Here is a 576,716-nt window from a genome sequence, read left to right as displayed (position 1 = left end):
ATGCAAATGTGTAAATATATCCTTATTCCGATTTTTTCATCTAAAAGACGAAAACTTGCTGTACAAATCTGGAGACATAAAAGATTGGACACGTTCTTGAATATGTGCCAAAAACCACTTTTACAACTCAAGCTGAAAGGTGGTTATTTCGTGATAACCAGACATCGGATTCTAGGGCAAATGCTTATTTTGTTTCTTTAGGAGAAAAGTAAAAATAATTATTAATATTTGTGTTTCATGGAAATTGAAAGGTATTCAAAGAGTTTTATAGTGCCCTAAAATGCCCTAAAACGGTTATTAGAGCCTAATTTGTTAATATTCGCCTAAAAATGCCTAACTCACTGTAAAGTTTCGCATTTTACTCTTACTTTTTATAATTTATACATGCATTCACTGCGAAATTTAAGGCATTTAAAAAGTGGAAAGTTTGCTTCACACCGGCCATGAAACCATTGATAAAGGAAACAAAATGTTTTGAATCTCACGACACTCGCAATAGATTTCACCGAATTTAACATGTTTGGAGGCATAAATGCCGACAAAGAACCAACCTTAGTTTTGAAGCAGGCAACAATCACAACATGTGCTGCTACCGATTCAGAGATATACTATACTATAAAAATGACTGTTTTCGGTCTGAAACCGATTAGCTGTACTGCCCTTCAGAGTGTCATAAAATCACAATTTTTGGAGAAAGAGTGTTTTTGAAATATTTATGAAAAGTCGTAAAACTGCGAATTAGTAGGGTAAACCGTTACAAAATATTTAAAAGAATGGCCCTCCTAGTGTTAACACTACCAGGAAATGCAACAATAAGTGGAACTTTGTATTTTTGTCCAATTGAATCTCAATAACAACGGTTCATTTGAATACTCGTTAACAGTTGCTCTTTCCCTCACCTTATTTGTGTTGAGAAGTTTTGAGCGGTAGGACGTTTTCCTGTGAAGTTTAACGCGATAATGCCGAAAAATATAAGTGCAAAAGCTACATTGATCCGGCAATGGCTAACAGAATATTCAGAATTCACTTATGATGGAAAAATAATATTCTGCAAGATTTGTAGCAAACAGGTATGTGACAATAGTTGAAATATATAAATTCTATTAATTTTAATGAGTAGGCCTATAATATTTATACATTGACTGAGCTATCCTGAGGTATAATTCTTTTTAAGACCACTACACATTAACCTTTTAAATTCCGATAGTTAAAGTATTTGCAGGTCATTAAAATTTTGATTGTTCGAACCCACTAACTTTGTGATAGAAATACGGCAATACAACAATTAGGATTTTATTTTAATTCAGTTTACTTTACATTTTTAGATTTCGCAAGAAAAGAAGTGCCACCTAAAGCAGCATGTGCAAGGAGCGGCTCATAAGGCTAAAGCTCAGCAGAAAAATCAACTGCAACAAACTTTACTAACACAGCCTACTTCATCCAATCTCAGCAGCAATTTCTATGCTGATTTAACCAGAGCGTTTGTTGCTGCTAACATTCCCTGGAATGCAATTGAAAATCCGGTTTTAAGACAGTTTTTACAAAAATACTGCAAACAAAATATCCCATCTGAGTCGACCCTAAGAAAAAATTACTTAGACAGAATATACAATGAAACTTTAGCTTCCATTCGGGAGGATATAGGTGATTCTTACATATGGGTCTCTGTGGATGAAACCCCAGATCCTATGAATAGGTATATAGCAATATGGTAGTAGGAAAACTTGGTCCTAATGGACCTTCGATTCCACACCTCGTATGTGTTAAGGAACTTTCGAAAGTGAATAGCCAAGCCATTGCTTATTTTGTAAATAAAGGCCTACAGTCTTTATACTCAGGTAATATAGACGATTCTAAAGTTCTGTTGTTTTGTACCGATGCTGCCTCATACATGGTTGCTGCAGCTCCACTTCTTAAAACATTTTATCCTAACCTCACGCATGTAATCTGTCTAGCACATGGCCTTCACAGGGTTTCTGAAACAATCCGGAATGGATTTCGTCTTGTCAATTCGTTTATTTCTAACACAAAAAATGTTTTTGTAAAGCCCCATCCAGGATTTCAATATTCAGAGAGAACTTTCCAGATATCCCACTCCCACCTCAGCCGGTTGTTACACGATGGGGAATCTGGATTCAGTCAGTGGTGTATTATTCTAAGTATTTTAAAGAAGTGGTCACAGTTATTGATAAATTACCTGAAACTGATAGTGCAGCGTGTGTGAAAGCAGTGAAAGATTGTCTGAATGACTCACGAGTGAAAAACGATATTGCCTACGTAACATCAAACTTTTCTTTCATACCTGCAAGCATTGAACAATTAGAACGTGAAAAACAATCTCTTTGTAGCCAAATAGCAATAGTAAAGGAAGCTCAAGTGAACATACATTCTGCTTTGGGCGAAACTGGGAAAAAAGTTAAAAATAAGTGGGACAACGTATTAAATAAGAATGTAGGATTTTCATTGTTGGAAAAAGTATCAAGAGTGATATCGGGGGAAAGTGTAAATGTTCCAGTAAGTATTGATGTTTCTATTGTACCTAATTTAAAATTTGCGCCTCTCACATCACTTTCGGTTGAAAGAAGTTTTTCTGCTTTCAAAATGATTCTCAGTGACAAAAGGCAAAGGTTAACTGTGGAGAATTTAGAAAAAATTCTGGTGGTGTACTGTGCATATAATTATAATAAAGTCTGAGCATGGAACTGAATTTCAATAACTTAAAATGAGTAATCTTGATATCAATAATCATTATTTCATTAGTTTAAATATATTAAATTTGTGCAGCTCTGTTTATAAATATAATATAGTATTCTTTTTGAATGTTTAAACATACTTTTTGTGCATATTTTAGTGTATAACTAAAAATTTCAGTGAAAGAAATAAGTATGATACCTTGATGTGCCTAAAATGCCTATTTTCATTAAAATAGAGCCTAATTTTACAAATTTTGAGCTTATTTTAGGCGCCTAAAACTGCAATTTTTAGTGCCTAAAAATCCGATGTCTAGTGATAACCTTGGTACTTTCGTGATATTGCATTGATAATTTCGTGAGAGGTAGAAGAATTGTGGAAAAATTCATTAAAGTCAAATGAAATTTTCATTTATTGTTACAAGACTTCAAACATAGTAATTCCGTCTAATATTCATAGCAAGAAAAGATAGAAATACATATCAACACATAATAAGAATGAAATCAAAGTAAAAAATGAAATTCAAAAGGGATCTTCTTGGCCCTGAAAGGATGAACACTTTTATTACGGACTTTACTATAGCCTATATTACTAGGGTAACTCCAAAAGTAATGCATATCATTTGTTTAAAATTATATTTTTATCCTACAGCTTTGTTATTTTCACAGAATGTAGATGCATCCTTAAGGAACAAAATGCCACTTTTCCACATAATCCCCGTCCCTTTCAACTCCCTTACATAACATAGGAACGAGGGCCTGTAGACCAGCACGGTAAAAGTCTGGACCAACACGTCTGAGCCACTCTTTAGCAGCGTGCACATGGGAGTCATCTTCTAACCTCGTTCCGCGAAGGGATCCTTCAGTTTACCAAGGAGAGGGTAATCGCACGGTACCAGTTCAGGACTGTAAGGCGGATGTTTCAGTGTTGTCTATCCGAATTTTCTGATCTGGTCTGTGGTCTTGTGACTGACATATGGCTGTGCGTTGTCGTGCAATAGCAGAACATCCTGCTTCTCCCGATGTCGTCGAACACGACTCAGTCTAACTTGAAGTTTCTTGACAGTTGCAACATACCCGTCAGAATTAATGATGGTTCCTTGTGGCATGATGTTCACAAGCAAGAGTCCTGAATCGAAAAACACAGTAGCCATAACTTTTCCTGCCGAAGGTGTACTTTTGAATTTCTATTTCCTTGGTGAATTTGCATATGCCACTCTATTGTCTGCCTCTGTCTCCAGTCCAAAATGGAGCCATGTTCCATCTTCTGTCACAATTCTTGCAAGTAAGTCATCTAGCACTTATCATTGACACTTAGCATGATAACAAATCAAACAGAAGCTACATTGAACCCATTGCGTCTCCGTTTTATTTTTTGTTATCACATCTTGTCTTCAGATTTCTAAAATTCCTTTTGTAATACATTTTATACTATTTTAAAAATTGTAACACTTAATGCTCAACAAAATTTCGCCTCAAACAGCTAAGATGTCTATCAGTAAAGCTAAGCCTTTATGGCGACTACAGTTGTATCTAAAAGTCCAAAAACATTTCCTAAAATTTCATGAAGATACAATAAATCTTTGTACCAAATATCATATGATTACCTTTAGTAATAAGCCTGTAATGTAATTACAAACATCCACAAAATTTGTATGCCTGAGAAGTCGACGCAAACTTGCTCTCTCCAAACATAAAAGCTCACTGAAGCAACTACAATAGTCACAGAAAATTTAGCTGTATGTTTCTGGAAACTGGACAACATATGCAATCCCTGGCGGAAATTTGGATCTCGTAACACCATTGGTTAGTTCACAAAAGAGCAAAGAAAAAGTATCACGAAATAACCACTGCCACGAAATTACCAATGTTTACCCTAATACATTAAAAAAAACACTAATAAAAGAAACAGTAAGATTTAAATAATCCAATGAAAGCATGAAATAATTTTAAACTTTTAAATTAAAGAAAACAGTTCACCCTTAATGTATTAATTGTAACTAATTGCAATTAAACGTATTTATTAAAAAAACAATTTCATACAAGTTTGTGTTGGGAAAACTCACCAATAGAATAAAAAAGTATTATTTAATAACCAACTGTAAAACCTAGTTTTGATGCTATTAATTGGTAATTTATAGAATTGACTGGGGAGCTTATTATATAACTTCATCCCCATAATTGAAAAGTTTGTGTTGCTCTTGTGTAATCTACAATATGGAATATTAATTTGTTCACTATTTCTAATTTCATGATCTTATATATTGGCTACTAATGAGTAATTGTCGATATTTTGTCGAGTGTAAAGTACTAGATCGTATATATACAAGTTTATGATCGTTAAAATCTGTGATTGTCTGAAAAGTGGCCGTCAGTGTTCCAGATAGTTTGATTTACATAAAATTCTAATAGCTTTCTTTTGCAAAATTAAGACACTTCCAATTTTGGTTCCATTTTCCCAAGAAATTAGGGCATATCGGATTATCGACTGAAAGAAAGAAAAGTAGGCACATCTTAAATAATTTTGAGAAACGCAAGTCGTTAATTTCTTTAAAACATATAAAACTCTTGATACCTTTGTGCATTATGTATTCCATGTGGTTATCCCATGTTAAACTGGAGTCTATAAAAAGTCATAGAAATTTTGTATAGTTGAGTCTGTTGTCCTTATTTATTAGAAAATTTAGGCTAAACACTAATGTAGTGTAAGTATAAATGAAAAAAAAAATTGTTTGTACACAATATAGGTCAAGAAAAGTTTATTTTGCTGCTTAATAAATGATTTGATTGTTATATCTTTCGAATGGAATATCGTTCGCAACATGACAGAATTGCACAGTTACGAAGAGTGTTAAATTTGTGAGGAAATACGTGTTACCTTCCTGGAGCTTATTTTTTTATTAGTAGTTTAGAAACGGTTCTAATTTTAAAGACACAAAATTAATTGTTATTTAAAGTTCATTAATCGGAGTAAGAAGAATGAATGTAAACCGTTACACTTGTTATCTTTCTCCTGGTAGATAGACATTTTAAACGTCAGAATTTTTAAGCGTTTCCCTTCGTTCCTACAAGTAGTTACTCTGTAGTATGCTAGATGGCTATAGTGGATACAAGGGTAGTGTATGTTACGTAAACATTGTATTTTTACTGCCTGGAAAAATTTATAGGGTCTTTATAAACGACGTTGCCTATTATGCATGTAAGAAGTTTATAGACCACAAGGCCCAGCCATGCCTTATGTATGCTGAAAAAGAAACTTAGGCATAATATACAGTACATAGACGTAGTCTATAGATTTCGTCTACAGCTTAAGTACAACGTAGAACGTAGAAGTTTGATCTCTTAAACTCAAGGAGGACAATCGAGAATTTACATCGCTTCGAGAAACTATTGTTTCTATTGCTATCGAATGTATTGTTTGCATAGTTAATTGCAATTTAACCTTAGGATCCACTAAATTCCATATGTTATAATTGAGGGGCTGGGTGCAAGAAGGACATTTTAGAGGATGTGCCCTTTTTGAGTAAAACGCTTTATTGTGTTCTCTGATCTGTTATGCATATGATCACCAAGTTGTAGTTCAATACTGTGATCATAGAGGTCAGGAGTACCCAAAATGTAAAGGCGTGCATAGGTAACATTATTACGGTTTGAATTTCAACATCAATTTTCTCAAAACTTGCATTTGAGAGAAGTGCCTTTCTTGCACCCAACCCCTCAATTACATTAAAATATACAAAGTGTGCAGTCTCCATATAATTTGAAGGAGGAAACCTTTCAAACTTGTCAATAAATACGTTTTAGGCAATTTTCCACAGATATATTGAACACGGTGTTCCAACGTGAGTTTCGTGTCGACTATAATGCCCAGAATATTAAAGTAACTGTTGTTGCAAGATTGTAAGAAAAAAAAATTAACTTAACTTTCGTTTAAAACGAAACAATTTGCATTAAACCACATTATTGCTTCTAATTGATATAGCGATGATTCGTTTTCAAATATGTTTAGATCCCTCTGATTACTAAAAAATAATAGTATAATCATCACGTAATAAAAGTTTAGCATGTACATTATAATTATATCACAAATTACGGTATTAGAAATAAAATTGGTCCAAGAATAGAACCTTAGGGAACACCTACTGAACAGTTTTAATATCGAATTTTTAGATAATTAAGTACAACACACTGTTTTCTTCCGCAAGATATGAATCAAATAGTGAAAGTTCATTATTTGTAACTTCGTAATATTTTAATAATTATTGCTATTAATATGTCGTTTACAATAAAATAAAGTACTTCGCTAAGATCACAAAAAATTGTGTTACCTGTTTGTCCATTTTCTGAAGCTTATAATTTGTGCTTGTTAACCCAGATATGCCTACTGTCCTATTAAAAGGACAGTTGTCAATGTTTCAAATTACCCTCTCTAAAGTTAACGCATTTGCTTTTTCACAGGTGTCACTATTACTGGTCTTAATTAGAGGCTTGCTAGATGTGGTAATACTGGTAATGAGAGTTCTGGTCATTGTTGAGTTTGAGATGTGGACGTGAGAATTATTCGTTTATTTCAGCTATGGCATCCGAGACGCAAATCAGATATGAAAGTTAAATATTGTTACAGTTAGAAATTATTTTACAAATTGTTGTAGATCAAATGACTCCTAATAAACATAAATATTACGTGAAACAACAATACGTTCGAGATATCTATTCATTGAGACATTACAATGACGAAAACTTCTGTGTCCTTTTAGGAGGACAGTAGGCATATCCCCATATATTTTGAAATTGTTTAGCTTTTTCAATTTTAGTGGATTTTCCCTGCATAAATGCTATCTACATTTGAAAATTATGCTACGGGCAAAATTTCATCTCGAATACAGACATATGACTATAATGCAGCTTACAAATGCTACTGAAGACGTAACAGACGAGGATTCAGGGGACAAACGTGATGTAACACCTACTAATCTATATATGGTTCACAGCTTGCAGCAGGAGCAGAAATATTTCTGCATAGCTTTCTTGAAGAGGAGGGGAAGGGTTTAGGAATGGAGTGACAAATTTGTTGTGTGTGAAGAGCAGACACAAGGTCATAGCAATGCTTCTGCGAACACAGCAAGATCTGAATAATTTCAAGGTAAAAATTATTCTGGGACCGGGTATCGATCCCGGGATCTTTGGCTTAGCGCATCAACCCTCTGCCGACTTAGCTACCCAGGAACGACACAAAATACCGCCTCAACTTTTCCTTTTATATCCACATACTTCAGTGGCCCGGCAAGTCACCAGAAACCCAATTTTGAGTGCCACTGAGGTATGTGGATATGAAGGGAAAAGTTGAGACAGTGTCGGGTGTAGTTGCTGTGTAGCTAGTCGGCAGAGCGTTGGTGCGCTAAGCCAAAGGTCCCGGGATCGATACCCGGCTCCGGAACAATTTTTCCTTTGAAATTATTCAAGTCTGCTTCACAGGGAGATATACCTGAAAGCCAGATTTACACAGCAAGATCTGTTTACAAGTGGAGGAATGGTGACGTTCTGGAGGGAGGTATTGAACGGACATAAGTTTCTATTGTTTTTCATTTAGTATTTTTGGAAGAGGTTTTATTTTCTATCTAAATTGTCATTGTCATAACCAGGCTTCGAAACTTCGGACCCGATAGAGCAGTTCAGTGGGTAATCCGCATAACGGCGTACTGAGTATAGTGATAAAGCGTACAGCGGGAGGGAGTACTGTAGAATGAATGCCAACAAATACGCAAAGCAAGAAAAACGCTCTGGATTTGAAGGTTCTGACGAATAATTTGGTTTTCATACAAACCTATTTCCAAACTGTGTCTGAAACTATTACACTGTTATAAAAGTCTAAGCAAGAGATGCCGGAAGTCCTCAAATTAGTTGAGGAAATGACACAGAGAATTAATGAGACACCAAGTACACCGGGTACTGAACGTGTAAAATAGAAGTGGAAATCAATTATTTGATGTAAAAATAACGGATATGGAACATTGTGTAATATAAACAGCAAATTATTGGACAAGAGTCACCCGAGAATAAAAGACTGTCTCTTAGAAACTGCAATGATGTTAGGTTTCTTCGTTTTGCTCCTATCATGTCATGCGACGTAGAGCGTAGCTTGTCACAGTACAAACTGTGTTTGACAGATAACCGAAAAAGATTTACTTTTGAGACACTGTATCTTGTACTACACTACAATTCGGTACTGTAACTGCACTTCCTAAAGATGACCAATAGGATAAATGAAGAAATTAAGATTGCTACATGTTTATTTCCACCATTAACACTGTGTATAATTAAACACAAATGCTTATAAAAGACAGGAGAATAAATGCTTTTCACATTCTTTTGACATTGTCATTGTGTAATGTATATTTACTTGCAGAATGTCCATATGAATGTGTTTCCCCATACTACCGTACTCTATTCTAAATAGCAACGTTGTTACCTCGACACATCTCTACCTTTCGCTACCTGCGGCGAGTCAACAACCTATAGTACATGCACAGTAAACGTATTATATTGGGTCCCAAGTCTCGAAGCCTGGTCATAACAATGTAGATTTGAGAAAATGAACCGAAACCTGTCTCTCGACATTGCCACAGCAATTGCTTCATTATATGTATCGTCATTTCTCTCCCAATATAATCTCCTCCTCGAAACTTCAACACTCTTTTCGCCTATTACGTATTTTTACGTATCAATACGGTACGGTACTATTCAATGACGATAGCATTCTAGAGTTAAAACAAATTTAGCCACAATGCATCGTTCTTCAGAATAATAATAATAAATAATAATAATAATAATAATAATAATAATAATAATAATAATAATAATAATAAAGAAATTATGATAAAATAACAACGTAATAATTTGTTAATAATAATAATAATAATAATAATAATAATAATAATAATAATAATAATAATTCTAAATTATAAAAATTACATTGTTTCCTTTCACGTAAGCATAGTATACAATTCTTCCTCAAAAAGTATGCTCATATGCTTACTGTCCTTTTGAAAGGACGCCTGTTTCTAGCTCAACCAGTTACAACTAGAGTGTTTCGACATCATACATATACTTCAGTTATGTACTGCATTAAATGTGATTTGTAAAATACACAAAAATTGCAAAAAAATATTTCAGGCATATCTGGGTTAAGATAAGACGCAGCATTCGTTGTAGCAGAATTGTACAATAACAATATTTATCTTTGCTATAATGTGACTTAAAATATATACAGTTGTCGTTTTTGTTGTTTAGTCAACTGTCTGAAGACAGGTCTGGACCCCACAAGTGATACCAAGAAGGCACCACTGGCAACTAGGCCAGGAGATAATGGGGTAATGTGGCCAGTTCCTTTCCCCCCGCATATATACAGTATGACATAATTAATATTAAACTAACATAAGTCTAATAAATCGCTGTTAAGTTCATGTTATCAGTATTATGAATCACGTTTGACCCATAGGAGTTACAGTACTGTACTTTCGTTACGTCAATGCAGCCTTTACACGAGCATTTGTTGGGTACAGCATCCCCTGTGTGGGGGTAGATGTGATGGATGGTGTCTTGGTGTGCCACTGGTCTACAGTAAAAGTGGGTGTGACGATTTTTCGACCTTTTTCCTAAAAAGGAAACTTACGTAAGAAGCCGGTCTGCGTGCCAGGAGAGTTGGAGCGGGGGCGGCGTCCTCCAGCTCGCGGGCCTATTAATTCTTCATGAGGAGTCGGCCGGCTACGATCGTCTAAATTTACATGGATCAACAATAATTCTGACATGTCTGCTGGCTGCAGTATTGCAAATGGCTTTGTAGCCTGTTGATTGGACAAGTCTTTGTTGTAGATAACATGCCACTATAGGTGACGGATTGTACTTTTACTGATGGTGTTATTATTAGAATTGCTATCACTATTGCTACGGTACTAAGATTGCTACTCTTACTGCAATTCTTTCTCTCATTATTGCTCTTGTTAGTACCGTTGTTACTACTGTCACACTTTTAGTGCTGTTTAATGCTGTTTGCGCTGTACTTTTGTTACTGTTGTTCATTGTGCTTATTTTCTCCTACTGTTACTATTATTGTTACAGCTTATAATATTATTTTTCCTAATGTTACTGCTACTGTTACTACTACTTTTGTCTCTTCTGATACTACTATGTTTCTTCTGATGCTGCTGATACCCCTAAGTTATATAAAGGGTATAAGGGGTATAAGTGAAATTATTTTAACTGATTGTTTATGTCATAAGGAAGAAAAAGTGTCCTCACATTTTTTTTCTAATCGCAATATTTAACTAATTATTAAAGTTTACAATATTAGGCGTTTGGCAACGTTGCTGAATGTGGAGAAGGGAGTTTACAAGTACACGGAACAGCTCAAGCGGATACAGACATACAGGTACAATATAGATGCTCTGTTCTAATGCAGGGGTGGACCGTTGTTTACATAAAATGAACAGCAAATAAAAACTTTCAGTCTTATTAATAGACATTTATCATAAATTTCCATTTCATTTAGCAATATTAGGAATATTGGTTCATTTTTTTAATTGTACGTCTAAAAAATAAACAATAATGGTTTACTGAACAAAATCACACGAACTTTTTAATGCCTCATTTTAATCTCTCCCCTTCCATAAAGCAATATCCATTTTTAAAGAAATTTGTGTTTATGTGATTTTCGAAACGAGGTAAGAGACTCCTACTTTCCAATAATCGTTGAGAAACCGCTACAAAAGGTCGCCGATTAGGTAACCTTCATTGCGGAAACATTGACGGTACATTTTCTTGCCACACTTGAATTACGACGATTTTCTCCATAAATTAACAACATGTGATATTCCTAAACTGTGAATGATATTGTAAGTTGTTTATCTAATACCTGGTCCCAAACTGTCATCCGCTCGGAAGTAGACCTATGGACAGGGAGCTTGAACTCAGCTGATATGTACGTACGTCTGTGCAGAGTACTACATGCTGAACACGTTGCCACGTCTCTCACGCCAGAATATTAACAAATTTATGCCTGCAATTTCACGAAAATGTAATAGAACACATAAATATTTATTTAAACTAATATTAACTCTTTGCTAGATATACCTACTGATGTAGTTGTTTTCGTAATTGTACTAACCATATAAGCAGTATAGCGTGAATAAAATAAGAAAAGAAATATTTTTTCTGGGAAAATTATCAAGTTTTGACCCTATGTTGTGTGGACATTTTTGATCCTGTAGACCGTCCCCCGACGACTGTGAAAAGGACGGCATTTAGACCCCTTACCCCCTGTATATTGCTATTATTACTGTAATTTCTGCAGATGCAGACACTATTGTTATTATTTTAACTGTGCTGATACTATTGCTCTTACGCCTACTACTGATATTATTGGTCTTACTTCTGCTACTGATAGTAATAGTTATTTCTTTCTGCTGTTACTACTGCTACTGTTAGGCCTACATTTGATGCTAATATTACAGCTATTTCTGCTAGTTTTATTACTTCTGTTACTGCAATTACTTACACCGTTGCTACTGTGACTAATACTTTCACTTTTCTTTATATTACCATCGTCAACTTCTACTACTGTTGATACTATCAGTGTCACTTCTATTGCTGTTGATAGTACCCCTGTTACTTCTGTTGTTATTGATATTACTTTTATTAGAGCTGCTACTGATACTACCACTGACACATTTGCAGCAGTTGAAACTACCAATATTAATTCTGCTGCAATTGATACCATTACTTTTACTTCTGCAGCTGTTGATATTACCATTTAATTGTAGTACTGCTGTTACTTGTGCTACTGTTACTACTGTTCCATCTAATGCTGTTGATACAACCACTGTCACTTCTGTTGAGGTTACCAGTGTTTCCTCTGCGTTTGAAATTACTACTGTTACTTCCGCTACTGTTACTAATTTTATTTCTGTCGTTGTTACTTCTGAATCTATTATTGTTGCTTAATGATATTAAAACTGGCGTTGCTGCTGCTCCCTTCATGTTTCTTACAGATGTTGAAGTGTTTAGCCGTAAGTCCATCTCATACTAGATTAACACTCAATGAGGTTTCCATGACATTATTTTAGCACAGTACACTATTCTAACCGGAAAAAACAGAGATAAATAGAATTTCATTCAAAGCTGTCCAGTGGCCGTGCCATAGCAGGATTCGAAACCGACGACATTAGCTATCGGACATAATCATAGATGGGCAACTCGTGCTCTCAAACTGAGGGTGTCCACATCTAATGGAGTAACGGTTAGCGCGTATTGCCGCGAAACCAGGTGGCCCGGGTTCGAATCCCGGTCGGGGCAAGTTACCTGGTTGAGGTTTTTCCCGGGGTTGTACCTCAACCCAATATGAGCAAATGCTAGGTAATTTTCGGTGTTGGACCCCGGACTCATTTCACGGGCATTATCACCTTCATCTCATTCAGACGCTAAATAACCTGAGATGTTGATAAAGCGTCGTAAAATGACCTACTAAAATAAAAACTGAGGTGCTCGCCACCCTCAGGTAGAACGGAGTCTGTACTAGCTATAGTGTCTGTATGCGGTTGTTGCAAGACGTAAGTTCGCTCACGTCTGCAGTAAGTGGCGGATCTTTTTAAGCGAAAAACAACATAATCCGATCAGATCATTTCCCTTTAGTGATGAGTGGAAAAAGAGAGATTTTTTTATTAAGAAGGGAGTTAAGCTTGTATTATGCTCTATTACACTTTCTTATGCATTACATTTCATGTTACAAATAAACACAGTGAAGGTTTTAGTAAAGAAATACTGTCTGGATCTGCTTTAGAACAGCTAAAGGTAAAAATGGGATATCAACAAGGTGAGATTGATATCAAATATCGTTAGCACGTTGTGCGTGCGAGTTACAGAACTGCACGACATATGATCGACTAGCTAAGAGCATTTATGAAACATTTGAAATGTTACAGTATCATGTAGAACAAAGACAACTTCACTTTCCTTGACTATAAACTATCTTGAAGAGAGATAAGAAAATTTGTTAATCAAATATAAGACCCTACTTCGAGACCTACAGCAGAATTCACTGGTAGGCCTAAGTTTGGAGAAACAGTGAAAATTGACAAGAAATGAGATTTTTCTGAAATTCTTTTGGCTTACAGCCGATAGAAGATCCTGGAAGTTTATAGCTTGAATTGATAAATCTACAGAACAGCACGCCACTCAGATTCCAGCGAAATCAGGAATCGAACTATTTGTAATGCTAAGTCATGATTTCAAAATATACACTTCGCTTCCACACGTATGCGCTTGAGGCAAAGTTTAATACAAGAAAGAAGTGTAAAAGCTCTAAATGTACTTAAAGAGCTCAGAAATAAGTTTATTTCATTTTCCGTGACATCTACAAAAATACTTCTTTGAATTTGTTATTATTTGCGATTACAGACTATTACCTTTCTGAGAACAGAGGAATACTCTTCAATGTATAAAGACTTGTAAATTCTCGCGTTCTATGTTTCAAATAAGATATATAATAAGAAATATTAACAAATAGTTTAATAATAAATAAGTGTTGCAGCTATATATGTTGTATCGTGGAAGGGTTGTATTCAGTTTGTGTTTCCAGTACTAAAATAATTTACAAAGCTAGGAAATAATATAATTTTGTTATGTGTGTTTAGGTGCAGTCTGTCTGAAATTACTATAATTATTGTAACATGCGTAATTTCGAAATTAAAATCACGGAGTAGATATCACGACCATCTGCATGAGCCGCCAGAGCGCACCGTGACAGTGAACTGCTTTTGCAGCGAAACTACGAATACAAACAACTTGTAGATGCTGTGGCTGGCTCCATCTGTATTTCTTTCTTTCAAGATTTTCTAGCACTTCGTGAGCACGAGTTGCCCATCCATGGACATAATGAATAGTTCATCATATCAATTTTGTTACGTAATCACGGACTGTTGAGTGAGATCCACAGTTGAGAGATGCAGCTTGGGAATTTTTTTTTCCTATAACTCGCTTTTTAATTTTAATTTTCTCTATATTTTCATATCTGATCCGATACTGAAAGGTAGAAGATTTAATATTCCAGTCAGTAACAAAATACATTGAGTCCCGCGCCGTAGCGTCGTGGTTTAAGGCATCCTACCTAGGACTCGCGTTACGGAATGCGCGCTGGTTCGAGTCCTCATGGGGGAAGAAATTTTCTCGTGAAATTTCGGCCAGTGTATGGGACCGGTGCCCACCCAGCCTCGTGATCCACTTGGGGGAGCTACGATAGGTAGTGAAATCCAGTTACGCATACCAGCTATAGCGGCTGGGGGGGGGGGGGTTCATCGTGCTAACCACACGATACCTCCATTCTTGTTGGATGATCGTCCACCTCTTCTTCGGCATGTGACCGTGAGGCCAGCAGCCGGCTCGTCGGTCTTGGCCCTTCGTGGGTTGTAGCGCCACGGATTATAACAAAATACATTTATCAAGTTAAAATGTTACTATACGTCACTAGTGTCTAGTCCAGTTCGGTCTTTATAAAGAACGTGCAGAAAGGAAACGTGACCTCGTATTGGAGTCGATCCCCGAACCCATCCACTCTGCGTTTATGGCAGCACGTCCCTCGTTAATAAAAACACGTGCAAGTGGTAGTTCGGTTCCGTTGCCCATCAAAGAGGTGTAAACCTTGAGGCTAGGTCACACCGCACTGCGGCCCAGCATTCCTGGGTGCATACCCGGACTATGTTCTTTCCCTGTAGCTATCAGAGCCTTAATGACATAGATAAGCTCTTTGTATATATTGTGTTTGGTAGCGCTGTATCCTAGCAACTAATAAAATGGGGATTTTGTTTGAGGAAAATGAGACAATAATTGTGTAGTTATATGTACAAGGGGCGTATACCAGAAAACCATGTTCGGAAGAAATGACATTTGAAGTTTCCATTTTGGTTTAGTGCTTGTACTAACTACTTAAAACACCTTTTTAATGATTGCAGTAATGAACATAATCATTTACTATTGAAGACCGTTCTTTGATACAGATCTATACTAATAATAAATCTGTAGCCGAAATTTTTCTGGTAATTTTCGATTTTCCAAAAATAAATGGTCCTAACATATATAATTAACCACCCTGAAACCGAAAATCGCTTTTTTGAAATTTTTGTTTGTATGTGTCTGTCTATCTGTCTGGATGTTTGTTACCCTTTCACGCGATAATGGCTGAACCGATTTATATGAAAATTAGAATATAAATTAAGTTCGTTGTAACCCAGATTTTCGGCTATATCACATTCAAAATACTTTATTTGAAAGAGGGGTTATAAGGGGGCTTGAATTAAATAAATCCAAATATCTCGCGTATTATTGATTTTTGTAAAAAATGTTACATAACAAAAGTTTCTTTAAAATGATTTCCAATAAGTTTTACTCTTTGGAAAATTTTGATAGGACTGATATTTAATGAGATAAATGAGTTTTAAAATTAAAATAACGTCATCTATGGCGGTGCAATGAAATAAGAAAAAATGACTTCGTCCATAAGGGGACAACAACAATCGAAAGATATTAAACATAGCCTAAAGAGAATGTTTCTGTGTTTGTATGAAGTAATATCGGATGCCAAATTAACCGATTTGTATAATTAATTATTTTTTCACCATTGGAAAGTGTTGTTTCTCTAGATGGACATAATGCTATAATGTTATTACAGTAACTTCTGAGTGAATCGAGGACAGGTAAGATTAAAATAACTTCTTATGCACAGAAAACTTAATAGGCTATTTTGTACATTCATTAAACTAAGGTTCCATGTAATAACAAATAAGAAACATGTTAAAGGAATTGTCATTGCACCAAATGAGTGCTCTCTGGACCAAAATGATCGCATTTTAATTATTTAAATAAATTTAAATTAAGTAACATACAGTATTAAACGATTTATCCTTCTATCAAACACGACAGTTTCCTGGATCAAACGTCATATTTTAATTATGTAATTACTTTATATTTATTTCTAACAGGTGCAGTGGAGCGCACTGGTACGGCTAGTATTGTAATATTTTTAATAGCAAATTGCATTTTAAAATGTGCCAGTGTACGCCCTTAGTACATATAATATTGACAGGAATTTAATATAAGGTAAGAGGGGGCGAATAGTCCAGCGGGTAACTGTGATGTAGCAGGACTGATTTCAATGACCTTCAAACCAGCTTGAGCGTGAAATTCTGCTTTTTCCCTAGAGTTGGCACTGACATCACACCAGCTAGCAGTCGACACAGCGGAATATAACACATACAATTAATACATATAGGTACATTATGTACTCCAAATAAATTGGATCGATGAAATAATAAATCCGTCATTAACTATAATGTCTAGACTCTAGAGTTCCTTTATAATGAGAGTTGAGACGTTGACCTCAACAACAATGATTTGATAGCGCTGAAAATGGAAAAACAAAACTCCTATGAGAAGTAAAACCATTTACCTGTATTATATTGTATACAAATATTAAACGAATTTGATACATAATTTTAGAATGTATTGTATTATTTTATAATATAATTTATTATATATAAAAAATAAAAAAAAATATTATAACTAGTTTGTCACTGAGAAATAAGGAAAAGCTGTTAACTTGAATTTATTTGAAGCAAAGCGTTACTGGATTATGCAATAAGGTAGGCGATGTTTGGATCCTGTGTCTCAACTCTATTCTCAATTATTATTTTAGCGTGTGCTTGATTGCACTAACCTCTAGCGCTTGAAAGTGGAACTAAACGCCTGTACACAGAAAAACAAAACAGGAAAATTCGCTCAGTGTCCATTCTATATAATCCCTATTCGCTGGCGTAACCGTCTAGTACTGATCTAAGTAACCAATTTACTTGAATTGAAAACGTTTCTCATGCTATGTTTTTATGTTGGTAGAAGTTGAGTGGCGTAAGTAATTACAGTATCGTGAAGTTCCATTTCCTGCATTCTTTTGAAGAACGTAAATAGCCTATATGAAATTCGATATAGTGTGAAATAAAAGTATTAATAATATTCAGAGCTCCTACAAAAGACCTTTCCGGTTTTGAACAAATGTAATTTACGTTTTATGAATCTGAGGTGTGTGAAAATAGTACCAATGGAAAGAGAAACTGAAAAAGTTTAGTTCCTTATCTTAAAGATGTTGAATCTGACCGCCTTAGTAACGCGGCACACATCAAATCTATAGCCAAGTTTAACGTAGGTACGCGGATTTTCCGACCCCCAGATTCTGAGGTTATGTTTGTTCACCTTACCAGAAAGATGAAAAGTGGCTTCATGAGAAAACACCACGAAACGAATAAATTCATTATCTTTTCAGTTAAAGTCTGCAGAAATTTCTTCGTAGCATTTTGTCCTCTGGTTTTAGGACTTGCAGCAACTGTAGTCGGTACGGATGAAATCGCAACCGCTTGCGAAAATTCTTGCTTTAAAATTGGTGTACGGATTGTAGGCCCATTGGATGGGTCTGCGCCAAACTTTGCTCGGTAATGCCGTTGAACATTAATAACAGAGTATTTCATATGAAAATCAAGGTTTTCTGTCCTCTATAGCAGCCATTTCATCTCAACAATGAACAAATTTGTTTATATGCGCTATTATGGGACGGTGTTACCAACTAGGAAAACAATGTTACCACAACTAAACTTTTTGAGTTTCTCTTTCCATTGTGCTATTTTCATGCACCTCAGATCCATAGATCGTAAATTACATGTGTTCGAAACCGGAAAGGTCTTTTGTAGTAGCCCTGTATATTTCCCACTGTTTGTATGTAAAGAGGATTATGTTTAGTCGCTCATAGCAACCTAAACAATGACTTCAATGAAAATAATATTTGTTTTATTCAGTGCTGATATTTTATTCACTCTTATAAATACATTTAAAATGTAAAACAATAGACTAAACACACAAAAAAACTAACACTATGAACATAATAGTGCTGAAATTAAAATAACATTTACTATAAAAACTTGGCGATATTAAGGACTTCATCCGGTAAGAAAACTTCTTCTTTACACGACATTTTGGTTCCGAGAAAAACATTTTAAATGTGTTTATTATGTATCCAGCGCGACTGACATTGTTGCCTTCATTACTATTCTTTAAATCGTAGCCAACTGTACATGAAGATTGCCTCCGTGGTCTGTTGGCCAGCATGCTGACTTCCTGATCTGGAGGTCCCGGGTTCGATTCCCGGCCTCCGCTCTTGGTAAATTTTTCTTGAAGAAGAAAAATTGCCTGGGTGTCTGGAGTCCGGAAATTTGTATGAACGTGAGTGTGAGTGTGCGGGGTTAATATTAATTAGTCAATCTTTCAAAATATAAAATACAATATATCAGGACTCGCTGAGCAGTAACCTGAACACAAGGTTTAGCATCACATTGTTGACAAGAAACTCAATCAGTTAGCACAACCATAAAGCGCTAGATGCTATAGAGTTAACAACAATGGAAAAAAAAAACTGTACATAATACCGGGTGTTTCAGAATGAATGTCGGGGTTTTAAGGCTTTCTAGTATTTATTATTATAAATAATACACCAAATGAAATAACAACTCAAACAGTTTTGCTACAAGTACTCAATGTGAGCACCATTCGTCACACGGCACACATCGAGTCGATAAGCGAGTTCTTCTCTAACCTTGATCAGTGTGTGTGTAGTAATTGTTGAAACAACTGCTTCAATCCTCTGTCTTAAGTCTGGTAGGTCAGCTGGTAGCGGAGGTACATACACACGATCCTTTATGAATCCCCAAAGGTAAAAATCGCATGGCGTGAGATCTGGTGAACGCGGAGGCCATGCGAAACAAGCTCTGTCATTCGGCCCCTTTCGCCCAATCCAGCGGTCGGGTACAACGTCGTTTAACCAATCCCGTACTTCCATATGCGTTTCCTTAAAATTCTCCACACAGACGTCGCTGGAATTGTTAATTCACGACTAGCCTTCCGAACAGAATTCTTGGAGCTACGCGTGAAAGACCCTCTCACTTGTTCAATGGTAGACAGAGGAAACAGTGCATGCGCGTACAAAACTGTCTGAGATACTCTCTCATTTAGTGTATTATTTATAATGGTACTTTAAATGTAACTTAATAAATACTACAGAGCCTTAAAATCCCGATATTCATTCTGAAACACCCGGTTATTTAGTTGAACTAACCATGGACAATAGCTGAATCAAAGAATAACAAATGAGCCCAATATTTAATTTCAAATAAAAATTATTTTCACAGAAATATTACTTATATATTAGTAGTGGAAAAAATATTGTACGCAACACGAGACTTGATAGATTTTATTCACTCCTCAGGAGATAAACTTTCCACTCATGAATAAAATCAATCTTAAGTCTCTTGTCACATAAGTACTATTTCATTATGATATTATGATAATGCTACATTTATTTACAAAATTCTAATGCAACCCTACCAAACTAAAACGTCATAATCCTCAGCAGTTAGGATTCATTTTACTCGTATTCAGCTTTCCTGATGATCCAATCTAATGTTGATGTATCATACACCACTCTTGCTCGTAGACTTGAGGGCTGCGTGGAGCCGTCTTAACGGTTGGTTTATCACTCGGCCACTCTGCCAGGGCTACCAAGTGCAGGGTCCAACCCCTTCCCCGCACGAGAGAAACGTGTTCACCGGAAATATGCACTGCACCACTTACTGCATTTCCTTAATTGAGTTTGCCTCCACGCCACTAATGCACCTTTACTGTCACAACAGCATGTAGAACTAATTCCTGAAACACGGTATTTGTATGAAATTGGCCTCTAGTTTGGCTCAATTTATAGCGTAAACGCCTAAATGTACGAGGTCTAAAGTACGTAATGTCTAATCAGAAATTACGTTTAATGAAAAATAAGTCTAGAAAATATCAATGTGTAATGGGAAAAGGTCTCATGCCAAAATGTCTAATTTTGAAGTGAGCCTAATTACAAATAATGTCTACTGAAGCATGATCTAATGCCGAAATGTCTAATTGAAAACAATGTCTAAAATCGTCTAGTGGGAGAAGGTCTCTGCCAAAAGTGAAATTTTGAATTAGATCTAATCACAAATAATGTCTAATGAAGTATGGTCTAATGCTGTAGTAACAATATCAATTAACTTCATGGTACCATAAGGTAAATTGAAAAATAGGGGATAAATAACATTGCAACTCCTAAATACTATCGATCTATCAGTGTTACCACTCTCTGATCCGACAAAACCATGTAGTATTATCACACATTGCCTAAATGGAAAGAATGTCTATTCAATAGTGACAGGAAGTGATTGCTCTTCTTAAGAACCTTCCTCTTGTTTTGCTTCAATCTCCTGTTTTTCCTTTTACACTCCTTTTCTTGCTTTCCTTCTTACTATCATTCCAGCTCTTATTCTTTCTCTTGTTTTGCCTCCATTTCTTGTTCTTATTCTGGCTATTCTTTCACCTCTTGTTTTTCCTCTTGTTTTGCTTCAATCTCTTGTTCTTCCTTTTACACTCCTTTTGTTGCTTTTCTTCTTACTAACATTCCATCTCTTATTCTTCCTCTTGTTTTGCCTCCATCTTTTGTTTTCCCTCTGGCTATTCTTCCAGCTCTTGTTTTTCCTTTTGTTTTACCTAAATCTCTTGTTGTTTCTCCTACACTCCTTTTCTTGCTTTTCCTCTTACTATCCTTCCATCTGTTGTTATTCCTCTTGTCGATGTTGAGAGTTTTGGTGTAACCAAAACTGAAAATCTGAGTATAATTGATGTATTGAATATTCCTTCAATCTCTGAAGATAACGATATCACAGAGGTGGTTGATTCTGAGTGAGCGTTAACTGTTTCTTTAGCCGCTGAAGAAGCTGGACCGCAGAATTTGTTAAATGTGAGCCAGCTGTCTTTTCGCTGGTTTCTGTCTCAAGTGGGCGATCTGTAAGTTCATCTGGAGCAAAATCTTTATCAAGAAACACATTATGGTTGTATGGCCAGATAACAGAACCACTGATTGGAAGGTTTTATTTCTTCAAGTACTTTCTTCATGGCTTCTTCAGACCATTAGGCTTGTTCTGTCTTCCTCTTGAAAAATTAAACTATCTGAAAACACATTACGACCTTTTTAAGTAAGAATTAAGATCAGTGTTACTGATTTATAATTTAATTATTGTGACTTAATGCCTCCACTATGTAAAATGATCTAACACGCTTTATTACAATAGACAAATACATACAAAAATACAGCTAACACTTGTATAGTCAAATAAAGGTGGCAGGGCAAAGCGGATAAGTTATCCACTTTGCCCTATTCACTTTGCCCGCAGACGTCATTTCGCTTTTCATTTAAGATTATACAAACATAAACGTCAATAATCTTCTTCGTAAGTACTGCACTTTAGAAGTAATCGTATCACCTATATATTACTATCACATAACAAACATTTTCTGCAGTATTATGTGTTGTACATATGTTTCTCTTACCTTGAAATATTTTAAGAAAACAGTCAATTTTCTTCAAACACACGCTGACGTCTTCTCTCACTAGTTAAAACGACGACAAGTCAGTTCCAGGAGCAAAATCTGGTTGGGATTCTTCCCCAACATAGCAGAAAGCGCTACCTGTTGGCATTTCTAAGAAATAGGCATTATTCTCTTTGCCCGGGTTATTCGTTTTGCCCGGGTCTCCACTACTGTACATATAAATACTTATTTGTAACGGCTTCGGTGTCGCATTTCCCACGCCATGGCAAGAGCACGGATAAGGCTGCTTTAATGACCTTTCTTGATATAAATAAAGTTTTAATCTTCGTTAAAGGTCGCAAGGCTTCTGATTGGCGGTTGTTGAGGAACTTCGTGATACGGCGCATTACCATAATTACCAAATACTCTCACGTCACTGTGACATGAAACTGCCGAAGACTTGTATTACTGTGACTGTGTGGAGTGCGTAACAACTTAGTTCCCTATGATAACCCTCGCATTTAGTATATTCCATTACAAGAAAGTGTGCTAAGTGGGTTCTTACAGAATATAGGAAAAGTGATAAAAACTCGACTTCGTCTCATTTTTTTTTTTTCAAGTTTCGAGATTGTAATGTACTTAGTATGCGTATTGCATACCATTTTTAGACGATAGTTGTTTAATTTAATTAAAATTGATTAATATGTTTCGACTTTATACATTAAACAGAAATGTAAAATCTTAAGAACTAAATTAAGCAACAAATCTATGATGGGAGATTTGGATTTTGGCGCTATTATTTATCCTTTTAGACCAGGCCTGCAGAACTGTAGCTCTTGAGAGCGACTGCTTCCCTCCCCTCTTTTACCCACACACCTTTCCTACCTGTGCGGCCACGGCGTTCTAGTTACGCTCGGCTGCATCAACATTCATTCTCGGGGCGGAAGTCGATCATCCCCAATAGAAGTGGAGTGAGGCTGACGTCATAGTTCCCCTACTTTGCGAGTTCTGCAGGCCTGTTTTAGACGGTCGTAATCTTCTGCTGTAGTCTGCTTACCGATACTGTTTACATGTCTCTAAGTTGACAATACCACAGGTTGCCTGGTTGCATACAATGAAAAGAAAAAGCTGCTGTTTCGATTACATCCCGCACGCAGTGTGAGAAGTAAAATAAACTGGTAAATTTTGAATACCCGAACAAAAAGATTAATGAAAGAACGAATAAATTAGCTAATTAATAAAAAAATCTGTAATGGATGGGAATGGATGGATGAATGGGGAAATGGATGGTCGAATTGGGAGAAAGGAAGGCAGAAGGGGAAATGAATGGCCGAATTGGGGGAATGGATGGCGGAATAAGAAAAAGATTTTTGAATGGGGGTATAGATTGCTGAATGGGGGAATGGATAGGTAAATGGAGGAATGGATGGCCGAATTGGGGAAATGGATGGCGGAATGAGGGAATGTATACCCAAATGGGGTAATGGATGACGGAATTGGAGGGAAAGGATGCTGAATGGACAAATGGATGGCTGATTGGGGGAACGGATAATGACTGAGTGGGGCAACGGATGCTGTGTGAAGGAACGTATTATGGTTATGTGGGAAAGGGATCATGGTTGAGTGGGGGAAGAAATCATGGTTGAGTGGGGAAGGAATTATGGCTGAGTGAGGGGAAGGTATTATGGTTAAGTGGGGTAAGGGATTATGGCTGATGGATTATTGCTGAGTAGAAAAGAGATCCTGGCTGAGTGGGTCCCTATCACCATGGCATGGCGCGTCCTCAGGTTGCGGATAGAGGAGACGGCCTCCATATACAGAGGGTAGCTGCGAATATATTGAATAAGCAGTCGTGGACAGCCGATAAGGCGTGGTCCTCCAGCTTCGGGGTTGGGCGAAGGGCTAACAACCCATCACCGTAAAAAACAGCTTGTTACGTAACCTTACAATAAGCCTCGGAATGGGACAGGTGGCGGGCTTATGTGAGGGCGGCAATGAACCTCCGGGTTCCTTAAAAGCCATTTGTAAGTAAGTAAGGCTGAGTGGGTTGAGTGGACGGTGGCAGAATGGGGGAATGGATGTATGAGTTCACAAGCGAAGTTATTCATGATAAATTGAAGGAATGAAAGTTTAAACGAATGAGTTGTTAGATTAATGACATAAGAGGTAAATGAATACATGAATAAGCAATAAATTAATAAATGATTACAGTCGACGGCAATTCGGAAGGCGGTAGTCTGCTAGCGTTTGCGTCGAGAGAGACAGATAGAGAGAGCAAGGCAGCGTACAACATTGCCACATCGTACTTCACGCGCACGTGCAATACAAATAGCGCAGGAGAGAATTTAAATTATCAAAAGACAATAATGAACTTAGCCGTTGATTACTGTAAGCACAACACCAAACGAACCCTCTTTCCTTCACTAACAATATTCTTTAGAAGGTTCTCAATCCCACACTACATGCTTCTGCAATCGTTTCTTGCGCGTTGGCAACTTTGCTCATCAACGTTTTTAAAATAATTACACGCCTTAAACACTATTTTCCGCACCTCCCTATGCAGTACTTGTCTTTTACAGCCTCTTCTTTCATTTATTTATCTTACACACACACACACACACACACACACACACACACACACACACACACACACACAGTAAATGTTAGTTTTACTTATTCAATGTATTGAAACACTCACACATGAACAAACGAACTCGAGAAGTACTTGTTACTGACTGATTCCGATTGGTTCTACTGTACAAGCTTGTGACGTCACATACCAGAAATGCTACGGCGCATATAGCAGCCGACCGCCTTTCGAAATGCCGTCTAGTCTAAATTAGTGAAAGGATGAATTCATGAATTAATAACTACTTGAATACAAGAATGAAAAAATGATTCAGTGAACATCTTAAGATGGATAAATGAGCGAGGCATGAATTAATAAACCTCTTATTGAATAAGTAAAGTATACATGAATAATTGTTGAACGGATCAGTTAATTAATTTCATGAATACATGAACTAATAAATGAATGAATAAATACGTTAGAAATAGTAATTAAATTTATAGTACGTATGTACATTACTGGTATTCACGTGCGTATCTACGAAATATGCGTGCGTTGCACGTGGTCCCTTATTTTCTTCCTCCTTGTACAAAGCGACCTTCACTTGCTTGTGTGCAGCAGCGCTATCTCCTTCCAAGATCGGTCTGCAACCCGTCGTGTTTCCATGGCCTCCTCTATTAGCTCTTCGTCCGAGATCGAAGCGATTGCCATTACTGACCGCCTACGAGTATATAATCCATGCGGTCAGGATTTCGCCACAAAGAACATGTAATCCACCTTATATACAGGCAGCACGCAAACTAAGAACTCCTGATATTTTAATTTTTGAAATAAATATGAAATACAGGTTCTTGAGAACTGATTTACGCGATATTTATGTAAAATAGTGCCTTGTATGTTGCCTATATTCTGTTTATGCTAGGGTAAACTCGTCACGTATGCTATGAATGGAGACAAAAAAGTAAGATTTTGTTTTTCGTGGTATTGCGTGATATTGTTCTGTCTGCCCGCATAAAAGAGTTCGCTTCCTACTGAGAGTAATTTAAAAAATATGTATGTCATTAAATGACGTGTACTTTATTTTTACATACAATTGCGGCAATTAAGGTAAACATTGTGGTGAGTAAAATTTTATCACGTTATTTCCTCGTACGTTTTACTAGTGTCTTTTTTTTTTCTTTACGATTAAAAAAATTCCTTCTCTGTTACTTCAATGCATGGTCTAACATCCTTATCTGTTCTGATCCCTAAATTGTCTAGCCATAACCAAGAATAAAACCCGCAAAACTGGCACGCTGCTTGACTTCCAAACTAAATCCCCAAGCATACCGATGACGCAACCGGGAGACCTAAAAATACTTGTGTAAAAACCGACGTGTTCCGCGGAGTAGCTGCTTGGTCTGTGGCGTCATGCCTCGTACTGTCGAGGTGGAAAGGGCGCTAGTTCAAGTCCTCGTGGGCAAAGACATTTTCTTGTAAAATTTCGGCCAGTGTATAGGACCGGTGTCCATCACAGCATCTGATAAAGCCAGCTATAACGGTTGAGAGAAACATCGTGCTGACCACACGTTCTCCCCGTGCAGATTGGGTGATAGTTAACCTCTGATATGGCATGTGGACGTAATTCCAGCAATTGACTGACTACTCATGTTATGTTCCGCAGCAGATTATTATTATTATTATTGTTATTATTGTTGTTACTATTATTTTTTATTATTATTATTGTTATTTTTATTATTATTATTATTATTATTATTATTATTATTATTTTTATTATTATTGTTTTTATTATTATTATTATTATTATTATTATTATTATTATTGGTTTTAGTATTATTATTATTATTATTATTATTGTATTATTATTATTATTATTGTTGTTGTTGTTATTATTTTTCTTATTGTTTTATTATTACTATTTTTATTTTTATTATTATTATTATTATTATTATTATTATTCATTGTTGGATACACTCTTGCATAATCACTGATTGACGTTATAACTTCTTTCACTGTGCTAGTAGGCCTATTATAAAAATAACTGGCTGACTATTTTCGACGTCATTGTCCGAAGTCTAGACAGGTAATTTTTATAATATTAACACAGTTGTTGTTTAGTCAACTGTCCGAAGATAGGACTGAACGTCACAAGTGATACCAAAAAGGCACCATTTATGAGGCAACTAGACCAGGAGATAATGGAACCTTTGAAATATTGTACACTTACTTACAAATAGCTTTCAAGGAACTCACAGGTTCATTGCCGCCCTCACATAAGCCCGCCATCGATCCCTGTCCTGTGCAAGATTAATCCAGCCCCTACCATCGTATCCCACCTCCCTGAATCCATTTTAATATTATCCTCCCATCTACGTCTCTGCCTCCCCAAAGGTGTTTTTCCCTCCGGCCTCCCAACTAGCACTCTATATGCATTTCTAGATTCGCCCATACGTGCTACATGTCCGGCCCATCTCAAACGTCTGGATTTAATGTTCCTAATTATGTAGGTGATGAATACAATGCGTGCAGTTCTGCATTATGTAACTTTCTCCAGTTTCCTGCAACTTCATCCCTCTTAGCCTCAAATATTTTCCTAAGAACCTTGTTCTCAAATACCTTTAATCTCTATTCCTCTCTCAAAGTGAGAGTCCAAGTTTCACAACCATACAGATTAACCGGTAATATAACTGTTTTATAAATTCTAACTTTCGGATTTTTTTACAGCAGACTAGATGACGAAAGCTTCTCAACCGAATAATAAGACGCATTTCCCATATTTATTCTGCGTTTAATTTCCTCCCGAGTGTCCTTTATATTTCTTACTGTTGCTCCAAAATATCTGAATTTCTCCACCTCTTCGAAGGATAAATCTCCAATTTTTTATATTTCCATTTCGTAGAATATTCTGGTCACGAGACATAATCATCAGGCTTCGGCCTACGGACACAGAGTAACCAGAATGAGGTTTAGAGTACACGGAGTATAAATGACGTCATGGCCCGTGTGGAGGGGTGACTGCAACAGCACAGGTGGGTCCGTAATGTGCCTTATCGTTGTATGTATTGCTGCTTGGCTGCGGTACGTGTAACAGGCTTCGGCGTAGGGGCACCTGATTGAAGGTTACAACTCACGTTAATACTTTAATGCTAGACATTTATCGTCTACACTAGGAATGTACTGCATACACTGCATCTGTACAGGATGAAATATATTTTGTGCCGTACTGTGACGGACTGTTTACATGTTGAGACACAAAGTAACGGCGCGCTCCGTCTCCCACCCCACTCGACCAACACACAACACTATCGTCAGTGCGTTCTGAACTTCATGCGTTTCTGTGGCCAGGATCGAAGCCTGATAATTATATACTTTGTCTTTTCGGGATTTACTTCCAAACCTATCGCTTTACTTGCTTCAAGTAAAATTTCTGTGTTTTCCCTAATCGTTTTTGGGTTTTCTCCTAACATATTCACGTCATCCGCATAGGCAAGAAGCTGATGTAACCCGTTCAATTCCAAACCCTCTCTGTTATCCTGAACTTTCCTAATGGCATATTCTAGAGCGAAGTTAAAAAGCAAAGGTGATAGTGCATCTCCTTGCTTTAGCACGCAGTGAATCGGAAAAGCATAAGATAGAAACTGGCCTATAAGGACTCTGCTGTAAGTTTCACTGAGACACATTTTAATTAACCGAAATAGTTTCTTGGGAATATCAAATTCAATAAGAATATTATATAAAAGTCCTCTCTTAACCGAATCATGTGCTTTTTTGAAATGTACAGGGACATCATTTTATTTTTACTAACATTTTAATATTAGCCTGGCTATGTCTTTGGATTAAAGGTCTAGAACCGGAAACACCGCTTGCTCCCCCTTCCAAGACTGGAGTTCGATGATACTGGCGTAATATACAAACAAATCACTTTACTAGGTATAGGAGGGAAGAAAATTAGTTCATCCATTTATGTAAACTAGGAAATACAGCAATTTTGAGTTTGATAATTTTCATTAGGTTTTTGTTTAATCAAAATACAGTTCTGTATTAACAATTAATGTTTTTACTCACGAATTGAGCTATCCATTCGGACGTATTAATTATGCAGTATATATTGTACTGTTATAGCACATTAGCGTACAATATAGAGAATGAAGTTAAATTGAAAAATAATCATAATATGGATATTTAAACACATTTCTGAAAATGGTGGCCGTTCATTTCGATACATGCTTCAGTTCTTTTGTGCATATTATCACACTATAGACTATTGTACGTAATTCCAATTACCAGTTTCGTCCTTCGTACGAGTAACTCATGTTGAAATAATTCTGTACCTACTCTGTAAAAGAGTACCTTACGTACTGTAAATTTAATCTTCACTTCTGCCCGATCCGAAAAGATAAAATTACTCAGAAATGCTATCTACTGTCCGTTCAAGTGATTTTGTCGCAGGGTCGTAGAAAGGGGGGGAATCACGTGATAGTTAATTACTTAACGAGGCCCTTTTATTTAAGTTATTTTAAACAGTTGTATAATATTACGTAGACGTCCAATTCCTAACAGAAATTAATGTTTTCAGAAAAGAGCCAAGACAGCCCAGCTACTAGTCTTTACAGAGGGGTGAACAGAAGCAGGTGGGGGGAAACCGGGATGCGACGTAGGCAAACGGACTGCAGTACCTGTGCAAAAATATGATTCAATATTGAAAGCTCTTTCGTCACTGGAAAACGCGAACATATTTCTGGAACGTAGTATACTCACTAACTCAATACTGCATACTCGGTTCTGTGTGGAGACGGTTGGAAGTTTACTAGTAGAGGTGGTGGGAGTGAAGTACATTAAAAAACTCGGGTACAATAAAAATTGAAGTAAAAATAAAATGATGTCCCTGTATAATAACTGATGTACTGTACCCTTATATTCCCATTTTTTATGCAATATCTGTCGAATACAAAAAAAAAATCATCAACATTTGATCTATTACGCCTAAACCCGCACTGATGATCCCCAATAATGTCATTTACATATGGAGTTAATCTTCCATTGTACACTAACTTTCCTAATTTGCTAGCCTCATTTTAACTTAGTTTATTTCTTTACATTGTGCTTACTTTTCAGTTTCTTTGTCCATTTCCACGCTCTTTATCTCGTTATTGTCAAATCTGACAAACAGATTGTCTCCACAAGTGAGTGTTAAATACATAATTACATCTGAAGCGCATCACGTTGTTCCCAGGCTATTGTGGCTGACAAAACACAGTCTCCTCGTGACTGCCACCTCGTATTGCTAGAGGGCACTACACACAGCTGTTCCCTTTGCGGTATTTTTAGCGCCAGCATCGAGGAACCCACATCGCATCCATATTGAGCAGGGAGCGTGGGTGTCGTGGAGGAATCGATACCAAGTTTTTATAGGAATGCCGTTTGAAACAAAGGGGACGGTGGGGTATTTACACTGACAGGTCCTCACGCTCAATTGAATCCACAGCCTGCTTGACATTCCAGAGCAGTAGTCGGCACACTGTGGACCACGTGACGGATCATACGTGGGCAATCAGACTAAAGTGGATCTTGTTTTATATGAACGTGATTTGAATGAAATCGTAAGTGAAGTGAACGCAACAGGTGTTGGACGGTTTCTTAAAATCTACAAAGGCTTTCCAGGGACTGTAAGATGACGATACGACGATAATGTAGGAAAGTTGGAGAGAGAATGTCGGGGAAAAGGAAATGCTGGAAAGAAACTATACTGTATTTGTGCACAAAAATTTCTCAAAGTCTGCGTGAAGTGAAATTCCAGTCTATTCTGTAAAACGATGTCGGCTAAGTAAAAGAAAAGTAATAAGTTATAACTTCCAAGGACATTGTAGAATAAATAAATAAATTATTATTAATTCCAACATAAAGCAATAAAATTCATTTTCAGGGTTCGATTCCCGGCGGGGTCAGAAATTTTCATGTAAAATTTCTACCTCGGGATCAGGAAAGATGGCGGTGCAGAACTTCTATTCACTAAATTGTGCACCAATACGCCTGGGTTAAATCCCAAATCTATCCGCAGTGCATATGAAAGGAAGGCATACACTGTTGATAGTGATTCGTCCGTCGGATGGGGACGTTAAGCCTGGCGGCCCCCTTGGTGCTATTCGACAGGAGTAGGCTACGTCCCGGCACCGGGTTTCCCCTTCTCCCTTCCTCACTATCATCCTCAACCATTCCCTACACTACACTTACACGAACACTTAACATACACTCACCCTAGTACACGACATAACTCTTCACATATACACAGCATGCATAACGTGGCCCGCCGAAATGGTGCGCAACTTGAAAATGGATCACAGTTCTGCCATCTATACGCAGTATGCGGAACCCGAATCACGCAAAGTGAAGTGGGTAGGCATTAGACACACACACACACACACACACACACACACACACACACACACACACACACACACACACACATTGTAGTACAATGTTCAGACTATCAACAATTGCAAAAAGGAGTAAGAAGTTCTAATTGCCAACAATAACGAACACATTTTTAATCCATTATTTAACGACGATGTAACTTACTGTGAGGTTGTCTAGCAGGCTGGAATTTGTGATAAAAATTATTTCGTCGAGAAGAGATTGACAGTTCGTCCTGCATTATCTGATATTTGCCTTTACAATGGGGTCAACCTCGAAGAAAACCAACTAGATAATCGATCCAAATGATATTCTAATCCATGTCACAGCGCAGACTCATATAAAGGAACCAGCTCCCTATTTTAAGCTACTTTCGTTACTAATTTCGTAGAAAGAAGTAAAAATTTCTATTACCGAAAGTTTCGCAGGAAATAAGTGCTGTAGAAAGCTTTAAATCCTAAAAATGTTGCAGAAAAATGTAAGAAGACCTAACTGCTCACAATATCGTAGAAAGTAAAAAGTTTTAACTCCCAACAATATCGCATAAAAAAAGAAGTTCTATAGTCACGACGCTGTTATTCCCGGCGTGACTCTTCCTCTTTGCTTACGTCTTAGAAAGTCAAGGCTCTATAAAGTCTAGGTAGGTAGTATCGTTCGCCATTTTTATTCTTTCGTTGCCGAGCTACCAGTCGAGGGATCTATTTGCCACACCGTTAAACATTGTCATGTCGTAGCTCCTATGATGATAAATTAAACGCACTGTAATTGAGCAAATAATTGAGCGGCAATTAACGTCCTCGTGTGCTTTCTGCGAACGCGAACGAAAGAGCCAAAATGGCGGGCGATTATATTAAGTATTTATTCAGCCTTAGGAAATGCATGACGTCTTCACCAGCGAATCACAAGACGCACACGTTTAAATGTAGCCGATCTGCAACGTGATTGGCTGCCGGAAATTAGAGCGACGGGACTATAACTGCTAGCAATATAAGTTAGTAGAAAAAGTAAGAAGTTGTAACTGCCAGAAATATAGTGGAAAAATTAAGAAGATTTAACAGCCAACAATATTATAGAAAAGGTGAAAAAGTATAACTGCAAGTAATGTTGTAGAAAAAGTATGGCGTTCTGACACCCAAGAATATCTCAGGAAACGTGAGGAAATGTAATTGCCAACAATGTTGTAGAAAGCATGAAAACATCCGCCAGCAATGTCATGGAAAAAATGAGAACATCTAACTGCCAATAATGCTGTAAAAAAAGTCAGAACAAACTGCTAAATGCCGTAGAAAAAATAAGAAGATCTAACTGCCAAAAATATCGTAGAAAAAATGAGAAGTTCTAACAGCCAACGAAGTTTTAGAAAAAGTAAAAAGTTTCATCTACCAATAGTATAGTACAAAAAATAAGAATTTATAACTGCTAGCAATATCTTAGATAGAATCTCTCAGTTCTAACTTAGGCTATCGTAGAATGAAGTAAAATATTCTAACAAACATCATACAAAAAGCAAGAAGTTGTATCCGCAAACAATATCGTAGAAATAAATAAGAAATTCTGACTTTCAAAAAGAAAAAATACAAGAAAATCTACTTTAAAACAATATCGTAGAAAGAAGCCAGAAGATACCGCCGACGTATCTACAAAGGTAGTGTTGCTTGGCAGCTGATTCAGAGATGCGCTTGGGCGTGTGTATTTGGTTTCTGCTTTGAATGATTACCTGGTTGATATTTTCAGAGGTATTCCTCAACTGTTAGGCTAATGACAGATAATGCCATGGCCAATTGACCTCATCTCACCGAATACCATCTCGCTATGACCAATTGAAGGTTTTCTTTTGGAAAAATAACCATAGCTCAAAAACATAAATTTTCAGGAGAAACAAAAAAATATCTGGCATGGGTGTTGTTAACACTTCAAGCATGAAATTCATCATTCCGTTTCTTAAGGTGTTGTAGAAACTTGGGAAAGCTGAAGTACTTAATTATAAATTAAATATAATAGAAATACACGTGTAAATATAGGTAAATGTGAACAATGGTTATTTTAAGAAAAAATACTGTTGTGGCTGAAGTATCCCGCTCCTTTAATCTTCTTTTCCTTCATTATATCCTGCATCATCTTCTTCTTCTTCTTCTTTCGTTGCTTAAGCTTCTTCTATGAGCTTATTTCTGCGCGTAAAGATAGCTTCATAACTAATACAGCAATTTACGTGCTAAAGTCTTTTTCTCTGAGGTGGCTTTTGCCGCGTACGTAAGAAATAGTACTGCCAATCTACTGCAATTAAAAATTGTATGGATAAATGTTTCACGATGATATGAATGGGATATTTGTAAATGGTACCATCATTCAGACTGGACAAGATTGTTTTCACAAAGAAAGTCTTTGGACAATGGTTGTTTTATGAAAACCACTGAAAATTTTCACTCCTACAATATAGACCTATGGTGTCCCCCCCCCCCTAACAATTAATTCAGTAGATGACCGCTACAATACACCCACAACATGTTCGATATATCAAATTTGCATTTTTTGAACTATGGTTCTTTAAAAAAACCTTTACTAATTCATCAACCCTAAATGAATCGTTTATTTCTGAAACCTCACAAGTGACAAACACAAAACTTTTGGGAAATCAATAAAAACTGTTTATGTTCATTACTTTTATTTTTATTGTCAAAATGTATTTAACAAGTGATATTAGTTGCTAAATATGAGGTTTATTCACCATTAATTGTTTTTTATAATATATAAAGTCCCCCCAAAATTAATTTTATTAGGCTGTTATGGGGTTTTTCCAACAAAGAAACTGAAACTAAGTAAAGCATTCTCTTTTTCCAAGTATCAGAGTGAATGAAAGCAAGTATGAACAAACTTTATAATCTATGTAAAAGCTACAGTATAAAATGACAAAAAAATAAAGTTTTTTCTGTTGCAACAGATATTTTTCTTATCAGGACTTCGCTTCCACTGTCATTACTATCTTTGTTGGTGGTAGGCCATGTGTACAGTTCTGCGTAGAATCCTTTCACTTCATCCGGTATGTAATGCAAAATCTTCTTAAGGTCTTCCATTTTTAACATAGATTGTTATAAGCTAGGTCTGTTGGCAGTTCAAACGGTACATTTTCAGCACAAACACTTTTCTCAGGAATTCGAATGGTGAATACTTCTGCCGGTACAATGCTGCCAATGAACTCTTTGCAAAGAACTTTACCTTTTCGTTCATTGCAGTGAAAAAACTCATTCATCTTCAAAATTTTAAAATGTACCTTTTTATTTTTTGGTACACCACGGCCATAAGATGAATCAGACTTGCTAGATAGCTTATAAAATGTTCGCCACCAAGCTTTGAAGTTAACCACATCATTAGCTGTGACTCGTTTTACTTTTAACTTAAACGAGTTCTCAATAATCCTCATTAGCAACATTTTCATCACTTGAACTAACCATCTTGTAACAAAATACTCAAAACAGTTAATAATAGTAAGGGCAACACTTAATCAGCAATAGACAGAACAAAACCCTGATCCGGCTGTGACTGAAATCAGCTGTTGGGTGCGACAGTGCTGCTGTCAGCTAGTGTGGCAGACTAGTTTATTTGAAAAACACCATATGTGATGTTAGTTGTTAGCGCATTTTTCTGATCTTCATGTCGTGCGCGGGCATCAAGCTCTAAGTATGGAAAGAGGAAGGGTTGTGTATATGAATAAGCTGCCTGTTGGATTAAGAAAACAGTGGTGCACAAACTTCAAATGGAACGTGAAATTTTATGTCTTTATTTTTATATGGCTTCTTTATGTTTGATATTATCTATATTGTCTGTAAAACAAAAGTACTAACACCAATTTCTTAATATTGCAGTTGTGTTTTAAATCTTAACAAAGTAATAAAGAGTTAAGAAGGAATATTCACATAAATTCCATAGTACCAGTACAACTATACTGTACTAAATGGATGAAACAAATCATTCATAAAGCAAGTGATAGGCTATCCCAAAAAAAAAGAGATCGAGTATGACATGATAAGTTGGAATTGATATTGATGGGACTTTTAACCTTATAAAAGTAATCAGTAAACTAATAAAAACAATATTACAGTACAAAACAAAGTTACCTAGGGGCTGTATATGTTTTAAGTGTAGCTAATATTCCATAACAAAACTCTTATCGCATTATGCTTTTAAGGTGATATTGGTGAGCAACTTCCTATGATCAGAATATTAAATTATTTTCTCGAAATGTGCTGAAGCTATAGAGCTGACATTTTTACTACACATGGGCACGTGTTTTGCTTATGATGTAACAATAGTTGCTTTGTTAATTAATTTCCTTACAAACAATTTCCATGCGAATATTTTCAAAATTTTCAGTACACTATCTTCAGTAATACGTATTTACGTATATTAGATTTACGAAAACATTCTGTAAGGGTACTAAATAAATAGATCTACATCTGAAAATGTCACTTTTCTATAAAAAAAAAGTTGAGAAAATATTTCTTTGGAATAAAAAAATAAAACTTGTGAAAAATGAGCATTAAAATTAAAACTTACATTCTTAAAATTCACTTATACTTCTCAGACAAATCTAAAAAATTAACCTGGATACAGTTTTAATAAGTTTTCTTCCCTTTATCTATTGAATCAGTGCTGGCCACCCCTGAATATAGCTCGACCAAGCGGCATATAATACCACTTTCGTCTGTCTCTTTCCTTTCCGCTGTAAAGCGCTCAGGCGTCCACACCTGTGGAATAACGGTCAGCACGTCTGGCCGCGAAACCAGGTGGCCCGGGTTCGAATCCCGGTCGGGGCAAGTTACCTGGTTGAGGTTTTTTCCGGAGTTTTCCCTCAACCCAAAACGAGGAAATGTTGGGTAACTTTCGGTGCTGGACCCCGGACTCATTTCACCGGCATTATCACCTTCATTTCATTCAGACGCTAAATAACCTAGATGTTGATACAGCGTCGTAAAATAACCCAATAAAATATAATAAAAGTGCTCAGGCTCTCCTGAGCTCTAAAGCGCGCGCTTGCTCTTATGGGCATTAATTGACATGACTGATCTAGAGGTTAATACAGCGACATAAAATAACCGAATGGAAAAGAAGCAAGAAATTATAAATTGGAACAAATGTCGTAGAAACAAGAACTTTTCATTTTAATAAGATCATCGAAATAAGTAGGAAATTCTAACTTTCTATAATATCGTAGAAAGAACTAAGAAGTTACAGGCCTAACTTTCAGAATTATCTCAGAAAGAAATTGGTTACTGTTCTGCCAAAGCCGTTAGAGAATTAAGTGAGAAATTTCGCCAAAAAAAGTACATAAAAGTAATTCCATTTACTCCTTTCTACATAATGCATATCATTCTTCCTATAGGTACAGAAAGCCACTGACTACCGAACTGTTTCATCTTCCTACGATATGAACTACTTCCAACTAACAAGTACCGTAAGCATAACAATCTTAGAATTCACGAGCGACGCCTGTATCTTTGGCTTATGACACAATCAGCATGAAAGATATTGAAATGTGAGCCATTCCCACATCCTGAAACAATTTGATCCGGATACTGAATAGCCTGTGCAGTTGGATAGACTATTGTCTCGCTGCCTCTGCGCTGTCAGAGGACGCATCACTAGCAACAGTCCAACTGTCTCGTAGAAATCTTTTTCTGCGCCAGATCAATAACTCACCCCCTTCCACCCCCGCTCTTCCCAAGGTAAGCTGCCCTACTTCCTCACGCACAGTAACTCATTCTCTCTAATGCACTTGGCAAGGCCCAGCCTGACAACTGGACTCTATTCGTACGTCCCAGATAACAAACATGCAGCAGATACCTCCGCTATAGTCTTGTGCACATATTTCTTCAGATATTTTTAATTTTTAATTCCTTATTTAACATCCCTCTCGTAGTACTTATAGGCTAAATGCGAAAACAGCAACCGGACTTCGATTTCCTTTAATAGTATGGAAAACTCTTAATTTCGTAAGGACTCTGTGAGTGCTTTCTGTTGTATAGTGTGCTGGTATAATGGTAGCCACATAATCGTGGAGTTCTGGAGCAAACAACTTTGTAATCATTACTATTAGAGGAGAAAAATTCGCTCCGGCGCCAGGGATCGAACCCGGGTCCTTGGTTCTACGTACCAAGTGCTCTCACCATTGAGCTACGCCGAAGTCCAATTCACAGCACCGAATCGAACTCCCCTCCTCCAGTGTTTTTCCCTTTGTGGCCTGACTCCAAGTTGGGCATGTACGTTGACTTTTTATTAAGTCAACTGCCATTATACAAGTAGCGCACTCAGTAATGTGCACAGTAATTTGTACAATAATATGCACTGTTGCTAGAAGAATTTACTAAATATTACTACTTGTATAACGGCAGTTGACTTAATAAAATGTCAACATACATGCCCAACTTGGAGTCAGGCCTCAAATGGAAAAAACACTGGAGGAGGGGAGTTCGATCCGGTGATTTGGATTGGACTTCGGCGTAGCTCAATGGTGAGAGCGCTTGGTACGTAGAACCAAGGACCCGGGTTCGATCCCAAGCCCCAGAACAAATTTTTCTCCTCTAATATTAATTGTTACCATAATAGATATATTCTGTAGGACCAAAAAAATAATGTTTAGTAAAATCTTCGTAATCGTTTACAGTAAAATTATCAAATACAGTAATAACCACAATCACCTACAGAAAATTCACCTATAGCAAGAATAATCACACTATTATCCGCAATGAAAATACAGGGTGATCCGTTTGGGTATGGATAAAATAAAAACACAGTAAAACATTTACTACTGAACTTTATTTGTTGAAACTTTGTGCATACAACACTGAAAGATGGAAGATTCCTCAGAGCTCAACATGACTCCCATTGCGCACCCTGAACAACTCATAACGGTGATGCAATTCAGCCCGTGTCCGATGTCACATAAGAGGGGTGATTTGTTGAAAAGCTTGAGTAATTTTTACTCTCGGATCATCAATGTTTCTGGGTTTCTGTGAATAGATAATGTCTTTAACAAACCCCACACGAAGAAGTCAGGAGGGGTTAGATCTGGGGAATTTGGGGACCAAGCCAAGAGATAGATGCTTCTCGTACTGGGTTTCGCCTGCGACCTCCTGCATGTTTTTTTTAAAATAGAACCTGTCTCTATAAATGTTCAATACCACAACACTATGGAATCGTATTTAGGTACATTACGCACACCATACTCACATCGAAATTCCCTTTGAACTCTCTTAACACTCTCAAATTTAGCATACCAAAGAACACATTGTGACCGCTGTTGATTTGTAGTAGCCATTTAATCGTCTACAATTTTCATTTGTCCTTTCAGATTATGCATTGTTGATTGTCATATATGGAAACTCCTATCTTTTAATCATAGTATAACCAGCAAGAAATTTTTCCTACTATCATAATAGCTTTATAATAATAAATTAATATTATCCATACCCAAACGGATCAGACTGTATATTAGTATCTACAGTAAAATTCATCATAATATTCCACAGGAAAATCTCATCTATAGTATGTAACCTACAGCAAAATATCATCTACAACATAAATAATTATTTACAACATAATAATCATCTTAATTTACAGAAAGTATTATATTTATTTATTTTATAAACTTTCTTTATTTAAAGGCTGCCAAGATGACAGAAATGCATAAAAAAAAGTTTAACTTTTCTACCGTTCATGGAATCCGGGTCCACCGGGTTTGAAACTGGAAATAATGTAGTTTGAGCCGAAGAGGGCAGTATTTCTACATTTTAATAATTATAATGTATGTAAGTTTCCTTTTCACTGACAGAGATTGTCAGTGGTTGTCAAAGATGATGTGGCAGTGGTATAATAATAGTACTGCAGATGAGGAGGCGTGAACGGCATGTGACAGGAGAAAGAATGTGCTATCAGAAAGAGAAATTGTTTCATTATGGTTAATATTATATGGATCTATCGAAACAGAAGTTTATCTCAGACTGAAACCTATCTTTCCTTCCCATACCCATTGCTGATACAGCCACGGCACATGATGAAGTCAAAGGGCAGGTCTGCCACCTGTACTATTATAATAGTGAAACAATGGTGAATTGAATACAGCAGGGTGATAAGCAGGGAACGGATTTATATGGACTAAAAATGTATGAAGTATGTAAATATATATACTTATTTATATCAATATGAAAGGATAAAAAATGACTAACTACTAGAGATGAGTCCACACCTGTGGAATAACGGCCAGCGCGTCTGACCGCGAAGCCAGGTGGCCCGGGTTCGAATCCCGGTCGGGGCAAGTCACCTGGTTGAGGTTTTCCGGGGTTTTCCCTCAACCCAATACGAGCAAATGCTGGGTAACTTTCGGTGCTGGACCCCGGACTCATTTCACCGGCATTATCACCTTCATTTCACTCAGACGCTAAATAACCTAGATGTTGATACAGCGTCGTAAAATAACCCAATAAAATAAAATAAAAAACTAGAGATGAATAAACTAACTGTCACTCTCGCTCGCTATGTTCGTTGCATTTGTCTTTAAGAGTCTCGCTCATCATTCTCGAAATAGCATTTGGCCGGCGTGGAAAGATTTCGTAACCTTGAATAACATACATAATTGAAATAAATGACATTATACATGTTTAAATGAGACCAAAAGACAAAACAGAACAGTATCCTAGTTATCGAAATGTTCTGGTTCTATATTACCTATGGTTATATATGAGGGGCTCACAACCAGAGTGGACCAAGTCCACCAGTGATCAGTTTGTAGATTAATACAATCTAGGACGAAGAAAACTTAGATTTATTCATTGCCATAACAAACAAAGTCCATAACTCGTTTGTTACTCCACAGAGGACAGCATTTCTTATGGAAGGTGAAGGTTGCTAAGCGTGAGGCAGGAACTTTAAGACTCAGTATCTCAGAACTATTCCAGATGGACATCGTCGCTGCGTGTTCGTGGAGTACAGCCAACTCCCGACATTCTGAAGCTATACTAGTAAACACATGCTTGAGCCGTGATGTTCATTTTCGTCGTGATCTTTGTAGTGAATAATAAGGTGCATTTGTAAGTTACGAAACTTGAACATATGCGGATGTCACTTGAAATGATTTTGTATTGCAAGAAACTTTTTAAATAGCACATGACGTTATTGGCGCATGATGTAAGCTAGTACAAGATATTCCTACTGTCAGATATTTTTTCGTCTTTCATTATAGTATTGCATATGTCGCTCATCACTGAAAACTCACTAATTTTCTGTTTACTTCTCTAGAAATTCCCTAAAATGTAGATTATTTAATCTATTAATTGGGATGTTGGCACTGAACATCATGGTAGGCTACATAAATCCATGCCAAACATCGAGTTAATATCTTCATAATTTTCGATTTTGATGGTACTGGTTTTTTTAATTACTTTCAACACACTTTCTGTGCCTTTCGGTATTGAAGTGTCTTTCAGTGCACTGTTTTTGTCACTTTTACATATCATATGTAATGTTGTCTATACTGACAGTGATGATATTGTTAAAATATCCTCAACTATGCCCTGCAATATTACATGCTTGAGTATCTTATCCAAGGCATTTCACCTTTACAATGAACCTCCAATCAGCCACAAAGATGTAGTTATTTAAATAATACGACCAGTAAGAGCAGTGATCGATAAGACTACTCACTATGACTGCATCCGGTTTTGATTTTCTAGAGGAAGACGGTAGAGGATGTGTAACTATTTTGTATACTAACGTACAGTTTCCCTGGAAAAGGATGAGACGATTGAATATTCTTAAGTCTCAGATGTAAGACACTGCGCATGATCGGAGACCAGAGCACCGATACACAAGATAACGAATATTGAGTTACTTAAATTCAGGCTATTTGGTTTGTTACTAGCATCGTTCCGAAATTCACTTCAAAAACTGCAAAAAATATGATAATATTACGTAAATAAAATATAAATATATACATAAATCGTGTAGTTAAATCGACAATGGACCTTCATGACTAGATCGACATTCCGCACAGAAAGGAACGCTTTCATGTAGTTTCAATAGCTCAGACGGTAAGACTTCTGCGTGTTGTGTAGAAGAGTGCGAGTTCGATTCTTAGTCTACACAACGATTTTTTTTTGTCTAAATAACGTTGAAATAGCTAAGTAACGTTGAAATAGAGATTCACAAAGTCCTGAGGTTAAGTGTTAATGATCGCAAACAATACAAAATTACAAGTTATAATATTATAAACGTTAATCTAATGAATGCATTTATACACACATATACAATGTAAATGCATATATATTAAAAACTAACAATTAAAATTAAATTAAAAAAATATATGTAGTAATAGACAACCTTTCACAAAGGTTTAGAGTCCTTAGGCTAAGTCATTTGTTGAGTAATTTTTACAATATTTTATTAATAGCTTTCCCATATGTGTGAGAAATGCACTCGCACAAAACAATTTTTGTTAAAAGTATGGCTTTGGATTGTTATTTCATTCTCACCCCTTCAGTTAATTTTAACTATTTTATCTATGTGTTTGCAATAGTGTTTAATTTAATGTGCATTCAATTTTATTCATGTTATGATTGAATGAAAAAGCACTGTTGCAGTTATTGACTAATTACATATATTAATACTAATTATTAAATACATCTGTTAAGTAACCAATTGCAGTATCTTTTGCAAAATCTTGAATGTTTAAGTTGTCAATAATATTTCTGTACCATATACTATAATACGTTAAAAGAATTTGCAATAGATTTGGGATCCTCTACTTTATAATCATTGGTTTTAATGAAATAATATTTTCTTTCTTAGGAGATATACAAGTTTAAATTTAATAATATTCGGAATAGGTTTAATTGTATTATCTGAATTTTGTACTCTTCTATTCAAATGTATTCTATTTCCCTCTTTCATAATTTTTCATAAATTACACTGAACTTCTTGCAGTATTTAAGAACATGAGGATCATTACATTGCAACACATTACATATAGATTCTTCTTTTTAATACATGAGATTTTGAAGTTCCTGCGTTATCTACATGTTTTTACTTTTGAATTTTTTCACAACATTGAGTGGAGAACATCCATTGAAGTGATTATGAAATTAAGTGAAAGATACAATATATTTTCTCTTAATATCAGTAGTACCAGTATCATATACGTTTTTCCAAGATTCATTTTGTAGACATAAATGTAAATAATCACTAGATACAGCATTTACGATCCTTTCTTAGTTTTTAAATTAATATTTTGAAATTGTTCAGTGACATTGCAAACACTTAGGATTTGTTTATCATGTTCAGACAAACCATTGATTATAGGTTCTGTCGAATAGGAATTCAGTCTAATTCTGTGTACAAAACATTTATCAATGGCTGTACTACTTCAGCTTGTATGCTGTGGGAAAATGAGTCTACGACTAAGGTTTCCAGTTTCAAGGAGTGAATTTAATTTACTTTTACGGAAAAGTTCCGAGAGATAATCTATGTTTATGTCACTACAGATCACAAATTCCATATGAGATTTCTAAAATCTTTTCTTTACAAATTCAATGTTGGCTATAAATATTAATAAATAATCTAAGAAATATGAATGATTGTAGTTAGAAGTCTGATTTACATTATAAAAAGCAAGAAGTTACATTCCTCCGCAAGATTCGAACTTTCGATGATGGTTTTGTCGTCCAACGCACAACCACAGACCTATTCAATGCTAATGTTAATAACCTACAATTTAGCTGTAACAATGTGGTGTCATAACTTGGGGTTTGTTTACATAATGTAATTAGATTTAATTTGATTATTTTTGCAACAATTGGACTTCCTGTTATTTAGTTACTTAATTTAGGGTTGATTTATTAACTCTTACTATGCAAGATGCCTGTTATTTCAATAATTCTGTATCACGTTAAATAGTCATTGTCTAAACTAAAGTATTATCGTCATCCCTCATTTCTCACCGTAATGGCGATCCGACGTGACATGAGACAGCGAGTTATAGCTCTAGTTGAGGCTGGATATGGGGCTAAATCTGCTGGCCGTTTGGTCGGTGTTCCTGGAAGTACAGCCGCGAGGTGGGTTCATCATGACCAAAATTTAGGAGAGGTCGAAAATCGCCCTATTCCTGGGCGTTCGCGGATTTCTTCATTGTAAGAGGATGCTCTCTTATTCGAGACAGTTCGACAGGACCCCTTTCTGACTGCTAACGAAATAAGAGCAGCATCTAACTTTCCCGGCTCTTCACAGACTGTGATCAGCAGGTTGAGGAACCGCTGTATTAGGAGCCGGAGGGCTGCGCAAATGGAAATATTGGGGGAAGCACAAGCTGTCGACCGTCTTGCCTTCGCTACGAATCGAGTGGATTTCGATTGGAGAAATGTAATTTTCTCCGGCGAAACAACCATCTCGAGTGATTACGAAGGTCCTGTCCGTGTCTATCGTGAGGATGGTCTCCGACATGACCAGCGCTATGTGCACCGACGTGAAAGATCGGGGCGCTTTAGCATATCGTGTTGGGGGTGGATGTCTTACGATGGACCTGGCGTTATAGAACGCATCGATGGCCGGTTTAATGCGGGAACTTACAAGCACATTCTGGAAAATATATTCCTTCCCTCCGCCCGAGAACGTTTTCCCGAAGGAACATTGCTGTTCCAGCAGGATAACCATCCCGTGCACTATGCTGCAAGCATTCAAAGATGGTTTCAAAGGAGACCCGAGATCGAAATCATTAATTGGCCTCCGAAGTCACCTGATTTGAATGTCATCGAAAATTTATGGGCGGAATTGCAAAAGAGAAGGATAGCCACCTATGCCCACCGACGCCCTCGAAATCGAGACGAATCGTGGGATCAAGTTGTTGACACCTGGGAAGACCTCGCCGGGGATCAGAACTTATTCCACAATCTCGTGACATCCATGCCGGATCGACTTAGAGCTGTAATAGAAGCTGATGGCATGTGGACAAGATTTTAAGTTCACAGGTCTCTTTTTGTTTCTTATAATTTTTGTTTGAGGAAGAATACTTTTAACTTCCAAGTAAGATTTATTTATTTTTTGACGAGGTTCAGCCCACTTGTAAGACCCAGAAATTGGGCATAAATTATTCCATATTTTTCGACAAATTAGACAGTCGAGGAACTCTGAACAAATTAATTACACCTCAATAAAAAAGAAGTTTTACCCAGGATCGAACACGAGACGTTTCGGTTACATAGTGGAACCGACACGCTACTATATGAGCTAACGAGACAAGACAGTGACAGTAGCAGTCCGGAATGTAGATCCCTTAGCAGGCATTTGCCATTCGATACAGTGAAGCAATGATATTTTGTGACTCGAGCTATGTTGTGAAATCCTGGCCTTAAATGGCAGTCTTCTTCGTGATCCTTATTCTGGTCCTTGTCCTTGTTGTGGTCCTTGTAACAATTCTTGTATTATTTGTCATGTTATGTATCGTTACGTCGATATCGAGTGAACCGCGCTGTAGAACTTTAACTTCCGACGACCAAGAATCGTCTCATTCTTTTTCAGGGTAACTGTACCTGTACCTGCGTTGTGACGTCACATATACTTCGAATCAGGCAACCTCATTCCAGCTTATAGATAGCTGGAATACAATTCTCAAGTAAATTTCCATTTCTGAGAAACATAAAACATAACGTTAATATATTTTTACTTGAGATTGCACACTTGATCTCAATTCCTAGCCGTTTAATAAGGGCCTAGTAATTAAATAAATATTGGACAACGGATTATTACACACTGAAAGGTAGAGATGTTTCAAATAGGCTACTTTATTGTTTATACATATATAACAGTTGCCGAAGTAGATGAAAGTTCAGTCAGGTATAAACAACTGTGGCGATTCAAGGCTGCTTGACGTTCGGGACTTTGGGAGTGATCAGTCTCGGGTCTCGAAACACTCACAAGTAGTCTTTACGTTAAACGCGACGAATAGAACATTGTCGTGCGGGTTTTCGGCTTTTCGGCCGCTGTTTTTATTTCTCGATCGTTGTTCATCTCTACTAGCTACGTTAAATATTAGTACAGTTTAATGAAACTAAACAAAGAATATAATGGACGTACCTTATCTTTCATTGTACTATTTTGCTGTAATAATATATTGTTCACTTAACAAACAAATAACTACATTGCTAACAAGCCTACCTTCTTTGTCTGTAGTTCCATCGATAGAAACCCAAATTGGATCATCTTTAATTTCGTCTTTTACTTTCTGTACTGTTCCATGGTAGATGGATGGAGCATACAGCTTCCTATATGTTGACTCATCTGAGAGTGTATTTAGAGTACATTCCTCAATGAATTTCCTGAAGCACTCATTCTTCAGTTTGTAGAGAGGAATGTGAGCAGAGATGAGAGAATGTCGATGTTGAACTCGGACCATACATTCGATGATATTGGTTCTGTTAAAAACAATTGCCTCTGCTTGGAATTTCGTTGTTTGTTAGCCTAATGTTCATTGGTTTGAATTGTTGATGCACCAGGAACTTTTATGTACACGATACTGCACACTGACATAAATTACAAAATAATATTTTATTGTCATTTAATAAGCCATCATCTTTAAAATCTGAAATGTAACTTCTTAATTTTAAAGTGATTGAATGTGCTACGTTTGGCATATTAACCGTCTTTATAGAAAGATTAACAGAACTGAACCAATGTGTAATCTGATTGGCATGTAACTGTGGAGCTGCACATCTGTTTTCTGTTACAAACTTGAAAATTAAAATAATACAGTTTCTTAACTTGCTTTCCCTTTGTTGAGAGGACTGTTAATTTTCAAATAACTCTGATTTTAAAGGAATTACTGAAAATGTTTAAAACTCTATTGTTGATATATATATATTTTTAAAAGTTAATGGAATTTTATTTTATTTTATTGCTAAGCTTAATATAATACGGACTGTTTTTATATGAAATATGGAAAATGTATGGAAATTAATTAAAATATGTACTAAACTCTAAAATATGGAGAAGTATGGAAAATTAAATATTGTGAAATATAAAGATAATGCAAATATAATTGATATTGACTTTATTAATAAATATGTATTTACATAGAAATCCTTTCTCTGGTGATAAGTATGTTTGTGCTTCTATGTTTGATTACCATTCTGCATTTCAATTTTGTATGAACAATTCCTAATGTGTATATTGATATATTCCATTAACGCTTTACAATTAAACGTTTCTTAACTTGTAAGCAGTTTACATTTTTAAATATAATTGGTATTAATTTGGAATAATTGTTTCATTTCATTACAGTCATGTGTTCTACGATGTTCTTATTGTCATTCATGGAACTGTCTTCTCTGTTAACGGTTTCATGCCACTGTTTTGTTTCTATCTGCACAGTATCGTATGCAATCAATAAATAAATCGTCATTGCTCTGTTTTTTTTCTACAGCAAAACAGTTGACATTCGTGTTACATCACCGTTCTTTACCTGGAATGCGAGGCGTTATTCTGTTTCTGTAAATAATATAGACCTATGTTTAACTAAAAATAGATAGCCAAGATAGCCGAAGTCCATAACGAAATATTAATAGTTATTCATGCTACAAGGGGAATAACTAGTACGTAGTTACCAGTCGAGGACGAGTTTGCAATTACTCATATGTACGAAAATGGACAAATCTACTTACCTCCCGAAATGTATACAATATTTTTCCCACTTCCACATAAAAAATATTATATTTAAAAAAAATAGCTTGGGTTTACATCTGTTAATATTAGTGAACGCATTTGAGTATTCTTTTTTTTTATTAAAAATAGTTTGGATTTACATCTGTTAATATTAGTGAATGTGTTTCAGTATTTTTTCTATTTTATTACATTGCTTGTTGCTATAGAAGCTGTAAAACTATTTACTTATAGAGAAGTGTGGCAGACATTTTGGAAATTGTATTGTAGTCATTAAAAATCATTTCACTTGATGTTGATCGGTAATAAGAAATTGGTGGGCCTATAGTTTTGGTAATTGTAGTTTGTTTATGGCTCGGGAATATCTTTGACATTCTGTTAAATAAAAAACATACGAGTATTATCTTTTTTTAATTGTGGAGTTATCAAGGGTTTCACTGTTTTCACTGCAGCCACACTTGTCATCAAATAGGCCTGCAAGTGGCAAAACTTCGTTGTAGGAGGTTACTAAACCTTACCGCTGTGATGGAGGCGGAGTCTGGAGTTTCCCTCCATTAATCTGAACCATAGTCGCTACTGATTGAGAAATCATCTGACGCATCACTGCTATCAGTACGCGCTGCTATTGGCTGACAATTAGGAAGGAGGAGGTGAATAGTATATTGTGTCACTCTTTAAGATTTACGCATGCGCTGTTCAACGGAGTTTTGTAAGTTGTTCTCCTAGAGCTATGTCCACTGTTGCCTGATAATTTTAAGAATAATAAAGTACTGCTTTTATCCAGGTGCCCTATCGGGTGTGTGGGTGTGGAGGCAAGGGAATTCCAGGCCCCATTTCCTTGAATATGTTTATTCCGGACGAGCCTTTAGAATTTTTTTTTTTTTTTTCATATTACAGATACAGCTGTCCACCCTACTGTAGCTAATATGTACAGCCAATATGACGGATAACCTTTGACTGCACGCACACACACGACTGAGTTGTAACGTACAACTTCTCAGCATGAAATGATTACACGTAAGTTGCAGGGATTATCGTGCTCAGTGCGACGCTCCTTACGTCAAGAGATGTGACGTTTTGTCGCTGTGTAGGGATCGAAAATCCGCTGACTGGTTATCAATATAATATACAAATACATTTTTCCAGGTATTAAACAAGTAGAAAATGAACAATGTTCTTTAAGTAAGATATTATTCAATAAATTGGGCAGGCAATAGCTATGGAAATATTGAATAATCGGTTACGTATAATATTGATACTGTATGTACATACCGTACATACATACATACATACATACATACATACATACATACATACATACATACATACATACATACATACATACATACATACATACATTAATAGGTACGTGCGGTAGCCCTGAGGTTAAAACGTAGAGCTGTAATACCGGAAGGGCGCGGATTCGATTCCCACTGGGGTCATGGATTTTCTCCATTGAACCAATCCCTTCGGCCGCACTATGGCACTGGGGTTGATTCAGCCTCTAACAGAAATGAGTATCAGGAGCATTTCTTTGGGAGTAAATCTGGTGGACACATAGGACTGACATCCGTACTGTTATTAATGCCGATTATCTGTGAAGGTGGGAGGTTTAACCTCCCTCCACCCTCTGGGTCGATGTGGCCTTTAGTAGAATTGACTTTACCTTAATATGGATATAAATTAAAGTACACTACATTGGTAAGGAAAGTACATATTTTATTATTTTAGGATGCTATTCATAGACATTTCGCAGCACGCGCTACGAGCGTACTAAGCTAGCCCCGGTTATCCACTGGTTACTTGTACAGAATTCAAATCATGTCCTATCGCTAACACTGGTTTATGAATACGAAAAACGCTGATCATACACCGAAAGCCCGCGCTAAAAATGTCTATGAATACGGTCCTTAGAGTTTAGACGTTTCACATAATCATTGGGATTTCCTGTAATTTTTAATATAAAAAGAGGAAAGAACCACGAATAAGGGAAGTAGCTGAAAATTAACTGTAGTAGATGAATCGGTACAATTTATTTTTTTAAATATATGAAAATTTAAATTTACTCCATGTTTTGACTTTGTGATTATAATATTTTGTAATGTAATATATCGACCCTCCCAAATACTAACATTGTAACTCAATTTTTTATGGTTTTGAGTTATGCTAGTTAATATGGTCTTAAATTGTTTCTTTTTCTTTCAGTACTATCATTGTAGCTCTAAACCTTCCCAATCGTATGTAAAATTTTATTGTTACTATCTGTATATACACTGATTTACACGATCATTTTAAAACTTCATTTGCTTCTCCTGAAAAATGGAAGAAAGTGAGTTACAAAGTTGATACTTGTGAGGGTTGATATGACGTGTTATTTTGAAATTACCATTCCATTCAAACCGCCCTAATTTCAACGTTCTCTAATCATTGCTAACAAGGTACGCGGATTTATGAAATGAGTCTGGTACTAAAAGAAAGAGATACGCAAATAATTTGCATTTTATTTGTTTTAAGTTCATTGTTTTGCCACTACGTAGCGCAACAATTGCAAGAGCAAAATGGCGACTCCACAGTAACGCGGGTAAACGGTGGTTTGATATGCGTATACGAAATCCGTGATTTCAACGCAACGAAATTACAGACAAGTGTACGGAGGATTGCATCTGATGCAAAATCAATTAGGCTCTGGTTCAATAAGTTTCTTACGACCGGCAGTATCATAAAACAAACTGGTGGAGCCCGGCGTTCCGTGACAGAAGAAAATGTGAAAGAAATTCGAGCGGGATTTCAGAGAAGTCCGAGTAAATCCATTCGCCAGGCATCCAGGCAATTCAATGTGCCTCCGACAACTGTGCATCGAATTTTGCATAAGCGGCTGGATTTACTCGGACTTCTCTGAAATCCCGCTCGAATTTCTTCCACCTTTTCTTCTGTCACGGAACGCCGAGCTCCACGAGATTATTTTAGGACACTGACGGTCGTAAGCAACTTACTGAACCAGAGCCTAATTGATTTTGCATCAGGTGCAACTCCTCCGTACACTCGTCTGTAATTTCGTTGCGTGGAAATCACGGATTTTGTCTCCTCATACCACACTACCGTTTGCCCGCGTTGCTGTGGAGTGGCCATTTTTACTTTCGCGATTGTTGCGCAACGTAGTGACAAAAAATCAACTTCAAACAAATGAAATACAAATTTATTGAGTTTCTCTTTCTTTTAGCACCAGTCTCATTTCATAAATCCGCATACCCTGTTAGCAATGATTAATTGAAATCAAGGAGGTTTGAATGGAACGCCGTGTATAACAACTTTTAAATGGGAGTAGAGCTAGAAAATGCAACGATTGCAGACAATGCAGGCAGTTACGAGCTATTGCTTACTGCGCACTGAAATATTGTAATTTATATTTCCTAGCAATTAATTTACCACTTACTTCCCTCTGGTGTAAAACATGAACGTTACAGTACGTCTTTCCTGTCGGTATGAAAACAAAATGACGTCGTCAATACTCGATGCCCGTATAATAGGCTGATGATATTCATGTAAAATTAATACACAAGAAGGTGTTGAACGTGAAGTGACTGCCAGGGTGACAGGTCAATTTAACATGAAGAGGGGTAAGTTTAAGATGTGCACGTGAAATCTGTATGTTCTCATTAATCACGTGGACACGTATTGACTGACAACCTCTGCTCACAGACATCTCTATCGCTTTACGAGGACTCGCAACCGGAACAGTTGCCTTGACAGACTGTGAGAACTGCTGGTTATTGCTACTACTGAGTAGAATACACAACATTATTCTAGCAATCATTATAATATTACCAGTATAACTTCTGGTAATAATAATATGGAAGCAACTGAATGTACAGTAATGAATTTAACAGTATTAAAGAAATAAGCCGAAATTGTTAATCTTTGCGTCATCCTATAAAATAATTAGTCTAAATGTATTAAATTTATTAAGATACCACAACGGAACTTACTTACTTTCTTACTTATTTACCAATAGCTTTCAAGGAACCCGCAGGTTCATTGCCGCCCTCACATAAACCCGCCATCGGTCCCTATCCTGTTCAAGATTAATCCAGTTTCTATCATCATATCCCACCTCCTTCAAATCCATTTTAATGTTATCCTTCCATCTACGTCTCGGCCTCCCCAAAGGTCTTTTTCCCTCCGGCCTCCCAACTAACACTCTATATGCATTTCTGAATTCACCCATACGTGCTACATGCTCTGCCCATCTCAAACGTCTGGATTTAATTTTCCTAATTATGTCAGGTGAAGAATACAATGCATGCAGTTCTGCGTTGTGTAACTTTCTCCATTCTCCTGTAACTTCATCCCTCTTAGTCCCAAATATTTTTAAGAACCTTATTCTCAAACAACCTTAATCTTTGTTCCTCTCTCAAAGTGAGAGTCCAAGTTTCACAACCATACAGAACAACCGGTAATATAACTGTTTTATAAATTCTAACTTTCAGATTTTTTGACAGCAGACTAGATGAAAAAAGCTTCTCAACCGAATAATAACACGCATTTCCCCTATTGATTCTGCGTTTAATTTCCTCCCAAGTGTCATTTATATTAATTTGTTACTGTTGCTACAAGATATTTGAATTTTTCGACCTCTTCGGAGGATAAATCTCGAACTTTTATGTTTCCATTTCGTACAATATTCTGGTCACGAGACATAATCATATAGCCTACTTTGTCTGTACGGGGTTTACTTCCAAATCTATCGCTTTACTTTTTCAAGTAAAATTCCCGTGTTTTCCCTAATCGTTTGTGTATTTTCTCCTAACCACAACAGAACAAACGTACAAATTTAACCAATATTTTACAAATAATTTGGAATATTGGTAATATTCAATAACAAAGGAAAGTTCCACCGCTGTAGAGTAACGGTTAGTATGCCTGATCGTGGACCGAGCGGGTCCACGTTCAAGTCCTGGTCGGGAAAAATTACCTGGTTTAAGATTTTTTTTCTATGTTTCCCCACAGTCTAGTATATACGGTCACGAAGCTCATTAGGTAGGGAATATGCATCCATAGATAGTTGCTAACCACTAGGATCGCTACTTTCGCCTCATCACAATGCGAAATAGTACCTACACAGTCTATTGTTCCTAGTACCTTCAACAACTCAACCTTCGTGACTGTATATACTAGACTGTGGTTTTCCCTCAACGAATTGAAACAGAATTGCTGAGTAAATTTCGGCGTTGGAATCTGGGATTCATTTCGACATCATACCTACGCTTCCCCTCTTTCATCATCATCATCATCATCATCATCATCATCATCATCATCATCATCATCATCATCATCATCATCATCTCCGTTTCCCGTATTTCGGGCTTGCTCTGATGTAGAGTCGGCTTGATTCCCGTGGTATGTGATCATTGGTTGCTGGTGTAGTGCTATGTGTAGTGGGCTATCCCCTGGGTTCTTGGTAGCTCGTAGGACCAAGGTTGAGGGACTGCGGTGATGTCTACGCGGAAAGGTAGAAGGATTCTGTAGGCTGTAGGGGACATCAGAGGTGGCCCGCATGAGAATCTGTAGCTCGGGGAGCCTTAGGACATGCACACCATTCCATTCCAGGAAGTACAATGAACCCATCCAAGCGGCTTATATGCGAGAGCATTCCTCCGCCCGTGCCTCTCTTCATCATACAGGGACATCATTTTATTTTTACTTCAATTTTTATTGTACCTGAGTTTTGAATATACTTTACTCCCATCCCCTCTACTTGTAAACTTCCAACCGTCCTCCACACAGAACCATGGCCGCGTCATGCAGTGTATATTATACTGTCTACAGCACGTTAGCGTACAATATAAAGAGTGAATTTAAATTAAAAAAATAAGCATAATATGGATATTTGAATACATTTTTGAAAATGTTGGCCGTCCATTTCAATACAGGCTTCAGTTCTTTTATGCATATTATCGCACTATAGACTATTGTACCTAATTCCAATTAGGCCTACCAGTTGCGTCCTTTGTACTAGTAACTCATGTTGAAATAATTCTGTACGTAGGCCTACTCTATAAAAGAGTACCTTACGTATTGTAAATTCAATCTTCACTTCTGCCCGATCCGAAAAGATAAAAATTGCTCAGACATGCTATCTACTGTCCGTCCAAGTGGTTTTGTGGCAGGGTCGTAGAAAGAGAGGAAATCACGTGACAGTTAATTACTTAACGAGGCTCTTTTATTTGAGTTATTTTAAACAATTGTATAATATTACGTAGACGTCCAATTTCTAACAGAAATTGTTTTCAGAAAAGAGTTAAGACAGCCCAGCCACTAGCCTTTACAGAAGCGGGTGGGGGAAACCAGGATGCAACGTAGGCAAACGGACAACAGTACCTGTGTGAAAATATGATTCAATATTGAAAGCTCTTTCGTCACTGGAAAACGCGAATATATTTCTGAAACGTACTATACTCACTAACTCAGTACTGTTGACCTTAAGGCGACTTTGACTGCATACGCGGCCTTGGTTCTGTGTGTAGGATGGTTGGAAGTTTACTAGTAGAAGGGGTGGGAGTGAAGTACATTCAAAAACTCAGGTACAATAAAAATTGAAGTAAAAATTAAATTATGTCCCTTTATGTGGATATTATGTATTATGAACAACAGAAAAATATCTATACCTTAGTTGGAATTCACAACTGTGGTTTCTGCACTTGGCCGTTGCATGCATATTGATCATAGACTTAATTAAGAATATAATGTGCATTTCTCAGAACATTTTCTCTTCATATAGTCTAACATTGTATTTATATCTGTACACCCTATAGTGCCCGTTCAGATTAGCTGTCATCGACTAATGTAGAAGAAAAGCTTAAGGAGTATTTGATCCATAAAATCAGATAGCAGCACTGCATTCTTCTTGAGAATTTCTTTCAAGATTAATGATTGACGGGATATATAGTTTGTTGGTTTTTTGCTCCTATTTGGAAATTAGATCAGTGCCAACGAGAGAAGTAGTGCTGCTGTCGCACTATTTAAGCAAGTGAAGGACGACTTCGTCCCGAAATAGTTATTTTTAATCTCGTTTAATGTGGGACAGTCTAGCAAGAACCATAAAACACATCTTGGGCACAGCTATTAAGACAACAAGATGAAAGAACGTCTTAACTGACCGTGTTATAGCATGACCACAAAAAGAGTTTCTACTGCGTCAAAAGATTCTGACATCTCTGACTGAAGATTTAGAAAAATTATGATATCAAAGTTTAAAATATAGTTGTGGACGAAGTAATTGTTCTCTTTATAACGTTGTAATTTCTTTACCTGCTCGTAATAAATTTCGTGGTAGGAGTCCGAGACTATACCCTACGTGCCGGATATCTTGACTTGTATTTCTCGTTATTTCTCAAGTAACTCAAGCGGATACAGGGATAATAACAATCACCAAGGACTATGATTAACTTCCTTCGTAATCCTAAATAATCGTCATCGTCATATCTAATACATCATCCGACCATCTTCCATGATAGACCTGCCACCTATCCTTGAAAATATCACCCTCGGAAAACGTGTCCTCTAGCAGATGTGAAGAAGTACCACGGCAATGTAAAGAAACCTGAAAATATAAAAATTAATGAAATAAGTAACAATGAATAAATATAAATAATTATTATGCAATAAAGTGGAAAATAAAAAATGACAAATAGCTTACCAATACTCGTAACTAAGAATACAATTAATAATACCCGAGAACTACTGACAATAAGGGTCCCCTACTTGTGGAGAGATAGTCTGAGCTTCGATTGTATTTACTATGTAGAGACTTTGTGGCTAGATAATCGACTGTCATTAGACTATACCAATGTGCCTTCACTGTGAAAATGGTGCCTCATTTGAAGTAGTTTAAATGAAGTGGAGTGAATTGGAGATGTATTATTAACAGAACCTAGAATAATGTTGATAAGGGATTTCAAGATATAATACTCATATTAGAAGATGTTTTTCCGCTTTGGACTTGTGTAGCTACACTGGCGTTCAAAGATATCTGACCTACGATTTTATGATCGTTTATTTGTTTTATTGGGTTATTTTACGACGCTTTATCAACATCTCAGGTTATTTAGCGTCTGAATGAGATGAAGGTGATAATGCCGGTGAAATGAGTCCGGGGTCCAGCACCGAAAGTTATCCAGCATTTCCTCATATTGGGTTGAGGGAAAACCTCCGGAAAAAACCTCAACCAGGTAACTTGCCCCGACCGGGAATCGAATCCGGGCCACCTGGTTTCGCGGCTAGATGCGCTAACCGTTACTCCACAGGTGTGGACTTTATGATCGTGTAAGCGAACTTTCTTACCACGGGATGTCAGAACCAAAGATATAAAAAAATTGACAAACTTTGAAACGGTTCGGCTAGTTCTCAATAGGTGGCACCATTATTGGAGGCGGTTAAAAAAGTGTCGGGGGAAAATGATTAAGTATATTAAGCATTCTCATAATTGACAATATCAGCGGTTTCCACCTATCCCCAGTGTTGTTTTACAATATGCAGAGGAGGGATGAAATACTAAATTCTTTAATGTGGATATATAATCTGGGTCAGCTTACTTAACACTTTGAGGGCGAAATCTAACCCTTTTTTCCCCTATTACTACATATGCTAGTGGATTATAGTGATTTTCTAGCTCTCAGGTTGAATTTTCTTTTACAAGCTTCCTTTCGAATTTCGGGTACTGACAAATACTACAACTGGCAGTTATTTTCTAACTGTTATGTTGGCAGCAATAACTTCGGTTTGTAGTAAAGTAAACTGAAGAAAATGCAAGTATCTAGGCTTGTGAATTAATAATTAATTAGTAATACCGGTATTAATATTGAAACGGCCTGGGTCTGGTTCCTCACATTGTTAGTTAAAAAGGTAATTTCATAGTACCCGGTACTCGTTACATAGGTCGTTTTTATGTTTAACATATTTAGTATAACTTGTTGCTTGTGGGCCATCCCAAACCCCGACCTCCGCCCTTAAGAGCGCCAGTCCTTATATACCCGTCAGTCAAGGCCTTCTAAGAAATAAAAGCAATTGACAATAGATATCTCTGTCGTAACAACCTCATAAAATATCCTATCAATTGAATAATCGATCTTGCTACGTACAACATAATTATATTATACAGGGACATCATTTTATTTTTACTTCAATTTTTATTGTACCTGAGTTTTTGAATGTACTTCACTCCCACCCCTTCTACTAATGAAGTTTCAACTGTTATCCAGACAGAATCAAGGCCGCTTATAGTAAACAGCACCGAGTTACTGAGTATAGTACGTTCCAGAAATATCTTCGCGTTTTCCAGTGACGAAAGAACTTTTAATATTGAATCATATTTTCGCACAGGTACTGTCCGTTTGCCTACGTCGCATCCCGATTTCCCCCACCTGCTTCTGCACGCCTCTCTGTAAAAGCAGGGCTATCTTAGCTCTTTTCTGAAAACATTAATTTCTGTTAGGAATTGGACGTTTACGTAATATTATACAACTATTTAAAATAACTTAAATAAAAGGGCCTCGTTAAGTAATTAACTGTCACGTGATTTCCCTCCTTTCTACGATCCTGCGGCATAACCACTTGGACGGACAGTAGATAGCATGTCTGAGTAATTTTATCTGTGCGGGTCGGGCAGGAGTGAAGATTGAATTTACAGTACATAAGGTACTCTTTTGTAGAGTAGGTACAGAATTATTTCAACATGAGTTACTAGTACGAAGGACGAAACTGGTAATTGGAATTACATGCAATAGTCTATATTTCGGTAATATGCACAAAAGAAGTGAAGCCTGTAGGCTTTCGGAATGAACGGCTACCATTTTCAAAAATGTGTTTAAATATCCATATTATGATTATTTTTCAATTTAACTTCATTCTCTATAGTGTACGCTAATGTGGTGTAGACAGTATAATATACACTGCATAATGAACACGTTCACATGGATAACTCAGTTCGTGAGTAAAAACACTTATTCTTAATACAGTACTGCATTTTGATTAAATAAAAACCTAATGAAAATTATCGAACTCAAAATCGCGATATTTCCTAGTTTACGTAAATGGATGAAGTACTTTTCTTCCCTCCTATACCTAGTAAAGTGATTTGTTTGTGTTTTACGCCAGTATCATCGAACTCCGGTTCTGGATGGGGGTAGCGAACGGTGTTTCCGGTTCTCTAAAGGTATAGTCAGGTTAATATTAAAAATGTTAGCAAAAATAAAATGATGTCCCTGTATTATTATATTATCACCTTTCAGTTGAAGGTACGAGTTACATTTTACTATAATGTGTTCTTTCTTGTTTTAGGGGGCTCTGCCCCCTAAAAACCCCTGTTGGGGACTTAGTCCCCTAACCCTCATGCAGTTAATTTATAGTAGCCTAATAAACCGGTCCATCACCTTTGGGTTGAAGGTACGAGTTATATTTTATGATGTGTTCTTTCTTGCTTTAGGGGGCTCCGCCCCCTAAAACCCCTCCTGGGGACTTGGCCCCCAAACCTTCGTGCAATTAATTTATAGTAATTAACCGGTCCATCACCTTTGGGTTGAAGGTACGAGTTACATTTTATAATGTGTTCTTGTTTTAGGGGGCTCCGCCCCCTAAAAACCCCTATTGGGGACTTTGTCCCCAAACCTTCGTGCAGTTAATTTATAGTAATTAACCGGTCCATCACATTTGAGTTGAAGGTACGAGTTACATTTTATAATGTGTTCTTTCTTTTTTAGGGGGTTCCACCCCCTAAAACCCCTGTTGGGGACTTGGTCTCCAAACCTTCGTGCAATTAATTTATAGTAGCCTAATAAATCGGTCCATCACCTTTGGGTTGAAGGTACGACTTATATTTTATGATGTGTTCTTTCTTGCTTTAGGGGGCTCTGCCCCCTAAAACCCCTGTTGGGGACGGCCCCCAAGCCCTTGTGCAATTAATTTATAATAATTAACCGGTCCATGACATTTGAGTTGAAGGTACCGGTACATTCTTTAATAAATCACTGAAAAACAAATGTGAATATAATAAATATAGGATGTGGAGTGAGTACGAAATTATTATTATTTTTGTCGCATTATTTTTACGTAAATAACGACAAATAAAAACTAACATGCCACATAACATTATTTTAAGAAATACAGGAAACATGCATGAATAATATTCACCATTCGTAATGATCATGGGATAGAAAAAAAACATATGGAATAGAAATTACATATGTATAATAAACAATAAGCAAACCATCTTCGATTAATCATTTCAAAACAACGTGAATATAGCATGCATTGTGGAGGAAAATAATTTCTTATATGTTGCTCCCAATTGCATCATTGTTAACTTATGAAAACAAATGAAATTTAATATGGCATATAAAGATTATTTGAAGAAAGATAGAAGATATTAAGTAATATTCATCGTTCTTAATGATCTTCGGATGGAAAATAACAATGAAATGTGTATAAAATAGAAATTACATACAGGTGAGTATATAAAAAACAGTAAGTAGAATCATTTATTTGATTAATAAGCTTAAATTACTCCAGGTTTAGTGTAAGAGTGGTCTATGTAACGAGTACCGGGTACTAGGAAAATACCGTTAAAAATACTGAATAAACAATATTTTAAAGTATCGAGTTACCCTGCCATAGAACGTTATGATCGGGATAGTAATCTGCTTGTCAAGGTAATTGAGGAAAAACACATAATATAAAGTCAAATTCCCACAAAGAAACATTTATTAATAATGTAACAGTAAAAATGACTGTACTGCGTCGTCACACTGAAACTCTAGTCACTGATAATTTACGGTTTAAGTAAATTAGTTGTTACTTTTCATTCATTGACCTGGAGTTCGTCAAAACTAGGACTAGCAATGCCATCTGTTTTCTCCAACACAAATGAAGGGTACACGGGAATAACGATCAAGGTCCATTTTGGAAAGTTTCGAGAAAAATGAATTTAAAGTTTAAGCACTTAATACTTTGTTATGTGTGTATTTAATAGAAATTGACGTAGTGGAATGTCAAGAACGATGATTTCTTATTACCAGCTAGACCACATGATAGTACTTCCTTTCCATTATAAGATAGCATTATTAACTCAATTTCGATTTTTGATGGACCTTGATCGTTTTTCCCGTGTACTCTTCAAATGAGTAATAGATATTGAAAATCAAACTTGTCTCCCACAGCATAACTTTAAATTACGAATCGCCCTACAATTAGTATAGCCCCGTTTGAGGAAGACCACGTACAAACACTCCACGTTGTTGATATCTTACTGTTATGATAATTCACACATAACCAACTCTGTAAACATACACCAAACCTGTTACAATCTGGTAGTGACACCATCACAGTCAACGCAACAATGCTTTCTCACTTTCGCTTTCAAATATGGTCTCACACTCCATGTATTACTTCGCAAACAGAGAAGACCGTTATAAACACAAAATAAACGGCCTCGTTCGATTCTCGGTTGGTCTGGTGTCACATCACAGCTAGAAGCTTAAGACGCACATATCTAATACCCACCGGTATTTAGTCGACCGCTTTCCTGCCTTCTCACTTCACTATAACTCCAAGTCGGCTGCACTCCTGCCTGTAAAGATTATCGAACCCAGTTCGATTCCCGTTCAACTTCAATGCTCGTACTTCCCGAACTTTCCACCTTCGCGATCCAATCGCGAATTCCCACAACCAACAACCACGGTTACCACATTGTAACTGCTCGTAGCTCTGCCCGCTACTCTCCAGCTAATTACGTCGTCAACACATCCTTCCTCAACGAGCCATCCCAATAGACAGCACACATCAACCCCGCTGCTGACCCTTCTGCGATACGTCCTTCCTCAACGAGTCATACTACCAGACTGACGCTACTACTAAAAAATATGCTCCCCTAAAATCAAAAAGTGTTATGCTCCCTCGCCAAAATATCCAATCATAAATCCAAGCCAAATCACGTGATACACTGCTCGCTCCTTCTACGTGAGGAAAAGTAGAGCTATAATGGAAGGAGAGAAACAAGTTAGCTAAAGTAGAAAGTAAGACAGAAAATGGAGAGGAAGTAAGCCATCTATGAAGAATAAGATGAACTAATACAAAAAAGAAATGATAATAAGGGTAGAAAGAAAAGAAAGAAATGGAAAAGAAAAAATAAAAGTAATGTGCCGAAATCAAACGGCACAATATTAATATCAATACAAAATTCATTTCTGTTGCGTTGTGATTCCAATTCAACTCTACATTCTGGTAAATGTAATTAAATAAGAAATAACATAGATCTACTTCGTATGAAACATGCATGTAAATATATTGACATTTTAATGAAGTTCTTTCGTGTATTAAAATGTCCAAGAAAGGAAATAGCGTGGTAGCGACTTCTTCCAGAAAGGAACTGCTTGAAATTATTTTAAGTAACCTATACATTTTAAAGTGGTGTTCTGTTTTCGGAATTCGTACTTATCATTTCATGTGATCAAACTACATTTTTAGGTTAGGTCTCGTGAATCGTAAACTCTTTAGTTAAAGCAATGCATTTCATGTTCTAATTCGTTTAATTAAAATGTTTCTCAGTGAAACGTACAGCAGAATCCATATAGGTCAGTTTCTGTCAGATGTATTACCAATTCACTGTGGGCTAAAGCAAGGAGATGCACTATCATCTTTACTTTTTAACTTTGCTCTAGAGTATGTCATTAGGAAAGTCCAGGATAACAGATAGGGTTTGGAATTGAACGGGTTACATCAGCTCCTTATCTATGCGGATGACGTGAATATGTTAGGAGAAAATCCACAAACGATTAGGGAAAATACGGAAATTTTACTTGAAGCAAGTAAAGAGATAGGTTTGGAAGTAAATCCCGAAAAGACAAAGTATATGATTATGTCTCGTGACTAGAATATTGTACGAAATGGAAATATAAAAATTGGAAATTTATCCTTTGAAGAGGTGGAAAAATTCAACTATCTGGGAGCAACACTAACAAATATAAATGATACTAAGGAGGAAATTAAACAGAGAATAAATATGGGAAATGCCTGTTATTATTCGGTTGAGAAGCTTTTATCATCCAGTCTGCAGTAAAAAAATCTGAAAGAATTTATAAAACAGTTATATTACCGGTTGTTCTACAAACTTGGACTCTCACTTTGAGAGAAGACCATAGGTTAAGGGTGTTAGAGAATATGGTGCTTAGGAAAATATTAGGGGGTAAGAGGGATGAAGTTCCAGGAGAATGGAGAAAGTTACACAACACAGAACTGCATGCATTGTATTCTTCACCTGACATAATTAGAAACATTAAATCCAGACGTTTGAGATGGGCAGGGCATGTAGCTCGTATGTATGTATGTATGTATGTATGTATGTATGTATGTATGTATGTATGTATGTATGTATGTATGTATGTATGTATGTATGTATGTATGTATGTATGTATGTATGTATGTATGTATGTATGTATGTATGTATTCACACTGCAATGGGTATATACCCGGTGGCAGTGGTAACTAATTACACTCAATAATGACAATAATAAACTTGTTAATTAAAAATACACTTAATAATAATACCAATAATTAATACTAATAATAATAATAATAATAATAATAATAATAATAATAATAATAGGGAATATCCTAAATTAAATGAAGCACTATCGCTTAAAATAACATTTAAAATAAATCTAATTTGTGTCTTAAATCTAAGTTCGAACTAAAACCCACGAGTATGATATGTTCATATCTGCACAAGTACCTTTCCACATTACACTCATTTCTCTGTCAACTCACTCACTGCACTGGAACTAGACACATTTCACTGATTCTATCCTGATTTCACTAACACTTCAAAAACATTTCACTGTTCAAATACTTTGCACTGCCACTATAAACTATAAAGCTTCCCTGACAGGAACACGTTTCACTGACACAACACACTTCACTGACACAACATAATTCTTCACTGATACAACACTTCAATAACAAAATATCATTTACATCCTTTACATACTGTGTATAATTATCGTCTATTAGTAAAGTCCTTAAGCCTATTTTTAAATAAGTTTTTGGTTGTTGGTAAAGCCTTTAGTAAGTCTGCAGGTAAAGCATTCCAGTCCCTGATAGTACGATTGAGAAAAGAAAACTTTCCAGTGTCCGTCCTCTGTCTTCTTTCCCTCAATATGATCTTTCCCTCGTATGGGCGAATCCAGAAATGCATATACAGTGTTAGTTGGGAGTCCGGAGGGAAAAAGACCTTTTGGGAGGCCGAGACGTAGATGGGAAGATAATATTAAAATGGATTTGAGGGAGGTGGGATATGGTGATAGAGACTGGATTAATCTTGCTCAGGATGGGTACCAATGGCGGGCTTACCTCCGGGTTCCTTAAAAGCCAGTAAGTAATGAAGTTAATGTTGGCAGACAAAATAAATTTTAATATTAGATCATACTAATCCTAATTACCAACATAATATGCAAGAATTCCAGAAGGAAAATATAATAAAATATCATTGAATCATTTAGAAAACACCTCCCAACATAAAGATGAAATGTGGTAAATAAGTAAGACAAGTACTGTATCATTATCATTATTATTATTATTATTATTATTATCATCATCATCATCATCATCATTATTATTATTATTATTATTATTATTATTATTATTATTATTATTATTATTATTTCAGTACGTAGCATTGTGATTTTTTCCTCTTTGGTGATAACTGGTATTAGTTGATAACACTGAAGAGACGGCCAAATTAGACGTTTAGGAACTACACTTACGTGATCCTCACTATACCTATTTACATACTATTGGCAACGCTGACTGTTATCTTCGCCATCTGTTAGATTAGAAGTAAAAACTAAACAAACCATACTTACACTAATAATTTACCGATCACTTTCGATTATTAGGGTCAGGTATCTTTGAACATCAGTGTACAAGTTACTTATTGTAACTATGCGCAATGTGTCTGTTTAATAATTTTATTCGTAGTTACTACAAACTACATACGCCAATAAATTCTTGCATACCGGTACCATTCCTTTAGCATATCGGCCTAATACTACCTTTGTGCAGTAAAGAAAAATGTGTTACTTTCCAGTGGTATAAAATCAGTAACAAGCTATAGGAACGCTATTTTTATTCCCTTATTTCGATGGAAACTTGGACCGCAGCAATCCATGAGGCAAGCAAGCTGTTGGATCGCAACTGTAGCTTGCTTTCGTGACCGCTTGGATGCGCCACACCCCACAGATTGGAATGACGTAATGTGATTTGATTGTTTCTCGCAAACCAACAATGTGCTTATCGCCAGCCCTATGTTTGTTTGTCATGTCAGCCTGAATGGAGTTGAATACCGTAATGGCATCATTGATTAAATGGTTTGTGAGATATGTAACTAAGCTCTATGAAATGTAAAGGTAGATGAATTAGCGTGGAAATACGAGTGGAGCCATGTTTTAAGAAAATGTTATTGATCTCCGGTTTTTATCAACTCGACTGAAATTAATATTTTTTATTATGCGATATGTAAAAGCAAGTATTGTAGCGCTGTAAAATATATATTTCTAAATTTTCACGCAGTTATTACTTTTTCAGCAAGTTTTTCTTGGTTTGGCGTCTATTTCTGACTGTATAGGCTACATAATTCTGAAAACAAAAAAGTGACCGATGTCTATGTTTAAACGACCCGTTAAACGATGCAAATATAACACAAATTTTACAATTGGGAACTTAAATTTCACTTTCCCGGTGTATTTAAAATACAAATCTCAGGAAGGTAGTTTTGCCAAATAATACACCGTGTCCCGCTTAGAGGGATCGAGAAATAAATGCTCACCACTTAAAATCAGATAAACATATCGTTGTGATTTACATCTGACAAGATAGAGAAACTGTCCAAGTTTATGCTACAAAGTCTGAAATCAGCTGCATGCGTAACTTTCGTTTGTTTATGCGTAATTTTCGTTTCTTTTTGCTAGGGCACTAAAACAAGCCTGGCGCCATTTTGTAGAAGACTTATAGTAAACATGTGGACACCACAACATAAAGTTCAGGCATTGAATGTATGTTTAGCGTAGATTGACGAGGAACTCCGTCATTGGACCATTAATTCAATTCAATTTATCAAGCCATTAAACATAGTGATAGGCTTCGTTACAATACAACACAATATTATTCATAGAGACTACAATCACAGGAAATGTGTATCTAGATATATGTTGCAGAACTTTGTTATTGTCCAACTTCCCTCAGAATCGGTTTTCCAGAATAATGGGGCCCCACCCCATTATCATCAACGGTTGCGTGAGTTCTTGGATGAAAAATTCCCCGATGGATAGATCGGAAGAAGAAGACCCCTTGCCTGGCCACCCAAGTCACCCGATCTGACCCCTTGGACTTTTTTTTCTGAGGCTTTGTGAAGAATGCTGTGTACCAAAGAGGCAGCGCTAACACATTGAAGGAATTGAAGCAACGCATCACAAATGCAGCTGCGCTAGTGACTCCATAAATGCTAGAGAACAATTGACGGAAGGTTGAATACGGTTTAGATGTCTGCAGGGAAACTCAAGGCGCACACGTTGAGTTGCATTGAGCATTCTCCGAAACTCGGAGATTTCTGACATCAAGTTATGTAAAAAGATATGTTAATCACTCTAAGCGGGACACTGTGTATATACAGGTTTATAATCTGCATTAAATTAATCTTGTTATAGATCAGGGATACAGAAATAGCGAGAGAGGGGTGGAAAGTATGGGGAAGGCGTTGGTTCCCCCTCCACAGTACACCGACGTTGAATGACGTATCTCTGCCCGTACGCAATCACATAAGACATACACTGAAAACAAATCCCCTCCCCTTCCAAGTCAATGACGCGGGGATGGAAGGAAGGAGTGAGTGACGTATCCGATGAGTGACGTAACGCCACATTTGTCGCCCAGTTCTCCAAGCCTGTTATAGATACATAGTTCACCGTCTTTTTTTGCCGTGAATATAGTGTTGGGACAGCTCCAAATAATTCGAAATGTGATTTGTAATGTATCACAAGTCGATAATATTGTGATATCATACCTTGAAGAAAGTTGATCTGTTAACATGCCACACACTAGTGGCCATAGGCGTATTCTAGAAAACGAAGTTGCTGTTAGCGCTGCTATGAAATCACTTCCCAAGATAAGTCTCGCATAACTGTCTGCAGAAATGACTATGTAATTCACAACTTGTCAACGTTACTTGGGAAACTACTCCTACCGCATGCGAAGCGTTGAGGCATTACGCGATGTGCTATGGATCTCCAGAAACTGATGATATTTCCTCTTCATGCCATAAATGCAACAGGAAAACGAAATGTCCATAGTATAGCAGCTAGATAGCGCACCAACTCATTGACAGAAAAAACTTAGTGAATAACATTTGACATAAACTGGTGCGATCGTGGTTTACCAATTACATGGAGTATAGTTTCCAGACGTGACGTCACCCGATTTCTTTGTTTGGAGTTTTCTGAATAATGATATCTAAGCACAGCGATCCAGAGACTTGTTGATTTCAAATCACATATTATCTCAGTTTTTGAATCGCAAATAAGGAGGAACTAGACTCATGATATGAATTTATTGTGTTGTGTACTCAATGGTGAACACGTTGAAGTCTAAAGTGGTACAAAACCCCATCATTCTAGAATGTATTTGCGGATTATTACTGAAAAATAAATAGCAATTGTTCTCGAGTTTCAGTGCTTTAATTTTACCTATCCAAACAGATCTCTCTGAATAATATACAGAATGATTCACGAAGATCATGCAATACTCTAGGAAGTGATTTCTCATAAAATTATGATGATAGAAGTTCATATAAACTCATGTCATAATTTTAAAATAGACCAAGTTACAGCCTCCTGAAAGTTGAAAATTAACATGAAGTATGAAAGTATAACCATTTAAATATCTAGGAAAATGGTAGTAGATGCATTATATATTTATTGAAGTATATTTACACTGTCTATAATGTCTATAATGGATTGTCAATTGTCTATAATGGATCCAATTAGAAGTTCATCAGGTCATCAGTGTGGGTTTAGGCGTAATAGATCGGCTATTGATCAGATATTTTTTGTATTCGACAGATATTGGAGAAAAAATGGGAGTATAAGGGTACAGTACATCAGTTAGTCATAGATTTCAAAAAGGCGTATGACTCGGTTAAGAGAGAAGTTTTATATACTATTCTTATTGAATTTGGTATTCCCAAGAAACTACTTCGATTAATTAAAATGTGTCTTAGTGAAACTTACAGCAGAGTCCGTATAGGCCATTTTCTATCTATTGCTTTTCCAATTCACTGCGGGCTAAAGCAGGGAGATGCACTATCACCTTTACTTTTTAACTTCGCTCTAGAATATGCCATTAGGAAAGTTCAGGATAACACAGAGGGTTTGGAATTGAACGGGTTGCATGAGCTTCTTGTCTATGCGGATGACGTGAATATGTTAGGAGAAAATCCACAAACGATTAGGGGAAACGCGGAAATTCTAGTTGAAGTAAGTAAAGCGATTGGGTTGGAAGTAAATCCCGAAAAGACTAAGTATATGATTATGTCTCGTGACCAGAATATAGTACGAAATGGAACTATAAAAATTGGAGATTTATCCTTCGAAGAGGTGGAAAAATTCAAATATCTTTGAGCAACAGTAACAAACATAAATGACACTCGGGAATAAATTAAACGCAGAATAAATATGGGAAATGCCTGTTATTATTCGGTTGAGAAGCTTTTATCATCTAGTATTCTGTCAAAAAATCTGAAAGTTAGAATTTATAAAACAGTTATATTACCGGTTGTTCTATATGGGTGTGAAACTTGGACTCTCACTTTGAGAGAGGAACAGAGATTAAGGGTGTTTGAGAGTAAGGCTCTTAGGAAAATATTTGGGGCTAAGAGGGATGAAGTTATAGGAGAATGGAGAAAGTTACACAACACAGAGCTGCACACATTGTATACTTCACCTGACATAATTAGGATCATTAAATCCAGACGTTTGAGATGGGCAGGACATGTAGCACGTATGGGCGAATCCAGAAATGTACATAGAGTGTTAGTTGGGAGGCCGGAGGGCAAAAGACCTTTGGGGAGACCGAGACGTAGATGAGAAGACAATATTAAAATGGATTTGAAGGAGGTGGGATATGATGGTAGAGACTGGATTAATCTTGCTCAGGATAGGGACCAATGGCGGGCTTATGTGAGGGCGGCAATGAACCTCCGGGTTCCTTAAAAGCCAGTAAGTAAGTTAGTAAGTAAGTAAGTATATTTACATTGTTACTCACCAGAAAAAATTGCTTTAAAACTGGTTGTCAAAGATCCCCTACCTTCTACAGTATTCCACGTAGTCCTCCATATGTGAACTGTGAGCGTCCACGTTGTACTTAGGCTATAGTAGTAATAAATCAAACAAAATTGTCTATAATGGATCCAATTAGAAGTTCATTTATGAATTTTTATTTACTACTCTGTCCATTGTTCCAAGCAGTGTGAATTATTACAGAACAGAAGGCAATAATTGCAAACATTCCAGCGAAGTTAAAAAAAATCTGTGTTACGGAAGCAAAAACTATGATTATTTTTAATAAATAATTTGTTTATCAAAATCTATCCCGTTGCAGTGAACGAAAACATAGAGGTTATGAAATGCAAATATTTTACAAACATCACATAAAATTTGTTTAAACTAAGATAATGTTCTTTCTACGTCATATGATGTTATAGGGGCATATTTATATTACATTACATCATTATTATTTGATGACCCCATGCGTACCTGCTTGAAATTCGACCTTGCTTACGCATCCACTTGACGTAATAGATATAGCTACCAGAAGAAACTACTCGTACGTTTGGGAACGAAAATGCACAGTTTGGTAATTACACAGTGGATACAAAGTTATTAAATATGCAAGTAGAGGTAATTATTTTTATTACAAATTCGGGTTTAAGAGAAAATATTTCAACTTTTAATTGTTGCTTTGAGGCAGACATGCTTATCGCACTAAGTGTCATAATGATAAATTATAATAAATTACATTTGCAGAATTAAATCGAAAGAGCAATTGACTTACGTTAGTGTACAACATTGAATTTTTATAATGGAGACTAACACTCGATGTGAAACAAATATTGAGAGATGCCAAAGGGCAACAGGATGCCATTTATCGGTTTCATGTAATGACGCCACTTTTTCTATTCCATAAATAAGAATTAAGACTGCCGCGTCCTTGACCTATGACGGACTTTCTTTTACTTCTTACGTGACCCAGCGAGAGCGCCCCTGCGAGTTATGTTACGGCATTGCCCCATGAAACAGGTGAGTGAGTGGAGCCGTGCTGTGGGAAACAGTTGAACTTATCATATCCATCTTCATTTCCAAGTCTCTCATCAGATATTCCCGTTTTCTTGTGCTGTTATTCATCCTTCCCTTTTATTTTATTTTTACATTCCCTTTCATATTTGTAACTTTTATACTTTCATTTTTCAATATTAGCCTGTACCATTTCGGTTTCGCATGCATCTTTCATATTTCTTCGCGAATATTTTTGCTATTTTTTTTCTCTTTATACTTGCATTGTATCTTATATTCCCATACATCTTACATATCAATGTCTCTTATACTCAGCACCATTCCATTCTAATCTCTTTTATGTCAGTAAATTCTGTTTCTTTGTATTATATTCTACTACAGTATATTCACTATTTGTCATTTAGATCTTTTCTCCTTTACTCCATTGCATTCTACTTTACTCTCAACCAAGTCTATCGTTTTCAGCTCAATCTTCTTTTTCTGTTATCTTCCATTTCGTTCTAGATCACAATCTTTTCTTTTAGTGCCCATTTGCTTTTTTAATCTAATCTATCTTAATCAATATTTTCTGTCTTTTTCTGTTCCATTTCACCTATTTTTCTTTATTACTCTGGTTTAACCCCAATCTACTCTTTTCTGTTCTCTTGAATTTTGTTTTAACGCATCGCCTTCTCTTCTACAAATTTCCGTTTTCATTATAGTCTTAGTTCTTTTCTAGTACCATTTTTCCATTTTTTCCTTTACTATTTTAATGTACCCTAATCTATACTTTTCTGTTCTTATTTCATTTTATCGTAGCTCATCCTTTTCTTTTTTGTTCAATTCGTTTTTGTTCTATTCCATATTATTGGAGTTTTTTGTTTTTTTTTCTCTTCTATTTAACTCCTTTTCCTTTCGAAATTCAGTTCAAATCTCTAGTCTACATTCTTTTGTTCTCTTCCAGTTTATTCTTGCCCAACATCTTCTCGTCTACATATTTTCCTTTTTATTCTAGCCCATTTTAGTAGAATCTTATGTGTTTCTTATCTTATAATTCACTCCATTTCCTTTAAATAATCTGCTTTATTCCTTTTCTGTTCTCACCCATTTTGTTCTAAACCTACCATCTTCTCTTCTATCCATTTGCCTTTTTATTTTGTTAGTCTAGCCTACGTTTTCCTTATTATTATCTATTTTATTTCTATTCTAGTATGTTCTACTATAGTTTACTCTTTCATGCTTTCTTCTATATCATAGTCTTTCAATTCTGTTCCATTCCATTTAATTCTATTCTTTGCGATTCAGTTAGGTATATGTGCTCCATTTCTTTCGAGTCTATTGTGCTCTGATTCTGTTGTGGTATACAGGTACTGCTTTATGTGTTATTGTATTCTATTTCTTTATATTATATTGTATTCTATTGCTTTATTTTTTATTGTACTATATTGCTTTCTGTCCTGTTGTACTCTATTATTTTCTGCCCTTTTGCATTCTATTGGTTTCTGTACTGTTATACTCTATTGCTTTCTATCCTATTGTACTCTATTGCTTTCTATCCTGTTGTATTCTATTGCTTTCTGTCCTCTTGTATTCTATTGCTATCTGTCCTCTTGTATTCTACTGTTTTCTGTTATATTCTATTGCTTCCTATGTTGTATTCTTTTGCTTTTATCCTGCTGTATCCTATTGCTTCTATCCAGTTGTGATCTATTTATTTCTATCCTGTTGTATTCTATTGCTTTCTACCCTGTTGTACTGTTCAATTACTTTCTATCATGTTGTATTCTATTGCTTTCTACCCTGTTGTACTATTCAATTACTTTCTATCCTGTTGTGTTCTATTGCTTTCCGCCATATTGTATTATATTATTGCTTTTTATCCTGATGTATTCTATTGCTTTCTCTTCTGTTGTATTCAATTGCTTTCTATCCTGTTGTATTCTATTGCTTTCCGTCCTATTGTGTTATATTATTGGTTTTCAACCTGATGTATTCTATTGTTTTCTGTCTCGCTCCATTTTATTAACTGTAAGTTCTGTTGCTTCTATTGATTTCTCTGGCGTTGAATTGTATAGATTCATATTCTGGTGTTTCCTATTGTTTACTGCACCGTTCTTTCCTATTGAATTCTTTCCCGTTTTATCCTATTGCTTTCTGTTCCATTGTGTTCCATTGGTTTATGTCCCGTTATATTATATTGCTTTCTTTTCCGTTGTAGCCTATTGCTTTCTTTCCCTTTCTAATTATTGCTGTCTGCTCCTTTGTAGTTCATTGCTTTCTGTTCTATTTATCCGTCCAATTCCACATTCTTATCGGACAATATTACACAGAGTGGCTATGAAACAAGAGTTATCATTTTCAAGATTGCCTTGGGGTATTGATAAGAGTAGTTTGGGATAGTGAGCCAATACCTTACATTGATGGTTGGACAGTAATTAATGAACTAGAAGTGCTTTATTCCCTGTAATTTATGAACCTGTAATTAAATTTTGTACTGTACATGCTCTCATTCTCTGAGATTCTGCAATAAACAGGACAACAAAATCGTTCACAAAAGCTACTGAAATTATCGATTCCCTACTTCAATGTAGAGGTTACAGCGTCACTGCAATGACTGACAAACCCTTTTGAGAACTCTTTCATATCGCGAATAACATGAAAAGGTGATACAGTTCTTGTTATAAGGCAGAAAAAGAGCTGTGATGTGTAGAATTTTATTCTAGATGGAGATGAACATAAAATGTGTAACATGCGTGTATGACGGTTCCACACACACTCCACCAAAAACGAAACGCATCTTCATCCAAGGAGACCTATCTACATTTTAATCTGTTATTTGACAAACTTTATCAACTCCACGATTATGTAACGTCGATGGAACTGGCGATAGACGGTATTTCGGCAGGTAAATTTGTTGTGGGATTACCCGACATTCCCCCTGCAGTTGGCGGAAACTTCGAAAAATCCAACCGAACAAAATAAGCAGATCAAGCGGGATTTCAACACATCTCCGAGAGCGATCTCGAAACATGACTCCAACTCGGTACCTTTAGACCACAACGGTGGTTCCGTTCTTGTGAGATGATTTATTTTTCGTCAGTCTGAATGTGTTACAAAAATGATCCATCTATAGATATGGACGATTGCTTTAATTTTTGCACCCTTGCTTGAGGAAATAGTTTAGTCGTAGGGTTACTAACATAAACGATTCCTTACGTGGATTGAGCAGAGCGTAAGGTGGTCAAAATATCGTCTTTTAAATTTCACATTTAAAAATACTATTAATTTTGTGTCCTCGATTCTTTAAATGCTTTTATACCCTCAGTATTTTGGTGTGTCGATATCGATCGACACTTGGGAAAAATACTCTATACCTTTTCATTATTTATTAATTTTTAGGGTGTTCTTTATTTTTAAACCATGGATTAGACTTCAACTATATCAACATTTATGAGATCATGCGGTATATCCATCTTTGTTCCGCGATTTACAGAAATTTGTCTTTTACACCACTCTATATTTTATAATAACCCCCATGTTGAGATTTGTAAATCTCTCGATAAGGGTGTGTAAGAGAAATATATAAGGTACCGTAATAGATAATATATGTTGTAAAATGTTAGAATTGCCACACCCTCCCAAAATAGTTCTGGTCAGGTATAAGACGTGTGAATAAACTCAAGATGTTTAAACTCCATTTCTGAAATCTGTAAAGTTAGTCAGCACATTTGGATGGAAACGTAGACAAGCGAATGGGCGGATCCTAACAGTGCGGAAGTGTGTTGCGGGCTGTATCGGCTAGTGGCCGCTAAGGAGTAAGATGCCCGGTGGCATCTTGAGTTCGGATAGAAATAATCCCCACTCTGCAGACGCTCACTCCATTCAAACAATCCTTCCCCCACAGCGGTTATTGGGCTGGCCCTTCCATTCACCACTTGCGCAAAATACTTATTTCGTCTCCTGTACTCTAAAGATTTCGGAAACGGGTTTAATTAAAATTAGCAAGGTACGGCATGCCCAGAGAAATATAATTTATATGAACCTAGAAATTTCTTACCTGCTTCTTATTTAAGGCGTGATTGATGAATCACGGATTATGTTAATTGTCTACGATCATGAATTAATGTCCTTGGTCCATTCCTTCGACATTTTTGTGAAATTTGAATCAATAGTATACTTCTTTTCAATCTTTGATGAAACCTAACTGGGAGCGGTGTGTTGTCGCTTGTCAATCATTGCTGCGAGATTCAGAATTGTTTTTGACTTCAGGTTGTCACCAATGCAATATATTTTGCTTGAAACGTTATTCTTTTGGGTGTTATTATGATATTTAGATTTTTAAGAGATTTGATTATTTATAAGATTTGTGAATGTGATTGACAGTGAAATAGATTTAATACAATTTACTGTTCGCCAGCCAGGAGATTAACCGTGAAAGGAATGTGCTTGCTATTGCGTCATCTATTGGAGAGAAGTAGATAGGTAATATTACCCTTATAACGTCAGTTTAAAAAATGCGCTCTCCTACATATGTTATTTTCTGTATTAAGGGATTAAAAGACCAGCAGATTAACAGTGATCTAATTTTGTAACTAGGGTAGTATAAGTATGTGTGTATCAGTTTTATGGTTTGTGCTTTGAGAGTTAGCCAATGGAGATGCGTGTACCCACGTGTGTGACCTTATGACATCAACATTCATTCACAGCATTATCCCACTGCGTCTCATTCCCCTGAGACTTTCTCCTGGTTGGATTACAGTATGTGTTGTATTATTAATGATTACCTTTCCTCAAAGTTATTTCTTTATTGAATAATCTATATCATTGTCGTATATCTGTACAACTATGTATTTACGACAGATTTACTGTGTTTCATCTGAATCAGTTTGTTGTATAGCAGTTAGTATGAGTCTATGATAAAGAAGGTGATTTTTTTATTTATTTATTTATTTATTTATTTATTTATTTATTTAATCTGACAGGACTAAGACCATAAGGCCTTCTCTTCCATCCTACCATATAAATACAAAAAAAGAAATACAAATACTGATGAAAATAATACAAATTAAATTAAAGTCCTATAGAGGGTCAACAGGGTCAAAAGAACACTAGTGCTCTCATCGAGCTGATACAAGAAAAAAAAGAAAGAAATGGAAAACATAGATAGCAATGATGATAGTGATGATGATGATGATGATGATGATGATGATGATGATAATAATAATAATAATAATAATAATAATAATAATAAACACATTACATATTAATTGCCAAACTTTACAACAGCATAGTTACAATATGTACGTACGTTCAACCAGAGGTCCCGGGATCGATACCCGGCCCCGGAACAATTTTTCCCTTGAGATTTTTCAAATCTGCTTTACAGGGAGCCTTACCTGAAAGACTAGATTTGCAGCATAGTTACAATATTTATTATATGTTATGGGTTAAGCCGAAGTTGTGCAACCTAACAGGTGTTCAACAAGCAATTCCATGAACTAGAATATGATTCTTTAATTTAAATTTGAATTTTGATATTGTCCGACAGTCTCTGACATGGTCAGGGAGAGAATTCCAGAGGCGTGGAATCGATATGCTGATGATACAGTTTTACTTTTTAGTAGAAAAACTTCCACAGATGCTTATTATAATGCAAATTACGGCTTAAAATTAATAAAAAACTGGTTCGATTTAAATTATCTTATAATTAATGAAGATAAAACAGTAGCTATCAAATTTTATTTAAATAATAAGGGTAATAAACCAATTTCTTCTATACTAAAATTAAAATGCATAATTTTGACTTTTCCGATATAAATTGCAATTTATTCAGTTATTAATGGAGTTGATGAGGTTAAATACTTAGGTATAATTACGTACAATTTATTTAGCATTATTTCAAGATATATTTTTGTATGTTATTATAGGTTGGGGTTAAACTTATAAATCCAACCTTCATCCGTTAATTTTACTACAGAAAAAAAGTATTAAAATTTATTTATAAAGAAGAAAGATTAGTCAACTGAACTGTGATTTAAACATTTCAAAGTTTTCAATATTAAACAAATTTATTATTTTATTTTATTGAACTATTTTCATAGACATCTTAATAACTTTGAAAGGTATATAGCCTACATAAATATAGAACTAAACATATGAAATCTCTGCGTTTATCTGAACTTAAATGTAAAACCAATGTACTTTTTATCATAGCATGAGCCAAGATCTTAGATTATTAAACCAATTTTATTCTATTATTAATCCTCTCCAATTTAACAATAAAAATGTATTGGATTTATAGTTGGGTTTAAAGATATTTAACAATTTTTATCTGTAATTTATTAACTCTCAATTTTATTTTCGTTTGTATTGGAATCCCCTCCTGAGCACGAGTCTTACTCATTCAGGAGTGGGATAGTTTATATTATATTATATTAACTTGTATTCATGTGAAATTTACTAGCAATAAGATAAATAAATAAATAAATTGAGAAATATAATTCTCGCAACAAAGTAAGTCTAATCTTATAGCAAACAATGCAAGAGTGTGATCCTTTGATAAGTAAAGCAACGTCAGAATAGTGTAACGTAACTGATTGCCGTTGCTAAACGTGTGACGTCAGCTGTTGATACTTCCGTAACGTTTAATACATTTGACACTCTAGCTTGAACGTTTTACGTTAAGCGATGCGCTTCTGAAATTTCTAAAATTTGAAATTTTTACTGGATAGGCCTATGCAAATATCATAATCAAACATCATAAATTTTAGTATTTTCTTATAAACTACTTTCAAAAATTTAAGCTTAATTTTTTTATTTTCTTAGTGAAAATTTTAATTAATAATAATAATAATAATAATAATAATAATAATAATAATAATAATAATAATAATATTTTTCAAAAATCGAATTTCTTTTAAAAGCAACACTGCATATTGTGCAATGGAGCATTAGTAATGCCCTACTCTAATTTGTCCATTTGTAAAAAAAATAATTTAATTCCTTCAGTGTTGAAACATTAATAAAAATAATACTAGCCTACTTTACGTATAAATATCTAGCAATAAAACTATACCAAATACAGCCAATAAAATGCTACATTTTTACAACAGAGATATTAACCCCTAAATTCGCAAATTATACTATAGGATACAACAGGTTACTAGGCTATATGCTATAATTTTAATAGAACAATAGAAAAAAATAGGAGGAAAATTAAAATTTCACAATACTATAATAATGTACAGTAGTGGCAAAAGAAAACCGGACCGACTCTTGTAGCTGATTTCAGAATCACAAATTCAAATTTTGCTAGTAACAAAACACATCCATTTGTATAATTAATTGTAACAATGTAATTTATTGCATTTGTTCGATTCTCACCGTCTTCTGTTTCCTTCAGTGCCTCAAACTTACAGACGAAAAAACTTTGAGAGTTTTATTTTCATTTGGCATTAATATTTCTACCTCTATTCGGCAAAGATAACTGCGTATTTTTACATTAAATAGCAGTACATACCTCTGGCTTCACTATCCATATTGAAATTACCACAGTTTGACAATAAACAGCACAGGATTTTTTTGTATCAGCTACAAGGGTCGATCCGTTTTTTGTGCCACTACTGTACAACATATAAAATATGGACATAGCGATAGTTTTCTTTACAGTCCGACAAGGTTTAATAAGCTAGTGTGAGAAATGAAGTTTTGCCAATTTAAGGGTTAATGAGTAAGTAGGCGTATGTCAGATTTCATTATTTTAGCTTTAACCACCAAGAAATAAAATGAGTACTTGTCGTAGAAAACATGGAAAATTGTTTGAGAAAATTAAAACTTTGCTTACACATAACTCGTACCTACTTTAACACAACTTCTACCAATAACAATAAAAATATACTTATAATTTTATTAAGATATAGAGATACAATTTTCATGAAACCCTACATCTTTCAGAGCAAAAATAAAAATAAATATGAAATTTGTCAAAATTCGACTATTTTCAGTAGCACATCGCCTTAAAGAAGAACGTATGCAAGAATGCAGTCATTTACAAAATGTTTAGAAATAGTTCAGTTTTCATTGTAGAGAGTTACAATTTTATAAGCACATTATAAGTGATGTGGCCTACATACTGAATTTTATGTCACTTTTTCAACATAAGGGTGCGTTTTTTTTAGTACCAGTACACTTAAGAATTCAGGTACTTTTTTCGTAACCGTTTATGATAGAGACTTAAAATTTATTATACAAATCCCTCTTAGATACATGTAAACAGTTCGAATGTTTTTTTTATTATACGCACTTATCTTAATTTTTTAAATTTTGATAAAAATAGCTCTAGAAGTAGTGCTGATGATAGATAAAAATACTTCTAACTAAGCTATTAAAGTATCCTTGCACTTTATACATCTTGGTTACATTGATTTGTGTGCAAAATTTCATGATTGTAGTCCCGGTAGTTTTGGAGGAAAATGCACCAAACATGGAATATTTAACGTTTCTGTAAAAATTACTTTAAATTCCACTATGTGTGTACAAAGCCTTATAAATCTGTTTTGTTTTCAAATTTTGAACAGTATTTGTAGGTGTGTTAGGACCTAAAATTTGGAAAATTACGAGGGTCATACTGAAAGTCATGAGCAACCCATTGTTATAAGTCTTAATTTTTATTTTTTAAGCAAAACAGATACATAATCTTAATCTACAGATTTTTCTGTCACTTTTCAACATAGTCTCCATTTCTTTTCACACTTTTTTTGTAAGTTTGAAAATTCCCTTGGTGTAGAAGTTTGTTTATCTTCTCGAAGACACTGACGCACTGCTTTCCGGATGCCCTCCAGCGTCTCGTAGCATTAGCCTCGCAGCTGTTCCTTTACAGCTCCGAAAAGATGGTAATCGGAAGGTGCCAAGTCGAGACTGTAGGGAGATTGCGGAAGTTTTTCCCTCAAATGTTCTGATTTTCTCTACGGTGACACGATCAGTGTGAGGCTACGCGTTATCGTATTGCAGGATGACCTTCTTGCCAGGACGTTTCTCGCGCAATGCACGACGAAGCTTCAAAACTCTCTGAATATAGCGGACAGAATTTATGGTCAGTCTATGTTCAAGAAATCCAACCAAAATGCATCCCAGAACTCATCGACTGCTTCCTTGTTGCTTTCCGTGGAGGCAGTTCGAAGACGAGGCTCGCGGTCCCTTTTTTTTTTAGTAGGTTATTTTACGACGCTTTATCAACAGCTTAGGTTATTTAGCGTCTGAATGAGATGAAGGTGATAATGCCGGTGAAATGAGTCCGGGGTCCAGCACCGAAAATTACCCAGCATTTGCTCATATTGGGTTGAGGGAAACCCCGGAAAAAACCTGAACCAGGTAACTTGCCCCGACCGGGAATCGAACCCGGGCCACCTGGTTTCGCGGCCAGACGCGCTGACCGTTACTCCACAGGTGTGGACATCTCGCGGTCCTATCTTCGAAATGTTTCACCCATCTGCTAACACTGCTGGCGTCCGTGCACACATCTTCGTATGTACGCTGAAGTCTGAGGTGAATTAAATGCATAATTATAATTGTTCCGATATAAATTGCAATTGAGGAGCGTTTTTGCAAAAGTCGATAAATGCAGAAATCAAGATTTTACAGAAATTACACTAAGTGAAAGGATCTATCGAGTTTTGAAAAAATCTGGAAGGTTTGGTAGTCTCTACATATGGTATGAATCAAGTTTTGGTAAATCTCATTTCATAGGTCGATTCCGGAGGTAGAAAACATACGATATTCATATGTAACTCACTTTCGAAAATTTCTGCTTCTATCGACTTTTGCAAAAACGCTCCTCAATTGTTCAGTTATTAATGAAGTTAATGAGGTTAAATGCTTAGGTATTATTATTGATAATCATTAAAAATGGAATAATCATATTCAATATATTTGCAATAAATTACGTAAAACATTAGCCTATGTTACTTTGTTGTTCTAAGAAATATTTTGTCAATTAACTGTTTACGTACAAATTATTTAGCATTATTTCAATCTATATTTATGTATGGTATCATAGATTGGGGTGCAACTTATAAATCAAACCTTTATCCGTTAATTTTGCTAGAGAAAAAAATATTAAAATTTGTTTAAAAAAGGAGAAAGATTACCCAACTAAACTGTTGTTTAAACACTTCAAAATTTTCAATATTAAACAAATTTATTGTTTTTTTTATTAAAATATTTTCATAGAAATTTTAATAACTTTGAAAGATATATACATAAATATAAAACGAAAAATACGAATTCTCTGCGTTTGTGTGAACCAAAATTTAAAACCAATGCAGTTTTTTTTATCATAGCATGAGTCAAGGTCCCAGATTACTAAACTACTTTAATTCCAATATTATTTTAACCACAAATCCTCTCCAAATTAATAAAAAAAAATTAAAAAAATGTATTGGATTTATAGTTTGGGTTTAAACATATTAAACACTTTTTAATCTGTATTCACTCTCAATTTTAATTTTATTTTTGTCTGTATTGGAATCCCCTCCTGACCACGAGTCTTACTCATTCAGGAGTGGGCTAGTTTATCATTGTATTTATTAACTTGTATTCATTTTAAACTTACTAGCAATAAAATACTGTAAATAAATAAATAAATAAATAAATAAATTTAATGACAAGCACGCTATCGAAACGAACCATCGTTGTCAACTATTTTGCAAACATTGCCTGTGGTCACATGATAGAAGTTAATGAGGTCACAATATGTCAATACATAGTGTAAAGTTCTGTAGATTATTATCATATAATCGTTTTTGTTACATTGTTGAAATTGAAATTATAGCAATGTGTTGCTCATGACTTTTAGTACGACTCTCTGTATTAAATATGCATGACATTATTGAATAATGCCAAAATAAAAAACAAATCCCGTTTCTTTTAGTCATTTTGCCTACATCTGCCCTTAAAATATGAATACAAAATAATGTATTAGTAATCATTATCGGTATCATAAGAAATATTTCGCCAGAGATTTATGCTGTTTATTTATCTACCTGTGTTTTATGACACATACTTCTCAAGTTCATGTCTTACATTGCCGGCGCTGATTGTTGCGCTGCATTGTCGCACGTGAAGGTCAAGTCATGCAGTTCGCGTGTACAGGGCTGTGATATGGATCACCTCACGTGCATATTAAGTAAGAACCGAGTTATTCTCGCGAACTCATAATGCTCTTGTTTTGCGTCGCTTGGCAATGGATCTTTGGGTCAGTGGTGCTGCTAATGCCGCAAGTTTGTTTATCTTTTGTTTCTCGGTCAGCAGTGTTGTTGTAGCGAGATTTATTCTCGATCCGTTAGGCTTTTGTTCTTTGATGTATGGGGAAACAGTGTTGTTGTTAGCAGACTGGAGTATTAATCTGTTCAGATAACAATAGAAAACTGAGAATTGTGTGGACTTTGCTGCACTTGATTTATATTACGAAATGAGATTTCTGAGCTCACACAATACAGCTTTAGAGAATACATTATATTATAATGATAACAAATGAATTTAGAATTCTCTTTTTCGGTTAAAGTATGAAACTCAGAACCAAGTGAATAATTTTACATGTTAATTTAGTTTTTATTGTGTACAAAATAACGTATTCTAATTTATGTTGTAATTTTAAAGGTCGAAGAGACCTAATTAATTAAAATTATACACCCAAATTAAACCTTAATTCAACATCGAGGTCGCAAACTCTCTTATCGATAAGAATGCTAAAAATGCACTATTATATCTGAAATAATTTGGTCTTAAATCAATAAAAATGTATCCCATATAAGTACCAAGTCTTGTTATATTGTGTTTTTAAACAATATCTGTTAACTAGGTATAAATCTATCCGTTCTTAGTTTGGGTACCAATGTACATAGTAGCAAAAAAACCAGACCGACTCTTGTAGCTGATTTCAGAACCTTGTTCACTTCAGAGCATGATAGACTGGTAACTAAGACTTTCGTGGTTCGAATCCTGCCTGGCAAGGAAACTTTTTTTTTTCCCTTATTCAAATTTATTTCCAATACTTTTCAATTGCAGTGATATTTTACTACTTAATTAACTTATTATTCTCAGAACATGAATTTTACCAGCAATCGAAAAGTATTGGGAATAAATTTGAATAAGGAACAAAAAGAAGGTTTCTTCCAAGGCAGGATTCGAACCACGAAAGTCTTAATTACCAGTCTATCGTGCTCTGGAGTGAACAAGGCTCTGAAATCAGCTACAAGGGTCGGTCCGGTTTTTTTTTGCCACTACTGTATATATTAACCACTTGTCAGTCACCGAAAGACATTCTATTCACAGAGAAGTATTGCACAGTTTAAATCCACGTACAAATGAAACACAAACTGATGAAACAAAATAATAAGTTAATATTTATCTAAAAAGATCAATATTTATTACAAGGTTATTACAGGGTGATTAAAAAAAGTTAACACATAGGGTTAATATATTATGATTCAAACAATATCGCACAACTGACTTCAGTTGGCCTCCACTTGTTCTCCACGTAGTCAACATGTTTCTGGAACATTTTTCATGTGGTCTACAGAGCCCAGTTGCACATATCTGGAGGAATTTCTGAAATGATATCCGTTATTTTCCCTTGCAGCGCTTGAACATTACATGACTTGGTTGCATAGACTGCGTCTTTCAGAATACCCCACTGCCAGAAATCGCAGGGCGTAAGATCTGGTGAACGTGCTGACCATTGCAGGGGTCCCCCTTCTACCAATCCATCTTTGTTGAAAAGTTGTGTCAAGATACGTACGGAAAACTCTAGGAAAGTGCGGTGGAGCACTATCCATCTGAATGTACCCAGTTAGCAGGAATTGTAGTGGTAGGTTGCCTATACGTAGTTTTTCATCATAAACATGTTGCCACCAGTAATTGTGTCACTTGGGAAGAAGTATGGTCCGACCCCTGCTGCAGTGATTGCACACCGGCATTGATCGTAGGACTGGCTGTTTCGTGTTCATGCATAACGCGGAGATTTTCAGTTCCCCAGATGATACAGTTATGTATGTTCACGTGTCCACTGACATGAAAGCTTGCCTCTTCGCTGAATACATTTCGTCGATGAATGTTAGGGTTCAAATTCTTCATTTCCAAAAGAAAAAAAAAATGTTACAAGCAGTAACACGAGCGACTTGGTTTTCACGACATAGAGTCTGTACAACCTCCACATGATATGGATATATCCCAAGATCCTTGTTCAAGATTCTCCATACAGTTGACTGGAACAGACCAGATTCCGCGCTGTGTTGTCTTGTTGGTTTTCCTTGACTACACAAGAAAGCCTCATGCACAGCAGCTGTTACCAAGGAATCGGCCTGTTCGTGGTCGACCACTGTTATCTTTATAATTATCAGCAACTGAGCCAGTTTTGGTTTTGACATACGGGTAATAAATGCTCTAAAAGGTTCATCTAGATGGTGGATCAGGCTCCATTGTAGGAGACTGAAACGCCTCCAACCATTAAGCAATCTTTCTTCCTTGCTCCAAGCTCAATCTTGTAGTCATTTCTACAAAAACAAATCAAACAGATTCATTGAAACCATGAAAATATCATGACTTACTATGACCTACTATTATATTTTAAAGCAGTTAACACGAATGGGCTCAGTGCAATCATATAATTATCAACTGAATCAACCATGTAATAATAATAATAATAATAATAATAATAATAATAATTTATTGCCAGAACAAAGATACATATGGACTTTTTATATAACACACTCTAGCACCCCCAGGCAGAGTAAGTTAAATTCTCGTGCTCAGGAAGCATTTCACATAATGTTGTGAGTGTTAACATTTTTTTTAATCACTCTGTATGTAGTGTACGTATTTGTTGCTAAGTAGCGTACATGACATGCGCAATGGTACAACAATTCTACTTAATTTGGGTGATCTCTACATTAATAAAAGCCGGGCAAATCGCAATATAGCGAACGTAGAAGCTCCGGCCACGATCCCTTCCACTTTTCCCCTACTAGCTCATCAGACACTCTACGTGATAGGCTAGTGTTGTGTCGAATGCACATTTCATGTGGGTGGGGATAACTTCCCCTACTGGCGTTCGCTATATTGCGATTTATCCTAAAAACCTGTTTATAATGAAAATTATTACTACATTTCAAACGGCAGAAATTTTTTGAGAACATCCAATAGTTAATAGCTATTACTCTTATAAGAAAACGATTATTGTTGTTTAGCAAAACAATATGAAAGTTCAATTGGATAACTTATTTTTGACCTGGAACGCACACGTCTAATTTTTGGCGGATGGATATAATTTATTTTGTTTACAGTACATTTGGACCTGTTCTAAGAGTGAAGCGAGTTTATAATATTACTAGTGGCTTGTGCAGCAAATGCTGCAAACTTAAGTTCATTAGACGTTTAAATAAAAATTTTTCAGATTTATTTTCAATAAAGAATGCCAGACATTTTGAAAGTTATTTGCTTCCATAGTAATGAAACATACTCCCTCTGAATGGTGTTTTTTATGCCAAATACTTTTTCTTGAACCTATTCATCTTCAGATTTTTAGTTTCAACGCGAAAACGCAAGTAACAATGCCAGGACGATCAGTGGGTTATTCATGTGGGAGTAAAACAGCAGCTAGGCTTATTTCAGGTCATTGTGGATTGTAGGTGAAAGTTAAGAAAATGTCAGGTTTGCTATGCTTCCCAACAATAGACATAGCACCTTGGTATAGCTGCTGCATGTTTTGTGAACTGCTTTGTAATGTAGAGGGTAAAATCATTTTATCCTGTTAAGAGATCTTGCTGACATGTTTGGGAGACTACAAAATCTTGTAGGCCTCCTATTTTATCAGTAAGTAATATCTTTTGGTCTTTCCTCAGGAACTGTAATTTTTCCGCTCTTTCCAGCGAATACTGAAGAGAATCAAGCATATAAATATCTATATCGTAAATACCTATACCACACCGCCATTAATTATATTAAAAGCCCAACCCCACTTGATTAATAACTATAAACATTTAACATATTTGATTTTTAATAACAATATTATTACCTTACATAAGTTTTGTAGTTTTCAGTAACATATATATATATATATATATATATATATATATATATATCTCCGCCACTCAGTAAATTATAGAAATGAAGATCTCATTTAAGATATTCTCTACGTCTATTTATATAATCAAAAAATGTTTCACTTTCATTACATCAATATACCATTAATATGTATAATTAATTAAAAATAGTCGCATCATGGCATTAACTATAATAATATTTCATTTCTAATGGTAATGTCGTCAAACCACCTCACGTTTTGTAGTTTTTAATATCCAATACACAGGTGTACTCTGAAAATTACACACCATAGATTCAGATCTGTAAATTATTTTTAGTTAGTCTTGAAGTTTTAAATAGCCAATTGAATTTGAGCTCTAATTAATATGTCAGCAATCCCATGGCCTTCTTGTAATATTGTTTATTGTAGTTTGTTTTATTCTGAAAAACCATTAGTTCTCAAAACTGACGACAGATGGATTTTGGAAAATAGGAAACTTACGTAGGAAAATTGACGTTTCACTGAAAACTGCTATTATTTGCATATCCTTGGCTGCCAAGCTTCAAAATGAGGGATCATTGATTAAAATCCGTTCAGCCGTTTTCTCGTAATTTCTATTATCAGTTAAAATTATATGGTTACTAGAATACGAATACCTATGCATTGTGGGTCTCTGTCACCACGGCATGGTGCATCCTCAGGTTGCGGATAAAGAAGACGGCCCCCAGATATGGAGAGTACTGTTGTTCTTCTGTTATAAACAAAAACCTATCGTGTTTAAAACTAATAAAACAAACATAAACGATTCGCCTCTCGCAGGAATAAAATAATAATACAATCGCCTCTCCACAAAAGATATGTTGAAAACTAATAAAACTAATAAAATTAGGTAATTTTATTGAAAATTATTTTTTTTATCAAAGTGGTTAAAACGTTGTACGATATAATTGCCGTAACTTCATATTACAATACTGGACTAGTTATCAAACTCGTATTGTAATATGAAACGTTACGATACTCGTATCGTAAATAACTATTGCATAACACGTTAACATAATTTGTTAACACGGTAGAGTTTCTCTGGAAGGGAAGGTAGGCCTATTAATATCTACCGAAACTGAGTAGGAAATCACTACTGTTTTCCAAGTTATTATAAACAGAGATTAACGCGAAGGCCTTCTACATGGCCTACATTTTTAATTTAAAGATTTTCGCGTTATTCTCTGCTCTTACAATGGTGAGATTGTGCATACAGTATATAGTAATTAAAATGACTTCACTCCGATGCGCCGCGCTGCACCGTCGCTGTTTTATCGCTGCCTGTTAAGAAGGAAGCTCCGACAGGGGTAATAAATAGCAGGGCTGGGCGGGGGTGAGAAGCGGATCCAGTTGAAGAATCCCATTGGGGTCGCTAAGTTAGCAGAGTGTATCCATTCCGCAGCGAGGATCTGTCAGACGGACTAGCGTGGGCGTGAGTAGCTACCAGAGCAGCGCTCATATTATGGAAAAATTTCTGCACCACCTGAGTAGCTACAGACATGATGTAACAAGAGAAGGAAGCTTACGTTATTTAAGTAAGGTTATAAACAACTTACATTCTCTGTCTTCAGCGTAGCATTAGACACAGTTCTGTGTCTTAAGCGAGTCTCATCTCGATCTGAACCACAGAAACGATTCGAGATCTTTAGCGTAGCTATAGAAACGTTTCTACATTTCTAGCGCTACTAACGATGCCACATTTTTTCCGCAATAAGGTGCATACACATGGTTCAACTTTTTTTTTTTACGCATGCGAGCAATACATGCAATAGAGAACAAAACTCATTCAATTGTGCATGCCTTTTACATTAAAAATTATAGGGCATGCAGCAATTGAAAGCTACCGATCACCGGTGGTATTCTTATGCGTTATTTCGTTGAACATTAGCATATAGCGAGCAGTTCTAAGTGGCTGTGAGTAAACTGAAATTCTTTTGTTTGGTTATTTTTTACTTTTATGCTGAAAATGGCGGTAAATACGATTACCTTTATTGAAAATTATCGCAAGCAGCAGTGCCTATAGAGTGTTCAACAATAATTTTGAGAATTAAGTAGGCCTAAGAATTCATATTTAATATGTATAGGTCTCGCAAGCACGGATTACCGACGGAAGGAATGCGAATCAAACACTGCGATAAGGAAGAGCGGACGAGAGGAAAGGTCACGAGATAACTTGAATGATATTCAAAAGTACAGTCGGAAGAGAAATGACATCGATAGAATCAGTCTTGCGTTGTGATAGTTACATTACGACTTTAGTTTCTTCCACTGCATATGAATGCATGTCTTGTATCGCACGGTATTACTATTTCATTCGTAAACATATGTTGCGCGTTTAATTAGCTTCGAATTTTTCTCTTGCTACGTTATTTCCACAGCGATGTCCTCATTTGTTCATCTTCTTGGAAGAGACAGTACTTCCATCGGCCCTCACCTCTCTCCCCTCGGTGTGCCAACATACATAAGTCAAAACAGACAGCAACGCCACCATTGGTTTTCGGTAATCGTTTCTTGCGCGAGCTATATGTATGTATACATACATACATACCATTGAAACTCCGACAAGTGTAAACCTACCAACAACCCCTAGCGAGTCACCTCTGGCTGTAACTCACCCTCTTTTAACAATAGAGCCAAGCCTGTCTAGGAATGTCACCGACCCTCCACTTTCTCTTTCCACACCGACTACAGCTGACCTCCTTAAACAATCTTTCACTTCCCACCCCACTAACCTTAAGGTAGCACACATCAACACTCAAAGCGTTATTTGTCATTTCAATGAATTCTATTCCATATTCGCTCCAAATGATATGCATGCAATTCTAATTTCCGAAAGCTGGTTGAAACCTACACTATCCTCTTCTCTTGTAGATATTAATGGTTATGTACTGTGTCGAAATGACAGAACAGGCAAAGGGGGCGGCGGTGTAGCAGCTTGCATTAGATCTGATCTTCGACCTAAAGTTATTCTTCATTCTCCCTCAGAGTACAGTGCACGGCCTGAATATTTGTTTATTGAAATTTTTGCAAGTCTACAAAAGTGTCTTCTGTGCGTTGTCTATATACCACCGAAGATAAATCATTTAACTGAAGTAGAAAATTCACTTTTAGACATTTTGCCGCTTTATGAACACGTTGTAGTAATGGGTGACTGTAACAACAATCTTCTAGTAACGTCCCCTTCCAGTGTACGGCTCTCAAACATGTTTGCGGCCTGCAATATGACAATTCTACCGCTCCAAGCCACTCATCACACAGAGACTGCAGAAACACTACTAGACATCATAGCAACTACAAATCCCCACAAAATAATAACGCACGGACAACTACCGGCGCCTGGGATTTCTGCACATGATATTATATTTGTAGAGTATTCATTGCAGTGTCCTAAGGCAACACCAAAACGCATTCAGTATAGGGATCTGCGACATATCAACGACGCCTCTTTAATTTCTGACGCGTTATTACTGCCATGGCGTAATGTTTGGACTCTCCGTACAGTAGACGAAAAAGTACAAGCTTTTAACAACCTTGTTATCACATTATATGACAAACATGCCCCAATAAAAACTAGACGCATTACGAGACCTCCAGCTCCCTGGATGACTACAGAAATCCGATCATTGATGAGAGACAGAGACGAAGCTTTTCGGAAATTCAAGAGACTAAAAAGTGACATAGATTTCTTGCGGTACAAGCGACTAAGAAATATGACCACACAGACGATTAGAAATGCTAAGCTTAGACATGCTTACAGCCTCATTGAACCTGATATTAGAGCATCCGATATGTGGAGAAATGTTAGGTCAATGGGACTGGGACAATCTAAATCACAAATTGACAATACTATTTGTCTAGATGATTTAAACAATTACTTCACATCCACCACTACCCACGCACCTGACGCCGCAACGAAACAAAAGACTATTAATGAATTAATCTCTACACCCGCCCCAGCACGAGACAAGTTCTTCTTTTCCTACATAACACCTTCTGACGTAAAATCAGCACTAAAGCGCATCAAGTCAAAATCACAAGGAGTAGACTATATAAATATAGAACTTCTGAACAAAATTATGGACATAATTCTTCCGACACTAACCCATATATTCAATGCATCCATAATGACTTCACATTACCCAGACATATGGAAAAAGGCTATTGTTCGTCCCCTTCCTAAAATTAAGTTACCTGTAACACCTAATGACTATAGACCAATTAGTATTCTTCCTGTTCTCTCAAAAGCTTTGGAAAGAATTGTGCACAAACAACTGACAGATTACCTCAATACTCACAATATTCTTGACCCTTACCAATCAGGCTTCAGAACGGGACACAGCACATCGACTGCACTGCTTAAAGTGACTGAGGATATACGTGAAGCTTTAGACAAAGGACAGATCACAATACTAACACTTTTAGACTACTCCAAAGCCTTCGACACTGTAGATGTTGACTTACTAATTGCAAAATTAAGAGTACTGCATTTTTCTGATAATGCGTTAGCGTGGATGGACTCCTATCTTCGTGAACGCCAACAGTGCGTGTCTATTAATAATCGTTATTCCACTTGGCTTACCACGAAGACTGGCGTACCACAAGGCTCTGTCCTAGGACCTTTACTATTTTCTATTTATATTAATGATATTTCTTCTAATCTAACATCCCGCCGACACCATATTTATGCTGACAACATACAAATCTATCTGCATACTCGACCTAACTACATAACTGACGCCATAACTAAAGTTAATGATGACTTGAATTCTATATCCATATGGTCGAAAACGCACGGACTTAATTTAAATGCAAGTAAATCGCAGGCAATCTTAATAGAACATCAAAGATCGAAATGTGACAAACAAAATTTGCCACCGATAATTGTAAATAATACTACTATTCCATACAGTACGACTGTGAAGAACCTTGGTATTTATATGGATTGTCACCTGGAATGGAATGAACAAGTGAATCACACTTCCAAAAAAATATTTTCCATTATTCACTCATTAAAGCGACTGAAGAACTTTCTTCCTGATAAATTAAAATTAATCCTTGTACAAACACTCGTGATGCCACACTTTGACTACTGCGATATTATATTAAGTAACCTAAATGCAAATTTGAGCAACAGGCTACAACGTGTGCATAATGCGTGCGTCCGTTATATTTATAATATTCGTAAGTATGATCATGTTTCCCCGTCTTTCCAAACTCTGTCTTGGCTAAGGCTAAGCGATCGACGAGCCCTGCATTCTCTTGTTCTCTTATTTCAAATTCTGCGCACCGCTACCCCAATATATTTGGCTTCTCGTTTTCAAAATTTATCCGCATATCATCAGCTAAGTACAAGATCTCATTATAACAATTTACTCATTATACCCTACCACAAGACATCTTTATATTCTTTATCCTATACAGTTTCAGTTGCTAGAAATTGGAACTCGCTTCCGAGTGATATAAGGGGTTGTTGGACAATAGCTTCATTTAGGTCAAAATTACATAAATTCTTACTTAACAGATGAATTGCTGATTAATATTTGTTACTTATAATGAAACTAACATCTGTCCATTCTTATTATTATTATCTTTAATTTCTCTAAATAGATTTACAAAACCTCTAATGGCAATTACATTAATATTCTCATTATAGAAATAGAAATATATATATTCTCCCTGTAACATAGTCCTAGTAAGCTTATATTAAATTAATTTTCATCATTTTACTAGCTATCTCAAATATTAAATTAATTATAATTCATTGAATTAAATTAGCTCATAAATTAAGTTACTACTTTACCTTATAGATTTATCTAAATTTAAATAAATGTGTAGTGAAGATTATTGCTGGAGAACCTTTTAAGTGTAGTGAAAATATTTGTAATTTAAATTTATGTATTGTATTGATTAAGGCTGGTTGAGTGGAAGAGAAGGCCTTATGGCCTTAACTCTGCCAGCGAAAATAAAACATTATTATTATTATTATTATTATTATTATTATTACATACATGCATACATACATACATACAGGATGTAAGCAGTTTAAGTGCCGTCCTTTTCACAGTGGGACGGTCTACAGCAGAGGTCTCCGAAAAGCGAATGGTCATTCGTGCTCTCGATGCTGCCCGCAGAAAACAGTGTGCTAGGAGGGGGAGAGACTCGTACCTCAACAGATGGGAGCGGTCAGTGGGGGATTGCGGCAACGATCTGCTTATGTTTACAAATAATAACATCGAAAGGATAATAAATATCATACGTTTGTATATTATTTTGACATATTGACATACTTTTGATTGGGAAATATTCGTGAGCGAATGCAAACATGGAAAATAGAATAATTCATTTCGCATAAGCTGCACTTTCCAAACATCTAGCATTGCCACAAACCATGTAACACGATTGTACATGTAGATTATATTCTGATTGTGTCCTTGCAGATGACAATTCAAATTGTTGAAATTTTCCGAAATACCAACAAGGAATGTTAAATCAGTAACAAACAGTTCATCTTCCAGCTCCTGAATGTTGTTCTCTTGTAAATTAAAGGGAACAATTAGTTTCAATGAACAATGTAGATATACTGAAACAATATATACAATAAAGCATATGCATAAAAATCTTACCTAATCTTCATAGTCCTCTCTTAGGCCTAATTGCTCTAACAGCTTACGAAATTTGCATATTTTAGGATGGAACCATTAATTGTGTTAACCGATCGTACGACGACATCCATAATCTATTTCATATTTACAACTTTACTCCACAGTGCTTCCTGGTGAATTAAACAATGCAAATATGTTACATTTACAGGCACTCCCTTATCATTCAACCGTTTGTTTAGCCTGCCCACCAATCCTGTCCGTTTACCAGTCATGGCTGGAGCCCCATCTGTTGCTATTGACACAAGCCGTAGCAAATTCGACCTTTCTGTTCTATGGTGTCTTTCAGTACCTGAAAAGCATCTTCTCCAGTTGTATTTTCCTCCAGAGTAATTACATCTAGAAGATATTCAAACAAAGTAAAATGTTCATTAATTCCTCGGATGAAATTGGCTAGGTTAGCTTTGTCATTTCTATATGTGCTTTGGTCCAATGCAAGTGAGTAAGCTACAAACTAGTTAATTGTTGTTTCGACTTCAGATTCAATTACATTTGCAATCTTGCAAGTCGTTCTCTGAACTGTGTTTGGAAACAATTTAATTTTCTTAAACCTGTGACTTTGTTCTGGACACAGTATTTTAATAACGTCCTGTATGCACGATTTTACAAATGCTCATTCTGTAAAGGGCTTCATTGATTTTTCAATATTCCAAGTTAGAACATAGCTAGCAAGAAGTTTTTTTGTTTAAGACTGAGGATACGTGTGTGATTTGTGTTTGTATTTTTTGTTTCAAATTTATCAAAATATTTGTATTTTACCGAAAGTAAAACGAGAAACTATAAGTATATCATGCGAAACTGAGTGTAAACGTATTGTAATATACTGATTATTATGTATAACCAACAGTTATACAGACGTCCCAAAATAAATTATTTTTACAGTCCAGCATACCTGTTATTTTATTGTATGATATTCTTTGTGAAGAGCCGAGTAGTGTCGTCGCATGTTCAATTTTAACACGCCCTTAAGAATTTTCGAACAAATTAAACATTTCTTATTCTCCCCACTAGCACAAATATATTTATTTCTCTTCCCTTTCATCCATGAATGTACTACGGTCATGAAGAGAAGACATTGTGTAACGGTCGAACACTCCGACCAACACAATGATAACGGCAGTCCGCCACTGCTCTTCGTTTGCGCATAAACATTGAGTACAGTACAGGTGGGGATGGGTGAGGAGGAGCGGGCTCACTACATACTGATTTCGGTTCCGTTCAGGGGCTTACTCGCGAGTACGCTTTTGGAGACGTCTGGTCTACAGTATCAAAAAATGTCCATACGACATAGGGTCAAAACTTGGTAGTTTTCGCAGAAAAAATATTTTTTCTCTTATTTTATTCGCGTTATACTGCTCATATCGTTAGTAAAATTACGAAAACAATTACATCAGTAGGTATATCTAGCAAAGAGTTAATATTAGTTTAAATAAATATTTGTGTGTTCTATTACGTTTTAGTGAAATTAAATAAAATTTCATGTTTAAATTTGTTAATATTCTGGCGTGAGAGACGTGGCAAAGTGTTGAGCAGGCAATACTCTGCACAGACGTAAGTACGAGTCAGCTGAGTTCAAGCTCCCTGTCCATAGCTCTACTGCCAAACGGATGACAGTTCGGTCGGTACCAAGTATTCGATAAACAACTTACAATGTCATTCACAGTTTAGGAATATCATATGTTATTAATTTATGGAGAAATTCGTCGTAATTCAAGTGAGGTAAGAAGATGTACCGTCAATGTTTTCCGCAATGAAGGTTACCTAATCGGCGAACTTTTGTCGTGGTTTCTCAACGATTATTAGAAACTAGAAGTCTCTTACCTCGTTTCGAAAATCACACAAACAGAAATTTCTTTTAAATTGGTAGCTACTGCTTTATGGAAGCGGGAGAGATTAAAATGTTGCATTTAAAAAAAAGTTGGTGTGACTTTGTGCAGTAAACCATTATTGTTTGTTTTTTTAGAAGTGCAATAAAGAATGGAGCAATATTGTCAATATTGTTAAATAAAATGGAAATTTACCATAATATTCTATTAATGAGATTGAAAGTTTGTATTTGCTGTTCGTTTTATGTAAAGAACAGTTGACCAGGTCCGTCCCTGCATTAAAACAGAGCATCTTTTTTGTACCGGTAGGTCTGTATCCGCTTGAGCTGTACCGTGTACTTATAAATTCCCTCCTTCCCATCCAGCAACGTTGCCAAACGCCTAATATTGTAAACTTTAATAATTACTTAAATATTGCAATTAAGAAAAAATTGTGAGGACATTTTTTCTGCCTTATGACCTGAACAACCAACACTTAAAATAATGGCACTTATCCCTTACACCCTATATATATATATAAACACACACACTACATGCATCTTAACTGAACATACTTTTTCAACTTTCATATTTCAATATCTTCATCAGATTGCAGAATAACTGAAGGCCAGGTTAGCTTTAAAAGAATTAATATTTAGGTCACGTACTTTTCGAATAATGAAATGAAACTTTGGACAAATATTTCTCATAGACCAAAGAATTTATTGATGGAAAAAATTAAAAAATAGTAGCAATTGAAATATTTCACCGAAACTCAATAGTGCATACCCTTACTTAAAATATTTCTGTTAGTTTAGTTGGAATTTTTACTTGCATTGCTGTACATTCTCCTAAAAGAATAAATAATCAACTTGTGTACATACTTATGTTCGTCTTACCATCCTCAATACTTATGGGAACACTATCACATGCTTTTTATAAATCGATAAAATTAATAATAATAATAATAATAATAATAATAATAATAATAATAATAATAATTTATTTTAGCTGGCAGAGTTCAGGCCGTAAGGCCTTCTCTTCCACTCAACCAGCAAAAAGTATACATACATATGTATGAACTTACAAGCTACAAAGAATTCAACAATTTGATTTAGATGACAGTTACATGTATACAAGAGTTATTTATGAATTAAACAGCAAAATACTATGAAGTATTACAGTAATTAAACAATGAAATACAAACAGTGTAGCAGAATTAATTAAAATACATAGAATTTTAATATATTTCAAGTAATGTTAGATAATAGAAAAATATTATTATGAGACAATATTGAAAATACAGCGCATCAGGATGATGTCTAAAGGAAGAAGTAACAGTGTAGTCAGTGATAGTTTAAGTCAGCATAATTTGAGTGAATTGCTAAGAGAGTTATCCTTTAAGCTGTTTTTAAAAATGTTTATTATCTTCTAATACTTTGTGACAAGGAATTCCATTGTCGCGAGGTGGATACTGTAAAAGATGTTGAATAACAAGATGTTATGTAGGCCTAGTTCTTGGATTTTATTAAACCTCATTATGTCTCCTTTAATTGACTTAGTGTCTCGTTAATTTTAAAACTTAAAATTTAACTAAACATCCTTGGAGCTGAAGCTATAACGTTGCTTCTCTAATTTTGATAGTAATCACAACTCTGTCACAAAATCTGAGCAAGTTTGATAATTGATGTATGTATTTCTTTGTGACTGAGATTGACTATTAATACGAGTCTGCAATTGACTCTGTTCGTTCTTTGCATCTGCAGGTTCAGCAATATAGATTCATGTCTGTGTGTGTACAAGCAGGAATGATGATATTATGTCACTCCGTTCAAATTTCCGGAATGATGATCAGTTAATGAGATATGGTGAATTTGGTGCTCAGCTTCCATGTCGTGAAATTGATCAGGTGGTTTGCGGCCTCCTTTGATATTCATAAATTCAGTTCTACGAATAGCGGTTAAAAACAAGGGCTCGATGCGAACGACGACTGAAGCAGCGTCAGTGAAGAGTGTGCGGTAGCCACAAGTGAAGCGAAGTTGAAGCCTAGCTGAATTCGTACTACCTTACGTTATACATAGGTTGTATTACGTACACGAAGTATCCGAGTTTGTTATAATTTATATTATGTCGTCTTATAAGTACGGACACCCGATTTTCGCGAATATATATAATCTAATTGATTAATCGATCAGTTTCTGTTGTAAGATTAATCGATCAAAACTATTTAATCGAATAATAGAGTCGATTAAAATTAATCGGTTGTAATTGATATTAATTATTATTTTGTTAATACAACCTCATACTAAAAATTCCGACATATTTCTCTCTCGGATATTCTTACTTAAAAGCACAATAATACTGTTATTTTCTAACTGTAAACCAGGTATCGTAGGAAAAACCTTTGCACAAACACTTCAGAAAGAGATGGAGAGGACAGTGACCTAGTCTACCTCTATTGAAAGTTGAAACACGATGCGAAATCCTTATTAAGTTTTATGGTTTTCCGAGAAAACTTGTACTTTGTTGTCAGCTCGTCTTCCTAGCATATGAAATACATACTTTTCTGGGATTCATCCCCCTCATTCCTTATAAAATAGCCATGTCTACACTGTGTGCAAGTGAGAGCGTAACTATCTTCTTCTTTCTCTAAAATCTGGTAATTCGGATTACAAAAGGGGCCAGTCTTCTGTTTCGACCTCTGTACTGCAGTTGCAGTTACTGTACTGAGTTTATATATGAAGATTGTCTGTTTAGTTCGATAAAGAAAGAAAATCAGTTTTCTGTGGTCTGTGAAAAGTGTAAACTCCATTATGTCTTATGAGAATTTGAGACATAAACTCGGTGAAACGTTTGGATTTAAATTGAACGATCGTGGGAAGTGCTTGACAGAAAAATAGTTTTTTCGTGTTTAGTGATGCAGGAAACATTGTTACTAAACATAGAGCTGCACGTAATTCGGAGCATGTGAATGCACTCACATGTTTAAAATCATGGATGAAGCAGTATTAACTAGGTGAGTTTTCATACTTTTTGTTATTTATGTTTGTCTCAAAAATTCCCGGAGAAATTGACACAATAAATTATAAGCCTCATAATAAAAATATGTTAGCAAGTAATTAAAATACTTGTTTTGTAATATAACGATACAATATATACAGGTATACAACATTTAATACATATGCTTATCACAGAACACAAGTTAAATTTAACAATAATTGTGTATTACAGTGATTATATTAAACATTTTTTCAATTCGATCAAAACTAGATTAATCTATCGAATAATCGATTAAATTCAAATACTTAATGGATTAAATATTTTGATCGATCGACAGCAGTAATATATATTTTCACGAATTTCTGTTGAGTCGAGAGAGTTAAAATTGTTGTTCTGTAACAGAACAAGCTCTTTCATACCTATAACAATTTTAACTCTATTGATGCAGATATCAAAAGTTTGTGAAAAAAAATCGTTCACGAAAATCGGTGTCCCTACTTATAAGTAATATATATTTTTTTAGTTTGATCTTTTTTAAAATTCCAATAGTTTTTGTTTAGTTGGGCAATGTAATTTACAGAACATTATTGTTTCTATTGCGCATTGTGAACATGTGACAGTCATCAGTTCTTAATATAAAGAATATAAAATGGCGGTGATAAAGTTTGAGTTTAGATCCTTCTAAAGCAGTACTAGAAACAAGATTATAAAACCGCTGCCACGGCTCGAAGAATATGTGAAGTCGAGGGTAAAGGTATCGTTAGTGAGCTTGTTGCACAACGATGGTTTTAGTGCAGGCATTTCCAACTGCTGGCTCTGTGATGTCATACGTCTCTGCTCTCGAGCTCCTTGAGATAGGAAGCATAGGTAAAAGAGCAAAGTAGGGGGAGTGGCAGTGGAAGGGATGGAGAAGTTTAAATAGCGGAGAGACAACACTAACTTGCCCTCCCTCATGTGATCTACCAGCTCTGCTCCGAGAGGGGAAACGCCTCCGAAATCACAGGTTAGCCATTTGGAAATGACTGTTATAGTGTTTCAATAATGGAGAAGGGAATATTGAAGATTTACAACGTCCTAGAAGACCTAAGGCATGGAATATTGAGGATACACGCAGAGTTTACAATTTATCTCCACAATAAAACGTTAAGAAAATCATATAGAAGTTATTGATCTATACCTCATGAATTTAAACCTGATTAGGTTCAACTTGGTGTGTATATATCTGTCGTTAGCTTATCGCTAATACAATAAATGATAGATTTATCAGGAAATCGTCACATGTGATGATAATAAGTACCGTATAATACTGCAACTCTGACACCTCAAAACAGTGGCTCTATTCCTGTCAGCCTGCCAAAGTTATCGTTAAAAAATCGACTTGGTACTTAAGTAATGTGTGTGGTGGAATTTTGAAGGTGTGATTCTCTAGGAGTTTGTTCCAAACGGACGTGTAATTGATACGCATCATTATTCCCAACAACTAAAACGAGTTCATGTAGTTTTGAGAGAGAGGTCCCCTGCTTTATTTAATCGAAATATAATTATCTTGTTACTGGGCAATGCAAAATCCCATAATGCTCGAACAACAATGGAAAAAATCCAAGAATTGGAAGGAATCGAACTGTTACCATACCCAGTATATATCCCTGATTTTGCACCTTCAGATTAACATTTGTTTCGATCCATGGCCCACTTCCTGTATGGAAAAAATTAAAGAAACTTGGAAAATGTTGAAATAGGTATCACCGAATTCTTGCCATCAAAATCCAGAAACTGGTACCGTTGCGAGATAACAAACCTCGCCGGAAGGTGGCTGCAGACCATAAAATCTAATGGCCTTTACTTTGAATATTACATCAATCTCTTGTCACAACTTGCTCCAACTAAAATTTTGCTTCAAAACCACATTACTTATGAAACAATACCTATAATAATATTTAAGTGCATAATACCCTGAAATTAATCCCTAATATCGTTTCAGTAAAATAAAAACGGGAGAAGCACAAACATCTGAACCTCAAGATGTTTTATTATTTGTTGAAATGACATATCAAACCATATGAAGAGTCCACTGCAAGAATTATGGATGTCATTTGGAATACATTTTGCAGGAGAAGCGATTGAAAGTTTGAAATGCTTAGCTCTCAAAGCTTAACTGTGATTTTCCGATCATTACTGGACAATGACTATCAGTGTTAATGCCATGTAACACTCTATGTACAGTTGTCAAAAGAAAAAGTGGCCGCTCTCTAGAGACAAAGTTCCCTTCGGGTATCTCCGCTACAATTCGGAGACAGGTGATGTTACATGTTGTTGGACCACGTGGCCTGATATCTACAGTCAGAATGAAAGGCTTTTAGTGTTAATCTGTAGCGCAATGGTAGCGTTTTGGGTAAGTGTTTGTGAGGTCGTGCGTTCGAACACAACGTAATGCTTTTTATGTTTTTTTTAGGAGGGAGAGAAAATATAATTGTTTCTGTTTCTTTTATGACTGTCATCAGGTTCATGAATGTATTATGCCATGACTGTGTCATTATTTATTATGACATTATGGCTGCAAATGGAAAGAAAGATTATATTCTCAACAAAAATATCTTTATTGGCATAAACAAAACAAACTCACAGGTGTCTGCCTTAAAAAATTAAAACAATTAAAAGTTAAAAAAAAAAAAACAAAAAGCCACGATTCAATATTCAGTCCATCTTGCAGTCGAGTGAGCATGGAATCGACTAGTGTTTTCAAATACCGACTGTTCTCAGTCACGGCATCCCAGGGACCATGGACGAGCTTCCACAAATCATCAGGGCGTCTTGGAGGGGGACTGGGCCAATTTTTCCACTTATGCTTCTTTACTTGTGCCACATATTCTCTAAAGGGTTCAAGTCCGGAGAGCGACGAGGCCAGTCTATCAATTCAATATCCTGTCTCCTCGCAAACCAGTCCCGAATCAATTGAGATGTGTGGACTGGATGATTATCCTGCTGAAGTTGAAGAATTCCAACACGACACAGATACTCTACCACTGCGGGCACGCATGGCAGCGTATCTGTGGTCGAATCGGGTATACCAGGCGAACGATATACAAGAGTGGGTCCTTCCTTTGTAGTAGAAAAGGTGACTTCATCAGAAAAGATTACTCTTTTCCAATCCCGATCACCATTTCCCACTGCAAAGACTAAACTCTCCTCTATATGCTCTTCCTTATGAACTTCCCTAGGAATGGCACGTCGAGATCTCAAATTGGCGGCCCTTAAACGATTTCTCACAGTCTGGTCGTGGCCAGGGAAATTAACAACTGCCTTCAAAGTAGCAGTGGTATGAAAGGGATTCCTTTCAACCTCTGCCACTAATCTGGCGTCCTGTTGTGGTCTTGAAATTTTCCTTCTACCACTCCCAGCTTTTCGGCCAAAAATTGCAGAGCGTTGATAATTTTGCACCCATCTCCGGGCTGTCCTGTCTGAAACGTTGAAACGCCTACCTGCCTCGGATGCCGAAAAACCAAGATAAACCACAGCCCGTATTATACTTTCATTCGTTCCTGCACCTCTTTGTAGAGCCATGTCAGTCAAAGTCACAGGCAGAAATGGCGTCGTGATTTCCTCTGAGAATTAGCCTCTACCTAGGTCTTAAAATAACAGCAAAACATTCATTTCCGTATATTAAAAATATATATCCTTCAATAATTACGAAATAATAATATAAAAACTTGTTAGAGTCTTATTAATAACTATATCATTTTCAAACATAAAGTCCACAGAGTTAAGAAGAATATAATTATTTTATAATCTCGACCTCAGTGTCGTAATTTGTTTTCGAAAAATCTGTATTGAACTATATCCACGCAATACGTCCTTAATCATTGTTGTTGTTAACACTGCTGCTGTTGCAGTTGGTATTACAACTACAAATATTATTTTCATAAACGTAACCTTTTTATATCATTATTAAATATTCAGAATATAATTGAAATGGATGTTCAGTTGTAGTGTTTCTGCCAATGCGCTGAATTACATTAATACCAGGTAAATGACATAGCTCAGTCGGAAGAACGTAGGAACGTCGGACGTTGCGAAATTCGGAATTGAAATTTCAACGTATCAGGGTCAAATCCTCGTGACACCTTTCCAATTTATTATGTTACAGGATAGTATAATGTAATAATATAACAGTATAAGAAAAAACTAACACTTGTATTAGGCAGCTGTATCGTTCTAAACCTAACATTAAATTTATATTACTTATATCGCTAATGAACGATAACAGAATACAAATGATAATTTGAATATTATTCACGTCGCTAAAGAACGATAACAGAATGTAACAAATTATAACTTGAATATTATATATATCGCTAAAGGAACGATAAAATATAAATAACTTGAATATTATTCATATCGATAAAGAACGATAACAGAATATAAATGATAATTTAAATATTATTTATATCGCTAATGAACGATAACGGAATATAAATGATAATTTGAATATTATTCACGTCACTGAAGAACGATAACAGAATATAACAAATTATAACTTGGATATTATATTATATCGCTAAAGGAACGGTAAAATATAAATAACTTCAATATTATTCATATCGATAAAGAACGATAACAGAATACAAATGATAATTTGAATATTATTTATATCGCTAATGAACGATAACAGAATACAAATGATAATTTGAATATTATTTATATCGCTAATGAACGATAACAGAATACAAATGATAATTTGAATATTATTTATATCGCCAATGAACGATAACAGAATACAAATTATAATTTGAATATTATTCACGTCGCTAAAGAACGATAACAGAATATAACAAATTATAACTTGAATATTATATACATCGCTAAAGGAACGATAAAATATAAATAACTTGAATATTATTCATATCGATAAAGAACGATAACAGAATATAAATGATAATTTGAATAATGCAGTATTTATATCGCTAAAGAACGATTAAAAAATAAAATGAAAACTTGAACAAGGCCCGAACTCACAACCTTCAAATGATTAAGCGAGCTCTCTACCGCTGGTCTACGAGGCGCAGATATAGAATGATTCCATAGTTCCGGAACTGCTTCTAAAAGCACATGCATCGTGTAACATCGCCGTGACCCGAAATGGACTTAGAAAATATTCGCTGTTCACGAGTGCGGCTACTTTTTTTTTTGACAACTGTACTTTCTATATGTCTTAAGCTATGCATTGACAGTCTTGGTTCATTTTCGACAAGAAAGTTACACCATCATTCTTGCAGTGGACTCTTCATATTGAAAGATAATTATCCTTACTTCCTTTCATAAATTCGTTCTCCAATTGTAATTAATCTCTTGTAACGTAACTTAATATTTTCACGTCTCTTTAAAACTATTTGCTATTTAAATTTGAATTTTGAATTCATTTTTATGTGTAGTCCAATAAGTCTTATAATGATAATACGAAAATATGAAGTCTTGATTGTTCAGTCTTTGACTTATTTATTGTAGCAAAATATCAAAAAAGTTATTTTTACTAATACATATTAGTGAAAGTTTTCACCCTTATTATGGGCATCGTCAAACTAATAAGTAGATATCTATGTAAAAGTAAGTAAATCCATGTTAAACATATTGCAATAAACAAGTTTAAAAAGTTTAAAACAACCATCAATTAAAAAATAAATTATTGAAGATGATTGACAAGGTTACATGTGAAATTTATTAGAGATTATGTATGTTTAATAAAAACGTACTAAAAATAACTTGTCTATATGAGATGAGTTAATAAATTTTACGATCCAATGCTTTTCTGTCATCACTATTGGTCATGGGTAAATTATTAAAATATATATTTTACGCAACAGTTGTATGAATGTGGGAAAAAAAACTTTAAGTGACCACCTGTTTTGTTTTAAACAATTTAAACTTGTTTAATGCAATATGTTTAACATGGATTTACTTACTTTTACATAGATATCTACTTATTGGTCTGATGATGACCATAAAAAGGGCGAAAACGTTGACTAATATGTATTAGTAAAAATAACTTCTTTGATATTTTGCTGCAATAAATAAGTCAAAGACTGAACAATCAAGACTTCCACATTTTCGTATTATTATGTACTATTTAATTGTAAATATATTATGATACGGGATCAGGTCTAAAATTCCAAGTTCTAGTGGATGATAACACTGATGCATTATTGCATTATTTCGATCACATAGGTATTATATTTATTATATTTGTTTATTCATTTATTCATATAATCAAATGCTCTCGGAATTATCAATGTAATTACGCGTTAATTTATTTTAATCATTTGATTACTCTTTCAATTACATCCTATATACATTAATTTGTCCTCTGATTGAGGTTCTGGCTGATATGTACATCTATTGTCAGGCAGTACAGCTCATTTCACTTGATGATATGTGTCAGAGAAAGAACAATATTGTTTGTATGCATCTGAAGTATGACTAGTGTATATGTAGGTAGTCGGCTATGTATGCAATGGAAGGGGGGGAAAGGAACTGGCCACGCTATCTTGTCTCCTGGCCTAGTTGCCTCATAAGTTGTGGCTTCTTGGTATCATTTGTGAGGCTCAGACCTGTCTTCGGACAGTTGACTAAACAATAACAATCCATTAATTTAATTAGACGTTCTCATATCTTCCATTTAACTCGCGTTCATTAATTCATTCCCTCATTATTTATCACGTTGGTTTATTCATTACATTTAATTATGCATTAATATTTGTTTACAGATTTAAGCACACGTTCAGTTATTCACTTTAACATTTACTTACTTAGTTTTATATTAATCTAGTTAATTTATTGTTACCATGTCGAAACTCCTCTGAATTAGTAAGTTTATACTGAATCATTTATTTTAACATAGAGGACACAGGAACAGAAAAGTAGCAGTTACAGTGCCATTAGTGACAGGTTTGTGCAACTAAATGTTTGAACAGATGGAGACGGTGTAATGGACTACAGCAAACCTGTCAACTCCAGTTTCACAAAAACGTGACTTTAAAACGTTAGTGACCTCAATCCATTAATTCTACATCATACGTGGAACTATAGAAATAATATACATACTACACCATCAGTGTAATAATATAAACAATTATTTAGTATAAACGTGGAAAACACTATACTATCAGTGAAACCACAGATTTAATTTCACATAAACCGACGTAAAGAAAAAAAAATTACAACTAGAACGAACAAAAGACAGAAGTTCATCATCATCAACGTAGAATTATACAAACAATAATACACTTAACTAACCATAAACATAGCAATAATAATACACCATTAAAAACAAACAATGATGAACCATTAGTAGGCCTACAATAATATAGGGTACGATTTTTATAGCCCTGTTGTAGGATACTCAGGACGAATTGAAAGAAAACACATGTACTGGAAGTAATCTAGTGCAATGCAATTTATTAATGTCTGATTGCTTTTTAAAAACTACATTTCGTAAGTAGCCTCCACGGTAACGAATACATTCCTGCAATCTGCTATGAAAGTTCTGCATAACTCGCACCAACAAAACAGGTTCGATGGCACTAATTTCGTACCTTATGTTTTGTTTCAGCTGGATGATAGTGCGAGAGTTGTAGTGATACACCCTACTTTCGAGATAACCCCATAGGAAGTTATCAGCTGCAGCTAGGTCAGGAGATCTTGGCGGCCAGGCAGTGTCTCCAAATCATGAAATTATTCGTCCTGGAAACAAGTTCCGCAGACAGTTCATTGAACCATGAGCAGTGTGCGCTGTTTAATTCCTATGGGGTTATCCCAAAAGTAGGGTGTATCGCAACAAGCCTCGCACCATCATCCAGCTGAAACAAAACATAAGGAACGAAATTAGTGCCATCGAACCTGCTTTGCTGGGGCGAGTTATGCAGAACTTTCGTAGCAGATTGCAGGAATGTATTCGTTGTCGAAATGTAGTTTTTAAAAAGTAATCAGAAATTAATAAATTGAATTGTACTAGATTATTTCCAGTATATGTGATTTATTTTAATTCGTCCTGAGTGTCCCACAACAAGGCTATAAAAATCATCATATACCAATGCCGCACCCTACATAAACACCATATATAAACAGTAACAAGCCATGAATTTCATTTCAGAAACAATAATACATTAATGTAAGTATAGGAACAATAAAACATCTGTAGTGTAATCATTAGAAAAAATAATACACCTATATTATCATTGGAAGAATAGTTCACCATTAATGTAAATCATAAACAATATAGAGGCCTATTCTTAGTGCAATCATAGAAACATTGTTTTCATTGTGATCATAGAAACAGTAATATTTCAGTAACGTAATAATAGGAACAATTATACACCATTAATCTAATAATAGAAACATGATTACATCGTCACTGTAATCATAAAAGCAGTAGTCCTAATACTCGTATACCATTAGCATGATAATACAAATAATAATAATAATAATAATAATAATAATAATAATAATACACAACTGATGCTATCATATAATAGTACATTATGCAATGAGCCTATAATGATAGTAATTAAGACGCAAGTATGGATATTTATGAAACGAGCGCAAGCGAGTTTCATAATATTCATACGAGCGTCTTAATTAGCATTATAGGCAAGTTTCATACGACTTTTTATGCTCGACCACATTTCTAACTTGAAATTATTCAGATGTATACATTTTATTTGTATCTGACAAGATCGGAAATGACCTTGTTCCAGGTCGTGAATTGTGAGATGTGCGCAGACGCGAAAGTATTGATTTTTTTCGAGGAATAATAATGTCATTGACCTTGATGTAATCCCGTTAAACTTGATATAACCTTGATTATTGAATTTGACATTGAAAAACGAGATGACAAATTGAATTTATTTGAACATTATTTACAATTAACGCTAATTATTATAGTAACAGAACATAACCGTCTGCGACAGTATTGGATTTCCAGCCTCCTTGACTTTTCGGTAATTCTCTTTCGATTGCATATCCGAGAATAATCGATACTTGCGGTTTTATAACGATACAAAGCTGACTTGTCATTGGCTGAGCACCTGTAAGCTGAGTTGTTATTGGCTGAACACCTGTACTTTAATGAGTAGGTGTACTTTAATGACATGCATTAAAGGACTGCTAGCAGGTGTATAATTACTACATTTCGGCATGGTCGAGCACAAACAATACTATAACATTAATGTATACAAATTTCTAATTGCCACGGCTACCTGGCGTCCAGAATTTGTCTACCCTGACTTTTACAATAAGTGAAACGTATCTAGATATTTTAGATTTAATTAAGTTTTGGAAATAACGAATGAAAATAAATGATGTCAGCACAAAAACAAATTATTTTAGTGTGTGCTTTACGAGTGTCTACACATTACAATCAAGGACTGTAAACTTAAGTGTTCCAAATGAAAATTGTTTCCTTCTTTCTGATAAAATACATTTTCTTTTTCTTAACAACATGCTCGCTACCAAATTCTTCTATTGGAGCACTCATTTCCAACGTCTAGCTTTATTTTGTTTTCGTATATTCACTGAACAGCAGACCTGAACTAAGTAGCGTTGTATGCCGTCAAGCTGTGCTCCTTACACACCTACACTGTTACGGCTTTGTTTTGGAGTCTTTAGGTAAACAAACGCAGGACTGTAGCTATGATACATAGGCCTAGGCCTGCTAAACTGCAAGAATAGCTATATTACTCATAATATTAAAATACTAGTTCTGTAATTTCATATCATAAGAGTAACAGTACTAACAATTGTAACAATATACCTTCCCTGAACTATTATAATAGCAGATTCAAATATGACACGTTCTTTATTTTTGTATCATATTTTTTTATCTATTTTTCGAATCACAAAGCATCATGATAATCACAAAATGTTGGTTAACATTCTTCTAAAGTGATTGGCTCACCTTTCGAGTCTAATTACTGTGACTTTGATAACAACCAACAGGTGTGTGGTCATCTACTTCCGTGAGCTACGCATCTGATCGTCACATGTTTTGTGGTTCTCATTTACAGCTGCGGAGTGCCCTGTGACTATGCTTTTTGTTTTGCCCGGTAGACAAAACAGAATTAATATTCAGCAGCATCGTAATAATAATTGCTTGTTTTCGGAACATGGAATTCTGGGAATTGTTGCTGATTATACAGAATTTTGTACTGCGTTCGTGTGGGTGTTCGGCCTGGTTTAACAACGCAAAAGACAGACATAAAAGGGAATTTGTATCAATTATAACGAGTTGAATTGTTACTATATCGGATTTCCTGGCCGCAAATCCGGATTCAAGTCCCGACAATATGATTTGGATTCTCGAGAACAGCAATCAATCTTATCATTATTTTCGTCTTTAGTCATTGAATTGTGAAGTCAATTGTGAGTCTTAATTCTTTTTGCTTCTGATTTCAGCATTTTCACGATCATCTTTCGTTTAATTTATACGTAAGAATGAATTTAGATCGTATCTTTTATACATTGTTTCTTTTAATAGTATATTTTATCAATAATTAAACCATTCAGATGATACTGTAATAACATTTTTGGGGAAAATTGGGTAACACTTATTTAACTGCTAACAATGGAATTAACGTAGTGAAAAATTGGTTTGACTCCTGTACTTAAATACTAATAAAACTACCTATATTCCATTTTCTTTAACAAAGAAAGGTTTACCTCCACCTATGAATAAATATCACTTAGTAATACATAATATTTCATGTAATGAATTAACAAACAATTATTGTAATTGCCCACATCTAATACCTTCCACACAAGTTAAATATTTAGGAATTATTATAGGTCAGCATTTACGTTGGGATAAACAAATTGATTTTATGTGTACAATTATAAGAAAGACAATTTATAAATTCATAATACTTCCAAATTTTATCAGTAAGAAGATATTGAGAATAATATTTTTAGCTTTAGTACAATCATTAATACAATATGGCATAATAAATTGGGGTGGAGTAGCATCACCTGTACTTAATTCATTAATTTTATTACATAGAAGATTAATAAAAATTTGTCTAACCAAAAATATGGATTACCTAACAAATTTAATTTATACAGATTTTAAAGTATGAACTATTGAAAAAAATTATAAATATGGTTTACTAACTTACAGCCACAGAAATCAAATAAAACATAAATCTAATCGACATGAATATCGTACTCGAAAACAAAAGTCTGCTTCTCCATTAATTGAGCCTAAATATCATACAAGTGCAACTCTTAAACATGGTGCTAGTTTAGGACCAAGACTTCATAATAAAACTACAAACAATTTTCCAAATTTGAAATATTTTAAAATTTAAGCTTTTAAAAAAGAAATTTATAAAATTATTCGTGATATATAATATTAACAAATGTGTATATCTTTTTACCTTTTATTTCTGTCGACTGTATTCATGTTTTTATTGAATATCACTGGCTTTTGTCTGATTGTCAATTTATATTAAACGTGTTTTTTCTCTCTTTTTCTATTTCTTCTTTTTTTTGCTCTTGTGTGTTATTTATTGGTTTGAATTAAGTTACTTACTGTATTTAGTAAACTGTCCTTGTAAATCTTATGTTAACCTATATTATTGGCTAAGACCACACCGTACACGAGCCTGGCTCTTACGGTAGTGGCTAGAAACATTTTTGTTTTATAATTTTAATTTTTACTGACTAGATAGCTTAGTTAAATAAATTACATTACATTAAATTCTCAGTTTTGTGCGTCTCGTACTAGAATTCGGATGTTGTAAACCTAGAAAGCGGGTGATTCGTACAGACTCACTGATGCGCGATGACAAAGGAAATGATGTAGTCTGTGTCATCCAAAGAACGCCAGGTTTTGTTTGGTTCTTGTACTTCAGTGGTGCATATTCAAGTCTGTATGGGATAGAGCTCGCGACGGGCAGATTTCTCTGCGCGCGGGACACTTGCCTTGCCCTACTAGAACGCATCGGTAGTAGTGCAAAAGTTGTCCATGCATAAGTCAAGTAGACCGTGAAATTTTCCTCCAGAGTTTTAAGTAGAAATAATCGATTTTTCACATAATACATTATTAAAATCAACGATTTTTTTAGCTTTGCAATTCCTTAAATTATAAAATATATCCGAAGATTCTTAAATTTTCAGCGAAAATTATTACTATTTTCAGCAGCACATACGTAGGCCTACAGGTAGGTATACCATATATAGCTTATAGATATAGATGTGGATTTATTCAGCAAGTATACATATAAATGTATTATGGTAACCGAATTTTCCCTTAAATTCACTGCACGAGTCTTTTGATCGTACGTACTTTGCAAAGCAGGTGCTACTTTGTAGATGAGCCTAACAAAGCAAAGAATAAGGGTCAAGCTGTTCGATAATGGTAAACACGCCGTGTTTAGATTTGCTTCTTCAAATAACATTTTACGAAATGTAATAAGGTTAGTGTGAAGCTGAAATTGTAGAAGCGATTACGACTTGAAAGGTTTATTTTCGCATAACATCCACACCTGTGGAGTAACGGTTAGCGCGACTGGCCGCGAAATCAGGTGGCCCGGGTTCAATTTCCGGTTGGGGCAAGTTACCTGATTGAGGTTTTTCCAGGGGTTTCCCTCAACCCAATATGAGCAAATGATGGGTAACTGTCAGTGCTGGACCCTGGACTCATTTCACCGGCATTATCACCTTCATCTCATTCAGACGCTAAATAATGTAAGATGTTAATAAAGCGTCGTAAAATAACCTACTAAAATAAAAAAAATCGCATAACAATATCGCCATCAATGGCAATGATGTTATACTGTACTATAGCAGTTTGAAAAAAAATTAGACGTGGAAGCAGTTATTTTAAAATTATTCATTTGGTACTGAAATTTACAAGTAATTTTAGGTGATTCATTCAAAATCTCATATATAACATCTTCTTTTGTGAAATAAAGTTATTGCATTTATTAAAGGTGACTAAAGAATTATTGTAACTCGACTTCATTTAAAGTTCATTTTGTACACCCTTTTCTTTTAGTGATTGCTACCTGCACAGCAATATACACTGCAGGCAGATAGCACGCGAAGCAATTGAAGGTCGTTCACGTGCTATTTCTTATGCATCCCTGTTGTACTATGTGGATAAGCAAATTTGTTTGCAATGATATGTAATTGGGGTATTTCCTGGAATAACAACTTAAAATACATTACGTCATTTCTCCGTTTGCAGCACATATTAAATCCTTAATAACACATCTCCCTCTCACAAAATATTATTTCCCTCCAACAAACCTAGCGCCCTCTAGAAACATTTGAATGTAGTTCCGCGCAGAGCTCTTGTCCCGGATCTAAAATACATGCTTTATATCTCAAATTCAATATTTTGTAGTTAGATTCTTGTTCCAAAGAATGCCTCACTTTCTGATCTTTATTATACAGTGGTGCCAAATAAATATATACACACTTCAAGCAAAGAAAACACTATATTAGCATAAGAAAGCTGAATTCACATAAACAGAAAATGTTGAGCACTAATCATCTTAGACTTTTACAGTTACAACAGTTGCTCAAAATACCCACCATGGGCGTCGACACACTACTGAGTACGTTGAACTACTGTCCGAGCAACGTTTGCGAAAGTGTCTCAGCGATTGCAGCACATGCCGTTTCAATTTCTTCCCGAAGTGCTACCAGTGTAGCTGGTTTTCTACGGTATACAACATTCTTAAGAGACCCCCATAGATAAAAGTCCAACTGAGTTAGATCCGGAGAACGCTGTGGAAACTCAATCGGACCTCTTCGTCCTATCCAATGCCTTGGAAGATTGTCATCAAGGTACGCACGTACATCTCGGTGGTAATGTGGTGGTACACCATTCTGTTGGAAATATAGTGTACGAATGGCGGGTAAGACGGATGTGCGTAACATGTTCAGGTACACTTGGCCAGTTACTGTTCCATAAAAAAAAAATGGTCCAATATCACTTCCAAATTGCTTTCCGTTGTTCAAACGATAATCTTGGCTCCGTTGTCGTTGATTGACCTGTCGCGCAGCAACGCTAGCAGAACGTATGTGAGTCTTTTCTGTTTACAGGACATCATACTACACATTACTGTTGTTTTTCGGTCCAACTTTAAAATATATTAAATAGATATCTCCTGTCAAAGTGTGTATACATTTTTTCGGCACCCTCTGTATATTTACATTCCTGGTATCCAGTATAGGCTTGCTTTGACTTGATTTTATGAGAACTAGATATGGAACGGATCTTTGCACTTATGTTTTTTGCTTGATACATCCCATGATTGTCCAAGACGAACAGGTGGCACTCTGAATCCGATGCTGACAGCCAGGTATCATCATCGGAGAAGTAGCCTGACAAGCCCCATAGCCTGGAGCCCCAAGTCTTTCCTATAATAGCATCGGAATCCCGTACAATCCCCAATATTTAACCCCCAGTCCATTTTTAACTATTGTAGGCGATAGACGAAATGAGAACTAAATGGAGGATGTTAGTTAAACGAAAGAGGAAAACCGGAGTATCCGGAGAAAAAACCTTCTGCAACGTCTGCTTTGTTCATCACAAATTCCATCACGATCTGGCCGGAGAAAGAACCCGAGGCGCCTAATGGGAGATCAGCGTCCGTTCCCTAACCTTGAGCCATAAACGCAGCTGTGCAATACAGGAGTATGGAAATGAGAAAAGGAAAATTTAAACGTCAGGTTTTACAGCTACTATTTCTTTCAAAAAGAGTCTCGGAACTCTACTCGTCCAGCATGGTCGTCTGCTAACATCATTGCCAGTGTCACTCTTATTGTGCCTTTAATTGATAAGTCTTTAAATGAAGGGTTCAGAGCCATAGTGGGCCAAGCGCCATTTATTAAAAACGGAGAAAGCAAGGGTTAAAGTTAAATGAATACCATAGTTTAATGAAGATTGACATATCATTTAGTTTATATTACTTGCTATATGTTTCCATTGAATTTTTGGTGATAACTTCATTTTAAACCTTGTTTTCTACGGTTTTAGTAAATGGCGCTTGGCCCACTATGGTTCTGAACCCTTCAAATGTTAATGGCAGGTTACTGAGTAGTAAAGATGTCAAAATCATGAGTTCATTTTGTCTCACCTTATATAATTCACAAGTGTAGACCAATATGATTTGTAGGTTAAGATTTTAACACCAGAATGAGATTATTAAGAAGTAGAGGAAGACAGTATAATAATGAAGTTAACAACAAAAATAATACTAATAATTGAGATAAGGTATAACTTATAGAATAGAATGTTTTATTTTCGCTGGCAGAGTTAAGGCCATAAGGCCTTCTCTTCCACTCAACCACCCTTAATCAATACAATACATATTTAAATTACGAATATTTACAATACATTTAAAAGATTCTCCAGCAGTATTCTTCAGTTAAGTTTTAACGACTAGTACATGTTCATTTAAAAACTTGGACTCTCACTTTGAGAGAGGAACAGAGATTAAGGGTGTTTGAGAATAAGGTTCTTAGGAAAATGTTTGGGGCTAAGAGGGATGAAGTTACAGGAGAATGGAGAAAGTTACACAACGCAGAGCTGCACGCATTGTATTCTTCACCTGACATAATTAGGAACATTAAATCCAGACGTTTGAGATGGGCAGGGCATGTAGCACGTATGGGCGAATCCAGAAATGCATATAGAGTGTTAGTTGGGAGGCCGGCGGGAAAAAGACCTTTGGGGAGGCCGAGACGTAGATGGGAAGATAATATTAAAATGGATTTGAGGGAGGTGGGATATGATGGTAGAGACTGGATTAATCTTGCTCAGGATAGAGACCTGTGGCGGGCTTATGTGAGAGCGTCTCCTTAAAAGCCAGTAAGTATAAATCCTTTTTCTGCTGTCAAAAAAATCAAAGTTTAGAATTTATAAAACAGTTATATTACCGGTTGTTCTGTATGGTTGTGAAACTTGGACTCTCACTTTGAGAGAGGAACAGAGATTAAGGGTGTTTGAGAATGAGGTTCTTAGGAAAATATTTGGGGCTAAGAGGGATGAAGTTACAGGAGAATGGAGAAAGTTACACAACGCAGAGCTGCACGCATTGTATTCTTCACCTGACATAATTAGGAACATTAAATCCAGACGTTTGAGATGGGCAGGGCATGTAGCACGTATGGGCGAATCCAGAAATGCATATAGAGTGTTAGTTGGGAGGCCGGCGGGAAAAAGACCTTTGGGGAGGCCGAGACGTAGATGGGAAGATAATATTAAAATGGATTTGAGGGAGGTGGGATATGATGGTAGAGACTGGATTAATCTTGCTCAGGATAGGGATCAATGGCGGGCTTATGTGAGGGCGGCAATGAACCTCCGGGTTCCTTGAAAGCCAGTAAGTAAGTAAGTAAGTCCTTTTACAAGAGCATGTTGAAACTCGTCAGAACCAAATGCCAGACCCTGTATAATGATTTCTCCATGCCTTAACGTAGAAGTTCCCTTAAATTTGCTAAAATCCTTAGCATAACTTGTTTAGGAAACAACATAAGGAATTTTATGTCATCCAGTCTCTTGAATAAATCCCCATTATTTTCTCTATTTGAAACGAACCATTTTTAATGAAAAACTGCAATATGTATCACCAAATTAGCCACAACTGCTTAACAGTATTTTGTCACTAGTTCAACTGTTTTTCTGGTTATAAATGAAATCTGTAGTTACAAGGGAACACTAATTGCAGTAAAATACATTACGGCATTAACTTGTATCCCAACCTCATTTTATAAGCATCTCAGACGTCTCTGTATTAAGCACGACGGTTATCGAAGTCCTGACCTCCTCGCGAATCCCATTCACTCCCTCAAGTCGTAGTATGGAGTAATATTATCGCATTGTAGAGGCGTTGGGGCTAGGTCAGGTGCTAGAACGACGACAGAGCCTTCTGGTGGCGGGCAAGACAGTGAAGCGGGCGGGCGGACAGTCAGTGTCGTGTGTTCGCTGCGTGTACCAGGTCAACCAGCATCGTCACCATGAGGGGGTGTGAGACCTCGAAGAATTGCGTGTGCAGGTGTACAAGGCATGAGAGTTAGCCCTCATAATCATGTAAGAAATCCCTACAGCATCGGCAGTCCCGCAAGTGTAATGTTTACTTCGTCTGCGAGTTACTAATGGCAACCCGGCGTCGTGTGAACAGAAGAAAAACGCTCTGTTTGTTTATACGTGCGTGTGTTTTGTTTCTTTTTAATCTTGCTTAAAAAACATTACTATGGTGCCGAATGTTTCATTATAGTTTAATTTTTCTCATTAAAAGTCTAATAATTTTATTAATTCGTGTTTTCAAGTGTTTGAAATAAGGGAAATAGCACATTGAATTACGACGTAATGCTGTTATGATAGTGCATTCATCACCCATAAAAGCGCCATTACATATTTCTCTACAAAAAGTCAAATAATCAAAACTGTTAAAAATTTGTTAATATTTCATTAGGTTATTTTGTATTGTTTCTAGATTACAGATCAATAACAGATGACGGCGTACCATTTGTTTTCGGAAACAGTTGAGTTGCGTTATTCGGTTATTTTTTCTTTCACAAAAAAAAAATATATATATATAGATCGCGCGTGTTTTGTTTTCGTTATGTGCAGTTTGTATCAAATCTCTCGAACTAGATGATAATTTGTTTTATTGGTCCATTTCCCTTATCGGATAGAGTTAACGTTCCAGAATTACTTGCACATCGAAATTAAAGACTAACACATTTTTAAAACAAAAATCGTACTTTTATAAAACCATTAATTCACTTATCTTTAAAATACTATGTTTTCAGTTGTTTTTCTCTGTTTATTCAAATATGTCTCTAAAAGAAAACTAAGAGTTTTAAACTAAATTTAGCACCATGCCATGTAATCATTCACTTAATTGTTTTCAATAACTGTTCTTCCCTCTTAAGTTCTATGCGTTTGTAAAGATAAGTACAAATAAACCGACGGACAGAATATCTTGCCATTTTATGAGACTTTGTGTAGATTTATTGAATGATCAATATACAATATATCATTCAGTCATGGCAATATTTTTAAATTTTGTTTAAACCTATGAGCGAATGTATTCTCCTAATAATGCACTTAGTCCACCGCCGCTGTGGAGTAACAGTTAGCCTGTCTGACCGTGGAGCGAGCGGGCCCGGGTTCGAATCCTTGTTGGAACGCGTTATCTGGTTGAGGTTTTATGCGTGATTGTCTCTAAACTTATTACGAGCAAGCTGGCATTATCACCTTCACCTCACTTAGACTCCAGATAACCTTAGCAGTCATAAAGTATAGTAAAGTAACACACTAAAAAGAAATAATAATAATGTATTGAGAGAACTATATTATCAGAAAAATAAATAAACCAATATGGAAACTTCATTGGAAACTGTAAAGGAAAAACAGTTCAGGATACTGAGGCGCCAGTATGATTTTCAATCTTATAACATATCTTTCACAAATACTCGTAAATAAATAGTTTTATTGTAATTAAAATGCAATTACACACTAAAACAGGTTAATACATTTTTAATTTAACTTAAAGACACAACTGAAATAGACCCTTTTCTTTTCAGAAAGATGTTAATGTAAATAACTGTAGTTGCCAGGAAAGTAAATATGTATATACAAAAACATTTAAAATCATATAAAAAACTGGGGCACAGACTGTTATATCTTATTTCTCATGAACAACTGTCAACTGGTACGTTTATATTTTTTCTCTATCATGTTATCTCAACTTCATTGACTTACGCATGTGTTTCTCTTCTGTGCATTGAAGGTGAAAATTACGATAAAGGAACACAGGGTAGTCTTTGAACTATAATGAATTCCAAAACAAATTTCCTTTGTTCTCGAAAAGGCCTATGTCAAATTGAATTTTTTTGTGACATTAAAAGTACAAAGTGTTAAGATTCTATTCATTAAAATTGTATTTCATGAAATTTTATCCTACTTGTAAAATTTGTACTAGTTAATAATAATAATAATAATAATAATAATAATAATAATAATAATAATAATAATAATAATATGTATTTCAAAACTTTCGGGTTGTTTCGAAAATTCGTTGGAGTATAATGGAGGGTTTACAACTTTATGTAGTAATCGAGTCCCCCTACAGTATATAAGTTAAAACATATCTGTAACTTCCTCAGTACTCATAAATTTAGATATGACATGAGTAATGGTGTATTACGCTAACATGGCATGGTGCATTGAGGTGTAGAACAACATAAAATTTAAAAGTACCTATAAAATATTAGTTTATTGCATTCTGACACAATGAAACAAACGTAAGGATAAACAAGTTTATCGAAATATTAGAAGAGATTTTACGGACGTGCAAGCAAGTCGTAACAATATTAATAGAAGTTAATTTTGTTACGTATTGTTTAATTTTAATAAACGACTTTGCTATTTTGCTTCAAGTTATAAAGTGGCGGTTGAATTGAACGTAACTGAATTTCTTAGCAAATACCGTCTTTATACGTAATAGAGAATCTAATTGTATCTCCAAAAAAACTCTTGTCAGTGTATAAGAAATAATTTAATTAGATTTTATAAGGGACCAAAAAGATGTTGAAATATAAAATAAGGGCAAGAATAGTAACCGGTAAATTAAATTTTAATGACAAATATGAATGTTTCGTATAATAGATGTTTCGTATAATAGATGTTTCGTATAATAGATGTTGAAAATTCAACGTTCAGAGCTACTTAAAGAGTCCATCATAAGGGATGCCAAGGAAATATTGTAGGAACCCATTTATTGGATCCTATAGAAAAGCTCCCGATAACAGATCCTTACCTTCTTTAATCTTAGGGACGAAATGTTACATGTTTCTGCAACTATGACATGGCACGGAAGTCTCACAATCTTTCATTTCGTTGAATACCATGAAAATTTTTAATTTTACGTCCATAACGTTTTCCTTATTTAAATGCTTTAAAATGAAGTAGTGTCCTCAAGTTAATGATGATTGTAGGCTAGACTACATAATTTCTAAATAATTTTCTAATATCAAACGCACATACATAAATATTATTGTAGGAGTTAATCAGAATTGCAGAGGATATCTTGCTGTCTCGTTAAAAATACGTAGAATCTAGTAATTTGAAATCTTAGGGTACCGGTACTGAAGCTTGTCAACGGCAAAGAACATAAAGATTCGTAGTTTGAATCAAACGAATATTACTGTAAAGCGAAGATAATGTTCGCATTCGTGTCGCATTTCCTTTACGTATCCTATTGTGCATCGTTCTGTCGGTTTACGTATAACATAGCACTATTTTTTTCAAGTTTGTATAAAATTGTTCCGTGCCCCTGACGCATGCGGCAACTTCTCTGACGCCTATGTATTGTATCTACTCGAAATATGACTTCGCAGGGGCTCTGATGCACTACTAGGCGTCGATAATACAGGGTTTAAGCTAGAGATAAATAATTGTCGCAAATTGAACAAATAAAAAGTTGGCAAAAAACTTGTGCAACATTCTGAGTAATAATTTAATTTAATTTAACTAGCTAGCTAGTGAGTACAAATTAAAATTATAATACATCTTGATTACACAACTTTTAACACATATATCACTTCGGAATACGTATTATATGTCTTTCTCGTGTTACATTCTATTGTTCTGAAGAAAACCCATAAAAGGCCGATACTTGTTGACCAGTTACAATAGAATTTAACATGAGAAAGACATATAATACATATTCCGAAGTAAAATTATAAAACAAAAATGTGTGGTCTTAGCCAATAATATAATATAATATATAATTTACAAGGACAGTTTACCAAATACAGTAAGTAACTTAATTCAGACCAATAAATAACACACAAGAGCAAAAACAAGAAGAAAGAGAGAAAGAGAGAAAAACACATTTGATATAAATTGACAATCAGACAGAAGCCAGTGATATTCAATAAAAACATGAATATAGTCGACAGAAATAAAACATAAACAAATTATATGTCTTGAATAATTTTATGAATTTCTTTTTTAAAAACTTCAATTTTAAAATATTTGAAATTTGGAAAATGGTTTGTAATTTTATTATAAAGTCTTGGGCCGAAACTAGCACCATGTTTAAGAGCTGGACTTGTATGACATTTAGGCTCAATTAATGGGAAAGTAGGCTTTTGTCTTCGAGTATGATATTCATGTCGATTAGATCTACAGATATATAAAATTAGTAAGGTTTGCAGAAACAAAAAATATATAATTTGCTTCTTGCAGTTCTATTACTTTTAACTCATATTTTCTTACCATACTTTAGGTAGGCGAGCATGTAAGTAAATAAGCACACCTATGTCCACTATCAATTACTACATCACATTAAAAATACGTCTATTTTACGGGCACTCCAAACATTGAAAACATTTGGGAAGTCAAATATTTTACGAGTACGTCCTTCAAGACCTATTGTTGACAGGATCTTAACTCTTTTTACTGAAAGGCAGTTTCTAATTTCACTTTTTACAAGATTCATGCAACTATATCCTCGCTCACAATTGAAGGGTTCAGAACCATAGTGGGCCAAGCGTCATTTACTAAAACCGTATAAAACAAGGGTTAAAATGAAGTTATTACCATAATTCAATGGAAACATATAGAAAGTAATATAAAGTATACACATTAAAACTAAACGATATGTCAATCTTCATTACACTATGGTATTCACTTAATTTTAACCCTTGCTTTCTCCGTTTTTTTATGAATGGCACTTGGCCCACTATGGCTCTGAACCCTTCAATTTACAGTATGCAATGGAATTGTTGCTGCATACTGTAGAACTAAAAATCATTAGTGGAAACTGATCATTTAACTTGTAACATACATGATTATATCAAATCTTTGATCCATTCCTGAACATCTATTACTTAATAACTTTCTTGAACATTGCCCATTCCACTAACATTTAATTTACATTTAGATTGTCCAGAAATAATTAGTTCATACATATTTCTGGTTTCATTTTGTACATAATCATTTTCGCTTCTATAGTGTTGCAATGTGGATGTCGAATTTGTATACATTTCCATTGAAAGTTTGTTGCTTTGTTTAGAAGTTGATAGAAAATTGCGGCAAATGCGACTGTGGCTTAAACCCTAAACGGTAATATACAGAGTGATTCAATGACTATGTTACAAAATTTTAGAGATGGTAGAGGTCATCAATATGAACAACTTTCACATAGGAACCTATTTCCGGAAACGTTCCTTTTCGTAGTTACAAGCGTAGATATGTTAGTCAGTGTAGCCAGCTAGAATCGAACTCAGGGCCATCCTTTTGAAAAGTTTGGTTGCAGACAACCTCTTCCTGCAAACATTGGTGATTTCTCATAAACAAGATATAAGTCAGTCGGCATAGTAAATTATATTTTTACCGATGAAACTTTGCAAATTTCCTTCAATTTCCTTTTGCTCTTCCATAAATGAAATGCATATCAGCAATTTTAAAGGTTAAATCAATCAAAATATAATTTACGATGCCAACGAGCTTATACCATGTTTATTAGAAACCACCAATGTTCACAGGAACAAGTCATCTGCAACCAAACTTCAAAAGAATGGCCTTCAGTTCGAATCTAGTTTGTTACATTGACTAACACATCTTGGCTTTCTACCACCAAAAGAAACGTTTCCGGACATAGATTCCTATACAAAAGTTGTTCATAATTGTCTCCTCTATCATTCCTAAAAGTTTGTAACATGGTCACTGAATCTCCCTGTATTATTATACAAGTATTTTAATTCAAATATTTCCCCATTCTCCTGCGTTACATTTTTCCATCTTGCTTCATTTTTGCAACTTTATTTTTTCTACAACACATTATTTTTTCCTAGCATAGTTCGATACAAATATCAGACTTGAAAGTATCTGGTACTATATGCCGTTTTAGACTGGGCTTTAAGACTTTGTATTTCAAAAATGAATCCTAACTTGGCGCTTGTGAATAGTACACAATACATAAACATGCTGTATATTTTCACAAGCATATTTGTACAGTAAAATGTTAGTCGTTCTTAAAATTCTTAGAACTCGTAGTCATTCTCGTTAGTTTTACTTAGTAAATGTTTAGTTAACTACACGCAAAACATATTTCTGCCTCAAACATATTCCTTTCCAGAACTGGCCAAATACGTTATTCCAATATATATCGAAAAATATATTTTATTAGTTGTCAAGATCAACCAGTTTTCATAGATTGGTGGTGGTGATGTTGGTAATGATGATAGTGATGTTGAGATATAACGGAGAATTGATTACAGCTGAAGTTAAATTGAAATATCGGGAAAATACTTGTTTCATTGCTGTAGTGATTGAAGATAAATTCAGTTAAAATATGAAGTTGATCATGTGATAGTCGATGTACAGACCCAGAAAAAATTTTGGCCAACTGAATTTTTTGTTTCTGGGTCTGTACTAATCATTTTGTTACTGATATAACTCATACAAATAAATAATTAAAATAAATATCGATAAAATATGTCTAAAAGATATACATAACCTATAATTAAGTAGATAAACTGGGCGTAATATATTATATCATATAACAGATAAATACCGATATACAAAATGTATTTTACAGAAATGCAGTATGTTTATCAAAAAAACTATTAAGGTGTTGGTAATGATGATGATATTGATGTTGAGATGTAACAGTGTCCGCAGTGTGCATATTGTATCACAAAAGTGAAGACGTAAAAATGCCGAAAGTAAAACAAAGCAGGCAAAATTTTTTGCGACTGTTAGTGACTGAGTTTGGTTACCATGTACCGTAGCCTATTTCCCACAGATGGAAGTATACTACTATTTCGTTTGTATTTTACTATTAAGTCGTGGTCTTTTTCAATTTTAATGTAATATTTTCAGAAATGTTACGTCTTTTTGTTGTTGTTTTGTCAACTGTCCTTCTTTTAATTATACGTATTTAAAATGTTACTCTTATAAGTTAGTTAATCCTCTCGTAACAAGTTACATTGATCTAAATGAGGGAGACAACAATAATGAATTAATTTAGAAGAGTGAGAGTTGGACTTATTCCATTGCTTGTGATGAGAAAGGAAATCACGTTTCAAAGATTGGTTTTGTCTCTGTTTTTAAGGGATAAAAAAAAAAAACAAGTTGGTTGAGAGGAGCGGTTCCTACTCGTTGAGGTCGTTATGAAAAACTAAATCTACCTGACTGATCCAGAAAGAAGGAACCCCTTCGCATCCCATTTTTGTTATCGCCTGAAGATAATGATAGAGAAAATTTCCAAAATGTGATTTCTCTTTTTCATCCTCAACAATGTAAAAAAATATAATCTATAACTTTTCGTAACAAATGGGTTTATAATGCATGTTAATTCCGTTAAAATGATCCCTTTCTAACCTGTTCTCCGTTATAAGCCCCAGTGATAACAAAATGAAATCCAGTATTAATATTAAACTGAATTCTAAACGAAAAAAAATCATTATTATCGCTTAGCAATCTATTTCCCGTACATGCTAAGTAACCCATGTTTCTTGAGTTAATATGCGCATTAGAAGAAGAGTTGTTAAGAAAATCGTGTGTATATTCTTGAAGCTGAGTATCGTATTTTATTTCAAATACAGGCCTGTTCATTTTTATTAAATTATTATACAGGGACATCATTTTATTTTTACTTGCATTTTTATTGTACCTGCATTTCTGAATGTACTTCACTCCCACCCCTTCACTAATGTCCTTGCTCCCGTCAGACACACAAACTTACGGCCGCTGTTGTATTCGAAGTCTTCAAGCACTGAAGTAAACACTGCAGTGTATAGTGTGTTTCAGAAATATGGTTGCGTTTTCTATAGAAGAAAGAACCTATATTAATAATATCGTACTACAAAATTATATTCAAGAGACGATATTCAATTTCAGAGAATATGATTCAAAATGTTTTTAATAATATACGTGAAGAATTGAAGCCTGCATTGTAATGAACGGCAACCATTTGCAGCAACTTATTTAAAAATTCAGATTAGCTTATTTTGAATTGAGGTGGCTAGAAGCAAAGGAATGCTAGTGACATTTGTAATAACATGAGTTAAGTGCATCCAGTGTAAGCTAAAGTATATAACATTTTAGTGGCAAAGGGATATTTTAATCGCATCACACATTAAAATTTAAATGAAAATTTCACTGATTTTACGAAAGCTTAAATATTTAAACCCCATTTTCTCAAAAGTAACTTAAGTGCACTTACAGCCCTTTACTTATGACCCCCTCAACTTAAATGCACTCTCTATATTGTATGTTAACATCAATAATTAATATGCTAAATAAAGTAGACATTACATAACGAACATAGCCGCCTGAAACGTTGAGTTTTTGAAAAAAATGTTACTACTCTACTGTGTTTTGATAAATTCCGTAAAAGTGATGATCAAATTGAAAATCGTAATATCGTATTTCCCTACAACATAAATGGATACACTACTTTTCTCTCCTCCTATACCTAGTAAAATGATTTGTTTACATATTGCACTAGTAACATCAAACTCCTGTAATGGAAGGGGGCAACAGTGTTTCCGAGTATAGCCAGGTTAATGTTAAAAATGTTGGTAAAAATAAAGTGATGTCCCTGTATTTTTTTACAATATTCCCAGATAAATTAACTGATTAGGTATTGAAAATTAATAAAATCCAACTAATAAATCAGGAGAAATAGCTGTACAGAGACCAACAAATAGACGTCATGTTTAAATCCGCTTCTTCGGTTTGGGGTTTGTGGAAACATTTTTCTACGAAAAACTTGAAATGTATATTTTTTCTAGTAAGAAAGTGAAAAAATGAACAAGCAAGGGCGTACCTCAGGCAATAGCTTGCATGCCGATCCAGAACTACACTTGGGCGTAGGTTCGATACTCTAAAGCAGCGGTTACCAAAACTCGAGCTGCAGTGATTACATGCGACAGACATCATGTGAAGTAAGGAGACGGAGGAAAGATACTTGGCATGGAAACTACAACCAGTGGTGGTTCTTGTACTAATATCTTAATCATCCCGCGGATAAAAATCTTAAACTTTGCTGTATTAGTAATGTCACTGCTGTCATCAAGAACCAGTGAATAATACACGATTTTTCTGGCTTCTTTTTTCAAACTTTTCTCTTGAATATAATCAGAAATTATCTAAATTCTTCTCTCGATACTTGGTCGAGAAATTAGTAGTTTTCAAAATTAAAAACTCCTTATGGACAAGTTATTTAAGCTATTTTAATCATAACTCTTTTGAGAAATTCTGTTTTATTAAAAGGCTTTAGAGCACGAGATATTTCAAACCCCATTAGGTAGCTGACTTCCTTACATTTATTTATCTCATCCTTCTCTTCCTGGCTATGATTTAAAACATGTTAGTTCCTGGCGTTTAACAGTTCGTTGGCACATAATATTGAATCAGTTTTTCTACAATATTATTATTAAATGAATAACTAATAAATAGTTACCCTCTTCTAAAGATTAAGAAGATTAAAATTGAGATAAAATCTAAGGGTGCTATTCATAGACATTTCGCAGCACGCGCTACGAGCGTACTAAGCTAGCCCCGGCTATCCACTGGTTACTAGTACAGAATTCAAATCATGTCCTATCGCTAACACTGGTTTATGAATACGAAAAACGCTGATCATCCACCGGAAGCCCGCGCTAAAATGTCTATGAATACGGCCGTAATAGTTTTATCCTTCTAGAGAGAAGATCTAAAATTATCAATAATCATGCATGTACAGGAGAATTATAGAAATACATACTGTACTTGGTATAATAATAATAATAATAATAATAATAATAATAATAATAATAATAATACATTATTCATCATGGCAATTAATGTTTCTATATACAGAACAACAAAAAACTTCTCCTTCTCATTCTTTACGAAACTACCTCGTACTGCTTGTAGAGACAGAGTTTGTGGAGCGACATGATACCGCTACTGCGTGCCTTCAGTACGTGAATGAAACACACAACAATGTACAGGAAACGCCTCGTACCCGTTTGAATATCTGTGATTACACGATGTAATCACGACACCCACTTTGGTCACCGCTGCTCTAAAGGCTGATTACCTTATCGGACTTTTTCTAAAGTTTTCCCCGACTACAAGGTGAATGTTAGGTGATCACTTGGCGAATCTTCGACCTCATCTCGCCAAATACTATCTCGATATCACTAAATACATCGACACTGAAGAATCTAGTAGTCGATACAGGTCGTTAAATAACCAACTAAAATGTGGACATATTCACTCTTACCGATATTTTCTCTAAATAAAATCAAAATTCCTGCGCAGTATTTTTGGTGTAAAAGTAGAATTATTTATTCGTTTACGATTTTTTGTATCGTGGAAAGTGGGTTCCAAAAGATAGGAGTACATGTCAGTGGTTGAGAGCGTGATGAAATATTAAATTTTAAAACGTAGTTTCGTCGTCGCATGTCAACAGAAGCTTTCGTCATTTTCTTGTACTGTGTAGGTAACAAGTACGTACGTTAACATAGTCACACCTCTTCTTACGCAACACGAGCATTAGGTTTACCATGTCAACTACTTGCGAAGCCTTCTTCAAACATATAATCTCCACTGCATTATCCATATTATCCTGCAATCGATACTGTCATTACTGTACAGTTAACCGAGGTCTATTCTCTTCTGACAACACTCGGAAGGCTCTATCAGAAACATCTAGTGGATCGAATATGAAATTTTCTGTTGTCATTCAAGCATGAGTTTTCTCATAATGTTATTGTTTTATTAATGTCAGGTAATCAATGTGAGATCTATTGTTGACGAGAGGTTCTTAATAAAAGTTTGCAGTCCTTGTAATTTCTCACTATATAAAGTGTAGTGAAAGGTTATTGTAATATTATACTGCAGAAATTAATTAGAATATCTTAATGAAAATTACACTTTTATTTAATTTTTATTTAAAAGATAGTTTTGTACAAATGTCTGTCCGTTTGTCCGTCTGCGTATCTGTATGATTCCACCTAAGTTAATGAACGAGTTTTGTTGATATTTAGTGCATATATCAGTTTATTCCAAAATGATTCTCATGAATTATATATTTTAGCAAAATGGTAGAACTACCCGTATATAAAAATACATTAAATGATAGGTAAATGGATTTATTGGGGCGGCTGGGTAGCTCAGTTGGTAGAGCAGCTGGCTGCGGACTGGAAGGTCCCGGGGTTCGATTCCAAGTGGTGACGGGATTTTTCTCGTTGCCAAACTTTCAGAACAGCCCCCGAGGTTCACTCAGCCTCCTATAAAATTGAGTACCGGCTCTTTCCCGGGGGTAAAAGGCGGTCAGAGCATGGTGCCGATCACACCACCTCATTCTAGTACCGAGGTCATGGAAAGCATGGGGCTCTACCTCCATGCCCCCCAAGTGCCTTCATGGCATGTGACGGGGATACCTTACTTTACGTAGATGGATTTATTGAGCAATATTATGCATACAGATGTACTATATTATCAGAATTTTCTCTTAAATCCAATGCACGGGTCGTCTGACCATACGTGCTGTGTAAAACAAATTATACTTTGTAGGTTCTCACCCCACTCACCTAAGATTAGATCCAACTACTCCCCAAAAGAATACACAAATTAAAATGAAAATGGCACAAACAAAACAAATTATATAATATATCCTAACCTATCACAGGCATAAAAGTGTATAATTGAGTAGTTACCATTATCCCTTCGTCAGTTCGCATCATAAACTTGAACAGCTAAAGTTCTAATCTGTATCGCCTACAAGAGGAACAATGCAGTCTTTTGTTCGCATTCTCTATTCCCCTTGTGGTCATGACATGCAAGAGAACTCCTATTCTGACTTAGCATCGAGGGTGGTAGATATTTTCTCCGGATATGTTCCGTTTCGACACACTGCAATAAAATATGTCTCCAGGTGTCATTTTCCCCGCACAGTGGCCAAAGGTGCTCTCCTTCTTCGTTGAAAGTTTTATTACCCTTCCATGCCCCAAATCTTGGCCATGCTAAACCTGCTCTACTGTCTTTGTTAAAAGAATTTATGTAGTCATATCTCGACGATTTACTCAAACTAAAATGTATTACCATATTAAACACAAGATGCGGCAAAGGAATCGGACGGTTTTAGAAGGCCATTTACTGAGCAACATGAGGGGTTATGGATATCGATCGATCATCGTTTGTTAGCATTTTTGATGCCATTTTGTGTAATCATTGAAGTATGGAGCTCGGAGTATCGTGCTTGCGTTGTCGAGACATTTTTCAAGAATGGTGATTGAGTTGTGAAAACCCAGCGTACCTTTCGTCTCCAATTTAAGGTTGGCGCCACGGAGCCGTTCCTACTCGCAATACCATATTGAGATGGGTACAAAACTTTCAATTATCAACATTTCCACTGATTTTAAACTATTCATTACATTCTCATCACATTTTAATGAATTCATATAAATGGCGCTGTCATATTATATTGATGCATAAAATGTATTGATGAACAGGATAGTAGGTTTAAAAAATACAGACATTATATTTACCAAAAAACTAAATTAGAAATGAATTTTATATTCTGTTTTGGAACACAGAAGAGAGATGATGAACTATGAATCATGGAAAAATAACATTCAGAATAATTGCAAGGGAAAAATTGTTCCGGGGCCGGGTATCGATCCCGGGACCTCTGGTTGAACGTATCAGCGCTCTACAAACTGAGCTACCCGGGAACTCCACCCGACACCGTCTCAACTTTTCCCTCTATATCCACACAACTCTCGTAGGCTGACGAAACAGCAGAGACCCACATCGAGTGCACGCAGGGAGCCTTACCTGAAAGACTAGATTTGCATAATATATACGTCACTGTGTACGTTAACAGAAAACCACAATTCCAAGCCACACAGAGGATGTGTGCACTCGATGTGGGTCTCTGGTGTTTCGTCAGCCTACGCGAGTTGTGTGGATATAGAGGGAAAAGTTGAGACGGTGTCGGGTGGAGTTCCCGGGTAGCTCAGTTAGAAAGAGCGCTGGTACGTTCAACCAGAGGTCCGGGGATCGATACCCGGCCCCGGAACAATTTTTCCCTTGTAATTATTCAAATCTGCTTTACAGGGAGCCTTACCTGAAATACTAGATTTGCAACATTCAGAATACTTCGAAACACAGAAAATACAGCTATTCCAATCATTATCTATGCTACAAGGGTAATGCCAAAATCGCCTAAAATATAACTGTTGAATGACAAAAGTTCTACCCAAAATACAAAAAGTAGTAGTATTGAACACGTCATATTACAAGGAAGTGCTGGGCTGGGTGGCGCAGTCGGTAGAGTATTAGCCTTCTGTGCCCGAAGTTGCTGGTTCGATTCTGGCCCAAGTCGATGACATTTAAATGTGCGACAGGCTCATGTCAGTAGATTTACTGGTAAAACAAACCCTGCGGAACAAAATTCCGGACACCGGCGACGCTGATCTAACCTCGGCATTTGCGAGCGTCGTTAAATAAAACATAATTTAGGCCTACTTTATAAGAATTGTAATCTTAATTGTAAAGCTGTACCATGTCTTTGCACAGAAGGCTCGGAAACAAAACCTACAATACAAAAAGGGAGTAGAAACAAAGAGTGACATACAGTATTAATCACAATACTGGCAACAGCAAATTCTTTTCAGATCTTTAATAATACTGCAATAAGCGGGAATATCAAGGTTTGGAAGTGTGGAGAATAATTATAAGAGAGAAATAATGTTCGTGAATGCACTGAAAAGAGATATAAGGCTATGCACAAGATTTTAAAAGAGGAAAAAGATATACTATCTCGAAATAAACAAATCTCCTAAATGGATAATAAAATTAAAAGGTGGGTGAATAATATGTATATGTTCATTAACAAATTAAATCTATGTACTGAAATTTAAAAAAATCAGAGAATAGAGCACATATAATTATAATTGACTAGTGGCTTGTGCAGCAAATGCTGCAAACTAAGTTCATTAGACGTTCAAATAAAAATTTTTCAGATTTATTTTCAATGAAGATTACCAGACATTTTGAAAGTTATTTGCTTCCATAATAATGAAACATACGCCCTCTGTATGGTTTTTTATGCCTAATATTTTTTCTTGAACCTATTCACCTTCAGTTTTTGAGTTTCAACGCGAAAACACAAGTAACAATGTCAGAACGATCAGTGAGTTTTTCATGTGGGAGTAAAGCAATAGCTATTTCAGGCCATTATGGATTGTAGGTGAAATTTAAAAAAATCAGGTTTGCTATGCTATCGAACAATAGACATAGCATCTTGGTATAGCTGCTGCATGTTTCGTGAACTACCTTGAAATGTGTCCTGCTAAGAGATTTTGCTGAAATGATCGAGAGACTACAAAATTTTCTAGGGCTCTTATATTATTAGTAATACCTTATGGTCTTTCCTTAGGAACTGTAATTTTTGCGCTCTCGAGCCAATATTGAAGAGAATGACTCATATACATATCTAGACCTACACCATACCGCCATTAAGTATATGTAAAAGATCCAACCCCACTTGATTAATAACTATAAAAATGTTTGATTTTTAATAACATTATTATTATTATTATCTTATGTACGTTTTGCAGTTATAGCCGCTACTCAGTAAATTATAGAAATGAAGATCTAATTTAACATATTCTCTACATCTACTTATATAACCCCAAAACGTTTCACTTTCATATCATCAATATAACATTAATATGTATAATTAATGAAAAATAGTCACAGCATGACATTAACTGTAATATTATTTAATTTCTAATGGTAAAAATGTCATCAAAACATCTCAAGTTTTGTGGATTTTAATATCCTATACACAGCTGTACTCAGAAAATTACACAGCGCAGAATCAGACCTGTAAATTATTTTAGTAAGTCTTGAAGATGTAATAACCAATTGAATTTGAACTCTAAATATGTCAGCAATCCTGCAGGTCATGGCCTTCGTGTAATAGCCTATTGTTTATTGTAGTGTGTGTTTTGTTTTATTCTAAAATGTGCTAAAATGCAGTTAGTTCTCAAAACTGACGACTGATGGATTTTGGAAAACAGAAAAATGAAGTAGGAAAATTGACATTTCACTGAAAACTACTATTTTCCTGAAAAACTTTGGGTTCCGAGCTTCAAAATGAGGGGTCATTTATTAAAATCCTTTCAGCCGTTTTCCCGCAATTTCCATTACCAGTTCAAATTATATATATAATAGAACTTCACTCGCGTTTCGTTTGTTTGTACCTCTCCCAGAATATGTCCGTGCGAGGTTGATGCATTTTTAATCGGGAAAGAATTTTTTGGATTTCAAACTTTTGTGGCCTATGTTATACATACAGGTGCTGCATGAATATCTTTTATTTCAGAATAAAAATTAATATTCTAGTAATTTATCTGTGGGAAAACTGGAAGTATTCTTCTCACTACACTAATATTAGGAATGTTTCAGAATGACCGAGACATTCCTCGTGAGTCTTGAAGTGTAGCATGTTGGAATGGATACTACGAGGTCTTGTTACTAAATTACCGGTAATGGACTCCGAAAATGTGTTAATTTTTTTTAAACTCCTATTAACAGAAGGAAGGAGAATGTGTCAGATGTACAGCAAGGAACATGAGAGATTTGTAACTTTAATGGCCGGTTTTTCCAAGCATTGTTAGAAAATTTAACGACTGTTAAAATCTGAACAGTTTGTTAATTAATAAAATTGTATGTTTTCAAGATCAGTTTGTTTTAACAGATTGTTAACAGTTTGTTAATTTTAAATGTAGGATTTCGGGCAGTTAACTCGTTTAACAGTTAGTTAAATATGGCCGATGTCTCCACAGCTGTTCGAACAGAAGTTGCGTAATAATTTTTGTGTCTCTTTGTAGGGAATGTTTAGCATATGACTGGTAATATAACATTTAAAAAATACTTTGGAGTGTTTAAATACATCATTATTATTTTATTTCTTTCGTATTTCGTATCCATAATAGCAATGAGGAAATATAACCTTACTTTGTAATTATTATTAAGCACGTCACCAACAACTTTCATTTGTCAACTCTTTGTTTATGGATAGTGGCCTACTATAACAGGTTGTTATTTTATGCAAGTTTCATGACTCACTGTATAATATAGAATTTAAATATTAATTTTAGCCAATAAAAAATTGTCTTACATGTGTAGAATCATTACCAACTGCTGTTGAGTAGTTAAAATAGTGCTAACAGACATTATAGTGTTGGTTATCTTAAACAAAATTATGTTGAACAAATGGAAAATACATTAACAAAGCGTTAAAAATAAACAGATTGTTAATTTAACATTTGTGAAGCAAAATTAAATATTACTTGGACAAACTGGCCATAAGCCTTTTGTAACCAGAAAGATTGATTTTTCTTTAGAAGAGAAATAGACTGGACTTTTTTTCTATTGCTGTTTACGAAGAGTTAAATCACAAATCATCTATGATAAGAGTCCAGTCTACACCTTTTTTAAATTAATTCACAATTATTTTCTCTCTAATTTCCACCAATGATTTTTGCTTCAATATTGATATTATCAGTATTTTTTTGCGTTCGCGTGTGCCTTTCCGTTAGTTCGAAAGAAAAACTTTGTTTTTTTTTATCTAAAAATTTTAATTAATTTTAACATTGTCTGTAGTAAATTGTCGTTATTAAATCAACGCGAGATATTTTTAAACAGCGGAATGCTCTGGTTATAAAGTAAACCTGTTGAAAGACCGCTGCATATACGACAGCATAAAGCAAACACAAGCCAAGAACACACATCCACTCCAATCAAAGGCCTGTTCTCTATGTTTGATACCGGACACACTAACACATCACGTCGGGTGACTTAATACACAAAGCTTTATTGATGTTTATGTGTAGTTAAACTAATATTTTACTTGGGGAAATTCTTATAAAATCATATCATAAAAACTGTATTGAGTGAATTTAAATGAAAGTTACTTCATACTCTGTGTCAAGAAACACGTGCGCACAATGATAATTACTATTTGGAATCAAATATTTACTGTAGGCTTTTAAAATAATGGATTATTCATATGCCAGGAGGGATTAATTTATTTGTACAGAAACTTTTTTTCAATTGTTTCACTATTGTTGCTATTAAAAATGAAATAAATAAATATCAGTTCAAGTTATTCTTAAGTGAGTTAATTTGTTTTTTAACTAATACCAGAAAATAATGGTTTCGCCCTTACAATTGCAGAGTCACTCTAGTATTACTATGAATGTAATAGAGATTGTTCCGACGTACAGAGATGATTAAAAACTCTAAAGAGATTGAGGTATACAAGTTTTTGTCACTGAGGAAGCTTCTAAAAACATTTTATCAGTTTCTTTTTTACCTACTGTTGGTCACAGTTTGACCTTCTTAAAAATGTCGTAATGAGATATTTTACGACGCTAGTGCGGTAAAATTCCACAAGTGCGTTTGATTGAGGCAAGCGTTGAAGTAGATGAAAAGTTATTTATTTATTTTATGTAATAACTCCAGATTTGTTAACAATTTTCTGTAATATCGATATCAGAAGCAGTACTTTATTTACCTGTATCACTCTTCTTTACAGCGGTGTAAAATTATGATAGAAAGTGAAAAATATCTATCTCCTACTAATAATTGTTTATAGTAACTTATTTGCCATAAATGATGCAAATTCATTTGTTTCAATAATCGAACTAAAACAAAATCCTGCTCCCTCTCTTTCTAAAGAGATTTCAAATTTAATAGGAGGCCAAAATTTTAGATCAAGAGTCGAATTAGGAACATCGTTTGTAGTTCCTTTTCATCAACTTTTATTCAAAATTCATCATTAAGAATTTAATATGCGACGAAATGAAAGATTAGCTTTCTTTGTCTGGATTACACATAAAATGATGCATTCCCTATATTTAATCCTAGAATTGAAGCAGTTTTACTTATTTAAAATGTGATAGTTTAAAACGGTGAAGTAGATAAATGCACTTCATTTTTCACAAATTTACATAAAATAAATAAATGTTGTAATAATTTCTAGAACTATATTTTTTCACAAAAATCGGCATTTTAAAAGTGAGATGAAAATCAAAATAACTTAATATATTAGGTTTTTTGTTTACTTATACCTACATAACAGATAGATAACTTATATGACAAGCGGTACTACAATGAGGCGCTCTTCACTAGGGTTAGTGACTACACCTGGCTTGGCCTGGAGGCTATTTGAAGTTAAAATATTCGCAACGAAAAGTGTAAATAATTCTGCATATAATAATTAATTTCTTCGAGACGTAGGAGCCTGGAGATATGCTGACGTCACTTCATTTGTTTCATCTCATGCAAGATACAGAGTATTTTTTCAATTATAAATAATTTCATGATTGTAAATATAAAAAAATTCTAGCACTCTTCTAAAAAAGACTAAACTTGTGCTCAAGAGAGAATTCAATACATAATAAAATTACATAAATAACTTGCAATAAATAACATCTTAAAAAATAATATTCACTAATAACAACGTGCTCACGTACCTAATTTTTTAAATTTAAAACTGTTTGAGTTAAATAGATGAGGGTATTTCTTTAATATTTTTTTAAGTTGTAGGGCCAATATTACTACTATGATTGAAGACAGTGCTCGCTGAACACGAGTTCAAACAAAGGAATTGTATCCATGCCTTCAGTGTTGTATTTGTGTTCATATGATCTGAAAATTATGTGATTTTTATGTATAAAATTTAATAATACATTGATATAAATTTGATGTACTATATTTTCAAGACTAAATTTTGAACAATTTTTACGTAGGATAATCAATAACTAAACAGTCGTTTGAGCTAATATCCAGTTCATCGTAATTTCATGTTTTTGTTTTCAAATAAAATCTTAATTTCAAAAAGAAAAGTTATTATATTTCGTGTGCATAATTCCCAAGTAAATTTACTCGTAGATATTGGATGTGAACAAAATCCTTCATATAGTTTAGGAGAAATCGCAGTACATCGAGCAAACACATACACAGACAGACAGTCAGACAGAGATATGACATATCCAGAAGCACATTCTCGTTATAAATAGTGATAGAAAATGTCTGCGAAAATATTCAAATAGATTGTAGAGGACAAAAGTTGATAAAAATTAATGTCAACCTAATTTTATTGGAGAAATTTGAAAGATAATATTTAAGAAGAAGACACTTTTTCTATGTGAAGTTCCGTTACGTCTGTTTGGAAAATTTTGAGACCATTTTATACTTGAATGTAAACCTTTGTGGTATTTCTGTAGACTTAAATTATTTCACAATACTCTAATCCCGTAGATATAATTTAAACTCTAAGGGCCATATTCATAGACATTCTTAGCGCGGGCTTCCGGTGGATGATCAGCGAACTAACGTTTTTCGTAGACATAAACCAGTGTTAGCGATGTGATATGATATGATATGATATATGATATGATATGATATGATATGATATGATATGATATGATATGATATGATATGATATGATATGATATGATATGATATGATATGATATGATATGATATGATATAATATGAATCCTGTACAAGTAATCAGTCGATAGCCGGGGCTAGTTTAGCACACTCGTAGTGCAGGCTAGCGAAATGTCTATGAATAGCACCCATAGGATTTTATTAACTTGCTGAAATAGTTAGTGAAATTAGCAAACATTTTATATACATGATTCGACTCGTAACATTTAACTCCCATTGCTGGAGTAAGGTTATTCTGACTCAGACTTTTCGTGTTTTTTTTTTATTTAGACCTATCTAGACTAGAATAGTGATTATGAAAGAACATCTACACTCCACGAAGAAGGTACCTATTAAATTCTCTACGAGTACAAATTAAAATTTTATTGGAAAAGACGGTTGTCTATGTGTTTTTTTTTTCGAGATATTCCCTTTCCATTAATTTACAAACTCTCCATCACATCATTGTCACGTTTCCGGCCTTGCTGTGGAATATGTTCCGGAATATAATCGACGTTCCATATTTGACCAGCTTCTAGAGTATATATTTAAAGTTCAAGATATTTTTGGTACAGTGACAGGGCTCTTAATATGCCATTATTCATCGCGACTCTACGTGCATGGTTCATAGATATCGCTAGTGTCGAGAAGCGTAGAGCATTTAGTTCGTCAGAGACTTTCCAGATTCCACCTCAGGCAGTGGGTATAAATTGCACTGGTAATGAATGATGATGAGGGGTAATTGTTTGGATGTCGCGAGGGACAGAGTACCCGGAGGAAATCCCTGTGTTGCCTAGATCTCGGACTTCAGAGTGTATCGAACGGGATTTTAACCCGGACCCCATAGCTTGTAAGCCGAGCGCGCTAGCAATGAGTTACCATGGCGGTTGTTTGTAAGGATAAACATATTGTGATAATTACTAAGTAGAAATATGAAGTATTCTAGAGATGATATCCAGTTCTGGAATTTAATATACAGGGTGATCAGTTTGGATATGAATAAAATAAAAACAGCGTAAAACATTTACTACTGACCTTTATTGTTGAAACTTTGTGCATACAACACTGAAAGATGAGAGATTTCCTCAGAGCTCAACATAGCCCCCATTGCGCACCCTGCACAACTCATAACGGTGATGCACTTCAGCCCATCTCCTTTGTAACATGAGAGGAGTGATTTGTTGAAAAGCTTGAGTAATTTTTACTCTCAGATCATCAATGTTACTGGGTTCCTGTGAATAGACAATGTCTTTAACAAAACTCTACACGAAGAAGCCGGGAAGGGTTAGATCTGGGGAGTTTGGGGAACGAGCCAAGAGATAGCTGCTTCTCGTACTGGGTTTCGCTTGCGACCTCCTGCATGGTTTTTAACACAGAACCTGTTTCTACAAATGTTCGATAACATAACATTATGGAATCGTATTTACGTACATTACGCACACCATACTCACGTCGAAATTCCATTTGAACTCTTTTAACACTCTCTAATTTAGCATACCAAAGAACACATTGTGCCCGCTGTTGATTTGTAGTAGCCATTTTAATCATCTACGATTATAATTTGTCCGTTCAGATTATTCATTGTCGATTGTCATATATGGAATCATAATATAACCAGCAAGAAATTTTCCTACTATCATAATAGCTTTGTAATAATAAATTAATATTATCAATACCTAAAGAGATCGGACGCTAGTTCCTGACAAATGCGACGCCGGGTTTTTTTTAACTTTGTTGTAAATATTTTGTGACGTATCGTATCATAAACTTTGAAGCAAAATAGCAGGTCTATCAGTCTTTCATTCAGAAATTTGTTATCTGATTAGTGAATTTCTTTGCTACAGAGGAACTGCCAACTATTGTCAATGGAATTAACTGTAGATGACTTCACTTAGAACTGAACAAATTATAGTGCGAAGAAGAACTGTTCATCAAGAGCGTATCATCAATGGGATGAAGTGCGCATCACATATTTGTAATGGTTAGGGTGGAGTACATTGTTGTTGTGATTGGTGGAGATGGGACCAGGTCTCACGCCATTGTGTTGGGCGGCTTCCGGCCCCCAAGAGAAAATCCTCGCCTCTTGTAGCATCGTGACAAATGAGCATCAAACGCCATCACCATGGAGATAAGGAACAGGTAGCCTCTGGATTTGTTCCGTCTCTGGACGTAGTTTTCAAAATGCCGCTATAGGTGAGTTTTTTGAGTCAATTTCTAATGGAATTTTCTAATTTCGTTACTTATTAGTGTGGCTTATCTTTATTTTCGTCTTATTAAAATCGTAATTGAAACACTATGTCAGCGAAGAATTTTTTTTTCTGATAGGTGTAATATTTATCACACAGATGAAAACGGATATATTTAGCAAGAAGAATATAAAAATGTGGACTTATTGTAAATATTTGTTGAATACTACAGTACGATTATTTAGTCCTGACAGTCGTCGGAGATGTGCGCGTGGGACAGGCGAGTCCATTTAGTTACGCCAAGGGGTGTTTGGTTTATTCACTCGCTTGCCTTTACCGACTGCTCGCCCTTATCTCTACTCCGGAACTCTCCCCACTCCTATTACTCTCCCTCTTTCGCGTCGCTGAGCTGTCAGGACTAAATAATCGGTCTGTACCTGCAAAGTCACAGCAAATATACTTATAATATTATTGATACTAACGATAATTATACAGGATGCTTTAAATAGACGAGCCTGTAAATATATTTCATTCCTTTTTTGTTGAATGATATTCTAACAAGCAAACATTCTAATGAGAGCAGATAAAAGAGTTAATTCTTTTTTTTCCACAACGTTAATAATGTCAAAACTAGTGCTTATACAAATTTTGGCCACTCCACCGCAATCGTCCAGAAAGTGATTTTCTCTTGGGTCGTTTACAAGAAAAAAGCACAATTTCATAGTAATATTTATTGGAACAGAAAAGCAATTTTTTACGTTATTTGTCAACATATCCCCCACTGGAATTGAGACATTTGTCATACCATGGAATCAGTTTTTGTATCCTTGTGTCGTAAAAGTCTGCCGCCAGAGATCCGAACCGGTATGACAAATGTGTCATTTCTGATGGGGAATATGTTGAAAAATAGCGCAACAATTGTTGTATTTGTTTCAATATATCTTTCTACGAAATTGTACTATTTTTCTGTAAACGACCCAAGAAAAAATCACTTTCTGGACGGCCTCGTAATTGCGGTCGAGTGATCAAAATTTGTATAAGCATTTGTTTTGATATTATCAACATGGTGGAAGAAAAAATTTTTAATTTCTTATCTGCCCCCATCAGAATGTTTGCTTGTAAGCGAAGGATGTCATTTTTTTAAATTACGATTAATAATATGAATTTAATATTCACACATTCATATAGAAAAGTATATTCAATACAATATAAATTTTGCTATTTAATTAATTCGGAATTTTCTCTTTAACAAAATCATCCTTTATAATTAATATTGTTTTACAAAATACTTATATCGTGATACAGTAGTAGAGAAATTGATTCTTTATGTACTTAGATTATAATATTTTCAAATTAGCATAGTCTTTAAGGGACTCCTTTCAAAATTAAGTGCATTGTATGTGAAGCTATGACGATACTTCTATCACACATTAATATATATGTTGGGTTACTTTATTTAGCAATACCTTCTGTTAATTAACATTCTTTGCCTCTCATTTTAGAAATATTTCAGTCTCAGTTTCAGAAAGATTTTGGTTATAAAGCTGTCATATGATATGAGCATTATTTTTAGAAGTTAATACATTCCGTTGTCTTCAATATCTCCTAATTCGTTTTCACATACATGTGCTTTTTATGTTTATTTACATGCCAACATCTACAATAAATGTTTTCGCTACTAGAGATGGAAAATATGTTAAAATCTTATGTATTAATTATCTTTTCGTATATACTTATATTTCTTCTAGAATATGTTGGTAATTAAGCACTATTAGTAATATTGTTTATAATGAAATTTAGTCAAATGATTTGTTCAAAGCTATGTTATAGTGATTAACCTTGCTTTTATTTGAATTTTTCTCTGAATATAATGTTTATATGTTTCCTAGGTTAGGTTTATTATATAATATATAGTAACTGTGTCCATAGATAGAAAAAGTGCACAAGTATCATGAAATTTTCTATATACATTAATGTTTATTCTTTGTGTAATACTAACAGTAATATTTTCAGGTTCGACTTAAATAGCAAACTGTTGTGTATGTATAATTTCTTTCAGTGGACGTGGTAACGTTGATATCAACATTCAGTTCCTTTGTACCAGCGTTATGTTTAAGAGATCCACTAAGGAGGCCATGTCACACAATGATAGCGTCTGTAGTTAACAGAGAAAGAGAGCAGTTGTAGGTAATATTGAATTTTACTAATATCATGAATTTTATTTGAGCAACAAATAATATTATTATCATTATAGTTTTAAAGTTTTAAACTTTGGACTTGTTTGCTGCAATAAAAGCATGCATTACCGTATGTGTGATGTATTTACAGCTTTTAATGTATGTGTAAAGTGCGTTTTGAACATTTGTAAAATGAGAATAATTGAAAATGAAGTAAGTACTGTATTTTACAAAATAAAATAAAGTAACATCAAAATATCAACAGAATTAATTATTAATGTGATTATGCGTTAGAAATGTCTATTTAGTTGTCACGTATAAAATATAATCACAACTTACCTCCTTTCTTATTTAGAAACTGAAGGGAAAATAAAACAATAGTTAAGTTTATGTATGAACTGGATCAATCTGCGAATTTATAATTTTCGTACTTCCAAATTACTGAATGTAACGCAATATTGCTTAATTTCAGGAGATTATCCAAAAAAGAAAGATATTTTCATCAGCGATATTAAAATATATATTTTTGTGATATGTATGTGTGTTTCTTGGTTGTTTTCCTTGCTGGATCTCTTAGAATCTTTCTATTAAAATAGCATATATATTTAAGATCTGTTACTTACTTACTGACATAAAGTCTTACTGTCTTACTTTACAGGTGTTGCTATTAACGAGGAATTGATTTTATTTTCTTATTATATATTATCTTTCTCTGCAACTTTATAGTAAATCGTTCTTACCTTGTTTTCCTCCCATTGTGTTACAAAATAGCCTGTAGTATGCATGCGTATATATTCAGCCCGAACGTCGTCACCTCATTGTCGTTTGGTGGTTTCCTAGTGACGAAAATAGTTTTATTTTATTTGCTTGGCCTGTGCTTGGCTTACAAATACGGACATATAGAATAGCTGACTGTTATCACCGTCCAGATTCAGTACAACTGATAACAATTGAAAGGAAAGTTTCTCTCTATTGCTACTATTCGAGAAAGTTGGGTTAACTCAGATGTCTAGCAACTTTGTTAAACTAAATGAGTATGTTAGTTCCTTATGGTTTACAAGAAATAAATCTTATTTCCTCTATATTGTAGACTAGAGAATAATGTTTAGGAGTTCTAAAGAAACAGTGCAGTCTACAATTCATACACAGTTTTTGTGTATACACACAGAGACTACTACACTTTTGAAATAAGTTTACGTTGTTATACTTTCGTTACTGATTATATATAAATGCACAACATTTCGAAACTTTCATGTACAGTAGTGGCAAAAAAAACCGGACCGACGGTATAATCAAAATCCCCGAAATGAGCCACTGCGCATGCCATGCCCGCATTTACAAGATAGCGAGTAATCTATTGAAATTGTAGTTTCGACTGCTGACGTAGCCCATTTCGAAAACATTAGAAAATAAGCTGGTAAAATTCATGTTCTAGGAATAATAAGTTAATTAAGTACCGTAGTAAAATGTCGCTGCAATGAAACGTATTGGGAATAAATTTGAATAAGGAACAAAAAAAAAGATTTCTTCCCAGGCAGGATTCGAACCACGAAAGTCTTAGTTACCAGTCTATCGTGCTCTGGAGTGGACAAGGCTCTGAAATCAGCTACAAGTGTCGTTCCGGTATTTTTGCCACTACTGCTCTACTTTCTTAAGATGAAATATGGAGGAGAATATCCTAACTATTTGGATCTTTACAAATGGCTAAGTCCACTTGGCTGAAGGACGACTGAGAATAGTAGACGAGAAAAAATAGGAAATTGTAAAGAGGATTCAGGAGGAATCGTAAATCCACGAGGAAAAATAGCATAAAGATTTATAATAAATACGTAAGTCTATACGAAGTGAAAGTGATACAGTTCAGCAGTGCAGATTGAAGGGGGCAGTAGAATACAGTAAAATAAATAAAACAAACTTCTTATAGGTTTGTAATTATGTATGATTTAATTACAAAATTAGACTGAAATACTCTGTAGTTTGGTAGCAGCGCATCGCCGATTCACTTCACTTGGGAATACACGCGAACTCAGGTCTGAATAGCTGCATTCCGTCCCTTAGACACTGCAATAGGGTTGCCAGATTTCCTAATGGCAGGAAATAACAGTATGTGTTAGTCTTTTTTATTTAATTTGCAGGAAAATCGACCATTTTATTTAAAAACTGCAACGGACAATGATGATGAGAGTAAAAAATTGGATAGTACTTATCGAGTGAAACAGTGTCAACATTTAGTGAAAAATTATTTTCTTTTGGAAAAGTATTCATTTGGGACTAATACGGTGCTATAATTTTTAGTTTGCTCTATCCAAGGAAATCAGCTGTTAAAATCTGCACAGTTTCATTACTTGCACTCTGTATATAATTGATAATTACATTAGAAAGACCTAAGAAGACAACCTTGTGTTACCTCCTGAATCCTGAGATATTTTGTTCTTTTATTTTTAAAGTTCAATATCATTCTACACTTAAAAAAAAAGTCACTTACATGAGGAAAAATGATGAAACAATTCTGCAGGTTACAGTCAGGTCACAATTACAGGTATATTATACTATACTTCGGGTCTCTGCACTTACATCTTATATCATAATCATGCATACTATACTCTCATGACTCAGAAGGATATATGTCTCCATATTAAATTGTTCACGACAAGACATATGCAGCTCGAGCTTTGTCCATTACTGATTATACAAAGACACAACATTTCGAAGGTTCTTGTTCAAGTGAACAAACATTTCATTGTAGTAGACTGTTCGTTAGTGTAGTTATTCATGGTCAAATTCACGAGACTCACAACAAACAAAAATATTTTAATATGGGGTGTTAAAAAAAGCATCTAATATTTTAGGAGGTGCTAGTATGCATCAAAACAAGAAAATAATGTCTAATAAACATGGGTCCTACAACACATACTTTCTGAGATCTGAAGACTTGTTCATAGAAGGTGTTCAATGTGTCGTCCATTCATGGCAATGCATTCCTCTGCCCCTCGGCGTAAGGAATCATGCACTCTTTGAAATGTGTTTTAATACGTTAATGAGAAAGTCCTGATAACGATCCCCAGTTAATCTCTGTGATAGCACGTATGGCCCTATTAATCTATTACCAAGAACGCTGTCCATAAGTTGATTGAGAATCGGTGCTGATGCCTTGTTTCTTCAACAGCATGGGGATTTTCATCAGCCCACACATGCTGATTACGGAAATTCACAACACCATCTCTGCTGAACCCCGCTCATATCTGCAACCAGACTTTTGTTATTAGTATTCCTTGCGATGTATCATTATTCTATGTCAGGGGTGTCAACTACGGTATGATTATCTGGTAGTCTGCTGTATTGTAGGTCAGAAAAATGCATTGCCATGAATGGACGTCACATTGAGCACCTCCTATGAATAAGTGTTCAGATCTCAGAAAGTATGTGTTGTAGGACCCATGTTTATTAGACATTATTTTCTTGTTTTGATGCATACTATCACCTCCTAAAGTGTTGGATACCGGTACTTTTTTTGAACACTCTGTATAAACATGTTTAAATTTCTGAATAAATTATAGTTATGAAAATTCCATATCACAAGAGGGATAAATATTTTTAAAACCTTGTATATTTTCTGCATAACAACAATCTTTTGAAATAAATCCATAGTATCATAGTACCACTTATACCCTAGAGCACTTCATTATACGTCTTTTTGTATCATTTTGACACGAATAGTTTCTATGGAGATGGTGAAAACAAAAGAACACATTTATAATGAAAAACTAAACACGGCACGGAAGCAGTTAAATGGTTATTCGGGAATGTTTTGTGTTCGCTGCACAACAGGTGTCTTGTGAAGTTTAGAGAATTATATTTAATGGTGTAGAGTGTAAGAAAAAATAAAAACCTCATTAAAGTTTTAGGTTACAATGATTGCTAACTTCTTTTCGAGTCTTCAAAGACTCGTCCTATTTTAACTTGGCTCACCAAAGACATCTCATTTATGAATCGTGGGACTGACTCGTATAAAATATTTAGGAAGTATCTTGAGTTCATTTAAGATTCTTACCATTTTTTAATGTTCGCTCTGTTATACTCTTCCATTATCCGTTTCTAATTTAATACATAGTGCTAAAAAAAAGTACCCAATATTTTAGGAGGTGTTAGTGTGAATCTGAACAAGAAAATAATGTCTAATAAACATGGGTTCTACGACACATACTTTCTGAGATATGAACGCTTGTTCATAGGAGGTGCTCAGTGTGACGTCCATTTATGGCAATGCAGTTTTCTGCCCTACAATACAGGCGACGACGAGATAATCATACCGTAATTGACAACCCTGGCATGGAATACTGAAAACAAAAGTCTGGTTGCGGATATGAGCGGGGTTCAACAGAGATGGTGTTGTGAATTTTCGTAATCAACATGTGTGGTCTGATGAAAATCTCCATGCAGTTGAAGAAACAAGGCGTCAGCACCGATTCTCAATCAACTTTTGGACAGACGTTCTTAGCGATAGATTAATAGAGCCATATTGCTACCACACAGATTAACTGGGGATCGTTATCAGGACTTTCTTATTAACGTATTAAAACAAACTTCAAAGAGTGAGTGATTCCTTACTCCGAAGGGCAGAGGAATGCATTGCCATGAATGGACGTCACATTGAGCACCTCCTATGAACAAGTCTTCATATCTCAGAAAGTATGTGCTGTAGGACCCATGTTTATTAGACATTATTTTCTTGTTTTGATGCATACTAGCACCTTCTAAAGTATTGGATACTTTTTAACACCCTGTATATTCTAAATTTATCTAGACCAAAGATATCGTACCCTTGGAAAAGCTACTTCACATCTGCGAAAGTGCATATATACCTGGTGCTTCATCCTTATTTCTATGTGAATTTTGAATCAACATTAGATAAACAGAAATAAATCGATTCCTTTCTCATGTAGCCAGTATGAAAGAAAGACACCGCTTAGGACAACGCAGGATAAATGGAAGACTCAGAACAGTTTCTCAACAACCACTGATGTAAACTAATAGAAGGCAAGACTGTCACGTTTGACTTTAAATACGGATTAAGTTTATCAGTATTGCTCACTAGTTGAAATGTCTGTTTACCCCTGGTTACGAATCAACTGTGTGTCTTCAGAATACCATCGATTCGGTAATTACAGAGCTATATTTAGGAATGAGCCGCGCCAACTGTACAGTACATCGATTTAAGTCATTTCACTCCATTAAACAGCAATTTAACACCAGAGCAACTACGAATGCTTTCGTTTGTTTCTGTGGAATTGAAGATTCGTTCAAATTAAAAGCTTAAGAAAACCGTGACGCTTTGGGTTATTATTTTCATTAGTCGAAGAAGAAATTATCAAATGCAAGGGGAGCTTTCCTATTGTGTAGCTAACAAATAACTCGAATACAAAATTGTGAATTACAATAGGTAGTTTATTATTTGGCGGTAATTTAAAAGGAAAGTTTATTTCTGTTCGGCATATGATATACGTTATACGACGATAACAGAACAAAGGTTGAAACATAATGTAGTAAACCGAAGTATTCTGGGGAAGAAGGAACTGTAATTAATGGGGTCTTGAATTAAGAACCACTACTTGAAGTCTGATTAGTGTAATGTGAAGCTAATCGGCGATGCATGCAATGGAGGACGAAAGCAATTGGCCATTCTATCCAGTTATCTCCTGACATAGTTATCTTATAAGTTATGCCTTGTTGGTATCATTTGTGAGGTTCAAATCCGTCTTCGGACACTTGACTAAACAACAACTTGAGTTAAAAAGTTAGACATATATCCAAATAAATGCATCTTGATTACACAACTTTTAGCACTATATCACACGGAATATGTATATATCTTTCTCGTTTTAAATTTTACCGTACATGGTTAACATGTTTCAGTCTGTTATGGGCCATCTTCAGAACTGATTGTGGGGGTGTGTTTGTGTAGTGTAATGTGGAGTCAAAGAGTGTGTGTTCTGAAATTGAGTTGTGTGTTGAGAATTTCATTTGGATGTGTTTTTGTGTGTCTATATATTTCGTATTGTTCTAGTGTGTGTATATTCTGGCTTTTTGGTTGAATATGTAGAATTTCCATGTCTGTGTTTATGTCTCTGTAGATGTGCAGATCATTTCAAACACGTTACAAAGAACACATCACAGCCATAACAAAACTACAAAACACTTCCACATTTGCAGAACACATCACAAAAGCCACAACCAAAAAGCCAGAAATTAAACACACCAGAACAATACGAAATATATTGACACACAAAATCACGTCCAAATGAAATTCTCAACACACAACTCAATTTTAGAACATATACACTCTTTGACTCTACATTACACTACACAAACACACCCCGAAAGGAAACAAACAAAAGGCGCCAAGACCAGCACCAACCAGTTCTGATGATGGCCCATAACAGGCTGAAACATGTTAACCTGGTACGGTAAAACTTAACACAAGAAAGACATATAATACATATTCCGTCTAAATAAATGTTTAAATATAAAGCATATGTAATTTTGTATAGAGGGTTAGACGTATTATAAAATAACTTAACATAGTGAAAAATAATAAAACTGCCAACAAGTTGAACAATCAAGATAAACTAAGGATTTATGGAATGTGTGAGGAACAGGATTTAGTTTGTGAACGTGGATTGTCTGTTACGCATATTCGAAAAGTGTAATTATTGATTTCACCATTGCAAATAAAGTGGGCTCATCTGTCCGCGGTATTCGAAATAAACATCCCTGTTCAATTTGCATCTTTTTTTTTTATTTTCGACCGGCCAGAGGCCGTTTTCCAAAGTTATCTATTTTTGTTTTTCTGTTTGTTTACCTTTGTTTCCTTTGTTTTTACTTATACTAATACAATCACAACACCCATGCCCGAGGCGGGACTCGAACCCACAACCCTTCGGACCAAGCGATAGGGACATGCCGTGCCCCTACCGCTTGAGCCATCCGGGCCGGCTCATCTAAGCTAATACTCGTACACGCATAATACTCTTCCTTCAATTTGAATATCATTTGCGGTCTACAAGGATACATTTCACAGAAGTTTGAGTAAAAAGTGAAGTAAATTAGAAAAAAATAAAATGTTGAAATTAAGTACAATTAAACACAAATGTAGAATGTGTAACTATAATAACTATAATTACATAAAAAGCAATAATAAATAATAGAAATTTAGATTTAATTAGTAATTAGTAATAAATAAATAAACATGTCAAATATCGGGATACTGTCACCAAAATTTCTCTTAAATATAGGCTATTTCTGATTCCTTTCTAACTTTTTTGGAGAAATACTAATCAATGTGTATAATCATATGATCAGCATGAAATAAATCAGACAACACAGCAGAAAAGCATATTAATTTCCGGTGGGAAAGAAAATAGTTATTATTGAAATTAGATTAGCTGAATCTCTAGCTAGAGAAGCTGCTGTTTGAAACGCAGAATTAAATTATGAACATAATTAGAATTTATATAAAATTTTAAGGGACTTCTTATTCAGAGGAGATTGAATGTAATATTCTCTTGAAAGAATTCCTATATTTTGCAAAGCAACCAGGCTGTCTGGATTAGAAAAAGACAGACACTTGTGCCTCGTTGGCAACCAGGTGGGTCCCTCGGCGGTTAATTAGATGAACTAATTACAGCAACCTTGTCTCGAGCCACTGACCATCGCTTGGTATCGACCTCAAAGCCTCAACACAATTACGTTATCGATTCCTCTTTTCACTTACATTCTACTTGGGCTAGAGTTAACGCAGTCTTGTGTTAGTTTTATACCGGGTGTTCTCAAATTGTTTGTGTGCTAATACAATGTCTCTCTAAATCAAAGGTATTTTGTGATTCCTGTATTCTACGTACTGTATTTGGCTTAAGTACTAACAAAAAGGAACAGATTGATGTCCTGAGAGGAAAGTAGAAGTCTATCTCCCTTTCATAGGGTCAGATTTGTTTGTCTCGTTGTCATAATTAGTGGCCACCTATCATTCTGACCATATGCCCGGAGAGTCTTGAATGTTTAATGTTGGTTCTTAATCTCCACACAAGTAGAAATAAAATAGAACGAATATCTTAATTCACTTCCAGGACATTTCGTAGAATCTTTTTCCTCCAACCAAAATCTCGACCAATGTACCAATTTTGTCCGTACCTTGTCTCGTCCAGGAGGACATTTCGTCCAATTTATTTCGTCCACCCAATTCTCGCTTATAATTCTGTTATGAATAATTTAAGACGTAAGGGCGATCATGGATTCAAATATGACTGTAGCACAATTTTAGACATTGCTAAATATGACAGGACAATCCTTAAGGAAGAATAGGAGTTCAAAACTATTCTGCTGGCTCAATTTAGTCCCATTGTGTGTTTCATTAACTTTGTTAAATTCCGTCAAAAATGTTATTTAAAATAAATGGGTCCTATTTTCCATCTCCTTTTCATTAGTGTTGAATAACCCTCGAAGTTTTATAACATTGGCACGTTTCATTTGACTGTTGCAAGTAATATCGCACAAACGTCTTTTAGCACGAAATTCATCAGTCAGTTTTGTCGCATTGGGTTCCTCGTGCAGTTGAAAAAGCGATAAACATTGGCAATAAACAAGAAAATCATTACGCACGCATAGACGACTCGGACCTTCAGGACATGTGCCTGGTATATTGGTTTCTATGCATATAAGGCAAATCTTCCTTCGATAATTTTTCAAGTAATTATTTGTGTCCAGGTACCAGGAGGCAAATGCCAGGTAATCTTTTGGCGAATCCTCGGGCCTCACCTCATCTCACTACATCTCGCCAAAATATTGTAAAAAAAATTGTAGAAAATTGAAAACAAAAAATTGTGGAAAATTGCAAAATTGTAAAAATTGTAATTGTAATCTTGTAAAATTTTGACTTCTTCCACATCTTAAAGCTTCATTGCTAATGTAAGATGTATGGAATATAATAAATGAAATGAAATGAAATGAAATGAAATGAAATGAAAACAAAAAAGGAACAAATTCAAGGTATCTGCCACTTGTGTCTCAGCACATGTGCCAACGTATATCAGTACGAGTCTAAGCGACAAATGCCATAGTGTGAACATATCATTATACAGTGCTACGTTATTTCGTAACTTTACATTATACTAAAGAACATTAAACAACACGCTACAAATAATTGCACTACACAATATCACATTAAATTTTATTGCACGGCACTGTACAAATGGAATTACACTCTGCACGAGCGAATTTCACAAAATGTGTTAAACACCAGGGCTGAGTTTAGAAAATAAAGGTGTACGTAATTCTTCGTTACATCCGGTATCCAATTGAAAGTCTTTTCTAAAAGTAAAGTGAACGCTCTGAATTTTCTCCTCTATCTCCTACCTCCTTTTTTCTTCATGCTCTCTTTTTCTTACCTATCTTCTCTTACCTCTTTTCTATCCATTCAGAAGACTCCCCTGCGCTCATCGCCTGCTTTGAGAGCTCCCTGCCTTTGAATCCTCTCTCGTCTCACAAGTGTTCCATAGACTGCAGATAATTTGATTTGCCCTAAATTTCAGTATTTCAATCTTTCGCAATTATACGAATGAAGTGCCTGAAAATTGGCGCAATGGGATTGAAAGAACGCAGAATGCAGCATTTTACTTTATCATATATCATACTGTCTGAAAGAATAATTATTTACATAGAAAATGATATATCGTCTGGTGGCGTCAACAATTTCATAAATAATTACATCCTTTATTTGTTGTATCATTACCACCACATTTTAGAAATCATTATTTTTAACATCGATATTTATATTTCATAGATTGTTTCCTGATGTTTAAATTTGTAATAACTAATAACCATACACATAAATTAATTTAAATATGATTTTATTTTGTTAATTTTTAGACGATTTTGTGGTCTAGTAGTCATACATAACCAATGTAATTACTTTTAATGAAACTTAAGAACATTGACGTTAAGGTTTGATTGCAATTCGTAATTAATAATAATCTACACGAATTGCACTTAACACAGATTTATATTTCTGTGAATTTCAGTGTTGGGAAGATTTAATATCCCAGAGTTCACTATTTAACTTATATTTTGCCAAATAAATGTACAAGAAGTGAGTATAAGGTTCAGTTCCAATTAATAATGCACAAGGAATGAGTTTTATTGGTATCTGCTTATGTAAGTTTAGAAGCAATATGACGATTTCGTATTCTAAAAACTACTCTGTGCATGCCGCCAATGACTAACGACTATTTCTAGGATTAAATATTGTACCTAATGAATATTGTACTTTGACAACGGCATTCATATAAGACTCTTAATTTGCTTAGAACATAAAATTGGCGATAACATGAAAAAAGAGATAAAAACAGATAAAAATGCAAGATACAAGTGTAAATACAAATGAAAAATTAAAAAAAAACAGATAAATACATACTACGAAAATAAAAGACACGGATATAAATATAAATGAAAAATAGAAAATAAAAAGGAACAATAGATAAATATAGATATCATAACCAAAAGATGTAAAATGTAGCTATAAATGGCAACTGCAGAGTAATAAATAGATAGCAATATTATTTAAAATTAACTACCTTCAGTATATTAATAAGAAAATGATTATATTTCGTATAAGACATTGTAAAATCTGGATCCCATGTTTTACATAGGTCTAATTATTTAATTGAATTTTGAACACATTTTTAACACTGATGAATTATTATGTGCTGAAGTGTTTGTTTTTTTATAATATAACAATTGACGGCTTCTTAAATGTGATGTTCTAGCGTTAATCTCTATTTGTGATAATATTTCACTATTATCCACTAGACCGTTGAATATTTTATAAAGTAAAAGTTGCTCAGCAAGTAATCTATGACTGGCAGGAGACATTAAATTAAATTCCGCAAGTAGATTGTTGTACGAATTGTGTTATGGAAGGCCGAATAATGATATTTTTTAAAATAAAGATACCCTGAGAATCGTTTTTAAAATTTTTCAATTTGATTATGAGTCATGAATAACTTTAGAATTATGATAATATAAACTAACTGTTGAAAAGAGCGTGAAAAGTGCACTGAGAAACATGTGTCATCTTTGTCACAGTGATTATTTTTCGTTTTATAATCAGAACGCCTCCGTAAAATATGAGTTGACACGTTTTATTGATTTGTCCTTTTCGTAGCTGTGGATTTAAATTTAACGATTTGACCTCATTAAAGGGACAGAAATAAAGACGCTATTGACTGGATAAACATTTTTAGATGATGTCAAGGACTCGCAGAGCAAGTTTCATAGCCCATTAAAATTTTTGTTTCACATTTCTGTGTATCTCGAAGTAATGGAGGAATTCCTCTACTAATCATTGAGTGTGAGTGGTCAATATTGTTCGATAGCGCTCATTATTTCTTAGGTTACCAAGGTCACAGAAGGCTTGTTGTAGTGCGGTTTGCGTGTGGCCCCGGGGAGACAAACACATGCAATAGCCACACGACAAATATGCATTAATGCTATTGATCACGACGAATTTTCGTAGTTGGCCTTTATTGATTGTGTAATTCCCCGGAAATAAGCCTTTTCGCACTTTTGTGAACAAAATATCGATACGATGCCTTTAGAGTGAATCTCATACCCGAGTTACTACGTGTTTTACATAGATTTAAAACTGACCGTGTTAGGTCAGTGTTAGGAATTACCAATTCGCTGCATCTGAACAGTTTTTGTAGTTAAAAGCGATGCGAAACTTAGAATTACAATTACAACTTTTAATTTATCGTCTCTGAAGTAGTTAAAGAAGGGTGTAGGATAGTGACAAGTGAATAGTATTTTGTAGTTCAAAGGGATGAGATTAAAATAATTACAATTAAGAAATTCAACTCATCGTGTCTCAAGTAGTTACAGAAGACGCTAAATAATTACAAGTGAAATTGTCATTACTAAGTCTGTATAGTTTTAAAGATAGACTTACGTCAAGTAAAGAATTACAATTGTAGGTAACTTACTTATCTGATAGCTTCTATTCGAAATAGAATGTCCGATGGAGTATGCTGCAGCCTCATAAAACGTGTAATCACCGTCACATCGAACTGTCCGAGACAAAACCGTCCGGTCTGAGACAATGTCCGATGCAGTATGCTGCAGCCTCATGAAAAACGTGTAATCACCGTCACATCGAACTGTCCGAGACAAAATCGTCCTGTCTGAGACAGAATGTCCGATTCATTAGGACTATGCTGCAGCCTCATAAGAATGCGTACAATCACCGCACATCGAACTGTCCGAGACAAAACCTTTCGGTCTGAGACAGAATGTCCGATGCAGTATGCTGCAGCCTCATGAAAAATGTGTAATCACAGTCACATCGAACGGTCCGATACAAAACCGTCCTGTCTGAGACATAATGTCCGAAGCAGTATGCTGCAGCCTCATGAAAAACGTGTAATCACAGTCACATCGAACGGTCCAAGACAAAACCGTCCTGTCTAAGACAGAATGTCCGATGCAGTATCCTTCAGCCTCATGAAAAACGTGTAATCACCGTCACATCGAACTGTCCGAGACAAAACCGTCCTGTCTGAGACAGAATATCCGATACAGTAGGCCTATGCTGCAGGCTCATAAGAATGCGTATAATCACCGTCACATCGAACTGTCCGAGACAAAACTGTCAGGTCTGAGACTGAATGTCCGATGTAGTATGCTGTAGCCTCAGAAAAAACATGTAACCACCGTCACATCGAACTGTCAGAGACAAAACCGTCCTGTCTGAGATAGAATGTCCGATGCAGTAGGCCTATGCTGCAGCCTCATAAGAATGCGTGTAATCACCGTCACATCGAACTTTCTGAGACAAAACCGTCCGATCTGAGACAGAATGTCCGATGCAGTATGCTGCAGCCTCATGAAAAACGTGTAATCACCGTCACATCGAACGGTCCGAGACAAAACCGTCCTGCCCGAGACAAAATGTTCGATACAGCATGCTGCACCTTCATATAGATGGATGGGTGGATTTATTGAGTAATATTATACTTATAGATGTTATATTGTCATAATTATCTCTTAAATCCAATGCACGGGTCTTATGACTGTACGTGCTTTGTACCTAAAACAATTCCTACTTTGTAAGTTTCACCCCCCTCACATATAATTAGATCCGACCCCTTTCCAAAAGAACAGATAGATTGAAATAAAAAATGACACAAACAAAACACATTATATAATATATCCTAACCTAAACAGGCATAAAAGTGTATACTGGAGTATCCCTTCTTCAGTTCGCATCACAAACTTCAACAGCTGGAGTTCTAATCTGTCTCGTCTTCAAGAGAAACAATCAAGTCTTTTGTTCCCCATCTCTATTCCCCATGAGGTCAAGACATGCAAGCGAACTCCTATTCCGACTTAGCATCGAGGGTGGTAGATATTTTTTCGGCACACTGTAATAAAATATGTGTCCAGGAGTCCTTTTCTCCGCACAGTGAACAAAGGCGCTCTCCTTCTTCGTTGACAATTTTATTATCCTTCCATGCCAGCCACGCTAAACCTGCTCTGCTGTCTTTGTTACAAGAATTTATGTAGTCACACCTCCCCCAGTTAAGCATGAGATCTGATTGTAAATGCAGTGAAGTCTTTCCCGAATATTGGAGTTCAATCTCTTGCCTCTCGATATCAATTAAACGCATTTTCACATTACGCCATATATTCCTTTTGTTATTCTCTCCTTTTTCCCCACACCCATCTCATTCTTATATGGTACAGCCCTCTCTGTAGTTTATAAACCCACCCTTTTTTCCACCCCTCTCTTTGTTGAACTTTGTAGCAAATCGACCGTAAAAGCGACTGGTCCCCAAATATAATAAACGTATAATCATCGTCACATCGAACGATCAGAGACAGAACCGTCCTGTCCGAGAAAGAATGTCTGATGCAGTATGCTGCTGGCATTAGAAGATCATTTCAATTATTGCAATAATTAAATCACAGGTTCTAATCATATATCTTAGTGTTAGAAAATTCGATAGGAGCTGTGTTATATTAAGAGAGATTGAGTTCCCCGACGATGAACATGACGCCCAAATATCTTAAGTATGTTGCCATGGATACCTTGAGTGTTGTTACAGGTTCTTCGCAATTATCTTCCGATCGAGGGTCGTCTATGTCTCTCAGACCCTTGTGGCGAGTTGCCAACGCAACCAAGAGAAAATTAAAGCTGTCCAAGCCACGCGCGCTTGAGCAAACATTGGGGTCACTTTTTTGGCTTCGGATGTTCATAGAAAGGTCAACACAGACGTTGGAATGACCCGCATCAAGCAACCTGCATCCACCCACCGCGATCTATATCTACAATTTTTATTTGTTTATTATTTGTTCATTTTCTTTTCTGTTTTATGTATTTGTTTTTCCTTTCTGCTTTGAGTTTCATTATTATTACTTGTTTCGTTATTTTCATTTTCATTCATTTTATCTCTCTTCTTTCTCTTTTCTCTCTATCTTTCTGTTTCTTTCTTCTGTCTGTATCATTTTCTACTTTCTTTTTCCATTTATTCATTACTTCCTTTTTGCTGATTTTGATTCATTGGTTATTTTTGTTTTCTTTCTCTCTTTCTTTTATTTCTTTACCTCCACTTTTGCTATTATTTCCTTTCCATTTTTCTTCAACTTCCTTATCATACTTTTGTTATCCATTCTTTCTTCATTTCATTCCTTCGCCTTCCTCTTTTTTCTTGTTTAATTTTGTATTTCAGAGTGTTACCTTCCCTCTCATTGTCTTCAGGTTTGTCCTTTCTTCCTCTTTCCCTCATTTATTTTTTCCACTCTTCTCTACCTTTCTTGGGTTCTGTTCTGTTCCATTTTTTATTTTGTTACTTTTTCCTTTCATTTTTGGTTTCTTTTAGTTCCTCTCATTCGGTAATTTATTTCCTTCCTTTTCAATTTATTTTCTTTCTAAAATGTTCCTTTATTATTTCCTTCCCCTATCCTCTATTTGTTTTCTTCGCCTTTTCTTTCTGGATATTTATCGTCCATCTTTTCTTTAATTTACACTTGTTTTTCTAGTCCTATTTTCATAATCCTTTTGTTTACCCACTTTTGTTTTAATTTTTTCTTATAAATTCTTTAACATCAGTCTAGGCTGATATTACGATTGTCTTGCTATTCATTAGATCCGAGATTCGCGGCTTCAAACCCGACCGGCTGTGATGGATTTTGAAGGGTGTTAAAATCTTTAGTACGTATCCATTCGAGAAGGAAGTAAAACCCTTGTGTTATGTTGTAATACAAATAAAACGGTATGAATAGTATAATGATGTTACAGCTTTCAAAAGCAATGATACGGTATTAATAAAGAAGTAAAATGATCAAGGTTAACTACTGGTAATGTTAGGTAATTAAAACAAGTATTAGTATGGTATGAGATTACAATATGAAAATAAAAATGCTTCATGTTCACAGAATAAATAATACATTTAAAAAACTCATAAAACAACGCTGAATATTATCATTTCCATGCATCTAAAGACCGGAGAAAGATATTTAGAATTTTTAGTATAGAAAATTTTGTGAACTCTCAATTCTTTCGTAGGAATACGAAAGCTGACAATATTTACGAACGATTCACAGATAATGTCACCCTTGATGACCTTAAAAAAAGCATATGTAATCAAGTTCATGTTGTCTGACATATAAGCTAGGTTCACATCTATGGAGTAACGGTTAGTGCGTCTGGCCGCGAAACCAGGTGGCCCGGGTTCGATTCCCGGTCTGGGCAAGTTACCTGGTTGAGGTTTTTTCCGGGGTAACTTCCTCGTAAATTGTGAAAATTTTGAAAAATGTTTGATTTCATAATGCCTGCGAATATTACATTCTTTAAAGACAGCAACTGATTCGTTACAAATCAGGCATAATTACTTTATTTCCAGTTTGAATCATAAAATAGTTCCAACTCCATTGTTGTCTAAACACAGAACATTCACTGTCCATTTTCTCTTTTTTTTTCTTTCCCTGCCATAATTAAAGTTACACTGTAAGAACTACTAGTAAATGCTTGTGGATTAACTCAGAGTGCTAATACTATTCTTAACTGGATAATATTTACCACTTCACACTTCCACTGCTCTAATATGTGTGAGCGTGTACCAAAAGAAGTCGCTGTTGTCAGCTTACAGCGGTGCAATCTCTGGTTGCTCTGTTGCCACACTTCCCGCTTGGGCTGGACAACCCACAGTCGCCTGGCGGCTGAACGCTTGCAACCAGTAGCCTGTATTGCAGCAACATAATTGTTACCACAGTATACTGTATGAGCAATTTGTTTAACAATCTGGGCCTCTGATTTGATTTCATCGATCGAAGTTCGTCAATAAATTAATCTTCTTTTTATTCTTTTATTGACTTTTAATTTTTTTCAAGTTAGTAAATGGGCCGAACAAAATTAGCTCGCGGGCCTGATCCGGCCCGCGGGCCGTAGTTTGGCAAGCCCTGATCTAAGATATTGATAAAGCGTCGTAAAATAACCTACTAAAATTTAAAATAAAAATAAAAATACAAGCTACGACATTTAAAGTATTCACTATTTATCTCACAGCTACCACCAGAGGAAGTTGGCATAAATCTATATGCACATAAGAATATGAATTTCCTTTGAATATTTTCCAATTTGAACCAATCGTTGGTTATAAGAGAGTTCCAAATTACATATACATATTCAAGTTTCGATCTGACTAATGCATAGTATAACATTAATAGGGAGTCTGGTGAAGAAAAATAATGCGAGTAAGTTATAGACCTTATTATTCTTTGCATTCTTAAGGAACGATTTTAAATGTAATCAACATGATTACGGAAATATAATTTAAAGTCTAGTAAAACGTCAAGCTCTCTTATACAATCTTTTATATTTTGTTTAGGAAATAGTTATATTTTATATTTTACGTGTAGAAGCTATTACAACATTTTTGGTTTCATTAATTTTCATCCCATTATCATCGGACCATTTTACAATTGAATTTGACAATCAGCAGTACTTTTAATTGTACTAAAAATTTTGAGGTCATCAGCGAATAAAAGACAGTTAGAACTTATTCTTTTACATATATAATCAATAAACACTAGAAACAAGAGAGATCCCAGTGCAGAGCCCTGAGGCACACCACATAAAATATTAAATGGATAAGAAAGAGAATTAGCCAGTCGTATACATGATTGTCGTTCAAATAAATAATTTTCAAACAAGTTTACATAGCTTTTAGAAAGTTCTATATTTTATATTTTACGCAATAAAATATTACGTCGAACTACATCAAACACTTTACTAAAGTCAAAATATATTTAATCTATTTGACCCTGGGTTTCGACTACTGGTACAATCTGATTCAAAAAGAGATCAGATTTTTGTAGTAGTAGATTTAGATTTAGAAAAGTCTTGCTGAAATTAGTTTATTTTGTTTCTGACGTAAAATGAAATATGTTTGTGAAAAATGATTTCAAAAATTTTAGAGAAAGTGTTTAAAATAGAGATACCTAAGTGGGTAATTGCTAACATAATTTCTATTTCCGTTTTTTGTAGAACAGAAATTATTGTTGCTTGTTTCCATAGTGAAGGAAATACCGCGATTTTAAAACTCAAGTTAAACATGTGAGCTAATATCGGTATAAGAATTTCCGAACATCCATTAATTATGAAGTTAGGAATACATCAGTACCCTTAGATCTAGTCGGCTTAAGTTTTTTTAATATTCTTCCTAATATCTTCATGAGTTACTGTGAGTAAGAATAGGCTGTATTTGTAGTTGGAATCCATGATATCAAATTTAAAATTAAGCTTTTTCTGTACAGATTTTAATCGACGGCAAATGCATTAGCAATTTCTTTTTGATCGGTAAGGTGTTTTCCATTTATTGTTATTTTAGTGGGATAGCTGTCGGTTTTATGAAATCATTCTACGTATTTTCAAAATTCCTTAGGTTTATTTTTAAAATTTTTATCAATATTTTGTAGCCAAATTAATTTATCAGATTTGATATTAGACTAAACTTGTTTTCTATAAGACTATACATTTTTAATTTTTTTTTTTTAATTTTTGTGTGCTCTTTTTTTTCCTAATAAGTTGGCGTAAGCTGTGAGAAAATTATTTAGGATATTGAGATCTTTTAACCATGGCAACTGGAACTGTCAGATGTATGACATTTTTTTGCAATATAACAGAGTGTATTTGTTGCTACTTTTACGTCAGTAGCCTGATATACGCAATTCCAATCATGACTATAAATACTGTAGTAGAGATTCAAGTAATAACCTTGAGTATTTATTTAGAAAGTAACTTTGTTGACTATGAATGGAAAAATATAAATTATTGTAACTTCGAGATGGATAGAAATTGGTGGATGATAGTAGTCATGCAAAACTAGAGAATGATTGGCCGGTTTGACATCACTCTCAGTTACATTAATATTGCTCGACCAAGGCGAGTGGAGCCGCGGGCGTAATGTGAACTATCGCGATGCGATATTACGAACGCAGGAGCAGTAGCGCCACGGCTCCGGACTGCAGGACTCCACTGGCCTTGATCGAGTAATAAAGACTAAATTAAGTAGGTTAAAATAATAATAATAATAATAATAATAATAATAATAATAATAATAATAATAATAATAAATAACAAATTATAAATAATACATTTATTCTCACTCGTATGTCATCAGTCTGTGTTTGAATAGAGTGGGCCTATAAGACAAGTAGTTTTCCGTTCGATATGCCCGATTTTTATCTGCACGTGTAGTACACGGTTCCAGCATTAACACGTGTAAAATTGCTGACTACTCACGCACAACCTTGCAGACCGTGTTCGTACTTCGTTCAGTACATTATGATTATGAATTTATTTCTCTTATGTTGTTTTTCTTTCATTCAAAAATACTCTTTCAACTTTACAGGCTAATCAAAAAAATATGAGAGTCATAATGGCGAAGTAAATTTGCTATGTGTCTGATAAACTAATCTAATTATACCCTGCGAGTTTCTGCCTAAAAAACATTTCAGTAATAATAAAGTTTCTTATTGGTCTGGCATGAAAATTTCACATCGAGTAACTTCAGTAGTTAGAAATCGCCTATATTATTATTATTATTATTATTATTATTATTATTATTATTATTATTATTATTATTATTATTAGTTTTTTCTGCCCAAGGGCAGGTCTTTCATTGCAAACCCAACATTTTCTAATCTTTCCGATTTTCTGCCTTCCTCTTTGTCTCCGCAGGTGATCCTATTTTAATATCGTCTATCATCCGATATCTTCTTCTGCCCTGAACTCTTTTCCCGTTCACCATTTCTTCTATCGTATCCTTCAGTAGAGAGTTTCTTTTCAGCCAGTGATCCAACCAATTCTCACACACTCCATTCTTCTCCATATCCACATTTCAAATGCTTCTAGTCGCTTCTCTTCACTTCGTCGTAATGTCCATGTTTCTGCTCCATACAATGCCACACTCCACACAATGCACTTCACTAGTCTTTTCCTTAGTTCTTTTTCCAGAGGTCCGCAGAAGATGCTCTTTTTTATTAAAAGCTTCCTTTACCGTTGCTGACCTCCTTTTGACTTCCTGGCAGCAGCTTATGTTACTGCTTAGAGTACATCCCAAGTACCTGAAGGTATCCATTTGCTCTACTGCCTCATTTAGAACTCGCGCGTTTACCGCCTTTATTTTTGTTCCGATAAACATGGTCTTCATCTTCTTTGCATGTATCTTCATGCCATACTGCTCGCAGCTGTCATTTAATTCCTGTAACATGTCTCTTACTATCGTCTCCATCTTCTGTAACATGTCTCTTACTATCGTCTCCATCTTCTGCTAACAATTATTATTATAATATAAATCTGGCTTTCAGGTAGTAGCTCTCTGTAAAGCAGGTTTCAATACATTCAAGGAAAAATTGTTCCGGGGCCGGGTATCGATCCCGGGACTCTTCGCTTATCGCGCGAACGCTCTACTGACTGAGCTACCCCAGGAACTATACACGACACAGTCACAATTTTTCCTTTATATCCACACAACTCACATGAGCTGACAAGACGCCAGAACTCAACTTTGAGTTACTGGAGGTACGTTAACAGAAAGCTACAAGTTAAGTCACACAGTATTGTGTGCACTCAAAGTTGAGTTCTGGCGTCTTGTCAGCTCATGTGAGTTGTGTGGATATAAAGGAAAAATTGTGACGGTGTCGTGTATAGTTCCTGGGGTAGCTCAGTCGGTAGAGCGTTCGCGCGCTAAGCGAAGAATCCCGGGATCGATACCCGGCCCCGAAACAATTTTTCCTTGAAATTATCAATTATTATTATTATTATTTATTATTTATTATTTATTATTTATTATTTATTATTTATTATTTATTATTATTATTATTATTATTATTATTATTATTATTATTATATGGTACTGATAATGATGCTAATGACTTAACATTTGCTATGACTAACTTGTTTAATGAGGTAAATAAGTGGATTCAAGTTAATGGTCTTAGAGATATGTTGATAAAACTCGAAAAATTTTATTTACGTTACGCCAAACATATAATGTTCATGATTTACGTATTGCTAAACTTTTGGGGACTTCATTAGATTCTAAATAATTAAACTGGGATCCTTAAATCAATTAAATTCGCACTCGTTTGCCAAGAGTGATTTATTTAATGAGACAATTGAAACTGCTTGTGTCTAGAGAATGTCTTAAAAATGTGTGTTGTGCTTTTCTTAATAGCATTTTATTGTATGACATTTATATCTGGGGTTACAGTTGTAGTATTTGTAACGTTCTTATCTTACAGAAACAGGCCGTTCGAATCTTAATTAGGTCATCTTATGTTGAAGGGTTGACAAAAAATGTTTCAGATAAAGTTGTTCGTTTTTGTGCGTAAAATCAGAAAATTATGTAAAACGTTTAGATTCTAATTAAAGAAAACAATTTTACTTTAAAATCACTTCCATAACCTCCACTAAATAAAAATTAACTAGTAACACAGTTTTTCCCTTCAAACGAAGGAACGTATCTTCAAAATTTGTATTCTCGCAAACACGTTGTTTTCGAGATAATCAGCTGGAAAGTAAACACTCCGTTTACTACTCAGTAGCATGATACGCAGAAGTAAACATCTGAGTTTGTTGCTGCAAGGAAGACATCATGAATGTCTATCTGTGTTCGCTTTACCAGTACCTACCTATCGTTCCGTCCATCCATCTCTACCTATTTGTCTCTCTGTATCTGTTTGTGGCGCTGATACATCATCAAATTGCGGATGGACAGACACTTGCACCGACATACAGGGGCAAACATTTACAGATGGATGGAAGGATGGGTAGGTAGATAGACAGACCGACAAGTAGACAGATGGAAAATGATTGCGGGCAATCTCGTTACCGTACCTGCGATAATTTATTGTTTGCACATGTTAATATTGAATCAAAGTATTTTATCATTCTCATGTCATATTATTCTCCGCTACTGATAGAAATTCTTACATTAGTCTGTATCAGATTGTTGCTGATTTCCTAGGAGTTGTTTTAGTCATGCCGTCAGCAAGGGTATCATATTACGCAGTCTTCCCCTATTTCGATATCACTTCGGATTCATGGCACATGAGTTGTTATTGGCGTGCTGGGTCACTTGCATGTCATCGATCTTAGGAATCCTGCCCATCGTGTTGCATACTAATACCCTGCCCAGTCAATACTAGCAGGCTCGTCTTGTTCCAGAAGCTAGCTCAATGTAATTTATATACCCTGTTAATTGGCAGTAGGATTTCTTCAGAAGTGAAAGGAAACTTATGGCAGGCAGGCTTTCTTCCAACGCGTTAATTCAAGAAGTCATAAGGCTTTCTAAAGCTCTGAGAAATTGAGTTACGTGTTTTATTGTTTGTTCCTTTGTGCACTATTGATGTTCCTTGTGTGTAGCGAATAGAGAAGTGTTTTATTTAACTTTTTAAAAATAAATATATGTTGTTATACAAATAACACAAACTTTCTCGATATACGTGTTACAAAATAACTAAAAAAACATACCTTTAATTCAATAGACATGATGAAATTGTATATATTATTTTAATGTACCGAAGTACATATGATGTTTCCATGCAGATATTCTGCATCATCGTACGATGAAAGAGTAGTGGAACGGAGAAAAATTCTCTCCGGCACCGGGATTTGAACCCGCGTTTTCAGCTCTACGTGCTGATGCTTTATCCACTAAGCCACACCGGATTCCCATCCCGGTGTCTGATCGAATCCTCTGAGATTAAGTTCCGTTCCACCACTCTTTCATCGTACGATGACGCAGAATACCTGCATGGAAACATCATATGTACTTCGGGACATTAAAATAATATATGATATGCGTAAATAACTTGTGATTTAAGACGGCGCTTATTCCGTCGGATCCCGGCCAACCAGTCACTCATAACGAGTGTACCTCCGCACATGTGTGGACATTAGTCCTGCGTTCATAGACATCTATAACGTAGTGCAGAGGGCGGCCACCAGAGAGAACCCAAGAGGTGGAACTTAAACTGAGAGGATTCTATCCGACACCGGGATGGGAATCCGGTGTGGCTTAGTGGATAAAGCATCAGCACGTAGAGCTGAAAACCCGGGTTCCAATCCCTGTGCCGGAGAGAATTTTTCTCCGTTCCACTACTCTTTCATCGTACGATGGTGTAATTGATCCGATAAGCATGTACAGGGTGATCCATTTGGATAAGGATAAAATAAAAACGCCATAAAACATTTACTACTGAACTTTATTTGTTGAAACTTTGTGCATACAACACTGAAAAATGGAAGATTCCTCAGAGCTCAACACGATCCCCATTGCCCTATTGCGCACCCTGCACAACTCATAACGGTGATGCAATTCAGCCCATGTCCGTTGTAACATTAGAGGGGTGATTTGTTGAAAAGCGTGAGAATTTTTATTCTCAGATCATCAATGTCCCTGGGTTTCTGTGAAAAGACAATGTCTTTAACAAAACCCCACGCGAAGAAGTCAGAAGGGTTTAGATCTGGGGAATTTTGGTGCCAAAGAAAGAGATAGCTGCTTCTCGTACTGGGTTTCGCCTGCGACCTCCTGCATATTTTTTTAAATACAGAACCTGTTTCTACAAATGTTCAATACCACAACATTATGGAATCGTATTTAGGTACATTACGCACACCATGCTCATGTCGAAATTCTCTTTGAACTCTCTTAACACTTTCAAATTTAGCATACCGAAGAACACATTGTGCTCACTGTTGATTTGTAGTAGCCATTTTAATCATCTACGATTTTCATTTGTTCTTTCGGATTATACATTGTAGATTGTCATATATGGAAACCCCAATCTTTTAATCATAATATAACCAGCAAAAAATTTTTCCGACTATTATAATAGCTTTATAATAATAAATTAATATTATCCATACCCAAAAGGACCAGATGAAATAATACAGGATATTAAAGGTGAGTAGTGGCCATCGTTATGCTTATCAGTATAGAATATACAAGATTAATTAAATAATTTCATGAAATCGATTAATTAACCTTCAATACAAAAAATAAACGATGGTTTTAATTCTAATTTTGCCATATGAATTGTCCGTCAGCATATTTTGTCAAATCCAACTTCGAAGAGATTATGTTTCAATATAAATATCTCAAAATAAAGGCAAAGATGTATTTATTACTAGCAAAAAAAATCACTTACACCAATATGAACGAGATTCTATGTTCTAGCGCATCCCTGGAAGAGTAAACCCCTGCTCAGAAAGCAGTCCTCACTTATTTAACAAAAATAGACCAGAAACAAAGAGGGTTTAAACGTAAGGGACACTGGGGCTGAGTTTTGAAACTTTTAAAGTTTTTATATTAATTTTTTCAAATTCGGCGGGTTTGTTGTATTTGCACGTCTAAATAACAGTATCAAATTTCATCAAGTTTCATCCATTAGTTCCTTAGACATTAATTTTCACGTATTTCAATGATATTAAATTATGCGTAAATTTAGAACATCCATGACGGCTTCAGAATAATTTGTTTCTGCTTTTAAAAATCTTCTGTGAAGGACTTGCATTTCATGATAAAGAAAACTGCGCATGAACTTTTAAATTTGAGAAATCGTTCATGAGATAAAAATTGTCTTACAAATCATGATTTTTGCTTCATAATTTTCTTAAATTTATAAGTTAAAAATTCATATCATGAAAAGTTTCCAGTGAAGAACTGATTCCATGAACAGCTTTGTGTATTGAAATATGCTAAGTATTCTTGCAAAAGTTTCATGTAACTCGGAGCAAATGGAAGCCGCTAGGAACTTTATTATTGATCGGAAACGTAGTTTTGAGAAAACGCAATGTTTAGTGAGTGTGGCATTTTAAAAATGGTCGCCTGACCTTTAAAAGTAGCAGGCAAGGGCTAAAAATAGGACAGAATGTTAAACAAATGTATAAGATAATTATTTATATATATAAAAAAACAAAAATATTAAATTTCATCATTTTGACCTATAATTCAGTCCTCGTGTATCTTAAATTTTAATTAACAAAGAATTAATACAGTTTGATTTATATGAATACAAAAATACACATTAAACAAATATATATTTTTTATAATAATCCTAACGGCACTTTTTAATTCACTGACGTTGACATTTTGTAAACTTTTATACCGATGGCTAAGAAGTGATACCACGTATCTACAAAAATGGTCATTTAGTTTAACTACACTATTATTATGTTCACAAAATTGGACAGTTAACTAACATTTTGTTATCGAATAGAAGATATTGCAAAGCAGAAACATATATAAAAGTTTGTGTATTTTGAGATAAATTAATTTTCAGTCCTTTTGTTATTCACCCTTAAATTTATAGATACGAGGTATCACTTTTTAGCTATCGATGTTAATTAGTTATATAGCCTAGCCTTGGATCAAAGTATACACCGTAATTAAGAACGGTAGTTGCCAAACACTTCTGTTCCCCAAGTTGTATTAAGTCGGATCTTTTAGTTATGTATTACGATATAGTTTGAATTTATTACGAGTTTTGTGTACACAATATAATAAAGCATTATAATAAATTTGCCTTGTTTTAAAACATTGAAAACAGTAAACAAAAGTTCCGATCTGTAATCAAGAAGTTTATTAAGATATACTATTTAATTATTCTTTTCTGAGCAAGTATTAGTGGCTTGACAGAAGAATTATAAGCACTTCTCCATCCTGATATTCCATGCTAGTAAACCGAATGAAATGAAGCTAAATAAATTGTACGTAAACTATATACTTGTAAATATGACTGAACTGTAACAAAGAATGTATTTTTATGTGGTCTGTTGTACAAGTTTAGTAGATAATATTTTTATTTCATCGTAAATGTTGATCGATTTTACTCCCTAAATACTTCACTTCTGAGGATTCGATTAAAATAATACGGTACTAATTATGTCTTTTCACTTTAAAGGAAGATATTTTTTTTTACCTTGGGGATTTAATTGAAGTGAATTTTTAATGGCAGGCAAAGTAACTATCTCATCCCTCATGTTTTAATTGCTACCAGTGCATTTCATTTCAACCAGGTACCCAGCTTCGAAGCCGTTAGCCCTGTTAACTTACAATACATTCATTTTCCCCTATTATCATAATACAGGGCTGTTATCTAAGAAATTACCAAGTTCTTTGTGATAGTAGAAGAGAAAGAGTGGGGGAAGGGAAGTGGTCCGTGGCCCATGGGAAGATTTAGGATCAATGAACGTAAGTGAAAAGGGAAGAGCAGTTGTTTTGGATGTATGTAAGAAAAAGCGTTTGAAGTAAATTACATTTTATTTGTCTGTAGTTCATTATTTGCTTTATTAAATGCGTCTTTCTAAAATATTTCGCCGTAGAGAATTATAGTATTGTCCGCATATAAATACATAACCACATTATATTTTTATAATAAAGTCTCCCAAGTATGTTATGAATGTAAGAACACCCATTGTGTATAGAAATTGATTCGTTCACAATGTTCAGTTTATCACATATGACGTAAGCATTTTCATTAATATACTTACTTACGGGTTTTAAGGAATCCGGTAGGCCTCGGTAGCGTAGTCGGTATAGCGCTGGCCTTCTATGCTCGAGATTGCGGGTTCGATCCCGACCCAAGTCGATGGTATTTAAGTGTGTTTAAATGCGACAGGCTCATGTCAGTAGATTTACTGGTATGTAAAAGAACTCCTGCGGAACAAAATTCCGGCACACCGGCGACGCTGATATAATCTCTGCAGTTGCGAGCGTCGTTAAATAAACCATAATTTAATTTTTAAGGAATCCGGAGATTCATTGCCTCCCTCACACAAGTCCGTCATTGGTCGCTATTCTGTGCAAGATATAATATAATATAATATACTTGACACTCTTCAATGGTAAATATGTATGTTCAGTCGATGACAAAAGATATGATGTACTTTTGTTCTTATGCTTCTAACATAAATAATTCTACATATTCAACCAAAAAGTAAGGAACTAAACATACTAGAATAAGACGAAATGTATAGACACACAAAAAAAAATCCAAATCAAATTCTCAACACACAACTCAATTTCAGAACACACACAATTTTTGACTCCACAATACACTACACAAAACACCCCCACAGGAAACACAAACAAAAGGCGCCAAGATCAGCACCAACCAGTTCTGAAGATGGCCCATAACAGCTGAAACATGTTAACGATAAAATTTAACACGAGAAAGACATATAATAAATATTCCGTGTGATATACTGTTAAAAGTTGTGTAATCAAGAACTGGTAAAACTAAATTGATTTCTTAAATTCAAGTGTTTTACGAAAAAACATTAAATATAGCTGGCCAGTTATTCTTCTGTCATTTTCCTCTACATTTTTACACCTAGTAGTTGTAAACATTTACAAACATTGAATATTACGTGCATATCATTCTAAACCGACAATATAATACGAAATAGTAAAAATTTCCATTATATGTAGTAAAATATAAATGGAAATCACTGAAGAAACACGCGATTTGCTGAGGTACATAGTATAAAACCCGTCTGAGATAGCAGATCATTTTATAAAGGAACTATACTAGTCATGAAACGTTTTCTTTTATTTTCTTCTGTCTTTTGTCACCTGATGTGAAACTCTTCTTTACCGCTACTGTAACCAAGACAACATAAAAAAGAAGGCAATGAATGTGTCACTGAAATCCGACACGGAGCGCCATATAAATGCTGTCTCTCACCTGCTACTAAACGCGTTGCAATTGGATTTGTAGCTGGTGGAAACGCTGTTACGCCCCTTGAAGTAGGTAGACGGGGTAATCTGCCCGTTTCCTCTTCGTTAGTAATCGATTTCCTGAGGGATTCTGTCCAAAATTCCTTTCGCCATTTATCTTCATTGACTTAAAGGTGCTTTAAACTTTAATGTCCTCCATAACTGAGCAATAGGAATATTATGTAATCTGGAATTAGTGCTTTATCCGGACCAAATATTTTTTGTAATATCCTACTTTCTATGTCATGGCAGATTTATTTCGCATAAAGGAAAGAAATGTGTACAAAATCCACATTTCATACCCATCTGAGTATTTTTATGTCACCTTGCAAGAAGAACATGGACTTTCGTAGAGAAAACTTGATATCTACGTCTTAAATCCACATTTTCAGAGACGCCGCAAAAGAGCCATTTTCAAACTGCTTTACGCGAGTGTAATATTCGGTTTTACAAACAGGTGATATTATTACGGTGCCATATCGATATACACAAAGAACGTTATTAAAAATTAGGTAGGGTATGCCAGTATTGGAGGTTCGCCACGCAACGTCTGTCAGTTGTCTGGATACCATCCCAGTGCAGACATTTTGAAACCTCCAACTGTTCCAATATTCAGCACAGCTTGCTTTTGAAATGTCCAGTGGGACTGACAGTTGTTTCACATTAAACGTCTGTCTGCATCCATGTTATTCACTCTCTTAGTGTAGACAGTTCTAAAGCACAGATGCCTGTTGCGGAGTGGAAAACGGCTAATGCTGGAATGTTGAGTTTTTCCAGACTTTCTGTTAGCCCAGTGATCTGGCATTATCAGATTATCACCTGTTTAAAATTTTATGAAATCAGTGACATGACAGCCCATGGAGGAACAAGGCTATGAAATATAATAATATTGAAAAAAGTGACAGGGGATTTGAAGAAATCGTTACGATTATATGCAACGTCCTTACAGGAATTAATTAGAATAAATAAATACAATTTGCAATAAGACTTAAAAGTGTCTAATGAATGGTCTGAAATAGACTATGAATAATAGTCAAATCTCCTATAGGTCTAATAATAATAATAATAATAATAATAATAATAATAATAATAATAATAATATTTTATTTGTTCACTTTACTTATTTACTTATCGTCGTTGTTCCTGCAATAACTCCTATGTGACATATTTATCGATTATTAGATTTGTGCTCTATTAAATAACTTAAATAGTGATACAGCAAATAATAAAATCTCCTATATGTAATTATATTTCTTTGTTTCGAAAATGTAAGAATTTACAGTCTCCTATGTACGGCTGCCATAGGATGAATAAATGTGTTTTTTCTTCCAACTGAAAAATTTTATATTTTGCACATAGGAATTATTGCAGGAACAACGATGTTATATTTAATGTGCTGTGCAACTGTACAATTACAAATTACAATTCAGCACAAAGATAATATAACAAAAACATTAGCAATGATATAAATTGCAATGAAAGTACAATAATAATAATAATAATAATAATAATAATAATAATAATAATAATAATAATAATATAATAATAATAATAATATAATAATAATAATATAATAATAATATAATAATAATAATGACAGTAATGACACTTTTCATTTTGAAAAATGATTTTTAAATGTTACATTTATTCGGATCAAATTTCTGCTCATTTAAAGGACAAAACTAAAATTATTTCAATTATATCTTACCATAATACACTGCTCTCTAAAATTTACTGAGCATATTGGGAATTAAATCAATGGCCTTCCCAAAACACGCTATAAACTATTTCATATTTCTCGAAAAAGAAGCAAAAACGAGCAAACTGGCATTAAACTTTTTTTGTCTGTAATATCTCAAAGAATAACCCCTTGAAATTAATGATATTACTTGTGGTTCATTCTTTATATACCCTAAGTATAACATAAGATACATATGCAAGGTGGAAATGAAATAGGTTTGCAGCTTTTCTAGAGCGAATAGCTCATCTTGTGTGTAACAAAAAAAAAAAAAAACTATTATCGTATTTTTGGGAAGTTCATAGTTTTTTTTTTAGAAAAAATGTTTTTTTTCCCAAATGTCTAACAACCTCTTATTCGGTAACTATTGCGGGTAGGATCGTGATTTTTGTCCATAGTGGTAGAAAATCTAATAAAATATAATTTATCCCTCTGGCATATTTCAATATCGTGGACGGTTTTCGTGTAAATTTAATTTTAAAAACCTCAAGCCACTGCACGATTCGAACTGCTGGCAATGTCGAGACAGAGAACGGCTCACGTACCGAAACAGACAGAGTTCGTTGACCTCTTACGTCTGTATCACGAGTAGAGTGTGTTAGCGGCGATGTTACTGGACTGCTGAAACTTCAAACTTAATTATCTAATTAACCGTGAATTTAACCACATCAACACGAAAACAGGAGAGGAACATGACACTCTGTATATAGTAACAAATAGCCGTAAACGTAAGAAATAAAATTTTAGTAACTTTACCATTTTAAAACCGAAGAATCTGAAATACGAAAATATCACTTCAGAGTTACAAAGTGAGCTTCTATTCTTTAAATAATTGTAAAATAAGAAAATAATCTGACAAGTATATATGTAATATGTATATCGGCGTTGTTCTTGCAATAACTCCTATGTGCAAAATATACCATTTTTCAGTAGGAAGAAAAAACACATTTATTCATCCTATGGAAGCCGTATATAGGAGATTGTGAATTCTTACATTTTCGAAAGAAATAAATATAATTACATATAGGAGATTTTATTATTTGCTGTATTACTATTTAAGTTATTTAATAGAGCGAAAACCTGAAAATCGATAAACATGTCACATAGGAGTTATTGCAGGAACAACGACAATATATGATATATATGTATATATGGTATGTTTTTTAGCAACCGGCGTAGCTAACGCTATCCGGAACTCCACTCGGGCGTGAGTTCGTTTCCCACTTGGGTTGGTTATCTCGTTGGGTTTTTCCGAGATTTTCCACAACTATAAGACGAATGTCAGGTAATCACATGAATTTTCGAGGTCACCTCGTCAAATACCATCTCATTATTACGAATTCCATTGAATCTAAACAACTTTGTAGTTGATATAGCGTCGTTAAATAACCGACTAAAAACCTCGTTAAAAAGTTTCGGGGAATTAATTTTAATTACAAAAAAATGAATTTTCGTATAATGATTTATTCTGCTTGGTTACCTTATATTGCAACAACTTTGAAAACGATACTGATTAAATACATAAATTATCAGATATATGCGGTACATTAATTTATAAAGAAGTAAATCATGAAGCTAATAGAGTTGAATAGCCGAGAAAAGAATTTCTTCTTTTCACTTTTTTTTTTGTCTACATCTCGCTTTCTGTTTCCGATGAAATGAGAACTCTGACATTTGAAATTCACGTAGCTGAATGACGTCACTGAGTACATGTGACGCAAGAATGATGTCAGACTTGGATGGCGGGGGGTATTTGGAATCGATTTGAAATCTTCGCACACCCCTGATAAGCCCTGTCAGCTGAGTGCAGGCTCCAGCTTCACAAGTATAGTCTGGTTCATTAATATTCATCAAGCCCATTATAGAAGAAGGAAGGAAGGTTTCCTTCGTTCTTGATACTTGAGATTGAAGTTGTAAATATTAAGCTAAATATCAGAGTTCACGGAATTAAATTTCAGTACGAATGTGTTTTGGTTTTATAACCTAGAAACCTAGATGCTATTTACAATTACAAGTCATAATTCTGTACCCTGCAGACTTGATAATTTGCAAACGATTTTAAACAGGAGTATTATCTCTTAGAAAACATAACACTCCTCTATTACGATAACGATTGAGTTATCATGGACACCGTAAATAATTTCATAGGTTATAGCTATTTATCTCTCACTATTGAAACTTTATTTTGTATGAGTGAAAGATGAACGTTAAAAAACAAATGAATGTTCTTAATTTGCATTCATGTTCTAATACTCAATTATTCTGTAAAACATAACGCCAATGGGAAACGTAACATTGTATATTTTTGTAGTGATCGGGAAAAGTGGTACAAGTCAAAAATGTTAATTTTACAGAAAAAGGAAAAAACTGTCTTCACACTGGTTAATGTCTATTTGATTTTCTTCTGTATGAATTATTCTAATTTTGAGAAATACTTACGTCTCTTTTCCCAAGCCAGCAGATGTTCCGTAAGTTGTCAATAAATTATTAAAAAATTTTTGTGGAAACTGACTTGTGCCACTTTACCCAAGCACTGCAGATTTAAGGTAAGCTATCACTAGCTGGAAAGAATTCGTTCAGCGCGTTTGCATTTTTATTATACTGTCGCTCAATTTTCTACATTTTCGAAATGACCATCTAATAGTGTTGTTATTTACCTCTAGAGCGTATTAGTTCATTGTAATGTTCTGGACTGAACCTGGAAATAAAATGAATAACTCTGTAACTTAAAGAATGAGAAACATACCTGGATCATTCACTATTTTCCCAATCTCACCTCAGATGTTCTTTTTGCTTCTTATATTGCTATGATACCTATTTGATAAATTGCAAAGTTCTTCATACTCTGTGTCATATTTATCTATGCTTCATACTGTTTGACTAACAAAATAAGTTTCATTTATACCTTCAATATTACTGCGATTGGTGATCTTGCAATAGATATATTGTCACGACTTTGTTTGCTTTGATCTTGACCCATAAGAAAATCCGTCTAGAATTCTCTGGCTAGAATTCTGGAATGAATCCAGTTATGCGAGCAAGGGCCATATTGCCAAGTAGGAGATGCCCAATTTAAAATTATACAACTAATAAAAATCTGAACACGCCTAACTAACCTTTGCGGTTAGTGAGCGCTTACCTTCAGCCTTTCTTCTTCGTCTTCTTCTTCTTCTTCTTCTTCTTCATCATCATCATCGTCATCATCATCGTCGTCGTCGTCGTGAAATTCCCCGTTTTAGGTCATGTGGTCTGTGAGATAATCTAAGAAAGATGGCTTTGAATATCATTACTTTTCCTGTCTCTGTATTTTCTTGGCTTGTATGGTATGTTAAAGCTAATTTTGTAGGTCTGTATTTTTGCATTTTTTCTGCGTGGCTGTTCCACTGTTCTTAATAATTTTGGATTGCTTCGGGTTAAACATAGGATTTGTCATTTTTCTCGCATAACTGAATTTCTTAGTGGTCCAGTCTCGTTACTCTCAGTAGTGATCTCAACAAATGTATCTGAGCTGCTTACAGTTTCAGTGAATCTCTTTTGTTTAAAATTCAGATTTCACTATCATAACTCAGTACTGCTTTTGACGTAATGTTGTGCAGGCTTAATTTTGTATCCACTGTGATTGATTTAACAAAAATCTTGTATTATTTTCTTATCCATCTTAATTTTCGCATATTTCGTTTCTTTTTCCCCGCACATTGCAAGTGCGTTTTATTTTTAAGTGGACATTTTCAGGCAGTATTCACTTGCTTTTTTATTCAACTGATATGTCGCAATTTCAGGCCGCCTTCAGAATTTCATGAAATGTTATTATATTTCATTACAACTTACTTACAAATGACTTTCAGTCTCTATCATCATATTCCAAATCCCCAAGTCCATTTTTATATTATCCTCCCATCTACGTCTCGTCCTCCCTAAAGGTCTTTTTCCCTCCGGCCTCCCAACTAACACACTATATGCATTCCTGGATTCGCCCATACGTGCTACATGCCCTGCCCATCTCAAACGTCTGGATTTAATATTCCTAATTATGTCAGATGAAGAATAAAATGCGTGCAGTACTACGTTGTGTAACTTTCTCCATTCTCCTGTAACTTCAACCCTCTTAGCCCCAAATATGTTCATAACCACCTTATTCTCACCCTTAGCCTTTGTTCCTCTCTCAAAGTGAAAGTCCAAGTTTCACAAACTTACAGAACAACCAGTAATAATAACTGTTTTATAAACTCTGTCAGCTTTTTTGAGAGCAGACAGGATGGCGAAAGGTTCTCAACCGAATAATAACAGGTATTTCCGATATTTATTTTGCGTTTAATTTCCTCCCGAGTGTCATTTATACTTGTTACTGTTGCTCCAAGGTACTTAAATTTTTCCACCTCTTTGAAGGATAAATTTCCGTATTTTATATTTCAATTTCGTTTTATGTTCTGGGCACGAGATAAAATCATATACTTTGTCTTTTCAGGATTTACTTCAAAGCCTATCTCTTTACTTGCTTCAAGTAAAATTCCGTATTTTCCCTAATAGTTTGTGGATTTTGTCCTAACATATTCTCATCATCCGCATAGACAAGCAGCTAATGTAACCCTTTCAATTCCAAACCCTCTCTGTTATCCTGGACTTTCCTAATGGCATATTCCAGAGTAAAAATAAAAAGGAAAGGTGATAGTGCATCTCCTTGCTTTAGCCCGCAATGAATTGCAAAAACATCGGACAGAAGCTGGCCTATACGGACTCTGCTGTACGTTTCATTGAGATATATTTTAATTAATCAAACTTATGCCTATATTATATATTATATTATATTATATTACATTACATTACATTATATTATATTACATTACATTACATTATATTATATTATTTATTTTTTATTTACTGGAGCTTCCTCAAATTAGAGGCTGCCATTAGACAAAGCATACAAAACAATACAAGAACAAATAGATGATGAAAGATAACAGAGTAAGAAAAAAAGTAAACAGGTACACAAACAAACAAACAATGGCAGTTTACAGAATTAAAAAAGTTACAAGTAAAGAAGCAATGAAAGCTAATAAGAGAATTATATTGAATTGTATTGTGATCTTCTAGATATTGAAATTGCTACACTCTAGAGGTCTATTGATATTAAGAAATTATTTTTTGCCAGTAATTGTAAATTGTGAAGGAAAATAGCGATCATCAAGTCATATTACTTTTTTTTGTTTATTTGCATATATATATGGCTATTTATTGTACTTTTATATAGACATTTGTAATTTTCTTATACATTTTTCACATGTCTGTATGACTTTGTCCATGTGACATCCCTAAAGTGGGAAGTTTTTGTAAATATATATTATATATATTTTTTATTTTATTTTATTAGGTTATTTTACGACGCTGTATCAACATCTAGGTTATTTAGCGTCTGAATGATATGACGGTGATAATGTCGGTGACATGAGTCCGGGGTCCAGCACCGAAAGTTACCCAGCATTTGCTCGTATTGGGTTGAGGGAAAACCCCGGAAAAAACCTCAACCAGGTAACTTGTCCCGACCGGGATTCGAACCCGGGCCACCTGGTTTCGCAGCCAGACGCGCTGACCGTTACTCCACTATATTATATTATACGTCACATTGTATACTATATTATGTTATATTACAGTAGGCTTATATTATAGCGGAATATCAGATAATCCTAAATGAAATAACGTGTATTGAAAAAAAATATGCAAAAGATTTAGTTTCTGTTAGCTTCAGGCAGCCCATGCTGTCTTGTAAGTATTGTCAGAAATAGTTATTTTTTGTTTAAGACCAACCATAATACATATAGTCTTTAAAAAATAATGTAGCAAAATTATTCGTTTTTCCGTCATTCACACTACAGTAAATAGAATCATGGCGTTTCGTTGGTCTTTCTTACTCCTTTAACTACATTATCCCCTTCATGTTATATGAAAATATGTGTGCCACTGCTGTTCATTTTTTTAAATAATCCTCATATAATCGTAATGTTGTTGTTCTTTATGGTTGTTTAAACTTGGACTCTCACTTTCAGAGATGAACCGAGGTTAAGGGTGTTCGAAAATAAGGTTCTTAGGAAAATATTTGGAGCTAAAAGGGATGAAGTTACAGGAGAATGAAGAAAGTTACACAACGCAGAACTGCACGCATTGTATTCTTCACCTGACATAATTAGGAACATTAAATCCATTTGAGATGAGTAGGGCATGTAGCACGTATGAGCGAATCCAGAAATGCATATCGTGTGTTAGTTGGGAGGCCGGATGGAAAAAGACCTTTGGGGAGGCTGAGATGTAGATGGGAGGATAATATTAAAATGGATTTGAGGGAAATGGGATATGATGATAGAGAGTGGATTAATCTTGCACAGGATAGGGACCGATGGCGGGCTTATGCGAGGCGGCAATGAACCTCTGAGTTCCTTAAAAGCCATTTGTAAGTAAGTAAGTAAGAATCGTAATGTTAGAGTATTGTGAACCTTATTTAATATTTCAAGGTAAATGAGGTTCTCCATTCTTCGAAAATTGTTACTCTCAGTTATTCTTGTGTATGTGTTGTGAAATTCTTAATAAACTTTAATCTGATAAAGAAAACACTGTGCCAGGTAGGTAATAAGAGGGGACACACTATACTCAGGATAATTAAATTTCCTTATTATAACACCACTTTTCATTTCCCCTCACTGCATTTTTGAACTTCCTACGGGCGAAATTTTATTTGTATTTGAATAACGGGGTCAGAGCTTCTGGTTCCTTTAATTATAAAGTTAGTATTCCATTCTTTACTATTAACTTTTGCCCCCTCCCCCTGTACTCTTCCTCTCCTGTAGTTTCAACGCTTCGCTTTACGATACAACTAACGTCACGCGATAGGGTGCGACGACCCACAGTAAATATGCTGCCCGCGTTACTTTGAATTGGATTATCCGTGTAACAGACATGCATTCTATATTGACCGAGGTTCTAACTTTTTATTTCCCATCGTACGAAATATTGTGTTGCTTCAAGATCTTGACTGATAAATTTTGATGTAAATTTTTAGTTGGCTATTGCTGGGTTGCAAGAAAACAGACCTACGAATAATGTATTTCTCCCTTAGTTAGTGGACCTTTAAAGTTAGTGGATTGTCGGGTTGCAGAAGAGGAATTTAACGGGCCACTAGTCATTGGATCATTAACAAGCATCTTTGCATTTCACAAGTGACGCCATAGTACGTGAACGAATAAAAGGTGAACATCGGCTGCTAGTTTGATGTGAGGCATTGCTTTTATTGTCGTCAAAATGTTCAATAAATATAGACTAATACGAACCGAAAGAAATCAGGAACAGAAGTTTCAGTGAGAAAGATAAATATGCCTATTTGTTATTAGAAATAGCGCACGAGTTTATTAATTTGATAGAAAGTAAAAAGACAGACTACAGAGCACATAACCTCGTCGTCAGATGATGAACTAGAGTGTGTAATAGAGAAGTAATAACTTCACTATTCGAAGAATTAATTAATAAATAAGGAAATAAATAAATATATAATCAAATTAACGGATATCGACGGCTAAGAGAAGATAGCTCGTATCTACAAAATTGGTAATTGAGTTTAACTACATTATTACTACAGTATTTAGATTAATCACATTATTATTGTGTTCACAAAATTAGACAGTGTACTAATATTTTGTTTTCGAATAGAAGATCTTGCAAAGCAGTAACATATTATATACTATTGTCTATTTTGAGAAACTAATTTCTAAAAATTTTTTTTCTATTCACTTGCAAATGTACAGATACGAGGTATCAATTTTTAGCCATCGATATGCAACGCGTCTTTCGAACTTATTGATCCGTTAGCAGATAACGAAGGAATAAATGCGTTCTTGCAACCCACTATATGTCTGATACTGAAAACAATAGATTATGGCATATTTCCCGATGTCCACCTAGTAGATCAGTATTGTCGTTTCTCGTAACTATTGGACGAATTATTCTATTTAATACTTAATGTGAAGTCGTATGAGAGTATAATATGCACTTCGGAAGCAAAAACGAGCAACATTATATTTACCTAACTTTTTTGTTTGAAATATCTCAAATAATAACCCCCTGAAATTAATAATATTACTTACGGTTCACCACATATGGCTGAATGTAAATAATACGTGCTAAAACTACGTCATGTAATGATTGTTAATGTCCATAAAGATCATATATCATATTATTTCAATCTATTTGTATTTATTCTTAATTTCACTTGTTCTCAAGAAAATCAATATTTTAATAATTCAACATATTTTTTAACATAATATTCTGATGTATGTAATTAGCTTTTTGGTGTTAATCCTTGATTTGGTGTTCAGTATAAATTGTAATCAGAGGCCCTGATGATGCCGTATATAAGGCCAAAAGTTGTCCAAATAAAGATAGGGGAGAGTCGGGTAGTATCGGACATCAGGTAGTACCTGAATGACATGGTTACGTTTCTCTATGCGACATCACAGAAACGTAACCATGTCAATCAGGTACTATCATCGTGTGGTAGATGAAAGAAACTCACTGTCCGATATTACCCGATGTCCGATACTACCCGACTCTCCCCTACATAATGTAAGGTACAAGATTATTATGTGTAATTACTCACTTTGAATGGTAAGTATAAGACGAAAATGCCATTAAGATTTGTATACTATAATACCTTATCGGAAACAAAATTACATTGAAAATTATAGTAAACAACGCCGGGCAACGCGACCATGTGGACTATGAAGAATTTGACCTCATTCCATAAACATTTATCCCGACCCCGCTTGTGCGTGTTGTCTGAACAACATACCGACTACATCTAACCTAAAAGCAATTTTTTGGGTAGAAAACCACTCATCCGGGTTTGAACTCATGAACCTGAGATCCGATGGTCAGCGTTGTAACCGTAAGGGTGTCACAGACGACGAAAGACTTTTCTAATCTCTGAGTTGGTCACACAACTACTTTATGGATGGAAGTTGAGAGATGGTTTGAAATAGTTTCGGCTACTTAAGTTTGAGTGTTGTAGCTCACTGAGTTGAAGTTAAAGTAGGTAGACAACTCCGGATTTTGTATTTAATTTTTGCCGTTTGTGTTTCTAAACAAATATTCAAAAGAAATAGAAAAAACAGAGCTAATGGACTTAATCCGGAATCGTTGAAGACGACGACGACGACGACGACGACGACGACGACGATGATGATGCCTTAAAAGATCGAGAAAGAATTTTTCACCTCATATTACGATTTTTTTTGTTTCTAAGAATAACTTACAGCTTAAACACAATAGCGTTAAGCTGACTTTTTCGTAAAATATTCAGGAATTCGACTCTACTTTTCAATTAGACCTGTTATGTAAAGCAAAGGAATTTTGACACAATTTTTATTAATTACAGAAATTAAGTTTCTTTCAGTTGCCACTCCATAATTAGCCACCGGCATAGCTCAGGCGTAGAGCATTTGCCTACTGATCCGGAGTTGCACTTAGATGTGGGTTCGATTCCCGCTTGGGTTGGGTACATGGTTGGGTTTATTCGGAGGTTTTCCCAAACTGTAAAACGAATTTCAGGTAAGTTGATACAGCGTCGTTAAATAACCGAATTAAAAAACTTCATATTTACTTCACTGAATGGGTAACGCTTACACTGTCTAAGCCAGGGATTCAAAACTGTGGTACAATTGAAGCACACGTCACAACCCGGAACACGTAACTCATCCCTTTCCTTCAACTCTCGCGTCATTGTACGGTAAGGGGGAGAAAGAGAACAGTCTGCTTGCCAAACGTCACAGAAGGCTCCGGCCTTGTAGATGGAGGAACAAACTCTTTCCCCATGCTTCCGCCCCTCTCTTCCCCAGTTCTGCAACCCTAAACTAAGCAGTCCATGGTTGATTCCCAGAGTGAGGAAAAATTATCTCCATTCCACTGGACTGTTTGTCCCTTGTCTTGTACTTATCCTGTGACGTCTCTGCGGTGGCCCAGCATTGTGTTGACCACACGGTCATAGAAATCCGCCATGTGAAGGAGTCTAGGATAGGTGCAAGGAAAGACCGAAATATAAACTGTAATGGATTGTAACACCTATAGAAGAGGGAGAAGATTTGAGCCATTAACACTTTAATACTGATCGAGCAAATACATTCATACCACATCCGACAAGAGGGACAAGTCTATCATATCTATAGACATATAAACATGGTACTAATAACACAATACATTGAATACGACAATCATGCATAAAGAATTGCTAGTCACTCAACCAAGATCCTACGCCTAACTTCATGATGAAAGCTAAATACTGGTTCCTTGAAGAATACCTAATTAATTCATCAATTTAATGTTGTTTTATATACTTGAATAGGTCTATATAATTATTTTAATTGTGTATTACGATTTTGTTCTCTTTCATTGCATTTCTCGTTTCTTCAAACAAGTCAATGTATTAAAATAATATTCTTTCCCCTTTAAATAAGCTTCAGCTCCTGGAGACCAATTTGTGAACTAGAGAATATCATTTCGTGAACTCTTCGTAACCTTATTAGTTTAAAAGGGGCTTTTCTTAAGAACTGCCTACTGTAAGTCTTTCCTTAAGAACGGGCGTTCAACTCTATACTCCCACGTTAAAAGAATTGCTCATATAGTGGGTGAAAATGCCTCCTCCAGTTTCTTCTTTTCAATTCCAGTTTCCAGGTTCTAGCTGTCATTTTCAAACCTCATCTTCACCGAATTATTGGAAAAAAAGTTCTATAGAAGCTTCAAGTATTTTCAATTACCAACCTCAGTTACGTCACGCGGAAGGTGGGTAGAAATGCTCCCTTAACGCCCACATTTTTTATTGAGAAGAAAAAATAAAACGAAACACAGGTTTATGTGAGTTTAATTTGTAATAAGAAACAGCTTTTATCGGTATGAATATAAAAATGGAATAAATATACATTTAATTTTAACAGCAACAGACGTATTGTATTGTATTCCATCATTTACATTCCATGATATTTTACATCGCTTCACAGGTAGAATATGGGACATGTAAAAAAACCTTAATAGTATTGTAAAGTCTTAATTATAGTCACAATCTAGTTGAAATATATAGGCCTGCAGAAGAGTTTTACAATATAGTCTACTAGTACAACACAGTTTTAGTATCAATACTTAATATAAGACAGAAACATTTATGAAGCGTTGTTAAAAGTTATAAAGGCGTTAGAAATTAGGTACTTCTTTAATTTGGCCCTAAATAATCTTATCTTTGGAGTTTGATTTTTTATATCCATAGGGAACCTGTTAAAAAGTTTACTGCTATATAACGCACTCCTTTTTGATAGCACGATAGACTTGCCGATGGAGTATGAAAGTCATTTTTTGATGCGTATTTATGCTATCGAACTGTTGAATTAATTACAAAGATTTCACGATTATATATGAGAAATTTTATTAATGAAAAAATATACTGACAAGTCATAGATATTATTTGTAGTTTTTTGAAAATGGTCTTACACGATTCCCTAGATTTGGCACCTACTATTGTTCTAATTACTCTTTTTTGTAGTAGGAATATACCTACTGTTACTATCTGTAGAATTTCCCGAGAATGCTATTCCAAAACATATTACCGAGTGGAAGTATACAAAGTATATTGTTTTAAGATAATATTTACTCTACTACCTCTTGCATAAATCTACTAGCAAAAGATGCTGAATTTAGTTTGGGAGTAATTTCTTTAATATGTGTTTTTTTTTAATTTAACACACTATCGATTTGTAAAACGAGAAATTTGGGGCTTGAAATTTGCAAGGTTGAATTTTGGCAGGATTTAAATTGGATTATGTTAGTTTTGTTACAATTTAATCCTAATTTATTAACTGAGAACCAGTAACATGAGGAGAATTGCCTCCAATGCTGCATCAATATTAATAGCACTTGAATGTGAACATAAGTATCACATGAATATAATAACAAGGGTTCACGAAATGTACAGGTGATCGTAAATAGTTGGTATATGTGTATATTATTTTGTTTACTGTGTATTCCTGATGCTGTTGTGCCTCTTACGGTGGCCACAGATACTTATCTATATAATTTATTTTCAATCACCATCATTTATTCGTAATTCAATACCGTTTTCTTCATCGAGATAGTAACGGGAAGCAGTTCGATAAAATTCATGGGATCCCTAACATGAAAAATCTATAGTGTAACCATGATACGCATAGATTTGGCTTCTTGCAAGCTTGCTGCCCTTATCCCGTTTCTTTCCTAATTTGATCCACCTGCGAAATGCCTTAAAGCCTGACCTTGTAATTTCCGACAAACTGCGAGATTGTCTTGCTTTATGTCGTTGTCGATAATGAGAACGTGTTTCAAATCAGCTGTAAAGTTTATGTTAATCGCTGTTAGAAATAACCAGATCGTGCTATCGGCGAGGTTGACCTTAACATGCATTCAAGAATCGTGTTGGTATCTGACACGGTAGAACTTGTGCACGTTGCATGAAATGTAACTTTGTATATAAACCGAGTCCCCTTTAAAATTTTATCCAGGGATGTTTATAGCTTCTTAGATCTCGGAGACGTTGACATTTAACGCCATAAATTACTTTCAATTCTGTTTTAAAAGCAATAAGTAAATCCATTTTTTACGTAATATGACTTTGATATTTGTGTGTTTGCATGCATAAGTGTATGTATTGTTGATTATTAATACAGGGTGTAAGGGGTAGGCTATAAGTACCGTCCTTTTCACAGTGTCGGGGACGGTCTGCAGGATCAAAAAATGTCTGTACAACATAGGGTCAAAACTTGATAGTTTTCCCAGAAAAAATATTTTTCTTATTTTATCCGCGTTATACTGCTTATATCGTTAGTAAAATTACGAAAACAATTACATCAGTAGATATATCTAGCAAAGAGTTGATATTACTTACTTACTTACAAATGGCTTTTAAGGAACCCGAAGGTTCATTGCCGCCCTCACATAAGCCCGCCAGTGGTCCCTATCCTGTGCAAGATCAATCCAGTCTCTATCATCATACCCCACCTACCTCTCATCCATTTTAATATTATCCTCCCATCTACGTCTCGGCCTCCCTAAAGGTCTTTTTCCCTCCGGTCTCCCAACTAACACTCTATATGCATTTCTGGATTCGCCCATACGTGCTACATGCCCTGCCCATCTCAAACGTCTGGATGTAATGTTCCTAATTATGTCAGGTGAAGAATACAATGAGTGCAGTTCTGCATTGTGTAACTTTCTCCATTCTCCTGTAACTTCATCCCGCTTAGCCCCAAATATTTTCCTAATCACCTTATTCTCAAACAGCCTTAACCTATGTTCCTCTCTCAGAGTGAGAGTCCAAGTTTCACAACCATACAGAAGAACCGGTAATATAACTGTTTTATAAATTCTAACATTCAAATTTTTGGACAGCAGACTGGATGATAAGAGCTTCTCAACCGAATAATAACTCGCATTTCCCATATTTATTCTGCGTTTAATTTCCTCCCGAGTGTCATTTATATTTGTTACTGTCGCTCCAAGATATTTGAATTTTTCCACCTCTTCGAAGGATAAATCTCCAATTTTTATATTTCCATTTCGTACAATATTCTGGTCACGAGACATAATAATATACTTTGTCTTTTCGGGATTTACTTCCAAACCGAACGCTTTACTTGCTTCAAGTAAAATTTCCGTGTTTTCCCTAATCGTTTGTGTATTTTCTCCTAATATATTCACGTCATCCGCATAGACAAGAAGCTGATGTAACCCGTTCAATTCCAAACCTGGCTGTTATCCTGAACTTTCCTAATGGCATATTCTAGAGCGAAGTTAAAAAGTAAAGGTGATAGTGCATCTCCCTGCTTTAGCCCGCAGTGAATTGGAAAAGCATCAGATAGAGACTGACCTATACGGACTCTGCTGTATGTTTCACTGAGACACATTTTAATTAATCGAACTAGTTTCTTGGGAATACCAAATTCAATAAGAATATCATATAATACTTCCCTCTTAACCGAGTCATATGCCTTTTTGAAATCTATGAATAACTGATGTACTGTACCCTTATACTCCCATTTTTCTCCATTATCTGTCGAATACAAAAAATCTGATCAATATTCGATCTATTACGCCGAAAACCGCACTGATGATCCCCAATAATTTCATCTACGTACGGAGTTAATCTTCTCAAAAGAATATTGGACAAAATTTTGTACGACATCAACAAAAGTGATATTCCTCGAAAGTTACCACAGTTGGTTTTGTCCCCCCTTTTAAAAATAGGTACAATTATGGACTCCTTCCATTGTTCTGGTACAATTTCCTTTTCCCAAATAGGAAGTACAAGTTTATAAATTTCGCTATATAATGCACTTCCACCCTCTTGTATTAATTCTACTGGAATTTGATCGATACCTGGAGACTTGTACTTTTTCAGATTTTCTATCGCAATTTCGACTTCTGAAAGCGTGGGTTCGGGTATGAATGGCTCAGCAGTTTGTATTTCAATTTCGTCCCGATCATTTCTATTTGGCCTATGTACATTTAGTAGTTGCGCAAAATAGTTTTTCCATCTGTTTAGGATTGATGGAGAGTCTGCAAGCAAGTCACCATTCTCATCCTTGATCACGTTTACCCTTGGCTGATATCCGTTCTTAAATTCCTTTATACCCTTATATAAATCTCGAATGTTTTTATTCTTACTATTTGTTTCTACCTCATTCAGTTTTTCCTTCAAGTAACCTCTCTTTTTATTCCTAAGTGTACGACTTGCTTCCCGTCTTTCATTGAAATAATTATCTCTCTTCTCCTCAACTGGATCCTGTAAGAATTTCAATTTTGCCTGTTTCCTTCTTTCTACTACCATGCAACAATCTTCATCAAACCATGGTTTCTTTTTCTTAGATTCATAATAACCTATGCTCTGCTCAGCTGCAATTTTGATAGTATCTCTGATATTTTCCCACATGATATTAACATCTAATTCTTTCTCAACTTCGTCGGAACTTTCTAAAGTGGCAAACCTATTCGAAATTTCGACCTGATAATTTTGCTTAGCTTCCTCGTCCTTTAATTTCAAAATATTGAATTTAGTAATATTAACTTGTTGCTCTACTCGCTTGGCTACTGATAATCTTTCTCTTAATTCTCCAATCACTAAATAATGGTCAGAATTACAGTCTGCACCCCTGAAAGTTCGAATATCTACTATACTAGTATGTCTCCGTTTATCTATCAAGATGTGATCTATTTGGTTGTGTGTCAATCCAAGTATATTTATGTATAGCCTTATGGGGGAATGTTGTACTTTTGACAATTAAATTTTTCGGTGTGGCAAAGTTGACTAATCTAACTCCATTGTCACTACTAATTGCGTGTAGGCTCTCTTTTCCAATAGTTGGTCTAAATATATCCTCCCGTCCTACTTTAGCGTTGAAATCCCCCAATAAAATTTGCATGTGATATCTAGGGAACTGATCAAAAGTATGTTCCAATTCCTCATAGAAGCTATCCTTTATATGGTCGTATTTCTCTTCTGTAGGGGCGTCTGCATTTATAACTATGATGTCGCACCATCTACCCTTAAGTACTAAATATGATAACCTGTCACTGATAAATTCGACCTTTTTTACTGCTGATTTTATTCTTTTATGAACAAAGAATCCTGTTCCTAATTGGTGATTATCGTTTCCTTCCCCATAATACAACAAGTAATCTCCTATTTGTGATATGCCAGTCCCATCTAACCTAACCTCGTGTACTCCCACGAAGTCTATTCTATATCTAGCTAGTTCTTTTGCTACTAATGTTACCCCTCCTGTTCTATAAAGACTAGTTATTTTCCAAGTGACAAATCTCAAAACCTTATTCCTTTGCTGTGGTCGTGCCAGAGAATCAGTCCTATTCCGAGGCTTATTGTAGGGGTTCGTAACAAGCTGTTTTTTACGGTGATGGGTTGTTAGCCCTTCGCCCAACCCCCAAGCTGGAGGACCACCCCTTATCGGCTGTTCACGACTGCTTATTCAATATATTCGCAGCTACCCTCCATATCTGGAGGCCGTCTCCTCTATCCGCAACCTGAGGACGCGCCATGCCGTGGTGATAGGGACCCACAATACATGTCAATATTAGTTTAAATAAATATTTGTGTGTTCTATTACGTTTTCGTGAAATGAAATAAAAATGCATGCTTAAATTCGTTAATATTCTGGCGTGAGAGACGTGGCAACCTGTTCAGCAGGCAGTATTCTGCACAGACGTAACTATGAGTCAGCTGAGTTCAAGCTCCCTGTCCATACGTATACTGCAGAACAGATGGCAGTTCAGTACAGGGTATTCGATAAACAACTTACAATGTCATTCACAGCTTAGGAATATCATATGTTATTAATTTATGGAGAAAGTCGTCGTAATTCAAGAGAGACAAGAAGGGTGTACCGTCAATGTATTCCTCAAAGAAGGTTACCTAATCGGCGAACTTTTGTAGCAGTTTCTCAACAATTTTTAGAAACGAGGAATCTCTTATCCCGTTTCGAAAATCACACAACCAGAAATTTGTTTAAAATGATATTGCTTTACGGAAGCGCGAGAGATTGAAATGTTTCATTAAAAAAAGTTCGTGTGATTTTGTGCAGGAAACCATTATTGTTTATTTTTTAAACATACTATAAAAATGGAGCAATACTGTTACATAAAATGTAAATATACCATAATGGTCTATTAATGATATTGAAAGTTTGTGTTTACTGCTCGTTTTATGTAAACAACAATATTATCATGATGCGCTCCTGAATTAGAACAGAGCATCTATACCGATGTCTCTACCGGCTTGAGCTGTAGTGTATACTTATAAACCCACTCTTCCCTATTCAGCAACGTTGCAAAACGTCTCATATTGTAAACTTTAATAATTGGTTAAATATTGCCATTATAAAAAATATTTTGAGGACATTTTTTCTTCCTTATGACATGAATAATCATCAGTTACAATAATGACACTTTAACTCCTTACACTCTTATATACAATCTCCATTCTAACCTTTGGGAATTCAAAAATCTTAGTGTCCTCTCGTTTTATTATTTAATCAAACTCTATATGATAGCGGATTGTCCAAGTAATAATCTCTATCAGTAGTGGCGTACGTAGAATTTTGTCAAAGGGGGGATTATTTATTATTAAATTTATTTAAAATTTCCATTAATGGTATTCTAAATTTAATATATTATTATTATTATTATTATTATTATTATTATTATTATTATTATTATTATTATTGGTATAGTTATGAACATTATGAAGAAAGGGGCGGAAGCATAGGGAAATAGTTCGTTCCCCCATCCACCATCCCGGAGGCATCAATGATGATTCTGTGACGTTTGACAAACAGTTCTCTCATCTCTTCTTCCCCTACCGTACAATGACGCGAGGGTTGCAGCGAAGGGATGAGTTACATATTTCGGCTTATGACGTGTGCTTTAATTGTAGCACAGTTTTGCATCCTTGTTCTAATAGAACCCATTCATGAATATCCTTATAAAATCTTTGAAACTTAATTTTTTCACAACCATCCAATTTTTAACAAATTTTAACTTCTGTTTAAATTTGTATAACAAAAAATGCTTGTGTCATTATTACACTTGCACAATAATCATTTAGTCAACAGTTATTTGAATATGATAGGTAAGACACTTTACTTTACATGACAGGAAAATCAATGGAAACAATCGAATGTTTAGATATATAATTCTATATTCTTTTTTAAGTTCAACAACAGTCGACCTGGTTGGCAAGTTGGTATAGCGCTGGCCTTCTATGCCCAAGGTTGCGGGTTCGATCCCGGGCCAGGTCGATGGCATTTAAGTGTGCTTAAATGCGACAGGCTCATGTCAGTAGATTTACTGGCATGTAAAAGAACTCCTGCGGGACAAAATTCCGGCACATCCGGCGACGCTGGTATAACCTCTGCAGTTGCGAGCGTCGTTAAATAAAACATAACATTTAAGTTCAACAGGGGTTCAAACCCTGTAATTCCTCCCCTTGCGTACGCCTCTGCTCTATTCGGTATCTTAGCAACAACATATTAAGTATGACTATTAATATTACTATTTTTGTCATTGTTTCATTGTGTATTTCACTTCTGGTAGTGTAGAAGAGAAGGCCTCATGGTCTTAACTCTACCAGAATAAATAAATAAACAAACAAACAAATAAACAAATAAATAAATACATAAAGATAGGTAGGGAGGTAGACAAACAGACAGACAGACAGATAGATAGATCAGTATACAATGCTGGCCTATGAAAGTAATATGGAATGAATTAAGGTTAGTGCAGCGTAGTTTTAATATTAAAAGTAATTCGTATCATAGCAACAACGTGTAATTAAAATGTCATGCTAGCACGACATAAAAGGACATGCTATCAGGGTCATTTACAGTATATAATGAAGATCAATGTATGTTAATTATCTGTCTAGGGATTAATGCGTAAAATTAGAGTGAATTTATCCAAAGGAAATTAAAACCTTGCGTGATATTAAGTTTACTTCGTGAATAGAATAATAATAGCACATTATTATTATTATTAGTATTATTATTATTATTATTATTATTATTATTATTATTATTATTATTATTATTATTATTATTATTACTACTACTATTATTAAATAAGATAGGCCTATTTAATTGTCTAATTTCATATAAGGTATTTCATTGGCCTTCATGACCTTTTTTGCTATAATATAAAATTAATTGGTAGAGGTTTGATAATAAACCGCCACTGTGACTTAATGCTAGCACGTTGGGCTTATAAGTCAGTATGCTTGGGTTAAAATCCTGATCGATCCACCCTGAATTTATAACTTATGTTTGACATGCCTGTGATCCATACAACACAGGAATTTTCTCCGGGTACTCGGGATTCCCTGTGGCATCTCAACAATTGTCCATCATCATCATGATCAACGTCACCATAATTTATTATCAGTGCAATTTAGACCAATCGCTTGTGGTGCACTCTGGATAATCTCTGAGAAACTAAATGATCTACGATCTCGACACTAGCGACATCTATGAGCCATGCTCGTAAAGATGGGGCGAATAACGGCAAGTTAAATACCCTACCATTGACAAAAATATTTAAAAATAAATGTAGACATATTTTCATTGTAATGAAACAAACAACTTAGATAAATATTTGAAGTTATAACATTTTATTCTAAAATAGGTGCCTATGTTATTGATATTGCAGAATCAGTTTTTCCATAGCTTGATTTCTTGAATACTGAATTTGATTTCAACACATAATTCCGAATATTGGTTCCAAAACATCCCTTTGATATCCTTTTTTGTTTGTTAGTGTTAAATATTAACTATGGCTTGGAGCCGTGGCCTTCTAAATTATACTGTACATGGGAAGAAACAAATGTAATCGTCTACGACAAGACAAAAGTAATAATACTGCGTGTTCAGTTCAAAGTGTGCCATGGCTCGGTGTATGCCGTCATGTGGCTAGCCGATGAGCCTAGAGAATTCAATCTTCCTACACTTTCGCAGAGGCGCATTACCTATGTGCCAGAGAAGTTGCCTGGCAAGTACGGCGTTTATTCTGAAGAGTACTTACCGATACGCACGGTAACGCCGGTAGTGGCAGGAATGTGAACTCTTTGGAAACACGTAGCCTACTGAGGTGAGTGGCAGGAATGTGAACTCTTTGGAAACACGTAGCCTACTGAGGTGAGTTTTTTTCTTACTGTCGGAATACGGGGAGAGGGTTAAGACGATTACTTTACGTATTTGTTGACATTAACTTCGACGGTCAACTTGGACATGGAGCATTTGGTTTGTGTTGTGGAATGTTGCCGTACGCAACTGATGATAACAAATACCCTGCATACGACTTGCCGGCGCAAAACACAGTTCGAAAGATCTTATGGTAGCACACAGACCGTACAGACCGCCATCTGTTGCTACGACGTTCAAGTTTTACGGTACACGTTCTCAAGTTCAGATTAAACGCCTTGATTAATAGGCAACTTATCTGACATAAAAGCTGAAACTCGCTTCAAATGGCTGACTCACAACAGTGACGTCATGACACACTTCGAAATGAACACCCAGTATAAAATCGACAATATTGCAGTGATAGATGGCTCTGATAGGATGAAATTCAAGAGATTCTTACACCTAATTGGTGGATTGCTACGTGAGCGAAATAGCCATTACTAATTCGTCTGCTACAGAATTTATTTTACGAATAAGATTTGCTCACATTGTAGCCACCATAACGAAGATGGTCAACCTTTTTACTGCGGCTTTGTAGGAACGTAACACGCTTTGTGGTATTAAGAGCGGAGTTTCCTCCCCATTCTACTTTGCTAGTGAGAGTCATTCTTTGTGGCAATGCGATTGTTGTCGTCGTGTCGTCTGAGGCGTTGAAATGCGGTTATGAGGGTGGACCTCAGCTTTGCCACACAACCTACTTTGACCTCAATTCGCGGAGAATTCTCACAAAGCGTGGCCTTTATAAGAGTAAGATAGGCTTTTAAAGCATCCTCCATGCCTTACAATTTGTTATCACGTGCGTAGGCTGTAAGAAGCACAAGCGTTATAGTGTAGGAGAGTAATGTCTACAGAATGTTCCACAAGCTCTTCGTTTGAGAACTTTATTATCATATAAACAATTCGTATTATTAGGACACGATGAGTTAATAAATGCGTATACTTACACAAATGTACAGGTACAGTAGAGCGTCTCGTTTAGGCACAGTGAAAACGTAAAGAAAGTGCAGGTAACGTGTGGGGGGAGGACGAGCCGTACGATAAACACGAGGGATGCACAAGGTTTTACTTACAACATTTATGGCGGAGCATTAATTGAAATTATATTTTCCAAAAACATACAAAACAAAAGAACACAAATTGCATAACTTTATCATACACACATTTTAACAAACAAGCAATTGAAGAGTCCACTGCAAGAACGATGGATGTCATCTGGAATACATTTTGCAGGAGAAGCAATTGTAAGTTTGAAATGCTTAGCGCTCAAAGCTTAACTGTGATTTTCCGATCATTACTGGACAATGACTATCAGTGTTAATGCCATATAACTCTGTATGTACATTCTATATGTCTTAAGCTATGCATTGACAGTCTTGGTTCATTTTCGACAAGAAAGTGACATCCATCATTCTTGCAGTGGACTCTTCAATTGTAACGTTGAAATAATTCAATATAACAAATCAAATTTTGCTACTTATATGATGTTGCTTTCAAGCATCATTTTTTACGGTCATAAATTTCATTCTCTGTATGACTAACATAATATCACCGTCTTCTGTGGCCGAATTAACAAAATTACAGTATATTGGTCTGAAGTGACAACACTATTTCCTAAACATAATAATTATTCTTTCCCAAAGTTCAATTTATTCAGGTACAATACAGAAGACGGTGATATTATGTTAGTCATACAGAGAATGAAATTCATAACCGTAAAAATGCTGGGGTTCGAACCCGGGTCCGCAGTTATTGTAAGTCAGTAATGGAGGTGGAGCAACTATATTACAAGATCTCAATACAAATCATCATAAGCTTATAGTTATTCTAGGTATCTCTACCAATTGAACTACCAAGGCGGTCCTTAACCTACGAAATTTTGAGAAAATCTCTTTTGTGTCATTCTGACACCATTTAGTTCATTAAAGCCTTAGCGTGCACTAATTACATTTAACCCGATACAGAAGTTCAGTTTAACACGTTTGTTGCCCAGCTAATGGCAACGTAACATTGACCTATATTTCAGAGTTTTAAGTATTAAAAATAATGACTCATTCATTGATCAATGCTGCCTTCTGTCTCACTTTTGCAGTTTCTGTCTTTGTCTTTGTTTCCGTCGTCCCGGTTTCGTGCCTCGACCACGACATGAAACCCTGACTCTGAGTCCAAGTTTTTCCCGGTAAGGCCACACACAAGATTTGAGTGTTTATCGACCACCTCGTGTTTTCGTTCGTGCAATATACAAATCGAACCGTGGAGCCAGTAGACTTGATAACGATCACAATATAGCGTGTCGCAATGTAATAGTTGTTATGATCGCCAACCACTTCACGTTTTTGGTGAAATTTTTCGTAGAAATAACAGCTTTGGGGAAGGTCTTCTGAAAATATGTAGGTTTTCCCCTGACGTTTCAGTGCTGTTTATCGTTTACTTCATGACATCACAGACTAAAGGCGGCCGAGTAGCTCTGTTGGTAGAGTATCTGGTTAGAAACTGGAAGGCCGGTGTCCAACCCCAGATGGCAGTAGGATTTTTCTCGTTGCCAAAACTTCCACTGAGAGAGATCAATTATCAGAGATAGGATTTAAATGGTTCAGAACCATAGTGGGCCAAGCGCCATTTACTAAAACTGTAGAAAACAAGGGTTAAAATGAAGTTATTACTATAATTCAATGGAAACATATAGCAAGTTATATAAAATACGTATACACATTAAAACTAAGTGATATGTCAATCTTCATTAAACTATGTATTCACTGAACTTTAACCCTTGCTTTCTCCGTTTTTAATAAATGGCGCTTGGCCCACTATGCTCTGAACCCTTCATTTAATGTATGGAAAATAGTGTCAGGTTTATGAGGGACAGAATGGATGTGAAACAAACTTCCTCAATCTCTTGTTTCTTTCATGATTGACATTATATCATTATTTATCATCAAAAGTCGGAAGCATGTGCAAAATGCATGTTGATATAGTAAACAGAAAAATGAATATGTTTGAAAATTATGACCTGGTCGATGAACTAACAGGCGTGTCACTGAGCATACGAATACATATTTTACTGCGAAATATTTTGCCTTCAAATATATTGGTTCTATAGAAAATGAGTCCCGCATCGTGGTCTAAGCCATCCTGCTTAGGAATCGCGTTACGGAATGCGCACTGATTCGAGCCTTCATAGGGAAGAAATATTCTCATGAAATTTCGGCCAGTGTATGGAACCGGTGCCTACCCAGCATCTTGCTGCACTTAGGGAGCTGTGATAGGTAGCGAAATTCGGTTACGAAAGCAGGCTATAATGGCTGAATGGATCATCGTGATAACCACACGATACCTCATTTCTGGTTGGATGATCGTCCACCTCTACTTCGGCATGTGGACGTAAGGCCAGCAGCCGGCTGGTCGGTCTGAGCCCTTAAAGGGCTGTAACGCCACGGATGATGATTATTATTTAAGAAAATGAAGTGTGCACAGTTTTCTGAACTACAACAACGTCGGTTTTGCATGTTGTTTACCAAGGTTCGAATCTGGGACTTAATTCCCCAAAAGTTATCTCTTTAGCATAAATCCCATCGGTGCTGGAAAACTGTCATTTTGATGTATCGTCGATTAGAAGTGTACTATAATTAATTCATTCACTTTATTCGTTTATTTATTTATTTACTTATTTATTTATGTACTTATTTATTTATTCACTTATTTACTTATTTCTTTCTTTACTAACTTATTTCTTTATTTACTTATTTATTTATTTATTCATTCATTCATTCATTCATTCATTCATTCATTCATTCATTCATTCATTCATGCATTCATTCATTCCAAAATGTGAAAATATAGACGACAAACCAATTACATTGTGCACGTATATAGCACTATAGCACTACAAATTATTTAATACAAAGCTTTATTAATACACATTATTTATTTATAAGTTATAGTTTTATAACTATATAAATATATTCTATAAAATACGTACAATAAATATACATACATCAAATGGAAAATGAATGAAGAAAAATACTAATCTAATTATATAAATCTATAATGTAAAGATAAAACATCAAAGCTAATATGTTTTTAAATATATATCTTAATACTGAAGTTAATCTTAATGCAATAATAATTTTAGTATTATGAGATGATATGTGTCAGAAGAAAAGCAATTGTTTGTATGCATTAGAAGTCTCACTAGTGTATATGTTAGTAGTCGGCGATGCATGCAATGGAGGGGGAAAGGAACTGGCCAGCCTACCCTATTATCTCCTGGTCTAGTTGCCTCATAATTGGTAGCTTCTTGGTATCACTTGTGAGGTTCAGACCTGTCTTCGGACAGTTGACTAAACAACAACAATGAAAATCTTAATGTAGTATAAGCTACATCATTTTCAAACATTCATGAAGTGTTTTTAAACTGTTTAACATTCATATAAAATGCATATATTTCTCCTAAGATATGGGATATATTATGGGTACCAAGAACTCTGTAAATAGGAGAATATTAATATGAATTTGTATTTACTGTAAGAGTCATTGTATGGGACATAATGAGATATTTTAATTTCGATCACATTTATTACGAAAACTTATCATACCCTCAGCTATTCTTGTTATTGAATATTAGTAGCTCTACTTCAGAATGATTTAAAGGCTTTAATTGCTTAGTAATAATTTAACTCGTGCATTATTTAAAGCATTATTCTTTTTATGTGGTGAAATAACAACTCGTTTTATAAAGGATTCTCAAGATATTCGTTTTACAGCAAATTTATCTTTTAATGGGTTAAGTACAGCTTACAGCAATAAAATTTAGGAAATATTAAACATTTTTTTCCTCCATTACTGTATTTTGTATAATAATGAAAATTAGTATGTGTAAAACACTGTTCTTCTGCTATATGAAAAAAAATATTTTTACGATTTAAAAAAATTATTTATATATTTTTTTAAATTCAGTTCACTATGCAGTGATGAAGCGTTTCCCATACAACTAAAAAACTATCCAACATTATGTGATGAAATTTGTTGTGTGTATTTATGCATGACATATCTACAATATAATGCAAGATCACGTCACTACCTTTTATAGACTGTCTGATAAAAAATAAATTCATTTAAAAAAATGGTCAAATATCAGTATTTTCTATTACACAAACAAAAAAAAAATATTATTTATTAAGGAATGTAGTTGAAAGAGCATGATATTGTAAACATGAGTTTCAGCAATAAAATAAAAGAGAGAGAACATGAAAAAGTTAACAAGTTGTTGAGTTATGAGGGAAACTCTTCATCACTGCACAGTGAACTGCCAACATTTTGAACTTTGAAAAAAAAAAATATATATATATATATAAACAATTTTTTTGAAATCGTAAAAATATTTTTTATATAGCAGAAGGACAGCGTTTTACACATACCAATTTTCATTATTGTACAAGAAACAGTAATGGAGGAAAAAAATGTTGATTATTTCCAAAAGTTTTACTGGTCTAAGCTATACCTAACCCCTTAAGATACTGTAGGTTACTTTGACTTTCTCATCTAACTTTAATTTTCTTACTTTACTGTACCATGGCTCACCCTACATTACATCCTGCACTCAATTTGTCTTGCCTCATCTTCCCTCAAATCATTTTATCTCATCTCATTTTTTACTTCACCTCACTTTATCTAACTTCGCTTTACCTTATCTTACCTCACCTTTATATTATTTCCCCCACTTTTATTTTACCTCATCTCACCTTTATCTTACCTTGTCTCATACTTACCTTACTTCGCCTCACTTTATCTTACAATCCTTAATTTTAATTAGCCTACATCGTCTCGCCTTACTTATACCTCCTCTCCCCTTATTTTATCTCTCCTCTTATCTATTATCTTACCTTATCTTATCTTACTTCACTATGATGGGTGAAAAGATGGTGATTTCGTCGCCACAAGGCAGTATTTTATCGTTGACGGGTACATTTAAGAGCCAAAAAATTTACAATCTTAGAAGTTGGTGCATGAGCTGTAAGAAATAAATTAAAGGTCTGAATGAAATTACAACAGGAAGTTTGGTGATTTAATGTCGTAAATCGTGTGTTAGTGTGATGAAAAGGTGTTGAGGGGATCATAGATATAGAGATCAGTTAGGAAGTTATAAAATTGAAAAAAAATGTTGGGAAATTAAAAAGTGGCTAGTTAATAAATATAGTTACCGATTGAAGTTTACTGTAAAAAAGTAAATCTTAGAAAGTGATGTAGTGGAGTTTATGAAAGGTGATCTTAGTGATAGTATTTACAATTTTCTATAATTTTTCTGAGTGTTGATTGTGGTTAAGAAATGATTGATCAAACTAAAGTGAACTAGATACTCATGTCAAGATTTAATAAGATTTTAATGACGTGTATTAGGTAGAAAAAATATCCCAATGATTATAACCGGGTGAGGTGTTACGAGTTAGATGTAATGTAGAAAGACGGAATTATGTATAAATTTAGTTAGCAAGATTAGAATGCTGAAAGGAACGTTAGTATGGAACGAAAATATGGTGGACATTTCAGATAAATAAGAAGAAATTGACTGTTTGGAGTTAAGTTAATAGAGAGGAGATGAGTTATTAGTTTAACAGGCTGTCGGGATTGCATGCTAATTGTAGGTATATGTAATAGAAACTTATGGTGAAACCCGTATACATAAGTTGTGGTACACCATAACTAAAATAAATGTTGATGACAAATAAATATCTATCTTACTTCACCTTACCTTTATTTTACCTCGTCTTACTTTACCCTACTATCGCCTACCCTACTTCATACTATGTAATTTTATTTCATCTCACTTTACCCGATTTTACCTTACTTCCTTACCGTACCTCACCTCTTCTCACCCATACCGCATGTTATAAATTATAACTTGTGCTTACATTACCTGGTCATATATTGACTAATCATGGTGCATCACTTTTACGCAAAAGTGGGCGTCATTTACGCAAATGTTTATGTTTACTTTACCGCAAAAATATACATTACATTAACGCAAATAAACATTAAGGCTTATTTTCAAACGTGGCAACAATGTCTACATAGAAGTATTACTTACAGCAAAAGTTTAGGTGTTGATCATCGCGTCCACGGCATTCTGCGTAGAATTCGTCTTAGCAGAAAGATTCTCCTTTTCTGTACAGTTGCTGTGGTTGGTAATGGTGTCCCGGCGTTTTATGCATTGTAGTAAGGATATTGCACCACTTGAAGAACTTTTACAAAGATCCATGTTATATTCGTGTTTCTGTATGACATATTTTCTAACTTTTCTGTTCGTAACAGAATTGATCGAGATGTATATTTCGCTCTGGAGTTGCTTAAGTATTTCAGTTAGCGCATGAACAGAAGAATATGGTTCATGAAATTGTTTTTTAAAATGTCTATGGAAGGATTTAGGCCCATTTCTCGTTCGGGGATCGCTTGAAGGACAACTAGCCCATAACACTGGTTGAAAGTTGTCGTCATTACTGATGGACTTGTCGGACACATACTCGACGAAACCATTCAATTGGGGATTATCAGGAATTACGCAAACCCCTCACTCACAATATTTGGAAGCAAATACTGCAATCTAAAGACATATTTATTTATTTTATTGGGTTATTTTACGACGCTGTATCAACATTTAGGTTATTTAGCGTCTGAATGATATGAAGGTGATAATGCCGGTGAAAATGAGTCCGGGGTCAAGGACCGAAAGTTACCCAGCATTTGCTCGTATTGGGTTGAGGGAAAACCCCGGAAAAGACCTCAACCAGGTAACTTGCCCGACCGGGATTCGAACCCGGGCCACCTGGTTTCGCAGCCAGACGCGCTGACCGTTACTCCACAGGTGTGGACGACATACTTAAGGTTTTTGCCTAATTCTGAGTTTTTATTCATATATTCAAATTTAAGTCCAATGTTTACAATTTTACGAAGTTAGAAATTATAAAATATTTATACTACCGGTTGTTCTGTATGATTGTGAAACTTGAACTCTCACTTTGATAGAGGAACAGGGATTAAGGGTGTTTGAGAATAAGATTCTTAGGAAAATATTTGGGGCTAAGGGGGATGAAGTTACAGGAGGATTGAGAAAGTTACACAATGCAGAAATGCACGTATTGTATTATTCACATGACATAATTAGGAACATTAAATCCAGACGTTTGAGATGGGCAGGGCATGTAGCACGTATGGGCGAATCCAGAAATGCATATAGAGTGTTAGTTGGGAGACCGGAGGGAAAAAGACCTTTGGGGAGGCCGAGACGTAGATGGGAGGATAATATTAAAATGGATTTGAGGAAGGTGGGATATGATGATAGAGACTGGATTAATCTTGCACAGGATAGGGACCGACGGTGGGCTTGTGTGAGGGCGGCAATGAACCTGCGGGTTTCTTAAAAGCCATAAGTAAATAAGTAAGGAGTAAGTTTACAATTTTACAGACTGTTCCAAGTGAAAGCTGCAAAATTTAACAAGCGCAGTGTTGCCATATATCCTGTATTTAGTTTCTTCTCCGCGTTCATTGTCCGTTTATTTATTTGCGGTATTGTAACCTCAATTTTTTGGTTAATGAAACGGCATCCCACTGCTCCTTTTACGCTAATGCAACGCAACCGCTGATTCCACGTTATCCTATATCTACCGATATTCGACTGGTAAAACATTAAGTTTCTACAACAAATATCAGCATTGAAATTCCAGTGAGATGACGTAGTCCTATAATTTTAATGGGAACAAAGACGGCATTGGTGCAGGATTTATCTATGTAATTCGTTTTTCTCTCCGCCATTCCATTATACCTACACAATTAGTAAACATCTCCACCATAGATACGAGATACAGAAAGAGATGATAAACTATCGCATTGTACTGGATTCTCACTGTACCCACTCTACAAATTTACACGGCGAAAATTCCACAAAGCAATTAACCATGGAATCCATCATTTAGCTGCTGACGCACAGTGATGGCGATCTCACGTTTTGAAAGACTTGGTATCCATGGTAACTAATCTAGCCATGTGCTTTGTTGCAGTTGGATATTCAAGGATTGTGTTTCGTAAGGAACACAAATGCCCAGATTCAAATGCTACACTCTTGCGATCAATAAATACATTTTTCATAGAGGCAGAACTCCCGTCATGCACCGCGGCGCTATTCTTGTCTGGAAACCCTTTCTTTATTTATCGAGAAGCAGAATCAACGCTTCCTTGATGGAGAGATCCCTTGTTATACCTGTTCTTAGCTGAAGAAGTGAGAGTTCGAACCTAGACAAAGGTGTGGTTCCCGGAAGACTATGAATCTTATCGAGCTTTCAATTGAGAAGTGGATAGTTGTAGAGTTCTTTTAATTTGTAACTTTTTTTTTACGATTTAATGTTTTACTTTACCTAATAATTTTAAAGGATTTCCTTCTGCGACTAATATCTAAACTGGAAGTCACTTCGTATGATGACTCATGAGACATGTTATCCATGATACACCATGGGAAGTACAGTCTGATGCGTTTCGATATGAATAATATTAATTTATTATTATAAAGCTATTATAATAGTAGGAAAAATTTCTTGTTGATTATATTATGATTAAAAGATGAAAGTTTACATAGGGTAAATTAGGGTGTTGGACAGTCGGGCATGTTGGACACTCTGTACTTTAACGTGTTACCTCGTCACTTGTGGGCACCACATTCTGCTAGAAGTCAATGACGGAAGTAGTCACGAGTGGGGCTACTTCCGTCATTGACTTCTAGCAGAATGTGGTGCCCACAAGTGGCGAGGTAACACGTTAAAGTACAGAGTGTCCAACATGCCCGACTGTCCAACAGACCCTAGTTTACCCTATATGACAATCAACAATGCATAATCTGAAAGGACAAATGAAAATCGTTGATGATTAAAATGGCTACTACAAATCAACAGCGGGCACAATGTGTTCTTTGGTATGCTAAATTTGAAAGTGTTAAAAGAGTTCAAAGGGAATTTCAACGTAAGTATGGTGTGCGTAATGTACCTAAATATGATTCCATAATGTTGTGGTATCGAACATTTGTAGAATCAGGTTTTGTGTTAAAAAAAAAAGCATGTAGGAGATCGTAGGCGATACTCAGTACGAGAAGCAGCTATCTCTTGGCTTGGCCCCCAAACTCCCCAGATCTAACCCCCCCCCCCTGAGTTCTTCGTGTGGAGTTTTGTTAAAGACATTGTCTATTCACAGAAACCCAGGAACAACGATAATCTGAGAGTAAAAATTACTCGAGCTTTTCAACAAATCTCTTATGTTACAACGGACATGGGCTGAATTGCATCACCGTTATGAGTTGTGCAGGGTACGCAATGGGGGTCATGTTGAGCTCTGAGGACTCTCCCATCTTTCAGTGTTGTATGCACAAAAGTTTCAACAAATAAAGTCCAGTAGTAAATGTTTTACGGTGTTTTTATTTTATCCATACCCAAACGGATCACCCAGTAAATCAATATTACGCCAGCATGATCATGGTAATGATGATGGTGATTATTAATTGGGAAGATAGTAGATTGCTGCCTCAGGAGAAGGGAGTGTCCCGTGAAAAATTTATAACAAACAGCATTCCATCACTAGTTCCACTTCAACACAAGTGCGATTTGAGCCCTGTTTCCTGGCTTGGAAGGCCGACAATCTATCGGTCTCGTAACATAATAAAAAAAAATCTTTGACTGAAATTACAGAAGTACAGTAGGTCTACAACGAAATAAATGGAATTACTAAACCAAATTTTGTTTTTTTTTTTATTTTATTGGGTTATTTTACGAAGCTGTATCAAGATTTAGGTTATTTAGCGTCTGAATGAATTATGAAGGTGATAATGCCGGTGAAATGAGTCCGGGGTCCAGCACCGAAAGTTACCCAGCATTTGCTCGTATTGGGTTGAGGGAAAACCCCGGAGAAAACCTCAACCAGATAACTTGCCCCGACCGGGATTCGAACCCGGGTCACCTGGTTTCGCAGCCAAACGCGCTGATCGTTACTCCACAGGTGTGAACCCAAATTTTGTCCACAGGCTACAAACAAATTACATAATGTGACAGTAAAAGCACAGTCTAGTATATACAGTCACGAAGCTTGAGTTGTGAGGATGCTAGGAACAATAGACTGTGCCGGTACTATTTCGCATTGTCTGTAATGATGTAATATTAGCGATCCTAGTGGTTAGAAACTATCTATAAATGCATATTTACTACGTATTGAGCTTCGTGACTGTATATACTAGACTGTGGTGAAAGCCTCTCTGAAGTGCAGCAATTAAAACTGGATCTTTAATTCTAAATCTGAAGCCAAACTAAATGCAACCAAAATTGAGATTTTGAAGTTAAGTTTAATTTAAGCATGGTGAAAAAAAAAATGCAGACATTCGGGACAAATTGAAAGTTTAAAATATTGTAGAAGATATACAGGTATATCAAAAGAATTTGCTAACTCCCCTACAGAGAAAGAAATCAAGCCATTCACCGAAGAAAGCGTTTCAATACCAAATTAAAGGGCGCCGAGATTGAGGAAAACCTAAACAACGATGGCTATATCAAGAGCACCATGAGACATAGGAACAGATTAAAATAATCTAAACCTGAACTGTTCATGGTGGTGGTGGTGGTGGTGGTGGTGGTGGTATATTAAAAATATAGCAGAAACTACTACAATCAATCCAATTAATCAATCAATCAAATCTTACATGTCCTACTGGGGCAAAAGGCTGCAACAAATGTTCTTCATCTTCCATTATTTTTGATCAGTAAGTTTAGGTCTTTTCCTAGCTTATCGCATCTCCTCTTCTACGCTCCTCCTCCAAGTCTTTGGAGGTCTGGCTCTGTGATGAATTCCTTGCGGGTTCCACCTGAAGACTTCCTTCTCAACTGCGTTTTCTTTCCTCAGGTTATGTCCAATGTAATTCCATTTTCTACGCTTTATTTGTAGAACTACTGGCAGACACTAGTACAAACTGCTTGATTTAAAATTCTGATAAACTCTTCTACCAACAAATCATTAGTAAACAGAATTTTGTAACGATAACTTTCTGGAAACAGTCAATTTCGATCTTGTTTTCGCTGCGATCAGAACTTTGTAAATTCATTCTAACATGATATGATAGTAAGTGAGCTTGTCACAGTTGGCAGCTCTGGACATACAGTTCATGGAAATATAATTCCCTGCCGATTCTCGTACTATCAGATGTGAAATCTGCGGAATCGATGTTAAGGTTTCCGAATTCTTGGAAGCTCTCAGCCCGCCATAGCTCCAGGGACCTGCTACTTCCTGGAAGATGAGGTGGTGTGCACTGATAAAATGCTCGACTCGTGTGCAGGAGGTAATGAGTGTGAAGGAATGAGACATTACCAACTTTTTTCTTTTATATTATGTTACCGCTGTTTTTAATGCGAAGTCATTCGCATATTTTTCGTTTTTTTTTTGTTTGTTTTGGTGTGTATCTCTTTCATTAAATTGCATTGTTATTCTGTTACTACTACTACTGCTACTATTATTATTATTATTATTATTATTATTATTATTATTATTATTATTATTATTATTAGTACCGCTACTGTTGCTGCTGCTGCTATTATTACTACTGATGCTGCTGATGGTATTGCTGCACTAGTAGTAGTAGTAGTAGTAGTAGTAGTAGTAGTAGTAGTAGTTGTTGTTGTAGCAGCAGCAGCAGCAGCAGGAGCATCAGTAGGAGTAGTACTATGAGCTATAGGCTTACAGTATCTGATTCTAAAAAGCTCTGTATATGTAAATCATTGATTCATTACGTATTTCACTTCGCTTTTTTAAGTGCTGCAATCGATTTTTGTTGATCACCGAGTTTAGCGAGGCAAGTAAGTGAAGAACACCTAGAGGTTATGCATTTTTCAGAACAATGCACAGGAATGAAAACACTGAACACACGCGATGCAAATGGGTAAAAGTATTGAATTTTTTCATGAAATCATAGGCCTATATTTTTGATACTGAACTCTAATACTTGTAACATATAATTTTGTTGGAAAATATTACAAAATACGTTTATAAGTAGAGCTAGGAAGTTGGTACCAAACTGTCTAGTTGTGTGAGCTTGGACTATATCTCTACCGAGTGAAAAATAATAGAGCGTCTCTCGATGTCAGTGAAGCAGAACGACTAACATGTACAGACGGGTGGTAACCCAACATGTGCTCCAATCGTCCACAGCCTTAGAATAAGAAAATAATAACAGGGCTATTCAAAAAGAAAGAGCATATTTCAAATATTTATTTTAAATGAAGTATAAACACTAGAAGCAATTACCGCACACCAATGGATAGAGGAAGGTTCAATTTGTTTAACGTTTGGTTACACGCGATACTCGATCCGGGGCTATAAGCAAAGCGGAAACAGCAACGGCCTGTTCGCCGCAGTTACTCGCCAGTCCGAATTTGAGGGACTGAAAATCCTTGCGTAGTCGCCGAAAATGCAAGAACTCACCGAAGGTTGAATGTTTTTTGCGCCGTTTCTGTAAAGAAAGTGCATGAACTTTTATTTTTAGTGGATCATTATCCGAACGACACCATTCCGAGGCGTTGGATTGGAAGAGGTGGAGAAGATCGTGTTCATCTGTGTGGCCCCCCAGGTCCCCCTGACCTTACCTCCTGTAATTTTTATCTGTGGGGTACATAAAAGACAGAGTGTTTGTACCACACCTCCCTGCTACACTTCAAGATATACGATTGTTGAGGCTGTGAATTCCATAACTGGGGACCAGTTGATTCTTGTGTGGCAAGAAATTGACCACCGTTTTGATGTTTGTCGCGCAACACATGATGGCCATGTTCAGTGCTTGCAACATCATGGACTATAAAACTTTAAACCTTTCTCTATCCTATGGTGTGCGGCAAGTTTCTACTGTTTATAGCTTGTTTAAAATAAATATTTGAAATCTGCTCTTTCTTTTTGAATAACCCTGTATAAAAAAACAATAATTCGTAATTATAAGATTCGTGACTCCTAATCTAAATTAATTTACTCATATATATAAAAATAACTATAACATATAAAGTATATAATTATTATTCTAGCCTCATTATAACAAATACCAATGAACATTTTCATTTTATCTAAAGAAAAAAGAACTGATTTTATGTTCAGAAAAAAGAAACAATATTTGTACTTTGAAAATATTCGTTCCAAGTCCCAAGACGTTACTGGAGCAAATCTGAAATATAAAATAGTATTTGTGCGAGATCGTGCGTATTTGCTTGTTTTCCGCACAGAACCAATACGCGGTAAGTGTGAAATACCACATTCATTATTCCCAACGTAACACACATAACAATTTCCCTCTTCTTTCCGCTTAAGCGCGACATTCATTTTACTGCTTTAGGCTTTTAACATATTATTTTTAGAGACGTTTAACATAGTAATAATTATAAATTGGAAACTTACCACTGCAATTTCACCTAAATTGCAATGTTAATTATTGTTTTTAAATATTTGCAAAAATTAAGTAAAGTCTACTACTCCACGAAACTTATTGCATTCCTGATACAAGTAACATTAAGGAAGTCGTGAAAAAATCAACAAGATTCCAGATACCGATGTTATTACTGCAATATGTTATATAAATAATATTGTTAAAATATTAAAATGAAAAATAAATCATTACATAACCTTACCGTTTGTTTTAAGTTCGCATTTATAGACTGGGGGGAAAAAAAAGACAGACGTATATCACGGCCTGCTGGAGTATAGTAAACACAGAAAACATTTTATAGCAACAATGTTGAAGAAAGATATTTTGGTTTTCCGAAGTTGCCGTCATTAAACAGAAACCAACATGGAGATTTCATTGCAACTAATTAGAAATTCGTCTTTCAGGTGTATGTAATAAACGATTTTCGCACAAAATAATGTACGATACACGAGCGGTATGTTTGTTTTCATGTTCTCGGAAATTAAAAAAGCTCAACTACGTTTCGCTTTTTCAATCTTTTCCTTGACCATGAAAACGTCAACATACCGCTCTTGTAACGTATATTACTATTATTACTATCATCAAGTGAACAACTACTTTGTGGACCTAATAGTGTATCTCGTATGTGGTACATTATATTAAACCCATAATTGTTTTTAAGAAAACTTTTTCGTTTCTATTGCAATGGTAGCTAGGAAGTTCGTATCGTAATTCCGATGTTGAACTTGGACTGTAACGCAACGGAATGCATAGCAGCACGAGATGTCAACATTTAACGAAGAATAAACCGAGAAAAAAATTAACGTGTTACACATTCCTCTTTGCATAATTATTTAATGACAGATGAGTTTACATTTTTGGAATCATGCATAATATTAACATTACGTAATATATAAATCTCACAAGGGTAGCTGCCCTTCAGTAAGGGTTGCCAAAAGACACAGCATAGTAAACAAATAAAATAAAAATAAACATTTGCGTTATCACTATTTACGATTTTTATTTTCAAATGGAAGCTACCATTGGGAAAGTACTTTTATTCAATAATTATTAGTAATCAATACAATAATAACAGAATAGTTCACTTTGTTCAGAATCTAAAATATTAATGTAAATTAACAATATTTTTGACACTATTCACGACTCTACACAGATCGACAGAATGCCTCTATGCGTTGTTTATGAACATATTGTGTATCATCTGTAGCGAGTGACAGCAGGGCGAGGCACGGTGACATCTATACTCCTCGCTGTACTCAACTGAAATCTGCTGCTTTGGTACGAACTTCCTAGCTCTGTTTAAAGTTACTAGGTTAATCTTTAGGAACGAATTTTCGTTACTGTCTATGTTTGTAACAACTACATTACCGATAATTCTTAGTAGTATTTGGGACCAAATTAATACCGTTAATAAAAAAAAATCACTGTACATATACAGTAAAATAAATGAACATGAATAGAAACTAATTTCTACCTTTACGACTGGAAACTTTATTTCGCTATCATGTTTATGTGTAACATATTATCCGTCTTTCTGTACGTAATCTTTAGCACTAAGCAAATAATTCACACACCTGCCGTGACTGGCCGGCCTAATGATGCATTGTTCTCTTCGGGTTGTGGATGATAGATTTTCTTGAGATTCTCTCCTTTGTTTCTGAAAGAATAGCTGTTCTATAATGCATCTATGAAGAAAGGAATTTGTACGTAAGGCCACTTACCATCTAGATAGTAAACAATGTATCCTACTTCTGATTATCAGCAGTCTTAATAACGAAAGAGTACATACAGTGGAACAAAAGAATGCCGACCGAAGTGAATCCATTGACTTTTAAATTGATCGAATTTGATTCAAAATGCGATTGTTGAATCGCAATACCTTTGAATTATGATTGCAGGTAGAAAATTCATATTTAATTATAACATGTATTATAACATCTAGGCTTTTCTTGACCTATTTTATCTGTTCTATGAATTTGAGTACGTAATGTTTTGCTTTAACAACATTTAATGTAACAGTGTTATTTGCTTGACTTATTTTAGGAATGCGAATAGATAATCTCTTATTTAATATAACGGCTGTTAATGTGAAATCAGATTTTATTTGACCTGTTAAGAGAATGGATAATCTGTTAGTAAATGTAACAAGTAGTAAAGTAACCAAATTTGGTTTGACCTAGATAATCCTGTAATTAATTAAAAGAATAAGTTTAGTATTATAACCTGACAACGAGTTCCTATCCTGAGCAAAATTAATCCAGTCTCTACAATCATATCTCACCTCCCTCAAATCCATTTTTATACAGTATTATCTTCTCATCTAAGTACTTTAATGATGTACAGCTGTTAAAAAAAAAGTGGCCGCACTCGTGAACAGCGAATATTTTCTAAGTCCACTTCGGATAACAGTGATGTTGCATGATGCAGGCCCTTATAGAACCAGTTTCGGAACTAAGACATAGACATTTTTAGCGCGGGTTTCCGGTGGATGATCAGCGTTTTTCGTATTCATAAACCAGTGTTAGCGATAGGATAGGATTTGAATTCTGTACAAGTAACCAGTGGATAGGCGGGGCTAGCTTAGTACGCTCGTAGTGCGTGCTGCGAAATGTCTATGAATAGCACCCTAAGATGTTTAAGCAGGAGTTATTCACATCTGCGTCTCGTAGAGGAGCGGTAATGTGTTCGCTTAGTGATTCGAAGGTTGTGAGTTCGAGCCTTGTTGATGTTATCACTTTATTTTTTATCGTTCTTTAGCGATATAAATAATATTCAAGTTGTCATTTATATTCTCTTATCGTTCTTTAGTAATATAAATAATACTCAAGTTATCATATATATTCTACTATCGTTGTTTAGCGTTATAAATAATAATCAAGCTATCATTTGATTTTGTTATCGTTCTTTAGCGATATAAATGATATTCAAATTATCATTTATATTCTGTTATCGTTCTTTAATGGTATAATATCAATTTAATGTTAGATTTGAAACAATACAGTCGCATAATACTAGTGTTAGTTTTTTCCTTCTTATATTATTGCATTATACTATCCTGTAACACAATAAAATGAAAAGGAATAACGAGGATTTTAATCTGAGACATTGACATATAAATTCCGACGTTCTTCCGACTGAACCAAGGGGACACAAGTAAACAAGCATATGCGGAAAAATTGGCGCAATCCTCTTCCAAGACGCCCTGATGATTTGTGGAAGCTCTTCCAGGATGCCTGGGATGCCGTGGCTGAGAAATGAAAAGACTAGTCGATTCCATGCTCAGTCGACTGCAAGATGTGATCGAGATGGGAGGAAGATGGACTAAATATTGAATCGTGGCTTTTGGTTTTGTTTTTTGTACTTTTAATTGTTTGAATTTTCTAAGGCAGACGCCAGTAAGTTTTTGTTTATGCTACGAAAGAGAGGCTAATTTTGTTGAGAATATAATCTTTCTTTCCATTTGCAGCCATAATGTCATAATAAATAATGATATAGTCATTGCATAATACATTCATGAACCTGATGTTAATTACTAAAACAGTCATAAAAGAGACAGCAGCAATTATGTTTTCTCTCTCTCTCAAAAACAAAAAAGAGAACCTAAAAAGCACTTGTTTGTGTTTGAACGCACTACTTCACAAATACCAGCCCGAAACGCTGCCATTACGCTATAACAGTTATACAGAGAACACTTTAATTGTAACTGAGATATCAGGCAACGTGGTCCAACAACATGTAACATCCCCTGTCTTCGAATTGTAGCTGAGATACCTGAAGGAAACTCAGTTTCAAGAGAACGGCCACGTTTTCTTTTGACAGCTGTACAGCCTCAGAGAAAAAGTGACCAATCTCCTGTAGCGTGAATTTGTGTAAGTATACTTCGGCCAGTGCCTGTTTCACGCGACTAGGGAAAGGATGTTCATTTTGTAACTACTTTACTTCTACAGGGTGTTTCCGAGGTAACAAACTTTCAGGGATGATGGCGAAGGGCACATGTATCAATTTGAGATAAGGAACCATGGTCCGGAAATAACTGAGTCGAAAGTTATAAGCAAAAATAGTTGTGTGGAAATGGAATTGTAATTTGGCACCACGTGCCCTTCTTCCCTTAACTTTTGGAACAGTCGTGGAAAAATGATGTGGGCCGGATGTCTCCTACGTGGGTACTTGCCCCGATACAATCTGTCACCTTATCTACTGTTCCCATTGGCTCATCCGTATTCGAAAATCAGGTCTGCTTATTCCGCTCTCGTGTACTCCTCCATTTTACTAGGACTGATCGACTGGACACTGCAACTTGTGCACATACACTGCTGTCTACAGACGTGCATATCAGGACCGACCATGTCCGTTACACATTACGCTATCTGCATTGCTTTAGTGTAGTTTCCTGTCCCCATCCCTCAGACAGCGTACTGAATGAAATACTGTAAGTAGACAACGTAAACAACGTCAGATGAATACAGTATGTGTAAAATGTACAGATAAATACACATAAACAAGGTGTACAGAGGAATAAAATTATTTCCTGTCCACATAACTATTTTTGCTTGTAACTTTCGACTCGGTCATTTCCGAACCCAGGGTTCCTGAACTCAAATTGATACATGTGCCCTTCGCCATCGTCCCTGAAAGTTTGTAACACCACCTCGGAAACATGCTGTATATCTCTGTTATAGATTATTTATAATACTTGATCTATAAACATACAGAAAAGGCAAGAAACAAACAAAACAAAGGAAAAACAGAGAGGTATCGTGCATAAGAAATTCGTTCACGTGTAAACCTAAGCTCTCACCAAATCAACTGAAATCTTCTGAAGGAAATTATTGTATGGCAGTCAGTCATTTTTTTTTTTTTTTTTTGTCTAAGATTGTACCATCTTCATATATATGTTATAGTAATTTGTCCTTTCACGGCGTTTTCTCTTGAAAGTTTTGTAAGTTCATTCAGTGGCGAAGCAGTAGTGAGATAAGTGGCCAACAGGCTTCGAGCTTATAAATAAAATTAGTACACAAGACCATTTTAACAATGCGAGAACACGTGGCTTTTTCCTCTCAACTTTTTATTATAATCGTCATTTTCCTACAACCGCTCTGTCTAGGAAGAGTGGCACAAAATTTGAAGAGAATTGGAACCATTATCCCTTCCGTGCGACATTCCTTGTTAAGTCATGTTCGTGCATGTGGTTCCCATCCAAGGCGTTGCAGTTTCGGATTCATGGAATCTAAACGTATAGACAACATACCTCTCTTGCATGTACGTATTTACAGTCTACATTACCAGTCGTTCTACAGACTGACAGGTACTGTGCAACCGTCATGACTTGTGCTCTAAGTGGACGTCACTTCGACTCCCTGCGTCCCCTGTCTTGTTCTGTTGACATAAACAACTTGTGGCATGCAGACAGTTGTAATTCGTATTTCTGACACAAGAGATCGCATCAGTTGCTTCATTTCTGCGTCTCAGCATGTCAAAGAATCACTGTGTGTGACATGATGAGATGGAAGTGCAGAGCAACAAGGAAATATGTCATATGTTTCAACTAGATTTGATATGATATATTTATTCCACCAGCTTACATCGGTCGTGATGGTACTTCACATTACTACATACAGTTCCATCACTTGGATACATAATTTTCTGCTTATACTTTTTTAAACATCCGGCTATTACATATAAATTAACCTGATCACTTTTCTATCACGTCACTCACCTCTGTTTCCCTCCCTTCTTTTCTATATACCCCTCCCTTTCCCAGTTATCTATCTTATTCTTACTAATCTCATTTAACTAAACAATCACTTTTCTCAACCTCTTATTAATTGTTCCCAACATTGTTTACATTAGTTGAACTCTTCCATAGTTGTTAACTTATTTATTTACTTGAATCACTAACATTCACTGTCCACTGATTCCCATTAATCTAATCTGATCTGTATATTTATTTCAACTAGATTTAGAACTGTTTGACTTTCTGATTCGATGCCATTTTCGGTTAAACATTTTTAATGACATCGTATTTAAACAGTAAATGATAGGTCGGCTATGTGTAGGTATTACTTCTTCATTACAGAATTTAATACAGGTAGGGGAAACTACTTCAAGTAACTTTAGGTGTTCGGTTATCTTTCCTTTCTTGAAGTTGTTTATTTATATATTCTTATTAGAGGACATCGCGGTCGTCTATTGAATATTGTGTAATCAAGGACTTGATGTAGTCTTCACATAGATACTTATTAACCGGAGAGAAATTCGGTCCTGCACCGGAAATCGAACCCAGAACACTCAGTTTGGTGCGCTGAGTGCTCTTACCATTTCAGTCTCAACACAGTTCGTTCGGTAGATATATAGTCCAAGCTCACACAACTTAACAGTTCTGGTATGAACTTTTTACCTCTGCTTACGAGGTACCAACCAGTCTTTGGATTGCCGATTAAACATAAGGTAGGTGTCCCTGATATGGCCATGCTAAGGTCTGAGAATTTTTCTAGCCGCCATTTTGAAAAAATGTACCACTTTTTACTTACTCGTTCTCAGTCTAATGGACTTTCTTAAAACAATTTCCTTTCCCAATAAAAATAGCTTTAATTGTCCAAAAAGTCCCAAATTCCAGAAGTCTACCTAGTGGCCATATCAGGAACATGTGCACATGATAGGGCCACCCTTGTTCCATGTTCTACAAATCGTGATTGTTTTCAGTTCGATAGCGCAGTTGTGCTAAAATTAAATAATTTTGGTGTAAAATGAATAAACATGATACTTAATAATCTTTTTTATAATTCAAAATTGTAGTCAAAACAGGTTTTTCCATAAAAAATTAAGTTGTTTACAAAATTGACGTAAAAATTTAACTTCAAAAACAAAAATGAATAATCATTCAAGAGAAGAGTACTTACAAGACCAAAATAAGAGTTTGAAAACAAATTACTGATCGCAATCGAGACAAATAAAAATGTCTTTGTCAGCAGCAGTGGGGCCAACACACTCTTCGTGGTAGAAATTCTCACAGACTCCGCAGAGTCGCATGTTCTTGACTTCGTCCTCCTGACAAACCGTTTAAAGGGACTGCTGGTCGTAAGTGTTTCGACAGTTTTTTGAAGAGGAACCCTGACGTTGCACGACGCAAAGCTCAAAGACTGAACCCAGCCCGGGCTCAGAATGTTAGGAGTCAATGGATAACCTACTGAAGACAAACGGAATATTCTCTGGCACAGCTATTTTCTTGTTCTGGTGTCAAGGTGGTTCTCCCACCTAACTTTGACTTTTTTAATGGGCCAGCTTTCTCCAAATAATGGCGTAAAGTACGTTTAAGTACACAAAACGTTTTACTTGCGCCTTGAACTGAGAACTTTCCATTCTTTATACCGCTCACTGCCTTGGATATGGCTTCTTCAGCCCATAATCCCCTCTTATTCATGTTGGCCGACATTATTTTATATCTGAAACAAAATTTCTAAAGCTTCCACTAAAGCGAATACTTAAGTTATATGGACAGTATTGTCTACTAATGCCAAACATTTCCAGCACATTTGCATAAAGAAAAAAGTTTCCATTACAACGTAACGCATTTTCTACCGATTCAGATTAAAAAACATATGATTATGACGCCATTTTTTCTTACAGTACAAAATTTTTGCGTAATCCCAGCTATAAGGCATGTAAATTTGTCAGGTGAAAAAATAAAAATGAAATGAACTTGATATGGCCATGGTGCATTTGATATGGCCATACCAGGAGCAGGTAAGCTTTCACGATAATAATTTGATTATGAAAAACTCGTAAAAGATAAGCCATCAATGACAACACCAATCAACAGAACATTAAAAACTGAATGGAGTACGATGGTCTTCATGAAACAAGTCTTTGAAAAACACGCATAAAACAAAGGAGACTTACCAGAGAAAAATAAGAAGAGGTCACATGAAAAACGCAAAACAGGCAACTGACGTCATATTGCTCAACCTGACTGGATGGGAAACGATCAAGTGACATACCAGGATGCCCCTTCATTGGATTCTGTTGCAATTTAGCGGATTTTTTGGTTAACTAACTCACAATAGGGGGGGTGGCCATATCAGGAACTTGGCCATAATAGGAGCACCCACCTTACATACATTATCTTCAGAAACATCGTTTATGCGGTTTCTAGTTTGAGAGCAAAAGTTTGTTATCGTACGTAACTATTACTATTGAATTGGTGTTACTCTTTTTTAGCATATGATGTCTCTCAATTAATAATTATTACGCTGATACGTTCATATATTCACATTAGTGTTATTTGTATTCAGTAATATGTATTTTCAGGCAAATAATCTCAAAAAACCATTTACTACTTGTTTTCCAATTTTAATTTCAACCATTCTTGTGTACAGATACGGAAATAAAATTTGGAGTTCCCTTATTGTATATGTTTGGCTTACAACACACTGCGCATGTGCAGTAAACAAGAGTCCCTGTATGTGGACAATCGTGTGAAATTGTTGGTGGACTCCCATCAAGACTCGCTCCAAATTTTTTTAATTCCGTATCTGTACAACGGTGGGCAAGAAAGATTGCCCACGTTGCGCAGTTCACATGAGCCACAGCAAATTGCACGTCAGATGACGATATATGCTCCTACGTGTAACTGTTAGTTTGCAGTAAATCGATTGACACATCTTGCACTTGTGCCATAAATCGCGTGACTCCTTTGGTATTGATTACAGTAATAGCTATTGAATAAGAAACCACAACACGTGTGCTATAACTTTCGTGATTCTTTGTGCATTGCCGTAGTATTGAAAGTACTGATTAAGACATTCGCAAAACACGGCGAAAATGCAATTGAATTAAGTTAAAGAACACATCTGACTTTGGATATAAGCAATACCTACTTATTTTTGACTTAAAAACATTCTAGCCTACCAGTCTTTTTGACTAAAATTTTACTTTGCGCATAATCATTACTAAATCTTTCATTCTGTTCCACTATTAATTGGTTAAATTTTACATATATGTTTATGTAACATAATGGAGTTTGAAAGGGATATTTTATGCCCTTCCGGTGGCTAAGTGGACTAACCCTCCCTCTTCAAAATAACATAATATAAAATTATATTCTTACAGTCGGCAGAAAAAAGACACATTTCTGTGTGAAAATCTGATACACAGTTACTTACCCCATCAAAAATATTACATGACACGCATTGAATTAAATTTCGTCCTTGTTTTTGCAAGTCTTTCTGAATTTTAAACCAAATATTAACCAATTCCTTTGAAGGCATTCAGATTTAAATTAAATCCCGGGGATGGCGGATGATATTTATGGTGGACAAAGCTGAGGTTCCTGAGGGTTCTTCTCGGGTTACTTCCGTTTCCATTCATCATTCCACTGCCACTCTCCATTTCAAAATGCACCATCATCAATTTAATTCTGTAATAGATCTTTCTACCTACTAAAATTATGGAGCCAGATGTAGTATTGTGATTGGCATACTAATGTCATCAATAGGGCTAAGAATTGTATGCCGTTGCAGTGCGCTTCATGCGCCTCTGACTTACCAGCACAGTCTACTATATACAGTCACGAAGGTTGAGTTTTGAGGGTGCTAGAAACAATAGACTGTGACGGTACTATTTTGCATTGCCTGTAATGAGGCGATATTAGCGATCCTAGTGGTGAGCAACTATCTAATGTTTGCATATTTACTACGTATTGAGCTTCGCGACTGTATATACTAGACTGTGGTACCAGTACGTAATTGCGTTGGAGTGGGGGATTTCAGTGTGTTTCGTTCAGCAGTGAACTTCAGTTGATCGGTTACATTACGACCGAATACTGCTATTCGTAACAGGCAACATTCAACGACCTGTAAAGAAGAATAATAGCAAGATGCCGAGAACGAAATTTGTGACTTAATTTCAAATGAGGAAATTTGTAATAATGATACAGATTTTGAGATAAATAATGCTTGTGTAAAATATTTGAAATATACCCTCATTGTTTCTGCAGAAGTGGAACTAAGTTTCTCTACATATAAGGCTATGTTTTCTAGCCACATGCAATCTTTTTCCTTTGAAAATTTGAAAATGTGGTTTGTTATTCACTACAACAATATATGAATCATCGTATTCGTCATCATACACAATCTCGCTTTCGCGCTTGTGGAATACCTACCCAGTGACATCAGAGACTGTCGGAATTTAGTAGCGTTCAAAATCAAACTTATTGAGCATTTTCTTACTGCGTAGAGTAGGTTTAATTTTTACTTAGTTAATAAAAAAAATTCCTCTCTTCTTAATTTTTACAATGAACTGTCTAGCTTTTATTAGTTTGTTAATTCTTTTAGTACTTTGATTTTTATTGTATTTGTAAATTCAATATTAATTGTAATTATAATTGTAATTGTATTCTTAATATTGTAGTTATAATCCCCTGGTAGAGGGGAAGAGAAGGCCTGATCTCTACCAGGATAAATAAATAAATAAATGAATAAGTGAAATAAAAAATTATGTCTAAAACAAAAACTTAATACACCATCATATTAACATAGTGAAGTAATTTTTCTTTGGCAAAGAAAATTATGTCTTTAAATTTTTCTTTAGCAGATAGTTGTATTTTGAAGTCAATGGAGTGGCTTTCAGACACCCAAATGCAGAGAACTAACTTACCATGATGATAAGCATGAGTTCAAACGAACGAAAGATAGTGCGTTAATTCACCTCAACTCTGAGACGTAGGCCTATTCAAAGTCAGAGGCGCACGAAGCGCACTGGTAGTATTAACGGTACATATTTCTCAGGCCTAGTCATCAGTGTGAGGAGGCGTAATTCTGCACTCAGGGGTGAAAGAACGTCCTAGTGGAACTTTACCAGACCTTGATTCTACATGGCCGAATCCACAGATGGCACCACATAGTTGAATCGCGGTATCGACAAAAAAAAAAAAAAAAAAAAAAAAACAGCCTTTCGGACTCCAACAACCGTCCCCGCATAAAGGAGTAATAAAACAGAATAAGCCTCGGACTGCTGTGTTAGCCTTCGGATTCCTCCTCAGTATAAATAATACAAAAAAAAGTTTCAATCAATACCGAGTGAGTGTATACATCAAATATTTGTACAATACATGAGATGTAGAATGCGTAGTTATATTCCTTCTAATATCACTACGACTGTCAAAAGATAAAAAGAAATGGAACCATATCTCCGGTATATCCAGTATTCCTTTTGGGATTATTTTTTTATTTTGTGCAGAAACTTGGCGACTTTGTGACGTATTGGCTGGTATTATGCCTAGGCTCATGCATAAAAAAGATTCAACTTTCTTGTTGCAAACTTTTTGACAGGTTTCGAAACCAACTTTATCTTCATATAGATTCATATATTTTCTTTCCAACTTGAAGATGTAAAGCCTTGAACATTATAGAGTCCGAGAACATTTTTTTTTTATTTAGAGTGACTTTTACGGGTGTATTTATTTTTTATCAACGTCGCTCGATTTTTGTTGCTGTACCAGTCGGCCAACCTAGGAGAACGCGAGGTTATCATACTTAGGAAACTAATATCATTGATACTTGCGACTTTAGTTAAGGTATATATAGATTATGCTAAATAAAATAATTTAAAAATAACAAAAACACTTTTTCCAGATAATAAATGCCACAAAACATAGGCCTACTTAATAAGCTCGAAACTATCTATGATGGATTACATTATATTGATAAAATAAAAAAAATAAATAAACTTCCTCATTTCGTACATAACACCGGAGCTTTCCGTAGTTTTGAAGCAGACTTAGCAGTTTCATCTTATCACTTCCTCCTCTCCTTCCAAATGGCTTAAATCAAAGAATTAAAAAAATATATGAAAGCAGGAGAAATAGTTTAAATTTCGGCTTTTGAATGGTGAAACAAAGTAGCTTTGTCATCCCTTTTTCCGATACGCACTGGTCACTTCATGTGACGTGGAAAGAAATTTTTCACTATACATAAAATTTCCTTAAGTGTAACAGGGAGCGTTTTTCTTCTAATAAGTACATTACAACATTTGTACCGTCTATTGTAATTGGGGCCTTGCCCTGTTATAGAGATAAATAAATAAATAAATAAATAAATAAATAAATAAACAAATGAATAAATGAATAAATGATTAAGTGAATAAGTAAAAATAATAAGTACGTAAATAAGTAAATAAATACATAAATATACACTAGTATACAATGTAATGAATTTTAAAGGAATGTAAACAGTTACTGAAGTGATGCCTCTCATTTTTATTCTATTATTTACGTCGGTGTAAATTTGTTTTTGTTCCTTCTTTGTTTCAAATCTTGTTTTCTTCTTTATTTTCTTCTCCTGTTGGAATATTAAAAGAGCATTATTATACGATACCGGTATTGTATTTAACTTTAATCTATACAAAGAAATATATATTTATCTTCTGTTTATTGCTTTTGAAAGATTATCGCGAGTAGTCGAGGCACTAGCTCGCTCTTCCTATCTCCTTCCATCCGACAGATTCGTACAGTACAATTCTGGTATCACCCAACTTGACAGTTTTTGCAACTGCCATCAGTTTCTACTAATAAAATAAAGTAAAGAATCTTCTTTATTATTCCGTATGATTATTTATCATTAAATTATCGCCACTAAAATAATTACTGTTCTATTATCATCATAATCATAATTATCACCAATTATTTCATTTTGTCCCGCTATCATTTGTGAGGATTTTGGAACCATTCCAAAAATTCACAAGTAGTGAGGTGCTTGATTTTGTGGTCAATATAGTTTCAGGTTATGGCACAGAACCAGATCAAGTACCATGCTAATTCCCGCGAGAGACAAATGAATCTGTACCCTTTCCCCAGAAATCGAAAACAGAATGAAGATAAAGATAAATATGTGGTTAACAAGCAACACTTATACAAGTATAAATAAGAATACATATTCTAGCGCATCCCTCAAAGATTAAACCTCGTGTTCAGGAAGCAGTCCTCACACATTTAACAAAGATGGTGAAGAAACGAAATATATGAATAAGTGAATGACCTGTCGATTTTACGGAAACAGTGTTGCTTCCAATACCGAAGAAAAATAATGCCAAGAAATGTAATGAGTTCAGGACTATCGGCCTGATATCGCACTCGACGAAGATTCTCCTACGAATACTGAATCGACGTTTATATTCTAAGATGAAAGAACAGTGGAAGAAGGCCAGTTTGGCTTCAGGAAGGGAAAAGGTACGAGAGATGTAATTGGACTGCTACGAACAATCTGCGAAAGATACCTAGAGAATAATGAAGTGTATGTAGTATTTGTGAACCTAGAAAAGGCTTTTGATACAGTAGATTGGAATAAACTGATGGGGAATCTAAAGAAAATAGGTGTGGATTGGAAAGAGAGGTAATCTTTATATGAAACGAGTGAAAGTCAGGATAGGAGAATAAATGTCAGAAGGAAGTGAAATAAGAGAAAAGTACGTCAAGGATGCCCTTTATCACTTACCCTGTTCAAAATCTACTTGGAGGATTTAGTAAAGAACTGTTTACAGAACATGGGAGGTGTGATAGTAGGAGCAAGAAGAATAAAGTGCACAAGATTTGCTGATGATATGGCATTGTTAACAGGAGAGGAGATAATACTAAGGGATATGCTAGTAGAGCCAAATGACACCTGTGGACTATATGGGATGAATATAAATGTAAAAAGAGGAAGACCATGGTTATAGGAAGAAACATAAAGAAGGTAAACTTTTGAATTCTAAATGAGGCAGTAGAGCAAGTGGGCAGTTTCATATACTTGGGATGTACAGTAACATGAGCTGCTGCCAAGAAGTCAAAAGAGGATAGCAATGATTAAGGCCGCTTTTAATAGAAAAAGGAGCATCTTCTCCGAATCTCTGGAACAAGAACTAAGGAAGAGGCTAGTGATGTGCTTTGTATGGAGAGCGGCATTAAATGGGGCAGAAACATGGACATTACGACGATGTGAAGAGAAGCGAATAGAAGCATTTGAAAAGTGGATATGGAGAAGAATAGAACGTGTGAAGTGGACAGACAATAAGAAATAAAGCTGTGTTGGAAAGAGTGGGTGAAGAAAGAATGATGCTGAAACTGAACAGGAAGAGGAAAAGGAATTGGTTGGGTCACTGGCTGAGAAGAAACTGCCTTCTGAAGGATGTACTGGAAGGAATGGTGAACGGGAGAAGAGTTCGGGGCAGAAAAATGTATCAGATAATAGACGACATTAAGATGTATGGATCATATGAGGAGACAAAGAGGAAGGCAGAAAATAGGAAAGATTGGAGGAAGCTGGATTTGCAGTGAGAGACCTGCCCTTGGGCAGAACACTAAATGAATGATGAATGAATTTTAAGAACGTTGAAATCAGTAAATAAGAGTTCTGATGGGTGATTAGGGGATTTATGAAGATATATATTAATTATTATCTTTTCCTGAAAAAGTTTTGCTGTAATGAGAGTAGAATTGGAGTCACTTCCCTATCCTAATATGTCATACTGTAAGTAGATTCAAATAAAGATAAGTATATTTTATGGAAAATTTGAACTGGCATAATGTCTTCGAAATATAACAAAAAAGTATTTACATAGGTTATTGCACAAGTACATAATGTTTATTACATTGTAAATTCTAATCGATCATAATGTCTATATACAGGGTTGTTTCCGATCTATGATAACGATTTTTGAATGACTTCATGTGCGTGAGGAGTCACACAACTGAACTGTGGTCAGAGATGACAGACCAGTAGTTAGCGATTTCATAGACAGAGTGCACGGTGTGTCACAGCACCAATGCTCAGAAAATCGAGCCCTTTTGGGAGGGGTACATTAAGAACCTTTCCGATACCAAGTATAGTTAAGTGAAAATGGGCCTAAAAGAAGCCTGCAAAAAACGTGGTTTCATTATTTCCAAGAAGGACATCTTCTGTGTACTTAATAAGACTGGTAAAGCTCGGATGGGATTAATATGAATCATCTTCTGAGGTAGTGCGGCTTGTGACGAGGGGTGGATTTTCTTGGTTTTTTCCCTCTGGAATTAATCTCGTTCGAGATTTACCAGTCGTGTTAAGAACACAGAAGATACCTTTCTTGGAAATAACGAAACTACGTTTTTTTGTAGGCTCCTATGATTTTCACTGTGCTGTGAGACACCGTGCACACTGACTATGAAATCAACAACTACTTTTCTGTCACCTCTGACTACAGTTCAGTTGTCGTGTGACTCCTGACGCACATGACGTCATTCAAAAATCGTTATCAGAGATCGGAAACAACCCTGTACTAAACTTCTGAGGTTTCGATGAAAATAGGGCATTTACATTTGAAAATAATAGGTTTATATTTTGACATTGAGAGGAGGCGTATTTACAGTGGAAAAACGTCCTTCGATAACAGTCGGCAAGATAACTAAAGAAGACTTTAAAGTCAATTGAAATTAACTTTTATCAGTCTTATCTGTTTTCCTCGGATTTAGAAATGTGACCTTTACTTGGAATATTTTATAACCTCTGATCAATCTTAATTGGGTTCGTATAAAATTTACTCGTACGTAAATGAGATGAAGAAAATTAATATCGCTGGCGACAGGCACTTACTCCCCACGCACTGCGTTATCAGGGAGACTGTAAATGCCATGGAAAGCATGTATAAAGATAAAACAAATTTTAATGAAGAAAATGTCGCATTACCATTCAGTTTGACATTTCTCGCCGATTTCTTGCGTGACTATTCCTACCTATGATAAGACTGTCAAATGACCTTTTGGCATTACTCGCATTTTGAAGCGTATATTTACAACCGCTTTGGCGTCGGTAGAAGGTAAAATGTACTGGAAAAATATAAATGCAAGCAATGTTTACATTTCCTCTCGGTAAAACAGGAACATCTAATAAAGATGTCCGGCATTTCATATTCAAGTAATCAACAAAATAAAAGTGAAAGAAATTAGTGACATTTATTTTTTGTATAGAGACACTATTGTGATGCTGCAAAAATTATATTTCGGGATTTTCGCAGAAATACACGTTTTCAGTATTTTTCATACTGAAAAAATAGTTCTGAATAAGCTGCCTTTTTATCTGCGTGCTTGTTTGTCTATGTACAACGGTTTCTACTGGACAGATTTTGTTCATATTCAACATTAACTAGTCAATTTACCCGGAAATGATATGCATAAAATGTGCTCGGGTGAACCACTGAAGCAAAATCTTAAAGATGTATAAGGAAAAGGAAGAAATCTCTTCTAAAACGAAGGAGTTTCCTCTCAGTACGGGTGTGTGAAACCTCTTGGGTAAAATGACAGAGAAGTTTAAGCAGAGTATTTTGAGGCAAGGAACCAATGGTTGAAAAAAAGTCAAGGTCTAATTTTTAACGATAAATACGTTTGAGGAACGTTTTTGTAAGCTGTTTTGGTTTTCATAACAAAAGGTAGGAGTTTCTTCTTAACCCATTTATGCCCAAGTTAATTTTTTTTGCAGTTTTGAGAAATAATTTAATGTCGGGTATCTGTATCCTCTTGCGCTAAAATATGAAGAGTTTAAGCAGAGTATTTCAAAACAAAATATAAAGTGAGACAGAAATATCTCCCCATTTTCAACTGCACATAAAATGGAAAATATTACAGTCAAATATCAAACAGTAATATAAATGTATTCCTTATGGTATGCCATTTAATCCTTCACTTTAGTTCCGCACACACTTTCAGATTCCAAGTCAAGGACGTGTCCCTAGCCGCAAGACCATAAAATTGTGGATTACATCATTTGGGAATACGGCTTCACAAACAGTGAAATGACCGATATGATCTTGATTTACGGTCAGCTGCAGCAGTCCTGCGACTTCGCGGTCTACCGGCATTGTTCATTGTAGGTGCACCGGTTTCCCTAAGGCGACGTTCCACTACTACATATATATGTTTTTGGAGTTGGGTGTCACGCATTTAATTCCAGCAAACAAAAGTTCTGGAAATATGAGAAAATCTAGTACCCCTTTTTTTAAGTTATATTTACAATCCCGCCAAATATTCTGCCTTCATATGTCTTTGTGTAGCCTGGCAGAATGTTTTCATGTGATGTACGCTGTCTCGGGAATTCTAAAATCACATGAGGCGAGACAGTTCAGTGACCAGTATCCCGTTCACAGTGGCACAGTTATTGTGTCTTACAACTGACGGCTGGGTTCATTGTCTTTTATGTCTTTTATTAGTATATGTCTCTCATTACTTGTGAAAATTATGGATAGTGAATTCAACAATGAAGAATTAAAATAATCGGTGAAAATATTATTTCAAGATTCTGTTACAAATAAGTTACTGTATAGTAATTGGCAAGTTTTGTTATATTTTATTTGTAATTGTGAATCTATGTCGATATTTGAATAATACAGAGTGGACGGCTAAAACAGTCGCCTGTAAGTCTATATTCTGATTAAGTTATGGAAAGTTCCTATTTTTAGTGTTTATACTTTATATACCTAACGCACTGGTATGTATTATGGATAAGTGTAAAGAGAAGCTCGGTAAATTGAAGTATCACATAATAGACAAGATAAGAGTGAAAAAGTAGCCTATTGGTAAAATTGAGAGAAAAATGAATCTATTACTTTTCTCCCATATCTAGTAATTTTTTTTCCTCTAAGTTTGATATATATTATTTTTCACTGATAGAGACCTGCTCATCCAGCGCAGCTGACTTTGTTAGAGGAGATAGTGAGAGGGAGCGAGAGAGAGAGGGAGAGAGTGTGTGAGATAGTGTACGTGAAATAGAATATGAGAGTGGGTATGTGAGAGAGAGTGTATGGGAGGAGAGAGTGTGAATGAGGAAGCGTGTGTGAGAGAGAGTGTGTTTGTGAGAGTGTGAAACAGAGTATGTGTGAAAAATGTGTGTGAGAGAGTGTGTGAATGAGAAAGTGTGTGTGAGAGAGTATGTTTGTGAGAGTGTGAAACAGTGTTTGTGAGAAGAGTATGTGTGAAAGAGAGTGTTTGGAAGAGAATGTGTGAGGAAGAGAGTGTGTGAGAGTGTGAGAAAGAGAGAAGATTTAACTCGTGTATGTGTGCTGTGAGAAAATATAATATTTGTGTAAATGTTTATGGGTTTTACAATTAAAGTAAAAGCATAGCGAATACTCGCTACGGTGAAAAGAAAAATCATAGACTAAACGTGTATTTTCACTTTATAAAAAAGTACTAAAATTATTTCTACATATTGTCATGAATACTATGGTTATAGTTATAATAATATTATTACTTAATAAGTTTAATATTTGTAGACAATAAATTGTTTTCTTTAATTCAATGCATTAAAATAATTATGATTCCGACGGATCCATATACGTTACAAAAATTGTTTGTCCGGAGAAGAGTTGATAACTAGAGCTTTGTATTAACAAGCAAACAAGCTTCGTTACAAAACATTCAATTTGATGTACTTATTCGCAAAACTACAGCAATTGAGTGTGGAGTAGAAGGTCCTGAGTTCGTGCACGGTTGATGACGGGATTTTTCTTGTCATCATAACTTGACAGGAGACTGAGTGCACTCGGAAGCCGTCCTAGAAGTTAAGTAACCGTTCTTTCCGGAGGTAAAAACGGCCGGAGCTTGTTGTAAGCCAAGAAAGCATGCGAGCTCTATCTCCATTGTGTCTAATGCCACACGGTATCACGGGATACCTTTGTCTTTTTTACATTTACTCGCAAAACTAAACTCGTTATTTTTTCATAAAATTGAAGATGAGTTGGACTAAATTTTTTATTTAAAGAAAATCTATGTTTAGACTGACCCACATTCCATTATGCAAAACTTCGACCTGGAGTTGTCGTTTGTTTGTTTTCGACCGTGACCTTCGGAATGTGGCATGTCTTGTCCTTTGTTAGATTGAAATGGTCATTCTCTAACAATAGCCATCACATTGAAAGAAAACATGACATTTATAGCAGAAAATACGCAATGTTTTCTCCTTTTCGGGCTAAATAGTAATATGTTACCTTATGTCGGAAATAACTGAACGAAATTTTCATCCTTCTACATGTTAGCGGCAATTAAAAATAAATATATTATGAAGATATTTGTGAAATCCCAGAGATTGTTTTTACAAAATTCCATAATTGCTTTTTCCGAAATTCTGTACTTTCTGTAATCTCTACTCTAATAATAAAAAAAAACACAAAACTTTGAAGAATATTTTCAACTCTCTCAATCTTCAACCGAACGCTTACAGACGACATCTGCAAACGAGATATTACCAATGGCTTCAGTAGCGAATACTGTATTTGTTTTCTTGCGATTACGATGTTCATTAAAACTTCAATTTATTTATTTTATGATGATTATATTAAGATGATTCTCATCAAATGGTGACCTGCGACAATTTAAGATTACACAACCACAAACAACTTAAACGCTCTGCGCAATTACAGGAATTTTACAAATCCCCTGCCATCTTTTGTTGGCGTTGTATACTAGCTACTTAATTTCTCTTATTGTTTTATTTATATTGTATATATTTTTCTGTCTCTTCATGTTATGCAAACAAATTGAAGTCAAGTCATTACATTATATATGAACTGCCAACAGGCCTAGCTTATAATAGCTCGACGCTACCAATCAATGTTAAAAAATAGAGGACTTTAAGAAGATTTTGCAGTAGGGGAGACTGTTGTACCTTTAAACAATTTTCACGTTTAATTTTTTTTTAATTTTGGGAAATGAAATTTTTTAAATGAAAAAATGATTGAAATTATTGAAGATTTGTTTACAACTTCCCGTATGTATTTTCCTGTTTTACAGATCTATTAAGGATGGAAAAAATAAAATGAAGGAATATGTAATGTGTTCAAAGGTACAACAGGTTCGTGTACCTTGGAACATACCCTATTGTAAGTTGGAACACATGTGATATAGGTGGAAATATAGCTGTAAAAACTGACGATCATATTTAAAATGTATTTGCCATCATAAAGCAGAGCAGGCTTCTCTGATTGAGATTTTATTTCTTGGAGGAGCAATAACTGCTTCAACAGCTTTCTTCAAGGCATCCAGATCAATTGTGGGATCTCTTAATTCCAGATTTAGTTCGTGGCATGATCTTAAAATAAAAGAAAAACAAAAACCGATAGTATCATGTACTTTGAACATGTTCCATGGTACAAGATGTTTTGTGTTCAAAGGTAAAAGAGGATGCACTTTTAAACAAATATGGCTCCCAAAACTAGAGATTCGAATAAATTATGGAAATTAATGTATGTTATTACTCATCAGATGATAGGGGACACACTGTACTTGATAGATCGTAACAAATACAATTTCGTTTTGTGTTAGAAAACATATATCAATGAACGAAATGTTTACTTTTGGTACTAAAAGAAGAACTTCTGTCCACAGAACTCACACTTTGCAATAAATCAAACCGAAACTACGATCAGAGCTACTTAGCGGCTTTCTCTACAATCTACTTCAGTTTGAGTCCTCTAGGTAGCAGAAAAAATTAAAAAACAAAAAATGTTCGAAGGTATACTATGCTAAAGGTACAACAGTCTCCCCTACATACCGGATGAAGTGAAAGGATTCTACACAGAACTGTACACATGGCCTACCACCAACAAAGATAGTAACGACAGTGGAAGCGAAGACTAGAAAAATAATGTCCTGATATGAAAAATGTCTGTTGCAACAGAAAAAAACTTCAATTTTTTGTGATTTTTATATTGCAGTTTTTACATAGATTATAAAGTTTGTTGATACTTTCATTCACTCTGATACTTGGAAAAAGGCAATGCTTTGCTTAGTTTCAGTTTGTTTGTTGGAAAACCACCATAAATCCTAATTAATTTAATTTTTTGGGGATTTTATATACATTATAAAACACAATTAGCATATTCATCTCTTATTTAGCAACTAATATCACTGTTAAATACATTTTGACACTAAAAATAAAAGTAATGAAAATAAACAGTTTGTATTGATTTCCCAAAAATTTTGTTTTTGTCACTTGTGGGGTTTTTAGAAATAAACGATTCATTTAGTTCCGAAACGTTGGAGAAATTAAGTCCCAGCACACGGTTTAACACACAAAAGTCTTCTTTTGAAGAAAATAAAAAAAAATCTAGTATCTTAATAAATATTTATAATTCCCGGCCGAATTGACTCGTAGACACTGAATATGAAGAAAATCTGGCCTATAGTTTTATAAAAACCGATTTATACGAATAAACAGACACTTAGGTCAAAATAACTTTTTTTTTAATTGGCGATGTGTTCTTTCTGTGAAAAAACAGAAATCGATGTTTTGCTTCATCGCAATGGTTTTTCTCGTAATGCATCCTATAATGAAAGTACGAATACGTAAGTAAAAAGTTATATATAAACAGCCTTATTATCTGCATATACACAGTCTGGACTTTGGAATTACGACCCAGTCATGTTTGCTTCATTACGTAATGTAAACGAGGGAGCATGCGAGAGTGGAATAAAGGTTTATACTTAAACTTAAAATCTTAGTGACCATATTTCAACTCGATATAATCTTTTTACTGAGTTGCTGATGAGAGATAACGCACGTATGATGGACTGTCTCTACCCCAGGCTCAAAACTTCATGCTTAACAGTGCAGCGAATGAGCTAAAAAAGGAAAGAGTACTTGGGAATTGTTCCTGCCTACCCTAACCCATTGTATGGCGACGAAGTCAAGTCTTGAATAAAGATATAAGATAACAAAAGATTCCCCATTGATTATTGAAAAAAAAACAGTATCCTTTACTTTATTCTGAACCATGAGAGCCACCGGCGTAACTCAGTCGGCTGAGGCGCTTGCCTGCTGATCAGGAGCTGCGCTCGAGCGTGTGTTCGTTTCCCGCTTGGGCTGATGATCTGGTTGGGTTTTTTTCGAGGTTTTCCGCATCCGTAAGGCAAATGTCAGATAATCTATTGCGAATCTTCGGCCTCATCTCGCCAAATACCATATTATTATCACCAATACCATCGATGCTAAATAACCTAGTATTTCATACAACATAGTTAAACATTCAACTAAAAAAATCATGAGCACTGCTTACCATTGCCAGATTTGCACTTAATGCTGCGTACATTATGTCACTATGTCCGATGTTTTTAAAGATGTAATTTAATTTTTACTTACTTAAAGAGTTAGGTACAGCTTACAGCAGTAAAATTTTGGAAATATTCTACATTTTTTTCCTCCATTACTGTATATTGTACAATAATGAAAATTAGTATGTGTAAAACACTGTCTTTCTGCTATATGAAACAAATATTTTTTCGACTAAAAAATTATTTACATTTTTTTTTTTTTTTTTTTTCCCAAAATTGAGTTCATTGTGCGGTGATGAAGCCTTTTCCACATAACTCAAAAACTATCCAACATTCTGTGATGACATTTTTTGTGTGTATTTATGAATGTCATATCTACAATCTGATGCAAGATCGCTTCTCTACCTTTGGTGGATTGTCTGAAAAATAAATAAATTCATTAACAAAAATGGTCAAATATCAGTATTTTCTTGTAATACAAAATAAAAATATATATATATATTATTTATTAAGGAATATAGTTGAAAGAGCATGATATTGTAAACATGTGTTTCAGCAATAAAATAAAAGAAAGAGAACATGAAGAAGTTAAAAAGTTTGTGAGTTGTGAGGGAAACGATTCATCACTGCACAGTTAACTACCACCATTATGAATTTAGAAAAAAAAAATATTTTAAATCGCAAAAAAATATTTTTTCATATAGCAGGAGGACAGTGTTTTACACATACCAATTTTCATTACTGTACAAGATACAGTAATGGAGGAAAGAAATGTTGAAGAATTCCAAACATTTTACTGCTTTAAGCTATACCTAATCCCTTAATCCTTTTCTCTAGTACCTTTCGATGTCGAGTATACGAGAGATCTCCATCTATTGCTATCCGCACTTAAGGTGACAGACGTTTTCATGCAAGGGTTTGAAATAAGAATGTAAGCTTTCAGCAAAACATTCTCAATTTTAAAATAACATACAGAAGAACTTTTAAAAGAAATAATGTTTCACAAGAGCTTAATCATTGCTCAATAACACTGGAAATTGGAGACCTCAAAATTCCATTAAATTAATTAGAATCAAAGATGAATAATGCATTTAAAAATAGGAGCCGATGCTCTACAAAAGGGTGATGAAGGAGTTTTACAACAACACAAAAACAGAAATTAGCCACCGCAACAGCCTGTATTGTACTTGTTTGACGTGTGTATCTGTTAAATCGATGTCTTGTTGAGACATAATTCAGGGGTTGGATCCCACGCCATGTCCAGTGATTTATTATTCTTGTAGCGTGCTAAGGTGTTAGATCGACCTCACGAATGTGCGGATTAGGGCTAAAATGTAAGTTATTGTCTGCTGACCTAGAAATTGCGGCCTGCACTTCGCAATATTACTGCAGATGTCGCTAGCAATATGCCGGTGTGCGACTGCATGCTTCTATTACATTAGTGACTCTTCTAAATATAAAGTCTTTGGGTCACTGAGAGAAAGTGTAATCAAATGAATTAATACAAGTACATATATGTACGCATAATAATTCAAAATAAACCGTTGTTCACGTAACGACGTAAAAAAAAGACCAGCTAAATCGTCCTCATTCCGTGCTCCTAACCATAGAAAAACTAGATAAAGGTATGGATTGTTGATGGATGATGGGATAACCCAAGTACATTGAGGTCACTGATATGAGGTCATTGTAAAGTGAAGTCATCCTCTATTACAGGCCGTGAAGACCCAGAGGATAGCTGGAGGTTAAATTTTTCACTTGTATAGACAGTCGGTACGAAAAACAGCAGGGATGTAAGTTGTATTTATCCGCCACTTGTATCACCAAGGAAATAAACCTCATATACATTTCCATAAATTTCAGTGCCATAGTAAGACCAGAAGTATTATACCAATGGATAAAATGCTTGATCCCATCGAGAATCTGACTTGCAGCGTAAAGCCTTGATTTTTCTGAATCGACACATGCGAGTTGCGAAATGCAAAGGCCCGCCTCGCACAAATCCGAACTACACGGGAGATAGTGAGTGGTTTCTATAACTGCGAGTTGCAAGGTCTGCGCACCTCGCAGCCATAGAAACCACTCACTATCTCTCGTGTAGTTCGGATTTGTGCGAGACGGGCCTCGCATCTCGCAACTCGCATGCGTCGGTTCAGAAAAACCAAGGAGCGTATTCCGAATCTCAGCGCTGAGCATCTGATGGCATCACGGTGTTCCGAATTTCACCGATGACGTCACTGATGCTCCACCGGTGTCGCACCGGTGAAATCAGCTTGCAGAGGTGGTGGCAGTCTCCATCAGCCGCCATCAGTGAATCTGATTGGTTCTTGTATAGTGCGCGAATTAGCAGACGAATGACATCGTGCACTGTTGTGTCATGGCGGTGTGTTCTGCTTTAGTTCTGCTGTATTGTTTTTAATGAGCACAACGTAAAAACAATATGTTAATGGCTTATGAGCGAACATGTCAGCGGACCAGTTATTACTACCGGTTCAGGAAATAAATTGTTTATGTTCTCTTTTCTTTTAACGAGATGGCAGTACGGAAATTTCGCAAAATTTTGCTAGCGTAGCACAGACAACAACTTATACAGTCGCCATGACAGCCATCGATCCTTCCAGCAGTTTTGTTCCTATTTCGCTGCAGCGTGACGTCATTGTTGTCCGGTCCGGTGAAATTCGGAATACGCTGAAGACTTTACGCAAACTGCGACGCCTTCATGGTTCTATGGTATTAGCTCTAAATTTCGACGTGGACTAGAAATGATAGACAAATTATTCCTATAACTCTCTAAAAGGGACACGATTTTTTTTTTTGTGAAGCGCTATATCATAAGTAAATATTTGGGTCTCTCTACGAACCAACTGTAGTATTAGGAGGTCATCCCTAAGGTTAGCTCGGAGCCACCGGCATGGCTCAGTCGGTTAACGTGCTTGCCTGTCGGTCTGAAGTTGCGCTCGGGCGCGGGTTCGATTCCCGCTTGGGCTGATTACCTGGTTGGGTTTTTTCCGAGGTTTTCCCCAACCGTAAGGTGAATGCCAGGTAACCTATGGCGATTTCTCTGCCTCATCTCGCCAAATACCATCTCACTATCACCAATCTCATCGACGCTAAATAACTTACAAGGAGAGGATACGCTCTGTATATCACCGAATTAAATCAGATTGTGTGACATGAAAGTACAAGACGTACTGTTTAAAGTCATACCTGGTATGGGTGGCCAATGACCCCTCGTTTTGAAAATATTGGCTATTGTTTATGACATACTTCCGTTAGGTGCCTAATAGGGAAGCATTAGACTGTGTAACGGCGTAGCTCATGTGGTTGGCTGCTGAGTTGTCATCCAGGCAACCTGACTTCGAAATCCTAATGCCTTCTCATTTTTTAAAGCTTATTATTATTACTATTATTATTATTATTATTATTATTATTATCATCGTCATTATTATTATTATTATTTTATTATTATTATTATTATTATTATTATTATTATTATTATTATTATTATTATTATTTTAATTCACTTTCAGGTGTCAGGTCCTATATTCAAAGCCATGTTGAAATATGCGTGGTATGCATCAAAATTGATAAACGAACGAGAAGTGTTTGTGAAAGTGAAGGATATCTGTTTCGCAGCAGAAGTGCGGAAAAATGTGTGTGACTGTGGACAACCTTCTTTCATTTGCTAAGCATGGTGCAGGAATTAATGTATGTTTTGATGACATCATAATGAATACGGTACAAAATGAAATGGAATAGCTGCTACAGAAATAGAACAGATACCAGTGACACATCTTACCTTCCTACGTGAGCAGTATTTCATTGTTTATTCTTTACAATACAATGTTAGTTAATTAGTAATTTGTTTAAAACATGATGAAGCATTCAATACATTGAGAAATATGATATAGGTATGTAAATAGATAACTATGATCACAATATTAATCATTATTAAAAGAAAAAAAATATGGGACCAGTTAAGATTCGAACTGAGGTTGCCTGGATAACAACTCAGCATCCAACCATATGCGCTACGCTGTTACACAGTCTAATGATTCCCTATTGAGCACCTAATGGAAGTATGTCACAAACAATAGCCAATATTTCCAAAACGAGGGGTCATTGGCCACCCATACCAGGTATGACTTTAAACAGTACGTCTTGTACTTTCATCTCACACAATCTTATTCCATTCGTGATATACAGAGCATGCTCTCTCCTTGTTAGTAGTTTATAAAGCGTCGTTAAACAACCAACTAAAAAAAAAGTTAGTTCGATGTACCACCGCGGATACGTCACAGAAAATATATGACACCAGTGCACTTCAGTGGCGGAGCACAGTACGAATACAATTTATTTATATCTATTACTATACTCGTAAACTAATAAGTTGCTGGAAAAGAATTGCTGCAAAAAGAAACTTTAACACTTTATTAAATAAAGTTATATTAAATTATAAAGTACAACCAAAATAACCTTCTACGTGTGTCACATAAGTTCAGGAATGCAGAACTGGCGAGAGAAGGATGGAAAGCAAGGGGAAAGCGTTGGTTCCTCGTCCACAGTCCACCGGCTTTGAATGACATATCTGTGGCCCGTACGCAATCACATAAGACAGACACTGAATACAAAATTCCACCCCTACCAAATCAATGACACGGGGGTGGAAGGAAGGGGTGAGTGACGTACTCTGATGAATGACATAACGTCACAATTGTCGTCCAGTTCTGCAAGCCTGCATAAGTTGAAACAAGTAACACGGCATAAACATTTTTGCATGTCCCCCCCCCCCCCACAGAAAAACACTACATAACCAGCTGAACTTCAGAACGTGTCTGTATACGTGTACTTCATTTTTTCATCATTATTTTACCTAGTGTGTCGGGAATTAAGCCATTTATAACACTTAACATAGGAAGGCAAAAAAGGCAATTAAGAACATGAAAAAAGCACTGTGGATCTAGAAAAGTCACAATAGGCAGTCACAAAAGGCATTTCTACAGGGACATCATTTTATTTTTACTAACATTTTTAATATTAACCTGACTATACCTTTCTATTAACGAATGAAACCGGAAACACCGTTTGCTACCCCTTCCAAGACTGGAGTTCGATGATACTGGCGTAAAATACAAACAAATCAATTTACTAGGTATAGGAGGGAAGAAAAGTAGTTAATCCATTTACGTAAACTAGGAAATATCGTAATTTTGAGTTTGATAATTTTCATTAGGTTTTTGTTTAATCAAAATACAATACTATATTAACAATGAGTGTTTTTACTCACGAATTGAGCTATCCATTCGGACGTATTTATTATGCAGTGTATATTGTACTGTCTACAGGACATTAGCGTACAATATAGAGAATGAAGTTAAATTGAAAAATAATCATAATATGGATATTTAAACACATTTTTGAAAATAGTGGCCGTTCATTTCGATACAGGCTTCAGTTCTAATGTGCATATTATTGCATTATAGACTATTGTACGTAATTCCAATTACCAGTTTCGTCCTTCGTACTAGCAACTCACGTTGAAATAATTCTGTACCTACTCTATAATAGAGTACGTACCTTAAGTACTGTAAATTCAATCTTCACTTCTGCCCGATCCGAAAAGATAAAATTACTCAGACATGCTATCTACTGTCCGTCCAAGTGATTTTGTCGTAGAAAGGGGGGGGGTAATCACGTGACAGTTAATTACTTAACGAGGCCCTTTTATTTAAGTTATTTTAAACAGTTGTATAGTATTACGTAGACATCCAATTCCTAACAGAAATTAATGTTTTCAGAAAAGAGCTAAGAAAGCCCAGCCACTAGTCTTTACAGTGGAGCGAGCAGAAGCAGGTGGGGGAAACCGGGATGCGACGTAGGCAAACGGACGACAGTACCTGTGCGAAAATATGATTCAATATTCAAAGTTCTTTCGTCACTGGAAAACGTGAACATATTTCTGGAACGTACTATACTAACTCAGTACTGTTTACGCGCCCTCGGCTCTGTGTCGTGAACGGTTGTAAGTTTACTAATAAAAGGGGTGGGAGTGAAGTACATTCAAAAACTCAGGTACAATAAAAATTGAAGTAAAAATAAAATGATGTCCCTGTATAACTCTTGTTCGGTTTTGGTTCGCCACCACATCTCTGTATTCGGGCTCTTCATAACCTTCTAATTACAATTTCAAATATAACTTTCATCGACGTGTGCTGTCCAATGCTTACAATGTGTTTGTAATAAGTTATTCAACAGGTGGAATTTTACTTTTCAAGTTTGGGAAATATTGAAAGTTATTTTTAATTGTTGAAATACGTTTGAAGTATTGACATAAATGTCGATTCATTCTTAACTTTAGAAATTTTTTGATCTAGAAGGACAGCTTCAAAAATGTCATTCCGCATTAGTTCTCGGTCACACACTTTTCTGACTTATAGTGAAAATGATTCCTCCACTAACGAAAACGTAGTCTAATTGTTTTTAACGATGGACTGGTCCAAATGTAGTACAGATTTGGTAACTAAATGGTGGACGAAGAGGACATTGCACATTGAGGCTGTTTCAGACCATCGAGAATGTTAATTACCTTCTTATATTAATAGGAAGTGAATGGTAGATTGAAAACAGTTAAAGGATCGTGAAATTATAGTACACTGCTCCGTCCGTTTAATAGAATGGGTTTGAGTCTAAAGAAAGCAGAAAACAATACAACGTGGTCTGTTGTTGCGAACGAGAATCCAAGACCCCGCATACCGGTAAGGCATCATGTCATAAACACAAGTCTGAGTAATTCTGACAAAGTAAATATTATTCACGCCTTGAAAACGGCACAAATGTTAAGGATATTGCTGGAGAGAGTGAGGTAATATCTATTTTTATTATTTTCTTTATGTATTTAATCCTTTATTTATTGATTTATTTCTTCAATCATTCATTCATTCATTCATTCATTCATTCATTACTTCACTCATTCAAAAATTCCTTTCTTCCTTCATTTCTTTACTTATTTACTTATTTATTTATTAGTTTAATTTACTTATATATATTTATTCATTCATTCATTTATTCATATATTTATTCATTTATTATTGTATTTTCTTGAGATATATAATATGCTGTAGGAAATAAAATTAATTTGTATTAATGTTGTATCAGATTCGTTTCTTATAATGAATTAACAACTCTTAAATATCCATTCCCATATTATCGATTTTTTACTGTCCATAATATTCCTTGACTTTCTTGTTCTACCTCAGTGGTATTCGATCTTTCTCCCTAGCGTACCCCCAAAATATATTTGTCCTCCCAAACTGCATTGCAATTATATAAGAATTAACAAAAAAGACTATGATTGATTGATGATGTATTAAAATATATTATTATTATTATTATTATTATTATTATTATTATTATTATTATTATTATTATTATTATTATACACTAGTTATTTATGCAATAATAACAGTAACGATTTACTTAAAATGGTATTAAAGCAAGGAAAACCAAGAGTTCATATTCCAAAATGAATTAGCTATAATACAGAGTGATTCACGAGGATTTACCGTCATTTACGGAAATTATTTCCGAAGACTTCTGAGTATAAAATGTCATATAAACATTTGTCGTAATCGCAATATTTTCAAAGTTACATTAATTTGAAGTTGTTAGTAAAATACCTTTTTTCTTTAGTTTTACGGGTAAAAGAAGTTGCAAATAGAGAATGAACTATTCAGAAGTATAATTTCTTTAATTGTCTAGTGTTCTGAAGCTAAAAATGTGTTGTTAATTCGTGTGTACAGATTTATTATTGAACTTTTAACTAAAATGACATCATTCTGACGCACTTATCACAAAAATTATTACAAATCATACGACTTTAGGAACTTGATTCTTTACAGTTTAATTATGCATTCTAATGTACTGTCTTAAAGAATTTACGAGAATGGCATGATTTTTAACGATTGTTGTGATAAATGCGTAAGAAAATGTAATTTTGTAGTTAAAAATCGGAAAAAGAAATTCTGTACGAAGCAACTATGGAATTCACAGCAAATCTTTAGCTTCAGAATACTAGTTAATTAAAGATTGTACTCCTGAATAGTTCATTCTTTATATGTAATATTCTTTTACCCTTAAAACTCAAGAATAATGGTATTTTACAAACAACTTCAAATTAGTGTAAGTCTGAAAATATTGAGATTAGGACAAATGTTTATATGACATTTTTTGCTTAAAATTTCTTCGGAAATAAGCTCCGTAAGGGACGGTAAATCCTCGTGAATCATCATGTATAATGAAATAATTATCAGCAAGTATAAAATAAAATAAATATGTCAGCATTTTTACATACGTAATCAGTGGGATTCGTACCTCTTGAGACAACCCCACCTTACCCCTCGGGGTACGCGTACCAGAGATTGAATTCAACTGCTCTACCAAATGATGATGCTTGCGGATTGCAGGGGACTTTCTCAGCTTGTTATATTTAAGTAGATGAACATTGACTTTCTACTAAATCAACGGAACAGTATGCTAGGGTGTCTAGTATACGAACACGTGCTGAAAACTACTCTACAGTCATTCAAGAATAGAAATCTTCTACTTATTACCTGTATGTTAGGTTGGCGATTTACATTTTTCCGTATGTGATGCTAAGGATGAAGAATCGAAATTATGGTCTTAAAATTGAAATATATTTTATTATACGTATGTAGGAAGACGCGTAATTGCATCAGACATAAACGGTGGCTTTAAACCCCATTGTAATTTAAGCCATAGACACACATTTAAACGCCGATTCAATTTAACTTGTTCCGTGAACACAAAACACTTTCTCAACTACCATCCATTTTTCATTGAAACTCGTAGTTTCAATGGACCGGCGTGTTGTACTGAGCGCCTGTTACTTATGCTTCACAGCAAAGCAATGCCAATTACTGCTAATGGAACCCGTGCGGTTACACCCATGGGGTGAAATGTTGTCACACCCGCAGATTCTGTAGGATGTGCATAAATCCGTTTGTGGTGTTTGTACGTTGCATTTCATCCCACTGTTCAGAATACATCACGAATCCCAAATAAAACGAGTTATATCAAAGGCACGAATCGCTTTATAACTAGATTTTATCGTGCATAAATGAGCATTAAAAAGTTAGAATCTTAGAATCGTTATGTTAATGCACGGCCGACTTGATGTTCCCTTCGCTTTTTTGTATACGGCCTTGACAATAGTAATATTTTCTTGAAATTGGATAATTTCTCAATTCCACCACGAGGCGCTGTCTGCCAAGCTCTGGTGTCCACAGAAGAAATACTCAATATGAATTAAAATAAATGATTAAAGAGTAATAATAACACTTATAAATAATAAATAAGAAAATAATAAGTATTATTATGTTTAGTTCTGTTAATTATGGTAAAAGCGTGAGTTTAAAAGCAGGGAAGGTAACGCATACTAATCTATTCAGTTTAAGTAACATGATGACACAGGCGTAATTTTGTAGTTAATTCGCTGAGTTGCACCCCTAGGCTAAACTGCGATGTTTCAGAGTAATCACTTAGGTAATTATGTATTTATCTTAACTTGTACTGAGTTTTATAATTTCACTCACTGCCCTGATACATTCCACTTGATATTGCAGATTCAAGAATCATAGTTTCAAGATTTTGCGACTCAGTGGATTATAAGCCGCATTCTTCGAAGGAACAATCTTTTCAGTTAAAGCTGCTGCAATGTTATCTAGAAGCGGCCTAACAAATTTCACAGTAATGATATTAGCTAGTCCGTTTTGGCTGTTTTCATCACAAATTGGCATTGCAAGAGAGGGCATCAAACACAGTAACAGCTCAATTTCTGAACACAAATTTTCTAATATATTCTTGTTTGGTATTCTCTTTCGATGATTAAGCAGCTGATCTAGAATCAATTTTGCATGAATACTGCCTTCATCGGCGTCTTTCCATACATTTTCTTGTTCTTTAAGTGAAGGATCTCTTTAAATTAGTTGGAGTTTTTCGGTTGTTTTCGTTATCTCATCTTGCTTCTCTTGTAACACCTGATTAAGTTGTGTGATTTTCACATGCAATCTGTTAATTATTTCTTTTTAGCTGCACAAAGTTGACAACGTCTGTTTGCGTCGCTTTATGGTCATTTTCAACTGGCAAGAAGGGAATGTCATTAACTGATGCTGAGCCACTCGGAACATCTTGTTCAAATAGTGAAAAAACAATATCACTAAAAGATTTGCGTTTCTTGGGTGGAGGGAGATCAGTTTTAGTAACTGTTCGTCATGGTCTTCTGGTAGCCTATCTGTCACTTATACCTAGGATAATGAGGGAATATTGTTGGCACAGCATTTGGTTTTAATAGTCTAAATTTCCCATTATTACAATAATCTTCTTCCCTGAAATGTAAACTACAAACGACTGAAGATGGGGAGTTGCTTTAGGAACAAAGTCTCGGCGTGAAATCACTTTAAGCCATTTTCGCATCTTTCCCTTACTTACTTATGGCTTTTAAGGAACACGGAGGTTCATTGCCGCCCTCACATAAGCCCGCCATTGGTCCCTATCCTGTGCAAGATTAATCCAGTCCCTATCATCATATTCCATCGCCCTCAAATCCATTTTAATATTATCCTTCCATCTACGTCTCGGCCTCCCCAAAGGTCTTATTTCCTCTGCCTCCCAACTAACACTGTATTTGCATATTTGAATTCGCCCATACATACTACATGCCCTGTCCATCTCAAACGTCTGGATTTAATGTTCCTAATTATGTCAGGTGAAGAATACAATGCGTGCAGTTCTGCGTTATGTAACTTCCTCCATTCTCCTCTAATTCCATCGCTTTTAGCCCCAAATATTTTTCTAAGAACTTCATTCTTAAACACCCTTAATGTCTGTTCCTCTCTCAAAATGAGAATCCAAGGTTCACAACCATACAGAACAACCGGTAATATAACTGTTTTTATAGATTCTAACTTTCCAATTTTTTGACAGCCGACTAGATGACAAAAGCTTCTCAACCGAATAATAAGAGGCATTCCCATATTTATTCTGCGTTTAATTTTCTTCCGAGTGTCATTTATATTTGTCACTGTTGCTCCAAGATATTTGAATTTTTGTCCACACCTATGAAGTAACGGTTAGCGCATCTATCCGCGAAACCAGGTGGCCCGGGTTAGATTCCCGGTCGGTGCAAGTTACCTGGTTGAGGCTTTTTCCGGGGTTTTCCCTCAAACCAATATGAGCAAATGCTAGGTTACTTTCGGTGTTGGACCTTGGACTCACTTCACCGGCATTATCACCTTCACCTCATTCAGACGCTAAATAGCCTAAGATGTTGATAAAGCGTCGTAAAAGAACCTACTAATATAAAATAAAATATTTGAATTTTTCCACCTCTTCGAAGGATACAACTCCAATTTTTATATTTCCACTTCGTACAATATTATGGTCACGAAATATTATCATCTTTCTCTGTCACTCGGAAATTCGTGGAATGATATTGCTCCTCCACTCTTTTTTTCTATTCGAAGTACACAATGGTACACAACAATACGTAATTTTGAATCATATCACAATAAACTCATATACCAGTAGAAAGAAGTGCAATATTACTAATTATAATCGTACGAGAAACCATACACACATTCCTCAGTGAACCTTGGGAGTCAGTGCCGTCTGGCGGGAATTTCTTATTTTCTCGATTACAGCTTTAACACAGGGATCAAAATGAATTATCAAGGCCGGTAAAGAAGAAGCGAAGCGAGCACATCAAGTCGGCCGTGGTTAATGTCACGTAACGACACACTATGTTAGTCATATGTAGTTGCTAGGATACGAAAGCATGCTTATACTAAGTCTTGTACAAGAAATAATAATTAAGTTCATATTGAGTGAATTATAAATTTCAATGGAATGGAGCCAGACTACATTTGCAGTAAAAGTTTTTCTCCTGTAGCTATTGGAATGTTTATCTACCAATGGCAATGGGATGTGAAACAGCCACTGAATGAAAGAATGACTTTAGTGAATATACAGGGTGGATACAAAGTCTCGTTACGCCCTATAAATACCTCAAATGAGTCATTCCACGTCAAATCGCACAAATTTAACCTCGAAGTGACTTTCATGTCTCTGATTTAGATAAAACAAATTTTGCACATTCTATGGATTGAAAAAGTAAATACGTGTTTTATTATTGTTGTCTATATCGATTATTGTAGTAGATATGTGTTATCAAAGATTCTGAAATAGTTCGCGCATCATTATTGTTAAACGTGATTATCTCCACTAATAATCATCACAGAGATTTGCTCATTCTCTCAATTTGAAGGTGATATTACATACTTTGTTCTTTGCATAATAATATAAAAATATAAGTTTGTTAACTTTGTTTTAAAAAAACATTTAAACACATAAAAATATGTTTTACTGGCTGCGACTTCCTTTAAAATTACAGAAAAAAATCCTTAAATACTTTGAAATTATTTTAACCGCCCTTAAAAAAATCAGAACGCTACTCTCAACCGTTGAAGAATAATTAAATGATTCAACAAGCTACGCGTCTTGAGTGCGCGGGCTGCATAAGTACTGTTGCAAGATGATGTGCAAGTGCAGCCCTGGATGAGAGTCGTGTGACCACTTTACACTGTTCTACGGTCAGAATATCACTCTTTCGCGTAATTTATGTAATACAGTACTGTATTTAAATATTGTTTTTGTAAAATATACACTTATAAGAATGATAACTACAGTTTACACAACACTGCACTGCACCTACAACCAAAATTCTATTTAATGTCCACCACTTTCCTCTCATTTGAAGTGAATAGTTCTTTATTATGGCCTGAGATTGTGTCAGTGGAACAAAAGAATGAAGTTGTAAGATACCTCGTACCACTTTTGCTTGTTGGTACCTTGAGTAGAAAATATAGCTAAGTTATTTGTATTCGCTAATGGTAAAAATTTAAAAGGAATATTATGAATGATATTATTAATTCCATCAAGCATTAATTTAACATTTTCATGATGAACATAGACACAAACTGAGTGCGTGCCACTTGTTCCAGGGAGTACACATTCCTTTGGTCTGAGTTTGAAAATTTTTGAAAATCCTATTTTGATATACGGATATTGCTCTTTGAAACACTGGTAAGTTTTCTTAAGATTACATAGTATTATTCTTTTCTCTTTGTGAACTCTCTTTCCATCTTTTTTAACTGAAACACAATTCTTTTTGCCAGCCATAACCCTCCTCAGATCATCAGAATTATAAAGTTGAACAACCTTCTCTACTACAAAATATGTTCCCAAACTTTTTCCCGATTTAGGATTAGGAGTAACCAAAATCCCCTTTTCTGCTCCTACTTGTTTAGAAATTCAAAATTCATATCATGTGAGTGGTGATATTAAAATGTTGTTGAATTTTACTGTAGGACCAACTTAAAAAAATTGTTAATATATGTATTTTGAGATTTCTGTCTTCTGTTTCGTGAAATAAGTTCATCAATTTCTGTATTATATCGGAATTATTTGAAATTTCAACTGAATTTGTGTCTTCTGTGATATGAAATATTTTGTGTATCTGTAACTTTCTGCATTTTTTTGTTTTGGAAATTTTTTTAGATAATTTTGTCTTCTTTATTGAAGATTCTCAATCATCACTAAGCTCTCACACATCTTCAATATATTATTTTAAAGTTATTTCTTACTAGAAAGCAACCTGAAATCAGCATAGATCTATGTAAAATATAATAGATTATACTTTCTTTTTGCATTTTTAAAGTACCGATAAGCTGTTATAAAAATAATTGTTTAAAAAGTGACCCTCTAAAACAATCCCATCAATAAATCAATTAATATAATATTCCATTTGTTCCCATTTCAAATGACACCAACACTCAACGTCTATGATGTTAAAATGTTATGTTTTATTTAACGACGCTCGCAACTGCAGAGGTTATATCAGCGTCGCCGGATGTGCCGGATGTTCCGCAGGAGTTCTTTTACATGCCAGTAAATCTACTGACATGAGCCTGTCGCATTTAAGCACACTTAAATGCCATCGACCTGGCCCGGGATCGAACCCGCAACCTTGGGCATAGAAGGCCAGCGCTATACCAACTCGCCAATCAGGTCGACACGTCTATTATGCATAGAATCTTAACAATGAGCATTTTCATACTGCGTCGTGCATGAATTTGTCATATAATTAAAAGAGTATAAATAGTAAAATATTAAAGTGTGATCCCAGAAAAAATTACAGACCTCTTATTTTGATCTGCACAACATATTTTAGAAGATTTAAGCAAATACTAAATGGTCACGTTTCGTATACAGGTGTTTGATTTGACATGCACACAACACGATACCTACTCCGAAAGACTTAGGAATTATTTTTAGATAAATTAAAGGGAAACTGCTAAGTGTTGAAGGGACATTACGTGCTTTTAGAACTAGAGGTTATCTGTTTATTTACGTAAAGTAATACCGCACCACTGATAATGTATTACTCACTCTCGCTGCGGCTATCGCAGCTGCATGCTCTGGCGCGCGGTCTCACTCAATCCGAGCCTTCCGACCCGAACACACCATCAGTAAATTATTTGCACAGCGACTTCTTATTCGAATAGCCTTCTAAAACCAACGGATTTCTACGTAAAACATTTCAAAGAATATAATGTTTTTTTTGCCTTTTTAGAAATATGTCCCTGATATATAAAAACGTATTTTAAAAATATAACTCCCTAAAAGGGGCCCATTTTATATTTTGATTGAAAACAAAAAATTAGTATATAATACTGCAATTATTGCGCTTTAAAATGACATAAATACGAAATTTCTACGATTTATAGAATCTTCAGTATAACCATTTTCATAATACGTTGTATCCTAATTTACGGAGAAAGTAACATTTAATAAACGACTAAATAATTGTCAGTCCGAAAAAATTGCACATGAGTTATTTAATTTCATCAATAGAATATATTTAAAAAATTGGGGCAAATATTAAGTTGTCATATTTCGTAGGTGTTCGATTTGACATGGAATGAGTCAAATATACACACTATTTATGTAATCTGGTCGTAAAGCAGACATAGATCCATACATCCACTTTACTATTACTTCTGTGTCCTAAGTGTCCAAAGGGTCTGTATATCCCCATCATTCTCCTCACAAAAAATAATACGTCGCCAGGTTCGGTGTGACATTCGCGTCAGCATTGCTGATGTAATCTGTTGGAAAGCGCGTCGCACGGCGTCCTTCAATTCATCAATGATGTCGTATCGTTGCTGTGCAACAATGCTCTTGATGAAACCGCGGTGGTTTTCTTCTGAGGTTTTCCCCAAACGTACGGCGAATGTGAGGTAATCTACGGCGAATCCTCGGTCTCATCTCGCCAGATACCATCTCGCTATCACCAATTCCCAGGAGCAGATAATACAGATAAACCTCCGGCAAGAACTATAGGCCTATAATACATTGGAACAAACTTTAAAAGTAGCGAGTAATATCACGAAAAGGGAACCGGAAACAAAGGCACGCAATGCTAGACTTAACCAAAATACTATAGAAGTAATAGAACCAGAACAAGACTACAACCAAATGTGGACGAATCAGAAAGCACCAGATCAGAATACTCAAGACTAGACTTCCGAAAATAACCTTTCATAGAGCTTTAAAGAAACGTCTTCATCTGACTCCTAATTGTCGGCCACATTTACGAACTAATTTATTTGGGCTCTGAACAAATGCCCATTTCACCGTTTCATTATTTGTCGATGGTCTTCCAGTATGCCTTTTCTCCAATAGGCTTCCAGTCTCTTTTAACTGCATATCCCAATGACGAATGCTATTCTCGTGTGATGGTTCTTCGTTAAATACGCGACGAAATTCACGTCGTACACGAGTTACAGATTCAAATTTTGCCAGGCACAAAACACATTGCACTTTTCTTTGGACATCCATCTTGTATAATTAATTGGAACAATGAAAATTATTGCATTTCTTCGATTGATACTGTCTTTTGTTTCCTTGAGTGCCCCAAACTTACAGATTAAAATCTTTGAGAGTTTTATTTTCATCTGGTACCAATATTATATTTCTACCTCTATTCATTCAAACAGTAGAATCTTCTGAAACCCTATCATGACTTTTGGAACACAGTATATTATAAATTTACTTTTATCAGTTTTCAATTATTTATTTAGCATAAGTTACTTTGAATTTCAAGGTACCCTTGATGTAATAAAATAAAGAGGTTAAGTTGTGGTTTATTGTTACATACAGAAAATAAAGAAGGTCGCGAAAAAGAAACTAGGCTAGCAGGCGCCAAGATTCGAATTCATGATCACTTTAACACGAAATCAGTACGTTCTCCCGCTGCCTGCCAGATCTGATAATTCGGTTACAAGGCGCCTTTCACGACACGGCAACAGCTTCAATCACACATTTCTAGGATAGGAGCAGATCAGAACAAGTTGGAAGTTCTGTCTCTGTGCGCCTTAATGTCGTGTCTGCAGGTTATGTCTATACGCACACAACTTCCGAAGCTTCGATTCCACCCGTATTCATCAGCAAGGACAGACAGGCAAGCACACTATTGCTCCAACCTCGTATGTCACCAATCACATACTGTAAGGTCTCTTGCGGCGCGTTGAAAGGTGATTCTACCATATTCCTAGCGCAGAACATTTTTAAAATTAATCTAACCTTTCAAATTTTATACGAGATATCTTACCATAATGCCAACGGGTACGAACTCGTCCCTTCCAGCTGAATAGCCGCAGGAACGACATCACCCCCCCAACTCACTTCTGCGTCCCTACAACCCCCATTAACTTTTCTCTGACCTTTAGTAAAAAATGATGACAGATTCCTGTTATTACCTTATCTTAACTGATGGCAAACTTCGGCGCAGGCTTTCATAAAGTATGCACCGCAGCCTCGATATTATAACCAATACTGGTACTAATTACACCTAAACATGCTTTAGAAATATCACGTCAGTTCGCATGGCTTAATGTATAGTCAGTTAAATAAAATAGGTATTAATCTTATTGCGTTCAAAATTAAAATTTACACAGACATTCACTTTTACCTGTACCACAATAAAGGGTTTCTGAAAATTTGAGTTTGACGTAATTATATCTTTTATTAAAATAAGTTTTTAGGCAATTAAATATATAACGAGTTTATAAATTACCCTTTATCTACTTTGATAATGTGATGTGGAATTTACTTCACTAATAAACATGTTGTAAACACATCCATTATGCAACTAGTTAGGTAATGATATTTCTACTACGCAACTAGTTATGTAAAAGCAGTATCATTACCTAACTAGTTGCGTAATGTGAACCATACATTAAATTAAATGTAATTGATTTTATTTATTATAAACATTAACAACAATATGTTCACAATTTGTTATATTAATCCCTGTAGTTGACGATGCTACGGAAGACCAAATAGTCGAAATATTGGTACTTTTCCGCATTATTTTAGTAGTTATTTTACGACTAAACTAAAATAACATAAACATAAACGCATAGCCTCTCGCAGAAAGAAACTAATACTAATACAATCGCCTTTTCCCAAACACATCTTCAAAACTAATAAAAATGATAGGCCTAGTTACTTTTTAAAAAGTAGTTTTTTTTATCAAAGTTGATAAAACGTTGTACGATATACTTATTGTAACTTCGTATTACAATACTCGACTAGGCCTCGTGTGATAACATTTCAATCTCGTATTGTAATATGAAACGTTACGATACTCATATCGTAAATAACTATTATGTTGACTTTTATGCCCAACATTCATTTTTAATTCAGCCATGATGTATGCGATAACCCCGATAACATTATAGTTGCTAAATAGCTGTCGAGCACCTTTATTTTGTAATGCAGTGTCTGTAATTTCCAAAACATTGGTACTACTTCAATTCCGAAATCATATTTTGAAAGTTTTGACATTTTTACGTATTTTATAAACATGTTCAACTTTAATATTATAGGAGCTACGCGTTCTTAACTGGACTTTGACATACTGTAGATATTTTCTGCACTAAGTAATAAACAATATTATATAGAGTGTCTCTAAATTGGGTAGAAAGTCACTGCACTCAGGTCAGGAGATCTTGGCGGCCAGGCAATGTCTCCAAATCGTGAAATTATTAGTCCTGGAAACATGGTCCGCAGACAGTGCATTGAACTATGAGCAGTGTGCGCTGATTACTTCCTCTGGGGTTATCTCAAAAGTAGGGTGTATCGCAACAAGCCTCGCACCATCATCCATCTGAAACAAAACATAAGGAACGAAATTAATGCCATCGAACCTGTTTTGTTGGGGTGAGTTATGTAGAACTTTCATAGCAGATTGCAGGAATGTATTCATTGCCGTGGAGGCTACTTACGAAATGTAGTTTTTAAAAAGTAATCAGACATTAATAAATTGCATTGTATTAGATTACTTCCAGTATATGTGTTTTCTTTTAATTCGTCCTGAGTGTTCCATAACAGGGCTATGAAAACCGTCATATCCCACTGACGCACTCTACTATATAATTATAAAAATAAATCATTAATACAACATTACAAATTCTAACCAAAATATATCGTATATGATGAAGGAATAGAAAACAAAACACAAAAATTATTTTTTTTTTTAAGTTTCTTTCAATTAATACAGTTTTTTTTTTGTTATTTTCCTAAAGTTTACATTAATTCACTTATGCCTTAAAAAAATTCGAATAGACTTTTCTTGTACTTCCAGTGAAACTATTGCCCCGTCTCTCATTCCAATTATCCAACATGTACTGATGAATCTTGTGTTTGAAATGCGACAGGGAGCACAGATCGCATTTTGTGGTTGTTTGGTAAGTGCTTCTATCTTTTCTAACAATACTAATAATAATTATTAAAATATTGTAAAGATAAATAAATATAGTATACTATCTTAAAGCACTCTATTTTGTTATCATTTTACATATAGGCTCAATGTTATTTATAACTATAGACCGGATGTTTAGACATTTGTAACAGTTAAAATAGGCAAACAAAAAAAGGCAATAAAACGTAAAAAAGGCACAATAATCTATGAAAAAGGCATTATAAATTTTTAAAAGACATAATATATTTTAGCAATAAATTTAAATTATATCAACATTACGCACATATTTACTTCGTAGGTGACATAATATGTTGACTTAAAAAATACTCTTTTTTTCGAGATTAACCGTCTTTTCACAAACCCTACATAACAAAACTCTTCCATCGGTTGAAAACACATGGGCACCAAATTCACTAACGCAAGCATGAAGTTTACTTTTCAATGGTTTACTGAAGTCAGGCATTCTAGCTAACCGATCTTATACCTTGTCACCCGACAATAACTGACTGTTAGTCTGTTACTCAAATTTCTTTCTCCTAAAATAATAAACACATGTAGCACAACATTGTAACAGTAAGATTTAAAACTATGAAAGCAAACAATTTGGAAATGCTACGTGACAACTTCTATGAGAAAGAGCTTAATATCTAAAATTATAAAGCTGATTGTTGATATCGTGAAGACATGACAATATTACGAGTATATTTGTAACTGTGGATTGTGGATCATTATTCATATTACACCAATAGTATTAAAGCACAATTATTAGCAAATCAAACTTACTTACTTACTGGCTTTTAAGGAACCTGTAGATTCATTGCCGCCCTCACATAAGCCCGCCATTGGTCCCTATACTGAGCAAGATTAATCCAGTCTCTATCATCATCCCCACCTCCCTCATCCATTTTAATATTATCTTCCCATCTACGTCTCGGCCTCCCTAAAGGTCTTTTTCCCTCCGGCCTCCCAACTAACCCTCTATATGCATTTCTGGATTCGCCCATACGTGCTATATGCCCTGCCCTCTCAAACGTCTGGATTTAATGTTCCTAATTATGTCAGGTGAAGAATACAATGCGTGCAGTTCTGTGTTGTGTAACTTTCTCCATTCTCCTGTAACTTCATCCCTCTTAGCCCCAATATTTTCCTAAGCACCTTATTCTCAAACACTCTTAATCTCTATTCCTCTCTCAAAGTGAGAGTCCAAGTTCCACAACCATAAAGAACAACCGGTAATATAACTGTTTTATAAATTCTAACTTTCAGATTTTTTGACAGCAGACTGGATGATAAAACTTGTCAACCGAATAGTAACAATCATTTCCCATATTTATTCTGTATTTAATTTCCTCCCGAGTATCATTTATATTTGTTACTGTTGCTCCTAGGTATTTGAATTTTTCCACCTCTTCAAAGATAAATTTCCAATTTTTATATTTCCATTTCGTACAATATCAGATTAAACACCGAAATAAATTACTTTTATTTACTATTGTTAGTAAAGTTAGTTATTGTTTTAAATATTTAAATTTTATACACATTACATTATAATTAATTAGAAAATTGCAAATAAACAAGAAATATTGCTTCATAGTGGAAAAAAAGGCATTTATTAGTAAGAAACACCTTAAAAAGGCTAAATAAAAATTTGTCCTATCACTTTGATTTATTCCAAATCACATTTATATCTATGCAAATAATGATTTACTTCCACCCAGTAAAAAAGACACTTTGCAAAAAATCCGGGCTCTATTTATAAGCTTTCTAGTTTTTTAGCTACCACAGTTTCAATTATTTTTACATTTTTCAATCTCTGATTCCATTACCCGGATTAGTCTAGTGACTCTTCGATATACACAGAACAACTCAGCACAAACTCAGCAAGACAGGGAATAAACGAGCAGTATGGAGGGACATAAATATTACTTTCCTGTCGGAAATCGAAGGCGGATCTGCTATAAGTTCAGTCAAGTATGATACCGATTGAGCCACAGTGGAAAACGTGAATAATAACAACTCTGGGAAAGGTCAATTAACAATCGTATTCGAACAAATAGAAAGAAAAAGGTTTTCTGTACTCATATTACCATGGTAACAGTATAGCTTTGCTATAGAACTAGTACAGACTTTGATTAGCGAAGTCCCTGACCTTTGACCTATCAGCGCGCTGCAGCTGTCATCCAGTTGATACAGCCTTTCAAAGAAACACGTGACTGGCGGCGAGATCACGTGACCTTGTCCTTAGCTAGTGAATACAACATAACAATCCGTGTCGTATTTTCTTGTTTTGCTACGAAAGTGTAGTTTTTTTTAATGTGATTAAATTTGTTTTATATTAATAGTGTAACCTTACAAATAGGCGTATAGTAAGTTTATATTTAACGTATAAATATCCCAGTAAGAGCATTTTATCGAACTTCAGGAATGTTATCGCCGTCTTTCTCTTTCAATCGCTGTCGTTTTGTTTGGCCTGCTTTTGTATGAATTAAGGAATATTACAAGACATTCGCACGTAGAGTACTTTCATAGTCAAACCTAACTTAGAGATCTGATTTCCCTCTTATTATAATATTTATTCCTCCGTTAGACAGCCATCTTACGTACATTTTGTGTATTGGCGAGTAGTTTAATATATTTTGATTCATCATAATGTTACCTGTATGAGATTCAGCCGTGCGATATTTTGCATAATATACACGATGATATAATAATAATATAATAATAATAATAATAATAATAATAATAATAATAATATTGCATATCGATGGCTAAAAGTGGTGCCTCATGTCTGTGCATTTGCAGGTAAATAAAAAAAAACTTCGAAATTATATTCTCAAAATAGAAAAACTTCTTATAGGCCTATTTGTTTCTGCTTTACAAGATCTTCTATTCGAGAACAAAATATTAGTACACTGTCCAATTTTGTGAACACAATAATAATGTAGTTAATTTAAAAAAAATAATAAAAATAATAATAATAATAATAATAATAATAATAATAATAATAATAATAATAATAATAATATTGCATATCGATGGCTAAAAGTGGTGCCTCATGTCTGTGCATTTGCAGGTAAATAAAAAAAAAACTTCGAAATTATATTCTCAAAATAGAAAAACTTCTTATAGGCCTATTTGTTTCTGCTTTACAAGATCTTCTATTCGAGAACAAAATATTAGTACACTGTCCAATTTTGTGAACACAATAATAATGTAGGTAATCTAAATATTAATATTAATAATAATAATAACAATAATAATAATAATAATAATAATAATAATGTAGTTAACCTAAATTACCATTTTTGTAGATAGAGGTATCTCTTGTTCACCATCGATGTACGATAATTTGATTACTTATTTATTTATTCATTAATTCTTCGAATCGTGAAGTTATTATTTATTTGTTTATTATAGACTCTAGTCCATCGTCTGACGACGAGGTTGATTACTTTGTAGTCTGTCTTTTTATTCTCTATAAAATTAATGCACTAATGCGCTATTTCTAATAACAAATATTCATATTTATCTTCCTCCCTGAAACTTCTGTTCCTGATTTATTTCTGGTCTCATACATCTGAGGAATGAAAGTTAATGAGAGAGAAACCTATCTGGTGGATACTTTGCCAAAAGCTATTCTTGAGAATTAGACATTGGTAATGATTCCAGCCCACATGTTTCCTTCTCCTTAATTTCCCTTGTGCCGTGGCCGACAGATCACTTGAAAACTTCATTGGTGACACGGTACAAAACAATAGCATCCCATACTTTTTTTGAAAACCATGAAAGTCTTATATTAAACTTAAGTTTTGTCTTTTTACTTTTAAATTAATATTTACGATTTATCTGCCGAAACATCTGTTAACAGCTTTAGCCATTCGTGCGTACTGAGTATTACAGTTCTGTATAGACTTCATCATATATTATTATCTGACACCGGCGTAGCTCAGAAGCAAAGATTCTGATGGCGCAGATAAAAAAGTTAATTTTTTCTTTCGCCATGTTAATAATGTCAAAAGAATTGCTTATACAAATTTTGGCCACTCGACCGCAAGTGATTTTCCCTGGGGCCGTTTACAGAAAAAAAACACAATTGCGTGGAAAGATGTATTGAAACAGATACAGCAATTGTTGCGCTATTAGCCAACATATCCCGCACTGGAATTGAGACATTTGTCATAATATGGGATCAGTTTTTGTATCCTTGTGTCGTAAAAGTCAGTCGCCGGGGATCGGAACCAGCGTTTGACAACTGTCTGCACCTCTCTGTCGATTCCATGATATGACAGTTGCCTCAATTCCGGTGGGGAATGCGTTGAAAAATAGATCAACAATTGCTGTGTCTATTCCAATAAATTTTTCCAATAAAATTGTGTTTTCTTTATGTTAGTGGCTCCTGGCGAACTTATTTTTTTCGGCGGTCGAGTGGCCAAAATTTGTATAAGCACTTCTTTTGACATTATTAACATGGTGGAAGAAAAAAAATAACTTTTTATCTGCCCCTATCAAAATGTTTGCTTGTCAGTCGGCTGAGGCGCTTGCCTGGCGATCCGGAGTTACGCTCGGACGTGGGTTCGATTCCCGCTTGAACTGATTACCTAGTTGGATTTTTCAGAGGATTTCCCCAACCATAAGTAGAATTTCAGGTACTCTATGACGAATCGTCGGCCTCATCTCGCCAAATACCGTCTCGCTATTACTAAACCTTTCGACGCTAAATAACCTAATAATTGATACATAGTTCTTAGTCAAATAAAAATATGCTTTATAACTTAATGTATTTTTAGTTTTTGCCAGAAGAAAATCTTCTGATGTAATGGCTTTTCTTCTCCTCGTGTTCTTTATTCAGCTGATGTTTACTTTAGATATATTATAAGGTAATTAAAAGCCACTTAAGGTATTAGGTACAGCTTACAGCAGTAACATTTTGGAAATATTCAACATTTTTTCATCCATTACTGTATTTTGTACAATCATGAAAATTAGTATATATAAAACACTGTCATTCTGCTATATGAAAAAAATATTTTTACCATTTAAAAAAATTATTTACATTTTTGTTTTCAAAATTCAGTTCACTGTGCAGTGATGAAGCGTTTCCCACATAACTCAAAAACTATCCAACATTCTGTGATCAAATATTTCGTGTGTATTTATGTATGTCGTAGCTAAAATATGATGCAAGATCACTTCTCTACCTTTGATAGATTATCTGATAAAAAAATTCATTTTAAAATTGGTCAAATATCGGTACTTTCTTCTAGCACAAAATAAAAAAAAATATATTATTTATTAAGGAATGTAGTTGAAAGAGCATGATATTGTAAACATGAGTTTCAGCAATAAAATAAAAGAGAGAGAACATGGAAAAATTTATGAGTCATGAGGGAAACGCTTCATCACTGCACAGTAAACTGCCACCATTTTGAATTTTGAAAAAGAAATATAAATAATTATTTTTAAATCGTAAAGATATTTTTTTAATATAGCAGAAGGATATTGTTTTACACATACCAATTTTCATTATCGTACAAGATACAGTAATGGAGGAAAAAATATGTTGAATATTTCCAAAACTTTTACTGCTGCAAGCTATACCTAACTCTTGAAATGTTTGTGCCCGGATTCGATTTCCGGCGTTCCCCTGATTTATAACTTGTGTTGTGCAAACCAATGGTCCAGGTAACGCAGGAGTTTTCTCCAGGAGCTCTGGTTCTCGTGTGGCATCCCAACAAATCTCCATCAACATCTCATCTCATCGCGGGTGTAGCGTAGAACAGCTTCCTATGGCGAGTCCTGCGCAACGACTCTGTCGGTAAATTGGTCTACAAAACTGGTTTCATATGGGTGAATGATGGAGAGTCAAGTACCCGTCATCAGTAAAAAAAAACTTTAAAGCTTTATAAAAATTATAATATTTGAGGTGGGAAAAACAAAACAAAAACATCACAGTGGGAAACAGTGAGCTTTTTCATTTGTTATTTTCCGCATTTCTATACTTAAAAATTTCTGGATTAAAACATTTTCGTATTGCACTTTTAAGTTTTGAATTTTTTTACGTGCATAATTTAGCGGATAGGGTTAAGTTCTTGGGTTCAGTATCAAAAAGATATATCTAATAATAACTAAAAAAAATTCATGCAATTCCATGTAGTAATTCCTGAGAAAACGTATCTTTTATAAAGAAAAATGTAATTAGCGGGAAACAGTATAAAGAACGGGCAGTCACTTGGGAATGTCAAATTTAATGGGCTGTAACTAAAATTCAAATGTTTATATCAGAATAAAGTGACTTGTACATGATTTACCAATGTATTGGTGACCTGAATCACAAATAAAAAAAAATCGAAATTTCATGCCTACATGCAAGTTAAAGGCAGTCTGTAAACCGAATTTTGACAAAAATGAAATTCTGGTTTTTATTATTTTTCGGTAGTTTAATATGTGTAAAATGGTATGATTTTATTTCTTCTAATTGTCAGCTTTTAGCCCTATCTTCAGCAAAAATATTGTAGTAATTCTTAATGCAAAAAATGTTATCAAAGAAATTTTTTTGCCAAATGCTCAGTGGAATTTTAAATTTACTTAAGCGATTCTATACATAAAAGTATGTTACATATGCCCTATTCTTCTACATTTATATCTTTTATCACTTCAGAGAAAAGTGCTCTCAAAATTTAGGAATGTAACATTGCAAGATATGAAAAAATTTGACATCATTTTTCTGCACTTCCTTATTTTTTTGTGACGTTGGTGCACTTCTCTCAGAAAGTATTATACTCAGAAGGCTGAAATTAATATACAATATCAAAGTGATGGCATTTTACAAAGTAGGTTAAAAAAATCAAAATTATTTCTATCTTCAGCAAAAATAACAAATAATTTGTAGTAATTCTTAACGCAAAAAATGTTATCAATGGTTTTTTTTTTGTGAAACGCTCAATGGAATTTTAAATTTATTTAGGCGATTCTATACATGAAAGTATGTTACGTATGCCATATTTTTCTACATTTATATCTTTTATCACTTTTGAGAAAAGTGCTCCCAAAATTTAGGAATGTAACATTGCAAGATATGGACATTTTTGACATCATTTTTCTGCACCTTCTTATTTTTTTTGTGACGTTGGTGCACTTCTGTCAGAATGTATTGTACTAAGAAGGCTGAAATTAATATATAATATCAATGTGATGGCATTTTACACAGCTAAAAAAATTAAGATTATTTCTATCTTCAGCAAAAATAACATCTAATTGAGGGGCTCGGGCGTAAAAAAAAAACAAACATTTTGTTTAAAAATGAGATATATAGCGTATAATATAGTATCTTACATTGTACGTCTAATGCAGTAGTTAGTTTTCCAACATCTCAACATATGGCAGAGGTATACAGATTTTACTTTCCTGGTAACTTTACGAACTAATGCATGTAAAAATGTTTGTCTACCTGTAACTTCAAATCAATAAAACGTCCCTTACCACTTTTTACTCCAGAACCCCTCAATTTCTAGTAATTCTTAATGAAAAAAATGTTATCAATGAAAATATATTGTTTTGCTAATCGCTCAGTGGAATTTTTAATTTATTTAAGCGATTATATACATAAAGGATATATACCCTATTTTTTCTATATTTGTATCTTTTATACTTTCTGACAAAAGTACACCCAATGTTGAGGAATTTAACATTGTAAGATATGGAAGTACAGACTCCCCATAACGCCACCTTAAGGTGCAAAGTGGTTAAAATGTCAATAAACTGTTTACCTTCACATGCTGTTAGCTTAATATATGTCGAAGTCTCTTGCTAGTGGCGGCACATATAACTTACGAGTTTCGTAGCACCATCTACGAATTTTTCTTTCTTAGAGCGACGAGAAAAGGCCCGCTGCAAGGCTGTGCCCACCCCCTGTCTGCCCACTTGTTGCTTAAGACTCCTGGCTACTGCTGGGGGATGAGACTAGGAAACGCCTGCATTATCCGCGCACATGTATAACATTGTTAGCGGCAAACCGCAGGGAAAACATGCGGCCCGGTCCTCGGAGAGGGAAATTATGTCCCCGTAATGGAATATTCCAGTTAACAACTTCAATCAGCTGCCCGAGCAAGTGACAATTACGAATCGAATTTCGCTCATCAGTGCTGAGTGTTTTAGACTGCAGTGTCGAAAATGTAGTTTCAACTTACTTTACCATATATTTCTGTGAGAGCCCCCTACATCTATATTAATTTGGCTTGTTACTAGCATATGAATTCGATTTTCACTTTCTCTCTTCTAATTTTATTGTAAGTTGTTTGAAATTGTTGTTCTAATACGGAATCATTGTAGTTTCTTTCTTTCTTTCTTTCTTTCTTTCTTTCTTTCTTTCTTTCTTTCTTTCTTTCTTTCTTTCTTTCTTTCTTTTATTTATTGTTTGAACTTGTTTTTAAGATATTGAATTTCTATATTTGAGGTAGCTTACCCTTATCTTATATCATTTGAACTTCTTGCGAGGATAGTAAATCTTCATATTTTAGTTCGCTTTTTTTTTCATTATTACATTACTTGAACTATCCGCCAAGTTAGTTCTATGGTAGCGTGTCTACAGTATTATTTAGTCCTAATAGTAGCCGGCAATGTGCGCCTGGGTCGGGCGAGTCCATTTAGTTGCGCTAAGGGGTGTTTAGGTTAGTCAGTCGCTTGCCTTCATAGCGATCGAATGTCATGTTTGCGGTAGAGCGGTATGTTTCTAGTACAGTTAAGCTGTACTGCATTTCCTTACTGATCGCTCGCCCTTATCTCTACTCCGGAGCTCTCTCCACTACTCCTATTACTTCCCCTCTTTCGCGTCGTCGAGTTGTCAGGATTAACTAATCGGTCTGTACCTCCAGACTAACCGGACCGAGTTTGATCTCCGGCGGGGTCAGAAATTTTAATGTAAAATTTCTATCTCGGGACTGAGAGAAATGACGATGCACAACTTCTAATCACTAAATTGTCCTCCAATATGCCTGGGTTAAATCCCAAATCTGCATATGAAACAGAAGACATAATTATGTTACTGTTGATAGTGATTCGTCCGTCGGACGGGGACGTTAAGCCTGGCGGCCCCTTGATGCTATTTGACAGGAGTAGGCTACGTGTCGGTACCGGGTTTTCCCTTCTTCCTTTCTCATCTTTATCATCTTCATTCATTCCATACACTACACCTACATGCACACTTCCACTACACTCACCCTAGTACACGACATAACTCTCCACAGATACATATCATGTACAGCGTGGTCCGCCGAAGTGGCGTGCAACCAGAAAATGAGTCACAGTCCTGCCATTTATCTGCAGTATGCGGAACCCCAATGATGTGAAGTGAAGTGGATAGGCATTGGATACATACAAACATTATTTGAACTTGTTTTAGGACACTAAATTGCTTTATTTGAGTTTGCTTCTCCTCATGTTATATTATTTGAACTTTGTTGCTAGAATACTGAATTTCTGCGTTTGAGCTTGTTTCTTCTCTTGTATATATTATTTGAACTTGCTCTTGTACTAATTTTTTTCATTTAAATACGCTCCTCGTTATTTTATATCATATGAACTTATTTACAGGACATTAAATATGTATATTCCAGTTTATTTCTTTGAACTTGCTGCTAGGATGCTAAATATGTATATTTTAATTTGTCTCTTTCCATTATTACATTACATTAACTTGTAACTAGGACATTTGAGGTGTCCACTGAAAGAGGGAATATGCCACAAAATTCTGATCAGTGAGATTTTGTGTGTTTTAGGCAATTCCTACTATCTGTTGGCCTTTCCCTAAGCTATATAGATGTTGCATTGCTTCAACCAATGTTAGAACGCTGACAAATTCTTGCAGTGACAGTAAATTGAAATTTACTGTCAACTAAATAATTTATAAATTAGACCATGAAAATTTGCAGTAAAGTGAAACAATAAAGATAAACATAACTTAAAAATAAGATAAAAAATTCAATTGTTGTTTGAATTGAAGTAATAGTATCGCCGTAAAATGAGTATATTTTAATTTGTTTCTTTCATTATTAAACTTGTTACTATGACACCAAAATTATACATTTGAGTTTACTTCTCGTCATTGTATATTATTTGAATTTTTTTCTATAATAATACGTTTTTATTTGAATTTGCTTTTCCTCGTCCTATATTATTTGAATTTGTTGCTATGATAATGAAACTTTTTATTTCAGTTTGCTTCTTTTTAGTCTATATTACTAGTATTTGTACTTTTCCCCAGAATACTTAATTTTATATTTTATTTCACTTCTCGTTCTATATTATTTGAAATTGTTATTATGGTACTAAATTCTTAAATATGAGTTTCTTTCTCCTCATTCTATATTATTTGATCTTGTTGCTAAAATAATAAATCCTTGTGTTTCAATTTGTTTATCCTCATTCTATATTATTTGATCTTGTTGCTAAGATAATAAATCCTTGTATTTCAATTTGTTTCTCCTTATTCTATATTATTTGATCTTGTTGCTAAGATAATAAATCCTTGTATTTCAATTTGTTTCTCCTCATTCTATATTATTTGATCTTGTTGTAAAGATAATAAATCCTTGTATTTCAGTTTGTTTCTCCTGATTCTATATTAGTTCAGCTTGTCGCAAAGATAATAAATCCTTGTGTTTCAATTTGTTTCTCCTCATTCTATATTATTTGATCTTGTTGCTAAGATAATAAATCCTTGTATTTCAGTTTGTTTCTCCTTATTCTATATTATTTGATCTTGTTGCAAAGATAATAAATCCTTGTGTTTCAGTTTGTTTCTCCTGATTCTATATTAGTTCAGTTTGTTGTAAAGATAATACAGTAAATCCTTGTGTTTCAATTTGTTTCTCCTCATTCTATATTATTTGATCTTGTTGCTAAGATAATAAATCTTTGTATTTCAATTTGTTTCTCCTTATTCTATATTGTTTGATCTCGTTGCTAAGATAATAAATACTTGTATTTCAATTTGTTTCTCCTTATTCTATATTATTTGATCTTGTTGTTAAGATAAAAAATCTTTGTATTTCAATTTGTTTCGCCTTATTCTATATTATTTGATCTTGTTGCTAAGATAATAAATCTTTGTATTTCAATTTGTTTCTCCTTATTGTATATTATTTGATCTTGTTCCTAAGATAATAAATACTTGTATTTCAATTTGTTTCTCCTTATTCTATATTATTTGATCTTGTTGCTAAGATAATAAATCTTTGTATTTCAATTTGTTTCTCCTTATTCTATATTATTTGATCTTGTTGCTAAGATAATACATACTTGTATTTCAATTTGTTTCTCCTTATTCTATATTATTTGATCTTGTTGCTAAGATAATAAATACTTATATTTCAATTTGTTTCTCCTTATTCTATATTATTTGATCTTGTTGTTAAGATAATAAATCTTTGTATTTCAATTTCTTTCTCCTTATTGTATATTATTTGATCTTGTTCCTAAGATAATAAATACTTGTATTTCAATTTATTTCTCCTTATTCTATATTATTTGATCTTGTTGCTAAGATAATAAATCTTTGTATTTCAATTTGTTTCTCCTCATTTCATAACATTTGAACTTATGCCATAGTTATATGGGTATTTGAGTTTGCTCTTTCTCTTTTCTGTATCATTTGAATTTTATTAATCTTTTCATTTCCGTTTGCTTTTCTTTATTCTGTATTATTTGAGCATGTTGCTTGTTGAATCTTTGTATTTCACTTTTTCTTTTTGTTCTATGTTAGTTGAATTTGTTACTGGGGCTCTATCTCTTTATATTTCAATTTGTTTCTCCTTATTGTGTATGATTTGAACTTGTTACTAGGATACTGAGTCTTTGTATTTTATTGTTTCTTCTTGTTCTGTATTAATGATTGAATTTATTGCTGGGGCACTATATCTTTATATATTAATTTTCTCGCCTTAGTTGAACTTTCTGATGGAGTACATAATCCCCAAATTTTACTTTGTGCGCCATAATTATATATTGAGTGTGATTTTATAAAATAGGATTATTTTATATTTCAGTGTATGTTCCATATTTCTGTATCAAATTAATTTGTTATTAGGAAGAATAAATAAGTTTTAGATTATAATGTCAATAAATTCATATGTATATTATATACTGTGTGTGTAATATATATAGCGCAGAAGATATGGCATAGCTGATTTTCACATACATACTTATGTTGTTAGAATCGAATTAACTACGCCAATTTTGTAAAATTATATGCCCAGTAACGCAAGTGATTTTATTTTTATTATTTTCTTGCGTAAACTTATGAAATCTAGTCTTTATACAATCACCAGTAATTGTTTCTATTACGACGAAAGTGTTTTCTGTGGAGGAACTGAGTAAGACCATAAGAAGGAAGGTCGCAACATCTGGACGCGTATCGATTACCCGTCAAGACAAGTCGGCGGGGGAGACTGCTGGTTTTGGGGTGGGGATGCCCCACATCTTTTTCTTACTAGCTAAGGTGTTACATCTGCCGACGGGGTCTTCGGTGCGATCCCTTCCAACGAACTCAACTTAAAATTGTCGCCGTATATTATTTCACAACTTAAGTTAAAACAACTGTAATTATCATAGCACTTTTTTATATTCTGTCCACGTCAAATTAAGTTAAGTCTTTTAGCAAAAGCGATCGGAGTTATATTTTTGGCATATTTTGGGACAGTTATTATATACGAACAAATGGAGTTTTGGATAGGTTTTCTGCAATAACTTCTGTTTTCCTTGGTATTATCATGTATTCATGTATAGTTATCTGAACAGTTCTTACTGAAAGGTAATTTTAGTATTACCAATAAAACGTTTTGGTAAGATAAATTAATTATTATATTGTAAAATAATTTCTAGTCTCTATTGCAATTTTGTTGAACTTCAGACGGCTTCTTTGTCTTATGTTAAGAGCTGCGCGTAGCAATAAAAACGTTTGTTATGCGTGAATGAATCAGGGCAAGGTCTTAATATATTTTTTAACAATTGCTCAAGAAAATTCACTGTAAGCAATAATATCATTCACAACTAAACTGTTAATAGAATATAATTAATTACTTTAATATTCAGCATTTTCCACGGATACAAATCTCAGTACTGGACTACATGATACAGACAAATATGAAGTTTCGCTATAATATTACAAGACTATACACACTCAACTAAACTGAATGGGTTCACCCATGAACTAACAAAAAAAAATCGGAGTTTCTTCTTCCATAATCTCTTTATGGATCTTTGACAGTGTTGGTATTCATTATAGCATGAAAAATTTTATTATCCACTTACGTGTATATTACATTTCCATCAGATAATTTGTCACTGATGTGTAGTTTTTAATTAAGAAACATGTTCACCCTTATTTTGCTAGACATCATCAGACTAAAATGTTTGTTAGTTCAAAACTACATATCAATGATAAGCTATTTGACTAAAATGTAATATGCACATAAGTGAATAATAAAAATTGTAATTATAGTCTAACTCATCGGAGTAACAAAATAAATATAAAAATATAGTATGACAGTCTAAAGAAGATTATATGTTCTGTCATTATAGAATTCAGCTCAAAAGTAAAGTTATCCTGTAGGCTATTCACTGTGTAAAAGACGAGATACTAGATAAATAAAGACTATCGAAATAAAATATTTTTCTCCTGGAGCGATTTTTTTTTCCAAAATCAATTGCAAAGAATATGTGAGCCGTTCAGAGGAAAAGTGGTGTAAGTCAAAATTGGGTAATGAGGTTTAAAGTAAAAATTCTGTAAAATACAGTGCAAATTTAGCAATTAATATGTCCTTCTTGCTATTCACTGACTACTAATAGTTTAAATAAATTGAATATTAATTGCTACTTTGCGCTGCATTTTACAGAATGTTTACTTTAACCCTCATTACCCATTTTTGACTTACACCACTTCTGCTCTGAACGGCTCATGTGTGTATGCGTCTAATGCCTACCCACTTTGCGTGATTCGGGTTCTGCATACTGCGGATAGATGGCAGGACTGTGTCCCATTTTCAAGTTGCACACCACTTGGGCGGGTCACGTTATGCATGATGTGTATCTGTAAATTGTTATGTCGTGTACTGGAGTGAGTGTACGTGTAAGTGTAGTGTAGGAAATGGGTGAGGATGATGATGAAGTTGAGGAAGAGAGAAGGGGAAACCTGGTACCGGCACGTAACCTACTCCTGTCGAGTATTTTTAGTAGGTTATTTTACGACACTGTATCAACATCTTAGGTTATTTAGCATCTGAATGAGATGATGATAATGCCTGTGAAATAAGTCCGGGGTCCAGCACCGAAAGTTACCTAGCATTTTGCTGAAATTGGATTCAGGGAAAATCATCAACCAGGTAACTTTCCCCGACCGGAACTCGAACCCGGGCCACCTTGTTTCGCGGTCAGACACGCTAACCGTTAATCCACAGATATGGACTCTGTCGAATAGCACCAAGGGGGCCGCCAGGTTTAACGTCCCCATCCGACGGACTAATCACTATCAACAGTAACATATGCCTTCTCTTCATATGCACTGCGAAGAGATTTCGGATTTAATCCAGGCAGATTGGTGCACAATTTAGCGATTAGAAGTTGTACACCGCTATCCCTTCTAGTCCCGAGGTAGAAATTTTAGATGAAAATTTCTGACCCCGCCGGGAATCGGAGCCGACAGACTAGTCTGGGAGCAAACGCGCTACCACAGAGCTAACTCGGCGGACGCAAAGAATATAAAAAAAAAAAACAGAAAATCTGAAACAATTCGTAATCATGGAATGGTCAATTCTTCTTATACAAAAATATTTACTACATTCTTAATAATATCTTAACACATGTTTGCTGGAAACACATTGAGGATGTGTTCTGAACAATGTAGTATAACTTGAGCGATACGATGAAAAATCCTACCCGTTAACTGCACTGAAACTGATGAAAAGGAATTAAAAGAATAAAACTCTACTAGAAATTAAATTATTTTAGTTGCAACAAATTTAATTTGAAATATTTCACTCTTTTGTATACGTAGGCTTATAATTAAATTGTTCTCCTTTATTTTAATTCCTTATCTAATTTCATTTTCAAAATATAGAATATTATCTTCGTTTCTGTATATTTTGTGGAATATTTCGATATGAAGTTCTTTGAATTTCTGGAACAACTTTTTGAATATTCCTGAAAATATTTCCTGCGACCAGCGAAGTGAAGTGATGGAGGAGAAATGTATGGATTAACCTAAAATCTTTGAACTGGCACCGCCATTTTCGCAGATGGTATGTGAAATCTATTTGCCATCACGCCTCAGTAAGCTACGTTTTCATAAAGTCGACTTCATTACGTTCTAAAATCCGAATTTCAAATATCGAATACCTTGCTCTCTCTGAGGCTCTTTCCTGTCGAGTTATGGAGGACAGTTATTTGGTTGGTAGCTAATGCCTAGTTTATTGGGATCCTTGCATATGTGGAAATATGGTGTAATCTATTCTGAGTTTGGAGAACATCAATAAGGCAGATTTATTTACAATAGGCCTATTTCACGTTTGAAAGTTCATAGCGAGCAATGATACATTTTTATTCTGATATTGTTATTTAAGTCAGTATAATTAAAAACATCCTAAATGTACAGTATGGAACACTCCTGTACTTCCTGCCGAAGAAGATGAGCTGAAGATACTAACAGTATATAGCTATGCTCTGTTTTTTTTTTATAAAAAGGAAACTTCCCGCCATTGATTTTAAACGGTAGGGTGAACCTTGTCAATCAGTAACAAGAGTGGTTGAGGATGTGCTACTTACTATCGTATACCTATTTGACAGGATGTTCCTACAACACGTTAACGTTCTTTGTTATCCTCTCTCTCTCTCATTGTAGGCCTGCTTTTAACCTAGTTAAGTCCAGTTTTTAAACGCGTTATTTTCAGTTACTTTTCATTCTAGATAATGGATATAGATTTTGCACCAGAGTACGTAGTGTAGAATTATATTGTACTATAAAAAATAAAACAACAAATGTCTCAGAACTCCGGAGGATATGTAGTGTAGAATTATATTGAACTATAAAAAATAAAACAACAAATGTCTCAGAACTCCGGAGGATATGTAGTGTAGAATTATATTGAACTATAAAAAATAAAACAACAAATGTCTCAGAACTCCGGAGGATATGTAGTGTAGAATTATATTGAACTATAAAAAATAAAACAACAAATGTCTCAGAACTCCGGAGGATATGTAGATATTTTGCTAATTTTGGATAGGTATTTATGAACAATTGCTAATTTTCATATTACGTAACACCCGGGTTCTAGTTATTATCTTTTGACTGACCGTCGTAGTTCTGAATGCATTTGCCACTTTTCCTCGTCGAATAGAGGAACAACTGTTACAGGTTAGCACAAAATCAGTTGATGGTGGTGTCAGGCCTTCCGCTCGTGTTTTCACTCCAGCTTTCTGCGAACTCTGTTACGTTACCATGGCAACATTGCTTGCTTGAGCCGCAATCCTGCCCGATAGCAATGGCTTCTGTTTACACTGTATCAAAACAAATGACGAGCTATTCACGCAGTCCGAAACCTAAGGATTTTTTTCCTAAATTCATGGCATTCTCGGTAAATTGTTTCATCCACTTTTCTACTTTTTCTTGTTTTGAAGTTGCCGCTCTAGTAGTCCACTGCTACAGCGCGGACATAAATTTCATTCATTGACTTAGACTGAAGTGATACCACAGTCTAGTATATACAGTCACGAAGCTCAATACGTAGTAAATATGCATCCATAGATAGTTGCTAACCATTAGGATCGCTACTATCGCCTCATTACAGACAATGCAAAATAGTACCTTTACAGTCTATCGTTTCTAGCACCCTCACAACTCAAGCTTCGTGACTGTATATACTAGACTGTGGTGATACGATATATTAAACCAAAGAATGAACATAAGTTATTTACCATCATTTTCTCATTTCACGGCGGTCGGATAGCTCAGTTGGTAGAGCAGCTGGCCACGGACTGGAAGGTCCGGGTTCCATCCCAGTTGATTACTGAATTTTCTTGTTGCCAAACTTTCACAACGGCCCCGAGATTCACTCAGCCTCCTATCAGATTCAGTATCGGGCTGAGAAGCGGTCGGAGCGTGGTGTCGACGACACCACCTCATTCTAGTGTCGAGGTCACGGAAAGTATGGAGCTCTACCTCGGTTCATCCTGTGCCTTCATGGCATATGACGGGGCTACCTTTATCTTTACCTTTTTTCGTTTCCATGAATTTCAAATTGCATTCTACCAACCATCTCTCTTTATGCAGGATCATTCAAAAGATTGTGCTCAAACAAGAAGCATACAGTTTGGAATGTAATTGTTTTACAATAGAAATTAATCCTAAGTCGTCATACGCCTGTGAATGTCAGGAACTACATGATGGACAACATACCAATGTTGTTGTTTAGTCATTGTTCGAAAACTGGTTTGAACCTCATAAGTGACGCCAATAAGACAACACTCACGAGACAACTAACGCAGAAGATAATGGGGGTAGAATGCTCCGTTCCTTTCCAGTTTTTAGAAGATTCATGCAACTAAATCTTCACTCACAGCATGCGATGGAATTATATAAATCAATTAGAAGAAATTGTTCACTTAACTTACATGAATTGCACCAAATTTTTTGAAATCCATTCCTGAACATCTGTTGCTCAATACTAAGTTATCAAATGATATTGTGCCCATTTCCAAATTTAAAATTAGGAGGCAAAATTTTTGAAAATAACTAGTACCATAATTTATTGTTATGAAACTATATTAAAAACTGAACTTTAACAAAATCGTATAAAACTAACTATAATTTTTCCAATTATTTAATTCGTAGTTCCAAGTGTTTAATATTTTCCGTCCCATATCTTTCCTTAAACTATAATATTTCCCTTTTGTTGTGCGAGGACTATTACTGGATATATTTTATAAAATCGTAAGACCGTAGATATTGCATTAAAGCAAAATGCTAGCAGATCTACACAGTCTGCGCTCAGTTTTGCAGTAGGCCTACCAGAATTCTTGTCGACATAATTCTGCTCTGTTCTCAATGCACACACAGCTTCGCTGACCTCCAAGGACTGCTAATTTGAATTCAGATACATGGCGCGTTGTAATCAGTTTCCTTTGACAAGATGTGTTTCGAGTTCCAGTTTCCGTCACTGCAAGTGTTTTGTATTCCGGTAGGTACGTACACACCACAACTCAGTTTCTGGCATTTGAAACAGGTAGGCCTACTCCAAACCTTCCTCAAAAATAATTTCCTTTTAGTTTCAGTCTGTCTGTTTATCCCATCTTGAAGACATTTCTAATCGTAAGGATTCATTCGCAATATCTGCACTAATACAAAACTGGGAGGAATTTTTTAAGGTTTAAACTATAATTCTATGGCCCGGCCGGGAGGAAAAAGGTCTTAAGTCAATTTTTTTTATAAAAATGAGATTTTTATATATTCTGAAAGCGGAAACAATTCTCTACAATCTGATAAAACGGTTGAAGTCAAATAAGACTCCTGACTGGATTTATAGAGCGTTACCAAATGTCCTAAGTACTTTTTGAATCGAGCACACACAGAAGAAAAAACTTAAAAATATTTAATACTTTGTTCCTTACAAACCATCACATGTTTACTTTCCATGCTTCCCTATTAAAAAGGTCTAACTTGTATTTTAGACATTTTATCGCATACTGATGTCTTTCGTTTTAAAACTTTAAGCACCAGGGTAAACAATCCTATAATTGTTTAAGACCCATTTTGCATTCCTAATAATTTACATTTCTCATTTATTTTGACATGAAAAAGGTCTTATATTTAAATAGTCCCTTCTACTCAGTTTGGGTTCTAGTTTTAAAAGGACTTAAGTGCGGCTATTTTTGGAAATAATCAAGAAAGTTGTTAAATGAGCAACATGACCTATTTTAGAAGAAATATAAACAAATAATATCCAGGAAAAACCTCTTAATTAAAAAACTCTGTAATTGACACCAATTTCAATCTTCCTACTGCTCTCCTGAAAAGTATAAAATTTTTACTTAAGGCCTTTTTCCTCCCGGCCACAGAATTATTTCCGTGAACTTACCGCAATGTCTCTTTCATCTCGTTTCGGTGAATGATTTTAATTTATTTTTCATGTTTATATACAGTAGTTCGGTTCTACAGCAACTGCAATGATAAATGTGTTCAGTTTTATGTTCATAAATTTATTAACGATAATATTTTTCAAAGAATCAGTTATAATGGTAGGAATTAATTGTAATTACTATCCGCTCTCATAGCAAGAAACTCAATAGTCGATTGTCGATTGAATTTAATTCATTTCCTGTTTTAGAGAACAAAGAGCATGAAGAAAATCACTTTTAATTACTTTTTCTCATGGCAGCAGATATGAAAATGTATTTAATTTCTCTATCCGAAAACCAAACTCGATATTGGCAAAAAAGAAAAAAGGAACTGATTGTACAGACTGAAAATTAATTAATGTCCACATTTAAAATGTAAAGTTTCGTTTATATTAATTTGTTTTTTTTTTTCTTAATTTATTTTGAGGTCAATATATAGATCACTCATTACGACATTTAGTGGTGTAACATGGAAAGTGGAGTGTACAACAGCGAGCAGCAATAGTGGAATTTTATTTTATTTTTATCGGTTAAGAGAGAAGTTTTAGGTAATATTCTTACCGAGTCTTTATTTTCAAGAAGCTAGTTCGATTAATTAAAATATGTCTCAGTGAAGCTTATAGCAGAGTCCGTACAGGTCAGTTTCTGTCTGACACTTTTCCAATTAAATGTAGGCTAAAGCAAGGAGATGCACTTTCACCTTTATCCTTTAACTTTGCTCTAGAATATGCCACTGGGAAAATGCACAAAAACAGAGAGGGTTTGGAATTAAAAGGGTTACAACAGCTTCTTGTCTATGCGGATGACGTGAATATGTTAGGAGAAAATCCACAATCTATCAGGGAAACAAGAGAATTTTACTTGAAGCAAGTAAAGAGGTAGGCTTGGAAGTAAACCCAGAAAAGACAAAGTATATGATTATGTCTCGTGACCAGAATATTGTACGAAATGGAAGTAAGGAAATTGGAAATTTATCCTTTGAAGAGGGGGAAAAATTCAAATATCTTTGAGCAACAGTAACAATATAAGTGACGCTCGAGAGGAAATGAAACGCAGAATAATTATGGGAAATGTCAGCTATTATTCGGTTGAGAAGCTTTGGTCATTCAGTCTGCTTTCAAAAAAGTTGAAGGTTAGAATTTATAAAACAGTCATATTAGGCCTACCGGTTGATATGCATGGTTATGAAATTTGGACTCTCGCTTTGAGAGAGGAACAGAGGTTATGGGTGTTCGAGAATAAGGTGCTTAGGAAAATATTTGGTACTAAGAAAGAAGTTAAGTCAATTAATATTTTAGTATATTAGAGTACTTCATTTCTTCTAATCTTTATGCAGGGTATTAAAAAAAAGTGTCCAATATTTTAGAAGGTGCTAGTATGCATCAAAACAAGAAAATAATGTCTAATAAACATGGGTCCTACAACACATACTTTCTGGACCTGAACACTTGTTCATAGGAGGTGCTCAATGTGACTTCCATTCATGGCAATGCATTCCTCTGCCCTTCGGCGTAAGGAATCACGCACTCTTCGAAATTTGTTTTAGTACGTTAATAAGAAAGCCCTGATAACAATCTGTTAATCTCTGTGGTAGCACGTATGACCCTATTAATCTATCACCAAGAACGCCTGCCCATACGTTGATTGAAAATCTGTGCTGATGTCCTGTTTCTTCAACTGCATGGGGATTTTCATCAGCCTACAAATGCTGATTACCAAAATTCAAAACACCTTATCTGCTGAACCCCGCTCATATCTGCAACTAGACTTTTGTTTTCAGTATTCCTTGCGACGTATCATTATTCCATGCCAGGGGTGTCAACTACGGTATGATTATCTGATAATCTGCTGTATTGTAGGGCAGAGAAATGCATTGCCTTGAATGGCCGTCACATTGAACACCTCCTATGAATAAGTGTTCAGATCTCAGAAAGTATGTGTCGTAGGATCCATGTTTATTAGACATTATTTTCTTCTTTTGATGCGTACTATCGCCTCTTAAAATATTTGATACTTTTTTAAACTCCCTGTATGCTTTCTTTTAATCGTATGACAGTGAATTAAATCGCACTCGAGTTTCGATTTTCTTTAGATAAATCATAGCCTCTAGTGAGATTTCTGTAGATAAAACCGTTAATATGTGGCTTAAACTAAAAAAACACACAAACTCGCCCAAGAATAGCTGATTATCTATTTTATTTTCCATAAAAACTACAGTGAAACAATTGAAAGAGAAGTTTCTGTTAAAATGAACCCAATTTTTTATGAACAATGCTGCATTATTATGTTTTAAGAAACTTACTTCTCAATGAAGTTACAGGACTAGAGTTCTTTCATGACTTTTTAATATCCCTATACCATATAGGCTAATCTTCTTGCAAGTCAGCAACAACCGCCTTTACTTTCCTCTCACAGAGATAGGAAAACCATTACTTTACATTTGTTCCCGCAGAAAAGTAAGGCTATATAAAATACTTGTCGCATCGCAGCAAGATAAGTACATAATAGTTCACTCGTGTTATGTACGGTGCCTTCTATCCTGCAACGCCATGTTGTGAGGGCCGATACGTATTCAATGTGTGTAGGGAAGTTTAACTCATAAGGCGATAGGACATTTAGTGGATTATTCTATCAGAGTCGAATTTAATTAGTGGGCTCTGGTCCGGGTTGTGGGGATCTCCCACCGGAGCCTGTCACATAACCCTCTGTACCTGTTGGAACATTGATTCCGATTGTTGTGCTGCAACTCCATCTGACAGTCGAACTGGGAATTGTGCCGCTGTGGAATCAGAGATATTCATTGTAGTTTATGGCTTATACAGCACGTTTAAAAAAAAAAAACCTTAAAATTCGCCACTGTTCATATCTGATCCTTTGAGTTATTCCTATCTCGGGACAAGAACGTTCTGACTACACAAGTATTTTTATCTCATATAGAAACATTTCAGTGAAAGAATGGGATAACCAAGTATTGAAATGATTAACAGTTGCACTTCTTGCAATTTTCATAACTAGTGCCCAGATTTATATGTAAAATAGGTATACATTATTGTACATAACATTATGAAACATATACGAAGATGATGTTCCTTGAAAATTACGCTTAGGTCGAGATTTTACGCGGCCTACATTTCATTGTCCATGTAGATTACAGGCGAGCAAAATGTGTGTTGCAATACAAAAACCCTGTGATCGCCGTGAAGTCAGGCTACCTACCAAGCAGAAAACAAAACAAACCGTAGATTTCAGTGAAGTAGGCCTACAGTAATTCTTGTTCTCCCCACCTCGTCATTTTGTTGTCATGTAGGCTGCATCAATTGGACGGAGTTACGCAATAATAGACCAACCGACAATTTGAAAAAAAATGAGATATTTGCACAAATCTGTTGATGGCAGGCTAATTTCACTCGGAAAAAATTAAGAATGTGATGTATGAATTTTTCTGCTATTTGTAAGCAAAATTTCGTTTATTGCATAAAATTCATTTATTTATTTTGCTTTGAAATATTAATTCAACTACTGGTCTCTTATTAAAAATCTGTTAGCATTTTTTTGTGTTATTTGTGCTATTTTTGTAATAGTATGAATATTATAATACTTTTTGCATAAAATGTCTTATAAAAAAACGGATTTATTTCAATGGTCAATATCTCTAAACAGGTTTTTGGCTCTTGGTCTCTTATTGCGTAACTCCATCCAATTGTTCCTTACATTTTGCCCGCCTCTGATGTAAATTCATGTTTACATATGAAATTATTTTTTAACACACATTTTTAAGTTTTTACAAAAAATCGTATTTTTTAGAACTCAAACTGTCACGTTTGCTGCCCTTATAGCTACAATACTTTTTTTTAGAATCGACTAAGTCGAAGTCGATTTTTAAGGGGCAATGAACACGGTGTCGTGTTGCATATACGTAGCTACATAATATGTTCTCACTTCTTGTAAGCACCATCATATGTTTATATCTACCCCCTGTGATGCACTCTGGATAATCTCTGACGAGCTAAGTGGTCTCCTTCTCGGCACACGCTCGTAGATTCGTGGCGAATATTAGTTAGGGTCCTGCTGTTGGTAAAAGAGAAATTCATTATGTGAATTTTTATAATAAGGCATATTAAGAAATGAATTATGTTTTCATTTTATCGAAGTTAATCTTTATTAATCAAAACATAAAAACCACAAGCAGGTAGCTGAATTATAGATGGAACACGTAAATATTTACGTTGATTACTAAGAAATACTAAGGCTCAATCTGGGACTTAATCGTTGTTATCCATTGACAGCTTCGTTAATATTCTCTGAAATTACTAAGATTTTACATAAATCTAGATACAGTAGAATCACAGTCTAGTGTATACAGTCACGAAGCTCAATACGTAGTAAATATGCATCCATAGATAGTTGCTAACCACTAGGATCGCTAATATCGCCTCATTACAGACAATGTAAAATAATGTCGGCACAGTCTGTTGTTCCTAGCACCCTCACAACTCAAGCTTCGTGACTGTGTATATGTATGTGTGTGTTTTTTTACAGTATATATTTCAACATGCCCCATTACATAGGTAATATTACATGTTTTGACATTTCTAGATAATTATATTTTTAAGATTACAAATTTGCCAGTTGCGTAATCAATAAATATCTGTGTGATAAGATATACGATGAGAATAAATTATAGTTAAGTACTATTCCAAATTCTGAATTCTTGCACCTTCCTACTTACAAACTTTCAAATTACATTAGCATTATTAATTCAAGATTATAAGACCCTGAGTTTCCCTAGTTACAATTTTAAATTACATCAGCAGCAATAATTTAAGTATATATCACTCCTACATTTTCCTAGTTACAGATTTTAAATTCAATAAGCAATAAACACACAAAAGGATAAAGATAATATACCAGTAAGTTACATAGATAGATCAAAAGACATTAAGGACATGGACATAGTTCCACATTATCAGTTTTACAAATTACACATACAATTAGAATATAATCATCTTAAAATATATTTACAAATTACCAAACCCCACATAAGAATAGAAACACACTAAATTATATTTAAAAATTATCAAGACTTCACTTTCACTATCCTAGATTTCAATTCAATAAGCAATAAACCCACAAAAGGATAAAGATAATATACCAGTAAGTTACACAGATAGATCAAAATACATTAAAGACATGGACATAGTTCCACAGTATCAGTTTTACAAGTTACACATACAATTAAAATATATTTACAAATTACCAAACCCCACATATGAATAGAAACACACTAAATTATATTTAACAATTATCAAGACTTCACTTTCACTATCCTAGATTTCAATTCAATAAGCAATAAACCCACAAAAGGATAAAGATAATATACCAGTAAGTTACACAGATAGATCAAAAGACATTAAAGACATGGACATAGTTCCATAGTATCAGTTTTACAAATTACACATTGCACATACAATTAGAATATAATCATCTTAAAATATATTTACAAATTACCAAACCCCACATAAGAATAGAAACACACTAAATTATAATTAAATATTATCCGTGTGTGTGTGTGTGTGTGCGTGTGTGTGTCTCGATTATGCGCGTTAATGTGGACCAAAACTGCCTCGGATAAAACGGATGGTTACTGAAAAACTATGTTTAGATTATAGGCCTAAGTTATACAAACTCGTTACATAATAAACTAAATAGGATGAACAAATCAGGTTAATATGAACTCTAGAAGTTTAAAAATACAATACCTATACATTTAAAAAGCAAATAACATGCAGTACCGTATAGTAATTACAGTCTTTTTTTTATCGGGTTCGGATAACACGGAACCTCGGTTAATCGAAACTCGGATAATCGAGACTCTACTGTAGTAATAAATGTAAGAAATTCATAACTCTCTGGAAAACAAATTCCCCATGATTACGAAAGACCTAATCTCTTCTCTCTTTTGAATGCTTAATATTACTTATCTATACCCCAACATGTATTGTGATATAGAAGCAGGAGTTCACTTTGATACAGCAACCATCTTAAAGATTAACGGACGGAGGTCCTTTGTTTACAATTTTATTATTTTATTATTGTTATGAACTGCAATTCATCACCTTTTTCAGATGACGAAAGCATTTTTTTTTCAAATTAAAAGAAATAAATTATGTTTATACTCAATTTGTATTTATCCAAGTCAAAAGATATCATTCTCTTCCTTAATTGTTGCATCTTTATTATCTTTAAGAGTACAATTGTATGTATATTTAATAAATTCTCATACTTACGACCAAGATAGACAATTATACTGTACTTGGCACATTCACAACTTGTGTTATTTCAGAATATCTTCCTATTTCTTCACTTCATTGCTGGTGTGAAAGAAAAACATTTCGAACCCGAAAGAGACACATGGCAACACCGCAGTCCTATATTTAGCATATCTGGCATGTCTGAAATGGAGAATGTGATCCGAGAGTGTCTCAACCGGCTGTTATCACGCAATTTCACAGTCTGTTCAACACTATTACTTACATTTCTTTTTTTTTTAATTAAGATGCAAGATAAGACGTTGGAGATCAAATTTGTATATGCATAAATTTGCTACACTAATTACGTATAATTTTCTACTTTGGTCACGTAATAATTATCTGTCATAACGCCTTTCAATACTTTTTATCGAAATAGTAGAAAATGAATTTTGTTTCTAGGAAATATAACAACAAAAGTGACATACAAAGTAAGTGAAACTGAAATAGTGTGACATAGTTGGTAATTTTATTTTTATGGTTTCGTACCCATGGTGTAATTATAATTACAATCAAATCCTTAGTATCTTAATAATTATTAAGGTAGTAAGGATTTGATACACCATAAATATTATGAGGCATGTTTTTTAATTGCAGACAGATATATTTAACTTCGAAAAATAAATTATTTTAACCCCCTGAATCCTGAGTCATGTGTTGTTTTATTTTTGAAATTCAATATAATTTTACTCTACATTTAGTTTAAACTGGCGGCCGGCTAGCTCAGTTGGTAGAGCAGCTGGCTACGCACTGGAAGGTCCGGGGTTCGATCCCAGGTGGCGACAGGATTTTTTCTCGTTGCCAAACTTTCAGAACGGCCCCGAGGTTCACTCAGCCTCCTATAAAATTGAGTACCGGGTCTTTCCCGGGGGTAAAAGGCGGCCAGAGCATGGTGCCGACCACACCACCTCATTCTAGTGCCGAGGTCATGGAAAGCATGGGGCTCTACCTCCATGCCCCCCAAATGCCTTCATGGCATGTTACGGGGATACCTTTACCTTTTTTTTTTAAATATAATTCTACACTTCAAAAAGAAAAAAAAAATAACTGACATGGGGAAAATTGCTGAAAAAATTCTGCAGGTTAGAGTTAGCGCACAAATATCATCTTTACTTTTTAACTTTGCTCTAGAATATGCTATTAGGAAAGTCTAGGATAACGGAAAGGGTTTAGAATTGAACGGGTTACATCAGCTCCTTGTTTATGCGGATGACGTGACTATGTTAGGAGAAAATCTACAAACTATTAGGGAAAACACGGAAATTTTACTTGAAGCAAGTAAAGATATAGATTTGGAAATAAATCCCGAAAACACAAAGTATATGATTGTCTCGTGACCAGAAAATTGTACGAAATGGAAATATAAAAATTGAAAGTTTATCCTTTGAACAGATGGAAAAATTCAAATATCTTGGAGCAACACTAACAAATATAAATGATACTCGGGAGGAAATTAAACGCAGAATAAATATGGGAAATACGTGTTATTATTCAGTTAAGAAGCTTTTATCTTCCAGTCTACTCTCAAAACATCTGAAAGTTAGAATTTATAAAACAATTATATTACCGGTTCTTCCGTATGGTTGTGAAACTTGGACACTCATTTTGATAGAGGAACAGAGATTAAGGGTGTTTGAGAATAAGTTTTAGGAAAATATTTGGGGCTAAGAGGGATGAAGTTACAGGAGAATGGAGAAAGTTACATAACGCAGAACTGCATGTATTTTAGTCTTCACTTCACGTAATTAGGAAGATTAAATCCAGACATTTGAAATGGCCAGGGTACGTGGCACATATAGGCGAATCCAGAAATGCGTATAGAGTGTTAGTTGGGATGCCGGAGGGAAAAAGACCTTTGACGAGGCTTAGACGTGGATTGGAGGATAATATTAAAATGGATTTGAGAAAGATGAGATATGATGATAGAGACTGGATTAATCTTGCTCAGGATAGGGATCGATGGCGGGCTTATGTGAGGGCGGAAATGAACCTCCGTGGTCCTTAAAAGCCATAAGTAAGTAATTAATGACAATCATTTACAAGTGTGAGAAATGGATCTTTGATGGAACAATTCAAAGTATTAACTTCTAAGATTCGTTAAAAAAATTTTGAAAGTAAATTTTACTGTTACATCAATGCAAAAGCAATGCAAATCAAGCAATAAGAAAATAAATTCTATCGGAATAATTCAAGCTGTTAGTTGTAAACAACCATGTAATATTAATAAAGGGGACTTCTTTCGTTCCAGTATTTCAAGTTTTTAACTGCTAAAATAATTTAACATTGAGGAAAAGAAATTCCGTCAGTGTAATAATTATCCGAGGTGTTAACGGCCGCTACCTGCCTCTGTTTCTGTTTTGATAAACCCATCACGATTCCGGACAGCAGGTGAAAGTCTCGATTTACTCAGAGGAGTTCTGGATTGGTAAACGGCGCTACTTTATTTATCAAGCACTGAAATACGACAGAGTGCTCGTGGCATATCAAGTACTCCTCTGGGTCCTGCTGCATCCCCTCTCACCGTGAAATATGTATCAGAGGCTCTAATTCAGTTCACGGGCACCAGATGGTGTTGCAGTTAACTGAAAATGTGACAGGAATTTTTTAGTATTGGAAAAAGGAACGTTGAACATTGTGACGCCGTGGCGTGCTGTCAGACAAATTGTCAGTTCGTCATGATCGGGGAAATACGTGGGAGGGCGAGACTCGATCCCGAACAGACGACATAATGTGGGTGGGAACTGCTGTAACATAACCCAAGACCGATACCTTACAAATTATTATCTTACGCGATTCATATTTAAATCTTATTAACAACACCATGACGTCAAAATAACTTACAATTATCCAGCTCAATCATGATCGCACATCTTCTCCGTCCACATTCTTGTTAGCTTATTATTGTTGTTGTTGTTATCATCATCATCATCATCATTATTAACCATTCATCCATTCATTAATTTATTGAGAGTTATTGTAGATCCACTACCCGTGATGCATTCTGGATAGTCTCTGACGAACTAGTGAGCTGCGCTCTTCGGCACTAGTGACATCTATTAGCAATGCTCTGAGAGTCAGAGCGAATAACAAGTTAAGTGCCCTGCCATCAAACACACAAGCAAGGAACTCTTTCTTCCCTTCCACTGTCATAGAGGAGAATTTCTTCTTCGGTTAATGTCTACATCAAGGGTGGTTTTTATTTTGGATATAGCCTACATCCAGGAATGATTTTTCTCCACATTGGGATATTTTACAATTTTACCACGAGGATTATTTTCCTTCCGATGCTGATCCTACTGTCCTAATTTTATATTATAAATATGTTTATTATTATTATTATTATTATTATTATTATATTGAACAAGGTACAATTATATATATATATATATATATATATATAGAAAAATGAATCAATGAAAATAATTCATTATTCAAACCCTGTGTAAAATGTTATGTTTTATTTAACGACGCTCGCAACTGCAGACGTTATATCAGCGTCGCCGGATGTGCCGGAATTTTGTCCCGCAGGAGTTCTTTTACATGCCAGTAACTCTACTGACATGAGCCTGTCGCATTTAAGCACACTTAAATGCCATCGACCTGGCCAGGAATCGAACCCGCAACCTTGGGCATAGAAGGCCAGCGCTATACCAATTCGCCAACCAGGTCGACAACCCTGTGTATTCCACAAACGTATAAAAATCTAAGCCTCTAGTATCTTGGCAAGACTAATGCTGTGGACCATTAGAAAGTGAGCAATGAAAAAAATCATATTCAGTAAAGTAAATATTTTTTAAAAGATCTGAGGGATAATTTTACCAAATTTGATAAAATACAAATGTGAATGTTATGAAGTCCAGACTTGTAATAATAATAATAATAATAATAATAATAATAATAATAATAATAATAATAATAATAATAATAATAATAATATATTCTTTTGGCTGCCAGATGTATTACACTGATTTAAAGCAGGTAGTTTAAATGTCCCAATACATGCGTGTAAGAATTAAAAGGACTTTAAAAATATCAGAAGAGGCATGATTTTAAAATTTCATGAAAATATATTAAATTTCACATTATTATGTATTAATATGAAAATTGATCCAAGTCTAGGAAATACAAAAATTAATAGAATCATTTTAAATGAAGTAATTGAGACGTGCCGCTAGATTACATTCCTAGTGATACAATAAAAGAGCAGCTTAATATATTTGACTTAAGTAGTAAAGTAAAATACATTAAATAGAAATATTTGAAGCGGGTGTAAGAAAATTACCCATCAATACAGACCACAAGGACGTCGATATGATTGAAGATCAAACTGCGATGGAAGGACAAATTCTTCTGAAGATGAACTGGCCTTTAGGGGTTAGGTACAGCTTACAGCAGTAACATTTTGGAAATATTCGACATTTTTTCCCTCCATTACTGTATCTTGTACAATAATTAAAATTAGTATGTGTAAAACACTGCCCTTCTCCTATATGAAAAAACATATTTTTACAATTTCAAAAAATTATTTACCTTTTTTTTTTTTTTTTTTTTTTTTTTTTCAAAATTCAATTCACTGTGCAGTGATGAAGCGTTTCCCACGTAAGTCAAAAACGATACAACATTCTGTGATGAAATGTTTTGTATGTATTTATGCATCTCATATCTACAAATAATGCAAGATTATTTCTTTACCTTTGATAGATTGTTTGATAAAAAATAAACTTGTTAAAAATGGTCAGTTACCAGTATTTTCTTCTAACACAAAATTAAAAAGAAATATTATTCATTAAGGAATGTACTTCAAAGAGCATGATATTGAAAACATGAGTTTCAGCAATACTTGTGATCATATCATAATCTCTTCACACGCACGCAAAATAGCCGCATACTGGCCATACCAACACATAAGACATCATCGTATTCATCAGCATACACAATCTCGCTCTCGCGCTTGTGGAATACACTACCCAGTGACATCAGAGACTGTCGGAATTTAGTAGCGTTCGAAAGCAAGCTTATTAAGCATTTTCTTACTGCGTAGAGTAGGTTTAATTTTTACTTAATCAATAAAAGAAATGCTTCTCTCTTCTTAACTTTTACAATAAACTGTCTAGCTTTTATTAATCAGTTAATCTTTTAGTACTTTGATTTTTATTGTATTTGTAAATTTAATATTAATTGTAATTATAATTGTAGTTGTATTCTTAATATTGTAGTTGTAATCCCCTGGTAGAGAGGAAGAGAAGCCCTGTTGGCCTTATCTCTACCAGGTTAAATAAATAAATAAAAATAAAAAAATAAAATAAAATAAAAGAGAGAGAACATGAAAAAGTTAACAAGTTTATGAGTTCTGAAGGAACCGCTTCATCACTGCACAGTGAACTACCACCATTATGAATTGTGAAAAAAAAATAATGAAAAATAACAATTTTTTTAATCGTAAAAATATTTTTTTATGTAGCAGAAGAACAGTGTCTTACACATACCAATTTTCATTATTGTACAAGATATAATAATGGAGGGAAAAAATGTTGAATATTTTCAATGATGATGATGATGATGATGATGATGATGAAATGTGGAAAGTGGTGGTGGAATGAAGAGGGAGAAACTGGAGTACCCAGAGACGAACTCTTATAACCACGACTGTCATATTATTCGCTGGAGCCGGGGATTGAATACGGGTTCACTACGCTGGCCGCCCTTAAAAATTCATCGTCACAGGATGGCTTTGAACCCGCGAATCTCGGGTAGAATTGCAAGTATGGCAACCATTACATCACAGAGTATGACGATTTACGTAAATAGATATTAAAATATAATTTACCCTAAATATATATTAAAATATAAGATAGTGAGCACGCACGTCAGTTAGAGAAATGTTAACGTATTCACTGCAGTGTATTACAGATTACAATCCACATTAATACAAATGCAGTACACGTGCCACACGTTGAGTAACTCCGAGCCCGTTCTTATAAAAGCCTGCGCTTTTGTTTTTAAGCCACTGGATAACATATCAGTGTAAACTGATGGTCTGAACTTGGCTGAGATATACAAGAGAGAGAGAGAGAGACGATGGGCGGAATTAGACGAGCTATTAATTTCAAAGTTTTTGAAAGGGGCCCCATTAGGGCAGGTCGGTAGCCTCTCACACACGCTGCCTGCCCACATGCTATTGATCTAGCATAGTCCCAGTAACCTTTGACCTTATGCAAGCGACGGCTCGGCCCAGCGTATACACTATAGTTCTCGGGGTTGAACCCCGGTGAGGTTCCTCTAAAGACAGAAAGCGCTTCAGTGTCTACAATCCCGACCTTAAAGAAGGCCCCCTTCACTCAATTTCCAACATAGGAATACACACAGTACTTTGACATAGCACGAACACAATCTTGCATGTAAGAACATAACTGTTACAATAATTGAAACCATAGTGGACCAAGCGCTTTGGGTTAAAATGAAGTTATTACCATAATTCATGGAAACATACAGCAAGTAATATAAAGTGTACACTTTAAAACTAAATGATATATCAATCTTCATTAAACTATGGTATTCACTTAACTTTAACCCTTGCTTTCTCCGTTTTTAATAAATGGCGCTTGGCCCACTATGGCTCTGAACCCTTCAATTATTATTAGTGATGTTGATCGATCAAAATATTTAATCGATTAACGATAGATTAATCCAGTTTTGATCGAGTTGAAAAAATGTTTTAATTTACTGTAATACACAATGATTGTTAAATTTAACTTGTGTTCGATGATAAGCATAAATATTAAATGTTGTATATCTGTATAGTATATTGCATCGTTATATTACAAAGCAACTATTTTAATTACTTACTAGCATATTTATTGAGGCTTATAATTTATTGTGTCAATTTCTCCGGGAATTTTTGAGACTAACATAAATAAAAAAAGTATGAAGACTCGCCTAATTAATACTGCTTCATCCATAATTTTAAACATGTGAGTGCATTCACATGCTCCGAATAAAGTGCCGCTCTACGTTCAGTAACAATGTTTCCAGCATCACTAACACGAAAAAGCTTTTTTCCTGTCAACCACTTCCCCACGATCGTTCAATTTAAATCTAAACGTTTCACCGAATTTACCTCTCAATTTCTCATATGACATAATGGAGTTTACACGTTTCACGAGTTTACCTCTCAATTTCTCATATGACATAATGGAGTTTACACTTTTCACAAACAACAGAAAACTGATTTTTTTTCTTTATCAAACTCAACACACAACCTTCATATACAAACTCGGTAGAGAAACTGCAAGTGCAAAACTACAGCGGTCGAAACAGAAGACTGGCTACTATTGTAATCGAATTACCAGATTTCAGAAAGAGAAGGAGGTAGTTACGCTCTCACTTGCACACAATGTAGACATGGCTATTTTATAAGGGATGAGGGGGATGAATCCCAGAAAAGTATGTATTTCATATGCTAGGAAGATGAGCTGACAACAAGGTGAAAGTTTTCTTGGAAAACCATAAAACTTAATAAGGGTTTCGCATTGTGTTTCAACTTTCAATAGAGGTAGACTAGGTCACTGTCCTCATATCTCCATCTCTTACTGAAGCGTTTGTGCAAAGATTTTCCCTACGCTACCTGGTCTACAGTTAGAAAATAACAGTACTATTGTGCTTTTAAGTAAGCAATTTCCGAGAGAGAAATATTGTCGGAATTTTTAGTATGAGTTTGTATTAACAAAATAATTAACATCAACTACAACCGATTAAATTTAATCGATTCGATTATTCGGTTAAATATTTTGATCGATTAATCTTACAACAGAAATTGATCGATTAATCGATTAAATGTCACAACACTAATTATTATTGAATTCGTAAAGCTCAAGACTTACTTCTCGTAGTAGATCTACAGCTCAAATATTGTACGAGTATATTAATGAAGTCTGTCAATAAATTCGACAGTGTCCGAGTGAATGGGATTAAGTCATTTTTTGTGTAAAAGTAGTTTTGTTTTTCAGGTGAGTACACAAGTTAAATTCTACAAATGGGTGTACAAAAACAATGTAATACTAGCATATGATGTGTTTTACTTATTTGCAATAAGGATCGAAGTTTAATTTTCATTTATATCAAAGCTCATTTTTAAGACTTACCTTCCTTTACCCAAACACCAACAAATTGTTCATAGATCTCAGCCGTGGCCAAGTGATAGCTTTTCCGACTACGAATCTAGCGCACCGTTCTTCGATTTCAGGTAAATAAATGAAGATCGACATTCCTTCCTTTGAGACTAGGTGCGTTTCTTTCCTCGAGTTTACCGTATGTTGATTTAACCGATGGCCTTGCAGCAAGCTATCTGTAAGAGCATTAGGTCCCGTTATTTAAATATAGTTACTTATTTATTATTTATTTATTTGCTTATTTATTTGTTTGTTTATTTTTTATTTATTTATCTATTTAGCTATTTATCTATTTACTTATTTGTGTATTTATTTATTTATTTGTGTAATTTATTTATTTATTTACTTATTCACTCACTCACTTATTTATTTATTTATTTATTTATTTATTTATTTATTTACTTATTTACTTACTTACTTCTTACTTACGTAGTTACTTATTTATTTACTTACTTATTTATTTATTTATTTATTTATTTATTTATTTATTTATTTATTTATTTATTTATTTATTTATTTTACAATAGAACAAAATTTCAATGCACTGATGCAGATATAAGTCGTCTAAAATCCATCACCATTGCCATATACCAATTTTTGGATAAACTGCGATTTGGCGTTACGCTAACACAAGTGGTGTCATATTTTTTTGAGACCGAGATGATAATAAAAGGGGAATTGTGGACAGTTTGCCGGAATGACTAGAATTAAACAAGAGAACACCAATATAAACTTCTGAAACTTTTTCTCCGCCACAAACGCAACTCTGGCATCGCCAGAATTTGAACTCGGATCCGAAATCGTAAACCCGCGACCTGCCAACTGTGATATGAAGACGGCTATATTACAAGTAACATTCCTTTCTAGTTTCAGAAGCGATAAATATAAACTGCCTTTCTATAGATCTACCATAACCGTTCCCAGCAAAGCAAAATGAAGTTCAGTTAATAGACGCTGCAAGAATACACGCAAAAATAAAATCAGCAAACACTAACATCTAGGACAAGAGTTTAAGCACCTTCGGGAACTGGAATGTCTTTATCACACCTATTGTGATTCGAGCAATAGTTGTAGTTCGAAAAATGTTGAACACTTGGACGCCCTTCAAGACGTCACCAGTCATTCAGCATGTTTAAATCAATAGTACTGAACACCTGTCAAATTGTAACATCCATTTCATAGGAATGTATTGTTAAATTTTGATTGCTGTACCCGTTTAACTCTTTCTGTTCGATCGAATCCATTTGGAATTAATAATATTTCTGTAGTCTCTGCCTCATATGATTTGCCTGATGATTCCATTTGATATCCTCAGAAGTAGTTTCGTTCTTTACCGATAGAGTGCTGCTTCTGCCAGTTCCTTGGCCAGCTGTTATTAGGAAGAGGATTGCTTTGTTTTTCTGTTTCTCCATGGTGTCTCTATGACCTTGTGCACTCATAATTGTGGAAAATAAAAAATAAATTCAGGTCAGAAAGGGTTAGCGAACATTTTGCAAGATTGTTTCTTGTGATTAAAGTTCATCATCATGAACGTTCCGGATTAGGTCCACTTTCAACACGAATTAGAAATAACACACATTCCCGACAAAAATTAACAAATTCAAGCATAACTCGATACGGAATACCCCAGGAATACAAGAATACAGATCACTCAACTCTCCAAATTTTGAATTATTGACTCGCAAGAAAAAGCAGACTAGAAAAATGTCTGATATATTTGACAGCTGACATGCTTTTGTTTAATGATACACACTACTTAATATATCATTCGTAACAATACATTATAATGATGATGATGATGATGATGATGTGGACGACGACAGAAGCGACATTAATAGAAAATTGGAAAGAATATAAAGTAGAAAAAATGTAAGTTACTTAAAAATGACTTCCTATAACATACTTACTCACTTCAGGATTTTGCGAATTTAGTAGTATGTAGTTCGAATAATTTCAAAGGAAAAATTGTTCCAGGGCCGGGACCTTTGGCTCAGCGCCCCAACACTCTACCGACTGAGTTACCCCGGAACAATTGAATGGCTCAGTGTCAGAGTTGCCTAACCCACAAATTTTAAGCCTCTAATTTCTGCATAGAATGACTGTAAATTATCATTTATATATGTGCCAAAGTACCTGTACTAGATAAATATTATAAATGGTAAAGGAGAAATAATTTCCAATTAAGAGCATATAATTTTATAAAACGATGTACAAGTTTAGGCTTCAGTAACTTTTTTCAGTGTAATTGTGGTTTAGACAACTCTGGCACTTAGCCAGTCAATTTTTCCTTTGGAATTATTCAAGTATGCTTTACAGGGAGCCATACCTGAAAGCCAGATTTTCATCACTGTAGGTACAACCACAATTCAAGTCACATAGGGTTTGTGTGCCCTCAAAGTTTCTGGCGTCTTGTCAGCCCACTTGAGGTGTGTGGATATAAAGAGAAAAATTGAGACAGTGTCGAGTGCAGTTCCTGAGTAGCTCAGTCGGTAGAGCGTTGGCGCACTCAGCCAAAGGTCCCAGAATCGATACCCGGCCCAGGAAAAATATTTCCCTTGAAATTATTCAAGTCTGCTTCACAAGGAGCTATATCTGAAAGCCGGATTTGAATAATTTTTTCTCTTGATCATTTTACGATAAATATTACCCTTTATAGTTTATTTCTTAATTTATTATTCAAAAGAAAAAAAATACTAAAGGAAATCACTTCGTACATGTCTAAGTAAGAAGACGAACTTTCGTGTTCTATATTATACAAAACAGGTATTCCCATAATCTCAAAATTGAGACATTTAACTTCTCTTATTAATTATATGGTTTAAGAAAACATATTTCTTTCTTCGTTATGTTTCATCTACTCTTATATACCGACTTACATTCCAGTGCGGTGCAGAGGAGGGTACAGCTCTATTGTATATTTTAACTAGTATTAGACAGGAAAACATTGCGGGTCTCCCAGATCTTGTAGTGAGGAGGACACAGGGTCACCGCTGAGAAAACACAGGACAATACGTGACATGGAACAAGCACCCAGTCTCGTGTAGGGAATATAAATCTTTTCCATTATTCAGATTGAGAATCGAAATCTGGACCGCTTGAATGGGAAGTCTATACGATATCGCAGAACCAGTAAGTAGATATAAGTAATTAATTTTTTTACGTATTCATATCAAATAGCTGTGTGTACAATATACAGGGCTACTACAAAAGAATCGTTCGTTTTCAAACTGCTATATTCTCCAAAGTATTACTCGTACAACAATGAGTGATACATCAAAAGAACCGGAAACGTACCTGGTTTGCATTGTGTGCACCAGTTGGCAGCACGAGTGTAGTGCCTGCACAAAATGGTGAAAAAACAAGAAAAGAGTTTTTGTGTGTTGAAATATATGAGAGATGCAGTAGGGGAGAGTCGGGTAGTATCGGACATCGTTTAGTATCGGACAGTGCGTTTCTTTCATCTACCACCATATGGTAGTACCTGAATGACATGGTTACGTTTCTCTATGTGACATCACAGAAACGTAACCATATCAATCAGGTACTATCATCGTGTGGTAGATGAAAGAAACTCACTGTCCGATATTACCCGATGTCCGATACTACCCGACTCTCCCCCACGTCTGTTATAACAGTGCAACGCACATTCAGACGAGAATATGGACACGAACCGCCATGTAAACAGAGCATTTTGCGGTGGTATCGGCAATTTAAGGACACTGGTTGTCTGTGTAAGGGGAAAAGTATCGGTCGGCCGACAGTGCCTGATGGAAACAGTGGAGAGAGTGCGAGAATCTTTCGTCCGTAGTCCACAAAAACCCGCGAAGCCCGTGGAAGCCGCGAACTTAAAATACCACAGCAAACTGTGTGGGAGATTTTGCGACGACGGTTAAAGTTCAAACCATGTCGTGTACAGCTTCTGCAACATTTGAAAGCATAAGATTACGGCCGGCGTCTGCAATTTTGCACCACAATGCAGGAAGCAATGGAGGACGAAGATTTCGCCGTCAAGTTGTTATTTAGTGATGAATGCACATTTCATTAATCGTCATAATGTATGTATTTGGGGGAGTCAAAATCCTCATGCATTTGTAATGCCAAAGGTAAATGTGCGATGTTACAGACAAAGGTGTGTGGTCCGTTTTTCTTTTGTGAGAACACTGTTACGGGTACATCTTACCTAGATATGTTGACTTTGTGGTTGTTTCCACAACTAACCGAAGATTCAGATAATTTTATCTTCCAACAAGACGGAGCACCCCCTCATTGGATGCTTGATGTTCGTGAATACCTGAACCATTAACTGCTGAATCGCTGGATTGGGCGTGTTGGTGCAGATGACCGAGCTCTGTTCCCTTGGCCCCCCAAGTCACCAGACCTAACGCCATGTGATTTCTACCTTTGGGGGTACATTAAGGACCGCGTCTACGTACCTCAACTGCCACAAACACTAGTACAGCTGAAGGAGCGTATCAATAATGTAGTAATAGCCATTGACAAGGCAACGCTACACAATGAGTAGAACGAATTGGACTACCGCCTGGACGTATGTCGTGTCACCCGAGGGGCACACATAGAACATTTGTAGAGTGTGGGAATAAATGTGTTGCGTGTACGGTTCTTTTGATGTATCATTCATTGCTGTACGAGTAATACTTTGGAAAATATAGCCGTTTTAAAACGAATGATTTTTTTGTAGCAGCCCTGCATATTGTAATAATTTGTAATATTTATGCTAAATGAATTTAGAATTTGAAAGTGATATTAAAGCGAAATATAATATTATTAGTTGTATATTGTGACTCTTCCTTTTAAACATGATTTGAGAGTTTCTTCAGTGTTTCATCTACGCATTAAAAAGGGGTAAAAATTATTTTTCAATGAGCTCCCTCTGCTCTCTTCTCCGCTATACCTTCCCTGTTGTGTTCTGTCTTTGAAACTGAATGTTGAATTCGCAGCGAAAAGCATAAATAATGTTAGTGTAGTAATTAATTTAATTTAGTAATTTCGGAAAACATTTGACTTGGTCCCATTTGGAATTATATATTGCGTAATATAAAAATCCATAAAAAAATAGTGTGATGATTCTTAAAGTTCAAATTTATTTTGTGTTTTCGCTTCAATTACAGAATCATTAATTTCTTTCTATATTTCATGTTCATAATTCCTTTATAAATTGACTCTTACATAATTATATTAAATATAAATAAAATCGGGATAAATCGCTGTATACAAATAGACAGACAAACGGAGATATTATAGTACATTTAAAGCCAGATTTTCAGTAAAAGTAATTTTTAAAACATGTTTTTGCAAAAATCTCGAAAGCTATTTTTTACAACATTTCTAAATAGGAAGCTGAAAAATTAGTATTGTAAATTAATTGGCAAATAAATACGTAGCATAAATAAAGAAGAATTATAAGACTGAAAAAGACGGAAGAGGGTTTTTTTTTTTTTCAATTTTCTAAATTACGAGGACCATTTGAAAACTAATACCCGTTCTCGTGTGGCTGTAACGACGCAGGAATGTAGTACTGGGTGAACAATATAGAACAGAACAGGTTTCACGGCCTCGCGCGGCCTTGAGTCCCCCGCCTCCGCGTGCATAGCCGACCTTCCATGAAACCTGTTCTGCTCTATACTTTTCACCCAGTATGACCAGCGATTACGGATTATATAGAATGGACAATGAGCGAATTTTCCTGTGTTTTGTTTCTCTGTGCGCAGGGGTTTAGTTCCACTTTCACGCGCTACAGGTTAGTGTAATCGTGCAGACGCTAAGATAATAATTGAGAATAGAGTTGAGACACAGGATCCAAACATCGCCTACCTTACTCATAATGCAGTAACGCTTTGCTTCAAATAAATTCAACAAGTTAACAGCTTTTCCTTATTTCTCAGGGACAAACTAGTTGTAATAATAATTTTTTATATTTTATTTATAATAAATTATAAATTATAAAATAATATAATACATTATAAAATTATGTATCAAATATGTTTAATATTTGTATACAATATAATATAGGTGTATGGTTTTACTTCTCATAGAAGTTTTGCTTTTCCATTTTCAGCGCTATTAAATCATTATATATTTTAATTGTTGGGATCAACGTCTCAGCTCTCATTATGAAGGAACTCTAGAGTCTAGACATTATAGTTAATGACGGATTTATTATTTCATCGATCCAATTTATTTTAATTGAGTACATAATGTACCTTAGATGTATTAATTGTTGCGTTATATTTCCGCTGTGTCGACTGCTAGCTGGTGTGATGTCAGTGCCAACTCCTGGGAGAAAGTAGAATCTCACGCTCAAACTGGTTTGAAGGTCATTGAAATCAGTCCTGCTACATCAAAGGTACCGACGCGAAGTGTCCATACTGTATAATTATCTATACGCTGGTATGACTCAGTACGCAGCCAACTGCGGTCATATGAAGGTCATGTCGCCTCCAGTTACGTTACAGTGACCGTTCAAAATGTGTGCTGCGATTGAAAATCCTGCCAGCTGTGAGGTAGGTCTATGGTCAGCAGTAAAATTTCTCTTAAGAAAAACCTTAAAGTAGTTGAAATCTATCGTCAACTTATGGGGACTACGCAAACACAAAAATCAGTCCAATGGAGAGAGGCCAAAAATACCAAAGAAAGCGTCGCTAGCCTTTATCTCGTAACAAACTCTTAGTCACTGTTTCTTGGGACAGAAAAGGAGAGCTTCTGGTAAATTTCGAGGTACCACAATCAATGTAGAGCTACACTGTCAGACATCAGAGAAGTTAACAAGGGTCATTCAGCGTTCAGGCATGGTTCAAATCACAACTGGCAGAATTCTATAACGAAGATATCTAAAACTTGTGAAACGCTACGACAAATGCCTCACTTTGCCTGAAGCTGTTAGAAAATAGATTAATATTGTAGTTTCAAGTTGTGTACAAAAAATCTATAACTGAAAGGATATTCTCATTGTGTTCATTTATGTTTTCATATTACGGCATATTATAAATGTATGGAACTGACTAACAATAAAATTGCTATCTACTTCTGCAAGCTCGTTACCTAGCGATGGGTGTCTGTCACTTGTTCTGATTTCCGAGCTCTGCTCCGCTTCTCATACTGTACAATAAATCCTGGTTATCTCGCTCGCGTGCAGCTCTCATACTCTCATTACCATATCGAATTCACTCTGCATTAATTTCCCCTGAGGTCACTTAATCTCAAAGTTATTTCCATTATTTTCGTCAGGCATTTTTATATATTCCGATGTAATATTCCGCAAAGAGGGAAATTTATCTCATGGGAAATAAAAAACTGATATTTACTTTCTCCTTGAATTCTTTTTGATTTCTAGATTGATAAGTTTAAAAAAATCGCTTGCAATTCATCTAATTTGTTGACATAATTACTCACTTTAGTAATTTGTGTCTATTACTTCAAGTATTATACAGGGTGTAAGGGGTATAAGTGCCATTATTTTAACTGATGATTGTTCGTGTCAAAAGAAAGAAAAAATGTCCTCACAATTTATTTCTAATTGCAATATTTAACCAATTATTAAAGTTTACAATATTAGGCGTTCGGCAAAGTTGTTGGATGGGTAGGAGGGAGTTTACAAGTACACAGTATAGCTGAAGCGGATACAGATATACCGGTAGAAAACAGATGCTCTGTTCTAATGCAGGGGCGGACTGTTGTTTACATAAAATGAAAAGCAAATACAAACTTTCAATCTCATTATTAGAACTTTGTGGTAAATTTCCATTTTATTTATTAATATATTGGCAATATTGGTCCATTTTTATTGTCCGTCTAAAAAATAAACAATAATAGTTTACTGCACAAAATCACACGAATTTTTTTAATGCAACATTTTAATCTCTTCCGCTTCCGTAAAGCAGTACCATTTTTTAAGAAATTTCTGTTTGTGTGATTTTCGAAACGGAGTACGAGACTTCTAGTTTCTAACAATCGTTGAGAAACTGGTACAAAAGTTCTCCGATTAAGTAACCTTCATTGCAGAAAACATTGACGGTACATATTCTTGCCTCATTTGAATTACGACGAATTTCTCCATAAATTAATAACATATGATATTCCTAAACTGTGAATGACATTGTAAGTTGTTTATCGAATACTTGGTACTGAACTGTCATCCGCTCAGCAGTAGGCCCATGGACAAGTAGTTTGGACTCAGCTGACTCGGTACTTACGTCTGTGCAGAGTACTGCCTGCTGAACACGTTGCCAAGTCTCTCAGGCCATATATTAACAAATTTAAGCTTTCATTTTTATTTAATTTCACGAAAACGTAATAGAACACACAAATATTTATTTTAACTAATATTAACTCTTTGCTAGATGAGCCGTTCAGAGCAAAAGTGTTGTAAGTCAAAATTGGGTAATGATGTTTAAAGTAAAAATTCTGTAAAATACAGCGCAAAGTAGCAATTAATATGGTCTTCTTGCTATCCACTGACTACTAATAGTTTAAATAAATTGAATATTAATTGCTACTTTGCGCTGTATTTTACAGAATGTTTACTTTAACCCTCGTTACCCATTTTTGACTTACACCACTCTTGCTCTGAACGGCTCAGATATACCTACTGATGTAATTGTTTTCGTAATTTTACTAACGATATAAGCAGTATAACGCAAATAAAATAAGGAAATAAATATTTTTTTTCTGGGAAAATTATCAAATTTTGACCCTATGTTGTATGGATATTTTTTGATCCTGTAGACCGTCCCCGACGACTGTGAAAAGGACGGCACTTATACCCGTTACATCCTGTGTATCATCATCATATCAACATTATTATCTTCATCCACATATTTAATATTATCATTTTCTCTGAAGGATTGAAACTTTTCCCCGTTGAGCTTTGATTCTAGCAGAAATCATGAAGCAATATTAAACATTCGTAACTAGCTTGATTCCCTGGTCCTATTATAAACATGGAGGTGTAAGTATTCCCTTTACGAATCCACCGCTGTGGAGTAACGCTTAGTACCTATGTCTGACCATTAAAAGAGAGGGCCCGTGTTCAAATCTTGGTTGGGACAATTTATCTGGTTGAGTTTTTTCTTCAACCAATTGAAGTGAAAATGCTGGGTAACTTCCGGCGTTGGACCTCGGACTCATTGTTTATAATTCATTCACATGTCATCATGATTACCATAGCTCGAGTCTTTTTATATGGTGGTTATTTAACGACGCTGTATCAATTACTAGGTTATTTAGCGTCAATGAAATTGGTGACAGCGAGATGCTATTTGGTGAAATGAGGCCAGCGATTGGAAAATAGATTACCTGACATTCGCCTTGCGGTTGGGAAAACTTCGGAAAAACCTAACCAAGTAATCAGCCTAAATGGGGATCGAACCCGCTCCCGAGCGCAAGGCCGGATCCTTAGGTAAGCGCCTTGGCATACTGAGCTACACCGGTGGCACTATCCCGAGTTAAGTTCACGTGCAGCATGCTGCATTCCTATACGAGCGCGCTCGTTCAGAAACAAATGTTATTCGCAAATATTCCCCGAACGCCGGCTGCGACGCATAAATGAGGCTGGCCGAGGGACGAGTGGGATTGCCTACTCGAAACCTGGGTACACAGCGAACCTTAGTGTAGTCAGCCGGTGTGGGTTGAGAATGCGCCCAGTTGATTATCTGAAATCGCAGTTGAGTTAAGATTGGGAACGTGTGATCGTGTTCGCATTGCTGTGTTAATAGTAGAGAAAGTATTACGAATATAGAATACTATTCTATTTGTTTCGTTTTGGAACCTACATGTTTTGAATACTGAACGTAAAGTATCTTCCTATTTATTGCTGAATGTCCCTCTGAATTATACACTGGACTTAGAAATTCATAAGATGTTATAAAATTTCCGAAAAAAAAAAATTTCCTCAAAATCTAACATATTTCCTTCATAATAAATTTATGTACACATATGGAATACTATTAAGAAGTTACAAGAGTAACAAAATTGCAAAGTCAAAATGGCCTCTACTAAGAAAATCACAGAATAATCATTCAGTATCTTCATTAGAATCCAGATTAATCGTCTCTCATGTCTTTTCTCGAACTTGTTTTATGCTTCTTGCATTGCCTTTTCATTCCACTATTTTCTACGTTTGTTGGAAGGTGAAGTTTTCCTTCCTCCTACAGGTGTCAATACTAGTAAAAGGTAAAGGTAAAGGTATCCCCGTAACATGCCATGAAGGCACTTAGGGGGCATGGAGGTAGAGCCCCATGCTTTCCATGACCTCGGCACTAGAATGAGGTGGTGTGGTCGGCACCACGCTCTGACCGCCTTTTACCCCCGGGAAAGACCCGGTACTCAATTTTATAGGAGGTTGAGTGAACCTCGGGGCCGTTCTGAAAGTTTGGCAACGAGAAAAATCCTGTCACCACCTGGGATCGAACCCCGGACCTTTCAGTCCGTAGCCAGCTGCTCTACCAACTGAGCTACCCGGCCGCCGTCAATACTAGTAATGAAACAAAAAACCAGAGTATGAAGATGGAATACTAATAATACTAGTATTTGGTATTTGTGACACATTGATGTTGTAAGGCATGACCTCAAAACGTATCATAATTTAAAAACGAAATCAATTAAACATACATTGCTATAAACGTAGGTTATTTCCCTTTAATAATGTAAATAATTAACATTTCTAACATGGAGGAATAACATTGTATATTCAAGAAAGAACTTACCGCCAAAATTTTCACTTTCCTCGAAAACACATTAATGATAAACTTTCCAACAGTTGAGATTCTAACTGCAAACTAACACATTCCGGCGGAAAAGAGTATCAGTACTTATCATACATATTCCGAAATTGCAATTCTTTCGAAAAATTGAATACGACACCAGTCTCTCTTTTCGCATAATTTTCACTTTAATATATGTATTTTTTAAATCCAATTATATGTTCTTGACTTTGCGTCATAAGTCCACACCTGTGGAGTAACGGCTAGCGCGTCTGGCCGCGAAACCAGGTGGCCCGGGTTCGATTCGGGACAAGTTACCTGGTTGAGGTTTTTTCCAGGGTATTCCCTTAACCCAATATGAGCAAATGCTGGGTAACTTTCGGTGCTGCACCCCGGACTCATTTCACCGGCATTAACACCTTCATCTCATTCGGACGCTAAGACAGTGGTCGTCCGCACTCGCTGAAATGTGCAATGGGTACGCGGTGCCGTCCTGTGTGCATCGTCGTGCAGCAGGGAGAGATAGAGAGCATACCCGTTATCAGCTACGAGAGCACTATGGTGCACTGCGTTTTCTGCGGGTAAGAGACACTAGCCCCAGCGTGCTCTGTGCTGACGATCCCTGACCTAAGATCTTGATAAATCGTCGTAAAATAACCTACTAAAAAAAAAGACTTTGCTTCATCCACCCAAGATTGTCTCTCTATGAGTGGCGCACAGCAACTGTAATTTTCTTTTACTGTCATAGCGTTGCCCTTGGTAAAGCGTAAGAAACTATCTACATAGCGCCGTGGAGCAATGGTGGAATGTCGCTAGAGGAAACGGGAATGTCCCGCGAAAATCTACCAACAAGACAATGTTTGTTGATAGAGTGGAATGGACTTGTCTATTTGTAACGATCCCGAGGAGTAGGCTCCCTCTTACCTGATGACGAAGATAGAACCAATTTTCGAAACGTTGTGACACTATATTTTATCACAGGCAATGGAAAAAGTCCATTCCCCTCTATCAACAAAGTCAATCTTTACCCACATCAAATTGACTAGCGTGAAAATGTTGGCCCTTCATTCTACTAACGATTTACCAGTTCAATTGTAAAAAATAATTAATAATTGACGTTATCTGTTATCTGTCGGTGAATCTGTTAACGTTTATAGAGCGTAATGTACACACAGACACCTACTATTCTATGGGCAGTGTTTCACATCTGTCTCTTAAGTGCGGTGTTATGTTAACTGGAGTGCAGAGAATCGTTTTAAGAGACGGCTGCGGTTGCCATGGCAGCGACCGCTTCTTGAACAACTGAGTGACGAGGAATCCTGTAGCTAACACCTTTGTGCTGCATTCTCTGTACTGCAGGGTAGTATATGTAGAAAATAGTTTTAATGTCTGTAAGTCGCCGCATTTAAATTCGCTTTGCGATCTTTTTTGCAAGAAGGGGAAAGTTTTATGGCCCTGCAAGTCCAGATTGCACACTCAATATGTAGGGTCGGGTCACCGGAAATGAGCTGTTGGAAGTGCGCTGCAGTAGATCTCGTGAGCACCGAATTTGCATTCCTGGGTTTCGAGGTCGAACCTCGTAAGAGAAAACAAGATCCGTGAGGAATTAATCAATTCCACAGTGCCATAATGTGAACCTCAGCAACGTTTGTCTTTTATTTGGTATAGGTGAAGTTTATCTTGCTGTGTTCTTATGGTAAAGATATTTCCCTTTTATTTCATATAAAAACAAGTCTGCAGTATATTTGGTTTTCTGATATCTGCTAAATTGAGAAAGGGATAAGGAAAATAATAAAAATACAGGGAGATTCAAAACTTCTGCGACAAACTCTGAGGGATGATAGATCTAACAATAAGGAACCCTTTTTGTTAACCAACTTATGTCTTTTGACGTGCCGTTTCGAAGTTACCGTTTAAAATGTTTTTGCGATGGTGTACGTCAATGTATGCGAATGTGTGCACCCTTGTTTGTTTGTTGAGATGTTTGTAAGAGACGAGAAGATTGTTGTTGTTTGTTTACGTTTAATGTTCAATACCTTTTTCTTTCAGTTCAGTGTAATCATCAATTGAGAATGGAATCCTATAACACAAAAATAAGAACTTAAATATTACTACGTACTACAGCCGTAATCATCAAAGTCATCATTAACATCACCTTTATGTCTTTTAGGAATTATAGAGTTGGATTCCAAATTGTCCTAAGTCCATTTTTTAAGATTTTAACTTGCTTTATTCACGTTTTAATTTATAATTTTTAAGCTTATGTATAAGTGTATAAATTTATTTAACAGACTCTCTTAAGTCTTGACTTTGTGTCTGAATATGTTTTTTTCAAACGAACCTAAGAGCATCAATTTTATTTTATCAGTTTTTTTCTCATAACTTATCATTTGGACTTAGGCCAGTTTGGAATCCACCCCTTCAATTAGGTCCTTGAGACCTGTTACTACTTCAGCTCCATCTTATTTCAGATTTGATGCTAAATCGGGACAAGGAAAGAAAAACATTCCATAGAACCTTTTCTAATTTCAACTCTTCTCAAATTTTGTGGTGTAGCCGACACAATTTTACTTTTGATTGTGGATTGAATCCTTAGAAATTCTACGAGTACTTAGTCTTCTGGGATCCAAGTTAAAGTAAATATATAGATGATTTATTCATGCAGAAAAAGTAGTAAATTATATTCACTGCCGAGGTTATATTAGCGTCGCCAGTGTGCCGGAATTATGTTCCGCAGGAGTTCTATGCCAGTAAATTTACTGACATGAACCTGTCGCATTTAAGGACACTTAAATGTCATCGACCTGGCTGGGATCGAACCCACAACCTCTGGCACAAAAGGCCAGCACTCTACCGACTGCGTCTCTCAGGCCGACTATTCTGGTAGATAAGTCCGAATAAAGGCCTCCCCACACCAACGCGAAATATTCGCAGCCGTGGCAGCGACGAATATTTCGCGTATACAGCGTCAACGAAATTCGCACATTACCCCACATCGACGCGAAATATTCGCAGCTCTGACGGAGACCAAATTTCGCGTATGCAGAGGAATATCATGTCTTAGCTCCTATGATAGTCAATGAATGGCACTGTTATTTTTATGATTGGCAGGTCAATGTCTGAGGAAAGCATAGAACAAATTTTGAAGTCAAAATTGTTTTTAAAACGCGGGGGGGGGGGGAAGATACTAATTTGGAAGTGATCTGTTCAAAATAGACATTTAGTCCTTCAGAAGTGGTTAGCGGTAAAATTTTTTGTTTTTCACGTTAGATGGGGGGTCAAAGCGAATGAAATGTTGAGAAGGAATGGAAATTACTTTTAAAAGTTGCCGCTATTCAAAATCTTTACTGGTTTTCAAGTTACGGCGAGTTAAAGAAAAGAATATTTCTTACTTGGCGAAGAACTCAAGACAACCTTTTGTCTGCTAATACAGAAATATTTGCTCTGATTTCAAATCCGCTTACAAAATACTTTCATCACTTAAATTGTTTTAATTACACGTATGTGTTTTGAAATGTAATAATGAATATTAAAATAAATGGAATTAAAATATAAATAATGCAATTAAAGAAGAAATGTAATCACAATATTAAAATAAACGTAGTTAAAATATTAAAATAAATGTAGTTAAAATATTAAAAAAAATGTAACTGAAATATTAGAATATATTTAATTAAATTATTAAAAGGAAAAAAACAAAATGGCGAACGATGATATCTAGTATTTAGCCTTAGATGTGCTTGCGGTTGCAAACGTTATCAAAGAACTTAGAGCTCTGGAGGAGAGAACACATAGAAATAAGAAAGAAGTGTGGATGAGAAAGTGAAGTCCACGTAGAAAAATACAGAAGTGCATCAGAAACAAGAAGTTAAAGATATCTGAAAAGATAAATTACCTATGAAACGAATATTCAGAGAATCCCTCATAACATGAATTATCATCCCAGCACATATAAATAATTAAAATTGTGAAATGAAATAAAAGATCCTTTTTTTAGTAATATATTTTTTAATCCTACTCAGAGAGATGACATTGGAAGATTTTCGGTCATTTAGTAATTTTCTAGGAATTGATGAGAGTACGTTCAACAAACTCGTAACACGATATAAATCATTTTAGTGCCGTGAAATCAATACATTCACATTTGGAAACAATTATTATACTTTAATTGTCCGCGTTTCTATTATAATGTAATATAATACGTCTAAACCCCCTCAATAACATATTTTTCATGTTTTTTTTCATCATTAGATACAAAAAGAAAACCATACTGACTTTTATTAAACTTTTTAGCAAACTAATACTCCCTTGAATGTATAATGGCTACATTCACTAAAATGTGCTCTCAACGCAGAAAGTATCATAAAATTCATACAGTATTTGGAGTTCTAAATATATGATCGTGCAAAAATAGTTTACAATACACATGTGTTAAGTGCGTAACAAAATCTCGAAAACAGAAGAGACTCTACTTCGTCCCGTCTTTTCTAACTTTTCTTTGATTCTGTTATAATGCGTCCTTCAAGAGATGGAAGACAAGAGATGATGGCAAGTCTAAAATCTGGGAGGGGTTTGTCCCACAAGTAGTGATATTCGCGTATAATTGATAAAATTACCGTGTTTATGTGTAAGTGTGAATCAGTATCTGCTAGGTGTAGATTTTTGCTAATTTTTTCGCCAATGTATGAAATGGAGGTGGAAAGGAACTGGCCACCCTACTCCATTATCTCCTGGCCTAGTTGCCTCATAAGTGGTGCCTTCTTGGTATCATTTGTGAAGTTCAGACTTTTCTTCGGAAAACTGACTAAATAATAATCCTATGATATTGTATTTAATATTTAAAAATTAATTGCAAGTCGGTTATTTTAATATTATGTAGACAAATATCGCATAATAAAATAAAAATATTAGCTTAAGTCCGAAACATTGATTATTACTGATTGAGCTGTAGTGACACCAAACGCGAGTACTAATGTTAGGAGATACAGCGCGAATCCGTAAGGTTTAATGAAAACAATTAATAGGCCTATTTATGTTTATTGAAACAACTCTTCTGTACTAGCTAATACAAAAGTTCCTAGAGTATTTCATAGGAATAAAATATGAATGAGATTAGTTTTGACAAAAAAATTGCTATTAAATATAGGCTTATATGTTTGCTTTTAAGAATGAAACCTTTCCTAAACTAAGAAAATTATTAACTTCGAGCTATTAAACCTTAGTAAGATGTTAAATGACGCAGAGTTAATATAGGTAGGTTCTCTAGAAATATATTTCTGTACTACGCAATGCTATGATATTCTGAAGGACTGATAAAAGTCAACAAAGATGCGAATATGAAATCATTCCTTATAGACAGGCCGTATGAAGGCTAGAATTTTTCTCTTAAGATATGTTAAAGATGTGAATAACTTACCACATTCATTAAATTCCAATAGGATTGCATCTCATATTGCCCTTTTTCCATACTTACTTGTAATCCTCTAGAATAAATCGTATAAAACTGAATGTTTCTTTACAATTTCTCACAGAACACTATCAAAAAATTCGCGGAGGCAGCGAAAAAAACCGCGCAGGCGGCGAATCTAAATTTCAAATTGACGCTGCAGATTCGCAGACGTCCGGCGATACTTTCGCGTCGGTGTGGCCACGCGTTTATACCGCAATGTACACTGAGGCAGTGGCAACTTTGCGAAGCGAAACATTCGCCACCGGTGCGAATATTTCGCGTCGGTGTGGGGAGGCCTTAAGTCTGCCACAGAATCACAGACGTACCTCACACAAGCTCGCTTTACATGGCTATTCACGTATAGTGTACGGTTCCAAGTACATAGCACCACAAGGGCACCCTACAAGATTTATACAAGCCGATTCTTGAGATGTTGTCTGAAGAAATTTCACATAAATTTCTTTCTTTATCTCCCAAGAACTCCGTGTTAGTATGTGATAGGTGCACAGAGAGGTTAGAAATGCTGAACTCGTCAGTTCGTAAATGCTTGCATACTGTGATAACTGTAGAATTACATATACAGATATGTCCAAAGTTCACTTTAACCCATGACTTATACGTCATACTTTTTGTCTAAGTGAAACTTACGCCTCCTTGAAATATAAACAAGAGGAGGTATAAAGGCACCCTAAATTCGCTCTGAAATATTTGCTATTTATGAGACTTCTTATATTGGAATATAAAAGTAGGAAAGGCAGACCTGAAATAGACTTTTTGGTATTCCATATACCACTTTTTCCTGGAAGTTAACATTTCCAACGTTTCGTAACTACATGTAGGTTCCATCATCACGGCAGATAGGCATTATCTACTCGGTTAGGCTTGTTAGGATTGGCTACTCCAGACAACTGAGTAATATTATAATAATTCGCTATTCTTTGCATAAGGAAACAAATTGTTAGAATCAAATAAAAGACCCGAATAACATTAACATATATATTAAGAGTATAATATAAGTTTGTGTAATAGAGAACTGTAAATAACTGATTGAGATTAATAAAAGTAAACAGTGGAGAAGAAAAGTAAAACCGTTGGGCCTAAAAAAAAGTAGCTACATGATCTACATAATATGGCCCATGATGAAAACTGTGGCTTCAGCGTAAAAACGCATATTATAGAAAAGACAAAAGTTCATATTATACTCCACAGCAGTCCACCGTTGTGGCTGAGGGGCAAGCGAGTCTAACTCCGAATCCAGCTGGCCCGGGTTCGATTCCCGTTCGGGACGAGTTGCCTGGGTGAGGTTTTTTCGGAGTTTTTCCCTCACTCCATGGATGAATATCAGGTAATTTTATCAGGAGATTAGAACCCCACTTATCTTCGCCACTTCCTTTCCTCTCCTATCAACCTTTCATTCATCATCCCGTTACTTCTTCTGGTTTTCAGATCGCTCTACAGGCGGCCCTCCGAAGTTGCTGTCACTCTCGACCGGTCTCCGTGAATTGTATTCGTGTGATGATGGATAGCTTCTGCAACGGAACCCGGGGCAGACCTTCTCGGGGGAGGACTTCCGCCTCGGACCGTTAAGGGAGCCTTGGGGGGTTTGTCGAAGCAGGAGTGATATATGAACTCTGTTGGCTGTAGGACCGGTCGTTAAGGGGGTCAAGTGGTTAGGTCGGTGCGCGTAGAGGATCGGTGGGCACGCAGCTCATCCCATATCGGGGGTGTACAATAGATATCAGGTCGTAGTGCGTGGGCTGTTCTGTTCCATCCTTCCCTCCCAACAAGAAAAAATAAAAAAGTCCACAGCAAAATTTAATTGTAAATTAGTCTTTACTTTTATAGAATATTAATCAAAGCAAAATATAACTAATGGTCAAGTCGCATTACATTATTTATAATACTTTAAAATCTGAACTGCAATATTTTTTGTGTAATTTATGAAACTATTTCCATGGAACTATGAAAGAAGTGAAGCCGTACTTTGGCATTAAATTCGCAAATAAATATTTTTTTATTGGAATATAAACAGAAATTATCATTAACAGCTGCAATCGGATTGCAATGTTTCTTCGTACAGTTTAAATATTAGTTCTATGTGCATATGAATGTCTGACCGTGAAAAGATCGGGCAGGGGTTCAAATCCTAGTTCAGACAAAACACCTGATTGACGTTTTTGAGGTTTTCCCTTATCCAGTTGAAGCATAATTGCTCTGTAGCTCTCGGCGTTGGACCTCGGGTTCATTTCGTTGTCATAATTACACTTCTCTTCTTTCATCATCATCTCCGTTTTTTACCCATGTTTCGGGCATGCGTTCTATGTAGAGTCGACTGCGGGTAGTCACCGAACTAGGACTCCATTGTATGTGGTCCTTAGTTGCTGGTGGTAGTATCCATTCAATCATAATGTTCTGCCCAAGGTCGGGTCTTTCACTACAAACCCAGCATTCTTAAGTATTTTCTATTTTCTGCCTTCCTCTTAGTCTCCGCATATGACCCATATATCTTAATGTTGTTTATTATTTGATATCTTCTGCCCCGAACTCTTCTCCCGTTCACCATTCCTTTCAGTGCATCCTTCAGTAGGTAGTTTCTTCACAGCCAGTGATCCAACCAATTCCTTCTTCTCTTCCTCGTCAGTTTCAGCATTATTCTTTCTTCACCCACTCTTTCCAACACTGCTTCGTTTCTTATTCTGTCTGTCCATTTCACACGCTCTATTCGTCTCCATAGTTTATGTCCGGAATCTTTTACCGTGAAAAGACTCATCATGCCATGTTTGTAGTTCTTCCCGGGAAAAGTAAATGCTGTAGCTTCCCGTTGCTTTCTGCATATCACTGTCTGTTTGCATCTTAAAATATCCCAGGGGACCTCAGTGTGCAGGTGTGGAGAGTGGAGTTTACTAATTAGGCCCTCCGGACTTCACCGAAATTCACCGCAAGTTTTAAATATCAGTTCTAAAACGTATAGTTTATTATTTTGTGTAATTGTTTATTGTAAAACCACCGTTAATGCAAGGATCATATTAACGATTATGTTATTTAAATACTTCAGTTTTAATGTTCATACACAGTACCTGTGTAATGGAAAATCAATTAATATTACTACTATGTATCGCGGGCTCTTCCCTGGGGCTCATATTAGCTTCTGGGACCGGAATTGGAGGGCCGCAGTGATGCCTACGTAGAAAGGTAGAATGGATTCTTCAGGCTGTAGGGTAATTCGGAGGCTGCCCGCAGGGTAACCTATAGCGTGGGGGACCTTAGGGCATGCACATCATTCCATTCCAGGTAGTACAAAGGACCCACCCATGAGGTCTACTTGAGAGAACAGTCCGCAGCTAATGCCCCTCGTCTCAAGGGGGACTAATAGTGTATGTATATATATATATATATATATATATATATATATATATATATATACACACACACAGAAGAATGTGCGTATGAAATAATAGAAGGAACAATTTTAGGCAGAAATCTAATTAAATTATTATGATATACAGTATAGCCTATTTTGTTTGTATGAAAAAAGCTACGGGATTAATGAATCCCTTATATTGCATGAAACGTCTTCAATTTTGTATGTAATTTTTCGGTTAGATAAGGATGGACTTACGTAATAAGTAAATGCAGTGGCGTGCAAATTAATCCGAACAACGTAATTACTTATGCAAAAACACTCAAACGGGATAAAAAAAGGATCTAAGACATACCTCAGTAATCTATGTGGCCTCCCTTGTTCCTAATAACAGCTCTGAGACGATTTGGCATGGATTCCACTAATTTCCCCACAAATATTCTTCATTTCTTCATCGCGAAACCATACACCAATGGGGGCAGAAATCATCTTCTCCTTTGTAGAACAATCCATTTTTTGCATTCTTCTTTTGCAAATTGACCACAAGTTCTCAATGGGGTTGATGTCGGGTGAGTTGCCTTGCCAGGGGAGTACCTGAATATTCTTCTTGTTGAAGAATTCTGTAGTTTTTCGAGACGTATGACATGGTGCCAGGTCTTGTTGGAACACACCTCTGCCATCCGGAAATGATTTTTGCAGCTGGGGTACGATTCTGGTTTCCAATAAGTGAATATATTTGTCAGAATTCATCATTCCCTTGATAGGTATTAATGCTCCAGGCCCTTCATGTGTAAAACAACCCCAAAACATTACTTTAGGGGGGTATTTGGGTGCTTGTTGGAGGTGAGCTGCTGTTACTTTTTCGGATCCTTTCCGTATGTAAGAAACACGGTGGCCGTGGACCTCGAAATGAGACTCATCGGAAAAAAGTACATTCTTCCAGTCATTCACTGTCCAGTGTTGATGTAATTTTGCCCACATTAAGCGTTTTTTGCACATAACAGGGGTTAGCAGTTGCTTCTTAATAGGCTTACGAGCCCTTCGTCCAGCTTCCAAAAGCCTACGCCGCACTGTTGTGACGTGAATATTCGCCCCAGTGGTAGCCATTAACTCGCGGGTTAAGTCGACAGCAGTTAGTCTAGGATTTAATTTACTTTTCCTGACAATTAAACGATCATCTGTAGGTGAAGTCTTCCTTTTCCGGCCACAGTTTCCTTTTTCCTGGGGTGTGATGGATCCAGACTCCCTGTAACGTTTTATGATCGAATTAATAGTAGCCAAACCGATGTGACATTCTGCAGCAATTTGCCTCTGTGTCATACGTAGAAGAATGCTCTGCTAATGTTATAATTTTAGACCGTTTTCGTGTAGTTGTATCCATTTATGAAGACGACAGAATGTACACAGGATTGCAGTATTAAGTCTTCAACACAACTGAAATGCTTATAAGTACAAAACAACAGGTAAAATGTCACATATTATAAAAAAATAATGACAGACCTTCAAAATGGAATTACACGTACTACAGATGTCAATTAAAGCGGTATAAGCAGCTGTGAGGCCAACAATGACAGAAAATGTAAAAATATGTCGTGTTTGGATTAATTTGCATGGTACTGTACTACCACAGACAGAATGGGCACACCCTATTCGGTAGTTAGATAATAGAACGAGACATACTCTGTGGACTGATGCAATGACGCAATGAAGGAAGGGAAAATTGGAGCAGAAATAGCTAAAAAGTGATCGCGCGTGCTTCCATGGGAATTTAGAAAGTGTCTATGTGAGGTCCAAGCCCCTTCGCCACTTGTCTCATCCCGTTTATCAGCGTTTCGTTGAAGAACTTAAAGAGTATTTTGAAAGAGAAAAGTCGGAAATTGACGTAACCTAAGAGCTACCACGTGGCGAAAGAACCACGTGGAAATAGTTGTTTAGTCAACTGTCCGAAGACAGGTTTGAACCTCATAAGTAACACCAATAAGGTATCACTCATAAGACAACAAGGTCAGGAGATAATGGGGTAGGGTGGTCAGTTCCTTTCCCTCTCCAATGCATACATCGCCGATTAGCTACATATTACACTAATCAGACTTCAGATGCATACAAACAAAATTGTCCTTTCTTTGACTCATATCGTCAAGTGAGATGTACTGCCTGATAACAGATATACATATCAGCCAGAACCTCAATCAGGGGTTGTCGAAATAGAAGGCATGGTTTTGTTCTGAAATTTCACTGAAATATTCTTGTCTACGTCGAACTTTCATTCCCATGAAAATAAGGGGTAAATAAAGGAATACTCATTAATTCATACTAGCCTGTTTTGTTGGCGTTACAAATGTAAAATAGAATAAAAGTGGTTGGCATGGGAACATGAAAAGTGTAAAGCCTCTGTGTTAATTTTCCCGTTTGAAGCATCAGATCTGTGTCGCGTGTGTGGAGACCCCTGTAGCGATGCAAACCGCGCGGTGCCGGTGTGCGCCCGCACTTGTGGCGGGAGTGTCGTCCCTCCAGGCGATATTTATGTCGGCGCATCGAGCGAGAGCTGTCTGTCACAGTCCATGCGGCCTTGAAACAAGTGTTTACATGTAAAATTTAGAGGGAGGCATCACGCAAGCAGATGTGTGTTGCGTGTCGGTGCATCATCTAGAGGCATCACTTCGATCCCGATCAAACCCGAGCAAACTGATTGTGGTATCGATGGAAAATATCCAGCAGGAATCGATTTCAAAGGATCTCAAGTTTGAAATTTTCCATGGAATTTGAACATTCATTAAAATTTAAAGAGAATTGAATAGTATATGTATAATGTATCTGTAATTACCTAGGAAAGTACTGTGTGTGTTTTTATTTTGCTCTGTGAAATATCTCAGTTTGCGGTACACAGGGTGTAAGCGACGTAAACGTCCAACTAGTACAGTAGTACAGCACGGCATAGTGATGCAAAAATGATTTACAAAATTAGCTTCTTTTTCATACCTTAACGTACTGCACCTAGAACCTCTGATTAAGGTTCTGTCTTATATGTATATCTATTTATCAGGCAGTACATCTCACTTGACGATATTGTCAGAGGAGTAGTATTTTTTTTATTTTACGACGCTGTATCAACATCTTAGGTTATTTAGCGTATGAGTGAGATGAAGGTGATAATGCCGGTGAAATGAGTCCGGGGTCCAGCACTCGTAGTTACCCAGCATTTGCCCACATTGGGTTGAGGGAAAACCCCGGAATAAACCTCACCCAGGTAACTTGTCCCAACCGGGATTCGAACTCGGGCCATCTGGTTTCGCGTCCAGACGCACTAACCGTTACTCCACAGGTGTGGATTATGTTAGAGGAAGATCAAATGTTTGTATACATCTGAAGTCTGCTTAATATAATATGTATCTTGTCAGCGATGTATGCAATGGAAGGGGAAAGAAAGTGGTTACTCTACCCCATTATCTCCTGGCGTACTTATCTCATGAGTGATGTCTTAATGGTATCACTTATGAGGTTGAAACCTGTCTTTGGGCAGTTGACTAAACAACAATGTACAGACCCAGAAACAAAATTTGGTCCACCTAATTTTATTAAGTTACAGATAGAACATTTCGCATGTGCAATAAATAAGAGCGCCTCAATGTATGCTACTTGTGGACAGTCTTGCGAAGGTTGTTGCCTATATAGAGGAGATCAGCTACCAAAACTCGGTCCATTTTTAATTCCGTATCTTTACTTAGGTAATATAAGTTTGCAGGATATAGACCAGGGATGAAGAACTGTGCTACAATTGTAGCAGACGTCACAAGCCGGAAGACGTAACTCATCCCTTCCTTTCAACCCTCGCGTCATTAAAGGGTAGGGGGGAGAAGAGATATGTATTCAGTGTATTTGCCAAACGCCACAGAAACGTCATTGAAGTTTCCGGCCTTGTGGACGGGGAACAAACTCTTTCCCCATGCTTCCACCCCTCTCTTTCCCAGTTCTGTAACCCTGATATAGACCTATAGTAGGCACTCATCAAATAGCATATTTCAATTCGAACATGAACATAGATCGTGCAGGAAGCCGACGATGCAGAAAGCGTTCTTGATATGGATGGACGGATGGACGGACGGACGGATGGATGGATGGATGGATGGATGGATGGATGAAGAGGAAATGAGAGAAGAAAGAATTCAGGCGGTCAGAAGCAAAGGAGTGTAAGTGCGGTTACGTTATTTTCCATAAAATGTGATTAAAAGTTACTAAGCTTTCGTAAATTCCGTCAAGTTTTAATTGTAAATGTTAATGTGTGACGTGGTTAAAAGATATATCCCTTTGCCACTGAAAATTTAAATGCTTTAGTTTCCCCTGGATGTACTTATATAATTTTTTTCAGAAATGTCACTTAGACCCCTTTGCTTCTAACCGCCTCAATTAAAAGGTGATGTACGCGATCGCTCATGCTTGCAGGAGAATTTGGGGCTGAGAGGAAATGTTTATGTGAACTCCAATACTGTTTGTCACTTGTCTCACTCCAATTTTCGCCGTTTCGTTTGAAGAAACATTAGAGCATTTTGAAAGGAAAAAGCCAGACGTGATGTAATGTAGTAATTTCTATAGGTCTGCCCTGTGAACGTGCTCAGTTTAGTTTCTAAAGCCTAAATTTCATAATACTACCCATGTAACACAAAAGCGTCCGTAAGAGTAGCCTTGAGTGTAACGAATAGACTCGTGCTTCAATGCTGCACTCGGATATCCATTCGAATCACATTTGTACTGTTATCACTTTGGGTATTTTCCATGGTTTCCGCCAACTCTAAAGCGAATACTAGGTAATCACGTGGCGTATTCTTCGACATAGGCTACATGAGTCATTCGAAAACTAGTGGCAACATTTTAATTAAGATCAAAAACTTATTTATTCACAACTAGCATACTTACAATTCTTAAAAGTAATCTCCTCCAGTATCACGTACTCGTTGCCACACGTCTGGAAGGTGATGGATGTAATCCACAGCATCTCTTTGCTCTAAGTTTCTAATTGTCTGCTCTACAGCTGTTATAATGGCCTGTCTATTTCTAAAGCATACCCCTGTCAGTGGTTCTTTCATCTTATGGAAAAGATCGTAGTTACAGGAATTCATATCGTGAGAATAGGGGGATGCTTTATAATTTTACAGTTCCACCTGTGTCTCCTTTACTAATTTCACCGACACTAGATAGCCTCTCACTTGACTTAGCACCTCTGCACATAGTGAGTTGGACACAGTGCATGAGGTTTGGCCACTAAAGGGAAACTAAGAGATGGAGATTAAACTGAGAGGATTCAATCCGGCATCGAAACTGGAATCCGGTGTGGCTTAGTGGATAAAGCGTCAGCAAGTAGAGCTGAAAACTCGGGTTCGAGTTCCGGTGCCGGAGAAAATTTTTCTTCACCCCACCCATTCTTCATCATATGTTAACGCAGAATTCCTGCACGGAAATGTCATATATACTTCGTCGGTACATCACAATAATACAAAATTGTGTTTTAACATTCATGTGTTTTTCTATTATGTTAAGATGGAAAGTTTTCAGTGTTTTGTGATTCAAAACTCGTTCAATTTTCAAATACTTAGATAACAGAAGTCTGGAAGATAATTATGAATTATTGAATCCTAATTCTTCTTCTTCTTCCTCTTCCTCTTCCTCTTCTTCTTCTTCCTCTTCTTCTTCTTCTTCTTCTTCTTCTTCTTCTTCTTCTTTGGTTCTACAGCCGGGTTCCAGCCTTGACTGCCCCAACGATGTTTTTCCATGTCCTTCGATCTAACACCTTTGTTTTCCATCCTCTAACACCTGCTGCTATTATATCCTTCTCCACTTCATCCAGCCATCTTAGCTGAGGTCTCCCTACCTTTCTGGTGCCAAAAGGTATAGTGAGAGTCAATTATTGAATCCTAATTAGTGATGTAAAATTCCGTTGAGTCCATTTTTATAAGATATTCAGACAACTCAATTGCAATTATCATTTACAAAGTGCTTTTTAGACTTGGATTGCAATAGATTCGTCCTTATTACATGTGATTTTGTGACATTTGAACTCGATACAGATTCTTATGAGTCTATTTGTAAAAATTCAAATCCTAATAATAATCATAACGTACTATAAGATGTATAAACAATTTATTTGAAGACTATAGTTACCATAAATCAATAATTAAATTTAAGAATAGCTGAAGTCATGGGATTTCGTTGAATTTCAGATTAACAGTAAATAACGTATGTTACATGAATTCCTGTAATTTTTTTCTCCATTATATCTTCCCCTCATGTCATAATTACTCCTATGCAAGGATTGAAAATGTAATATTTCACTTCTTTCCATTGTATCTGTGATTTGATCCTGGTCTTGTCACCATAAATTTATGACAGTTGAGTTTCCTGACTTCAAAGGATGAAACTCACTCCCATTCGTGTCCCGATCACTGTGAAGATGGCGTTGCTTAGAAATAACAACTGTAGTTCGTTCCATAATGTCTGAAGGGAGACGTAAACATTGCCGATAGATTATTATTGCTATTCAACCAATGGCAGAGTCTCATTTCACGCTTGACTTGAAGTTAGGCGGTCTGAAGCGTTTTCCGCGCCCAACTTCAAGATAAGCCTGGAATAACTTCTTCTGTCAGACATTATGGAACGAAGTATAGAGAATGGGGATACTCTATTTCATGGACCAGAGCACATAAATAATTTTTTCTCCTTAAGTGTCCTAATAGCTTACTTGTCCATGTTCACATATCCCCCGTAGTAGAAAGAAAATACAGAAGTGAGGCAGAAAATGTTTGAATCTCTAATAGATATTCCAGTCAGCCCTGAGATCGTTGCGGAATGCAATAGCATACGCGTCTTTTATGATTCTTTTCCTTTTAAATTCATTCCCTTGAATCTAGGAAGGAATGTGTTTGAGTTTAAATTTTTTAACTGGGAAAACACAGTTTCTTCGTTTAATACGAAGTAACATGTATAATAGAATAGGCCTATGCAGGTTGCGTTGTTATTGATTACTGGCGTCGAGTCTTGTTTCTATCTTTACAACTTAGACGAGCAAATAAGAAGTAAGCATCTCACATAAAATAACTGTTAAAAGAGTTTTTGGATTAGAACAGATAGGAAGTAATGTTCATAGATAGTCTCTGTCCATTGCCGAAATAAAGTATTGCTGATACAGGCATATCTGCTAACATTTCTCAACAAAGAAGATAATTTCTAGCAAATTCAGCGAGATTGTTATGGGATAAAGAGTCTGAGGCAAATTTTCTTGAAGTACCTTCTGTCGTGTCATCATCCCTACGTTACAACATATCACCAAACTATCACTTCTTAATGTCTTTGTCGCTGAGATGGAATGATGAACAAACATATAATATATTATTAGGAGCCAGGGATTTTGATGAAATGAGGTGATTCTACCATTTTAGGGTGCGAGAAAGCAATTTAATAATAATAATAATAATAATAATAATAATAATAATAATAATAATAATAATAATAATAATAATGGCTTTATTTAACCTGGCAGAGTTAAGACCGCAAGGCCTTCTCTTACACTCAACCAGGATTAAAACTTGCTTACATAGTTGAACATACAACTGAATTGGATTTAAGTAATTACATACTGACACGATTTAAGTACATAATGAGATCGAAAGAGGTAGTTACATAAAAATTTACCTCATAAAATAAAAATAAACATAAAATACATATTAATGTTGTTAGAATCAAATACGAATCATACAAAAACAGAAGCCGATAATTCAACAAAAAATGTACACAGTAAAAATAAAAATAAAAATAAACACATTGGAATACATATTAGTATTAGATTACAAGTAAGTAGGATTCACATAGTTAAACCAGAAACCGACAATTAAAATATACACAATAAAAAATAAGACTAATAATACAAAATAATAAAAAAAACAACACAGTGGGATACATATTGGTGTTAAGTGATAAATAAACACGATTTACATGATTACACAATAAAAATAAGAAACAAAAAATAAAATAAATACAGTGGAATACATTGCATTAAGTATTTGCAACGCGTTAGGTCTGGCAACTCGTCATAAGATACTTTTCTAATTTACATTTAAAAGAAATTAAAGTTCGGCAGCCCTTGATTTCAGGCGGCAGCGAATTCCAGTGACGAGAAGTAGCAACGGTGAAAGATAAAGAATACAGAGTTGATGTGTGGAGTGGTATTTCTAGCGTGTTATCATATTGTTACCGAGTATTTAAGTTATCATAGCGAGAAAGATTGGTTTTTGGGAAAACTGACTTAGGGGGTTAAATAATCAGATTTAGGGGTTTCCATTCTTAAAATATATTTAAATTTAGAATTCCATTACATCGCAAACCATGACTAATGTTGTCAATTTCGATGATTTCGTACTGATTCTTGTGAATTTTTAATAATTTTCGGAGGAGAAAAAATTACCATCGTTGGTCGGAGAAAATGTAGTGGTTTTTAAAGGTTTGTACAGTTTTTTTATTTTGTACCTGGATTTGCAATGTCAACGCTGGAGAGAATGCCATTAAATAAATCACAACAATTGACAACAATTGCTCCGTTTAAGAATTTTTGTTTACTCCGTTTTGTGCGTCACTTGAATTATTCAATAGCAAGAAATGAAAAACAAATTGAAGGTTGTTTGTCTGAATTGATAGCGGGTGGCCCATAAACAGTTGCACTTACTATGAGGAGCTCACGAGATCAGCTTTGGTAGGAATGTGGAAGCGACATAATGACCACTACTAACTACATTACAGTAACTAACCAATGTGAAAACATCGGATCAACTTTTAAAAATTAATATAACAGTTTCAACTTATACAATGCACCCACACAGAGCTAGTCTCAAACTAGTTAATGTTTTCAGCCACAGTATAATTAAACACTATGTGGCGACAGTGATGTCATTTATTTAGTGTCATAAGGGTCAAACTCATAACAACTTATCTTATCTCTGGTCAGTTCTAGGCAGAGCGGTGCTCCAATCATCAATACTTCCCCGCACCGCACCTAATAAAAATACACCTCGCAGAGACTTTCTCGTCAGCTCTGCACATAATTTAGCAATTGCAGTAACATTATAGTCGTCTTTCTTTTAAAGATTATTATTTGCTGTCGTAGTGCCTGTGTTGTGATGATTACGGTATTGTTAAGCATGGAAAAACATAAAGTAGACCTACTGTTCGTTCAGAAATTTAGAATAGAGTGACTGGAAAATGTTAGTTTAAAAGAATGACTTTTAGAAGTGTCTCAGGACTTTACTATAGTGAGGTGTAAACTTTATCGGTGGATTTAAATGTCATATGGATGGAATTTAAAGATATCAATGACCATTGAGAGACTAAACCTAAACATAACATAAAACTGCTCTTCAACCATTTAGTTTATCACGCCAAACATAAGTTTTCTCCCGTCGATAAATATAATTTGATAATCTACTAATGAATTGTGGTTTCAAGTCACACAGAGTTTGTGTGCTCTCAATGTTGAGTCTCTGGCGTCTTGTCAGCCCGCTTTAGGTTTGTGGAAATAAAGGGGAAAAATTGAGCCGGTGTCTGGTACGTTCCTGGGTAGCTCAGTCGATAGAGCGTTGGTGTGCTCAGCCAGAGATCCTAGGTTCGATACCCGGCACAGGTACAATTTTTCTTTCGAAATTATTGACATCAGCTTCACATGGAGCTGTACCTGAAAGCCAGATTTGAATATTTACAAATTATTCGAATAAACAAGTAGTGATTTATGAAGCAATAAAAGGCGTATCAGCACGGAAATGGCGATGTAACGTTTTCATAGTGATCCATTTCGACACTGTAACTTCGTAACTGGTAATACGATTGAAATAAATGTGGTGTCGTTCTATCAGATATACGACTACGATGTGAGCATGGCATTGAGTTGGAGCCGCGCATGCGCGACACGCGAGTGGGGGGGGGGGCGTCGATTGGCGGCCACTATGGACGTGGACGAAAATTTTCGGGCCGTATATCTCGTGATTCCGATGTGCTAACGCGCTGATTTTGTTGCCAAATGAAAGATCTCCTCTATTTGTCGATTTAAGCCAGATGTCAACATTATACTCGTACATTAACAAATAATGCAGCTTGGCACAACAGAATTAAGGGCATACACAAGAAAAGGGGTGTGGACCAGTTCGTAGGAAATTAAAATAAATCCTAGCTTTCATGTTTACAATAGAGTCTAGCCCGTCTGCAACTATAGTAGAAAATGCTACTAGAGTCTACTTCATCTCTTTACCGCATAGTAAAATAGAATTCGGTTACAAAAAGTTACTCGAAATATTGTTAGCTTAGCTGATCTGTTTACCTGGTTCTCATCTCAGGGGAATTTTCCATGTAATAATTTGTTCACAATGTGTCGAATGTAGTTTTATCAATCGATTCCCATGCCGTAGAACGGTGTGGGACGGTAAACATGCCCAATCGATGAGATGTGAAGAATGTCCACACGTACTTAGCTATAGCAAGAACGCCTGGCAGCTCTGTTTAGGCTGTCCTGCTACACACCTCAGGCGGAGAAGTTGCCGTCAGAGCACGGCGGTTCTGCTGTTCCCTTTGGTTGCAGGAGACGATGATGGGAGAAAACTGCTCGATTTCTTAATAGCGTCAGGACGAGACAGTATGGTACGTGTAATGACGTTATACAAAGTGAGCGGAAACTTTTATTCAAAAAGGAACCTTTGTTTCTAAACAGTATTAAAAGTGTTTGAAACTGTAATAAAATACAGTAGTTCAATTTCATTCATCTTCATCTTCATCTTCATCATCATCATCATTATCATCATCATCATCATCATCATTCGAGGTTCACGGATTTAACCCTATCCAAGGCGTTGGATAATTAAGGGACATAAAAATCCTTAGCAGGCCTTCTTTTGAAGGGAAACTAAAGCGGGGAGCATGTAAAATAATTTTATCCTTGAATAAGAGGATTTTCGACACAGTTAAATGGTCATTTCTGGTCCACTTAAAATGTTAGGAGGAAATTACGTTTTTTCTAACAGTGGCCTAAGAGGTCTTATGTTTGTTCCAGAATGTGGATGTAACTAAATAACCCCATAACAAAGACCTATATGCTCTTGGGTATGTTCCAACACGTCTGTATGTAACACAATAACCCCGTAACTATAGCCTAAAATGCTTTTGCATTACTTTCAGAATGCGGATGTAACGCAACAGTTCCATAACAGTGGCGTACATGATCTTGGATTTGTTTCAAAATTTGGATGTAACGCAATAGTCCCGCAACAGTTGTCTAAGTACTCTTGGGTTTATTCCGAATTGTAGATGTAACAAAATAGCCCCGTAATAGTTGTCCAAGTACTCTAGTGTTTATTCCGAATTGTGGATGTAACACAATAGCCCCATAAAAGTTGTCTAAGTGCTTTTGTGCTTGTTCCAAAATGTGGATGTAACGCAATAGCCCCGTAACAGTGGCTGTGATGTGACCGTAATCCAAAAGCCAAGTACTTAACCAGAAAATCCTGACACACTCTCGCCACATTATAATTTCGCTATCTCCAGGTTCACCGACACTAAGATCCGTGAAATTCATGCAATGTAGTTAAATAATATATTATAAAATTTAAATCGCTTTCTATTGAAATAATATTCCTCACGTATTGTTCCTCTAATGATCACTGTTGCAGGTTTTGTGGAAAAAATGCCTATATTAAGAATAATAAACTTTTATTCAGAAATAACTCTCCTCTTAATTACCTCGCATATTAATTATTATGATTGTCCGTAATCGTAGCTGCGTGGTCTAAGGCGTCATGCTTTGAACAGAATGGGCGTTGATTCCAATCTTCTTCGGGAAATTTTCGCATGAAGTCTCGACCAGTATAAAGAACCTGTGTCCATTCAGCATCGTGATGAATTTTGGGAGCTAAAATGAGTAATGAGTAACGAAATCCTGTTTAATAAGTCAATTATATCGCTGGAGGATAATTATGTTGACCACACGTTACCTCCTAACTTGATGGATGATCGTTCACCTCTACTGAGGCATATGGACGTGAGGTTAGCAGTCGGTTGGTCGATCTTGGCCCTTCATGGGCGAGCCGTCGCCCGCGGATTTATTAATAATGATTTGTATCTTATCATCACATCAGGAAGAAGGCTAGTAGCATACAGTTTGATATGTTATCGTTCGTCATACAGTCTGATCTTTTTTGGGTATAGATAATATTAATTTATTATTATAAAGATATTATGATAGGAGGAAAAATTTCTTCCTGGTTACATTATTATTAAAATATGGGAGTTTCCATATACAACAATCAACAATGCATAATCTGAAAGGATAAATGAAAATCGTAGATGATTAAAATGGCTATTACAGATCAACAGCGGGCACAATGTGTTCTTTGGTATGATAAATTTGAGAGTGTTAAAAGAGTTCAAAGGGAATTTCGACGTGAGTATGGTGTGCGTAATATGCCTAAATACGATTCCGTAATGTTGTGGTATCGAACATTTGTAGAAACAGGTTCTGCGGTAAAAAAAAAAAAAAAAAAAACATGCAGGAGGTCGCAGGCGAAACCCAGTACGAGAAGACGCTATCTCTTGGCTTGGCCCCCACACTCCCCAGATCTAACCCCTGCTGACTTCTTCGTGTGGGGTTTTGTTAAAGACATTGTCTATGCACAGAAACCCAGGGACATTGATGATCTGAGAGTAAAAATTACTCAAGCTTTTCAACAAACCACCCCTCTTATGTTACAACGGATATAGGCTGAATTGCACCACCGTTATTAATTGTGCAGGATGCGCAATGGGGATCATGTTGAGCTCTGAGGAATCTCCCATCTTTCAGTGTTTATACACAAAGTTTCAACAAAGTTCAGTAGTTCATGTTTTACAGTGTTTTTATTTTATCCATACCCAAATGGATCACCCTGTAGTTTTTCACCATTACGTAAATGCTACATTACATAATAATAATAATAATAATAATAATAATAATAATAATAATAATAATAATAATAATAATAACGCGTTCTCTGTACTCGCATAGATTATTGTTTTTGGAAGTGAAAAAATCTTGGTGCAACTCGAGTACAGAATTTTATTAACGACTTTCCCCCCCCCCCCTCATTCTTTTGTCACCTGAAGTGCAGCAGAGCTGCCGTGGCTCCCGTTGTTACGGTAGCAACAAAAGAAACAAAAGAAAGTCACACTCGTTGCTGAAATTCCACTCGGCGAAGGTTAAATGAATGTACATTCAGTCTTGTATTAATAACGGAGCTGTAACGCCGTCAGAACAAGCCAACGCTTCCCCCTCCGCCCTCCCAATCTCTTCCGCAGGAACAGAGTGACAATGGCATTGTGGTTCCTTAAACTTGGCTCGGCGCCAGGTAAACAGATAAGGAAATGGGTCAAGTGTGTGTGAACTCGAGATATTGTCCCAGATACAATCGCAGTTCGTCATTCAGGCATCGCGGCCGATTGTTCTCAAGAGACACTGGTTCGCTGTTCGGAGACTTATCTCAGGCGCTAACTTTCTTCCTGGACTGATAGATGACGTCATTAGGGTACTGCTAAATTTTGTATGCGCCCCTAACTACATATCTAACTTCTATGTTGTTATTAAATATGAGATTGTGTAAGACTAGAGCATCAGTTTTATATGACAGGGACCTGGTTCCAAATCTCAGTGAATCTAAATTGAAATTTATTACAAAAAAGACGATATTCTGGTAATTTTTCTCAAAGTTTTCCCCTTTCTTCTTTTGTAATTTTGTGGCGATGCGTGTAGAAGCCCAGATAGAAATACATATATTAGAAATGATAATGATTAAACGACCATGGACCTATTCTACAAAAATCATTATCTAATACATTATTAGTCATTAGCAGGCAGCGCAATTTCGTTCCCAAACTAGTTAGGAAACTTATCTATTAGTATACCCTGGAGTTTCAGGGTTCAAACTCTAACCTTAAAAGCTTATGTCAGGACGATACGAAAGATAAAACCTAGTTCGGTGCATAATAATAATAATAATAATAATAATAATAATAATAATAATAATAATAATAAAATAAAAATGGAACGTGACAACTACTAAATTGAAATGGTCTGTCTAGCTACTTTATAATCACATAAACGCAATAACATTGCGAAACTAGCGCTCTACAAAATATTAGTGCTACATATTACAGGAAATATAATTAGGTCGATGATAATACTGAACTAGTATATATCATATATAGCCTATTATAGAACATAATAGTAAACATGATGCACATTAACTGTATATACTCTATAAATACAATATATACAATTAATTCATTTAACAAAATCAGCTCCGTTACGATAAACAAAAATATATATTCTGAGATTAAGAAATTCATATCTTTTACCATAACTATCAGTAAAAATTTGTTTCACCTAAGAAAATGTTCTTCCTACGTCACAAGACGTTACAGTGTCACAATTATAATAACAAAAATCAATATACAAATTAACAATATTTACATTTTACACAATATATACAAAATACAGATCAAAACGCAATACAATATAACATAGATTGATAAATTGAAATAATATTAACTCAAAAGTATGAATGAAAATGCAGCTTACTCAGTAGTAGAATCATATCACAATGTAGTCGTAACTTGGTGTTTTACATATAAAAGGTTGACGATGGAGCGCCTGCATTATACTATGATTCACAGTCTATGCGTACCTGCTTACAATACTACCCTGCTTATGCATCCATGGCTAACGAGCCACGTTATGCACCGACGTGACTTAATAGATGTACCAGAAGAAACTACTCGATCCGCTGTACGTTTGGGAACAAAAATGCGTTGCCTGGTTATCGATATTGTGTACGAGGCGCGTCCAGAAAGTAAGTTCTCTGGGGCCGTTTAAAGAAAGAAAACACATTTTCATGGAAAGATTTATTGAAACAGGTACAGCAATTATTGAGTTATTTTTCAACATATTCCCCACCGGAATTGAGATATCTGTCATACCGTGGTATGAATTTTTGTATTCTTGTGTCGTAGAAGTCTGCCGCGTAGGATCGGAACCAAGTGTGACAGCCGTCTGCATCTCTCTGTCACTATGAAAATGCTGATCGGACAGGAATTTCTTAAGTTGTAAGAAACGATGGTAGTTGCTGTGCCACATACGGATCGACGCACAATAGATCTCTGCTGGGAGGTGTTTGAACAGCCACCCTACAGCCCGGATTTCGGTCCCAGCGATTACCATCTTTTCTTACACCTGAAGAAATTCCTGTCCGGTCAGCATTTTCACAGTGACAGAGAGGTGCAGACGGCTGTCACACACTGGTTCCGATCCTAGGCGGCAGACTTCTGCGCACAGGGATACAAAAGTTGATCCCACGGTATGACAAATGTCTCAGTTCCGGTGGAGAATATGTTGAAAAATAGCCCAGCAATAAGCTGCATTTGTTCAAATAAGTCTTTTCATGAAATTGTGTTTTCTTCCTCCGTACTTGTAAAATTTTGCAAACATCAATAAAATTTAGAGGTTGGAACTTTTAAATGTTTTATTTAATGCCTCTAAGCTAAGAAAATAATTCCTTATTTCGAAGATATCCATTATAACATTTTATTAATAACTTCTGTGAAGTAAATTTTAAAAAATCTGAATAATTTTGAAGAGAATCTAATTGTGAATATGATTTAAAAAGGATTATTGCTTTATCTACTTTAAGACAGTTAGGCTTAATAATAAGTATTTTGTCTATGGGTTTTTCTTTTTTTGTCCTTCTTCACTTATTAACTCATGCATAAAATTATCTTAATAATTTAAAATATCCCCACGACTAGGAGAATGTTTGGAGGATTTGACAGCAGTTTTGTACTGAATCTGGTTTGTGAATGATGTATTTTATTTTACACATATTTCTAACAAATTTGTCATTGTCAAACACCATAAATTGCTTGTAAGCACATTGAACAAGTCTGTTTACCTATGTCACTCACTAATGCACTTGGCTGCTTATAATAGTTCACATAGTATTGAATGGCTGTTTACAGACTTTCAATTTTGCATGATAGTGCATGAGAGTAGCACAGCTATAGAACTGGTAAGTACACAAAATGTAATCATTATTATTCAGTGTTGAAATTTTTGTTCTTACTACCGCAGATTAAATATTTAATGAATCACATAACGAAAAAATAATTATTGCCAATCTCTACATCGTGAAAAGTAATGAGATTTTTTTTTTTTTTTAATATTTAAGAAATTTGTAAGCGACTCGAACGGCCTGGAAAACGCCTAGCATCTCCAACAAAAAATATGTTATTTTCTTAATATAAAAATGAACACGTGTTAGTAACTGATTTAAATAGGAAGTTCCGTAACGGTGGATATAAATACTCCAAGGAATAAACAATTGCTATAGTCAAAACAATATATTATATAGTTAAGTACCTGGTTAGCACTTAAATGCTACCAGCTTAGAACCTAAAGCACTATTTCACAATGTTGTATTATGTGATTTGATGAAAATATTAACGTCACTTAGAGTCTACAACTCGCTATACAGGGTGATTCACGAGGATTTACCGTCCTTTACGGAACTTATTTCAGAATACATTCTGAGCAAAAAAAGTCATATAAACATGGGTCCTATTCTCAATATTTACAGAGTTACGTTTCGTTATAGGAACGCATTGCTGTGAACGCATGATCTTGATCATGCCAGTCAGCAGCCAGCGCGAGCGCTACGGAAATCAAAGATAGCCGTATGCAGTTACGTAGAGCGACGAGTGCCGTTCACAAGCGTGCGGCCAAGAGTACTCAAGCAGACGGCGACATTTTTTAAAATGTGTTGTAAACTCTCCAAGACTGTAAATTAGGATGCAAAATTGAACTGCAAATAATTAAGTCGGTGGAAGTGGTGTGATTTGTAATAAATTGTGATAAGTGCGTAAGAATAATGTAATTTTCTAGTTAAAAATAGAAAAAGATGCCTGTACGAAGCACCTAAGGAGTTCACAGCACATTTTTAGCTTCATAATACTTGTCGATTAAAGAAATGATACTTCTGAATGGTTCATTCTCTATTTGTATTATTCTTTTACTTTCAAACTAAAGAAAACACGTATTTTACAAACAACTTTAAATTAGTGTAACTCTGAAAATATTGAGAATAGGAACTATGTTTTTATGACATTTTTTTGCTCAAATATGTTCAGAAATAAGCTCCGCAAAGGACGGTAAATCCTCGTGAATCACCCTGCATGAAGGATTAATTATAATATTTTCGTAATATATTATGTTACTTGCATACCGTAATAGCGATATAAAATATATACACAATATGGCATCTGAATAAAATTTGTGTATTTAAATTAGAACAATTGTCTCACCTCATTATCTCAAATTATACCAACCTAACAGTTAAAAAGTAACTATCGTGATATTTGTAACGTGCATGTATTCGAAGAAGAGTTGCCAGTAGTGAAGTCAATTTAACAGTTGGAAAATAATTAAATTTAAGCAGGTGATCAAATAGTGGAGGGAAAATTCTGAAGTAGGAACTTAATATCTCATGATATATAGTACCGATTATAATAACACTTAAATAAGTTATTTTATTGTCAATTGAAAATATTTTAGAAATTTTCATCTTCGGTTCTGACCGCTTGGAAAACTGTTCCAACAAAACAACATTTTATTTTCTTAATATAAAATTGAAAATTATTGTTAGTTGATTCAAATAGAAAGTTTAGTAACGGCAGGTATAAATACTTCAATGAATAGTTAATTTATTCTCCGTTGATATTAAGAACGTTAAAATTAGAATTATCGAAATACCACATCAATATACGACTTAAACAGGAAAAAAGCTTACTTTTAATTTATTACTTTCATACTTACTTATGGCTTTTAAAGAACCCGAAGGTTCATTGCCGCCCTCACATAAGCCCGCCATCGGTCTGTATCCTAAGCAAGATTAATCCAGTACCATACCTACCATCATATCCCATCTCCCTCAGATCCATTTTAATATTATTTTCCCAACGTCTTGGCATCCCCAAAGTTCTTATTACTTCCGGCCTCCCAAACAACACTCTATATGCATCTTTGGATTCGCCCATACATGCTACATGTCCTGCCCATCTCAAAAGTCTGGATTTAATGTTCCTAATTATGTCAGGTGAAGAATACAATGCGTGCAGTTCTGCGTTGTGTAACTTTGTCCATTCTCCTGTAACTTCATCCCTCTTAGTCCCAAATATTTTCCTAAGCACCTTATTCCCAAACACCCTTAACTCTCTGTTCCCCTCTAAAAGTGAGAGTACAAGTTTCACAACCATACAGAACAACCGGTAATGAAACTGTTTTATAAGTTCTAACTTTCAGATTTTTTGAAAGCAGACTAGATGACAAAAACTTCTCAAGCGAATAATAACAGACATTTCCCATATTTATTCTGCCTTTAATTTCCTCCCGGGTGTCCTTTGTATTAAGTTACTGTTGCTCCAAGGTATTTGAATTTTTCCACCTTTTCGAAGGATAAATTTCCAATGTTTATATTCCCATTTCCTATTACTTATATAAAATTTCAATTTTTAAGACATAAATTATTTCTATTTTATTTTATGAGAAAAATAGGATGATTGGTTGGGTTTCATGCCGAGATTTGACAGATGAGTAACCGTTTACAAATTAGATCCATAGCATCGTTATGACGGAGGGTCGGGTTACACACAGAAGACTGTAACTCATTTAGATTTTGAATCAACATATTCTATCAGTGCCCAAAATCAAAATACTGCGTGAGAACTTAATATTGGCGGATTCTTATATTTCAGAAGGGATTTATACGTGCTGTAAATCTGCTATAGGAGATATTTGGAATATATTACGCCAGAAATCCATCGTAAACTTGAATAATTTCGAGGGAAAAATTGTTCCGGGGCCGGGTATCGAACCCGGGACCTTTAGTTAAACGTACCAACGCTCTCCCACTGAGCTACCCGGGAACTCTACCCGACACCGATCCAATTTTTCCCTCTATATCCACAGACCTCAAAGCGGGCTGACAACCGTCAAGCAACCAACATTTGAGTGCACACTAACTCTGTGTGACTTTAAATTGTGGTTTTCTGTTACGTACAGTGACGTGTATTATGCAAATTAAGCTTTCAGGAATAACTCCCTTAATTTGAATAATTTCGAGGGAAAAATTGTTCCGGGGCCGGGTATCGAACCCGGGACCTTTGGTTAAACGTACCAACGCTCTCCCACTGAGCTACCCGGGAACTCTACCCGACACCGATCCAATTTTTCCCTCTATATCCACAGACCTCAAAGCGGGCTGACAACCGTCAAGCAACCAACATTTGAGTGCACACTAACTCTGTGTGACTTTAAATTGTGGTTTTCTGTTACGTACAGTGACGTGCATTATGCAAATTAAGCTTTCAGGAATATCTCCCTGTAAAGTTAATTTGGATAATTTCGAGGGAAAAATTGTTCCGGGGCAGAGTTAGTGTGCACTCAAATGTTGGTTGCTTGACTGTTGTCAGCCCACTTTGAGGTCTGTGGATATAGAGGGAAAAATTGGATCGGTGTCGGGTAGAGTTCCCGGGTAGCTCAGTGGGAGAGCGTTGGTACGTTTAACCAAAGGTCCCGGGTTCGATACCCGGCCCCGGAACAATTTTTCCCTCGAAATTATTCAAATTAACTTTACAGGGAGTTATTCCTGAAAGCTTAATTTGCATCGTAAACTTCGTCAATGAAGACAGCCCCCACTAGATGACAAATATTTTGTACGTAAATGTTCGACTTACTTTGAAAAGAAAATCATAATTAATGGAATTGTCTTTTCAAGAACATGTAAGACACAGTGTCCATAAATGATAGATACACTGTCGGAAATAAAATACGAAGTAAACTGCAAAGCGCGACATCAAATAATCAGTAATTAGGAGAAAGTTAAAATCTAACAAAATTGTCGGTATATTTTCATATCACCTATACCATTTTACCAGAATACGACACTTACAGTATTCTTCCTCTTTATCTCCCTGATTTGACAATGAAAATTAATTTTGGAACTATTTAGATTTTATCCACAATTTAAAATAACCCAAAGCTAAGAATTTCAGTAGTTAAACATTTAGACTGGATATTAATACTCGATTTTAAAGTGGCGTTAACATGCATGTAGGCATGAAATTTCAATTTTTTTTTTTTATTCGTGATTCAGGTCACCAATACATTGGTAAAATATGTACAGGCTGTTTTATTGTGATATCTTGATTATAATTTTAGTTATAGCCTATTGAATTTGGAATTCCTAAATGACTACCCATTTCTTCATACTCAGTTTCCCGCAAATTATATTTTTCTTATAAAAGGTTCATTTTCTCAGGAACCACTGCATTGAATTGCATGATATTTTTTGTGGTTATTATTACATATATGTTTTTGATATTGAACCCAAGAACGTAATCCTATCTGCAAAATACTACTCGTAAAAAAATTGAGAACTTAAAATTCAGTAAAAAATAAGAATTTAACAAAGGATTAACTAAAACACAAGTTGTAAATATTATAGGTTCAGGTTATAATAATTTACATAGGATATTACACGCAAATTTTAGTGACATTGTGAGTTTCTATTCCACAGAAAATTACCTTTACCTTTTTTTATATTAATGTATAAAATATGTTGCAGATTTACTTTCATTAGGCATAACAGATTTAATTTTATGCAGAAGTTGCTTACAAATGTTTATAATAACAATGTCAAATTTCATTCAAATTATATCTATCTACCCAGAGATACAATTATTTTCGTCAATGGAGACGAAAAAAAATATTGTGCTTGCTAGCGCCACCTTAATCATAAAATCTCTAATTAAAAATACTTGTATTTTGGTATATAATTTTAGCGCCTTTTTATTGTTCTATCAGTTAAAAGAGATTATAAATCACACCACTAAGTGACATAGTGAACTACTATAATTGAAGGGTTCAGAACCATAGTGGGCCAAACACCATTTACTAAAACCGTAAAAAACAAGGGTTAAAATGAAGTTATTACCATAATTCAATGGAAACATATAGCAAGTAATATAAAGTATACACATTTAAAACTAATATGTCAATCTTCATTAAACTATGGTATTCACTTAACTTTAATCCTTGCTTTCTCTGTTTTTAATAAATGGCGCTTGACCCACTATGGCTCTGAACCCCTCAATTCTAATAAGCAGATCTCAGCTCAGAACATCACAAATATTCATGCTTTAATTGGGATTCGAAGTCACTACTTTAGTTTTCTATCTGTATGAAACAAAAGTCTTAAAACTTGTACACACCATGGTCTCATTTTATTAAGGTTGCTCTAAGACAATTTGCAGTTAAAATCTTTGTTAAATTAAGTGAAGAGAGAATGAAACAACAAAGTGTTGTTGAGGTTGTGGAGCCGTTCTACTTTTTTCTCTGCTTCGGGTGTGTCTTAGTTACTCTCTAGCTGTTAGTCGCGGCATCAGATCCAATTTTCCTGGGAATGTAAATTACATGCAAATAGAATGTTAATGTGCCTTTATACAACCCTTTTACCTTCCTCCTTTCTCTATCTGAATATAATTTCACGGCATTACAGTTTTTCTGAGGCTTCTCATAATTTAATTAAGTTTAGATGGAACAACAAGTAATCCCTTCTCTTCCAGAATGTGAGAGTCTCCATTAAATGTCTTCCCACATAAAAATATACATACAAATAACATGAAAGCAGGTATTAATGGCGCATATTGATGCAATAAGTTATCGATAGTTACGTCACCCCCTACCGCATAAGCTGAGTCACCTTTCATCGAACGAGCGCGTAGCCGCAGAGTAGTATGGAGTATAGTAATCTGTGGAATTTTATTTGTAGAATAAAAGTTCTATGAAATGTATTCATATGTGTAATCGTAAGTTTCCTCGCAATTATTAAGAATTATGCACTCTAAAATAGATATAGTTTCTTTGTATCTAATACTCAGTAACTAATAATTAAATATGATCTTAATAATAATAATAATAATAATAATAATAATAATAATAATAATAATAATAATAATCTCAATGAAACTTACAGCAGACTCCATATAGGTCAGATTTTGTTGGATGCTTTTCCAATTCACTGCGGGCTAAAGCAAGGAGATGCACTATCGCCTTTACTTTTTAACTTCGCTCTAAAATATGCCATTAGAAAAGTTCAGGATAACAGACAGGGTTTGGAATTGAACGGGTTACATCACCTTCTTGTCTATGTGGATGACGTGAGTACGTTACGAGAAAGTCCAGAAACGATTAGAGAAAACACGGAAATTTTACTTGAAGGAAGTATAGAGATAGGTTTGAAAGTAAACCCAGAAAAGACGAAGTATATGATTATGTCTCGTGACCAGAATTTGTACGAAATGGAAATATAAAAATTAGAGATTTATTCTTTGAACAGGTGAAAAAATTCAAATATCTTTGAGCAACAGTAACAAATATAAATGACAATCGGGAGGAAATTAAACGCAGAATAAATATGGGAAATGCGTGTTATTATTCCGTTGAGAAGCTTTTGTCATCTAGTCTGCTGTCAAAAAATCTGAAAGTTAGAATTTATATAAAACAACTATATTACCGGTTCTTCTGTATGGTTGAAAACTTGGACTCTCATTTCGAGAGAGGAAAAGAGATTAAGGGTATTTGAAAATAAGGTTCTTAGGAAAATATTTGGGGCTAAGAGGGATGAAGTTACAGGAGAATGGAGAAAGTTACACAACGCAGAACTGCACGCATTGTTTTCTTCACCTGACATAATTAGGAACATTAAATCCAGACGTTTGAGATGGGGAGGGCATGTAGCACGTATGGGCGAATCTAGAAATGCATAGGGAGACCTGAGGGAAAAGACCTTTGGGGAGGCCGAGACGTAGATGGGAGGATAATATTAAAATGGATTTGAGGGAGGTGGGATATGATGATAGAGACTGGATTAATCTTGCACGGATAGGACCGATGGCGGGTTTATGTAAGGGCTGCAATGAACCTTCGGGTTCCTTAAAAGCCATTTGTAAGTAAATAAGTAATAATAATAAAATTTAATAATAATAATTGTAATAATAATAATAATAATAATAATAATATACGAACATTTGTTCTTACTTACTTCCAAGGATTAGCTGTTTTGACTATTACAGCTTTGATATTGTGGGAATTAAAGAACCATATTAGCCAGTAGATGTGATTTAACAACAGATGGATTTTCCTTTGCCTTTGTCTCCTTTAGTGATGGAGTCGATACGTACTGATACCCAAAGAAAGGACACTTAGTGGTGGAAAGTCTGTAGTTTGTAGCATTATTCACACGATAACATTCTTTGTTAGTGTTTTGGAACGGCACTTGACTGCCAAAAGACTGGATATGTGCTACAATCATTCATATTTAATAAAATGGACAATACTTTCTAAACAGTAATTTAAGGTATACGTCGGCTCTACAAATGTAAGATTTCTTCAAAATTTTGATAAATGTTTTTGCCTCATCTGGAAGTTCATTTATTCTCGTTTTCAAAACTGTGTAAATTGTATCTATTATCTTAATAATTTCATAATTATTTGGACATTTATAAAATAAACCTACTATACGTTCTATATCTTAAGCCATCTCCAGTGTCTGTTTTCTCCTATTTCACATTTTCCGACATTTGTTATCCTTCCGACGGACGAACAGTTGACTTCCAATTGGGTAAAAGACTTCATTGAGGTACCAAATTAAAGCTTAAACATGTGGATATGTTGTAAACTGAAATTTTTATTTTCAATCTATTATAATTATTTTTCCACAAAAATATACATATATATACATGCTATATTTTTTTTATAAAGTGCTTATATAATGTAGCGTATTTTTTGAATGGTTCAAGATAAATAAATAATTTTAGTATGTACCATTTTCCATATATAAGAGATCATTTTGGCGAAAGAAGTTTTACCCAAGATAAATTTCTGATGGAGGTAGGTCGGCTCAAAATGTTACTTACTGACTTACTTACTTACTTACAAATGGCTTTTAAGGAACCCGCAGGTTCATTGCCGCCCTCACATAAGCCCGCCATCGGTCCCTATCCTGTGCAAGATTAATCCAGTCTCTATAATCATATTCCACCTCCCTCAAATCAATTTTAATATTATCCTCCCATCTACGTCTCGGCCTCCCAAAAGTCTTTTTCCCTCCGGCCTCCCAACTAACATTCTATATACATTTCTGGATTCGCCCATACGTGCTGCTTGCCCTGTACATCTCAAACGTCTGGATTTAATGCTCCTAATTATGTCAGGTAAATAACGGTTCAAAACGTTATTAAATTTTTTCCAAACAAATTTCTTTGGGCCCCAAAATTCAATATATATATATATATATATATATATATATATATATATATATATATATAATATTGATTAGTTTACTCCAAAGGATCATGTCACCAAAGTTTGAAAGACATTAAGGAAAAGATGTTGATTTCTTTAAAAAAAAAAATGCCAATAATACAATCTCACTGGTATGAATATTACCGTTTTACCTAAACACCACTTTCGAAAAACATAAAACATTGTAAGCTACTTCATACCTTTCCTTTGATTTTTTCGGTAAAACTGATGCATATGGTAGATCCGCAGCTTCTTCAATACCAATCTTACTCATTTTTACAACATTTTAGCGGGATTTTACTGCTTCATAACTATTAAACATTCAAACATTAAATTTCGACACATAAACAAGTAACATAACCAAGTCTATTGCAAAATTTAGAAATGCAATTTTGATTTATTATTGCTTTTTACATTTTCTCAAGTGCTGCAAAAAGTTATTTACTAACCGCAAACTGTAAGTGACTTATCTGATCTCGAATGTTTGGAAACTGCATTCCCGATCAGATAAGTCTAACTTAACATTTCTCGGTACGTAATATAGCCTACTATTGGACCTATTGGTAGGCAATGTGATATGGATGTTGAACCACCTCACATTCTGCTGCACTGTTCAGATTTAAGCCATATCGCACATCGATACCTCGGGAAACACGTGTTGTCTTTCGAGGAAATCGAGAGTATCAAACCCTGCATCATCGTGAAGTTAGTCTCCGGAAATGATTTCTAGTTTACAGGCCAGACAAGAGATCATCTGTGCCTTAGTCCTTATGCAGCTGTCTACGCCCTCAGTTAGAAAGAAGAATATAGTAATAGGAATATTGTCCTAGGAGTCGTGGGACACTCTGTACATAATCAAAGAGCGACGTTCGAGAAAGATAAATTGGGAATAGTAGGAACAATGTGTAATTTATTTTAGCGAGACAATGCAATAAGAGAAGTATGAAAAACAGCTAGACGGACATGTTCTGCTCTTGTAATTATCTTCGGCGGGTTCATTTCCTGTGATGTGGCATTTGCATTATGCATGAATCAGCCTCGCTGGGGCACGAAGACGGCCCGCCGAAATCTCGATGCATATTGATTATAACACAAGAAGCGAGAGGAGACAACACGCAAATTATACAAAGTAGGCCACCGATGTCGAAAATTAATAGGTCGAAGACCACGTGACTGACTTCCATAATGTACAACGGCTGAACAATGAGATAAGAATATTAGTAATTAGCCATCGTCATCGCCATCATCATCATCATCATCATACAATCTGGTTTAAAAACATGATTTTCTTACCCATTTCCTTTTTACTTTCCTTAAGATTTTGTATATTCAAACAAAGTGAGATTCTCTGGGCATGAGTATATGTTCAGCATGACCAAGTTTGTCTCTTTAGACGACACAGAATTAACACGAGATGGAGTTGTAAAGGTGCTTATAGGTTGAGAAATGAAGCATCCCTATGTATTTCAGCCCGATTAGGATGTTCGTGCAACATCCGACACCCTATACATACATTCCTGTCCAGCTATGAACTCAAACCATATCTCTGGTAGTGGTCTGCCGACCTCTCATAAGCAAACATTCTGATGTAGGCAGATAAAAAAGTAATTTTTTTCTTCCACCATGTTAATAATGTCAAAAGAAATGCTTATACAAATTTTGGCCACTCGACCGCAATTACGAGGCCGTCCACAAAGTGATTTTCCCTGGGGCCGTTTACAGAAAAAAGCACAATTGCATGGAAAGATTTATTGAAACAGATGAAGCAATTGTTACGCTATTTGTGAACATATCCCACAGTGAAATTGAGACATTTGTCATACCATGAGATAAATTTTTGTATCCTTGTTTCGTAGAAGTCAGCCGCCTGGGATCGGAACCAAAATTTGACAGCCGTCTGCACTCTCTGTCGATCCCATAATATGACAAAGGTATCAGTTCCGGTGGGGAATATGTTGAAAAATAGCTCAACAATTGCTGTGTCTGTTCCAATAAATTTTTCCGATGAAGTCGTGTTTTCTTTCTGTTAACGGTCCCTGGCGAACTCATTTTTACGACCCTCATAATTGCGGTTGAGTGGCCAAAATTTGTATAATAACTTTTGACATTATTAACGTGGTGAAAGAAAGAAATTAACATTTTTATCTGCCCCCATCATAATGTTTGTTTGTCAGATCTATAAGTGACCAACCATTGGAAAACGGACCTTATCTTCACCCAAGTCAGTCTTGAAAAGCAGAAAATTGTAGTTATTCTGATTTTTCTTTTATTTACAAATTCCAAAAATTTTCAGTCATGGTATTTTCAATTTGCAATGCTAAAAATCCTTATATTGATGAAGATAAGATACCTTTTCTGTTTTGTGTACGAGTTATGAAAAATTAAATTTTACACGATCTAGTAGGTGAATAGTGAACTAAAACCTATTGAAAGTTGTAGAAAACAAATGTAGGTACTGCTAACTATTAATAACCCAAAGTGTGAAGTTTACACCTCATTCACTGTTACTGGTTGTCCTGAAAAACAGTTTGGTTAAGATAAAGTCCCTTTTCCAATGAGCGATGTATGAGTCATGATGTTCCCTTCAGGCAAACAAGAATGTGAGGTCCCCGGTGCCTTTTATGAAGATGTATGAGTCGTCTAGAATTCACTAGACCTATCATCGCCATCTACCAATCTTTGGACAATTATCGACAAAGCGTGGCCGGATGATCGATCCGGCGTCACGTAAATACAGAAGGCTCTCTATTTTTCGGTAAGATTATAATAAAAAGTAATAGTGGATAGTGTTGGTGGAATGATGAGAGAAAACTGCAGAACCCCCAGAAAACATTCATAACCTTAGCTTTATCCACCACAAATTCAACTTTGCCATGACTGAGATTTGAACTAGGGACCACGGTTGTGATCATCTTGAGCCTGAGCTTTGTCAATTAAGCTATCATGGTTGTTCAACAGGAAATAGAAACATAATTTTAGTTCCTATAGAAGGGCGGTGAATCTCCAATTTCCTGGTGTGAAACAAAGCCCAAATCCCTGGATTTATATTTAGGAACACTTCTACTTAAACCACTATAAAGGGACAATTATTTATTTACTTGTTGTTTCACTTCAGTTACTTATTAATTTGTTACCTAACTTACTAATTTAGTGACTCAATTAACAAATACAAGAATCGTTCCATACATCATGACAACTGTATTGTATCAACCGATGAAGCAGAAGCAATGGAAATCCACTACATGCGTTTAAAGATCACTGGCGTGTGCTTCACAATGCTAGCACCAAATGGGGCTCGGACACAGGAGCCAACGGGCTGAGAGTCATCGAAAGATGCGTAAATAGAAATCATAGTTTTATTATACACAAAAGGAAATAAAGTACATTGTACAGCTAACACCCTTCAAAATAGTCGACCAAGTCTTCCACACATTTTTTCAACGATGGGGAAGGCACTGAATACTATCGGCTGTGTGTGATTCATCAATGTGTACCACCTGTCGTCGAAATGCTGTTAAGATGTCCTCCTTTTTTTGTAAAATGCTTCCCACATAGCGACTTCTTCAGTTGCGGAATGAGATCAAAGTCGCATGAAATGAGATCGGGCGAGTAGGGAGGATGTTCTAAGATCTCACACCTCTTCCCGCAGTAAAAGGTCCCTGACACAAATTGCAATGTGGGCTGTAGCCTTATCTTTGAGGAATATGGCGTTGTCCATCTTGGAGCACGGCGCCAGCACAATAACTTTTGCATATGCTGTTAACTAGCCATTGGGTTGGCATTCCGTAGAGTGTAACACAGGTTTTCAATCGTATATACTAAACTAACCGTATTGTCATATGTTCTGAAGACATAACATGGTTGCCATGACTTATGAAACGACTCTCATATGTTAAATTTAATTTTCGCTGTGGTTTAGGGGTAGCGGTTAGAACTCATACTCAAAGGCTTCACTCGGGGTTGAGTTCGATTCCCGTTTGGGCTGATTATCTGGTTGAGTTTCTTCCGAGATTTTCACCATGGCAAAAGTCAGGTAATCACATGTTGAATCGTCGCCCTCATTTCTCCATCTCGCTATAAAAAATTTAACCGATATTAAATAAATGTGTATAATATGACACAGTGTCGTTAAATAATTTAAACTCACGCTCTAGCCAAATGCCTTTTCCCTCAAGGAAACACTTGATGCTGAATTATATATAAATCGGAATATACTACAATTTATTGAATAAAAAGAAACAAGAAAATAGGCAATCCTAGATTAATTTTGAATGAATGAATGAATTTAGCCATTATGTCCCGTAAAGGGCAAAGACCTCCTATAAAAGGGGTGACTCGTTATTACTCGCCTGCTGAGCCATTCCAGCGAGATTTCGCTTTGTCGATCTGTATACGTTTAAAACTAATGTATACTATATAGCAGTATTCGTCATTGTAACTACTAACACTATACACTGTAACACTCTTAACTATTTCTAGTTCGTATTAGTCCTAGTTCTTTCCACTGAGATCTGTCTCTTGCTTTTCTTGACCACTGTTTGCCTGTCGTCTTCACAAACATATCCGCCCATCTGAGCCGTGGTCTTCCCTGGTTCCTTCTTCCGATGTATGGGTCCCACATGATGGTCGCGTACGTACATCTTGAGTGCTCCATTCTCGTCACGTGTCTCCCCTCTTCCACTTCGTCATTATGGCACGTTCTGCTGCATCGGATGTGTTAGCCAGTTTTTGTAGACTGTCATTAGGGAGCTTGTCTTTTAGTGTGACTCCTAATATTTGCCTCTGCATCTTTGTCTGGCAAGTTTGGAACGCTGCTTAGGAACTAGTAGGATGCAGGTCTCTAGAGTCTCAAATACACGACTAAAAATATGTCTAAAATCAATGTTAAGTCCCCGCAATATTAACATACATACCATATATTTGAAAAGAAAGAGTTTCACGCGAAGCAGTTCACATAACGTGGTTCTTATATCCCTGTGTAAATGTTTATGGCTACAAATTTACCCTTTCTGTCATTGCGAAGCAAGTGATATGGTTTTATATTGGCGAACTATTTCGGTGTAGTTCGAAACCTCACGTGTCTGCAAAAGCTTTAAAATTGCACTGTGTACTTTCATGCCAGTGCTATTCACAGCAGACAGTGAGTAATTCGGGTGAAGTACCTTGAGACGTGAGGCTCCAATGTCATAAAAAGTACAGTTCCTACTTAACAAGCACGTATGATGAACGTCTGTAACCCGGTAAAAATAAAGTTATAAACTAGAAATTAAAAATAAAAAGACTTAATGTTCTATAGCCTGCGTCAAATATAAACGTATTGCATGGATAGCCCTACTGTCTTCTCAGTGCCTTACTCAGTTAATTGAAAACATGACTACAATGACAAGATGACTACGATAGTGAGAAAGACTATGATTACTGCAAATGTACCAAAGTTTGCGATTACTATGATGACGATATATCTACGGTGACGACGATGACGAGATGAATGCGATGTTGAGGGTGACTGTGAATACTGCAAAGTTGACGAAGTTTGCGTAATTACTGCGATGACGAGATGAACACTACGATGGTGACGATAACGAAATAACTGCAATCGCGAGATGATTGCGATAACTACAAAAATGGGATCACTACAATAGTGAAGATAATTGTTATTACTACAAAGATGACGAATATTGCGATTACTACGATGACGAGGTATCTACGATGACGACGATGACGAGATGAATGCGATGGTGAGGATGACTGTGAATACTGAAAAGTTGACGAAGTTTGCATAATTACTACGATGACGAGATGAACACTACGATGACGATGACGAGATGAATACGATTACAACTATGACAACATGATTACGATAATGATGATTACTAGTTTTTACTATGATGACGATGACTACGATGTAACTATGAATACGATGATAATGACGATAATGGTGATGGCGATAACTATGATTACTATTGTAATGACGATAACTGTTACATTGATGATGACTACGGTGGTTATGACAATTTATAAGATAACTAAGATGGCAGCGATAAGTATGGTGATGACGATGACTATAGTACTGTAATAACGACGATAACGATAATGATACTGATGACAATGAAGATAGCGGTGATAAATTAGCGCAATCGTGACTCAAAATGGGAGTATTCGAAGTGAGTCTTCCAAAATGTATTTTTTGTTCAACATATTTCCACTAAAATTGCCCGGGATGTGAACGCGAATCTTCTGAGTGGTAAACTAATGTCTTTTTGCTAATGGCGCTCCTAAATATAGGGGCTATAAAGGAAACTTTTAATGCTTGATGTGAAAATGTTACGGCTAAATATGAAGATATTTTTATCTGAGGAATTTGGTTATCTGATATGATGGTGGGAGCCCTTGATGAACAATAAAGGAGATTTACCGCTTCACCACGTCCGCCACTTCCTTTCAGAAAAAGTGGTCTATGTACACCAAAATAGTTTATAATCAATACCTTGCTAAGGGAAGGGTAGATTTGTATCCACCTACGTGTTCAGTGTTTTTACGACAATATCAACTATGTAAGTTGTTCAGTTTCCGTGAGGCAATGCCGACGAATTAACGAAAAGAAAATATTTCAGAAAGAAACGGCCAAGAATTATTTTGCGAATTATTTTCTGATTCTTTCCTAGATAGTTCAACATATAGGATTAAATTCTGAACTGTCAGTATGATAAATTAGCGACTGTGTTTTCAGTATCGTTCTACTTGCTCTGTAAATCGTTTATATTCGGACTTTGTGGGAAATTATGGTGACTATTACACTCTTACTACGTCATACTACTTTTGACCAATAAAACGGTACGAAAGGATGTATTTCAACCAATCATGGCTGCTTATCGCACAATTTTATCGCGTCCCTAGCATTTGTTTAATTTTATCGCGTCCCTAGCATTTGTTTCTTTGTTTTCCAACATTTGAAACTGCGCTGGTCTGGACGTCAAAAAAAAAAAAAAAAAATATATATATATATATATATATATAATTACAAACCACTCCAGTCGTTGCACAGCAGTGTCAAATATGACTCGCATTGGCATTCAAGAACAAGAATTAATAAAAATCACTTATCATACCTATGCATCTTCTGAAATCCGATTTACAAATAAATAAAGAGCACCATTCGGAAATCCTAAATAAGTTGAATACATCATGTAGGCCTAAATCAACGAGTTCCACTTCTATTACGCAATAGATATATAACATCAATTGAACCACCAACCACATTCAAATTTAAAAATTGTACATTCAATAATTATTCCTTTTAAAATTATTCATTCGGAAATTCTGAATAAGTTGAATACACCATGTAGGCCTAAATCAACGAGTTCCACTTCTATTACGCACACGTCCAACATAACATCAATTGAACCACCAACCACATTCAAATTTGAAAATTGTACATTCAATAATTATTCTTTTTAAAATTATTCATGTTTATTTTTTATGTCATCGTCGTTAATTAAAACTTTTCTAACACTTGTGTTTATTAGTTAGGTTATGTTATAGCTTCTGCTATATGATATTATGGATAGTCACGTATCAGAGATTGTTTAATATTAAGATTTATTGAAAATCATCTGTCAAGTGACGTTGATTACTGGGATTCGGATAATTGAAGTGGAATGTTGCATTTTAATAAAAATGAAACTGAATCAACAAAGCCTTCTTGACTAGTAACATTGCCATTGTGTATAATAGATCGAGAACTTCTCGACGAGAAGGCATTGCTCACTACTGCCATCTAGCATGCATCTAGCGTAATATTTGTAATGTTGAGATGGTACAATAATACATTTGAAGACAGTTGTATTTTCGTAAGTCAATTAATATTTTATTGTATTGGAGTACTTCGTTACTTCTAATCTTTATATACTTTCTTCTAATCGTATAATAGTCAATTAAATCCCACTCGAGTTTTGATTTTCTCTAGATAAATCAAAACGTCTAGTGAGATTACTGTTGATTATTATGGTTGAGGCAGACATGAGTATAACCTTCATTTTACCTGGTTAGTGAAATAAACGAAACTCAAAGCGTTAGTTCCGATTTTAAAAAGAAACGCAGAAAAGTATAAAACCACAACACGTGATTATGATACTGTTATAAAGGGTGATTCACGAGAATTTACCGTCCCTTACGGAGCTTGTTTCAAAAGACATTCTGAGCAAAAAATGCCATATAAACTTTTGTCCTAATCTTAATATTTTCATAATTACAATAATTTGAATTTGTTTGCAAAATAACATTATTCTTGAGTTTTAAGGGTAAAAGAATGTTACAGATACTACTAATTGCACAATTTGGGACATCTGGCCGATATCTACGGCTGACCACTAGGATCCAGAATACAAAGCAGAGGTTAAATTAAAACTAAGATACAATATGATTTGCGGAAAGAATACAGAACAATTATATATTTAAAAATAAAGTACAATTTGATTTCGGAGAAACATGAGATGAAAATAAGAGTAATGAAATGAAGTAAAAGAAATAATATTACGTAGTATTATGCAAGTGATTGTGTAAAATGGCGTAAGAGTAATGAGTAATGAAATGAAGTAAAAGAAATAACATTACGTAGTGTTATACAAGTGATTGTGTAAAATGAATAATGAATCTCTCAATGCCATTAGACAAATTTTGTTAATGTCCTCATTAGAAAATTTAAGAGAAAGGAGAATGGTTTTGGTTAACATAAATGAAGTTCCCCTGGCTCCAAATAGAAATCCTTTCACTTCCCATATATTAATATTAATTTTGTATCTGTCACTGAAGTGAGGAATACATGGATTGTAAATAAATTGATTCCGGGGATCGATGGCTATAATGTCTGCTCTTCTCGTTGACCCATTCTCAGCCAAGCAGTGCACTTCTTCGCAAACCTCCCATTTTGCCTTCCGAAGAGTGGTTGCGATGGAGCTTCTCACTTTATGGTGGCGATTGTTCCTCAATAGTTCTCCTTTAGGGGAATAACCCAAAACATGCCCAAGGGTTTCTACTTCGCTGCATCCTGGATGACGACAGTTTTGAACTTAGAAGGAATGACCTGGCACAGATCGTACTGCTGCGATGTTTGTGGACATCTTTATGGCATTGGTCCACTCTGAGGATGATATCCCTCTTCTGTTACTAACCCAAGAGTTGTTTTTTGGATCTTCACTGTAAGTCACCACTCCTTTACCTTTTGTGGAAGACGACACCACTTATTAAACGACCTCAGGAATATCCCTTCTTTAATTAGCTAGTATTTTGAAGCTAAAAATGTTTTGTGAATTCCTTAGTTATTTCGTACAGATTTTTTTTTTTTTCGATTTTTAACTACAAAATTACATTTTCTTACGCATTTATCACAATAATTGTTACAAATCACGCCACTCTTGTATATTCTTTAATACTGTACATTAGGATGCATAATTGAACTGTAAAGAATCAAGTTCGTAAAGTTATATGGTTTGTAACAATTTTTGTGATAGGTGCGTAAGAATGATGCCATTTTTAATTAAAAATTGAAAAATAAAATCTGTAAAAAGTAATTACCAACACATTTTTATCTTCAGAATACTAGCCAATTAAAGAAATTATACTTTTGAATAGTTAATACTCTATTTGTAATATTCTTTTACCCTTAAAAATAAAGAAAAATGGTATTTTACTGACAACTTCAAATTAGTGTAACTTTTAAATATTGAGATTAGGACAAATGTTTATATGACTTTTCTTTGCTCAGAATGTCTTCGCAAATAAGCTCCATAAGGTGACGGTAAGTCCTCGTGAATCACCCTGCAGTTTCCTAACTAAATAACATTAGCAAGTTTCGAAGAATAACTATTAGATTTATTATAAACATGTTTTAATATTACCTCATTCACACTTTCACCACCCGGACACAGCAGATCTTGCTGGCTTGGTTGTTCAGTAACAACGAGAGAAATAAAATGACATCACAGATCACCAGTTTGAAATCACAGTCTTAAATTGTCAGTATTGTACTGACACGCTTTTCCTTTAAATTTCGAACAAATAAAAACCACAAACCATGAAACTAGGAGCGGAATTTCCAATTTAACCTAACGTTTGTTTTGTTAGCACAGCACGCGGTTATTTTCTCTTTCTTGTCCAAATTAGACACGATGCATTTATTTGACTTAAAACCGACTTTTCGTAATCCTTCTGAGAATGGCGATATCAGGAAATTTCCAATGAAATTTTCCCCTTGTAGTGCCCGAGGGCTAATTCTTCACATAAACAGCGTACATACATAAACATTTCTTTTCCTGATGCTGCTGTCATGTTCCTCTCCCTCCCCCCTTTATGTGGTAGCTGTTAGGTTACGTGCATTTTCGGCGTTCCTCTTCTAAATACTCTAGAATTCCTTCAGTAGGACAGTGAAACTCGAAGTGAGACAAGTGACCTACAGGCTTGGAATCCAAACTCTCTTGCAAGGACGCGTTTTCGCTTACCTTTCAATATTTCTCTTCCCTTTTTCTCATGTCATTCATTCATTCATTCATTCATTCATTCATATAAATGTACACTGCTCAAGTCTGACTCCCGGCATGGTCACACTCCACAACTGATAGCAACTGAGAATCCTGTTCCTCTCATTAAAGTGGTCTAAGACAACGTTCGTCTGAACTTAAAACCCACGTGACTTAAGGGGAGAGAGGCGTATATGCTAATTTAAATTATTTCCTAATTGATAGAAATTATACATCTTTTATGTAGAAATATCATTGCTGCAAGAACTTAAATTCAAGATTAGTTGAAAAAAAAAACATTTTTGGTACTACCTACATTTTTAAAAATACTACCAGATCACAGTAATTGTCCTATATATATATATATATATATATATATATATATATATATATATATATATATGCCTATATATCAGCCACTTTTAATTTAAAATTTTTATGACATTTTAGTCCTAGAAGCACAGTCCGCCGAGTTAGCTCGGGACTAGAAGAGATGGCGGTGCACAACTTGTAATCACTAAATTGTACACCAATATGCCTGGGTTAAATCTCAAATCTCTCCGCAGTGCATATGGAGGGAAGGCATATATGTCACTGTTGATAATGATTCGTCCGTCGGATTGGGACCTTAAGCCTGGCGGCCCCCTTGGTGCTATTCGACAGGAGTAGGCTACGTGCCGGTACCGGGTTTTTCCTTCTCCCTTCCTCACCATCATCATCCTCATCCATTCCCTACACTACACTTACACGAACACTTAATATACTCTCACCCTAATGCACGACATAACTCTTCACAGATACACATCATGCATATCGTGGCTCGCCGAAGTGGTGTGCAATTTGAAAATGGGTCACAGCCCTGCCATCTATCCGCAGTATGCGGAACCCGAATCACGCAAAGTAAAGTGGGTAGGCATCAGATACACACACACACAATCCTAGGAGTACGTTCTCTGAAATGCATCTAGCACATTTTTTTTAGATAAAAAGATTACATTTTAAGAATGAATTTTAGGGTACTTTGTAGGAATATGGTACACAAAATAAAGATAGAGGCCTAAGCCTTAAAGGCAAACTTATAAAATTTCCTCAGAGAGCATTAGCATTAGCTTTATGTACCATAAAGTGCGGTAATTATGACATTTTTAATTAGACTTTGCTAAATAATGAACTCGTGACGGTACTCTCTTCCCCTAGTGATGATGTAACAGGAGGTAATTTTACTGCTGTAGCTACCTACTTACGAAAGCAAATAGGGGACTAAACGACTAAATAAATACACAACTCCCAAAGCACCGAACAGTATTCAGGTGGTATTATGTGCCCATTTACAGCTTTCTTCAATTTTAAAGTAACGAGCCGCAACTGATCTATATCCACATGTCTGTATAGATATCAAAATCATATTTACATCTGAGTCTTTAACCAAATTTATACCATGCATTATTTCTGAATCTATACCTGAGCTCAAATACGGTCCAAAAATGTATACACACTATCATGGAGATTATATATGGACTCTATTAATGTTGAACTGAATTACGGTGGGAATGTGTACTATGGTATTCCATCAAAAGATGGTGCTAGTCATATAAATTCCAGAGCCAACAATGCGACTGGCCGGACAGTGAAACAAAATGGTGGAACGTTTGTCATTCGAGCAACGCAGGCTCATTTTGAGTGGTATTTTCAATAATTTGAAAATGTGTGCGAAGTACGACGACAATGGCATCATGAATTTGCAGCAAAACTTTCAATACGTTTGACATTAATTGGTCGCATACGTAAGAAATTCGAGGTTGATGGTACTATGTGTAATGTAGGGTAAAGTTGCATAATTCCGTCATACTCCTCATTCCGTGATACGATTTTTTTACTGAATGTCACAGGATTGGGTATCTTGCTAGAAAGTTCACCGATGTCTCAGAAGTAGGCGAAAGATGCACTCTTTCGAGAAAGATGTCTGGCGCTATTGTCCAACGACAAAGGTTTGACTGACATTCAATTTTAAAAAAGTATCACGGGATTAGGAAATAGGCAACTTTACCCTACATAATACCTAAGCAAAGATCTGTGAGGACTAGAACAGCAACAAGTTCTGTCTCCTCTGCCATGTTGCAGGGACACTTCACACAGAAGGCAATGTGAACGTAAGACAGAAGTTATCAGATCAAGTGTAAAAAGCAAAATTAAAAGATTGTTATATGCCATGAATAAAGACGATCCTGACTGAAGAATGTAGTGTTGTGAGTGGTTTCAACACAAGGAACAAGAAGAGGAATCTTTGTGAGCAAAATATTTTGGTCTGACGAAGCACAATTTAAGTAAAAAAGGTATAGTGAATCGCCATAATTGTGTATATTGGATTCAAGAAAGTTCACACATTCATGTGGACAAGGAAGTCAATTAACTGGGACTCATGTTTAGAAAGAACAGTTAGTGGCTGGTTTACCTGTCATTCGTGCACTCTGTGGCAATGAGCGATTTTATTTTCAACAAGATAGCGCACCAGCACACAAAGACGGAGATGTGAGAACTAGTGTCGTGCAATTTTCGAACATGAGTGGAGATATTAAGATGCTACAAACTTCGCCCAGCTCCCTAGGCATACAACAATACGTAGAAGTGAAACATGTAAACTAAAACAACCGAGTCCGTTGAAAACCGGTAAGAGGCCTTATGGTCGGTTCATGTTTGCAGAGTCTCTGTAGAACTGAAGCTCCCTTTGCGTTTGTTCAATCTTTCTCCCTTACGTACACATGTTCGGTGCCTTTCTCCTTAGTTCCTCCTCTCCCTGCGCCTTTATGCTTTAGTTGCATGAGAACATCGGGCACAAATATTGTGAAGTTACGCATAGTAATGAGTATAAGTAATGTTTCTTGTTATTAATATGACTAATACTGTAAACTGTAAAGTTGGCTGACAAATATATCATATCATATCATATCATATCATATCATATCATATCATATCATATCATATCATATCATATCATATCATATATCATATCACGTCATGTGATGTATCATATCATATATATCATATCATATGACTAAACATTCGCAAAAATATACTTATAAATAATACAAAATATATTTAAAAAACGCATATATTCAACACTCAAAAATCATATAAATCGGTCAATTTTTCGAGCGATTATTTACTTATGGAAGACCTCGTATTATAGTCTTGTGGATACTGTCAAAGTTCGAACGACCTGTAGCTATAGGGGAGAGTCGGGTAGTATCGGACATCGGGTAATATCGGACAGTGCGTTTCTTTCATCTACCACCATATGGTAGTACCTGAATGACATTGTTACGTTTCTCTATGCGACATCACAGAAACGTAACCATGTCAATCTGGTACTATAATCGTGTGGTAGATGAAAGAAACTCACTGTCCGATATTACCCGATGTCCGATACTACCCGACTCTCCCCTACTTACCTACTTCAGTTACATTTCAACTAAAGATATATGCAAGCTCGATAATCATCTTGCAGTTTAATTTACAATCCTGGTATCTAGGTGACTGTGTTATTACTTATTGCCATAAAGCATGTCAGTCTATAAAACAGCAATGAAATATATTTTGTGAAGATATTTTCGAGATTAATGAATGGTTGGCACCTCGTGGTGCATTGAGACTGCCAAGCCTAGGTACTTGGGTCCTTCTTACACGGATGAGGCACACGTGTCACCTGGCGCCGCTTACAGAGCCACGCAGCCGTGAACCACCTGCCACTGAACTCACATGAACCGAGCAGAAGCCCCTTAATGAAGACAGACCGGCGGCGGCAGTTTAGCATTGTTTAACTTGGTTTCACAGCTGGGATTTGACACTTGTAATGTCATTAACGTCCCTGAGATTTTATTTAAGGCCGTCAGTCTGTGTATCAGTCTATTCGATCGTAAAAATTTAGTGAGGACGAAAGTGTTATGCTTGTACGAGTACACTGCAATATTTGTCAAAAGACTCGATGTACGTGAACTTAAAACCGAACGTTGGCGATGGATTTTAAAGTGTAGTAAAACTCTTCCTTTGAAAAATATGCCCATTTAGGAGAAATTTACGGAAATAATGATAATCTTACCTTCCGAATTTGAAAGTAGGGAAGTGGGACTGCTAACATAATCGCTGAATTATGTGACTCTAGAAAGTAAGTGAAAAAGATAAGAATTTCACCTTTACACACCATAAAGCCAGATAGAGATCCATATTTTGAAGACCTCAGAACTAGAATAAGGTGTTATGGTAGGCACCACGCTCCTAACGCCGTCTTACTCTCTGGTTAAACCCATACCCGATTTGACAGGAGGTTGAGTTGACTTCCGGACCGTTCTGGAAGTTTTGGCAATTCGATGTAGCCCACGTGAATTTAAAGCTAAGTGATGGCGATAGATTTTAAAGTATAATAAAAATCTTAGACACATTTCCTTTGCAAGAAAGATCAGTTTAGGGACATTTACGGATGACAGGCTGAAGTAATGATAATCGTATCTGCCGAATTTGAAAATAGGGAGATGGGATGGACTGTGAACATATTCGCCTGGAATATATGGCTCTAGAAAGTTAGAGAAAAAGTTATAAATTTCCTCTTTAAATCCCATAAAGCCGCAGATAGAGATCCATGTTTTGATGACCTCAGCACTAGAATGAGGTTTTATGGTTGGCACCACTCTCCGTCCGCTGTTTTATTCCCGAGATAGAACTATACCAAATTTGATAGAATGAGTAGACTTCAGGTCTGTTCAGGAATTTTTGGCAGTGACAAAAGATCCATCAACATCCGATATCGTCCAGTCATTGGCCAGTTAGTGTAAGAACTGAGCTATTCCTCTGTCTGCTCTGAAGAATAGAAGAAGTAAATTCTTTTGGGATCCACTTTATTGAAAAATAAATAAAAAATACATTATTATGAAGTGCGAGGATTTCTACAGTAAAAGACGGGCATTTTGCATTTTCACTTAGAACTACGTCATTATCCTCACTAAATATGGAGATGGACAACTAGGAAATTGACCATTGCATAGATATGCAACGTCCTCTCCTTGTGTTCCCCTTATTTTTCTTGTCTTCTTATTATTTTTCTTGAATTGTCCTTTTCTTCTTGTATTCCTTTAATTCTCTTTTTATTCCCATACTCCTCTCTTGATCTCCTTCTCTTCCCCTTGTTCTTCTCGTCTTCCCCTTGCTCTCCTTGTACTCCCCTTGCTCTCTTTATGTTCTCTTATTCTCTTCGTCTTTCTCTTGTTTTCCTTGTCTACCCCTTGTTCTCCTTGTCTTCCCCTTGTCATTCTCTTATCCTTGTTGTCATTCTCTTATCCTTGTTCTCCTTCTCTTATCCTTGTTCTCCGTGTCTTCCTCTTGTTCTCCACGTTTTCCTTTTGTACTCCCTGTATTCCCCTTGTTCTCGTGCATTTCCATTGGTCTGTTTGTGTCCCCATTGTTCTTGTGTTTCTCCTACTCTCCTTGTGTTGCCCTTGTTGTTCTTGTACTCCTCTTTTTCTCCTTGTATTTCTCTTGTGTGCATGTATACCCCTTATTCTCCTTGTATTCCTCTTTTATTAGTGTTCCTCTTGTTCTCCTTATGTTCTCCTTGGTCTCATGTTTGTCTCTTGTCCTCGTTGTGTTCCCCTTCTTCTTCTTGCGTTCTCCTTTCCCCCCTTTCTTCTTTCTGCTCTCCTTGTTCTCCTTGTATTCTCCTTGTACTCATTGTCTCCTCTGGTTCTCCTTGCCTTTCCTTCACTATCCATCTCTTCCCCTTGTTCTACTCATCTTTTCGCTAAACTTGTATTTTCCTTGTTCTCCTTGTTTCATTTCTCGTGCCACCCATACATAGTTCTACGTAATGGTATGCTGCGTAGTAAAACTGTGCACCTGTCTATTATTCCTTTGGTGGCAGGAATCCAGAAAAATTTAACTTGCCAAGATATACTCACTCTGCGAAGTTTTCTGCTTTAAGGACTAGATTTTAGACTGAAACTTCGTAACAGAACGCAATGCAACATGTAAAATACAATATACTGTAAGATATAACTTAACATAAACTTAACTTGTTATACAAATGTGTACAACGTAATATGTAACATCACATATAACACAACATAGCATGTACTCATGAAAACTAAATTATCATAATACTTAAGTACGTAAAACTGTGTAACATACATTATATGCTTACCATGCTAACTGATAGATCCAAAGTTTGTGAGTTCATGCTCGGATGAGGGCGATTGATTTTATAGTGCGATACGATACGTAGCATGGGTTCCCTCAGGAAGGGGATGTTCGTGTCGTAGATTTATGACACGTAAAAAACCCCTATCTCTGATAGAGCGTCCGAGAAAAATCTATCGGTCATTTCTAACCTTCGTTGATTTTCTAAGCCGAATTACCTATGCAGCTGAAAAGTCATTCAATAAAATGTTACTAGTAGCATTACATTATATGTAACATAAAATATTTTTATTTTACCCATAAAGTGTTTCATACAAAAGTTATTGGATATAAATCAAGTAATAGTATGCCACTGTTTCAGAAAAAATACAGGGCATGCAGAGTAGGTCTACACCAAAAACATACTGTATTTTTAAATGTCATCATATACTAATTTTTACGTATTTGGAATCTGCATTCATTACCTCGAAAACACGAAAACATAAACATTTTATTCATGTCATTAAATATTCTTTTAAATATCAATGAAATTTCTTTCAAAGGCCTAAAACCCGTACGCAAGAGAAGTAGGTGTATTCTTGTTAAGTAGGCTATGAAATTAAATCTAAATACTAAATAATATGTACAGAATAATCACTAACATAAGACTTTTTATTCCTGAGTCCTCTTCTTTCGATCCATTTGCTAGGGATAATTTCCTTAAGGAAACCCGATACTTCTCTTGCAAAATGCATAGGAAGTCCATTTTACTGAAAAAAGATGTTTTCTGAAGAATTCGGAAATAACTGTGCAAGTTGCGGAAACATAGTCACGTAAACGCTGTCTGTATTTATTAGAGTTTTCATCGTATGCTAATAAAAGTGGAAACAATTTTGCTCTACCTCGCTAAAACTGTTCACACATTGATTTTTTGTAGATACTGTATCGGTATGTGCTCTTGAGCTATCCAATAAGACAAGAACATACAAAATTAACATTTTATAAAAACAAACGTGATCTCCTCACTCATGTATGCAAGTGAGTATAGGGTAACTATAAGACATGGCGAAGTGATGATATAGTCTAACGCAGACTTACAGAACTGGGCGATAATTTTGGCGTTGCGTCACTCATCGGATACGTCACTCACCCCTTCCTTCCATCCCCGCGTTATTGACTTGATAGGGGAGGGGATTTGTATTCAGTGTCTATCTTATGTGATTGCGTACGGGCCACAGATACGTCATTCAACACCGGTGGACTGTGGACGGGGAACCAACGCTTTCCCTATGCTTTCCACCTCTCTCTCGCCAGTTATGTATCCCTGGTCTAACGAGAGGAAGAGCTGTAAAAGGATGCACGCTCCTATACCACATTAAATTGCCGATATAAGATTGGAATTATGAGTAATATCTCTCAATTCACAAATAAAAAAAAATCTACAGAATGTAATGTTTAAACACTTGCAGAGAATGAAAAATAACAAATATCCACAACTAATATAGCAGTATAAACCAAACAGACGAAGACACCCGGACGGATATAACACAACGGTGAAGTATTGAATCTATAATAAATAGCATATTGGGCCCAGATCGTGAAGTTTTTAATAATGATAGTAATAACAGTAATAATAAAAACTTCGGAATATGTATTATGTATCTTTCGCGTGTTAAATATTACAGTACTGGTTAACTATTTCAGCCTGTTATTGACCATCTTCAGTACTGGTTGGTGCTGGTATTGGCGCCTTTTGTTTGTGTTTCCTGTGGGGGTGTGTTTGTGTAGTGTAATGTGGAGTCAAAGAGTGTGTGTATTCTGAAATTGACTTGTGTGTTGAGAATTTAATTTCGATGTGTTTTTGTGTGTCTATATATTTCGTATTGTTCTAATGTATTTAGTTTCTGGCTTTTTGGTTGAAAATGAAGAATTTCTGTGTCTGTGTTTATGTTTCTGTAGGTGTACAGAACACATCACAAATGCTGACCACACCTATAGAGACATAAACACAGACGTGGAAATTCTACATATTCAACCAAAAATCCAGAAACTAAACACACTAGAACAATACGAAATATATAGACACACAAAAACACACCCAAATGAAATTCTCAATACACAACTCAATTTCAGAACACACACACTCTTTGACTCCACATTACGCTACAGAAACACACCCCCACAGGAAAAGTAAACAAAAGGTGCCAAGACCAGCACCATAATATGGCCTATAACAGGCTCAAACTAGTTAATCAAGTACAGTAATATTTAACACGCGAAAGATATATAATACATATTCCGAAGTAATATAGTGATAAAAGTTATGTAATCAAGATGTATAATAATAATAATAATAATAATAATAATAATAATAATAATAATAATAATAATAATAGTCTAATAATAATAATAGTCTAATAATAATAATAGTCTAATAATAATAATAATAATAATAATAATAATAATAATAATAATAATAATAATAATAATGCAAATGTAGCTTTGACTTCGATTGAAGTCCTACTCGTGAGTCTGAATCACGTCTAGATATTGGATGTTTTCCATTATCATTCGTAATACCATGAGTGATTTTTAAGCTATCGTTAAGTATGGGAACCACTTAAATGGAGAGCGAATTCATCTAAAGAAGTTCAGAATTAAGAGTTGTATTTGTTAGAACTATTTTGTAAATAAAAGGAACTAAAATAAATAATAAAACCAATAAAAATAAGAAAATATTATCTTCAAATGCAATAAATTGTATCTTAATCTCGCAACATTGGCCACTGCAGCTATGATCTTATACCTGTCAACATACATACCAAATAAAAATTGAAAGCTTTTGTCATCCAGTCTGCTCTCAAAAAAGCTAAAAGTTAGAATTTATAAAACAGTTATATTACCGGTTGTTCTGTATGGTTGTGAAACTTGGGCTCTCACTTTGAGAGAGGAACAGAGGTTAAGGGTGTTTGAGAATAAGGTACTTAGGAAAATATTTGAGGCCAAAAGGGATGATGTTACAGGAAAAATGGAGAAAGTTGCACAACGCAGAACTGCACGCATTGTATTCTTCACCTGATATAATTAGGAACATTAAATCCAGACGTTTGAGATGGAAAGGGCATGTAGTACGTCCAGAAATACATAGAGAGTGTTAGTTAGGAGGCCAGAGGAAAAAAGGCCTTTGGGGAGGCGGAGACGTAGGTGGGAGGATAATATTAAAATGAATTTGAGGGAGGTGGGATATGATGCTAGGAACTGGATAGGGACCGATGGCGGGCTTGTGTGAGGGCGGCAATGAATCTCCGGATTCTGTAAAAGCCAATTGTAAATAAGTAAGTAAGTAAGAAAATTAAAGTGACAGTAGAGATTGTGGTAAATAATCTAATATAATTTGTGATGCACGCTTTCTATTTATTTCGGCGTTCTGAGACTTAGTTTGTCGAATTAACGTATTTCCTCATTTATTGCTCGAAAAAATCTTTCAGATGCCATTTTGTTGTGCGATCTAGCGCCCGTTGTTAGTATTTTCACTATACGCATATTTGTTATACTTGATCGATAGATAAAATAATTGCTGAACATTAAAGCAGTATGATTGCATTTGTATTATCGATGTTGAGGATCATGATTGGTAGGTACCTAACTTTTGTTATAATTACACACACACACACACATACACACACACACACACACACACACACACACTGATTCACGAGGATTTACCGTCCCTTACGGAGCTTATTTCTGAAGGCATTCTGAGCAAAAAATATCCTATAAACATTTGTCCTAATCTCAAATTTTCAGAATTACACTAATTTGAAGTTGTTTGTAAAATATCATTGTTTTTTAGTTTTAAAGGTAAAATAATATTACAGATAAAGAATGGATTATTCAGGAGTATCATTTTTTAATTAGCTAATATTCTGAAACTAAAATGTGTTATGAATACCATAGTTCCTTCGTACAGATTTTTTTTTTCGATTTTTAACTAAAAAATTACATTTTCTTACGCATTTATCACAACAATTATTACAAATCACGCCACACTTGTAAATTTTTTAAGACTGTACATTAAGATGCAGAATTAAACTGTAAAGAATCAAGTTCCTAAAGTCGTATGATTTGTAACAATTTTTGTGATAAGTGTGTAAGAATGATTTAATTTTTAGTTAAAAATTGAAAAACAAAATCTGTACAAAGCAATTAACAACACTTTTTAGCTTCAGAACACTAGCCAATCTAAGAAATGATACTTTTGAGTAGTTCATTCTCTATTGTAATATTTTTTTTACCCTTAAAACTGAAGAAAAAAGATATTTTACTAATAACTTCAAATTAGTGTAACTCTGAAAATATTGAGATTAGGATACACGTTTATATTATATTTTTTGCTCAGAATGTAAGGGACAGTAAATCCTCGTGAATCACTCTGTATATTAAATTGGTCTATATTAAATGATTAAAGTATATTTATTGCAATAGTCAATGCAATATCCTTTGCTATCTTGAGTGGATTTCTGGAGTCCTGTTCAGCTCACTTCACGTGAGGATTGTCACACGCATAGGCTTCGTGTAAAGCTGAAACTCGCTAAGTCTTTTTTATATTCTGGTACATATTTTCTGTTTGAGAGTAATTTTATGATAAGTAGATAGGCTAGCGGTGCTGAATATGTTCCTCTTTGTCGTTTCCCTATAATGTTGGAGATGCGCTGTGTTTTCTTGGCGGTCAGAACTCGTTTTGAAGAAGTACTAGTTATTATATTTTGAGACTTCATTATCAGACAAGCTGTGATTAATACTTTCGCTAACTAACTATCCGTCATCGCATCTGTTTAGTTTTTAATTTTGTTCATAATCGCAGCCCGTTTCGAGTTTCTACAACAGTCCATATATGTCTTGGGTATCTGCAACGTATTGTCAAAGAAAATAAAATGGGCTCAATATTGACTGAGTCAGATAGTCGTAACAAGGATATTGTGATTTGTAAGACGCAGTATGTATTTTCGGATCAGACCAAACGTGACACGAACAGTGAATTCAGAAGTTTTTCATACCACCCCAAAAACAAGTACTTGTAAACTTTTTGGCGGAGAAAGCCCCTTTTATGCAGTACGTAACCTTTGTCGCTTTCAATGTATAATTTATCCTGTGTTTATTTTGTATTCACTTCATAGATAATGGATGTCGCTTACAAATGTAACACCTTTTTGATTTTCTGATAAGTCTCTTATAGTTGACAACACGCAGTTTTCTACAGCTTCTGGAAACGCTATTAAAAGATGAAATGACTACATTATTTGCGGCTTCAGCAACAGTAATTCCTGTAGCTATACAGTGTACTGTCCAATTAACTGTAAAAATTATGTTCTGAGAATTAACTTTATTTGAAAACTGCAAAACAATCTAGAACTTTAGTATATAGGGTGGAAGGGAACATATTACATTAATTCACAGAGGTAATAGATCAAGTCAAGTTTTCTGATGCGTCCAATAGTTTTAAGAATATGAAATGTAACGTATTGCAACACTGCAGTGCTCCTTGAGGTCATTGCTCCGCAATGGGTGTGAGTGTAACTCCTATCATTTACTCCGAAAGATTTGTGAGAGGAAAATGCAAACAAAAACGCCTCATCAGATACGTTTCAATAAAATTACTGTAGATTAAAAGGTAAGTATTCAATGAATTAATTACGCAAATACCTACATCAATACATAAACAAAATACACCCAAAGCTACACTACACATTAGAAATTGAAAACAACAAATCCATAAATTTTCTAGACATCACAATAACAAAAGTCGACAACAAACACACATTCAAAGTCTACAGAAATCACACATACACAACACATTCAATCACCCAACACAACACAAACAAGCTGCATTAAGAACAATGGTACACAGACTACTCAACATACCAATGAACCAACATGATTACAAAGAAGAGCTAAACACAATCAAAAACATAGCACAAGAAAACGGATACAACCTCAACATAATAGACAACATAATACGAAAGACAAAACATAATCACAAAAAACATAAGAATACAACACAAACACAAGAACACAAAAAATGCGTCACACTAACACACGAAAACAAAAACACAAACAAGATTGCAACCTCATTGAAGAAATTAAATTACAACATCGCATACAGAACAAATAATACTCTAAAAAAACATTTCAACACACATACAACACAAACAAACAAATACAACCACATAGGCGTATACAAACTCAAAAATTTAAAACCTTCATCTGCTTTTACGTAAGACAGACAGGCATATCATTTCAAAAATGCTACAAAGAACACATCACAGCAATAACAGAATTACGAAGCACTTCCACATATGCAGAACACATCACAAATGCTAACCACACATACAAAGACATCAACACAGACATGGAAATTCTACACATCCAACCAAAAAGCCAGAAACTAAACTCACTAGAACAATACGAAATATACAAACACACAAAAACACATTCAAATGAAATTCTCAACTCACAACTTAATTTCAGAAAACATACACACTTTGACTCCACATTACACTACACAAACACACCCCCACAGGAAACCAAACAAAAGGCGCCAAGACCAGCAACAACCAGTTCTGATGATGGCCAATAGCAGGTCAAAACATGTTAACAAGGTAACATGAAATTTAACACGTGAAAGACATATAATACGTTTTCAAAAGTGGTATAGTGTTAAAAGTTGTGTAATCAAGATGTACAAAGTGTTTTGTTTTTAACATTCTTTATTACACTATAATATCTTTAACTCTAAATTTAATACCACGAAACTTATTTAACATTCACAGTAGCTGTTCATTTCTTTGTCTTTACGTAAATAGAACATAGTTAAGAATAAACATTCTTATAAAACAAAACTATTTCCATTAAAGACTACTTTACATTTGATGTCAACTCAAAATAACATTATTACGAATACACATTCTGGAACTCAATCTCCATTAAATTTCTATCTTTGAAGAATTTAAAAATAATTTAATTCAGGACGGAAATCAAGTTTACTGTAATATTAAGAGTAATGTGTTAAATGTTACATATGCACAGTAATTTGATCAAAATGTATCTGATGAGATGTTTTTGTTTACATTCTCCTCTAACAAGTTTTGCGGAGTGGTTGATTAAAGTTACACTCAGCCTCACTGCGGAACAGTGACCTCAAGGAACACTGCATGTTGTAACACGTTGTATTTCGTATTCTCAAAACTATTGGACGTATCAAAAAACTAGTTTGACAAAACTTGTTCGCATTGACTTGACCTATTACGTCTATGAATTAATGTAATAGGTTCCCTTTAACCCTGTATATACTAGGCGACTGCACTCAATTAACAATAATTAAATTTAATAACATTATATATAAACAAAAGAAAATAATTGTATATATTCACGACCAGGGTCTTTATAGTGAGGTTATGTTTACAAAACTTAATATAAGAATGCAGTTGCAATATTGAAAACTCTACACTGAAAGATAAGAGAAATTTATGAAATTTTTGTTACAGTAGAATCCCCAAGAAAACGGTTCAATACTCGCTAATAAATATCAGCAAGTCATACGTTCGACTTCCTTTAAACATTGGCGACGCTGCTGTTCAGTCGTATTGCTGATGGTGCTTGCGATATGCCCCCTTCTCTGATGGTAGCTGTTAGATTACATCCATTTTCAGCTTTTTCCCTTCAAAATTATGTGAGTTATTTCAACGGAAGCGTGAAAAACACAGCGAGACAAGTGACCAACATGCGTAGAGCTCAGATGTATTTTTCATCACAGCCTCAAATTACCTTGCAAGGAAGTGCGATCACGTACCTTTCATTTACTCTGCTTTCATTGCGATTCATCGCGTTCGACTATGAGGGACTTTATACTGTCTAACCTGATGCCTAAAGCATTTTTAGGTCTAGACTACACTATACAGAGTGAACCGTGAGTAATGTCATTAATTTCAAGGGGTTATTCTTTGGGATATTTCAAACAACAAATTTTAGTACAATTTTGCTCGTTTTTGCTTGCTTTTCGACATAAAAATTGTTTAATATGAAAAATTTCATAGTGTATTTTGGAAAAGTCATTCATTGAATTCCCAGTATTCTGAGTCAATTTAAGACAGCAGTGTATTATGTTTAGTGGCAATAACGGTACGTGTTAATCTTTTCGGTTATTTACAAGAAAACCATCCATTTTACTAAAAAAACTGCAAAGGGATAAATAAATTGTCCCTTATCATTTTCTCTAATGATAAGAGTAAAAATCAAAAGCGTATGGATAGTACTTACTGAGTAAAACAGTGTTAACATTTAGGGGAAAGTGTTTTGTGAGGGAAGTATTCATTTAGGACTAATATGGTATTAGAAATTTTTGTTGTACTCTATACAAGGAGTAAACTATTATAGTCTGCAGTTTTATCTCTTCCACCCTGTGATTCAGGAGGAGTTACCTTCACTTACGGAGCTTATTTCTGAAGCTATTTTGAACAAAGCGTATGAGATAAAACTGGATCCTATTCTCAATATTTTCAGAGTTAAACGAATTTGAAGTTATGCAGGTTGGGTTTCTGGCGCCTTGTCAGCCCACTTGAGTTGTATGGATATAAAGAGAAAAATTAGGACGGTGTCGAATGTAGTTCCTTGGTAGCTCGGGCGGTAGAGCATTCGTGTGCTAAGCGAAGGGTCCCGGGATTGATACCCAGCCTCGGAACAATTTTTCCCTTGAAATTATTTTAATTTGAAGTTGTTTGCAATATACATTTTGTCTTTAGCTTGAAGGGTAAAAGAATATTGCAACAAGAGAATGAACTATTCAGAAGTATCTTTTTTTTTCATTGGTTAGTATGCTGAAGCAAAAAATATGTTATAAATTGCTCACTTTCTTTGTAATTTTTTTTAAGGATAGCCGTGTGCGGTTACGTAGAGCGACGAACGTGGGTCAGAAGCGTATCGAAGCGGACAGCAATTTTTTTTTTTTTTGTAAACTCTTTAAGACTGTACTTTAGGATGCAGAATTGAACTGCAAGGAATCAAGTCGCTAGAAATGGTGTGCTCTATAACAATAAAATTGTTGTGATAAGTGAGTAAACATAATGTAATTTTGTGGTCAAAAATTGAAATAAATTTCTATACGGAGCAATTAAGGAATTCAGAACATATTTTTAGCTTCGGAACAGTTGCCAACGAAAGAAATGATACTTCCGAGCAGTTCACTCTTTATTTGTAATATTCTTTTGCTCTTCAAGCTAAAGAAAAAGAGTATTTTAGAAACAATTTCAATTGAGTGTAACTCTGAAATTTAAAAAAATGAAACCCATGTTTATATGAAATTTTTTCTCAATATTTCTTCAGAAATAAGCTCCGAAAGAGGCGGTAACTCTTCTTGAATTACCCTGTAGAATTGGGGTTGCATAACCTTGAGAACATTTAAAAGTTGAAGTACAGTAGAGCGTCTCGTTTAGGCACAGTGAGAACGTAAACAAAGTGCAGGTAACTTGTGGGGGGGGGGAGGACGAGCCGTACGTTGAACACGAGGGATGCACAAGGTTTTACTTACAACTTTTATGGCGGAGCATTAATTGAAATTATATTTTCCAAAAAAACACAAAACAAAAAAAAACAAATTTCATAATGTTATCAATTATCATATATAAATTTTAACAAATAAGCAGTTATTGTACAATTCAATGTAACAAATCAAATTTTGCTACTTATATGATGTTGCTTTGAAACAACATTTTTTACGGTCATGAATGTCATTCTCTGTACATAATATCACCGTCTTCTGTTGCCGAATTAACGAAACTACAGTATATTGGTCTGAAGTGACAACACCATTTCCTAAACATTTATTATCCCTTCTCAAAGTTCAATTTATTCAGGTACAGTACAGAAGACTGTGATATTTTGCTAGTCATACAAAGAATGAAATTCATGACCGTAAAAATGGTGCTTGAAAGAACATCATATCTATAAGTAGCAAAATTTGATTTGTTATATTGAATTATTTCAACGTTACAATTACTTGTTAAAATGTGTATACGATAACGTTATGGAATTTTGTTTTGTATGTTTTTGGAAAATGTAATTTAAATGAATGCTCCGCCATAAATGTTGTAACTGAAACCTTGTGCATCCCTCGTGCTTATCGCACGGCTCGTCTCCCCCACATGTTACCTGCACTTTGTTTACGTTTTCACTGTGCCTAAACGAGACGCTCTAGTGTACATGGTATTTCACTTATTCATAAAAAAAATAACGGGGAAAAATAAAATGATGTCATTTCCACTTCAATACACAGTTGAAATACGAAGAAAACAGCACAACTGAAACGTTTGTAAGCCTCATATCTCAAATTGTATAAGCTTAACTTCTTTCGTTCGGACATAACTGAGTGCAGATACCCAAGTCGAGGTCAGAGTCAGACCGAGCTCTAGCTAGCAACCTGTGGCTGTTTGCTTGCAGCGCCATGGTCAGCCGCTAAGCCGCCGAGAGGGCGACAATGTATGCGGCGGCGGGAGGCCTTTCGCTCGCCCGCAGGCAGGCCCGGCGACAGCAGCGCCAGCAGGCGGCGGAGAACCAGCGGCCGACGTACAAACCCCCGTCCACACCCTTGCCCCCCATCCGGCACCAGCACCAACACCAACATCAACACCAACAATCCCACCACCTGTCCCCGCAGGACCACCAGAACCATGACGAACTCCTGCAAATGTCCCGAGATGTGCAGTCGCAGCTACTCGAACCCCCGGCATACGGCGAATTGAACGGCCGTATCACCAGCTTCGGTAGCACCGACTTGTCCCCAGAGGTTGGTGATATTGGTATAGAGTTATTCTGGAAAGCTGTATTAATTGTCTGAGCAGAGATTTGCTATTTCTGATCAGAAACTTTATATGTTAAAACATGGAATTTAACTGTCCGAGCAGAGAATTTTTATGTCTATACAAAGAATTCACTATATCTAAACAGATAATTTATATGTCTGATTAGAGTGTTTATTTATAAAAGTGTCTACTTTCAAAAGGTAACTAATCAAAGATTCTTCTTGAAATAGTAATATTTAAATGTCCTGCTTAACTGATGCCTAAGCATAGCACCAATCAGAGATTTTCATTGAAACAATACTTCAACAAAACTGTCTAGTTTAGAATTTGCTTGAACAAATGTCTTAGTAGAGTATGTACGTGAACAGTTGTGTAGGTATAAAATTTAATTTTATATATATTTAACTAGGCAATTATTTTTTAACAGTGAATGGAAAATTTGTATGAATAAATGTCTAAAGAGTAGAATGTGCTTGATAAATTTCTAGAGTAGAGTCTCCTCGAGCCGTTTTCTGAGTAGAGAGTTTTACTTAGATACTGTTTAACAACTATGAATTTATTTTGACAGAAAATTTGTGTATAGGATTCTCTGAAACAATCTTCTAGATACCTATGTAATTTTCTTAACAAATATTTTAAAGTATGGATTTTACTTCAAGAAGTCTCCAAGCAAAGTCCAGTACTATCTTGAAGATACACTACAAGTGATGAAGGAAAAGTCATTTAGATTCAGAGAAAAGTGATGTACTAATATTAATATCGCGGAAAGTTGTTAAATTCTAAAAAAGTAATAAATGTAATGAATTTTGTAGCATTTATTTTTTGAAAATGTAAATATTGCTTTCAGCTGTTAGTGAAAAAATTTAACGAAGTTCAGAAAATAACAGATAAATCAATTTTAGTATTATTTATTATTGCCACTATTACGGCTAGATAACTTTTTCTGATTTCAAAAATAATAATATCGTGTATTACTTTAAATTTTACTAAGTTCAAAAGGAAGAGTGTTAATGTGTAATGTTTCATATTCTGTGAATAGGTATCACTCTTTACATATCTTCAGAGAGATGTCAAATTTAATGTATGTTGCTTTTCCTATAAGACGAAAATACTTTTAATGAAGTTGCAAATATTAAGTTTTGTATATTTACCGGTTAATTTCGATGTCTTAATCTGACCAAATTTAAAGAATAGAAAGTGATAAAAATATTTCTAAGAAGTGTATGTTTTCCTCCGTTCTATATAATAATATAATAACAAACTCCACAGGTGATGTTATGATGGAGTTTTCAAATTTGCCTTTTCCACGTGATTTTTATGCTTATCATAGTTTGTTTACCTCTGTAATTTTGAAACATATTTTCTTTGAAATATACTTCACTGTTAAATGTATGACTTAAATTATTTACTTTTCTGGACATGAATTATTTCTAATGTTTGTTAACGATAGATATATCACGCGGATGTTATGATGCTTTCAGATATGAAGTAGTTTTACAGGTTTAAGTCATATAATTTCAATGTTTAAATGTATATGATTTTGGTTGATGTTTTCGAATTTAACAGTAGTCCTCATCGTCATGGATATTAAAATTTCTGATCATAAAAATATCCATGAGCCAAGATTTCATAAACAAATCATGATTTGGAATTCAACTGTTCTGCAAATTAAGTGTAGAATGTACACAATTTGTAATACACAAGTGTTTCACAAACATTTGTACCTCATCACAAAGAATCACGCATCCCAATTGCGTAAAAGTAAACAATAATTTTCCTATTAAACAGTGACTTTTATTAAACACAAAAAAAAATAAGAGTCTGGATATTAATTCAACACTTGCTACATGTAACATTCCGCTTTTAACAGTTATATTGGCGTTTAACTTTCTTAAAAATCGCATTTAATAAGATAGCTAAATTTGTATTACAACACCTGATATTTAAAGATAAATTGTAATAATTGTATTATTTAATTACTACCTAAAATTGTAAAAATTGATCTTTCCAGTTTTGTAACAATTTATTAGTAGAAGATCAACTCTTTTTCTTACTTTTGTTCTATATTTATGTTTATTTATATTTTATGTACTGTTCCACTTAGGTCCTTACATCTTGTTTTACGTCACAGTTCTACAATTGTATGAATATGGAGTAGTAACGTCTACTGTTACAGAATATCTATGAAAATTACAGCAATATTTTAATGTTAAAAAAATTTGTTTGAAATATTCGTTTAATTTTCACGTAATTGTTTGAACAATTTTTGCAATAAAAATTTCACACATAACTACAAGACAGCGCACATGTAATAAAGAAATTTGCGAGTAATTGTGAAATTAACTTGTTTATCATTTTTTTCTCTCTAGTCTCAAGTTAATCTTATTACAATAGTATTTCAATATTTAATATATATTTTTTTAATTTATGAAATGATTGTGTCTCCTTGCATATTGTAGTTATTACAAGTAAAATTGTGTTTCAGTTAATTTAATCATTAGAAGAATACATATCTGTATAATATAATTGCATTATTGCTTTTAAAGATTGAAATAAGAAAATGTTATTTGTTCGAAAATGCAAAAAGAAAAACGAAATTAGGAAACTTTACCTATTGTCCAAAATATATTATTATTAACGTTTATTTACTGTTCAGAAAGTAAATATAAATGTTGAAATCAGTAATACTAGAAATATTTTTAAACATAGATAAATTATATATGTAGATATGTAACATTTTTTAAAACTAATGGCGAGAACTTCACTGTTCATCATTCATCATATGAATCTAGTTGTGTAGACCAATTTACTGACAGAATCGTTGCCCAGGACGCGGCATAGGTAGCTCCCTGAAAAAATCCTGTGTTAAATTGACAACGGGCTTGCCCAACTCAAGATATAAATCAGGGTACACCGAGGATCGAACTCGGGTCCACAGAGTTGAAAGTCCATCACTCTAACCACTGAACCATCATGGAAGTTTTAGTACACAATAGATGATTATGTAAATAATTATAATTAATAACCTGATTACGAAATTGCCATTCACGAAATTTCTGAACCAAATTCATTTTGTTGTTATACACAATTGTGATTCTGCCGGCTATTTTCAGTAGTATTTATGTACAATAAATTTTGTTACAGTATATTTGTTTTAATTTTATTATAAAATTTTAATTTAACAAATATTTGTGTTACATTTCACAGATAACATAAGTTAGATTGCAAAAATTTATATAATTTCAGCCCAGAATAGACCAGAACATAGAAACATACCAAAATTACAACCATAGCTAAATAATTGAATATTACAAAACTATGTATTGTCTAAAAATATAAAAGGAACTTCAGAATAGAATCATACCATTCACTCACTCTATCACTTAACTTAACAAAAGATATTTATGTAATAGAAAAAGAAACAAATAGCTACATTCTGAAGTAAATATTCATCCATCAATAATTAATATGATCTTTCTCTTAGCTTTAATTTCTCTTGTAAAATTTACAAAAATGTAAAGGACTAAAATTAAATTAGCCCATAATTGTTCTTGTTTAGTTACATACTAACAGATTTAAATTAATACTAATATCTTTAAAAATTATTTGAAATTAATCACTTGTGAAACAGACATTTTGAACACACACCTGAAATATATTCAGTATATTGTATTTGTAATTAGAACACCATTTTTATATGTAAAAGTATAAATGAAAGAATTACAAATTTAACAAAATACACCATTACATTGATTACTGTATAAGTTAATTATATTGTAGCAGGTATAATGAAAATTTTCTCTTTACAAGTATAACATATTTGACAGATTTATTTGAAATTTATTATTTACTCAAGTGAGCTTTTTACAAACACGTTTTGTGTGAAATGACGTGAAATATATCATAACGATGGATTGTGTATACTTCTCTGAACGTCATTATTGTATAACAAGTACACCGAATTTCATTCAACACCCACATGCTACTACTTGACCTTTCAAACAAACATTTTTATTAAGGCATCGACCCATCTCTTTGTTTCTGAACCTTCAGACAGATTTACAAGCAACAATGTAACACGGAACATTTCCAGAATAACTCTATCATGACCTAATGTGTAGGATTATAGTGTATAACGCACGGGCTAGTTCAGTGTGTCCTGGATAATTATAGAATAGATGATCAGACTAGATTTAGAGACCATGATTCGTGCGGAGCGAACCTGTGGGGTACTGTACAGACATCTTCCCTAGATTCTGCACCAGTCAGTGTGTATCTTGTGACTGTCCTCAACTCACCAAAGCACCCAATTACACACCACTAAACAACGATCTGTGTTTCATACACAATTATATTGTTGACAAGAGTGATACCTGGAAACAAACAGTTGTAATATATATCAAATTGAGAGAAATATTTCAGCTCAAAATCTAGAAAAATTGTATATCTATTAATATGTTTTTGTTATATATTGTACATGTTTTTATTATTATTTAATTGGGAGTTTCGAAACATTTAAAAGGCTATGAAAACAGATAAATTATTTACATATATGTTTAAACTAATGTACTACTTGAATCACAAACATATTACTAAATTTAAAAATTATACTGGAAGTAACAGTTTTTCAATATTATGATGTAGAATAAATTTAGAAGTTTATATCGTAACGTTGGATCAGCTGGGAATTTGTTATTGCTGATGATGAATGTAGGAATTCACGACTTTGCATCATGCACAATTTCCACATCGAAGTTAAGACTGCGCTGCAGGTGAACCTAAAAATCAGCAATAAATAGATAGGGGAGAGTTGGGTAGTATCGGACCTCACTGTACCATATTATCCGATGTCCGATACTATCCAACTTTCCCCTAATATTTTTCCACTACTTCCAGTAGCAGATTGCAAGGGTGCATATTAGTTCGATCTCATCAGATACACACCTGAAATATACAATACGAATTCGGTCCGGGGTTCAGAAAGATACAGTATTAATTCGGTCCGAACTATGCAGATATAGAAAAGTTTTATATAGTATATATATATATATATATATATATATATATATATATATATATATACACACACACACACACACACAAACACAGCCACCGCCGTGGCTCAGTCGGTTAAGGAGCTTGCCTGCCGGTATGAAGTTGCGTTCGGGCGCGGGTTCGATCCCCGCTTGGGCTGATTACCTGGTTGGGCTTTTCCGAGGTTTTCCCCAACCGTAATGTGAATGCAAGGTAACCTATGGCGAATTCTCGGCCTCATCTCGCCAAATATCATCTTGCTATCACCAATCTCATCGACGCTAAATAACCTAGTAATTGATACAGCGTCGTTAAATAACCAACTAAAATAAAAAAATATATATACACAAACATATATATGAAAGAGACTGTTACAGAATATATGATGTATAGAATTCGACCTGTTTTCACGTTGGTATGATATCGAAACAGTAACAAAAAGACAACCAGACCAGTTAAAGAAGGAACAATGTATTAGAGACGAAATGACAGAATTTCTGTCTAAATCAATAAACAGACTCCAGTATACACTATCTACCAAAAAGTAATTGGGCACTGTTTGTAACCTCGTTGTACCACCTCTTGTTGCTATAACAGCAGCCATCCTGTCAGGCATGCTCTCCACTAGTTTGTGTAGGATATCCACTGAAATGCGTGGCCATTCCTCTAGCAACATGGCACTCAGTTGAACAATGGAAGTTGACCCCATGTTTCGGCGGCTATTATGCAGTGATATGCAGACAATAATGTTCACCGGTTGGACTGGCGTGCACAGAGTCCTGATCTCAATCCCATTGAGCACCTTTGGGTCCAATTGGACCTGCGATTGAGGTCTCGGGTGATGCGGCCATCTTCCATTGTCCAAATGAGTGCCATGTTGCAAGAGGAATGACGACGCATTCCAGTGGATATCCTACACAAACTAGTGGAGGGCATGTCTGACAAGGTGGCTGCTGTTATAGCAACAAGAGGTGGTACCACGAGGTTCTAAAGGCTAAAGGGGCAAAAACAGTGCCCAATTACTTTTTGATAGATAGTGTATAAAGACACTCTCCTATAAATTTCTCCCAAAAACATAACTGCTAGTATCACTGACTACTCTGAAGTTTAAGAAGTTTTGACTAAGGTTTAAACTGTACAATGCATATAATAATCAACATTTTTAACCATGCTTTAAGAAAGTGGCAGACAATTTTGTAGTTTTCTGTCTCGAGTCGCGAATTTACCCGTCCCTGCCTTGTGACAGTCCTAAGTCTGCATAGAAAATATTGATTTCCAACCAGTAGTACTCTATTTTCGATCCGGGACCGAAATAGTATTGTTTACTTTTTGGCTTCGGACCGAACTAGTATATATTTCTGACTATGAGACCGAACTAGTAAACTCCAGACTGCATAATGCCTAACGTTATTATGTAAAATCAAGTCCACCTCAGGCAAAACAGCCATTTATAGACTTTAAACATTATTGTAGAGTGTCATTTCATCAATTTGTTCCCTGACATGTGTTCGCTGTGTATATAATATATCCTTGTCAACCACAGTAATCGCTATAAAATTGTGACACGTATTTTGAAACTCACTGTGTAAAGAGATAAATATAGTTGTAAGATTTTGAAACAAGTAGTCAAGTTTGCAATCAATTTACGTTCTGAAAATGAATAACAATTACATTAGACTGAAGTTAGTTCACTACTAAGTAAATTAAAAATAAAAGCATAATACCAAGTCACTAACATTATTGTTCTTGTCAACTCTTGGTAATTGTAAATGAACCACAGATTTTAGTTCTATAAATAAGAACACAGCAAGCAGTTGCACGCGACGTTTCCACTAGATTGCACTAACACAACACCACCAACACGATGCTCACTTGTTAGTGATCTGAACCTCCGTTTTCAACCGTCCTCTTCTTTTGTTTTTACACCTGAAGACAAATCTCACAAATAATGCTTCTATCTTTGCAGCTTTAGGAGATCGTGAACAGTTTGATGTAAATATTATTTATTTTATGTTATTAATATAGGTACTGGGGATATTAAGTTGCTGATATCACATTTTAATAATTGTAAGTGGTTTCTTGTAATAACTTATATCGTCATAATTGTAGTTCCCATGTTCATTTTGTTGCCATGTGCTGTGAAGCTTGATTTCCATGTTTTATATCTTGTTTCAGTTATGTTTTAAGACTAACATTTATTGTATTGCATTTCAGATGTATTCGTTTCAGTACATATGGATGATGATTATGTATAAAATACATAATGTATTTCATAAAGTTTTTCTTCGAATAGGTGGAGTTCATTATCTATCTCAGGCTTGGAGAACTGGGCGACAATTGTGGCGTTGCGTCACTCATCGGATACGTCACTCACCCCTTCCTTCCATCCCCGCGTCATTGACTTGGTAGGGGAGGGGATTTGTATTCAGTGTCTGTCTTATGTGATTGCGTATGGACCACAGATACGTCATTCAACGCCGGTGGACTGTGGACGGGGAACCAACGCTTTCCCCATGCCTTCCACCCCTCTCTCGCCAGTTCTGTGCCCCTGATCTATCTAATAGAAGTGACTATTCACTGCTTCAGCGGAAAGTCGTCCCTCTGTCCATTGAATGATATGAATAATGCAATTGCTTTCATATATAATGCAAATTTGACTAAACCATGTGAAACAAATTCCCATTTTACCTATCAAATATTTTAAATCAACTAAATATATTATTATTATTATTATTTGAGACTTTCAATGCATAAAAGTATAAATTTTAACTAAACATTTATTTATTATTATTTATTTATTATTTATTATTATTATATTATCTAATATACTGTGCACTATGAATAGTACAAAATGGATATGCATACCATTAGTCAATAATGCTTCGGCGCATTATTGATAGCATATTTTCTTTTTAGTTCCGTACGGAAGAAAGACCACTGTACAAGAAATCTCTCAACTGAGTTTTCCCAGCAGTATTCGCATTGACGTTCTGCTGAATAGTTAATGAAAATAACTGTTATATGTTATATATAATTGCTTAAAAGTGAAAGAATATCTCGTTTTTTATTTCTACTGACGTGTATCAATATTTTTAAGTGCTAATGTTCCGACATAAATATGTTGATAAGATCCGACGACTTAAGGGATTAGGTACAGCTTACAGCAGTAAAATTTTGGAAATATTCAACATTTTTTTTCCTCCATTACTATATTTTGTACAATAATGAAAATTAGTATGTATAAAACACTGTCCTTCTGCTATATGAAAAAATATTTTTACGATTTAAAAACAATTATTTACAATTTATTTTTCCGCTATACTGGAGATTACCACGTTATCTTTGAACCGTGCCGTTACGTTTACCACCAAATTTAACTACATATACAATGTTGCCAACATAAGAACTTGAGTTTGGTCTGTGGTGTCGTTAGAAGGAGAAATTTGTTTCTTTTTCTCTCTACCTCCTTCGTTCTGAACATTACTGAGAGATATCATCACTGTTATTCTCATCTATTGCAATGATTTTTCCCTGGACCACCAATTTGCTTGGACGATATAGAAGATTAAGACAGATCTTACAAGCGATCTCCAGTTACTAACAGTATGGTCATAAAAATTGTGTGTCCATTTTATCTAGAACTAAAATCTCTCTCGCATTTTCTTTTGTTTCATCACGGCCAAATGGATTTATCTCTTCGGTATCGATGTTTCTAGTCGGTCATGGCCTTTATGACAGTTTTTGTTTCGTAATATTGATAGACGGTAATGTAATAAAAGCGGTGAATAATTTCATGGCCCCTAAAAGTTTTTTTTTTTTTCGTAAAAGGCTAGGTATTTTGTCTAGGCTACAAATAAAACTGCAACGCGATCACAATTATGTACTTAATGCTTTGGTGAACTTTAACCGGAAATTTACTTTCCGTTATTTAAATGATATTCCGTGAACCACGCCTTTTTCCTCTTTAGGCTATTTCGTTGTCATAACCTACTTTAAGATCTTACTACATAAGCATTTTCTTTTAGTGCATTCAAAACATCGTTGTTGTACTGCATAAATCTTGCACTTGAATAATAGGGTGATTTATTTAAAAATATAGTCGCGAATTTTACTACCACCCTTTCGATTGTCTTCTGTTTAACACGGCTCGGTACGGCCCGGTGACTAGTGGCCAGCGAATAACGTCGACTATCGACATTGCTCTGCCGTGAGTATTATCCAGTTGTTCCTGTTTTTCAAAATTCATTTCACTGTGCAGTGATGAAGTGTTTTCCACATAACTCAAAAACTATCCAACATTCTGTGATGAAATTTTTGTATGCATTTATGCATGTCATATCTACAATATGATGCAAGATCACTTCTCTACCTTTGATGGATTGCATGATAAAAAACAAATTAATTTTAAAAATGGTCAAATATCAGTATTTTCTTCTAACACAAAATAACAAAAATATTATTTATTAAGAAAGTAGTTGAAAGAGCATGACATTGTAAACATGAGTTTCAGCAATAAAATAAAAGAGACAGAACATGAAAAAGTTAACAAGTTTATGAGTTATGAGGGAAACGCTTCATCACTGCACTGTGAACTGCCATCATTTTGAATTTTTGAAAAATGAATATCAATAATTTTTTTAATCGTATTTTTTTTTTCCATGTAGGATAAGGACAGTGTTTTACACATATCAATTTTCATTATTGTACAAGATACAGTAATGAAGGAAAAAAGTGTTGACTATTTCCAAAAATTTTACTGCTGTAAGCTGTACCTAACCCCTTAAGAAATACGAACTGTCACCAAGAACGCCTTGATCTTATAAGTTTAGGAATTTGAATTTTAATACAATTCGAAAAGTTTTCCTAGTAACTGTAAGAACTTCAATGGAAAAATAAAGTGTAATTAGTTAGATTCTTTTAATTGTGTGGACACAGCAGAAGTAAATGTCACTGTTGCTATTTCATAGCCCTGTTCATTTAATGTTTTTTTTTCCTTCCTTTTTTTTATAGAAATTGTTCTTTATCTCCTGACCTCTCATTCGCTAGAGGTCAACAGTATCTTAAAATTTAACTTAGAATTATCACAATTGAAGTAATATAGGGTGTGTATTTCATAAATTTTCTTTGGCTCTCACAGAAGAGCAGTCAGTCGCCAAAATCTATAAATATAGGCAGACATGTATAAGAAAACATTTAAAATATCATATGAGAAAATATATGTACCGTCCCGCCTTCTGTGCTAATTGACAGCAATTGTGTCAGCTTAGGAAGTAAGACTGTGGCAAGAAAAGTCCACAAGGATTGCGGTATGATATTGTAGACATATATTTTCAGTAGTACCGCAGTTTTATTGAAATGTCTTTTTTTTCTCGCTGTTATTTATATTCGCTTTAACATCTTTGCTTATATCGCGAGTTAATCTCTGGTTGAAATCCGAAGGCCTGTGTACTATTGTTGAGACTGGTTCTATTTTTGTGAAGTAGATGGCGACTGTATATTTGTATTATTGATTTGTTATGAATATGATTTGGGTGATGAATGAGGCCTGTGATATTCAGGGAAGTTGTGGCCCGAATTTTCTGGCATTTGTCTTACGGTTGAGGAAAAACCCTGAAAAACCTCAACCAGGAAATTCAACCGGACCGAAAATCGAACCCGGGCCCTCTGCGTAAGAGATGAGCATGCTGACCCCTACACCACAGAGGTGGTCATTGAAATGTTATTCCAATTTTTAACAAACAATATTTTTGATTAGTTTATTCAGTATTGACGTAATTACACAACAACACAAAGTCTTGTATCTGTTTAAAAATAATTGCAATAAAATGTTTTTGAAAGCGGAGTAAGGACTAACGGTCTTTATTCCAAATAAATACGTCAAGTAACGCATCCATTACACTCACAGCCAGATCTCTAAATTATTAGTCGGACACATTACCGCTATATTACAGTAATTTCCAGCTAGCCAACCTGTGACGTCGTAGCGCGTTTCCCCTCTCTGAGCAGAGCTAGTAGAGCATGTGAGGGAGGGTAATGTTGTGTCTCCACTATTTAAACATCTCCATCCCTTCCACTGCCACTCCCTCCTACTTTGCTTTTCTACCTATGCTGCCTCCTCTCAAGGAGCTCGAGAACAGAGGCTTGTGACGTCACAGGGCCAGCAGTTGGAAATGCCTGCTCTGTTACAACTCAGCTCTGTCAAAGTGGTTGAACTACAGTGAAATCCTTCTATATAATATTTCTGAAACAATTGATGGTTATAAATTCATCTTATGAGCTGAGTTCTCAGCCGACGAACTTAGAAATATAGGGTGTTAAAAAAAGTATCCAATATTTTAGGAATTGCTAGTATGCATCAAAACAAGAAAATGATGTGTAATAAACTTGGGTACTACAACACATATTTTCTGAGATCTGAACACTTGTTCATTACAGGTGCTCGATGTGATGTCCATTCATGGCAGTGCATTCCTCTGCCCTTCGGCTTAGGGAATTACGCACTCTTTGAAATTGACCTGGTTGTTCTTGATAGCCAAAAGTCTAGGGGATTTATATTTTGGGAACGAGCAGGCCAAGATGTAGGGCCTCCCCAATTAATCCAGCGGTCCTGAAATATCAGCGACCTGTGATCACGCTCATTGCGGAGAAAATGTGATGGTGTGCTATCATGCATGAACCACATCTGTAGTCTTTGCTGATATGATACATACTCCATAAATTTAGGCAATATGTTAATAAGGAAGTCCTGATAACGAGCCCCAGTTAATCTCTGTGGTAGCACGTATGGCCCTTAATCTATCACCAAGAACGACTGCCCTTAAGTTGATTGATAATCGGTGCTGATGCCTTGTTTCTTAAACTGCATGGGGATTTTCATCAGCCCACACATGCTGATTGAGAAAATTCACAACACCATCTCTGCTAAACCCCGCTCATATCCGCAACCAGACTTTTGTTTTCAGTACTCCTACTCAGTCCAATATTCCATCAACTACGGTATGATTATCTGTAGTCTGCTGTATTGTAGGACAGAAAAATGCATTGCCATGGATGGACGTCACATTGAGCACCTCCTATGAACAAGTGTTCAGATCTCAGGAAATATGTGTTGTAGGACCAATGTTTATTAGAAATTATTTTCTTGTTTTGATGCTTACAATCACCTCCTAAAATATTGGATACTCTTATAACACCCTATATATGCAGGAAAGTGCACACTACTTTTTTTATTGACGGTTTAGTCAAATTCATAATGTAGACATTCAACAACTTAGTAACAAAAGTTATCGAATTACAATTATGTTATCAAAGAAAGTGTTACCTTGTGACCTTACTTTCGAATAAAATTGATAAGAAATACGTTATTTTAAATTTAATTTATTCTATTTTTAATTAAGACCAGAATTATTTCTTAGCAATACTGTTTCAAAGTCGCAGTCAATATATCACTTCACTTGTAGTAATTTTGAATATTAATGTTGATGATACCTTCACAAAGCCTGGATAAAATTCGAACTGTTACGATGGATCGAACGTGTCTCAAGACTTGTCAACTACATATTACTCGGCTAAATTGACAGGTTGACGTCAGTATGCTTTCTCTCACAACTGCCCCTCATGTCGGATAACAATATTAGTGAAGGTTAGGTCAGTCACGAAGGTAATATTTAATTTAAACAGTTCTGTGTTCTAAATTAATATTCGATACACCTTTTATTTTATAATGATTTATAATGCTTTAGATACAATTTCTTCGACTACAATTAGTGTTACCGTTTTCAAAATTCAGAATTTGAATATTTTGTACGTGCATCTTCCTTATATTTTTAACAGTCCTTTCTCTTTTCGGTGATCTTTCGCAAACCCGAATGGACTTAGTTTGTGAGAATAATTCACTTATTTCTTGATTACATGTATAAGTTTCAATAATAGTGTAACATATTTTTAGAATATAATACATTAAAATAAATTCTTCTTTCTCTTACGTTTTATTGTTGAGTATTATGAACAATACGGAATTTAAAATAAGGTTTAATTGAAGAAATACTGTAAGAACAATTTTACGAGCTAAGACTTATGGCAAATATTACTCGCGATACGTACATTTTGAGCTCATCAAAGTAATAAATACAATAGATATACTACAGGAATTACTTATAGTCCATTTCCTTAAAAATAAATGCCCTCATGTGAATTAAAAAGACTTGAAAGTATTTTAATAACACAACGGAATGATATAAATTTTCATTTAAATATCCTGAAAGATTAATTTATTTTTTGTTCATGAATTCAAAAACGTTTTTTACATGAGAATGTTTCCCGCTTACTTAAAATTATGTATACTCAAGGACTGGAACTACGTTTGTTTCATAAAATGTTCACTTTATTAACTTTGTAATTCTCTGCTGTGGCTAAAGTTGCAGCTATTCCGGATACCAATTCAACGTGCCCTGGGCTCTATTTTCCGCAGAGAAATGCATTTAATATGTGTCTCTTGCATTCTGTTTATCCTGTGTTGCGTACAGCCAGTGCCAGTGTTTTTGGCGCATGTCCTTGAGTAAAAAGCCAATCAGTGATCATTTGTTGCCAGTGCAGCTGAGAACGTTACCACCCAACACATCACGTCAGCAGTCTTATTGTCCACTGACTACGTCAAAAGTAAGATACCTGCACTTTGCGTTTCTGGGATGTGTTCTTGAATATAATGTCCAGTCAGCGGCATCTATTGCCACTACGTTTGAGAGTGGTACCACCTACTATACAGATGTCACATCAGCTATCTGCCAAATCACAGTTGTCAGCTTTCTCGCTCGCAGACTGTGGCAAAGATACTCGGTCTCAACGTTCCCATTACTTATTTCACGCGCCAACAACGGTGGCTTGGTTACACCACACGACCAAGGAGTCCTACTGGTTTTCATATTTAGTGTTGTTTCAAAAATCCTCACGAGGAATACATAGCAGGCGCGGGTCTAGTCATTCCCATCCTCTGGATAAGCTTACTAAAACCTATAATAATAATAATAATAATAATAATAATAATAATAATAATAATAATAATAATAATAATAATAATAATAATAATAATTATTATTATTATTATTATTATTATTATTATTATTATTATTATTATTATTATTATACCCTCTTCTGTGACAAGCTGAAGTGGTCCGTCTTTTCAACAACCAAACAGTGAATCCGGATACGATTTATTGAGAAAAGTGTCCACACCTGTGGAGTAACGGCTAGCGCGTCTGGCCGCGAAACCAGGTGGCCCGGGTTCGATTCCCGGTCGGGGCAAGTTACCTGGTTGAGGTTTTTTCCGGGGTTTTTACTCAGCCCAATAAGAGCAAATGCTGGGTAACTTTCGGTGCTGGACTCCGGACTCATTTCACCGGCATTATCACCTTCATCTCATTGAGACGCTAAATAACCTGAGATGTTGTTGATAAAGCGTCGTAAAATAACCTACTAAAATAAAAATAAAATTAAGAAAAGTGCAGATTCTTCTTTGTTCAATAACAACTTATTGTAAGTCCCTTTCTTCTCCTGTGTTATCTGTGTTTTCTTAGGCGATGATCATTTACCACGCTGACCACATGACAAAATTTCTCCCCTCTCCACCGTCGGCGTAGCTCAGGTATCATCGCCTTTGCCTGCTGATATGGAGTTGCGTCCGGACGTGGGTTTCATTCGTGCTTAGGTCGATTACCTGGTTGGATTTTTCCGAGATTTACTCCAACTACATGGCAATGTCGGGTAATTCCATGGCTAATCTCGGCCTCATCTCGTCAAATACATCTCGCTATCACCCATTCCTTCGACGCTAAAGAAGCTAGTAATTGATGCAGCGTCGTTAAATATCCGACTAGAAATTTTTAAAAATCTATTGGTAGGTAGTTTGTAATGAATGCAGAAATTTGGGTCAAAAGCCTAGTTCTTGAAGATAGTTGATGATTATGATTATTATTATTATTATTATTATTATTATTATTATTATTATTATTATCATCATCATCATCATCATCGGGTAAGTAAACAAAATCATGCTCTCAGTATGTAGAAAATATACTACTATTTCAGGATTGTAATGTATTTTTGTTCAAGATTAATCACATAGAAAATGTGATTAATAATATTTTATTAAACTTTCAATTTTACATAAAAATTATGTTTCTATTGATTCCCTGCAAATAATAAAATTAATACGTTGTGTGACCACTCAAGTGACGATATTGTGCTTTGTGATCTAGATTGGACTAATAGGATGGTATTCTTTATGTATTCGAGTAGATTCCGTCCTTTTGTTATACTTTTTCCTTCAAGATTATCGAAATTTCTTAATTGGAATGGTGAATCCAGAGGTGAGACAAATGACTAATAAGCCTGGAGCTTACATAACTGTTCTAAGTTTCCTCAGAAACTTTGCAAGATTCTCGCATAAATGTATATATTCCTGTCGTTTCCTTCCATTGTCATTAGCACCACGATTGTTTAATATCAATTAAGTTACCAAGATATGTCAGCACTGATGTTTCTTTCATTACGAGTAATTAATAACATGATAATATACATTAAATATATCGACCCTGTAGTGGAAGGTATTACTTTAAGACAGTGAAATATGTTTGATGAAAGGTAATGTGACTACGAATGAAGTTCTGGTCTGTACTTCAACCATAATCTATGCTTCCATACCCCTGTATTGATGATACACAGATGAAACAAACGCCGAGCGTTGAACGCAAAAAACCGTTACAATTGGCACGCTAATCATTCAGGAGTCATGCGAGCGACTCGTTAAGGGAGGTTTCGGGATCGAATCACTTTTGTCTCTCTATAGTTAATATCCCCGTAGGTCATCCACTGTAAGTCGTTGCAAATAATACACTCTATGTTATCTTTCGTAGACAGCCTGCGCCTTGTTGACACCCATTATGCGCCCTTATATGTGATAATTAAGCTTCGTATTCCAGCTACCTAAAGACTGAAGTTAAAGACACATTGGGTGTATAGTACGCCGAACACAGGTAATGCAACGGATAAAGATATAAACAAACAGATCGTCGCTGCGTGTTCGTGGAGTACAGTCAACTCCGACATTCTGACACTATACTAGTAAACACATGCTTGAGTCGTGATGTTCATTTTCGTCGTGATATTTGCAGTGAATAGTAACGTGCATTCGTAAGCTACGTAACTTGAACATACGCGGATGTTACTTGAAATTATTTTGTTTTGCAAAAAATTCTTTCAGTACCACATGACGTTATTGGTGCATGATGTAGCACAAGATATTCCTATTGTCTGATATTTTTTCGTGTTTCATTAGCATATTGCATGTCGCTCATCACTGAAATCCCACTAATTTTCTATATACTTTTCTAGAAATTCTCTAAAATCTATATTATCTAATTTAGCCTATTAATTGGGATGTTAGCATTGAACAACATGGTAGGTTACACAAATTCATGCTAAACGTAGAGTTAATATCTTCATAATTTTCAGATTTTGATGGTACCGGTTATTTTGGATTACGTTCAACACACTTTCTGTGCCTGTCACTTTTACGTTTATTTTACACAATTGTTATGTAATGTTGTCTACATTGACAGCGAAAATATTAGTTCAAATATCCTCATCTATGCCCTGCAATATTACACACTTGAGCGTCTTAACTAAGGAATTTTACCTCTGCAATGAACCTTCAATCAGCCAAAAATATGTAGTTATTTAAATAATACAATTAGTAAGAGCAATGATCGATAAGACTACTGTCCACACCTGTGGAGTAACGGTTAGCGCGTCTGATAGAGAAACCAGATGACCCGAGTTCGATTCCTGGTAGGGGCAAGTTACCTGGTTGAGGTTTTTTCCGGGGTTTTCCCTCAACCCAACTATCGGTGCTGAACCCCGGACTCATTTCACCGGCATTATCACCTTCGTCTCATTCAGGCGCTAAATAACCTGAGATGTTGATACAGCGTCGTAAAATAACCCACTAAAAAAAAGACTAGTCATATAATTGAGTCCCGGTTTTGACTTTCTAGCGGGACAGGGCAGAAGATGCGTAACTATTTTGTATACGAACAATGTGCTTGTATCTGCGCTGTGACGTCACATATACTTCGAATTAGGCAACTTGATTCCAGTTTACAGGTAGCTGGAATACGGAGCCTAGTGATGATTGTCCAAATCCGACACGTGCCCTAGGTGGCATTCGTGGGTCCGACGCTGATAGATGGGCCATCCTGCCTCAGCCCCTGATAGAGCCAGATCCCGCTTTGATGACAAGTAGCCTGATAAATCACAGCAGCCCCAAGCCCTTCCTACTCCGCGACGCTGACAGCTGGACAGTCCTGCCTCAGCTCCTGATAGAACCAGGTCTCGTTCGCATAGGAGTAGATCCATGAGCCCTAAACCTTTCCTAGCATCACCATCGGAAATCTGTACTACCCCAAGACTTCACGCCAGCTTATAATTTTTTTAAATTATATTTTATTTAACGACGCTCGTAACTGCCGAGATTAGACTCTTTCAACGTCGACGGTGTGCCGAAATTTTGTCCCGCTGGAGTTCTTTTACACGAGCATACTTCAATGCCATCGACTTGGGTGGGGATCGAACCCGCAACCTCGGGCACAGAAGGACAGCACTCTACCACAGACCCAACCTATATTTTTACTATTGGAGATGATAGATAAAATGAGGGGGAGGTGGAAAGTGTTGGTGGAATGATAGAGCGAAACGGGAGTATCCCGAGAAAAACCCTCTGCAACGTCTGCTTTGTCCACCACAAATTCCATGACGACCTGGCCGGGGATCGAACCCGGGCCTTTGGACGGAAGACCAGCTCGCTACCACTGTAGCCACCAAGACTAAGGCTCGATATATGAACTACGCGTCCCATGTTATACGACACTGTCGTTGTACTCAAGACATCGTAGGCGATTACGGAGCGTGGGACTTTGAGGGAATCAAAGATTTCGTGGAGGGGTAAGACGCACTCTGCTACTTTGTGGAATCAACACCGGTCAGTTTACAACGGACGAGCAGTAGGACCATAGTGTTATGATGAAAGTGTAACATTGTCCCCTGTGGGCTTGCGTCGATGCAACCCGCAATGCATTATTCAGTTATAGAACTCCAATGTTTTAATTTTCGTTAAAAAAAAGTTTTCTCGAAAGGTATGCAGAAAAACATTCCACGTTAAAAGTTATCTTCATTTCCTTTCATTATTCTTTCTGTCATTTTGTTCCTTTGTTTCCTTCTTATTTCATTTCCGTTTTCCTATATTTATTGTTTGAGCGTATTCCGAATCTCAGCGCTGAGCAATCTAATGGCATCACTGTGTTCCGAATTTCAACGATGACGTCACTGATGCTCCACCGATGTCGCACCGGTTCCATCAGCTTGCAGAGGTGGTGGCAGTCTCCATCAGCCGCCATCAATGAATCTGATTGGTTCTTGTATAGGGCGGGAATTAGCAGACGAATGACATTGTTCAATGTTGTGTCATGGCGGTGTGTTCTACTGTATTATTTGTAATGAGCACAATGTAAAAACAATATGTTAATGGCTTATGAGCGAACACGGCAACGGACCAGTTATTACTACTGGTTCAAGAAATAAATTGTTTATGCTCTCTTTCCTTTGAGCGAGATTACAGTATGGAAATTTCGCAAAATCTTGCTAGCGTAGCAGGTACAAAAACTTTGTTGCTTCTGTTCATTTACTTAGCTCTTCTTTTTCTTTCCTTTCCATGTCTTTCTTCCTTCTTTCTTCTTCTTCATTAATCCCATCTTTGCTAGTGTTTTTCATTCACTTTTCTGTGATTTCTTTTTTTTAATATTTTATTATATTACCTGCTACTTACCTTTTTATTCCTTACCTCTCTTCTCCCTTCTACATTCTTATCTTTTTGCTATAGTCTGAGTCACTTTCCTCCTGGGGAGTGAAGCTCTGTTCATGGAAATAACTTCCTCCACAACTCGGGTTGGGTGAGTGGCTTTGTGAACACACTCTGAATTCTTGGACGCACGAATTGATTTGCATATGCTTCCCTCTCCAACACGTCATACATTGACCAAGGGTGGCTGACCTTATTGACCTTCTCGAGGTTCCACTCATCCACGTGGGAAGTAACCTTCTGCGTACTAACCTCAGCATTACGTGCCTTCAAGAATTGACTAACGCCAGTTTCGGTAACTTTCATCAACAATAAAATCTCACGAGACACGCTGACGATATGCCTGAAAAAGTATACACCACCAGACAGTGATGATCAGGGAAAGGATTTATATGTAAATACATATTTACTTATAAAGCTAATATAATTTATATTTTGCATTATCTTTATGTTTCACAATGTGTAGGGTTGAAAAATCCTACTTTTATTTTCCATATTTTTCCATATTTTAGAGTTTAGTACATATTTTCGTTAATTTCCATATATTTTCCATATTTCATATAAAACAGTCCATATTATATTAGGTTTAACAATAAAACAAAACAAAATTCCATTAACTTTTAAAAATACATTTCAACAATAGAGATTTAAACACATGTTCAGTAATCCCTTTAACATCAGAGTTATTTGAAAATTAGCAGTCCTATCAACAATGGGAAAGTAAGTTACAAAACTGTATTAATTTAATTTAAAATTTTTAACAGACTTCAGTTGTGCAGCTCAACAGTTAAATGCCAGTCAGAGTACACATAGGTTCAGTTTTGTAAATCATACTATAAAGACGGTAAATATGCCAAAAGTACGTCATTCAGTCAATTTAAAATCAAAACTAACAAGTTACATTTCAGAATTTAAAGAAGATGGTTTATCAACTGACAATAAAATATTATTTTGTAATTTGTGTCAGTGTGCAGTATCATCTACACAAAAGTTCCTGGTGCAACAACACATTACAACTAGTAAACATCAGGCCAACAAACAACTAAATTCCAAGCAGAGACAATTGTTTTTAACACAACCAACAACATCGAATGTAAGATCTGAGTTTAACATCGACCTGTGCCGTTCTCTCATCTCTGCTGATATTCCTCTCTACAAACTAAAGAATAAGGTCTTCAGGGAATTCCTTGAAAAATATACTCAACATACAATCCCGGATGAGTCAACACTTAGGAAGACGTATGCTCCATCCATCTACGATGAGACAATACAGAAGATAAGAGATGAAATTAAAGATAGTTCAATTTGGGTTTCCATTGATGAGACTCCCGACAAAGAAGGTAGACTTGTTGGTAATGTAGTTATCGGTTTGTTAAGTGAACAATATTCTGAACGAATTCTTTTACATTGTGATGTTCTAGAAAAGTGCAATAACAAAACTATAGTTAAACTGTTCAACGAAGCTATGGGTATCCTGTGGCCAAAGGGTATTATGTACGATAATGTGTTATTCTTTATTAGCGATGCTGCCCCTTATATGGTCAAAGCTGGACAAGCATTATCTGTTGTATATCCTAAATTGACTCATTTTACTTGTGTGGCGCATGCATTTCATCGTGTGGCAGAAGTGGTCAGAGACAATTTCCCTAAAGTAGATTTGTTGATTTCATCAGTGAAAAAAGTATTTCTCAAAGCTCCCAGTAGAGTTAACGTGTTGAAAGAAATGTACCCTGAAATTCCATTGCCACCAAAGCCAATTTTAACTAGATGGGGTACATGGCTAGAAGCAGTTGAATATTATGCCGAACATATAGACTCTATTAACAATGTTCTCCTTGCATTGGACTCTGAAGATGCAGTCTCAATTGATACTGCGAAAACAGTTACCTGTGACATAAGTGTGAAGAATGACTTAGCTCACATTCAGCATACATTTTCATGCATCATAAAAACGCTCAAAAGTCTCCAAAATAGGCACCTTTCACTATCTGAAAGTTTTGAAATTATAAATAGTACTGTGGAACAACTGAATCGTGGTAGAGGTAAAGTTGCAGATGCAGTAAGAGCTAAGGTGGACACTGTACTTTCAAAAAACCCTGGATATGAAGAACTACAAAAGGTTGTTGCTGTGATGAGTGGTGAATCAACAGTGAAGATTAACTTGGACTTATCCCCAGCAGACATTGTGAAATTGAATTATGTACCAGTTACTTCTTGTGACGTCGAACGCTCTTTTAGTCAGTATAAATCTATCCTCAGAGACAATAGAAGAAGATTCACTTTTCAGCACTTGAAAGAAATGTTTGTAACCTATTGTTATGGTAACAGACAATAAAAATTGTGTTTTGTTGAAACTACATTGGAAGATAAGGTACGTCCATTATATTTTTTGTTTAGTTTGATTAAAATGTACCAATATTTAACGTACATAGTCATTTTTTTATAATTTTAAGTCCATATTTAATTCCATATTTTGGTAAAAATCCATATTTAATTCCATATTTTGGTAAAAATAACTACATATATATTTACATATTTCATATATTTTTAGTCCATATAAATCCGTTCCCTGGTGATGATATTATATATAACGTCAGTTTTAAACTACGGATGTTGTTTACAATGTCGTTATATTGAAGTAAGTATGGCAGCTCAAACACTCGAAGGAACGTGCCCCCCCTGGCGTTATTTATTACTAGGCTCCGTATTCCAGCTACCTATACAGTGGAATGAAGTTGCCTGATTCAGAGTATAATATATTATGTGACGTCACAGCGAAGGCACAGGTACGTTCATATACAAAATAGTTACGCATCCTCTGCCCTCTTCCTCTAGAAAGTCATAACCGGGACGCATTCAAAGTGAGTAGTCTTATCGATCACTGCTCTTACTAGTCGTATTATTTAAATAAATACATCTTTGTGGCTGATTGAAGGTTCATTGCAGAGGTAAAATGCCTTGGGTAAGACGCTCAAGCGTGTAATATTGCACGGCATAGTTGAGGATATTTGAACTAATGTTTTCACTGTCAATATAGAAACATTACATATCAATTGTGTAACATAAACGTAAAAGTGACCAAAACAGTGCACTGAAAAACACTGCAATACCAAAAGGCACCGAAAGTGTGTTGAACGTAATCCAAAAGACCCAGTACTATCACAATATGAAAATTATGAAGATATTAGACGTTTAGCATGGATTTGTGTAGCCAACGATGTTGTTCAGTGCCAACATCCCAATTAATAAATTGAATAATCTACATTTTAGAGAATTTCTACAAAAGTATAAAGAGAATTAGTAGGGTTTCAGTGATGAGCGACATTCAATATACTAATGACATATCAGACAACAGGAATATCCTGTACTACATCATGTAGCAATAATGTCATGTCCCATTGATATAATTTTTTGCAAATAAAATCATTTCAAGTGGCATCCACATATGTTCAAGTTCTTACAAATGCACGTTATTATTCACTGCAAAGATCACGACGAAAATAAATATCACGCCTCGAGCATGTGTTTACTGGTATAGCTTCAGAGTGTCGGGAGTTGATTGTACTCCACGAATACGCAGCGACGACCTGTTTGTTTATATCCTTATCCGTTGCGTTACCTGTGTTCGGTGTACTATATACCCAATGTGTGTTTAACTTCAGTCTTTAGATAGCTGGAATACGAGGCCTATTTATTACCTTTCTGATTACAATTTTATAAATTTAAAGAGAAGGCGTCAGGTAGGTGGAATGATGAGCTTCTTGTGTTATGTACACAACAGACATTTATTTCTCAAAAGCAGACATTAAAAAATAGGAACTCTCTGGTCACGTGATCAGCATTACCGCTTAAGAGAAAACAAAACAAACCCAAGACATGGGAACAAACCAAGTGCCAATTGGAGAAAAATACATGTTCTCTGTCAGGAATCAAATCTGGTTCTGCTAGATTTGTGGCTAGAGATGCTTGAAGCACAACAAAAGATACGATTAACACCACTAAAATAATCATAACAATAATAATCATTCTCATGTCCACCGTTGTGGCTGAGGGGTTAGTGAGTCGGGCCCGGGTTCGATTACCGATCGGGACGAGATGCCTGGGTGAGGTTTATTCGGGGTTTTTCCCTCACTCCTATGGATTATGGATGGTGCGCGTAGAGGATCGGTGGGCACGCAACTCATCCCATATAGGGGGGTGTACAATAGACCTCAGGTCGTAGTGCGTGGGATGTTCCCTCCCTCCCTCCCTCATAATAATAATAATAATAATAATAATAATAATAATAATAATAATAATAATCATTAGGGCCTATCATCGTCGAGGATTATGCCCCCATGGCCTATTCCAGCTGTAAATGTTGAAAATTCCATCTCTTAATTGGTATTCCTTTATTTTTCCTCCCTGCAGTTCTATATTTATTAGCTATTTTTGTTTTCTAGTTCCTGGTATATTCGAAAAACATTATTCTTAGTCATAACAATAATCACGAAAGAAGCTATACTAAAATTTAAGGATCTAAACGTGAATATCGTAAAAATAAAACTTAGAAGCTATAATGACACCAATAGTTGTCAGTGTTCTGAAATCACATCCCAATAACTTAAAATTATGCATATTGAAATTAATATGACTGTGCTGATATTAACAGCTTAATCCTTGCATACAATACAACAAAAAATTATAATACCAATAATTCATTCATTCATAATTTTCTGCCCAAGAGCAGTTCTTTCACTCATTCACCCAGAATTCTCCAATATTCTCTATTTTCGTCATTCCTCTTCGTCTCCACATAAGATTCATACTCGTATATTTTAATGCTGTCTATCATCTGATATCTTCTTCTGCCCCGAACTTTTCTCCCGTTCATCATTCTTTCCAGTGCATCCTTCAGTAGTTAGAGTGTGACCCAGCCAATTTCATTTCCTCTTCCTGATCAATTTCAGCATTATTCTTTTTTCGCCCACTCTTTCTAGCACAGCTTCAATTATTATTCTGTCTATTTCACACACTCATTCTTCTTCATATCCACATCCTAATACCAGTCCTAAGTTAATACTTTTCTCAGAAAAAAATATATTATTCCCTAAATGTTAACACTGTTTACTTGATAAGTGCTATCCGTACGATTCTGATTTTTTCTGTTATCATTATATAAACTTACAGACGTGGACAAATTATTAAACTAAAACGTTGTCTTGGAAACATAACATAATTCGTCATACCAAATATCAGTATATAATTCACAGAGTCTCTATTGTAAATATGATTGTTTACATCTTCTGGTATATTTTTTCAGTGGTTAAGTATGTTTTTTTCTGGTTATGTTGGTACCACTGGTGTTTTAATTATATACTGCAGAAGATATTTTCCCATGGGCTGCAAGAAGACCGGTCATGAACGGAATGGAAAATCTGTGATCTATACTGAAGAAGAAAGTGAACAAAAAGAGGCTTGCAACAAAACATGGACTTATTTAAGCACTGTCTGATGTCTGGCTAAATGATGCTGATATTCAAAGAAAGTTTCAAACTTTGGATTCCAGCATCCCTGACAAAATCAAGGTGTTAATAAAGAATAAGGGAATGTTCATAAAATATTACTAACCTCAAGACACAATTTTCTGTTCATTATATCTGTGCAAAATACAATTTTGTTCATTATTTCTACCGATAAATACAGCTTCGTTGCACATATAATTAATTTAGTTTAATAATTTGTTCACGTCTGTATAAGATATGATTTGTTCCTTTCCAGTTTTTAAATAAATTAGTTATTTAGGGTTATTTCCTGCCATTACCAAGTCGGTTAAGCCTACTGCGGTGACTAGGAGACGGAATGCTGATATTCAGACTCCAATTCGTGTATAGTCTATTCGTGGATAAGCCGGCGAAGCGCTATTGCCAAAATAATAATATTCTCCGAATTCTCATTTTTCCTCTTAGAGAAACTGATAAGGAATGATCTCTCCCTTTGCAATTTTTAAACAAAACGCACGGTTTTCTTGCAAATTAAATAAAAGATTAACACGTAGACCCTATCGTTATTTCATGTCATTACGACGTCTAGCAATCCCCCTGTAGTGACTAAGGGACGGAATGCTGCTATTGAGACCTGAATTCGTGTATATTAGTAGGCGAGCCGGTGAAGCGCTGTTGCCAAACTATGCAGTCTTTTAGCCTAATATTTTAATTAACCATGCACTTAATCACAAAAAGCATAATAGGTTTTTCATTTATTTTAATGTATTCCATTATAGCCTTCAATTTGCACAGTTATCACTTCCACAGCATATAACAGTACATCTACAGGGACATCATTTTATTTTTACTAACATTTTTAATATTAATTTGCCTATACCTATGAATTAACGGTTGAGAACCGGAAACACTGTTTGCTACCCCCTTCCACGACTGGAGTTTTATGATACTGGCGTAAAATACAAACATATCACTTTACTAGGTATAGAATGGAAGAAAAGTAGTTCATCCATTTACGTAAACTAGGAAATATCGCAATTTTGAGTTTGATAAATTTCATTACGTTTTTGTTTAATCAAAATACAGTACTGTATTAACAATAACTGTTTTTACTCACGAACTGAGCTATCCATGCGGATGTATTTATTATGCAGCGTATATTATACTGTCCACAGCACATTAGCGTACAATATATATAATGAAGTTAAATTGAAAAATAATAGTAATATGAATATTCAAACACATTTTTGAAAGTAGTGGCCGTTCATTTCGATACTGGCTTCCCTTCTTTTGTGCATATTATCGCACTATAGACTATTGCATCTAATTCTAATTACCAGTTTCGTCCTTCGTACTAGTAAGTCATGTTGAAATAATTCTGTACCTACTCTATAAAAGAGTACCTTACGTATGTAAATTCTATCTTCACTTCTGCCCGACCTCACAGACAAAATTCCTCAGACATGTATATACTGTCCGTCCAAGTGGTTATGTCACAGGATCGTAGAAAGGGGGGAAATCACATGACAGTTAATTACTTAACGAGGCCCTTTTATTTAAGTTATTTTAAACAGTTGTATAATATTACGTACAGTAGACGTCCAATTCCCAACAGAAAGTAATATTTTCAGAAAAGAGCTATGACAGCCCAGCCACTAGCCTTTACAGAGGGGCGAGCAGAAGCAGGTGGGGGAAATCAGGATGCGACGTAGGCAAACGGACGACAGTATCTGTGCGAAAAATGATTCAATATTCAAAGCTCTTTCGTCACTGGAAAACGCGAACATATTTCTGGAACGTACTATACTCACTAACTCAGTATTGTTTACTATATGCGGCCTTGGTTTTGTGTGGAGGACAGTTGGAACTACATTAGTAGAAGGGGTGTGAGTGAAGTACATTCAGAAACTCAGGTGCAATAAAAATTGAAGTAAAAATAAAATGATGTCCCTGTATACAGTAAGTAGTGGTAATTCAAATATCTTCTTCTAGAATAACAAACATTGAGGCGGACCTGTGAAATTAGACAAGAGCTTAATCTCTGGTGAGAACAATTCGGGATATTCCTGAATTTTAAATCCACTACTGTGTAGGAAATATGTTATAATGCGTGAATTTAGTTTTTGTACCGGCCGTTGACCTAGTATTCCGTGCCGATGCTGCAGCTCGCGACGTGAAATAATTCGCGTGGGAGCCGCCAGGTGGCACAAATTACTGTCATAACATTTACGTGAGTATCATTAACACGACCCGCATTGCGAGGGCCTGGCATCGATTGCGAACGTCCGCGTTTCGACTACATTTCGCCATAAACGTTTCCATGTTCATCTTTAGCTGAGTAGTAGTGCGGGCTGCTACTAATCAGGGGATTGAGGACTGAGTTTTGTGGAAGAAACTGAAAATTTGTCTCCCTTGTGTCATGTTACTCTGTGCTTCTTCAAGTTGCTTTTTGTGCATTAAAAGGGGATAGATTAAAGGGCTTAATTTTAAAGTAAATGATACACTGAATATACAAGGACATCATTTTATTTTTACTAACATTTTTAATATTAACCTGGCTATACCTTTGGATCAACGCAGTTTGCTACCCACTTCCACAACTGGAGTTCGATGATACTGGCGTAATGTACAGCTGTCAAAAAAAAAAGTGGCCGCACTCGTGAACAGCGAATATTTTCAAAGTCCACTTCGGGTCGCGGCGATGTTACACGATGCATGTGCTTGTACAAGCAGTTCCGGAACTATGAAAGTGTTCCATATCTGCTCCTCGCAGACCAGCGGTAGAGTGCTTGTTTAATGATTCAAAGGTTCTTGGTTCGCGCCTGCTTCAAGTTTTCATTTTATTTTTTAATCGTTCTTTAGCGATGTAAATGATATTCAAATTATCATTTATATCCAGTTATCGTTCTTGATGGATATCACGTTATTTATATTTTGTTATCGTTCTTTAGAGATATGAATAAAATTCAAGTCATCATTTGTATTCTGTTATCGTTTTATAACGATATGAATAATAATTATTACTATTGTAGCTACAGTATCTCCAATGGGGGTTAGCCCTATTTTACATATGTATGTTAGGGCTATAGTTTTATACACAAAAAAGATAAGCATAAAGAGAAATGGAAAAGAAAATTAAATTAGCTTACGCGATGTAAACAAAACATAAACAATCCGTAAATTAGGCATTGCGATTGCAAAACAAATATCAGTTATCAATTTGAAACATACAAAAACATTAACAACACACATACGTAACACTTCTATAACACAAATACGCAGCTTTCCGTACCATACATCATAAATTAATACACAATAGTCACACAAACACAATCAAACTATAATTACGACATTGCGACGACATCAAGCATCCCATAACTGACTCACATACATAACAAATCAAGCATTCGTTGCAACAAATACACTTCAACATAGTAACCACACTTTTAAAAGTTACAAATTTGGCTCCAAGAAGAATAAATAGGACACTGTTACTAATTACCAGGGAAAGGATTTATATGTAAATACATATTTACTTATAAAGCTAATATAATTTATATTTTGCATTATCTTTATGTTTCACAATGTGTAGGGTTGAAAAATCCTACTTTTATTTTCCATATTTTTTCATATTTTAGAGTTTAGTACATATTTTCGTTAATTTCCATATATTTTCCATATTTCATATAAAACAGTCCATATTATATTAGGTTTAACAATAAAACAAAACAAAATTCCATTAACTTTTAAAAATACATTTCAACAATAGAGATTTAAACACATGTTCAGTAATCCCTTTAACATCAGAGTTATTTGAAAATTAGCAGTCCTATCAACAATGGGAAAGTAAGTTACAAAACTGTATTAATTTAATTTAAAATTTTTAACAGACTTCAGTTGTGCAGCTCAACAGTTAAATGCCAGTCAGAGTACACATAGGTTCAGTTTTGTAAATCATACTATAAAGACGGTAAATATGCCAAAAGTACGTCATTCAGTCAATTTAAAATCAAAACTAACAAGTTACATTTCAGAATTTAAAGAAGATGGTTTATCAACTGACAATAAAATATTATTTTGTAATTTGTGTCAGTGTGCAGTATCATCTACACAAAAGTTCCTGGTGCAACAACACATTACAACTAGTAAACATCAGGCCAACAAACAACTAAATTCCAAGCAGAGACAATTGTTTTTAACACAACCAACAACATCGAATGTAAGATCTGAGTTTAACATCGACCTGTGCCGTTCTCTCATCTCTGCTGATATTCCTCTCTACAAACTAAAGAATAAGGTCTTCAGGGAATTCCTTGAAAAATATACTCAACATACAATCCCGGATGAGTCAACACTTGGGAAGACGTATGCTCCATCCATCTACGATGAGACAATACAGAAGATAAGAGATGAAATTAAAGATAGTTCAATTTGGGTTTCCATTGATGAGACTCCCGACAAAGAAGGTAGACTTGTTGGTAATGTAGTTATCGGTTTGTTAAGTGAACAATATTCTGAACGAATTCTTTTACATTGTGATGTTCTAGAAAAGTGCAATAACAAAACTATAGTTAAACTGTTCAACGAAGCTATGGGTATCCTGTGGCCAAAGGGTATTATGTACGATAATGTGTTATTCTTTATTAGCGATGCTGCCCCTTATATGGTCAAAGCTGGACAAGCATTATCTGTTGTATATCCTAAATTGACTCATTTTACTTGTGTGGCGCATGCATTTCATCGTGTGGCAGAAGTGGTCAGAGACAATTTCCCTAAAGTAGATTTGTTGATTTCATCAGTGAAAAAAGTATTTCTCAAAGCTCCCAGTAGAGTTAACGTGTTGAAAGAAATGTACCCTGAAATTCCATTGCCACCAAAGCCAATTTTAACTAGATGGGGTACATGGCTAGAAGCAGTTGAATATTATGCCGAACATATAGACTCTATTAACAATGTTCTCCTTGCATTGGACTCTGAAGATGCAGTCTCAATTGATACTGCGAAAACAGTTACCTGTGACATAAGTGTGAAGAATGACTTAGCTCACATTCAGCATACATTTTCATGCATCATAAAAACGCTCAAAAGTCTCCAAAATAGGCACCTTTCACTATCTGAAAGTTTTGAAATTATAAATAGTACTGTGGAACAACTGAATCGTGGTAGAGGTAAAGTTGCAGATGCAGTAAGAGCTAAGGTGGACACTGTACTTTCAAAAAACCCTGGATATGAAGAACTACAAAAGGTTGTTGCTGTGATGAGTGGTGAATCAACAGTGAAGATTAACTTGGACTTATCCCCAGCAGACATTGTGAAATTGAATTATGTACCAGTTACTTCTTGTGACGTCGAACGCTCTTTTAGTCAGTATAAATCTATCCTCAGAGACAATAGAAGAAGATTCACTTTTCAGCACTTGAAAGAAATGTTTGTAACCTATTGTTATGGTAACAGACAATAAAAATTGTGTTTTGTTGAAACTACATTGGAAGATAAGGTACGTCCATTATATTTTTTGTTTAGTTTGATTAAAATGTACCAATATTTAACGTACATAGTCATTTTTTTATAATTTTAAGTCCATATTTAATTCCATATTTTGGTAAAAATCCATATTTAATTCCATATTTTGGTAAAAATAACTACATATATATTTACATATTTCATATATTTTTAGTCCATATAAATCCGTTCCCTGCTAATTACTATTCTTCTACAATTTCTTAAATACATCTGTAATAAATCTGTGAAATTCCGATATGAATAATATTCACGTTTTTTATATTGTTATCGTTCTTTAGCGATATAAATAACATAAATTTAATATTAGGTTTGGAAAAATCCAGTTGCATAATATTGCTATTAGTTTTTCTTTTTGTATTATTACATTATACTACCTTGAACCACAATAAAATGAAAAGGAGTAACGAGGAATTGAACATGAGACGTTGACATCTAAATTCCGACGTTCGCCCGCTGAGCTACGAGGGCAAAAGTGTGGAAACATTTTCGGAAAAATTGGCCCAATCACACTCCAAGATTTTCTGATGATTCGTAGAAGCTAGTCCAGGATGCGGGGGGGGGGGGGAAGGCTAATTGAGATTTCCCGATCTCTGATAGGGTCAAACATCCTGATAGAATTAATATTTAACTCTTGCCGTGACTTTCGGTGAAGTCCGGAGGGCCCAATTAGTCAAATCCACTCTCCTCATCTCCACGCTTGGGCCCCTTGGAATTGAATAAGTTGCGAAAGAGATAGTGATGTGCGGAAAGCAACGGGATGTTACCGCATTTAGGCCTATCCTTCCCAAGAAAAACTGCAAACATGAACAAAGGAAGCTTTTAATAGAAGAAGAAGGATCTTCTGCGGACTTCTGGAAAAAGAACTAAGGAAGAGACTAGTGAAGTGCTTTGTGTGGAGTGTGGCATTGTATGGGGAAGGAACATGGACATTACGACGAAATGAAGAGAAACGAATTGAAGCATTTGAAATGTGGATGTGGAGAAGAACGGTGCGTGTGAAGTGGACAGATAGAATAAGAAATAAAATTGTGTTTGAAAAAGTGAGTGAAGAAAGAATGATGCTGAAACTGATTAGAAAGATAAAAAGTAATTGGTTGGGTCTCTGGTTGAAAAGAATAATAGACGACATTAGGATATGTGGATCATATGCGGAGTCTAAGAGGAAGGCAGAAAATAGGAAAGATTGGAGATTGCTGGGTTTGTAATGAAAGACCTGCTGCCCATGGACAGAACACTTATGTATGTATGTTCAGAATGCCTGGAATATCGTATCTAAAAACAGTCGCTATTTGCAAAGACTAGTCAATTCCATGCCCACTCGACTGCAAGATGATCGAGATAAGAGGAAGATAGACTAAATATTGAATTGTGGCTTTTTGTTTTGTTTTTTGAACGCTTAATTGTTTGAATGTTTTAAGGCCGACGCCAGTAAATTTGTTTTGTTTATGCCACGAAAGATTTTTTTTATTGAGAATAAAATCTTTTTTCTTTCCATTTGCAGCCACAATATCATAATGATAAAGTCATGGCATAATATATTAATGAACCTGATGTTAATTACTAAAATAATCATAAAAGAGAAAGGAGCCATTATGTATAGTTTGTCTCTCTCAAAAACAGAACAAAAAAGAACATAAAAAGCACGTGGTTGTAGTCGAACGCAGGACCTCATGAATAAGAGGCTTGAACGCTATCATTATGCTGTCGATAACACACAGAATACTTAAATTATAACTGTAGATATCAGGCAACGTGGTCCAACAACATGTAACATCGCCTGTCTCCGAATTGTAGCGAAGATACCCGAAGGGAACTTTGTTTCAGGAAAGCGGCCACTTTTTCTTTTGACAGCTGTACAAACAAATCACTTTACTAGGTATAGGAGGGAAGAAAAGTAGTTCATCCATTTACGTAAACTAGGAAATATCGCTATTTTGAGTTTGATAATTTTCATTAGGTTTTTGTTTAAACAAAATACAGTACAGTATTAAGAATGAGTGTTTTTACTCACGAATTGAGCTGTCCATGCGGACGTATTCATTATGCAGTGTATATTATACTGTCTATAGCACATTAGCGTACAATATGAAGAATGAAGTTAAATTGAAAAATAATCATAATATGGATATTTAAACACATTTTTGAAAATGGTGGCCGTTCATTTCGATACAGGCTTCAGTTCTAATTTGTGTAATTCCAATTACGTACCAGTTTCATCCTTCGTACTAGTAACTCATGTTCAAATAATGCTGTACCTACTCTATAAAAGAATGCCTTACGCAGTGTAAATTCAATCTTCACTTCCGGCCGATCCGAAAAGATAAAATTACTCAGACAGACTATATACTGTCCGTCCAAGTGGTTATGTCGTAGGGTCGCAGAAAGGGGAGAAATCACGTGACAGTTAATTACTTAACCAGGCCCTTTTATATAAGTTATTTTAAACAGTTGTATAATATTACGTAGACGTCCAATTTCTAACAGAAATTAATGTTCTCATAAAAGAGCTAAGACAACCCAGCCACTAGCTGGCGAATAAAAGGTGGTGGGGGAAACCGGGATGCGACGTAGGCAAATGCACGGCAGTACCTGTGCGAAAATTATTCAATATTGAAAGCTCTTTCGTCACTGGAAAACGCGAACATATTTTTGGAACGTAGTGTTTACTATGACCGTAAGGCTACTAGGACTGCATATGCTGTCTTGGATCTGTGTGCAGGACGGTTGAACTTCATTATTAGAAGGGGTGGGAGTGAAGTACATTCAAAAACTCAGGTAGAATAAAAATTGAATTAAAAATAAAATGATGTCCCTGTAGTATGATAATGATTATAATGGTGATGATTATGATTATGTGTCTTGTCCCTTCTTATTGTAGATTTCGTTGAAACTTGATACATAACTTTCTCGGTCTAGCCGTAATACATTTTCATTTTTGTCTGTATAGTGTACGCCGTATTTGGAAGCCGTTGGTGTATAGAAGGACAGAAATACGAACTGCGCAGCTGTCTCAGAAGACAGAGAGTGAAAGCAATCACTGCTCTCCCTCCTTAAACTTTACTAGTATGTTTTGCAATCTGGAAATATTGGACATGAATAGACCACTCTCTCTTTCCCATTGCAAGGAGCTATAAAAGGAACAAACCAACTGTCTGGCATGTCTATGAAGAATATAACACTTCCTACAATCTCTCTGCATAGCTAAATTTAATATTGATGGAGCTACAAAATAGTGCTGCGTCCGTGGCTTAAATAAGCCTACTAGGACACTGGTCGTCTGTCTAACCGGCCCGGGTTCGATCTCCGGCCAAACTGTCATGCAGTTTGTTGAAGACAGTGGAGACTTGCGGAGACTTTTTCTCCGTATACACACGTTTCCCTCTGTCGTTCCTCCAACACTCTCTACCTTACCCACATTACATCTTGCACATTATTTGCAACGTCCGTAGATCTGACCGTATCACACCTTCACTAAATATCCTGTCCTGGGTCCGTCTCAAAGAGCGAAGAACTTTTCACTCTCTCACGTTACTCTTCAATATTCTTCAGAACTCCAACTCCAGCTACTTAGCTTCTCGTTTTCAACATTTGTCCTCATATCACGAAATAGATACTCACTCACAACACTATATCACACTCTCCATTCCTAAACACAGAACATCCTTCTACTCTTCATCTTTCACCGTCTTTGTAGCTCATCTCTGGAACTTTCTACCACAACTTGTCAGAGACTGCCGGATATTTACAGTTTCAAAAATAAACTAAACTTGCACTTTCTATTATAACCCCTTTTCTCAGCGATAGTTTTATAAATACATATATATATATATATATATATATATATATATATATATATTTCTTTTCCTTCATTTCCCCTTTTTTTGTTCTATTGATCATCAGATGAAGTTATTATCATACCCTTTTTATTGTAGATTTTAATTAATTTTCGTATTTTTTTCTTCTTTTTTATTGTTATTTTACTACATTCCATTTTGTTGTATTCTTCCTTACGTTATCCCTATTAACTATTTGTACTAGCTGAGTTGTTTTTATTATATTTCAATCTTTAGAGCTGTATTTTACTTTCTTTTTCTATTATGATATTATTTTCATGTTGTTTAATGTCGATTTTGTTATGCTATTATTATTATTATTATTATTATTATTATTATTATTATTATTATTATTTGTAATATGTTAGTATTTCGTTCTTTAACTTTTTGTTAAATTTTCATTGCTTGTATACTTTGTGACCTGGTAGAGTGTAGGAGAAGGCCCTATGGCCTTAACTGTCATTATAAATAAATAAATAAATAAATAAATAAATAAATAAATAAATTGTTATTATTATCTATAATCTGCAATAGTAAAAATAGTCTTGGGGCTAGTAGGCCTACGGGTTTCTAATGCTGATATAGGGAGGGTTTGGGGCTTCTGGTACCTAGAGCTTATCAGACACTCGTCTGAGGATGAAATATGACTCTGTCAGGGCTGGGATAGGGTGGCTTACCTGTCAGCATCGGATTCATGAATGTCATCGGAAACCAGGTGGCCCGGGTTCGAATCCCGGTCGGGACAAGTTACCTGATTGAGGTTTTTTCCGGGATTTTCCCTCAACCCAATACGAGCAAATGTTGGGTAGCTTTCGGTGCTGGACCCCGGACTCATTTCACCGGCATTATCACCTTCATATCATTCAGACGCTAAATAACCTAGATGTTGATACAGCGTCGTAAAATAACGCAATAAAATAAAATAAAATAATGTCATCCGTGTCACCTATCGCACTTGGACTATCACACTATACAGGGTGTTTAAAAAATACGGGGCATAATTTCAGGTATGTATTTCCCACATGTAGACAATCAAAATAGTTCATTACAACATGTGTCCCGAAATGCTTCATTTCCTAGTAATGGCCTTCAAAACATTGAAATTCACCGGAACGTTTTTCTTTCCGCAGGTCGTTGTCATTACAGAAGATGTTCAAAATGTCCATCTCCTGCTTGAATACAGACCTCACATCGATGTCTCATTGACTTTCGAACACGATCCCAAACTCCAGGAGTATTACGTATGTCCTCAGAACATGCCACAATTCGATTCCGAAGGGATTTCAAATCAGGCACCGGAGACGAATAAACCAATGATTTTAAATGGCCCCACAAGTAGAAAACGAGAGGGTTCAGATCAGGTGAGCGTGGAGGCCAAGCAATTGGGCCACCTCTACCTATCCATCGATCAGGAAACCTTCGATCCAAGTACCGGCGAGCCGTACGACTGAAGTGTACAGGAGCGCCATCATGCAAGAAGTGAATGTGTTGACGATTGATCAGTGGAGTGTCTTCTAAAACATGAGGTATGGTGTTTTCCAGGAAGTTTGTGTACGCCTGCCCCGTAAGTCTGTTTACAAGTACATGGGTTCCAACTAATCGATCACCAATGATACCGGCCCACATGTTGAGGGAGAACCGCATCTGGTGATGAGATGGAACAGTTGCACGTGGGTTTTCATACGCCCATACATGCTGATTGTGGAAATTTGTTATGCCATCTCGTGTGAACTGTGCTTCATCTGTAAATAATACTAAGGCAGGAAAGTTCGGATTTACACCACACTGCTGCAAGAACCACTGACAGAACCTAACTCGTGCAGGGTAATCTGCTGGTGACAAGACCTGTACACGTTGCAAATGATAAGGATACAATTGATACTCTTTGAACAGTCTCCAGACAGTCGTATGAGGAACACTGACTTGCAACGCTATCCTTCGTGTGCTGATAGAAGGAGTCATGTTCACAGCCTCCAGAATCTCCTCCTGTACTTCTGGAGTTGTATATCTTGGTCGTCCCCTTCCCAAATCAGGAGAGTTAAATTTTCCATACTCGCACAGACGGTAATGGAGACGTACAAATATCTTCCGATCTGAACATTGTCGCTGTGGGTACCTCTCCTGGTACAAACGACGAGCCAGCGCAGCATTGCCGTCCGCCTTACCGTACATGAAGTGTATCTCTGCCAGCTCTTGATTTGAATACATGTCGCACAGTCTAACGCCTACACAACACTGAATGTAACCTTCGCCTCGGAATAAACTGTCAGAGTGCCCTCTTAATGTCTCCTTCGACAACAACGACCTGCGGAAAGAAAAACGTTCCGGTGAATTTCAATGTTGTGAAGGCCATAACTCGGAAATAAAGCATTTCCGGACACATGTTCTAATGAACTATTTTGATTGTCTACATGTGGGAAATACATACCTGAAATTATGCCCCGTATTTTTTAAACACCTCGTATATAGGGCGCATAATGGACCAGTGTAAGACTAAATGTAAGGATCTCCCAGGTTCATCCCTCGTAAGACAAGCCAAACCAATCAATTTTTTTACATGGGACATAGAAAATTATCTCAATTCAAGCCCATAAATGTGAACAGGCATTTTGACTACATGTTTGTTTATTTTTAAGTGGCATATTTGTATTTTTATTGAATGAATACCTTAGAAAATAAGGAAAAATATCTTAACAATATCTGATTTATAATAAAGTAACCAGTTCTAAGTAAGAATAAACTGTGAAGGAAAATCTTAACTCTATCTCTCTCCTGCTGAACATAACATTGTGCGGAATTTATTTCTGTCTTCGGACAGTTGACTAACCAACAAACAACAATATCACCTTGTGTTGTACTAGTATATCGTCGTCATGAGGACAGAACTTGTCTAAGATATTATATATATTTCAACTACACTGTGACTATAATTAAGACGTTGTAGTACTATTAAGGTGGATAACAGACAGGGTTTGGAATTGAACGGGTTACATCAGTTTCTTGCCTATGCGGATGACGTGAATATGTTAGGAGACAATCCACAAACGATTAGGGAAAACACGGAAATTTTACTTGGCTCAAGTAAAGCGATAGGTCTGAAAGTAAACCCCGAAAAGACCAAGTATATGATTATGTCTCATGACCAGAATATTGTACGAAATGAAAACATAAAAATTGGAGATTTATCCTTCGAAGAGATGGAAAAATTCAAATATCTTGGAGCAACAGTAACAAATATAAATGACACTCAGGAGGAAATTAAACAAAGAATAAATATGGGAAATGCCTGTTATTATTCGGTTGAGAAGCTTTTGTCATCTAGTCTGCTGTCAAAAAATCTGAAAGTTAGAATTTATAAAACAGTTATATTACCGGTTGTTCTATGTGGTTGTGAAACTTGGACTCCCACTTTGAGAGAGGAACAGAGATTAAGGGTGTTTGAGAATAAGGTTCTTAGGGAAATATTTGGGGTTAAGCGGTATGACGTTACAGGAGAATGGAGAAAGTTACACAACGCAGAACTGCACGCATTGCATACTTCACCTGACATAATTAGGAACATTAAATCCAGACGTTTGAGATGGGCAGGGTATGTAGCACATATGGGCGAATACAGAAATGCATATAGAGTGTTAGTTGGGAGACCGAAGGGAAAAATACCTTCGGGGAGGCTGAGACGTAGATGGGAGGATAATATTAAAATGGATTTGAGGGAGGTGGGATATGATGATAGAGAGTGGATTAATCTTGCACAGGAGAGGGACCGACGGCGTGCTTATGTGAGGGTGGCAATGAACCTGCGGGTTCCTTAAAAGCCATTTGTAAGTTGTAAGTACTATTAAGATTTTTAGAAAACTTTCACTTTTTCGGAACAGACGTTTTCAGCCGCTTTTATCGTACATTCCTTTACCATGGAGCCTACATTAAAAGATTTTGAATGTTTTACCAGTGAACAGCTGATCTCATAACTGACTTTCATTGCTGACTCGCTATTTTCACTCATTTTTATAAATACAATTTGCTATCTTTTCAGTTTATTTTTTATTTTCTTTAGTTTTTGTACTCTTAATTTACCCTCAATGCAGGAAAAACATTATTTATGAGTTGTATCATATTGTCGTTTAACATTTTACTCTTTGACAACAGTTATAGATACATTGCAGATAACACATACAATTTTACCTTCCACCTCCATGCAAAAATAACTGAGTTACCATCTTTCTTAGAATTTTCTCCCTTCATCAACAATCTTTCTTTTTCTGGATGGCTTGAAAAGCGACATCATCCCAGAATTACGTAATTAAGTCCAAATATAACTCAAAAGTAATGAGAAAATTGAATCACAGAGCAAGTGATGAGTTTCATTTATTTGGGGATGAAGATATCTAGCTACCGACTCCTCCTTGAAGAAATCAAAGAAAAAGGCAGTAGTTTCTGGGTGACTGAATAATCTTATCTGGAAAAATAAGTCTTTAAGGAAAGAGACAAAAACGGGTCTACATAAAACAGTAATTAAATGAGTCGTCATATATGCAGTTGAAACTTAGAGCAGTTAAAAAATACAATGCACATGCTTGAGACTGTAGAAATAGCAACACTTCGGAAAATAATTGAGTTAGATAGAATAAAGAGCTGTGAAATCAGAGCGACATTCAATGTGCAACCAATAACAGAGTGGACAAGTGAAAGAAGAGCCCAATGGATTGCTCATGTCTCACGCATGACAGAAGACAAGATAGTAAAGACAGCCAGAGATGGTATTCCATACCGACGAAGAAGCCCTGGAAGAGATGGAGTGATTCCTTAAGTGGAGAGAACAGGCTGCTAGCTTAAATAAAAAATGAACTCGATAGAATCGAGTCTGTAGGAACAAATGTAGTGAAAAGCAATAGGCATAGAACAGGTGTTAGACACTTTACCTACTTTAGTAATAACATCAGTTACGATCAAGATTATGATATTGGCAATAAGTTGCATAAATTCCATTTATGATCTGTGGAACTATAAACAGAACATTTAGAAATAAAACATAAAAGGAGACAAAGAGTAAATATTGTGCACTACTCTCTTTCAACCATACATTGCTTAATCTGTATTTTGATTAATACGAGTAAATATTGTGCACTACTCTCTTTCAACCATACATTGCTTAATCTGTATATTGAATAATACGAGTAAATATTGTGCACTACTCTCTTTCAACCATACATTGCTTAATCTCTATTTTGAATAATACGAGTAAATATTGTGCACTACTCTCTTTCAACCATGCATTGCTTAATCTGTATTTTGAATAATACGAGTAAATATTGTGCATTACTCTCTTTCTACCATACATTGCTTAATCTGTATATTGAATAATACGAGTAAATATTGTACACTAGTCTCTTTCAACCATACATTGCTTAATTTGTATATTGAATAATACGAGTAAAATACGAGTAAATATTGTGCACTACTTTCTTTCAACCATACATTTCTTAATCTGTATTTTGAATAATACGAGTAAATATTGTGTACTACTCTCTTTCAACCATACATTGCTTAATCTCTATTTTGAATAATACGAGTAAATATTGTGCACTACTCTCTTTCAACCATACATTGCTTAATCTGTATTTTGAATAATACGAGTAAATATTGTGCATTACTCTCTTTCAACCATACATTGCTTAATCTGTATTTTGAATAATACGATTAATAATGTGCACTACTCTCTTTCAACCATACATTGCTTAATCTGTATTTTGAATAATGCGAGTAAATATTGTGCACTACTCTCTTTCAACAATACATTGCTTAATCTGTATTTTGAATAATACGAGTAAATATTGTGCACTACTCTCTTTCAACAATACATTGCTTAATCTGTATTTTGGATAATACCAGTAAAATACGAGTAAATATTGTGCACTACTCTCTTTCAACCATACATTGCTTGATCTGTATTTTGAATAATACGAGTAAATATTGTGCACTACTCTCTTTCAACCATACATTGCTTAATCTGTATTTTGAATAATACCAGTAAAATACGAATAAATATTGTGCACTACTCTCTTTCAACCATACATTGCTTAATCTGTATTTTGAATAATACGAGTAAATATTGTGCACTACTCTCTTTCAACCATGCATTGCTTAATCTGTATTTTGAATAATACGAGTAAATATTATGCACTACTCTCTTTCAACCATACATTGCTTGATCTGTATTTTGAATAATACCAGTAAAATACAAGTAAATATTGTGCACTACTCTCAACCATACATTGCTTAATCTGTATTTTGAATAATGCGAGTAAATATTCTGCACTAGTCTCTTTCAACCATACATTGCTTGATCTGTATTTTGAATAATACCAGTAAAATAGAGTAAATATTGTGCACTACTCTCTTTCAACCATACATTGCTTAATCTGTATTTTGAATAATACGAGTAAATATTGTGCACTACTCTCTTTCAACCATACATTGCTTAATCTGTATTTTGAATAATACGAGTAAATATTGTGCATTACTCTCTTTCAACCATACATTGCTTAATCTGTATATTGAATAATACGAGTAAATATTGTGCACTAGTCTCTTTCAACCACACATTGCTTAATCTGTATATTGAATAATACGAGTAAAATACGAGTAAATATTGTGCACTACTCTCTTTCAAACATACATTGCTTGATCTGTATTTTAAATAATACCAGTGAAATACGAGTAAATATTGTGCACTACTCTTTTTCAACCATACATTGCTTAATCTGTATTTTGAATAATACGAGTAAATATTGTGCACTACTCTCTTTCAACCATACATTGCTTAATCTGTAACTTAATACGAGTAAATATTGTGCACTACTCTCTTTCAACCATACATTGCTTAATCTGTGTTCTGAATAATACGAGTAAACATTGTGCACTACTCTCTTTCAACAATACATTGCTTAATCTGTATTTTGAAGAATACCAGTAAAATACGAGTAAATATTGTGCATTACTCTCTTTCAATCATACAGTGCTTAATCTGTATTTTGAATAATGCGAGTAAATATTGTGCACTACTCTCTTTCAACAATACATTGCTTAATCTGTATTTTGAATAATACCAGTAAAATACGAGAAAATATTGTGCATTACTCTCTTTCAATCATACAGTGCTTAATCTGTATATTGAATAATACGAGTAAAATACGAGTAAATATTGTGCACTACTCTCTTTCAAACATACATTGCTTAATCTGTATTTTGAATAATGCGAGTAAATATTGTGCACTACTCTCTTTCAACAATACATTGCTTAATCTGTATTTTGAATAATACCAGTAAAATACGAGAAAATATTGTGCACTACTCTCTTTCAACCATACATTGCTTAATCTGTATTTTGAATAATACGAGTAAATATTGTGCATTACTCTCTTTCTACCATACATTGCTTAGTCAGTATTTTTAGTAATAAAATTGTGCACTACTCTCTTTCAACCAGTCATTGCTTAGTCTGTATTTTCGCAATGTGTACATCTCGGAAAGTGCAGAGGGACAAGAGGGAGCGGAAGTCACGTTCCGCGATGTTCGTGTGTTTCTGAAACTTTTAACAACGCGTTAATTTAATTTCCAGGGTACTTACGAGTTAGTAGCTCCTATTGAGTAGATGACCCGCCTGCTGGAATTAATTTAACTTTTCTTCCGTGCATGTACTGTACAACTCGACTGTGAAACAACTTGGGTTACGTCACTTCATCTCTCTTTGCTTACGCTATCTGCTTACATCCTCGAGAAATATGCAGTGGTGATAAACAACAATGGACGACAACAGTTAAAAGCGAAATCAAATACGAGACGGGAATCAAATACGAGTAGGCCTACTTGAGTGTTAAAATAATGCTTGTGCAGACTTTTAATTCACAGTAAAAAATGTGAAAACACAAGCTTTACTGGTGATTTCTGTTTGTTAATATTTCTGTTTTAGTTCAAATGTATTACAAGACAAAAATTAAAAAGACGTGCCTGCTTAATTTGTCATATTATTACATTGCTTTTCTAATACGTATTTATTTTGTATTTTAAAACCATAGAAACGATTGTTTATTATTATTATTATTATTATTATTATTATTATTATTATTATTATTAGGCTATTATTAGGCTGTTATTATTAGTATTACTATTATTATTATTATTATTATCATCTTTGTTATTATTTTTATTTTCGCCATCGTCATCGGCATTATTATTAATACTGTATAGTCCGTGTCTCAATTTGTGTAATCTTTGCTTTTCGTTTTTGCTACACCAAAATAGTCTTCTTTTATTAATACTTTTATCAAGATTGTATAGATCTTTTAGTATGGAACGAAGGTGGGATTTATGATACTAAGACGGGATATTTTACACAGTTTGGAGGTAATCTAGGTTCAAGAAATCTGACGACACTCGGGAATATTGCTGTATATTGCTTTTGCATTGGCAAGTGACAAACATGAATTGTGCACCATATCTGATTTTAAACAATAGCGAAACTGCACAATGATCCTTGCATAAACTATTGTCTGTTAAATAAATACAGTACATTTTTTATTAAATCAAATATTAACGTGTAAGAATGTTCTATTCCATACATTTTAATGATGACAATACAATTTTCGGTTAACATTTGTAAATTTTAGACACAAGTTTTGAACGCATTACAAGTGTTTCAGATGGTAATGCTATATACTTTTTTGCAAATTTAATGTTAGGTTTTTATCTAGTGAAAATGAATGTGTTACCCCTTTTGTAGTTTTATTATACAAAATAATCAAATTTGTCTTCTCTAGTGGCTCAAGGGACGAAGTTTACTCTACACTTTTAATAGAATCCGGTTCTATTTCTGGGAGTAAAGCGGAGATTTTTTTCCATTTTCGGAGAAAAAACATATCGTATCATGTAAGGTCCTTCCCTGCTTTTTAAAATGTGAACTTACACCATTTTGACCATGTTATCAGAGAGTCCCTCCATTTGTGACTGCCTAATTGTTGTCTAGTCAACTGTCCGAAGACAGGTCTGGACCCCACAAGTAACATCAACAAGGCACCACTCATGTGGAAACTAGGTCAGGAGATAATGAGTATGGTGACCAGTTCCTTACCCCTTCCATTACATATATCGCCGACTAGCTACATATTTCATTAGTCAGACTTCAGATATATACAAACAATTGTTCTTCCTCTGACACATACCGTCGAGTGATATGTGCTGCCTGATAATAAATGTACATATCAGCCAAAATCTCAATCAGAGGTAGAGTTCCTAATGATGCTTCAAAATGTTTGTAGGGCGAAGATACAAAGGGCCAACGAATATAATCCTTCAATGGTGATAATGTTGTTTATGAGGCTTCCAAAATGTTGTTATAATTATTATCATTAATTTTAAAATACTGGACTGTTCTTACCCAGTTACCTGTAATTGTCCAATTATAAAATGTATCTTCCGAAGTTAAATACACTATCCACCAAAAAGTAATTGGGCACTGATTTTGCCCCGTTGTAACCTCGTGATACCACCTCTTGTTGCTATAACAACGGCCACCCTGTCAGGCATGCTCTCCACTAGTTTGTGTAGGATATCCACCGGAATGTGTCGCCATTCCTCTTGCAACATGGCACTCAGTTGGACAATGGAAGTTGGTCCCATGTTTCGGCGGCTACTATGCAGTGGTAGGTAGACAATAATGTTCACCAGTTGAACTGGCCTGCACAGAGTCCTGATCTCAATCCCATCGAGCACCTTTAGGTCGAATTGGACCGGCGATTGAGGTCTCGGGAAATGCGGCCAATTTCCATTGTCCAACTGAGTGCCATGTTGCTAGAGGAATGGCGACGCATTCCAGTGGATATCCTACACAAACTAGTGGAGAGCATGCTTGACAGGGTGGCTACTGTTATAGCAACAAGAGGTGGTACCACGAGGTTCTAAAGGGGCAAAAACATTGCCCAATTACCTACCTTTTGGTAGATAGTGCATTTAGGGATCAAACATCTGAAAAGGCACAGACATATGAACTATCATTGTAACAAATTACGTAAAATTATATATTATTTTGTTCAATTGCGAGATTACTTACCAATAGACGTACTACGTACAGTTTACCTTATCTTCTTTCTGTATGTAATTCAATATAAATATTAGGTTACCTACCGGCGTAGCTCAGTCGACTATGGCGCTTGCCTTCCGATCCGGAGTTGTGCTCGGGCTCGAGTACGATTTCCGCTTGGGCTGATTACCTGGTTGAATTATTTTCGAGGTTTTCCCGAACCGTAAGGTGAATGTCAGGAAATCTATGGCGATCCCTTGGCCTCATCTCGCCAAATGCCACCTCGCTATTACCAATCCCAACGACGCAAAATAACTTAGTAGTTGATACAGTGTCATTAAATAACCATAATATTATATTGGAGTATAACTTTTAAAACTGATCTTATTCCACTATATTTTTGCAGAGAATAATAATTAAAATATGTCTAAAAAGAACTCTTCATTATCCTACCGAAAAATTATTTAAAGAGTTTAAATTTTCAAAATGTATCTTATTTATTGCAATGTATTATTAAAACATAAAAATCACACAAATATAAGATCATATAATCATAAACCAAAACTAAACGCATATTTACAATAAGTTTATTTGAAACAACCACTGTCTTCAGTCATAGGACTAATATTCGTTCTAACATTGATAACAAATTATTTAATGAATATCATCTTGTAGAAAATTGAAACAGTTTTAAATTTTAAAATGTATGTAAGCCCTTTGTTATTAGTGGATATTAATTTTTAAGTTGTTCTTTTTCGTAATTTATTTATGTAAATGTATTATGTACTAAATTTTCCTCTGAGCACGCGATCACTCTCTTTCAGGGGAGTGATAGAACTTTTGTTTCTTGTGCTTGTCTTTTGCATTGTCCATTTTTGTGACTGGTTTATTTTACAACGCTGTGTCTACTGTGATGGTTATCTAGCGACTGGGTGAAATGAAGATGATAATGCCAGCGAATTGAATCCAGGGTCCAGCGCCGAAAGTTACCCAGAATTTGCTCTTACTGGATTGAGAGAAAGCCAGGAAGAAACCTCAACCAGGTACCTTGTTCCAATCAGGATTTGAACCCGAGCCCGCTCGTTTCACTGTCAGACTTGTCTATTCTTCTTCTACAATAATGTATTATTCTGTTTACTTTGATTCGTTATGGCTTCTGTTATTGCTTGTTTTGTGTTGTCGAATATGGATAGGTAGACATAAATAAATATTATTTAAAAATAAATAAATTTGATCCATATTTGCCTCCTTCTTGTTAGAGTTATTGAACTAATGCCGGTTTCTGGTACACCTCCGTTAATTCTCAGTTACATAGCTGCTCTTATAAATTTAACTGCACTGATAACTTTCATGAGTTTCCGGAAAGTTAAATGTAGATTTATCAATGCTTGTAACTAACAGTTGAGGTAACATCAAGTTCAGTATCTATTGTCGTCCATAGATGTCTCCACTAGTATTTTGCTAGTGATTTTTTAGTTATTTATAGTTACTTTTGTTTGCAGAAGTTTTCAGCAATAATATGGCTGACAGGTACTCAGTGAGCTCTGTACAAGTAGGTGCAAGGCTTTTTAACTAAAGAGCCATGTGATAAACGATAGTGTACTTGTACACTTCCATCTCAATCGTATATAATTAAAAACGCAATAATTGTTTGTATTTGGCGTGATCATTGAGGTAAATAATACTAGTGAAGAGGACTAGATGTAACTTCTGTTTCAAAACTGCAACCATATTCAGCTGTGGTGGCTATGGCAGCCATACTGATAAACATGTCAAAACATCTTACATTCGTCCATATCAATGCTTTCATGTATTCAAATCGACTTTTCAGAGTCCGAAATACCATTGACATTGGTAGAACACTCAAGAATAAAATATTCCTTACTAACGACACAGAATCTTTAGTTGATGACAAAAATTAAACATGAGATGTTCAAAATTGCCTTTACAAACACACATTATTATCCTAATATGTCATAGAAAGTAAAACATTTACCGTAAGTTACGTAAACAAAACGCCAAATTTTTAAAACTATACAGATAATATAGTAAATCAATTTATTGTGATCTATATTATTATTCAATATCGGTTATTATAGTTTACAAAACAGTAATGCCGTAGCGTCGCATGTCGGTATTTGTTCGAATCAGTACTAACAGCCAGGTAACTACAGGCCGAAGCACAGTTACCAGTTGAAGCACAGATAACTGTAAAGATTACGATAACTGCTATTTCGGAAACTCATTTTAAACATATAAGCACGTTAAATCATAGATAACTCTGTATGTACAGGTGACTGTCTTTTCAGACACTGGGCATAACCCTAGGTATTCTCAAGCAACGGAACATTCTGGTATTCTTATGAGCGTGACTTTTGAGCTATAGAAAATATCTACAACAAATTCTGATCTGGAGGTGATAAAGTTTTCTGCTGGAAATCGAACCCGGGTCCGAAGAAATTTTAGCTGAAGACGCGGGTCACAGAGCAAGATTTGTAGGAAAACGCTATTTTCCTCCTTTATCCTTAATGTATACCTACTATAACCTAAATCTTGCCTTACCCTCTTTTCTAATTATATTGACATTTTACAATTTTCAGGTTACGGAGCGCCAATATTTACTCAAAGACACTTCTAACTTCATTCTCAATTAACTTTCAGAAAAGAGCAACAGATCGTGCTAAAGAGAAGATTCCACGTCATTTAATTCACTCTCTCTGCAATTTATATTATCGTAGCTGTATAACTACAACTTTGAGGGCCTTGGTGAATCGCAGATACTTCTTCTTCCTCCGACTTCCCCAAGAGATCGGCGGCGGCGGCGGTGGCAACCTGTTGCTGATCGTCTCTTCCTGCTTCTTCTTCTTCTCCTCCTCCTCCTTCTTCTTGTCTCTTCACCAAGACTAACAGAGGACAGAGTGGCTGCGTAAGCCGCATATGACCACAGCATCCAGCATGCAAGCAGCGCTGTATGTGAGAGAAAAGCAGAGACAACGCAGGAAGAAGATCCGGAGAGGCCGCGTCGAGTTGCCTAGCAACGTCGCTACCAAAGAGATAGCACCTTTCCCGAGATATCCACCCAATCAATGGGTACGTTCAACTGCTCTCCACCGCATTCCTACTTCCTACACTGCCTTCCTCACAACGTGATTGCTGCGGGCTTTCTTCTGGAAGGACATTCTCTACAATATGCAATATTTCATGATAGTTCACCACATGAATGGAAAATAAATTTAGTAATTTTCTGAATTTGTAAAAAATAAATAAAAATACAATTAATTATTAAAATGGCGCAATTTTCTTTTCGTAATTAGTTTTCAGTCATTTTAGTAACTTTACGAAGAGCATACATATATTTGAGGACTAGTCGCTTTTAAAATGCTTAAATTCTATTAAAGAAATTAAATAATTTTAATTTTATTTATAAAATTATTGTCTTAATTACTTTTTAAACCTATAACAATATTTCTATTAAAGAAAAGTTTTAAAAAGTCTCATTCAATTAATATCCTAAAAATTGCAAGACTCTACTTGAAGGAACCATACTATTCGTAGACTCTACTTACTGTAGTGTCAAATATTTTTGCAGTCTAAAATGTGAATTTCTTTAAAATCATATATATATATATATATATATATATATATATATATAGGGGAGAGTTGGGTAGTATCGTACATCGGGTAATATCGGACAATGCGTTTCTTTCATCTACCACCAGATGACAGTACCTGAATGACATGGTTACGTTTCTGTATGCGACATCACAGAAACGTAACCATGTCATTCAGGTACTATTATCTGGCAGTAGATGAAAGAAACTCACTGTCCGATATTACCCGATGTCCCATACTACCCAACTCTCCCCTAACACAAATAGATAAATTATATAGCGTTCAACGTAGTTTCATAAATCAATCATTTTACAGAAATTCATAGGTTTTTTATTGTTATATTTAAACTAATTTTAAAATATTCAATTAAGGGGAGTTCCTTCTTATCGCGTGCAAAATAATGGTAAAATTAGCCTATTTTCAAGTAGTCATAAATATAATACTATTTATCAGAGCTCTTTCATTTTTTGGTGATGTTTGTATACACAATGAGCTTTAAAATACAAAAAGGATGGTTACTCTAGAGTACAGTAAATCTTTCCTCTTAAAATAATATTTGAATTTAAACATATTTTTTTTATAAATGCACTACATGCCTATGATTAGGTGTACTCATATACTAACATACATCTTATTAAAATCTTGAACAATACAATTAATAGTCTTAAACAGAGACATATTTGCAGCTCGATGTTTACTTATTTAAGTCGACAGAAACGAGAATGACAAGAATTAATATTGCCATTGTGTATGAGTAAAAAAAATGATATCATCTTTACTACTACCAAAACTTCAATATTCTCTCTTAGAAATTGATAATAAAAAATTATTAAATTTGGATAGAAGTGGTAAAATATAAAAATGGATTCAGGCAAACCGTTCTAACACAATGTTATTTAATAAAAATAAAGAGCAAATCTCCTTAGTTTGTTATGGCAATAGCAGTTAACAGAAATGTGTCATCAACTTGTGTGTATAAAATTAGACGGGATTTGGACCTGACGCATAATAGTAAAAAAGAATCGGAACTGTAGTGAAAGTGAACTTCGATTTTCTTTACTGACTATTAAGTCACTGGCATATTTCGAAGATGGTAATAGTAATGGAAAATTCAATATATTAATAAATAATGATACAAAATATGTATTATATGTCTTTCTCGTGTTAAATTTTACCGTACCTGGTTAACATGTTTCAGCCTGTTATGGGCCATCTTCAGAAACAGGCTGAAACATGTTAACCAGGTACGGTAAAATTTAACACGAGAAAGACATATAATACATATTCCGCGTGATATAGTGTTGAAAGTTGTGTAATCAAGATGTATAAATAATGATAATTACCATAATAATAATTAATAATAATAATTTTATTACTCGACCAAGGCGAGTGGAGCCGCCGGCGTAATGTGAACTATCGCGATGCGGTATTGCGAACGCAGGAGCAGTAGCGCCACGGCTCCGGGCTGCAGGACTCCACTGGCCTTAGTCGAGTAATGTTTATTTATTTATTTACTTATTTTTTTATATATTTATTTGCTACACAACAGCCAGAGGCCAATTAAAGTTCAGCACAATACAATAATAATAATAATAATAATAATAATAATAATAATAATAATAATAATAATAATAATAATTGAATTAATTAATCTAAGTCTGCTTTGATATCAATCTTCACATCTTTCTAAAAAGATATTCAAAATTGGTTTTGAAAGTGTAGCTTCATAATTTCTTCATAAATTACATTCACTGTTGTAGCTCCTTGAAAATTTCTTTCATTCCAGAAGAACGTTACACAGCCACGTGTGTTTCATAACAAAATTATAGGATTAACAGTGACCACATGAAACAACGCTGATCTCTGTTCTGTAGCCGTGCTTTATGACTTACAAGATGCTTCTATCTCTCTCTTGTGTTATTTTTTTTTCTTTCTCTATTTGTGTTTCTTTGCTCCATTCATTGCTGGCAGACCATCGCCTGCGGGGCACAAATTGAACGATTGCACTTGTTTTCAGTTTACCTTCCATTATAAACACTAGTCCTGCATACAAAATTCCAAGATAAGTCACTTCATATAGTGGGTGATGATTTTATCCAAAATCAACAGCTATCTCCTACACAGTTTTCAATGTTCAGTCAATGATTTCAAAATGTTTAAATTGTGCGAATGGCAATAGTCATAATCGTGTTTGAAGTAAATGACGAATAATTATTATGTGCAAATTATAAAAGTATTTAGCGTCTTACAAAATTTCTTCGGTTTAATATACGACTAACAATAATAAGCCTACAATTAATATTACTCTACTTATGATATGGATTCCAAGTTTATATGTAACTTTGAGAAACTACGTTAATCACGTGACTACAACTGCAGAAACGTAAATATTTTTGTTTCCTTTTAATGCGATATAGGTCACATGTAATCCGACTGTGCCGAACAATGTCAGAGTACCAACTTACATATAGACGATGTTTTGTCGTGGGCAATTATACAGGATGTAACAGAACCTAACCGGCAAACTTTTAGGAATGATAGATCACACAGAGAGGATCAATTTTTGTTAAGGAGTATGCAGGGTGTTAAAAAAGTATCCAACATTTTAGGAGGTGCTAGTATGCATCAAAACAAGACAATAATGTCTAATAAACATGGGTCCTACAACACATACTTTCTGAGATCTGAACACTTGTTCATAGGAGGTGCTGAATGTGACGTCCATTCATGGCACTGTATTCCTCTGCCCTTCGGCGTAAGAAATCATGCACTCCTGGATTTTTCATTTTTATTTTAGTAGGTTATTTTACGACGCTTTATCAACATCTTATGATATTTAGCATCTGAATGAGATGAAGGTGATAATGCCGGTGAAATGAGTCCGGGGTCCAGCACCGAAAGTTACCCAGCATTTGCTCATATTCGCACTCTTGTAAATTTGTTTTAATACGTTAATAAGAAAGTCCTGATAGCGATCCCCAGTTAATTTCTGTGGCAGCACGTATGGCCCTATTAATCTATCACCAAAAACACCTCCCCATAAATGAATTGAGAATCCTTGCTGATGCCTTGTTTCTTCAACTGCAAGGGGATTTTCATTAGTCTATACATGCTGATTACGAAAATTCACAACACCATCTCAGCTGCATCCCGCTCATATCCGCAACCAAACTTATCTTTTCAATATTCCTTGCGACGTATCAGTATTCCATGAGAGGGATGTGAACTAAGGTATGATTATCTGGTAGTCTGCTGTATTTTAGAGCAGAAAAATGCATTGCCATGAATGGACACCTCGTATGAAGAAGTGTTCAGATCTCAGAAAGTATGTGTCATAGGACCCATGTTTATTAGACATTATTTTCTTGTTTTGATGTATACTATCGCCTCCTAAAATATTGGATACTTTTTAACACCCTGTATACTCGATGACACGTCCTTAAGGAGCTATGCATCCGAAAAGTAAGATCTTCGGTTTTTTTTTTTTTTTTTTTTTTTTTTACAGAAATGAAATTTATTTTCCATGCATATTCTGACAATGTACAACTGTTAAACTTCATGCTCTGTATCTCATTACATTTTGATACCTTCGAAGCATTCATTATCCAACTTTGTCAATCATGGCAGGGTTGTGTTGGATTTGTTGGGTGAGAAGACGGATTGAAGATGCAGCACACAGAGCTGTAACAAAGAGAGCAGTGTAACAGAGATGACAGGAACATAAGACGCACACATACGCGATGCGGAACGCGATTCTAAAAAGGACGCATAACTCATGAAGGACATGTCATCAAGCATTATGTCCTTAATAAAAATTATCCTTTCTGTGTGACCTATCATTCCTTAAAGTTTGTCGGTGAAGTCTTGTTTCACCCTGTAATTAGGGAATGATAAAGTATTTGCGGAAATATGACAGGGGAAATAGAACACCTTGAGAAAGTCGTTCAAACGCCGTTCTTGTACTCTAAAAAATTTTCACTTGTGACAAGTGATTTTCCACTACAAAAAAACTATCGCCATAGAAATTCAGGTAGCGATAATCGAACCCTATGGAAAAATTCTATATTACAAAGATTTGCGAAAATATGGCAGGGGAAACAGAGCACCTTGAGAAAGTCGTCCAAACACCGTTCTTGTCCTCTAAAAATCTTCCGCTTGTGAAAAATGAGTCGTCCATTTCCAATACCTGTTAAGTCCTTGCAACAAAAGTTTACAGAAATCAGGAAAAACTGTAGTTTGTTTCTAAATTTGCTTTTCTGTATTTCTTTGTTTAGTTTTATAAGGCGATTTATTCCCATCCTAGCTATGTGCAGTGCTGAAATCATACTGTAATGGTTTACATTTAATTAAATATTTTAGGTTGGACTTAATGGTGTTAGGTACTGTAACTGGGACATAACGATCTTTGGAACTGTATTTGACTATTTAAGATGGCATACAACAAGAGGAAATACATAAAGACATTTTAGATGAAAATTACTTATTTACTGATTTATTATTAATAAAAAAATATACAATGTTTACTTACAAGAAAAATACAATAATAATTACAATCAAAATACACAGTATGTTGCAACGTACGTGAATGTACAAAAAAAATAAACAAAAAAATAAGACAATAGACGGTGTATGACAGTAAGACTTTGCAATTATATCGTAGGCCTATTGTACAGAGAAATTTATTTAAACTGGCGATATTTCATTATTTATGGAAGAACAAACTCACAACCGTCTTACTTAATTGTTTGTATTATATAGGTATGTTCTTCCATGAATTAGCAAGAATTCTAGTCACAGCGAATTAATATTCGTTCTTTACAGTTAAATTAATAAAGCAAACATTATAAACTTTCGATGGAATTCTGCTATTACTAAATTAGATTTTATAAAATATATAGTATATTACTACTATGCATTAATCACGCATTGAATATACCTGTGTTTATTTAGCTGTTCGTTGTAAGTATGATGAGATGACTGAAAGAAAAGTATATTATCAAGGCACATTACAACTGTCTTGTTGGCAAGTGGCGAGACGTTCACATTAGGCCTACATGGAAGAAATTAATGTTGACAAGAATACAGGATGATTCACGAAGTTTTCCCCCGGTTTATGGAGGTGATTCCTGGGGTTATTTGGAACAAAAAATGAAAATAAATTAATGGGACTACATTAATAATTCAAGGGTTTAGAACCATAGTGGGCCAAGCGCCATATAGGGGAGAGTCGGGTAGTATTGGACAGTGCGTTTCTTTCATCTACCACCATATGGTAGTACCTGAATGACTTGGTTACGTTTCTCTATGCGACATCACAGAAACGTAACCATGTCAATCAGGTACTATCATCGTGTGGTAGATGAAAGAAACTCACTGTCCGATATTACCCGATGTCCAATACTACCCGCTCTCCCCTACTAAAACCGTTGAAAACAAGGGTTAAAATGAAGTTATCACCATAATTCAATGGAAACATATAGCGTGTAATATAAACTATACACATTCAAACTAAATTATATGTCAATCTTCATTAAGCTATGGTGTTCACTTAACTTTAACCCTTGCTTTCTCCGTTTTTAATAAATGGTGCTTGGCCCACTATGGCTCTGAACCCTTCAATTATGGAGTTACTGTAATTCGAAAACGGCAGAAAAAAGCTTTTATTTCAGGATTTGGCTAACGAAAATGCAAAAAATAATTAAAATAGTAACAATTGATTGTTTATATATCAATCTCTTTCATTTAGAGTGGATTTAAATCACATTTTCGAAAACAACTTCCTGAATCTTAAGGCAACGGTGCTGCTTTTGCTGCTTCACACGTTTGTTTCTTATTGTCGCCGTGGCATCCAAAATGCGTTGAAGCAACTCTTCGCGTGTTTGTACCTTAACCTGATACACGATGTCTTTCATTCACCCCCAGATGCGACTATCACCAACGTGCACGTAGTTATGACAAGAAACATTTCGAAAAGGTGTTATTACTCCGTAATTATGAATGTGATCCCATTAGTTTATTTACATTTTTTATTCCAAATAATGTCAAAAATCTCCTCCATAAACCGGGGGAGAACTTCTTGAATCAACCTGTTTATCACGATAAATGGCAAGTGGAGGGACTAAAGACTAAACAGATGCGTTTATTTTGCCATTCGTTCCAGTATTATGCTCATATTATGGCCTTTCTAAATCATAGAACTTATATTTTTTAAAAGAATTGGACACTATTATAAACTAGTCAAAAATAGTGCAAATAGCTGTTTTATTTCCCAGTATCGGACCCAAGAGTAAACACCGTACATGTTTAATGTCTTAATAAAAGAGATTTTATAACAATAATCCTCTCCTCTTTTATTGCGTCCATCCTTTTATCACTCTCTTTCTCTCTCTGAGAAGCACTTCGTTAATTTTACCATCACTAACTGCACAGTCTTTCTGTCTCTCTGTCTTCTGTTTACAGGTTCAACATCGAAGTATTACTGAGTGTCTCTCTCTCTATTTTCGACTTTGACTTATTCCTTTGTATAACTCCACTCCCTTGTGTATTTAGTGTCTTCTCTTGCTTCTTTCGCTTTTTATATGTACTGTACTTTAGGCTATGTGCTATATAGTATACATATAATGCTGTTGTACTCTTTAAGCTATTGCACTGTTATAACGGGGAGCAGAGCTGATTTTTTTAACTTCAAATCTTTACCGTCTTTTGATCTACATCTAATAACCCGTGGCGCTACAGCCCGTGAAGGGCCTAGACCGACCAGCCGGCTGCTGGCCTCACGCCCACATGCCGAAGTAGAGGTGGACGATCATCCAACCAGAATGGAGGTATCGTGTGGTTAGCGCGATGATCCTCCCAGCCGTTATAACTGGCATTCGCAACCGGATTTCGCTACCTATCGTAGCTTCCCAAGTGCATCACAATGTTGGGTGGGCACCGATCCCATACACTGGCCGAAATTTTATGAGAAAATTTCTTCCCCCATGAGGACTCGAACCAGCGCGCATTCCGTAACGCGAGTCCTAGGCAGGATGCCTTAGACCATGACGCCACGGCGCGGGACTTGATCTACATCTGGGATTACTAAATATGGAGTTTAACTCATATTCCGCTCTTTTTTTACGCTTTCCATTCTTATGTTAAATTGCACAGAATAGTGTAAATTATATGACCTGTCTGAATTATTATGCAAGGTGTGAAGAAAAAAGTATCCATTATTTTAGGAAGTGCTATTATGCATCAAAACAAGAAAAAAAATGTCTAATAAACATGGATCCTACAACACATGCTTTCTGAGATCTCAACACTTGTTCATAGGAGGTGCTCAATGTGACGTCCATTCATGGCAATGCATTCCTCTGTCCTTCGGCGTAAGGAATCACGCACTCTTTGAAATTGACCTGGTTGTTCTTGATAACCAAAGGTCTAGGGGATTTAGATTTGAGGAACGAGCAGGCCAAGGTGTGGGGCCTCCCCAATCAATCCAGCGGTCCTGAAATGTGAGCGTCAGGTGTTCACGCTCAATGCGGGAAAAATGTGCTGGTGTGCCATCATGCATGAACCATATCTGTAGTCTTTCCTGACATGATACATAATCCAACAGAAAATCCTGATAACGAGCTCCAGTTAATCTCTGTGGTAGCACGTATGGCCCTATTAATCTATCGCCAAGAACGCCTGCCCATACGTTGATTGAGAATCGGTGCTGATGCCTTGTTTCTTCAAGTGCATGGTAATTTTCATTAGTCCACACATGCTGATTACGAGAATTCACAACACCATCTCTGCTGAACCCCGCTCATATCCGCAACTAAACTTTTCTTTTCAGTATTCTTTGCGACGTATCAGTATTTCATGCCAGGGGTGTCAACTACGGTATGATTATCTGGTAGCGTGCTGTATTGTAGGGCAGAAAAATGCGTTGCCATAAATGGACGTCACATTGAGCACCTCCTATGAACAAGTGTTCATATCTCAGAAAGTATGTGTTGTAGGACCCATGTTTATTAGACGTTTTCTTGTTTTGATGCATACTACCACCTTTTAAATACTTTTTTTAACACTCTGTATACACACTGGAAGTGAAACAACCTTGCAGATTGAAAGGGATGATAGGGTACACGTAAATGAATAGAAAACCTGTATTACGTTTTATGATTAAATGCACGGTTAATTAGAAAATTAAGTTTGAAATTTCAGCAGTCCGGCAACATTGTTGCTAATACACTCTACTCGTGATACAGATGTAAGAGGTCAAGGAACTCGGTGAGTCTCCGTCCGCAAGCTGCCAAGACGTTGCCACTTACTCGCTTCGTGGGTTCAATTCCCACTTGGGCTGTTTACCAGGTTGAGTTTCTTTCGAGGTTTTCTCCAACTATGAGGCGAATACCAGGTAATCACACGGCGAATTCTCGGCCTCAACGAACCAAATACCATCTGTCACCAATTAGATGAGCACTCTGAGGCATAATGAGATATTTTAAATATATTTCAGCAGGTGTGTAGCTTTAATTTTTTCAAATGTTGATGAAATACAGAAAACCTCACAATGTTTCAAAGGTTGAATCTACTTTCGTCTTCAGATGACAAAAAGAGTGACGAGGGTAGTTTGTTCGTGCATACAAGCCGCACTTCTTTATCCCTCAAGTAATTGTAATAGAATTTAGTTTTTCCTCTTCTGTGATATTTGTTTTTGAGTAATGTAAAATTTTGCAAATATTCAACTTTTTTCCCTCTACTACTGTATCTTGTACAACAATGAAAATTAGTATGAATAAAACACTGTTCTTCTGCTATATGAAAAAAAATATATTTTACGATTTAAAAAGAAGATTTTTTTTTTCAAAATTCAAAATGGTGGCAGTTCACTGTGCAGTGATGAAGCGTTTCCTTATAACTAAAAAATTATTGAACATTCTGTGATGAAATTTTTTGTGTGTATTTATCCATGTCATATCTACAATAGGGTGCAAAATCACTTATCTACCTTTGATAGATTGTCTGATAAAAATAAATTCATTTTAAAAATGGTCAAATATTAGTATTTTCTTCTAACACAAAATAAAAAAATTGTTTATTAAGAAATGTAGTTGTATTGTAAACATGAGTTTCAGAAATAAAATAAAAGATAGATAACATAAAAAAGTTAACAAGTTTATGAGTTATGACGGAAACGCTTCATCACTGCACAATGAACTGCCACCATTTTGAATTTTGAAAAAAAAATTTAATCGTAAAAATATTTTTCCCATATAGCAGAAGGAGAGTGTTTTACACATACCAATTTTTCATTATTGTACAAAATACAGTAATGGAGGAAAAATGTTTAATATTTCCAAAAATTTTACTGCTGTAAGCTGTACCTAACCTCTTAATGATGGAAACAGGAATCCATATTTAATAAACTGAAATCATTTTTCTTTGGTGCTTCAAGTCGCATATAGGTAGAGACAACTTGTCGCCACAATATATATTTTTGTCATTCAACTGTTTCCAGATTCGACGTTGGGGGTACTCCTAGCTATAATTTGACATGACTTTATCATCCGTCTCTCACTCCCCAGTCGCATTTTCTTCTAAGAACATTTGAAACACTCTGACTAATTTCCCTGCGGTAAACTTTTCCTGTTGCTGCGTATTTTCAACTCGGCTAACACAAATCAACTCTGAGATGATGGACGGCTGGCAATTGTTCATAAGAAGATGTGAGCTCTGTCTAAGTTGTCATGGAAACAACAGACGAATGCGTGCCCACAGAATAAGAGATTGGAAGTGAAATCGAGGCTTTCGTTCAAAAAGTGGTAAGAAGAAAAGGAAATTAAAACAGCAAAATGAAAGGTTGAAATGATAAATCAAAATAATAAAAAGAAAGAGCAGTGACAAACAAGAACATAGAAAGTATGAAAATTATAGGATCTACTCGTAAGTAAGAAAAGGTGTCAGAGATGCTGAAACTGATCAGGAAGAGAAAAAGGAATCGGTTGGGTTACTGGCTGAGAAGAAACTGTCTGCAGAAGGTTGCACTGGAAAGAATGGTGAACGGAAGAATAGTTCGGGACAGAAGAAAAAGATATCAAGTGATAGACAGTATTAAGATATATGGATCATACTCGGAGACTAAGAGGAAGGCAGTAAATAGGAAAGATTTGATAATGCTGGGTTCGTAGTGAAAGACCTGCTCTTGGGCAGAAAACTATGAAATGAATTAACGTTATAGCTGGTTTACAGTTTGTCGCCTTTCTTAAGTGGTGTGAACGAAGTGAGACAAGTGGCCTTTAAGCTAGGAGCTTACATAAATATTAAGATGAGTTTCAGGGGCCCTTGCTAAGATGCGCACTCGTATACCTTTTAGCTTACTTTTGCTTCTTTATCTCTCACTGATTCAGTGATACGAGTGACGTCAAAGTAAATCTTTTATCTCGAAACATCATTAGTGTTCTTTCCTTGTAAGTCGAATGTAAGCTTTTCAATTAATAAACTAAAAATAAAATAAAATCATCTTCTTCTTGTTCTTCACTTCATGATTTAGGCATTAAAACCTGTTCAATCTCTATATTGTTTTCGTTTTACTACATTTGTTCCGGGACGTGGAACAGTTTTTTTTAGATTGATAAGACAAACGTAATTCAGAATTGACATACAGAAGTAAGTTATGGTTACTTAAAAAAAGAGATAGAAGTGAAAATGAAAAATAAATAATTAAGTGATTGGTTAATATTTTAAGTGAAGACGGGGAGAGGTAAAAGCAGAAATGAAAGGAAGACAGAAAAAAAAGGAAGATGGAGAGATAATGAGTAGTAGAAAGATATAATTTTTTTTTAAACAACGTACGGAAAGAAGCAATGTAAAGAGAGCAACAATAAAAATAAAGAAAACTAACATGCAACGAAGGAAGGAAAACAGAAGTATAACGTAAAACATAAAGATTGGAGAAAAATTTATGTGAAGTAAAAAGAATGAGATTGACGAAGAAGGGTAGAAAAATCTAAGTAACAAAAAACAAGTTATTATATCCAATAGTGTTGATATTTTACTTGTTTTCATTTGATCTATATAACATACGAACACAAATGGCGGTGCTACCGTGAAATGGAGCCAACACGACGCCAAACACTCACCTAAAACAACACAGAAAATTCCATTAACAAAGGACAAATCTATGCCATACGCAGGATTCAAACTCAGGGCTCTAATTATGATTTGAAAGATGTCGTTACGTAAGAGGCGGAAAGAAAATGAAGATTATGTAATAAGTACAGTATTAAAAAGGTAACTAAGGCAGAGAAATTAAAAATGAAGTAGAGAAGGAAAACCAAAAACTAAAATAGAAATAAAGGTAGGAAAAAGATGATAAAGGGAAAAGGAAGAAAAGGTTTAATTAATTGAATAAATTACACGGAATATGTATTATATGTCTTTCTCGTGTTAAATTTAACCGTACCTGGTTAACATGTTTCAGCCTGTTATTGGCGCCTTTTGTTTGTGTTTCCTGTGGGGGTGTGTTTGTGTAGTGTAATGTGGAATCAAAGAGTGTGTGTGTTTTGAAATTGGGTTGTGTGTTGAGAATTTCATTTGGGTGTGTTTTAGAAAGACATATAATACATATTCCTTGTGATATAGTATTAAAAGTTGTGTAATCAAGATGTATATATGAATAAATTAGTTAATCGAAAGATGAAAAGAAGAAAAGAAATCAAGAAAATGAAAGATAAAGAAGGTAAGAAGGCAGAAGGAAGCTAGAATATAACGAGAGTTGAAAATAGAATTTGAAGTTGAGAAAGAATGAAAATTCTATAAATGCCATGAAACAAAATGCAAAACTTTAAGAGAATAAAGAAAAAGGTAAAATAGGAGATGTAATAAATCGTAAATGAAAATATGAACAGAAATGAGAAAATTAAGAAAAAAAAGAATAAAAGAGATAGAAATGAAGAGACAAAGATAGCTGAAAGAAAGAACATAATTAAAATAAATTATTCGCAAAATTTTAAGGCAGGAAAATGAAAGAAGAATATGTATGTCAGGAAAGAGAAAGTAAAGAAAATAAAGTAATATAAATGAGAGGTAAGTTAAGGAAAATTATGTAAATAATAAAATAAGTGAAAAACGAAATGGGTAGGAAAGAAGAAATGATGATAGAATAGATGGAAGAAAAGAAAGGAAGTGAATAAAAGAGGCAAAGAAATAATAAAAGAAGAAAGCACGAAGGAAATAAATTGTAATCTAAATATTAAACAAAAAAGAAATAGAAAATTAAATAATAGAGAAATATGAATAGACAATATGGGTAAAAGTATACCAGTCTGAAATTGACGAAGAGAGAAGAAATAAGAGCTGTTAACTAAGAAAGAAATAGAAAGAAAACATAAATTCTTGCCAATTCAACTAGAGAGAGGAAATATATTTTTCATTTCATTTCTTTTACAGTACATATTTTATGGAATTTTACACTCTCCATGTTGTAGTTTTGAGATGCGGAACAAATAAATTATACAAAGTATGACTTTACGCAATAAGAGGATTAATTCAATTTACAAGCTTAAACATTTCATTAGTTGAATAGAAAATATGAATATGGAGACATTTCGTTAATTCTGTTCTGAACTTTTTCTCTTGGTCCTTCAAAGCTTTAAGATAATTAGGCAGAAATAAAATAAAAGAAAGAAAGACAAAACTAGAGACAAAGAAGTAGAAAATAATGTCGAAAGATAAATAAACAGTTTTAACATACAAAATGAAACATTGGCGTCAATAGTGAAAACGAAGAAAAACAAACTCGAAACAATAATAATAAATTTATCTTTGTATACAACTCGATACCTATCAAGTAAGACTTGGTCGCCTCTCGGACTTAGTCTTGGTACTGACACAGTGTTTCTTGTTCCCTTTGTGGAAGCCGCGTGTGACTACTTGCCACTAATTAATTGTCATTATTGTGAGCGATTGTTGCGGCGCTGCTATGGAAATGCACCTGCGGAAATCACGGGGCGTGTAATGAGAGAACCTCAATCAGGGGGGTTGCCCCGGGCTGAACAAACAAACCCTGAGTGCTTTAATAGAGTGCCTTGCTTGTCTCCAGGCAACGGATTTACAGTAAGTGAACTTCGCACAGGATCGGATTTATTATTCAATTGACAGTAATATACAGGATGTGTCAAATTTATGTCGACAACTTTTCACCGTGAAAATTAATACACTTACCATGAAATGAAATACTATTAGTATAGGCTTAAATTAAATTTCAGGGACGTAATAAATTTGGTCGTAGTCTTAGACACCACTCATCGTGCCTTGATATTTCAGTGTTTTGTTCTAGAAAAGTTGATAGAAATAAATAAAAGTAGAATGGAACAAAGAAAGGAAGAAAGGAATTGAAGTGCGGCGTAAAACAATAAATAGAAATAGAAATTAAATTAAGACTCCGCCACTGCTCAAAAATTTAATAACAAATTAATTGTTAATGCGAACTCTAAGTCACAATATACAACTTCTGTAAAAGATGTCAAGTCCGCGTCTAAGTAGTCCTTTTGTCGGATCTTGTATCTAACGTGCATGACACGGCTCTCCATGATCTTCAGATTTCATCGTCTGTATCTTTAGATCAATCATAGAAACATTGTAGTCTTCGACCTTATAAATCAGTATCGATTGGTATTGGATAAGATGGTATGGAATTTCTTATAGACATTCATGCCATAGACGACATTAAGATATATGGATCATATGCGGAGACTAAGAGGAAGGCAGAAAATAGAAAAGACTGGAGAATGCTGGGTTTGCAGAGAAAAACCTGTCCTTGAGCAGAACACTATGAATGAATTAATTCAGCCATAACACAAAACATACTGTTGCTGATAGTTGACATTGATATACAATTTAAATTGTTACTCTACTCTGTTTTAAAAGTATGTCGAATCTGGTTTGTCTTCAGTAACGAAATTTATAAAAATCACTCAAGACTTGTGCGACGAAATATTTTACTCTATTGTTTGTCTTTTAGTTTCCATTGACAGTTACATTTTTGTACATCACTTAGTTACATTATTTTATTCGTATACAATTTTTTGGAAGAATATTTCGAAGTAGTGTTGTGGAAAGTTTTCTTCCGAGTCATAACAGGCGAACACATTTTTAATCCACAAAAAAGTTTCTCATAATTTGTCGAGATACTGGACAGGAATATTATGTCTGAAAATCAGTGGTCCAAATTAAAATATAGTATTTGGGAACATTTCAACAGATTTCAGTTTTTAATATCGATTAATTATTATTAAAGGACAAAATTGTGTTTGTAAATGTGTAAATAATAAAACAAAGAAAGAACCAAATGAATAAGAAAGAAGAAATGAAGATGTAAAAAAAATAAATGGAACAAAAGAAAGAAAGAAAGAGAAGAAGAAATATATGAAGAGAGACGAAGGAAATAAATGAAGATTTAAGTAGTCATATGATTGGCTTATATGTGCGTAGGTTTTCCCTTTCTATACCTCTAGTTCATACCATAATTCTCACTTAAAATATACAATCTGGAATATAAAAATAGTATGAAAGGGAATTGGTGGATGCATTTTAACTGAGATCCTATCATTGAGGGATAGAGACTTGTCGAAAATAGTCAATTTCTTGTCACACACTCTCCGACATATATTTTTATAGATGCAATTGCAGTAATGAATTGATCCGATGATTTACTTCTTCAAAGATCTTGGGGTATAGGTGACACATAAATTACACCCTTTACATACCCTCAAAGAAAGAAATCGCTTGGTGGAAGTCTGGCGTCCTGGGAGGCCAAGGGCGAAAGGCCAAATCGGTGGATGTATCACGTCCAAACGAACGATGTGGTAGATGGCGAAGGAAGCCGTTCTAAAATATGTAACACCTTTAAAAACCAATAGCTCTTATTCAGGTTTGAATCCGCGAACCATGGGTCTAATGGAAAACGTGGTAATCTCTAATACCACCGAGGAAGATGGGATTAGAGGTACACTGTGTACGAACTTAATTGTTTACGCTAATGGATTTATTATGCCTTGAAAAGAAAGGGTTAACCACAAAAGCTGAGTCCATCATAGTGAACTGTTACGCTAACTTTAGCGAGACGTAATCTCACCCAAACCAGTTGACTGTGCTAAAGCTCGCTGAATATCAAAGTTACATGCAAGAATCCCCACATGTCACTTCAGCACGTCACCAACCAGTGATCGGAAAAATGATATGCATTATCAGTGGAGATCGGTCGAAAAAAGTTAAGCCTGTCGTAGTACGCTCATTGATACTTAGCATTGTTAGCGCAGTTTCGTGAATTCAGAAATTTTCTAGAATATTGTAGATTTTCTATTTTCTGTCTTGATCAAAAGAGTCTGGTGCAGTCTCATAGATCAGAAATTTTCTAGAATATTTTAGATTTTTTTTTACAACTTTCGTATTAAAAATGGGAACTTATTTCTATTTTCTGTCTTGATCAAAAGAGGCTGATGCAGTCTCATATATCAGAAATTTGGGAGAATATTGTAGATATGTTTACAACTTTCGTATTAAAGATGTGAACTTATTTCTAATTTCTGTCTTGATCAAAAGAGGCTGATGCAGTCTCATTAATTAGAAATTTTCTAGAATATTGTAGATTTTTTACACTTTTCACATTAAAGACGAGAACTTATTTCTATTTTCTGTCTTGATCAAAGAGGCTGATGCAGTCTCAGTGATCAAACATTTTCTAGAATATTGTAGATTTTTTATAACTTTCGTATTAAAGATGAGAACTTATTTCTATTTTCTGTCTTGATCTAAATAGGCTGATGCAGTCTCATAGATCAGAAATTTTATAGAATATTGTAGATTTTTTTTACAACTTTCGTATTAAAGATGGGAACTTATTTCTATTTTCTGTCTTGATCAAGAGGCTGATCCAGTCTCACAGACCTGTAGAGATATACTTGGAAGCAGGAAATTTATAGAAAAAATTAGCGTTGGGCATTTTAACTGAAGCACTCTTTCTTCAGGATCAGTATCTAAGGACTATATGAGTAATCTCCAGGCTTCACATAAGATAGAATATAGGCTGAGAATTTTATTTCCTACAAAATAATCGCCACGGTGGTTTAGTGCTAGCGTATTATGGTTATTAGCCAGGGAATCCGGGTTCAAATCCCAGTCAATTCACTCTGAACTTGTGTGAGGCAAGTCCATGGTCGAGGCAACACAGAAGTTTTCTCTGGATATTCCGGTTTCCTTCTGACATCCCAAAATTTCTCCATTCTCATTCTTCATTACGAGTGCAATGTGGACGACCGTTTGTGGTGCAATCTGGATAGTCTCTGACGAACTGAGTGGTCACCACTTCTCGACATTTATGAGTCACGCTCGTAGAATTGAGGTGAATAACTTCGAACATAAGAGCACTGTCATTACGAATACACACACATACACACAAAATTCTTTGAAACTCCAATGACTTGAGTTTACTTTGAATAGACTTACTCTAACCTCGGGTCCAATAGCAATTTTTCGCTAACAAAAGTCCAAAACCTCGTAAGTCTTGAGAACCAAAATTTTTAGGAATGTAATGAAACTATTGTTTCAAATTTCCTTGAAATATGAACAAAAATGTGATCCATAAAATCATGTGAAATGATAGTGAGATAATTTTATTAATCATTATCTTTGTTCAATTGTCAAGCAACACAGAACAGTTTTATTGCAGTCCTGAAAAATTTAGAATCTCAGGACTTACGAGATTTTACATTTATGCCAGCAAAATATGTTACTACAGTGGACTCTCCTAAGTTCGACAGAACAGAATTGAAAGTTCTGACCAATAAGGGTAGTGGGTGTGGCAGGTGAAATGAATACAAATTCTTATTGGTTATCAATCAACGAATACAGTACTGTACTTGCATTTCCTACCCGCCCCGAGACTTGTGTATGCGCTTCTAGTACCACAGTGGGTTTCGACAGTTCCGTCTCACAAACGGCACAATTCTCAAATAGAAAAAGAAGAGTTCATTAATTTAAAATCAGTGATCAATATGGATGTACTAATGAATAAGATATTCAGTTTTTCTTTAACAAAAGTATCATTACAAGACACAGGACCAATTTCTATTGAAATAGCAAACCTTTTTCTTAGTGTCCTATAGGGGCGTGTCTAATTCTCCTACGTAAGCAGTCGAACTATAAGATGTCGAACTCTATTTCTGTCGAACTTAAGAGCTTCCACTGTATATACATTAAATGACGTGTTAACATTGTTTTATGGCTCATATACAAATAAAGTTAATATAAAATAAATATACGTTTTGTATTATTTCGGCATAAAAAATATTACATATTCTGCACAATTTTAAAGCATATGACAATAATCTTGGTACCGGTACTTCTATATTTAATTTCAGATATCAATTGAAGTGAAAGGAAGTTAGACTTAATGTTCTTCAAATAACTTTGAATTTTATAGCTCTGCTCCTCAAATGGTGTGCACATATCTGCAGGGTGCTTTGTACGGACTATCTTTCTTCTTCTGTCCACAGGCTGTATAAAAACTAAGTGTTCTGTATATGTAAATTCTTCTGTCTTCTCTTCCAGCACATCTGATCACAGCAACACACTCTTCCTCCTCCTCTAAAACATGTGAAAATATACTCGAAGTTGCATGCTGTGCTATGATTTGCATGTTCTTTACATTGCTATGCTTTTGTAGCTCTAGCTTTTAATGTTGCCATCTTATATCTAATATGCATTTACTGTCAACTTGTGACAGAATATTATGATCTCATATTTTTACAATAAAAGAAATGGTTATTATTTCTGTAAGAATTTTATTTATACCAAGTGTCACATAAGTTCCATGCAGTTTGGAAATTTAGAAATGTAGAAGAATAATGAAGCAATGTTGAAGTTTTTACCTTGTTTGATCGGATACGATATTCTTACCGCTACACTATTACCGGATTACATGCTGCCAAATTAGTGTAACTTAATAGCAAAAGTAAATAATATTTTAATTACCCCAAATATAATAACGTGTTTTCTTTTCTATCATATTATCTTTCTTTTCCTTGTAAACAGTTTTATTTTCGCTGTTCTTTTACTTGGCAACAATGGAATTTAATTTTAATTTCTTAAATATTATGAACAACGAAGTTCCATAGAGATCAAACAAGGTTGAAGCTTCAACATTTGACGAATGTAACAAACGATTTGTTACAACTTTCCTCTCTGAGATTCTTTACATTTTACAAAATAGCTGTTTGTCGTATTCTTTTAAATATCTAATAATATACATTTTAGATTTTAAGACAGTTATTATCTCTTACTTGCTATTAAGATTTGCTTGCATTTATTTTGTAATTACCATGCATTTTATACTTGTGTATCTGAAAGTTTAACTTAGATTTTTTAGAGTTAAATTTTATAATGATTTAAATCGTCATCGAAGTCTTATCTGTGGTTTCAGTATTTTTAGTATAAGCAATTTCTAGTATGATAACAGGAAAAAGCATCATAAGTACTTTATCTTAAAGTACAGAGTATGTCATAGCATATTCGAAATATTTTGCGAGATGGATTAAAGACCTCGAAATAAAGTAAGTAATATAAGCACAGATACCCTTATGCCTTGATTTCAAGTTACAACATTGTGTCCCTGTCTTTACTTCGTACAAGAAATATCCAAAAGAACTTCCGTGACCTTGAATGCATGTTTAATAGTGCCTCATCATAGAACTACAGTCTAGTATATACAGTCACGAAGCTTGAGTTGATGAGGTTGCTAGGAAAATAGACTGTGCAGGTACTATTTCGCATTGTCTGTAATGAGGCGATAGTAGCGATCCTAATGCTTAGCAACTATCTATGGATGCATATTTATTACATATTGAGCTTCGTGACTGTATATACTAGACTGTAATAGAACTCTCCATTCACTTGAAGATGTCAGATATAGTTACCAGTGGTGTTACACATATTTCGTTATTATTAATGAAGTGGAATGAGTAATCGTTCTAAGGAATCAGTGTGCCTTCTGAGTTCCATACTCTTGCATCGTATGATGACGCAGAATATCTGCATGGAAATATCATATGTACTTCGGTACATTGAAATAATATATGATATGCGTAAATCACGAAGTGATTTAAGACGGCGCTTATTCCGTCGGATCCCGGCCAACTAGTCACTCATAACGAGTGCACCTGAGCACATGTGTGGACTTCGGTCCTATGTTCATAGACATCTATGACATAGTGCAAAGGGCGGCCAGTAGAGGGAACCCAAGAGTTGGAACTCAATCAGAGACGATTCTGTTCGGCGTCGGGGTTGTATCCGGTGTGGCTTAGTGGATAAAGCATCAGCACGTAGAGCTGAAAACCCGGGTTCAAATCCCGGCGCCGGAGAGAATTTTTCTCCGTTCCATCACTCTTGCATCGTATGATTTAAAATTGTTTTACATTTACGTTTTTCGTGATTTTAGTTATTTTATCTTAGTGATTTTTCGCCTACTTTATTGCCCTCGAGGAGGAATCATACTAAAGTTTGTATCGCCCTTCATAAGCCATTGCCATCATCCGGCTGTAAACCAGCTATTCTCGGATCCAGCAGATAACACAGTAACCACTAAATTATCGAAGATGATTCTGAAGTTAGGAATACAAAGACTAAACTCTATACCAAAGTCTCCGAGTGTGGGTCTTGACCTCCCGGGAGGTCGTTTAAGTTAAAGAGCTGAAAGGTGTTAAGAAATAATTTACAATATAAAACAAAAAAACGCCGTATTAAATATATTAATTTTCCATTTAGAAACATAAACAAAACAGTTAAAATAAAAAATAAAAAATGTTTCAGTATTTACAATGTAAAAAATAATGTGTTAACTCGAAAAAATAAAATGTTGACACCAACACAACTGTAGTTTCATTCGCGAAACTGGGTAACGTATTCTATGTGTCTGTGTATCCTATATACAGCGCACATTTTTTTTAGTTTATAATTTCTGCTTCAGTACGTAGTAGTATGTAACTTACCTTTAATTTTCCCACAAATAATTTATTTCAGTCATGAGTTCGTGTTTCGATACCTGTGAGAGATATCGCAGCTTATAGACATTCAGGATTGGCTTTTTTATTATAAAAATAATGTTTCGTGGACTAGTTCTATATAACCTAATAGATTACAGTTTATTTCCTGTTTTTTTTTCTTTTCAAAATTGTCGACTCCCTGAGATAACGTACTGCGAAGTGAGATAAATGGTCAAACGGCTCGGAGCTCGCATTAGGATTTCATTAGTCTTGAGTCCCATACAAGAATGTGATATCGCTAATAAATTTAGTTATTTTCTTTCTTGTATCTTTCTATTTGAATTTAGAAACTACACGTATCCCTTTCTCTGTTTCCCTTTCGACTAAGATGTAGATATATCCGATCAGGTCATCGGCTTAGCTCAGAGGTTAGTGAGCTGGACTCACGTCCCGATGTTGCGCCCGGAAGGGATTCGAATCGCGCTTGAGCCGATTACAGCTCATGCATTTTGTCAAGATATTTCCCCATTCTACCTACAGAGCTGTGCACGAGATCGGATGAGCCTACTTACGAATTATAGGGGAATGGGCTAGTCTTTGGCTTGAACTTGGTAGACACACGCCCGACCTTCCCTTCTACTCCTACCCCCTCCACAGAAACGTTGTTCCTGTACTGCACATAGCGAGTGTCTTGACAAAATGCATGAGCTGTACTTCAGTGGCTTTTTCTCAGGTTTCCTCCAACTTTAATGCGATCGTCAGTTAATTCAATGTCAAATCATCGGTTAAACCTTGTGAAATAAATATACTATCTCGATATCACCGTGAAGTTGATGCAATATTATTAAATAACCGGCTAAATATTTTTATCCAATTACTGACAACTTCATGTATTTTGAATTTTATCAGCAATGGAGAAGATACAGTCCAACACAAATTAAAAACACACCTCACACCGTTCTGTTTAGAACTTTTACAAAGTATTATTAGCAGCCTTGTAACCAATAACGTACGTAAAGTTAACAAATGAATAACGTTTCTTACCTTCAGTAGGTAACTCAGTAATAACTACAATAAGAGAGAGTGTTCTCTTGACCGTCTGTAGGTCAGTGCTGAGCTTCTGCGCATGCGTACGTGTCATTCCTTGGAAAGTTGGGAGGACCCGAGTGTTGCATATGGATTTCGAAGTCCGGCCCCGGGTGAAGTATAGCCGCGGAATTACGGGTTATTATGCCATGCCAATAATTATTACTTGCGCTCTATTTTAAAGCATATGCTGCAGTGCGGGGTACAGTCCGCTTGAAAAGTAGCCTACTGCATTCTCGTCCAACATTTAAAGAAATCGTTTCTTAAAATCCTGGACGTCTATTCATTATTATAAAATTGAGACAGGGAGATCAAAAACCCACTTACTCCAATGTTTTACAAAATTGAGTTATGAGCTGGATGGTGCTTTTTAGTTTGTCCCGTATGCGTGGAAAGCAAGAATACGCTAATTTCCACATTCATCTGCATTCTGGGGGTTGTTTTAAAACTCGTGAAAATCAGAACTCCACTTACCCCATGGAATAAGAGAGTTTTTGCATTCCAAGCTTAATTTCCGGTATGTGGCAACACTATCGCTCAACCAGCTGAGTAAAGTGATACGGTATTCAGAATCTCACAAAAATCTATGAAATCCATGTAAATAAGACTATGAAAGGCACAAAATGGAGTCGATTTAACTTCCAGAAACGCAATAGAGATGCATCATTCCCCAGTCAACTAAAGTATAATTCACCATTTCCATTGAAAGAAGAAAGCAAAATGATTTGCAAAATTTAATACAGTTTATTTCTGAGGAAAGTATTTCCAAACTCTGTTTGCGGACAGTAATAATCTAGATGCACAGGAAGATCATGAGAATGAGAGAAAAAACAGAATCTGTATCAGGAATCAGACTGTGTTAACATTTTAATATTGTTTGTGATTTTATTTGTGTATTTTCATGTGCTTTATGGTAATTTGTGATTTTCTGTCTCATATACTGAAATTAAAAAAATATATATATATATATATATATATAGCAATGTTAATCTTAATAATAAACTTCCATTTTCTCGTATATTCCAGTATTTCATAAGGAAATTATGATATAGGCCTACTTACCTTTTTTCTTCACATGGCTCATATTTATTCACTTTTCTTAATTCATACACTGTGGAAGTCAGAAAACCACTAACTCCAGCAGTGTTTATTTAAAATTGTAGCGTAAGATAAAGTAAAAATTTAGGTTTTGAAGAATTTAATTGGTAAAGAATGTAATTTTACACAATATTAATAGGTAAATGTATAATATTTAAAGTTAGTAAGACAGATGGTAAGTTTTTTCTCTCTCCTGTAAAATTTGGTTTATTGGAATTAGGGAGTTTTTGATTTCCCTGTCTCAATTGTTCCTTCTATTCTGCAATTAACTGTAATACAGAATGCCAGTTTATTACATGAACTCTGTATCACGACTGACAAATTTTGAAGTAACAATCAATTGAATTTGTTACAGCAAGTTTTGAATTTATTACATTATTTACATTTATGAAAAATTACGTAATTTACGCGTATTTTTCACGTCATGTATAAATTATTTTCCTACGTGTAACTTCCCAACCCTAACCTTGGTCTGCCATGGTCTGTCTCGCACAGGATTATTGTTATAAGTGAATGAAAAGACCATTAGGAAGACGAAGACTTTTGATATAGCAAGTAAATCTCACTGCAAGACATCATTAGTTAGATAAGTAACAATACGATAAGATATGCGTTTTGGGGGTGTGCATTGTAGCGAAACAACTTGAGATAGGACGGCAGTTGGAACAGTTGACAGTCGATAGTTGTGAGAGATACTGTATGTAGGTTAGCATGACGAAGGACATTCTGACCTCTATTGATTAACAGTTTTCAGCGGTATTTCACTCCTCTCTGTTCCTGCATAGAATTTCCATTGTTACTGCTCGAAACACTTTCTCACTTTTTTATCTTCGGCCCCAAGAGAGCAATTTACCATGAGTGGAAATGTACACGCTATGCAACACTGACGGCGTTACAGTAATTTTCTCAGAAGCGCCTCATATCGAGGATAGTGTTGAAATAACTGTTACATTTATAGCAATTTTAAATTTTAAATTCGAAATTTCATAAAAACCATCATCGTCATTGTCATCACTAGAATGACTAACTTCATGCAATTGCATGTTTTTATTGATTTGGCATATTGAAAAGGTACAAGTGGATCTTTCCCGATCATGGTTTTTACGTTCGAATGAAGACAGCTTTATTTTGCTAAATACATATTTCGGAGGGTTTTATTTTTCATATTTAAATGCATATATTAACATCTTTCCTTGTTTTCCCGATTTATTATGTAATTTCAAAATTTAAATCTGATAAAAGTAAGATTTATTTTCGAAGGAATGTAAAAAATAGGTGATAAATAAAACCAGTAATTAGTTAATTATTATTGAGGAATGAAATTGCTGCGACGGCAATGGATACTTAGACCTAGTGTATAAATTCTGTCGTTTTAACTTTTGCTATGGGTAGAGCAGGCATGTCAATTGATGCCCACAGGAGCAAGCGCGCACTTTAGAGCCCAGGAGAGCCTGAGCGCTTTCCAGCGGAAAGGAAAGAGACAGACGAAAGAAATAGTACATGCCGCTTGGTCGAGCTATATTCAGGGATGGCCAGCACTGATTCAATAGATAAAGGGAAGAGAATTTATTAAAACTGTATCCATGTTAATTTTTAGATTTGCCTGAGAAGTATAAGTGCATTATAAGAATGTAAGTTTTAATTTTAATGCTCATTTTTCACAAGTTTTATTTTTTTATTCAAAAGAAATATTTTCTCAACTTTTCGTATAGAAAAGTGAAATTTTCCTGTATAGGCCTATTTATTTAGTAGCCTTACAGAATGTTTTCGTAAAACTAATATACCGTATATACGGATTACTGAAGATAGTGTATTGAAAAGTTTTAAAATATTCGCATGGAAATTGTTTTTAAGGAAATGAATTAACAAAGGAACTACCGTTACATCATAAGCAAAAGATACGTGCCCATCTGTTGTAAAAATGTGAGCTCTATAGCTTCAGCAGATTTCGAGAAAATAATTTAATATTCTGATGATAGGAAGTTGCTCACAAATATCACCTTAAAAGCATAATGCGATAAGAGTTTTGTTATGTAATATTAGTTACACTTAAAACAGATACAATACCGAGGTCAATTTGCTTTGTACTGTAATATTGTTTTGATTAGTTTATTGATTACTTTTGTAAGGCTAAAGATACCATCAATATAAATTCCAACTTATCATGTCATACTCAGTCTCTTTCTTTGGAATATCACTTTCTTTATGAATGATGTGTTTCATCCAGTTAATACAGTATAATATTATACTACTATGCAATTTAAGTGAATATTCCTTCTTAAATCTCTATTATGTTATTAAGATTTAAAACACAAGTGCAATATTAAGAAATCAGTGTTAGTACTTTTGTTTTACAGACAATATAGATAATATTAAACAGAAAGAAGCATATAAAAATAACGACATAAAATTTCACGTTCCGTTTGAAGTTTGTGCACCACTGTTTTCTTAATCCAACAGGTTGCTTATTCATATACATAACCCTTCCTCTTTCTATACTTAGCGCTTGCTGCCCGCACACGACGTCAAGGTGAGAAAAATGCGCTTGCTTTGACATCACTGGGGTAGAGGATAGTCCACGCAGCTATCTGGTGTAGTGTGTATTATCAGTAGCGATTTCACTTTGTCTATCTACGGCTACATAATGGAGGAATCTAAAAGACGAAAAAGTGATCCTCAGGCAAATTCTTTCAATATTGCATGGGAAAATGCTTATTTTTTCACAGCAGCTGCAGCCAATAATTATCTGCCACTAAAGTTTGAAAGAAAGAGGAAAACATAATATAATGCGTCATAACTAGTACACACATAGAGATAGGATGGTTTTGTTGGTGTAGATCGCAGTAAAAAGGTTCAGGAGTTGGAAGTTGCATTATTACATGAGGTAGGGTACGTTAGAATTTATTAATCTTCAACAATTTAAATATCTCTCTTAAGGGAAAAGGTCAGCTCATTGTTGATATGTTGAATAAATTACGGGATTTCAGTCGTAAACTTATACTTTCCGTAAGTCAGTTTCGGGAAAGTAATATGGCTCACTTTCCAACGATAGAAACTGCTCGTTATGAAGCCATGCTAAATGATTATGTGCAAATATTAATTGAAATTCAAAATGAATGTAATTTTAAGTTCCTAGGTCTTGTCTTAATTGGAAAGAAGTTTAAAGTTATCATAATAAATTCCTTCAACACCAGTTGAAACAGTGTCATACGATTTACAACTTGAACTTATTGATATTCAATGTGGCCTAAGCGCTAAAGACCGTTTGAATAATACTACTAGTCTGGTTGAGTTTTAAAAGACTAAACCTCAGCAATAATGTCCACGACTACACAAGCTGGCTGTGAAAATGATTGCTATATTTGGTTCAGCATTTATATTTGCGAGCAACTGTTTTCTATTATCAACTTTAATACAGGTAGACATCGAACATCTGTATCTAATGTTTCATTATGATCGTCCACACCTGTGGAGTAACGGTTAGCGCGTCTGGCCGTGAAACCAGGTGGCCCGGGTTCGATTCTCGGTTGAGGTTTTTTCCGGGGTTTTCCCTCAACCCAATATGAGCAAATGTTGGGTAACTTTCGGTGCTGGACCCTGGACTCATTTCAACGGCATTATCACCTTCATCACATTCAGACGCTAAATAACCTTAGATGTTGATAAAGCATCGTAAAATAACCTACTAAAATAAAAATAAATTCATTACGATCAGTACTGTTCCTTTCAGCTGCCAACAGCATTAAACCCCGTTTTGTTGTACTGATAAATAAAAATATAGGTAACAAAATTATATTGTAAATTTAAATAAAATAAATATTTCTTTATTATTTAATAATAGCCCAAGATAGTTTTGTAAACACTGAACATGAATTCATTTCATGAACACTCGTATTAGTACTTTTGTGTACATTTTCAGTCCACCCTTATACAGATCGCAGCCAATATCTGCATTCCCCTCTCGAGCTGAGAGCCTACTCGGAGAGCGCAAACCTTGTGCAGGCCTGGTTTAGATCCTCGACACCTGTGATAATGAAGTCACGTATTGTTGAAGTCATGAAATTGCTGCGACGGCAATGCTACAATGTTGTTGGAAGGTGCTTGTGCTTTATACAGAGTGGCGAGATGAAATTAACTGTATCGTAAACAATTTATGTCCTGTTATATTATATATGTCATTTTTGCAGTTGATCATAATTATTTACTTGTCACCATAGGAACAAAATTCTTTTGCTATTTTTAATGTTATAAAATCGATTCATGAGCTGCTATAAGCCACCAGAGATTTTGTTCTCTTCATATGACGTAGGAAATATTTCATTACAAGAGTTGATTAATTTTTTTCTAGAAACAATTTGTAATAAGTAATAGATAAACAAGTGATTAATGATAGAAGTTAAATAGTGAGTATATCATTACTCACATTTATGACAAAAAATAAATATGAATGTATAAATCAACTAGTAAAGAAATAAAAGAATCTGAATAAATATGTAACTAAATGAAAAGTAAAACTTCATTAAAGGCAGCCATTTTTAAAAAATAACTATTGTAAATATTTCATAATCACAAATAAGTCTGTCAGTAAGTAAATAAATAAAGACGAATAAATAAATTTAATTAATTTTCAGTCTTCGAATCATAGTATAGTAATACCACAGTCTAGTATATACAGTCACGAAGCTTGAGTTGCTGAGGGTACTAGGAACAATAGACTGTGCCGGTACTATTTCGCATTGTCTGTGATGAGGCGATAGTATCGATCTTAGTGGTTAGCAACTATATATGGATGCATATCCCCTATGTATTGAGCTTCGTAACTGTATATACTAGACTGTGGTATTGCTTTTATTTACTACAATTGGATGTGAAAGTATAGTTTTTCTATTTAAGTTTGAGATCGCGTCTTTGGCTCGTTGCTAGGTTACCTCGGTCTGTGCCATACAACTATTTTAGGATCTAGCATTTTATTGAGATAGAAATCAATGGAGCAGCAGAATGATTCCCAAGCGTATAAATACACGTTCTTCCCACGGGGAATCACTCACTTCAAGGCCTGATCGTCTCTTGTTTATGACGACTATCGAATCGGAATATTGACACAACTACTCTTGTTGAACAGATCTTTTCAGCCATAATGATTCATTTTGAAATAACAGATTTCTTTCATTCTATACAATTTATTGTTAAAAGTCGTTCACAGGCAAATATTTTCGAATCTGTTCTTGATATGTTGGTTTCATTGATATTTATTTATTTATTTTCTTGTTTATTTATTTATTTATTTATTTTCTTGTTTATTTATTTATTTTCTTGTTTATTTATTTATTTATTTTATTTTCTTGTTTATTTATTTATTTATTTATTTACTTATTTATTTATCTAGTTATATATTTATTCACATATTTTTTTATTTATTTACTTCATTTTCTTGTTTATTTATTTATTTATTTAACGAATAACATTCATTCTTCCGCTCATTCATTGTTCCTTAATTCGCTTGCTCGCTCACTCACTCACTCATTCTCACACTTCTCTATTTATTTACATCTCATTAATTAAATTATCATATTATTAATTTTTTCGTGTATCTTATTATCGAGTTGATGCGAAAGTTCGTAGATTTCTTCACTGTGAAAAAAAGTTTTTATTTGAGATGAATAGAAGACAGAAATTATTCAATAAAAATTCTCCTACATTATCTATGTCTCTTTACCAACGATGGGGTAGTTTTTCGGTTCCACGTCTGAAAAAATGAGCCGGTTTGGAGTTAAAGAAGTCTTCAAGTCAAATTTTTAAAGCATCTTCGTTATCAGAGGAGTACCCTTGATGTTTTATCAATTTTTTTTTTTTTAGAATCGTCAATATTCTCTATTTTATTGCCTCCTCAACATATGGCTCTTTCTTCCTGAATCACTTTGTATATACATAAGTAAGTCAATAGTAGATTAGAAAAATTCAAATAGAAAAAAAAACATACAGAGCTCCTGTTTCATAACCTTACCGTTAAGGAGCAGTATACTGTCCGCACCTGTGTAAAGAGCTTTCTTTTACGAGCCTCGCAGCGTTATATTATTTTCAACTACGTGAGTTACTTTATAATAACTATATATTAAGATTATCATTTAGAATAACTTTATAAAAATTAGTAAATACATACATATAATTAAATAAAATTGAAGGATTCAGGACCATAGTGGGCCAAGCGCCATTTACTAAAACCGCAGAAAACAAGGGTTAAAATTAAGTTATTACCATAATTCAATGGAAACATATAGCAAGTAATATAAAGTATACACATTAAAACTAAATGATATATCAATCTTCATTAAACTATGGTATTCACTTAACTTTAACCCTTGCTTTCTCCGTTTTTAATAAATGGCGCTTGGCCCATTATAGCTCTGAACCCTTCAATTCTACTCTTAACACAAAGCTAAAGTTACTCCTCAGTCAAAGTGTACAGTAAACGATATTTAGGAGAAAAATTGATACATAACCGTTCAGAATTATGCAGAGCAATCGTGTGGTATTTATGGAACCATTGAGTTGATAATCTTTTAAGGAAAGTGAGATCTTCATACCAAGCGAATCTAAACGTGGTCTATATGCTAAAGTCATCTGCAGATGACAAATAGTGACAGGTAATTGCACCAGACTGGGATCGAAGTGGGGGTCAACTAGTCACGACACTTTAGAGGAAGCCGTTAGCATGCGATCGTGAAACAAAAACGAAGAAGAACAGGGGACACACCCTCTAGACCAGACATCCTGTGACGTGCAAGTCGACTGACTTGCAAATTTCCACCTTGAGGTACAGTCATGTTATTGTCAGGCGTGTGATATGCAACTTGTGGTGCGCGATACTGAAGTACATTAACTCTCAGTTTTACAAAGGTCTTGCTATCGTAGTTCAAATGAGCAATCTGGCAGATAGATTAACAAGTATAGAAAATAATGATAATGATAATGATAATAATATAATAATAATAATAATAATAATAAATAAACTTTGAAAGATATTAGTCAGTGAAGTAGAAGTTTTAGCTTAGTCACTCACGTAGGTTAACAGAATATTTAACTAATTTAATATGGATGTAGATGCTAGAGAACTGCAGAATAGGTATTAGAATCTGTTTATATTCTACCGGTCAGATAACGATCGACAAGATCGAACGTCTGACCGAATATTCAAACGTCAAGTGGTTATCCATAATGCTTTTCAGGCTAGACAGAACGCCAGACGCTCTTCATCATACACGAATAATGATATTTTCTGACTACAGATATGAAGTTAACAATTGAATTAATTGCAAATGCTTCAAATAGGTCTGCAGTTGATTGGACAATTTAATGCATTTATCATGTATTGTTATTTTGCACTTGCAGTAATTTCATAAGTATTGCATAAATCAACATATAATGGACACCGCAAACGAATGCATAATGTTAAATGTGACATATAAATAAATGCAAAAAATAGAATTACAATTAATTGCAAAGAAAAGAACAAATAAGAACATACATTATATGTAATATAATACTGTAATATATATATATATATATATATATATATATATATACTTTAAGTTTAAAATATATACGGTACCTAAAAAGTAGTTGTTCATATATCATGATTTTTAGCAATTTTAAACAGATGCATTATTATTTCATTAATAAATAATTTTTAAGACGATAACTTTCTATCTTTAACAAAAAAAGTACTTTCAGGCTCCTGATGGATGTAGTTCTACGCTGTATGTTGTTGCTTTTGACGCTACCCAACTGTAACACATGGCTGGCTCAATGTCAGCTGCCTTTTATACCCCAGAGCCGCCCACAAACAAAGAACGAAACAAATCCAACATTTATTAAATCGAACATAGACAGTCCTCAAGACAGAAGACTTTTGCATACTGCCTATAGTACTAGGCGTTCAGTAGTAATGTATCATTTTCATTTTTACCAACCGGATGTATACTACTCACTACACACATATACAAGTATAAAACATTTCTAAATTTCATAAACGTATGTTTTGGTTTTGGAATAAAAGTAGAACTAAGTACTTATAGCTATTTTAACATTTAAGTAGGCCTAATGTTTTAACATTTATTTTACATATTTCTAAATTATCTTCTGAAAATAAATGTTAAAGCATTAAGTTCGTGATGCAACAGCCCATACAGGGCCAGTGCCGACCAGCTAACTGCTGACCTCACGCCACATGCCTCAGCAGAGATGGACGATCATCCAATCAGCACAAGGGTAATGTGTTGTCAGCAGAATGATCCCTCCCAGCCGTTGAAAATATATTTAAGTATATTAAACCTTAAATATAAATCTATACCGGTTCAAACACGGATAGTGATGGGATTTTTCTCGTTGCTAAAACTTTCAGAGCGGCTCCAGGTTCACTCAGCCTCCTGTCAAGTTGAGTACCGGGTATTCCTCGGGAGTAAACGGCTGTAGAAGCTTGATTTGACCACATCATCTCATTCTAGTGTCGAGTCGAATTGAAGAAAGTAAGGAGCTCTACTACCTGCATGAGCCTATACGCTTTCATGACAATATCTTTACTTAATTAATAATAATAATAATAATAATAATAATAATTGACACCACAGTCCTTGAAGGGCCCAGACCGACCAGCCGGCTGCTGGCCTCACGTTCACATGCCGAAGCAAAGGTGGACGATCATCCAACCAGAATGGAGGTATCGTGTGTTAGCACGATGATCCCCCCAGCCGTTGTAGCTAGCTTTCGCAACCGGATTTCGCTACCTATCGTAGCTCACCAAGTGCATCACGATGCTGTGTGGGCACCGGTGCCACACACTGGCCGAAATTTCATGAGAAAATTTCTTCCCTCATGAGGACTCGAACCAGCGCGCATTCCGTAACGCAAGCCCTAGGCAGGATGCGTTAGACCACGACGTCACGGCGCGGGACATCTTTATTTAATTATGCAACTATAGGCCTAATAACCTTAAAATTGCAAAACCAAATGTCTGTTCAGTTCCGTTATTCATAAATGACTGAAAATACAAAAATAAATAAACATAATTTTCCATCTACTGTATGTCCGGTTTATAACGTTCGATGTCATATACTCGAGTCTATACTTTCATAGATATTTTTCCACTGTTAGTGTCTGCCATGGCTTCCTTGATTTCGTCACACCAACTACTGTTAGGTCGGTGAGACATTTTGTGGCACCAGCTTAATAAATTAAACATCATTCGCTGAGATTCCTTTGAAGAATGGAGGCGATCTTTCCCGGATACAAATTTTTCAGTTCTTCTAGAACATATAGGCCTATATTTTATTTTATAAATTTCCTGTCACTGGCGTTTATGTCGGGAGATCGAGGAGGACATATATTCTTACTGATAATCAGGGCCAGAAAATTCATGTCCTAAAAACATAAATGTGCATGCAAGTATGCCCTTAAAACTTCAAAATATGCCAATAAAATATGAACTATTTTTTTATTAATAGCCTACTTAATAATAATCATATGAAAGTGATATAATTTAAAACATGTGCATATAGAATTATCTTGCTGATATGATGTCGCTTCTATACCTTCAAAGCAGAGTCAATTCACAGTTTTAATGGAATTTTGGTGTGCAGAATCAAACTTCAGTACATATTTTGTACTTTTGTCTTATTAACAAAATTATTGTAATATCGGGTATTTCTGTTATTGAAGCATTTTATTCTCGAAGTTTCAGATGCAACTATAAATATCATAGAACGCAGAAAAGTAAATACGAATCAAATAACATAAGCAATTGATCGGACAATGACTTCCAGAGAATTAGAAATTGAAATAACTGTCAAATCCTTTGTTCTCAAATATGAATAGGTATTTTGCCGGATGTCGCCTTTTTTCCAATACTCATCGCTTCCGCCTAGGTGTAAGCGTAACCATGGGAACAGAAAGAAGACATTAGTTCGTGAAACATCCACAGGTGGCTTTGATGTATTGGAGCTTTGTAATGCTATATTGCCGCTCTTTATCTGTTCTGTTTTCCCCATTCCCTCTGTGACGTATGAGCTCGTGTTGCAAATGTGACGTAAAAATAGCTGACTGTCGTCACAGTCAATAAATCAGAAGACAAGAGAAGATCAATGTCAATAGAGTACACAGAGACAATTGAAATACTTCAAGCGGACAATTTGATTGACGTTCTTTTGTCTTGTTACTTCTTACTGAATTTGATGTGAAGCTTTTTTTCGATTTTGATTCATATGGATTTCTGGTCCGTTTGAATTTTATTTAGCTTTTTCAGAGTGCAAGTTTAGATGTAGATACATTGAATACAGTTCTGGATTAAAAGGCTGGTTTCCGAATCCAGATGGATTATGATTATTTCATTTAAATTGTTGATTGCATAAATGCTACATTGGTTCCAATCATTGCATTGTTTTGGACATAGAATTTAATGCCTTCTTTAAAATCCATTCACTCTAAGTCAAATTCTGTTTTGGTCCACAGCTTTCATGTTCACTAACGTAAGGTCCTATTCTGCATTATTCGTTTATACAATACCTTTAGAGGACAGGGTGCGAATTAACGGGGGAATGGGAGGGATTTTCCCACTGTTGGAAAGTTATCCCCCATCATAAGTTCATATTAACATCCCTGCCAAGATAACTTCTATCTCCCTCACAAAATATAATTGTTTTAATACGAGTATACTTTGTAAAGAATAAAGTAAGCAAAGAAAATAATATTTCTGTATTATCACCGGCAAGCTGACAACAATCAATAACTTAGGAATTACACATCTTATCTTAAGCCTGTTCACGGATATAATTATTACATATTATGATCAAGATGCAAGACAAGCAACTCAGTGCGACCCTCTTAACTCACATTAATAGAGTACTGTTGCTGAAATACAAATTCAGTTTGAATTTGAAATACGTATTAACTTTGTGACTCACATTAAATATGATAGTGTGGATTCGAAATGAAGTGGTCGGGACAAAGAGCCATTGAACAGTACAAACATTTTATGTTGGTTTTCACACTCTTCTGTAACACACACTGTTTCCAACATGCAAAATTGTTGTAAGAACATTATCAAATTTTTTCACATGTTTCTCCGTCACATATCCACACCTCTGCCACGCATATATTAGCTTGTCTTTGAGGACAGGTGAATGGAACTATTTATACACAACAGAATGCAATATCATTATGAAGGCGCTATCGTGCAATGTGTTTGGAATGTTTTCACAGAAAATTTTATGTATTAAATACTCTTCTAGCCTTGGAATTGCAATGTTATATTGTCTTAAAAATATACATCCGAGAGTTTAAAAAATCTTGTAGTTTTTGAAGGAATAATTTGTGTTTTAATTGTCTTGTCATGTAAAGTATTGTTTACTTCTTCAAAAGTAATATATTGCCACCTATCTGACCACTCCAGGAATCCAGAGATATAATAGTAGTTTGCCTTTCTTAACATCCGGGAGAAATAATTACATCTTTTAAAAATTTTTTCACGTGATATTTTTTGTCAGTTTACCGGAACTACTTGTATCGAGCACGACATTAAATTGCTTGTCTTTGTTTACATATTGTTTTACTTTAGGTCCAAATTCTCCTTTCGGTTTTTGAAAGCATACGAGGGGTCGTCATAAAGTTTTAATTATCACCTCGAAAAAATGAATCTGCGACCATGAAACTTTGTGATGGTGTTAGTCCTTTTCTACATATTCACCCTTCAATGCTACACATTTTTCCCAACGATGGATGACTTGACGGAGGTCTTGGTTGTAGAAGTCTGCATTTTGGCTGTTCAGGAAACGTTCCACCTCAAAAATCACCTCGTCGTCATTCTGTAAATGCCTGCCACGCAATGGTTTCTTCATCCGAGGAAAGAGGAAGAAGTCACTGGGTGCCATATCAGGAGAATACGGGGGGGGGGGGTGAGGCAAAATTTGATAGCCTAAAGAAGCAGCATGTGTGACTGTGTCCTGTGCAGAATGAGCTGGGGCGTTGTCATGAAGCAAAAGGACCCCCTTGGACAGCTTCCCGCGACGCTTCGTCTTGATAGCCTCTCGTAAACTCGTTAGGAGATTTCGGTAGTATGCTCCTTTGATGGTTTGCCCATTCTGAGTATAATCTGTCAGCACCACACCTTGGATGTTCCAAAAAAACACTCAGCATCACCTTGCCCCATGATGGTTGGATCTTCAACTTTTTCGGCGGTGGTGAATCCACCTGTTTCCACCCCGTTCTATGTACAGTCGTGTTCCTAGACTTCCAGCTACATACCTATAAATTTGGATGATGTACAAATGAGTAGAATATGCCATAGATTGCACTGAACTATATTAATGTGAATCAAGATAAAACAAATTGACTAGACACTAGAGCTTTAATACGAGAGCTGTGATACGGTGCCGCGGAGCTATGAGGATTCGAGTGCGCGCAAGAAGCGGCATAAGTAGCAACGACTTTCAAGACAATATATTTCTTAAATGAGGAAGAAGCGAAACGAATGACTATCACCACGTTTCTTAACGAATGAAAATTAGTTTAAATATGCATTTTCATTAAATCCAAGCTAAACGACGTGGGATGGTTCCCTTGTTAGACAATCATCGCATATACAGCGTACAATGCACCTAAATGGCTTAAGTGCAATGATCAATTCCGGATCCAGCCTTCGTGAAATTAATTAATCAACCCCCATTAGATATATTCTCACGAACATCAGTCAACTGGACCGACCCTTGTAGCTGATTTCAGAGCCTTGTTCACTCAGAGCAGGATAGACTGGTAACTAAGACTTTCGTGGTTTGAATCCTGCCTGGGAAGGAAACTTTTTTTTGTTCCTTATTCAAATTTATTCCCAATACTTTTCGATTGCTGGCAAAATTCACGTTGTGGGAATAATAAGTTAATTAAGTAGTGAAATATCTCTGCAATCGAAAAGTATTGGGAATAAATTTGAATAAGGAACAAAAAAAAAATTTCCTTCCCAGGCAAGATTCGAACCAAGAAGGTCTTAGTTACCAGTCTATCGTGCTTCTGAATGAACAAGGCTCTGAAATTAGCTACAAGAGTCGGTCCGGTTTTTTTTTTTTTGCCACTAGTGTACATCCACGGTGCATGTAGGCAACTTCACATGCCCCTGTATCAGCTTCCTTAGTACGTCGTTGGTCTGTGATAGAAGAAATGCTAATGTATATAATAATAGAATGTAGAAATGTTGACGGCGTGATGCCGATGTCTATATTGGGGGGGGAGGGGGGGGAATAATGAGTAAAATCTTAACTGTGACCTTCTGCACCGCAAGAGCACCAATGAAAAATTCCAGGCCTGATTGGGATGCGAACCCAGGCAGTCGACATGACTTGCCGATGGTCTAGACCAGTGGTCGTCAGCACTCGCTGAAATTGGTAGAGTGCAAGGAGTCGTGCAGAAGGGATAGGGAGACAGCATACCCGCCAGCAGCACGCTGGTGCTGTAAGAGACCTGCGGGTAAGCGACGCTAGCCCGAGAGTGCAGTATGCTGATGACCGCAGAGGTTAAGCATTCTCCTCAGATTATATTTCTCTCTCATTAGAGCCATTCTCATTGCTTTAGAAAAGCACCTCGTAGAAAATTACAAATTTTTCAAGTTACATGATACATAAGAACATAGAGACACTGTCAGACATGCAAGCTGTATAATATTAAAGGACGTTAGAGAAGGTCATGGTAAAATAGCAATAAAAATTTATTGAAACAGTAAATTACAGTTTCAGATTAAAGTCGGTAAACCTGTATCCGCACTCAATGCACTTCCTGTGTTGTATAATAATATATAATTCTGTGCAAATAAGGTTAACATTTGCATTTGATAGACATCGTAAAGTTAACGGAAAGAGAATTTTTTTTTTAACTTAAGTTATCTAAGAGTAGGCTATATAGAGTTGTACTCAAATAAAACAAAAGAATCACTCGATGCACTGTCTCGTGCAGAATATTACAGCGTGTAGCGAGACAAACCTTGTAATTTTGCAGCATTTTAAAGGAACTCTCAGTAAAAACAAACAAATTATTGAACTGTATTCAATAATGCTGCTAAACATGTATGCAGAATGTCTCATTTCTATACTGCAATGAATTATTTCCATCAGAAAGTTAATAACGTGTCATTACTTAAGTAAGAATTACAGTTCTTTCCTGAACCACCGTTCTTCTGGTGGGATGAAACCCATTAGATTATTTCTTAGATAATGATTTCTGGATATATGACGAACAAGAATTATAATAAAGTTCTATTCCTTTACTGACGTTTTGGAAATAAGTATTTTGTGTCAAAAATTTCCATGAGGATTCAATGGAATTTCTTAAAAATTGTAGTCGTTTTTTAAGGTAATGTAGAGTAAGTTTTACGATTATATTTTAGTAGTTTTTCAGTCATAAAAAGTACAGGTTTCTATTGATCGCCTAAAGGGAACTGCAAATTTCAATCGTCAACATTGTGGAAAACCGACAAAGTAACAAAGCTGTAGCGAAGGTACTTCACGTATAATTACACCCACTGTTCTGCTAGTATAAGTAAAGTGTACTGTTATGCTATTTATGTTCTGCAGCGTTGCTACATATTGCATTTAATTTTATTAGAAACTCAAAATCCTCAATACTTTATTGGTCGTATCGGAAACATTATTTCACAAAATTTGCTCGATTTAGATACGTTATTGACCTGGAGATGCGTCAATAAGAGCACAAGAGCACGTGAACACCTTGTTCCCATTAATACACGACTAGTTTTATTATTTAATACTGTATTGACATAGTGGGGATGTATAATATCAGAATCGAGTATTTTAAACTTCCCGCATCTTGCATAAACTTGTTATGTAAACTTGGCAACATGCGTTCACATACAAGCCGTGCTCTTTTCAAGGATGTTACAGGAATTACACGCATACGCGGGAGAACATTGTCTTTCGCTGGACGCCTATGACTCGTCAAGAGCACAAAGCGTTAAGTGAACAGTAAATCTATCGTACAGATGTCAGGTGCATCGATGCCTATCTTTCACGTGCTATATCTCGAGGAGGAAATTTAATAATCTGTATTTTAGCCTGTAGATATCAGCATTTCTCACTGTCGGAGTATTTACTCTGTGTGGGTGTGTGTACAGTGCTGCTATGAGAGTGTAGTTTGAGAATTACTATGCTTTAGTGTTAGCATAATAGCATAGTTTGGTAAATATTTATCCATGGTTCAGCTTTCAAACACGTGGTGGCTGAATGTGATAGTGGTATGAATTTAAGGATCTGTATGATGGGTTATATTATTTAATAATCATATTTACTGGCATGTATTTATAGTAATCAATCTATGCGAATAGGATTACAATACTGATATAGGCTAGAGTCTATCAGTGTGTTGTGAACCAAAATGTATTACTGAACACACGCTTTTGTAAATAACGGCACTGTGGTATGTATTAATTTTTAACAAACGTAAACAATGAACTCTGCTCAAGCAATTTTGAACAGTAAAGAACTGGGTAAACTGACTTACCAGGAAAAATTGTAAATAAAAAGTCTTGGTTTCATTATTATTATTATTATTATTATTATTATTATTATTATTATTATTATTATTATTATTATTATTATTATTATTATTATTATTATTATATGTTTTGCACTTATATACGGTTTTTTTCGGTAGTGAAACTTTGGAATCAGGACATTTCATATTAGGCTAAACGTACAATTTCAAATTCTTTTCGGTTTTGGAACACAAAATTGTGAACACACGTAATATTTTATCACGAGCCGCCACTGATTATTGTTGTAATCAGAACAACAAGAAGCGCGCATGTGATAATTGTGTAACTAAACTCCCAACATATTTTAATCTTTCAAAGGAAACAAAATATATGTTCAATGGTTCCAAAGTTAGTGCCCTGTATTTTTGTTGCATTATTTCATGTACACGGTGTACCTAGATTTAAAAACATTTTCTTCATATTGGCCGAACAGAAGTAATGCAGTGATTCCCAAACTTTTCCAAGGCGCGACCCACTTTTGGGCGAGATTTCCGTTCGCGACCCTCACCCTTCCGTACAGGTTCTTGACTCCATTCGAAAAATGTAAATCCCTAAAGCCACCGGCTTAGCTGAGGCTACCGCCCGACAGTCGGCCTCACGTATACATGCCACTTCAGAGGTGAACGATCATCCAAACAGTGGTGGTCAGCACGATGATCCCCCAGCCGTTATAGTTGATTAACATTTGCCTCAGATCCTTAGGAATACCACGGTAAACTTGAGATAGAATAAATTTTATTACCTCGATGCGGAAGACTTGAATAATGGTGCTCGCTTTCTTCTGTTCTGTCTAGGCTAGGATGAGAAATCAGGTTGATGAGATTTTGTCTCCCGTTTTACACTCTATCTTTAGCCACTATGCGTCTTCTGGAAACTTATGAACATTCCCGAGCTTGATTGACAAAGTTCTTTTGAAGGGGAGATGGATGCGAAAAGTTCTTCAAGACGGAAGGAGGACTTCAGAGCTGTCGACGACGTGATTGCTCGTTTTACTTTCTCAGCAGAGAAAGCTTTGTGGTGCTGCATAAAATATATTTCGAGATTTTCGCGAAAATACAGATTTCCAGTATAATTGATGTAAAAAAAAACTAACTTTGGACATCCTGTCTGTCTGTCTGTCTGTCTGTCTGTCTGTCTGTCTTCTCTGTCTGTGTACAGCCATTTTTCATGAATTATTACTGACCGGATTTTGTCCATATTTAGTATCTGTGACTAGGCCACTAAATTTATTCGGCAGTGATGAACATCAAATATATAATTTTTATTAAAGTGTTCATAGGATTCCATTTGGAATAAGGAACACGCCATGGCGATGAACTGGAAGTATGTTTGGACAGTTTTTCGTAATTCTGTTTCTTGCATAAGATGAATGAATTAGCTGCTCTGTAACTCCCCATCACACTATTTTTCGGAGAAATTAAGTTCTAAATGCAGATTCACAAACTCTGGAGAAAAGAAAACGACCATTACTGTCTATAATAATCTCAAATCTCGAGTGACATTTATTAGGATTATTTCGTGAATAAAATAAAAATGTAAATAATATATCTTTAAAATTCGCTCACAAAATGTTAATAATTGTACATTTATGAATACTTAACCAATTCAGACATTGTGAAGTCGAAATAGATGAATAACGATTACTGCAATAAAGAAATTGAATGTCATTCAGTAATGCCGATTGAGGAAAGCGAAGTACAGGTTTAAAAATGTTAATTACATGTACTGCGCTTTTCTCTTGTTATCATAACAGAAATACGTTTTCATTATCTGCTGAAATCATAATTTAATTTAAACATTTTATAGTATAATTACAAATAACCTGATTAATACATTAATTAAATGAACAATTGTTATGAAGGAATGTCATTTTCTTTAGATACAATGGACATGGAATTAGAATATGTAGATGTGAAAGTGTCCCGCGCCGTGGCGTCGCGGTCTAAGGCATCCCGCCTAGGACTCGCGTTACGGAATGCGCGCTGGTTCGATTCCTCATGGGGAAGAAATTTTCTCATGAAATTTCGGCCAGTGTTTGGGACCAGTGCCCACCCAGCATCGTGATGCACTTGGGGAGCTACGATAGGTAGCGAAGTCCGGTTGCGAATAACAGCTATAACGGCTAACCACACGATACCTCCATTCTGGTTGGATGATCGTCCACCTCTGCTTCAGCATGTGGGCGTGAGGCCAGTAGCCGGCTGGTCGGTCTAGGCCCTTCACGGATTATTATTATTATTATTATTATTATTATTATTATTATTATTATTATTATTATTATTATTATTATTATTATTATTATTATTATTATTATTAGATGTGAAAGTAGGATTTCGCACTTTATTTAGTACAATAGATTCATGCTCATCGATTTACTGGAAACAGTTGGCGACACTGAATAAACAAAAGAACGATCGTGCGATAAATTGATAGTGATAAATCTAGCTGCAGAAATTACAGCGATGCATTACTTGATTGATTGGAATTCAAAATTTCATTACACTTCATTGGCCGAAAGTGAAATGACTTCATACAGTCCACACCTGTGGAGTAACGGTCAGCGCGTCTGGCCGTGAAATCAGGTGGCCCGAGTTCGAATCCCGGTCGGGGCAAGTTACCTGGTTGAGGTTTTTTCCCCGGGGTTTTCCCTCAACCCAACACTAGCAAATGCTGGGTAACTTTCGGTGTTGGACCCCGGACTCATTTCACCGACATTATCACATTAATTTCATTCAGACGCCAAATAACCTAGATGTTGATACAGAGTCGTAAAATAACCCAATAAAAACGTCATATAAACGAAATAGTGATCTAAAATCACCACCAATATCATTGTTTTCATTGCCATAATCATCATCTCACCATCATCATCGTCACTGCCATCTTTTATTGTTCAGACTACTTTCTGCTGTAAATTAATTGTGTTTATCTACTCAAACCGCCTACGAAGAACAAAAAAATTTGTATTAGTATCATAGCTGCTGTCACTGTCCTACACAGAAGATAGATTACCTTGGAGGCAATGAGGAATGTGGAACCAATAATTCTGCTATGTAGGCCTACCACAATGAACGAAACGATTACCCGCGGTAAAATTATCAGATACGTAAGAAGTTCGTATCAAAACAGTAGATTTCAGTTGAGTACAGCGAGAAGTATAGATGTCACCCGCTCCTCGCTCTGCTCCCGCTCGCTACAGACGATAAAAACAACGCGTAGTATGCTACCGTTCTGTGGAGCTGTGTACAGTTTGAAAAATATTGTTAATTTATAACTATTAATAGTTTAGCTTTTGAACAAAGTGAGAAGCTATTCTGTTATTATTGTAATATTTAGGTAATGGTAATATTATACATGATTCCAAAATAGTTAACTCATCTGTTACTAAATAATTATGCAAACAAGAGTGTGTAACACGTTTATTTTTCTCCTGATTATTCTTCGTTAAATTTTGGTTGAAACACAAGTTTATTTACCAGCCGTCAATACTTGTTTTTTTGCTGGTCTGTTGTCGTCTCATAATTATATTCGGTTGCGTTGCAGTCCAAGTTCACCACTAGAATAAATTACGACACGAACTTCCTAGCTACCATTACAATAGAAATGAAATTTTTTTCTTGAAAACAATTATGGGTTTAATATTATGTGCCACACAAAATTGTTGTTCACTTGATGATAGTACGAAATACTGTATCATATTTCAGATTTGCTCCAGTAACGTCTTTGACGTAGAACGTACATTTTCAGAGTATAAATATTGCTTTTTTTCTGAACATAAAAGGAATATTTATTTTAATAAAATAAAAATATTTGTTGTAATTAGGCTAGAATCATATTAATTGTACTCGTGCTTTGTATGTTATTTTTATACGTATTAGTAAATTATTTTAGATTGAGAGTTACGAAGTTTATACTGTAATTACAAATTATTGTTCCTTTTTATTATTCGTTCATTGTTTTCTGTTCTAAACCCGTAGACGATTGGAGCATAAGTTTGGTTACCACCAGACTTTAAAAATTTGTTGTTCTGATTCATTGACATTGAGAGCTGCGCTACTACATTTATTTCGGTAAAGATATGACCAAAACTCACACAACTTAACAGTTCTGGTACGAACTTCTTAGCTCTGATTATCAGTATTAATGCGCGGTTTATGTTAAATGGCGATAGTTTAACCTTTGACTGAATAATTATGAAAAGACTATTTTTGACTCTGAACATGCGGGATGCTTAATTCTTCGACTTATAAATATTACATCCGGGCAAGCTTTTTGTCCACCATTGTATATATTTGTGCATTTAGATTTGGGTATACAGACATGAAATTAATTTTGTGATAGGCCATGAAGGCCCACAGTATAGAGGGAGTTTAAGACTCAACATTCAACATTTGCATAAAATCAGCATTAGCAGCAGTAGTGATGTAGGTCCTACGTGCTTATCGCCTTTATCCCCAAACAAATGCCCCTGGTACTCATTTCTGTTAGAAGCTGAGCGAACACTAGGGCCATGGAGCGGCCGGAAGCATTAGATCAATGGAGACAATCCATGCCCCTCGTGGGAATCGAACTCGCGAATTTCCGACTTATAGCACCCCAGATAACGGTAGACAAATACCAAATATATGACCACTTCATAAAATCAGTTTTCTAATTTTATTTTAAAAGGAAATACACGTTTTGAAGTCCTCTGAACACATGTTAATTATTTCTATTGTATTATGTATCTTAGTAGCTTCGAAAAGAGAGTAGAGCAGGTTTAGCGTGGCTAAGATTGGGGACATTGAAGAGTAATAAAATTGTCAACGAAAAAGGAGAGCGCCTTTGTCCACTGTGCGGAGTAAAGGACTCCTAGAGACATATTTTATTCCAGTGTGTCGAAACGGAACATATCCGGAGAAAATATCTACCACCCTCGATGCTAAGTCAGAATAGGAGTTCGCTTGCATGTCTTGACCTCATGAGGAATAGAGAGTACGAACAAAAGATGGATTGTTCCTCTTTGAAGGCGAGACAGATTAGAACTTCAGCTGTTGAAGTTTATGTTGCGAACTGACGAAGGGATAATGGTAAATACTGAATTATACATTTATATGCCTGTTTTTATACTAGGTTAGGATATATTATGTAATGTGTTTTGTTTGTGCCATTTTCATATTAATCTGTGTGTTCTTTTGGAGAGTGGTTGTATCTAATCATAGTTGAGGGGGGCGAAACCTACAAAGTAGGACTTGTTTTACACAGCACGTAGTCAGAAGACGCGTGCATTTGATTTAAGGGAACATTCTGATAATATAGTATTTCCGTATGTATAATATTGATCTATCTATCTATCTATCTATCTATCTATCTATCTATCTATCTATCTATCTATCTATCTATCTATCTATCTATCTATCTATCTATCTGTCTGTCTATCTGTCTGTCTGTCTGTCTGTCTGTCTGTCTGTCTGTCTGTCTGTCTGTCTGTCTGTCTGTCTGTCTGTCTGTCTGTCTGTCTGTCTGTCTGTCTGTCTGTCTGTCTGTCTGTCTGTCTGTCTGTCCGTCCGTCCGTCCGTCCGTCCGTCCGTCCGTCCGTCCGTCCGTCCGTCCGTCCGTCTGTCTGTCTATCTCTTATCTTATCTTATCTAATCTAATCTAACCTGTCTAGTAGCTTCGAATTTCTTCATAACGTAGATGTTCATCTCTTATTTCCTCCCCTCCCCCTTTATCTGGTAGCTATTAAGTTACGTTCATTTTCAGCTTTTTCCCCTTCAAAATTTTGAAATAGCGAAACTCGGAGTGAGACAAGTGGTCAATAGGATTGTAGCTCACATATTCAGTTTTCTCAGCCCCGAACTCCCTTGCAAAGGACTTGTTTTCAATTTGAATTCGTATATTGTGTCAAGTAGAATTTCGGCGAACTCCCTAACATTGAAGTCTCACTGTGTGTTCTTGTAATGTCATGGCGTGGCGAGAATAGTATGCATGTTGACTTAAGCCAATAATCTACAAGGTTCCTTTGAACCTTGCAATTTAGTAACGTATCAAAATTAACTGATTGGCTTTCTTCAAAAGAGATGAAATGTATATTAAAGATGTATGTAAAGATGTATATTAAAGAAATTAGCTACAAGATTGTGTTCTTTCACTACTTTGGCATTCTATGAAGCTTAAGGGGTTAGGTACAGCTTACAGCAGTACAATTTTGGAAATATTCACCTTTTTTTTCCTCTATTACTGTATCTTGTACAATAATCAAAATTGATATGTGTAAAACGCTGTCCTTCTGCTATATGAAAAAAAATATATATTTTTACGATTAAAAAAAAAATTTACATTTTTTTTTTTTTTTTTTCAAAATTCAGTTCACTGTGCAGTGATGAAGCGTTTCCCACATAACTGAACAACTATCCAACATTCTGTGATGACATTTTTTGTGTATTATTTATGCATGTCATATCTACAATATGATGCAAGATCACTTCTCTACCTTTGGTAGAGTGTCTGATAAAAAAAATTCATTTAAAAAACGGTTATATTTCAGTATTTTCTTGTAACACAAAATAAAAAAAAATATAATTTTATAAGGAATGTAGTTGAAGGAGCATGATATTTTAAACGCGAGTTTCAGCAACAAAATAAAAGAGAGAGAACATGAAGAAGTTAACAAGTTTATGAGTTACGAGGGAAACGCTACATCAGTGCACAGTAAACTGCCACCATTTTCAATTTTGAAAAAAAAAAACAAAGATAAATACTTCTTTAAATCGAAAAAATAGTTTTTGCATATAGCAGAAGAACAGTGTTTTACACATACCAATTTTCATTATTGTACAAGATACAGTAATGGAGAAAAAAATGTTGAATAATTCCAAAAATTTTACTGCTGTAAGCTGTACCGAACACCTTAAGCAGTCTATGTATCTTAAAAGTATCGTTAAGTGAATACTTTCATCGAAATCGCTCGTCAGCTGTTCTGCGCTTGTGATCGCGTGTAACATTTCGATCTCTCGCTGCGAGTCGCAGTGACGGTCAACCTGCGACTGAATCGATGACAGCGCCCGTCTGCCCTGCGGCACTGACTGAAGACGGCTATTGTGCTCCGAGTCTCAATTCCATACTTAATCTCGTTGCTTAGTTACGATGCATCTGCAAAATGTGATTATCTTGAAAAGACGATCGACTTAGGTGTTTCGTTTTGAAAGTTATCGGGTCATTATGGTAACGAAGCTCCGTAATTAAAAGACACTTCTGCTTCGAGCGAAGTTATTACCACCAATGAATTACTCAGAGTAAATAATGAATTGAACTGAGTTTTATATTTAATAGGTAGTTATTTTCGTATTAATGAAATTCGTAGCGTATAATTTTAATATACCTAACTGTTTTATCCTTCAAAGAAAAGGCAATGCTAATGAAACGAAAAATCGCGTAAACCCCAAAGTAATTTTATACAGTGCTATTATGGAATGCTGTCAAAGTTTACTGGCGTGGGTTTCACTAAACGTATAGTACACTTACTTACTTACTTACTTACAAATGGCTTTTAAGGAACCCGAAGGTTCATTGCCGCCCTCACATAAGCCCGCCAGCGGTCCCTATCCTGAGCAAGATTAATCCAGTCTCTATCATCATACCCCACCTCCCTCAAATCCATTTTAATATTATCCTCCCATCTACGTCTCGGCCTCCCTAAAGGTCTTTTTCCCTCCGGTCTCCCAACTAACACTCTATATGCATTTCTGGATTCGCCCATAAAACGTATAGTACACATAGAGATAAATATAAAATTGTAGGAATAATGTGGAACGGTATGAAGGATACATACATACATACATACATACATACATACATACATACATACATACATACATACATACATACATACATACATACATACATACATACATACATACATACATATACATACATACATACATACATACATACATACATACATACATACATACATACATACATACATACATACATACATACATACATACATACATACATACATACATACATAAGTGTTCTTCCCATAGGCAGGTCTTTCACTACAAACCTAGCTTTCTCCAATCTTTCCTATTCTCTGCCTTCCTCTTAGTCTTCGCATAAATGATCCATTATCTTAATACCTCACATCTTCTTGTGTCCCAAACTCTTCCACCATTCCTTTCAGTGTATCCTTCAGTAGACAATTTCTTCTCAGCAGTGACCCAATCAATTCCTTTTTCTCTTCGTGATCAGTTTCAGCATCATTCTTTCTTCATCCACTCTTTCTAATACACGCTCTATTCTTCTACATATCCACGTTTCAAATTCTTCCAGTCGCTTCTCTTCACTTCGTGGTAATATTCATGTTTCTGCCCATACAATGCAACACTCCACACAAAGCACTTCACTAGTCTCTTCCTTAGTTCTTTTCCAGAGATCCGCAGAAGATGCTCCTTTTTCTATTAAAAGCTTTCTTTGTCATTGGTTTCCTCCATTACACTTCCTGGCAGCAGCTCATGTTACTGCTTATAGTACACTCCAAATATTTGAAGCTGTCCACTTGCTCCACTGCCTCATTTAGAATTGGAAAGTTTATCTTCTTTACTTTTCTTCCTATGACCATGGTCTTTGTCTTATTTGCATTCATCTTTCTTCCCATACTACTCACAGCTGTCATTTAGCTCCAGTAGCATTATCTCTTAGTATTACAGGCATAGATATTTGTCGAACAGACCAAAGCATCCCTAAGTACTCCAGATCAAGTTGTCGTTTTGTGCAGCCGCAATGAAATGAGTTCCATTTAGATTGTGCTGTCTGACTAAGCCGGCCCAACTATGCATTCTTCTTCAGCTATCAAATTCATATATCATATCTCTTGTGATAATTTGCCTTAGCTCACAGATCTACATGAGTCGTTATATATCCATGTGGGAAAACGGAAGAACATGGAAAACACCAGGCCGCTTTTACAGATTTATGAGCCGATTATAATCCACTACCACGGCTATCTACCAGCCTTTTGGCAAATTGCAACTAACAACAACATGGCAGGCGATCGAGACAGCGCCGTACAAACACAAGTAGTGCCCTCATTTTTCGAGATGAGATGATAATGAAAAGCGAGTTGTAGAGAGTGTTGGTGCAATGACTGGGGAAAAAATGACAGAATTTCTAGGAACACCCTTACCAACCTTGTCTTTGTCCACCACAAATAGAACACTGCCAGGCCCGATATTTGAACTGGGTCCGTGGTCGTCGCACGAAGTGAGCTTCTAAGGTGACTATGAAGTATATTGCAAGAGGGAACTTGAAATCTACACAGTTGTAATCTATGCGTGTATAGGCCGCACCCAATTTGGAGGCAATACTTTTTGGAGAAAACAGTAACCAATCCTCCATCTCTTTCGTTATGTGCGGTACCGCTATGCGGCTACTGCGAGCTCAGGTATTTACATTGTTGCCATACCGTATTTTCAAGATACCGCATGCTCCAAATTGGATGCGACCTATACTCGGGCAAAAACGATATTTTTTGCCGACCACTGGTTTAGATCATAGTATATAGTTTAAAGAAGATGAATTAAGAATGATGTACAGAATATCAACTCAGACGTATGAATATAGTTGACAATAATCTGTGGACATTGAAGCAACTACAAATTCTTAGTGCATTTATCCGTTGAAATTAGTTTCCCCAGTCGCTTTTAGTGTATCAGGTGTTCTGCATGTCGTACACGTGATTACAGGTATTGGTTTATAGGCAACCCTTTCGACTTACGTGTAAATTGTGTTGTCTACGAAGCCTTGTGCATATCGAGAGCGAAGCCCTCCCAGCATACATTCCTATTCTACCTTAACAATATCGACTCTAAAATCAAATTACAATTATTGACCTGCACCAAGCCACGATGCAGGATTATTTAACGTACAGTCCAGTAAGAAAATCGTACCACTCGGTTTTTGTTAACATATGTAAACAGAATTTTCACGTTCGTTTCAAATTGGGAAGAGGAATGAAGAAATTGTGGCTTATTATTAATATTTAATTTTAATATGAGAAAGTATGAAAACCACATGAGAATTTTTATTTCCTACCAAAATATTTGCGTAAGTAGAGTTTTAATTGTCATTGGCTTGTCTTCTTGTCGAAAAGATACAGATAAGGTAAAGTTAGCCTACCATGTCAAGAATACGTTGCCAAATTCTTGGAAGACGGGGAACTCCATCTAGAGCAGCATTTATGAATATCTCTCACTGATCAATCTATAGCTCTTCGGGTGTCAATTCTTGATTGAAATCGAAAATTTCGCTTCCACCCAATTTGCAATAGTTCAATATGGTAGAACGTCTCTCCCACAGGCTTCTTGTAGTGCCCTAAAGCTCTGGGTTGCATGTTTTTCTCTTGAACTTGGATTTTTATGAAGGACCTTTGTTCGTATCTTTAGAGCTGTATTGTTTACTACAAATCAGAAACAGTCACTGTATTTATAAAATATGGCTACTTCGAGACTTTCAATATTGGAAATTTATGAAACAATCGCTGCTTATTACGTAGTACAAGATTTCAATGATCACTGCTAGTAGCACTGATTTACAGCATTGTTGCTATTACTTATCGAATGCTATAGTATCTGCACTGACATACGTGTCTACGATGTAATCAAAAAATCTGTCTAATTGTTTGTCATGTCGATTCACATTCGTGTATCATCCCCGGATTAATAAATGACAATTCATACACGTATGTCAACTACTTTCGTATTTCACAATCACCACGAAAGTCCTAAGTGTTACATTTTTCTAAACCACACTTGGCCTAACTGAAAGTTTCTTCCCTGAATTTTTCTCTCTGGGAAAACAGATTCGACTGAACTCTATACACCAATTTCAAAATAAATAACAAAGTAAGAAGGGGCAACTCCTAAGTCTAGTAATATTTAAGGGTATATGTACGTGAACAACCACAAATATTATTAGAAAATGCAGGCACTAAATTTCTAAACTTTTATAAGAAAATGAACTCACAATTGGACAAAAATTACCAGGTACCACAACCAGACTTTTAGAACTTCAATATCTGATAGAAGTATAAAAAAGGTTACTAATAATATTTTTCGAACCAGTTATATCAAAGTACGAAAAAAAAATTCTGCAGTTACATCATTTGGTAACCATAACATTGTTGTGGTCTCTCTGACATCTTTAATATTTTTCCTTCATGTAATAAACACTTATTTCTGAAAAGTAGACTGCTCTCAGACATGTATAGTTGTTTATTTTAATACAATTAATTTTTTATTTGTCCTATATAAAATATATTAATATTTACATAATTTTTGTGACCTAATTTTTCTATTTTCAAAGAAATGGGAATTATTGTAACCTGCCTTTTGCATAAATGCATGTTAAATCAGTGTACAAACTTTCATAATTCTATCTCTAATGGTTGTGGAGTTATGAAATAATATGTGTGAAAATTTTCAAATTTTGGAAAATTTAACTTGAAGTAAAAAGTGAATTCTAAAAAATATTATTAGTAACTTTTTTTATACTTTTATCAGATATTTAAGTTCTAATAAGTCTTGTTGTGGTACCCTGTAATTTTTGTCCAATTGTGAGTTCATTTCCTTATAAAATTTTAGAAATTTAGAGCCTGCATTTTCCGATAATATTTGTGGTCCTTAATGTACATATACCCTTCAGAGTCTCTCATACGTTTCACGTTTCTTATCTGGCAAAAGTGCAAACAGCAGTGGTACATAAATATTACTTAAGAAATCATGCACGGTGTAAAATTGATAGAAGTGTAGGACTCAGAACTCGAAAGTTCCATCCATATTAAGGTTTGTGTACCTACTCCTCAGCTTTCTTCAATTTGTGTTACATGAGAAAATGCCTTTTTCGTTTTCTACATCATTAAAAAAACTGTTTTCCTATATTTGTCTCTATATTTATGTAATTCAATACTCCGTGTATCGCTAGTCTAGATTTAGGCAGATTGGGGTAACAGCTTGACGTTACAAAATATTTATTACAAAATTATAAGTGCAAGGTCTGAAGACGTCAGTTCATTTTTTATTTCATGTTTTGCAATTTCAGCTAATTGTTTTTTGGCCTTTCTTAAATAGTCTCCAAAGCCTTTCTTTCAAGCGTTGTTCACTTCTTGCCTACTCAAGAATCTTACCTATTTCATGACTGTGTCTGAAATCGCATTTATTTATATCAATCACTTTCTCACGTATCCCATCTGTGAATACTTCGGCAACTTGTTTCGATATTTGTTCAACAGTAATCTCACGAGAGGTTTTGATTTATCTAGAGAAAATCAAAACTCGAGTGGGATTTAATTGACTATTACACGATTAGAAGAAAGTATATAAAGATTATAAGTAACAAAGTACTCCAATACAATAAAATATTAATTGGCTTACGAAAATAAACCTGTCTTCAAATGTATTATTGCACCATTACGCTAGATGGCAGTTGTGCCAACTATGGAATCTTCATTGAACTCTGTAGACGGTTACTAGTCAAGAAAGCTTTGTTGATTCAGTTTCATTTTTATTAAGACAGTTGCATTCCACTTCAATTATCCGAATCCCAGTAATCAACGTCACTTGACAGATGATTTTCAATAAATCTTAATATTAAACAATCTCTGATACGTGACTATCCATAATATCATATAGCAGAAGCTATAACATAACCTAACTAATATACACAAGTGTTAGAAAAGTGTTAATTAACGACGATGACATAAAAAATAAACATGAATAATTTTAAAAGGAATAATTATTGAATGTACAATTTTCAAATTTGAATGTGGTTGGTGGTTCAATTGATATTATATTGGACGTGTGCGTAATATAAGTGGAACTCGTTAATTTAGGCCTACATGGTGTATTCAACTTATTCAGGATTTCAGAATGAATAATTTTAAAAGGAATAATTATTAAATGTACAATTTTCAAATTTGAATGTGGTTGGTGGTTCAATTGATGTTATATTGGACGTGTGCGTAATAGAAGTGGAACTCGTTGATTTAGGCCTACATGGTGTATTCAACCTATTCAGGATTTCCGAATGGTGCTCTTAATTTATTTGTAAATCGGATTTCAGAAGATGGATAGGTATGATCAGTGATTTTTATTAATTCTTGTTCTTGAATGCCAATGCGAGTCATATTTGAAACTGCTGTGCATCGACTGGAGTGGTTTGTAATTGTATATATATTTTTGACGTCCAGACCAGCGCAGTTTCAAATGTTGGCAAACAAAGAAACAAAGGCTAGGGACGCGATAAAATTAAACAAATGCTAGGGACGCGATAAAATTAAACAAATGCTAGGGACGCGATAAAATTGTGCGATAAGCAGCCATGATTGGTCGAAATACGTCCTTTCGTACCGTTTTATTGGTCAAAAGTAGTATGACGTAGTAAGAGTGTAATAGTCAATTAAATACTTCAAAGCCTAAATTTTTACATTATCTTGCGCTACAATTTGAAATAAACACTGCTGGAGTTGATGGTTTTCTGATTTCCACAGTATGAATTAAGAAAAGTAAATAAATATGAGCCATGTGAAAAAAAAGATAGTATATCATAATTCCCTTATGAAACATTGGAATATACGAGAAAATGGAAGTTTATTATTAAGATTAACATTGCTAGATTTTTTTAAATTTCAAATATATGAGACAGAAAATCACAAATTACCATAAAGCACATGAAAATCTATACTAATAATAAATCAGCAGCCGAAATTTTTCTGGTAATTTTCGCTTTTCCAAAAATAATTGGTCCTGTAATTAACCACCCTGACACCGAAAATTGCTTTTTTGACATTTTTGTTTGTATGTCTGTCTGTCTGTATGTATGTTTGTTACCTTTTCACGCGATAATGGCTGAACCGATTTCGATGAAAATTGGAATATAAATTAAGTTCGTTGTAACTTAGATTTTAGGCTATATGGCATTCAAAATACATTATTTAAAAGGGGGGTTATAAGGGGGCCTGAATTAAATAAATCGAAATATCTCGCTTATTATTGATTTTTGTGAAAAATGTTACATAACAAAAGTTTCTTTAAAAATAATTTGCGATAAGTTTTCTTCCTTGAAAAATTTTATAGGACTGATATTTAATGAGATAAATGAGTTTTAAAATTAAAATAACTGCCATCTAAGGCCGTGTAATGAATTAAAAAACAAATGACTTCGTCTATAAGGGGCCTTGGACAGCAATAATCGAAAGCTATGAAAGATAGCCTACAGATAATGTCTCTTGTTTGTATGAAGTAATATCGGAAGCTAAATTAACCGATTTGCATAATTAATTATTATTTCACTATTGGAAAGTGTAGTTTCTCTAGATGGAATAATTCTATAATGTTATTACAGTAACTTCTGATATAATATAATATAATATAATATGTAATATTATATAATTTAAGTTTTTGAAGGGTTCACAACCATAGTGGGCCAAGCTCCATTTACTCAATACGTAGAAAACAAGGGTTAAAATTAAGTTATTACCATAATTCAATGGAAACCTATAACAAGTAAAATAAAATATACACATTAAATCTAAATGATGTAAATCTTCATTAAACTATGGTTGCATGTAATAAAAATTAAGGAACAGGTTAAAGGAATTGTCATTGCACCAAATGAGTGTCTCTGGACCAAAATGATCGCATTTTAATTATTTGGATGCAATTTAAATTAAGTAACATATTAAACGATTTATCCTTCTATCAAACACGAATGTTCCCTGGATCAAACATCCTATTTTAATTGTGTAATTTCTTTATATTTATTTCTAACGGGTGCAGCGGAGCGCACGGGTACGGCTAGTACACAAATAAAACCACAACCCATATTAAAATGTTAACACAATCTGATTCCTGTTACAGATTCTGCTTTTTTCTCTCACTTTCATGTTCTTCCTGTGCATCTAGCTTATTACTGTCCAAAAACAGAATTTGATAATACATCCTACTTTCCTCAGAAATAAACCATTAAATTTTACAAGTCCTTTTGCTTTATTCTTTCAATGGCAATGCTGAATTATACTTTAGTTGACTGGGGAATGATGCACCTGTATTGGGTTTCTGGAAGTTAAATGGACTCCTTATTGTGCCTTTCATAGTCTTACTTACATGGATTTCATAGATTTTTGTGAGATTCTGAATACCATATCGTATCACTTTACTCAGCTGATTGAGCGATAGTGTTGCCACCTACCGGGAAATTAATCTTGGATTGCAAAAACTCTCTTATTCCATGGAGTAAGTGAAGTTCTAACTTCCACGAGTTTTAAATCAGCCCGCAAAATGCATATGAATGTCTAAATTAGTGTATTCTTACCTTCCACACATACGAGACAAATTACAAAGCACCATTCAGCCCATAACTTCATTTTGTAAGAAATTAGAGTTAGTGAGTTTTTGATCTCCCTGTCTCAAATATAATAGAGGCTTGTTTTTCTTAGGCCCGGTTTCTTCAACCTTTGTTAAATTATAACAGTGTGCTGTTCCATTTTAACTGTAAACTTAACAGTTGAAGCATTTCTTCAACTAATGTCAGTACTAACAGTCTGTCAAAACCTATGTTAATTTAACTGCCCAATTTCATGCAGCTAAATCATTTAACTCTCTGTTAGCATAGAACTATCCAATATGGCTGGTGCGTTAGATGCTGAACTTGTATATTTGTATTATTTCTAAATGATATTCATGAATACATAAACACAGCGGATGATTTCTGTGATATGACAGAACAGAAGTTCATACAAAGGTGTAGGCTATTTTCTGCCAAGCCTCACTTTTCGCTTTCAACGTAGATCCGTTTGTTTGTTTATTCTTAATAATTGGTTTATACTGCGAAATAATTTCCAGCAGAAGGCTTCTCTCGAACAAAAAGAAATTAGTCCCACGATTTCTTTTTGTTCCAATGTTTTCCATTTCATAACAGCAAAACCAATACGCCGCTCCACACTCTTGAGATACAGACGAGGAAAGAAGCAGAAATAAAACCTGAGAGAATAGAAAGACTTCTATCCTCTCTGAATCAAACAACGGAAACAAGCGAGAATCGCAATTATTGTCAGAGTTCAGAAAACAGAATTGAGCCTATACTTGGTTATAGGTTATGGTTAAACTCTAGAATCTCTGGTCCTAACAGAGAGTTAACAAACAGAATGTTAAAATGTGAAATGTAAAGTTGAAGAAATGCAATATTTTTAACAGCAATTCATACTTTTAACTTACAGTTAATTAACGCTATGTTAGGTACATTTTAACAAAGGTTGAAGAAACCGGGCCTTACTGTACGTAAAATACACTTCCATGGTTAGTCACTCTCAAACCGATATGCACTGCTAGACCAGTGTTTTGATACAAGACCTTCAGTGTACCCGTATTTGTGCATTTGTGTCACTTTCAGCGTCTGAAAGGATTTGTAGGAATTCACATATACCAAAGTTTCAAATCTTGTTACCTGACATGCCTATGATTTTGTAGGAATTCACCTAGAAATCACATTGAGCATCTGCTATGATGTTGGTGAACAAGTACTCATATATCGGAAGATATTAATATTTAGGGTCCATGTTGATTAGAATTTTTTCTTGTTTTGATGAATACTACCGCCTCTGAAAATATTGAATGCCTTTTTTAAGACCCTGTATAGAAACAAGTGCCAGAAGCTCTCATTCAAAATTGAACACGAAATATATGTATATATTTTTTAATATTCCTTTCAATATAGATTAATAAATTTTACATTTAGAATGAATGTGTGTCCACCTTGGTGGGCGAATGGTAGCGTATACGCTTTCTGATCGGGTTCGATCTCGGCGTGGTGGATTATCTTCACACCACGGGACTGGATGTGTGTTCCTTGCCTCGTGAATGTGCTGCGTTGCCTCGGCGGCGATCCTGCGTCGTGCTCACCCCACATCTAGAAAACAGTGACGGCTGATTGACTGAGGCAAGTGAGTCCGGGCCTCAGTCACTTGGCTTAACTGAAATCTAATTTTGTGTTTTTATATAATATATTAGTTATTTGTATGAAGCATATATCGCTGTATAAGTATTTGAAAACTTTGTAGAGTATATAGACCTGTTTTGCAGTAAAATTTGTTCCTGAGGCCAGGATCGCTCGTGCCGGGTCTGGCTTCTGCATTGCTGGGTCTGGCTTCTGCATTTTTTTTTTTTTTTTATCTTTTCGCGGGCTTTGAGGTTGGGCTTGAAAAGCTGTAGCTCAGGCACAATTCGTCTGGCCTCGTGGCCTGATCAGCATTCACTCCTCCCATCCATAAACCGGTCTTAATGGTAGAATGGGGTGAGAATAGCGGTGGTGATTTGTCTTACTAAATAGACCATAAATAACATAAAAATTGCCGCTGTTTAGCAGGCACAGACCCACACTGTTCTCTCTCCTTATGTCTGAGTTTATGACTTAAGAGAGGGTGTTTACTATTGTACTTCGTAGTACAGTAATGAGTGTGGTTCAATGTTGTTATGTGTTTCGGCAAAAATATAAACAAATACAAGAAATAATGATGATATAGTTAATTCATTGTTAGAGTGTGCTTTTTCGAGAAGAAATAATATTGAAAGAAAGAAGGTTTTAAATAAACAGAAATCCTACCGAGATACCTACGACATCGCTGACAATTTTTCTGACAGATAATCTTAAACGCGAGTTTCTATTGCATCTTGGTATGGGAAACATAAATGGTTAGGTGGTAATGTGGTGCAAAATAAAGTTTTCTGTTGGCCTTGTTTGTTGCTGTCAAAGGAAAAAAAAATAAAAAAAAGGAAAGGGGAATTTCAACACATACTTCTTCAGCTGAGCATAATATGTGTTGCTTCATCACACTCAAACAATCACTGAAACAAACTCACAGCATAACATTATTATTTTTCATTAATAATAATAATAATAACAATAATAATAATAACAACAATAATAATACAGTAATAATGATATTCATAATATAACGTAATAATTAATATCATGAGTCACTTAAACTATGTAGTTGCATCTGGCTTCACCGAGAATTTCGGTCACCGGCCGCTACTGCTAGAAAGGCCTGAATTTTGTAGCAGTCTAATATTCGGTCTGTAAAATAATAATTAAACCCGAAGCGTGAAAAGGGCACAGACGTTTAGGGAAAAAAGAAGAGTATGATATAATTATCTTGACGAGATGCACGAATACCTGGAAATGATATATCAATGGAGAAGAATATTTGTTTGCATTAACAATGAAGTTATTCATAAAATTGTTGAAGAAGAGAAGTTTCATTCAAATTCTTATTAAGTAGGTCTATTCATAAGATGATATTCTGTACACAGAATTCTTCAGAAAATGTTATTATAAAAATATTTCTCCATAAAGTATAACCCGGAGCGATGTGAACGATATAAAAGCATCTGAATTTTTATTTTGCTCTATTATTCCGGGAAGCGAGTCTTTTGTAAAGTTCTGCGGGTTGTTCATGGAAACGACACACACAGTTTGAAGCGTCTACATTCAGAAATATTGCTTGTTCGCGAAACTTTCGGAATTGTACACTGCAAAAATTATAAAGGATCTTTTTAAGAGGGCTTCACATTTCAAGGACATTGTTAGAAGACTGTTCTTTTGTAGTTTATAACAAGGTGTACTGTATAAACAGGGTGAGTTATGACATATACCATCATGCGAGAAGTGTATTCCTAAGGACATTTTGAATTTAAAAAGTTAATTGAATCTCAATAATTGCAAGTACTGTCACAATTTGAATCTTAAGAAATAAACAGTAGCCTAATTGTGTTAAGACAAAAGTGACACATATTTTGTCATTACGAGTCTACAACAAAAATAATGGGAATGTGTAGCAATGGTCTCCAGAGAATTTTTTTTTTTTTTTTTGGAGGAAGCCCGAGCGTTAGCGCCTCGGCCTGAGGCTTATTGTGCAACTTCTTTATATTGTGGGATGATTGTTGGAGTCCTTAAGACCGCATTCCTGTGAGTACGTGATTCATTTCTTGGTGCCATTTTATCGATTCAGTTACAGCATCCAGTTCTGACGGATGTCTGCGTAGGCAGGAACGCCCCTCTGGCTATCTGTTGACGTTCTGACGCCTCCTCAGATCGAATGCATCTGTTTACAATTCACGTACTATGTCTTGCTGCATCCTATATATCGCGACTCAGCAAGACGCCATTTCTCCCTTACTTCTTCCCGGGATCTATGCAGCTTTCCCAGACAGATGACATTTGTAGGAGAATCACGGTACCACGTCTGTCCGATCTCCTGGTCGACCCGAAACTATTGAAAATTATGTATATGAAGGTGAAGTTAATGAAGGCCAAATGAGTCCGAAGTCCAACGCAGAAAGTTACTCAGCAATTCTGCTTCAAGTGGTTGAGAGGGAAAACCTCGGAAAAAACCTAATCAGGTAATTTGTCACAAGCATGGATTGAACTCGGGCCCACTCGTTTCACTGTCAGGCATACTAACCGTTACTCCACAGCTGTGGACTTCAGACAGCTAATATTGAAATTGATGGCAAAATCATTGAACAGGTAGCGAGCTTCATTAACGTGGGAAATAAAATTTAGAAATACAGCACAGATATAGAAATAAAGTTACAAAAATACATTAAATTAAAATAGAATGAAAAAAGAAACTTTGGTCTACTGATGACAACTGACACTCGATTGACAAAGGTAAATGGGAGTACACTGAGAAACCCTATGCAAAGCTTGCTTCGTCCACCACAAATTCCATCACGGGTATCAAATCCAGACTGTCTGGATGTAAGACCTAAAGACACGGCAAAGACCTGCAACACTTGAAAGTCAACGGACTTATCTCAGGCGGTAATGCGCTCGGGCGCGGTTTCGTAACCCACTTGGGCTGATTATCTGGTTGAGTTTGTTTTCGAGGTTATCATCAACTGTAAGGCGAATGTCAGGTAATTAATTTCATTATGAATCCTCGGCTTCATCTCGCCAAATACCATCTTGCTATCACCAACTCGACCGACGCTAAATAATCTAGTAGTTGATACAGAGTCGTTTAATAACCGATTAAGAAAACGACTTGAAAGCAGTAAAAACATTATCATTAATCATTCACCTGAAGAGAATTGATTATAAATTATAAACGAATTACTCTATTTCAAATGAAGAAACTGTTTGAAGCACAGAAAACAATCAGTGTATTGTTAAGAAGTTCCTATAATAAGTAAGAAATAAGATACCAGCCCTGGGCCTAAAGGGGAAGGGAAAAGGAAAGAAGATACTCCTGCCCATGTCCTTTTCGCTTACACCGCTTTAGAAACAAGCACACAGTAAGGCACTGTGCATCAGTGGTGAATTTTTAGACAACCAGCAAGAGCCGAAAGCTATGATGCCTGCCTTACACAATCCGTCACTAAGCAATGCTTGTCTTTCTGTGTACTCGTAACGGTCCGAAATATAAGTCTCTGCCGGGGAAGGTGGAGTGGGGAGTTAAGGGATGGTTTGCAGTGACTCAATCGAGTTATTAGCGCCCACACCTGTATGAGACAGTGTCTAGAATGTTAATTCTAGCAATACCAAGGTATTTTAAATAACATGCAGTACCAAAGGGGGGGTTACTTCGTGACCACTACAAAAATGTTTAATTTTGAACATTTTTTTACATTTGTTATCAACAAATAGTATATATTATAATGAAAAAGAAAAATTGAAATGCCATTGTAAGTTTTCCAACAGTAACTTCAACATAACAGTCTGGAAAATGTTACGCATCGCTTTCTTCTCACCTGTCCTCGCATACTGAACAACCACAGTTTTACTAGCAAAATGTTTAATTTTGAACAATTCTTTTTAATCTGTAATCAGCAAATACGTAATGTACTATAACAAAAGAGAAAAATTGAAATGTCATTGTATATTCTTCAACAATTACTTCAACAAGAGGAGATATTTGTGTCCACTTAGACATATTTTAGTAAAACTATAATGAAAACCATTAAACAATAACACAATAAGATAGAAGAATTCACAACTGACAATAAATAATATTTTATTATTTTTAATATATCAATTACATACTTAAAATATAAATTTTGGAGGTGGGCACAAAGTACTCCCGTTGGCATTGCTAGGGTTAATGACTCCACTCATTGAAAATTTATTTAAAAAAATGAGATATAGGTCATAAAATTAATAGTGATAATAAATAATATAACAATAATGATGAAGAATATGGGATAAAAAATAATGGACTGTCCAATTAGTCATGATCTTGTGTTAACTTGTGCCTCAAATTTCGTCTGTCAGCATCATGTTGGTCGCTTCACGTGGTTAGGGAGCCCGCAACGCTGATGAATGTTGACCCAGAAAAGAGGCGGCTCACTTCCACCCGCTAAATCGATTACCTGAGCGCGCGCCGAATTTCCCAACACGGGGTTCGTGTCCCCATATACGTTCATCGCAAACTTCAGCACGTGCACGACTGAATTTCATTGATACGACAAAGCGTGGAATATCTGTTGATCTATATGAATTTAATTATCCGGTGAAAGCTAACCTACCATGGCAATTATAGTTGGTTGGTTAGTTTCAAATACATTGCTTTGGATATGAAGCAGTTAGCAGCCGAGATTTCCAATTTCGTCTATTTCTTCTGTTCCTGTGGCACAGGACGCACGATGGTGAGGGTATAATATTCAGTATTTGAGGAGCAACTAATCAAAACATAAGTTGTCCATCTCCAGTCAAAATTGAGTTCGGAGTGTCCAAAATGAGGACTCTAAAACTCAAATCCTGGTTACAGAAGTATTTAAATTCCGGCATCAAAAGTTAGAAAGTCACTGGCAGCACAGTTCATACTGTACCCAGACAGACAACACAACAAACATTAATGTGGTTGATTCAACTTCAATCATAGATTTAAACAAGATTTTGTTCATCTTTCTACTACAGAGGGTCGTCATGAGCAACATATTGCTATAATTTCAATTTCAACAGTGTAACAAAAAAGATTATATGATCATAATATACAAACTTTACACTATTTATTGACATTGTGACGTCATTAACTTCTATCTTGTGATCACAGGCAATGTTTGCAAAATGGTCGACAATTTGTTTCGACAGCTTGCTGTCATTAAATTCCTTCTTAAAGAAGAAAAACCTGCTACTGAAATTCACCTCAGACTTCAGCGTGCATACGGAGAGATGTGTGCATGGGCGCCAGCAGTGTTAGGAGATGGGTGAAACATTTCAAAGATGGTAACACGAGCATCCAAGATGAGCCTCGTAGCGGTCGCCCTCGATCTGCCTCCACGGAACGCAACAAGGAAAGAGTTGAAGAGTTCTGGATTGTATTTTGATTTAATTTCTTGAACCTGGACAGACCATAAATGCTATCCGCTATATTCAGATAGTTTTGAAACTCCATCGTGCATTGTGCGAGAAACGCCCTGGAAAGAAGATTATCCTGCAACACGATAACGCGTGGCCTCGCAGTGATCGTGTCACCGTGGAGAAAATCAGAACATTTTGGTGGGAAACTCTTCCGCAACTTCCTTACAGTCCCGACTTAGCATCCGACTATCATCTTCTCGGATCTGTAAAGGAGCAGCTGCGAAGCCAACGCTACGAGACGCTGAAGGACATCCGGGAAGCAGTTCGTCAGTGTCTTCGGGAAGATGAAACGGACTTCTACAGCAAGGGAATTTTCAAACTTACAGAACGGCGGGAATAATGTGTGCAGAGAAATGGAGACTATGTTGAAAAGTGGCAGAAAAGTCTGTAGGTTAAGATGATGTACCTGGTTTGTCTAAAAACTAAAAATTAAGATTTGTAACAATGGGTTGTTCATGACTTTCAGTACGACCCTCGTACGAATATATACTTTAGAAAACATGCATTTTTTTGTCTCTCCTGAAAATTTCTTCTTATGCGACAATTTTCCTTTTGATTAGTTGCTCCTCGTATGTTGAGATCTTTGGCAACACAATCGAGACCACTGATCGTCCTAAAAGTAGCGACTGTTGATTATTTTGTTCGAGTTTTCGAGCAAAATGTTTAATTTTAATTTTTTGTAGCCTCCTCAATTCTGTCATTTAATGTGTTGGTTCTTTTCCCAATATGGTGTTTAGTTGGGAAGGAGATGATCATTTTTAAGATCAAGTCTGTGGCTCAAATGCTAATACTCTGGTCTTCCATCCAGACGACCCGGGTTCGATTTCTGGCTAGCTTATGATGAAAATTGTGGTGGACAATGCGAACGTTGCAGGTTTTTTTGGAATACTTTCATTTTTCTCTATCACTTTACTAACAATTTCCGCCTCTCTGTCATTTCATCTATCATCTGAAAAAGTAAAATTAGGCTGAAGTCTTTGGGATAGTACGAGTTTCCGATTCTGATATAGAAAGGACTTGGGGTTCCGGATCCCTGGGGCTTATCACGTTACTTGGTCGCGAAATGGAAACTGGCTCTATCAAGAGCTGAGACAGGATGACTCATCTACCAGAGTCGGATTTACGAATGCCACCCCGCCACCTGTCAGATTTAGACAATCATCGCGTATATTGGCCGCACAGAGAGCCAAAGCATGCCTAAGTGGACGGACCTTCCCGATTCAACCCCTGTAAAATCAAGTCAAGATGTTACACTGTGTCATTAGTTCATTACCTGACTCAAGACCGATGAGTTTGCATGCAGCTTGGAAGTAAAGTATTTTGTGGCATTCGTGTGTTTCTACAGTATTGGTATTTTGGATTGCCAGAATAGCAGGTTTAGTATAAACTACGTAGAATAACAACTTTGGCAAATTTGCCGGTGTAGTTCAGCAAATTTTTAGAGACGTTTTAATGCCAAAAATTTCCCCGTCAAATTTGGTTTTCTGAAAACCTGTTGTAATATAATGAAATAAGAGACATTACAATGTCTCACCAGAAATTATAAAGTCAATACTTTAATTACGTTTGTAGTACAAAATTATTTATACAATGTGTAAGGATTATAAGTGTCATTATTTTAATTGATGATTATTGATGTCATAAGGAAGAAAAAATGTTCTCACAATTTTTTTCTAATTGCAATATTTAACTAATTATTAAAGTTTACAACATTAAGCGTTTAGCAACGTTGCTGGATGGAGAGGAGGGAGTTTACAAGTACAGCTCAAGCTGATAGACATATCGGTACAAAACAAATGTTCTGTTCTAATGCAGGGGCGGACCGTTGTTTACATAAAACGAACAGAAAATACAAACTTTCAATCTCATTAATAGAACTTTATGGTAAATTTCCATTTTACTTAACAATATTGGCAATATTGGTCCAGTTTTATTGTACGTCTAAAAAATAAAAAAATAATGGTTTACTGCACAAAATCACACGAACCTTTTTCTTATTGTAACATTTTAATCTCGCCTGCTTCCATAAAGCATTATCATTTTTAAAGAAATTTCTGTTTGTATGATTTTCGAAACGAGGTAAGAGACTCCTAGTTTCTAATTATCGTTGAGAAACCGTTACAAAAGTTCGCCGATTAGGTAACCTTCATTGCGGAAAACATTGACGGTACATCTTCTTGCCTCACTTGAATTGCGAAGATTTTCTCCATAAATCAATAACACATGATATTCCTAAACTGTGAATGACATTGTAAGTTGTTTATCGAATACCTGGTACCGAACCGTCATCCGCTCGGCAGTAGACCCATGGACAGGTAGCTTGAACTCAGCTGACATGTACGTACGTCTGTGCAGAGTACTGCCTGCTGAACATGTTGCCACGTCTCTCACGCCAGAATATTAACAAATTTAAGCATGCAATTTTATTTAATTTCACGAAAACCTAATACAGCATACAAATATGTATTTAAACTAATATTTACTCTTTGTTAGATGTAATTGTTTCCGTAATTTTACTAACTATATAAGCAGTATAACGCGAATAAAATAAGAGAAGAAATATTTTTTTCTGGGAAAACTATCAAGTTTTAACCCTATGTTGTATGGACATTTTTTGATCCTTTAGACCGTCCCCGACGACAGTGAAAAGGACAGCACTTATACCCCTTACACCCTGTATAACGTTTATAATACGATAATAAGGAAATAGGCCTATATAATCTCATTAATCTTCCGTCGTGACTCAAACGATGACGGTTCTACTTACAAAAGCAATACACTCAGATTTGATTACCGGCAGGAAAACAGACATATTGTGCATATCTTCCTTCTACAAGGGATTGTTTCCCCGTCCTGTTTTCCTGTGTTACAGCATGCGATGAACTTGCGGCAGGCTGTTCACATAACCAGGATGTAACTCTACTTGTTAATGTTTGGTATTGATTATTGAATTATCTAAGTAGGAGGAACGGTCTAAATGGCCGAATCCATGAAAATGATGATGACCAGAGTTAATTGATATCTTGTAATTAAGGGAAGCGGTCAGTGAATGCACAGTTAAATTATGGTAAAACATGCGTTAACATTTTTCATAATATCTGCCACAATATTTATAAAATACGAACACCAATTTTACCAGTGAATCTTTAAACAACGCTGAATTAAATGAATATGGTGCTGCAACATTTTGAGAAAGAGTCAATGTATTTGAAAACGTTAATTGCAACTACCCTCAGCGCGTCTGGCTGCGAAACCAGGTGGCCCGGGTTCGAATCCCGGTCGGGGCAAGTTACCTAGTTGAGGTTTTTTCCAGGGTTTTCCCTCAACCCAATACGAGAAAATGCTGGGTAACTTTCGGTGCTGGACCCCGGACTCATTTCACCGGCATTATCACCTTCATATCATTCAGACGCTAAATAACCTAGATGTTGATACAGCGTCGTAAAATAACCCAATAAAATAAGCAACTACCCGTATAGGCCTACTTAATGTTTTTCACATCTAGGTACACATAAAATTAAAACTATCAAATCCATAGATCTGAAATTGTACACATTTATAATTGTTTCGTGAACTCTGGTATTATGTCTGTAACTTTAAGCTACTTTCATGTTCTTATACATGTTAGAAAGGGACTAAATAAGGTCTTATTGAGAGATGAATTAAGACGGTGAGTTATACGAGGCGCGTCCATAAAGTAGGCTAACTTTCCCACTCGTCCCACAGCTAGCAATCCATATGTTACGCGAAGCGACTGCGTGTAGGCTACGTGATAGAGTAATGTCCTGGCATGGCGCATGGGCTAGCGGAACTTCCCGAGTGCTCTCAGTAGCTTCGTTGCATTGGTTGAAGATGGACGCTCCTATTCCAGCTCCCTCCGCGTGAAGTGCGGTCAGTGATAAAGTTTTTGAATGCACAGGGCATAGCGCCGATTGAAATTGATCGTCGGGATTTTCTTTTTCGGTGGAGGACCCGCAGGCAAGCACCTCAGCCTTAGGCTTATTGTGCAACTTCCTTATATTGGGATGATTTTGAAGTCTTTAAGCTCGTGATTCGCTGCTTGCCAACCTGAAACTATTAAGATGGTACACTAATTGAAGCTAATGAAGGCGAAGTGAGTCCGAGGTCCAACGCCGAAAGTTATACGGTGATTCTACTTCAAGTGCTTTAGGGGAAAACCTCGGAAAAAACCAACCAATAACTTGTCCCAACCAGGACTTGAACCCGAGCCCAATAATTTCACGGTTAAGCAAGCTAACTGTTACTGAACAGCGGTGGATTGCCTGCCGGAATACAAAAACCATACCCAAATTTTTACAATTACAACATAATACCAAATCATTCGCTGCGAACGGAATATAAAAAGTCACAGTAGTTTGAATAGGCAGGTATAACGAATTCAACAGAGTAGATGATCACCAGGCAGCGTATTTGTGTTCCCAAACGTATAGCGAATCGAGTAGTTTCTTCTGGTACATCTATTATGTCACGTGAACCCATAAACAGGGTAGAATTGCAAACAGGTACGCATGTACAGGGACATCATTTTATTTTGACTAACATTTCTAATATTAATCTGGCTATACCTTTGGATCAATGGTTGAGAACCAGAAACACCGTTTGCTACCCCTTTCCACGACTGGAGTTTGATGATACTGGCGTAAAATATAAACAAATCACTTAACTAGGATAGGAGGGAAGAAAAGAATTCGTCCATTTACGTAAACTAGGAAATATCACGCTTTTGAGTTTTATAATTTTCATTAGGTTTTTGTTTAATCAAAATACAGTACAGTGAGTGTTTTTACTCACGAACTGAGCAGTTGATGCGGACATATTCATTATGCAGTGTATGTTATACTGTCTACAGCACATTAGCGTACAATATAAAGAATGAAGTTAAATTGAAAAATAATCATAATATGAATATTTAAACACAATTTTGAAAACAGTGGCCGTTCATTTCGATACAGGCTTCAGTTCTAATGTGCATATTATCGCACTATAGACTATTTTACCTAATTGTAATTACCAGTTTTGTCCTTCGTACTAGTAACTCACGTTGAAATAATTTTGTACCTACTCTATAAAAGAGTACTTGCGTACTGCAAATTCAGTCTTCACTTCTGCCCGATCCGAAGAGATAAAATTACTCAGACATGCTATCTACTGTCCGTCCAAATGGTTATGTCGCAGGGTTGTAGACAGGGGAGAAGTCACGTGACAATTAATTACTTAACGAGGCCCTATTATTTAAGCTATTTTAAACAGTTGTGTAATATTACGTAGACATCCAGTTCCTAACATAAATTAATGTTCTCAAAAAAGAGCTAAGAGAGCCCAGCCACTAGGCTTTACAGAGGGACGAATAGAAGCTGGTGGGGGAAACCGGGATGCGACGTAGGCAAATGGACGACAGTACCTGTGCGAAAATGATTCATTACTGAAAGCTCTTTCGTCACTGGAGAACGCGAACATATTTTTAGAACATACTGTTTACTGTGTCCGTAACACTACTATGACTGTATGTGCGGCCTTGGTTCTGTGTGGAGGACGGTTGAACTTCATTAGTAGAAGAGGTGGGAGTTAAGTACATTAAAAACTCAGGTACAATAAAAATTGAAGTAAAAATAAAATGATGTCCCTGTACAATAAATCACAGTACAATACAGACGCTCAATCGTCAATGTTGTTTATGTAAAACACCAAGTTACGACTACATTGTGATCTGATTTTAATACTTAATAAGTTGCATTTTCATTCACATTTATTAATATTATTTTAATTTATCAGTCTATGTTATATTGTGTTTAATTTTTATATGTATTTTTTAAACAATTTAAGTTTGCCCATTCCAATGTCGCTAGAGCCAAAATTAATTTAACTTAATTTGTAAAATATAAAATATTTATTTCTTCTTTATTTATTTCTTTCAAAAGAATAGCTCCAGCAAGATCTACGTTACAGTTGGTTAGCCTATATTCGAATTTGGGAAGGACTATTTCAGCATAAGAAATGGAAACATACTATGAAATGATGATCTGTGCTGTGATGTAATGTATTATAAAAATGCCCCTGTAATGTCACGTAACGTAGAAAGAACATTCCCTCATTTTAAACAAATTTTATATGACGTACGTAAAATATTTATAATTCATAATCTCAGAATGTATGTTTCCGTTCACTGCAACGGATAGGTTTTGATAAATGAATTATTTGTATATATTGTGTAAAATATAAATATTTTAAACTTGTATATTGATTTTTGTTGTTATAAATTGTGTCCCGTAACTTCATGTAACGTAGGAAGAACTTTTTCATAGCTTAAACAAATTTTTACTGACAATTATTACGGTAAAAGATATTATGAATTTTATAATCTCATAATTATATGTTTTGTTCACCTTAACGTAACTGATTTTGTTACATGAATTGTATATATTGTATATAGAGTATATACAGTTCATGTGTAGGCCTATCATGTTTACTATTATGTTGTATAATATAATATATTCTATATACTAGTTCAGTATTATCATCTAATTATATTTTCTGTCACATGCAGCACTAATATTTTGTAGAGCGCTAGTTTCGAAGTTTTAGTGCGTTTATGTGGCTAAAAAGTAGCAAGACAGACCATTTCAATTTAGTAGCAAACCCACTTACAGTTGTCATGCTCCATTATTATTATTATTATTATTATTATTATTATTATTATTATTATTATTATTATTATTATTATTATGTACTGAACTATACATTACGTAGCGTCCTGACGTAAGCATTTAGCGTCAGAATTTGAACCACAGTCTAATATATACAGTCGCGAAGCTTGGGATGATTTTTTGCGGTTTTTTTCTCGCCACAGTTGCTAGCCGCTTGGAGCGCTGTGAGCACTAGGAACAATAGACTGTGCCATTGCCATCGTGATCTAATACAGGCCGTAAGGCAGACCATGTGACTCCCTTAACCGATCACGAAGGGCGGCTTTTAAACCATATAAATTAGTTGGAATGCATAAAGAGTAACATCTTTCAAATGTAGTGTAATTGCATTAATAAAATTTAAAACAATGATTATGAGACATTTCAGACATAATTCACTTGACAGTTAAGGTGTAACATTATTTTTGGTGTGAAAAATTACGTTGTTCGTATGTGTAATACCTGCCTTTATTTCGATTAAATATTGCAAATTCTTGTACATTCATTTATGCACGATTCAATAATTTTCAGTTACACCGCACGGATATTTAGATATGCTGAAATTATAGGTTATGTTTACTGTACCAGTTGCCCCTTTCTGTCTAACTTTAGTGGTCTCCAATGCCCTGCCATTACATATGTACCGGTATATTATGTCGTATGAAAATTATAGGTTATGTTTACTATATTTAACTTATATTCCTATATTCGCAAGTATACATTATAATTAAACATACTGTCATGTATGATACCCCTTACATTCAATTTGTCTGTATTTTAATACTACAATTGAGACTGAATTACTGTATTTATCTTCAACCTAAGAGACGAAGTAACACAATCGTATGTAAGGTACATGAGCCATATTCCGATACTCTAAGCTTTGAAAATTTATATTTATTTTTTCATTCAACGTGGAAACTTTATAATTTGTATAGTTTAGTATATTTACACAAATACTTAGAAAAAATATTTCAGGTATATACGTACAGTGAAATTCAAACAGTAGAGCGAATTTTGAAAGTTTACAAAGTGTCGGAATTGCGACCCTGTGGTCCTAATTCCGACACATGATGTACCTTAATTCCGACCCATAAACAAATTTAACAATAACCTTATGAAACATTAAGGCAGCCTTACATAAGTGAAATTAATTACTTCTAGGCCATTTTCATTATATTTATTACTATAATCGTCAAGTTAAATAAAGCTAAACACGTTCAATATGGTGACACAATACAAGCAGGATGATTTGATATGGTGACACAATACAAGCAGGATGATTTGAAAAAAAAACAAGGTAGAACATATTAACACATATTCTTGATTGAAACTTTGGTACATAGAAACTGGCTAGAAAAATCCTTTGACTGGAGAAATATATTATCAGTCTTCTTCACAATCAGGACAAACGAAGGATCCACGAAAATCAGCACTTATGTCAGCACATTCTTCATGCACATACTTCACATATCGGCGACTCTGTCCTCCATACATATTGTGCAAAACCAGCTTTCTTTTCTCTTTGAAGGCATTCCACTTGGTCCTTCTTCTTGATAATCCTGCACAGACGTAGTTTTACTGGGACATTCGGAAATTTTCTTTGGAATTTTTGATGCTTTAGTCTTTGGAAGATTCTTCGTTTCGTGAATAAGGATTTCACTATTGAGCTTTTGCGTTCATAGCGGGACGTCTTGGCTTGGTTTTCTTCTCCTTAAGTTTGGGTGAAGTCAAAATTTCTGTGAAGCTTGTGAAGGAACTCCACTATCATTAGCACATTCAGTGACTGATGAGTTGCAAAGCTCACTGTTACCGTCACTCTCCTCGTCGGATGCTAACCCCTCTCTATCTTTTTTGGATGGTTGCAGAAAATATAAATCAGAGGGAGCGAATGCACTATATGGTATTACCTCAGGGTTAAATTAATAGATTCCAGTGGCCCTAAATCCAGGCATGATATTGTTAGGTGTCATGGGCTTCGATCAAACGTCGGAAAAAATTCTCCCAGATCTTGCTTTCGTAACGGTTCTTTCGCCATGATTGCTCCAGTACCGCAAAACTGCCGGATCCAGTATTGTTCGAAGGGTCCGAAAACTGCCTTGTCTAGAGGCTGCAATTCGTGTGTGCAATCACTCGGCAAGCAAAACAATATTATGTCATGCTCATCTGCTACATCAACGATATTGGCATCAAGGTGAGATTTTGCACCATCGAAAATGAGCAAGGATTTGCCGACAGATTTAAATTTAGAAAAATGAGCTAGACATTTAATAAAGACCTGACACGTCATTGAGCCCTTTTCTGTCATTTCAATTGCTGTGCCTGGGGGCATGTCATCATCCCATTCCGGTCATCTCCTTTTTCCTTTGAAGAGAATCATGGGAGGAATTGCTTGACCTACTGCGTTGCAACAAGCTACAATTGTTATATTTTCTCCGTGTTCTGGTGCAATCAAATGTAAGCGTGTAGTGCCTTTAGCAGCAAAAACTTCCTGTGTGTGATGAAGAGTCAATCGACACCCCTTCTCATCGAAATTGTAAATATTCTCAGGTTTTCCCATAAATCCATGTTCGACCATTATGGCTTCCAGTTTATCAAAATAGTCTTTCACAATTACACGATTTAGTTTCATTGCCCTGCCCTGGTTCGAAGTTTGCGCTTTCCTTTTTGACACATCTTGATGCCGCTTTAGAAATAATTTCATCCACTTCCTACCAGCTAACCCTAAGTTTTTATTAAAATTATTCTTTATGCCGTTTATTTCACAAAATGTGAAAACAGTTCTTTTCACAAGTTTACTAGTCAACGGCATCCCTACATCTGCAAGTCGGAAAAGTCGGCTGCAAAATTCTCTTTCTTGCACGAAGCTTAAAAGTGCAGGACGACCAATATCTTTCTTCTCAGCCCCGGCATTGACATGATACCTAAGGGTGTTCCTAGCTATACCGTAGCGTGTAGCAGCTGTGTTAAGAGGCATACCATTCTTCACAACTGCAACAGCCCGTGCCATTACATCCGCAGGAATTTTCGCTCGTGGCTTACCCATAATCTAAAATAAAGAAGAGGTATTAAAGATAACGAATTTTGCACCTAATTTCTGAGCTAAACATGCAGTAGTTTTGGTAAAATTCATTAATACTGCTAAGTATGCCGTTCCAACGCTAAAGAGCATTAAATAACTCGAATTCATTTTGGAATGCTTTATCATAAATCCTGTAGTAGGCAAAACTGAAGTCGGTGCAACAGGGTTCATAATTCCAACATGTGTCGGATTTAAGAGCACCTCGTTTGCTGTTACTAATCGCGCTATTACATAATCCATATAGATAGATTCTGAAATTAATGAACGTCAAATTAAACTACAATACTTTACAATGTGAATGATGTCCAATATGAATTACATACCTTTGTCAAAAGCAGAATACTCAGAAAAATATGCTTCCTTCGGACAATACTTCTATCACACAAAATGTCTACTCACGCTCTGACCGGCAGAGAAACGCTTCTGCAAACTTGTTTATCTCGGAACTGATATTGCTCTAAGACTGCTTCAAGAAACTGCAGCCCTCTGTCGGTTTAGATCACAAGTTTTTTCAGTAGAACCCATTGTCGTAATTAAGACCATGTCGGAAAATAGCTCACCTACCTTATATTAATTTCATAGGAGTGGTATAGCAAATTTTCTGTCTAGAATTAAGGAAGGTAAATGTGCTAAATTAAAATCACAATGTAAATTCTTTTTTATTAAACCTCAAAATAGCTTCAATTTTTAACTTAAATGTTGATGCAAACAGATTATGTTAACATGTAAAATTCTCTTCACATTAAAATAACACAGTTTTATAATTATTTCTGCAACATATTATGCAGCAAGAAATACACGAAACGTATGGACACATTACACTAAATAAAACTTAGCAATGATACGCAATAAAGTTATGATATAATATTTCATTGAGCTCCATACACTGAAATGGAAAACTCGAACATACATTACGGCGGTCCAGACCGAAAAGGCATTGACTGTGCCGTATTTCGCATTGTTGTGAAAAGTTGTGTAAACTGTGAAATGTTTGTTATGGGTTGTAATAACTGTAAATGGCTAAAATACAATAATTTGAATAATAATATGAGGCAAGGAGACGTTTGTTGCACTATAAATTCTAAGAAAAAGAGGTCAGAGTTATCCTTCTTCCGAAAGATCCAGGAAGGTGAGTTTATAAAATATAATATATGCTTTATGAAAATAATATATGAACCTTATGTATTTCGTATTTCAATAGTGGAAGGAAGGTGTTAATTTTTTCAAAAGAACACGATATCGAAAGTACAATACATTTTATCGTCTGCTAGGGAGAGAGTCTATGCGATCCTGGTGGCTAGCAACTACCTATGGATGCATATTTCAGCTGTCTATGTTTGCATATTTAGTAAGTATTGAGCTTCGTGACTGTATATACTAGACTGTGTTTGAACACTGAACGGCCAAGATGTAGGCTGCTAACCGATAACTGTCCTAACTTGTTTGGGAACGATGCGCTGCTTGATGATCACTTAAGTCGTACTAATTTGCACTGATAATGACCCTGTATGCAGTTTCCAAATGTTATAGGCTAGATATGAAGCTATAGCACACGATGGAGTACCCAGAAATCTGTCCTGAATACAACCACCATGAAAGCCTAAAACAGAATAATTGTTCTTCATTATTAAGTATTTCTATCAGTAGGCTAGTAGAACTCGACCCGGCTCCACCCGTGGTGAGTGCGGCTGTGAACAAGTTGTCTAGACTTCCGGTACAATTCTACCGGTGAACAGCCTGATCCGCCTTCAGCCGTCGCTCTGCAGCTGTAAACAAGTTATCCGGACTTCCGGAACGCCACATCGTGCAATTAGTCCGAGATCGGGCCTTGGCCGCATGCAAACAGTCGTGGCGGCTACTAATTATCCTTCCGACGTGAAACAGTCGATACCCCTGTGCTGTAGATTGACCGCACCACACATAACGATCCATACTTGTTATTGCGGCGTTAAACATTCACATGTTCCGCTACTGAGCAAGACGGTCAACTGTTTTCTCGAGCCCTGTGGCCACGACGCGACGTCCGAAGCGAACTCAATCCCAGACTTGACTGTCAGTTGCGCCTTGATCATAAAGGCTGCCCGAAAAAAGAAAAATAGGTTAGACGGTTGTGACTGTTACCACAGTAACAAAAGTTGTAACATAGTAAAAGTAAGTGGTATTATGATGTTTAGAGTTGTATCCGATTTATTTATTTACTAGCCGTACCCGTGCGCTCCGCTGCACCTGTTAGAAATACATATAAAGTAATTACATAATTAAAATAGGTCGTTTGATCCAGGGAACATTCGTGTTTGATAGAAGGATAAATCTTTTAATATGTTACTTAATTTAAATTGCATCCAAATAATTAAAATGCGATCATTTTGGTCCAGAAAACACTCATTTGGTGCAATGACAATTCCTTTAACATGTTTCTTAATTGTTATTACATGCAACCATAGTTTAATGAACATTGACATCATTTAGATTTAATGTGTATACTTTATTTTACTTGTTATAGGTTTCCATTGAATTATGGTAATAACTTAATTTTAACCCTTGTTTTCTACGTATTCAGTAAATGGCGCTTGGCCCACTATGGTTCTGAACCCTTCAAATAACTTAGATGATATTATATATTATATTATATTATATTATATTATATTATATTATATTATATTATATTATATTATATTATATTATATTATATTATATTATATTATATTATATTATATTATATTATATTATATTATTATTTCAGAAGTTACTGTAAAAACATTATAGTATTATGTCCATCTAGAGAAACTACACTTTCCAATAGTGAAATAATAATTAATTATACAAATCGGTTAATTTAGCTTCCGATATTACTTCATACAAACACAGAAACATTCTCTGTAGGCTATCTTTCATAGCTTTCGATTGTTGTTGTCCAAGACCCCTTATAGACCAAGTCATTTGTTTTTTATTTCGTTACACGGCCTTAGATGGCAGTTAAAACTCATTTATCTCATTAAATATCAGTCCTATCAACATTTTTCAAACAATAAAACTTATCGCAAATGATTTTTAAAGAAACTTTTGTTATGTAAAATTTTTCACAAAAATCAATAATAAGCGAGATATTTCGATTTATTTAATTCAGTTCCCCTTATAACCCCCCTTTTTAATAATGTATTTTGAATGCCATATAGCCTAAAATCTAAGTTACAACGAACTTAATTTATATTCTAATTTTCATCGAAATCCGTTCAGCCATTATCGCGTGAAAAGGTAACAAACATACAGACAGACAGACATACAAACAAAAATTTCAAAAAAGCGATTTTCGGTTTCAGGGTGGTTAATTATATATGTTAGGACCAATTATTTTTGGAAAATCGAAAATTACCAGAAAAATTTCGGCTAGAGATTTATTATTAGTATAGAGTTATTTATTTATTTATTTATTTATTTATTTATTTATTTATTTATTTATTTATTTATTTATTTATTTATTTATTTATTTATTTATTTATTTATTTATTTATTTATTTATTTCGGAAAATATATTATATAATTTTCACGTGTTAAATATAATAATAATAATAATAATAATAATGGTTTATTTTAACTGGAAGAGTTACAGTACCTGGTTGACTAGTTTCAGCGTGTTATGGGCCATCTTCAGAACTGGTTGGTGTAATCTTGGTGCCTTTTATTTGTGTTTCCTATGGGGGTGTGTTTGTGTAGTGTAATGTATTAAAAGTTGTGTAGTCAAGATGTATATTCATTTATTTATTCATTCATCCATTCATTCATTACAAAGAAGAATTCAGAATTATTTAGAATTTCAAAGACTACAGACTACAGAATACAATTACAACAATAGAAATAGAAATAAAATAATACATAAATATAAGGAAAAAGGATACAATAATATTAATAAAATTTGAGGACCGAATGAGCAGCGCTCGTGTTCGGTCGCAGTTCAGAAATTCTAAAGGACTCAATTCAAATTTTGCAATTTCATCTTTATTTCAAGTAATATGATTCACTTTAATTTTCTTTTGAAATTTATTGTACTCGTATATATTTTCATTGTAAACTTTTATATATGTATTTGCTTTCTGGATCCTTGTGGTCCCTCAGTAAAGGGCAGATGGTTTTTATTGTATAAATCCGATGTGTAATAGATGAGGTTTATATAAATAAAATAAAATATGATTTGAGTTATATGTAATCGTCGGTTTACAAGCAAAACACATTAAGTTAAAAATATTACTTCTGAGAAAAAGGCGTATATAATGTACTTAACTAATGTATGTATATAAATTAGAATTGTAAAATTAAATACACATAAAGAGAAACAACTTATAATGATAATATTTCCAAGATTCAGTTCTGTCAAGAACTTTCCAAACGCCTTTTTCTCAGAGGTAATATTTTTGACCTAATGTGTTTTGCTTCTAAGCCGACGACTTATAAAGGGACATTTTAATTTCTTCTCTTGTATTCATCCTATTACACTGGCGTTCAAAGATATCTGGCCTTTAACTTTCTGATCGTGTGAGCGTACTTTCTAACTACAGGATAAGTCAGAACCAAAGATATAACACGAGACGTTAATTGGAGATCTACATACCCATGGGTGGGCAACTCGTGCTCTCAAACTGTGAACAAACTCAGTCAGATAGAACGAACTCTGTGCTAGCTGCAATGTACGTGGGCCTTGCGACACGAGTGGTTGTTGGTTCGCTTGCGTCTATAGTGAGTGGCGGCTCGTAATGAGTGAATCACAGTGTAATCCGTTTAAATATTTTCCCTTTGGTGACGAATGGGAAAACAAGTACTTTTTTGTTAAGAAGGAAGGTAAAGCTGTGTGTCTTACATATGATCGTCTACACTTTCTTACGCGTCACAAATTTCTTAAGAACATTGACAGTGATTATCATGATCTCATTCATTACATTAAAGTAAGATAGCTTAGCAGGGGTGCCATGTTATACAGGTTTTTCATGCTCAAGGAAGAAATAGATATTTTTACGATAAGCGAAGGTATAGAATTTCCATAACAAACAGACCCAGCATGGATTTCTCATCCTTGTTTTTTTAGGGGCATTTGTACACACCTTAATAATCTGAACGTGCATATACAAGGAAAAGATAACTTGATCATAAAATGATCGATCATCTGAGAGCATTTGTAGGTAAATTAAGAATGACAGTATCAAGTACAAAATAAACAACATTCACCACTTTCCTTCACTAGAAACTGTTTTCAAGAGCGATGAAGAAAGTCAGCTTATCAAATATAAAACCCTTATTCAATATCTCTCAACAGAATTCACTGGTAGATTTGGAGAGATAGCGACGATGGACAAGGAATGGAGATTATTCTGCAATCCCTTTGGGTTTCAGCAGATAGAAGCTCCTGAAAATTTGGAACTAGAATTGAAAATCTGCAGAACAGCACGCCGCTCAGAGTTTCGGCGAAATCAGGAATCGAACTGTTCGCAATGCTAAGTCATAATTTTCAAATCTATGCTTGTTTGCCTCCCGCCTAGCAGCTATGTTTGGTTCCACATATGTGTGCGAGTAGTTTTTCATTACGATGACCAACAACAAAACTGTTTGGCGATCCAGGGTCACAGACGACAATTTAGTGGCTGTTTTACGCTTATGTGTTTCCAAACTTGAGCCAGATTTTAATGCTCTGACAGCAAGAAAGAGATGCCAAACGTCTAAATGTACAGAAGGAGTTCAGAAGTAAATTTATTTCATTACTTATTTATTTTATTTATTTATTTATTTATTTATTTATTTAACCTGGTAGAGATAAGGCCATCAGGCCTTCACTTCCCCTCTACCTCTACTCTTCCCCTCTACTGTTATATTTATAAAATTACTTCCTCGATTTTGTGATTATTTAGGAATGTAATACCTTTTTGAAATCTCTTTATTCTATAAACACTTGTAAATTCTGATTACTTTCTATGTTTCAATGGAGACAAATAATAATTAAGATTAACAAACAGTATAATAAGCGCTGCAAGTATATTTGTTGTATCTTGAATATATTGTGTTTAATTTATGTTTTCAGCACTAAATAATAACGTATTATAATTTACAAAGCTTGGCAATAACGGAATTTTAGTTTTGTGTATTTAATTATAGCGTGTCTAAAACTACTGTAGGTCTAATTATTGTACCATGCATAATTTTGAGATACAAATCATGGAGTAGGCCTCTTTAGCGTTGAGTATTTAGTTACAGCCTGTCTAAAACTACTGCAATTATTGTACAATGCGGCTTTCTGAAATACAAATCATGGAGTAGGCCTAGATATCACGATCACCTGCACCAGCCGCCACAGCCCACCATGGCAGTGAACTGATTCTGTAACGAAACTACACACAGCTTGTAACTGCAGCGGCTGCCTCGGAGTGTGCTTTTTTTGTGCCAAGGTTTTTAGCGCCTTGGGAATATGCGAGTTGCCCACCCACGTACATACCGAACAGTCCAGGGCAAACCTACGTACCTAAAATTTATCTATCAATCAAGAAGCGTATATGCAAGGCATATCAAAAGCCTGAACAAACCAAACCCAACCTGTCAGTGATCCTCGATCTTACGAACACTGTTTAAGAAACGATCACGCTAACAGTAAATAACATAGAACGAATTCCCCTCCCCCAAAGTTCTTGTAATTGTTCCACACCACGTGACATGAAATTTTATGTTAATATCCAATCATAACAAATGTCGCATTCTATGTAGTTAAAATTGTGAACCTGTGTCTCAGTTTAATTTTAAATAACTGCTTTAGTCCTGCAAAATTTGCCTTGGAATGATAAAGTTGTTGTTTTATTAATATTAGGTATTTAGAAATTTTATTCCTTGTTTATTTCACTCAATAAATGTACTGTTTCTAATGCTCGTTCTCCGATATTTGTAAAGTCACAGGATCATTAACATATACTCGTAGTAAAGGATTAAAATATATTTTTATGTTAAATTTTTTTCGAGGTGGGATTTTCTTCCTCCATTTTTTCATGAACTTTTCAAACAGCTCTGGTATACCCGAATCTCTCATTTTTTAATGTTGTACATTGCAATTGTGTAAAAATAATTGGAATGCAGGATATCTCGAAAGAGAGAAAATTGAAAACCACATGCTGCACCATCATCTCGAAGCTAGAAAAAAATAGTCTACTTCAAAAGTACTTGGTCACACAGCTATTAATTGAACCATTCAGTTAAGGAGTTAACCATCCGACCATTCAGTGAGTTAATCAATAAATCTGTCAATAAATGAGTTTAATCAGTAAATCTGTCTCTGAATTAGTGAGCCAGTTAATGAATCAGTTATTCACTGAGCCATTTATTGGAAATTATTAATTGAATCAGTCAGTTAATGAAGTAGTCAATCGAAATTCACTGAGTCAGTCAGTCAATGAGTGAGTCTGATAACGAGTCAGTAAATCACTGTTAACAAGGGAGTAAAATAATACGTAAATTAGTCACTTTGTGAGTTAATAGATCTAGCCACTAGTTAATCAAGAGATCAGTAAGTCATTTATCAGCGGCTCAGTTAGCTGATCAGTAAATGAATAACTCAGCCAAGAAGTTAGCTTGAGAATTTTTACGGGGAGATTTTCGCCATTTTAATTTGTATTACATTTACTGAAAATGTATGATCAAATCCAACTTTTGTTACAGTCCGAGTAATAAAAAAAATACATTACAATTAATGGTTTTATAGTTGCCTTATACATTATCTATATAGGTATACATTTTTCTGAGTCAACATTCTGTAGTTCTCCTTTTAAAAGGGTGACATGAGAATTTTTATGAGCGTTGCACATAGTTATTTCACGATAATGTAACTTCGTAAATACTCCAAGTACACAACAGTACAAGTTATCAATCTTAAATGTGACCCAGTTTGCTAAAACTGTTCCATAAAGAGAGACACAAAACTAAAAAAGGAATTGTTAGCATGCCCTTATTCATGCGATTGAGTTTCTCACTTTGCGCTAATTTAACGTGTAGCATTGCTAACAAGTGACGAACGAAATGGTAACTAAGTACGCTTCCAGCTGTTCTCACGACCGTGTAGCAAACAAAAGACAAATTGAAGATCAATAACAATAATAATGTCCCCTCTCTCTTTCTGTAAAGGACAAAACAAATGAATCCATCACGCTACAATCTGCATGTTTATCTAATGTGTCATGCAGACGAACAGCTGGGGTATGTCCTCCATGTTGGATCGATATTTTTTGGTTCGAACTCGTTTAATCTCGTCACGGACCGGTTAGTTACGGTCTATCCATATTGCATTGCGTGGAGGTGGCCTCTATAGTCACATTTTTCTGGTTAAACGTTGTAATATTTTTAACTTTGATTATATTGCTGGCTCGTGTTCTGGAAGCCCTTAGTTCGTTCTGAAAGGTATCACAGTTCTCTAAGCTGGTCTTAACATATATTGTTGTAATTTATGTGTTCCGCTGATGCTGTTCTTGGCAGTAGAACTGAAGTTCTTCCTCTTTGAAGGGACTGCGTTTGTATCTCTCTTGCGTATTTTCTTTGTTGTCTTATGTTGCTATCTCATGCCATTCAGTATTCAGCAATCGCATATATATGAAATATAGAAAGCAGACATTTTATATTATTTTTCTCTCGTAATGAGTATTCAGATCCTATACATGGTCAGATATGAATCCCTATTAGTCAAATTATTTAGATTGTACTGTCTCACAAGATCAGGTATTTTTTTTTGGGGGGGGGGGTTTCTGAGAGCTGTAGACTGTTCATATACAGGGAGTTTCCGAGGTGGTGTTACAGACTTTCAGGGATGATGGCGAAGGGCACATGTATCAATTTGAGATAAGGAACCATGGTCCGGAAATGACCGAGTCGAAAGTTACAATCAAAAATAGTTCTGTGGAAATCAAATAATTTTATTCCTCTGTACACCTTATTTATGTGTATCTATCTGTGTATCTTACACATACTGTATTCATCTGACGTTGTTTACGTTGTCTACTTACAGTATTCCATTCAGTGCGCTGTCTGAGGGATGGGGACAGGAAACTACACTAAAGGAATACAGATAGCGTAATGTGTAACGGACATGGTCAGTCCTGATATGCACGTCTGTAGACAGCAGTGTATGTGTACAAGTTGCAGTGTCCAGTCGATCAGTCCTAGTGAAATGGAGAAATACATGAGAGCGGAATAAGCAGACCTGATTTTCGAATATGGATGAGCCAATGGGAACAGTAAACAAGCTCACAGATTGTATCGGGGCAAGTACCCACGTAGGAGACATCCGTCCAGTACCATCTTTCCACGACTGTTCCAGAAGTTAAGGGAAGGAGGGCACGTGGTGCCAAATTACAATTCCATTTCCACGCAACTATTTTTGCTTATAACTTTCGACTCAGTCATTTCCAGACCATGGTTCCCTATCTCAAATTGATACATGTGCCCTTCGCCATCACCCCTGAAAGTTTGTAATACCACCTCGGAAACACGCTGTATAAGTAGGGGCCTGATATTTTGGTAACAGCAATAAACGCGAAAGCATTCTAAATATCATTTTAGCTTATTCCGCCTTTTATGCACGTTCATGTATCATAATTAGGGATGGAATTCGGACACCGAACCTATGAAGTTAACTACGTTGCGTGTTATACAAGTCGTGTTGTTTACATCAACTCAGGGTAGTACAGGAACTTGTACAGAGCACTACTGTGCTTGAATAAAAACATTGCTCGGTATGGTCAGGTAAATAAAAGAAATAGACTATAACACACATTTACGAAAGCGACTTACCTCATTCTATTCTTTGTAGAAAATTGTGATACGTTTTAAACAAATTTTTCACTGAAGATGAGGAAAGAGAAAATCTTCAAAAGTATTGTGAAATCTTTATTCATTAACACCAATGAAGAACTACAATCCACACCTCTTCTAAAGAATGCGCCATGGCTTTGACCCCTTTCAAATCGTTTTAATCGGTTGGTGACTTCGGCAATGCTAAAGAATTAGCGGAATGATAATCAGATATTTTCAGTTACGTCTTCTTTCATTTACATCATAAAATGAAGCGTTTTAAAAGGTCATAATGTAATCTATCAGTCAACGAACTGCCTTCAATGGAAAAGTCTCCATTTTATTACACATCATTTTCATCATAATAAAGTCGCAATTGAATTGGATTGCATTTCACTATACTTCTGCTCCCTCAACTAATTAGAAGCCTAAATCCTTTTCAACTACAACATTTCATCTGTTTCACAGGGAAAAACATTTTTTCTAGAATATATTAATAAACCGTTACAAGTGCGTCCATTGAACACCCGATACACAGCGAACCTAACCACGGTTAGCCAGTGTGAGTCATAAAGCGCCTATGTTGAGTTAATGTAATATTATGTCAGTACAGACTGCACGCAAGAGTGGTAGACGCATTTGTTGCGCTGATTTTCTCATTATTATTATTATTATTATTATTATTATTATTATTATTATTATTATTATTATTATTATTATTATTATTATTATTATTATTATTCTCACTATTATTATTTCCACTGTTACCTATGCGGATGACATTAATATGTTGGGAGAAAATCCAAAAAAATTATGGAAAACACGGAAATTTTCCTTGAAGCAAGTAAAGCGACAGGTTTGGAAGTAAATCCCCAAAAGTCAAAATATATGATTGTCTCGTGACCAGAATGTTGTACGAAATGGAAATATAAAAATTGGAGATTTATCCTTCGAAGAGGTGGAAAATTTCAAATATCCTGAAGCAACAGTAACAAATATAAATGACACTCGGGAGGAAATTAAACGCAGAATAAATATGGGAAATGCCTGATATTATTCGGTTGAGAAGCTTTTGTCATCGAGTCTGCTGTCAAAAAATCTGAAATTTAGAATTTATAAAACAGTTATATTACCGTTTGTTCTGTATGTTTGTGAAACTTGGACTCTCACTCTGAAAGAGGAACATAGGTTAAGGGTGTTTGAGAATACGTTTCTTAAGAAAATATTTGGGGCTAAAAGAGATTAAGTTACAGGAGAATGGAGAACTGTACGCATTGTATTCTTCACCTGACATAAATAGGAACATTAAGTCCAGACGTTTGAGATGGGCAGGGCATGTAGCACGTATGGGCGAATCCAGAAATGCATATAGAGTGTTAGTTGTGAGACCGGAGGGAAAAAGACCTTTGGGGAGGCCGAGACGTAGATGGGAGGATAATATTAAAATGGATTTGACGGAGGTGGGATATGATGATAGACTGTATTAATCTTGCGCAAGATACGAACCAATGGCGGGCTTATGTGAGGGCGGCAATGAACCTGTGGGTTCCTTGAAAGCCATTTGTAAGTAAGCAAGCTTTTTATCATCATTATTATTATCATTATTATTATTATTATTATTATTATTATTATTATTAATGGATTTGAGGGAGATGGGATATGATGATAGAGAGTGGATTAACCTTGCACAGGATAGGGACCGATGGCGGGCTTATGTGAGGGCGGCAGTGAACCTTCGGGATCCTTAAAAGCCATTTGTAAGTAAGTATTATTATTATTATTATTACTAAAGCTTTACACACTAAGCCTGCCACGAAATTACACTCACTTTCTTAACCAAATATAGGTTTCCGTAAGTAGAGTGTATTTAGCAGATTGTAAAAACCTCAACGAGCAGGATATCCATTTCACACTTTATATTCACTTGTAGCCGAAAGTAGAACGAACTTTCGACACGTAATGAATTTTTATATTTATTGTTAGCAATCAAATGGGTTTCTTTTATGAATAATCCACTGTTGCTTTCTCCCTTATTCATAATGGCAACATAAGAAAGTCGCACTTTTTCTCTGTCAAATCTCCAGTTCTTTACTCGGAAATAAATATGGTTTGTTGGATTTGTAGCCGGAAATGATACCCTTGAGTCTCAAAGTGGAATAATATTATGAACATGTAGTGTTCATCGACTACAGTCGAGCCTTCGACACAGTCAACCGAAAGCTACTAATGGAAAAATTGGTCAACCTAGCAGGAAGAACATGGCTGACAAGACTGGTAAATAACATACTGGCAGAGAACCAGGTACAACTCAAGAACGACATAGAGAACTCGAAATGGACCGACCAAAAGATAGGGGTACTCCAAGGAGATCCGTTGAGTCCGCTCCTCTTCAATGTACAGGGACATCACTTTATTTTTACCAACATTTTTAACATTAACCTGGCTATACTCGGAAACACTGTTGCCCCTTTCCATTACAGGAGTTTGATGTTACTAGTGCAATATGTAAACAAATCATTTTACTAGGTATAGGAGGAGAGAAAAGTAGTGTATCCATTTATGTTGTAGGGAAATACGATATTACGATTTTCAGTTTGATCATCACTTTTACGGAATTTATCAAAATACAGTAGAGTAGTAACATTTTTTTTTTCAAAAACTCAACTTTTCAGGCGGCTATGTTCGTTATGTAATGTCTACTTTATTTAGCATATTAATTATTGATGTTAACATACAATATAGAGGGTGCATTTAAATTGAGGGGCTCATATGTAAAGGGCTGTAAGTGCACGTAAGTTACTTTTGAGAAAATGGGATTTAAATATTTAAGCTTTCGTAAAATCGGTGAAATTTGTATTTAAATTTTAATGTGTGATGCTATTAAAATATCCCTTTGCCACTAAAATTTTAGATACTTTTACTTACACTGGATGCACTTAACTCATGTTATTACAAATGTCACTAGCATTCCTTTGCTTCTAGCCACCTCAATTCAAAAAAAGCTAATCTGAATTTTTAAACAAGTTGCTGAAAATGGTTGCGTTCATTACAATGCAGGCTTCAATTCAGTACGCATATTATTAAAAACATTTTGAAGCATATTCTCTGAAATTGAATTTATCGTTTCTTGAATATAATTTTTAGTACGATATTATTAATATAGGTTCTTTCTTCTATAGAAAACGCAATCATATTTATGAAACACACTATACACTGCAGTGTTTACTTCACTGCTTGAAGACTTCGAATTCAACAGCGGCCGTAAGTTTGTGTGTTTGACGGGAGCAAGGACATTAGTGAAGGGTTTGGAGTGAGGTACATTCAGAAATGCAGGTACAATAAAAATGCAAGTAAAAATAAAATGATGTCCCTGTATATGTGCAGGAGATGGTACGAGTAATAAGTTGCTCAAGCGTAGACTCACTACTCTACGCAGATGACATTGCCCTATTCTCGAGGGATAGGGTAACATTACAAACAGCTGTAGATAGAATTGCAACATGGGCGGATAAGAACTAAATAATAATCAACATAAATAAGACAGAACTGGTAGTATTCCGGAGGGGAGGAGACTCTTAGAGGATGAAATCATCTGTAACGGAAGAAGAATCCGCACGAAGAAAGCCTTCTGGTATTTGGGAATAACATTACAGACATCAGGGAGATCGGTTCGCACACATATAGAGGAGAGGATGGCAGCGGCGATCAGGAGTATGAATTACATACAAAACCTCAAACAACTATCCTTGAGAACGGCAATGAAGCTCTTTGAAGCAAAGGTGTCACCGAGCATTACATATGGTCTGCAACATTTTTGGGAGTACTTTGGACAGAAACAGTTGAAGCAGATCGAGAGTCTAAAAGCAAGATTCCTGAAGAAGGCGCTGTCAGTGTCGAAGTACATACTCAGCAGACTGGTATACGAACTTCAAAGGAGACCTTCTTCCTGGAGGACCTAAGGTCAAATCTTCTTCTACTCAATACGGTGAATGCAGAAAGAGTGATACAGGAGCGGAAAATGAAGAGAGAAGAAATCGACCCAGCTTTCTATGGAACAGCAGCGATGGTGGAGAAAAGCTGGGAGAAGACTAATTTCGACCTGAGACACGCAGTGACGCGTCTGGCAGTCCATGGCTTCCATGGTAAGCTGTGCACTGAAAAGAGATGGCACCACCCGAAAGACAACTGTGTATGTAAAGAGAATGAGATCTCTGAAAGACTATGCCACTGAACAGAAATAAGCTATAGTTTTAAAAATGACCATTCGGGTGCGATTATCAATATTAAATATTATGACTGGAAGTTCAGATTTTGCTCGTACAAGCGAACGACAACAACGATTGTACGTTTAAACACTTATGTTCTATTAGAAAACTCTTGAATATTGCATTTTAATATACAGTAACACTTATCAATTCACATCCGTCTCTAGCTAGTGAGCTATTAACGATGTTGCAATTTTGTGCGGAAAGTTAGGCTACGTTTTTTTTTAGTTTCTGTAAGTTTAGAGCCTGTTATATTTCGATCCACCAAACAATTCGTCTCTCTCAATTTCAACTATAGCCTACATTGTTGTGTCCTCCGCTATACATGATCATTCCACTCTGTTCTCCTCCTAATGACCCTGCCACCTATTGCTTGGACGTCACATTGTTCACTAATGGTAGGCCTACTGTTCTGCATCCTGTTCAGCCAGGTTTTTTTAGGCCTAAATTAATTTCCTAATTATAGACATTTTATATGTTTCCAATATCTGACAGGTTTTCGCAATATCTATTCATGTTTGTGTTGAGTAAGTTAATATTGGTCTTATTACTATTTTGCAGATTCTAAATTTCGGTTCTTCCTTAAGGAACTTATTCTTCCAGAAAATATCATTAAGACATGGCGCTATCTGTAATGCTTTATTTGCTTGCGACAAAAAATTAAGTTGCACTCTTATAGTCCCGTTGCCCTAATTTCCGGCAGCCAATCGCGTTGCAGGTCGGCTGCATTTAAATGTGTGCGTCTTGTGATTTCGCTTATGAAGACGTTATTAATTTCTTAAGGCTCGATAAATACTTAATATAATCACCCGCCATTTTGGCTCTTTCGTTGGCGTTCGCAGAAAGCACACGAAGACGTTATTTGCCGCTCAATTATATACTGAATTAAAGTGCGTTTAATTTATTATCATAGGAGCTACGACATGATAATGTTTAACGGTGTGGCAAATAGATTCCTCGTATGGTAGCTCGGCAACGAAAGAACAAAAATGGCGAAGGATACTAGCTACCTAGACTTTATAGAGACTTCACTTCCTAAGATGTAAGCAAAGAGGAGGAGTTACGCCGGGATTAACAGCGTCGCGACTATAGAACCTAACACTCGGATTCAATCACTGGCAGTGACGGAATTTTTATTGTTGCCAAACTTCCAAAGAGTCCCTGGTGTCCACGCAGTTTCTGTCAAATCTAGCGTCAAGTCTCTTCCAGAGGTAAAAAGGCGATCAGAGCGTGGTGCTTACAACACTACCTCATTCCATTGCTGAGGTCATGAAAGTTTGGAGCCCTGCCTTTGTGCCCTCATGCGCCTTTATGATATATAAAGGGGATACCTTCACCTACTTCAATACAGGAACTATTGCGTGGTGACCATTACGAAACTAAAGTAACAGCTCACTTAAAAATTACAAAATTAGTTTTTACGTAATCATTTACCTACGGCCGCCAGTGTGGTCGAAGGCTTAGCGAGCGTTGGAGCGTGATTTTGAGTTCTTCTTAGACTAATGCCTTGGTTTCGTAATTTTCGAGGTTTTCTTCATCTGTAAGGCGAATATAATAATGTCTGGGCTTTTAGTCAAGGCCTGAAGACTTTTGCCGCCGTCCCCAAACTACAGAAAGTAGAGATTCCAGAAAGATAATATTCTAAACACGTGTAACACTTGTAGGCTATATGAAATGTGATAACGTGTTAAAACTTGTTAAAATGAGCTACTTACTTACTTACTTACTTACTTACATACTTACTTACTTACTTACTTACTTACTTACTTACTGGCTTTTAAGGAGCCCGGAGGTTCATTTCCGCCCTCACATGAGCCCGCCATAGGTCCCTCTCCTGACCAAGACCAATCCAGTCTCTAACATCATATCCCACCTCCCTCAAATCTATTTTAATATTATCCTCCCATCTACGTCTCGGCCTCCCCAAAGATCTTTTTCCCTCCGGCCTCCCAACTAACATTCTATATGCATTTCTGGATTCGCCCATACGTGCTACATGCCCTGCCCATCTCAAATGTCTGGATTTAATGTTCCTAATTATGCCAGGTGAAGAATACAATGCGAGCAGTTCTGTGTTGTGTAACTTTCTCCGTTCTCCTGTAACTTCATCCCTCTTAGCCCAAATATTTTCCTAACCACCTTATTCTCAAACACCCTTAATCTCTGTTCCTGTCTCAAAGTGAGAGTCCAAGTTTCACAACCATACAGAACAACCAGTAATATAACTGTTTTATAAATTCTAACTTTCAGATTTTTATGACAGCAGACTGGACGATAAAAGTTTCTCAACCGAATAATAACAGGCATTTCCCATATTTATTCTGTGTTTAATTTCCTCCCGAGTATCATTTATATTTGTTACTGTTGCTCCCAGGTATCTGAATTTTTCCACCTCTTCAAAGGAGAAATTTCCAATTTTTATATTTCCATTTCGTACAATATTCTCGTCACGAGACATAATCACATACTTAGTCTTTTCGGGATTTACTTCCAAACCTATCGCTTTACTTGCTTCAAGTAGAATTCCCGTATTTTCCCTAATCGTTTGTGGATTTTCTCCTAACATATTCACGTCATCCGCATAGACAAGTAGCTGATGTAACCTGTTCAATTCCAAACCCTCTCTGTTATCCTGGACTTTCCTAATGGCATACTCTAGAGCTAACAACTTTTAATTACGCACAGCATTAATTAATATTCAAACTTAGAAAGATACTATACCTTTGTGACTAGTTTCGGCGTGGTGTCCGCCATTCTCAGTCTGCTGAGGTTTTGCGCGTTATTGTTCCGGCGTATTGTTGCTTGATGTCGTTGTGGAAGGGAAATTAGGTCACATGTGAGATGTGCAGAACTGTACAAAACATATAAACACAAAAACACGATCACAATGTATTCTCAACACTCAATAGAATTTCAAAACATACAGCTAGTTCGACACAATGGTACTTACCACAAACACACCCCCCCACTAGTACCCACAATAAATTTTGTCTGTCTTATATTCGAACGATCCCGGTTTTCGTAACCGAACATGATCCCTATTCCTGCTTCTCGTGTTCTATTCATCACAGAGAATTGTTTTTAGGCACACCAATCGATTCGTCTCGATGTCGTCTATCATCCTGATGTCTTTCATTAATTTCGTCTTGACTTTCTGAGGAACATCTTCGATATTTTAAAATTCTGTCGAAAATTTTCAATTTATACGCCCACCATTCGCTTGTTTTAAATGTCACTCTACAGTAGTCCATTATCCTTAAAGCAGGGGTTCCCAACCGGTGTGTTGCGCAGCCCCATGGAGTGTGTCGTGGAATTTTGGAACTGAAAAATAGAATTTATGCCATCAAGAAAGGCTCTTTACAATGCATTTTTTATTTACAACGAAGTCTTTGAGACGGACTTTACCAATGAAACGTGAACACCTTCAACAATGCTCAGTTTAATTTTTCTGCCTGTCGTCCTAGATCATATATACCCAGTTTGCTCGGCGTTATAGGTTTTGACGGTGACAACTTTTGTCAGGTTTACTATGCTGCCATCTAGTTGTTACATAAGGAGTCACGTCATAACTCCCATTTGAATTGCATGAGCGACTGTACTGCCATCTCGTGTTCTTTTACGGTGGACGGGTGGCAATCCTGGCGGTTGTTCTCTTCAAAGTGCAACAGATTTTAACATTGAAATGACCAATCTATATGTGATCTGGGCTGTCGTTAATTCGAATGAAAGTCAACACCTGTAACAATGCTTTGTAATTCATTTACTCTTCCCACTTAGTAATAAACAGAGTTTAGGCTCGTCAGAACATATTGGTCAGTTTCAGTATATACGTGTGAGCGGGTGATAGTGCGACTATTTTACCAAAAGTGCTTTATTTAGATTTTATCGTGGACAAATTTGTAATTCGAAAAAGACAATCTAAATCAAGTTCTGTGTCGGATGACAGCAATGCTAATTCAAATAATGTGATCGAAAATTCCCTTGAGGGTTCACAAAAGCGAACTGCGTTTCGTGAATATAGTGATGAATAATTGCAGTATGATTTTATGTGTCGTGGAGATGAATATAAACAAAATCCCAAGTGTCTTGTATGCGGAAATGTTTTGTCGAATCGTCGATGGTGCCGAATAAACTAAAAATTTATTTAGAAATGCCGTTTTCAAATTCATACTTGTGTGAATTAGCATTTTTCTACCATGAAAATAGTGAAATATAAAAAAAGAAATAGACTGCTGCATCTTGAAGATGATTTACGTGTAAGCTTGTAAATCTTAAGGCCACGTATAGAGAAACTTTGTGCAACCAAGCGCAGGTTTTACGTTAATTTAAATAGGCGAGTTTTAAAAAAGGATAATCTTTTATCGGACATCCGGTATAGATAGGTTGAGATTTTTGACACACAGGTATTATACATTTATTATTATGATGTACCAAAATACATATGATATTTCCGTGCAGATATGCTGCGTCTTCATATGATGAAAGATGAGTGGAACAGAGAAAAAAAATTATCTCCGGCACCGAGATTTGAACCCGGGTCTTCAGCTCTACGTGCCGCTCTATCCACTAAGCCACACCGGATTCCCATCCCGATGTCGGAACGAATCCTCTCAGTTTAAGTTCCACCTCTTGGGTTCTCTCTAGTGGCCTACCCTCTTGCACTGCGTCACAGATTTATGACAATGGTACAAATGTACATTTGTTTTTTTCTAATGCCACTCAAGTTGCTGCTTGTTTTTTTTTTTCGATTGCGTGTTAACATCGACCTGTCTGGCGGAGCGCTCTGGACGGCTTACACCTTGAAAGTCTTAGTTGGACGAAGAGGAGGTTAAAAACAACAAAATTCCCGTGTAATGAACAGTAATCATCTCCCCGTTCGCTATAAAATATTATACATAGATTTCCACCACCTTTTACTCCAGAAGGAAACATTGGTTATTGTTATTATTATTATTATTATTATTATTATTATTATTATTATTATTATTATTATTATTATTATTATTATTATTATATATGGTTCTATATGGTTGTGAAACTTGGACTCTCACTTTGAGAGAGGAATATAGGTTAAGGGCGTTTGAAAATAAGATGCTTAGGAAAGTATTTGGGGCTAAGAGGGATGAAGTTACAGGAGAATGGAGAAAGTTACACAACACAGAACTGCACGCATTGCATTCTTCACCTTATTCACGGCTTATTCCGTCGGATCCCGGCCAACTAGTCACTCATAACGAGTGCACCTCTGCACATGTATGGACTTCAGTCCTACGTTCATAGAGTGCGGCCACTAGAGGGAACCCAAGAGTTGGAACTTAAACTGAGACGATTCTGTCCGTCGCCGGGGTGGGTATCCGGTGTGGCTTAGTGGATAAATCATCAGCACGTAGAGCTGAAAACCCGGGTTCAAATCCCGGTGCCGGAGAGAATTTTTCTCCGTTCCATTACTCTTTCATCGTATAATTAGGAGCATTAAATCCAGACGTTTGAGATGGATAGGGCATGTAGCACGTATGGGCGAATCCAGAAATGCATATAGAGTGTTAGTTGGGAGGCCGGAGGGAAAAAGACCTTTGGGGAGACCGAGACGTAGATGGGAAGATCATATTAAAATGGATTTTAGGGAGGTGGGATATCATGATAGAGCAGGCCTGCACAAGGTTTCCGCTCTCCGAGCCGGCTCACAGTTCATGAGCGGAATGCAGATATTAGCTGCGCTCAGTATAGGGTGGACTGGAAGAAGGTGTGGATCTCGTACAAAATATACACAAAAGGAAGTACTATTACGATTGCTTATGAAATGAATACCCGTTCAGTGTTTGCAGAACTATCTTGGACTATTATTAATTAATAAAGAAATATTTATTTTACAGAAGTAATAGAAATTCTATGGCTACTTAAATGTACAATATCATTTTGTTATATTTTTATTTATCAGTGCATGAAAACGAGGTTTTATGCTGTTGGCAGCTGAAAGGAACAGGAGCCTACTGATCATAATGAAACATCAGTTACAAATGTTCGATGTCTGCCTTTATTAAAGTTGATTATAGAAAACAGTTGCTCACAAATATAAATGTTGAGCCAAACATAGCAATCATTTTCACAGCCAGCCTGTGTAGTCGTGGATATTATTGCTAATGTTTAGTCTTGTAAAACTCAACCAGGCTCGTAGTATTATTCAAACGATCTTTAGCCCTCAGGTCACATTGAAGATCAATAAATTCGAGCTGTAAATCGTTAAATGTTATATTCCGTCTTTTAGATTCCTCCATACTGTACTATAGCAGTAGGTAAGCAACGTGAACAGTTACTGAAAATAAGCCTACACACTGCACTCCACTAGATAACTGAGTGGTCGTTTCCCTCTCCTCTACCTATAGCAAGTCTATGTCATTCTGACGTATCTTCCTCTCCGTTTCGGCGAGAGGTAAACACCGCTCTCCCGCTCCGAAGGAGCGCGCGCGCTCGTTGAGCGCTTTTGTGCAGGCCTGTGCTAGAGACTGGATTAATCTTGCTCAGGATAGGGACCAATGGCGGGCTTATGTGAGGGCGGCAATGAACCTCCGGGTTCCTTAAAAGCCAGTAAGTAAGTATTATTATTATTATTATTATTATTATTATTATTATTATTATTATTAAAAACAAATAAGTGTGTCGCGATATCGTGGGCGTTCAGTAAAGTGCGTCGTCAGTCGAAAAAGGTTGGAAACCATTGCTTTAAAGAACTCATCATTCCCTTTCAAATGACACCTCGATCATCGAAATACGTCCACTCAGTCTGAAGTTACAATCGATACTTAAAAAAAAACGCTGCTGTAATCGGCGCCATTTTGTTTTCCCTCTCTGCGCTCTTATGTCATCTGTGAATGTGATTATTATGTCATTTCGTGCCTAGTTACGTCCCCTACACCATGGTATATGTCGCTTAGCTTAAGGTTGTATAGTTTCCGAGATATAAGCGTTGGCCACGGTGTGTCAAAAAGTGCCGCGTATCGTTTTCATACTGCCATCCATACCTCGGACCGAAAGAATAGACGTATTCACGTCAAAATATAATTAATTTTGAGACGCAGATGCTACACACAACGTAGATTACTTGTATTTCAATATTTATTCGTTCAAAATGAATGTAGTAGCACAGTCTAGTATATACAGTCACGAAGCTTGAGTTGTTGAGGGTACTAGGAACAATAGACTGTGCCGGTACTATTTCGCATTGTCTGTAATGAGGCGATAGTAGCGATCCTAGTGGTTAGCAGCTATCTATGAATGCATATTCCCTACGTATTGAGCTTCGTGACTATATACTAGACCGTCCTTTCAACATTCTACATCATTGTTCAAAACACCAAGGACGGCAATCTATTGAATTATAATATATTCTCTGTTGTTTTATGTCATTGGAGAGAAAAACAACTTTAACGCCGAAGTCAGAGTTGTTTTATTTTACATATCAAAATTGAGGTCATTGAATAATTCTAGAGTAACGATAAATATTCCAAGGTTTCTAATAGAAGAATACCCTATACATGTTCGATAATTGATTCCGATCTGTAAGCCTATATCTAAAAGCGGACAACATGAAAAGCGGAGATGATGAAGTCCGGCTTGAAAGAAATCTCATCAGAAAGAGCTTGATTGATATCGCTGCAAGTTGAGACCACACAAACAACTGCAAGAAATGGTGATCAGAGGCCTTCTTTCTCTATGGGACATAATTACAATATCAATAATAGCCTAGTTACGATTCTCGGATCATAAGCTTAATAATATAAAGTTTCAGCAAGCGCCTCGTATATTATTTAATTACAAACTAAGCAAAGAGTGTTCCATATTGTTTTTCTCTGCCACTTTGGTAACCTTCTTTCTCATCTCCTAAGTTTGAGGTGAGTCAAACAAGAGAAGTTTAAAAATAATCAGCGTATTCCGAATCTCACCGGACCGGTGGACATCAATGATGTCACGCTGCAGCGAAATAGAAACAAAACTGCTGGAAGCTTCAATGGCTAACATGGCGGCTGTACAAGTTGTCTATGCTACGCTAGCAAGATTTTGCGAAATTTCCGTACTGTCACCTCGTGCAAAAAAAAAGAGAGCATAAACAATTTATTTCTTGAACCAGTAGTAATAACTGGTCCGTTGACATGTTCGCTCATAAGCCATTAACATATTTTTTTACGTTGTGCTCATTACAAACAATACAGCAGAACACACCGCCATGACACAACAGTGCAAGATGTCATTCGTTTGCTAATTCCCGCCCTGTATGAGAACCAATCAGATTCACTGATGGATACTGCCACCACCTCTGCAAGCTGATGGAACCGGTGCGACACCGGTGGAGCATCAGTGACGTCATCGTTGAAATTCGGAACACCGTGATGCCATCAGATTGCTCAGCGCTGAGGTTCGGAATACGCTCAGTAGGTCGCAACACCCCCCGGAAGGTCGTTCACGGGAAGGTATTGTAGGGGAAAGGTTAATTACAAAAAATATCTACCAACAAGAATAGTAAAACTCCTTACAATAGCGCAAAATCAGCACCTGAATAGCATTTTGTTACATTTCGGAACACGTGCTTTACACAGTACATTATCAGCTACACCTGTAACACAACCGTTCTCTCCTGAACTCTCTACATTACGTATATTGGACTTACATTAGCAGACAGCGTAGGAACATTTTCATAAGTATTCAGCTAGAATGATAACAAACAAGATTTGGACTTAGGCTCAAATCCCTCTTGGACTGCTTGCCCGGTTGGGTTTCCTCCGAAGCTTTCTTTATCTTTGATGAAAAATGGGGTGATAAAGGTATTCTACTCGTTGGGGTCGTTACAAACAGGTACATCTGTTTGACTGACTGAATCACTGAAAAGTTTAGTTATAGCAACCCCAACTAGTGGGACATCTTCTCACCCAATTTTTCACTGAAGACGAGGAAAGGGCAAATCTTCAAAAGTATTGTGAAATCTTTATTCATTAACAGCAATGAAGAACTGCAATCCACAACTCTTCTAAACAATACGCCATGACTTTGACCCATTTCAAATCGTTCTTATCGGTTGATGACTACGGAGATGCTAAAGAATTATCGTAATGATAATCAGATATTTTCAGTTACGTCTTCTTTCATTTATATCGTAAAAAGTCATAATGTAATCTATTAGTCAACGAACTGGCTACAATGGAAAAGTCTCCATTTTATTACCCATCATTTCTACCATAATAAAGTCTCAATTGAATTGGATTGCTTTTCACTAAACTTCTGATTCCTCAACAAGCATAAATCCTTTTCAACTATCCATGGAATTTCATCTGTTTCACAGAGAATAATATCTTAAATATTAAACTTGAAATATAATCGAAAATATTGAAAATGATACCCATATTCATGTAAACATTTTACCACAGTCTAGTAAATACAGTCACGAAGCTCAATACGTAGTAAAATGCATCCATAGATAGTTGCTAGCCACTAGGATCGCTAATATCGCCTCATTACAGACAATGCGAAATAGTGCCGCCACAGTCTATTGTTCCTAGCACCCTCACAACTAAAGCTTCGTGACTGTATATACTAGACTGTGATTTTACTCCAAACGCTCCCAGGATTCACTGCAAGTAACTCACCCCGTATGACTCCTACATTGTGGACTGTCGCTAGAAGTTTCTTTTTACAGATAAGGATGAAAATAAGCTATTTTCTCAGTTTATTTGTCATAGTTATCATGATGCTTGTGAAGGAGGTCACGGCTTCACTTCCTGGGTAGTGTCCTGCTTACCCTCCCCTCTCGAATTAAGACTCATGTATGATTGTGTGCACTCACGCCATATTATTTATGAGTAGTCGGCAAAGTGGGTTAAGGCGATGACATTAAATTCCGAGAGTTGAAGCCTTTATTGTTGCACTGTGGCTATACAATAATCTCGCAGTTCATCATATTGCGGGGATAGGCGAGAGGTTGCATATATCAGAAACGAAGTGTGCGACATGCAACAGACGAGCTCATCTTTATCTACAGAACAGCTCATTCGTCAAATGTAAAAATTCATCACTTCTGGGGAAAGATTAATATTTTTCACGCATCGTTAAATTAACTAAAATGTCGCCATTGTCTTTATGCAACTTCCTATGTGCCAGTACAGAAAATAATTTTTCAGGAGAAAGAAAAAAAAATCATTAAAAATAATTGAAGCGGTGAGAACAGTAACCATTGAAGTCCACTTCTGGCCATTCATTTTTTGCAAATTTGAAATTAAATTTTGGATATTTCCACAAGTATTGCGACTTTAAAAGTTGGTATATTACTTTGTCTTGATCTCTAAAACAACCAGAAATATTATGTGGTAAAAATAATAATTAGGTAAGAAAAAAAAAAGTTTTTTTACATTTTCCTCGAAATTTGTGTAAATGGACTTGAATGGTTATTGATCTCACCGCTTCAATTTTCATATATAAAGGATTTGGGGATACAGATAATATGGTTATTATGCAGCAACACAAGACATTTGTAAGTGAAAGGATTCACGTTTAGTCTTTTACTCCTCTTTTAAATAATCGACCTCAATCCAGATTGGTCGGTAACACATGCTACCATTAAATCACAAACGATGACTGCAGACATACGCATATTCCACACCAATTCTGCTTACGCAAATTCAGCAGAAAAAGTATGAATTCACAATCTGGCAACGCCACCAGCGTTTTAATTTCCATGGGAATAAAATAGTTGTGACAATTTTCTCCCTTTGAACGCTGCTCTCCACCCCAGCCTCCGGTCTGGCCGAGTGCCAAGCAACATGTCATATTGGGGGTAAAAAGCGAGAATAATAATAATCCAGAAAAGGGTTAATCTGCGGTTCTTGCCAGGCAATTGTTTCAACACGTGTTAACACGCTCCGCGGATACTCCATGCCCGACATGCCGGCGTTAAAAGATAAAAAACAATGGAACTAGCACTCTGAATTCAGTATTCACTGTTGCTAGAATACGAATGAGGGTTCAGTTGTTATTGCCATTTTATAGTCTTATCGAATAGACTACGCAGACTTTGTAAAGGCTGTTCTCTGTGTAATATTATATAGATGTATGGAATGCAAGTAGGAAGAAGTTCAAGCTTAATCGAGACGGTATGTGGAGTCTGAATGGACAGATTGTGTCAATTAAAGTAGAATCTCCTGATTACAATTCGTCCCAAATAAATAAAGGGAGAAATGAGAATAATTCAATACCTCTTCTAACGTGAAACATCTATATCCGTCCTACAAACTGAAAAAATGTGTAACACTTCTTATAGGATGAAGTTCCATCGCTTTCGTTATTGCATCAACCAATAGACGGCAGATCACCAAATTTAATTAAGGAGTTATGCACAGCTTACTGCAGTAAAATTTTTGTAAATATTCTATATTTTTTCCCTCCATTAATGTATATTGTACAATAATGAAACTTAGTATGTTAAAACACTGTCTTCTGCTATATGAAAAATATTTTTTACGATTTAAAAAGATATATATATATATATATATATATATATATATATATATATATTCAAATTCAAAATGGTTGCAGTTCACTGTGCAGTGATGAAGCTTTTCTCTCATAACTCAAAAACTATCCAACATTCTGTGATGAAATTTTTTGTGTATATATCCATTTCGTATCTACAGTATGGTGAAAAATCACTTCTATACCTTTGATAGATTGTTTTATAAAAATTAATTCCTTTAAAAATTGTCAGATATTACTATTTCCTTCTAACACAAAATTTAAAAAAAATATATTTATTAAGGAATATGGTTGAAAGAGCATGATATTATAAACATGAGTTTCAGTAATAAAGTAAAAGAGAGAGAGAACATGAAAAAGTTAAAAAGTTTATGAGGGAAACGCTTCATCACTGCACGATGAACTGCCACCATTTTGAATTCTGAAAAAAAAAATAATAATAATTTTGTTTAAATCGTAGAAATATATTTTTTTTTCATACAGCAGAGGACAGTGTTTTACACATACCAATTTCCATTATTGTGCAAGACACAGTAATGGAAGAAAAAAATGTTGAATATTTCCAAACATTTTACTGCTGTAAGCTGTACCTAACCCCTTAAATGTCTATAAAAAGAAATTATGACGTCAAATGCTGATAAGTTAACAAGTCGGGCATACAAGTGCAAGCTCGGCCAATCCACTTACACAATTGAGGTTAGGCATTAAAATTTTAAGAAAATGAAAAATTTCAATATAGGGTAAGGGGGTTCATTTTCGAACATAATACAATTCTGAAAGCACTAAGATTTTTTAACATTTGCGAGTTTCGTATGTTCGTAACTCTGCTTGAGTTATATAGCGTCGATAATCAGTCTTCTATAAGTTTGGCTCCAAAAACTCTGTGTTGTAAAGTGTTACTATATACCAAAAATAAATAATTTTTCAAATAAAGGTGAGCACTTTGGCTGCACAATATGTCCTGTTATAAAATGCTCGTAGTTTCCATTGTGGTAGTGTATTACAACGATAAAATATTGGTTTATATCTGATTCCAACCTGTTCTGTAGTCTTCATTACACATATTACCGTCATACCAGTGCTATTTATGAACAGTTTAGAAAACTATTTAGTCATTTCTCAAGGATAGCTGAAGTACAATTTCGAACATTATTCAGGTACAATTCTGAACGATAAGAGTACAATTTTGAACAGTTGTTTTGTAACCATTCTAACTACATCATTTCTGTTTGTTGGCATTTTAGATGCCACGAAGGAAAACAAAACAGGAAAAGGGTCTGAAATGGGATTTTAATGCTATGGAAAAGACAATCAAAGTGTAATTTCAGGAGATATTTAATTGAAATTAGCTTCCGCGTTGTATCACCTTCCACTGAGCACTCTACAGGATAGAGTAAACAAGGAAAAGGAAAAACAGACTGGTCTTACTCTACGTGTTACAGAGAAGATTGAACATCCCACGGTACTGTCCGGAGACATGGAAAAGGCTTTGGTAGCTGGGTTCCTGTACTTAGCAAATACAGAGTTAGATCTTACCTCCTTGCAGGTTAAACGTGCTGCTTTTGATTTGGCCGTGGCCAGTCAGAGTCCCTCAGAAAATTCGCAAAATGGTCCTTCTGATTCTCCAGAAAATGCAGTTAGTGCCATTCTAAACTCACCCGAGAAAAAAAGCTTCTTTACTTCACAGAAAACTGCTCACGTCACTCCATCTTTCTTCACAAGAGCATATCAACGAGATACGATCTAAGAAATCCTCTGCAGTTAATACTCGGCCTGAAGGAAAGAATAAAACTGCACCCAAAAGAATAGTGAAACTGGAGACGAATGTGACATCTGCCTACTGAATTATCATTCAAAGGAATCCATGCTGAAATGGGAGTGGATCCGATGCCAGACGTGCGACGTGTAGTATTACGAGGTGTACGTGGGTGCCACAGGATAAAGCGCTTTTTTTTTTGTGGAAAATGCGTTTGATCGAAATTGTACCTGACCTGTTCAGAATTATACTTCTGTGGTACATTTTCGAACGTTTTTTGTTTATTGAAACATTTACAACTATGGACAATGTAAACATCCTCTATTTCTTATATTGTTATGGAACGACAACTAGGTCTTGAACATTGTATTCACAATAAATTTATAAATTGCTTATACTTATTTTGCCCATAAAATATCATATATGTTTACTGTTCGAAATTGTACCCCCTTACCCTACAGGGTCTAGCAGTTGACTCATAAATTTCAGCATGCTGTTCTAAAGTGACAATAAGGTTTAGAAACATCAAAATAACACAGGATAGGGCTTTAACAATGCAATTTATTATTTTTTTTTTAAATTCAAGTGATCCCTTCAGTATCTTATGGTTTGTTGCAGTTTTACCTGGACAACCCTTCTGCCAGAGATACACATTATGGTTGCGGAAAAATTTTTCTCTGTTTGGCGATATCAACTGACCGGCTCGATACTCAGACTTTACAGTTGCTGATTTTTTCTTTGGAGATATCTCCAAGGACGGGTGTTTTAAACTAGTTCACACTCTATTCAGGATCTGGAAAACAGGATACAAGCAGAAATCTCAGATTTATTTTAACGTGACATGAACAATTTCCGTAGCCCCTTCTTGCTGAAATAAAATGCCATCCCTGTTGAGTGCGTCTCTGAATAATGTCTGTAACATTCGCCGATAGCGTTCACCATTCCATGTAAAAACTGTCTTATTATCATTTTGAAATAAGTAGAGACCAATGATGGCTTCAGCAGAAACAGGACGCCATGTGACAGGGGTGGGCAGAAAACAATTTGCACCTAATCCATAGTGAACGCAACCCGGATAACATTCAATTCATTAACCGCAAAACTGAAGGAGGAGGTGGAATCCCGAGTGTTTCTCGTTTGCAGTGACGGATTAGTATTATAGTGAACGTCCGAGAGAATAGAACGTTATTGGTGAGCAAAATTAAAGCAACAAACATATAAGGTACAGAAAACAGATACAATTCATTCGAAGTAAATATAAGCAATTTAACATTACACACTAGAGAACTGTCATTTATTACATAGAATCAGAAGTTTACTGTGGTTTGTTGAATCGGTATTTGAATTTCTCCTTGCACAAACATAAATAATACAAAACAGAAGTAGGAAAATTAATCTTCTTGATCTGAACCTTTGGCTATAAGTTCAAAATGTGGAGTAATATCTGTAACAGCTATACGCAGCTGTGCCAAAAGATTTTCATCTGAAAGGGAGGATCTTGCTTTCGATTTAGCTGCGTTCATTATAGAAAAGAAGTGTTCACGAACATATGTGGAGCTAAAATATTGCTCATCTTTTTTACAACAGAAGAACTCTCCCTCTCATTCCACCAGAAATCTACGTCTTTTCGGAAGTGGAAGGTTTAGACATTGCTCCACCATTGCTGCAGCTTGCTTGTACACGCGTAAACTCAGTACTGGTACCAAGGGAGGAAGGTATGCTCTGCGGACGGTATATCTACACCGCTTGAAGGTCAGGAATCACAGGGATTCGCGAATCCTTCTTTGCCCAGCGATGTCATATGGCCACCTCTTAACTGTGTACTGGCCGTTCATACAATAACCTCTAATTGTATGTATGTATGTATGTATGTATGTATGTATGTATGTATGTATGTATGTATGTATGTATGTATGCATGTACAGGGACAACATTTTATTTTTACTTCAATTTTTATTGTACCTGAGTTTTTGAATTACTTCACTCCCACCCCTTCTACTAAGGAAGTTCCAACTCCACACAGAACCAAGACCGCAGGTAGTAAGCAGTGCTGAGTTACTGAGTATAGTACGTTCCAGAAATATGTTCGCGTTTTCCAGTGACGAAAGAGCTTTCAATATTGAATCATATTTTCGCACAGGTACTGTCCGTTTGCCTACGTCGCATCCCGATTTCCCCCACCTGCTTCTGCTCGCCCCTCTGTAATAGCTGGGCTGTCTTAGCTCTTTTCTGAAAACATTAATTTCTCTTAGGAATTGGAAGTTTACGTAATATTATACAGCTGTTTAATTTAACTTAAATGAAAGGGCCTCGTTAAGTAATTAACTGTCACGTGATTTCCTCCCTTTCTACAATCCTGCGGCATAACCACTTGGACGAACAGTACATAGCATGTCTGAGTAATTTTATATTTTCGGGTCGGGCAGAAGTGAAGATTGAATTTACAGTACGTAGAGTAGGTACGGAATTATTTCAACATGAGTTACTAGTACGAAGGACGAAACTGGCAATTGGAATTAGATGCAATAGTCTATAGTGCGATAATATGCACAAAAGAACTGAAGCCTGTATCGAAATGAACGGCCACCATTTTAAAAATTGTGTTTAAATATTCATATTATGATTATTTTTCAATTTAACTTCTTTCTCTATATTGTACGCTAATGTGCTGAAGACAGTATACACTGCATAATAAATACGTTCGCATGGATAACTCACTTCGTGAGTAAAAACACTTATTCTTAATACAGTACTGTACTTTGATTAAAGAAAAACCTAATGAAAATTATCAAACTCAAAATCGAGATATTTTCTAGTTTACGTAAATGTATGAACTACTTTCTTCCTTCCTATACCTAGTAGAGTGATTTGTGTTTTACGCCAGTATCATCGAACTCCAGTCTTGGAGGGGGGAGCAAGCGGTGTTTCCGGTTCTCTAAAGGTATAGACAGGTTAATATTAAAAATGTTAGTAAAAATAAAATGATGTCCCTGTATGTATGTATGTATGTATGTATGTATGTATGTATGTATGTATGTATGTATGTATGTATGTATGTATGTATGTATGTATGTATGTATGTGTGTATGTATGCATGCATGTATGTATGTACCTATGTATGTACGTATGTACTTATGCAGTGCCTGCCTACTTCACTTTACGTGATTCGGATTCCGCATATTGCGGATAGATGACAGGACTGTGACCCATTTTCTAGTTGTACACCACTTCGGCGGGCCACACTGTACATGATGTGTACCTGTGGAAAGTTATGTAGTGTAGTAGGGTGAGTGTGTGTAAGTGTTCGTGTAAATGTAATATCTGGAATGAGTGATGATGAGGAAGGGAGAAAGGGATACCCGGTGCCGGCACGTAGACTACTCCTGTCGAATAGCTGCTCTCATTTCATTTTATAGTTCTGCCAATGTGTCATGAATAATTTCCAGGTAAGTTTGCAACAAACCATAAGATACCGAAGCGATCATTTGAAATGTATAATTTAAAAAAAATAAGAATATGCCAATAAATTACATTATTCAAACAATATCACATTTTATATTCCTAAACCTTATATTCACTTTAGAACAGTATGCTGAAATTTGCCAAAAGAAACTGCCGGACCCTGTATGACTAAATGTGAAGGTTGAAAATGATAACTTTTGCGAGTCAGTATTGCTTTGTTAAGGAAGCGAAAAAGTTCCAAGCAAGAGTAGATGCGTGCTTATCGCAAGCGAAAAGGACAAGATAATAATGGTGAACCGTTAAAACTTGACAAAAACAATGGAAAAGAAGTGTGGAGGAGTGTAGAGAACTTACTAAAAGACGAATGACAAACAATTTTACAAGATGTTTAGTGAGGATCACGTAAGTGTAGTTCCTAAAAGTCCAATTTGGCCGTCCCTTCAGTGTTGCCACTTATACCAGTTATCACCAAAGAGGAAAAAATCACAGTGCTACGTACTGAAATAATAATAATAATAATAATAATAATAATAATAATAATAATACAATGATTAATAATGACAATATCTTACTTATTTACCACATCTCATCTTTATGTTGCGAGGTGTTTTCTAAATGGTTCAATAAATTATGAAATAGTATATTTTCCTCCCGGACTTCTCGCATATTATGTTGGTAATCAGGATTAGTATGATTTAATATTAAAATTTATTTTGTCTGGCAACACGAAATTCATTGTTTTAACTAAACAGTTGGCGATTCACGAGACCTAACCTAAAATGTAGTTTGATCACGTGAAATGATTAGTACTAATTCCGAAAACAGAACACCACTTTAAAATGTACAGCTTACTTAAAATACTTACAAGCACTTTCTTTCTTTGAGAAATCACTACCATGCTATTGGACATTTTAATAAAAATCTAAACACGAAAAAATTTCATTGAAATGTCAAAAATATTTACGTGCATGTTTCATACGAAGCAGGTCTATAAGCTATTTCTTATTTAATTACACTTACCTGAATATAGAGTTGAATTGGAATCACAACGCAACAGAACTGAATTGTGTATTGATATTAACATTAATACCGGTATTACTAATTAATTATTAATTCACAAGCCTAGGTACTTGCATTTTCATCAATTTACTCTACAGCAAACCGAAGTTATTGCTGCCAACATAACAGTTAGAAAATAACTGCCAGTTGTAGTATTTGTCAGTACCCGAAATTCGAAACGAAGTTGGTAAAAGAAAATTCAACCTGAGAGCTAGGAAATCACTATAATTCACTAGCATATGTAGTAATAGAGTAAAATGGTTTTGTTTCACCCTTAGGGTATTAAGTAAGCTGACCCGGACTACAGTAGCTAGGAATATAAATAGTAATACATCTACATTAACAGTAAATGTGCAAACTTTAAATGTGATCAAATGTTAGAGAAAGAAAGTGTTATAAAGAAAACTTCAACTTATTTGATCTGAATGAAAGGGGGGGGAGAGCAACGGTGAATAGTTCAATGATTGAGTTGTTTGGACTTTCTCCATTGCTAATTTTTTAAAAACTGTAGCACAACGTTTCGAAGAGTGGATCTCTCTTCGTCGTCAGGTGAAAACCTACTATGGGGATCGTTACAAACAGCTAGCTTGAAAGAGTATTCAATTGTTTATACATCTCATTCGTTTTAACATTTTTTGTTTTCTATCGTCGCCTGGCAATCTGGATTGTTATTATCGTTGATTAGAACTGAAGAATTTAAGTATAAAAATATAGGAGTGCCATTTGAAATTTCTAAGTGCAGGAGGCTGGGAGGTCGGGAGTGAAATCTAAAATGCAATTAAGCCTGGTTTCAGACTTCCCCCTCAATATCTAAATTGACGTGTTTTTTTAATTCAATTTAAATAATTAGTTATTTAGACTGGGAAGTTTTGAAATGAAAGCCCTGTATATAAGGGTGTTTCTTATTTGTCCGAATGAAATGTAATACAATTTCAACCAGCGCTTTTTCTCAACATAGAGGACAAGATGACGGGGTGCCCCAATAGTGTTTTAAAAGTTGGATTTTAAAAAGTGCCCTAATATATATATATATATATATATATATATATATATATATATATGGTGTTTCCGGGCTAGTGTTACAAACTTTCAGGGATGATGGGGAAGTGCACATATATCAATTTGAGATAAGGAACTCTGGTCCGGAAATGACTAAGTCGAAAGTTACAAGCAAAAATAGTTGTGTGGAAATGAAATAATTTCATTCTTCTGTACACCTTATTTATGTGTATTTATCTGTACATCTTACACATACTGTATTCATCTGACGTTGTTTACGTTGTCTACTCACAGTTTTCCATTCAGTGCGCTGTCTGAGGGGTGGGGACAGGAAACTACACTAAAGGAATGCAGATGGCGCAATGTGTAACATGATCTGTCCTGATATGCACGTCTGTACACAGCAGTGTGTGTGTACAAGTTGCAGTGTCCAGTCCATCAGTCCTAGTGGAATGGAGGAGTACACGAGAGCGGAATAAGCAGACATGATTTTCGAATACGGATGACCCATTGGTTACAGTAGACAAACTCACAGATTGTATCGGGGCAAGTACCCACGTAGGAGACATCCGGCCTATACTATCTTTCCACGACTGTTCCAAAGGATAGGGGAAGGAGGGCACGTGGTGCCAAATTACATTTCCATTTTCACACAACTATTTTTGCTTGTAACTTTCGACTCAGTCATTTCCGGACCATGGTTCTTTATCTCAAATTGATACATGTGCCCTTCGCCATCATCCCTGAAAGTTTGTAACACTAGCCCGGAAACACCCTGTATATCTTATAATATATACATGTAATTTTAACTAGAATAGAACTAAACAGTCCTGTGTTACTTATATTTTAGAGATACGGTATATTGCAAATTGATAATGACAAAAAAATATAAACTGCTCTCTCGCTGCTCCAGTCGGCGTTGCACGATGACGGTCTGGAGTATGTCAGGCGTTGATAAGGAACTATATTAATGCTACGTACGAGTCGGTTGACCAGCTAAATCGTTGGACTTGAATAATTTGAAACGTCTGTCCGTGGAATCGCCTGAAGTCGCTCGTGTATGCAAGACATTTAGAACGATCCATGACTGCAGCAGGTAGCAAGTTGAGCATGGCTGAGAAGCTATTCGGCATCAGCTAATCCGTTATAGATGCTGTACAAGATCACTGAGACGAAGAGCATATGTTGTACCTTTCAACGAGTTCAGAAATATCACTTTGAAACATTATTATTAAAATTGTATTATTTATTATTCTACAAATTATCTGTTTGCTACTATGTTCTTGTTCCTTACTTTGAAATTAAACATTTTCAGAAAAATAATCTGCGTTGTATCAGGAATGCATCGGCACGTTGAACACTTCACCCAGTTTCGGGAATGAAACTATAGTTGCATTGGTTTGAAAAACATTTGGCTCGGTTCATAATCTTGTTAAAGTAAGCATTAGAAATTCTGTCATTTTTTGTTTCACCACGGATCCCGAGTCGGGTTCCCGTAACCCGTGCCAGGAAAGACGAATTGCGCGTCAAAAGTATCACAGGAAAACTTATGCATATTTTCATCTCTGCATTTTACTTCTAAGATGATTAGGGGCCCAAACTTACTAAAGAAAAAAATTGTCTAAATATGGGCACGGTGTTATGTTTAGTAACTTTCTACATCGGAAATTTGAGTTCATATCCCCAGAAGGAAAGAAAGACGATGTGGAGAACGTTTTGTGGAAAACCTATTCTCATAGCATTATTACACAGTTGACAATTTTATTCTCAACACCGTTGTAGAGAAAAGAGGAATCATTATGCTGTAGGCCTACCGTCTTTTCTATAATATGAAAAACTTTCAATGGAGCAAGTTAACAATAGGAATTTGTAAAGAAAACACCCGAAGTTTTATTATTCGTGAGTGGCGTTGTACAACACTTCAGGAGAAAAGAAACTTGCAATTTGTCGTTAAAATTCTACGAAAGTAATACAATAATTTCACTTCATAGATTATCGTACATAAATTGGTATGAATAGTCTACTAAGCGTGAAACTTTTCTTGATCCTTCGGCTCCATAGTACTCAATCGGTAAGGTTCGGTTATCTACGTTGACAAGGAGTGGCAACCACTAAACACTAAAATTGAATTCCATAGGCACACGTCATGACATCTGATGGTATAATTGCAAAGCCTTGAATACTGTGATTACTGATTGTTGTTTAATAGACACACTAAAGTAATACATTGGAAAATTCAATTAATCTTGTTTTCGAATATAGGCCTAGTACTTTTCTTTTTATCAGAATGACTGAGTATACCAAGCACATCACAGGAACACCTTCGAACTTCTCGAAAACGAACTGTTCACAGTTAGGCAGAGAAATAGCGGTTCGGAACAGGTTACTATCTGCTTACTATTTGTTTAGTTCAGTTCCCTTTGATTGGCAGCACTGCCATAAGCAAGGCGGAAATAGTTCCCACCGCTCCCCACGCCCCGTTAAAAGAAAGATCAAGAAAAGTTTCGCGGATAGTATTTACTAGAGATGAACAACGACCGAGAACGCAAGACTAACAGCGCCCGCAAAGCCGAAAACTCGCACGACAATGTTGTATACGTCGCGTCGTTGACGTCAAGACTGCTTGTGAGTGTTTAGAGACGTCGAGATTGATCACTCCCTAAGTCCCGAACGTCAAGCAGCCTTGAATCGTCACAGTTGTTTATACCTGATTGAACTTTTATCTACTTGGCAACTGTTATATGTATAAACAATCAAAAAGCCTATTTGAAACATCATCTGAACCTTTCAGTGTATAATAATCCCTTCCCCAGTCTTTATTTAATTACTAGGCCCTTATTACAAGGCTAGAAATTTTCTTTTCCTATGTTTGAGATCAAGGTGCAATCTCAAGTAAAAAGATATTAATGTTATGTTTTATGTTTCTTAGAAATGCAAATTTATTTGAGAATTGTTTTTTTTTTCTATTTATATAACCATAGGTAATATCATATAGTAGAACTAGAACATTTTAATAACTAAGATACTGTTCTGTTTTGTCTTTTTGTCTCATTTAAACATTTATAATGTTATTTATTTCAATGATGTATGTTATTTAAAGTTACGAAATCTTACCACGCCGACCAAATGCTATTTCGAGAATGATGAGCGAGACTCGAAGCGCACGAGAATGACGAGACGAGACTCGAAAGACAAATACAACGAACACAGCGAGCAAGAGCGGCAGTTAGTTTTGTTCATCTCTAGTGCTTACTTTTATGATTATATGTATTTAGTGCATTATAAACTGAGAGTTTTATATCAAACTATTACACACATAGTGATTAAAACTAGCCGTTACAAACTGATAGAGGCTGTTGTGTGTGTCGAAGAGAGAATATTGAGGCAAATAACTCATTGTCTTAAACGCTATCTTGAGCTGTTATTAGATGATGATCATGAGGATGATGATGATGATGATGATGATGATATAATCATAGCAAGCAGATAGGTAACTTTTCTTGCTTCTTTGAAATATTTCAAAAGATAAGAAACTCATATACTCCAGATATTTAACTAGTATCACATCGAAGTTGAATATGCAGGAAGAAAATAGCCAAAATTAACAGCTCTAGACGTAAAAAATGATGGTACAAAATCTCCCTATCGTTCACGTAATAAAACGTTGATGTTTATGTGTTGAGAGTTATTTGTCTCTTAAGTGCTATAATCATTCGAGGAATGCGTTTCCACCATCAGTTTTCTCTCTCAGAAAATCTTATTTTTTTATGACACGTACAACCACTTTTTTTTTAATTTGAAATAACCATTTTAATCACTTGGTATGTTATTATTACTTCTTGCATTTAGTGCATTGTGAACAGCATTTTATATACATATATTACATACGATTTTATATTTTTGCCTGATCTATGCTTCAATTTATTTTTCTCCATATTACGTATATATTTTTCTATCTAATGAATTAAATATATTATATAGTTTAATGTTTAATAAATCCAAGATTATGGACAATATTTATTGTTACAAATTAAATATAATAAGATCGCAACATATTCTAGCTCTGTCAATCCCAGACTGTAGATTTTGTGTGTATATAGTAACACTGCTCCTTTCCTTTCATCTGAATGCACTTCACATTATCTTTCTTGTTCTGTTGTTTGAGTCTGGCATGTTTGGTTCGCTCCGTACAGTAGAATAGTAGTTTCTCTGTATATATCTCCCTTACAAATAGTTTCTTGTAATGTATGTTTTCTACTATATCTGTAAATATTTAATATTGCAGCAATTTAAAGTGTTTTATAACGGATATTTTTGTGTAAACTGAATTTTGAAATTATTTACATATTTCAGTGTTTTCCAAACATTGTTAAGTAAGTATTTAAAATTTAATAAAATTTAACTTTAAATTGTATATTGTTGTTACTATTTTTATTAGTCTTAAAAGCCTGAAGAGTCTTTATTTTTTATGTGCAGGTGAAAAGAAAAAAATTGAATCGAATTTTGGAATGTGATTTTACATACTTAAACAAAAAAAATAAATAAATAAATTTGTACCTACATTTTTATTTCATTTTATTATGTAAACTTTGCGTTTCAGACCTGATCCCTTCTAATATTTATTGTTTACACTTTCTAGTTCGACTTCGTGTTCTCCTAGATAATTCAAGATTCGTATGGTTAAATTCAGTCGGTAGCGATGGATCTCTAGGGTTACAAAAATTCTTTCCGTAGGTTAGTTCCTTTCAGAAAGAATATAGAGCTAGAAGGTCCGTGCCATCAATTTATATTTTACGAGAGAACATTATTGTTGAATGAGAAATTTCCAGAGAAACATAATCGAGCATTTCTCGCACACCTCTAAATTGAATTTCACTAGCTATAGTTTTCGCCTCTTATTCTGTCATGGGAGCAATGGGTTCTAACTTAATGGTGTTCCTTAAATCACAAAGTAATTCTTCACAATGTTACACTAGGAGAGACCAGGAAGTTTATAATTCCTTAAGTCCTAAACTCTGATAATGTATTTAAGTTATTGCATACTTGGGTTTGATCCTTGGCATTTTTCCCTACCCGCAGGGAATTCATCCTCCCATTTCCAATATAGGAATAACAAGTGCAAAACACTTTTTTTTCACTTTACTTCAATGTGATGAGAATTAGTCTATGAATAATAAATGTTGTTCTCCCGCTCGTGCACCTGCTCTGTGCCCCTATTACTGCTCCCGAATAGCGGGAATCACAGCGCTCTAGCCTGCTAGACGGGAGAGTAAATTCCCCGCGGGTAGGGAATAAAAACTTCTCTGTACTTGAGCGGATAAAGACTTTCCCGTGTTTTCGATTTTTCCTAAACTTTACAAATTTCTATTCTCTATCACAATCGAATCTACCTCACATTTTCCTTCATTTAGTTTCTAGAAAATTTTAACGCAAGTTTGGTGTTAAGTCCCTATAACTCTAGGGTAATCCTTCTGCTTCTTCCTTTCTGAAAATAGGCACCTCTTCATTTTATTGGGCGATCCAGGAAAGTAACAACTATTTTTTATTGGATACCTTCTTCTCTGTTTTCAAAATGCTAATGAAGGAAGTACCTATATTTTACAATGCTTTTGCGACACCTTTCCTGCGAATGTACCTGACAAGCGGCAATTGTAGTTTCATTTCAATAAAAGCTGGAATTTAATGGCGATTCACAGCTTCTGGAATATTGCACAATGTCGTGGAATAAATAGTAAATAAATCCGTAAATGGTCCATAGTTTACAATTAAAATGTGTGCATTAAAGCAAAACGTGTAATGTGAGATCCAACTTACAACCTATTACTGAATATACGTTTTAAGCAACTGAGCTAGTGTGCCAGGCATACTATTTCATATTATCTAATTATATTATGGATACTGTGATCACGAAATGGACTATGAATGTGCATAGCTTTATATAAAGAAGCGTAGATTATTCACTCGATATACGAAGCACGTGAGTTACGAACTTCGGTATTATTACCAGATAGATGAGTTACTTATGGTTTTTAAGGAACCCGGAAGTCATTGCCTTCCTCACATAAGCCCGCCATCGGTTCCTATCCTGAGCAATATTCATCCAGTCTCTACCATCATATCCCATCTCCCTCAAATCCATTTTAATATTATCCTCCCATCTACGTCTCGGCTTCCCCAAAGATCTTATTCCCTCCAGATAGATGACTAGTCAGATATAATTTTCCCTGTAATTTTCATGATCATGGACCCTAATGTTAATCTCACACACCTATGGTAAGACTCTAGTTCTCTATTCGAGAATGATCTGTAACTTTGTTCTCTCCAAGACTACAAAATGTATTCCTTACTGTAAGCTTACCCATCAGATCTCTTCCTTCCACAGGAGTCAATACGCACAATAAACCTTAAGTTTGCAAGACCTCCGTTCGTCCTTCAGAGGAATAAAGAACATAATGCTAATCTGAGACACTTAGGGCAAGACCCTAGTTCTCTATCCGAGAATGATCTGTAACTATCGTCTCTCCAGAACTACAAAATGTATTCTTTAAGTTCTTTATTCCTTTCTCCCAGGGTAGTCAATACGCACCATAAACCGTATCTTTGCAAGCACTCAGTTCGTCCTTCAGAGGAATAAAGTACTGAGACATATGACACTAGATGCGTTGCTTTTGCAATACTTTTCTATTAATGTGCTGTGATGGTGAAAAATATTACCAGCGTATTGCAAATATATCTGAAACGTCCCGATATTCGACAGGTAGTCGCGGATCACCAGCTATGACCGGAATCGTAAGTACGAAACCCTAAGTTTCGTAGCAAATTCCAATGTATGCGAAATCACATTCCGAAAATTGATCACCTTTTTCAATGATATTTGTACTGAAAATCGACTATAATTTTTCTAAGACAAACAATCCAAAGAATGCGATATCAGACTCTTCTGATGATTGAGTTGTTGATGAAGATTTTTGGCTTTGCAATTGCTTGTGGATATTTTATTTCTCCAAATATTGTAATTTGGTTACCTCATGTTTCGAAGGTAACTACATAAAGAACTCAAAAACATATGTAACATTCTGTCCCCAACGATTTTACTTGAGCGTGGTAAATGCAAGTTTTCTCGAAATGTTTGAGAATTTCAATTTCAGTACGCCGTTATAGAAGCCAAAATCTTTATAACAAACGAAACAAAATATTTAGTGCATTTTATTACATAATTTCTTTAAAATATTTTAACCTTTCTCAGAGTTCAAATTGCGAAGAACTTCAATATTTTACTGTTAAATATTACACGCAATAACAATGTTTGGAGACCGCAGACATATTTTCAGTACCTCATTTGTTAGCTTTCAGCAATTTAAAACTAAATTTAAATCCTGTTCATTGCATGAAGTTAATTTTCTTTCCAATAAAGCACATACCACGGAAACTAACAGATGAGTGACAAATAACACTTCCTCAGAGAAAGTGTCTTTTTAATTGAATAAAATCCGTTATGAAACAACTGAATATGTGCTACAATTCAATTAATATGAAACATAGGCTAGATGCATGGGAAGCGGGTGGTTCTGTAGCTCTGGTATCACCGTTTATTGATTAGCGGAAATTAACTCTGATTTTAGCAAATTATCTCAAATGAGTTGATGTCTGCTCATAGGGTATAATAAATGTCTGCAGCTGCGCAAGACAATTGATGCAATAGTTGCTACGTTTACAGCAAGCATAGTAAATAGTGAGATGGTAAATTTCAACAAAATGTTTCTGAAAATGTCATTAACACAATCATAAGAGATTATAGTAAGACTTATTAAAGTATGAATCCTTTACTTTATTTATACCTAATTTACTAGGTATGTATACCAAATCAGATTGTTTTATGGACTCAGTTACTTAGATGTCAAATATAAGAATATTATAAGTTGTAAGTACTATTTTTTCATTGTTCACAAAATAAATTTAAGATTATTATTTACATTAACTACATTTGAAAAATATTTTTACATTATTATTATGAATCCTGTTAAATAAGTTAATTATTCACTTCATTCATTAACAATATATGATAATACCTATTTTATACTAGGTGAATAAAAAATATGAAACACTGCTTGTAGCGTTCTTATTTTTAATTTTATGAAGAAACACTATATACAAAAGTAAGATGTGAAACAATCAGTCAATATAACCAAAATTATGAAACTAATCCAGAATTACTCAAAAATGAAATAGTCGCACGACTTCTGTAACTATTATTATTATTATTTTTTATTTTTTATTGATTTTTTTTCCTCGCTGTTATTTATACTCGTTTTAATATCTTTTGTCACATTGCGAGTTAATTTAATTAGGAATCGAATCCAGAATTACTCAAATATTAAATAGTCGCACGACTTCTGTAACTATTATTATTATTTTTTTTTATTTTTATTAATTTATTTTTTTTCCTCGCTGTTATTTATACTCGCTTTAACATCTTTGGTCACATCGCGAGTTAATTTTTAGGCCTGTGTACTATTGTTGAGACTGGTTCTATTGTTGTGAACTAGATGGTAACTGTATATGTATTACTGATTTGCTATGAATATGATTTAGGTGATGAATGAGGCAAGTGATATTCAGGGATGTTGTGGCCCGAATTTCCTAGCATTTGCCTTACGGTTAAGGAAAAACCCTGAAAAACCTCAACCAGGAAATTCAACCCGACCGGGAATCGAACCGAGCCCTCTGCGTAAGAGACCAGCATGCTGACCTCCACACCACAGTATTATTATTATTATTATTATTATTATTATTATTATTATTATTATTTACAGAAACTGCACTGCACGCAACGAATAAGGTGCACAACTTAGCAGATTAACTTTATTTCTAAGTCATGTCATGTGTTCGAGTCCCGCTTGAAATATGGGTGTTTATCCTTTGTCAAAGTGATGTTCTCTTTCATCTTATTTTGAGTAACAGAATCGTGTTGAATTTACGTTACAACAGTGCTACATGTTCATTCAATGTTGGTTGAAAACGTTCTAAAGATGGATTTGGGAACCAATTATATATTAACTTACTTACTAATTAATTTATTTATTTATTCATTCATTTATTAATTTATTTATTCATTTATTTATTTATTCATTAATTCATTTATTAATTTATTTATTCATTTATCTATTTATTTACTTATTTATTTATTTATTCATTTATTCATTCATTCAATCATTCATTCATTCATTCATCCGTTGACTTATTTATTTACTTACTTATTTATTTATTTATTCATTTAATCATTTATTCATTTAATCATTTATTCATTTATTCATTTAATCATTTGTTCATTTATTAATTTAATCATTTATTCATTTATTCATTTAATAATTTATTTATTTATTTATTTATTTAATTATTTATTTATTTATTTATTTATTTATTTATTTATTTATTTATTTATTTATTTATTTATTTATTACATAATTGGATTATAATATTTACGTAAAAGGTATATAATCGAGCATGCACATTTTCCATTTTTCAATATTAAATCTATAAAATCTTGTTGTGCATTCCGCATACTTATTTTTCTCTTGGATAGGCACTAGCCAAACACAAAGCCAAATTGTTATTATGATTATTATCATTATTATTATTATTATTATTATTATCATTATCATCATCATTATCATCATCATCATTATCAACCACATCAGTAATAGTAGGAGCAACTGAGTAGAATTACCGAGTGATGTTGACGTAATACCTGGTTGGCATTCTGCAATAGATTCCGGCGCACCGACATCCCACGACGGAAATACCTTTGAACAGATATTGGATTAAAGAAATAAAACATTCCGCCGCCTTCACGAACCTCCGTGAGGGGAATCTCCAAGTTTTAGGGTAATATTTTGAGTAGAGAATATGCGGGCTGGAATGCAACAGGCATTTGTTTTGTCATGGTTGTCAATCCCCTACAGATTTGCAAGAAACTTGTTACACAGACTTTATTACATCAAGTTACGCATTTTTATCTCAAGACAAATTCCCGTTGCCCTCATTGGGATCGAACCTGAGACCACTTTCAGTTTAGTGTAGTATTTTATTTGTCTTTCTAGCGAAAAGGCTAGAATGTCGGTTTCTTATGCCAGGGATCACGGTTCAGATCTCAGCGACTTGGAATGGAAATTCTGGGCAGAACTTTTCTTGAAATGTAATAGTCTATTTTTTTTTTTTTCAATCTTTATGTTCTGTAGAGCAGCAACAGAAAATTACTAATGCTATTGATCGATCAAAATATTTAATCGATTAACTATTTGAATTTAATAGAATACTCGATAGATTAATCGAGTTTTGATCGAGTTTAAAAAATATTTTAATATACTGTAATACACAATTATTGTTAAATTTAACTTGTGTTCGTTGATAAGCATAAGTATTAAATGTTGTACATCTGTACATATTGTATTGTTTTATTACAAAACAACTATTTTAATTACTTACTAACATATTATTATGAGGCTTGTAATTTATTGTGTCAATTTCTCCGGGAATTTTTGAGACAAAATAAATAACAAAAAGCATGAAAACTCACTTAGTTAATACTGCTTCATCCATGATTTTAAACATGTGAGTGCATTCACATGCTCCGAATTAAGTGCCGCTCTATGTTTAGTAACAATGTTTCCTGCGTCACTTAACACGAAAAACCTTTTTTTCTGTCAAGCATTTCCCACGATCGTTCAATTTAAATCCAAACGTTTCACCGAGTTTACCTCTCAAATCCCCATATGATATAATGGAGTTTACACTTTTCACAAACCACAGAAAACTGATTTTTTTTTCTTTATCAAAGTAAGCACACAACCTTCATATACAAACTCAATACAGGAACTGCAACTGCAAAAGTACAGCGGTCGAAACAGAAGACTGGCCCCTATTGTAATCGAATTACCAGATTTTAAAAAGAGAAGAAGGTAGTTATGCTCTCACTTGCACACAGTGTAGACATGGCTGTTTTATAAGGGATGAGGAGGACGAATCCCAGAAAAATATGTATTTCATATATTAGGAAGATGAGCTGACAACAAGGTGGAAGTTTTCTTGGAAAATCATAAAACTTAATAAGGGTTTCGCATTGTGTTTCAACTTTCAATAGAGGTAGACTAGGTCATAGTCCTCATATCTCCATCTCTTTTTGAAGTGTTTGTGCAAAGATTTTCCCTGCGCTACCTGGTTTACAATTAGAAAATAACAATACTATTGTGCTTTTAAGGAAGTAATTTCCAAGAGATAGAAATATTGTCGGAATTTTTAGTATGAGTTTGTATTAACAAAATAATAATTAATATCAACTACAACTGATTAATTTTAATCGACTCGATTATTCGATTAAATGTTTTTGATCGATTTATCTTACAACAGAAATTGATCGATTAATCGATTAAATCCCACAACACTAAAAATTACTGTTACGTAATTTTTTCTGCAGAAAATCAATTGCATTGATATTCCTGCAGAGGAACTTTTGTGTTGTAACCAAAGGAATCTATTAAGTTGGTGCTAATATCTGACAATGAGTATTAGGGTACGATTGCATAGAAGTCAAGTTCACACCATTAAATAACAACTAGAATACCATCTTAGCGCTCTGGAATCCTGTATTTATGCTCCGATGAATCCAAATGGAATTTGTCGTGATACTGTAAGCCTATTACGTTAAGTTCTCTGGAGATGAGCCTGCGCCTGTTTCTCGTCATCATTTCAATACAATGCACAATTACTGTCGTTGTCATAATCCTCATCATCATTATCACTATCATCGTCAGTCATGAACAACATATTCGTCCTAGTGTTTAAGGGAGTACATGCACCTTCGAAGGCCAAGAAAAATTGAATTTTCATTTTCCTTGTATTAATTTAATATGAACGCATACCTTTATATCTGTGAAAGTAATTTTAAGATCTCCATAAAATTGACAAAGTTATGTATTAAAATGTTCCCGGGGTCCAGTCAGCCTAATATCAAATTTAGTACCCGGCCTTTTTCGGGAGGTGTAAGGCTGTCGGACCGTGGTACAAACTATGCCTCCTTATTCTAGTGTCGAGGTCATGAAAGTATGGAGCTCTACCTTCATGCACCCATACGCCTTCGCGATGTGCAAAGGAGTTTCGTTTATCCGTAAGAGAGGTTAGAAATTCTAGGCATCGCTTCCTTCAAAAAGAATATCATGGGTACAAAACTTCCGTATCATTGATTTAAGACACATATTAGGACCATGAATTAGGCAAAATTATCGGGCAAATCGCAATATAGCGAATGTAGAAGCTCCGCTCACGACCCCTTCCACTTTTCCCCTACTAGCTCATCAGACACTCTACGTGATAGGCGAGTTTTGTGTCGAATGCACATTTCATGTAGGTGGGGATAACTTCTCCTACTGGCGTTCACTATATTGCGATTTATCCAAATTATCTACAAGCTATTGCTTGGTTCTCCAAGTTCCCTCGCTTTATCGACAAACTTTCTGCTGACTATTATCTGACTGTAGATTTTCTACAGGCCAACCTTTAAGGTATCTACAAAGAGACCTCTCGTTAAAATTGATGTTGATTTAGGTTTCAGATCACCAATGAAAACTATGGTAAGTTTACAAATTACAACACTGATATAACACTACTATTGTGTCATAGAACCATACAGTCCTTTTATTATGCTGAAGTAGAATCGAGATTATCATATGGCATATGCTTCGGGGGTCAAGTTCGAAGATGAGTGATGTTTTTATTGCTCAGAAGCATGTTGTGAGATGCATGGCAGGTGTTGATAATCGTACATCATGTAGGGAATATTTTAAGAGTTTTAAAATTTTAACAGTTTATGCTTTATATATTTTTAAGCTTATGGAATTAATACATTCTAATAAGAACCATTTTTTTTATCGAAATAGTGATTTTCATTATTACAACACTCGTTTTAAGGAAAATTTTAATATTTCAGCACATCGATTAACAAGTTTCAACAAAACGTATATGGTCTATGGCTTAAAAATATATAATGGTTTGCCTAATGAAATTAAAAATACGAATGATTTAAGATATTTTAAAAGATACATCAAAAGAATTTTAACAAACCTCTGTCCCTACAATTTAGATGAAATACGTGTGGGTTTATATTGGTCCTAATTTATTGTATAGTTATCTATTTTAGTTATTGTTTTTCTGTTTTAATTAACTCTCTCTCTGTCTCTGTCTCTCTTTTTGACAAGTCCTATGGTTTTAACTCTTTTATGGACAAATAAAAAAATTAAAAAAAAATTGAAAATGAAGTGAAATATGATTTCTCTATTAATAATCATATCTGATTTGGTAACATACTGGTATTCTAGTAAACTGGATTTAAGCTTAATAAGTAATTATTGTGCCTTTGCAACAATATTAACGTCATCGTAAAATAATAAAAACTTCCAAATGGATTGTAAATTAAAATAGAAATGTCCATTCTCGTCCTACAATAGTATGATTGCATGAAAATACTTTTTTTTTATTTGGCTAAAAGGGCGAGGGTGGGCGTTCAAATGAAAGTGACGCCCAACGTGGCGGCATGCTGTGTACAAAGCTTTGTAAAGACTTGTTGATGCGTTGTGTAGGGCAAAGCGGCCTGGCAGGAACGGGACCGCGAGAGGAGGGTGTCCCTCACCGAAGTCGCCGTCAACCACCGCATCAAAGCGACCGAGGCGCATCGGAGATGGATGAAGAGGAACAGGGTGAGTCTCTCCCGTCCGCATTCCAGACTCACTGTCGTCCATGTACATACAGTCAGGTCTGGAGGCGGTGGGGTAGTTTTATTTATATTTTATATTATGTCTTATAAAGGGAGTCTATATTTTTTCGTATTAATTGGGAATGAAAATCTTATTATGATGTTTTAATAGTAATTACGAAGAAAATGTTATGTTCCACTTTATAGCTCCTCTTTTCCTTTTAATTAAAAAGTAAAATCGTATTCCGTTCTTCAAGTTTCAATGGTAATTATACTCGTATAACAAAGTCCTATTATTTCTGTTTGTTTATGGTTTCATGATCATTTATGAAGGGATATAATTTCTGCTTCTCTTCTCCTTTGCAAGATAATTATTAAGTGTAGCAATGAATGCTTCTATTTACGCGGTAACAGAAGAGAAAAATTTTGTTTTTGTTTACTGTTTCCATGAGAAGAATGAACATAAGTTTTATCTTGCTTATGACATTTTACTCCTTCACAGCAATTGTGCATCGAAGCATACTTACAGACTACTATATTGCTCCGACTGAATATGAAATTTGAATGCAGTTCCAAAACGATGGAAATGTTATATTCCAGCAATAATCAAAAGTCTGTTTTTTGATATCCTGTCCCTTTCTGGTTCCATGGTAATCATGAGGGAAAAGTGTATTATTTCTTTTTTTCTTGTATAAACTATAAAAAACATGTGTACGTGTGTGTGTGTATGTGTGTGTGTGTGCTTTTTGTGTGTATCTATATATACAGGGACATCATTTCATTTTTACTAATATTTTTAATATTAACCTTGCTATACCTTTGGATTAACGGTTGAGAACCGGAAATACCGTTTGCTACCCCATTCCAGGACTGCAATTCAATGATACTGGCGTAAAATACAAACAAATCACTTTACTAGGTATAGGAGGTAAGAAAAGTAGTTCATCTATTTACGTAAGCTAGAAAATATCGCGATTTTGAGTTTGATCATTTTCATTAGGTTTTTGTTTAATCAAAATACAGTACAGTATTAACAATAAGTGTTTTTACTCACAAACTGAGTTATCCATACGAATGTATTCATTATGCAGTGTATATTATATTGTCTACAGCGCATTAGCGTACAATATAGAGAATGAAGTAAAAAATTGAAAAATAATCATAATATGGATATTTAAATAAATTTTTGAAAATGGTGACCGTTCATTCCGATACAGGCTTCAGTTCTTTTGTGCAGATTATCGCACTATAGACTATTACATCTAATTCCAATTACCAGTTTCGTCCTTCGTATTAGTAACTCATGTTGAAATAATTCTGTATCTACTCTATAAAAGAGTACCTTACGTACTGTAAATTCGATCTTCACTTCTGCCCGACCCGCACAGATAAAATTGCTCAAACATGCTATCTACTGTCCGTCCAAGTGGTTAACTTATGTCGCAGGATCGTAGAAAGGGAGGAAATCACGTGACTTAATTACTTAACGAGGCTCTTTTATTTAAGTTATTTTAATCAGTTGTATGGGTATAATATTAAGTAGACGTTCAATTCCTAACATAAATTAATGTTTTCAGAAAAGAGCTACGTCAGCTCAGCCACTAGTCTTCATAGAGAGGTGAGCAGAAGCAGGTGGGGGAAAATCGGGATGCGACGTAGGTAAACGGACGACAGTACCTGTGCGAAAATATGATTCAATATTGAAAGCTCTTTGGTCACTGGAAAGTGCGAACATTTTTCTGGAACGTACTATACTCACTAACCCAGTACTGTTTACTATATGCGCCCTTGGTTCTGTGAGGAGGACAGTTGGAACTTCATTAGTAGAAGGGGTGGGAGTGAAGTACATTAAAAAACTCAGTTACAATAAAAATTGAAGTACGAATAAAATTATGTCCCTGTATATATATATATATATATATATATATATATATATATATATGGATTTTAAGGAACACGCAGGTTCATTGCCGCCCTTACATAAGCCCACCATTGGTCCCTATTTTGTGCAAGATTAATCCAGTATCTATCATCTTATTCCACCTCCTTCAAATCCATTTTAATATTATCCTCCCACCTACGTCTCGGTCTCCCCAAAGGTCTTTTTCCCTCCGGTCTCCCAACTAACACTCTATATGCATTTCTGGATTCGTCCATACGCTACATGCCCTGTCCATCTCAAACGTCTGGATTTAATGTTCCTAATATATATATATATATATATATATATATATATATATATATATATATATATATATATATATATATATACCTCTTGATAATGATAACTAAAAAAAAATTCGGATGTAGTAGTCCTTAACATCCATTTCTTGGAGAGTCATATTTGGACTTTTTCCCCTCCAACCTTGGGCAATGTAAGAGACGAACATGAAAATATCTACCATGGAAAAGCGTTAGGTAAATGGAGCTTAAGAATGTTAGCCGACTACTACTGGACTCTCAAAAATGTTCCTCAAGATAAATGCAGCAGAAAATCCTCAAGAAGAACAATTTAGATCACGATGCAGGATATGTAACATATTTTACTTTTACTAAGCAAAGTTATTTCATTACAACAAAAAATATGTATTACTAAAATCTATGCCCGATAGAAAAAATCTGCAAATAGATATTAAGTCAGCGGAAAAGATACCACAAGAATCACCTTTCCTTCTCCATTTAATAGAGAAAAAGTTAAATTTTGTTGTCCAGTGTAACCAGTTCACAAAAATACTCATTTTAAAGCCGCTTTGAATATATTTTTTTAGTGTTAAAATGTGCCAAATAAGCATATATTTACTGAAATACAACTTAATCATTTAAAAGATCATATATGTCAATTTATATGCACAATAAAATTGATTCAGAACACCAGGAAATTCGTAATTCATGCAAATAAATTATCAATATATCAGTAACAATGTTAAAAAATATGCAAATGCATGAACATCTTAACTTATAGTTATCAGTCATCTTCCGTGAGAGTCTAGTCTTTTGTCCAGTAAGTAGCTAAAAAATGGCCTAAAATAATCTTATCTGTCGGAAAACGAAAGAAATAGATGTGAGGTTAATTGCGGAAACTTATAACATTTATATAAGAAAGGTTTTCATTTATAATTTCTTTAAATGTTTAATTTTTCGGGTCTTGCTAAATAAATTAAAGAACACGAAAAATTATTCCTCGTAAGACTCAAATAATAGCGCAGTAAGCAATAACATATTAATACCTTTCAGCATACTGGGACAAATATGGCACATACTGATTTTATATTCATATAACTTATAATATAATCATATAATATTTCAAACTGCATACTGGAACAGATATGCCACACTATCAATAACTGGATTTGACCATATGTGACATCAGTTGAGAAAGAGAGAACTACTTAAGTTATTTGAATATTATTTGCAGTATGTGCAAAACTGTCCTATGCAGTAAGAAGTTAAGTTGGAATAGTAGTTGGTAAAGAGTCGTTATATAAACATTGAAACTTTAACGATTTTGGTAATTTTGTCCTCCTTACATGATTTTGTAATAAACCCCTTCCTCTCTGAAACACACCACAAACCCCTTGGAATGCATTTCAGTTTTGTGACACACTGTCTAGAGTTTAGGTGTGGGTTTTATCCCCTCAGGGATATGAGCATGCTATAATATTTATAAATACAAAAATTATCAGCCATAAAGGAACATATGTGTTACGTTTCAAATTTAGACCTTAATTAAGTTATTTAATAAAAAGCACATAACAGCGCCATGCTGACGTCATTCTAGGAAATTGGCAGTTAAACTTATCGACGGTCCAGGAGGGAGAAGTAGCCACATAAAGCAAAGCTTTTTAATGCCACATTAAACTCTCCAAAGTTGTGACATTGCTTGCCTTAAGTTTTTCATATCTTCAGGACAGTCGCACTCCAAGGGGCAGAAACAGATATAAAGAGCGTGTGACAGATGAGAGCACTGTACGGAAATTGTAATGGTTATTATTCCTTTTATGAGAATTTTATATTGCAGAATTACAATTTTATTCATGAGACTCAGTAGGGACTTAATCGGTTCGCTGAAAAACTTCCTATTGAAAAGGTACCAGAATTCGAACCTAGCCAGGTGCTGAGATTTCTGTGACAAAGAACAAAGATTTGGAAGAAATTTCTTAGGTAGTTCGAACTTTACATTTGCCTCTTTTTGTCATATCATCACTTATTGATCTGAATTATCTTGTTTGTAATAGGAAACAGTCGCATAAGTAAGAATTATTTATCTACGAACGTATGTGTTTTCTTTCTTTATTATTTATTATGACCTAAACAAAATTGGCGTGGATTGGAAAGAGAGGAGGCTGTTCAGTAACCTTTATATGAAACAACGAGTCAAAGTCAGGATAGGAGAAGCAATGTCAGAAGGAAGCGAAATAGGGAGCGGAATACGTCGAGGATATCTTTTATCACCTAGCCAGTTCAACATTTAAATACATAAGATTTGCTGATAATATGGCGTTGTTAGCAGAAGAAGAGATGATACTAAAACAGGGATAAAGAACTAGCAAGAGAGGGGTGAAAAGCATGGGGAAAGCGTTGGTTCCCCGTCCACAGTCCACCGGCGTTGAATGACGTATCTGTGGCCCGTACGCAATCACATAAGACAGACACTGAATACAAATTCCCTCCTCTACCAAGTCAACGACGCGGGAGTGAAAGGAAGGAGTGAGTGACGTATTCCGATGAGTGACGTAACGCCACAATTGTCGCCCAGTTCTGTACTAAGGGATATGCTACTGGAGCTAAATGACAACTGTGAGAATTATGGAATGAAGATAAATGACAACAAGACCAAGATCATGATCATAGGAAGAAAAGAGAAGCAAAGAAGGTAAACGTGTGAATTCGAAATGAGCCAGAAGAGCAAGTGGACAGCTTCAAATACCTGGGATGTACTATAAGCAGTAACATAAGCTGCTGCCAGGAACTCAAAAGGATGATAGCAATGGCAAAGGAAACTTTTAATATAAAAAGGAGAATTTTCTACGGACATGTAGAAAAAGAACTAAGGAAGAGACTAGAAAAGTGCTTTATGTGTAATGTGACATTGTAGAAGGCAGAAACATGGACAATACGATAAAGTGAGGAGAAGCGAATATAAGCATTTGAAACGTGAATATGGAGAAGAATGGAACGTGTGAAATGGACACAGAGAATAAGAAATGATGCTGTGTTGGAAAGAGTGGGTGAAGAAAGAATGATACTGAATCTGATCAAGAAAAGAAAAAAGAATTGGTTGCATCACTGACTGAAAAGAAACTGCTTACTGAGGGATGCACTGGAAAGAATGGTGAACGGAAGAAAAGTTCGGGTTGGAAGAAGGTATCAGTTTATAGATGACATTAAGATATGTGATCATATGTGGAGACTAAGAGGAAGACAGAAAATAGGGAAGAGTGGAGAGTGCTGGGTTTGCAGTGAAAGATATGCTCTTGGACAGAAAACTATGAATAATGAATGAAATGAAGTGAATATAGAGGTGCCATTTGAAGTTTCAGAAGGGGGTGTCGCAGTGAAGTGGTGAAACAAAAAATGCAAATAATACTGGTTTTGAACTTCCCTCTCTATATCTAAATTGACGTGGTTGTTGTTTAAATTTAATGTAATTGATATAAACATTTTTTTAGACTGGGAAGTTTTTAAATGAATGTCCGGTATAATGCAGCAGTTTTGTTCTCTCTCATAAGTCATAACTTAAGCATACTTGCGAATACAAATTTGAAAATAATAATATTCAATATTTTATGTTTATTATTATTATTATTATCTTCTTCTTCTTCTTCTGCCTGACAAGTGTTAGGCCACAAGGCCTGTTACGGTCTCACATAAAATTTTCACGCCATCTCTTAGCAGGACGACCCACAGATCTTGGGCCAGGTGGTACATAATCATAAATTGTCTACTATTACTCATTCTTTCCAAATGATGTTTCCAATTAGACTGATACTGAACAATGTAATCTAAAACTTGTTGAGTTTTTAGTTCCTTTAAAATTTCACGATTTCTTTTCAGATCCCATTTAGTATAGCCCGCTATTCTTCGCATGAATCGCATTTCACAAGCCGTTATTCTGCTTTTATCTGCTTTCCTCAGTGTCCATGCTTCGCTGCCATAGCTGAGCATCGGTCGTGCCAATGTGTTGTAGAGACGTATGCGGGTGTGTTTCTGAACCAAGGATGGTTTCATCACACTATTTACAATGCCCATAGCTCTTGTGTATTTATTAATTTTCTGTGATATGTCCAATTATTATTATTATTATTATTATTATTATTATTATTATTATTACTACTACTATTATTATTATTATCATTATTATTATTATTATTATTATTATTATTATTATTATTATTATTATTATTATTATTGCTGGTAAATATAACTCAGATCCTTTGGATTTGTTAGTTCTACTGAGTCACAAGTTTAGATAAACCCTATATCCTATCTGGACCATGGACGGAAATAAAATGTAGTTCTGTCTCTTTCGTTCTACTCTAATCCATATAAAATACCTCTGCCAACTGAGCTATCAAGCACAGAAATAAAGTTTTATGTTGGGCAAGCTTTCAATACAGAAGTATCTTCTCTTAATAGTGAAGCATCTCCATTTTCTGAGTGTGCGTCCTGCCTTCACCTCGTCGCCATGGCAATAAAACAAAGCTGCTGAAAGCTTTCAGTGTGATAAGTGTTTTGTCCAAATAAAGTACATTCGTTGCAGGGTAAAAGCTGTCATTAACACGAACTCATCCTTATCTTGTAATGCATTATAAATGTACTCTTATCGTTGAAAACCTTGCACCCACAGTTGAAGATCCAATTTGGCTGATAGTGAAGAAAATCTCTTGTATATCATAAACATTGTGTTGGGAAACAATGAAATAATGACTAGCAAGAAGAATAAACATTCTTTTGATCATCTTCTTGCCTGTGAAACTAATCTGATGTCTAGAAATTTTGTCTTCCGGTATAATTCAAGACGTTACCTTTCCTCCACAAAATGTTCAGAAGTGTAACTGTTTATTTTAGTAGTATACAGCCAGAACTTCTGTATTAAATTTGCATTATATTTCAACAATTTCAATTCTAGTTTAAATAGTAATACGTCATTCTGAAAAATAAGATACGAGCGGTAGAACAAATAATATCATAGGGAAATAAAGCAATCGATAAGATTGTGCCTCTCACGCGCTGAAAGTAACATCGTTCATGAAATCGCGAAATCGATCGACATCAATTTGCTATCTCTACAGAACTTCAAAAATTCCAATTCGCTATTTGAGTGGCCATGATAGCTACATACTAGACATCTTTCTTAGTCTCGAAGTGGTGGCCTCATGTCTTAGTTCTATGAAAACATAGTTCAAAGTATGTAGGAGGAGCTCGAAAGATAACACTGGGGTCTCTAGTGGGCTTATTGTGCCTTCTCACCTCTTTACAGGAAATAATTTTTAAATCCGAACGATCGCGCTTTTTTAGATATCGTGAATGGTCTGTGTGGTGCCATCTGTCGAGGTTTCCAAGTCTTAAATTTCTCATTGTAAGCCAGTGCTCTGCCAAGTAACATAGGGATGTCTATTCTATAGGCTACTTTGATTATCTATCTATCTAATCTATCTATCTATCTATCTATCTATCTATCTATCTATCTATCTATCTATCTATCTATCTATCTATCTATCTATCTATCTATCTATCTATCTATCTATCTATCTATCTATCTATCTGTCTGTCCATCTATCCATCCATCCACCTATCTATCTATTCTATCCGTCCCTCCGTCCGTCTGTCTGTCTATCTATCTGTCTACGTAACTACCTATATACACATCTATCTATATATCTATCTACCTACGTGTTTACCTAGTTATCTACCTACCTATTTATCTATCTCTGTCTCTGTCTGTCTATTTATTTAGTTATGCATTTATTTATTAATTATATTTATGAAGGGCTGAGGATGAGATAGTCCTAAGCCACACTTTTATTAAAAATGTTTTTTGTGAGAGTTCATTCCTTACGTATTTATGGAGAAAGTACTATTAACATAAATCATAGAAATTATTCAACAAATAAGTATACTCCGAAGAAATTATGATACAGCACTTAATAGCATTGGTCATAACTTTTAACATGCTCTCCTGTAAAAGTTTGTCTGTTTGGCTTAGGAATATATCATTCTCAGCCTATTTATTTATTTATTTATTTATTTATTTATTTATTTATTTATTTATTTATTTATTTATTTATTTATTTATTTATTTATTTATTCATTTATTCATTTATTTATTTATTTATTTATTTATTTATTTATTTATTTATTTATTTATTTATTTATTTATTTATTTATTTATTTATTTATTTATTTATTTATTTATTTTGTGTATTCATCATTTAATCATCCCGGCATATAATGCAATCATTTTCCTTATAGTCCCAATTTTATATTATTACTTTTTCTCCTGCTTAGTCTCAGTTCAGAATTCTGCATGCAGAGACATCTGTTCGCAAAACAGGGAACCTAACGTAGCGAGAAACAACAGCCCAGTAATTTTGGCTTGTGCTCTCTCAATCAGGTAAAGAATTTATTTTACATGCCGTTAATCTTCGACAAGAGACCTCCTACTTTACTCTTATTTAAAATGAGGAATTTCTAAAAACATTTATTTATCCTAAGAAATATATTCCTTCTCGGTCGGATTTGAACTCGAAAACCTAGATCAAGGACGGGCAAACTTGACTAAAATAGCTAAATACGTCACAGCATGACGTATTACCTTTCCCCAATCACTATAGCACAAGCACAGTCTACCTACGGAACAGAGGTCAGTGGCATGTGTGTCACATCTGATGAAGAAACAGATGAGTTGCAACGAAATATTTAATTTTCTATCTTTGAAGGCTTTGCCAGATACTTCATATGACAGACGTAAAAAAAATGGTAATGGTCTTGAAAATATATAAGAAGAAATTCAAAGAAGATTCCAAGATGTCAGAAATTGAGAAAAGTCGTTCACTGCAGTTTATTTTGGAATCCGTTTGTAGTAGGAAATATTGAGGTTCTTCTCGAGTTACAAATGGAAGTAATTGAACTTATATGTGAAATGCATATCAAGATTAAGTGTTGATCTTAGAGGAATGGAGTTATTCAAGAAGTTGTGGAAAGATAAATACCCACATATGCATGATTTTGAAGCCACATTAATGACAATATTTAGATCTACGAGATTTTCTGTAAGGTGAAACATTAGCAACATAAACTTGAATACGGCTCTGCAACTTGTGATATCAAATGGCATCCCAAGAATCGCCTTAATAATTCAGAGCAAATGTAAATCCGCTTTTTGTAATAATAATAATGGGTGTACATTACTAAAGTGAAAAGTGAATTTCATAAAAGCAACTGATTAATCATTTATTAATGCAGAAATTTTTGTCAAGAAGTCTTACGTTCACTTTATTGTATATTGCATTGCAACAGCTAAGACATTTAATTCATTTATTACATTTCATTCATTTAGTTTGAACGTTCTACTGTGTTATGTTACTTACGGCTTTTGAGCACCCTGAGGTTCATTGCCGCCCTCACATAAGCCCGCCATCGGTCCCTATTCTGAACAAGATTAATCCAGTCTCTATCATCATATCCCACCTCACAACCGTTTTAATATTATCATCCCATCTACGTCTCGGCCTCCCCGAAAGCATTTTTCCCTCGACGGGCCTCCCAACGAACACACTATATGCACTTCTGGATTCACCCATACGTGCTACATGCCCTGCACTGTGTTTTTTTAACCGGGAATCGAACCCGGGACCTTATGAACTGTAGTCAGAAGCTCTGACTATTAGCCCATGTTATATTATAAGACTAAAATTAAAATTTAAAGTAATTAAAAATGGATAGATAATTATTGTTATATTTAATAATAAGCCATTTCATAAATATGCCATTATTTATGCTTGAAATAAGTGTTAATACAAAACGTCGTGAGTAGTATTGTGACCCACCGCTGCTTGTAGTCTGATTCTCTCTCTCTTTCTATCAAACCTGTTTTCACATTCTCCACTCTTTGTGTACTCTCCCTACTACCTCTACTGTGCCCGTACCTGCACTAGATCATCAGCGAAGTCTTTGATTATTATTAGAGGGTTCCAAATCCGGTTTGTGTGGAAAACTAAGTTAAATTTTCCATGCTTTCTTCTCCATTGTAACCAGTCAGAATCAGAGATGTACAATGTGAGGCTAAAAACTTATTTTTTCTTCCCTGGAAGTGTGTCACTCAATGTGATGACTGCAGATACGTGAAGACATAAAAAAAAATTACGTTGTATTTCGCGTCACTAGAGTCCAAGCAAAGAGAACATCATTCTCCAAGGCGACAAAGCACAGGGCGGAAAATAAAAAGTGACAATGGATGTAAGGAAACCGCAATGTGCGTGATAAAATGCAATGTACAGTCCTTTCATTTATACTTTACTCCGGTATATTTTATTTGATATTCTTGTTTATACAGTACATAATCCATATCCTCAACATTCCCAAGACCATTTTGTAATAAAAAAAACATCGATGCACAATAAATAGTGAATCATATTACAAGAAAATGAGACAATTTTAATCATACAGGGTCCGCTTAAAAGTTTCATGTTAAAAGAATAACATGAAATTAATGGCAACTTCTGGTCCTTAGAGCACGGATCTGTTCTCCAGTTTACTGTATAACTGTCCACATGATATCGGAATGTAATTCTATTGCAAGGGCAGTTTTATACTTCTGGAAAGAAGACGAAAATTTATCGATCGTTAAGGTGATTTCATTTTAAAAAATATGAGTATGTTCTGACGAATCTTTTTCTTGATCGTGATATTGATACGTTATGTCGGTCCACACCTGTGGAGTAACGGTCAGCGCGTCTGGCCGCGAAACCAGGTGGCCCGGGTTCGAATCCCGGTCGGAGCAAGTTATCTGTTGAGGTGTTTTCCGGGGTTTTCCCTCAACCCAATATGAGCAAATGCTGGGTAACTTTCGGTGTTGGACCCGGACTCATTTCACCGGTATTATCACCTTCATACCATTCAGAAGCTAAATAACCTAGATGTTGATACAGCGTCGTAAAATAACCCAATAAAATAAAAAAGATACGTTATGTCATGAAAATACAATGGTTGATTTGATGCTGGATGAACACAGCTCAATCCCAGGGAATGAAATAATTTAAATTTATTTATATAGATATTTTCTACGTAAATCAGGTATGGCAGAGCGCAGATGTAAACAGTTTTGGAACCCACCGAGGGGGGGGGGGGCTGAGATAAATTTAGCAGCAAGTATAACTGCATTCATGCATTTGTCATGATTCGTCAGGGAAGTTTATACCGGTCCTCTGGGAAATTTGTCTCGACATCCCAGCCGAATGTCACCTGGGTTCGGACATGCTACATATTTCATAGCCTCGCAATCTCTTGTGGTTTAAGGATGACTTCCCTTCCGCTAATCACAAAAATTCAACTCAAAATTAAGACGATATTATTTGAACTTTATAATCAAGCAAAGATCTTAGAGCAGCATGATAGAAAGTAACTGCTTATGTTTATGATTATAGAATCTTGTAACTTAAAAATGGTTGTCAGAATGGTTGCACAATTTCTTATTATACGCCGTATATGTTCGCAAAAATTCTGTGCTTTTACTCGTATAATTTGTATAGATTATTTTATTAATCTCCTGAGTCCTGAGTTGTTGTTTTATTTTTGAAGTTCAATATCATTCTGCACTTAAAAAAAAGTCCCTGACATAAGGAAAAATGCTAAAACAAACTCTGCAGGTTATAGTTAGGACACGAATGTAGGTATATACTATACTTCGGGTCTCTGCACATACATCTTATATCATAATCATGTATGAAGTAAGGTATATTATACTACACTCTGATCCGTTGGAGTATGAATAATATTAATTTATTATTATAAAGCTATTATGATAGTAGGAAAAATTTCTTGCTGATTATATTATGATTAAAAGATGGGGTTTCCATATATGACAATCAACAATGCATAATCTGAAAGGACAAATAAAAATCGTAGATGATTAAAATGGCTACTACAAACCAACAGTGGGCACAATGTGTTCTTTGGTATGCTAAATTTGAGAGTATTGAAAGAGTTCAAAGGGAATTTCGACGTGAGTAGGCCTATGATGTGCGTAATATACCTAAATACAATTCCATAATGTTGTGGTACCGAACATTTGTAGAAACAGGTTCTGTGTTAAAAAAACATGCAGGAGGTCGCAGGCGAAACCCAGTAGGCTACGAGAAGCAGCTATCTCTTGGCTTGGCCCCCAAACTCCCCAGATCTAACCGCTCCTGACTTCGTCGTGTAGAGTTTTGTTAAAGACATTGTCTATTCACAGAAACCCAGAAACACTGACGATCTGGGAGTACAAATTACTCAAGCTTTTCAACAAATTACCCCTCTTATGATACAACGGACATGGGCTGAATTGCATCACTGTTATAAGTTGTTCAGCGTGCTCAATGGGAGTCATGTTGAGCTCTGAGGAATCTCCCATCTTTCATGTTGTATGCACAAAGTTCAACAAATAAAGTTCAGTAGTAAATGTTTTACGGTGTTTTTATTTTATCCATACCCAAACGGATCACTCTGAATAGTCTCAGGACTCGGGAGTTAAACTGTCGTTTAGAAGATACAGACCTACATAAATGAAATACATACTAGGTTCAAAAAGTTCCCGGAATTTGCTAGCATCATAGAAACAACGTACCTTAAACACTATTCTACAGCATTCCCTTCAAAATAGTTGCCTTCCGCAACAACACACTTTTGCCAACGCGTGTAGAGTTCCTGGAAGCAGGCCTGGAAGCCATTTTGTGAAACCCGTCTTAGTGCTCTCGTCGCGTTTGCGATAACCTCTTCAGCATTGAATCTCCGTCCTTTCAGATGACTTTTCAGACGGGGAAACAGAAAGTAATCAGGTGGTGAGAGATCAGGACAGTATGGTGGGTGATCCAAAGCAGTTATGTTGTGCCTGGCAAGAAAATTCTTTACAATAATTGCGCGATGAGCAGGTGCATTGTCATGCATAAGGAACCAGTTGTTTTCTACCCACTTTTCTGGACGTTTCCTTCTCACTGCGTCCCAGAGGCGACGGAGGGTTTCTACGTACAATTCTTTCGTTACAGTACGACCTTCTGGAATGAACTCATGGTGCATGAGACCCTGAGAGTCGAAGAAAACTTCCAAAATAACTTTGCTTTAAGTGTACTTAAATGCGACAGGCTCATGTCAGTAGATTTACTGGCATATGAAAGAACTCCTGCGTGACAAAATTCCGGCACATCCGGCGATGCTGATATAACCTCTGCAGTTGCGAGCGTCGTTAAATAAAACATAACATTTAAAATAACTTTGCCTTTGGAAGTGTCCCTAGGAAATTTTTGTTTCCGAGGAGATGTTTTCGATTTCCACTCAGATGACTGTCGTTTAGGGACTGGGTCGTACAAGTAGCACCAGTTTCATTTTGTTTAAGAAATCACCATCTTCATCAGCCATACTGCTCATGTCCCCAGCAAAACACAGAACTTGATGTTTGTACTTTGCTCTGTGGACATAATTACAAAATGCGACGAACAAACAAAACACTATGATAAACAAATGCCTACAACTCAAAACCAATAATTGCCATTATCAACAAACTTTAAGGAAATGACATCATGAATGTTACCAACAAAACAAATGTATAATATCCCTTGTTATATATTAATACGAAAAATGGTAGTAAAATTCCGGGAACTTTTTGTACCTAGTAGTAGTTTGTTACCAAAAACAAGAAGACACACTTACGTTCTTTTGGATTTGCACAGAAAAGTCGTTCTTTATAATCTGGCAAAGTAAGATATCTCACTTCAATTGTAAATTCGACGGTTTAAGAACTTTCTTGCCATTAACTTGGCACAAATTCACATAAAATAGCTATTTGTAAATTATAACGGCTTACAGTGATACTTTATATAAGAAAATCGGCATTAAAAATTTACCATTCTGTATATCTTTACGTAGATGGGTTGTTGTCGAATAACGCGCGGAAGGAGACCAAGTTAAATACAGGGAGAACAATGGGAATTCAAAGAGGAGAACAAGGGAAAGACACATCTGTGACACAGTGCATGAGGGTTAGCCACTAAAGGGAAACTAAGAAGTGGACCTTAAACTGAGAGGATTCAATCCGGCATCGGGATTGGAATCCGGTGTGGCTTAGTGGATAAAGCGTCAGCACGTAGAGCTAAAAGCCCGTGTTCGAATCCCGGTGCCGGAGAGGTTTTTTCTCCTCTCCACCGATCCTTCATCATGTGAATTCTAAAACTTTATTCAATGAAATATTCGCACATACCAGCATTTCAACTAGACTGTGACTATAATTGAGACTTTGTAGTACTATTAAGATTTTTTGATATGGTCCATGTTCTAACTGTGAAGCGATGTATGAGTACCATGGAGTGTAAATAAATACAATACAATACAATCAGACACAAGTCATAATAAAAAGAGGACTGATCCGAAATGGAATCCCTAAACAATTTCAGATGTTTGATGTATATTTCAGAGTCACAATGTTTTTGTAAAAATCACGACGCTTTTTAACTAAAAGTTCTTGTCCTTGACTGAAAAATAATCGTCTCCGAACTCTGTTACAAGCACAGGCAAAGTTTCAGATTATATTGTCGGCATTTTAATACATCTTCACACTACATTCACTAGACCATAACTGAACTCCTTACGAAGGGTTTACTTTTGAAACAGAACATAAGCATGCAGTGTAAAAACAACCTCTCAAAAAAGAAGTAAACAATACAAAACCCGCACCTATTAAACTTCGAATGAACAGAGTTCCTTTCACGTGACGTCTTTCCTTTTGCATTCGAACATGAAGGTACATCAGCGAAGCAAATGGATAACGTTATCCTGTATTCCTTAAACCTGTAACCGCCTCCAGACAATGTTTTGGTGTCCATACTTCGCTCCCTAATTATAAATTCATCTATTCAGAAATATTGAGGAGCTCGGTGCAATAAGAACGTCAGCAGATTAAGGTTGCTATTTTTTTTGTAGATAACTGTCCTTAAATATTATGCAATATATCGTCTTGAATTTTGTTAATATACAGAGTGATTCACGAGGATTTACCGTCCTTTACGGAGCTTATTTTCGAAGACATTCTGAGCAAAAAAGTTACATAAACATGGGTCCTATTCTCAATATTTACAGAGTTACGTTTCGTTATTGGAACGCATTGCTGTGAACGCGTGATCTTGGTCAGCGTGCAGTCAGCAGCCAGCGCGAGCGCTACGGAAATCAAAGATACCCGAGTGCAGTTACGTAGAGCGACGAGTGCCGTTCACAAAATTGCGGCCTAGTGTAACTTATTCAAGCGGACGGCGACATTTTTAAAATGTGTTGTAAACTCTCCAAGATTGTAAATTAGGATGCAAAATTGAACTGCAAATAATTAAGTCGGTGGAAGTGGTGTGATTTGTAATAATTTTGTGATAAGTGCGTAAGAATAATGCAATTTTCTAGTTAAAAATAGAAAAAGATGCCTGTACGAAGCAAATAAGGAGTTCACAGCACATTTTTAGCTTTATAATACTGCCAATTAAAGAAATGATACTTCTGAATGGTTCATTCTCTATTTGTATTATTCTTTTACTTTCAAACTAAAGAAAACACGTATTTTACAAACAACTTTAAATTAGTGCAACTCTGAAAATATTGAGAATCGGAACTATGTTTATATGATATCTTTTGCTCAAAATGTCTTCAGAAATAAGCTCCGTAAAGGACGGTAAATCCTCGTCAATCACCCTGTATAACCCTTAAAGACTCTTCGTAACAATTTTAAATTTTGTATCTAATTTTTGTCAAAAGCAATTTTTTTTACATTAATGCTATTATTGCATAGACAGCTGCCCTTAAATATTATGCAATATAAAATTTTATTAATCCCTTAACGTAAGATTAATTGTAACCAAATGTAAAAATTTGTTCCCAACAATTTTAAATTTTCTACCTAATTTTTATCAACAGCTATTTTTACATTGACGCTGTTAATTTCACACAGCTCGTCAATATATACGAGTACCTCATTATTTGCCAGAAATTCTTAGAAACAACATAATACAAGAGAAACGCGATTAAATATCATCCTCTCAGCTGCCTTTCAATTCGTTGATTTTTTGCGACAATATATTTTTTATAGAGATTATCATATCGGATTCTGTAGCCGTGGTTACCATTCGACAATAATGCCCTATTTCGCTGGTAGATGGCATGCGTAATCATATAATCTGGTGCATATGGGTTTGTCATCGATTCGAAAGAAAGCCTCCCAATATTGAATCCGTCCTCTGAGATCCAGAAGCTCCGATTACCACAACAAATGCTATCAATGGCAGAAGAGATCCCCTGCAAATATCGACCATAATAGAGTATAGGGTGTTTCTCGTGGTACCTTTCGTCTTTTACACAGATGACTCAAAATAGCTATCCCTCCCGAGCTGATAGAAATGGATACGTGGCGGATGAGGAGATAGTCGGATAAGGTACACAAGATCAAAAACCAATTAGAAGTTTTGCCTGCAAATAACAATATTTCTTGCGTTTTTGAGAGGAGTATTGTTGTTTCAGCTCTTGTTTGCCCGTGCCAATGATGGCAAGTCCTTTTGGCAAAAGTTTCTCTTTCCCTTTACTACAATTTCTCTTGTTATGCTCTAATTTTCAACAATATAATACTGACCCGAAATGGTGGAGTCCTTTATACAGGGTGTAATATAAGTGTCATTATTTTAACTGATAGTTATTCATGCCATAAGGAAGAAAAATTTCCTTACAATTTTTTTCTAATTGCAATATTTAACTAATTATTAAGGTTTACAATATTAGACGTTTTGCAACGTTGCTGGATGGGGAGGAATGGGTTTATAAGTACACAATACAGCTCAAGCGGGTACAGACATACCGGTACAGATGCTCTGTTCTAATGCAGGAGCGGACCATGACAATACTGTTGTTTACATAAAACGAGCAGCAAATACAAACTTTCAATCTCATTAATAGAACATTATGGTAAATTTACATTTTATGTAACAATATAGCTCCATTTTTGTTGTATGTTTCAAAAATAAGCAATAATGGTTTTCTGCACAAAATCACAGAAACTTTTTTCTAATGCAAAATTTTTATCTCTCCCGCTTCCGTAAATCAGTATCATTTTAAAACAAATTTCTGCTTGTGTGATTTTCGAAATGGGGTAAGAGATTCCTAGTTTCTAATAATCTTTGAGAAACTGCTATAAAAGTTCGCGGATTAGGTAACCTTCTTTGAGGAAAACGTTGACGGTACATCCTTCTTGTCTCACTTGAATTACGACGACTTTCTCCATAAATTACTAACATATGATATTCTTAAATTGTAAATGACATTGTAAGTTGTTTGTTGAATATCCTGTACTGAACTGTCATCCGCTCGGCAGTAGAGCTTTGGACAGGGAACTTGAACTCAGCTGACTCGTACTTACGTCTGTGCAGAGTACTGCCTGCTGAACAGGTTGCCACGTCTCTCACCCGAATTTAAGCATGCATTTTTATTTAATTTCACGAAAACGTAATAGAACACTTAAATATTTATTTAAACTAATATTAACTCTTTGCTAGATATATCTACTGATGTAGTTATTTTCGTAATTTTACTAACGATATAAGCAATATAACGCAAATAAAATAAGAAAAGAAATATTTTTTCTGGGTAAACTAACAAGTTTTGACCCTATGTTGTATGGGCAATTTTTGATCCTGTAGACCGTCCCCCGACGACTGTGAAAAGGACGGCACTTATACCCCTTACACGCTGTATTCATTCAATCATTCATAGTGTTCTACCCAAGGGTAGGTTCTTTACTGCAAAACCAGCATTCTCCAATCTCCCCTCTTTTTCACCTTCCTCTTCTTCACCTTCCTCTTCTTCTCAACATAGGATCTATATATCTTAATGTTGCCTATCATATGATATCTTCTTCTGCCCCGTACTTTTTCTGTTTACCACACCTTAAAGTACATCATAAATGATTATTTCATACGAAATTTCCTCCCATATAAAGCATAAGGCCGAAATATTAAACATTATTTCCAGCAAATAATAACACAATCCGTCTCCTATACACAACTACACTTTCCACGTCAGCAAATCATAGATATTGTAACATTATAGGGGTGACATATCATACCCTAAAGTGTTGCGCAATGGCATATTACCGTGTGCAGTGGTACAGAATCTCCGAGCCTGACGACGATTACGATAAAGATTTAGATTCCCGGAAGCTGACTTTCGCGAGAAAGGCAGTGCTGTGGCGAAATTATCAGTGAGAAAAAATCCTTCTCACTGTTAGAATTTAAAAAAAAAATCAGCTCACTGTTATTGTTAGACTTAATTATTTCACTGTAACAGAAAAGTAACATAGAAAACGGTGAGCAGTCAATGTTTTCAGTTTTAACATACACGCACAACAATCCGCACTAAAGCATCATTTGTTTGTTTCTCATCGCGCTGTTCTTTCTCTTTAGCGTAGGCCAGGGTCAGATAAATTTTGCAGGTACAGGTATAGTATAAGAAAAGGAAATTTATTATGGAAATTACTCAATAAACAAAACAACATAAATGATTCTCACAGAGAAATTTATGTGAAAATTGTAACGGTGTGGCGGAATTTTCTCCAAAGAGAAATTTACATTGACATATCATCACTAGCCGTGCATTGCAATTTATCATTTCGATGAGAAATAACATTTTCGCACACGTCCAGATTTGAAGTTCCCGCCTGGCTGATAATCTGGTTGGGTTCCTTTCGAGGTTTTCTCCAACTGTATGGCGAATATAATATTTTTTCTGTGGCGTCACATGGATAATATTCTTGGACTTCGCTAACACAAATTCCATCAACATCGGGTAGCCTGACGGTTGATTATATTTTGCGTCATTTACTGTTGTACATTAAAAGGCTTGTCCCACAGCTTGCACCTCCAGTGAGAAAACATAAACACCTTTATATCGGGTCATTAAACTCTGCAGTCCACAAATTTTAACTGCCAACATCAAATGAGGTTTGAAATAAAGAATTGAGATTTTTTATCCTTTCAGCCTTAGTAACGCGTTTCGCTTTCAATTTTTTTTAATTAACGATATTAAAATGTTCTATTATCGAGTTCACAAATTCTTGAAATACCCGGTATATAAATTGAACTATAAGTCATGTCATTATCTTCAGGAGGTCTATCTTTGAGATATCACAAACATGAAATTTTAATATAATTTTATTTTTTTTTTTCTTACGTTTAGACTAAATTCCCAGTATCATCAGTCAATTTAAAGTAGCAGTGAATTATGACGATAAATAACTTAACGAATCTTAGTTTTATCTCTTAAATCTGTAGAAATGTTAATGTTATGTTATGTTTTATTTAACGACGCTCGCAACTGCCGAGGTTATATCAGCGTCGCCGATGTGCCGGAATTTTGTCCCGCAAGACAGTAAGTCTACTGACATGAGACTGTCGCATTTAAGCACACGTAAATGTCATCAACCTGGCCCGGGATCGAACTCGCAACGTCGGGCATAGAAGGCCAGCGATATACCAACTCCGCCAACCAGGCCGACTTAAATTTGTAGATCTCTGATCCATTCATTCATAGTGTTCTGCCCAAGGGTAAGTTTTTCACTGCAAACCCAGCATTATCCAGTCTTTCCTATTTTCTGTGTTCCTCTGTGTCTCCTCATATATCTTAATGTCGTCTATCATCTGATATCTTCTTCTGTCCCGAACTCTCCTCCCGTTCACCATTCCTTCCAGTGCATCCTTCAATAAGCAGATTCTTCTCAACCAGTGACCCAGCCAATTCCTTTTCCTCTTTCTGATCAGTTTCAGTATTATCTTTCTTCATCCACTCTTTCCAACACAGCTTCGTTTCTTACTTTGTCTGTCCATTTCACACGCTCCATTCTTCTCCATATCCACATTTCAAATACTTTTATTCGCTTCTCTTCACTTTGTCGTGATATCTGTATTTCTGAACCATATAATGCAACACTCCACACAAAGCACTTCACTAGTCTCTTCCTTAGTTCTTTTTCCAGAGGTCCTCAGAAGATGCACCTTTTTGTATTAAAAGCTTCCTTTTGTCTTCTTGGCAGCAGCTCATGTTATTGGTTATAGTACACCCCAAGTATTTGAAACTGTCCACTTGCTATACTGCCTCATTTATAATTCGCAAGTTTATCTTCTTTACTGTGTTTCCTATGACCATTGTCTTCGTCTTGTTGGCATTTATCTTCATTCCATACTGCTCACAGCTGTCATTTAGCTCCAGTAGCATATCCCTTAGTATCATCTCTTCTTCTACTAACAACGCCATATCATCAGCAAATCTTACACACTTTATTCTTCTTCCTCCTACTATCACTCCTGCCATGTTCTGAAAACAGTTCTTCACTAAATCCTCCAAGTAGATATTGAACAGGGTAGGTGATAAAGGACATCCTTGTCGTGCTCCTCTCTCTTTTTCACTTCCTTCTGACATTTCTTCTCCTATCCTGACTTTGACTCGTTTCATATAACTGAACAGTCTCCTCTCTTTTCATCAGGATCTCCATCATTTTATTCCAATCCACTCTGACAAACGCCTTTAGTAAGTCCACAAATACTATATATAATTACTTCTTTATTCTTCTCTAGTATCCTTCGCCGATTGTTCGTAGCAGTCTAAATTTTCGTTCCTCAAAGAAATTTTAAATTGTACGAAACCGTGACAACGCTGTAACAAGTTATTGCCTGAAGTCAACAGACACTCGGTTACGTTTGTCACATCGATGGAGGAGAGCACAAGCAATGTGAACATAAACAATTGCTCTTAAAGACATCTCTGGAAATTTACTTTCTCTGATCTAAGTTTACAGGTAAATTACCTTAAGAATTGAAGTGGGAGGTAACTATTTCTAATAAGTTGAAGTAAAATACTCTTGCGGCTTCTCTCCACACGTTTACAATAGAAAATCATTTGTGTTTTTTCTTACGATATTAAAAACAATTTATGTACTGTACATGGCAATGTCTTCTCACTCCCCTATTCAATACACGTCCGGTGAAGGGTTGTTCACAGGAACACGAAAGGGCTATTCAAAAAGAAAGAGCAGATTTCAAGTACTTATTTCTTCCAAACTACAAAAGATAGAAACACAATTCCAACGTTCCTGGACAGACGAAAGTTTAAATTTTGAACAATCCGGGTAGAAGTTCCAATCACGGCCGCATTGGCGCTGTTGCTTGTCATGCGAGGCCTCATTGGTGCTGTTGATTGCAGTGTTAAGGCCAATGTCAGGCATGGGGGGGGGATAAAACACGGTCTTTTACGTAACCCCATAAGGAGTGAGTCTGGAGTTCTGGGAGGCCACCGGCGATGAAGTTGATCTTCTCGTCCTCCTCTTTCAATCCAACGTCCTGGAATGGTGTCATTCAGGTAACGTCGGACGTGGTTAGAGAAATGAGGCGGGGCGTGACGATGAAGTCATCTGAATCATATTCAAGTTGAGGAAATAACCAGTTTTGAAGCATGTCCAGATAGGTTATTTCTGTCACAGTTTTCTCCATGAAGAAGAAAGGTCCATAAACTTTGTTTACAGATATGGCACAGAAGACGTTGATCTTCGGTGAATCTCTTTCATGTTCAAGAACTGACTGTACGAATACGCTCGACATTTTCATTCGATGTGCGTGGACGTCCCGTGCTTTTCTGTTTGCAGATGCAACCATATTCTACGAATTTTCGATGTCACTGGTAAATCTGCTTATGACGAGGCGGTTGTTTATTAAACTGACGGCGAAAAGCTCGTTGAACTTCAATAATGGACTCTAGTTTTGCTAATTGCAGCACACAAAATGCTTTTTCCTGTTGTGTCGCCATTTTACTACAGAAAATCAACAGCGCCAATGCGGCCGTGATTGGAACTTCTATCCGGACTGCTCAAAATTTAAACTTTCGTCTGTCCAGGAACGTTGGAATTGTGTTTCTATCTTTTGCAGTTTGGAAGAAATAAATATTTGAAATCTGCTCCTTCTTTTTGAGTAGCCCTGTGCATTCGTCCACTGATTAAAAAGTAACACGATGGCACAATTCATGTGCTTAAAATTGCAGGTTTAAAAAAACTACTCAAAACACAGAAAAATGGTATTCGAATTTTTCTTCACTAAATAAATCATCTACCAAAATGAATGACATGGCTTACGGTTCACCCGGTATATGGGAGCAAAGTATTTAGGTTAAACACACGTAGCGGAATCCGATACCCTCCGAACACACAGTCTTGGAGCAAGTAACCGGCCTGTAATCCTCTCCGTGTTTAAGTTTGTCCTTTGCGGGAATCGATAATCGAGAACAGGTATACATGGCGCGCTGTCAACAGCCTTGTGTCCGGTGCCAGCGTTTTAACGAGCAGATTACACGTACAAGGATCTGGTTCCAAGTAATTGTCGACAATTCCTATACAATCCGCTCCTCTTTCTTCATGAATTCTCATTCTCTGTTAGGGCATATTCTAACTCCATTTTTATGTTATCCATGTGCTAGCTCAATGCTGGAACGCAGGCTAATCATTCAGCGAACCCTAGTTCGATCCCCGAGGTTGAATTGAATTGGATGTATTGGAGGAGACATTACGACCCAGCACTGCGATCTTTCAAGGTCTGTTGCACTAATCATCAAGCTAGACGCATTCCCAAACCCACACCGGCTGACTACACTAAGGTTCACTGCGATTCCATGTTTCGACCAGGCAACCCCTCTCGTCCCTAGGCCAACCCACTCCATGCGTCGCCAGCAGGTGTTCAGGGAATGCTATGAAATGATGACGAAATGAAGAAATGTTGACGAAATGATGTAAATGACTAATATGGGGAAACGGAAGAACCCCGAAAAAAACCTTAACTGCGACCTTGTCCGCCACAAGTGTCACTATGGATTTTTAAATTAAAAGTCCCAAACATGACCGGGATTCGAACCCGGACCGTCTGCGTGATAGGCTGGAAATCTGACTACTAAGCCGCCGCAGGGGATTCCATGAATCAAAGGATGAGGGCTTTCTCAAGTTTCTTCCGTTTCTTTTAGCATTATAAATATTTCATTTCACAGACATTCTCCATTTCAACATACTCTTCACTTTATTTTGCAACATTTCAAGTTATAAAAAAACTGACAGTTGCTTAGCTTTACCAAGCTGTCTTTGTTTACACAGAATTACGAGTGGGTGCGATCATCTGTCGACAAGTGTAAGTTATAGCTTTACTATGCTGTATATCTTTACGTAGAACTACGTCGACAGGTCAGATAGCTTTCCTATGCTGCATATCTTTACGTAGAACTACGTATGAGTGCGATCACCTGTCGACAGGAGTTATAGCTTTACTATACTGCATATCTTTACGTAGAAATACGTGTGGCTGCGATCACCTGTTGACAGATGCATAGCTTTACTATGCTGCATATCTTTACGTAGAACTACGTGTGAATGCGATCGCCTGTCGACACGTGCATAGCTTAACTATGCAGCATTTCTTTGACGTGTGGGGTATGATCACCTATTGACAGGTAAATAGCTTTATTATGTTGCATATCTTTACGTAGAACTACGTATGGGTGCGATCACCTGTCGACAGGTGCATAACTGTACTATGTTGCATATCTTTACGTAAACATGTGTGTGGGTATAATGAGCTGTCGACAGGTGCATAGAGTTACTATGCTGCATATCTTTACGTAGAAGAGGTTGTTAACGAACAGCGCATGGAATAATGAGAAAGGCATACAGGAAGAATAAAGATAAATTCAAGGAGAACAAAGGGAATATAAAAATAACAAGGCAGGTTTGAAATTTTTATGAGACAGTCAATTCCAAAGTTACCTCCTAATCCCATATTTAGTAGAGAATTTGAATTGAATTGAATTGAATTGAATTGAATTGAATTTACGGGAGAGGGCCACTATGGCCCAGCACTGCGACTTGTTACGGTCTATTGCACTGACTCTCAAGCTAGACACATTCCTAAACTCACACCGGCTGACTACACTAAGGTTTGCTGCTTACCCAGGTGTCAAGCAGGCAACCCCCTTCATCCCTAGGCCAGTTCCCTCCGTGCGTCGCCAGCCGGCGATCGGGGAATGCTATGGAATGATAACGAAATGGTGACGGAATTATATAAATGCCTAATATGCGGAAAAACGAGAGAACACCGATAAAACCCCCAATTGCAACCTTGTCCGACACAAGTGTCACTATGGAATTTTCAATGAAAAATCCCAGACCTGACCGGGACTCGAACCCGGGCCGCCTGCGTAACAGGTCAGAGATCTGACCACTCAACCGCCGCAGAGGTTTTAGTAGAGAGAAGTACGTAGGCTAGTTCTATATCAAAAGTTTAATTTACAAGGAAGATGTGCGAGCTCTGGTGATGCCTAATGAACTGGATCTGTCAATTATTGCCTGTCTGCGCAAAGTTCACGACTGTGCTACCAGCGGAACGGGAGCGGTCGATACACACTACGCTACCTGTTGGCGGATCAACATATTTATTTTAGTTGGTTATTTAACGACGCTGTATCAACTACTAGGTTATTTAGCGTCTATGAAATTGGTGATAGCGAGATGATGTTTGGCGAGATGAGGCCGAGGATTCGCCATAGATTACCTTGCATTCACATTACGGTTGAGGAAAACCTCGGAAAAAACCCAACCAGGTAATCAGCCCAAGCGGGGATCGAACCCGCGCCCGAACGCAACTTCAGACCTGCATGCAAGCCCCTTAACCGACTGAGCCACGCCGGTGGCTGGATCAACGTAGTATTTCTAGCACTGAACATAATATCAATAGAGAACCACCTGAATGGTCTCCTGCTGGCGTTAGTGGAGCTGTCTGTGTTAACTAGTAACTGTATCTGCAGCATTCTAGGACTGAAAAACCTCCCGTAGAATTAGGCCATTATTGTTCCTAATCGTAAGGATTATACGTTTTCCTTGGCCTTTTAAGAACCGGACCCAGGGCGAACTCTTGCACTTATGCTTTCTTTATCCCATTGTGCACTCTATGCACCCTATTTATTCGAAAAATTTCCAAATGCGTTACATGGTCTGGATAACATTTGTGAATCCTGTGCTGACAGGTGGACCAACCTGCCTCAGCTCTGAAAGAACCGCAAATTTTATCACGACCTGTGCCAGGAATCGAACCTGGATGGAAGTCCAACGCGCTAGCCTTTGAGCCACAGACGCGGCGGGTTATACACTTTTAATGGATGTAGCTATATTTAGTATCTATTTGAGGAAGGACATTCATCCGGCTCCGGTGTACACTTACACCAGCACATAATCCCATATTTGGCTTTGCTGCACATGCGAGCGTGTGCCTAATGCCATCTAAAATTATCTCGTATCACCGCTTTATGTTACACATAAAATGTTAAATTATCCATGCGTACATCCAACAATAACGTGGTCACGACAATAAACTAGAATAGACAAAATTGTTAAGAAAATTTGGACAGAATGTCATTCATTATCAAGGATTCCAAAGTCAACTCTAAATGAGGAAGTATGCGAAATACTAGGAGTTGGAGTGGGAAGGACTATACTGAGGATGTTTCTGCCAATGTTATAGATACCACCTCGCTTAGACTCGGCAAATATAAACCGAACATAAGGCCTCTTACCTGTTTTTAACGAATTCGGTTATTTTAGTTTATATGCTTCACTTTTACGTATTGTTGGATGCCTATGAAGTAGGGCGAAGTTTGTAATATCCCCTCTCATGTTCGAACATTGCCTGTCACTAGTAGCAACTAAATATCAAAAACAAAAGGAAGAGAAATTTGTGACGATACCGAAAGAAATGGGACCGAAAACTAAACAGGCCAAAGAGCCTAATCATTGAAGGGAAAAAAGCGGATGAATAGGACGGATGAAAGTCCTGCGTGTAGGCAGTACAGACTGTTTCATTACGTACACAGTTCTTAGGAGGTAGGAGTGAGATATTCTATTCTACTTATTTATTCCTACAGGTAAATTTCAAGGCCGCAGAAATTGCAGAGAAAGCTCAGAATGTCCCTAACGTTCACCTGCAAAGGATGAGGGCTTCCTAGAATTTCTTTCGTTTCTTTTAGCATTACAAATATTTCATTTCACAAACATTCTCCATTTCAACTTACTCTTCACTTTATTTTGCATCATTTCAAACTATGAAAAAAATTGACAGTTGCTTAGCTTTACCAAGCTGTCTTTGTTTACACAGAATTACGAATGTGTGCGATCAGAGAGATGCCAACTTGATTAGAACGACCATTCCTCGGATGCTTGCGAATCTTTCAGCACCTCCGATCTTGTCCGTCACTAGTAAACTATCACTCCAATATGTGCGGGGGATACAATTAAATTTCTTTGAATGATGAGCCTGCGCAATGAATTGCATTATCGGCATCTTGTTTCAGATTTTGAAAATTATTAGTTCTTCATTTAACGTCGCCTTTTTTCTCCGCTAGAAACTCAGTCTCCATCTTTTACATGAGTTGTTAGAGCTATTCTTCTAGGTACCTATTTAGTTAGTGGTGTTTATCAAGGTATTACATTGTATTCTGTGAACGGCATCCAAAACTATAGGCCTACTGAAATACCGACAACAACAGTTTATTCTGTGTTATACACAGAAGTGTATAAACAAGACAAGTAACTCTATTTGCGAATTTGGCTGACAATTCAGTTCATGTGAAAGGATTTAAAGCACGCTTGACGTCACGGACTATACAAACAGTTTGTTAAGACTGTGCAGTCACCCTGTAAAATTGAAACTTCCACTCTTGTTTGCGATTCTATTCTACTGTTGTTCCTTCCTTCCGCCTGTTTAGTCGCTGCCTTACTTTTTTATCTTTATTTCTCGCTCTTCCTTTATTTTATTCTTTGTTGTATTTTCTCTTTAAGGCGTCATTCATTATTCCTTCATTTCTTTTTTTTAATTTCTTACATGTCTTAATATAAATATGTGTAGGCCCTACTTGTCGTGGTTTTTTCTACTCCTGTTATGATCTACCGTCAGCACATTTTGTTTGAAGGGGAGGGCTTTTTTGAACATGTCATTAGACGGACATTTGACAGAACTCTGGTGACATGGTGTCAGCATTACGTCGGCCTCTATCCAAGAAATACTGGAAAGCTGCCTGTCAGTACTCAAAACACATTAACAACAAAAAAAAATCATATTTTCTGTGGTCTCGAAGGAATTTCAAATCTGAACCCTTTAGCTTTGTGTACACCGTGACTGGATTAGTATGAATATCTAGACTTGATAGAACATTGTTCATTTCCTCACATTTCGTTATTGTTTATTTCCTTCTTTCAGTACTAATAGAGTATTTTAGCTTATAACAATAATGTACTAATAAAAAATCGCAATGTAAATACCTGTACTGTACTGTTATTGCTAAGAAATTGTTTCATTTAAAACACACACACGTCTTAACACATCCATCTATGCAGTATACTGTTAAACCTATGGTTGTTTTTCTTTTATGTTTTCATCTTAACGTCCTTTCTTTCTTTTTTCCCCCTCCCCTGTATACTGTGTCCCGTAGAATCACTACCACAAAGAAATCTGAATATCTCCTAAACTAATAGTGACAGAATAACCGGACTTAGATTTTATGTTAGAAAAACTCACCAAGTTTCAATAGATCTCCACATGTGCGCCTCTGGTGGCCCGAACAGTATCAAGACGGTATTCTGTCTCCCTCCACTTATTCCGCAGCACTAGGTGTGACGGAAGCACAAGCGTCTACTATCCGCCTTCGGATGTCAGCCAGGTCCTGTACTGAAGTTCGATAAACAATGCTTTTTACATATTCCCAAAGAAAGAAATCTAAGCGGGTCAAATCTGGTGACCTTGGAGGCCATTCAATGGGACCGGATCTTCCGATCCACTTGTTTGAAAATTGTGTGTTCAGGTAGTCTCGAAATTGACTGGCGTAATGTGGAGAGGCTCCATTTTGCTGGAACAAGAACTCATCCGGTATTTGCGGGACTGCATAGTTCTCCAGCATAGGCCTATCTAGTATGTTGTCCCTGTCGCTGTGCTTTCAGCAAAGAAGAAAGGTCCGATCACAGTATCACAAGTCAAAGCACACCACACGTTAACTTTGGGGCTATCACGTTCATATTCCATTACGACACGTGGGTTTTCTTCTCTCCATATTCTACAGTGATGGCGGTGTACTTTACCACACGTGTGAAAGGTTGCTTCGTCTGAGAATGCAACGTGGTTGAGGAATCCATTGTCATCATCAATGCGGGATAACACTGCATTAGCGAACTGGGTTTATCATTTCGCTGCAGCTTTTGCACAAGTTAGATTTTGTATGCTCTAAGTCGCAATCTTTTACAGACAATGTTGTGATTAATCGACTTCGGAATACCCAGCTCTGAACTGGCCCGTCGAATTGAATTCCATGGGCTGCGCTGAAATGCTTGCCTAACATCTTCAACTTTAGCTGCGGACACTACTTTCTTGCCGCTTCCCTTCTTCCTTAACACAGAGCCTGTTTCCAACAACTGATTATACCATTTCACAATGGTATGACGCTCTGGAGCATTTGCACCATATTCCTGTCTAAATCGTCTTTGCACTACAATTGGAAACTTCAATTTGGTAACCAATAACATTTCACTTTCTGCTATACCGTGAATTCCGCCATTTTAACTCTATGGGTTGTCATACCCCGCGCATGCGCACTAGAGTCATAATTTTCATTGTTACCAAACTTGGAGAGTTTCTGCATAAGACAAGATGAGAAACATATTTCTAAATTCACTGAATAACGAGATATTTATATTTCTTTGTGTTAGTGATTCTACGGGACACAGTATATATGAGCTCTGGCTAAGTAAGCAAACGCGCTTATAGATCGGAACAATTTGGAAAATATGTCATAAGGATGGACAGAACACGCATCACAAAACAAATCCTACAGCATGAATATCAAAGCGCCTGTATTACGGCTTATGTTACAAGCAATACAAATCCAAGAAGGTTCATGTTTTGGCAAGTTAAAGTGCAATCATCGCTCTTAAGGAAATGTTGTGCGGGTTGAGAGCACGCAGTGCAGGCGTTTTGTCATCCCTGTCGTACAGTATGCCTCTCGTGGAAGAAGATCCATTGGTCGCCCGTTCCAATGTCCAAAGCCCACTCTTTTCTCTTGTTTCACTATCCTTCTTGAAAGTGTCTACTTACCATACTTTCCATAGAGCCCAAGATTTCCACAAGCCGACTTCTTTTCGGTCCTACCTTTTTCCTTCTCTCCTGTACTACCCAGATCAATTCCTTTTTCTCGCGTCTAGATAGACTTCAGGATCTTCTTAAAACGTCAATTTCTATTGTTTCAATTTTATTTTTAATTATATTTGGGATTTGCCTAACTTTTGAAGCGTAAGTCGAAATGTATTTTATTATTGTATGAAATATTTGAAGCTTCTTATTTTTAGTTACATGTCTGCTCCGAAGTATATAAATTAAATCATTTATTGCTTTGTGGGACTGAGTTATTCGTTCTTCTATTTCTCTGTTATGTGTACCATCATTCACAATATTGAATTCCAAATATTTCAATTCAGGTACCGGTTTCATTAATTTTCCATAATTTTTTTTAATGTTAGGCCTACTTGGTCTATTATCCATACATAGATATTCTGTTTTATGTATATTTATTTCTCAGTCCCATTTAAAATATTATTCCTTTAATTTACTTGCCGTATATTCAGTGTCATCCTGTTCTTTGGCAATAATTACTTGATCATAAATGAATGATGTCTGTTGGAGGGTTGCCAATTCAGCCATTTTGTAACCAATTATACCTTTATTGATATTCCGCTGCAGATATATTGATAATGCAGGATTTTAACAACTTTCTATATTAGGTTAACTGCAAAGTGAGGAGAATATAATATAATCGTATTATTTAAGGGTACGTCCATTCCTTGACATTTCCTTTTCCAATTTGTAACAACTGCTTCAACATAGGTATTAAATAATATAGGGGACAGTCTACATCTTACATTAAACCTTTACTTGTTTGGAATCCTGGAGATATTTTATTCCCAACTTTGACTTTTATATAGCGTACAACCACTATACAGTATTTTTATTGCATTTATTAAAGTTATATTATTTTTAAATCATGCAACGCACTAAAAAGTTTCTAAGCTGATACGGTGGCATATGCTTTCTTCAGATCCACAAATAATTGACGCCTTTCTTTTATTTTTTTCTTTAACGTTCAGGACAACTTTCATTTCTTAACATTTCTGTGAATTTCTTTTGTTTCACCTCTTTTGCTTGTTTCGTACATCCTTCCTCTTTGTGTCTTTTCTTTCTTTCTTCTTTCTTTCTTTCTTTCTTTCTCTCTTTCCTTTATAAATCCATTCTTCTTATAACTTTATTTCTTTATTAATTCTTTTTATTTATAAATTTATTTTCTTTTACTTTTTTATTTTTACTCGGTTATTTATTAACTAGTTTGTTTGGCGTCATTATTGCTGATACCCAAAATGGACCAAGAAATCACTTGACATTCGCCTAACAGTTGGGAAAAACTCGGAAAAACCAAACCCGACAGTCAGCTCAAGCGCAAATGAAACCCACGTCCGAACTGAGCTCTGGTTAAGTGAGCAAACGCGCGTACCATCTGAGCTACGCAGGTGGCTTTCTGATTTTTTCTTTTCTTTTTTTTTTCTTTCTTTTTGATGCTTATTTATGTTTATAACGACGGCATTTCATGTCAAGTGCACTGACATAGTGTCGGTACATGTGATTCACTGCGTAGCGTCTGCAAGGTCGATTGATGCTACTTGCCATAGTTTTAAGCAGCGGTGACCAAAACTCGAGCGGCTGTGATTACGCGAGAGACAGTCTAAGAAGTAAGGAGACAGAGGAGAGGTACATGGCATGAAAACTACAACCAGTGGTGGTTCGTGCACTAACATTGAGTTGTTCATCAACCCCGCGAACAAAAATCGCAAGCTTTGATGCATCAGTAATGTCATTATTGTCATCAAGAACCAATTAAAAATATATACAAACTTTCTTTTTTTTTTTAAATATTCCTCATGAACAAATCAGAAATTTCGCGAATTCTCTTCTGGATATTTAGTCGAGAAATGAGCAGTTTTTCAAAATTAATTAACAACTTTCATTGGACAAATTATTTCAGCCATCTTGATCATTATGCTTTTATAAAACTCTCCTTCGTTGGAAGGCTTAAGAGAACGAGCTATTTTGTTCGCCTGTAGATAGCTGGCTTCCTTAGATTCATTTATGTCATCTTCCTCTTCATGACGATGATTTAAAGCTGATTTCAGTTCTTGGAGTTTAATAGCTCGTTTCATTAATACACTAGCACGCAATATTCAGTTCCTCTATTTTATTATTATTATTATTATTATTATTATTATTATTATTATTATTATTATTAAATCAATAACTAGTAAATAACTGATAATAGTCATCGAAAGATTAAAAAAGAAATTTAAATGGAGATATAGCGCAGTAATTATTTTATAATTCAAGGGAAGATGTAGGCCTATATATTGAGGCATGTATATAAGAATTATGGTATCACTTGCTGATTAATAATAATAATAATAATAATAATAGGCCTAATAATAATAATAATAATAATAATAATAATAATAATACCTGTTATGCCTGTGTATTCAGCATAGTGCCCTGTAATGTCGCTTCTATATAGGCCTACTACTACTAATTGAACCGTTGAACAAAGTAACATATTACACTTCCTCCAACAGAACAGCGAATAAATTTCTCTTCCCATTCTGTACGAAACCTTCTGTCCCTGCTCGTAGAGACAGAGGGTTTGTAGAGCGACATGGTACCGGCACTGCTTACCTTCAGTACGTGAGCGAGACAGAGAGCAATGTACAGGAAACCCCCCTTACCAGTATGACTGTCTTTGATTACACGTTGTAATCACGATACCCAGTTTGGTCACCGCTGGTTTTAAGTGACTAGGCGAGGAACACAATACACATTCACAGAGTTCTTAAAGCCTTTTCTATTCGAAAATTATGAGCTTGTATGCAAGAGTTTTCAGCCGTCCTCCACCCCATTCATTGGTGTATTATTGTTATTATTATAATGCCTTTTCTGTTGCGTCAGATCCACGACTCGTCGTTCGGCGGGAGCAGCTCGGACGACGAGGACTACCCGGGAGGTCTGTACGGTCACCAGAGCGCAGCAGCCAACGCGCTGCTGTACGTAGGTCTGGGGACCGTCGCTATCGGCCTGGTCATCTCCTTCGTTGGCACTGGCGAGAAGGGCTTCAAGACCCTAGAACTGCGGCTCATAGGGCCCACACTCATAGGCAGCGGCTTGCTGTGCTGTCTGGTCAGGATATTCCTCTGCGTGTGTCCGTCGCGGTGCTTCCGGCGCCGCCACAAACACCGCCACCGCCACAAGAGCCACCTAGATGAACCGCAGGCACCCGCGGGCCACTTCAACCACCACACATTCTTCGAGACGACCGCCAAGGAGAAGAAAGCCACCACTGAGGACATTGCGCTGGCGGATCAGACAAAGCTTCTTCAGAAGAACACCAACAATAAAAAGACTGTCTCCATACTCACCACCCCCGTTACCGCAGCGACTGCCTCCAATGCGCCTGTCCCTTCTGGATCTTCCGGACCTAGTTCCCACCACCATCACCAGCAGCAGCCGCAGCAGCAACAACAACCAAAGCAGCAGCAGCAGCAGCAACAGCCGATCCCCCAGAACGTGGTCGCCTCGACTAGTCTATTCCTCCAGCACGAACAAGAACGGTCGTCTCTTCAAGTCCCGGCACTCAACATCCCCAATTTCATCGGTAGCAATAGCGACGAGGAAGATATCTTGCGAGAAGAATCAAAACGCAAGGACAGCAATCTACTGGACCTAGAGCTCCAGCAGTTGGAGGCCAGCACTTTTGATATATGTAGTTTCGACAGTAGCAATGAGAAAGACGGCATTCTAGGTAACGGACGAGCCGGAAGTGCTGGTTCGGGTAGGAATCGTGACAGTGACAAAAGAAGGACATCTATTACTAGTGTTCATAGAAATGGCTGTGCGGCGCCCGCAGCGTCGACATCGTCTCCATCGACGAGAATCGGGCTCGTGAATCCCGACCCAGACGCTCATAAACTCGAAGAAGAGATGTTACTCTTAGAAGAAGAGATCCAGCCGTCTTCGGGTCGTAAAAATGTTACCGCAGCTGCTGTGCCCGCTCCTTCCCCCGGTAAACATTCCGATATCGATGATCTATTGCAGAATGAGATCGTCCTCAGTCCATCGAAACTACAGCAGGCTGTAAGAGAACCATAAAACGTGTGACTGGTAGTAGAAAGGGAAACAAAAAAGACACGATACGTTTTATTTTTAATTCTTAATAATATTTTGCTTAATTTTACTTAAACGAAAAGAGAGGAAAAAGAAAAACTCTAGAATAAAGGCACTAAATTTTACCTTTCCCAAACTTCTTCCAATCAGTTTTTGTTAGTTTCGTATTTTATAAAATACTGATATTATACCTTTTTTCCAAGCCTCAGATGCTTCACATAAAGGTATGATTATTGCATATCGCAAACAAAATACGACGTTATGCAAAAATAATACAACATAAGTTATTAACATAGAGGAAGATTATGTGCTTGAAGAGTTAGGCATTTGTTATTTCAATATGGTCTGATCTCAGGTGAGAGCTCCTATCGTAAAATAGTATATTATGAAGTAAGTTTATAATGTAATAATTATATAACATTATAAATTAGTTTCATACTCTACTGTATTTTTTGTACGACAGCATTATAAAACAACAATTAATAAAGAAATAAAATCAGATTTGTAATGGTGAGAAGTTTGATATCATGGTCTATGAACGAAGAGGTTGCTGTGACAACAATGATATTATAATTATAGAGGATTTCATGTTAAGGAAAGAGCATGGGGCATATGGGGCTATTCCATCAAATGACCAGTTGCCATATAAACGCCTACATACCACGTTGCTTGTGCAATGTATTAGGCAAGGCACATAAAACCAATGCTTTTTCCTTAACATGGAATCCTCTATACCATTGGCAAATCGTTTCATAATGTTAACCTTATGATACAGGTTATGCCTTCTTAATAGAAATCGTGACGTTTTAATTGTCATGGTAATATTATGGCACTAATGCGATAATGTAGCATATTATGCACGATTTTGACTAACGATAAAGACTGTTTATAATGCTGGAGTACAAAATAATAATTTATGTAACTAGTGTATAATCTTGGTAATTATGGCATGAGTAAATGTTTAGCGCGTGAGCGTAAGCGAGCGCACTGATTTTCTCGAGTGATTATAATGAAGATTATACACGTGTTACATACAATGTTTTATGCTATTCTAGCATTAACATTTGTAAAAAAAAAAACACTATTATAAATTTACAAAATGTAATGTTATGACGTAATAGAGATATGAGTACTGGATATGACGTAATATATTGCATGGTTACTAAGTAACCGTTTTTAAGACAATGTTATTTTGTTGTTGTTTTGAAGCTTCTTCTACAGGTACGTTGAATAAAATTGTGTTGTGAAGGCGATGATGACGACATGGAATGCTAGTTGCTAAGTAACCTTTTCTGGCACCAGTGCCAGAATTAGGCCAATTGTGTACGATTTATAGCGTCATAACAAACGTGTTTTAATGCTAGGATTGCGTAAAACTCCTTTATGAGATATCTGATGTCTTATCTTTACAGTACCCTTTGATAATTAATAAATAGCATTCGGCTGTTCAGCAACTTTAATAATTAAGGGTCAAATATTGACACTTTTCCTTTTTCCAATTAAATTAAAATCAAAGACAAACAAAATTATAATTATGATGGAGTTCTGGTCTAAATTATCATTTGCATTCTCAAACAAATTTGTTATAATTTATGTGTTTCGTAAATAAATGTGTAACACAGTTATATAATTATATTATTCATATTATTTTCATAATACGAGTATTATCGGTTGTAAAATATGTTCACAATTTCATTTTATGGACGTCATGCAAACTAAAGTATGATAGAATCTACACCAATTTATTTACGAGAAGCAATAATCTAAACACGAATAAAAGCAAAACAGAGTAACTGTAAATTTAAGTTACATCGAAAGTACTGTCCAGTTTTAGTCGCAATACTTTCTGAGTCGGTCGAAAATGTGAAGACAGTTCAAAGGTCTACTGCAAAAAAAAGGCACTTTAATATAAACATTAATCAATAATAAATCGAATTGTCAGAGCAAGTTTTCAAAGCTTTTCATGCTTCATAGATTATGATTTACTTCGTTGACTACAGAAAATAAGTGGAAACAATACCTGGAAGAATGTAATAACTCTGGCAAAATAAAATATCGGTTATTAAAACTAGTAGGAAGTATCAATTGGTGCCATTGTTCTAGAATTAGCCAGAGAAAATAATTGTAGTAATAACAGACCTAGCGTGCCTCAATGCCGACTTTAAATTGTATCCTAGTCTTAGCGGAAAGTGTAACGTTTTTCTTACATTAACCATAGTTTAAGATATTTAATTAATTATTTAATATGCAGTCGTTACGGTGAAAGTAATGATACAAAAATATACACAAAACTGCATAATATGGAAGATGTGAAAACATTTCCGGACATGGAGTAAACGATATTCTTAATTCTATAAATATGCTAAGATTGCCTCTTGTAGCTAGAAATTTAACATACTCGTAATGTCTGTCTTAAATACCGCTGGCTTTGAATTTAGTAGAAAGTCTTATTTTGATGTGTATTTTTCTATTTTCGCTTCCTTAACAGATGCAGTCCTAGAGAACAGCTCTAGATAACGGCCCCAAAATATATGTTCCCTTTCCCTTGCTTTTCTTGATCATGAAGTCTATACAAGTTCAGTAACGTTGGATGTTTCTGTATATCTGACACGACACAGAACCCCAAAATCTTTCACCGCGTTGAATACCGTGCAAATCTCAAAACTGTACTCTTTAGTAGTTGTTTCGCGCTATGTAGAATACACACAAAAATAAGTGAAATGTGAGTTACATATAGGTACCGTAGCTAAAATTATAGATAACATTTTAATCGTTAATTTATTATGTAGACAATGCGTAGTTCTGGCTACAAGACGTGTATTACGCCTATTTGACAAACATTTCATTATTAGCTGCTCACGAAACAAAAGTTTGGCTTTCGATACGAAATTGAATATTTATAGCGGCGATATGTATAATAAAATAAGCGGTCCCTTTTTGTACATAACGTCGAAAATTTGTATAAAATATAGTTTTTATGTACAAATGTGTGTGTTAATATTTCTGTTACATTCACATTAATTGAAATTGATAATTTTTGTTACTATAAAGCTTTAATTTCATGCTCATGTATTTCTTCAATATTGAATACAGTATTAAAAATTAAGAACATTAAAAATAATTAAATACTTTAGTTGAACTCTAAACTTATATAGCATACCAAAATAGCAGATTCGAAATAACGCTTTTAGGTTATGATAAATACATAAGAGTAGAGAGAAACGAAGGAGTTCACGATATCGAAATCTCAATATAAGAAACATGTGCGTAATCAACGTCAGTATTTGGCTTCTTTACTACAGGAAAGAGAATTGCTGGCAATCATTTGGTACGAGTGAACCTAACAGCTATCCAGAGAAAAGAAATCTATCTTCATCTAAAATCGAATTCGAAGTGAGTCACTATTAAATAGTAGGTGGAATCTCGTAATAAACTATTGATTAATTAAGTTATTACTTCTAAAATTTTAACATTGAACATGAACATTATTGGCCGAAATTGGCGATAGAATATGAGCACCTTACGTCTAAGCTCAACTTATAATTTAAATAAGGAATTCAATAACACGATTATAAGATATTTTAATTAAGCACAATTTCATAATTTAAATTACAAATACATGTATTTTAATTATAAAATTTATTTATAAGTATTATACATTGTTTACGAAAAATTTCTGATCAGAGCCAATAAAACGGTGAAATGAAATCCTATATCGTTTACTCTATTTTGGAAGGAATAAATCATTTTCTATGTTGTGCAATAAAATAATAAAAACTGTTTCACGATTATTTAGTTGAAAATTGAAGGAAGTTCGTTTTTGAAATAATATAAAAATTAATATTAAAAACTGAAGTAAGATATTTAATTTATTTCACACTTTTTTATACTTTGGGAACAATCACTTCTCTGCAAATAAACGGGAGAAAAAAAAAAGAACTTGAGTCGTCGAAATAATATAATATGAAATAATCTGATATGATATGACAAGGAAACTAGATACCGCACAAAAATACTTAGAATTTTATTGCTCTCGGCTTTTAGATAATACATCCAATGGTTGGACCGAAAGTCCCTAAGTCAATGCTGATATCTGCCTTGTTGTCATGACTGCATGTTAAATCCGTTTCGTCAGTCTTCGGTGTTCACTTCTGACATGCGCAGATACTTGAAAAGGCCATGAAGAAGCGTTAGATGAATAATCAGACCACATTATCATCTCTGAATTAAGTAAAAAACTGAAACAGAAGGAATAGTGTTTTATTGGTATGTCTACTTTGCAATCGTGTGATTGTAAATAGTTCCAGATATTTTATTTAATTCAGAGAAAGAAATGTAATTCAAGTGAATCAAATGAATAATTGAATATTATCTGATAAATGGAATCTTTGACGATAATAAAGTGAATATTTTCTTTATATTTGCTGTAAGAATGTATACGGTAAAATGTATTCTTTTTTATTTTAGATAGCTTCTAAGTAATATTACACAAATATTATTGTTGACTGGACATTGGAACGACACTTTTGAAGTGATGATATGAATTTAATTTTATAGACAATGATCAAGGAATCTGAACTTTATATTATGGAAGTCTTTCACTCGCAGTTCAAAATAACAAGTAGTAGGCCTATTAATTAAACTTATACTCGTGCAACAGTAATTAGATAATGACAAAAAATTGAATTGGAAATTTATAAACGCATACAATGCTTATTTTTACCTCAGAGGTCAGAAAATACACATTACCAGAGAAGGACCATTTCGATCTACAGTTGAATGCACGTCAAAGTATTATTTTCATACAGTAACACCACTTAATTTAATTCGCCTTGCCAAATAATAGTAGGTCTACCTACACTACCTATGTTTGGAAATAACTGCTGACAAGAAAAAAATTGACGTCCTAACCACACGTTACAACCATACTGATTGGATGATCGTTCACCTCTTTTGAGGCTTGTGGATTTGAGACTAGCAATCAGCTGGTTCGGTCTTAGTTCTTGCCCTCTATGGGCTATTGCGCAAAGGTTCATTATTATTATTATTATTATTATTATTATTATTATTATTATTATTATTATTATTATTATTATTATTATTCTCAAAATAGCGATTCAAAAATGGAAACAATCTGTCAAATTTGCCTTTCGAAAAAAAATCTGTATTATGCTGGAATTGTGTAAAGGAATAAATAACCGATAGAGGTAACGTTTTGTATTTTTTTCTTTATCCAATTTTGTGAAATTTTGCTTCAAAGTCACTTGGGTTATCCAGGAACATCTTCCATAATAATGAGTTTTGCATTCTGATCAGGTAGGTGAGGGATCGAAATGGCTGTGGAATCTCTTACAAATGGACGCATATGGACGAGTGTGCGCATGCGTACTATACATTATTCATGCTCCCGCGATGTGTAAATAAAAATTTTGATGTGAATTTTTTATTTTGCTAGTATAAGTTAATTTTCGTTCAGTCTTTGCATAAAGAATAAAGTGAAGTGATGACATTTAAATAAGATACATACAGGGAATGTGGTGAAAATAGGAATTACGAAGAGTGCAAACAAACTGGGTAAGCAAATGTCTTATTATAATAATCGCTACATATAACTTAACATTGTTATAACAATTTTTGTACTTTTATTTAGCAATGTGATGATGAATGATGGTATGAGAATATTGAAAACAGAATATGTGTGTATTTAGGTCACATACTTGAAGATGTGTTACGGAAACATACATAAGCTTACATGGTGGTGGAAATGAGGGTTAGGGCACTAGGTAAAGGTCTACATCTATTAATATGATCTTATATTCAAGATCTATATTTTTATACTGTGATCAAGAAAGCCAGTTTTATAATGCATTGATGATGCATTACATATTTTTAAATTATTTTATAAAGAGTTTTGTATTGGTTTCTTAATTAATTATTTTATCGGCACCTACTGCAGTTCCACAAAATCTTTCTAAAGAATGCAAGTATACATTATATCATAATTAATTTTATATTAAGTAGGTTGTGAGAGTACAAAGTCATCCAGCATTATGAACACTCCACGCATGAGTAGACTAAACATAAATCATACCTAAGTTATTATTGAAATAGTCATAGATGCTCGTATAATTTCTGATACTATAGTCAGTCTAGATGTTATCAGTTTGTAAGCTAACTTACTGTAGATATAAGTGAAAGATAATAGCAGCGAGATTTTAAGATATGCTGTTGCTGAGTTTCTGTCATTTTTTAACATTGTTCCATTACTGCACCATTTTGTCCTTGTTTATATATTTAAAGCTATTTGCTTACCCAGTAATTGTTGGCTCGTTTACAGTGTCTTCTTGCACCATCAAGTTTTTTAAAGCCATAAATTATATTTGTGATAGATTGTCATACGATGTAAACCCAGAGTTTTCATAGCAGTTTACTCAATAATGTTCATTATCTCTTTAAGTGACCTAAAGGTAGAGATGAATATTACATACAATATTTCTGTAAATTACTATAGTTCAATTATGCATACGTATTAGTTCTGTTGGACCTTCCTTTCACTATAATCTTAACCATTTTGCAAGGTTATCTAATGAGTTACCTGTACGTAGTTGGCATTTAAATTTTTATTCAAATGTAAATTTGAACTTCCCTTAATTGTTTGCAAAAGTAACCGATATTTACTTGGTTAACCCTACATATTTTTTCATCAGAAATAGTTAGTAGCTAAGTTGCTAACTTATTACAAATGGTTTAAAAGATTATTACTTGCTTTAATCAGGCATTAGGTCTATTTATTTACCTAGCTTAGTTTGCGCCCAATCCACAGGAATTAAATAGATCACCCAAACGCAGGTGTAAACTTGCATAAGTTGACTGATTTAATTCCCTTTACATATATCTTCAGGTAACAAAAATTTCCAAGATGTTTCTAGCTGAGCTTGTCCAACTCAGACAGTGTAGGAAATGTGTTTGAGGAAGTTTCTTCTTTCCCACATCACCTAATCCTGGATTATCAGCGACTTCTAAACTTCACTTCAGGCAACATTGACTTGTCAACATCTCTTACCGGTACCTTTAAACCCCTTCTGATTAGTAATACAGAGCTATTATTATCATATGTCCCAGAAAAGAGCGGCCGGCTGGCCGGCCATGCCCTGTGTGGTTTCCGCTGAGTGCATAATCATTTCTTCAGCACTTCTCCAATATACAACAGTACTAACAATAAATGTTCAATAATTTGGACTTACCATGCTCACAGTCGTTGCTGAAAATGGCCCCCATTTGCCACTACACACAACTGACATCTTCTGATAAACGAATGGACAACACTCTGAAGTTCCACATCATTGATAGCTTTAATTTCTTCTCTTATATAGTCTTTTAGTTCATCTACAAAATGAGGATTTTTCCTGTAAACCCTACCTTTTAATGTTCCCCATAAATAAAAGGCACAGGGTGTTATATCTGGGCTTTGTGGAGGCCTCAAATTATTACTGATTAGTCTTGTACCAAAAATACGCCTCATTGACACGGCGGAATCTTGTTGGAAATAAACTGACAATTGTTCCGCGTAAGAACTCTGTGTTTTCTGCTGGATTTTATATTATTTACTGAGCCTGTTTTTTTAATCTTTTAGCGAATCGTCTAATTGTTTTGGCAGAAGGCACAGGTCTGTTTGGAAACTTTATTCGAAATTTTCGTCTTGTTTTCGCGCATGATCTTCTGCCTTTTATGTATTGTACATATACCAGTACCGGTACACAGTTCACACAGTGAGAATTTGTTGCTAGGCATTACCTAAATACACAATAATCACTAAACTTTATACACTAACGTTGTGCACTTGAAGAACCGAGAGTTTCATTACACAACTTCTAAGCACACTGAATGCCATACGGCTACTGGAGGTCGATTGCGTGGGAGAAATGGTTAGTGTGTGGTCGGCCAGCCGCGCTTTTCTGGGATGTATGATAATAATAGCTCTGTAGAAAGGACTTAAACAGGAATCGGATTGTAGTGTGTAAGGAATTTGAACTGTCTCAATGCTGGTGCTTCACTTTAAATTTTTTTATCGCCATCCATCATGATTTAGACCATTAACGATCTGTCCTGACTCTTTATTATAGTTGTCGGCTCCATCTTTTAATTGATTGTCCTGTAGCTCTTAGTTCTTGAGGTCCTGTACAGCAGTCTCTATTCATTCATTCATTATGACATAGTCATATTATTCTTTTATAATTTTACTGTTAAGACTAAATAAGTAGGCCTACCTATAATTCTTTACGGATGTCCCCATTCCTTTGTTTATCTGAAAGTGTGTCATCTGCCATGTATCTAAAAAATTCAATTTCTGTCGACCACAAATTCGAAATGGATTCAATGGAATTTGAATCCACGTCTCTAGTACATAAGTTCACATTTGTGTGAAGGTGAGCTAAGCTCTACAGGCGCCAGTAAACAAACTGTTCCACTGTTTGTGACCGTGCCATATCGAGCCTCGAACCAAAAGAGAAGAGAAACAAGTGAAACTCAGTAAAGATGACTGCAGTGTATTCCGAATAAATTATCCCTGGGCCAAAAACTTTGGCTAGCTTAGTTACATGTTGCAAAATATCAAGTTAAAATGAATAATGTGCAAAAGAATTGTACTTTCCCTTACCTAAAAAAAGATCAGCTAGTGCTAAACAAATATTTCCCTGGAATGATTACTTCACAAACTTTTCTACGTACAGTTGGCCTTGATTTCTCGCAACATTACAACATGGTTTTTAGTTACTTATATTCTAGAGTTACTAAATAATAGGCCTACTGAAATTCAAAATAAATACTAAGTAGGCCTAAACAAATAAAATAAAAATTGAAACCATTAAAGATACAAAAACAATGAAGCAAGTTTCTTTCATGAGATGGTGTAAATACCAAACATGTCATCATGGAAGAGTAGTCATAAGATCTTTACTCTCGTAAAGAATGACGTTACAATTGTAACGTTCATCCTGTATTTATGGTCACTTGAAGAGAATTATGATATTTGTTCTTACTTGCAATGGAGCAGATGATGCAGGCAACTCTGTGTAACACCCCAATACAATCTCATGAAGAGAGTCACTGGTGAATGGAAGAATTAGTTATCGTATTTAGAAATCTTCCCCACCCCCAATTCATTAGCAATATTGCCCCACCTCATTTGACCCCCTATGCTCTTCCTTGCACTTGTTATATAAGGCTGTGTTCGAGACCTGTACCAGGCAGTTAGCTCATCCCAACAAATTCGAATTTCAGTTGTTAAAAAGTTGTAACATAAGCAATTAAGCAGTTATTAGATTTAATATTTTGCTTCCGAATTGTAGTGTTTTGTTCTTGTCAATTCATTTAGCTTGACATTTCTGATTAAGATTGTCCAGACATCATTGAATGACTTGAGGTAAGGTTTACCAATAACATAAGTGATTATAGCATATTATATTGTGGCATCTCTTCTCCCCTCCCCCAAGGCTTCTGTTTCTTTTTATGATATGTTTTGAGGTGACGGTGATGTCGATATAATAACCACAATGGAATTTTCTTCTTCTTTGTGTACTGGTAAGAGGATAATATATTTTATGATGAAGTATCAAAAGCAGCATTGTGAATAAATCCAAATGACATGTTAATTTTTTACAGACTCAGAAACAAAATTTGGACCACCTGAATTTTCCAAGTACCACTATAACATAGGGTAGACTAAGGTAATTGTAAACACTTTTCACTGATTTCAAATATATTTCAACATTACACAATCCTCAGTAATGGTAAGCATGACAGAGAAACATTGTGTTATTTTTAGATCTTTCGTTTCCCTGAAAATGGGTTTAAAATAATAAGGTTGACTTTTTTTCATCTTTTAATTGCTAGTTTACATTTACCCCACCTGTTTACATTTACCCTTTGAGAGGGGAGTAATTGTAAACACCAAATTTCGCACGGGCTATCAGACACTGAACATTTTTTATTCTGTTTCAGAAGAAAGAGCTGTAGCTACTCCTTTCAACTTCAATTTTGGTCACTGGTACATTTTGTCCCTTTAACCTATGATATATGATAGATATAGGAACTCCATAGCTCTCCTGAGCTTCACGATAACTGTAGTTACTATTTTTCACATTTGTGACAACCCTCTCTAAATCCTCTACTGTGTAGTTTGGTGAGGGTCTCTCTGATTTGCTGAAAAGTACGAAATGTAACCATAGTAAAACATGTTTACAATTATCCCCAAGCAATCAAAACTATGGGGCAAATGTAAACGCGTCATAATTCAATGAACTGAGGTTATGGGAGATCTCAAAACCATTGTAATAAATGTTAACTACTATACATTACTCATAAAAACAACATATTCTTAAAAATAGCATAGTACATTTACTTACAGTGCCAAAAATGAAGGTGAAGCAAAATTCTTTCTCAATTTTTTTTTGTAGACTCTTACAAAACATTCGATCACAACTAAGCAGTTACTCCTATTTGGCGCCAAATTGCTTTGTAGGTTAGCCAACATGTTAATTTAAATATTCCCCCGAATTAAAATGTTTATATTGATAGTTTTGTATTTCTCACAGCATTTGTTTACAATTACCCCCTGTTTACAATTACCCTCATCTACCCTACTCATGCTACCCTACTGGAACTTGGAAAATTCAGGTGGCCCAAATTTTGTTTCTGGGTCTCTACACACCGTGGACAGTAGTGCTTGTTAAAAGATTTTCGTGTTTCAGATACATTCAGACGATTGTGTCTGAATATAGATTGTGTTATTACATTTTATGGTATACACGTATGTATGTTTAGTCAGCAGTTTGAAGACTGGTTGAAACTTCATAAATAACACCTATGAGGCAACTAAGCCAGGAGGTAATGGAGTTGGGTGGCAAGTTCTTTTTCCCACTCCATTGCATTGCTGTCAGGTTTTGATAGTTTAATGTAACATAGAATAAAAAGAACATTCAATAAAATTGAAATTAATATCAAATTTGAAATTTCGTGCAAGAAGTAACATAACTTAAAGTTCGAAATTTAGAACAAGATTTGCATCTGTGTTTTCTAATTTTTTATTTATTTATATTATATTGTTTTGCTCTGTTTGGTTTTTAGATTTGTAGTTATTTGTAGTTACTTCCATTTATGAGAAAGTAAAAATGAAATTAAACAAATCAAAATGAAAAATGTACTCTTTGATGCAAAATAGAATGAAGTGATTTTTATAAGATGTAGAACGAAAGTTATAATTATAAAAGCTGTGACATTTTTCTGATGTTTTTAATAGGGCTATTATCTGAAAACAATAGTACCATTACGTAAAATTATAACAAAATCAAAATAAAAATCAAAAATAAAATTTGTTGGTACAAAAAAATAATACGAAGTTGGTCATTTCAGGTCTGGAATAAGAGTTTTATAAAAGCTGCTTCCCTGCTAGATTGATTTTACTATACTTATTGTCAATCCAGGTAGACCTAGCAGTGGTACCGGTAATTGAAACTGCAGGTGGTGAGCAGGAATCCTCCAAATTACCTTCACAGAGTCATTGTTTTCTTTCTCCTCCGCTTCCTAGCCTTCTTCAATTTTAATTTTTTCCACTTATCTTAAAATTATTGTCACATTATTTTAATATTTCCGAAATTATTTATTGTTATAAAATTATGTTTAGACACTCAAGAACATTCTTACCGTACCTACAATTGTTCTATCCATCATTTCTCAGAAAATGCTGCTCTTTACCTCTATGGCTTCTTGGACTCTTTTTCCCATCTTTTCTATAATAATTTTCTCTCCACATGGCATGATATTCCTCTATCTTTGTACTTAAAACTTATATACACGTAAGTCTTATTTTTAATTACAGATATTTTCTTTTTATAAACTCTGGCCTTCCACTGAGATGAAGGATTACATTTCTACCACTTCATCTACAATTCATTACATACAAATTGTCAGTAAAATATTGTTTAATAGTTGTATTAATGTCTGAGAAAGCATGTTATGTACTTTTTTTTAATTAGAATTAAGATTTGTATTGCTCATTGTGGTCATTGCCTTATCTCAGTCATTCAGTGTGTCACTGGTTTTAGTTAGGATTGAATGTTAGCTACGTAATTTAAACCACTGCTTCTTGTGGTAAACAACGGAACTATGAATATGTGTGTGAGTGTGGATGGTTCAGAAACAAGACAATGTTGCACGTGTTAACAATATGTCGAAGTTATACTGGATACTAGCACAATATTATGGAGAAAGAAAGAAGACATTTTATAGAAGTGTATTTTCGTTGTCTTCAGAGACAGTGTTTCTGTAATAACATGTTTCAGTATAACAGAAATTTACAAGATTTAACAAACAAAAAGAAATGAGATATATGTACAAGTTATCTTAGGGTTTTATCTAGCTTGTTTTTCTTAATTAGCTGTATTCTGGTGTTTTGTTAATCTGATTCAATTGCTGATTTTTTTTTTAATATGATACAAATTCTACATAGCTACTTTAGATTAAATTAATGTGTTCTTTATTTTTCAGAAAATGAAATAAGGAATATTTGTGTTTTGCTTGCATAAAAAGATCTGAGTCCATTCTCCAGAAAATAATTTAGATTTGTGATAAACAAAATGATTGGGAGATAAGTTCTTATAATTTTTCATTTTTTCATGCCAAGTTAATTATGTTTTTATTATCAGTATTTCATGAAAAAAATATCTCTCATTACCGGTATATCTGTTATATATTCATATCTGTTAGATTAATTCAAAGGAAATAAGTTTACGTGGAGCCTATATAGCTATACAATTAGCGTTAAAAATGTTTTTTTAAGTGACTTGTGGTGAGATACCTACCGTATTTTCTTTTATCCAAAAAAACAAGTGCAGCTGTTATTGGTTGAGGAAGTGAAGCTGTTAGCTGCACATAGTAGGTTCACTGCATGTAGAAGATTCCTTTATCATGAATAAAGAAGGATAAATGCAAAATTCTACATCCAGGTCCGCCATTACTCTGTCCGTAGCTCTTGGTAACAGATATCACAATAACGATTGTAGAGGCCTGTGGTAGAAAAGACAACTGCATGTCGGTTCAAAGTTGCATTATTCTGTAACATTCTACAATATCCACCAGTGTTCCAGTGCGACATATACAGTACAAATTAAAAAAGGCTATCAAATAAGCTGAGAAGAGTCAGTGACCTAGTTATCATGTGCTCAGAATTGTGAACCAACCATTTAGCAATAAGAAATGATGTAAGAATACATGAAATATAGTAGAAGCAAAGAGCTTAATTAGATGTTCATATTGCTACTCTAACAAACATTTCGTAAGAACAACTATCTTGCAAACATTACACAAATTATTAATTTTAGAGTCGGCTACATGTGCCCTTGGTAATAAAGTCAACACAGCTGTGAACAAGGACCATTTGCAATATTATTCAAGTTTAAATAGAAATGAAAAGAATTAACAGATGTTGAGATGTTAGCTGGCAAATAGTTTAAAAACCACAAACAAACCTGACTTCATTGGAAAATGACTGTAGCATTACGAATATTGTAACATGTACATTTTCTCTTTTTCCTCTTCCTCTTCGTTTTTCTAAATTCATGATAATATAGGTTTATTGTAGTCTATTCTGCACGTTCCGTCAGAAATTATTTATTTTTCTGGATAATACCTATATTTGCGTCCTTAATTATCTTAGATTTAACGAGGACTATATTTTTTTTATTATTTCACAACTGACCAGTAAGTCACTTTTTTTGTGCATTTTGAAGCTGTATTTCCGTGTACTCTTCTACTGTTCAATTCATAAAAAATATACAAGTATATACAGTGCTGTAGTTAGAAACAAATTTTAGGGGGTACTGTTGAAATGTCCTTGGTCATACTAGACTCTGTATAGACTTGTATTGCATTTCTTTTCCAAAGTTACTTCTTTGTCATGCAGTTGCCTCTGCAGACCTCCTTCAAGACCTCACAATTGCATATAAGGCAAGAAATTAAATCCTGACACTGGTAGCCCAATACTTTTTAGGAACAAAAGTCTAGGAACTCTTTTACTGGAAGAGTATTCCTCTTTTTTAGTGCAGATATCGTTCATTATAATAATGCTCATTAACATTTTTTAGTTGAAATTGGAATAGAATCTATAATATGTAACTGGACTCAAGATTCATGAATGCACGAAAATTCCCTTCTCTAGCAAACTGCTGAGCGAGTTTTAAAATTAGTGAATCAGTACAGCAGAATTCTTGAGGTGCCACATCGTAAAATTAGTGTTATGAGAAGGGATCTACGCAAATTTTGAAATTAGCGAATCAGTGTAGCAGATTTCTTGAGGCGCCATCTCATAAAGTTAGTATTAATGATAGAAATATCACGGCGGTATGAAATTAACAAATCACAACTATTCGTGAAGTGCCAGACCATGGTTTCCAATAAAAGAACGAATGGACAAGTGTTTAAGCAAAGGATATGAGATGCCAGCCGCTACTTTTATGCCGGACATCAAAATCAAAATGTTTTTTCAAGTAGCTAACATCCTCCATTTCAAAATATAGTAAAAACTATACATACCGGGTAACTAAAATATTTTCGAGTCTAATTTGTTTCCGGTATGGTAACAGCGAGTTTTATTTTAGACAGTATGGCATACCGGCTTAACTACAACACTGGGTATATAACTATACTCTATCCTTACTGGAATAAAGTGATGTAAACCGCAGAACACCAATAGATCTGTTCGCATGGCAACAAACAAAAGCATCACTGACAATTCAGTGTCTCAAGACAATGTGCCTGTGTTTATATCACATTATTTTTTCCATGGACAGACTTTGGTAATGGGTATTTCGAATTTGATCTAATTTTATATACAGGGTGAGTCAGAAATTTGGCTACATGTATGTGTGATGACAGTATCATGATTATGGGAAATGAGACATTACCTTCCTTTGGAAAGACAATTCTTCAAATTAAAGAACAATACACAACAGTACCAATGAGAGTCATTTTATTGCCTCAAACTGCTTATTATTCACATCCAAGCACAATCAACAACACTTTATAAAGTCACTCACTGCTTTTTATGATACATCCCTACTGAAATAGCACGAATTTCTTCTTCAGTTGCTGTTTTCAGCATTTGGTGTCTCGTTGTTTCCGAGCATAAACCATCTCCTTCAAATAACTCCACAACCAATAGTCACAGGTCGTTCCTCTTTCCCAATCATCTGTTTGCGATTCATAATTTCCCTGGGTGCACCAGCACCATCCTTTTGAAATAAGCAATGCTCGTGTTCATTACTTTGCATTATTGACACCACAAGTTCATGAAGGATTTCACAATACCGAACAATATTAACAATCTCCTTCAAGATTCACATTCTTAACAAACCTCAGTTTACGCTCGGAAACTACAAGACATCAACATACTGAACACAGCAACTGAGGAAGAGATTCGTGCTATTTCAATAGGCATGTATCATAAAGCAACGAGTGACTTTCCAAACCATTGCCTATTATGCTTGGATGTTAACGGTGAACAGTTAGAGGTAATGAAATTACTGATTGGTATTGTTCTTTAATTTGAAAAATCATCTTTCCAACGGTAATGTCTCATTTCTCGCAGCCATAATACTGTCATCACATGAAGCGATCAAATTTGTAACCATATTTCTGGTTCACCCTGTACATAGTTATTTGAGCCTCTTTATCGAAATTTCATTGTTACTGCTTGTATCCTGTTTATGTATTTTTTGTAACACGGTTTTCAAAACCGTATAGAAATGCAAGAGCAACTTTAACTTAATGGAATTAACATTTTGTTTCTTTATTGTTTGAGGTTATAATATGAACTATGACATGTAGTCTATTTTGAGCCTCTTTATCGAAATTTTATTGTTACTGCTTGTATCCTGTTTATGTATTTTTTGTAACACGGTTTTCAAAACCGTATAGAAATGCAAGAGCAACTTTAACTTCATGGAATTAACATTTTGTTTCTTTATTATTTGAGGTTATATGAACTATGGCATGTAGTCTAGGCCTAGTTTGAGACTTGTCTGATTCGTTATTATGTTTATTCCCATGTCCTCTTCTTGACATTATTATTTCTTCATTATGAGAAATACCATTCTAAAATAAAACGTTCAGTCCCTTTGGGTATTATGTTGCAGTACGGTACCCATCCTAGCTATAATACTTATTAGTAAATTCATTAATCATAAAGTTGTCTCATTTGCTGGTGTGGATGTACGAACATTGTCTTGTTTCTATTTGTACGATAGAGTTTCCAAGTGCCATATTATGATCACTGATTTTGTTTCTGTTATTATTTTATTCCCTTTACTTTTTTTTTTACACTTATGTCCACTTTATAATGGCCTATATTGTTAATTATGCAGTTTTTTAAAACCTAATATAGTACACCAAATTAAATAAAGGTATATAAAGAGATTATTGTAAATAGTATACATATATGACAAAAATATATATAATATATCATAGCGTGATGAATTGAAGATGTTGCAAATGTATAGAAGGCTATTTAGAGTTTTCTTGACATATCAGATAAAGATAATTTGTAAGTTCGGAGGGTCTGGTCCCCGCCGAAATGTTATACTCTACTACGTTGTATGATTTTATTGTTTAGTTATGTCCAACTTCCATGTGGTACGTCTGAGGGATATGTCAATAATAAAGTTACCACATGTTAATTTTAACAATAAAGTCTCTGCTTAATTTTATAACCTCTATTGTGAAATTATTGACTTTATCTGTGCTGCTATTTATCCAATTCCAGCATGTTACTTGTACACTTCTTTCTCTTTTGACCTAACCGTAGATCTCAGTTTGATGTCTTGGTTATGTCTTCTCACCAAAGAAGACTAGAGTTCTGTATTGTGCAGGTTCTGCGAAATTTGTGGTGGAGGAAATAGTTGTGGAACAGGTTTTCTGAAGTACTTTTAGTTTTCTCAGTCATTGTTATTTTATAACAGCTCCTTTGAAAACATTCTTTGCAGTTAACCTGGGAGAGGTCGCTATATACAATATCCTTCGGGTGGTTGCATACCCCGGCATTTTGCTGAGTCTAGGGCCACATTGGATTTTTCCTGTTGTAACTGTTAAGAGGGGTGAAATACAAAATTGAAAAAACACGTGTTTTCTTATGATTTGGGGCTTACTTTTGATGTATCACAATATGCAGGGTGAACTGTAAGTAATGTCATTAATTTCAAGGGGGTATTCTTTGAGATATTTCAAACAAAATAGTTTAATATTTTTGCTCGTTTTTGCTTCCTTTTCTAGATAAAAATTGTTTTATATGAAATATTTCATAGCATGTTTTGGGAAAGCCATTGATTTAATTCCCAATATATTTAGTCAATTTAAGAGAGCAGTGTATTACGATAATAAATGATTGAAAGAATTTTAGTTTTGTCCTTTAAATGTGCAGAAATTTGATCCAAACAAATGTAACAATGTAAAATTCCTTTGCAGAACGAAAAGTTACATTCGTTCGGATCAAATTCCTGCATATTTAAAGGACAAAACTAAAATTCTTTCAAATTTAAATTATGGTTTATTTAACAATGCTCGCAACTGCAGAGGTTATATCATCATCGCCAGTGTGCCGGGATTTTGTCCCGCAGGAGTTCTTTTATATGCCAGTAAATTTACTGACATGAGCCTGTCACATTTAAACACACTTAAATGCCATCGACCTGGGCCAGGATCGAACCCGTAACCTCGAGCATAGAAGGTCAGCGCTACAGCAATTATGCTACCTAAGCCAACAAAATCTTTCAATCATTTATCATCATAATATACAGCTCTGTTAAACTGACTAGGCATATTGGAAATTAAATCAATGGCTTTCCCAAAACACACTGTGAGATATTTCATATAAAACAATTTTTGTCTCGAAAAGGAAGCAAAAATGAGCAAAATTGTATTAAACTTTTTGTTTGAAATATTTAAAAAAATAATCCTCTGAAATTAATGACATTACTTACGGTTCACCGTGTAGGCCTATAATTGTTTTGAAAAGAATGTCTATACCTGCTTTAATACTGCCCAGCCCTATTATGTTCAACTGGATTATATATTGCAAAGTACATGTACGTTTCCATTTTATTTTAAAAAAGGGTAAGTTGTCTGTGTAATACCTGCATTCAAGGAAATGTTTGGGAATTTTTAAGGGTAATAATAAACCCGAATAAAATTAGAAGTGCATTGACTTTGTAAAGACGTGACAGAAATTATTCCATCATAACTGAGCTACTGGTCTGACAGATATTTTCTCTACAGAATATCGTGTATTGTTTGAAGAAAATTCTTCTAGCTGGTTATAACCAACACGTATAAAGTCAGCTAGAGAGAGAGAGAGACAAACTTGCAATCCCTTTCATTTTGGTATAATCGTCATTTGAATTTGATACTTGGCAAAATGCTTATATAGCAACCAGTACCGAGTTAAAAACGAAGGCTAATAAAAAATTAACTGCTGGTATTTCTATTTTTAGACAACTTAGTTATTGAGTTCGTTTAAATTGAGCTGTATATATGGACACATATATCGACAATGTTTCCTCTACGCTGCACATATGCAAAGTCGCACAGTAATTGAAATGTTTGTGCCAACTCTATAATGTTGCTGTGCAACTAGAATTTTATTAGGAAAGGAAAGCACGTATAAAGTTTTGCATAGTTGCTGAATAATATTTTTCTGTAGTAGTAGTAGGTTCATGCAATTGCTAAAAAATTACAGGAAATGTTGGGCATTGGAAATATTTTCTTCCTGCCTCGATTTGAGCACATAAAAGAATTTTGAAATTAAAAATAGATGTAAAATTTCTGAATATGAACTTTATAAACTGGACAAAGAAAATATATTTGAAACATTTTAATTTTAATATGTCTGTATGAAGACATCAAAATTAAAACTTTGTTAGGCGAGCAAGTTAGAGGATATAATCGTAATTTAGCAAACAGTTTGTCACTGAAAAGGATCGGCACTCAATTTCAAATAAAATGTGTGGCATTGATGAAATAAAAATACCTGTGCAGAAGTAGTACCTATAGCAAGGTCTTCGGTGGGCCAGTGTTCACTCAAATTTATCCCATTCCTCACCCCCTCTCTTCCACTCAACAAATTTTGGAAGTACAGCTAATGCCGATTTATCCATCACTATTTATTCTTATGTTTAATTGATGACTTTTCCATAGCAATAACGTCATAGCTACTCTTACTTCTGTACTTCAACTAAAAATATCCGTCTTTCATTTTCTAAATGCTAGTGATAATTTCTAGAAACAAACTATGTAAGATATGATCTGAGAAGATGCCGTTTTGTATATTGACTGAACATACGTATCAAAGAATTCTCTTCAGATATTTCTGAAATGCAACAACAGTGAATACTGCTTAGTTTCATTAATAGATGCCAGATATGTTTGGAACAATAGCCTCTACTTGCTTAATTGGGGTAAGTACAAACATCTTAAAATGTTTATTTTAATAATTTGTTACGGAATTAGTAGCTTGTGCTTTGCATTAATGAGAATGAGAAGCTTGTGTTGACTGCATGTATTGGTTTGCCCGCCAAAAGCACTTTATATTGCAAAGCAGTAGATTCTAGAGTAGATCACTCAGTATATATTTTTAAGCCTTTTTTTTCTCAGGGGTTTGATTCGACATATAATTATGTAAGTATGTAATAATAATTAATATCTCTGAAATAAACGTATTTGGAGATATACTGCCTATGCAGCCACCGGCATGGCTCAGTCAGTTAAGGTGCTTGCCTGCAGGTCTGAAGTTGCGCTCGGGCATGGGTTCAATCCCCGCTTGGGCTGATTACCTGGTTGGGTTTTTTCCGAGGTTTTCCCCAACCGTAAGGTGAATGCCAGGTAATCTATGGCGAATCCTCGCCCTCATCTCGCTATCACCAATCTCATCGATGCTAAATAACCTCGTAGTTGATACAGCATCGTTAAATAACCAACTTAAAAAAATATCCTGCCGATGTAATTCATTTATCACTTTATCAGTCTTTCTTTTGTAATGAATGTGACATGTACACACTTTTAGAAGTTAATTTTTAAAACTGTAAATAGTTTTTATATTCCAGTCTCACCTCGCCACCTTACCGTCTTTCTTAGACTCATGAATTTTCATCATTATCACTCTGAAGATTTTAATTTTATTGTCATTTTTTGCACTGTAACGGATGTGACAAAAATGTCGCCTATCTCAACACTTCATTTTATATTAGCTTAAAAATCTATTAATCCTTTTTAATAATAATAATTTTAAAATTCTTCAGTACCTAGTACCTAAAGGATGGCTCATTAACTGTGTTGATAATTCCATGATAATTTATTTTAATTTAAAAAAAGTAATGTTATTTTCTGTAATGGATGATGGATTTATAACATGTGAAAGTTAACATGTAACACATTTTTTTATTTCATTTTATGTTTAAAATTATTGCTTCACAAAATATACTGTGAACAAATTAAGCTATGAAATGTTCATACATATGCACTGCATGCCCTGTTTAATTTTAAAAACACACACTCTGTAGTTCAGTTTATTGTTATTATTATTACTATCTTATTTATATTTATTTTTCTCGTTTTATTTTCCGCGTAAATGTTAAACACTGCTGTATTTAATGGTTGAGTTGTTTGGACTTTTTCCATTGCTAATTTTCAAAAATTGTAGCACAACGTTTCGAAGTGTGGATCTCTCTTCATCGTCAGGTGAAAGTCTACTGTGAGGATCGTTACAAACAGCTAGCCTGTCTGACTGATCGACAGCTGTCAGGTCGGTGCGAAAGATCCACTCTTCGAAACGTTGTTCTACAATTTTTTTAAATTAGCAATGGGAAAAGTCCAAACAACTCAACCATTAAACTATTCACTCTGCTCTCTCCCCCCTTCATTCAGTTCACTGTTGTATTTAGTTTAAATCTAACCAGTTAGACTGCATGCAATTATATTACCTTATGCAGTGTTTGACAAAAATGCCTTCTGAAGACTCGAGGTGTATTACTGTTCACAGATCTGAGAAAAGATGTGTTAGGGTGAAATACCAGTCAGTTCGAGTGCCATAAAAGCACAGTCTAACTCTGCATGCTGTGGGCAGTGGTGGACTGACGCACAGTTTTCTGCCTGCTTGAGTGTTTATTTTTTATGGTTAATCCGACAGTGATATTTTTCAGCACAACAGCCTGATCGAAACCGTTTATTCACTATTCAAGTGTCCGTACTTTCACAATTTAGCTTTCAGTGTAGCGTGATTTTGTGCCACATGAAGTGCTCAAGTTTTGTTCAGATCTGTGAGAAGATGAAGTTGTTTTATTAAATGTGAAAATGGGTGACTGTAACGAGGTAGTAATTGTGGCATTGGAAAACTTAAATTAAAACTTTTCCGAGCTTTGAGGAAAAGCAAGTTTTTTTATAAACACTGTCTTTAAAAATAGATCATATTTTAATTATTATTTCTCTAATGTATTGGAGTATACATAGAATTAACCTGTGTTGAAATACAGATATTTTACCATTCTTGCCTACAATTTCACCAACTTCCAAAATATTTCCTTTTTGTGGGTATCTCTGTATTTTTTGGAACTCATATCGTACAGGGCAGGATGATTGGAAACATGATTAATTAAAGTTTCATCATTTAATTGTAAGAAACTGCTAAATACACGATATTTTGCAGCCATATTGTGTTATCGTCATTCATTTCTTTTCTAAATAAACGACAATCATCACTGTCAATTTGAAGCTCAGTCAATCCAGAGCGATGAATGCCAACACAGATCGTTGCAGCCCGCACTGAACGTCGTAAAGAAATCAGCTCCATTTATTTACATGTAGAGCTAATCGAGCGGTGTTGTTTGCTTGGCAACGATCGCCATAACAGAACCATAGCTTATGTCATATTGTGTGTGTAGGATCTTGGGCATATCAGTAGGCCGTGGACTATTGTTTAGTTTCTATTTCTATTGTGTGTTATAGATGGCTTGTGTTCATATAACTGATTTAAATTTTGTTTTAATGCTTATGAAGTTATGATATTGGCGATTAAAGACCGTGATGAATCGTGGTATGTAAATTTCCAATCAGGTATTTGTCTTTGTGACTGAGGGAAACCATGAAAAGCCACAGTTAGATTGGCCGGGCACCGGGTTTGAACCTAACACCTCTCCAATGCAAGTCTTAAATGTAACCATCTGAATCACCTTGCTCAGTTCACACTCATTTTGCATGGTTTAATTTTCAACAAGTTTGTAACTCTATGAGAGGAAGAATAGGAAATTTCCGTTTTTTAGACAAGCCATATAATGAATATTTAAGGAAATAATCGAAGCCATAGCCAATGTCATCCATAATTTCTTCTGACAAAACCCTTTTTTCCTTTCTATTCTTCTTATCTGTAATACTTCCATTGTTGTGAAATTTACATACTAGTTTGACTAACTGGAACCTTCACACCACAAAATCTTTCTGCAAATAGTCTTCGAAATTTATGAGTGGACTCTGTACATATGTAACAATCATATATGAACACACAATGCTCTAATGAAAACATAAACTTGGTTATATGACACATTTTTAAAAGAAATACTGCACTCTTAATACATGCATGTCTGTTGCAACGGTTGAGTGACTCAGATTGAGAACATACCGCAGGTGTGTGATGATGTTTTGACTTTCACATGCTAAGAACCAACCAGTGCCGAGAAACCCTGCCCATGGTCCATGGCATGAACTACTGATGGATAATAAAATATGAATAAAATTTGTCCAGTAGTTAGGAGAAATCGTTACATACAGATGACAACATGACGAAATTCATTTTCCCAGTGTCAGGAATGCTGAAACGTGTATTTTTGTAAATGTTTTGAAATAAATTTTGTGTAGCTTCGTAATGTTTTTTCTTCTACTTCTCATTTTTGTTCTTGTGTCTGTCAAAATTAAATGATTTTTATTAGTGTTGTGGGATTTAATCGTTTAATCTAGTCGATTAATTGATCAATTTCTGTTGTAAGATTAATCGATCAAAAATATTTAATCGGATAATTGAGTCGATTAAAATTAGTCAGTTGTAGTTGATATTAATTAATTTTTTGTTAATACAAACTCATACTAAAAATTCCGACAATATTTCTCTCTCAAAAATTGCTTACTTAAAAGCATAATAGTAATGTTATTTTCTAACTGTAAACCAGGTAGTGTAGGGAAAATCTTTGCACAAACACTTCAGAAAGAGATGGAGATATGAGGACAGTGACATAGTCTACCTCTATTGAAAGTTGAAACACAATGCGAAACCCTTATTAAGTTTTATGGTTTTCCAAGAAAACTTCCATCTTGTTGTCAGCTCATCTCCCTAGCATATGAAATACATACTTTTCTGGGATTTGTCCCCTCATCCCTTATAAATAGCCATGTCTACACTGTGTGCAAGTGAGAGCGTAACTATCATCTTCTTTCTCTAAAATCTGGTAATTCGGATTACAAAAGGGGCCAGTCTTCTGTTTCGACCGCTGTACTGCAGTTGCAGTTACTGTACTGAGTTTATATATGAAGATTGTGTGTTTAGTTTGATAAAGAAAGAAAATCAGTTTTCTGTGGTCTGTGAAAAGTGTAAACTCCATTATGTCTTATGAGAATTTGAGAGATAAACTCGGTGAAACGTTTGGATTTAAATTGAACGATCATGGAGAAGTGCTTGACAGAAAAAAGTTTTTTCGTGTTTAGTGATGCAGGAAACATTGTTACTAAACATAGAGCGGCACTTAATTCGGAGCATGTGAATGCACTCACATGTTTAAAGTCATGGATGAAGCAGTATCAACTAGACGAGTCTTCATACTTTTTGTTATTTATTTTGTCTCAAAAATTCCCGGAGAAATTGACACAATAAATTATAAGCCTCATAATAAATATGATAGTAAGTAATTAAAATGGTTGTTTTGTAATATAACGATACAATATATACAGATATACAACATTTAATACTTATGCTTATCACCAAACACAAGTTAAATTTAACATTAATTATTGTGTATTAATAGTACATTATGCAACGAGCCTATAATGATAGTAATTAAGAAGTGAGTATGGATGTTTATGAAACGAGCGCAAGCGAGTTTCATAATTTTCATACGAGCTTCTTAATTACCATTATAGGCGACCATATTTCTAACTTGAAATTATTCAGATGTATACATTTTATTTGTATCTGACAAGATCGGAAGTGACCTTGTTCTAGGTCGTGAATTGTGAGATGTGCGCAGACGCGAAAGTATTGATTTTTTCCGAGGAACAATAATGTCATTGACCTTGATGTAATCCTGTTAAACTTGGTATAACCTTGATTATTGAATTCGACATTGAAAAACGAGATGACAAATTGAATTTATTTGAATATTATTTACAATTAACGCTAATTATTATAGTAACAGAACATAACCTTCTGTGACAGTATTGGATTTCCAGCCTCCGTGACTTTTCGCTAATTCTCTTTCGATTGCATATCCGAGAATAATCGATACTTGCGGTTTTATAACGGTACAAAGCTGACTTGTCATTGGCTGAACACCTGTAAGCTGAGTTGTCATTGGCTGAAAACAACTGTACTTTAATGAGTAGGTGTACTTTAATGACATGCATTAAAGGACTGCTACCAGGTGTATAATTACTACATTTCGGCATGGTCGAGCATAAAGTATATTAAAACATTTTTTCAACTCGATCAAAACTCTATTAATCGATTAAATTCAAATAGTTAATCGATTAAATATTTTGATCGATCAACAGCACTAATTTTTATTAAACATCTATGCTGTTGGTTGATCTGAAATACATCCCTTAGTATCATTTCCTCTTCCGTTAACAACGTCATATCAGCAAATTTTATGCACTTTATTTTTTCCTCCTACTATCACCCCTCCCATGTTCTGAAAACAGTTCTTCACTAAATCCTTCAAATGGATGTTGAACAGGTTAGGTGATAAAGAGCATACTTTTCGTACTCCTCTCCCTATTCCACTTCCCTCCGACATCTTTTTTGCACAACTAAATTAACAAACGTATTTACGTATTTAAATATCTAAATTTTTTTATTATAATAATATCTTATACATGTACAAATTTTACATTTTGTAGTAGATGAAAATATCAATAAAAATAATAAAAGGTAATGTATTGGTGATGAAATAAGAAACATCCGTATACATAAGTAGGAAGCATTTCGCTTGTATCATCCAGTTGTAATGCTTCAAAGCAGTAACGGAAGTTACATGTGGTAAAAAGAAGTCATATCTGTCTACACTTCACTTCATAGCTAGTCACTATATTGAGTTATATTTATCCTGCTCCTGAAATGTTACATATGGGGGGTCAGAAGCAAAGGGGTACAAGTGACATTTCTAAGAACATGAGTTAACTGCATCCAGGGCAAGCTAAAACATTTAAAATTTCAGTGGCAAAGAGATACATCTTTTAACCACACCACACACTAAAATTGAAATAAAAAATTTCACGGAATTTACGAAATCTTAAGAACTTTCAATCACATTTTCTCACAAATAACTTAAGTACCCCTTTCCTTCTGACCCCTCATATAAGATATTGAAAGCGTTTTGCAAGCACAAAAAAAAAAAAATAAATAAAAAAAAACCAGTCTCTTCTTACTCGTATGTTAGATAGGTTGCTAGGTTGGAAGCTGACTTGCACATTGTTCAAGCTGGTATGGCATTAGTAATCCCCAGTACATTCTTAAGGTACAACTGACTGATAAAATATACGCATTTTGATCAGTTTTCTTTTTCTTTCTACAATATCGGAATCATATTTTTTGCGCAACATTCTCAATTTCATCATGTCTTCGCAATACCTCCTGTGGTGACAGCACGGTTTAGGAATTTAATAATGTTCACAAAAGAAAAAATAATGTATGGGATGAGAGAGAGATCTTTGGAAACGTTTCGGAACAGATCAGTTTCATTTTGTTACCTGTGAAGAGAAGACTGGATATCACTAACAGAATAAGACGCAGACAGAGCACATTGAAAACTGAGGTAAGATATAAATAATATGAATTGATAGAATCTCTTACAAAGGGTACAGTAGCAAAGTACAGAGTCATATCTCACTTTATCAGTGATTCTAGAAGTAATAATATTGATAGTTTGACATATACAAAAATGTAATGTCAGTTCTCTTTTCCCTTACTCTATTGTTGGTCCTCCTTTTTTTTCTTCTTCTTATCCACCTCCTTTTTTTTTCTTCTTCATTCTTCTAATCTTAGCTACTACTTTTTCTTCCTTTTTATTATATTCCTATCCCTTTTCTCTTCTCTCTCACTTCTTACTTCTTTTCCTAATCTTTCTCATTTTTTCTCTTCATCCTTATTCTTTTCTCTTACGCCTGAACTTCGTTCTTTTCTCCTTCTCCTTTTCTTCTCGTACTGCTCTTCTTACTTTCATCTTCTTCCATTCTGATCTTTTTTCTCCTCATTCTTTCATTCTTCTCCTTCCGACTTCTTTTCTTCTCCCCTTTTTCTGATTCATCCCTCCCCTCTTCATTCTCTTCGTTTTCTCTTCAACTTCACTGCTTCTACTCCCTTCTCTCTTTTTCTCCACTCCATTTCATTTTTTTATTTTCTCATTTTCCTTTTCATCTTCTTGTGTTCCATCTCCTCTTCCTTCTCACTTTCTTCTGGAATGTCACCTCTTTGCTCTATTTCTCCTCTTTGACAATATTATAGTTTTAAAATAAGGAATAGAACATGATCTTGATTCTTTTTTTTTTATTCAAAACAAATTAATAAAAAAGTTTTGAAGTTTTAAATGCTGATGTATAAAAATCTGTTTTCTTTTTCAGCAATGGTTGATAATTTCTGGTTCCAAAAGGACATTTTGAGAGGAGATTTCAGAAGTGTAAGTACTAAAATTGGTGTTATTGTTAATTGTAGTCACAGAGTAAGGTGGTATAAATGCGTGAGTTAATGACAAATGGTGTCAAATATTACAATAAATTGTCAGTATTATTGTCAGCATCTCAGTAGTTGAAACTGTTAAGAAATTTAGTTTGTAAATGTCAGATAAGATCAATTTCCATTAGAGAATTGGAGATTAAATACATTTACATGAACAGAAATTAATTATATTGTAAGCTCTCATAATTACAAATTAGCAATGTACTTCCATAAAGGGCGAAACAACGTAAGCGAGGAAGGTTTCATGTACACGATCTTATCACATTATTGCAGGGACGCATGAGAAACAACACGTGAACGAGCTTCGATTGTTCCACGTGCTCACTGACTTCAGTATACAGGGTGTCCCATTTAGCTTGTGCATCTATTATAACTTTTTTGTTTGGATAGGTATTGGTGACATTGTGATACATTTTGAACTCGTCTTAATGTGTGTAATCAATGTAACATGATTAAAGTATGTAGTGCTATTTGAAAAACTGATGACGTCACGTGTATCTTGTAGTTACATGCACCAAATCTCTACACTCATGTTAATCCCTTGTTCTAACATAATGCTTAAAAACAAAAATTCCAATACCTATCCAAACAAAAAAGTTATAATAGGTGCACAAGATAAATGGGACATTCTGTATACTGGGTGTTCATTTCAAAGTGTGTCATGACGTCACTGTTGTTGGGTCACCGATTTGAAGCGAGTTTCAGCTTAAATGTTAGAGAAGTTGCCTATTATTTAAGGCGTTCTTCAATCTGAACTTGAGAACGTGTACGGTATAACTTGAACGTCGTAGCAACAAATGGCGGTCTGTACGGTCTGTGTGCTACCATAACCTCTTTCGAACTGTGTTTTGCGCCGGCAAGTCGTACGCAGGGTATTTGTTATCATCGGTTGCGTACGGTAACATTCCACAACACAAATCAAATGCTCCGTGTCCATGTTGACCGTCGAAGTTAATGTAAACAAATATGTAAGTAATCGTCTTAACCCTCTCCCCATATCCCGACAGTACGTATTTCCAAACAGTTCACATTCCTGCCACTACTGGTGTTACCGTACGTATCGGCACGTACTCTTCAGAATGAACGCCGTACTTGCTAGCCAACTTCTCTGCCTCTTAGATTATACACCTGAGCTGCGGAAGTGTAGGAAGATTGAATTCTCTAGGCTCATCAGCTAGCCACATGAAGGCATACAGCGAGCCAAGACACATTTTGAACTGAACACCCAGTATATGCTGTACAAACAGGAGCAACAAAATTAACATTATGAAGCCAAGATGCAGTAACTCTTTATGTTTTTGTTTACATATTTTTAATAACGGCAATGTACGATATTGAATAATCAACAAAATAGTCCTTTTACATTACAATGCGGTTTGAATAATTTAAAAATAATTGCTTTAACTTTCGAAACCGCTGGAGTATTACTGTTACGCGAAAATAAACCTTTTAAAATAAAATTCCGCAAGAATCTCTTCTTCGATTTCCGCCTCATACTATACTTATTACGTCTCGCAAAACGTTACTTAAAGAAGTAAATTTAAGCACAGAGCACTTATCATGATTGAATAGCTTGGCCTTTAATCTTGGCTTCGTTAGGTTCATGAAAATCTACTGGTATGTATGTGCTGGTGAAAATAGTAGTAATATATTAATTTTCCCTGCAAATTACGAATCCTCGGACACAGTTCATAGTTTAAGGCAGAGGTTACCAACCGGTGTGTCGCGCAGCTCCATGGAATGTGTCGCGAAATTTTGGAATTCAAAAATAAATTTTATGCGATCCAGAAAGTCCCTTTATAACGCATTTTTATTTGCAATGAAGTCTTTTATATGATACATTTTATTTTGAGACAGACTTTACCAATGAAACGTGAAACACCTGCAACAATGCTCAGTTCAGTTTTTCAACCAAGGCCACGTATAGAGAAAGTCTGTGCAACTCACCAAGTGCAGACTTCACATTAATTTAAATAGACGAGATTTCAAAAACGATAATATATATATAATAATAATAATAATAATAATAATAATAATAATAATAATGTTTTATTTTCGCTGGCAGAGTTAAGGCCAAAGGCCTTCTCTTCCACTCAACCAGCCTTAATCAATACAATACATAAATTTAAATTACAAATATTTTCACTACACTTAAAAGGTTCTCCAGCAATATTCTTCACTACACATTTATTTAAATTTAGATAAATCTATAAGGTAAAGTAGTAACTTAATTTATGAGCTAATTTAATTCAATGAATTATAATTAATTTAATATTTGAGATAGCTAGTAAAATGATGAAAATTAATTTAATATAAGCTTACTAGGACTATGTTACAGGGAGAATATAGGCCTATATATTTCTATTTCTATAATGAGAATATTAATGTAATTGCCATTAGAAGTTTTGTAAATCTATTTAGAGAAATTAAAGATAATAATAATAATAATAATAATAATAATAATAATAATAATAATAATAATAATAATAATAAGAATGGACAGATGTTAGTTTCATTATAAGTAACAAATATTAATCAGCAATTCATCTGTTAAGTAAGAATTTATGTAATTTTGACCTAAATGAAGTTATTGTCCAACAACCCCTTATCTCACTCGGAAGCGAGTTCCAATTTCTAGCAACTGAAACTGTATAGGATGAAGAATATAAAAATATATGTATATATATATATTTTTTGTCGAACATCCACATAGATAGGTTGGGATTTTTTTACATATAACTTTGTTTTTTTCTAATGCCACTCAAGTTGCTGCTTGTTCTTTTACAATTTTCGATTGGCTGTTTACACCAACCTATCTACAACACTGGATATCCAAAACTACATAGAAGTTATCAGTGTTTTTTTCTGGCCGAACGCGCTGGAACGGCGTTCCAGCACCTGTTTGTTGCATTTTTCATCATGAAACCGAAATAAGTGTGAATAAGTATGTTTTTAATATAATTTTTCTTTGAATTTCGCTTAGATCTTGAAAGTCTTAGTTGGACGAAAAAGAGGTTAAAAACGACAAAATTCCCGTGCAGTAAACAGTAATTATCTCCCCGTTCGCTATAAAATATTCTACACAAAGTTCCACCACCTTTTTCTCCAGAAAAAAGATTATTATTATTATTATTATTATTATTATTATTATTATTATTATTATTATTATTATTATTATTATTATTATTATAAAATCAAATAAGTATGTCGCGATATCGTGGACGTGTTGTCAGTCAAAAAAGGTTGGAAACCACTGGTTTAAGGAATTGTAAACGCTAAAGAAGTCTTTGTCATTATTCATACATTTCAGATGATGATGACGACGACGACCACCGCCACCACGACTATAATCATAATCTTATGAAATCAAAAGAAAATGAAAGTGAACAAGTCATTTGTCTTCTTCATCTTCAAGTTATTTGACAGTTAACACATGTGTGGGTTGTTTGTACGCATATCTTGCAAGAAATATTTACAACATGTCCTATGTTACATAACTGACTTTTGAATTTCAACTCGCAGTTGTTTTATCTTATAGTTGCATCTTCCTCTTCACTAAGAATGTTGAGACGATAACTTGAGAATTGACTTACTCACAAATGGCTTTTAGAGAACTCGGAGGTTCATTGCCACCCTCACATAAGCCCGCCATCAGTTCCTATCCTGCGCAAGATTAATCCAGTTCCTAGCATCATTCACATAAAAATGCAATCCCCCTTGTTCTCCTTATATTCTCCGTGTTCTCCTTATCTTCACCTTGTTTTCTCCTTCGCCTTTTATTCCCCTTGTTCGCCTTGTATTCCCCTTGTTCTCGTCGTCCCCTCGTTCTCCTTGCATTCTCCTCCCTGAATTCTCCTTGTACTCCCTGCATTCCCCTTGTATTCCCCTTGTGTATGAGTACGTAAAGATATGCAGCATAGTAAAGCTATGCACGTCGATTTTTTATTTCTGAAGAAATTTTGTGGTTAGTAAAAAGTGGCAGAATTTTAATTCTTTCCACAAATTGCGGGCTACATAAGAGAAAATATTAATTCTTTCAACAAAACCCTTCTTTTGTTCTTGTGGTTTACTTCATTTACACAAATGATTGGACATTGATGCCTGTTATGTCCATTACCTGGTCAGGAAGAGAAAAAAGAATTGGTTGGGTGACTGGCTGCGAAGAAAGTGCCTACTGAAGGATGCACTGAAAGGAATGGTAAGGAAGAGAAGAGTTTGGAGCAGAAGGAGATATCAGATGATAGACGACATTAAGATAATGGATCATATGCGGAGACAAGGAGGAAGGCAGAAAACAGGAAAGATTGGAGAATGCTGGGTTTGCAGTGAAAGACCTGCCCTTGGACAGAAAACTATAAATGAATGAATGTCCATTAAGGAAAAGAATATTGCCAATGGCCATCTTCTTGTCACGTGTGCAACAGAATATGTACCGGTACTGAACATTTGGTCGAGCATTCTGCATTATAGTCTAGATTATAAGATACAGAATCTGGCTGATTTGTATCTTCATCAGTGATTCCATTATCGTGCATGTAACATTGCCTTTTTGTTTTCTTTGAAACGCAAATACTGATCAGATTCTGAATCTAGATTGTTCTGTATCAAATGTGTTGCTTCCTATATAAAGCAATGTTTAACAATACCAAAAACAGAATTAGTAAATATATAAACATATATTAAATAATAGTACATTATGCAAGGAGCCTATAATGGTAGTAATTAAGACGCGAGTATGTTTGTTTATGAAACGAGCGCAAGCGAGTTTCATAAGTTTCATACGAGCGTCTTAATTACCATTATAGGCAAGTTTCATACGACTTTTTATGCTCGACCATATTTCTACATTGAAATTATTCATAAGTAGTCATGTTATGGTTATGTAAGTGAGGAGCGGAACTGACCTGAATTGTGAGATGTGCGCAGACGCGAAAGTATTGATTTTTTCCGAGGCACGAGTGTCATTGACCTTGATATAATCTAGAGAATAACATGAACATTAGTCTTGATATAACCTGGAAATTGATTTAGAATTGAAAAACGAGATGACAAATTGAATTTATTTGAATATTATTTACAATTAACGCTAATTATTATAGTAATAGAACATAACCTTCTGCGACAGTATTGGATTTCCAGCCTCCGTGACTTTTCGCTAATTGTCTTTCGATTGCATATCCGAGAATAATCGATACTTGCGGTTTTATAATGGTACAATGGTGATTTCTCATTGGCCGAACAACTGAATTATAATGAATAGGTGTACTTTAATGAGGTGCATTAAAGGACTACTACCAGGTGTATAATTACTACATTTCGGCATGGTCGAGCATAAAATTTCATTTCAAACTTAAGGGGAAATTAACTGCCATATACCATCAATGTTAAATTTGCTTATTTAATGAACCATTATCTCAGGAACTACTGAAAATATCGTATCAAAATTTTTTAAAGATAAAGACACGAGGTTTCTAAGCAAACAACGTTTAATCAAGTATTGAGAAGAATGGCACTGAATGAGGCAAAAATTAAACTGAAGTTAGAAGTACAGTGGAAGGTTTTAGGCCAATTGAAGTGGGAAAATCAAGAAAAGCAATTGTGTTCATAATCATCCAAAGATATACATTCCAATTTCTCCCTTCATGTCGACATACACCCTTGCCCGACAGAGAACTTCCCTGAACCCAGTGGCGTATTTAGGCCTAGGCAGACTAGGCAGCTGCCTAGGGCAGCAGATTTGAAGGGTTGGTTTTTAAGCTATTACTGTTAATTTTTTAATATATATATATTTTTTTTAAATTTTGTTCATAATTCTTTAAAAGAGTACATGAACTTAAATGAACTTAAACACACAGTGGAAAAGATATGAATAACATTGACAAAAATCAGTTGCAATTTAATCAACGGTCTGCCAACGGAAAAAAGGACAGTATTTCAATAATAGTGTCACAATGCGATCGTAGCACTTTTTCAATGTTATGTATGCCCTTTCACCGTGTCTCACGTGATAACCTTAAAAAAAATCTGGTTATTATAGACGGATTAATATTTGAAAAAAATCATTGGAAAGTTTTATAGCAAGTTTGAGATTCTAAGTAATTTTCCTGGATGGAACAACACTGAACTATTAGTGCTAGGAAACTGCAAGAATGTTACAAAGATGACTTGGAAGAATTTTTGAGTGATGATATTATTCATTTTAAAGCATAGGCTGTATTAAGAGCAACGAAATAAAAGTATCCTCCTTAAATACATTGTATAAACCACATTCAAGAACTGTTTCCTAATTTAGGTATTGCATTACGGATATTCTTGTTAACCGCTGCAACCAATTGTTCAGCCAAGCACTCTTTCTCACTCCTAAAAATATTCGAGAATTATTTATGATCACCCATGTCGCAAGATCGAGTCAATAGTCTTGCCATTCTCTCCATAAATTCTGACATTACACTCACAGCAACTAGACTATGAAGATGTGATCGACGAATTTGCAACAAAGAAAGCACACCGTAGACTACTCCTTGCCTGACTTGACTTTGAAGAGTTCAATATGCATGTATTTATTATTTATTATTATTATTATTATTATTATTATTATTATTATTATTATTATTATTATTATTATTATTCAATTACGATATTGTTGATGTTGGTTATTTGGTGGTACATTCATGTCGAAAATTTCGAGCATCGTTTCAAATCATATTATGTCCAAAAAACAAAATTTTACAGGAAGAGCGAAAAACTGATTACGCCTTATCTGGATAATTTTTCACAAGGTGAAAAATGTGAAGTTATTATGCTTGAGGAGTACTTCAAGGAACTTGAAAAAATGAAATCACTTCTCAATTCTGTTCTTCAAATTGAAGGAAAATGTGTTGGACATATGTTTTGATCCAATAATTGTACAAATATTTTATTAAAAATTCTTAAGGAGGCAAATACATAAAATA

General features: G+C 35.3%; 1 protein-coding gene across 1 annotated transcript; it reads left to right on the top strand.

The window, feature by feature from the left end:
- Positions 1 to 111,778: 111,778 nt before the first annotated feature.
- On the top strand, positions 111,779 to 559,492 carry LOC138701652 (uncharacterized). Its single transcript, XM_069828766.1, has 5 exons — positions 111,779 to 111,869; positions 133,150 to 133,498; positions 391,757 to 392,069; positions 509,042 to 509,158; positions 541,521 to 559,492. Exons 3-5 carry the CDS (start codon positions 391,917 to 391,919, stop codon positions 542,715 to 542,717), a joined length of 1,467 nt encoding a protein of 488 aa, XP_069684867.1. The 5' UTR covers positions 111,779 to 111,869; positions 133,150 to 133,498; positions 391,757 to 391,916; the 3' UTR covers positions 542,718 to 559,492.
- Positions 559,493 to 576,716: the final 17,224 nt, after the last annotated feature.

Source organism: Periplaneta americana, chromosome 6, assembly GCF_040183065.1.
Source record: "Periplaneta americana isolate PAMFEO1 chromosome 6, P.americana_PAMFEO1_priV1, whole genome shotgun sequence".
NCBI lineage: Eukaryota > Metazoa > Arthropoda > Insecta > Blattodea > Blattidae > Periplaneta > Periplaneta americana.
This window is presented reverse-complemented; position numbering and strand designations above follow the sequence as displayed.

Coding starts and splice junctions, on each gene's coding strand:
- LOC138701652 (XM_069828766.1), top strand. CDS start 391,917: ATGACCACAGCATCCAGCATGCAAGCAGCGCTGTATGTGAGAGAAAAG. Junction 392,070..509,041: donor GATATCCACCCAATCAATGG/GTACGTTCAACT, acceptor TGCGTTGTGTAG/GGCAAAGCGGCCTGGCAGGA. Junction 509,159..541,520: donor GATGGATGAAGAGGAACAGG/GTGAGTCTCTCC, acceptor CTGTTGCGTCAG/ATCCACGACTCGTCGTTCGG.